Here is a 561,573-nt window from a genome sequence, read left to right as displayed (position 1 = left end):
CGAATTTAAGCAACAACTCTGCGAGGATGGGAATCAGAATCCTGTAGTTCAATATTCTTACTAACTTCAATACATTCTTGGTTTTGCTCCATAGAAGGTGGATAGGGTAAAGACATTCCGAGCGCTAAAGTAAATTTAAGTGGTGCCATTAATGAATTCATTTCAACCATAAATATCAAACTATATCATTACCCTTTCTACCATCTGAGGATTTACGTAATCACTTAAGCCAATCAGGAGTCAGGCTTGATCCAAAAAAAATCCAGGTTGCGCATTTTAACAGGAGAAGAAAAAGAAATAGCTGTACTACTACAAAATTAGGACCACTATTACAAAAACTCAAGGCCGTGGAGCAATAAAGCCTGCAGGAGTAGCGAAAGGGTTTAATGTTCAGTGGCTGAAAGGCGTGGCTCGAGTCGGAGTTATTTTCGAGCCATCTCTATATGTTACGTAAATCACTTAAGGAGACGACCCGAGGTGATAACCACCGATTTTGTTCAAAGTCGGGTATAATGTACCCTTAAAATCCTTCAGATTCATTCCCATGTTATTTTCAATGGAAATAATTCCAAATCATGGTGTCAAAAATGTTTTCGGTTGCCATGGCAAAACGAAAGCCCGTCGCAACTTTTCCCTTGCAGGTTTTTCAAGTTACATAGAGGTGTACATTATACCCGACTTTGAACAGAATCGGTGATTATCACCTCGGGTCGTCTCCTTGTTAGTCAGGAGTTTGACGTTGACTCGATCCACGAAAGGTTTCCGGGATTACGCGTGTTCAAGAAAATTACTTAGAATTCTGGAAAAAAATATCTCTACCACTACAAATTCCGTTGATAATCATAAAGGTATTTATTGTTAATATTTTTGCCTATTTTCGTTCAATGGAAAAGATGCTTATTAAAATTTTACGGAATAAATTTATTTTACTTTCGATATTAAATAAACGTGATATTAGTATAGTCTTACAGATTAAATTTTATAAAAACCTACACTAACTGTTTCAGTATTTGTTTTCTTAAAAAATGCATAGGTAAATCTTTTTTTTTAAATAATAAATAAATAAAATAATAATAAATGCTTTCTATGCGTTTTTTGATTTTTATAAAACCTGGCCAGACCCCAGTTTTAAATCCCCCAGTCTCAAAAACGTTCCATCCTAGCTACTCAGGCCTAACTAGCTAGTTTCGCCATGATTCAGTCACTTTATTGGTAGGACCGAGGTAATTACTACACGTCTTCGGCGATACACAGCATTACAAAGTCCATAATCCAAGTGTGATGTTCGGGAATTTTAGCTTTTTACTAACACGTGATGCGGTTTTCTAGGATTCGTAGGATATGCAACTAAAGTGCCAAAGTTGCTTTGGTATTGTAAATTGACCTTAATTTTTTTTGTCGTAATACCTGAACAATCTACACCCCAGCATTTAATTTATTCTTGAATAAATAAGTGTTCCGGCCGGGCTCCAATAAAATCTAAAATTTTAATAAAATATAAATATACTTTAAATATAATTTAAAAAACAGCTTTAATGAGAATAATGACTACTCATTGTTTCAGTATTTTGTACACGTTATCGAACAATTTTCTAGGTATTTCTCGCTTTTTGCCGTAGTCACGATCCTCCACTTTAGATCTAATCATCCTCTATCTTAAAAAATTGTCGTCTTTCTACACTTTGTCTACAGACATTTAAATATTTGTTCAGAATAATTAGGAGTAAATGAAGAATTAGGGTTTCATTTTATGAGCATGGATTGACACTTCTCCCGTAAGAGATATAATTTAACCTCGAGGGGTCGGATACTCACCGAAAAGTGTACGGGGTTTTGAAATCTGGGATTTCACGCTGGATTTAAAGAATTCTTGTTAGATTTCGGATTTCTTAATTTTTGTCCCGGATTTCGGGTTTTTGCAATTTCTCGTTTTCTCGACAGATTGCGCGATTTCTTGCCGGATGACGAGATTTCTTGGAGAGTGTACGGGATTTCTTTGAATGTGTGACCCCTCGTATAAACTTCTGTTATAACTAGGATTCAACATTACCGCAAGCAAATAAGCCTAAAATACCCAGAGAAAATAACTCGGTCGAGTTGCTATTCCTTGTCTTCTACATTTTCTAGGATTCAATGAGCTTCCAGATACGTGGTAGGTTATGGGAGGTTTTGACTAATACTACTCGTAAAATCACCCCTCATAATTTTCATAGGGTGCCGTGTCTAGGGGTTTGCGCCTACCGAAGAACTCTATATTGTTATCCATAACCTTGATTCTTTCTTTAGCTGTGTTATTTTTATAAGGATTCTGGGTTAAGTAGGCTTGGCATATCGGGATTAATCTTAGCATGAACTGTCTATTGAGAGGGATGCGAGACTATACCGACTCCTAGTACAGTTCCATAATTGGTAAATTATACCTACAACACCTGCGTAAAATAAGTAAATATGTAGCGCCGTGGGGATGCGGGAAATCTAAAAACTCCCTAATTTCATGTCCTGTTGTAGCGTTTTATATTTGACTGCTCTCGAGTGCTCTAGAATTCAAAGAAATATTTCAGGTTAACACCATTGAGTTGGGAATATAGAGCCACAATTTATATCTGCTGTCGCTGGTGTCTTGAAGAACACTATCACGTACGAACCAGTGGCGTATCCTGCGGGGGGCGCACAGGGGGCACATTCCCCCGAAACGTATGGTCGTACGTACAAATATTTTTATTTTTTTACTTTTTTTTTCAATGGCGTGCCCCCCCCCCCCCGCCCCCCGAAGCAAAATCTTGGCTAAGCCACTGGTACGAACCGAAACGGTTATTAGTCAGGGCCGTAGCTTGAAATTTTGAACTCTGGTATAAGTGTTCTGGCCCCCAATAATATTATTTATATATTATATAATATATTTAATATAAATATACTCTAAATATAATTTAAATTACAGCTTTAATGAGATTAATTACAACTCACTGTCTCGGTCTTTTGTACACGAGTGGCTAAGACCCTGAACGTTATCGAACCATTTTCTAGGTATTTCTCTCTTTTTGTAGTGACACTACTATTTGGACTACGGTGTTTGAACATTTCAATATGGCGGAAAAGTGGAATGTGCGTATTTTTTATAAAGTACTAGCCGTAGAATTTCTAATTCTACAATATAATAAGACTAATACTACAAAATATACGATTAATAATACCAGATATATGATTAATAAAATTGAATACAAATAAAAACATTTTATCGACTCGAGCCCGGGCCCTGGTCTAGTATACCACTTTTGCTACGCTACTGTAATGAGTCGGTGGCGTCACCCTTGGACTAATTGACACATGGACGTTTCGCCTCATAGCTATAAAGATATTACTATTTCTTTTCAAGCAGACTGCTTAAAAATTGTCAGGCGGATACCTTAGAGGATCACTCTGTGTGTTACTTTTGCGCTTACGCAGAATGAGTTAAGCTTGTTTTCCACTAGCGCGCGTCAAAATGTTATTTTATTTACGCGCTTAAAAACGTTTGAACGTTTCAAAGCTGAGAAACGCGTCGTTGTGCGCGCCAGTGGAAAACACTAACACATTTTGCGCCAGTAAAGGGATGACCCTAAGTTACGTTTTAGGGAAGCCGATACGTCCTTGTGTTAATTCCCCTGTAGCAAATCAGAGTCGGGCCGACGCGACGTCGGATTTTTTACGTAAATAACGAAGTCGGCCGACCGTCGGCCAGATAGGCTTTTTAAGGTCCAAATGTCCTAGGGGTAAACGAGTCGGCGGACTGTCAGCCGACCCTAAACGTTCTACAGTATACAACTGTAATCCGACTGTAACAGGATACGTAACCGACTTTACATACGCCCAAATTACCGACCCTTTAACAAGCAAACCGACTCTAAATAGATGAATGATCGATTCTGAAACCACTTTGGCTCGACTTTACATTCGCCTGAATTGCCGACTAATTAACAAGCACATCGACTGTAAATAGATGGATGACCCGACTAGGAAACGACTCTGGTCCGTTTTTACAAAAGCCTGTGTTGCCGATCCAATTACAAGCAAACCGACTATAAATTGATATGTTACCGACTCTAAAACCACGTTGGGCCGTTTTGCGACGAACTCTAATTCTGCTCACTACCAACTTAAACAATGATAATTTGCTTAAGGTAAAAGATTTTTAGGAAAAAAAAATTTATCAACGTAAAAAAAGAAGAAAAAAAAAACACCGTTATACCTGCTAGTCCATGCAGTCCTATTTATATAAAAAAAAATGTGATAAAAATCACATTAAAGTTTAAATGAAATGAAGTAGTAAACAAAACGCAATGCATATCTTTCGACTTGCATTTTTTATTCAAATAGTATTATTAAATAATTCGTGTATTTAATATGTATATGAGGCGCAAACATATATAATGTATATCCAAATATTTATAATTTTAATAAATGAACTTTAAAGTCGTAGTGTTAAGTGACAGTGAAAAAATGCAATGTGACAATAAAATATGTAGTTCCCATTATTCAAATCAAGAGCTATCGTCAAAAAAGTCAGTTTTCTTAAAAGTTTTACAGTCATGTAGTTCAAATCAGAGTTATCACCCCTCGTCTTCGTCGTTTTGTTTTTGATCACAATTCTTGTCCAAACTCTTAACTTCCTGAAACCGTTCCTGTCTAATGTGTGTTTTACCTAAGATTTCAATGTCAAATAGCTTTACGATATTATGGCAATGGGCGAACAGCTTCTGCATTTAATAGAAAAATATTTCAGTTAGAGGTAAATTTAAAAATTAATTTATCCGAATTCACACTTATCAATTTAATTTAGGTAGTCACTACATTGTAAACAAAAGCTTGGACCTTATTGGTATATTTTATTGCTTTAAACTGGCTTCACTGCTAGTCAATATGTCGTTGTAATCAAAAGAAAACCAAGGCCTAATTTATATTATAGTCCAATCCTCCACTTAAAAGAAGATTATCTTAAAATAAAATGAAATGTCAATGAAAAAGCTTACCTTAGAAGATTATCTTGATACTGTATGCAGATAATTTAAATGTTTTACATAAAATTGTTAAATATTTCATATAAAATATTTAGAAACCGTTACGGCACGTGTAAATCAACCGAAAGCAGGAGAACAATTTATCTCTAATAGTTACGATCCGGGACCAAAGATGGCGCTCCGATAGTAGATCTCAAAATTTAGTCGTTTTAAAGTCGGTTAATGAACTATAATTTTAAGTCAGCTTTTGCGTCGGCATACCGACTCCAAAAAGACCTAAATGCGTTGCTACCTATTTTCGTCGCTAAAACGTTAATAACTTTTTAAGTCGACTTTTGGTCTTCAACTTAAAACCGACTTTTCGATTACAACCCGACTCTAATACGACCGTCTGTGCTACAGGGGTTAGTCCAAGCAAGGTCCAAGCATAGAGATAGTCTCTATGAGTCCAAGCGTCACCTATCTTTCAAAGAAAATGTAGTTTTTTTAAATGTCGTCTGCTTATACTTGTTTCACGCTAGTGGTAGACAGGGTTGGACATAACTACTAAAATAAATGCTCTGACTACTAAAATTAATTGAAATCTGGGGGCTCACTTGTCAATTTGACTGTAGAAAAATGTACCTAAATATTCATAAATAATGGCGAATATGGCGTATCATAAATTCATCATTCAGCAATCCCATTTTATTTAAAAAAAAATCACAACATGCTTGTAGAGCTTGTAGAAAATCAAGAGTCCAGTGTCCACTGCACCTTCTCAAAATAATGCGTCATTTGATGATATTATCAATTAAAATATTTTAAACTAGTCAAAGACTCTTAAGTCGTGAAAAAACTGTGATCGGCCAAAGTCATGTAACTCAAGTGATAATAAAATCCTATTTTAATTCTGAAGAGTAAAGCCAAATGTTGGTGGTTCTCCTTGTTTTTATACCCCCACTAGTCAGTAATTACTAAATAAAATATCCTTGGTGGTAGATAGCGCCACTGGCTTAAATTATTCTCACCGCTAACTTGCGTTAGATGACGCCACCGACTAATGATAACTGTTTTTCTTCGTACCAAAGATAATTTAAACTCGTACCCTAGATTCGAAATCACTCTCTCGCGCGTTGCCGATAGCGTTTACCCACTTCCCGCCGGAACTCAGAAAAAATTAACTCCATGGTTTGCGCCTTCCGCAACCACGGCCAACTTCGATCACGTGATGCCGCGCTAGCAGCGCGTGATCGAAGTTGGCCGTGCCGCAACCGATGGAGCCAGATTTTTCTGAGGTCACGTGCCGGAAAAGGGTAAACGCTTCGTAACAAAACCGTCAATGGGAAAGCTCTCAGTATTCGAATCTAGGGTACGAGTTTAAATTATCTTTGTTCGTACCATAGTCATGATTTCAAGAAAGTGCGCCCAGCCCAGACATCAAATACTATTATACCAATTTGGGCTCTAGAAGTACTATATTCCAAACTAGCATTAGCACTTTGAAACGAGTTTACAGAAGAATTCAATATGATTTCTCTGTTAACATTAAAATAAAAATTAAAAGTAAACTAATATCGAAAAAAATAGCCAATTTTATATTAAAAAGTCAAAGTTTGTACTTTATGTACAAAGTTTACTTGAGAAATTAACACGATGAAGTCCTTGAATTTTTCTCACAGCACAGTGTTTAAAAAGGGAAGTCTCCTTGTCAACTTTCCTATGGCAGGGAAAAAAATATAATGGAAAAGCCAACCCAATATGGCGGAGGTAAGGAATAATGTTTATTTTAGAAAAATCTGTATATTTTTACATAAATTATAATAATAACACTTTGTTTTAAATTAATTTTAAAGTATATTATTAGTTAAAATGAAAGTGTTTAACGATTATTTACCAGAATCTCTTATATAATTTACTGTTCTATACACTAAGCCTTGGTTATAATGAGTTAGGCTTAAAGGTTTTTTTTTGGATTTATTCAATCAATGCCCGACGGCCTTTAGGCTTAGTTTCGATTGTTAAATACCTTTTTTATTTATTTTGCAATTTAAAGATTCTGATCAGGATTTTGATCCCAGTGCTGATATGTTGGTGAATGATTTTGATGATGAACACACGTTGGAGGAAGAGGAAGCGATGGAAAGTGGAGAAAGTGTGGGAAATGAATTAGATGAATTACAAAAGGTAAAGGAAAATATTCGCCTTCATAAAATAAATGCTAATGTGGACGTTTTTAATTTAAGGAGGGAGAAATGCCATTAGATGATTTGTTAGCTATGTATGGTTTAGGGAACAATAATCCAACCGAAACTACGGTGACATCAACTTCTAAAAAAGAACCGTCACCCGTAAAGCTTAACCCACCTACATCACCGGTGCGGCCACCTGCGCAACTGTTGCCCCCATCACCAATATCACCACTGCCTCCATCCAATATCCTTTTGCCTGAAATTGTTATAAAACCCATCGAGGTACCTCCCACTCCTCCAATTAAAGTGATACAGCCTCCACCAGAGGACAAAGTTGTACCTAAGATTGTCGAGAAGCCCACTCCTCCTCCGATTGAATGTGGCTCTGTGACAAGACATTTATTAAGAGCATGTAAATGTAAGGTTCTCTGATGGTACTGTTTACAAAGAACAATATCAAGTTATTGATTGGTCAAATGTATTTTTGTACCAGCGGTTTCGCAACCAAGCGAATCATCTGGATCTGATAGCGATGATGATGGATCTCCGGATGATGATTGGAGAAAAGTAATAGTTTTAGAACAAAATTTTAAAATACTTTTTAAATCTGGTTTTATATTAAGACAATTCAAGTTGGGTCCGATTATCAAGCTCAAATTCCTGAAGGTCTATGTAAATACGATGGAGCACCTGGTAATGAACTCGTGTATTTTGTGTAAAATTGAAGAGTAATTTATGTATTATACATATTGTTTTAAGCTTATGAAAATGAAGACCGTTTACTTTGGGACCCCACTAAACTTGGTGATGATGAAGTCGAAGAGTATCTCCGTCAAGCGCAAATGCCTCACTCAAGTAGCTCAATGGAACAAGGAGGCATATACTCATTACCAAATGGAAGTCACATAAGAGATGACGAACAAGCTCTGTACTTGCTACTGCAATGCGGGCACAATGTGGAAGAAGCTCTCCGTCGAAGAAGAATGCAACCAACCCACGCTACAGGTACTAGCTGTTTCGATCCCCTTGGGACAAAGCCTGAAATGGATACTTATGGGGGTGTGTTTGGCTTTTAGCCTTTTATTTTAAATTCTTTTTAATGCTCAGTTTTTATTTGAAGAATGAAAATTAAAACAACTAATTTTTCTCATCTGACTTAGAATGAATTGACCTTCCCCTAAACATAAAAAATAGGGTTAATGACAGTGGCATAGCTAGAGCTTTTGTCACCCGGGTCAGTTCGTGAGTTATTCAGCTGTTTGCTTCCGTTCCAATACTTTGCTCTTAGGAAAAGTGTAGCCCAGGTGTTTTACCTTCCCCCTTAGCTACGTCACAGCCTAATGATATTTCCTCAGATTATGAGAAAAAGTTTGTAGATTTTTTGTTCGTTTTAGATACCATGAGTCTTTGGTCAGAAGAGGAGTGTCGGAGTTTTGAAAATGGCCTGAGAACTTATGGAAAAGATTTCCACCTGATCCAACTGAACAAAGTTCGAACGAGAGCTGTTGGAGAATTAGTACAATTCTATTACTTATGGAAGAAAACAGAACGTCATGACGTTTTTGCTAGTAAAACAAGATTGGAGAAAAAGAAATACGCATTACATCCTGGAACAACGTAAGTTTATCTTTGTTTTAATGGTAAAACAATAAATATAGGATTTAAAAAATATGCCTCTATTTTGAAGTAAAGTAATTTTACTTTAAAAAAAAGCAAGGTTGGCTGGTTTAAACCAAATGGTTTTTTTATAAATAGGTTTTTTTAATTAGCTAAAAATTATTTCAAAATGTTTGACATTTTCTTACCGAAATGATTACATTTCTATTTCTTATATTTTCAATACCTTCCTATAAATTCCTTGGGTTTTCTCATGTATTATATAACCCGAAAACATTCCGTCATCGTGTAACCTTCTTCATCCTATATTTCACTTTATTTTATCTACTGTTTTTCGATAAGAATCCTTTTTTTTTGCTTAGTGTTTTACCTATATTTTCCTTTAATTCCCTTGAAAATTTCCTATATTTTTATACAAAATCAAAAATGAAACAAACTAAAACTTCGCTCTAGTCAAGTGAGACTTGTAATAATACTCAGATTAATTTTTAGTTGATTGGTAATATGTATGCACAGTTAAACAAAAGCGAAAAATAGATTTAAAGTAAAATAAAGCAGTGTTTAAAAAAATCTGGTTTAAACCAAAAAATCAAAAAGCAATGGAGGCAATAATATGGCAAAGGTATACTTTCAAGCCATAAAACAATCTGGTTTAAACCCAAAGAAACCGTTTTTTTGGGTTTTATTAAAAAACCGGGGTTTTTCCAACCCTGAAAAAATTTTATTTTGGGTTATTTTATGGATGTTTATCACAATAGTATGTACTATTTCAAATTCTAAAATCTTGTGAAGTTGAAATTCTCTGACTAGTGTATCTGTTAAAGTACTCTTAATTTTTTAACCAATATTTAAATTTTAAACCCATTTTAAGAAGGGCAGTATTTTTCAGTCTTGTATTTATTCATTTTACATTAGGTTAGTTTATAACTGAATGTTGTCTAAAATTTTCTATACAGGGACTACATGGATCGTTTCTTGGATGAACAAGAAAATCCTTCCACACCTCGTGACCGTTCCTCCAGTCCTAATATGCAATCTCTACTTTACGGAGATGGCAGAAAACAGGTTTCTAGTAGTACTGGTTCAACAGCGAGACCTGGTTCTACCTCCAGCCCCACAAATTCCAATTTAACACAGGTTACCCATCAACAAAAAAATCATCCTCAAGTAGTCACTCAACCTCAGGCTGATAGTAGTCCTTTGAAATCAAACCCTACAGTCAATGTGAATCGGTCTCCTTCCACGATTGAAGTGAAAAACAGTGCGCGAGATAGTGGGAGCGTTTTGAACGGGGTTGACAAACCAACAAATGCAAAAACCCGTAACTGGCAACAAACGCAACATCAACAAAGTGTTCCGTTGGCCTTAACTCAAAATGCCCAACCAAAAGATACATCAATTCGCAACTACTCAACTAATGCTAGTGGTATTTCGAATATTTTATTAAATGAAACAAGTTTTTCTTCCTCAAGTTTACAAGACAATACTGTCAGTTCTGGTAATTGAGTAAGAGTAATTGTTGCCAAGATATGTTAAAGTGAAACTTTTCGAGTTGAAACTGATATACAAGACCCGAATCAATCGCAATTTAAGTGGAAAATTATAGGGTTGTGAAATATGAATCCCTTAAACGCCTTTTGGACAAAAGGGAAAACGTTAAACAAAAATCATAACTTTAATGACTTTCGTCATCAGTTAGTTTTAATAGCAAGGTAGAATCATAAGAAAAATGTATATTGAATAAATTTTATCAAAACAGTTCCAGCATATAACAGTGGTAATAAGTTTAATAATTTGACCTTTATTTCTTGCGAATATTGTCTAAATTAACATATTAAAATCAAAATTTAATGTGGAACTTTTTTTACCCCTTAAACATTTAAAACTGTGTTTGAAATTTCTTTTATCTCTACAAATTTGCATAAAGAAATTTTAACACTCTTTAAAATGACTGCATATTCCATTACCATAACTAGCCCTTTTGGGTTTTTTAAAATTCATTTCTAAGTCATTGTCCAAAAATTTAAGCTATGTTACGGGTGACCATTAAAACATTTCTGTACCAAAGGATTCACTTTGTTGCTCATACAATATTATGTAGTAAAAAGATAAAAATTCAATACTATAAACGAAAAAACGTTGTACATTATGAAAAATTTTAATAATTTTGCCATAATTATTTTGTATTTATTACGCTGGAAGAACTTTACAAATGCTATGGAAAATATAAAAAAGAACAACCTTTTAAATAAATTTCCACCATTGAAAATTGAAGCAGAGGAAAAACTATTGTTTTGGCTACATGTATAAATAAATATTTACAGCAATGGAGGCAATAATATGGCAAAGGTATACTTTCAAGCCATAAACAAAATTGGGATTTTTACAATTAATCAACTTGAGGTAGGACCTACTCTCTGGTTTCTCGCATTTCATTTTCATAGCACTCTCTAAAGTATAAAAACAATTATTGAAGTAGCTCATTTTGGAAAAATTTATGTAAATTAGTCTTTTTCTTCCTTGCTATGTCTGTGACGATGTTTATGATGCTTATGTTTTTTGTGTTTCTTATGCTTTTTATGACTTCTATGAGAATTGTGCTCGGAACTACTTGAAGGTATTGAGAGAGTGCAGCTGATGTTCCCAATAACACTCTTAATACGGCTCTTCCTGGATTCGGAATTGCTGGTACCGCTTGATAATATACTGTCAGTTTGTTCACTACACGAGTCACTGGAATAATCGTAATGAAAAGTACATCTATTTTTTCTCGTTGCTGGTTTTTCATACGTGTGACTTTTCTTTTCAGGTTGAGGGGCATTTGAATTTTCAGTTTCTTCATCAGAGCTTGATGGGATAGTTATTAAAGGAGGGGTTTTTTTTACGGCAGACAAGCAATTTACAATTACACAATCTTCATCAGATTCTTGGGTAGATGAACCGAAACCAGAATTGAACCTTGCCAAATCGGTAATATCCCACGGCCTAAATGGTAAGCTAAAGTCTTGTCTACTAGTGCCAGGCATATCTAGGTCAAGAGTTTCAAACACTCGCGGTTGACTGTTTGATTCTAAAGTAATCGGGGATGTATGATCCCAACTTCTTATAGGGGTTTTAGATTTTTTTCGCCTTGGATCCGAGCTACTGAAAGTATGGTCCCTTAGGAATCTACGTTTAGCGCTTCTAGATCTGGTTTCCATTCCAGTATCACCTGGTCGTGGTGTTTCAACTGGAACTTCAACCACACTATCTGGTGAACTAGATGTAGATTCTTGGTTTACCACAGTTGCAGAACTCTCCAACTGTTCATAGTTGGAATTACGGTCATAGCCTGTCATATCATGAGTAGACCTGGCAAAATGATAAAACTCGTGTATGAAATGAGTCGTTCTGTCTTGCAAATAGGGAAAAATATGTTCGTAAAATTCTGAACTTTTGATGTCATAGCGGGTAATTAAGGCCAATATCAGCTCCAGTATGAAGCTCACTTGGTTTTCACTGTGCGATAATAATGCCAACAATTCTCTATTTAACCACGGAATTAATCGATGAGTACAGGCTGGATTTTGATGGAAAAATTCAGGAGAAGTTTCACGATAACGTTGCCCATTAGCTTGAGGAACAACCCAAAAGTTATTGTTGTATATATTTCTCCGGAAATCACTTGTAGTTGAGCGAATAGTTGAAGGGTAACGAGAATTTAGTCCTCTATACAAATGGGGGGCATAAGTCAAACGATAATTTTGAAATTCTATGGAATGTTCAAATTCTAATTGACGACGTCTATCATGAGTTAAAGTAGATGGATAACGGAAACGTCTACCTTCTGGGCTTCTCCAGGATCTCCGTGCATCATTATTTCTAACAGTTACATAATATTGATCATAATCTTCAATTGAACGCACATTATGTATAATACTCTTGAATGACTGCTTGCAAAGAGGGCATTCTGGTTTAACCTTGGACCATTCCAAAAGGCACGTGAAACAAAACTGATGAAAGCAACTATCAGTAAATGATTTGTTTTCAAGTTTTCCTAAGCAGATTGCGCAGTTAGGATCCGGAGAATTTGATCTTGCTGGTGAGGTAACTCCTTCTAAATTTTCTTCAGTGGCACAGCTATAACTCGGACTATTTCCATCTATTGGTTCGGTGGCACCACTGTAACTAGGACTACATTCTTCACTTTGCTTTGTATTTTCATCATCTTGATTTTGGTTTGATTTATCAAGATTATTCCCACAAACATCAGTTTCACTATTTAGCTTTTGAGTTCCAGGAGAAATTTCATTTTTGGTTTCTTCTGGAATTTTAATTTGTAATGATTCTTGACAATCATTGATGTTACGTTCAACTGTTTTGGATAGTTTAAGATCTCTAGTGCATGATGTATTAGTATTTCCAGAATTTTGTAACAACTCCATCATATAAAGTTGGAAAAACTGAAATGCAATAATATCATCAATACACGTTCGGTACATCGTTTGTTTTGACGATTAAACACATTAGACTAGTGCTTAGTGAATTTTAAAAGTGGTTCAGATTTAATTAAGTTTTCAATTGAACTAAATCTCAGGTACCCCATAGGGTACTTTTATTAACTACAATACATTGAGATTAAAAAAGATAAAAATCATGAAATAGGCTTAGACTTTGCACCCGAAAGGCTGATGGGCTGTGATTAATATTTATTTTAAATAGATAATAAGTAAATACTCCGTTAATTTTTAAAAATGAAACATACTAGTACCTTTATTTAATTAAAAAGTTTATTTTATTTCAGTAATAATTTAACTAGGTTTATCTCGTTTTTCGTTTGCTTTACAAACCATTGTAACTAAGGTTTTTTTTATTAAACAAGGAGCATCGATAATCAAAACAAGTACCAGCTAACTTGGAGGAATAAAACCAGCAAAGAGTAGCGTACGTTTGGAAGGTTCGGTGTCAGGAAGGACTGCCGGTGACTTTCTTCTAAATTATTGGGTACCGTGTTTTCATATTCCTAGTTTATATAATAAGTACACGGTTTACTAAGCTTGCAAACAGCCCCCGACCCCCTTAAGTTTATTTTTATTGAGAGCCACTGGCCCAGGGGGGGGAGATTGGGGGGAAAATAGGAAAATAAAAATTGGTTACGTTACTTACATAACATTTATTAACTTTAAAACAAGCAAGTATATCATAATATCACACATAATCATTTGTAACGCTAGATCCGAGGGGCTGATCACTCCGCGTAATCGGTGTACAGAGCCGTACATTTGACTGTACTAATGGGATTACGCGTAATCTTTGAAGTCCCTGCCTTTGGCAGTGCTAATCTAAGCGTAATCCGGCGTAATCGGTGTACAGACTTTCTAAGAGTGGTTAGCCCAGGAAAACAGAGTTTCAAAAACGGCGTACAAATCATGTTCCAGAAATTTCCGTAAAATGTTTAATAAATATTTTTTAATTAAATTGAGAGCCCTGGTGGCCCGCAACCCCCGTTCGAATGATTTATTTTAAGAGCCCACTGATTTTTATTAAGAGCCATTGGCCCCAAGACTCCTGCTAATTCCAAGTCTGCTTGCAGACACACTGGAGGTACAACAACAGCAGCAGCAGATAGGCTGTAGTAAAAAAAAAACGAAATAAAAACGAAGATCGACTAGAGCAAAATAATCGAAGTACTAGGGACTGAAACAGTTAATAGAGAAGGTTTGACAACAGTTGGAGGATTAGGACTGCAGTTGAATTCTAATTAACATGGACGTTCTCAATATTTTTTCGGAATGTCCAACGCGTTACGCAGGTAAGGGCATCCGGTGGTTATGAATTCCACAGATTAACATTGCGATGAGGTTTTATTATTTTGGCCTAATATCCACGGTTTTTTTTAGGGTATCAAACTTAAAAAACAGAAGGGAGTTGAGATGGGTTTCTCCCGACCAAATCGACCCGATTTTTAACCATATCATTTTATGCATGGTGAACGGAAGGAGGGTCGACATTCATTTTCAGATTCCTAGTCTCTGGGGGTAGGTTATCGAGACCTCTGGTTAGTTTTAGTAAACCGATTATGTGCTTTGTCCAAAGCATTTTTATCACCAATTGGGGGGGGGACACAAAATCCTCGATGCATAGTTGATATGAGGCAGTACAAGTTAATTGTATAGAGTTATCATTAAACGAGAACCCCGAAAGAAAAGTAAGCGTCTGGTGAGATCAGTGATTGAGTTATTTTTTTATCACTTTGGACGTTTGAAAGCTAAAGTTTAGAGAGGAGTCAACCCGTAATCCGAGATCACGCATTACCGAATTGGTTTTGTAGAGTCTCACACCGTCAATAGAATAGCGACGTGGTTATTTTTAGGACCGAAATGACTCGCACCACACTTAGTAACATTGAATGCCATTCCATGGTCAGTATATAGAAATAGAAATGAGACTAGAACCACGATCGGAGTCGGGGAGATGTACCAGCTAGAAGGCTGCCATTAGAGTGGAATCGTGCATATCCTCTCCATCTAAAAATTGAAACTAAATATGATCACGTGGTATAACGTCGTATGCAACGTTGTCTATTTGTTTGTGATCTTCGATCGGTTTTCGACATTGTAGAGTTGTAAAAAAGACTGATTTATTATTTCAAAGACACAGATCGTGGGCATTCAAGCGCTAAAAGAACTGGACTACGATTGTCAAACTTAAAGACCAAATTTATTAATGGATTGAAAACATCGTGATCAAACCACCTGGATAGAGGAAGATTGTCCGTTTTCAGCAGGACCAGGTCACCGACGTTGAGATTGGGTTTGAATGAGACCCACTTCAGACGCTGCTGCAGTCGTGAAAGGTACTCGCTGCTCCCACTTCTCCAGAAATTTTGAAGGAGCTGCTGCCTGTGAGGTTGGTTTCCGGGATGGCTGTTAGCGTCACTCCGATGAGGAAGTGACCGGGCGTCAAGGCGGTCAAGTCACTTGGGTTTGCATTTCACTCTGTCAGTGGTAGGGAGTTGAGGCACGCTTCTATCTGGCATAGCCGCGTCTGGAATTCTTCATATGTCGCTCCTATGACCCTCTTCAAGTGGAATTCCATGGACTTGATTCAAGCCTCCAAGAGCTCTGCGAAGTGAGGTGCGACTGGAGGGTTGATGTGCCAGTGAATGCCTTCCTTAGCTGACCATAATAATAATAAAAAATAATAATAATCAGCTAGGATAATACCCAAGGCACCACCCTAGGCCTAAGTCATCGAGCGACTTTTAAAGCCTTTTAATTCAGGTGGCCGGGTTACAATGCATATCTGGTCGCTATTAGACGTCGTCGAGACGAATTTCATGAGGTCTTTCATCTCTCTATTTGCCCCTACGGGACACAAAGCGTTTCAGAGCGGCCAAAAAAGCCCCAGTGGCCATGTAACTCAGCATTTCTAGATGTAATGCTCGAGTGGTGAAGCAGACGTAAGCTTTGAACCTCTTTTGACCGCGACCCTGCGAGGGTTGCCTGCTGATAATCCAGAATCTCCTCTGAATAACGGAAATCAGAAGTTGGGATCTTCCGTGGAAATGCCTTACGTGCTCGTGATTGATGATCAAGTAAGTAAGTTTGCCTCTTCGAGGTAGCAACATCGGATGGATTCGGTCTGGAGGCGTCCTCCGACACGGATGATCTCATCGTTGTCCAAAAATGGCCGAAGCGACAGAATCTTGCTTTCCGACGGGAGGTTCTTGTTTTGACTTAACTTATCGTGTTCATCGGCGAAAGCTTTCAGTTGTTGCGTCTTTACCCAGAGTATGAAGGCTGTTTCCCGTTCTGCAGAGCCAAGGGGTCCTTTGATCCTCGCATCCCTTGCTTGCCCAGACATTTGAGCGTTCCGGGCGATAGCAGCAATCATCCTACTGGCTCTGTCTTCGACTCGGCATTCTTCCGGTTTTGGAACTGGCGTAACTTCTTTTGGAGCTCACGTGCCGAGTAACCATTGCGGCCTATGCCTACACAGGGAGTGTTCCCAGAGTTCGGCTGCTGGTAGTCCTCGAGATGCACGATCCGCTGGATTGGTTTCGCCAGGCACATGACGCCTAGATTTTCGCGACCCGATTGCCCAGCGCTGCGGCGGCGATGTCACCCAGGATTGGACGATTTTAGAGTCGGTCCAGTAATTCACCTCTGGCAGTTCCCCTTTGATCTATCCCTGGAACTTTTTAATCCGCCTTGCCAATAAGATGGCACTGCAAAGCTCCAGCCGGGGCAGAGTCGTTTGGCGTAGTGCAGCGACCCTTGTCTTGACTGCGATGAGCTGGACACGGATTTGACCGGCTGACGAGATTGACTTTAGGTAGATAACGGCTGAGAATGCCTTTTCCGAGGCGTCACAAAATCCATGGACCTACGACTCATGGACTGGCTGTGATACGTGGCGTGGTATGGAAAGCTTCTCGATCAGTGGTAGGTTCTCTATGAAGGACGTCCATTCGGCTCGTTCCAATCGAGTTTGAGCTGCCACATGGCCTGGAGCAAGGTCTAGGCAACAATCGTGGCCGGTGCCAATAGCCCAAGAGGGTTGAAGACCTTGGCCGTATCCGACAAGATATTGTTCTTTTCGTGATCGAGCCTCTCTCCGGCAGCGACACCAACGAAAACGAAAAGTGATCCGGAGCTGGAGCCCAGTGCAGACCCAGCGTTTTAACAGTATCGTCGTTGTCCATTCGAAGTGGACTCTGGATTTCTCGAAGTTCAGGAGGAAAGAATTCTAGCAATGCTGAATCGTTGGAATTCCATTTACGGAGTTGGAACCCAGCTCCATTTGTTGCTTTACCGATCTCCGTCAGAAGTTGTAGTCCTTCTGCCATAGTTATCATCCCCATCATGAGGTCGTCCATGTAGAAATCATTGGCTAACTCGGCGGATGTCAGAGGGAAGCCTTTCTTCACGTCAAGGGTGAGTTGATGGAGCGTTTTTGTGGCAAGATAGGGAGCCGCGTGATGAGGCAGGTAATAGGAGAGAGTTACCAGCTCCATGTGGCCCATGAATTTGCAGTATCCCTCGTTGAGGCTGGGATTGGTTTGAAGGCGCCTCTATAACACTAGGAATCTCCTGACAGCAGCTTCCTTTGAATATCTGAGCTCATTTGGGTCGTTTCTTTACGGGAACCATGAATCGTCCGGTATCCAGCCGGGAATAGCTTTCTTCGAATTTGCGCTCAAATAACTGCTGGTTGGTGGATAGCATCCTCCTCGGGATGATCTCCTCGAGTTCCCAAAACTTTGATAATTGCTCGTCGAGGGTGCAGGTGGAGATTTGAGCAACTACTGACCATGACGTGGTTTGCAGAGTACCGGTGCCAACGGGCTTCCGATCACCCAGCCGAAGACGGTCTTAACTGCTGTCACCGCGAAGCTTCCCGACCTCGACGACATTGAAGTAGATGTCTGCTTCCATAAATATATCGATTGGTCTAGGTGTGAAGAAAGTGACATAAGCAAGTCTAAGCCCCTTCGTGTGAGACCAACGACTAGGGTTGAAAGCAAGGCTCAGCAAATCTTCCGTGATCTTATTGAAGACCAGAGCGTCCACTGTCATTGAGTTTTGTCACCTGTCTTGAGGTCCAGCCGGACGCTTCCACCAATTGATACGTGGTACCGGTTGCGTTTCAGCTGCAGCTCTCGTACCCCATGTTCGATTATGAAAGTTGTTTGGGGTGCTGAATCCAATAGAGCTTGGAATGGCCGAAATTACCCAGCTACGTCTTTGATCTCGATGAGGGTAGTCGGAAGAATCACTTGGCCTATTTTGGTGGAGGGTTCATCTCGAGAAAGGTGAGTTCGGACGTTCTTCGTTTCGGTGAAGTAAGGTATTGTGCTTCTCGCCGCAATGTTGACAGGAACCTAGCTTGCAGTCTTTAAATTGTTGATCAGATCGAAGGCAGTTGACACAAAGAGAGTGTTTCTTCACTAGGGCCCATCGTTCTTCGATCGATGATCTGGTCAGTGTGGCGCATTGAAATACCGGATGCTCTTCGGAACATCTAACGCATCGTGTCCGAACGAGTCCATGATGCGAGGACATCTTCTACGAAGATTCTTTCGACCTAGACTAGGGCAACGACCCCTGGGAAGCCGCCAATGCTCTGGCTCGTTGCTCCAGAAAAGCTAAGAGGTTCTCGAATTTTGGGCGTGAAGATCCCGTTAGCGAGAGCTCCCATGGACGTCGGGATTCTAAGTCGAGCTTCTGCTTGACGATGTGAACCAGGACTGAGTCCCAATGCTGGACTGGTTCCTGCAGAGTCTTAAGAGACCTGACGCACTCCGTTGTAGTATCGATCAGCTGATGTGGATCCATCCTTAACTGACGGTTGATTAAAGGGTTTTTATTAGAGCATCTACGATCTCTCTAGTGTTGTGGAAATGGTTCTTCAGGGTGTCCCATGCATCTTTATAGTTGGCATCCGTTAATTGCATTGATTGGATGAGCCGGCATCATCGGAAATTGTGTTCTTCAGGTAATGTAACTTTTGGAACCCGGAAAGTTGCGTGTTATTGTGCACCGTGGCTAGGAATAGATCGTGTGAACTTTCCTCCAAATCTTGGTAGATCGATCGTTGGAAGGCGGATGTCAGAAGCGACAAACTGCTCTTGGCATTTTGATGAAGAATGACCAAGGACTCCAGCCTATTGATGAGAGCGTCGTACTCCTCTAGATGGCTATCGAAATCTTCGTCCTTGCATTTTGACAGTAGCAATTCGTGAATGCTGTCGAGGTCTACTGCTTGCCTTTGAGCTTTCTCGAGGTAAAGAGTGATGGCTCCGTCGAATAGTGGCAGCAGCCTTTGCGGATTCGATGGGTCGAGTACGTTGGACTCGATGCTGGTGACTCTACGTTTGGATAATAGCGCATCCATTGGAATAGGAAGCCTTGGTGCGAGTGGCGATCTGACGGTGATATCGATGACGGACGTCCGGAAACGCATTTGTCTGGTCAGGCTTGAAGCTTCTCACGAAAGAAAGCTGGAGACATCAGCACTGAGTTGTAAGGTCAGGAGATGAGATCCGGCTCGACGGACCAAAATGATCGTGGGCATTAAAGCGCTAAAAGAACTGAACTACGATTATCTAACTTTAAGTCCATTGATGCGAAAGGGTAAACCTTTAAAGTTGGTTCTTCAAGAGTTGGTGGTGGATTCAGTTTTAGGTATGTCGGATAGTTTATGATATTTACTGAAGCACCAGTGCCAATGAGTGCTTCCATATTATTTCCACATAGATTTGGTAGTCGGACGATTAGGAACGAGGTGGTTGGTAGTTAGAATTTGGAGGGTCACTTCCTGTTTAGGCTCTTCTTCGTCATCATCGGGGTCATCATTCAAATAGGTGTGGAGCGTATGCTCAGAGGTCTCTGAAGAGAGCGCAGTGGAATAACGGGATGGCTGGTTGTTTGTTTCAGTTTGCTTTCGAAGTGGCCTAGCCTTCCACACCAGGTACAGCTCGCATCTCTAGCTGGGCAGCTGTAACGTCCTTGTGGGTGCGGGAACAGACCACTGCAATTAAAACCATTGAGAGGCGTTTGTGAGCCAGTAATAATAATAATAATAATTATTATTAATTTATTTTCCCAAAGCATTTCGATTTGTGGAAGATTGCATATCCAGATTTTCCATTTTCATAGCTTGATATTTGGATCACGAAGTGCTTGTCGGCGCAGTTGGTTTGAGTATCAAGCTTGAATGTGTCGCATAATTTCAGTGTCCGCATCGGCGAAATCACACGTTTTTGATAGAGTGCGTAGGTCAATAGTTTCAGACGCACCTTGCTTGGCTTGACGAAAGTGGAAAACTTCGTAGGTGATGTGTCGATGTGGTAGGAAATGTGAGGTAAGTGCTTGAATAGTAAGATCATACACGTCTGGGGCTTATACACCGGCTTGAGCCTGTGGAGGTATAATGGTTAGAGTGTCGAATACGTCCTGAACCTCGTCTCCTGCATAGTGTAACAGCATGAATTTTTTTCTTGTCGGATCATTGACTCCGAAGGCTTCTAAGAAAGTAGTGAAACGGTGTAGCCATTTCTCCCATCGAGTTGCGACGTTTTCTCGATTTTCCTGGATAGAAAAGGCTGGGAAGTTGGGCGTCAGGAAGGCCATTTTACATTAGGCTTAGATGGATTGTTGGCCATGATCTGTTTGGTTAAAATTGGTTTTTAAAAAGAGCGCGTGTCGCAGTGTGCGACTGAGAGAAAGTCGGAGTTAGGGTTAGCTTGAACACCAAAAATAAGTATTTGTGATTGTCCTTCTTGTAGGGGTTCCTGTTGTTTTGATGAAAATTCGAAAAGCATGGGGTCGAAGGTATCTCCGTCACCAATTTGATGTCTTTGGAAGCTGAGTTGAGTATGGCGTTGAGTAACTAGTACACAAGTTAGAGAAACTGAATTTTTATTGCGGTTTTTTAAATTTCCGGGTTCCCGAACGACTAATTTCTTCCAGGGCTACGTTCAGTGAAGCTCAACGGTCTCAACGTTGACCACTTTTTTCACTGAACGGTTTTTGTAATTTCTGGTTTTGACGTCACGTTGGCCACGTTAGATCAACAAACTCAACGATTGAAAGAGCAGGTTTCTTCGTTGTTAAACGGAATCGTGACGTCACAGCACACGGGAAGGCTAGCTGCGGATGACACAGCAGACGATATTTTATAAAAAATTACAACAATCGTAAAAAAGCGTTCAGCGAGACAGTAGCTGAAAACTATTCGTGAGTTCTGAACCGTTAAGAGAACGGCCTAGGACTGAGCTGTGACGTCACGCAAAAGTTCTGGATAGTTCAGAACTTTTGTACGAATAGTTGTGATTCAAATTAGGATCGTACGATTTGACGTACGCAGCCCGATGTGCAGACGAATTTTAGAGATTTCAACCTTGAGTTCCAGCCAGTACTTGCTCTTGAGCAGGTACCATTTAGAACGGTTCCGAACGGTTCAACAAGAGGTTCTTGTCTGCGAATAGTTTGCATTTGGGTAGTGCGCATGGGGACTGGTTGAACGGTTCAGAACTCACGAATAGTTTTCAGCTATTATAAAAAGTCTCAACGGAATCAACGCAAACGTAAAACGGTATAAGACCGTTAAGCTTCACTGAACGTAGCCCTATTTCAAAACCTTCTTAATTTTTCATATAGGCCTACGCACGTGATGTAGCGCGTGAAACAAAAGTCCGAGCTTTTAAAAGTAGATATAGCAGGATATTACTGTCACAGTACCCTCCAAACTTGCGGCAAAAGAAGGCTGATGGGAGCCGAATCCAGATGAGGATGTCATGGCTGGTACGCTTAGTTAACGCTGGGCTGGCAGAATGAGAGGAGGAATTCCTTCTTGTGGACGTACCGCGAGGGCAAGACCAATCAATTTGGAGTTGATGTATAGCTCACTGAACTTGATATTCACACAGTGTGGAACCAGCGCTTACGAATACAGGGCGAGCAGGAGATCCAATTTATAATTTTTCCGTAGAGAGAGTTTTTGCTGATCTTTCAATTTACACTTATAACAGGTGGCCGAGTTTCTGAGCCGTGGCATAATAGTCTAGCTGGCGGTGTAGAAAATAGCCGCGACCTTTTGGCAATATGCATTGTGATAAAACACTAGTCACTGAATAAAATAGTCATGTGCTTATGTTAGTTTTATCATAAGTAACATAATAACGATAAGTATGACACTTCCTATTGCTTTAATGCAAATTTTCTAACCGAACTTACCGTTTTAGATGACTACTTTTTGATAAAAATTTAAGCCTAATATCGGAGAGCACCACTGGAGTCGCGAGGGGCTTGGCTTTTTTTTTAAGCCCGTGTGCGTATCATGCGTGATAAAAAAACATGAGCCCGTGGCGCCGAGAAAAATGTTTTTAATTTGTATCATTTTAGCATATGTAACATAATTACTCATAAGTATGCCATTGTACCTTTATTCCATTCAAAAATCTTTATTAACGGTTTGTTTCACGAAAAAGGTGGATTACGTTAGATTTTAGTCTTTTTATCCATCCTAGTAATTTTGAGAGTCACACTATTGGCTACTAACATATGTATTTAAGCCAATGGAAAACCTCTAAATTGAGAAGGAATTTTCGGTTTCGGAATTTTAGTCAGCCCAATGTAGCTTTATTGAAATTTATAAACTCGCTCGGTTTTTGAGGATGAAGTTAAATAATGAGTAATTTAGAAAAATAAAAGGTTGGGAAAATGACCAATAATGTGATCGCTTTCCGAAAATGGAACAAGTCGTTGAAGCGTTATTAAAAAACATACCAAGCTTTGAAGCTTAGAAGAGTTAGGCCTAGGCTCAAAAGAATCTGCAAAGACTCCAGCCTTATAGATGATCCAGAAAAGTTCAACCTGAATTTCCACTATTTTTTCCAATAAACCTGCTTCTTTTATTTGGCAATGCAAATTTATTTTAGAACGTGAGACTCCGAGAACTTCATTAATTTGCAAATTTATTACATAGATAGAACTTGACACTATATTGTAGTTCATTTTAGCTCCTAAGCCTTGGTTGTTCAAACCGGTTTGTTTACTAAAATAATGGCCGTCGGTTTATCAGACGTAGAGCTAATTGGGCAACGGCATTATCGGCATTTGAGATTCGATGACGTCAAATATGGCATCAAATATGACGTCAAATATTACGTAGGGTACGGATGACACAATATCTGTGAAACAAACCGTTAGTGAAGAAATAGAGCTAGTTGCATACTTATGAGTAATTATGTTACATATGATTTTAGCCTAATATTCTATCGGAAAATAGATATTTCGGCTTAGTGGAAGTCTCGCATATTTTAGACACTAGAGGGCTCTGTGCTGAGAAAACATCTTGATTACGCAATAACTATGAAAATCAGTTCGGTTGTAAATCTCTTTAATTGTCATACTTATTGTTATTATGTTACTTATGGTTTTATTTATAAGGCTAAAGTTAACATTAAGCAGCGCGCCCTTTAAAATATAACGCTTTTACAAGTATGTCTTGGCTCTCTGTATTGACGACTTTTCCCTTCTTCAGCGTGGACGTTTTGCCAAAGCCAAAGAGGAGCTTGACGCTAAGATCAACTCAGGTGAACATGTATGGGTAATCCGTAACTTCAAGGTTGTGAAAGCCCCCCAACCGCGCCGACCTCGTGATGTCCACCGCCCTCGGCCGATCCTTGAGGATTACGTACCTCTTCTTCCTCGTCCAACTGCGCATTGCTCCCCCACAGCAACTCACCTCTCTCGGCCGGACCAGTCGTCTGGTTCTTCCACTGTTACCGGCACCATCCCGAAGGCCACTTTTCTCAATCTACCTCCTCGCCTTCGTGGTTCTTCTCCCTGGTTGAACTCGCATGGCCCAGGCCTTACTGTCTCTCCCCGTTTCCCCTCCCCCAGCCAAGTGCAGTCATTTGCTCAGGGTCCCCCTGCACTTTCCCACCTCTACAGTTCGGACACTTCAGCCCCGTTTAACTTTTTTTATGGCTCGACCGCTTTCCCTCAAATCTACTATCAACAGCTACCCTTTCTTCATTGAACACCCTCTTAACGTACTAGCCACAAACTTTCGTCCGTCGAGTGCAACCTATTCTCGATCTCTTATTGCCAAACTCAACTCTATTTCCTCTGCAACCATTGATCACGAAAACTTATCGAAGCAACCCGACTACTCCATTTTCTCCACTGTCCTTCTCACCAATGGTGCTGGTCTTTCTCACTACAAACTCGACGAACTAACTCACATTGTTACTAACACCCAAGTTTCTCTCATAGCCATCACCGAAACCTGGTGGAATTGTGATATCGCTGACTCTGATCTCGAAATCCCTGGATTCTCTAATTTCCGTTTTGACCGTAAGCGTGATCCCCGTGGCGGTGTTTGGAACCCCCATGGCGTCTGCGCTCTCTATGTACTCGACACCCTACGTGTTCGACCTTTTAGTCTTAATATTGTTGGCGTAGATTGTGTAGCAGGGACTGACCAATATGGTGTTGAAGCTGTTGCGGTGAAAATTATTACCCCGACCTTGAGTACTATTGTCTGTTTATACCGCTCTAACAATGTCAACTACTCAAACAGCCCTTATATTATCTCCTTAATTAATGCACTTTGCTCCCACTGTTATTCTAATCGTCTTGCATTACTTCACCTTGACGATTTTAGCTACCCCTCTATTGACTGGTTTAATTCTACTTCGGCAATCGGTGCCAATACTCATACCAAAATTTTTCTTGATTGTATTAACGATAATTCCCTTACTCAATTTGTTTTGTCTCCCACTAGAAATGGCGGTGCACTGACATTGTGAGTCAGGGCAATATTCTTGACTTAGTGTTATCATTAGACCCCGACCTTGTTTCTCATGTTACAACCCTGCCCCCTTTGGGCTCTAGTGACCATTTGGTACACAGTTTTTCCTTCACCCTAGCCTGTGACTCCCCCATTTTCCACCCCAAGCCAAATTTCTACTTGTCGCTCAATGCTTTTTTATCAATAGCCATACCTATCTCGGTATTTTTATTACAAATCAGGCGGATTATCTTCATGGTAGGGAAAAACGTATGAAGGCTAAGGCAAATAAACTGAGGTGGGCAGTCACCAATATGGCGTCACACACCTATAACAAATATACCGTCGGCCGTAGGTGGAAGGCTGTGGCGGTTCCCACCCTCCCCTATGGGAACGAGGTGGTCTGCTACTCTAAAGCCAGCTGCACACATAACTCGCGAAGCGAAGCGACGCGCGCGAAAATAGGAATATTTCTATATTCGCAGCGCGAGACAGAAGCCTTTTACTTCCGACGGTCAGACCTTGCGACAAATCCGGTAGTTCTGATTTTTTGCTGACTTGTTTATGATGTTGGCCCAATAAGTAATCCAAGTTTCAGACCTCGAGCTCCGAACGCAACCTTGTCATAAATCGAAAAAATCGCGAAAGTTTCGACTTTATTTCAGTTTTTGGCGATTTTAAGCCTAAAGGACTAGTTTTTAGATAATACCTACGAAGAACGTCTTTAAGTAAACCGAATTTGCTACAATTTAAGACTCCGATGTAGTTCCAAATACCTCTGACCGAGTGTGCTAGTGTAGCTCGTGTGACGTAACGAATGCGACGTCTTTATAGTAGACTGCTACAATATGAGACTGGAACCGTCTCTGTAGACCCAATAGTTCCCGAGATAAAGCCTTTCAAAATTTATCAGTTTTTAGCAATATTTTGTCGTTCTGAATGAATTTTGATCTTGTTTCTTCGGAACCCCCCTCCCCTCTATCATATTCTAGTGGATCCTGAAGAGGTTTGAGGGGCCCGCAGATTCCTCCCCCCTTTACATTTCACATCATTTGGGTAAATTGAAATATTATTAAATTAGTTCAATTGCCATTGTAGAATTATTGGTAATTTGGGAAATTATTGGTAATTCAGAAAATGGTTGTAATTCAGGAAATTTTGGTAATTTGGGAAATTTTTGGTAATTTGGGAAATTATTGGTAATTCGGGAAATTATTGGTAACTCCGGAAAATATTGGTAACTCGGGAAATTATTGGTAACTCGGGAAACTATTGGTAACTCGGGGAATTATTGGTAACTCGGGAAATTATTGGTAACTCGGGAAATTATTGGTAACTCGGGAAATTATTGGTAACTCGGGAAATTATTGGTAACTCGGGAGATTATATGCCAATATGTCAAAACATGGCCAAAATCAGTTATGCCCGAAGGTAAGGTATTAAAGGCTTCACAAGTCGCTTGACGACTTAGGCCTAAGGTGGTGCCTTGGGTATTAGCCTAGCGGATTTTAACTAATTAAAAATATTTTAACGTTTGGACTTCACTACAGCAAAAGAGTAGGGTGTCTATATATTTACTAATTTGTTTAAAGAGTAGTAAGGTTATGTGTAGACCCCTGAAATAGCCAATCACTTTATCTTCTCCTTCCCACAATTCCCTCGGGAAATCGTTGGAAAAATTTAAAAGCTGATTTCTTTACTCGTCTATTTACAAAATAAAATTAAAAATTTTCCGATATTTATTTTAACCAAATAATATAGTATAATATAAATTTACCAAAATTATTATAATCCGCCCAATGGATAATGAATATACACTATATAAATTGGATTTAGTGAAAATTAATAGACTATAAACCAAATTATGTTAATTGCACAATATTATTGGAATTTTCTCAATATATTCAAATATACACAATATTATTTCAATTTACCAATTTTATATAAATATACACAATATTATTTAAATTTGCCCACTTTTATTTCAATTAACCAAATATTATTGGAATTTACTTAAAATTGTTCCAATGTAATCAAAATTATTTGAAGTTACTCAATATTATTAAAAACACTAAATATAGTTTGAATTTCTCCCAATTTATATGAATGTCGACAATGTAATTTGAACTAATTTAATGTTATTTCAATTTACCCAAATTATACGAATTTACCTAAATGTATTTCGATCCTAATTTAATGCAAAATTAACCTCAATTATTTCAGTTAACCCAATGATATAAGAACTTATCCAATATTATTTGAATTTGCCGAAATATACCCATTTTAAATACATTTTCCGATAATTTTTCTGATAACAATCAAGAGACACATTGTTATGCGCTATTTTGCAAACGGCAGATTTCAAATTAATGGACAAATAATTTCGGCAGTTATCGCATTATGAGATATTGATATCTGCCATTTTGTGAAATGGCGTCAGATTTCTATCACAGTGTAAGGGGCTTATTTATTCGGTTAGATAATGTAATGTAGAAAATTTCACGTAAATCGACAAATAATTTCGGCAGTTATCGCATCATAAGTATATATTTATATCCACCATATTTCAAAATGGCGTCGGATTATTATTGGAAAACCCATAGGTCTAATTAATTTCTGATTAATCGACGAATATTTACGGAACTTATCACACGATGAGTTTTATTGATATCCACCATTTTCCAAAATGGTGTCGGATTTCTAAAAAAATCTTTAGTACGAATTCATTCGAAAATCTCAGGTTAATCGGATACAAATTACCTAACTTATTGCACCATGATTTATATTTGTATCCGCCATTTTATACAATGGCGTCATTTTTCTATTGGAATCTAAAAATCTGTTTACATCGTTCGGATAATGTAATGTAGAAATTTTAAGATTTATCGGCTAAAATATATGGCAGTTATCACGGCATAAGTTTTACAAATATTTGGTATTATACCTAAAATTTCGACCTATTTATTCAAATTAGCTCGAGTTCACCCAAAATGGTTTTTATTCCCCCTATTTGTCCAAAGTAATCCAAAAATGTAAAATTTACTATTTTGTTTATTTTTCTTTAAATATTTATTTTTTTGATTTATTGAAGTTTTGCACATGGATTATTGGATTTATATACCCCCGTACCGTAAAGAAGTTTTGCACAGGGGGGATCCTTAGAATTTGTCATTTTCGCATGTTATTTTACGTAGACTTTTTCTCATTTTATGTTGTCAAAAGCATTTTCAGGTTTCATGTTACATCTAGGTCTAACAATCCCCCAACTTTGAACAAAATCGGTGAGAACCACCTCGGGTCGTCTCCTCGTAAGTGGGGTTAAAAAGAACCACCTATGAACTGCATTGGAAAGGATGATAAAATTGGCGAATAAGTAGATAAGTCCATTATGAAAAGGGATAATAAAGCTAAACCCTAAACAAATTTGAAGAAATTTAAAAACTTACTAATAGCTCGTACCGATAGGTCTTCGAGCAAACAAAAAACGCGAAACTCGGACCAAATAGATCTTCGAGTGAAAAATTAAATTAAATAAAATAGCCAGAAATTCCAATTTATTCAAATTTGTTTAGGGTTTAGCTTTATTATCCCTTTTCATAATGGACTTATCTACTTATTCGCCAATTTTATCATCCTTTCCAATGCAGTCCATAGGTGGTTCTTTTTATCTTAACATTGCGTATATACTAATCACCACCACTCTCCCCCTATTCGGCTTTCCGTTGCTATGCAACTCGTTTTTAAATTTTTAATATTTAGGCTCAGTTTCTCTATTTGGCGTTATAGTCGCGAGCCAGATTTCCCGCACGGTACTGACGAGTCCCAAATAGGACGAAACCGGTCTTTCGTTGGATTTTCTGGCTATTTTATTTTATTTTACTTAATTTAATTTTTCACTCGAAGATCTATTTGGTCCGAGTTTCGCGTTTTTTGTTTGCTCGAAGACCTATCGGTACGAGCTAATAGTAAGTTTTTAAATTTCTTCAAATTTGTTTAGGGTTTAGCTTTATTATCCCTTTTCATAATGGACTTATCTACTTATTCGCCAATTTTATCATCCTTTCCTCGTAAGTGGACCACCCACGGGTCCTACCCTTTAACCCCCTTATCTCTGCTGACTACGCTACAAGATTTTACCTTTATAATTTCATTCGTAAAAAATGTATGACTTTAAGAACTATTAATATACTCTTCCGCTTAAGCTGAGTTTCTAATTTTCAGTGAAGCGTAACATGTATAGGTGGTTCTGTGGTACTAGCGCAAATTTATTAAAGGACGTATACCGTGAACATTTGGTGGAAACCCTGCCATCTGGACGTTGAGACATTTACCTCAGCACTCGGTCCGTCCCTTAAGTCAAAAATTCCTCACGTACAATCGCAATTCGCAAAAGAATATTATACTACACCCAATAACAAAAAGAGGGCTCTTTTGGAAAAACATTTTCTCTAATTCCAAGAAACTGCGTAAGCAATGATTACACCATAGACTAATTAACATAGGGACACTCCGTTCCCGAATATTTGCTTAGGGTGATTGTTAAATGTGCGCTCTGGTGGTATAGTTAAGAACTAACGGAAAACTAGGGTCAAACGGGTATGAAAAAAGGGGGTAATGAACATAAAGCTAGCCCATGTGGCCATGGAATACATACCATGTTGTGGCCCGTACAGTTTCGTTTTTCGGATTTAAATTAGCTAGAATTGTCCTTCTTAATTTAAAGTAAATAGAAAATGAATTTTTCATCATTAACTTATGAAACGATGTTCATTTCTCCACTTAAAAAAAGGGAAAAAGAATTGGAGGTTGATTTAGTTTCTGGTAATTACCAAGGCTTAATAAACAGCGTTTTTATCGCTTTCAATTTCAGAATTTCTCTATTGTAATATTGATTTTATTTTGAGGATTATGATGATGATTTAGGGTTTAGGGAATGGTATAAATAAAAACTCCACTCATATGCGGTTTACTGCTGTATCTTGAATCACTTTTACACGATTTACATACACAGAGTTTTTTTTATTTTTCCCAATAAAAATATAATCTAATGCTAAAAAAACATCATAAAACGTATTGTCGCGGCAAAAAAAAGACTGTTGTAAGAACTGAGATAAAACCATCTGCTATTTTTTACCAAATTCAGAAGTGATATTGAAAACTTCTAGATGGCGGTGGCCGTTTCCTTTTTGGGACGTTTTGACGCGAGTAAAATTCTGTCGGTGGGCGGGATAAAAAGAGGAAGACAATTTAACAAAGGTCTTTCGGGGTTCCCTATAGGAATAACATAGGAACGGGTTGTCCCTGTGTTAATTATTCCATGATTACACTTTGCCCCGAATATGCGAACGCGTTCGCATACAGACAGACCCTCAGACCTACAGACTGTAAAACCCCTCCTAGGTGACATAGTTCCCTCGGAGAGGTTAAAACTTGTTGAGGTTAACGGTAATAGTTATTGTAGGGAGCTGTTGGCTCGCGTGGCATGAAGAGCTTGTCACCACCCTCCTACGCATTGTAAACCCAGCCACCTGTTTAAGGCATTAAAAGTCGCTTGTTGACTTGGGCCTAAGGTGGGTAGCTTATTATTATATAAAAAATGGTGATTAATAAATTAATTTAGCCCTCTCGGAAGGGCCCGGTTGAGGTTCGTCCGTATCTGGATCGTCGTATCGGGATGGCATATCCCTATCAGGGGATGGTGATGTATCGTCGATGTCTTGTGCCCCAAGACATCCTCCATGTCGACATCGGGCAGATCGTCGCCTTCTGGGGAATCGAAGTCTATACTGCAACATCCGGTACGTTGTCACAGGAAGCCCCGATGCAGCAGTGCCTGTAGAATGATTTTCATCAATGCCTTCCTGCAGCTGCACGCGTTCCCACAACCCCTCTTGCAGCAGCAAGAAATCATCCACAAGAGGTGTTGTGGGGCTGCGTCTCTGGCCATCATTTTGGGGCTAAGCCCTTGTGACGTGGATATCCACCCCAGGAGAGAGGGTTCAGTGTGACTCCCAACCACGCCTGTACCTGTAAGATGATTCTACATGAGTAGTTGAATAGAAAATGATGAATGAGAATGTGTATTCATGAAGTGAATGCAAGGACAATTTGTACCTGATGGTATGTCCGCAAAAGGAGTGAAATCGAACAGCGTCTCGTGTAGGAGGTAGCCCGGCCAGATTGAAGCTGATTTTCGTCGCAGCCCTCGCGAATAGTTGGTACCGCAGCTCGTCAAGATTGTTTGGGTTGGGGTTGCCTCCGTATAGAGCAATTGCGACTCACTCTCCTGCTGCTGCTATCTCGTCAGGTGTAGAGTTGGTGTCGAGAAAAATAGCAGCTTCCTTTTCAACGTCCGGATAGGTTAGGTTATAAATGTGCTACATGTGGGTCGCATTCGTTACGTCACACGAGCAACACTATAGCACACTCGGAGTCTCAAATTGTAGCAAATTCGGTCTAATTTAAGGTCGTACTTCGTAGGTATTATCGAAAAACTAGTCCTTTAGGGTTAAAATCGCCAAAAACTGAAGTAAAGTCGAAAATTTCGCGGTTTTTCTGATTTCTGACAAGGTTGCGTTCGGCGCTCGAGGTCTCAAACCTGGATTTTTCCTGGGCCAACATCAAAAACAAGTCAGCAAAAAATCAGAACTACCGGATTTGTCGCAAGGTACCTCCCCTTTCAGGCGACAAGGTTACTGGACCTTTAAACCAAGCTTTTAGTCGACAATAGTTTGAGCAGACTATATGTTAGAAGGATAGGTAGCCCTCCAACCAGCCCGTGTTTTCAAAACGCCGGCAGCGCCGTCGATATTAATTGTGGGACGTCTTGTTTCTATTCCCTCAAGAACAAATTTTGCCGGTGCTTCCTCCATGTTTGGTCCTTGACGGAATCTAAAGACGGATTCTCTATCGCGCATGACCCACCGACGGCGCTGCCATTTTTCGTCCCTCGCCTCACATCCTTCTAACATATAGCAGAGAGTGTAAAGATTATGAGAGGCGTCTCTTCCTATTCCCGTAACGTTAAAATTTCGTACAAGATTTTGAGAGCACGCGCCCATAGGAGAGGTTACGATACTATCCGACACACGATGTCGCTACTGGAAATTTTTTAAATTTTGTAAACATCCGGAAAGTATTTTTCATCAGTCATGGCTGTTAAACATAGTTGAATTATGCTAATTTAAAATTAATAAAATTCAATTCCATGAAAAATAAAGAAACGTAAGTACAAGAAAGCGGACTATTTATAATATTTTGATACTAAAAGAATTAATTTGTTTGATTAACCAAGGAAATTCATTGGAAATTTTATGAAATTGCCGAGGCTTAACGAGAACAGAGCGGTATAACTTAAGTTAAAAAATACGAGGAAACATTGAAGTTGGTAAAATGTGATTAATATTGTATTTTTAACAGTTTCCTAACTTATCTTTTCTGGGTTTTCATGTATTCATGGTTGAGATCTTGTTTTTTAAGGGAACTATGTATGCAGAATTCTATGAAAAAAGATATCATGTTTTGGTAAGCAGTTGCACATGGAGAATCTTCATTAGCTTTAAAATATTTCTTGTCAATTCTTTGAATGATGAATCTCTCCAAACGTCCTTTAATATTTGTCATGTGCGATAAAAGCTTAAAACTGGTGTCAAATACTTCATTTGTCTCCGTTACAAATTTTAAGAAACTATTAGTTGGTACGATGAGGCTGCTGAACAGCTGATAGAAGAATTCTTTGCTGGTTTGAAAGCTTAAAAGTAAAAGAGCAGATTTGTTGGGTCAACAATTGGATTGTATTTTTTGAGTTGACTTATGCAAGAAGAGCATTGAAGGTTTGAGTAGCAGCGGTGAATTAGATATTCTGAAATGTAACTAAGAACATTTTGTTTTAGCAGGTTTGGACTTTCAATAGATTTACAAAATTCTAAGTCTTCATCGGAACATTGCCCCTGGCTTTGCGAGACTACAAGATTTTCAAAATTGGAGAAATCTTCATCCGGTCCTGGAGTTGCAGTTTTAAAAGTGTCAATGTTTAAAATGAACTCATCCAAATCATCAATGCAATTAGAATCCGGTGGTTTCAAGAGATTATTACAGAGGCAGCCCTGTATGCAGCTCGAAATTGTTGTCTATTGGGATGATCACGGTTGCCTCCTTTCTGTCTTATAGATCCAAGAAAATTATCTACAAAATCTTGGCTAATCCTGTCCGTTAATAAAAACTTAAAACCAAAATTATCATTTAGATCTTCCCAGAGGAGTAGCAAGGCTTGAATTGAAATTACCATTTTCTAAAATTTCCAATGGTGTAGAGTCATTAAGACTGAAAATTGTTGGCACAGCGGATGGTGTGAGCCTATTTTTAGTTCTAATATTCATGAAACTGGCATCAATGAAATGATTCGCGCAAATTCTATGGTTAACGTGTAAATATTCCGTAGTTTTATTTGTAAGCCCATCATTATTTACAATTTTCAGCCACAAAATAGAACTAAAATTTATATTAAGTTAATATGCCAATAAGCCTATCTAATGAAAATGCGAATTTACCAGGCTTTTTCCTTTGGAAACTTAAAAAAAGATAAACAAGAATTTCTTGTTTTCGATATTTTACAATTTAAAACGGAACAATATACCCCAGACATACTAAATTATTTAAAAACCTTGTAAAACTAGCATTAAAAATCTGGAAAGTTTTTGCGTCTCTTTTAAACCTAACATCGAAACGCACGCGCTGTGAGAACGGCGCCACTGGTGGCGCCATCGCTCTTACGGTAGTAGTGGACATTTTTGGGAAAAAAAAAGTTAGTACGCTTTTTTGAAAGAGAGACGCCTCTCATAATCTTTACACTCTCTGCATATAGGATCCTTGAGCCACGGCCAACTTTGATCTCTCGCGCTACAACGGCCATCTAATTCTTTGACGTTTCTGTGTTAACCTATGAGCAAAAGATGTGTATGAACAGTATGACGTGAGCGCCCCTAGCGGATTATTATTTTTAGAATAGTTTTTGCATTGAAGCCAATATAAAAACCAAGCGTGGCGCTGAACTCCTACACGTTATAGTACAGTTTATAGGGGGAAAATCATTGCTCGCGGAATTTCGACGAACGTGTTGGCCGCTGTAGCGCGAACAGCGCGTGATCAAAGTTGGCCGTGTTTGAGCAGACGATGAACTCCAGTCCATATTTTTTTTAAACTGTAGAAAAATGGACGGCAATATTTCTAATAGATTTAAAATTAATTTAACTGTAGCTTCGGGATTTGAGAAAGTTTTGCAAGAGGAATGTATGGAAAAATTAGGAATTATAAGTAAAATTGTGAGAGGCCGTCTAATTTTTGAAGTTGGTAAAGATGACTTGGAGAGTGTAAGTTGCAGTGGTGAATTAAATTACAACCACACTTTGTCTGAATATTCAACTTGAATTTATGCTCTAAAGGTTTTAAACTTGAAAGGCGCTGATAGGATATTCTTGGTACTTTACCCTGAATCAAATGTAATTTATCCGTCTTTGGAAGATGATCTGCTATTGTTTTTCAAGGAAAAATTCAATGAAATTGATTGGTCCAAATATCTAAATATCTGGGGTAGCATCTCAAATCAGACACTTCCCGCTGTTGATCTAACTAAAGTCATGGTCTGCAGTGAAAATCCTCGTATGGTCAAAGCTGAAAATGAACAGAAATTTTCATTTAAAGTTGACTGTACTCGAAAGGGTAGCAACCATAAATTCAGTTCCAAAGACGCTGCTTCAACGTTTGGGTCAGTCATTTGCAACAATTTTCATTGGTCAGTAAACCTGACAAATCCTAATTTGATCATCTCAATTGAAATCAAAGATGATACCCTAGCAATTAAGATACCACTAACTCCTAAAAGCTTACATAGAAGAAATTGCGTGAATTTGGGACCTACATCGTTACGAAATACAATTTGTTACAATTTATTGAGGTAATTTTTTATAAAAATATTGATGGTAGCAGTTTGCATTTAAGCATATTTAGCTGGTGCTATTAATTTTTTATTTTTTTTTTGCAATGTAGTATTAACAAATTTTTCAAAAGGTCTATATATATTTTATTTAGGTTGTGCTCTATCGAAGATGGTGATGTAGTTTGTGATATCATGTGCGGCGGAGCTTCTATACCAATTGAGGTAGACTTTAGTCTACCAGTCCCGGCTGTAACACAATAAACAGAGTCGAAGAATTTTGCTTTTAGGGAGCTTTGAATTGGATTGATTCTTACCATATTTGCGGAGACAATCATCCCAAGGCCATTGAGAGATCCACAGACAACATAACACACATTAAAATCTCTGATCAGAAGTATGGTGTATTTCATAATATTTGTTTTTTTATTCCAGACTTAAACAATCTTGTTTCAGGAAAGGACCATTAGAACTTATAAAGTGGGATGCAACTGGACTACCACTAAAAAATAGTGTGGTTGACGTTATTGTAACTGATCTAGTAAGAACCAATATTTGGGTCCTTTTAAATGACAATTCGATAATAGTATTACTCTTTCAGCCGTTTGGTAAGAGGAGTGGTTCAAAGAACCAAAATACCACCTTATATCCAAAAATTTTGAAAGAAGCAGCGAGAGTCAGTGTTGTTGGACAAGGGCGTGCGCTTTTCCTAACTAAAGATTTGACGTCTTTCAATTTTGTAATTTCCATCTATCTCATTTCTCTCACTTCTGAAACTTATTAAAGGTGATAATTTTACAGGCGATGCAATCGTATAAACATCTATGGAGGCTAACTCAAAGGTTTGTTATAAACTTGGGAGGTTTGTCGCCAACTGTATATCTGTTGCAAAGAAGTACTCTAAGTTATGATTCAAAATAAAGTCTTTGTGAACTGTAATATTTTTTACTTTTATACTGAGGGGCGTGCCAATGTTTTTACATTAGCGGGTGCCAAAATTATATTATAAGCTCATACCTTGTTAAATAGGCTGCGTCCGAAAAAAAGACGAGAGATATAAAACAAAACACAAGGGTGTAGAATGTTTAGTCAGGTTGGCAATAAGTATATTGAGTGAATTACACCTCTGTGCAAAGTCTGCCCAGGGGAAAAGTAGCGGCTGTGAAATAGAAGCATGGGCCAGTCGCACCCGCTGCCCCCGTATTTGGCACTGCCCTGCATATACTAAGTACAGGGCTGCCACACGTCAGATAATTTAAAAATGGGATTAAAAAGACAGGGGAATAGCTCTTTATATAAAATACGAGAGGTCACGTGATTACGTTAGATTCATCTTGCAGTTAAATTAGAGAGAGCGCGCATATTTGTGTTTTTGTTTAGCTCCGGGGGTCCGAATTAAAACGTAATAATTAGATTACTTTGGAATTTAAAATTGTCAAAATTATTTTAAGCACTAAACAAGAGGCTGTTTTACACATCAATATTAATTTAATAAGTTAAAACAAGAATGTATTTATTTATTCTCAGGGAGAATGAATATGTCGAGATTATTTTTGGCGTTTCTCCAATTCCACCCGTTGGGTCCCCCGGTATGCTCCTCTGCTTTAATAAAATCAAATAATACTGCAATCTCATTGGTTCTTAAAAATTACGTTTTTCGACGCGATTAACGCTGCGAAGACCGCCTCCTTTCCCCCCCCCCCCCTTAGCGTGACGGGGTTAGGGCCTCAACGTGTCCGTCGATAGTCTCGACATATTCATTCTCCCTGAGTATAAATAAATACATTCTTGGTTAAAACACAACAATAAAACAGTTCAGCTTGAAATAGCGTGAAACTAGACAATGGCCACTGTAGTCTTCCCCCTTAACAATGGGGGAGACAAGCCTAAATAAGTAGTTGATGAATTTGGGTAAAGAGGTAATCGTAGGGTGGAATTCTTCGATTAAAAGTAAAGTTGGTAATATTTATTTGTAAATAATATACTTAATATTAAAAAATTTATTAATTTAATAATAATAAAACTTTTATTAATTTAATAATAATAACATTTTTATGAATTTAATAATGATAACATTTTTATTAATTTAATAATAATAACATTTTTATTAATTTAATAATGATAACATTTTTATTAATTTAATAATAATAAAATTTTTATTAATTTAATAATAATAATAAATTTTATTGATTTAATAATAATAAAATTTTTAAATAATGATATACAATTTGGCTAGTTAAAGAACAACAAAAATTACAAAGGAGTTTTTTATGGGGGCCTCTTAATCACGCCTCACCCCTCTAGTTATAGAGGGATTGAGGCTGTTATTTTCATTCTTTACGTTATCGGTGGTGGTGAATACACCGCGGCGCTAGCTCCGAAAGAGACTCCGTGAAAAGTCGATTTCTAATTAATCAACGGCACTCTATAAAAAAATATAATTAATACGTCGTTCGATTGGTTTTACAAGGAGACATCCCGAAGTGTAACCCACCGATTTTGTTCAAACTCGGGGGATTGGTAGACCTTCGTGTATCATGAAAAATCCTAAAGGGAATTTATTCAATGGGCAACCGTTTTGCCATGGCAACGAAAAATGATTTTGACAACACAAAATATTAAATTTTCCCATTGAAAATAACATGGGATTTTGATCTCAAATTGATCAACAGTTGATCAATTTTGATGTTTTTTTTGTCAATTTTTATCAATTTTTTCTATTTTTGACATTTTCGAAATATTGAAATTTGTTCAAATTTTTCACAGGGGGGTCCTAGGAATCGGTCAGAATCCCATGTTATTTTCAATGGGAAAATTTCCATTTGTTGTTGTCAAAAACATTTTTCGTTGCTATGGCAAAACGTTTGCCCATTGAATAAATTCCCTTTAGGATTTTTCAAGTTACATGAAGGTCTACCCATGGGCAAACTTGGTCTACCAATCCGCCGAGTTTGAACAAAATCGGTGGGTTACACTTCGGGATGTCTCCTTGTTAGTTCCCTCTATCTAACCAAAGCAGCGACGTTGTTATTAATCAATGGGGGGTTTAAATCCCCCAATTGCTGAAGTTACTTCTCATCAAAAAGGTTTTTCACTCCCCGAATAAAAGTTATAAAACTGACGTAAAAGTCCCCGCGTAACTGTCAATTCTCTTCGGTGGCGCGCGTAAACGATTAAATTGATACGGCGTTCAATCGGTATTAGTTCCTAGCTCTATATAACTCTACTAGTGCCGAACCTTTGTTGTTATTCAAGGTGATTTTTCGCTTCCGAATAAAAATTTTACCCAAAAGTCCCCGCGAAACAAATTAAACGATACGCACATGAATGGGGTATTAAAAACTATCTCAGACTCGATACCCGTTTGGGCCCTTGAATTCTCAGCGACCACTTAGGCGACAAAAATGAACGATACATCTATGAATAAGAAATGAAAAACTCTCTCGATATCATTTATTTTTTGTCTAAACATTCAATAAAATGTTCTTTAGAACTGTATACAAACCCTATACGATTGTTATTAGTAGGCAGGTCGACATGATCTTCAACCTTGTAAATAGTCTTTTAAAATTAAATAAGTTCAGTATTTTGAAACCGTCGTCAATTATTTTTGGTATTGTGTCACGAACATAATTTGGTCCATCGAATCGGATTCGGATCACAGCGGATAATTAGTCAGATTTCTTGCTGTCACCGGTATAATAATAATCAGCTAGGCAGCGGCTAATACCCAAGGCACCACCTTAGGCCTAAGTCATCAAGTGACTTTTGAAGTCATTAATTCGGGTGAACGGGTTACAATGCGTAGGAGGGTGGTTGCAAGCCCTTCATACCACGCGAGCCAACAGCTCCCTACACTCACTATTACCGTTAACCTCAACAAGTGTTTATAGTGTCCGTTCATCGTGGGAAGCAGTATCACCATGTGTCAGAATTTATAGCCCGGTGTACCGGTAAGATTTAAACGACAAGCCTGGACAGGTGACAAATCCAGCATGGGTAGTAGTACCCTACTACTGATGGTCTCACCTTTGACGCAAGCCACTCAACACAGCAGAAAGAGCAACAATGGGACGACCAACCCCTCACTTCGCACACAGCAGTGGGAATAAGAGCGGATCCTCTTGCAACGCCAGCCGACACCCCACCTACGTAGGTGGAGAGTCAAACCCTTCAGAAAGAGCGCCTAAAGGGGAACAATGGGCACACAGCGGTCCGCATAACCCAGCACAGCTGGCACCGGATATCCCGGTGGACTCCAAAAGGCCGGGAGACGGGACCACTGCGCCTCATACGGAGACCCACCGCCCCACAGCAGGCAATTCAATCCTCCGAGGCAGCCAGTTTGCATGGACACTCTCCGTTAGCCTAAGCCGAAACTTAATTACCAGCCCACACCTGACCGAAGTCGGAGGTGGAGATAGGACCATTTGAACGGAGCTAACATCTACCAGTGCGCCACCGCCCTTATGGGTTTCAAGAGCCGAACCCTGACTCCCCGGTAAAGCCACCAGTTATTGCACACTCCGACCCCTGGAGGGCCAGCAGTATCACCAACTGAAATCATTTACACCTATCTCGTTAAGAAACGAACGATCAAGGGACAACTTACGAGGTTGGAGACGGTGGTAACAAATCATGCCACTGTACCAATTACACCCTTCGCAATCTCAATCATTGGTGTAGATAGATATTGTCGGTAGCCAGCTTGGACCATTCCACCGCAGTGGACGGATTAGAAATTCTGTTGTGTTGATGCTACGGGAAGCGCAGTCTGCTGGGTTATATGTGCCCGGAGCGTGATGTCACCAGTGGTGTAGTCGGGCCAGGGCGTCACCCCGGTGATTTTTTTCAAAGGCAGGGCGCCGCCCCGCCTTGGTTTTTCCATTTTGCCAGGGCGCGCCCAGCCTCTTTTTTTTCAACTTGCCAGGGCGTGCCTCGCTTCTATTTCCTAAATAATTTTTTTCGAATAAAGGGGCGTGTGAATTTAGTTTAAATTTTGCCCCCAGGAAAATACCATAACAATTTCAAATAGTTACCTAGGTACGGCCAGCTTCGATCACGCTAAATATTGAAGTTGGACGTACATTTATAGCGGCCGGTACAGCCAACTTCGATTAGGCGCGAAATCGAAGTTGGCCGTACCCAGGTAGCGCCCCGGTTCTTTTTGTTTTAGGACTACACCACTGGATGTCACATATTGACTTTATTCCCGACGAGCGTCTTCCATCGTTGTGGTGGTGATGCCAACCAGGGCAGTATGATCTGGCTATCACTCCAGCAATGGACTTCTGATATGGAGAACGGTGGAACAGAGTTCTAGTTTGGGTAACGTGATCTGCTTGAGCGGAGCGAATCGGGTTTTTGCGACGATCAGTTGAACAGTGACCAGTGATAGTCTTTAAATAGACCGCCGCCGCATACGTTTTCTCCGACGCATCGCATAAGCCATGGAGACTCGATTTGTTGGAATGAGGTTGACTGACAGTGTATTTTTCTCTACAAACCTTGTTCCAGGGCAACATTTCAACAAGCTGGGCAAGCGTAAAGACATTTTATAAAATCAACAATTAGCCTTTTAGGTTTACATAGAGCCACGTAGCGGCCAAAGCGAGAAGCTTAAAAACTACTGGATTTTCGTCTGCTAAGTAGACGCTTTGGTCTTTTATCAAGGAAAATAGTCTGCTTAGCAGACGAAAATCCAGTAGTTTATGAGCTTCTCGCTTTGGCCGCTACATGGCTCTATGTAAACCTAAAAAGCTAATTAGCAGTTTAATGTTACAAATAACTTGCCCCTTATGACTTATGACGCACATTGAAAGAAATGCAACGAAAACGGTAGGAAACAAGTTGGCAAGCCAAAATATACCTCTCCTCGGAAGAATTGTCCCTAGTGGTATTAATTTCTCGAGATAACCCTTAAAGATATATGTCCGCAATTTAGAGTTATTTGTTAAAAATGCTATCCCAGTTCTATCCCGCCCGGTATAAAATTTTAATTATAATTAAAATAATTGCGACGAAACGACCAATTTTAATTTATTCAGAATATCATAAGTTAAGTAGTTACAGCAGTGAGTTAGATGTACTATAACAATGCACAATTGAATTACACCCTTTTTACGGTACAAGTTTATCAGTTGAATATAATACGAAGCAAATTTTAATGAAAGAAATATCTACAGAGGGTATTATAACGACCGTTCGCTTATTTAATATTATTTGGTTTATAATTTTAACGGACTCGGGCCGATTTTAATTAAACGATAGATTATCGAAATTTTGTTAAAAGAATATTCCCTAGGGCCGCGCGATAAATTTACGAGATTAATTTCCCGTCGCCGTTATATCGAAAATTTATTTGGTTCGGGATTGCCAGAACTGTAATGTCGTGGGCGAGTGATTAGAAAATAAAATTGCAACCTGACTTATGTAAAATTATAAATGTTTATTTTTATTCAGAACAGTCTCTGGAACGTTCTAGATTTAACTTTCATCAATAATCCAACAATATATATCCCTTCTACGTAATTATACAGAACTGGTACTCAAGTGTCTAAGACTAGATTAGATTTGTCTTAGTTCATCGAGATTGAAACATAAACCAAAACGCACTTACTAAAAGTAATTATCATAAATTATACTGAGTAATTTTAAACTCTGTCTTTATTAACAGCTGACATATGTTCGCTACTAATTACTTCCAATCTACTTAATAAGCCTCACAGGTTGAGTTGATAATTTCAAGGGTATAATTAGGTTATTCCAATTCAAAAAATAATAACAATCAATTTTATCTTACATCTGACTTGAGTTAGTTCACAATTACTTTAACACTTTCAGTCTTAAACACGCACTGTTCATACACTTAAGTCTATTCACTCACGTTCCAAACGCGAAACACAATTGAACTCTTTTCTTGACCGAAGACCGAACATACTAATTACAACCGCAAAGTTCGTCATAACGTTTGACCGACACCAGGACCCCGTCCTGTATTAGTTCGTCTGACAGCCAAGAACTAAGAAAGAATAGATCTTCTATATTGACGGCAACGGCCTTATATACTTTTATTTTGTGTTTGTTTTTTACCCGTCGAGATTTGACTAAAGTTCGAAAATTGAAGAGATTATATTTTTTACCCGGTTTGATTGATAGTTCTCCACACGGTGGCGCTATATTATTACTTTGATTTAATTTCCGCGGGAGTTTTGAATAATTATCCTTTTTCTAAGCGTTATTAAAAGGTAACAATGAACTACTTTTTGTGTTTTAACGAAATTTTGTTAAGAATTTAATAAAACAAAAAACCGTACCAAAGAATAAACAAACAAAGTTCAATAAACAATATATACAGATATTGTATTAATCCGTTTAGTAAAAAAACCCGCCTTATTATAATGGTTTTAATATTTTCCCTAAGGAAGTCAATGGCTCGGCGATGAACTATCCGCATTGTTACAATGCGACCCGAGTTCAATTCCTGATCACGATTAAATTTTACATTAAAATACTAAAATATTTAATTAAATATAAGATTAATAAAATTTATAAATATTTAATTAAATATAAGATTAATAAAATTTATAAATATTTAATTAAATATAAGATTAATATAATTTATAAATATTTCATTAAATACAAGATAAATATAATTTATAAATATTTCATTAAATATAAGATTAATATAATTTAGAAATATTTCATTAAATATAAGATTAATATAATTTAGAAATATTTCATTAAATATAAGATTAATATAATTTATTAATATTTAAAATGATGTAGAATAAATTATAGTACCTAACATTCGCCAAAGCTGTTTTTTAGAAAAACACCGCAAACTAACGTTGGTGGCTGAGTGGTTAGAGTAAATCTCTTGCACGAGGCAGACACGGGTTCGATTCCCGGCCGGCGCCAATAAATCGCAAATTGATACTAAGACGAATACCGTGTACAATTGGTGGAAACCCTGCCATTGGACGTTGAGAGGTTGCATAACACTCAGCACTCGGTCCGTCCCATAGTCATTAAGAAGAAGTTGGAGACAAAACGCCCATACAAACACAACAGACTCTACATCCACAACCGTCATAACACGAACTCAACATCCACAACCATCATAACACAAACATAACAAACTGCACACCCACAACCGTCATAACACGAACTCAACACCCACAACCGTCATAACACGAATTCAACATTTCAATAACTAAATGCCCAATCAAACTGAATTAAAACCGTCACGACGGTGAGCGTTAACGAAAAAACACCATCCAAACCAAAATAATCCGTTAACGCTCACCGTCACACGGTGGTTTTGCCAACACTACGAAAAACTGCGAACGCAGAGATTTCGCGTACATTGATTAACCTTTGCACGGAAAATGCGAACGCGTTCGCAGGGCAGACACACAGACACACAGACAGACAGACACGGTGATTGTATAACCCCTCCTAGAGGTAAAAATGTTCATGCAGTAGCAAAAAAATGTTTTGTTCCCAACCTCTAATATTTGAAATTTATAAAGGGGTATTTATTTGTAAAATTGACATATGACTTGGTTAGAATAGTATAGATAAATTCAACGAAAAATCGGTTTTTACCAACTTTATTTCGGCGATTATATAAACTCAAGATAATATTACATTAAAAAAAGAAACAGAAAAGTAGAACCTTTGCATTTTTATGATTTTTCTATTTTTTTGTGTATTTTTTGTTATTGTATATCTTGATAAAAAATATAAATCCTTACTAAACAGGGGAAGGGTAGTTAGTTCTGGTAAAAACTTTTATATTTTAAGACCTAGAGTAAAATACTAAACATTATAATTCTGACATAGTCACTCTCTAAAAATATAAAGTTGCCTACAGCGGGGAATAAAACTAGTAATTTTTTTTCAGTTTTGAAGATAGATAATTGAAAAGATCATTAATGTGTTCTTCTTTAATTTAGAAATCTAAAGGAAGCAGCATTTTTTTACTCATTTTTGCCAGTATTAGCGTTAGTGGCTTCATGGGCTTGAAGGGCAGCAACAGTTTCCTCGACCTTGGCTTTCAAAGCTTCATGGTGCTCCAACATGTGAACCAGCTCGGAATGATCAATTTCCAAAAACATTTGAGTTATTTTACCAGCTAATTCAGGGTACCAACGATGGGTCAAGAGGGAGAGACGTTCACTCAACATTTGCGTCTGTTCTTGGGGGTCAGCCTCCGCTAACATGGAAGCAGTCAAAGGTTTTTGACCTTGAATGTGTACAGCCTACGATAAAAATAAATTTCAGCAAGTTGTTCGATCGTAAAAACTATTTCTACCTGTGGGACTGGTGGAACTTGAACTTGAGGAGGGTTTCTGATGTTGGAAGTGTATTTGTAAGCGGTGGTACGCTGTTGACCTACTCCTTGCATGGAACTGGGTCGATGGTTTGACACCCCACAGGGGTTCATGGCTTGCATTCTTCCGGCACCTGGTCCAGATGTGGGTTGATCTCCGGTAATTGGGCGAGCAGTCAATGCTTTCCTGACACCCTGGTCCTGAGTTGGGGCAACTCGTTGGTGAGGCTCAGGTTGAGCGAAAGAGCTGGACGGCATTTGTGGAAATCCTTCAAAACCAGATAAGTAAATATAGTTTTTAGGACTAATATTAACCTCCCGCAGTACCCTGTTGACCAGGTCGTAAGGGAGGCTGCTCTACAGGCCAGCGAGGAGCGGCTCTCATTTGAGGAATTTGGCCCGGGAAATAGCCTCTTTGAGTCGGAGTCATAGTTGGAAATAAATAAGAGGCGTTGTTTGGGGGGAACATTTGACCCATTTGTTGCATCCTCATTCCAGTCATCCTCTGCATGTATTGAGATACCAAATGAGCCTTGCGATCTTCCTTGCGTTGAGCCAGAGCGACGTAAAGTTTCTTGGAAACCACGATGCGGCCATTCATTTCATTTACTGCTTTAGTAGCTTCTTCGGGAGAGCTGAAGCACACAAAACCAAATCCCTGTGAACGGCCCGAGCTGTCAGTCATAACCTACAAAAGGAAACTGTAAATATAAATAATATTTCGAATAAAGTACTCAAAACATTTCATCATAAACGTACTACCTTTGCACTGGTTATGGTTCCAAACTGTGTAAATTCTTTGTGGAGGCGTTTATCATCAATGGCAACATCTAAGTTTTTGATGTATAAATTGACTCCTTTATAACGGCTCAAACTTTGTAATTGTAACTGCTCAAATCTTCGTTCCAGTTCGACTTGATGCTTATTTTTGGCTAGTCCAACATACAGGATATTTCCATTAAAATTTTTCCCATTCATATCTTCCACTGCCTAAATTTTAGAAAAAGGTTAAAAAAAAATATCACGCAAATGCCAAGGTGTTAAATTCCTTACTTTAAAAGCAGCTTCAGGCTCTTCGAAGCTAACAAGTCCAAATCTCTTCAATTTTGCAGTTTCATCTATCATGGCTTTAGTGCTTACGATTTTTCCATATTTTTCAAACATCTCTCTTAATTTTTCATCATCAACATCGTCGCCAAAGTTTTTAATATCAACGTCAATAAAGCTGCGAGCTTTTTTCCCCATTTGCTTCTTCGATTCGTTCCTGGGAACAAATTTTTCTACGAAAACTTTCTTGCCATTCAACAACATTCCATTGACTTTAACAATAGCATTTGTGGCAGCCTCCTTGGTTTCGAAGTCGACGAAACCATAGCCCATTAATGTACCTTCTTCATCATTTCCCACCTTAGAGAAATCAATGATAATTTAAGAAAGCAAATCGCTACATAGACTATTTTGTTTCCGACTCACATCTACTTTGCAAGAGACGATGTTCCCAAAGGCGGAGAATGTGTCGTAGATTGCTTTGCTGTCAATGCTCTTATCCAGATTTTTAATGAACACAGTTCCAACACCAGATTTACGCAATGAAGGGTCAGTCATCTTTCAATTTTTCATCATCAACATCATCACCTTTTGTGGTAAATGGTAAATTAATCTACAGCCAGTATCAAATTTTTGAAATCGGAACCCCAGAAGTTGATCATTGGCTCCAACATGTGAACCAGCTCGGAATGATCAATTTCCAAAAACATTTGAGTTATTTTACCAGCTAATTCAGGGTACCAACGATGGGTCAAGAGGGAGAGACGTTCACTCAACATTTGCGTCTGTTCTTGGGGGTCAGCCTCCGCTAACATGGAAGCAGTCAAAGGTTTTTGACCTTGAATGTGTACAGCCTACGATAAAAATAAATTTCAGCAAGTTGTTCGATCGTAAAAACTATTTCTACCTGTGGGACTGGTGGAACTTGAACTTGAGGAGGGTTTCTGATGTTGGAAGTGTATTTGTAAGCGGTGGTACGCTGTTGACCTACTCCTTGCATGGAACTGGGTCGATGGTTTGACACCCCACAGGGGTTCATGGCTTGCATTCTTCCGGCACCTGGTCCAGATGTGGGTTGATCTCCGGTAATTGGGCGAGCAGTCAATGCTTTCCTGACACCCTGGTCCTGAGTTGGGGCAACTCGTTGGTGAGGCTCAGGTTGAGCGAAAGAGCTGGACGGCATTTGTGGAAATCCTTCAAAACCAGATAAGTAAATATAGTTTTTAGGACTAATATTAACCTCCCGCAGTACCCTGTTGACCAGGTCGTAAGGGAGGCTGCTCTACAGGCCAGCGAGGAGCGGCTCTCATTTGAGGAATTTGGCCCGGGAAATAGCCTCTTTGAGTCGGAGTCATAGTTGGAAATAAATAAGAGGCGTTGTTTGGGGGGAACATTTGACCCATTTGTTGCATCCTCATTCCAGTCATCCTCTGCATGTATTGAGATACCAAATGAGCCTTGCGATCTTCCTTGCGTTGAGCCAGAGCGACGTAAAGTTTCTTGGAAACCACGATGCGGCCATTCATTTCATTTACTGCTTTAGTAGCTTCTTCGGGAGAGCTGAAGCACACAAAACCAAATCCCTGTGAACGGCCCGAGCTGTCAGTCATAACCTACAAAAGGAAACTGTAAATATAAATAATATTTCGAATAAAGTACTCAAAACATTTCATCATAAACGTACTACCTTTGCACTGGTTATGGTTCCAAACTGTGTAAATTCTTTGTGGAGGCGTTTATCATCAATGGCAACATCTAAGTTTTTGATGTATAAATTGACTCCTTTATAACGGCTCAAACTTTGTAATTGTAACTGCTCAAATCTTCGTTCCAGTTCGACTTGATGCTTATTTTTGGCTAGTCCAACATACAGGATATTTCCATTAAAATTTTTCCCATTCATATCTTCCACTGCCTAAATTTTAGAAAAAGGTTAAAAAAAAATATCACGCAAATGCCAAGGTGTTAAATTCCTTACTTTAAAAGCAGCTTCAGGCTCTTCGAAGCTAACAAGTCCAAATCTCTTCAATTTTGCAGTTTCATCTATCATGGCTTTAGTGCTTACGATTTTTCCATATTTTTCAAACATCTCTCTTAATTTTTCATCATCAACATCGTCGCCAAAGTTTTTAATATCAACGTCAATAAAGCTGCGAGCTTTTTTCCCCATTTGCTTCTTCGATTCGTTCCTGGGAACAAATTTTTCTACGAAAACTTTCTTGCCATTCAACAACATTCCATTGACTTTAACAATAGCATTTGTGGCAGCCTCCTTGGTTTCGAAGTCGACGAAACCATAGCCCATTAATGTACCTTCTTCATCATTTCCCACCTTAGAGAAATCAATGATAATTTAAGAAAGCAAATCGCTACATAGACTATTTTGTTTCCGACTCACATCTACTTTGCAAGAGACGATGTTCCCAAAGGCGGAGAATGTGTCGTAGATTGCTTTGCTGTCAATGCTCTTATCCAGATTTTTAATGAACACAGTTCCAACACCAGATTTACGCAATGAAGGGTCAGTCATCTTTCAATTTTTCATCATCAACATCATCACCTTTTGTGGTAAATGGTAAATTAATCTACAGCCAGTATCAAATTTTTGAAATCGGAACCCCAGAAGTTGATCATTGGCTCCAACATGTGAACCAGCTCGGAATGATCAATTTCCAAAAACATTTGAGTTATTTTACCAGCTAATTCAGGGTACCAACGATGGGTCAAGAGGGAGAGACGTTCACTCAACATTTGCGTCTGTTCTTGGGGGTCAGCCTCCGCTAACATGGAAGCAGTCAAAGGTTTTTGACCTTGAATGTGTACAGCCTACGATAAAAATAAATTTCAGCAAGTTGTTCGATCGTAAAAACTATTTCTACCTGTGGGACTGGTGGAACTTGAACTTGAGGAGGGTTTCTGATGTTGGAAGTGTATTTGTAAGCGGTGGTACGCTGTTGACCTACTCCTTGCATGGAACTGGGTCGATGGTTTGACACCCCACAGGGGTTCATGGCTTGCATTCTTCCGGCACCTGGTCCAGATGTGGGTTGATCTCCGGTAATTGGGCGAGCAGTCAATGCTTTCCTGACACCCTGGTCCTGAGTTGGGGCAACTCGTTGGTGAGGCTCAGGTTGAGCGAAAGAGCTGGACGGCATTTGTGGAAATCCTTCAAAACCAGATAAGTAAATATAGTTTTTAGGACTAATATTAACCTCCCGCAGTACCCTGTTGACCAGGTCGTAAGGGAGGCTGCTCTACAGGCCAGCGAGGAGCGGCTCTCATTTGAGGAATTTGGCCCGGGAAATAGCCTCTTTGAGTCGGAGTCATAGTTGGAAATAAATAAGAGGCGTTGTTTGGGGGGAACATTTGACCCATTTGTTGCATCCTCATTCCAGTCATCCTCTGCATGTATTGAGATACCAAATGAGCCTTGCGATCTTCCTTGCGTTGAGCCAGAGCGACGTAAAGTTTCTTGGAAACCACGATGCGGCCATTCATTTCATTTACTGCTTTAGTAGCTTCTTCGGGAGAGCTGAAGCACACAAAACCAAATCCCTGTGAACGGCCCGAGCTGTCAGTCATAACCTACAAAAGGAAACTGTAAATATAAATAATATTTCGAATAAAGTACTCAAAACATTTCATCATAAACGTACTACCTTTGCACTGGTTATGGTTCCAAACTGTGTAAATTCTTTGTGGAGGCGTTTATCATCAATGGCAACATCTAAGTTTTTGATGTATAAATTGACTCCTTTATAACGGCTCAAACTTTGTAATTGTAACTGCTCAAATCTTCGTTCCAGTTCGACTTGATGCTTATTTTTGGCTAGTCCAACATACAGGATATTTCCATTAAAATTTTTCCCATTCATATCTTCCACTGCCTAAATTTTAGAAAAAGGTTAAAAAAAAATATCACGCAAATGCCAAGGTGTTAAATTCCTTACTTTAAAAGCAGCTTCAGGCTCTTCGAAGCTAACAAGTCCAAATCTCTTCAATTTTGCAGTTTCATCTATCATGGCTTTAGTGCTTACGATTTTTCCATATTTTTCAAACATCTCTCTTAATTTTTCATCATCAACATCGTCGCCAAAGTTTTTAATATCAACGTCAATAAAGCTGCGAGCTTTTTTCCCCATTTGCTTCTTCGATTCGTTCCTGGGAACAAATTTTTCTACGAAAACTTTCTTGCCATTCAACAACATTCCATTGACTTTAACAATAGCATTTGTGGCAGCCTCCTTGGTTTCGAAGTCGACGAAACCATAGCCCATTAATGTACCTTCTTCATCATTTCCCACCTTAGAGAAATCAATGATAATTTAAGAAAGCAAATCGCTACATAGACTATTTTGTTTCCGACTCACATCTACTTTGCAAGAGACGATGTTCCCAAAGGCGGAGAATGTGTCGTAGATTGCTTTGCTGTCAATGCTCTTATCCAGATTTTTAATGAACACAGTTCCAACACCAGATTTACGCAATGAAGGGTCAGTCATCTTTCAATTTTTCATCATCAACATCATCACCTTTTGTGGTAAATGGTAAATTAATCTACAGCCAGTATCAAATTTTTGAAATCGGAACCCCAGAAGTTGATCATTGGCCCATTTTAGTGCTTTTGACGATTTTCGAATTTTATGTATACATTTAATTCAGTTAGCCCTTCGCAATTCCGCACTACGTTTAAGAAATTTTAAGTGATATTTTAAGCCGATTCACGGGACCCCCAACGCGCGTACGCACTTTTCTGATATTTGAATTTAGTACTCAAGAGATCACGGGCTTTTGAGTACGCGCAATCCCCTTGATGTATGAAATACATCTTGCATATTAAAGTTAAAGTTAAGGAAATATACAATCACCTTGTACATTAACTTAATAACTACCCTTCAACAACCTACAAGGAATTTGGTCGAAAATTCATTTTATCTTGCCCTGTATATTAAGAACTATATCTCAATTACCCTGTCTTTTAACGTAATTAGCGCACTAAGCACTAACAACTTAAGAGTAATTTTATCTCACAGAAAATTTATTACAAAGTTTTACAAATCACTTGTCCATTGATAAGGAGCAATTTAAATCGATTCATGGTTGCACTGATTATCTATACCATATTTGAGGGACCACCAGAAGTCAAGACCACTAGAGATTATAAAGAAAAATGTCCTTCCTTAACCCAGCCATATTGTAAATGTTAGAAGTCTTCATACGTTTTAAATAAACCGTATCTTTATTTGGAAAATTTATTTACGACCAATATATATTTTCTACTAACAATTGTAGGTTAATCATCTTACTCAACACGACTAGTCTATCCGTCAAATATCTGGTTTTAATGTCATCCAAGGGTAATTTATTTAACAAATGGTTTTCGTCGCGATTAGCGTACACTCACTAAATACTCTTAAAATGAACTAGAATTCAAGGTAATTGTAAGCCGTCGCCATTATATCTGCATGTCGTTTGTTGGGGAAGTTCTTATTGGATTTCTTTTATAAGCTGCCGTCTGTTAAAAATATGAAAAGAGAGCGCGTTAAAAATATATATATACATATTGTCATTTGTTTAGTATCATTTGTGTGTTGTGTAGTGTGTAGTAGTTGATCTGTGAATATTATGAAAAATGGAAATGAAATAAATCATTATTAAATGCATCCGTTTAGGTAGGCAGGCAAGGTACAAAGACGCAAAGTGTAGGGCCGCCAAGATCCCCGACTGTTTAGTTGAGATCAGTCCACCGTTGATAAGTATAGGGACGCAAAGTGCAAGACCACAAAGTGCAAGACCGCAAAGTGCAAGACCGCAAAGTGCAGGGCCGCAAAGTGCAAGACCGCAAAGTGCAAGACCGCAAAGTGCAAGACCGCAAAGTGCAGGGCCGCAAAGTGCAGGGCCGCAAAGTGCAGGGCTGCAAAGAGCCCCGGCTGTCAAACCAAATGCAGCCCAACGACCTGCAGACTAGCAAAGTGCAAATACGCAAAGTGTAAGGCCTCAAAGTGCAGGGCCACAAAGGGCCCCGGCTGCTAAGACAAATGCAGTCCAAACATTTGTGTATGAGTATGGGATACAATTACAGCGCAGTTCAGAAATTATGTTCAATTTACCATTAATAATAGTGTTTAGCTTTTCCTAACTCGTATTGATGTTTGCTCTCCCAAAAAGATTTTATTTTTATTTGATTTACAAATCCGTAACACCGTCTTGCTGTGCTGAATTTACAGAACTCGTACCCAAGATTCGAAATCTGAGAGCTTTTGAATTGTAAAAACTATTTTACGATTTTCAATCCGTTGGTGGTTTTGTTCGCTTTTTTTTTGGGCTTTTAAAGTTTTGGAAGTATACTTAATTACTCTCATATTTGGTGGGAGATGCCTTAATTGCCGTAGAGGGTCTAGCAATATCTGAGGCCAATTATTAAAATGCAATAACAGTCCTACAAGAACGATTCGGCAGAAGAGACATTATCGTAAGCAAGCATATTAACGTCTTATCCAATTTACCTACTATTAGAAGACCGAGTGATATTTCCGGCTTACGAAAGCTATGTGACACAGGCCAAATTCAGGTGCGAAGTTTAGAAAGTTTGGGTATTGTTGACCAATCTTACGGAAGCCTACTTTTTCCTATTATTACCAAGCGTTTGCCCGAAGACGTAACTTTAGCCTTCAGTCGAAAGTACACCCATAAAGATCAGTTTGCGAGTCGAGATCGAGCCTACGTACCGGGTAAATCAGACCGTCCAGAACCCGACCGAAGAAACGCACCATTCGAAAACTCGCTTCCGCTACGTTTTTCTGCACCCGATAAGTATAGAAGCGGTAATAACGTTCATTCAACTACAAGCTGCGATAGGCTGACTGTTACTGATAAAAAGAGCCTTTTAATGCGTAAAAAACGTTGCTTTCTTTGTTTGAAGGAACGACACCAAGCACGAGATTGCAGAGTGAAAAGCAAGAACTGCCGGAAATGTAATCGACATCACCAAACTAACAATAGAAACGACTTTCATGACAGCGCAGACAAGTCTGAGGAAAACTCTGAAAGACTCAATACCGGCCGTGTCAACCAGTGCGCCGCTGCAGTTCGAAGTAATGTCAAGGGAATAGTCCTATTGCAAACTGCCTTAGCGACAGCTAAGAGTCCTATTGGAAGTAAAACGCAACGAGTCCGTTGCTTTCTTGATAATGGTAGTCACGTCACCTTTATAAAGGAGAAGGTATCTAGACAGCTTGGCCTCGAGGTCATATGCGAGGAAGTTTTGGAGATAAACAGTTTCGGAAGTTCAAAACCAGTACAGACGAAAAGACGGAAAGTACGCCTGGAACTGAGAAACCGACACTATCCCAGTAGAACAGTTGTAGCAGAAGCGTACGAAGCTCCAGATATCTGTGGATTGGTCTTTTCTGTTCCTAGTTCGCAGTTGGCTCTTGAAATACAGAAGAGTGGACTACAAATGACTCTCGAATCCAATAATGAAAACCCTCAAGCCATAGACTTTCTTATTGGAGCCGATTACTTATGGCAGTTGCGAGTGGAAAAAGTGAACGCTTTGGAACAGCTCTGACAGCTGTTGAAACAATATTCGGCTGGACTCTACAGGGACCGGTCACAGTTGCATCGCAAACAATTGGAGTAAATACAGTAGCCATCATGAGGGTAGATGTAACCTCGCAGGACAACGACCTATCTAATCAACTCTGCCAATTCTGGGAAGCCGAGTCCTTTAGCGTATTCGACGCGGAAGTAGAAAACAACTCTAGAGACAAAGTAATCGAAAACTTTGAAGCGACGACAGTCTTTGAAAATTGTCGTTATACTGTCTCCTTGTCTTGGAAAGCCGAGAAGCGTCAATTGGGAGATAATTACGCCATAGCAGCTAAGCGAACGACTAATCTTCTGTATAAACTTCGTAAAGATCCAGTCATATTCTACGAGTACAATTCCATAATCAAGGAGCAGCTGGGATCGTAGAGGAGGTAATATTACTTGAAACTCTTTACTACTTACCGCATCGAGCAGTTATCAGAGAAGCCAGCCAGCCAGACAATGAGAATTCGAATAGTATACGGCGCTTCATCACACGCGCCAGAAGTCGAGTCCTTAAATGAGTGCTTGGAGATCGGACCGAATCTTAATCCAGAACTCTACGACATAATAATAAGATTCCGAGAGAAGAAAATAGCTTTCATCGGAGATGTCGCCAAAGCCTTCCTTCAAATACGCATCAAGGAGGAGGACCGTGATGCCCTACGCTTTCTTTGGGTTGATGTCAATAACCCTAGAGCAGCATCCAGTCTCCGGACTTACAGGATAGCATGTGTCCCGTTCAGCGTCTCATCAAGTCCATTTCTATTAGCAGCCACAATCAGACTACACGCAAAGAAGTATACCGAGGAAAAACCAGAAATTTCTTAAATACTAAATAAATCACTCTACGTCGACGATCTTCTTTCCGGCGCCGACTCGGTAATTGAAGCCCGCAAGATAATCACCGAAGTTGATAAAGTCATGTCTGAAGGCGGATTCCAGTTAAGAAAATGGCAAAGTAATTCAACCGATCTGGAACGTATGTTAAATAAAAACAATACTGACACTATATCTCTTACTGACCCTACAAATGTTTCCGCGTCTTAAGTTCTTGGTTTATCTTGGCATAGTAGCAACGATACTTTAATTTTCCAAATTAAGGGATCTTCAAGAGTTCGTCCAAAGCCGCAGTAATACGAAACGATGGCTGCTCAAGTCGGTTGCGGAAGTATTTGATCCATTAGGTTTTCTGTCACCATTTCTGATCCGTGCGAAAATACTTTTACAGCAACTGTAGAAGCGAAACGAAGGCGGCTGGGATACCCTGTTGTCCAAAGATCATGAGGAAACATTTGATTCCTGGTGTCTCGACTTGAAGGACATCAGATACGTCAAAATTCCTCGTTTCTACTATCAATCGGTTGATGTGTTCGAATCTGGAAGTATCGAACTCCACTGGTTTACTGACGCAAGCCAGAAAGCGTACGCCACTGGCATATCCTTTAAGTATCAAAACCAAAGGGGGGTAATTCAATCCACACTAGTTACGTCCAAATCTCGAGTTGCGCCTTTAAAGAAAACTTTAACGTTACCTAGCCTCATGGGCGCTGTTTTGGGAGCGCAACTGATCCATCACCTACTTTTCACTTTAACTACGAAACCGAATGAAGTTTTCCTGTGGACTGATTCAAAAAGTGTTTTGGGCTGGATCAGGGGATCTGTAACCAGATGGAAGCCGTATTTTGCCAGTAGTGAGTGTAATTCAAAAACTGTCTAATTCGATGAATTGGAATTATTGTAGAAGCGCAGATAATACAGCCGACTTACCGACTCGAGGAAGAAAGATGAAGATAATCTTTGGTGGAGTGGACCAAAATGGTTGCGTGAGAATCCAGTAGAAGATCTAACTAAAGCACCCATCGAAGAATCGTTCCACAAGGTTGAAGAAGAGCTGACAGCCAATTGCCATACGCTCGCCGTCGTTGCTTCACCAGAGATTACTTCGCCTCTAGAAGTCAAGCTATACCGGATTTTAAAAGCTCTCTATCGAGCAACCGCACTTCTCTTCAGATTCCGACATAATTGTGGTAGCGGCAGCGTCAAAAAGTACGGAGAATTCAGCACTAAAGAAATCCGTCAGGTGGAAGTATACTGGGTCAAGACAACTCAACTAGAACAGTTCCCAGAAGAAATGCACTGTCTTCAGAACCAAATGAGAATAAGTAAAGAATCTAAAATATTAACTCTACACCCTCAATTAGACTCTGACGGCCTACTGACTGTTGGTGGAAGGTTGAGGGGAAAGGACTTCTCTTATCACGAGAAACACCCGTTAATACTACGGCCTGATCATCCATTTGCCGAATAACTGGTAGAAGACGCCCACGCCAAAGTCATGCACGCCGGAGTGGCCAAATTGCCTTACGTAAAAAATTCTGTATTATAAATGGTCGTAAGTTAGTTAAATCGGTCTTGAATAACTGTAATAATTGTAAATACTTTCGCGCTAAAAATTGCGACGTGGTGATGGCTCCGCTGCCAGAGTTTCGAACTACGCAAGCTCTTTCCTTTGAAACGTGTGGTTTGGATTTTGCCGGTCCTTTGTACTGTCGTAACGGTGAAAAGAGTTATGTGGATTTATTTACGTGTGCCGTAACGCGTTCGGTACATCTAGAACTAGGGTCTAACCAGTCTACGGATAACTTTATCATGGCGTTCCGTAGGTTTGTCGCGCGTAGAGGTATTGTAAAACGAATATACTCGGACAACGCTAAAACGTTCAAACGGGCAAAATGTGAACTAAGCGAATTATGGAATCAAGTAGGAACGAGTAAAGTGGAGCAGTATTTCGCGAATCTACAGATTTCTTAGAACTTCATCGTGGACCGTGCTGCCTGGTGGGGTGGATTTTGGGAACGCTTGGTAGCATTGGTAAAAAACGCGCTTCGGAAAGTTTTAGGTCGAGCTAAACTAACTCATGAAGAATTATAAACTGTCCTTGTAGAAGCGGAAACCTCCTTCAATTCGCACCCGATCACGTTCGTGTCGGAGGATGACAGCGAGACGGAGATTTTAACTCAATCACACCTTTTAATTGGATATCGACAAACCAGTTTGCCGTCAAGAACATTCTCCAGAGATACCGCAGCTTCTAGTGCCAGAAAATGCCTCACATGCCGTCTAAAATACCGACAACGTCTCATTGAAAGTTTCTGGAAGAGATGGCGGTCCGAGTATTTACTTCAACTACGCTCTGCACATCATCGAACTCGTAACCAGCGTAAAGCCGCTAAAAGAAGGTGATGTCGTACTTATTACTGACGACAAAATGCCTCGACTTCATTGGAAGATGGGTGTAATTGACGAAACATTTGAAGGTCGTGATGGACATATCAGATCTTGTTTAGTTAGAGTAGCTAATGGCGTAAAATTACGTAGACCAGTACAATTACTTAACCAATTTTCTTTGCTATACGCAGTTTATTTAAACTTAGCTTATTTTAATAAAGCCCGTTTTAACTTTTATCACGTGTTCGAGCGTTTTTATTGCGAGTGTCGTATTCTCTTCATCTACGAATCAATAACGAACTGTTTAGTTGGGACCTTTAGATCTTTCAGTACTTGGATATCACATAGGGAGGCCCACTATCGCTTCGCGTAAGGGGCACAGTGGGGGGAACGTGGTGGTGTAGCCACGTTGGTCGTTTTTTAGGTTTTCTAATCGACCACAAAGTCCACCATTTATCAAGAAGTAGTATGGTGGCCGTAGTAGTCTTCATTGTTGTGTATGGTGGCCGTAGTAGTCTTCATTGTTGTGTATGGTGGCCGTAGCAGTCTTAATTGTTGTGTTTGGTGGCCGTAGCAGTCTTCATTGTGGTGTTTGGTGGCCGTAGCAGTCTTCATTGTTGTGTTTGGTGGCCGTAGCAGTATTCATTGTGGTGTTTGGTGGCATTAGTCCCAGCCATCGAAGGGTATCTGTTACTGGGTTTGGCTCCCCAGGAAGCTCTGTCTCCGTCGCGGTAATAGCGTCACGTTCGTCCATTAGGGCTGTGCAATCCATCAGTAGGCGGTAACCGACTCGGTGGGGTCGCAGCAGAGTTTGCACGGGGGGGGGTCACCATCAATAACCTCTTCATCAGCGCTGGGCGCTGTCATAGGGGGCGGGGCGCCGAAATTGCAACAATAGATCGGGACCAATAACTAATGACCACAAGACCGAAACGCTTGTCTCAAATAAGCGATTGCATAACAAATGTTTTAGGTGAAAAGAAAGGGGTATCACTAAGCCTTGGCTTAAAATGTGAAGATGATAACGTCAGGGCAAGAAATTAGAAATTAAAGTTATCGGACATTTGTCCAGTGACCCTCCCCTCATTTCAAAAATTTTATTGTCCTATGACCCCCCCCCCCCCCCCACCTTAAAAAACAGTGAAAACACTTGAAAAACAAGTTCAATATTTATTTAAAATGAGATCTATGCAAAGTTAGTTTTGATAAATATAGGAACTGATTTTCACAGGCAAGTCTTCTTCCTTTTTCTTTGTACCACTGTGTAATAGATTTTTCTGACTGAAAATCTGTTATGGAAGGACCATGCAAAATAATAGTCATACATTGACTTAAATGTTCATTAGTTATACTAGCGCGTTTTTTGGTTTTTATATTATTCATAATACTGAAGCTTCTTTCTGCTTCTGCACTTGAGGCTCCAACACAGCTTCCCCGGGCCGCCACTACCCGCCAGGCGTCCAGCCCTCTCTCTTTAGCACATACTCACAGTTACAGAATAGACTATCAAGTATCAACTTCAGTAACTCGGTACTTCCTCATATTTTTTGTAAAATAATTGTTAATATTTTTATTTGGTAGAAAAAAACATTCCCAGTTTATTGAAAAAGTTATCGGACAAATGTCCAATGACCCCCCTAAGATATTGAAAAGTTATCGGACATATGCAAAATTTATCGGACAATGTCCAGTGTCCTGTGCTTATTTCATTCCCTGGATTACGTTTGACACAAATTTCGTGCATGCGCAATGGGGACTTCCGTTTATTCGCCGACTTCCTCTGATAGAGAGTTTATAACAATCTTGTCTGCTACATAATGGAGTTTTAAGCGGGAGCGGTATATCCCTGTGTTTAAATAAATATTAAGTTTTGGTTTTGATTTTGAGTGCTTATTTACGAGTTCGGATGTCGGCTGGCGTTAGAACTCAGGAGTCTTAACTTCCTAAGCAATATACGGACAGACGTTACATTCATAATTTTAAAACAAATGTATATTGTATTGTTATTTTACTATTAATTACTATAATTAGGCTAGGTAGTCTTTTATATCCCACTAGTCAATAAAATGTTATTAAAGTTATGAAAACTGGGGTTCATTTAAATTAAAGGAATATTTTTCAGCATTGAAAGTTGGTTTATTCTCATTTCAAATTTAATTTCCTAATTACTCGCATAAAACTAGCGCCTAATCAAGTATACTCGATAACCCGACTCGTTAAAAATAATATTCGAGGTTTTTTCTGAGTTACTTGACTCGAATAATGGAAAATTTCGCCTTAATCAAGTGCGCGATTACTAGATGAAAACAAAATTCGCACTCGATACCCGACTCGAAGGCCTAGTTCTCCCGTGCGCGCCTGAAACGGAAGGCAGCTTCCCCGGCTGTTATCGTAGAAACATTCCCCGGCTGGTTTTGGCTTCACAGAGTAGTGGTGTAAGCTGCGACAGCGGTCTTTTTTGCGACGTCCCTTTTCCATCGGGCTTCGTTCGCCGCCTTGACGTCCCGCCTCCAGCCTTGGAAATAAGGTTTTTTTTTAAACTGGTCCTTATGACCAGTGACCCCCTAGCATATGAATTATTAAACTGGTCCTTATGACCAGTGACCCCCTAGCTTATGAATTATTAAACTGGTCTTATATAAAATGTTCTAATGTCATTTATATGCCTAAAAAAACATATACTACATGTTTAGAAGTTAGATTATGTTGGTAACATTAACTTTACACGTATTCAAAATAGTTAACTTTATTTTATGAGTACCACCAGAATAGTACAATATAGTACTATCTCACCTAAGACTACTACCAGAGCCTAGAAGACCCTCGTAATTTACCTTATTACCTCTCTTTCTCTAGGCCCCGTAACTCCAGAGTCCCCGATCCGTTACCGCGTAGCCAGGTAGCCTACCGTACTCGGGGGAAAGCGAGACGAAGGGACTCTACATAAAACCTCGACGTGCGGCCCCGGTGGTAGTAGAAATCCAGTGAATAGGGAAATCCAAATTGATATAAACCTTGAATTAATAGTTCATCTCCTATTATTTGGAATTATTAAACTGGTCACCTTCTGTTTTTTTGGAAATTATTTCGAATTAATAAACTGGACACGGTGACCAGTAACCCCCCAAATTTTGAATAAATAAACTGGTCTGAACAATTAATTAACTGGTCTTTGACCACCTGACCACCGTTATTTCCAAGGCTGCCCGCCACACCTTTTTTGTAAGGCAACTAAATCATGACACCTTTTGGTTCTTTCCCACCACGCCACTTTTGTTGCTATTTAAGTTGTATTCTTACCTTGAAGGCTTATCGGTCGAATTACCGCGGGATTTATTTTTTTATTAATTAATTAATTCAACATCGACAAAGGGTCAAAGCCGATAACTTACTATTCTGTTCAGTCCTAGGCGGTAAAGTTGGCAAGCGAGTTTTTCCAACTTACTACGCGCGACTGTTTTATTACCTTCCGCTGAATAAAGTAAATGTAGACTGACTAAAGTACAGCTTACGATGGAGACTCATGAAGCTCTTATCTGCGCCGCAAAAATGGAAGATCTACAATAACATAATGCTTTTGATGAGTTGGAGGGGGGGGGGTTGAAAGAAAATGGTGAGGATTTTGAATTCCCCCCTTTACCGAACCTCGTTAAAGAAATTACAAAGCCCAAAATACATTAATGCTTTTTACCATTGCTATCCTGAGTTTTCCAGTAACCAGACGTATAAGGGGTATTAACAATTTAGTAACATTTAGAATACAGAAGGACCCAAGCATTTTTTCAATGGCTTTAGTAGGAGTGTCTTATCCTAGCATATCGTTTTCTAAAACAGACAATTTAAAACCGGGCTGTATAAAACGTTATAATAGTATGTATCAATTAGTCATGATAACTTATTAAGGAGGGCTTATGCTATTGACTAGGTATGTCTGTCAACAGTTGAAAAAAGATTATTACACAATAGGTTATTGGTTATTTTTTGTTAAATGGTTAAAGTATTTATTTTTTAATTTTTAACGCGCGCGAAAAATTGCGTGAGCCACAGTCTACTATATATCAAGAGCGTGCGCTCAAAGAATGAACTCTTTTGTATATGTATTTGTCGATATTATATATCATAATCACCATAAGTCTATAATATTATTTCATAGGTTTGTCACTTTGGGGAATATTGTACTGAGAGCTAGTAACAGAGTGACGTCATCACAAGAAGCAAATTGCCCCCTAGTGAAGCGCTGTCAAAGGCTACGTGTGACGCGTTAGCCAGCGGACGCAAAACCGCGCCGAAGCCCTTAATGCAGTCTGTCTAGTGACTAGCTCTCAGTAAATCATTTGCATGTGGAGAATAGGAAGCGTAACACTTATGTAATAATATTATATACTTATGGAATCACTTATTAATATTCTTACAAGCTTCCAAGTAAAACGTCATTTTAAATATAATGAAAACTTAATGCTGAATTAGCACTATACACTTTTGAAAGTTATATATTTGGCCTAAGGAAATACAATAATAAATGGGTTTGGAAACTTTGGACAATTGTAAATAAATGGGATTCAGAACTTAGCACACCTACCTAACTGTAACCGAATTGCACTGCTGTGTGCGAAGTGGCGGGCTGGTCGTCCCATTGTTGCACCTTCTGCTGGGTTGAGCGGCTTGCGTCGAGGGTGCGACCATCAGTAGTAGGGTTCTGCTACCCATGCTGGTTTTGTCACCTGTCCGGGCTGTGGACGCTGGCGTAGGGCATTCTGATGACAGGCCTCCGCTGGTGTGGTTCTATGATTTACCGGTACAGCGGGCTATAAATTCTGACAACATGTAACCGAATTGCCTAACTTAAAAGCAGCGCCACCAGGAATAGATATTACACAGACCAAATATAGAACGAAGTCCAACAGAGTCAGCAAGCGAACCTAGAACATGGAACCGCCCAGCAGGCGGTATTTAGGTTTCGAGCTTAGTAAATATAGCTCCATCTGCCTTTTTAGCTTGATTTTAACGTAACAAGCGTCAATCGTCCCTCGCTTAATGGTTCTCGAGATATTTTTAGTATGACCTTGAAGACATTGTTCAAGGCTATACATTTTTCCGAATATTAAAGTCTCCTACAATGATGCGATTGTCTAGCAAATTTCGATAATGTAGCACGACTTGTTTTGGAGTTATTAGCGCTGTCTTGCAATTTTCCCTTTTACAACCTTTGTGATTTTGGTAAATTTTTCTCGACTTTCTATTGGTCGAATCCGATCATGTTCACGCTATGTAGACACAAGACGTGACGGGGAACACTTCTCTAATTGGAACCAGCTTTCTAACACTTACGGTTCTCGAGATAGTTTTTGTATGACCTTGAAGACATGGTACAAGGTCATCGAGGTTATCATTTTTCTTTTTCCCCCTGCACCAGCTACGTAACATAAAAATTAAAAATTCCTAGAGAAAACGGTTTCTGAGATATTCACCCTGGATCGTTTTTTAGTGGACACCCTGTATATATTCGAAGTGACACTATTGCTATGGACAGAATGTGTTGTTTGTTTGTTGTTTTTTTTGGCGGCGTGGAAAGGGACTACACGGTAGATGGAGCTGCGAAAAATAATTTATATTTTTAGTTCCACATCGATATATATATATCGAAGTGGGACTATTGCTATGGACGGAATGTCGTTAAGTGTTGTTTGTTGTTTTGTGTGTTTGTTTGGCGTTGGCGTGGAAAGCGACTACACGGTAGATGGAGCTGCGAAAAATAATTTATATAACTATATTATTGACTACACCGGGATTCGAACCCAGAATTCTGGCCGCGTAATCTCCAAAACCAACGCCTTTACCAACCAAGCTACGCCGTCTTCTTCGAAATTCGTGTTTGAACTTTTAGCCTTGAACACTTTTATAGTTTGTATAGTTGGTCCAGATATTTTACGCCCCCTCATGCGTGCCGTTAATTTCCGCCCCCTCCAATCAGCCCCCTTAAAGGGAGAGTAACCGAATGGTACGATATCGTACACCACGAAAATAGTAATACGCCCTAAAAATTGTGATGAAATCATCGCACTGACGCGTCTTCAACTGATTTCCTATTTTCCGCAAAATAAATTCATGGGTATTTTTTTATGAATTTGCGAATTTACATGACTTTTGGTGCCTAAACTATCCAAATGTTTTAAATAAATTTCCTAAAATAAACACATTTTAATCCCAGTTTAAGAATTTCTTTAAATCATATTTCCACTAATTTCAATAATTTAAAAGAATTATGTTCGTCGTGTTTTGCTTACCAATTTCACCTTTGATACTTCCCGTCTATCTAACGGTAGGAAATCACATGACCTCAACAGCTTTTGTATTGGTTTGCCCACCCGCGTATCCTGAGGGCGGGCGCCATCCACTCTTTAACTTAGGATGGAAATTTATATTTCAAACGATAGGAAATCACATGGCCTCAACAGCTTTTGTATTAGTTTGCCTACCTGTGTCTACTTTCCCTAAATGGGTCGGAGTGTGCAATAACTGGTGGCTTTACCGGGGAGTCGGGGTCCGGCTCTTGTAACCCATAAGGGCGGTGGCGCACTGGGAGATGTTAGCTTCGATCAAATGGTCCTATCTCCACCTCCGACTTCGGTCAGGTTTGGGCTGGATACTGAGCTTCGGCTCAGGCTAACGGAGAGGGTCCGTGCAAACTGGCCGCTTCGGCGGATTGGATAGCCTGCTGTAGGGCGGCGGGCCTCCATATCTAATTGGATCAAGACCGGATCCAAATATCATTAGATCCAGTCGGGTTCCAAATCTCATTGGATCCCAATTTGATCCAATCTCATGGGATTCCAATATGTATAAAATTGTGATATATATTGGATACCAATTTACGAAATTGGATCCAATTGGCATTCAAATTTCATAAAATCTATCCTTACTTGATCCAATTTCGATCCCAATTTGATATAAATTGGATCCTAAATTTTATCGAGAGGTCTTAAAGTAAAAACAAAATTGGATCCAACTGTAATTGGATCCCCGTTTGATCTGTCCAATTTTTGATCACATTTGGATCCAATAAATTAAAACAAATTTGGATCAAATTATGATCCTCCATTTTCGTAAGGGGTAGCTTGCTTGAAAGCGTCTACAACGTATTTGCTGTTGCCTGGTGATATCTGTTTGGCCAAATGGAGAATCGCGAAGTGGAATCAGTGGCGTAAATAGGGCCCCCGCAACCCCGCGGTGCGGGGGGGGCGGAGTTCCAGGGGGCCCCTTTTTAGTTCGTTTTACAACCTTGCTTTTGTTCTATCACGGCACGAGCTTTTCAGTCTGTAGGAAAAGAATTTCGGTCATCATTTCCGATAAATCGAGGATAAGTATAAATGAAGAAAGTCAAGAAACTTCATTGGCAGAGTTTCTTAAAAACGTGTGCAGAGGTGAAGAAATGGGGTACGCAACTGCGTACGGGCGCAAAGATTTTTTGGAGGTGCAAATTTTCTAGTTATAGAAAAAACGTTTCGATGAGAAAGTTGTACAGTGCTGTCGAAAATGTTCAAAGAAATTTGTTTCATTGGAAATGAGCACTGTTTCACGAAGATATGAGCTGATGAAAAAAACAAGCTGTCCATAGGGGCCAATAGCCTTCGCATTTTTGTACGAAAATGAAGGAAATCACGTTAAAAGATTAAATTCCTCAAAAAAAGTACATGTAATTTACAAAAACGCCAATTTATGCCTACAGCAGACCTAAAAACGTATCAGTAGGCCAACTACGCACATAGGTCAAGTTTTCAATTAGTATGTAATGTGAAAACCTTTATTTCCAACCATTCTCTAACGTTTATTGAGTCTAATCGACATGTCACTAAATTTTTCTCGTGATCTGCGTGCTTTTATGGTCGAGTTATTTTATGGTGAAGCCAATCGTAACGCGGAAAGGGTTAGTGAATTTTTTACCGTTCGATATCCAGATAGAAGACCAAGCCACAACACCGTTCTTGGAGCGGTTCGTGACTTTCAGACATACGGAAACGTCAATCCCAGATTTCGTGGACCAGGTCGTCAAGACATCAACATGGAAGACACCGTTCTAGCCTATTTTGTTGCGTATCCTTGAGCAAGCGTCGGAGGTACAAGTGACGATCTCGGGTTATCGACGAATTACGTGTGGACCACTCTTCACAATCATAACTTCCATCCGTATGGAGCTACCCTCCACCAAGCTCTTCACGAAGGAGATATGGAACGTAGATTTGATTTCTGAGAACCCATCTTTACATTACATCAATCAAATGCTGGTGACCGACGAGTTTTCCTTTGGGAGAGATGGGCCTTTCAACCATCAAAACGCCCACATGTGGTGTGACGAAAATCCTCACTGCGACTTTCCTCACCATCATCAACAACAACTCCGACTGAATGTTTAGGCGGGTTTGCTCGGGGATCGAGTTTTTGGCCCATTTTTCCTCCCAGCTCGTCTTAATGGACAACGCTACTTGGGGCTTTTGCAGAACGAAAAAGCAGACGTTTTAGAAGATATTCCGCTGGAAGCTTACAGACAGATGTGGTACCAGCGTGACGGCGCACCACGCCACGTACCTAGATGTGTAGTGGAGCATCTTAACGAGTTCCCTCAGCGTTGGGTTGGCAGGAACGGTCACGTTCGATGGCCTGCGAGGTCTCCGGACCTAACTCCGATGGACTTTTTCTTGTGGTGGTTCATCAAAGCACACAAGTTTACGAGACGCCCGTTGAGAATATCGAATATTTGTGTCACCGAATCATTGCAGCCTTAGAACTTGTTACTCCAAGCATGTTTCCAAACATGCTTCATCGTGCCCGAACATGTATCGCGGCAAACGGAGGTATCATAGAACCTCACTTGTAAAATTCTTATGTTTATTCGAATTAAATGTTCAATTAAATCTTTCAGGCTTTTCTTTCATTTACGTACAAAAATGCGAAGGCTATTGACCCCTATGGATAGCTTTTTTTTCGTGGAAAAGTGTTCTTTTCCAATGACACCAAGTTTTTTTTTTAATTCAAAGAAGAAAGGGCTGAATTGAGTCTGAGAAGACCGCGAGCCCGGCGAAGACACCATCGGATTAATCAGAGCGAGATATGTGTAACGGCCACGCCAACGGGGGGATACGTGGGGCAGGGGTGGGGACACCCGTGGCGGAAGTATTCCGACCACCCGTTGGGGGATTGGTGGTCGTCCTCACACGGCCATCCACAAACTCTTCCTCCCGGACGCCTGGGATTACAGGAGTGAATGACACCAAGTTCTTTGAACATTTTCGACCGCACTCTACAACTTTCTCATTGAAACTAAGTTTCTACGTAAAATATGTTGGAAGAATTTAATTTGAAACCCTTTATAGTTATTCTCTATACCGAAAATTCAAACACGTGCAAACAATTTTATTCTGTTTAAATACATAGCCAGTGAGTCCTGCCCTGAGTTACATTTTCATAGCTAGGGGGCATCTACGAATCAAATTTCGGGGCAGTTTTCGCTTTTCGGGAAGGTTGGGAGAAAAGGAAAGGTGGTGGAAGCATAGCTTTGAAAGTGCTAAATCCAAAAAACCCTCCTTAAATACGCCATTGTTTATTAGTAGTAAACAAAAGTCTCGCAAAAAGAGTCGCATAAGGGGGCGCCAAATAGAGTTTCGCGGGGGGCCCCGAGGGTCTTAGTTACGCCACTGGGTCTCTCGGCGTTTTAAAAATTATCAGCTAGTGAGCGTTGAGGTTCAATGTCCGAATTGCCTTCCCTGGATAATAGAGGTTTTGCATTAAAATCAATACCGATGTATTTCTGTATTGGGATCCTCTAATAAACAGGTTCGTAACGTCCTTATTATTGGCGATTAAAAAGTTTCTAGTATTTGCATTTAAATTGCCTATGTCCATTAAAGGGAATATAACCCGCAAAGCGATCTTTATGGAAGACCCCTTCAATTTTTCAAATTACCCTGTACAGTAGCGCCAAACATTTCTAAAGCCAAAGGCAAGAGCGGCCAGAGCTGCAAACGTTGGTGTTCCACACCAAATACCTGAGGTTATATTCCCTTTAAACCTTCGTGAAATTCAACACTTGGAGTATTACTCATTATTGACTTAAACAGTTTATCTTGGTATTCAGTGAAACACCACATTATACGTGCAGGTGAATGTGAAATGCGTATTTCTCTGTGTTCAATTAATTTGCCCACAAAAACGTTTTTACCACATCCCGTCACCCCCGCCACTAAACCATTGAAAGGGTGTTGTAAACTTAAATCCATATTGAGAAATGAGACTAGTTAAGAACCGCCCGAGGGGCTAACCACTCTTAGAAAGTCTGTACACCGGACTACGCTTAGATTAGCACTGCCAAAGGCAGGGACTTCAAAGATTACGCGTAGTCCCATTAGTACACTCAAAGGTACGGCTCTGTACACCGATTACGCGGAGTGATCAGCCCCTCGGAACCGCCACACTATTTTTATAAAAGATGTAAACAATAAAATAACAAATACTTACAGTGTCTACTGAGTGTCTCAAAATATGCTTTTCTTTGGGTTACCAGCAGGACTTTTATACCACGAATATATCGACCTTTGTAACTTTCCCATACGTTACAACACACTTGGGTTTATTAAATTAAAATTTCTTGGAAATACCAGACACGTCGTAGTTTGGTATTTTTCCATTCGTTCTAGTTTCACGTTTGGTTTCAGTATCTAAATATTTATTTAAACCACGTGGTGCTAAAATCTTAATGATTATCAACACGGTTTTTCCTCATACGTTTAAGTTTTTGTTTCAGTATCGGATTTAGTAATGGTTCGTTTATGTATTGTATTCGCAATCTAAACAAACAAGACTGACGAAATACGTAATTTATCCTATCTTCGTATGGGATGATGTAAACAGTCGTTTCACCAAATCGTAGGTGTCTACTTTTATTTTCAGGGTACATCATTGCATAAAGTTCAGTTCTCTGTTCTCTAAGTACTAATAACGTCTTGGTTCAGTTCTCTGTTCTCTAAGTACTAATAACTTCTTGGTTCAGTTCTCGGTCCTCTTAAGTACTGATAACGCCAAGTTTTACTTCTCTGTCCTCTAATTACCGATAAAGCATATGTAAGCTAAAAATTTCTCTGACCCTCGCATAGGTAAGCTAAATTTTATCCAACACATATTGGCACCATCAATGAGCACCAACGGCACCAATGAGCACCAACGCCACCAATGGGCACTAATGGCGCAAAACCGGCAAAATCTTACTACGGCTCTAATAATGTTAATGAGGAAGCCAGTAATGAAAACTGGTGAATGAAGCGAAAGCGTGAACACCGCTTTACTTGATTGCAGTGCGCTTATTAAGTTAATGTACAAGGCGATTGTCAATTTGTTTACATTTTAATTTAAAATGCAAGTTATACCTAATACATCGGGGGATTGTGGGTTGGGTATTCATTACGCACCATACTAGTTATGGGAGAAAAATAATTTTTAAAATTTTGGATGTACGAAAATCTAGCTTTTCCTCAGCGCCCCATATCGCCTATTGCCTTAAAAATGGGTGCCAATCAAACACACTCATTACGCACCATTATGCACCACAGTCGATTTTTTATGCACCATAATAGTTAGTGGAAAAAAATTAATTTTGAAATTTGGGGTCTCATTTTTCACTTTTTCACGGGGACAGAGTTAAGGCACACCCCCACAATTTCACTAATTGCCCTGAAATTGGTTCCATTCAATTGCACCCATTACGAACCACAGTCAATTTATTATGCACCATACTAGTTAGCAGAAATAATTAATTTTTAAATTTGGGCTTTCCACTTTCAATTTTTAGCAGGGGAAAAATTACTTCTGCCCGCCCCACGTTTACTAATCGCCCTAAAAATGGTACTATTCAAATGCACCCATTACGCACCATTATGCACCACATTCGATTTATTATGCACCATAATAGTTAGCGGGGAAAAAATAATTTTGAAATTTGTAGTCTCATTTTTTTTCACTTTTTCACGGGGACAGAGTTAAGTCACCCCCCACTTACAACAATCACACTAAAAATAGTGCCATTCAATTGCACCCATTACGCACCATTATGCACCACAGTCGATTTATTATGCACCATGTGCACCATAATGCACTCTTCATGCACCAACTTGCACCACCAAACTTTTCTGTTGCACCATCAAGGGGGGGACGTAAATTGAAAAGCAAAAACGGTTGCTAAGTTAACATTAAGTTAGCACCCCCCTCCCAAAATTAAAAATTTATACTTGACACATAATGCACCATCGTGCACCACAGAGTACTTTCATTGCACCATGCTCCTTCAAAAGATATAGGAACTCGTCATATCCATATGGGGGTGCCGTTGTTGTTTGTGTATTAGAGGCTTTAGAGCCCAAGGTGGGCATTTAGAATAGTGGTTGTAAATTTTTTTTTTAATTAAAAAAAAATTATAACAATTTAATTATGTCACGTGTGCTTCGTTTTTGCGTGTCACTCACAGACTCACTACAAGGGTTTAGCTGATTTTACTTGAAAGATTTACTAAATTTAAGCTGGAAAAATTGACTAATTATTAATTTCAAAAACTGGCGGTGCATACTCCTGAACGATCTCTAGATGATATTTTGATATTCGACAATCTGTTTATCACTTTATCGCTAAAAAACAACCGATAAATTTATAAAAACAATTGGGGTAAAGGAAAAATAAAGATTTCTCATTAGCGTTGATTTCGATGTATTTTAGGCCGATTTTTGAGAGCTCGTAGCTCTGAAACGGGGCTTTTTAGGACCATGGTTCATTTGACATTTTAAACTCGTAGGGACCGATAGAATAAATTATAAACGTTTCGGTACTCTTATCCGTAACACGCTGTAAATCTAGAATACGCAACTTTATTATTGGCCCTATACTTTACTTTGACTTCAGATTAAGCCACTTGATGTCGTGCACGACTAAGAAGCTCAGCTTGATCTTGATTTTTCTATTACACAGTTTCAGCAGCTAATAAGACCTGTATTCATAATTTATATACCTAGCCCTAACGTTAATATTTTTATATTGAGCGCCCCGAACGCTTGATACTGAATGTACGCCATATCTCCAAAAGGAGTTCGGTGCAATGAAAACTAACTGCGGTGCATAGTACTACATTGAGGGTGCAATCGATTAGGTGTGTTAAAATCGTTAATTATCGAAATCGAAAGTGGGGGGGGGGGGGGGCTGTCGTTATAAGCAAATATTTTCATTTTTTTTTAAAGCTTGGAAAGAGCAAATTCAATTATATCTCCTAAAGAGGTATGGTGCAATGAGAAATCTCTGTGGTGCATGGTAGTGCGTCGTTGGTGCATTCGATTAGGCACGTTAAAAGTATCGATATCGAGAGTGGGGGTGCTACCGTTAACTTAGCACCCCCCATATGGTTATGACGAGTTCCTATATCTTTTGAAGGAGCATGGTGCAATGAAAGATCTCTGTGGTGCACGATGGTGCATTATGTGTCAAGTATAAATTTTTAATTTTGGGAGGGGGTTTCTAACTTAATGTTAACTTAGCACCCCTTTTTGCTTTTCAATTTCCGTCCCCCCCTTGATGGTGCAACAGAAAAGTTGGGTGGTGCAAGTTGGTGCATGAAGAGTGCATTATGGTGCATAATAAATCGACTTTGGTGCGTAATGGTGCGTATTGGGTGCAATTGAATGGCACTATTTTTAGTGTGATTGTTGTAAGTGGGGGGTGACTTAACTCTGTCCCCGTGAAAAAGTGAAAATGGTAAGCCCAAATTTAAAAATTAATTATTTCTGCTAACTAGTATGGTGCATAATAAATTGACTGTGGTGCGTAATGGGTGCAATTGAATGGAACCAATTTCAGGAAAATTAGTGAAATTGTGGGGGTGTGCCTTAACTCTGTCCCCGTGAAAAAGTGAAAAATGAGACCCCAAATTTCAAAATTAATTTTTTTCCGCTAACTATTATGGTGCATAATAAGTCGACTGTGGTGCATAATGGTGCGTAATGGGTGCAATTGAATGGAACCAATTTCAGGGCGATTGGTGAAAGTAGGGGCGGTTTGACGAAAATCATTTCCCGCTAAAATTGAAAATCTAGTCTAAATTTATAAAACCTCAGTGGTGCGTAATGAGTGTGTTTGATATGGTTAAGTTAGCGCCCCCTTTAAAGTTTCAATTTTCTATTAAACGGAAGTGGTGCGTAATGGTGCATAATGGGTGCCTTTTATATAGTCTGTTTTTTTTTAAAACGACCCAAGGGGGCGCCAACTTAACCGACCCCTCAGTTGTTTCCAACCTCTTAATATTTTAAATATACACAGGGTTATTTTTTATTTGTAAAATTGACATATGACTTGTTTAGAATAGAATAGAGAAATTCAACGAAAAATCGGTTTTCACCAACTTTATTTAGGCGATTATATAAACTCAAGAGAACATTACATTTAAAAAAAAAAGAAACACAAAAGTAGAGCCTTTGCATTTTTCATGGTTTTTCTATTTTTTTGTGTATTTTTTATTATTATATGAATCACGTGGGTGTTTTTTTTTTCATTTTTTTTTAAAGATAGAAGAGAAAAACCTTTGATAAAATTATAAATTCTCACTAAACAGGAGATGGGCAGTTAGTTCTGGTAAAAAGTTTATATTTTAAGACCTAGAAAATTTTGATAGCGGGGGGGAAGTAATGGGCTAATTACGGTCAAGAATACAAAAATTATAATACTATAAAGAGTTAAGTAAAATACTAAACATTATAATTCTGACATAGGTACACTCACTAAGTCGAAAATTGAGTGTGACAAAAAATATAAAGTTGCCTACAGCGGGGAATAAAACAAGTAATTTTTTTTTTTAAGTTTTGGAGATATACAGTCAGAGAAAGATAATTGAAAAGATCATTGTTTTTTCTTTCCCCCTTTTGTTTAGAAATCTAAAGGAAAGCAGCATTTTTTTTCACTCCTTTTTGCCAGTATTAGCGTTAATAGCTTCTTTGGCTTGATGGGCTTGAAGGACAGCAACAGCTTCCTCAACCTTGGCTTTCAAAGCTTCATGGTGCTCCAACATGTGAACCAGCTCGGAATTATCAATTTCCAAAAGCATTCCAGTGATTTTACCAGCTAGTTCAGGGTACCAACGATGGATCAAGGGGAATAGACGTTCACCCAACATTTGCTTCTGTTCTTGGGGGTTAGCCTCCGCCAACATGGAAGCAGTCAAAGGTTCTTGACCTTGAATGTGTACAGCCTACGAGAAAAATAAAATTTTCAGCAAAAATTTGAAATTGCTCTATCGTAAAAAGTATTTCTACCTGTTGAACTGGTGGAACTTGAACTTGAGGAGGGTTTCTGATGTTGGAAGTGTATTTGTAAGCGGTGGTACGCTGTTGACCAACTCCTTGCATGGAACTGGGTCGAGGGTTTGGCACCCCACTGGGGTTCATGGCTTGCATTCTTCCAGCACCTGGTCCAGATGTGGGTTGACCTCCGGTGATTGGGCGGGCGCTCATTGCATTCCTGACACCTTGGTTCTGAGTTGGGGCAACTTGTTGACGAGGTCCGGGTCGAGCGAAAGAGCTGGACTGCATTTGTGGAAATCCTACAAAACCAAAGAATGAATTATGGTTTTTAGCTATTTAAGAACTAATATTAACCTCCTGCAGTACCCTGTTGACCAGGTCGTAAGGGAGGCTGCTGTCCAGGCCAGCGAGGAGCGGCTCTCATTTGAGGAATTTGGCCCGGGAAATAGCCTCTTTGAGTTGGAGTCATAGTTGGAACGAAATAAGAGGCGTTGTTTGGAGGGAACATTTGACCCATTTGTTGCATCCTCATTCCAGTCATCCTCTGCATGTATTGAGAGGCCAAATGAGCCTTGCGGTCTTCCTTGCGTTGAGCCAGAGCGACGTAAAGTGGCTTGGAAACCACAATGCGGCCATTCATTTCAGTTACTGCTTTAGTAGCTTCTTCGGGTGAGCTGAAGCAAACAAAACCAAATCCCTTTGAACGGCCCGAGCTGTCAGTCATAACCTACAAAAGGAAACCGTAAATAATATTTCTAATAAAGTACTTAAAACATTTCACCATTAACTTACTACCTTTGCACTGGTTATGGTTCCAAACTGCGTAAATTCTTTACGGAGACGTTCATCATCAATGGCATCATCTAAGTTTTTGACGTATAAATTGACTCCTTGATAACGGTTGAGCCTTTCTAGTTTCAACTGCTCAAATCTTCGTTTTAGTTCGGCTTGACGTTCAAATTTCTTTTGGGCTCGTCCAACATACAGAATCTTTCCATTCACATCTTGCCCATTCAGATCTTCCACAGCCTAATTTTAGAAAAGGAAAAAAAAGGATAATATCACGTTATTGTTAAGGTGTTAAATCCCTTACTTTTTCAGCAGCTTCAGGCTCTTCGAAGCTAACAAATCCAAATCCCTTCAATTTTCCAGTTTCATCTATCATGGCTTTAGCGCTTATGATTTTTCCATATTTTTCAAACATCTCTCTTAATTTTTCATCATCAACATCATCGCCAAAGTTTTTAATATACACGTTGGTAAATCTACGAGCTTTTTCTCCCATTTGCTTCTCCCTTTCTTTCCTGGGAACAAATTTTCCTACGAAAACTTTCTTGCCATTCAACAACATTCCATTGACTTTAACAATAGCATTTGTGGCAGCCTCTTCGGTTTCAAAGTGGACGAAACCATAGCCCTTTGATGTACCTTCTTCATCATTTGCCACCTTAGAGAAAACCATGACTTTAAGAAAGCAAGTCGCTACATAGACATTTGTTTTCGACTCACTTCTACTTTGCAAGAAAGGATGTTTCCAAAGGCAGAGAATGTGTCGTACATTGCTTTGTTGTCAATGCTCTTATCCAGATTTTTAATGAACACATTTCCAACACCAGATTTACGCAATGAAGGGTCCCTCTGAGACCACATTATACGAATGGGACGTCCTTTGATTAGATCAAAATTCATAGTATCTAAAGCTCGTTCAGCTATAAAATATATAAAATATTAGCCAATAACCAAATAAAAAGATTAAGGAATTTAGAATTTTGATATACCATCTGTAGGTTGTTGGAAATTAACATATGCGTATCCTAAGGATCGACGTGTGATCAAGTCACGACAGACTCTGATGGAGAGAACTGGACCCGCAGTTGAAAACTTTTCAAAAAGCATTGCTTCAGTCACATCATTGTGTAAATCTCCAACATAGAGAGATGCCATTGGATAATTTGGTCCGCTTTGATTCATTTTGCTTACTAGATGAAAATAAAATGATTTTAGAAAAACAATTTTTTCAACCCCAAATATTTTGCACAATTACTACTGCTTTTTTTTAAAAAAAAGGCTGGATAATAAACACCTATAGTCAACTTTGCTTAGCTAACATTTTGAGGTTAAATTTTACCCAAATAATATAGTGTAACGAAGACCAGATATAGGATAATATCCCCATGTTATTTGATCAGAGATAAAAATTCCAGTATAAAACAACAGTCAGGAGATTTCATGATATAGAGTATAAACTATTTCCATACTCTTATCAAAATGAGATAAGATCAAAAGGATAAACTGCAAATCAACTTTTTGGTAAATTCCTATTCACAATAAATTTAGAGGCCTCAATTATTCAACACCATTTGGGATAAAAACTTTTTCAGAAAACTAAATTAATGGAGTTGTTTGTGGGGTCTAGAATAACTGCTTCCTACATTTAGATCAGCTTATTTGGCCTAATGTTTAATATAGGGCCCAGCCCTGTCTAGTTTTAAAAACTAAGGGAATAGAATATGCAATGGGGCAAAACACCACATGCTCTGGTCCCATTCAAAACGATTGTGGCAATAAGAAAACGTTTGAACTATAAAGAGACGAATTCACTTAAAAAAATTAAAATGCTTAATATGTACTGTTCATACAAAGATTAATTAATGTAAATGGTGGTTCATTGGCTTTCGCTTCCTCTTTAACATATAAATGTATACTAAAATTTAAGACCAGGAGCTGAAATTAAGTTTAACAAAGGCTTAGAAACTTTCGAGGGGGAAAACCCAATCCGCCATATCTCGCCTTCTCGAAAGTAAAAATCCTCGTTAGGCTTAAGAAATTTTTAGGTCAAACGAAACAAGGCTTAAGTCAAATACTTACGTTTCTTCTGTTTCTATTTCTCAAAAGTATATTTTTTGGTATTTTTATATTTTGCTATTTTTTTGTATTTTTAGTTTTTAATTTTTTTTGTATTTTTTTTTAGTAATTTAAGAACGTTTTTAAACTTATACTACAATATTTTTTCCACCCACGTGAATCATCTACATGGAGACCAACCGAAGGAGGCACTGATTCTCCAATCTCCGTCGCTTTTGGGAATGCAAAATGACAACGAGAGATTAATCTATAAAGCGAACTGTATCCCTCCGACTCGCACTCAAACATATTTTTCTCTCTTTTTACTTTATTGGCCACAATATTTTATAAATTTCAAAATAAATTGCTTTTCATTACTAGAATATTTTAAACCACACAAAATTATGTTGATTTAAAAGGTGATAATAGTGAAAACAAGGAAGAACTATTTTTTCACATGATTGCCGGAGCCGAATAACGTTTATTACGTCATGATGTTTTACGTGGAACGTAGGACTAGTAATAAGCTTCAAACTTGTAGGTAATTTTAGGAATTTTTGTCTATTTTAGGGGAAATATCATTTACATTACAAAGACGCATTTAAATCATCCATTTAATTATTTTTAAAGATCCAAAATTAAAATTCTTGAGATACCCAATGTTATTATAATCATAGTTCTTTTTATTAACATTTAAAGTCACAGCACCAGTCCCTAGTCATTTCGCTATTCTCTAGAGAAATTTCGTATGTGAGATTAAACTTACTAAAGTAAAAGCAAAGACTAATTAAATAATGTTAGATAGAGAACTCTGATCAGAAATGGTTAATGGTCTGGCTAAAATTTGTACGTCGTGAAATATTTATCTTTTATTTTTTATACTGAAATATTTTTTATTTCAGAAATAAATGGCATCATTACAAGCTCCATACCCAATTCCATTAAAAGATTGGCTTGATGGTATTCAAAATACGTGGTGGACGTTTCACCATGCAAAATTAACAAACAGTGGGGTAGAACTTGAAAACAATATTGGGGATATTTATTATAAAGGGTTTTTCGGGAAAGGGAAAATTTCAAAATTAAAGAAAGACAGGTAGAAATTTTATTTTGTGGAAGAAAGGCTTATTAAAATAATTAACAGGTTTTTCATTTAGGCAAGATATTCAAGTTTTACCAAACACAGAAGCCGAAAGTTACACTTGCGTATCTGACGAAGATGTAACATTACAAAAATTAGTATTATGCTTTCAAGAAGCCTTTTTTCTCATGTATGCTGTGCCCTGTATCATATTGAAAGACAATAATAACGTTAGATCTCAAAAGTATGAAATTTTGGAGTTCAATCACAGTTTTTGTAATTATAAAATTATTTCCAGATTTTAAATATTGACCAAGCTTGGAAAAAATTTTCAGAATTGTCAGTTAATCACAAATTTCCAGTCTGCTATGCAGCTTATCATTATTTCCGTGCTAAGGGCTGGGTTGTAAAATGTGGCCTGAAATTTGGAACTGATTATAGTTAGTTTATTACAAAACTACTTCAAAAAAGGCAGTTCTCACTCAATTATATTTTAGTTATATATAAGGATGGTCCAGTGTATAATCACGCTCAATACGCTGTCGTAATTAGAGAAATTAATAAGGAGGATAAAGAAATGAGCTGGCTTCAGCTAGCAACTTTGAATCGAGTGACAGTGAACTGCGGAAAAGTATAATATTTATTACCTTTTTAATATTTTTATTTGCAAAAATAAAATGTATAGTAACAATTATAGGAATTATTGTTTTGCAATGTTTGGGTTCCTGAAAACACCGAAAATCCTCTTTGCCTAACAAATTTTAAAATAAAAGTAAATTGTACACCAAGTTTTAAATTAAAAAAAAAACTAAGATAATTTTGTTTAAAAATTTAGGAAACGTTATTTAAAAGGTGGGTAGGATCTGAAGAACGATCAGCCACAAACATCAAAGACACAAAAAAATTCCAAAAGAGAGTGAAATTTAAACCAGTAAGTTTACTTTTGAACAATTAGTTATGTTTTTTATAATGTGTTGCTTTTACTTTAGTATTCAAAATAAAGAATTTGAAATCTTGCTGTATTTTCAAATTATTATTCTTCAAAAAACATTTATATTATAAATGTAAATAAATTTAATTGTGAATGTTCCGCAAGTATTATTTAAGCTTTTGTTCACATTATACACCTTTTGTGGGACAATTTTTGTATGAATTACTATTCACTGAACTATTTGTGCAACACAAATATTTGTTTTTGTACTATGCACTTATTTGAAAAGGCAAAGTGCTCACTAGTATATTTTTCAACAAAGTTGTAAAGTGTGAATACCCCTTTAGTAGGAAAGTTAGTTACTTTTATTAAACCAGAAGTAAATAGGCCTCATAAATTTATAATATGTGCACTATAAAAATTAAACTAATTCCAGGAAGGATGTTGGTCATTTGGCCAAATGAAGATTACATAGGAATCTGAGCACCTTCAATACCCCCCTCCAGTTTCACCATTATTATATCATAAATTGAAAAAAAACTCCAAACCCAATTATTAATTTTAGGGCTTATGTTTTATTTTCGCTTTATTATGGTAATTTGAAACTCATCTTGTAAAAGATCCTATGCTACTTGAACTACCCAAACCAAATTGTATTTTGACCTCTTGCAGTAAAAAATCATGATGTAACAGGGGATAGTAGCCACGCAGTGTTAAATTAAGAAGAGCGCCCAGATATGCGGAAGGTACGGCATTTGAAAATAATAATAAAAAATTGATGTAAATCGATAAGCAATAGGGGGTGGTAATTAGAGTAAGCTATATGTGGAATGAAGCAAACACCAACATTATCTGACGCAATTTGTTAAAGCTATTTCTAAGCACGTAAAAAACACAAGAAATGGCTCACTTTCAAGAAAAAACTATATTTAACTAGCTAAGGAGAGGCGGGAATAGATAAACGATATAACAAACGGCAAATTACAACGGTCATGAGCCATATTCATTGGTTGGTTGTTTTGATTTAGGGGGTTAACATCGAAAAGCGATAATTTTTTGTGACATGAGGAGAAGGAAATAAACTAGTGATATTTGCCCCTTGGATAATGAAAATGCGACAAATATTTTTTATTTCAGGTGGGGAAAATTGGCAAAATAGGTCTGTCTCATCCTACTTTTCTTTGCCGTTTGTTATCTGCCCAGACAGACTGCTGCCTCTCCGCATGGGAGTTAATTCTTCCACTCGCTAAACGCCAACTCCTTCGGATTTTATCATCCCGCGGTAACTCAAATTTTATCAACGTTAAATTGGAACCACGAAGCAATTGATTCGAAGAAAAAAACTTTGAAAAGATATTCAAAGGCCTTCAAATATTCGATCGCTAATTTAGATCACTTTCGTGGTGTAGGAAAATTTTCATTTTTCTATCGAGCCCCCCAAACGTTGCCACGGGTGAAAAGTAAAAACAAGTTTCCTAGACGTCGACAGGACAAAAACTGGGCCACGAGGCAAATCGATTGGACTAGATTTCATTAAATCGGATTTTTGGATAGAAGCGATTACATCCCCCCTTTTCACTTTTTAACGGCACACACCCGGAAGTAGTATAAGGTATCGTTGTATATTTCCAATTCCCCGTCCGAGCGGAAGTGACGCGTGGACACATCAAAATAAAAACATGAAGATTGGATTCCTCGGAGCTGGGAAAATGGCCCAGGCGTTGGCTCAGGGCTTCATCGCGGCGGGTTAGACATTTTCTGAAACATATTGACGTCGAAGTGCGAAGCGGAAACGCAATGTAATTAACTTGATTCTTATTTTTCGGTTAGGTATATCCAAGCCCGAACGAATAATCGCCGGATGCCCAGCGCAGGACGCCAAATACGCCGAGCAAATAGCGGTTGGTTTTCCCTATCGCGCATGACCGATTTTTTTCTCGTTTGTCTAACTAAAAAGGCGCCAAATTTAATTCTGCCTTTACGCTTTTCCTAGACCTTCGGCGTCCGGACGACATTCGACAACGCCGACGTAGTCAAAAATTGCGAAGTTCTGGTAATCGGAGTCAAACCGCCAGTTGTTCCTAAAGTTCTAACGGAAGTGGCCTTTCTGGTTGAGCCGAGCAAGCATCTAGTAATATCCATTGCGTTGGGAATACCCATCAGATACTTGGAACAGGTATTTAAATCTTTTTCGCTATCACTACCAAATATATTAGGTTCCCGAATTTGTCTTTTCGCACATAGATGTTGCCACGCAAAAGTCGAGTAGTCAGAGTTATGCCCAATACCCCTGCTTTGGTCAAAGAGGGAGCGTCAGTCTTTGCCAGAGGCACAGCGGCGTCCGAGAAAGACTCCGCCGTCGCCAATAGACTCTTTAGCAGCGTCGGCCTTTGCGAAGAAGTGCCCGAAGTCCTAATTGACGCGTGTACTGGTCTCAGCGGGGGAGGACCGGCTTACGTAAGTCTTTTATATTTATGTTTGACATTCTTAAAATATACTATGGTCATTTTATCGTAGATGTACATGGCCATCGAGGCCTTAGCGGACGGTGGTGTTAAAATGGGTATTCCTAGAGACTTAGCCATCCGACTGGCTGCCCAATCGCTAGTGGGAGCCGCCAAGATGGTTCTGGAAACTGGTCGTCATCCAGGCGCGCTAAAGGACGACGTTTGTTCCCCAGCCGGGTCCACCATTCAAGGCGTCCATAAACTAGAAACGTTAGGCCTCAGGTCCACCTTGATCGCGGCGGTCGAAGCGGCTACGCTCAGGTCGCGAGAAACCGGATTGCGCGAAACGAAATAAGTGTACATCGAAGAAGTTAGAGTTCCTGGAATGGAAACTGTACGTGCACCAATTTTGGTGAAAAAATAGTTGAACGATATCCCATTTTTTATTTTTTCGAAAGTGTGTAGACAATTGTGCGCGTTGACGAGGATTTTTTCCAAAAATTTTAAATTACGCCCCCATTTATCTTACCTATCAGCTAAGAGCCTTTTTAAAACTCTAAAATAATGAAGCCAAATTTGCATGCCTTATTCGGGTGTAATTGTGACATTTCGTTTTATGATAAAGTGCCTGAGGTGTTTATTTTTTGTTTCCTTGAGAAATACATAAACCGATCTTCGAAGTCACTTATCAGCAGAGGTGAAAACCAGCACCTTTCCCAAATGCGCCTACACAATGGAATTTAAAAAAAAAATTATCAGAAGTGTCTAATAATTTTCTTATCGACCCTTAACAAATTTTAAGGAAAATAAAGATAAAAATAAGATTTTCTTTTAAAAACACTAGGAAACGTTTGATAAATATCTTTGGAAATTTTTCGAGTAGGCTTCCATTTAAATTTCCAGATAGTCCATTTAGTTATAAAAAGAAAACGAAAGTAATAAATTTTAATTCGCTAGCATGGGCACCCGCAGTGGGGGAGGGGGAGGGTCCCTTTTTATTAGCTATAAATGAATGAAGTTACTTCCCCCTTTTTAAGATTACCCCACCTATGAAAACTTTCTGCGGGTGCCCCTATTCGCTAGCTTAATTGTAATGTTAAGAAAATGCGCGAAGAAATCGTGTTTACCTCGCATACTGTGGGCGAAAGAAGCGAAGGTGGCTTGGCCAGTCACTTCACCGACCGGCGCGGGATTCGATCTGCGATTGTAGCAATTGAAAGGTCGGTTTTCGCTCCCGGAACTATTTTTCCCGACCACTTCAACCTCAACAACGTGACAATCTACCAATCTTGACAAGTTGTCATACAAGAAAAAAACCAAAGGGTGTCAAGATGAGTAAGACATCGACCTCAGCCGGTTAAAAGACTGATAAGATATTGAGAATGAGCGGTATTAATTATCAAGTACCTTTTGTCAGCGACCAGTCTTCCTTTGGTTTTGTCGAAGCCCAGCGTATGTGCGGCAATGGCCGCTGCCGCCATCGTATTGACATTGTTGGGGGCCAGAAGACAAAGATCACGAACTGGGCCTTTCAAATTGAGGAGAAGTATTAGAATCATAATCTGGGATTTATTTAAATAAAATTTTATACCTTCGTAAATAACCACTTCCTCTTTTTCGTCTCGTGTCGAAGTCTTCGACACGGCGTTGACAAGCTTTAAACTGTCCGGGTGCTTCTTCATAGTGACGCAAAGACTCTGGGAGAAATAAATTTGACATTTATGCGGAATCAATAACAGTAGCTAGTTATTACTTCGATGGTATCGTTGTCAGCCATTCTCGCGATGTCTTGGGAACCCCACAGCGCGCCACAAGGAACGTACACCGCATTTCCAGTTAGAACCGAAGCTTCCCTCAAACGCTTTTCCAACTTGACATTAGCCAGGGCCGTCGGAGATCCAATCTGCCAAGAAGAATTTAACTATCAACAAACGGTCATTTGGATATACAACCATCCGTACCAATAAATCGCACATGCCCAGGACTCCGACTCCGTACGCGGAAACCACATCGGGATGGGCCACTTCAACCACCAAATCAGGCTTCACGTGTACCAGGACATCCAAGAGGTTGACATCGGCGTCGTCTACGCTGGAAATGAACACGACATCTTTACCGTGTCTTTGTCTCAGCTCTAGAAAGGACGGAGAGCTTCGACGGTTGAAAACCAGAACCGTTCGAAAACCGTTGTCATCACGTCGCGTCCAATTGAACAAATAGCTGCCTATATGACCAAATATATTGTAAAAAACATTAAAATAATTGGCACAAGACAGTTAGGAAACCCTCTTTACATTTTATAATATCAATTTCGAGGGTAACTTTTTTCTCTCTGAATAGAAAAATCCTTGGGTATTAAATTTATTGTCGTAAATCTTATTTAAAAGAAGAAGAAAAAGAACTTAAAAAGGAAAGGTAAATGAAGGCGAGGTATAATATACAGCTAAGGTTATAAAGGGGTACCCCCTTCTCTCAATTTCAGTAGCGCCTCGCTGGCGCGAAATATTTTACTCAAAATCTTTTTTTTTCCCTCGTCTCTCTAATTTTATTTTCATTGGAAGTTATCCCCGTAACTGGTATGTCTCCCCCCTGGCCACCAGTCCACCACCGTGGCGTCGGCGGCGGCTGCAATGTGGTAATAAGGCTCTAGTCTTTACATCAATCTGTTATCGCCCCGTTAGATTTCTATCCTTTCTGGCCAATTAATAAAAGATGGCGACGACGCCATAGGCGCCCCGACCGGTACAGCCTTATAATAGCCAATAATAAAACTTTCCCGTAATCTCAGCGGGAGGGCGCCACATTAAAACGCGCCCCTGTGGGAATAAAAACCAAACATTAAAGGAGATTTCCAGGGGGCACCGACGCCATATTTATGGCACTTGTTTTATCTCCATCAGTATAAAGGTCAGGAATAAAACGACGTAGCGCGGAATGCGCTTCTTTTTTCAATGTGTCACCAACCTAAATGACCGCAGCCAAGAATAGCCACACGGCGCACTTTTGATGTTGACTTTTCGGCGACTCGTGAAGACATTTTACTTTTTTTTTACACTCTCTCCGCCCCTTTTTCTTCAAAAGTATTACGTTTTCAAGCCTTTTTCACTTAAGAAAGTATATTGATGCTTTAGTTTATTCCGTAAGAAACGCGAAAGAATTATATCTGTCATTATCAAGAAGTGATAAGGGGCAGTTCGTATATGAAAATTGTACTGTAAAAACGATATCAGAAATAAGTAAACCAATGTAATTAATTGTCAATGGAAGTTATAATGTTAACGCTATGCTATATACTTATAAATTTAAGTTATAATAACCACTGCCTCTGCTATCAGGTAATCTGGGGCCCGGGGGTTCGCGGTAGGGAGAGTGTTCTTCATCTCTTAATATTCTTTGATAACGTTCATTTACTTCTGATACTATATATACTCGTGATATAAAAATATTTATCAATAGTCCAAACCATAAATTTTGTGTACTGGTACTCGAAGATTATTTTATTATACCCCCTGTTGATTGCGACAAAATATAGATGGAGCTACTGCGCACGTTAGACTGCCCAAATTGAGTGGAAATCAATAAGGTAGTTCAGCCTTAATATACGTTTCACATCAAATGCCCAAATTGATATTTCGATCGGGAGACCTATAGAGCAATTTCGATTTTCTGGACCCTCAATTGCCCAAATTAACATTTCGATCGCGAAACAAACAAAACTTTTACTATTACAAAACTATGGTAAAGCGTTATGTTTCGAAGTTTAATATGATTACATAAATCCGTTTTCGGCACCGCAATTTGATGTTCGTCTACGCCAAACATGTCATAAATTGAAAGTTCAACTATTAATTTAAAACGTATCCAAACCCACACCGCGAAATTATGTGGCTACAACTATAGCCAATGTATTCATAATTTATGGAAGATAATCTCCGCCTACACCGAGAGAGCCGCGATCGTATTGAATTGTATCCCCCTTATTGGCAGAAAGAGGGGAAAATTACACGACGAAAAGTAGAGGGCGTGGTCTTTCAGGGTGCCGCCCACATAATCTCTGATAAGCTCAATATATTCTTGTTTCCAGAGATGGAACTAGGTTTGGCAATTATATATTAGAGGGCGGCTTGGGAAGTATTTTGGGAAAGAAACGACATAGATAGGTTGTCCTGATCGATAATAGCAGCAACAGCCATGATTCCACTCGAAATATTATGCAGTTTGTGTGACGTCACCCACGCTTTTTTTCCATTGTGAAAAATAACGCGCCTAAAATGGCAGCCATGGCCAAAGCTACGAAGTGATATTACTCTATTAAATATGAAACCGATAATGATCAAGTTATTTATACTGGCACCTAGGAGCAACAAACACAGTACGCAGCTAGCCTTTAAACACGCTAACGAAGGGTTGTGTACGAATTTCATTGGACGAGCGTCACGAGCCTTTACGCTGAACGTTTTACAGGCGGGGGGGAAGACAATTTCCGAATTTTCCCGTTGCGTTCTCCTTGTGTGGGTGTTGTGTTTGTTGCTCCTAGCTGGCAGACAGTGTAGTGGATTGCAGGAGAAACACAAAAAAATATATTTACATATTCATTGTCAATATACGAAGTTTTTGATGAAACTATAAATATTTCTAAAAACGTAAGGACATTTATCCGTCGAGATACTATTCAATCTAATATCGCGACCGAAACGAGTCTAGGTGGCGTAACGGCGCTAGCTTCCCCGAGGTTGCGCCTATGATCTAGCGTCTGCTACAGACAAATTAAAAAGTCATAAGAACGTTTTTTCTTAAATAATCTTATCAAAATATAAGCCAACGATGCAAAAATTATATTGAAAAGCAAGTATCATTATTTGTCAAGTCAAATTTACGAATAACGATGAGGAAAAACTAATAGTGGTTGCTTTAACCGCTACCTATCTAGCTTTCAATGGCGAACCAAAGGGGGCGTAGCGATAGTTTTCGGTCGCGGATAAACTTGAACTTTCAAAATATGTTAAGATTAATTTCAAAGGGTCTGCTCTCGAAAAGGTTCGAGATGATTTTCGTATAAGGTAATTTATAAAACTATAAACTAGTACCATAATAAATGATGATGTTAAATAACCATTTAAACTTTAACTGGCTAACAGTGTTGCCAAGTTTTAAACAACCATATTAAATAACTGCAATTTGTTTAAATCTCCTTAAACAGTTTTATACATGTTTTATTTCAAGAATGTTTTTACAATAATTTCTTAATTAAATTTTTTTTAGCGCCAAGTAAAGTATGTCGAAGAGTTTAAAACACGTTTAAGACCTGGTTTGTTTTTGAGTTTGATTTAATCAGCCGTTAAAAAAAAACACAATAAACATAGGATTTTCAACGCCGGTGGCGATGGATTTACAACTCTCCGTAAGTTGTTGCGAGGTTTTTGTAACTGCCCAGGTAAAGATGCCCGATAAATCTTCACTGTCAACCTTTTTTACAGAGGAGCCAAAAATATTGAAAGGCTTTCAAACACATTTGCCAAATTACTAATCAATTATGGAATCAGAACATATAATTGACTATTTCATAGACTATTATTTATTGGCATAAAACCATAAATAATTTGGTTTTAAAATGTGTTCGATTTCCTGATGATTTTGCGAGGGGTCCGACATTCGTACAAATCCCGTACACTCTTCAGAAAAATAATTTTAGAAATCTTGAAATCAACTTGAAAATCACGTGATCAAAGTGAAAATGAGTTACAAAATCTCTAAAGCAGCCCTAAAAAAATCACCACGAAATTTGTGCTCTTAAATCTCAAAATCAGTTTCTGATTCCAGAAATCACTTTGAGATTCATAACCCCGTACCCAAAATTTGTAAATGTCCGACCCCTCGTGATTTTGTTAGGTAGACATACCTATCATTTTCGTACACCCTTTAGCGATGCTAGTTAATTAACTCGTGACCAAACTAACCTAACAGCGATTCTTCCAAGAAAAAAGAGTAACGCATTTCCTGTTCAGAAACTTACGATTACGTATTGGCTCTGTGACTAACTGTTCAAAATTGAAGAACTTGGTATCAACACTAAAGCTCTTATCTACCTTTTGCGTAACCTACATACCTCAATACAAATTTTATTAGTTAAATTTTCAATGCGACTAGAATGATAAAGTGGTAAAAATCATCTTGTTTTTAACGTAACTAGCAGAATGCTAAAATAGTTGATCCACCATTAATATGGAATTTTATACACTCTTTAAGGGGTTTACCATCGGTTGTCGGATTAGCTTCTTGCTTTTTGAGATTCGTAAAAATACTTACCTCTTAAATTAAGATTTTATAAGTACTTAAACTAAATAGAGTAGAAAGAGACGGAGGTATTAGGGATGAAAAAATAGTTGTTTATCTCTTAAACCCTCAATGAAAATACTCCAGCTAGATTAGAAGGGTGTTCAAATCCGTCCGTTATCTTCGCGAAAGAAGTTACCCGCGGGGACAAAAAGGGGCGGGCTATATTGGCTAAAGGTGGGAGGGGGAGGGAACACTTTTAGTTTTTAATTTGATATAAGGGGGCGGAAGAGTGAAGCGTGGGTTACGCTTAACCAGCGACCCCCCTCCAAACATTTTGATATTTTCTCTGAATATTTGGTAAAATGTGAGCGCACACATAGGCGCATCCCCCGCCTCTCGTTTCCCTTGACGCTGTCTGACGCCAGCCAGTCTAGAAGCGTGGGGTAGCCGGCTTTAAAGGAGAGCTTCTTATCCCCCCCTCCTTGCCTCTCTTTTATTTCCCTCGCGCGACTTGTGTCTTTGCCGTAAAGTTAGATGAAAGTTATAAAGAACACCTGAAGATAAGGGATGGAGGTGGATAGCAACAAATTGGAACACGACGCTTGTCTGTTTCACCAAAATGGCACACCCCGAATGTTTATCAGTTTAATTTAATCCGTATAATAATAAAATGCAAAAGTTCCATTTTAAATTTGTTTTCTGATAATTTGTTCAAAATCTTTGAGTGAGTAATCCGTATAAAATTCGAAACTCAGATATAAAGTTCCATTTTAAATTTAATTCCTGATTATTTGCTCAAAATCTTTAAGTGAGTAATCCGTATGAAATTTGAAACTCAGATATAAAGTTCCATTTTAAATTTAATTTCTGATAATTTGCTCAAAATCTTTGAGTGAGTAATCCGTATAATAATAAAATTTGAAACTCAAATATAAGGTTCCATTTTAAATTTCTTTTTTGATATTTTGCTCAAAATCTTTGAGTGAGTAATCCGTATAAAATTCGAAACTCAAATATAAGGTTCCATTTTAAATTCCAATTTTGATATTTTGCTCAAAAACTATAGTAGAAGTTTGTATTTTACAAATAGTTTACTTAGCAGACTAAAATCAAGCAGTTTGTGAACTTCACGTGGCTCTAAATAAACCGAAAAGGCTAATTTAATTTCGCGGAAATTATTTGTATCACGCAAATGATAATTAGGATGACTAAATAATTAAATATAATAAAATATTTTAATAATCATTATTAAGATACCCCATCCATCACAGAAGCCGTGTTCACACTTGACACTTTGGAACCGTTTTTAAACGGTTTCGAAAGCTAAAATTTAACATTTTCGGTGTCAACTGTATTAATAGCCATACGATAAATACATTCGACAGTAAAATTTTACAATTTGTACTTTAGAAACCGTTTTAAAACGGTTCCAAAGTGTCTAGTGTGAACGCGGCTAGAGTGATTTGCCTCTAGCAATATATGTTTTGCAAAAAAACCCCAATGACTATGGTACAATCAGGTTGGAATATCGAATAACCCTTTCTTAAACCGGAGACGCTGAATTACGTGAAACTGTAAATTATTCAGAAACAGCATCCATCAAAGTACATACTCCGTGGGGTCCGACATTCTTAAAAATATCGTACATTCTAGAGAAAAATTATTTTAGAAATCGTGAAATGAACTTGAAAATCCAAAATTCTGGGCGAAAATCAGTTCCAAAATCTCCAAACCAGTTGTTGATTTCTGAAATCACTTTGAGATTCAAAATCCCGTAAGCCAAATTTGCAACTATCTGACCCCTCGACGTACTCGAGCAACATTATACGCGAAACTATGACTTTATCACCGGATTATAAAATAGCGGGCCGAAGTCAAAAATAAAAGGAAAGAAGGTGAGGGGGGAATAATCTCGGTGTTTTAAGACGGTGGTTAAGGCGGGGTGTATACCAAGAAACAAGTGGAATTAAAAACACGCCTAGACCATGCAGCTCACTTTGGGAGTCGCTTTTTTTCTACGCTAATTATTAAACTTACAGTCGAGTTCCCATTTATAAAAACCAAAAGTACACTAGTTACTAGAGTATAGACTTTGTTGAGTTCCCATTAATAAAAACAAAAAATACACACTAGTTACTAGAGTATAGACTTTGTTGAGTTCCCATTTATAAAAACAAAAAATACACTAGTTACTAGAGTATAGACTTTGTTGAGTTCCCATTTATAAAAACCAAAAATACACTAGTTACTGGAATATAGACTTTGTTGAGTTCCCATTTATAAAAACCAAAAGTACACTAGTTACTAGAGTATAGACTTTGTTGAGTTCCCATTTATAAAAACCAAAAATACACTTGTTGAGTTCCCATTTATAAAAACCAAAAATACACTTGTTGAGTTCCCATTTATAAAATCCAAAAATACACTTGTTGAGTTACCATTTATAAAAACCAAAAGTACACTAGTTACTAGAGTATAGACTTTGTTGAGTTCCCATTTATAAAAACCAAAAATACACTAGTTACTGGAATATAGACTTTGTTGAGTTCCCATTTATAAAAACCAAAAGTACACTAGTTACTAGAGTATAGACTTTGTTGAGTTCCCATTTATAAAAACCAAAAATACACTTGTTGAGTTCCCATTTATAAAAACCAAAAATACACTTGTTGAGTTCCCATTTATAAAAACCAAAAATACACTTGTTGAGTTCCCATTTATAAAAACCAAAAGTACACTAGTTACTAGAGTATAGACTTTGTTGAGTTCCCATTTATAAAAACCAAAAATACACTAGTTACTGGAATATAGACTTTGTTGAGTTCCCATTTATTTATAAAAACCAAAAATACACTAGTTACTAGAGTATAGACTTTGTTGAGTTCCAAAAAATGGGTGCCATTCTCTATTACCTATATAGCAGTGATTGTAGGGGGTTATTTTTTAAAATTCATCCCATTCTACTTTCCCCCTATTTGATATAGAAGAGCTAAGGTTTGGAGAGATTCAAAATATATTAAATTAATAATGAGTAGTAAAATCAGTCTAAATTAAAGTTCTGTAAAATTTATTTCAAAGTTCATAAGCCAAGCGAGAACCGCACTGCAAATTTAAACCGTTTTTTACCGCTAATTATTAATTTTGTTTCGCTCAGAATGTGCTTTGGTCTGGCTTGATCTATTCAAATATATCTTACATTTTTAAACAAACTATTGTGAAACAACGATATCTCATTCATAAAGTAGTGGCACTCCGAAACTTTACTCATGGCCGCCATTTTGGGTACAAACTTTTTTATCTATAGAAAAAAAAGCGTAGGTGACGTTTTGCGACGTCACAATGACCTTACTCTATTAGATATAAATCACAGCTATATCAATATATCACATTTTAGTGATTTTAGCTCGAAATAAGTCGTTTTTGCGTCTTATTATTAATTTTATATATTCGAAATTTGACCGACCTTATCCTATGGATGCTCAAACAACAATCTCAAGTATTTTCCCGCTTTTATTCGCGATATTATTAAGAGGTAATAAAACCGTGAATGTGAACTCGAACCCCGAATTTGGTCGCCGATGTCAGGCGTAGAGGAGAGATGGAAGAGAAATCGAAGGCCCGCCGGTTATTAGATCGGCTATCTGCCCGATCCGAGTCGAACGTGTAACGAAAATACGAAATGTGGGCAGGGATTATTAGAGGTCTACAAAACGACCGCCAGATCGGCGCTGCTGTCGGACTGCACCCCCGAAACGCCAGTCTGTACCTTGGCGACTCTACTAAAAGCTGGCGCTGATTTAAATGGGGGAAACCCGCGCGCTCGAAGACAGCGGACCGAAAAAGTTTTACAAAAAATCAAGCGAAAATTATCAAAGTCAAGAATGGCCTGTCAACCGGCGGTCGGCCAGTGAAAAGCGATAAATAAAATATGAACGATCGGACTGTCTTTTTTTCATGATTATTATATTTTCGGGGGTCCTCTCGTAAAGGGGATAACGATGAATTGGCCCTGCCTCGCTGGCCTATTAAGGGAGAAAGTTCAATTCGTCGAGGACATCTTTCTGTCCCTATCGAGACTAGTCGTAGCGGGCTCTCATTGAGCATCGTAGTTATCTGTTTAAGGACCTCCCTGGAGAATTTTTGTACTTCTTCTCGTACGCTCGCGAGAATGATAATTGTAGAGAAGGGAGGTGCGCGTATCATGTCGAATTGTTACCGAGCTAATGTTCGCTTCTAGGCCTCGTTTGGTAAGCTATATCGGGTAATTTATCAGCCTCCCCCCTTCTTGGGTGGTGCTGGAATTATCTATGGCAAAGAGATTTACCCTATTCTTGTAAAATAAATTGAATTTAAATGGTAATTTATAAAGGACAACTTCAAAATATTTAGTCGGAATTCAATAATTGGTCGAGCGGAGCGAGATCTACTACTTTACTCAGTTGCGGGTTAACAAAGGCAAAATATCTAGTACCATAAGTTAATGATACCTTATTAACTTATGCTAGTACATTTGGCGGAAAAACACTAGCATTAATTTCCGGATAATCGGCGGCGGGAATTTCGAATTTGGCCGATGTACGGTTGAATTTCTAAGTATACCATCGTGCGTTGTATAATTTTGGAAAATACCGTCTATTGCGTAATATTTCAAAGTAATAATTAATAAGATTCAAAAACAGTTGTAATAATTTTTTTTTACTACAAAAGTGAGGCATACCTAAAGAAATTCCGTATGGCGAGTCCAGGGTAAGTATAGAACGGATAATGCCGACATTACCACGTTGAAATACATACACGTGCTATTTGATGATTGTTTAGGAGCATAATAATAAAAATAAGCTATAATGAAGTTTAAAATTAATAATCTACACTAAATATTTATTGATCACTTTGAAATTTAAGCAATAGACATTTCTTTAATGGATTATTATAACACGCGTATGATTATTATTATTCTTACAGATTAAGCCGATCAAGATGATTAAATAGCGATTAAGCTGATTAAATCACGATTAAAAAATAAATATATTCCAAAAATTAGATCGTTATTAAATCGATTTAATCACGATTAAGTCAATTAAATGGCGGTTAAAATATTAGATAGTGATTAAACGGATTAAATTGTGATTAAATCAAGATTAAAAAATAGAATCGTATTAGAAATTTAATCGCGATTAACACGATTTAATACATTTAATCGGATTAAATCTGATTAAATCTGCCTCTCACCAAAAATTGTTTGTATAGTTTGGCTAGTTTCCAAGCTAGTTTCTTACTAGAAATCACCATAGGAAGAAAACGTGGACGCTCACTTTATTATTGAAAACTAACTATCTCGTGCATTTAAAATGAAGGACACTATTTCACGTGTTAAAATAGAGTATGATCTGTATATCTCTCCGAGTGAAATTTTTTAAATTTGAAGTTCGGCACTAGAATTCAAGAAGAAAAATGCAAGCAGTAGTATCCTTCCTTTTTTAATTCACTTGAAACGTATTATAAATGATATTAACGAGGAAAAAAGTCAAATAAATTACTTCCAATAACCATAAGAAATGTAAATGAAATTGCATGACGAAAACTTGAACAGCTGCTTTTTAAAATTTCCAATCATAATCACACCAGGAAACATAGTAACGTATTCGCTTAGCATACAAAAAAAACTATCAGAATTTAAATTTTTCACCCAATTGCAATTAAAACTCCGGGAAGTCTACGGAAAATAATTATAAAAACAGAATATGGCGTTGTTCTAAAGTCACATTTGCATACATTAAAATATCAAACATTGGAAAATCCACCATAAGCCGAAATAAAAAAAATAAAACAGACATTTACGTACAAACGAGGGGAAAAATGAAGATGATAGATTATAAAGGAGTTATTACGAACAAAATTGATTTTTACATTTTTTTATAAGCCTCTACCAAACCCCGAGTCTTCTTTTCTATATTTCATTTCACCAATACACTTTTATTCCATCAATGGAACCCCTCTGGGCCCTTGTACCGGCCTAATAAGCGTTCAAAATTCGGTCCAGCCCACTACATAAAAACGGTGTCCCCCCTCTCATTGTATCTTCTTATCATTAGTAATTTAGAAAAAGTAAAAGAAAAAAATATATATATATATATATAAATATATCGAAGGAGGTGCAGGGGCTCTTTCGAAAATCGTATTTCTTCTTCAACTGTAAAAAAAATGTATAGCTAGCGTAGCTAATTGTAAAACATACACACGTCTTCGATAGCGGCGAATTATCTCTATTATTAATAGGTTTTCTTGTCGGCTATAGAGAGGTTGGTCTGAAAACCATTTGGGAATAAAGTTTTACCGTTCTTAGTTTTTACCATTTCAATATCTCCAGAGTCCATATTCCCATACTAGCAATAATAAAAATATCAAATATTATTAGGAATGATATTTTGAGGGGTGGTATAGAAATGAAAAAAAGGTACATCGTTTAGTCCCGAAAAAATGTTAAAAATGATTTCTTGGGCAGCGTTTCTAGTAGTAGCTAATGGAATAATTATAGCTTATGGCGAGTAATGTACTTTTCGATTTCTTAGAAACGATAAATTGAAGCTTTAATGTACAAATGAAAGCGTGTTGAAATATTGAAGGCAAATGCTTTTTGAATGGTGGGGTGTGTTTTGAAGGGAATGCGAGTAGAATCTAGGTTCTATACATCCCGATAAAGCGTCCTTGGAATGCTGTGTAGAACTGTCTATTAATCAATTTAATTGTTTTATCTTGTACCGCCATAACTATAATTTGAACCATATCTTAATAGCGTATAGGTAGAGCTTTCATCCGACGTCATCGTCTCTACGGTGAAAGACTACAATGTCATCCCCTTTTCCTCCCCCCTCTTATGCCTTTGAGACAAGGCCGCCATATTGAACAAATTCCTCGTGAAATCGTCTTTTACGGTTCATTATTCGAATTTTTAATGGTTAGGAGACTTGTCCGCGACTGTATCTATCTTGGGGGCCTGCAGCCGAGTTTGACGGTTTTTGGATATCCCGCGGTAATAACGGAAAATGCGATTTCCAATTCTTATCTAACAAACAACAAGTACATTCAAAGAGAGACTTTTTTTTCGAAATCTCACATTGTCCCTCGAAAATTTCAGTAAAATTATTTAAGCATTTTTACGGCGAATTTGATATTTTTACTAGTACTTTGAAGCTTTTCAAAAATGTATGAATTACGGATTAATTTAAAAATAATGACAATGTCACTTCACATTACGCCACCAATGCTTTTTCCTATAGATTCAAATATTTTCGCCCAAAATGGCGGCGATCCGCCAAAGCTACAGAGTGCTATGTAGAGTTGACGGTTAAAGCAAACTAATTAATAGTTAATCTAAAAAATTCGGCCGGCAGTAGCAAACCGACCTTTAAATTCCAACAGCTAGTTGCCAGACAAACTTGTACGAACTGGCGATTTTATGGTCCGAAACAAGCGATTACGATTTTTCCGCCTGGTAGCACTGCTTCTGTTTCCAAATTAGTCCTATAATCTATTACCAGAACGCCGCAATTTTTGCGAGACTTGCGCGGCGTACTTATCGACTAAGACTATTTAAATGAACTAATATCAAGAAGCTATTCGGGTCCCTATGAAGGCGGATAATTTCGTGATTAGAACACAGACTAACCAGTACTGGAAGATGGTGCAAGAAGCTATCTTACGTGTTCTTGATAACTGAATAGACTCTTGCTCGAATTTTATCTCCATCATTATAAAAATAAAAATATAATACTATAATTCCCGTATTTAGCCACTATCAACTAATAGGAAAATGGATAAAGAGATCGCTGTCTGGTGTAATTATTTTCTCAATCGGAAGGATTAATGAGTGAGGCGTCCCGCGCGAGCCAGCAAGAAGAAGATCGGCGGCGGCGCTAAGAATGAAGATTGGAGATGATTAATTTTTGAGTGGCACGAGTTGCTAGCGAGCGTGGCGAAGGGGTTAAATCGAAACACGTTTCGGGGTTAATAAGCTTACAGCCAGTCAGAGAAAAGACGAGTGCAAAGTCATGATGAAGAGATGAAGAGAGAAGTAGCGAAGATAAAAAATATATCTCTATAAATACATAGCGAGCCCGAGAGCCACAGAGTGCCGGAATTATTATATCCAACTACGACGGGGGTCTCTATAACTCTCCAAGAGCTAGTTCACTTATAATAGGCGAGGCGTAAATGGCGCGAAAGCTTCAATTTAAGAGACCTCTTAAACAATATCATTATCCCCTCCAAACACAAAAAAACTGCAAAACTTTCATTAGGGTTTATATACCCTATAATTTTCCAGGTGGAACAAAAATTTATTTATCCACAGAAAGGGAAACTTGGCACGCGTTTCGGGAACAATTGCCTTCCGCTACGAGATCGCTTTCGCGGAGATATTCGCCGAAGATGGCGGTCCTGGTTCAAAGGCTGGGCTGATGGAGGAGTGAGGGGTGTCATCTAGCCTTCCACTACACGGACGATGACGTCGCGTGAAAGCTACCTGGAAGAATGCGTAGCGAAAGACCTATACACAAATGGATACACCCACGTTAATAGAGAGATTAAGACCGGTGCGATAAAACGCCTACGTAGAACGCCTAGAGCGGGCAAATTTGTTCTTACGATTACTCCGTTGTTTACCAGTCATCACGACCTAATTAAGGTGATTTGGGAGTCATTTCGCGTGAACAACCGTCATCTACGCGTTATTTTGCTGTCAAGCTTAATGTCTTCGATTCCGCGTGACGTAGATATGTTTTTATTCCGGAAAACATTTTCGTTAATACATTAACTTTATAACTTTATCTTTTCCGTTTCGCCACAAGTATTTCAATATACCTCGGGGGGGTTTCGAAAAAGCTGGGCTTCCAGTATTTTTCTCCAGATATTGAGGTTACAAGCGCGGAAAGCGTGGGGTACCCGCCAAAGGAGTGTGTCTAGCGTACACCTTGGGCTCGCAAAGGTTGACGTATACGACCGCCGTAATGTAAATGAAGGGATACCGCAGTGTCTTAGCCGTTCTGTCTTTTGGCGACGTTGTAAGAAAACCGGGGGAAGAGTGTAGGATGGAGGGGGAGCTAAATAACCCGAAACTATCGACCAACGTTTTCGAAGGTGGGCGGCCCGGCCATAAAACGTATACGACGCCAGGTAAAAATTGTTAGTGGAACCCAACCCATGCTTAAAATATATTTAAAAAATGTTGAAGTTTTCCTATATCCCCCCTTTCCCCGTTCCAGCGCGAAGGAAAAAAGGTTTCGAACATTTTCTACACTAGAAGCGGAATCTTCTCCACTAAACGACAACTCCCCTCTCTCGCGGTACACATTCAAAAACACTAGCGCCGTATTCAACCTAGGCTAGTTCAACGAAGTAACGTCGCCAAGGGCAAGCGTTGCGGAAGGCGGGAAAAGCCGAGTTAAGAAGTTGTCAGTGGGCGACGGGCTTTTAAAGGTACTCCCAGAGACCCTCCGGTTAGATCCGACTCTCTGCCCCCCTCCGGAGTATTTTTATGGGTGGGATGACTATCCGAACGCCTCCTCCCAAAAACTAAGAGAGAACGGAAAGAGAGAAGCCAGCGAAGTAAAAAAAAAGACTCGCTAAAGAGAAATTGCGGAGAAATTTTGCGCAAAACTGATTTTAGATTAATTTGGGATAGGAGTCCAAAGGAGAAGACCAGCGAAATATACTCCGAAACGTGACGGTGAGTATTACGGATTTCGCAGCCGTCGCATTGACGAGAAGATGCTATCGACGCTAATGGATATTTCATTTCATTTAGAGAAATATTTTTAACGCGTTAACGAACGGCGATTTAAAAATGAAGATTATTTAAGTGGCCCTGACGCGAATGTGATGCCGACCAGAAGTTCGTCAGTCAGTTCCCTTTTTCGGAAAGTGGCCGCCGTGAATTCGCGAAGATCCCGACCCACCGCGGTTCGTTTGAAGCCAGCAAACCGGAAATAGAAATGGATAATTCGATAGATTTCTACGAAGACTCGAGCCTATCCTTCGCCGATTCCATTAGCGGACATCGAAGGGACAATGCGGGTGCGACGTCGACCGAAACGGTGGTTATTAAGACGTCGGGCGAGTACAATTTGCGTCCCAGAAGGTGCAAAAGAGCCTTCGACCCGAGCGACTGCCTGGACAGCGCTAACTCCCCGACGGAGAACGCTGATCCGAAGAGCGATCCTTTCGCCGCCATTCCGAGCTCCAAACGCCGCAAGAAATCGTCGGGACGCGGCGCGGCCACCAATAAATCCAAAGCTCCTCCGTTGAGCAAGTATCGACGAAAAACGGCCAACGCTCGGGAACGCAGTCGGATGCAGGAAATCAACATGGCCTTCGAGAGACTGAGGAACGCCGTGCCCCAACTTCCGCCGTCGGATTTGGCGAACATCGACGACAACATCCCCGAAAAGAGCCAAGAAGGCAACGGCAAAGGGGGATCAAGGAAGAGCAAACAAGGCGACAAGAGGAATGAAGAAGCCGAGGACGAAAACTGCAAAATGACCAAAATCACCACCCTCCGACTGGCCGTCAATTACATCGCGGCCCTCAGTCAAATACTGGCTCAGAGTCAACGTGAAAACGGCTCCAAATTACCCACTGACCACCATCAGCTAACTGACTCGCGTTCCTCGAGTCTTAACCAGCCAACGGATAGCGAAATTAGTAACATCAACTCCGTCGATAATAACGAGAAGTCTGTTGAGAAGATGGACGTAGTCAGAATGGCGACCGAGCCGGTCTCGTCGACGACTTTGACTTCTCCAACTAATTTCGCGGACTTTTTCACTTCGACGCTGGGTCATAAATCGCGAGTTTCTAGCGACAAAAACGAACGCGACGCCGTCAAAGACGCGTTCCTGGGTTCGGACTCGGAGGACCCGATTGGAGTCAGCACTACGACCATCAGCGACGAAGACTTGCGCGAGTTCGAGGAAGAATACTGCCCCAACGTCGCCGACATGAACCGAGAACCTTTGACCGACGATGACCTGGCTTTGATTCCCGACGAAGCCTTTGTCCGGGAGTTCTTCTCGCTGCACGCGGACGCTCCTGGACAACAGGACGACGTCTTTCGACTGGTCGCCACCCATCAACACGACGTGGCCGACTTCGCCTGAAAACCAACTGCAGGGTCATTTTAAACGCTCCCTGCCGCGCCACGAGTTACTACAATGACGAATAGCTAAGCGAGATTTCCTACCGAATTTCACTAACTTTATTATAATATAAGCGTGGGACCAGAAAATTGCGCTAACTTTAATATTTTTAATTAACCATTATTAACACGATTTTACTAAAAGGGTTAAGAGGAACTTTCGGCATTATCGTTTTATATCATAATTCAGGGTTTACGGTGACTACTATCAAATCTGCTCAAAAATCAAAATATATTATAGGAAAGGTATTATGAAACGGAGGACGTCCAACGTTTTCGTGGTCTGTCCAAACAAGGTCCAAGACCATAATTAAACTTGAACAATATATTTTTATATAACGACACAGCGACTGCTGGACGGTACGCTCACTAGTTTATATCGACATTTTTAAATCATATTTTTAAGAATAAATTGTCTTTATATGTATATTATATAAACGTTAAAATTTCCAAATTTGTTTTTTTTTTACTCGTACAATTATTATACCGGTGACTCAAAATTATAAAAATAAAAAATATATATATTGGTGAAAATAAATACGTTATATTTGAAATTACAGTATTTTTATTCCCATCGAATTATTGCTACAAATACATTGGTAAGCCAAAACGTAATCAACTTAATCAGCGGTTAGTAAATCATTCCATATTAAAATGGGGGTGGCTTCGACATTTTTTTTTAATTAATTGAAAATTTGGTATTTTTCGGAAGTCATCCATCAGGTGATTTTTAAAAGGGCTCCTATCCTTAAATATTTCATTAAAAACCTCTCGAAGACGCCACGAATGGTAAGAGGTAAAAATAAATTACCATTCGAAAATGACTATAATTAATATTCTTTCGGTATCAAATACTCGGAGACTAGAGGGTCTGCCGCCGAGGGTTGTTCGTCAATTGGCCATTTCAAATCTGTAATGGCGCTTGTCGCTCTTAATCACTACAGGGAAGAACGGTGCACTCTTTTTCAAGAAAAAAATTATAATTTCGACCCTCGGGCACCAAGGCGACATTAAACAAAATTAAATGACACTGTACAGTCTAATTTAATTTTCTCCAAAATGGGAAAAACTTCGCAGGGGGTGAAACGAAACGTGCCTTTCGAAAATTAATTAATTTCTCCCGAGGAAAATGCTTTTTTTAGAGTTTGCGGAGTTTGCGCGCGCCGTCAAATCGGCGTATACCCCCCAAAATATTCAAACTTTTTCTTAGTACGGTACTCTTAAAAAAAACAAGGATGGGGCCCTCCGAGATAAAAGCGAATAAACCGTAGCGCACCCAAACCAGGATTCTTGGAACCAAAGAATCCGAATAGAGACAATCCGTTTCGCGTTTGAACATGTTTTAAGGAGCAGCCGCCGAGATATTCGACATAACTTTTCGATGTCCGCGGCCACGAGCCTAAAACGGGGGTTGGCGGAGGGGGGTGGCAAATAAAGAGGATACGCGACTCGAGTCATTTTGGGTTTGGTACTTTTCGGCGAGGAAATTTGGGTGTAGCGGGTCATCGCGCGGGGTCACCACCTCGGAGATTTACCGGCGGAGAGGAAAGACTAGAAAAGCGAGTGTGTACCCAATAAGTCGAAAGGGGATCTTCCTCGGTGAAATATGAGCGAGAGATAGAGCAGCGCGCGTTGGACCGCGCCGTCTGGTGGGATGGTGGCGCCGACCCTTAACCACCGCAGAAATAGATAGTTTCCCGCGCTTCCCCAGACAAGTATATTATTAAATGTTTTTTCTCTCTTCGGGAGACGTGGAAAGTGTACTGTCTTTTGGAAAGGCGTCTATCGGTAAAAAGAGGGTCCCGGATAGATGAGCTACTACACTATTTAGAGCTGGCATCATGGGCGCGTCGCGCTCTGTTCCTCACTTTTTCTTTCTAAGGCCAGCGAAGAGAGAAAAAAAAAGTTTCTTTCGGGTAACTGGCAAAAAGCTAGCAACGCCCAAGAAATCTTAATGCGCGAGCGGAGGCCTGAAAGAAGGTATTTTCAGCCTTCCTCTCTAACTAGAGGACGACGCCAGCGGATAACGCGGGTGTTTACAACTTGACCTTTCTTCGGAAACGAGACGACCCCCGCTAGCTTTTATTTCTGCCTATATATTTTCCGTGTTCCGCCGAGTTTCGCTTCTCCAAAATATATCCTACCTTTTCTCTCTCTACAAACCTTTTTTTTTAAACCCAGCATTTCTAACTCTATAGGCGCAATCGGAGAAGACGCGAATACCTCGTTTCTTAATCACGATTGTTGGGCGAATTTATTTCGCGGAAACAACGCGGGGGTGCTCCAATAACCGTTATTCATATTTTACAAACGAACAAAAGGAATATTCGCCTTTTTCCCCCGAAAGAAGAGGAAAAATGAAGTAAAACGCGCGGAGGGAAATAAATAGGAGACAAAGAGAGCGGCCCTCTCCGCGGCTATCTTTGCTTTTCGTGTCGGCCTCATTAAAAAGGTGGGAAGCGCCGGCGGAATTAACAATCGCGCTTTCCAAGGTTAGACGATACAAAGACCTTTTCCCCAAAGACGCATCCCGGAACACACAAAATTGTTTACAACACCGCCGGATTTGGTCAAATTTTTTTGACCTACCAGTGGTGGAGAATTAGCGGGGTACAGGGGTATATTGTACCCCGGATTTAAGTTGGGCTTACAGAGGTACTTTATACCCCCCAGGTTTCAGTCGAGCCTTACAGAGGTACATTGTACCCCCTAGGTTTCAGTCGGCCTTACAGAGGTACATTGTACCCCCCAGATTTCAGTCGGCCTTACAGAGGTACATTGTACCCAGATTTGGGTCAGCCTTACAGAGGTACATTATAACCTCCCCTATTTCAGTCGGGTTTACAGAGGTACATTGTACCCAGATTTCGGTAGGGCTTACAGAGGTACATTATACACCCCCGATTTCAGTCGGGTTTACAGAGGTACATTATACCCAGATTTCGGTCGGGCTTACAGAGATACATTATACCCCCTAGGTTTCAGTCGGGTTTACAGAGATACATTATTCCCCCTAGGTTTCAGTCGGTCTTAAAGAGGTACATTGTAAGCCCGACCGAAATCTGGGTACAGATGTACACTATACCCCCCAGGTTTCAGTCGGCCTTACAGAGGTACATTATACTCCCCAGGTTTCAGTCGGCCTTACAGAGGTACATTGTACCCAGATTTCGGTCGGCCTTACAGAGGTACATTATAACCTCCCCTATTTCAGTCGGGTTTACAGAGGTACATTATACTCCCTAGGTTTCAGTCAGGCTTACAGAGGTACATTGTACCCAGATTTCGGTCGGGCTTACAAAGGTACATTATACACCCCCGATTTCAGTCGGGCTTACAGAGATACATTATACCCCCTAGGTTTCAGTCGGGTTTACAAAGATACATTATTCCCCGTAGGTTTCAGTCGGTCTTACAGAGGTACATTGTAAGCCCGACCGAAATCTGGGTACAGATGTACACTATACCCCCCAGGTTTCAGTCGGCCTTACAGAGGTACATTATACTTCCTAGGTTTCAGTCGGGCTTACAGAGGTACATTGTACCCCTACACTCTTAAAACAGTTGGGTTAAAATCGACCCAAAATGGGTTATTTTTGTAACCCAATGCTGGGTCAGTATTTACCCTACCCTTTTTTGGGTTATTTAAATTTCAACCCAGAAATGGTTAGAACTTGCAACACAAAGTTGGGTTGTAACGTTTTAACCCACAGTTGGGTTACAAGAATTACATAAACTGTGTTATTTTTTGTAACCCAAAACTGTGTTAATATCTAAAACAACCCATTTTGGGTTGCAATAATAACCCATTTTGGGCTCTTTTTTAAACTGAAACCCCCATTTTGGGTTGCAATAATAACCTAATTTGGGCTCTTTTTTAAACTGAAACAACCCATTTTTGGTTGCAATAAAAACCCATTTTGGGCTCTTTTTTAAACTGAAACACCCCATTTTTGGTTGCAATAATAACCCAATTTGGGCTATTTTTTAAACTGAAACACCCCATTTTTGGTTGCAATAATAACCCAATTTGGGCTATTTTTTAAACTGAAACACCCCATTTTTGGTTGCAATAATAACCCAATTTGGGCTCTTTTTTAAACTGAAACACCCCATTTTTAGTTGCAATAGTAACCCATTTTCGGCTTTTATTTACCCAAACCACCCATTATTGGTTACAATAATAGTCCTATTTGAGGTCTTTTTTAAATTTTAATCCATAACTGGGTTAATATCCCATCAATAACAGCCCAATTTTGGTTGCCTTACAAAACAAAACTCTGAAGGAATCCATATTTGGGTTACAAAGGGACACAAAAATAGTTGGTTTCCAGACTATATATAAAATAGTCATAATACTGGACCTGTATTTACTGACATTTAGCTTAAAAATACATTCATTTAGTTTATATATACCGAAACTTCGTAACATTCTTAGTAAAAGAATCAAAACTATCTCTGATTCACCTAAAAGAATCCTTTCTAGCCTAAGCAGGTATAACCTAGCCCGTTCATCTACCCTTTGTGAATACAATCAATAAATACCAAACTCAATCACTTAGGAAATTTTTTTATTTTCGAAATGTTGTTGTAAATAGTTAAATTAAAAATTATATTGTTCCTTGGTTTTTTTAAGTTAAAATTTTAACTCAACAGAACTATTATGTTACAAATTTTTAAGATACCTGTATTTTACCACAACTGTCAGCAAAATACTAATATTAAACTGTGGTAAAACAAATTAAAAATTGTTTATTACAAAACTTTAAAAACATACAAACCATATGAAAAGGAATTTGACTTAAAACTGCTTTTCGCTTCACAAATAATAAAAAGTTCAGCCTCGCTATATAAAAGTATATTATCTTAAAAAATAACAATTAAAGACTAGATTTAAAAGTTCAGTGAAATTAGGATTAAAAAAAAATGAAACTATAATTACGAAAAATTTTAACAAGTTGTTCAACTTATGTGAAAAATATAATTATTACACATTTTGGCTGAATACATCTTAGATTCACGAAAATTCAGTCTCACAAATTTAGTAATTTTCGTTAATTTAATTACTTAAAAGTTAAATCTCATAAATAAACTGATGTTCACAATGGGCAACAAGTACCAAAACCTCAGTTACTTTTACAAAGGAAAGAAACCAAAAATCCTAATTTTTGAGAGCAAGATTTGAATAATTATTTTATAAATAGCAACAATGAGTCTGAATTAGGTCAGAAATAGAGGTATGATATAGATATTATTTTTCAAAAACATTTATAAAAGTGTTAGTGTGGGAAATATCCATAAAAGTACCAAAACCTCAGTTACTTTTACAAGGGAAAGTAACCAAAAATTCTAATTTTTAAGAGCAGCATTTAACTAATTATTTTATAAATAGCAACAATGAGACTGAAATAGGTCAGAAATAGAGCTATGGTACTGAGTTGATTTAAAAAACAATTATAAAAGTGTTAGTGTGGGCAATAACCATAAAAGTACCAAAACCTCAGTTACTTTTACAATAGAAAGTAACCAAAAATCCTAATTTTTAAGAGCAGGATTTAACTAATAATTTTACAAATAGTAAAAATAAGTTTGAAATAGGTCAGAAATATAGGTATGATAAAAAAATGATTTTTCAAAAACATTTATAGAAGTGCTAGTCTGTGAAAGTTTCATAAATGTTTCTTATCACCCGTTGTATAACAAGGGATGAAGACCAAAAATCCTCATATTTAAGAGCAGGATTTAACTAATTATTTTATAAATAGCAACAATGAGACTGAAACCATAACTCTATTTCTGACCTATCTCAGACTCATTGTGGCTATTAAATTAATTATTAGTTAAATCCTGATTTCTTACCCTTGTGAAAGTAACAGAGGTTTTGGTACTTTTATGGATATTGTCCACACTAACACTTTTATAATTTTTTTAAAATAAATTCAGTACCATACCTCTATTTCTGACCTATTTCAGACTCATTGTGGGTATTTATATAATAATTAGTCAAATCCTGCTTATAAAAAGGAGGTTTTTGGTCTTCATCCCTTGTTAAATCAACGGGTTTTACGAAACATTTATGAAACTTTCACAGACTAGCACTTCTATAAATGTTTTTGAAAAATAATTTCTATATCATACCTATATTTCTGACCAATTTCAAACTGATTTTTACTATTAGTAAAATCACTAGTTAAATCCTGCTCTTAAAAATGAGGATTTTTAGTTACTTTCCCTTGTAAAAGTAACTGAGGTTTTGGTACTTTTATGGATATTTCAAACAATAACACTTTTATAAATGTTTTTGAAAAATAATTTCTATATCATACCTCTATTTCTGACCTATTTCAGACTCATTGTGGCTATTTATAAAATAATTAGTCAAATCTTGCTCTTAAAAAGGAGGTTTTTGATCTTCATCCCTTGTTAAATCAACAGGATTTACGAAACATTTATGAAACTTTCACAGACTAGCACTTTTATGGATATTTCTGACACTAAAACTTTTATAAATTTTTTTAAAATCAATTCAGTACCATACTATGGTACTGATTTGATTTTTAAAAAATTATAAAAGTGTTAGCGTGGGAATTACCCATAAACTGTGTTTCATGATTCGGGCAGTTTCATCGCAAAGAGGCCATTAACCAACTGAAATATTACAATCAGATAAATTTTCTATTAAGCTATGTAGTAGAAATTACATCTTTGAATGTTCCCACTTAAAAGGTACAACTGGTAAAATGATATGGAGTTAGTAATATATTTTAATTAACCCAATGGCTGTAAATTCGGTTAAGCGAAAGTGAATTTTTTTTACTAAACTTCATATTATAAGAGACCTATTAAATTTGAAAATTAATTTATATATACAAAGTATCAGGTTTAATAGATATGTATGAGTAAATAAATTAAAAAGACTTCAACGGTTTTAAATTCACAATATTTTAATTTATAAATATATTACTAACTCTTCAGGGATTTTTACAAGTCTTGACGATATAATGGTAAAACTTTGGGACGAAAAACATTTGTGCGCTTAATAGTTAGAAGTTTTACCATTATATCGTCAGACTTGTAAAAATCCCTGAAGAAGGTGGAAGAGTGCCTCCGAAACGTTGGATGTTATAAATAAATATATTGTGAATTTAAAACTGTTTAAGTCTCTTTTAATTAAGTTTTTTCACAATGTGCTTCTCTTCACTTCTATGAGTAATTAGATTGGATATAAATCTCTTTGTGTTTGACCACTTGGGCAGTTTATCGCAAAGAGGTCATAAACAAAGAAATATTGTATGAAATATTTTTGTATTTACCAAGTAGAGTTTTTTGTTCGATATAGTGTACTTTACAGCGTACTTCCAACTTTCTTCAAATCCATAGATATTCAGCCCCGTTCGCTATTGAGCTTACAAAAATTAAATTTTTCCCAATGGTTGGATAATATATTTCATCTAGGATTTTTAAGTTAATTTGGTTATGGTAGATTATCATATTCCATAATTTTAAGAAGACCATACATCTAATTCCACGATCTAGGCGCATTTGGTATATGTAATAGTTTACTTAAACATATATTATAGAACGCAATCTGCTTTTGCAATTGTGCATGGGTCTATTTATTATTATTACTACTTTTTGTTATTCTGGCAACACTTAAGCCTAACACTTTGAAGCATGCATGTTTAGGCTTATTGGGGAAATAACCTTGAATGGACCTGTTCATGGATGACTTTTACCCTAAATATTTATTATGAAGATGCTGCACAATAAAGTCATTAAACTAATTACCTTCACCGTATAATTGAAAAGGTAAAAAGAATGAAATCAACATTCACTCACTCGAAGAAACGCTGCTTTCGCGCGAAAAATATGGCGTCGCGCGACTTACTGACGCATCGTTACGATAGTGACGTCATAATTAATTTTCCCGCGAATTTTTAACTCAATTTTGGGTTGTAAGAACATGTGACCCAAAATTGGTTAATAACAACCCAGAATGGGTTTAAAAAATAACCAAAATTTTGGGTTAGACATTTCGACCCAGTTTTTTGACCCAGAACAAAATGTAAGAAAAACCATAACCCAAAACTAGTCAATTTTAGCCATTTTTGGGTTAAAACTAAAACAACCCAAAATATTTAACCCAACTGTTTTAAGAGTGTAGGTTTCAGTCGGCCTTACAGAGGTACATTATACTTCCTAGGTTTCAGTCGGGCTTACAGAGGTACATTGTACCCCCTAGGTTTCAGTCGGCCTTACAGAGGTACATTATACTTCCTAGGTTTCAGTCGGGCTTACAGAGGTACATTGTACCCCCTAGGTTTCAGTCGGCCTTACAGAGGTACATTATACAATTTCTGTCAGGTATTATGTATCCTTCACATTTCAGTAAGGGGTAAAATGTATGTATTTGTACCCCCCTCACCCCTAAATTGCACTCACAAAAATGTCATTAATCAAATTTCGGCCGATAATTTTCCAAATACATTTGAATTATAGAAATATTTTAGTATAGGAAGAAACACGAAAGCAATGATAAAGAAAAGTTCTTTGAAAAAATAATTTGATCGATTTAGTTATTGCGCGGTAAAGGCAAGCATGGTACACGAAGACAGTAACAGAGTAACTGTTTGAGAAATATTAACAAATAGATTTTATATTTTCAGCGCTAGGGGCTACCCCGTTTTTTTTTCTTTTGTAAACCACCAAATATTTACCTTCCACAGTCAATATGACCTGCAGTACGCTATACCAATCTCCAGAACTGCCTGCTGGCCAAGCAAACCGCTAGATAATTGGGTCTATTTTTTATAAGTCAATAGTAATCTTGTCGAGAGTAACGTAAAACAAAATTAAACAAGTCGGCCAAGGCCGTAATATTAGATCCACAATTGAGCTCCACATCTCAAATCCAATAGGAACTACGAAGAAAATTCGCATAAGCTCACTAACCCTTGGCGTGGGTTAAAAGAGTTAAGCATAGGGTCAAAATTCAGCTTCTTAATTTTATTAAAAATTTGAGCCCCGTATCTCAAATTCAATCCAAACTACGCAGAAATTGGGTGTATGCTATATAAGCCTTGGCGCATGTTAATATGGTTAAGCATTGTGAAAAACGTAACCACCTTTACCTTTATTCAACTTGGTTGAGCAGATAGAGAAAAATCTATTCATTATTCCTAAAGCAAACATCTTTGTTATGTCACTCCATTGAAAAGATATGGAAGGTGTTGCAAATGTGGACGACAACAACTTTCCATCGAAAACAATAAAAATATTTCGTAATTTTTATGAAAACACACGTGAACATAGATGGCAATCGTCTGTACAAAAGATTAAAACTAGCAATGGTTCCCAATTTTCATTGGTCAAAAATACTATCGCAACCAAAAGGAAATTTTCAAGCAAAAGAGCCTAGATTCAGGGCCAGGTTTGTGTGTCCGTAGGTCCTACCTAACCTGAACTTAACATAACCTTAAACAAATAATATGACCTGAGTGTTACATTCACCTAACGTTAGTTAACCTAAATGTAACGTAACGTTAAATAACCTAAATGTAACGTAACGTTAAATAACCTAAATGTAACGTCACGTTAGATAACTTAAATGTAACGTAACGTTAAATAACCTAAATGTAACGTCACGCTAGATAAGCTAAATGTAAAGCTTGGCTCACACGATGCGATTTTATCGTACGCGACTCCTTGTCGTACACGATTCAGAACGCGGTCGCACCAGAATTTTATTCACACAACGCGTCGATAACAAAGAAGAAAGCAATGACCATAAATGAAACAAGTCGTAGCATCCAAATAGAGAATCCATCGCATCATTCAACCATTTGCTTTTTCAATAGGGCCCTCATTTTAGAGGAAAATTTCGAACGGGTACGATGGCCAAAATATAAGCTCCTCGCTTTAACTTTAGGTTATTTTGAAACAGAAGAAAAGTTGCTTTTTAATCGAAAAAGAAAAAATCGATCAGTTTGGGAAAGAGACTGGATTGCAAAAAGATTTAAATTAGGCATTTATCATACTTTAATGGCAGTATTAGCTATTTCAGATAGAACTATAAGAAATGGATTCGGATGGACGTTGAATCATTTTCAACACTAGTTTATAAAGTTATATAAAGACGCTATCACTGCTCCTGAAAGATTAGCACTCACTTTGAGATATTTAGCAACTGGTAAAAGAGAAATTAGACTAAACGTATTTAAGAAATATCCTTTTTAACAGGGGAATCTATTACATTATTATATTATACTAGAAACATGCTTCCAAATGAAATATAAATTCCCATTTTGACCATTTATTTTGGACATTTTACGTTTATGCTATTTTCGGTCACCGTCGCATGCGACTTCATAAAAAGTCTTCATACGACGCGATCTTTGAAATTTTGACGCACGCGACCGGTCGTGTGAACCAGGCTTAACATAACGTTAGTTAACCTAAATGTAAAGTTCATAAGAACCACCTATGGACTGCATTGCAAAGAGTGATAAAATAGAATTATCCATTATGAAAAGGGACAAAAAAGCTAAACCCTAAACAAATTTGAAGAAATAAATTAGATTTATTTAGTTTTTTACTCGAAGATCTATTTGATCCGAGATTTGCGTCTTTATGTTTGTTCGAAGACCTATTGGTACGAGTAATTTTTAATTTCTTCAAATTTGTTTAGGGTTTAGCTTTTTATCCCTTTTCAGTTGCTGGTTAAGAAGGAAAAATATCTAGTACATTTGGCGGAAAGATATACTAGCACAAATTTTCGGTAAATCAGCGGCGGGAATTTCGAATTTCGCCTATTTTCTGTTGAGTTCTGAAAGGTTCCTACGCGTGTTATATTAATTCATTTTAGATATGTATATTGCGTAAATTTCAAAGTTTATTATTTTTAAGCTTCATTATAGCTTCTTTTTAGTATTATGCTCCTTAACAATCATCAAATCGCACGTTTATGTAAGTCAACGTGGTAATCTTGGCATTATCCGTTCTATACTTACCCTGGACTCGCCAAACGGAATTTCTTTAGGTATGCCTCACTTGTAGTACTAAAAATAAATTATTACAATTGTTTTTAAACCTTATCAGTTAATTAATTAATTATCACTTTGAAATATAACGCGATAGACGGTATTTTCCAAAATTATTAACGGGCGATGGTATACTTAAAAATTCAAACGTAAACAGGCTAAATTCGAAATTCCGCCACCGATTAACCGGAAATTCGTGCTAGTGTCTTTCGGCCAAGTGTACTAGATATTTTGCCTTTCTTAACCCGCAACTGAGTATATACTACCTATTCACTTATATTATCCACCTAAATGTAACCTAATGTAAGTTAGCCTACTGTAGCCTAACTTAAATTAAACTCAAATTAACATCACCTTAGCTAAAAATAGGCATAGTAATCGATTCGGGAATATTCTACGCGAAGGAAAAGAAACAAAATTATACATATTGGCACCGTTGCAACGTTTAGTCGCTTCTTGAAAAGAGTGATATGAAAGCAGACGACCTTTCACTACAATGTATGGGGTATCTGAAATTCATTCTTTGTTAACGTCACAACTAAAGGTCCGATGAATCGTTTAAAAAATTCGGGGCGAATTTCTGTTACACGAATCAAACATACTCTCCCGCCTTCCAAAATTATGTGGCCCTACCCTCAAAATTAAAATGATTCTGTGACCCTTTGAAGGGCCTAAAAATCGTCCAAATTTCCTAGTTTCTACAAATTACGTAACGAAATAATCGACTATTTCGACCCACCCTAGTAAGGAAAGACCCCCACCTCCTACTTTAGGTACCATATACTCTGACCCAAAAAACTGTTAAATTTCTTTCAAAATTAAGTATATTTCTTTATTTTTTACATCCTAAAAACTAATCATACCACTCACTATAAACTAAATTATAAATAAATTACGTGTGTTAGTTAAAATAATTGATAGTTTAGGCTTGGGTATAAAACTTATATGTTACGTTATGTGGATTGGTTAACGCTTATAGGAACGCCCTCCTCCTTACTGTAATACGTAATTTGTGAACGGCCCCCAAATACCTAAGGGGAGGAGCTATTTGAAACTCGGACTGATTCAAATGAGGCTCTGACCCTTTAAGAAAATTTGCAATCAATTCAATGTTTTTTCACAAAAGTTTAATATTATTGTTGAAGAGAAGTTAAATAGCAGATGACCTCTGGATTGAAATTTGGCTAGGTAGAAACTTTCGTCTATTGTACAGAGCAGACAGCTTTCACACATTCAATTTAAAACTTGGCCGGTAGGCGTCGATACTTCTGAGTAAAATTTAAACTACGCGAGAAGCTTATTGAAAATATAACTAAGGTAAACAGTCATCGTTGTGGGGGGGGGCGACAATTAAATAATTACTAACCAGAATTTTAAAATTTAATACCAAGGGGACGCGCAAAATAATACGGACGCAATTACGTCTAAAATAACCGGCCACGAGATTGGATTGCACCCTTCCGTAAAGTATTTCCCCCACAATCCCTCCCCGTGCACTCTATACGGAGAAATTTATAAAAATATCCCCATTGGCGGTGATATCCGAAATTTAAGAGGGGCAAAAATATCCATCTTTTACGGCAAAATAGCTACTTCAAATAACGCGTTTCCTATACGTTTAATTTGGGCCGGGTAAAAAATTATGTAATTAAGAGACAGCGACCTAAAGCGAGTCAAAGACGCGAAGGAGACGTTTTTCCAGAGATAAGCTCAAAAATGATCGTTCTCTTATTCCGCTATTAAAAATTTAATCGAAGATGCATTTTTTTTCGCCGCGAAGGCTTATTATTAGGTCCGAGGGGAGGGGGTGGGTCCTCGGATTTTCTTTTCGCCATAAAATTGACAGAGTAGCCCTCTAGCGTCGAGGAATGTTAATTCCAAAACGCAGCGATGATCGAAAATGTTACCTACTATCCTTAGTGCGCTAAGATCTACAGATTTTTTTAAAACACTCTCTCACTCTTTGGCCATTATTAATGGGTGGGGTCACTTTTTTATTGGGAATCCGTCCCAATATCTAGAGGGAGTTTAATCATTTTGCGAAAGAGTCTTGCCACAATTTCCCCTATTTAAAAAAGGACGAGCCAAAGAAGCGAAGTTCTTGCTTCCCAGCCGCCTCCCAGTTACCGTTTAAAGTTGACAAGCTGTATTTTCATCCCGATTAAGAATATTATTAAGCCATTATAAATATTAGAAGGGCCAACTGGATTTCAATGCGATATTATTTTATTAAGAGGCTCGCCAACCCAATTTTTTTTTAATATGAATTCGAGAGATCACTGTCCTCATCAACTTCGAGTGTTTTCTCTCCTATCCACTGACACACGAATGACATGCGTTAAGAAACACGCCTCAAAAATCGCAAATTTATTACTGACGTAGAATTTCCGAATTATGTCGGAGAGATTGTCTTAAAATTGAAATATCGGACTATGACACGGCTGAGGGGCAGGTTCGTTGACGAGGGTTTTCAGAATGCTTTAGAGACCTCATTTTCTTACCATGACTAGTTTGAACTACCGGTATCACGCTGAAGATCTTTAACATACGGACGCTGGTTTATTTGGAACTTGTTATAGCAACGGTGAAGGGACCTCAACCTACGAAGTGTCAAGGTCAATTTGACGAATTTGGAGTTTAATTCAATTATTATTGCGTCTCAGAGGCGAGGGTTGCTTTATTCTTAAATGTGCAAAAGTAACTTGCTAAAAATTGGAACACAAATAACCATACATAATATTGTTTCATAATCTAGTCTAATATTTCTGACGTCCGAAAGAATTCTAATATTGGTCCCTCCTATAGCTTTTGACATTGGTGAACCATAGTGGTTTATTGGATAGGTAGTCCCTAAATTTGGTGGGGTCTGCAGTAAAATAAAAACAAGTTGCCAAAAGGCATAATATAATCCGTCACTAATATCGCCATCTACATTTATGAAACTGAACATTTGGTGAGAAAAGCACAGTAATATTTTAATATTAAACTAATGAATTTAATAAATGTTATATTAATTTAATGAATTTAATAAATGTGATATTAATTTAATGAATTTAATAAATGTGATATTAATTTAATGAATTTAATAAATGTGATATTAATTTAATAAATTTAATAAACGTTATATTAATTTAATGAATTTAATAAACGTGATATTAATTTAATGAATTTAATAACCGTGATATTAATTTAATGAATTTAATAAACGTGATATTAATTTAATGAAATTAATAAACGTGATATTAATTTTATTAATTTAATAAATGTGATATTAATTTAATGAATTTAATAAATGTGATATTAGATTAATGAATTTAATAAATGTGATATTAGTTTTATGAATTTAATAAATGTGATATTAGTTTAATGAATTTAATAAACGTGATATTAATTTAATGAATTTAATAAACGTGATATTAATTTAATGAATTTAATAAATGTGATATTAGTTTAATGAATTTAATAAATGTGATATTAGTTTAATGAATTTAATAAACGTGATATTAATTTAATGCATTTAATAAACGTGATATTAATTTAATGAATTTAATAAATGTGATATTAATTTAATGAATTTAATAAATGTGATATTAGTTTTATGAATTTAATAAATGTGATATTAGTTTAATGAATTTAATAAATGTGCTATTAATTTAAGAAATGTAATATTAATTTTAAGAAATGTGATATTAATTTAAGAAATGTAATATTAATTTAAGACATGAATTTAATAATTTTTTTAACATTAATTTGATGAATTCAATAATTTTATTTATTTGATATTAATTTAATGAATTTGATAATTTTATTTATTTAATATTAATTTAATGAATTTAATAATTTTATTTAATATTCATTTTATTCATTAAATATTAATTTTATTCATTAAATATTAGTTTAATGAATTTAATAAATGTGCTATTAATTTAAGAAATGTAATATTAATTTTAAGAAATGTGATATTAATTTAAGAAATGTAATATTAATTTTATTCATTAACTATTAGTTTAATGAATTTAATAAATGTGATATTAATTTAAGAAATGTAATAATAATTTAAGACATGAATTTAATAATTTTATTTAATATTAATTTAATGAATTTAATAATTTTATTTAATATTAATTTAATGAATTTAATAATTTTATTTAATATTAATTTAATGAATTTAATAATTTTATTTAACATTAATTTGATTAATTCAATAACTTTATTTATTTGATATTAATTTAATGAATTTGATAATTTTATTTATTTAATATTAATTTAATGAATTTAATAATTTTATTTAATATTCATTTTATTCATTAAATATTAATTTTATTCATTAAATATTAATTTTATTCATTAAAAATTAATTTTATTCATTAAATATTAATTTTATTCATTAAATATTAATTTTATTCATTAAATATTAATTTTATTCATTAAATATTAATTTTATTCATTAAATATTAATTTTATTCATTAAAAATTAATTTTATTCATTAAAAATTTATTTTATTCATTTAAAATTAATTTTATTCATTAAATATTAATTTTATTCATTAAAAATTAATTTTATTCATTAAATATTAATTTTATTCATTAAATATTAATTTTATTCATTTAATATTCATTAAATATTAATTTTATTCATTTAATATTAATTTTATTCATTTAATATTAATTTTATTCATTTAATATTAATTTTATTCATTTAATATTCATTTTATTCATTAAATATTAATTTTATTCATTTAATATTCATTAAATATTCATTTTATTCATTTAATATTAATTTTATTCATTTAATATTCATTAAATATTCATTTTATTCATTTAATATTCATTTTATTCATTTAATATTCATTAAATATTCATTTTATTCATTTAATATTCATTAAATATTCATTTTATTCATTTAATATTCATTAAATATTAATTTTATTCATTTAATATTCATTAAATATTCATTTTATTCATTTAATATTCATTAAATATTAATTTTATTCATTTAATATTCATTAAATATTAATTTTATTCATTTAATATTCATTAAATATTAATTTTATTCATTTAATATTCATTAAATATTAATTTTATTCATTTAATATTCATTAAATATTAATTTTATTCATTTAATATTCATTAAATATTAATTTTATTCATTTAATATTCATTAAATATTAATTTTATTCATTTAATATTCATTAAATATTAATTTTATTCATTTAATATTCATTACATATTAATTTTATTCATTTAATATTCATTAAATATTAATTTTATTCATTTAATATTCATTACATATTAATTTTATTCATTTAATATTCATTAAATATTAATTTTATTCATTTAATATTCATTACATATTAATTTTATTCATTTAATATTCATTACATATTAATTTTATTCATTTAATATTCATTACATATTAATTTTATTCATTTAATATTCATTACATATTAATTTTATTCATTTAATATTCATTACATATTAATTTTATTCATTTAATATTCATTAAATATTAATTTTATTCGTTTATTGTAAACTTTGCTAATTTAAAATGAACTTTGTTAATTTAATATAAACTTTGTTAATTTAATATAAACTTTGTTAATTTAATATTAACTTTGTTAACCTAATTCTTAAATTACGCTTTTAAGTTAGGGCTCTTTGTTCCTTAAACAAAAAAGTCAAAATGAGGCTAAAAGCCCTGTATATACTTTGCCTCTATATCATGGGAGCCAGTTTGCACATATCAAAGGTCCTCTCTACTTTGGCAATAACGTCAACAAAAATTGAAATTTATTAGAGCATAATTACGGCGCCATATATGACGCGCCAGAACTAAAGAAAGCGTTTGAGGATATATTTATAAATATGATACTGAGACTCTGAGAGCTATCCAAAGAGTGACGCTATCACTGGAATTTCGAACATTGTGCTGTTTGATGACCACTTTTCTATTATGCCCAAAATAGCAGAGGCGTAGTGAGGGGGGGGGGGCAGGGGGGCATACGCCCTGGGCGCCGACGGTCAGGGGGGCGCCAAAGAGGCGCCTAAAGTATTAAAGCGGATATTGGAAACTTTAATTTTTTTTAATATATCAATTAAATTGTAATAGATTAATATTAATTATGTTATTGATAATGATTAGGTTTCGTTTAAAAACAAGGAATTTTATGGCGGAAATTGGGGCCGGCGTAGGTGGGGCAAAATAGCAGGGGGTAGCCACTTAGAAAAAATTGTACACCAGATTTCTGATTTCCAAATATTTCCGATATTTCTTAAATAACTAAACTTGTTACTAAATTGCAAAATGTGCCTGCCCCTTCACGTTTAAAATCCTGTTGACTTGCGTCATAAAATAAATAACCTTTGTCTGCTACATAAATTCTTTTACAATAATTTGGATCTTAACTTTAATGAGTTTTTCACCCCTCAAATCAATTCCCGTACTCGTGGCCATTCTTTAAAATTGTGTAAACCGCGCGCCGCCTCTACTACTCGACTAAATTCTTTTTCTCATAGTGCCATTACTGATTGGAATGCTTTGCCATTGTTATACCTAGGGCAGCGGTTCCCAATTTTATTTTGCTATGGAACCCTAAATTATCCACCTAATTCTGGCGGAACTCCAACTAATTTTTTTTACTCATCTTAAACTCTTGACACAAACAAAGATGGCCGCGCTGCGAATTCTAGGAACCCCTGTGACCCTTTTACGGAACCCCAGGGTTCCGCGGAACAGCTTTTGGGAACCGCTGACCTAGGGAACGATAATTAGTTTGCAGTAAATAATCGGCGGCGTTTAATAAAATCGGCGGTGGCGGCGCCTAATGGGAAAAACTGCCCCCCCCCCCTCCCCTCAGAAAGAGCGCCAGCCTTTTAAAAGACCGCTAGAACTTAAACACATTTAAAAAAAAACATGTTTAATAGAATATATTTTATTAAAATAGGAACCACTTGTTTCCAAAACGAGAAAGAGGTAACTTTGGTTACATACTATTAAACTAAAACATTTACGCTAATAATAACAATACTGTACACTCTGTTTGAAAAGTCTTCGACAGTTAAAATATTTGCCCTCTTTTTAATTCTGCTAGAAAACTATAATAGATAGCTCGATGAAACCAATTGCAACTTTTATTTATTTTCCAAAATCTTTCGTTATTTTTTGGTTTCGTCCGCCAAAAATTAATAGTTTGGCGGGAACCGTCAAAACTCATTTTTGACAACTTTTTAAATATTGGTTCTACGGCACTGGTTCGCGCGTTTTTGAATTCACAATGGTCGGTTCATATTTAGAAAGTGGAAAAATTATCTTTGTATCAAAGAAATTTTTAAAATATAATAGTAGAGTTATTGATGAATGAAATTAAATGTTTTGGCGGCGGCGTTTCGGCGTTATCTAAATAATCGGCGTTCGATCAGCGGCGCTATCCTCTAGTTACACCATCTAATTATCACAAATTCCGCTATTTATTATGCGAACATTTATCTGCCGGGTCATGATCTCACATATTTTTTTTCATTTGTTCATTGTTTTGTTAATGTTGGCTTTGCTTTTTTATTTATTTGTATGGATCTCATTCTTTTTTTTTAAATAAGTTATATTCTGTTCATTTTTAATCCCGCGATTCTGTATGTCTACGCAAAAGTCGGCCTTCCGGCCTTGTAGATAACCTCTCTAAATAAATAAATAAATATTTCCGATATTTCTTAATTATTTCCGATATTTCTTAATTATTTCCGATATTTCTTAAATATTTCCGATATTTCTTAATTATTTCCGATATTTCTTAATTATTTCCGATATTTCTTAAATATTTCCGATATTTCTTAATTATGTCCGATATTTCTTAATTATTTCCGATATTTCTTAATTATTTCCGATATTTCTTAAATATTTCCGATATTTCTTAATTATTTCCGATATTTCTTAAATATTTCCGATATTTCCAGAAATATCAAAAATATTTCCGTTGATTTCTCTAGATTTACAATTACCTTATATTTAGAGGAAAAATGAAATGAGCGGAAATTTTTCTGGACATTTTCCGCAAATCGGAAAATAAAAAATTTAAACATAAATTACTTTTTGGGTTTTTAATGTTTTTATCTTTTTATCGATTTAAAATGGCTAATAACAGTAAACATACTACAAAACATTAATAGCGTTACATTGTTAATCAGTTTAAACTAATCTAGAGGTTTAGTTTTACTTTTAGATTCGAAAAAATGTGGCGAAAATGCCGCTTTATTTAAATTTGCAAACAATATATTAGACTAATCATGGAATGAAACTTTTTTTGGCGAAGAAATACGGAACATTTTCCGGAAAAAAGGCCTCGGTCATTTTTCGACTTAAAACATTTCTCGATTTCTAGAAATATTGAACATTTTCCGTTTATTTCTAGATTTCCAGAAATATCGGAAATATTTCCGTTTATCTCTCTATATTTCCAATATTTCTTTCGATTTCTCTAGATTTCCAATATTTCTTTGGATTTACCCAGAAAAATCGAAAATATTTCTATTTGGTGCCCGGTCTTACAATATTAGAAGAAACACATCAAGTTGTGGTTCACATACCTTGGCCAGGCCTGTTGGAGTTGTAATATATTTAGCACTTCCTTTTGTCGCTTCATTGGGTACTGAACTCTGTGTGAGATGTAGTTTATAGAAGTAAAAGCGTGGAATTGCATGTATATGCGTAATCAGAAAAACGAATGTCGGTCAAAGAGTATCATTGTGCAATACGGAAAGTTTGCCAAAGCCCAAAGCAAGGTTGTAGAGAGATGGTTCGATCACTTAGATTTTTTATTTGGTGAAATATTTTTCTACCACGGATGGCGCTAGTGACGCTTAATAGCCCCTACAGATATTTTGTGGGCTTTACCTCATTACACTGGAGTACCTACGGAAAGGGAACACTACCAAGCTTTCGTGTCGATCGATCTCGGTTCTTTATGATCTCTAAATTAGTTAATTGTCGCTTTGTTACAAATTCATCAACAATTTAATTTTTGAAAATTGCGAACAATATAAACAAAGCTAAGCTAATAGTTGATTTTATAAAATAACAAGACGTACGACGGCCAGAATACACACAATCCTTCTAATGTGTTAAGTTTGTTTGAGTTAGTCAGAGCAGCCTGCAACGCCGATATCACAACCAATATATATCCACGGCCACACATAATTGTATTAACACCTATTTACTTATTTGTTACTTAATTCAAAAGTAAATAGACTTTACTTTTGCTTAATTCTATTCATAATTTGAAAGCATCGAAGATTTCTTTTACTTCTGATCACACTTATTTTATACTTCAGGTCATACGTTGTAAGCATCGCGTATTACTCCGATAAGTGTCACACTTATTTGTTACTATTGGTCATATTAGAACGGCCTCCGATAAGTGTCACACTTAATTATTAGTTCGGGTCATACGTTGTAAGCATAATACTCCGATAAGTGTCACACTTAATTGTTAGTTCGGGTCATACGTTGTAAGCATAATACTTCGATAAGTGTCACACTTATTTGTTACTTTTGGTCATATTAGAACGGCCTCCGATAAGTGTCACACTTATTTGTAACTTTGGGTCATATTAGAACGGCCTTGGAAAATGCCAGAGGGAAATTCGCGTAAAGTCTCTATAACCACACGTATTCCCAATGTTGGAGTTGATGGGGGTACTTGTACGCTGTCCAAAAAACCTTACTAAGAATTAAAATTAAGCAACGAAATTGCAATTCTAGGTTATATGTAAACCACAGCTATTCAAAAATATAACTTTCATGAAAATCGGACTTAAATTAAGGAACGTTATGTCGACTTTCAGGCGGAAATATTAAACCACGAACATTGGGGTCCGGTAAATAACCCCGAAAACTATACTTAAATTTAATATTTACTGATATAACCAAAGTTGTAGTTCAACTGAATCCTAACCTATCCAATAATATTTTTTTTAACGTTATCGGACTTAATTTTAAAGAAAATATCTACCACATAAAGTAAATCACCGAAAATAGTAAATTGGCAAATGCCCAACTTCTTGGGCTCCGATTTGAAAACTTTATGAAAGGCTATCAATGGCGATGTCTGTACATTCGAACGAGATATCACTGACTCTTCTAGCCCTAACCGTTGAAGAGGTATGCGCGACACGGCGCCATCGGCGGCATCGGTATCGGCATCGGCAACGGCTACACTGTACGCGAGACTAATACACACAAATCCTTAGGATTGTGTGTAAAAAGTGGTCTTGCCCAACTTGTTAAAATGTTGCTCTTACGTCACAAGACACAGCTTTATTAGTAAATTTTGCGCACGAGCGATTTGCACGCGAGCTAAAAAAAACCTATATTCCTCGCGACTGTAGCGCGCGCTAGTGGGCTTGTGAAAGTAAGAGACTGACGTAAGAGCAACATTTAAACAAGAAGGCCACGTTAGCGCTCGCACGTTAGTTTATAAAAAAGAACTATTAAGAGCCAAAAGACAAAACTACGGTCAGTGTTGTTCCTTTATTAATTCTAGTACAAAATTTGTGTTTCAGTTCAAATAAATATCTGAGAAACTGAAATTTAAAGTTCGCTAATTATAAATATTAATAAAATAAATTTCCTTAAAATTCACACGTGTAAAAACGAAACAGAAATTAAAGCGATCCCAGTTAGCTTATAAAATTTCAATTTCCCGCTGTCTCCTATAAATTAGGCTGCACCTCAGTACTTCTATGCATTGGGGGAACGCCCATAAGTATCTGAAGGGGCTACACAGTGTCGGGCGCGCCATCTATTTGCCACTTTTTCTTTAGCCAAACTCTCCTATGTTAGAATTGCTAAGTGATCTCCAAGATAGTTGTGTGATCAATTTTGATTTTTTTCGTCAATTTTTGTCAATTGTTTATAATTTTGGTATTTTAAAATTTTTTCCAATTTTTCAAAATTTTCACAGGGGGGAACCCTCGGAATCGGTCAAAATCCCATGCTATTTTCAATGGGAAAATTTCCATTTTATGTTGTCAAAAACATTTTTCGTTGCCATGGCAAAACCGTTGCCCATTGAATAAAATCCCTTTAGGATTTTTCAAGTTACATGAAGGTCTACCAATCCCCTGAGTTTGAACAAAATCGGTGTGTAACACTCTGGTAACACCTCGGGTAGTCTCCTTGTGAGCGAAACATGAAAATTTTTGGTATTTACAGCGCGTCCGGGCCAGCTGGATGGTAAACAAGTCATGAATATCCTCGCAAATGGGAAATCCGCGCAAACGGAAAATCGCACAAATGATAAACCGCGCTAACGGGAAAATCGCGCAAACGGGAAAACCGCGCAAATGGTAATTTGCGCAATTGACAAACTGCGTAAATAGGAAACGAGCAAATGGAAAAGTGCGTAAACAGAAACTGCGCCGCAGATGGGACACTGCACAATTGGACCCAAACCGGTTTTCCGTAACGATTTTTGGGATTTTCGATGATTTTTACACTCCTTAAATCCCGTGCATCTAGAGAAAAAACTACTCATCAAAGTCAAATTCTGAAACCACCATCAGATTCTTGACACTACAATCCTCCGCCTTTTCTATATTTCAAGTCAATTAAAGTTAGTTTTAACTAGTAAATCATTAAATACAAATAAAGTTAATAATTTTTCGGCTCTGAAAGCTATCGCCCGGAGAGTTATGGAACGCGGGAAGGCAGCAATTAAATAATATTTTTTAATTATTTCTCTGAGTGGCATTTTGATTGTTAATACTCACAGCAGTAATCAAAAAATCTTATTATTTAATTGAGATTGTTGCTTTGTAAAGTAAATGTCGCATAATAATTTTAATATCTGTCCCTTGATAGCAGTATTATTTAAAAGAATAAACACCGTTTAGTCAGTTCAAAGAACTGGTTTTTGTATACTTGTCAGGATTCAGGGATCGGCGCTTTTTAAAATAAGGAATGGGATTTTGACCCATTCCTAGGGCCGCCCTGTGAAAAATATTAAAAAATTTTTAACAAATTTTAAAATGCCAAAAATAGAGTAGATTAAAATTGACGAAAAAAATCAAAATTGATTAACTTTTGATCAATTTGAACAAAATGGGTGAAAATAAACCAAAATGCCTAAAATTGGAAAAATGTGAGAGGAAATTTAAAATCATACAAATTGTTTGAAACAAATTATTTTTTCAAAATTTAAAAAAAAACTAAATTAAAAAGATTTTGATCAAAAGCAGTAAATTTTATGAAAACGATTATAATTGATAGGAATTGATTTAAATAGATTATTCGTGAAATATCTGAATAATATATAGATAAATTGGTGTATGATCAAAATTCAATTTTTTTTCAATGTTGGTACTTTTTAGGCATGTGCGAGTACTCGATTTTGTTCGAGTACTCGATCGAGCTTCGAGCCGAGTGTTTTTTGAAAAGCTCGAAAAAGGTTCGAGCCTCAAATCGAGGCCTAGGCTTAAATTTCGAGTACTCGAAACTATTTTTCTTACCAAGGCACTACTCGCGAGCTTGTAAAAATGGCGGGAAAAGTTACAAAAAAAAATATATAGTCCCGCCTAATGATTTCTTATTGGGTGAGGTACAAGTCCTAGTTGTTTCTGATTGGTCACCAATTTTAAATATAGAAAATGAAACTAAAACCGTAAGTTACATTACGTATAGTGCCCTAGCTGTTTATTGTTAGTTTTTTGGTGGTTCATCAGTCCACTATTTTATTGTTGTAATCCCTTGTATGGCCAGTTATTAATTTAGACTTCTCAAATATGGCTTCAAATAAACGTAAAAGCTCTGGCAGTAATTAATAAATATAGTTTATTTTTGAAAAATGTTTTACTTAATAAACCCAATTATTCAGAGCCTTTTTAAGCTAAATCTATCACTGAGTACTCGAAACCCCATTTATAAAGCTAGGTCTTAGTAATTATCCAAGTACTCGAAACTCTTTTTAAACTAAGCCTAATTCTTCGAGTACTCGAAACCACATTTTAAGCTATGCCTAAAAGCTCGAAAGCTCGGTAAGATTTTAAAGCTCGGCTCGATACTCGAAAAGTGAAATTTTTAATACTCGAAGCTCGACTCGAAACCCAAAAATCAAGGCTCGCACATGCCTAGTACTTTTTTAAATATCATCTCACATTTTCCCGATTTTAGACATTTTGGTTCATTTACACCTATTTGGCTCAAATTGCTCAATTTTGATTTTTTTTCGTCAATTTTTATCTATTTTTTGTTGTCAAGTTACATAAAGGTCTACCAATCCCCCGAACAAAATCGGTGGGTTACATTTCGGGATGTCTCATTGTTAGTCTTCGTTCCGCCAAATAAAATTACACTTATTTGAAAGTATTTTAATTTCTTAAAATTTGTTTGGGGTTAAGCTTTTTTGACCCTTTTCATTATGGACTATTCTACCTATTTCATCACTCTTTGCAATGGGGTCCATAGGTGGTTCTTGCAAACTTAAAATCACACTTAGCCTTGGTTCTGGCAAATAAAACTACACTTATCACATTTAAAACTTTTTTTTATTTCCGTGACTAATTTGAAATTTCTAACAATAACTAATAAATGTGCATTTTTCGATGGCACTAAACTATTTTCATTATAATATTTTATAATTATATACAATTTACAGAACTTGATACTTTTGGGGTCCCAGCTTTAGATGGAACATTTTTTTGGTATGAGGATATTAACACCTGCTCGGTTTGATATTACGTTTGATCAGGCCATTTTATTAAGCACCTTTTTTAACTAGCGTAATATTTTTCATAACTAAATTTGCTATATGCACAATGTTATTACACAGTCAATCCCTCGTTTTCTACGAACACGAAACAACTTTTTTTGTTTAATCACTTCATTTTATGTAACAACAACTTGATCAGCGTAATGAAATACGTATATGCTGATATAAATATTTTTTGTCAAGGGTTTGTTAGGTCATTTTACATACTTGAGTACAAAGACTATAATCGGCTACTATTCTACAGGTTTTATGATAAATTAATTTTATGTATAATATATATCTTTTTCTTTGTAAGTCTAAAGTGTCAATGACTAAATCCACTGGGTAGCAAAAATAAAAATATGACTCTTAAAAAAGTGTTTGGCTAAAAACGAAGTAAAAATTGGTTCTTATAGAATTGCACGCACAGCTGAGTAGGGGTATTGTAAATCCTGCCAAATAGGGGGACGATTATTACATGACAATCATTTTTTGTTTCCATAGGCCAGTGCAATATATATATATATATATATATGTATTTTTATTATAGACAATCCATTGAGAACGAGTGGGGGAGTGTGAATGAGCAATCTAGTCAAACTTCCGGTCACAACCAGAACATCAAAAAATATCTTCGCAGCTGGAATAATCGCGTTTCCAGTAACTCCCTCGAAACAACCAAACTTCGTCCTTCGCATGGGCATGTTTTCCCAAATGAAACCAACTATAACAATGCACAATGTACCCAATTAATAGTGAGTTTGTATAAAGTGTAAGGCTTAACCACAAAAGGGTGAAAAAATTAGAGAAATCTTAAAAGGGAAGCAATATTTCAAATTATTATTGGTCGAACAAAATGGAAACCAAAATAACCAAAGGGTTAAAGAAAAAGGACAAAAGTAAGGTACTGTTTTAATAAATGGATGGAAAATAAGCATCTCTACGAAAAACCAACTTACAGAGGTTCCCAGCTTTCTTTAGTTTTCTTGCGTTGCTTTCGTACTTCTCTTTGCTTTTCTTCTAAGCGATTTTTTTCAAACGCAGCCCCAGCTGTAAATGTTTATTACAGGCTATTAACAACGACAGCTTTTTATATAATGAAAAAGCAAAATAAAATACCTAAATCTCCTTCTTCTAGCTTTCTAATATCAGGTCTGAGACGCGAATCAGTTTTGGGCAAGTATTTTTCCATACCATCTTTCTGTTCGTTGAGTGCCATTGCAAAGAGAGTGAAGTGATAGTACTGTATAAGAAATATAAAATATATTTTATACATAATCGTAAGTATAAGTTAGTTTATAATAATTTACTTCAGGCGAGTATTCTGGCCTAGGAATAGCTCTCCAAATAGTTTCGGAGTTTGGAATGTCAAGTGAGAAAGCTGAGTCGCTTTTTGGAATTTCCGATCCTTCTATTTCCAGGTTGGGAAGGTTCGCTGGTGGAGTTTCGGTTGAAATACTTCCTCCTCCAGTTAGTTGCCGAGTAAAATTATTTAGTTTGGAAACCATTTTCTTCGAAGAATGAGCGGGACTGCCAGATGGAGTTGTATTTTCGCTTTTAGCTTGTTGCACTCCAGCATTCTTGTTCTTGTGAGATTTAAAGTACTCCTCAGCATCCGTAGGATCTGCTCCTTTTAAATAATCAGTCCACTTCCCATACAAAAAACGGTGTTTCTTTTTTCTGAATAAAAATTTGTATAATTTAAACCTTGGTTAGCTAATTGGATATGTTCAGAAGGAAGTACATACTGTTTATCATAAATGTAGCCTTCGATTCTATGTAAATCACGCCCAAACCAGCCAGCTGGTTTGAAATTAAGCACGGCTTTCAAATTATTTTGGTGGCACACAACTTCCATAACACCGTACTTTGTTAAATAAATTCAAACAATGTAAATAATATAAATTAGATATAAAATAAAATATTACCTGTTCTAACCAAAGTTGACCCACGATTATGTTATGTATACAAGTGGTAACGTTATTCCATGTGTAAATTTCTTTATGACTAGGTAATTCCACCGTGACTAAACCTTCGGGAATGACTTCGATAGATTTCCCCCAAAACTTTAATTTGGGATAGACTGAACCATAGAAGACAAAGTTCTTTGACTGTGCGTGAAAAGCGCTAATAGGCGGATGATGGCTGACTTGTTCGCATACTAAACGAAATCCAGACTCCTCTCTAACAAGTTCGTAAGTTTCTCCCAATAAAGGGTTGAATGGTTTGCCTATTCTTTCCCAATTGGAAGCCGATGCGGAAGTTGCAAAGGCAGCTACCAACTGTCATTATTTTTATATCAGTTAGTTAAAGAATTATGTGAATTTTGTATATTAAACACAAGCTATTAACCTGCATTCTTTCGATAGGATCTGTAGCCTGATTGGCTCGGTTTAAAAGGTCACAGTACTCCATATATTCCGCTATCCTTTGAAGTAAGCTTAAAGGCTCATTGAAAACGACCGGCATAGTAATTTTTGAAAGTTCCTGTGATAAAAGGCAAAGGTTTTTTTAAACAGATACAAACATACTATGAATTTCCCACATTCATTCTATAAAAAAATGGGATAAGATAACATACTTTTCCTATACATTGCTTTAATATACTCCACATACTGAACTCATCTTTAGAAAACATTGGCACAGGAAGTTTGGTTCTATAAAAAATAATTGCCCAATTTATATAGTGACAGAATAATGTATAGTCCTAATTAATTTAACCTTGCAGAAAATAATTGGTTAAGAGTATAATTTACAAAGTAAATTAACCTAAATTAAATTTAAATAAACGAAAATAATGAACAAAAATTTAATTTAATATTAATTCCCTCTGTTATAACTTATAAGCGCGTGTAACATGGTGTAATTAAATTTCGACCCAACCCCAAAAAGACCTGGGGAGTCGACCCCAGATCCTCCAAAAGAAAATAACCAAGGCTTATATAGAAAATAAGATACCTGTGTAAATTTCTTTCATTTGGTTCATTGCTTGTGGTTTCATCGTTAGCTTTATCGATTTCTGACGTTTCTAAATCTGCCATTATAAACTGAATTCCTTCCTTTCAAAACTTTTCAATCCTCCCGAAATATTTAACTACTTTTCTTGAAGCTTGCCAAACCCCATGTTCCCCACCGGCCAGCGACTTGACATCTCCGCCGTCAAGACGAACCTCTTGCGCCGTGCCTTCGTTACTTCTGTACCGCTACATTGACTAGTTGGCTACCCGTTGTTATAACTGCGTGCGCGCCTTAACAACCCCTGGAGAGGCGGCTACTTGGAGTGCGAAGCGTCAGAGACACGCGGGAAGCCAAGCTGGAAGTGGGAAAAGCGAAAAATATCGAGCGCGGTTGTCTCAAATTGAGTGCATCGCCAGTGAAAGTTAGCTTTACCTTACACGAATTTTATCGATCCGCGATATGCCAAGGGCCAATATTTGCCAAAACGGTGGAATACGATAGCCACCCCGCTCTTTCCCCTTTAAAAGTAGCCGCGATGTGTATCCGGCTGCTTCGCGTTAAAGCTGACATTAAAGGGGCGGGACGAAATTTATATCGCTTTTATGCAAATTTGAAAGCTTTTCAGCAGGGATATTTTCCATCGTTTCATCATATCGACTTACAGAGTTGATATCGGTTTAAAATAGCTCATTATTTAAAAAATAAATAAACTTGCCTTCCCCATATTGAAGTTACTACGGGACTTTCGTTGAAAGATTGAGATAATAAGGCACCCTCGGTACAAGTTAAGTAGCTAAGATCTTGGCACTCTGTAAGTAATTCTGAAACGTCATCATCCGTTTCTAAAGAATATCCATTAGATACTAAAGTATCTTCATCATCATCTACAAAATTTTTATTAAAAAAACATTAAAGAATTTTTTTTACGAGGGAATAAGTGATAAAAAAAATAGTGTACCTCCTTCAAAGGCATCGAAAAATTCATCATTGTCAGTTTCATCTAGTAATGGTAAAGGGGATCTTGGTGGTGATTGAAACGTTCTGCTTAAGGAACATTCTAAAACGTGATGTTCTCTAGCTAAGGCGTGCAAAGCATCCTCTAAAACTCGACACTTCTCTTTTTCTTGCTTCAGTTGAAGCTTTCTAACCTAATAAATATATTTTAATTATATTAAATACTGGAAAATAAATACAAAATTAACGCTATACCTCTTCTTGTTGAGTAAAAAGTGCCAGGCAATGTGTAAGACTTGCAGACATTTTACGGGAATATTCAATTACATCCTTCAAAACAAAAATCCTTTTAAAATCATTTAAAAAGTACAGAAAAAAATTAAAATAAATTACTTTTAGCTGTAAAGCAGTATTCCATAACTGATTATTTCCAGTTCCACTTTCAATTTTCACAAAATCCTCAAAGTTGGTTGAGACAGTTTCAATTTGATTTTCAAGCAATCGTTGATGCGCCAAGGCAGACTGGAAATAAGGAAAAGAAAGATCAACCACATTTTCTATGAGAATAATAGGAAGGTACAAGTACTTTAAGGGCATCTTGCATAGTGCTGAGAGGAAGAGCTTTATCCTCTTCATCACTGTCTGATATCACCATTCCTTGTTGAATGTAGTGAGTGCTGTATTCAATGTGCTCTTTGACAGCGCTGATCCACTTCTAAAGAGAGCAAACAAAAGATGAATAGAGGTACTTGGAAATTGACTTAGTCATCAATTTCGATAAAAGGGAAAGGCGAGCTACAAAGACCTCTCTCTATAACTCATAAATTTGCTGAGCGATAATCGAATGAAATATACCTCTCGGTCAACGGCTCTCGTATGGAGGGAAGGAACGCAGTAAATCTGAGAAGTATTGTCCGAGAAACTAATAGAAAAGTTAGCTTCTTCACAATTATCAGGCTGGAAATAACACGATTATGAACAATAATGTGAACATTTTGTCTCATACTAATGCAATTTTTACCTGAACTTTGCCACTGTCTAAATATTTGTAACCTTTTCGTCGACTCCCTGTGGCTGCATCAGCTCGAGATTTGAAAAATGATAATGTTCCTCTTTCTAAAACAGCCCATACAGGTTTCCAACCGAATAGGCGAGATTTCTAGAACAAAACACTTTAGTAATAGAATATTATTAATTATCTATTCAAATCCATAAGTATTCTTACTCGTAACAGAGATCCTTCAAAATGAGAAGCAACTTTAAATAAATGTCTAATTGGCTTGACACTAAGAATTTGTTTCATTTGAGAACTGGCAGACAAATCAATGGCTAACTGGCCTAAGACATAAAGACAATGAATTAAAAATCTAGTTTCCCCTTTATTTGATCTTTTTACTAAAGAGACAAGCAAGAAATTAAACCTTTGTCATTTCTGAGTGCAGAATCAATCCCAACTTGTAAAAGGAGAATACCAATTTCTTGCCTGTCTCTGTAAGCTGCAGCGTGCAATGCTGTGTTTCCTGAGCTGTCTGTACAATTTATATTTTTGAACTTGGGGTCACTGAGCTGAGGGGGTAATAAAATATTATTAATAGAAATATTTTTGACATAAAAACACAAGGGGTACGTTCAGTAACGCTCATCAAAAACATCGCTGAGTAATCAATGCCAACATTTTGTTACTGTACGATTATTCACGTTTCCTATTTAACGTCACGATAGGCATCCGATGCTCATCAAAAAAACCATCTCGGCGAGAAGGTCTTTTGGTGACTTGACGTCAAACGCGTCGGTGTTAACATTTATAGCCGCGATCTTTAAAAACAGCGCTGACTAAAATAACACCGTTCAGTAACTTCCTACGTCACTATGACGATGAGCGGTCATCAAGCAAACATCAAGTAAAAACTGATTTTTCCCAGATTCGCGTTACTGAACGTACCCAAGGGAAAATTCACCAATGCTTTAACAGAGATAATATCTCCATCTTTGACACAATTATGAAACTGAGCTTCCTTTTTTTTGCAATCAGCTTCTTCAGCAGCTATTAAACAAAAATAATAATTGTTAAATATGATAAGGGTAAGCCCTGTGCCAATAGCAAAATATATTGAATTTTTAGATATTTGGGCAAAAATACAATGGTTCGGATTTTTGCTCATTTTACTCATTTAAAAAAAACACACAAACATGGGCAAAAAGCAATATTTGCTAATTTTAAAAATGGCATTTTGGAGGGGGTTGCGATAAAAGTCTGGGATATGTTTTATGTTCGTAAGTCTTTGCAAGATTAGCGCATGATAAAGTACTAGCTTATTACAACTAAAAAATCATAGTAATATGGCAAAATAAAATAAAATTTTTTATTATACTAGTTTCCCCACGTGAGTTCCAGAAATAGCACTAGAGAAATCCCAGAATATGATTGGTTGGATCTGCTATCATGAGGTATGAAAGAGATGTAGATATTCAGTTTTAGCCCAAAATATTTCTAATTTCTTTAAAATAGCGGCAACCAGATGTAGGAATATTATAGATGGAAATAGGAAAACTACCAAGAAATGAATAAAGTGTTCGGCCTAAGAAGTCAGAGGCAATGTAAGTGGATTCATTCTCACTTGCACCACTTTCCTGATGTCACAATTTTCACCACTTTTCTGATGTCTTAATTTTCACCACTTTTCCAATGTTTTAATTTTCACCACTTATCTGATGTCTTAATTTTCGCCACTTTCTGATGTCTTAATTTTCACTTGCACCACTTTTTAATGTCTTCATTTTCACTTGCACCACTTTTTAATGTCTTCATTTTCACTTGCACCACTTTTTAAATGTCTTCATTTTCACTTGCACCACTTTTTAAATGTCTTCATTTTCACTTGCACCACTTTTTAAATGTCTTCATTTTCACTTGCACCACTTTTTAAATGTCTTCATTTTCACTTGCATCACTTTTTAAATGTCTTCATTTTCACTTGCATCACTTTTTAAATGTCTTCATTTTCACTTGCACCACTTTTTAAATGTCTTCATTTTCACTTTCAGCACGTTTTAAATATCTTCATTTTCACTTTCAGCACGTTTTAAATGTCTTCATTTTCACATTCAGCACGTTTTAAATGTCTTCATTTTCACTTTCACCACTTTTTAAATGTCTTCATTTTCACTTTCACCACTTTTTGATCCGCATAATAATCAAGTGAAGCTGGAAATGCACTAGAAGTAGGCCTGTTACTGCTCTTACAATGTGGGAGCAGCTAGAGAGATGAGGTAGCCTAGAGCAGCGGTTCCCAATTTTTTTTGCTATGGAACCCTAAATTATCCACCTAATTCTAGCGAAATCCCAACTCATTCTTACTTATCTTAAAAAACTATTGACACAAACAAAAATGGCAGCGCTGTGAATTCTTGGAATCCCTGTGACTTTTCCACGGAACACCTTTTGGGTACTGCTGGTCTAGAGCACAGTGAGCTCTAGATCATTTTGAACAATTCTCTGAATTTAAATATGTTGGTGTCAATATCACCACTTCGCTTTCCTGGGATGTACACACCTCGCGAATTGTGTCTGGCAAGCGCACCATGCCCATCAATATTGTACCCGTAAAAGTAGGTTTAGACCCTGAACGATACAGGACCTTGCATTTTTGTACATTAAGCACAAGTTTCCACTTGGAGCTCCAGCTTACTATTTGGGACCTAGAATTGTGTGAGAGAAGGCAACATCAGTTTAATTCAATAGCCTGGAGATAACACCCTGACCAATGCCATTGCTATAGATCATAGCTACTATGAAGCTTGGCCAGAAGGAACTGGTTGGGAACAGTGTCAAACAATTTCCGAATGCCAAGGAACAAGACATCCACCTGAGCTGCATTCTCCAGACCAAAAGAAAAAGCCTCAATGCTGGAAATAAGTTGGGTTTCAATGCTATAGCCACTGCGCAGGAGTGAGTAAATTGTGTGAATTGCGGTATATAATATTATAAGCCACCAAGTGCTCATTTACTTTAGCAATTGGGCCAGTAGTGAAATTTGATGATACTCCTCAGAATCATATGGCAGTCCTCCCTTTGGGACTGGTGGTAAATCATCTGGAAGGGAAGCCAAGGACAGGGACTAAGCAATTAGTTCCATTACAGGAGCCGCTAACTTGGTGGCACAACACTTGAGTATCAATCATAATATCCCCCATGAGAGAGCACAGCGAAAAGTAGTAGCCAGGTATTCAGCTTTTCAGATGCAGACGAGCAGAGATTAGGAACTTGAGCGTTTTGACCTACTACTTATCTCAAGGTAAAAAGAACTCTAATGTGTGCAACCAGATCGAAGAGCATATTTAACAGCAGCTTGTGGAAATTCAGAACCATTAGCTAGATTTGGATAGAGTTTAGCTCGTTGATAGCAGCGTTTGATTTAGTTAATAAGTCGGTGTATGATGGGAAATTGCCAAGCATATTTTATTGCGAAAAGCAATCCACTTGGCAGCGAGAGTTAGAAATCCAATGTCAAATGCGTCAGCATAAGTGTCTACCTTTCAGATTGCGAGAGAAATTTCATTAGGAAATTGTGAATGGGGAGGGAGCAATTTGAATAAAGAAGTGATCACCGAGACTTGGGTCGCAGGTCACTTCACCAATCAGACTGGCGGGCGAATATAGCACTTAAGTTCAAAACCAGTTGAGGTAGTACGAGTGGCACTGAGAACGTGCTGCGTGTAATGACAAGAAAATACAGCGTTTAGGAACTTGGAGTACAATGTTTTAGTAATATGGATAAGACCTCAATCAGTAGATTTGAAGTTAAAACCTCCCACTATTGGAATATTCCCAAGAAGGGGGGTAGATACAGGCTGCCCAGAGACATCGAAAACCTATAGCTAGGCACACCACAACAGCTTCAATGTTTATGGCAATGCTTATAGGATAAGACTTGATTTTGACGACATACCCCAATAAGAACATCGTTGCAATGTGGCTTACAATCCTAGCGGTATGCAGAAAAGTTGGAGTCAAATTTCCAAAGAGGGAATAGAAGCATTAAGATGCGTTTCAGATGACGGACAGTGGTGTAGTCCGGGGAATTGGGTTTAGCTCGAGGCCCCCCCGCACCGCGGGCCCTGCATACCATCAGCTACGCCACTGATCTTATTGTAGTTTTTACTCCTACTGAAAAGGAGGTATAAAATGAGTAAAATGGATTTTGTCATCTGCTATCCAGAATTTATCTGCTAAAAAGGCCACAGGCAGCCATTTTGGAAAACGTTTTTACTCCAACTCAAAACCACAGAATTGGAGTAAAATGACGTCATAATGTTACTCTTCTTACCCTACTCTGAAATCCTGGAATGAGCAAAAACGAACCACCTGTTGAGTTATATTTTAAACCATCTCCTCTAACAGCACTGCCAAAGATCAGAAGACACTATAATTTTTTTATGTCTTTACTTTCAAGTAACATGGTTTTCTATGATAGTTAATAATTTAAGAAAATCCTTTCATTAAAAGGTGTATAATGACAACTATTGACAAAATTATTAATTTAATTAATACTTTAATTTTTTGTACCTAGATGGTACTGCACAAGGGACCTTGCTTAGGTTTCTCCCCCCCCCCCCCTCCTGCATCCACCCCAGTTGCAAGCACTGGTAATCTGGTATTGAAATATAACAGGGTTTCCCCCTTAACTAAAAATCTTAAGTTAATAACAAACCTTGAAGGATATTTTTAATTCGGTCATTTTTGCCAATGTCCTTTGCTGTTTGACCAAAACCATTTTTGATAAACACATCTGCATTTTTGGAAAGCAATAATACAACCATTTCCTTAAAGAATAATTAAGTTTGAGAACAATGATATAATACTTCAATGCTCATAGTCACCTCTCTTCCAGTATATGCAGCCTTATGAAGTGCCGTATCCCCTTCATTATTTAAAATATTTACATCAGCAGAATGCTAAAAAATATAAATAAATATACATATATATATATATATATATATATATATATATATATATATATATATATATATATATATAAATAAATATACATATATATATATATATACATATACATATACATATATATATATATATATGTATATATATATATATATATATATATATATATATATATATATATATACAAAAACATTCACAAAACATTTATTGTTTTGTAACTTTTATACCTGTAATAGAAATTTGGCCAATTGTAAATGTCCAAAATAGCACGCTAAATGAAGAGGGCTCCATCCTAAATTAACCTTTTGGCTACCTAAGTAAAACCAGAGAATTATAACTAAATAATAAATATGTATATAATGATGATACTCATGGTGGTATACACCTTACCTTTGCAATTTATATTTAATTCAACCTTCCCAGATTGAAACGCATCGACTAATCCAGTCGCAATGTGTAGATTTCCTAATCTAGCAGCTTGAAGTAAAAGCTCATCCGGACAGTCAAAATCTTTGCCTATATTACTACTGACAGACATTTCTGAATGGTCATCTTCCATTATTAATGAATCTAGTTATCTGAGGAGTTAAGAATTTAAAATAGCTACATGATGCATCTTACTTGCCAAAAATCTCCAAAAATAAGCAAATTAACTTACCAAATGTAAACATTACACAAAGACAAACATACTTGAGATGTCTATGTTTATTTGAAGATTAGGAGGAATTCACAATAAAGATAAAAGTATTTTTTGACAGCAAACAAACACGCCCACCTCCACCCCTGATTAATAATCCAAGGTGCTAGATAAGTCTCAAAACTGACAAAGGCCTTAAAACCAATATAATAAAATCGCCCCTACACTACGCAGCCTTTAAGGACAGCCCAAGATCGTGTTCTAATTTGATGGTTTCGATAAAGTTTCATAAAAAATGGTATCACATGATTATACTTGTATATTTTTAAGAAAGAAAATCCATCATCTTTCTCGGGTTCCAAAACCGGAATACGCCGAAACCGGCTCGCCGTGAACACAGGAGCAACGTCATCAATAACAAAACTAAACAAGATCACCAGGCCCAAAACAAGTTGCACAAAGTCGGTATAAGCTGCGTTCAACAACTATCAACGGAGAAAAACCGCTGAGTTATCGTTGAGTTTTTGGCTACGTTCAGCAGCAGTCAACGGAAAAAAACCCGATGGATTTGATATTTTCCATTGATGAGCTTTTTCGTCATAATGACGTCGTAAGTTGCTGAACGCTTTTATTCAGTCATCGGTGTTTTATAAAATGCCGTAGCTTTTATAGTAGTTTTACGTCAGAAATGACGTCAGTCATCGAAAAAACCGACTCTTCCAGCCGATGACTTCGGTGAGTAACCGATGACTATCTTGACGTCAAAACCGGAAACGCGAAAAAGCGTGAGTCCGATGAGCTCTGCTGAACGTACCCCTTTTAATCAACGCTACGTCACAAAAATCTAAAAGTTGTTGTACGATTTATATAGTTCGCTGACTTAACGAACAAAATATCGTCTGCTACCCCTCCTTTAACTTTGTCGAATGACGTCACAACACCGATGAGCAACGGAAAAACCTGCTCCTCCAACCGCTGACTCCGTTGAGCAACGTGACGTAGAAACCGGAAGTTAAAAAAGCATACAGTAAGATCAATACTCAGCGCTAAGTCCCGCTGAACGTAGCCATAGTGTTGTCATCTGAAACCCTGCAATGTCACCATTGTAATTTGCCTATTGATAAAAAACGGTAACTGTCATGGCGGCCACTATTAACACTACAGCTGTGACGTTACAAGATTTCAAAATCGTATCAGACAACAACACTCTATATAAATTCAAGAAAAACACCAAATGAACTGAACATTTTTGTTTAGTAATCCAAAAAATATCGTTACTTACAATAAACAATTTAATTATAATTTATTAAAAGCGGCAATATCAACACTTTGTACAAGGTCTTCAAAGTCTTGAATTTTTTCTTGTAAATCTTCAATGCTGACCTTCTCATCTTCAACTATGGTTACAATTTGAAGTTTCTTGATACCAAATGCCAATGGAACAAGTTTTGCTGTTAAGGTTAAAAATTATTAAAAAATTTATAGAACATAATTGGGGAACTAAATGAAACTTACATGCTCCCCAAACGAGACCATCCATTTGAATGGTTCTGACTTGCTTCTCTAGCTCAGCCATATCAGTCTCATCATCCCATGGTTTTACATCCAAAACGACACTAGATTTGGCAATAACAGCAGTTTCTACAAGAAAAGTTATACATATTCAAAGTGTCTTTTGCTTTAATATCAGAAATTGAAAATTGAATTACTTTTAGATTTCTTAGCGGCATATTCCTCTAACCGTTTCTCCCTTAATTTTGCTGCATCATCATCTTCCTAAATATTATGAAGGATTTAGTTATATGTACATTTTAATCTATGTATATTTTGTTTTACTTCTTCAGAGCCAAAGAGATCAATATCATCATCATCTTTACTGGATTTCTAATATTAAATTAACTTAATTTAGTATTTATTTAATTATTTAGTATTTATTAAAACACTATAATTACAACTGGCTCAGCAGGCTTCTTGGGCTTAGCTGGAATGCCATTTTCCACAGGTTTACTTGGCGTTTTGGCATTTCCTCCTTCTAAAGATGAGAGACGAGTTTCTAATTTGGATAGAGATAATTGAAGTTCTTGGACAACTAAGAGATAGATGTTAAAAAATTAATTCTTGGATTTCATATTTTTGAAAAATAATTCCATTCCTATACCATTCTTTAAGTCTCTATTTTGCTCCTCTAAGGTTGCAACCCGAGAAACTAGAGCCGGGTCATTGCCACTTGGAGTTGAAATATTACTAGCCTAATTTCACAAATTTTTTTACAAAAAATATTACGCTTTTAATGGACAAAATAAATGTCTAATAAATTAAAATTTTCTAATAACAATCTATAAAATAAATTATAAGAAAAATTACTAGAGGCTTAATTTTTAAATTGAAAGTAAGAAAAGTAGGTCATAGGCTAGCTTTGGAAAATGTTAATTGCATAATTAAGCAGTTAAAGTGCCACATGCATGAATCAAAGTAAGCCAAAAATAAAATACTGCATGTCAATTTTTTTTTCAAGTATAAATCTTGTATTTAACTAAATTTCTATTATATAATACTCAAGCTGCATAGCTTCAAGATATACTAACAGCTAATAGGCATGAGAGGCTATTTACTAGTCATAATACCAATTATAAATATATTGCGAACTTCAAATGTTTAGTAAATTACGCAAAGGCGGAATTTGGAAAACTCACAACATTCAAACATAACTTCTATTATTTTTGTTTGGGTAAATCTCGAGGGAAAATGTGATGACTACTTTCAAAATCGCCTCTAATTTGTCAAATGAACTATAAAGCATTTATATACTCTATTTCCAAATTTAATCATTTGACAGAATAAAATTCCAATGCTCAATAATATAAACCGGTGGAACCGTCAAATTTAAGCATTGGAAGAACTACATACGCTAAAATATTGGTATAACAAATAATAGCAGAAAAGAGTAACAACAAATATTTGGGAGTTGATGTTACTCACAGACTGCAGAGAATTTTTAATTTGCTGACGAGCACGGGCTATTTCATCAACGAGAGAGCTAGTGGACGATGGTTTAGCCTGACGAAGAAAAACGGAACAGATAAAGACATTTTAAGGATCCCATTTTTCCCTCACCTGGTTTAACTATCAATTAATCAGGATTAAGTTAGTTAATTGTTAAAATAATTACAGGCATTATAAACCAACGTAAATAATAAGAAAGGTAGCTGACTTGAGTATGGATACTGACTAAATACTAACTTACATGTACTTCTAATGGAAGATTCATCTTGTGAATGCGTAAAAATGAGTTACCCATTAGTAGATTATTCACAACAAACTGGGATTATAGCTTAAAAGTATGGCCTACACATTCTAACAGGGAGAGTATTGAATTGGTTAAGGGTTGTCTAATTTGTTATATGGGAACTGACGATGGACAAAACAGCTACAGCCACTTACTGATACATTTTTTGAAGTTTGTGCTGTATTAGTGCACGATGCATTGGCTTTAGTGAAGAAAAGTATCTCAGCATCATCAGCACGTGGCTTATCAGTCCAGATAGATTCTAACAATAATGGATGCGACATCTTCAACTGGATAGAGTACATCAAATCAGAAAGTCCCCCACAAAGTGCATGGTTTTAAGGTTGGGGAGGAGAGGCTAGCGGTAAGCTGTTTCCCACAAGGGGACCCACATGTAAAACTGTCAACATGGCTTTACCTAAGCCTTGGTAAACTAACACACTAATCTTCAAATTCATTACGAAAATATTAAACAAGAAAAATCTAATGATTGAAATAAATTTACATTAAGTTAATCTTAAATATTTAATAAAAAATATGCAAAATATAAACTTTAATTCCTTATGAAAAATGAAAACCTTACCACGACAGAAACGTGAATTCCTACAATCGCCGAGGAAAAAGCAGAAAAGACCGAGACCAACTTCCAATTCACAGTTCACAACAAGACAGAGGACACAAGCCTTTTTATCGCATGAAGGCGTAGAAATTTATGAGCTTATGTCAGCAGTTGACGTTCTTCAAATTCAAAGGCTAGCCTTTAAGTTATTTTTCTTATGCGCAAACAGTTTTGCCTTCAATGTACAAATTTTAAATGACTTTTCACGGACAAAGTTACTAAAAACCAGTGGCGTAGTCAGGATTTTATTTCGGGGGGGGGGGGGCACGCCATTGAAAAAAAGTAAAAAAACTAAAATATTTGTACGTACGGCCATTCGTTTAGGGTAGGAGCATGTGCCCCCCCCCTGGCTACGCCACTGCTAAAAACGCCTCGTTACCGTTCAGTCCTATGAAAAATAGTCCTTGGCTGCGTTCAACAACTATCAACGGAGAAAAACCGTTGAGTTATCGTTGAGTTCTTTTAATCAACGCTACGTCACAAAAATCTAAAGTTGTTGTACGATTTATATAGTTCGCTGACTTAACGAACAAAATATCGTCTGCTACCCCTCCTTTAACTTTGTCGAATGACGTCACGACACCGATGAGCAACGGAAAAACCATCTCGCTCATTGAATGGGAATATTAATCTAGAGATCCAATCAAATCTGCTCCCCGCGAAACAAGTTTTTGAAAAATACGAATGTGCCGTCTGCTCTAAAATGACGAGCAAACGTTATCATATGACCCGTGGCGCCATCCATTATTTTGAAGAAAAAAAATATTTTTGCTTGAAAACTCGTCTTATTTGAACGAACCATTGAGAGATAGACGGCGCCACGGGTAGAATGATAACGTTTTCTCGTCATTTGGGACGCCGATGGGAGCAGACCAACGGGGTCTCGATCGAGAAACGGTTTGAAATAATTTTTGGATTGCGTCCAAAATTCGTCTGTTGCTGACGTCACCCAGATGAGATCCCATTGATTTTCAATAGGATCTCATCTCAGTGACATCACGATGTTCGTTAGCAACGAAGTTACCAACCTTGGCCCTTAGCAACCACAGCGTATCGAGGCAACCTTTTATAGCCTAAAATTTACTAACCTTGGGAGCAGACGACAGTATTCTTATTTTTAAAAACTTGTTTCGCGAAATACTGAAATCCGACGTTTTGATTGGACCTCTAGATTAATATTCCCAACTCAATGATCTCGCCCAGCCGATGTTTCCGCTGAGTCTCCGATGATCAACGTCTGAACCTTGGATCAACGTGACGTCTAAACCAGAAGTCAAAAAACCCGTTCAACAAAAAACCGCTGACCGTTGAGCTCAGCGCTGAGCTATTTTTAGAGTTGTTGAACGCAGCCCTTGCCTAGAAAAAGTCGTCGCGAGATTAGCTGCACTTTTAATCCTCTTCGTTTACATAAGTAAATTTCATTGAGTTGGGAATATTAATCTAGAGGTCCAATCAAAACGTCGGATTTCAGTATTTCGCGAAACAAGTTTTTAAACAATAGTGTTGTCGTCTGATACGATTTTGAAAACTTGTAACGTCACAGCTGTAGCGTTAATAGTGGCCGCCATGACAGTTACCGTTTTTTATCAATAGGCAAATTACAATGGTGACGTCGCAGGGTTTCAGACGACAACACTCTATAAGAATACTGCCGTCTGATGACTCTGATCCCAAATGACGAGAAAACTTTATCATTCTACCCGTGGCGCCGTCTATCTCTCAATGGTTCGTTCAAATAAGACGCGTTTTCCGGCAAAAAGATTTTTTTTATAAAATAATGGATGGCGCTACGGGTCATATGATAACGTTTTCTCGTCATTTTAGAGGAGACGACACATTCGTAATTTTCAAAAACTTGTTTCGCGGGGAGCAGATTTGATTGGATCTCTAGATTAATATTCCCAACTCAATGGTAAATTTTAATAAGTTATTTTAAATATTAAAAGCAACACAATGGCGGAAAAGTCGAAAGGTGAAGCTTCCTCAAGCACATCACCAACTGGACCTCCGAGTTTCCCTTTATCCAGGTATCAGTTTATTCTGGAATAACATCCTACAAGAACTAATCAGGCATTGCAGTTTATTAAACTAACTTGAAGAAAATGATTTAATAATGGCAGATTTGCCACTAATTGTGATTTAGAGGCTAGAAAATTAAGAATATTTATTTACCCATTTATTTGGAAACGTGATCAGTCGCGGAAATTAAGTTATCATGAGCTTATGGAAAAGGGTAATCAAAGAAATAAGTGGGAAAACCCCTTTAACCAGCAGGGAGAGAACTTTCAAACTCAATGCAGAAGTTGTTCCTCATTGTCACCCAGTGCCATGAGCTGGGATCGAACCAGAACCTTCTTGCTACCTCACATTTTAAAAGATAACACTTGTCATTCTGAGAATGTTTGCAACAATATATTGAGTGCATTAATATTTAAGTTTAACCAAGCTGTATATGCCTTTCAAATGTAATTATTTACTTAACCATAGTTTAATGATTCATCCGATTATTTTTTCTCCCTTTATCCAGGATAAGAACTATTATGAAAAGTGCCCCTGACATTTTAAACATTGGACAAGAATCAGTTTTCGTTGTAGAAAAAGCCTCTGTAAATCCCAATTGTTTTCTATTTGCAACAATTTATTAAAAAAAACCTTGTCATTTAGGAGTTACTAGTATCGTATCTCATAAACGAAGCCTATAAATGTAGCAAAGGGAAGAATGTTACCTACAAAGATTTGGCAACCGTTGTCAATTCTGAAGACAGACTAGAATTCCTGCGAGGTTTAAACTTTAATTTTTAAATTTAGGATAATCGTTAATTTAAACTTTCCCCACTCTTTTCTTAGACATAATCCCTCATAAAATCAAACTCGGTGACTATTTGGAAATTCTGGCAAAAGTAGAGAAGGAAGAAGAAGAACAAGCAAATATTTTCTGAAGGAACTATTTATTACGAAAGTGACATTACAAGTTTATCAAAACATTTAGGGTTTTCTTTCCATCACTGACCCATTTCTGCCAGCTATAAAATGCATTTAATCGGAGAAACTGTTAAACTTAATGCAAACACCATTATAAATATAAATGTGATACGGACCAAATCTTCAGCATCATCATCAGTGTTCATTTTCGAAACATTATCATTGTCATCTCCACTCACATCATCAACCATGAATTTCCCAGCTACATCAGTTGGAACTCCACCCGTTGGACATTCGTCTTTAGTTATCAAACCAATTTTCTCTAAAAAATTAATAAATATGACCGTAATATACCAGAGGAAGCTTCAAAAATGTTATCCTACCATTTAAAATTCGTAGCCAAACAGATTTGTTTTTAATAGTTGACCAAGATTTTAAGTATTGTAGAAACTGATTGAATGGAATGCACTCCTTTTTCTAAAACAAATTTAAAAGTTATACATATAAATATTTATATTTTTATATAAAAAAATACCTTAACAGATTCTTCTCTGTAAGCTTGCAAGCAGGTAATGGCTTTGTTATGCAACATGCCACCTTGACTATCTTCGAATAATCGTTTAGTGGCATCTTCCAATTGTTTAGAAACTGAATAAAATAGTTTAATATTACCCTAAGTCAAAAACAATATCTCATTAATTTGTAAATACCATCCGCAAAATTAATAGTTCCTTGTGATAATAACGCTTTAAAGTCTCCCACGGGATTGACAGATCCAACCTCTGTAACAGTCCCCATGACTGTAGAGGATACGTTAATTCCATCAGTGTTTTTGTCATCTTTCTCGTCTTCAAACTTTCTATTTATGATGAAATGTATATTTTAAACGATTAAAGGAAAGTTTTAGAAAAGTTTAACATACCCATTTTGGAACATTTTGCTTCCAACACGCCCTTCTTTCTTTTCAATCATTTCTTTCAATGGAAATAATTCAACAATTCTTTTTACAGCTGCTTTTGAAGCTTCAACCAACTGTACAAAAGAATGATTTTTACTATCCTATTTCTCACATTTGCATAATTTTTGCACCTCTTTCGGAGCGTTCAATTTTGTTCGCAAATCCTCTGATAATTCTGGAATGGGCTCTTTTGGATTTAAAGCTCTGTGTTGCAGACATTGGAAAAGCCTCTGCAAATACGGATTAGCCGTTTCTTTAATCGTGAATAGTTCACCTTTTTCTTCATCTCTGTTTTAAAAGGAAAACAAATCAATTATTGACTTCTTGTTTAATTATCTTATAAGATACAAAACCATTTTACTTTTCAAGATCCATAGAATCAATTAAACCGCTAATAGCGCTGAGTTGTTCGGCTGCAAAAACAAAATACTTAAAAACAGAAATATAAAAGAATTCTTATAACAAATACCATTTGGAATGTTTTTCTTGTTTGAATCCAATGAGGGAAAAGTTAAGTGCTGAATATCTTCTGCAAATGGAAGTTGAATGAAAACTAAACACTGAACCCAATAAAAACAAATTAGAATTATCTTCAAAAAATTTCTATTTTTGAAACACCCACTTTGTAGGTAGATTTTATTCTAGGTTGTAAAAATCCCATCTTGGGTTGAGATTTTGCCATTTTTGCGTATCGGACAATGGCAACCATGTTTGTTTCATGAAGAGCATGAATAAACGCAGCTATTGCAACTTGAGCTTCCTATAGTAAAAAATAAAATATATAAAACATGACTGTATTTAAATTAATAGACCATAAAAATTACTTTGTTATCCTTTCCACCAATAAAATAATCGCATTTATCTCCAATGTAGTAGTGCCTTTTAATCTAAAAGAGTGTTTTTATATATATATTAGGGTTGGCCGATATTTTAATTTAACCGATTCCGATACCGATTTCATGTTTCAACCGATACCGATACCGATTTGGCAAATCGCCACCGATACTGATTTTCCCGATTTTTTACCGATTTCCACCAATACAGATTTCTTTTTGCCGATTGTACAATTCATTAGTCATTACTAATGACTCATTAGTAATGACTAATGAATTGTAAAACCCATTGCCAATGGTCTAAATAAAATGAAGGGTGTGTTGTATTTTGAGAATAGCTGATCGAATTTAGAAAAAAATCAAAATAATTTAAATTTTTAAATTTTAAATTTTTTATATTTAGTTATTTACCTCACTTAGGTACATTTAAAATTGAAATTATACTTTCAATTTCAAAATCGGTTTTAAAACATCGGGTAAAATCTGTATCGGAAGTTTTTTTTTATAATCGGGTGAAATCGGTATTTTAGACGCGAACCGATTAATCGGGAAAATCGCGATATCGGTGACCGATACCGATTTCATATCAGTTTGGGCCCAACACTAATATATATGTATAATTAATTTCAATAAACGTGACATACATTTTCTGATTTGGTGAACCCCAAAACTTGTACTCCTTTCTCTTTGTTTTGATATTGCATACTTTTTTTATCATTTTCGGAAAATGGCACAACAGTAGTTCCATACTTATAAGCTAATGAAAAAATGGCGATGTAAACATTTATTAATTAAATAAAGTCTTGGAATCAAAACTGGCACTTCATAGTATTTTAAAAACATTTATTTTTATTCTTAACAAGACGCTTGGCAAGTGTCTCATACCCGAAAGCTAGCGCAAAATATTAAGAATAAAAATAAATGTTTTTAAAATACCATGATTCCAAGACTTTATTTAATTATTAGATTTTTACCATGGTAACAAATCTTAATTTAATGAGTAGAAATTAATATATTTAAAATTACCCATTAAGGTGTTGTTCTTATCAACTTCAGTTTGGGCATCATCATTTAAGTGATAAGACGTAGCTCGAACTGTCGTTAAATTAGGGTCTTGCGCATAACAATTAAGCCAGTTTTTGGGTTTGTACTCTGTGCATTTAATATAACCAGTGATTGGTATTGAGAAATTAGAGCCTATCTCCAAATCCGTATTCCAGGGTGTAGAGTTAACCGATTTTTTTTGATAATAAGTTAATGCAGGTAGAGCATCCCTGTACATTAAGACAATTATTAGTACATTTGTATGTAATTAAATAAAATTGGGTAATAAACATTACTCGAAAGAGAAAGAATCTCCCCCCGTTTTTTCCAAAAGCTTTTGAACAACCACTTCAGAGCTAAGATACCCACCATCCAAAGGTTTCTTTTCATCCATTTCTTCATCCTCATCAATGTCAAAACTTTTTGGGCTTCTAAAGTGCGACGCAATTTAAGGGTTAATTAAAGTTATTTTGAAGATTTAAAAATTAATGCTAACATGACATTCAGCTCCATGTTGTGGTTTCTTAATCCATCAATAATGACATCCAGCTGATCATCGGAAGATTTGCCACAGAATGTTGTTATCAAAACCAGTCTGGAACTCCCAAATTTCTTGCCTTTGGTTTGAGATTCTAAAATATCCATTCCCACAACTAGAGCATCAACAACTAGGGAAAGAACAAAAATTATTTCCGTATAAGCTCAAAGTTGTTTCTGATTATTACAGTCAGCATCCTCTTTTCCGTCTTTCACATCTTGAATATCCATCAAAAGGTCCCAATTAACTGGACATAGGTTTCTAATAACACTAATATTCTGATATTCTTTTGGATTGTTCTCCGCAAGAACATTGTCAGTATCAGCTGTTCCAAACAAAACAATGGCAACTTCATCTTTAGACTCTGAAAAAATCTAAAACCATATGGTCATGAGGGATGTTTAATATGGAAACACTTTAAACAAAAGTTGTGTAAATACTTTTCTTTGCAAGATCAACTCGACGCATGTCTTGGCTACTGTTAGTACATTTTCCCCATTATCAGATTTTACTAACATTGCCGGTCCTACATCCAATAAAATTACCAAAGCCTCCTAAAATAGATAAAATGATTTTAAAAATTACGCAACAATTTTTACTTGTTTACAATTTAAATTGAATGGCCAAGGCTTACTTTGTTCGCAGTCATTTTCTTTATTTCTATATTATCTATTGATATGACAATATCGGTTTAATAATGTTAATTTTTTATTTTTATATTAACTTGTAAAAGAAAATCTCGTTTCAAAACTATCTATTAATTCAATAGTACTTACAAATTACAGGCGAAGCAAAAAGAAAACTTCTACTCAAAAATTGAAATACTTAATAATTCTTTAGGCGGGAATTTCCGAATTAGAAAATCAAAGGACAGCTATTTCGAATTTTTCGATTACTTAATATTAATCTATTGAATCATTTGAATTTAGTATTTAATGATAAATAAATAAAGAAATAAACAGTTATGCATTTAAATAATTAGTAATTATAAAAGTAACTAAACTGATTAGAGAACAAGTCAAGAACTAGGTATTTGTTAAAAGCACATGGTTGATTTTGACATTAGGCTTTTTGTTTTTTCATAGTGAGCTGCCATCTAGCTTTATATAAATTTATTAAGCTGCATAATTTGACGTAAGAGTTTTCTGGACCTGTCACCTTTCTCTTTTTGTACTACGTTAAGTAATATTTTGATAAAAATGTGAACCATATTGAAATATAAAAAGCAATTTAACTGCCAGTATAAATAGTTCAAGTGTAAATATCTTAGTTCATAGAAATTTTATTTTGCAAGCACTTGTTGAAAGTATAAAAGACACTTAAATATTGTACTTGAAAAATAGCACTTGGTTCACCTATGTAAATTATTGAGATACAGGTGTATTATTCAATAGGTGATCCCATCCTACTTCCAAAACAACCTCATTGGGAATGGACATAAAAGATGGACGCGCCTGAAAATAGTGCATTTACAAAAACTACCGAAAATAACCCCGAAACAATTGTTACGGAAAATGTTGCACCTGATCTAAATCTTATGGAAGTTGATGCAGGAAGCGCTTCCAATAACGTAGAAGATTCTGAATTGAATTTTAATGATAAAAGACCTAAAAGTTTACCATTATCCCAAACACTAACCTCCGAAGATAATAGTGTCAATAAAACTAGTGAAAATGTTATTGACAATCCAAATACCAGTACTACGTCTAATGATACTATTGCTGAAGAAGCCTGCAACTCCTCTCTATTTGTTAAAGAAGAAACTAAACCCAAGCCCTCACCCTGTACCCCGAGAACTACTCCTAAATCAGAATACCATATTAAATGGGTCCAGTGGAGACAGAAAAAAACACCCATGGTGACGCAGGTTGGATGAAAAATGCATTTTGCCCTAAACTGAAATTTTCATTGTGAAATTTTTTTTTCAGAATGAAAACGGACCATGCCCTCTTATTGCTATTGTTAATGTTCTAATTTTCAAAGGTCGGATTACAATTCCATCCTTGGTTGAAATTGTAACTACCGACCAACTAATGGAATTCATCATTAATTGTATATTGGATAGTGTTCCTAAGGTATTGTTTTGGAATATTTTATAGAAATTCCATTTAATTGTAATTTTTTTTTAATTAGAACATTCCTGAAGGAGCCCAATTGAATTACGAACAAAATATGAATGATGCAATGACAGTTATGCCGAAACTGCAGACTGGGCTAGATGTTAATGTGAAATTTACAGGGTACATTTGAACCTTTAACTTTTATTTAATTAGAAAATACTAAGAGCTTTTTGTTTTTCCAGTGTTAGTGATTTCGAATATACCCCAGAGTGCATTATCTTCGATTTATTACATATACCCTTATACCATGGTTGGTTAATAGATCCCCAGTCTACCAACGTTTTAACTGCTGTTGGTAACTGTAGCTATAACCAACTGGTGGAAAAAATCATTAATAATAAAACCTCAGACCACCACGAAGTTGTCACTGAAGGTTGAAATGCTTCCTTTCTTTCTTTTTATAAAAGTTATAGATATTAACCAAATTTTTACATTTATATAGCTCTTATTGCTGAAGGTTTTTTGGAAAAAACAGCTTCCCAACTGACATATCACGGCTTATGCGAGTTAACATCAGTTTTGAAAGAAGATGAATTGTGTGTTCTCTTTCGCAACAACCATTTCATCGTCTTACATAAACATAATGTATTTATAGTAACAAATTATGGACATTTGTTATAACAAAACTAATAAACTGATACTTACAGTCGGAGCTTTTTACGTTGGTTACGGATCAAGGTTTTCTCACAGAATCAAATGTTGTTTGGGAAACTTTAAACAATATCGAAGGTGATGGTCAATTTGTAGATGCCAACTTTATAACAGTGCCTCCAAAACCAGCTCCAGATGGTAAAATTTCCCTGGCAGACAATGCAGGAACGGAACAGCAAGTTGATCAAGAGTAATGACAGTTTTCAAAGCTCTCTATAATAATATAAGTATACGTAATTTTTCCCCATTAGCTATTTGGTCGCCTTGAGTTTGCAGCAGGAACAACAGAGTCATTGTAAAAAGGATATGGAATGGGAAAGCTTCAAAGAAAAGAGTCTCGGTGTCACGGATAATGTGACAGAGTAAGCCTATACAGAGGCAGACTGGCCAAAATCCCAAGACTAAGTTTTGCTATGGGGAACAGCTGCCTAACTAAAAGGGTTAGGGGTGGAATCGGTTGCACTGATCTACGTTTCAGAAACGCATTATCCACCATTTTTGACTTTTTGAGTTTAAATTCTCGTCATACTAATTTATGGCTCTGATTCTAAATTTTTTCTATCTGGTCTAGTTTCTGAGATGCGTTTCTGCCAAGAGTTTTAGACAAATATAAACGTACAAAACGCATTATGTCAAATTATTCTGATATTTACTTAATTTTAGCGATAGGCGTTGTCATATTTAGATTGCGGACTAAAAGAAAACCACCAAAAACTAGTTTTCAGTTACCTAAATACTGTAGGATTGGTTTTTCTTATAAGAATTATAAAAATCGATTTATCTTGAAATGTCATTTTTGGAGATAATGTGTTTCTGAAACATAGGGCAGCGAATGCAGTCACCCCCTCTAATTTCTAAATGTTTTGCCAGCACACCCCCCTCCCCCATCGGTTCAAGCTAAAGTGCTGTACCCATCTGACTAAAACATCGCCAGTCTCTGAGCCTTATCTAAATAAAATAAAATTGTAAGCAATGATTTTATTTAAAAATTAAACCTTGCAGTGAGGAATTAGCTCGAAGACTACAAGAGGAAGAACAACGGTTAGCGGTTAATTGTTCAGCACCTGCCAGTGGCCAAGGAAGAAATTACCCTACTGAAAGTGGCAACCGTAATCAAACTACGCGACCCGGAAATACGCCTTCTCCCATGAGGGAAAACAGAAATAGAAATAGCCGGGAAGTGAGTTTTAACCCTGAATGCTATTTTTGCTCTCATATTTTTTAACAAGTTATCTTTTTCAGTGTATAATTCTATGACAAACTACAAGAACATTCTTCAGGAGATATATTAATTTAAAATTTAAATATATAAATGTTTGAAGTATGGATTTAATTTTGATCAATTTTGAAATAAGTTACCCAAATTGTGTTAAAACAACTAGAATGGAGGTGTTGCTTTTAGGGGAGATCTTTATGATTAGTATTATTACAGTTAAAAACCCTATTATTTTTACGCATCTTGTAATTGTTTCTAAGCTTGGTGCTAAATTTTATTGTTACTTTAAAAAAAACAACGGTATGTACTTTGTAATATAGGCTACTTTTGTTTTTAAAATTTGATATATGTTCAAACATTTGACACATCATATTTCATATTCTATAATAAACACCAAAATAAAACTTTTTGTTTGCTTTTATATAAAGCTTAACAGGAAAATTACAATTATAAAACCCAATTAATTTAAAATATTAAAAACTTGATATATCTATATAAAACGCTTTTTCCCTAATCTTTTCTGAATAAGAATGATGATATCTTATTTGCAGTGTTTGCGGAAATTTCTTTTGACGTCTTTGGCGCCTTGCTTTTCGGTATGTCTTCACTCTCTTTTGCTTGTTTTTCCGCTTTCCTCTTTGTTGAGGCCCCTCCATTGACTCTTGAACTTTTAGATTTCTTCAAAAGGTAAAATTAAAAGAGTAAACTTAAAGGTTTATTAAAACCCTGCAATATAAGATATTAATAAGTACATTATTAGATTCTACAACAGGTGTAGATTTTTTTTTAGAGTTCTTTTCATCCAGACTATTTTGGAAGATAGAATCAATTCCTCCAATGGACTTTTTCTTCTGGGTAGAAATTTGAAATGGATTTTTCTTTTCTGAGTCCAATGGGATTTCAGAATTTTTTTCTAATTCTTCATCACAACTTTCTACTAAATTTGAGTATATGGTTAAAAATTTAAATTAACGGAGTTAAGAAAATTAAAAGATATACCATGATCATCATCATCATTAATAGCATCTATTGCATCATTATTAGCATCTATTGAATTTTCATTAATATTTGACCTACGAAAGTTGGAAAATCTTGTAGCAGAACTTTTGCTTAAAGGTTTAGGTCTAATCAAACTTTCATTCGCATTGGAAAGCCTGTTTTCAATTTTAAGAAAATAAATACACAAATATTATGTCAAAATTGATGATATTACCTAGAGTGTAACACAGATTTAGTCAAAGGACTATTAGTTATCAGATCTGTTTCTTCCTTTTCTTCTTCACTTAGAGCAAGTTCTCCGGATTCCTCTTTTTGCTTTTGATAAGCAACTTCCCCCAGTTTCTCAGCCAAAGCAATGCACCGACTTTGCATAGCATACTGAATTGCTCCTTGAACAAACCTGGATGATGGCATTAATCCTCCTATCTCCAAAGCGCGATACTCACGTTCTGACCTGGCAGAAAGCTATAAACATAAAACACAGATAAAATTTAAAAAATAATTTTGAAAACTTGCATAATACTTACAGCAAACAGCTTCATTAGATTATCAACAACTTTTCTTTTGGAAATGTCTAACTCAGCATCTACTTCGAAATCGTCTTTAAGTAGTTTTTCTAGCAAGACACTTAAGTAACTGAAGCGACAGTGCTCTTCTTCAAAGCGGCCTTTTTCTGTAGAAAGCTCGCAAAAAGGCATTTTAAATGGAAGAACTGCGAGAGATGGTTTAGGAAGGGTTGGAGGATAGCGAGCCCCCTTGCACAAGATGCACCTGAAAAAGCAATACAATTTAATCTTGCAAAAGGAAGATATGTTTTAGGTTAAATTTACCTTATTTGCTGGGTTATTTCACTCAATCCCACCAAAAAATACGTATCTGACTTTCCCTTAATCTAATTTAAATAACAAATACCAATAATAAGACTTTAAACATTTAAATTCCTAAAACTTACATTTTCTTTAGTATTCAAAATTGGTGTCCAAGAGGAATTAATTAACAGACGAACAACCCCTTTGGAATCTACAGAAGATGGAGTTCCTTCATCTGAATATCTACAATTGATTATATTTATTATTTATAGTAGGGATATGTGGATAACCATTTACTAAGGGATGTGCAGTTAACCATTTACTAAGGGATGTGCGAATAACCATTTACCAAAGCTTATCAGTTCGGATAACGTCTTTCGAAAAAAATCGAAATTCGTTTTCGAAGCTTATAAAGTATTTGATAATTTCGGTTATCGATTTATTACTCAAAATTTTTATTTTTTAATTCAGTTAATCGATTTCACAGACTGGCTTACCGATTATTTGAATTACCTACTAAATATCCGAATAACAAAAATAAATATCGAGTATTCGAGTTATTTTAACGTTTGAAGTCGTTTTGCCAACCAAAAATAGGGGGGGGGGAGACAGGTGGGGAGCAGAGGTAGAGGAGCCTAACCAAAGTGACGTCAGCGGTTGTTTGAAAACACGTTGGGCCGGCGATTAGGGGGGGTGAAGAAGCCGCGTGCTTGAAAGAGGTTTTAGTTTTACTTTCTACTCTCTAACGTCATTCTCGCCAACTTTTTAATTTCTTTGTTTGAAGAAAGAAAAACTAAGGCTTTATCAATAAACCGACTTTCTTTTGTATGTTAATGGCTAATCATTTAGTATACTAATTAAAAAGATTAATTGATTTGTTTTTGAAAAAAAAATTAATCGATTAGGAAACTGAAAATTTTCAAAATTGAAACCAATAACCATTTTCCAAGTTTCCATAAACCAATAACCAAACCTAAATTTTAAATTTAACTGTTATTAATCAGTCCCAAATAACATTATTCGCACATCCCTAATTTATAGGTTTTTCCACACAGTAATGCTTGGAATCTTCAAATTAAGTTACCCCAGCCAAGCCAGGGTCGATTTTGGACTAAGTGGCAAGAATTGACTGCTTTTCTGGACTAGTTTTCCTTTATGGTAAGAATACGTTAATATTCCCAAATCTTGACCATCTTCAAGACCCGCTGAATGGTGATAAGCAACAAGCAATGTTTTTTCAAAGGAACTCAGTGTAACAACAGGGCCAGGGATCGAGTAAACCGCCAACTGTATACCTCCTATGGTAAACAGTCGCAAAAAATACAGATTCGTGACGCAAACGACCCAATTTTTGCCCAAAGCCACTGCCTAAATGGAAAACAAATTAAAGCCTAAAGCACAGTATGAAAGGCATTTCATTACTTCAATTTGTTCTTCCTCAGGCATTTCTACCATCCACTCTCGATTTGAATCCCAGGTTCCAAAATGATGACATATTAGCGTACTAAACAAATTTCACAGATAAGTAGTTTAAAATATACGCAAACAAATTTAATGAAACTGACCTTGATTTTTCATTTTCCATCGGACATGCCAAAACCAAACCATCTTCAGAGAGAGCAGCCAGTGTGTGACCAATTGTGTTTGTTAAGTGAATGGCATGATGAACAGAGGTATCATGGAATTCAACATCAATAGAATTTTCTTCTTCAGTATTGTAACAGCGGACAATGCCGATATTATTCCACAACTAAAGAGCAGCAGAATTAAAATTTTCAATTTATTTATGTCATAAACCTAGATAAAATACCATATATCGATGTTGGTAAAAAATGGGACTGGAACCAGGTTGAAAAGCAGGTTGCACTATGTTCAAAGGAACTTTTTGGTGAACTATTTCTTTAACAGGTTGCGCAACAGAAGTCTCTTTCATATCCCCAGTTTTCTTATCAGCTTCCTTCTCTTGGGAACCAAATATTTTGGGCTCATATACAGCTTTTATCGCTCCAATATCAATAGCTAAATAAATACAAAATTACAACAAATTAACATTGACAAAAATAGATATTACCCACCATTAGAATCATCATCGTCATTATCTTCAATCTTGTTCAGCATTTTCTTTGGTTTTAATTTGATAGGGCTATCCGGATCACCAAATGAATCGTCATTTGCAAAAATGTCTTTGAAATCATTTTGCGTAACATCAGTCTATAACAGATAGAAAATATTAATTTAATTTGGAAAATTTTATTTGAACCTCTTTTACATTGTTAGTAGTTTTCTTCGCAACTACGTCAATGTTTTCTATAATGCCCATTTGACCCTGATTGTCTGTGTACAAAAGATCCAATTGATTCTTTGGGCGCCAAGCTAAGCAACAAATTCCAAGATCATTAAGATGCTTATTCCTGTGAAGTACTTTCTTGGTAGAAAAATCCCAAATAACAATTTTCCCATCAAAACTAGAAGCGGCTAGGAATTTCCCACAATTTGAGAAAGAAGTTACACAGACAGTCTGAAAGAATACAAAAAAGTAGCTGAAGTAAATTTCTATTTACGTAATACGCAGACAATAATACTTCAGTAAAGGAAGAATCTTTCAGAGTAGTTTGAAGAGTCCAAGTGTTCCTCTCATAAATGTGAATTTCATTATTTACTGGTACAACAAGATGCTAATTACAAAAAATTAAGATTAAACTGATTTAATATTAATCACAAAATCAAATTTACTCACCGATCCTTTAATTGAATGCCAAGATATTCTAGCTTGAGATTTTGAAGCACTTTAGAGGAATAAATACAAAAATGAATCATTTAAAAATATCAGTTATTGAAATTAACAACTAACTTGTAATCATTTGATTTAGGTAATAAATTCCAACTTTGAACGCATTCTTCAGTTTCTAAGCTCCAAACTTTCACTGTTCCATCACAGCTGGAGGATGCCTAAAACACATATAAACAATGCAGAAAAATTTAACAAACAACAGGAAATACCTACCACATATTGGTGAAGGGGATCAACAGCCACACTAAGAACAGGAGCATCATGACCTAGTAGTGTAATTCGCCTCTCTGTTCCTATTTTGGCTACTTTGATTTGAAAATCGCTACAAAATTTCTAACTATTATAAATAATTAAAACTCTTATACAAAAAGATCAACTTAACATACCCACTCCCCATAGCCAAGTACATTCCTTCGAGATCGCAGTGAATATGGTGAGAAAAATCGGTAAATCTCGAAATGATGCTATCTGGAGCTCCATCAGGGAAAGAGTAAGAATGGACAGATTTGTTACCTAAAGAAACAAAAAATTTGTCTCCCTGACAGAAGCAATAATTTTTGAATAAATAAATTTTATAAGTGGCCTCTAATTCTTTAAGTAATGTTACCTGAATGGCGATGGAATATGCACTATCTGAGATATGATGCGAGACAGGGTCATCATCATCAAAACCATCCCATATTCTTACTTCACCGTCAGACCCACAACTTAAAATGTACCTAAATCAAATTCAAATGCCACTTAGTCAGAGAAGTTTCATACTTTCTAAATATAAAGTTGTTTATAGAAATAAAATCAAAGGAAGAGACTAAATATGGGTCACCATCACTCCTATTTATATATTATAAATATATAATTATATTATTCGAATTCTTTGTACCTTCCAGATTCATCGAAGCAAGCTTCAGTTTGACCGTCACTATGCCCGAAACGCAAATTCCTTTGATCCATATTAAGTTATTAAACTTTTAATTAAAACCAACACCGCTTCTCACGCCTTGTTGTCGTCTCTCGTCTGTCACTTTTCCCGCCAAGTGCGTAACACAATTACACACGTGAGGGGAACATACGCACCACCTATATCAAAATAGCAGCGCGAATTTTGAAACCAATATATTTGGTTCTTAGCGCGATTCTTTCATTCTCACCCTCACATGATGATACATCACATACAAAATTTTAATCCTCAGAGTCAACATGCCCAATGACAATGAATTCGTCCTAATTTCAATCCCCAAGGTTAATAATTTCCAGGACGTAGATAATTTCTACAATACAAAAATTATAACTGTAACACTTGGAAGTATTTCGAAACGCGTCAAATTACAGTATCTGATGCAAAACTGGGTAGGGGTAAGGAAGGATAAGTTACTATAGAGCATTTTCTTTGATCTCTCGAGATAACTACATAACACGGCTAAATTCATTCAAGGACGATTCATTTAAAGTCCGACCTTCGGAGCGGAAGACGCCAAAGTACTTGTCCGTCTCTTTCTAGTATCCGCGGGACCGCGTGATACAAAGCGGTCCGTGGAAAAAAATAAAATTTAAGTGGCTTATTACATTACAACCAACGTGTATATTTTGCATATACCCAAGTAGTTCAAAAATTGTACAGTTGTAAAGGGGCAGTTCGAGACTGCTAAGCTTAAAAATTAGTCAACCAGTCACCGTTTTGTTATTCCATCAAAATCAATAGAAGTGACAATGTAAAGGCAAAGTATTCGATAAAATTCTCGAAGGGTTGAAATTTGAGCAGGCCTAACTTAAAAAATGTAGTTGTAGAGTCAAAGTTTCCACGAGAAAACCTCGAGAATCTTAACCTCATCTCGTTATCGGTATTTACCCTTTCCTTTATCCGCTACTCGTTGCAAATACTACATTTTTCTTTCACGAGCGTTAGAAGTGTTGATGGAGATACGGGCTGATACCTAGTTACGCTAGCCGCAATTTTTAGGGTTTTAGGTTGTGACAGGACGCGCGATTTCGATATAGATCTCTGATAAATAAAATAGTTTAATACCACAAACCTTTTAGTAACATTTCACTTAAAAAGAAGTTAAAATGTCTTCGAGATTATGACAAATGCGTTTGCTAATTCCGTCACTCACTATCTTTGAAGAATGATAAAAAAATACAATTCGATGATATTGTTAAATTGGGTTAGAATCTTGAATCAAAGCGAGCGAGGTTTCGGAGTGAGCTAGCGTCCCTGACCTCTATAAATGAATCATTTCAAAACTGGCCACAATTGTCTATTAATAAGTAGCAACAAAAGCCTATAATAACTCTCTTCGGGCGGAAGTATGAAAGCTTAGTTAAAACGGGAAGTTAAAGACAAAATGTTCCACACTGCGACGATATAACTTTGGAGGAAGAAATTTTGGGCACTGCAATTTTCCGCGATGTTTGCAGGTTCAAATCTCGGCTTTGACCATGCTGAAAATTATCATTATAGAGTAGTATCGCTCTGTAGCTTTGGGCTATGGCCGCCATTTTGAGGGCAGTTTTTTATCTATAGGAAAAAGCATGGGTGACGTCGACATACGTCACGTCGATATTACTCTATAAACACATGATTATAATAAAAAATATGTCATTTATAAAATGTTTAGATGTTAAAATTTTCAGTGGTTAATTTTTTAATCAGAGCTTTGATTTTATAGATTACGACCAAACTCTGGTTTTGAACACGTTACGGGTATTGGAGTTTTCATACTTTTATCCGAAAATGATTTTATAAACTTTTGGTATAACATAATCTTCCGACTTTAGTCAATCAATAAAAGATAATTGTATTTTATTTTATTTTGTTTTGATTAAATTATAAATAATGTATCGTTCCTCGGAGCTACAATTTCATAATTTACATTTCGGTTTAAAGGGAATATAACAAACATCGCGTTCTTTACTTTTCGTATTGCCTCCGCAACAAACCACTAAACAGCGTCAATGTTGGAACTCTTTTAAAGTGGGGTGACATAAATACAGGTTATATTCCCTTTAAGAATAACGCGGAAAATGTTGGCGTTAAAGCAATAGTGTATAATATTGTAACATAAGTGTGACACTTCCTATTCTTCACATGCGAAATTTTTACCGAGAGCTATTCGGTCCGCTCGCTCTCGTGTCGCACTTAGCCTTTAACAAACTTATGGAACAATATTATAAACTTATGGTTAATGGGAATATAACCTCAACGTTTTCTTTATGGAAGACGCGTAATTTGAGCAAGAATTCACTAACTAGCGCCAGAAATATTTAAAGCCTTATAATGGAGAGGACAATATTGGGAGTTAAAGGGGGCAAAACAGCTAAACCCTAACAAATTTAAAGTAATGATAAAAGTTATGAAATTTGTTAGGGTTTAGTTTTTTTCCCCCTTTTTATTATGGACTATTCTACATTTTCGCGTAAATTAACTGCATTATAGTCCAAACGTAGTTTTTATTAACTTTAACTTATCGTACAATATTGGGAGTGTTCGTGTTCCAAACCAAATTCTATTCCCTTTATCTACACATTCAAAACAAACTGAAGGGGTATAATTAGAGCATAGCGCCGATTTAATTTTGGTCGGCGGCGGCGTTTCGCGTAAATCACCCGGCGGCGGTGCGGCGCGCCGATTTTTCAAAAATCCTCGGCGGGGTTGAATTTTTTCGGTGGCGGCGGCGCAAAGGGGCAAAAGTTTCTCCTCCCTTTTGAAAATTTTGAAAAAAAAAATCCAAAATGTTTTTGAAGGAAAAAAAATATAGTTAAGTAGAAAATCTCCAAAAAATAATTCGGCTGAGGAATCAAAATTTATCGGCGGCGGCGCGCTGAAAAGTAAACCAGATGAAATATCGGCGACTGCAGCGTTGAATCGACGGCACTAGGCTCTAGGTACAATCACCACCTTTCTTAACGGAAATAAATTAGTAAGTTTTATATCTTAAAAAAATATATATTGAAATAAGGAATTAAAGGTGGATCTACGAATTTCATATTTATGCCACCAGGTTTAACGGAAACTATGGGTGATTGGCGCTATAGTTACATTTTAAAACAGGCATAGCACGGGTTAGCAGGCTATTTTCCTATTTAGTACACGCTCCTTTTAATAATGTTAGTTTAGACCAGGGTTTCGTATAAGCTCTCAAACAGGAGTACGACTTTAAACAACGTCATCATAACATCTTATTTCCTTTCGTTTTAGCCTAACTGCGCATGAGCGAAACAATATTGCGAGCTCTGATTTGATTCATACATATAAGAGACCGTGTTTTCTTATCCGGAGCCTAACAACACTACACACATAAAAATATTAAAAAAACGGCTGTGGTGATTGAAGCAATTTCAATACGTATAAGGTTCAAAAGCCAGCGAGCATTGTCATCTCTACCGTGCCTAGATAAAACTGGAAAAGGAGAGAGCAAATCTGCGGAGAAATAAAGAAAAGATAACCCTAAAGAGGCCACGGAGAACGGTTGTTCGTTTGGAATAAAAACAGAAGAAGTAAAAAAAAACTACAATGTCTCGATAAGGCGCCATTGGTCTCCCTCCCCTCCCCTCGTCGCGCTCTTCAAGATTATTAGATAACCGCGCGTCTTGGGAGCTACTCGGAAACTAAGGGTCACGTGACGATCCCAATGAGTCTATAAAGCGGAGCCCCGGTCGTCCGCAGCTCCCATTGTCGACACTTCGCTCGGGTTTTTACCATAGTTGTAGTCTTCTCATCAGCTTCGTTTTAAAAGCGCGATCCCCGCCAACCACCATAGTCGAATTTAACTAAAAAATGTTGTCCTGGATAACCATCCTTTTGGCCTGTGTGGCAGCCAGCTCGGCCCTTATGGGAACCCCTAACCTCTCAGAATGTAAGTTGTAATATTTACTTTATTTTAAAGGTTAGAAAATGACATCATGACCAGTAGCGTAGCCAGAAATTTGTCAAATGGAGGGTCAGACTGTAAAATTTAAGATGGAGTAAACATTTTGGATAATCAAAGTTACTTACAAGGCCCCTTGTCTTGCCTCTGGTTATTCTCAAACGTTACCAGTAGAAAGTGGTGAAAAATCATCTCAGCAAGACGGAGAAATCTTTGTAGGGATAAAGGAGGGTTTCTCTATAATAAAGAGCTACCAGAGTGCCATTTGTTATTCATTTCAAAGGTAGTCGTCAGTCGTGCAGTACTACCAGTAGCCAAATTTGATTTTTGTTAATTAATTTAAAGGCGCGTTATTCTAAATTTATTTTGGGAATATTAATAAAATAAGATTCTTTGGAAAATCATGATTTCAATGAGTACAGTGATAATTCATTTCTCAAAAACATTGAAAGCTTCAAAATCACATTTTGCGCTCTTCGGAATAATTTTTGACTACTCTTTGCTACGAAATGATTTTCACATTTCACCGTCTTCTTAATAGACTGTTTTTAGAATCGTATCTTGTTCTCTATAAGGACCTTTTCCATAATTCCGTATAATCTGCCAACTATTTATATTTAAATTACGAGCGAAATTAATAAATTAAAAAATTAATTAAACTTAAGAGACTTTGTTTTACAGGTAAGAGGGTCGTCCCGAGCAAGACTACGAATATGGTGATGCAAGTTTCCGACTGCGACAACCCCGATCGATGCCTCCTCGTCAGAAACACCACCCACACCGTCCAATTCACCTTCTGTAAGTAATATTATCCCCACTGGTTTAAGGGGTTTTCCCTCGAGTTCTTCGGTTTCCCCTTCCATAAAAACTTGTTGAGGTTAACGGTAATAGCTAGTGTAGGGAGCTGTTGGCTCGAACGCGTGGTATGCAGGTTGCCACCACCCTCCTACGCGTTGTAACCCGGCCACCTGAATTAATGGCTTCAAAAGTAGCTTGACGACTTAGGCCTAAGGTGGTGCCTTGGGTATTAGCCTAGCCTAGCTAGCTAATATTAAAACGACCTCGAGAAAATTTCTAGCTTAATGCCAGAAACGTTCAGACGATTCGCTAATTGAAACTTACAAATTAAGGTCAAAAGGAACTTTCTCAAGTTTGATACCTCTTCATTTTAGAACTAGGTTAGGAGAAACTTTAATCGGACAATTATCTAATTGGAACCGTCCATTTAAGGTCAAATACTATCCTAGATAACTAGAGCATTTAGCTCGCTGACTCGGGCCTATTGCGGTGTCTTGGGTATTAGCCTAGCTAATTGTTATTGACTACATCGAAACCTCTTTTGCTATTTTGACAACATCGCAACCTCTCTTTTTTTAGTTTAAAATATTTAATTAATATTAAACTGTTCCGAACTTTTAACTATCCGAGTACTTTATCGTAAAGCTGCGACGCGATACGATATTTGAAGTAGTTTGAGAGTTAAAAGAGCGGTGTATGCAAAAAGCTTAAAAGTTGGCTCCCACCCGTTTCTTTGTTCATTCTAACCGATAAATAACTATTAAAATGGAAACAAATATATGATAATGAGAAAAGTACTCCGGATATAGAATTAAGGATATTTATTAAAGATATAGTTCAAAACACAATATTGGATCTCAAAATAAATACAAAAAAACGCTCTTAATTTTAAAGAACGCTTAAGTTTTTGGAGTTTTTGAGAGTTTCCGCTTAGCGATAACTCGAATTTATGATATATACAAGCTAAGGTATAATCTGTCTAGATTTTTTGCAATATATTATGAGAAACTGCAATGTACAAAACTGTAGGTTTTGCGATTTTTAAACAAAAACTGATTTAAGGATAACTAATAATCATACGTGATAAATTATATCAGAGGTTTATAATATATTTATTTATTTTGGGCTAATAAAATGTAACATGTACCTTCCAATTCAAACCGCGGATGTGTACACTGTATAGTGGCCCAAAATTTATCGCGTATATTACTTCACTTTACGACGTAGTTTGTTGCGCACTATTTTCTACGAACGTACATGTTTCGAGCAAATAACATTACATTTATACTTCGGAGAGTAACCACATTGAAACGATTTTCGTGCTCGAAGAGTAAGCTTCGAGGGGTCGGACATTCACCAAAAATGTGTACTAGATTTCACGTCGGATTTCTTGATTTCCCGTTAGGTTTTAAGATTACACGTCAGATTTCTCGATTTCTTGCCGGATTTGTCGATTTTTCATCGGATTTCGTGATTTTGCAATTTCTCATCGGATTTTTCGATTTTGAAATTTCTCGATTTCTCATCGGATTTTTCGATTTTGAAATTTCTCGATTTCTTATCCGATTTCTCGATTTTGAAATTTCTCGATTTCTTATCCGATTTCTCGATTTTGAAATTTCTCGATTTCTTATCCGATTTCTCGATTTTGCAATTTCTCATCGGATTTTTCGATTTTGAAATTTCTCGATTTCTCGTCGGATTTCGCGATTTTGAAATTTCTCGATTTCTTATTCGATTTCGCGATTTTGAAATTTATCGATTTCTTGTCGGATTTCGCGATTTTGAAATTTATCGATTTCTTGTCGGATTTCGCGATTTTGAAATTTCTCGATTTCTTGTCGGATTTCGCGATTTTTAAATTTCTCGATTTCTTGTCGGATTTCGCGATTTGGAAATTTCTCGATTTCTTGTCGGATTTCGGGATTTTGCAATTTCTAGATTTCTCGTCGGATTTCACGATTTTGTAATTTCTCGATTTCTAATCCGATTTCGCGATTTTGTAATTTCTCGATTTTTTGGCCGGATTCCTGGATTTCTTGTCGGATTTCATGATTTTGCAATTTCTCGAAGGATTTCGCGATTTCGTAATTTGTCGATTTCGCGATTTTACAATTTTTTGTCAGATTTCTGGAATTTTTTGCCGGATTTCTGGATTTCTTGCCGGATTTCTTGCCGTATTTTGAGATTTTTAAGAACTCCAGGCTTGGTTTCGGATTTCTTGGAAAGTGTACGGGATTTCTTTGAATGTCCGCAGTGGCGGCGTCAGGAATTTACGCGAGGGTAGGCAAACCAAATAAATGGGCCCCCGACCCGGGACCCCCCTTTTCTCAACGAAATGCTTCAATTAAATTAAGTATAGTGATGTACATGACGAAGAGAAAAGTTCTAACAACAGTAAAACGAGTCCAAATATAACAGAAATGGTTTTATTTACTAGGAGATACCTAAAAAATTTTTGGGGCCCCTTATAGGGTGATTTTGGGGGCCCTCAAAATTTTAAGGTAGGCAGTGGCCTATCTGGCCTACCCCCTAGCGCCGCCACTGAATGTCCGACCTCTCGGTAAGCTCCGTCCACCTAAAAAATCAAATTCCAAAAACTGGCGTCATGACGCCATTGAAGAGCACGCTGGCGACATTTCTCTTGTGACGATGGGAGAACTAAACCATAACGTCCACAGATAGTCTCAACTTAGGCATTCTCCCGACAGTATAAATACATTCTTGTTTGCAAATTATTGAACTTAATTTCCCTATCGCGAATGCTTTTGTGGAGACAGTAAAATACGTAATAAACAGGCAAAACAGCTCTAACCAATAACCCCCTAATAGATCTGCCTATTTAGAACTTGTATTTATGTGTGAAATAATCTATATAGTTTTATCTGTCGATTTCGTTCCCCTTTTGGTCAACAGATTTTAGCTGCTCATTTTTGTTTCCAAAATGAGATCTCGCGTTTTGATATGTAAACTATAATAGACGTGAAATAAAACTAATTTCCAAAAAATGATGTGAATTACTATTATACCTGAAGTATAAAATATATCTCAGTGTTATTACCGCATACTTTTTACTATTTTTCAAAAGTATAATTAATTATAATTCATAATAATCGCTATAATTTTAAAATAGCTGCTGAAACGCTTATGGGAAATGTACTAAACCCCCTAACTTATTCGCGACCGAAAACTATCGCTACGCCCCTTTGGTTCGACATTGAGACATATAGGTAGAGGCTAAAGCAGACGCTATTAGTTTTTCCTCATCGTTATTCGTAAATTTGACTTAATAAATAATGATACTTGCATTTTAATATACTTTTTGCATCGTTTGCTTATATTTTGATAAGTGTATCTTAGGAAAAACGTTCTTATGTCTTTTTAATTCGGTCGCGAATAGGAAATCTTTCACAACATGGTTTCATATGATAAATCTTTTATACATTTAGTTTTTCAATTTACTAGTTTTGCCAACTTTTAGTTCAAACTCGAAGAGTTCTCGGAGTCTGTGCTCCATTAACGGGGGCACGTTACATGTTAAAATCGTATTATAGTGCCATCTATGGCGGAGAGTGTTAAAATTAATTGTTAATTTAAATTACAAAAATTATATATTTTTAATAAGAATTTAAAGTACTATAATTTAGTAATTAATTAATAACTTTTTAAAAAATTTTATTTTTCATAAACTTTATAGTGTCGCCATCTATCTCAAACATTATTAAATAGGAAGGTACCTCGGGTGGATTTCGCCCCTTTTTGCATATTTCCCTGTAGGCAATATGTGAATGCGTCTATAGAGAAATTAAGCAAAACGGTCTAGAAGTTTGAACGACATGCAACGTCGTCAGTACCTTGACATTCTTTTCAACGGCTAAAGAAAACTAATACTAATAAAAATATGGAGCAACAAACACAGCATCAGGGCCGTTTTTACGCACAGGCTATCTAGGCTGCAGCCTAGGGCCCCGCACCACAAAAATTAAAAGCATATAATCAGGTTTTTCGAGGGGTAAGTCACTATCGGATGACCTGTACACCGAGTTCGCGTACTTAGTACTGTTAAAGGAACGGATTTTTAAGAGTTTTTATTAGCACAGTCAGAGGTACGACAGTGTACACCGAGTTCGCGGAGTGACCAACCCCTTGAGGTTATTAGTAATAAAAATTTCTTTAAAAAACGATTTTAGGATTCCCCAGAAGGGCCCGCACCACAGGCAGCGGCGGCGATCGGAAAACATTTCTGTGGGGGCACGGGCCATTATTTTTTTATCAAAAAATCCATATACTTAAAACTTAAGCGAGAAAAGGTACAGCTCTAAATTTTACTAGTATATATATATTTTTTTTTTAAAAGTGTTCTTTCTAATATCTCATCCGTCATTGAATATATTGATAATAAAAGTGAAGTCGATATCTTTGAAAAAATATCTGCGTACATGGATAGATAATTAAGCCTTTCTTGGCCACATACTTTACGAAGGTATTTTAGGTAAAATAGGGAACACGACGCGGCGATTTTCTGTATCAATTTTACGGTTATATCATCTTAATGCTAATTGCGTCTAATATCCAAGGCGAAACCTCAGGCCAAAGTCAACAAGCGTCTTTTAAAGCCATTTAAAAGACTGAATTCGGACACAAATAAAGGCTGTGAGATTATAAATATTCCCTGATTACTATTTTTCCTCAATTTTATTTCTGTGGGGGCTCTGCCCTCGTTTGTTTTTCCCCGTGGGGGCTAGAGCCCCAGAGCCCCCACGGGATCGCCGTCACTGACCACAGGTCAGCTTAGGGGTCTACAGATGCTAGATTCGGCCCTGCACAGCATCCCACACAAGGAAAACGCAACCCGTCAAAAGTCGTACATTTTCTCGCGTACCTTTTTCATTGGTTAGACGCATTTAGCACATGCTGCCGTCGGAAGGGAAAAATTCGGAAATTGTCTTCCCCCTTTCCGTAAAACGCTCAACGTAAAGGTTCGTCCAATGAAATTTGTACACAACATTGCGTTAGCGTGTTTAAAGGCTAGCCGCGATCTCCTTGTGTTTGTTGCTCCTAGATGGCGTGGTCTTCAAGTTACGAAATATTCGAATCCAAAGTTGTAAGCTGGTTTCACACTCGACGAAAAATATGCCGGAAAGACGATAATAAACGCCGAGCTGAAAATTGATTCTCATTCGATATACCGCAGCTAACGTTCAACTTTACTCTGCTAATTTTCCGTCGAGTGTGAAACCAGCTTAATCTATAAACGTCAAAAGAAAATCGTCGAAAATGATCAAGTGACTCGACGTTATTATTAAAAGTTCTAAAACACTTTTGTTCGATTTGTCCCTTTGCAGCTGTCACTCAAGCCACACGTGGTCTGAAGATGTGGGTCTACGGACAGGTGATGAAAGTGCGCGTTCCGTACGTTCGCAACGCTGAACTTTGCAAAAGCACAGTTTCCACTGACGGGATCAAATGCGAGGGAAACGGTCTGGTACCTGGAAAAACCTACATCACCACCTACGAATTCTACATCCGATCCCGATTCCCAGAGGTTTGTACCGCATTCGGCTACTTTGTTACGCTGAAATATAACTAGAATAGTCCATATCGAAACTACCAAAAATAAATAATATATTCTTTACAAAAAGTGTGGTTCCTACGTTAAATTTTCGATGCCCACAAAATGTCTGGCGTAGGCAAATATCAAAGTGCTACGCCCACCTTTCGCGAAGCCGAATTTCTTAAGATCTTAAGAAGTAGTGTCATTGCCCGTTCGAAAAAGGTCCGTGAAATCATAATTATAAAAATAATATTTATTAGCAGACGTTACGATGATTGGTAAGAAAATTCAATTCTGCCGTTAGCACCCTACATTAATTTGTTATAATTTTTCTTTATAAAATAATCTTGAATATTTAGTATAGCTGATTGGTTCTCATTATACCATGTGTTAGAATAGCACGTGGAGGTTGTAAATTTTAAAATAATCATTTGACCGGAAATATTTATTAATTTCAAAATATACTCGTACATAAAGGTTTCAAAACACTTGGCGCCCACCAAAAGTTTTACATTTTGGTACCATTTTGTAACGCGTGTATTTTTATGACCTTGGCCATGTGTTACCGTTGAGGTGAGAGTTAGGCCTTGGTTCATATCCAAAGCTTATTGGAACTCGATTGGAACGCAAATGAAGTAATTATATGTTATGAACCGTATATAAATGACTTAATATAAAGGTAACATTGCTCATAATGTAGTAATAACAGTGGTAATTAATTAATAATTAGATATCCGTTCTAAATTTAAACGTAACTCGCAGCTCGTGGCCATTTTATTTTAGCCGAGCGCCGAGCCTCCCTTCGTACAATCGTACTATTTTTCTGACGTTGTCGTGACTCCGTCTTAAAATAGTTTCTATTGGTTACAGATGATGTCGTCTGCTAAAGAAATTTCATACAAAAACCATAGCCAAAGCTACAGAACTCGCGAAGTTCAACACTTTTTGTTTAGAATGTATTATTTGTTTTTGATACTATTACCAAATATTCATTTCCTAGGTCCACATTTGGCGGGAAAACGAAACTTGGCCATTTTCGGTGTATTTCATACAGCGTTACCAGACGTACGATAATTATAGTATATGTTGATAATTTCGAGCAAATTTTAGGCAGTACGATAATTTCAATTGCGAATTATATAGTAGGCTAATTTCTATAATTCAGTCTGAGAATACGATAATGTTAAAACTGCAACTTTTCATTTAGATTATTTGTTTTAGACAAGATTTTTTCAATAGATTATTCCAAACTTTGCATTTCTCATAACCATAACTTCAACCAAGTTAATATTTCCATGAATTTTAAATTTATTTAAAATTTTCAGGCGTACGATAATTTTATTTTAAGAACCTGGCAACGATGATTTCAAAAAAATACTTTAATCTGACCACACCATTGAGTTGGGAATATTAATCTAGAGATCCAATCAAATCTGCTCCCCGCGAAACAAGTTTTAGAAAATTACGAATGTGCCGTCTCCTCTAAAATGACGAGAAAACGTTATCATATGACCCGTGGCGCCATCGATTATTTTTGAAAAAAAAATATTTTTGCCGGATAACGCGTCTTATTTGAACGAACCATTGAGAGATAGACGGCGCCACGGGTAGAATGATAAAGTTTTCTCGTCATTTGGGAGCAGACGGCAGTATTCTTATTTTTAAAAACTTGTTTCGCTAAATACTAAAATCCGACGTTTTGATTGGACCTCTAGATTAATATTCCCAACTCAATGGACCACACTTCTTTCTTTTTTTTTGGCCGTCTGAGATTTGTTTTGCCTGGCAGAGCTGTTTCTCCACACCGAAAATGGCGGATTTAACTCTTTTCCTAAACTGTTCGGGACTTTTTGACCGTTACTTAAGGTGGTGCCTTGGGTATTAGCATAGCCTTGGCATAGCTGATTATTTAATTATTATTATTATTTATTACTTTGAACTATCGACTAAGATTATTGGTTTCGCAGTGGTTCGTTCCCGTTGAATTCGAACTTGTGGACGGTAGTACGAAGTTATCTTGCACATCTGTTAATGTTAAAATCCAGTAAGTAGGAAAAATTTTATTTCGCCGACGAAATGAGAAAATTAACGGAAACTTAAATTAAAGGTGCAACAAGCAAACCGAAAAGAAATGCAAGTCCTAGGAACGAAGACGTTTTTAGGTCGCGTATCACAGAGAACCTTTGCACGATGTTCAGCTCCCTACTATTCAAATTCGGGAGTTTTTACTGATCATTAATTTTATATTAAAAAAGATAATATTTTTCGAATAATAGCCGTTTACTTCAAATTTTATTTACAAGTGCTTTTTTTCCACCGAGACAACACGTTACTTTCGTTTATAACAGACAGTATAACATGAAATAAACAGCTCTAACCAAAAAACCCCTAATAGATGCCTATTTAGGACTTTTATTTATGTGTGAAATAATCTATAGAGTTGTATCTCTTGATTTCTTTCCCCTTTTTTGTCGACAGATTTTAGTTGCTCATTTTGGTTTCCAAAATGAGATCTCGCGTTTTGATATGTAAACTAATAATATACGTGAAATAAAACTCATTTTCCAAAAAAATTATGTTAATTACTATTATACCTGAAGTATAAAATATATAAAAATATCAATCGTTCAGTGTTGGTTAGAATTACTACAAATTAATTTGATACGAGCAAAATACTTTTACATCTCAAATACGAAAATAACTACGAAGGGTATGTTTATAATAATTAATTTTAGGTTCCGATTCAAGTAATATATAATTATTTCGTCAAAGTAAATGTTATTTTTGATAAATTATAATTACGCAGGAATGTTATGACTACAGGCTATCAAGGTCCTGTTATAAATTAGTTGGCGTAAAATGCTACGGCACCGTCAACAACGGGTTAAATGTATCCCGTCAATAATGTGAACCAGATCGAGTCATTCTTAAATTGGATGTCCGAGGCCTGATTATTCGTGGCCTCGGTAGTCCAATGGTAGTGGCGTTGGGACGGTAACCCAAAGGTCGTAGGTTTGATTCCTACCCGAGGTGATATGGTTTTTCTCAGTCACTCTGGTATGGAACAATACGCAGAGGTATTCCTTGATTTAAATGAAACTTCTAAATGTTATTTTTATTGTTGAAAACATTTCGATTTACAATAGCCCATGGCTGCTTCTTCAATTAAATAGGCTTCTTCTCGGGCAACGGCTTTTACCTAACACTTTCAAAGATTATTAACCACCCGAGGAACTTTTTTGATCGATATCCACATGATGCTTTGTCGTCTTTGTTGAAACAGACTATCATTAAGAGCAGGAGTAAATAGGGGGAGTAGGCATCATTGCATTTTTGAGGCACGGCACTTTTCAAGAATCCTCCCCCCCTTTTTCTCTCTCCTTTTTAGAGTTTTTACGCGGACGAATACCACCAGAGAGGCAACTACAATGTACAACGCTCCAAGCAAGCAAAACGCGTCGAGGCGCCGTAAATTGGCCCTAGCTCTAGCTGGCGTTTCGGTCGAGCATGGACCATGGGCCAAGATGAATATCTTTTATTGGCCCATGCATGGACCAAGAATCTAAGAGCACTCACTGTTCCCAACATTTTTACACGGTAGGCCTAAGGTGGTGCCTTGGGTATTAGCCTAGCTGATTATTATTATTATTAAATCGGAAGGCTAACTGAGCAATACAGGCCATATTATGAACATTAATTTTTTATTAATCTGGCTCTTAGCTTCCGCATTTGATAACCGCCAGATGTCGGTAATATGGAGGAAAAACCACCCGTGTGACCTCAGCTTGCTAGTCAAGTGCTGCATTTAAACGGTGGCAGGTGTGATTTTTCAAACGTTTTAATACATCAAGCTAAGGCTTATTTTGTTTACTTTCTATGATAACGTTACACATGTAAGCAATTGACATGAAAGAATTGTCTGCTTTTATTTAGTTCCACCACAGTTCATTATTGTTTGATCAAAAATTGCTTGTTGACTAAAAAGCAAACTGACGCTGCTTTAACTAAGGTTAGTTTTCACAATTTCCTCAAAATGAAAAACTTCGACGTAAATGGGAACGGACAATTTTAGAAAAGATTCCCAATGACAATGAAAATAAACCAGTTACCTTGAACTTAGACTAAAATCAGCGTATTTGTAGTAAGCATTTCCTAGTTAAAATTTTGTACAAACATGTGCTGTGATATATTGTGATATTAGTCACTCTATTCGCTTGGTTAATATTTTTAAAATCATATATATTAACTGATAAAGTATTTTGTGATATTTTCACAATCAAAAATGCTTTAAGTGATAAAGTACTTTGTTATATTTTCATAATTACATTGATATTTTAAGGCTTAGGGTGAAGCAAAATTTTAACTTTGAAAATTCCCGCTTCTTATTTTCTCCATATTACCGCCATCTGTAGGATTTCAAAAAACCCTAATGCCGCCCTCTCGAATTTCTCGATAATATGGAATGTATTACAGACGGCTATGAACTATTCTGTTCAACTATCACTACGAGAGGCTTGGTCGGTGCTTAGTTGCCAGACAGGGGCGTAGGAACCTTCTAGAAGTTGGAGGGGGCAAAGTAAAACCAAAAGTGGTCTGGAGTATGGTTTTGAATTTTTAATTTAGTGTAGCTTCTCCGAATGCATTTGTACATTTGTCTACTATATACATTGGCGGGAAAAGACTGAAATTTAAACACAGTTGAGGTTCTGTAAGCTTTATATGCTTTTAAAATGATAATTTGAGCTTTGCGAATATTTCAACTGACCAAAAAGTTGGAGGGGGCAATAACATTAGTTGCCCCTCCCAGTAAAATTCTAGGGAGGGGCATTGCCCCCCTTGCCCCCCCCCCTGGTTCCTACGCCCCTGGCGACAGAACGCAAGGTTACTAGAGATTTTCACTAATAGATATATTATAGAGACTGATACGGAAGCGACAACTAGCAGAAAACGCGTATTTTCTGGATGTGCTACCTAGGTGCTACGTTATAGCGCCATCTTTCGACCAAAGCAAAAACAAATTGACTCCTGACTTCAACTCCACGTTACTCTAGGGCTATCAACATATTATTAGGCCTAATATTAGTAATCTACCACGTTCTTTTTTACAAATACTAATTTTTGAACCGATAGATGGCACTATTACGTTGCGCATCCAGAAAATATGGGTCTTCCGCTAGCTTTCCCTTCCGTCTTCTTCCCACGGGCCCGTGTCCAGCGTACGGTATCTATGCTATTTCATATATCTATGGACAGTACGTGCGAGAAAGTTAGGTTAGGCTTAGTTCATTAATTTTTTTAAGTTTAGAAATGAAATGGATTCCAGTGAATTTGATTAAAAAAATCTCCGCCATATGCGGCTTACTGGTTATTTTACTTAACATAATGGATAATTACTATTAATTAAGCTATTTAAGCACCAATAATCCTTTAATAAAAGATAATACATAGCCGATTATAGAGTTTGTGCTGCTGCGACTGGACATATAACTAGTTTGTCTATGGTTTATCTTTATACTGCCAAAGCTGAGAATTTTCTATGCATCGATCTGGCAGCATTTTTCAACAGGGGGCAAGACATAAAGTTATGTATTTGTACCCCGCCGTTCCGCTAGGCACTACGGCGGCCCACAACACTCAACCAGGTCCGGACAAAATGCGCTTTGCGAAACAAACGTTCGGCCAGTGAGACAGCTATAAAAACCGGCTCACATATGGCAAATAAACGCCCTCATCACGGCCCAACAAAAGGCGACACCATGGGCCTGCCCGAGAACCCATCCTCGCACAGCTGAGGGCTAGAGAGACTTTCTCATTCACTGCAATTACCATCCCCGATAAGGTTATCAAATGACAGGTATGGAGCGAACCATCGCGCGAACCAAAAGTCCGAGCCCAGCAACCACGAACACACCCGTCCCCCCTCCGGCTGGCGGCGAAGGGGGCGATGCGAACTGGCGCGCAAGCCCAGAAATCAGGCCCGGCAGCCGCGAACGACACCAGTGACCCCATTAAGGACAATCCGGATAGGGACAGTGATACCTGTGCAAATCAGCCGCAGGTTATTAGCCATACGTTGCCCGGCTCTCGCCACGAGGAGGCTTTGCAATCAGGGTTTTCAAGAGAGCCACAGGGGGCAAGACAGTCAGAGAGGGGTTTATTGAACCGCCTATTTAAAAAATAAAATCTCTAAGACTTACTAAGTCTTATCATTTAACCGACAACAATGGCCAATCTGTCAAAATTGAACGTGAACCATATACGTGAACGCTCCAGCTTATCTACGAAACTACGTCGGAATTCGACTTCAGCGACGCCAGGGGTGGGTCAAAATTCTAAAAAGGAATTATTCACTTGAGAAGAGTTCTTCGTGAGAATTTTTCTGCCCGTGAGAACTCGCTAAAATGCGTCAAATGTAAAAAGATTCTTCTAAAGATGGCGGCTTACAAAATTCCACGAAAGTTGTAAACTAAGCCTTTGACAATAAATATTAGTTTTACACGATTTCACGACAATATATGAAGGAAGATAACATTTTAATTATAATTTAAAAGGAAATGTTTCATCTGAAATTAACTAACCATTCTGTATTATCTGAAATTCATTTTCATCCACAAAAATATCATAGTTTATTTTCTTCAGCATCAAGTAAACTGATTAGAATTATAGAATATTAGCTGCCATATTTTTTATAATATCCCCCCTTTTTGACCAAATGAGAATGTTCGGGGGCATTCTCACTCTTCTCAAGAGAACTCGTAAGAAGAGATTACGTCACCGCCTGTGAGAAGGACCGTCAAAATTTTGAGAAGTTAAAATTCTCGTTTATTCCCATTCGACCGAAATCCCATTCGACCGAAAGAATTTTAAAATGTAGCCCAATTGGCGGGGTGATTTGGTATTTTATTTATAAGGTATGTACTATCGAAGATCCATGTTTAGGTTAGGTTAGGTTAGGTTAGGTTTGGTTTGAGTTGGTTAAGTTTACTATTTCAGTTTTGGCTAAGTTACTTTTCTTGACTAGGTGAAGATAAAAATATAATTCATGCTCATTCCAAAAGCCAATTTATATAGCAGCGTTCGGTCGAATGGGACACATAAAAACCGCACGTTTCGGTGGAATTTGGTCGAATGGGACACCTCAAAAACCGCCTTCGGTCGAATGGGACTAAAGCAAAATTCTTACTATCAAGGAAAGAATTCATAGAATTTTGACGCGCGCCAGGTTTGTCCAGATAGAACTAAAATTACTCGTGATTTTCCTATTCCCAGTATTAACCCGTGCTTTTTAAAGGCTGAAGAGTGAGTCCCCTTAGATTCTTGGTCAACGAGTCGAGGGTTATGGCTTATTCTCGGTAATATTTTAACTTTTGTAACGCAATTTTTTTAATTTGGAATACTGGGAGGAAAAATGAAGTATTTAAATGTTTCATTATCCCCAGGTTTACATATTTATCCATTAAAATTCAAATATAATAAATATAACCAGAACGTTTTTAAGGTTTCTAACGCCTAAGCATCGACAAACTACTACCTAGCATAGGTTAACGGGCTCGGGCCCACAGGGTGTTGTGAGCCCGAGCTCAGTTTGAGACCGAGCTCAGGTATTTTAAATAAATATTGTGAGCCTGAGACGAGACCGATAAGTTTTCAAGTTAAAGCCGAGCCCGAGCTGAGGTATTGTGGATCGCATATTGTAACTAGTGAGCCCGAGCTCGAGCCCCTGTTCAAATACAAATTACTTCGAGCTCGAGCCTGAACGCATTTCAAGATTCACATTACTCGGAGCTCGAGCCCGAGCCCGTATTAAAAATTAACCTTGAGCTCGACATAATACTTGAGCCCGAGCTCGAGATGGATTTGAATACTGTTTTCGTATCTGAGGATGAGCCCGACCTCCGTCGAATTCGCGATATTGTTTAGCCCAAGCCCACGTTCGAAATCTATTTTGGCCAAAAAAAAAGCGTCTGGATTTCCGGGCTCAGGGCTGCCTGACCACCTCCGACTGTCTTCCAGGTGTGCCAGTGATGCCGGAATGGAGCTTGAAAACTCTAATTGGGCTATTTGATAAATAAATTGCGCGATGAAACATCGAGCTCGAGCTTGAGCCTTTAGTATAGTTTTAAAATATAGTAAGACCGAGGTTGAGGCTACCATTTTATTTGTAAGTAACTATAGTTAGCCTGAGCCCGAGATCACATGTCGAATTGTAGTTGTTGCGAGCCCGAGCCTGAGCCCAAGACCACCCGTCGATTTGTAAATATAGTGAGCGCTAGCCCGAGACTGCCCGTATATTTATAACTACAGTGAGTCCGAGCTCGAGACGGTTTGTAGGTTTTAAATCTAATGAGCTTGAGACCTCACATCAGTGGGGAAATTTAGATTGCGAGCTCGAGCCCGAGACCCGACCAATAATTGGTGAGACCAAGGTGAGACCGAGACCAACCGTAAGCTCATATACGAATTCAGTGAGACGAGCTCGAGCCCAGCTCTTGGCGTTGACCTATGCTACCTAGTAGTTTGTCGATAGCCTAAGAATCGGTGTTGCTGCTGGGTTTCTCCAAGGAAATATATTTCGGAACTACCAATAACTGAATTTACTGAAGTTGTTCGGGAATAAAAAAAAGGGTCTTTAGAAAATTTATGGGGTTTTCAATTCTCTTAAAAGAGCGAGTTCGGTACGTTATCGAATCCAACCCCGTTTCCTCTAAGGATCGTCCAAGTCTCCAGTCTCCACAAACGCGTTAATTATGTAGCGGGCAAGGTGTTACTTCGAAGAATATTATATAATTGTGACATGACCCACGCTACAACCTAATATAGATCCGGGTTCACGTCTGGCTTTCACTATTGGGGCCAACGTTAAACTAAATATTAAAACTAAAACTTTGTCTAGGGGTATGATTTGGATTAAATACTAGAAGGGATTAAAAGTTTGCCAACTAAAACATTTAATACTAACACACTCATAAAATATAACACAGCACTAGCTAAAACTACGGTGCACCTAGATAATTAACTATAAACTAATAAAAATAAAACTTCTAACTAACACAACGAACAAACCCGTGAAGCGGGTTGTACTTCAAAATTATAAAAATTACACCACATACTCGTTAAGCGATATATGTTTATTCTAATTGGGATGTTAAAAATATTAAGCGGGGAGGGGATATAGTTTAAGGTCTTAACGTTACGATACTCAAGTGGTCGTGGTGTAGTTGAGAGCCGCAGTTGCTTCAAAATTGACGGATCTGATCCGAGTTCAGAGCCAGGGACGGAATTCCGCCACGCCGAGATTGCTGTAGGTGGTTCGGTTTCCAAAATTCACTCCTTTCGGCGGTATGGACCCAGAGTTTGGTTGAAGTCGGGTTGAATTCGGTGACTCTCGAGAGTTGTCTGTAGTTGTCTGGATCGCTTCACCTCATTTTCCATCAATTCGCTCTTGTCATTGTCGCGAGCTTTCCGTATTGAAGTTCTTCTCAGAAGTAGTCGTAGATAAACAGAATCTGTTGGTCAAAATATTGTACACTTCAACGACAATCCGGGAGTGAAAACCAAAACGACTTTTTCAAAATAACCGTCGTTTCAGACTGACTTTAAAAACGATATTAATATATTATTTAGAAACACGAGATGCTTCAAATTCTCCGCGCGTGTTTTATCGAATTTGACTCACGAATTTTGTTGGCATGTGCGAAATAGAATATAGTCCGAAACTTTTATACTAGCTGAAAACTATTCGTGAGTTCTGAACCGTTCAACCAGTCCCCATGCGCACTATTCGGCAAAAAAAATTCTAGAACTACCCAAATGCAAACTATTCGCAGACAAGAACCTCTTGTTGAACCGTTCGGAACCGTTCTAAATGGTACCTGCTCAAGACCAAGTACTGGCCGGAACTCAAGGTTTAAATCTCTAAAATTCGTCTGCACATCGGGCTGCGTACGTCAAATCGTACGAATCACAACTATTCGTACAAAAGTTCTGAACTATCCAGAACTTTTGCGTGACGTTACAGCTCAGTCCTAGGCCGTTCTCTTAACGGTTCAGAACTCACGAATAGTTTTCAGCTAATGCTGGCAACGTTTTATTTACAATGATTTGAAATTTCGAAAGGGGGCTAAAAGGAGTAACGGGAAACGTGAACGCCGTTTAAATAAACCAGAATTTCACGTTACAACTAGTTACCACAGTGATCGACTGGTGGCGTTGCTCTGTCAGCCAAGCACACCCGGCATTCTTTTCCAAAGTGTTCTATGATTGGCTAAATTAAAATATTATAGTTTTTTGGTCTCCCCACATGCCGACTTGCACTGGCCAAAGCTACCAATGCCTACTCCCCCTATTTACTTCAGGTAAGAGTTATTTACCTTATAATAAGTAACATAACAACCATAAGTATGACACTTCCTATTTAGCCAATGCAAATTTTTAATGATAGTCTGTTTCGCCAATGCCAACGTAAACCATTACGTACCGACGGACTGACAACTCTCCGCGAACTGCCCCTAGTATTTGGAGGAAGCCTATTGAAAATTGAAACGCTTTCTAAAGTGTGAATAACGCTTACTTTTAGAAAATAATGATGAATTATTGAATCGGAAGAAAAAAATAACTATTGACGGATTTTGAAATGACGTTTTAGCGCGCGACACTACAGATACATGTCTTGGGCACACAGCCCAGCCTTCTTTGCGTGCTTTTTTGACCATAACACGCGCAAAATGAATTTTAAAAGCCGTCAATTATAAACACTGGCTCCATTTCAGAAGTTAGTTATCTTCGAATTTCAAACCTAAACGCGTGTACGCTCGTATTTCTCGCCATCAAACTAACCAACTATTTTGCCAACGGAAAGAGTAGGAAGGGACGAGTTTCCTGTTCGGAAACTTTCTATTTCGCAATCACTCCACGACAGACTATCATTAAACGAATTCGTTCTATGTCATACTTATGTTTATTATGCAAATACGCAAGGCACCACCACTGGCCCAAATTGGTAAGCATCTTGCTTAAAGCATGCATGCCCTTGTCACGCGAGCCAACAACTCCCTACAATTACCAAGAACTAATTCACGCTAGGAATTAGTTCTTGCAATTACTATTACCGTTAACTTCAACAACTTTCTATGGAAAGGGGAAACAGAGGATGTCTAAGGAAACCCCTTTAGCCAGTGGGGAGATAACTCGCAAACTCAACGCGGGAGGATGGTAGTTTCGAGTTTTCACCAAGTGCCACAAACAGTAAATTGCTATCATCACCGAGTCTTCGGAAATGCCGGTTTGATTCTTACGGTGTAGCTGGATATTTATCTCGAAATTTATTTATCCATTTATTTATTGTCACTACATCACCTACACGTAAGTCGCGAACGACTTACGTGTAGGTATCAAGATATGGGCATGTATTCAATGCATAGTAAAATAACCAAATAAAATATAATATTGGACGGGGATAACATGGGATATAATAACAAAGATAAATATTTTTGATTTATATGATCTTACTATACTGAAACTATTTAAGGAGAAATTCGGTCAAGATTGCGGACATGTCGCAAGATTCGATGGTAAAATAAAAAGTATTATTTAAACATCTCTCCTAGCAGTTAAGACCGACCTATTTTACGACGTATTTCTATAATTTAACTCCAACGGAGTCCACCGCGACATCTAGAATGTTAAATCTAAACTATCCTAATTTAAATTTAAAAACCAAATGGAACAGCGCACAAACACGCGAGACCAGATTAAGACTCGCGAAACAAATGTAGCAACGAGAAGTTCCCAAACCAGCCGGGAGATGTCAGCAGCCTCTCCGAAAAAAGGTTTTGTCGCGAGATAGAATATATTACTTTCTCCAAAGCAAAATATACCCATAATTTACCATTAAAGAAGTATAAATTGTAGTAATATCAACCCATAATTGGGTTTAACGAAAATTAAAGAATATTATTTTCAAATAAAATATAATTTGATCCAAATCCATAAAAGTGACGTTCAGTCTGAGTCTGCATCGTAAAATCGGCGTTTTCAGGAACATAATCGGAGTGAGAGAAGTTTACAATGTCTTAGGATTTTTCAAATGCAAATGAGGATGACCCGTTTTACGACGACGGGGGGCGGGGGGAGGGTGTGTTCGTCGGGTTGCCGTAAAACTTTCCCGTCCGGAAATGACCGCGTATAAAACGAGTCAGCCGCCCAACGGACTACGTTATAACTTCCGTCCCCAAACAAATATCGTTTCGCAAAAAAGCCATAAAAAAGGAAACGCACTAATGGAGATACGCGGAGGTCGGTCCTCGGGGAGCATCGAGCAATATTCCATCTCCCATCATCTCTATATTGCCACTTATATTTCGCTGGCCGAGATGACCTAATAACGTATTAAAACGTATATATTTCCGTAGTTATCGGCCGTTGCGAATTGCGTTCAAAGGTCACGACAAGTTGCGCATTCACGCTCGCTATTCTAATCTTCTGGTTCGTATAAATAGGGATTATTTAGTCAGGGGTAGAGATACGAATCGGTAACTTAACCTGGTAACAGTAATTTACAAATTTCTCACGTAAATTACGAAAATGGTAATTACCCTGGTAATTACCAGGGTAATTTACTGTGGTAAATTACCATGGTAATTTACCATCGTACTCGTGTTTCACTTTCTCAATTTTCTTTGATCTTTCGGGCTAAAATGTACCTAAAATACGTCGCACAAGATTACAAAACTCAAAACCTGACGTTATTCGCGTTTTAGTGTATTTTTGCATCGTTTAATAATGTAATTTAACTCCAGCAAACACTAGGTCATAGGCGTAACGCACTAACACGAAGAGCTAGGCACCGCTGCGCCACCTGGATTCGTTTTGGTTGCGAATTTCCAAGGAGTTGAAGGCCGTGTTAGAATAGTTTGATTCGTTTAATGGGAAGAATACTTATGCCTAGCCCTGTTTAAGAAAAATCACATTCATTATTCATCTGTCGTCTGCTAAAATGTTAGTTTTATTTTCCCTTGGGTATTCCGAGCATCTGCGTTGGTTTAGCGTTACTTCGAAGTAGTCTAGCGAAAGAATATAGTATTCTTTCTATAATTTCATATTATTTAAATAAGTAATTAAAGTTTTAAATATTTTGAGCAACAAACGGTTTCTTCTTTTTATTCCTTGTTTTAATTGTAAAAAAAACCTTTTTTTAAAAAAAAAGAAAATTACGGTAATTTACCGCAACACGGTAAATTACGCGGTAAATTACCGCGTATAATTTACTGATTTCCTAAATTACCGTAATTTAAGAACTCTAGTCAGGGGCCAAGCCATAGGGGGACCAGGGGTAAACTAGGCATTTCAATCTTAAAGTTGGCAAACTTAGAATTTCTATATTTCGAAGTAATAAGATGTTGGCTTTGTTATTTAAAGAACCTTCAATTCGTTCAAATATATTTAAAACGATATAATAATTTTGGTTCAATATATATTTAGCCTTATTCTCTATTCTATCCTTACTAAATTCCCAACACTGTTTTTTATTTAATTTCCATAGACAAAGTTGTGCTATCGTTGAAACTGTATTTGGTAGTATCAACGATCTCTAAGCAAAGTAAATTTGAGCTCATTAGATAGTAGATGTAGGCCTGCCGTGTACGGCTACTTCGACTACATAAAAGACACACACGATCATACGAGAGACTAAATTCAATTACTTGAAATGGGTTTAAGACTGCGCTATTAAAACAATAAAAATGTGACTCAATTAAAAGTATTTGCACGAGCCTAATGTTATCCTAGTATTTTTACTACAATAGGATACATGACGACGAAATAGAAATCACTTTTCATTTCTTCGTGTACTTCAGTTTAGCGCAAAAATACCTCGAGAATGCTCAATCCATCGGAAGTGTTCGAAACTACTCGCCAAACCGAGCCGCCAATCACTCTTTTAAACCATAGGCGTTCAAACTGGGTTTACACCAAATATTTCCCGAAATCCATGATTTATTTTGATTTTTAGTGAAATTATTATTATTATTATTTACTATGAATTTAATTAGACAGTTGATAATGAAAAATATATTCCATGAAGTTGTCAATTTTTAGGCTTTGAGTTGGCAAAAAAAATTGTCTTTTACACCCCCAAACCTAAGTTAATAATAATCAGCTAGGCTAATACCTAAGGCACCACCTTAGGCCTAAGTCATCGAGCGACTTTTAAAGCCTTTAATTCAGGTGGCCGGGTTACAATGCGTAGGAGGGTGGAGGCAAGCCCTGCAAGCCACGCGAGCCAACAGCTCCCTACACTAACTATTACCGTTAACCTCTACAAGTTTTTATGGGAAGGGGAAACCGAAGAGCTCGAGGGAAAACCCCTTAAACCAGTGGGGAGAGAACTTGCGAACTCAACGCAGAAGGTGTAGTTCCGAGTTTTCACCCAGTGCCACAAGCTAGGATCGAACCCGGCTCCTCTTGCTGCGAGGCGAAAGTGCTAACCATTCCGCCACCCCTATAATACGACCCTATAATATACTTCTTAGGTAATCGAACTTGTAAAGATATACTATGTTAGAAGTCCATAAAAAACAATGAAGATTTAAAAGTGCACAACAAATGATTATTAATAAAATAGTTAATCACCTAAAATCCTTAAAATAACCTTTACAACCAAAAGATAAATCACGAATCAAATCTATACAATGTGACCGCGGAAAAGAATGCCTAGAACAAACGCATATTGTTAAATCTAACCATAATCAAATCAAATCAAATCATTTTATTTTTACAATTTTACATATTGGAGCGATATTAACCCAGATTCTGTTAAACTGATACAACCCTGTAAAAATCAAATAGAACTAAATATTAATGAATCTTATTGTATTAAAAAATCAATAGATAAAAATAAATGTTTAAATCGAGATTCAGGCCCCGGGGCTAGATCATATTAAAAATTGGAAAAACTTATTATTTAAAAAAATACTATATGCATCGTAACCGAACCCTTAAATAAGAGATGCTCACATAAATTCCCAATATAAATAATAAAAACCATCTAAGCTAATACCAAGGCACCACCCTAGGCACAAGTCATCTAGGGACTCTTAATGCCTTTAAATCAGGTGACCTGGTTAAATTGCGTAGGAGGGTGGTAGCAGTGGCGTAGCGAGGATATTTGGCACCTGGGGCAAAACACCCAAATAGATGCCCCCGCAGTCCCACCCCTCCCCTCCCCCCCCGTTACCTCTGGAAAACCACATTATTTTCTTTTATTTTTAAAAAAAGTGTACTTTTCAAGTTTCAAGAAAAATCCATTTTACATGTAATACTTTGGGCGCCCCCTAGCCATCGATGCCCCCCATTAGCTACGCCTCTTTGAGGTGGTGAGCCCTGCATGCCACGGGAACCAACAGCTCCCCACACTCACTATTATCGTTCACATCTACACATTATTATGGCAAGTAGAAAACGAAGAACTCGGTGAAAACCCTTTCTAACCAGTGGGGAGAGAACCAGTGGCGTAGCCAGAAATCCTTCAAGGGAAGGGTTCATACTATATAAATTAAAATACCTGAGAGAGGTCGAGAAGCCGGTGAATTTTAGTATAGCTAAAGTTACACGCAAGGGCCGGGTTTGGACACGGAAGCCCTCCCCTTGTCTACGCCATTGGAGATAACTTGCAAACTAAAGCGAGAAATTTGGGAGCACAAAAAATTATTTATTTTTAACAGTATTCGATTTTATATCCGATGACATTTTAGATATCGGTTTTCTCGTGAACTTGGAAACGCTCCTTACGCAATGTTATCACTCTGAACGAAACCTATTCGGTTCTAAATTCTTTCTTAGTTTTCTCTATATACATCAAAGCCTTGGCCGAAACCCTTAGCGGTTGGTCGCCTACGCTGTATAAAAGACATCGTCCACCCAAAAAGACCGAAAGGAACAAAAAAAAATCAAAGGTCCGTCCACCCCATTTGACCGTCGAGAAAATGGTCACCAGTTGTCGCGCGACCACGCCTCTCCTCCTCTCCGAAATGAGGATGCCGAAATTCTGACCCAATCGAGACGGTACTGCGCGTAAAATATGTCGCAAACTGTACCTATCCGGCGCTTTCCGTCTAACTACGGAGTAATGGGTATCTAGAATCTGCACTCTCGAGTGGAGGACCGAAGAAACTATTAAAAAGCTTGTTGCCCCCATAGCCCAAGGGGGGGGGGGCGACTCGGAGAATAGAGAGAGGAAATCGCAAATTCCTCACTTGAAACAGTTTTTTAGCTTTTCTTGTTCTACTGGAAAAAGGCTCTCGAGATTTTCTGGCGACATAACCGTTGGAGACCGATGAAAAATAAAATGGAAAAAAAAGACGTTTTGAGTAGAAAAGTTTTTTTGGGGTTGGAATACGCGCGAACGTTTGACTCTAGCGACTTTCTAGAAAATGTTTAATCGACAAAAACCAAAGGAGAAAAATTTTTAGGATCCAGAAATTTTATAGCGACTATAGAAATGATCTCAGATTCCGAATAATCACGAGAAAAATGTCGTAAAAAGAGAACGAACAAATTACCATTTTCGTTTTCTACGATTACGTTTTTTTTTACAGACCCGAAAACTTTTATGTATTTAAAGATTAGGACAATTTTATTTTACTGTTATATGTCGAAACTATTTTGCAATTCCTTAATATCGAATATCAATAAAAAACTTTATAGTCAAAAAGGAAAAATTATTTTTTATTATTGAGAGTTGATTTTTAATTTGCAGCTATTTTTGAAAATCACTTTCCGTTTTAAGGTGTGACACGATTTAGGCTTTGAATCGACGTATTTACGGAAAACAAGATTTAAAATCAAATAATTTTATTACAAACTAGAATCCTAGATTCACTCCTTGGTTACGTAATTGAATTTTTGTGGGTTTGGGGTAAATAAATTCCCGCTTCATAGACGCAAGGTTAAATTTAGCTATAAAACGGAGGATGTCCACCCCAAAAATACTCCTTAAAGGAGAACTGTCACCACCCTAAACATGGTTAAAAACCATTTAAATGGATAGAGGACGTCCGAAAATGTTTATAAAAAACATTTCATGTTAATATTTCCAGTATTTGATTTATTATAAGCAACCAAATTTCGTGTTTTATCCCCGACTCGAGAATCTAAGAACCGGTTGGTTGAACCTACCTGCAGCGCCATCTCGCGAACGAAATATTATTTTCCCAGGTTTGATCGTTTTTCGATCGGAACTGTCGTCTGCTACGACATTCTCCTTGGCTTTTTAATCGAGTTATATTCGTAGATTGTAGTTTATCGTGTTTTTAAAATGCCTTACACGCCGCCCTTTCTCAAATTTTTGCCGCTTCATTCTTTTGGCGCTGCACGTAGGTTCAACCGTGATTTCTTAAATTTTTTAAGCCGTTTTATGTAGGTTGCGTCACTTTTTAAATACTTTTCCAATAACTATAAAATTTCAGGGACATAATTATTAATATATTTTCTATCTTTCAGTAAAAAAACCTCGCAAATTTTGGTTTTGGTGACAGTTCTCCTTTAAATACTCCTTGATTTAAAATCCCAAGATTACATTTTATATATGTTCTATGAACTTGGAATTGAGTTAGTTTGAAGCAGAAACGAAGGGACAGGTAAAACTGTCCCACCATTAACGTCAAGTGAATCATTTCCCTGTCATCGGAAACGGCGAATCTATACCATTAAAGCTATACCTGATTTCTCCAATCGATATGATCCAAATTATCCTATCTGGTTTGGTTAGAGACTGGATTCGCGAGACGCGTGTTCCTCAGACAATAGTGGGAATTTCGAGACTCAACCGATTACAACTCCGGAGCCATTATGAGAATACACGTATGAGTATTGTTTAAAACGGCAAGTGGGAGTTACAAAGATGCAGTTTGCGCCAATAAATGAACATTGAGGCTGGGTTCGCATTTGACGGAAAACTAGTTGGCGGTTGTTGAGTCAACTACGAAACTTAACGTTAGACTGCAGCGTATGGTAAATCTTCGGGGAATAATGTACGGATAAGATGGAACGGCTGGTTTCGGACATAACTTGGAGGGGTGAATGGCCTATTAGAGATCGTACCTTCCAATCATTAGATCAATCAGCGGCTTGAGAGCTTCCAACGATAAGCGGCTTTGGTTGGCGAGCGCCAAAACTGGCTTCGCTCTAATCCGCTCCCGAGATGGCTTCCATTAATTCCACCTAACAAAGCGTCCAGGACGGTTTTAACTCCGATGGCCCCGACTCCCCACTTTACGACGCTCCGCCGAAACTGCCCCGGATTATCTCTCGCTTACCCACACCTTCGACGAAGAATTTTTATCCATACCCTCTCAAACTGGGTAGAAATCCAATAAGGCTTAGTGTATATATCCTCTTTAAAAAAAAGATAAACTTCGGATACAACGGATCTACGAGATAAGGATCAATGCCTGGTGGTGCGCTTCGCCCTGGACAGCGACGCTCGACGGTTGGAACACTTCTACAGGCGTTTTGTTCTACTTTTCCAAAAAATGGACGAGATTTTTTCCAAGCGATTTTAAGATTAATTAATACGGAGGATGAGTACACGATATTTGAAAGGAAACGTCTAGACTTTTATTTTACATTTTAGAAATCAAATAGCAATAATTACGTTGAAATTTACAATTTATTTTAAAATTATTTTGTCACTAACAAGGATAGAACCGAGTTAGTTAATTTTCAACAAAGATTTACAATTCAAAATCAAAAAGTAATAAATGGAAATTGCTTATCTGGTCGTATTTTGATTTCGAGGAGTAAAATAAAGCGAGAAAACACATCAAAGGAAGCGGGCCTGATTTCCCCCACTTAAAATTCGCAACCACAACACTCGATATTTTACAATCCTGGCTTTTAATCCCCGAAATTAGATTGACATACTTTAACGAAGATTAAACAGTACACGAGGTCCGGAGCGTGGGGAATTTGGAGGGATTTATCCATCGATTTTGAGCCAGTGACAAGGAGCAAACGGGGCTGATTCCGGTTACAATCGGCTTAGGTATGATCAAGCCGAGTCTCGAAATTGCCGCATAATTTCCAGAGCGTGGCAGGCGGCTATTTAAGAGAAATTTCGAGGATACTTATTTCGCTGTCCAACTCATTAACTCGATTTGGACGCCGTTGTTAGACAAGACGGATAATTAATCACCTATCTCCACCGTCTTCCACCCCCATTCCTCCCCCCTCTCTCTCCATAGCTCGAGCTATCTATCTGCTAGCGTTCCTCTCCACTATAGCGGGGCTCCTATTCGCTTAGAGAAATCGCTACCTCAGCGCAAAATATGGTAACTCTAATAAAGTATGTTTTGATAAAAAGATTGTATTTAAAATAATTTTACCTTTTGAAAATCAAAGCGCCACGAATCTGCTATTTCGTGATTTTGGGAACTATTAAACTGTACAGTGTGCAAATTTGGTTTATTTCAAAGTTAGGCTAAGAATTTCCATTATTCTAATTCAAATTGTTAAGGGAAAAATACGTAATTAAGTTGTTATTTTTTGTTAGAGATAAAGTTTTGAAATTATTTTGAATAATTTTACGCAAAATATACTATTCTAATTAATAAACATTAACGAATCTTTATTTACTGGTAAATATAGTAAATTGAAATAATCATTTTTGGCCGGCTTTTTTAAACTATTATCGTTTAAAAAACTATCAAGTACTAATCAATAAATTGGCCACTTCAAACTAAAATTAGTCCGCAAAATAAAGTTGAAAAATATTATAAAGTGGTATTTCTTAGTTAATAAAAAATTAATAAAATATTTTTTTTTAATTATAATTGAAATATAATAATTTCGACTAATTTCGAATTTGGAAATTAGTTATTTTAAACAAATACCTGGATATTCCTACCGAATTCAAAAACGTCTATTATAAAAGTTTAAAATATAACTTTAATCCAAATATCTTTCTGTTTTATAGTAGCAGACGATAATACAGTCAAAAAATTAAGTGACAAAACCAAGAGATAAACTTCTACTTTGTCGACACCAAGTCGAGATAATTTCTCACCATTCTTATTTCGTCAGAAAAAATACGTAACCTATCTCTATGGTAATATTACTTCTAAACAATCTTTTTTCTAGTAGAATACGTTTTCGTTGAAGGCCTAAGAATCTCGGCCTTCGATAGTGATAACAGGTAACTCTGATTTATTTTGATTAATATTCTATTAATATTGAAATCTCAGAATCAATTTCGTTCAAAGTCGAGTTATAATATTTTGTCCCTGAGATGTGGCGAAAGGCCGTTAATAGAAGCGGCAATCCGAAACCGGAGCTGACTCCCCCAAAGGGACTCTTTTCAGTCTTCAGACACTGCGCATTTTATCGAAAAGGAGAGACAGAGAGAAAAGATAATACTACTCCCTCTAGCGGCCCGTTTTGCCGGGATGAGCACCTCCGGCCCAGGAAAAGGGGGTCAGAGAGAGAGAGAGCTTGAGTTGTTACTTTTTGACCCGCGAAAAGGTTCCTATTCCCAAATGAGAAAAGCTACGGATAAGACAATGGGGGGGGGGGAGAAAGGATGCGAGGAAAGGGGGGATCTAGTTTCGGACATTCGAGATCCTCTTCCCCCCGTCCCGTCCCCCCTTGCTTACACCTGATTGGGTCGCGTTCACGCTCGATGCCAATTTAATCAGATTATATTCGACATCGTGACTGAGTAACGGAAATATTTAAGTTTACATTTTTAGCTAACTCTCTCACGATTTAACACCGAATTAATTGCCAGTGGAACCATCACGATATTCGTAACCAAACGGATATTTAAGAAAATATGAGTATCTTTTAAAATTACTCTTCTATATGGTACAGGGGAACCATCACGATGATACATTCGTAACCAAACGGATAGTTAAGAAAATATGAGTATCTTTTAAAATTACTCTTCTATATGGTACAGGGGAACCATCACGATGATACATACGGAACCAAATGGATATTTAAGAAAATATGAGTATCTTTTAAAATTACTCTTCTATATGGTACAGGGGAACCATCACGATGATACATACGTAACCAAATGGATATTTAAGAAAATATGAGTATCTTTTAAAATTACTCTTCTATATGGTACAGGGGAACCATCACGATGATACATACGTAACCAAACGGATATTTACGAAAATATGAGTATCTTTTAAAATTACTCTTCTATATGGTACAGGGGAACCATCACGATGATACATACGTAACCAAATGGATAGTTAAGAAAATATGAGTATCTTTTAAAATTGCTCTTCTATATGGTACAGGGGAACCATCACGATGATACATACGTAACCAAATGGATATTTAAGAAAATATGAGTATCTTTTAAAATTACTCTTTATATGGTACAGGGGAACCATCACGATGATACATTCGTAACCAAACGGATAGTTAAGAAAATATGAGTATCTTTTAAAATTACTCTTCTATATGGTACAGGGGAACCATCACGATGATACATTCGTAACCAAACGGATAGTTAAGAAAATATGAGTATCTTTTAAAATTACTCTTCTATATGGTACAGGGGAACCATCACGATGATACATACGTAACCAAATGGATATTTAAGAAAATATGAGTATCTTTTAAAATTACTCTTCTATATGGTACAGGGGAACCATCACGATGATACATTTCTATATGGTACAGGGGAACCATCACGATGATACATACGTAACCAAATGGATATTTAAGAAAATATGAGTATCTTTTAAAATTACTCTTCTATATGGTACAGGGGAACCATCACGATGATACATACGTAACCAAATGGATATTTAAGAAAATATGAGTATCTTTTAAAATTACTCTTCTATATGGTACAGGGGAACCATCACGATGACACATACGTAACCAAACGGATATTTACGAAAATATGAGTATCTTTTAAAATTACTCTTCTATATGGTACAGGGGAACCATCACGATGATACATACGTAACCAAATGGATAGTTAAGAAAATATGAGTATCTTTTAAAATTACTCTTCTATATGGTACAGGGGAACCATCACGATGATACATTCGTAACCAAACGGATAGTTAAGAAAATATGAGTATCTTTTAAAATTACTCTTCTATATGGTACAGGGGAACCATCACGATGATACATACGTAACCAAATGGATATTTAAGAAAATATGAGTATCTTTTAAAATTACTCTTCTATATGGTACAGGGGAACCATCACGATGATACATACGTAACCAAACGGATAGTTAAGAAAATATGAGTATCTTTTAAAATTACTCTTCTATATGGTACAGGGGAACCATCACGATGATACATTCGTAACCAAACGGATAGTTAAGAAAATATGAGTATCTTTTAAAATTACTCTTCTATATGGTACAGGGGAACCATCACGATGATACATACGTAACCAAATGGATATTTAAGAAAATATGAGTATCTTTTAAAATTACTCTTCTATATGGTAAAGGGGAGCCATCACGATGATACATACGTAACCAAATGGATATTTAAGAAAATATGAGTATCTTTTAAAATTACTCTTCTATGTGGTACAGGGGAGCCATCACGATGATACATACGTAACCAAATGGATATTTAAGAAAATATGACTATCTTTTAAAATTACTCTTCTATATGGTACAGGGGAACCATCACGATGATACATTCGTAACCAAACGGATAGTTAATAAAATATGAGTATCTTTTAAAATTACTCTTCTATATGGTACAGGGGAACCATCACGATGATACATACGTAACCAAACGGATAGTTAAGAAAATATGAGTATCTTTTAAAATTACTCTTCTATATGGTACAGGGGAACCATCACGATGATACATTCGTAACCAAATGGATAGTTAAGAAAATATGAGTATCTTTTAAAATTACTCTTCTATATGGTACAGGGGAACCATCACGATGATACATACGTAACCAAATGGATATTTAAGAAAATATGAGTATCTTTTAAAATTACTCTTCTATATGGTACAGGGGAGCCATCACGATGATACATACGTAACCAAATGGATATTTAAGAAAATATGACTATCTTTTAAAATTACTCTTCTATATGGTACAGGGGAACCATCACGATGATACATACGTAACCAAATGGATATTTAAGAAAATATGAGTATCTTTTAAAATTACTCTTCTATATGGTACAGGGGAACCATCACGATGATACATTCGTAACCAAACGGATAGTTAAGAAAATATGAGTATCTTTTAAAATTGCTCTTCTATATGGTACAGGGGAACCATCACGATGATACATACGTAACCAAATGGATATTTAAGAAAATATGAGTATCTTTTAAAATTACTCTCTATATGGTACAGGGGAACCATCACGATGATACATACGTAACCAAATGGATATTTAAGAAAATATGAGTATCTTTTAAAATTACTCTTCTATATGGTACAGGGGAACCATCACGATGATACATACGTAACCAAACGGATATTTACGAAAATATGAGTATCTTTTAAAATTACTCTTCTATATGGTACAGGGGAACCATCACGATGATACATTCGTAACCAAACGTATATTTACTAAAATATGAGTATCTTTTAAAATTACTCTTCTATATGGTACAGGGGAACCATCACGATGATACATTCGTAACCATACGAATATTTACGAAAATATGAGTATCTTTTAAAATTACTCTTCTATATGGTACAGGGGAACCATCACGATGATACATTCGTAACCAAACGGATATTTCAGAAAATATGAGTATCTTTTAAAATTACTCTTCTATATGGTACAGGGGAACCATCACGATGATACATTCGTAACCAAACGGATATTTAAGAAAATATGAGTATCTTTTAAAATTACTCTTCTATATGGTACAGGGGAACCATCACGATGATACATACGTAACCAAATGGATATTTAAGAAAATATGAGTATCTTTTAAAATTACTCTTCTATATGGTACAGGGGAACCATCACGATGATACATTCGTAACCAAACGGATAGTTAAGAAAATATGAGTATCTTTTAAAATTGCTCTTCTATATGGAACAGGGGAACCATCACGATGATACATACGTAACCAAATGGATATTTAAGAAAATATGAGTATCTTTTAAAATTACTCTTCTATATGGTACAGGGGAGCCATCACGATGATACATACGTAACCAAATGGATATTTAAGAAAATATGACTATCTTTTAAAATTACTCTTCTATATGGTACAGGGGAACCATCACGATGATACATTCGTAACCAAACGGATAGTTAAGAAAATATGAGTATCTTTTAAAATTACTCTTCTATATGGTACAGGGGAACCATCACGATGATACATACGTAACCAAATGGATATTTAAGAAAATATGAGTATCTTTTAAAATTACTCTTCTATATGGTACAGGGGAACCATCACGATGATACATTCGTAACCAAACGGATAGTTAAGAAAATATGAGTATCTTTTAAAATTACTCTTCTATATGGTACAGGGGAACCATCACGATGATACATTCGTAACCAAACGGATAGTTAAGAAAATATGAGTATCTTTTAAAATTGCTCTTCTATATGGTACAGGGGAACCATCACGATGATACATACGTAACCAAATGGATATTTAAGAAAATATGAGTATCTTTTAAAATTACTCTCTATATGGTACAGGGGAACCATCACGATGATACATACGTAACCAAATGGATATTTAAGAAAATATGAGTATCTTTTAAAATTACTCTTCTATATGGTACAGGGGAACCATCACGATGATACATACGTAACCAAACGGATATTTACGGAAATATGAGTATCTTTTAAAATTACTCTTCTATATGGTACAGGGGAACCATCACGATGATACATTCGTAACCAAACGTATATTTACTAAAATATGAGTATCTTTTAAAATTACTCTTCTATATGGTACAGGGGAACCATCATGATGATACATTCGTAACCATACGCATATTTACGAAAATATGAGTATCTTTTAAAATTACTCTTCTATATGGTACAGGGGAACCATCACGATGATACATTCGTAACCAAACGTATATTTACTAAAATATGAGTATCTTTTAAAATTACTCTTCTATATGGTACAGGGGAACCATCACGATGATACATTCGTAACCAAACGGATAGTTAAGAAAATATGAGTATCTTTTAAAATTGCTCTTCTATATGGTACAGGGGAACCATCACGATGATACATTCGTAACCATACGAATATTTACGAAAATATGAGTATCTTTTAAAATTACTCTTCTATATGGTACAGGGGAACCATCACGATGATACATTCGTAACCAAACGGATATTTCAGAAAATATGAGTATCTTTTAAAATTACTCTTCTATATAGTACAGGGGAACCATCACGATGATACATTCGTAACCAAACGGATATTTAAGAAAATATGAGTATCTTTTAAAATTACTCTTCTATATGGTACAGGGGAACCATCACGATGATACATACGTAACCAAATGGATATTTAAGAAAATATGAGTATCTTTTAAAATTACTCTTCTATATGGTACAGGGGAACCATCACGATGATACATTCGTAACCAAACGGATAGTTAAGAAAATATGAGTATCTTTTAAAATTGCTCTTCTATATGGAACAGGGGAACCATCACGATGATACATACGTAACCAAATGGATATTTAAGAAAATATGAGTATCTTTTAAAATTACTCTTCTATATGGTACAGGGGAACCATCACGATGATACATTCGTAACCAAACGGATATTTAAGAAAATATGAGTATCTTTTAAAATTACTCTTCTATATGGTACAGGGGAACCATCACGATGATACAAACGTAACCAAACGGATATTTTAGAAAATATTAGTATCTTTTAAAATTACTCTTCTATATGGTACAGGGGAACCATCACGATGATACATACGTAACCAAACGGATATTTACGAAAATATGAGTATCTTTTAAAATTACTCTTCTATATGGTACAGGGGAACCATCACAATGATACATTCGTAACCAAACGTATATTTACTAAAATATGAGTATCTTTTAAAATTACTCTTCTATATGGTACAGGGGAACCATCACGATGATACATTCGTAACCATACGAATATTTACGAAAATATGAGTATCTTTTAAAATTACTCTTCTATATGGTACAGGGGAACCATCACGATGATACATTCGTAACCAAACGGATATTTAAGAAAATATGAGTATCTTTTAAAATTACTCTTCTATATGGTACAGGGGAACCATCACGATGATACATTCGTAACCAAACGGATATTTAAGAAAATATGAGTATCTTTTAAAATTGCTTTTCTATTTGGTTAGACGGAATTCGTCTATGTAATCAATTATTTATTTTATCCACTTCCAATAGCATTTAAATCCGAGATGTTTTACATTTGCCAATTTCGCGTACGGGATTTTGAATATCAAAGTTATTTCAGAAATCATAAGCTGATTTTGAATACAAATTTTGTATTGATTTCTGGTATTTTACGCTGATTTGGATATTTTGGAACGGATTTTCGGCCAGATTTCGGGATTTTAAGATTTTCAAAATTATATTTCTCTAGAGTGGATGGTATTTTTACGAATGTGGGACTTCTCGATTTAAATACAATGCAACGAGGTCAATTCACCAAGTGTCGTTATTTAGGTATGTTAAAATCTGTTTAACGAATTAACTTAAAATATCTTTTACGAATTAGCTTAGAATCTGTTCCACAAATTAGCTTAAAATCTGTTTTACGAATTAACTTAAAATCTGTTTTGCGAATTAGCTTAAAATTCGTTTTGCGAATTAGCTTAAAATTCGTTTTGCGAATTAGCTTAAAATCCGTTTCACGAATTAGCTTAAAATCGGTTTTACGAATTAACTCGTCTCCTTTGAAATGTATGACCTCAGGGAATAAGGCTACTGTCATCCTCTTTGCGTCCATCACACCTTCCTTCGAAAGCCAGCCTCACCCTGGCAAAAATTCTAATACTTAATTATACTAATTGAACGAAGGAACGAAAAACGGGTGCGAACTCGACCGCGTGGTAGCCAGTTTCGTAATAGTCTGCGGGCCAATATAAGAGCTAAATCAAGCGAGTCGCTGTTTTGTACAATAGAGAATAGGGTTCGTCCTGTATCCGAGGAACGGGGGACGGAAGGATGGCGAGGGTATTCGCAGTCCGCGGGCGAGGACTCGCTAAGAAGAAGAAGAGATATCGAGAGGACAGAGGATCGACTTTATCCCGCCTGGAAAACGATAATTACGTTCCTTTGATCAATAGGCTGGCGGCGGCGGCGGCGGCGCGCTCTTTCGGCCGGCGGTGGCCGAGCGTAATCGGCCAACGCCGTCGCCATCGCGGATACTTAATTTACTATTTAGTCGCCAGGGCTCGCGAAAGTCGTTGGACACGCTCGAAAAACAAGAAGCGATTTCAAAGTGGATCCCCTCGCTCTTAATTCCATCCCCCGCAAAACCCCCCCAGGGGGCGCGCGCCAGGGAAAGAGGGCCATTGTTCACTTATATTACGGCAGAGTGACCTCTCTTTTATTCGCAACCGGGGCTATCCGTGTCCTCTTCGATTGTTACGCCCCGTTGCGGAGGTGCCAGCAACTAGCTACGGTATATCGAATTAATAGTCAAACTAATTAATCTAGAAATGCGCCAAGGAAGACTTTTTCACGAATAAACTTCTCTTTCAGTCGCGATTGACCACGAGCTCTAAGCTACGGAGCGCGGATTCGATGTTTAATCTCTCATAGGAAAAAAAGTAGTTTAACGCTAAGAGAGAAAGGGATTAATCATTGTAATAGGTGATGATTATTCAAAATACCAAATTACATTATGAAGCAGTGGCACGGTTACGGCACTTGAGGCTCTCTTTACAGATTTTCCCGCCATTTCACCTATCTGTATCAGCTAAATTATCGCTCACTTAGCGGTGATTGTAGGTGGTGATTTTGGAAAATTCGAACCATGTTCCTACAGTCATCCTTCAGGCTTCTGTTATAGTAGTTTTGCTAAACTTTTAGGTATAAGTGCGAAGTTTTATTCATTTATCATTTTAAATTTTACTCCGCGAAATAACCATATCTCATTCATTGTATTAATATTCCTTTTATAATATTCTTATATTTAAAAATACTTTATTCGCGTAGATCATATTGACTTTAAAAATCGACCTTCAAACTGGCGATTTGGAAAATACCAAATAACAAAAAATTAATGGTATTATATTTGCTGCAATTGGTACAAAGTAAATATACTGTGTAATAATAAACAAACATTATAGCTGTGATTAAATACTACTATAGTGCTTAAAATAATTTTGATAATTTAAAATTATGTAAAGATACAGAAGTGTACTTAAAGGGCATTGACTTTAAATAAGACGTAATTATTGTGAAAGATCTTAAGGTGTTTATTGTCGTGTCAACCCAAATGAGCGAAAAGCAAAAGCTAGATCTATTTTTATCTATGATATTCAGAGTGGTCATCCTTGTCGTATTCTCAATGGACATCTCTCTCTTTCACTCTTTCCGCGTAAGAGATCATCCTGTCTACAAAAACAGCAAACTACTACATTCATCTCTGTTCCGAACGCTCAACACCGGTCCTCAATAAAGACACTACAGTCAAAACATAGAAAAATATTATATTACATTACATTGCATTAAGTAAGTTTCGTTACGTTACGTAACATTTCCGTTACAATACGTTACAATACAATACAATACATTACATTAAGTTATATTGTGTTACGCCACGTCAGGTCACGCTACATAAAATTACGTAACATAACATTACGTAACGTAACGTAACATTACGTTACATTACGTAACATTACGTTACGTTACGTTACATTACGTAACATTGTGTAACATTACGTTTCATTACATAACATTACGTTACATTACGTAACATTACGTAACATTACGTTACGTTGCGTTACATTACGTTACATTACGTTACATTACATTACGTTCCGTTCCGTTCCGTTACGTTACGTTACGTCACATCACATTATAATAATTGTTCGAAAAAAAATTAAATAAATATTTTATAGTTCACATTTAAATATCACTTACACGTATTTGACCAATTTCGATAATTCGAAACAATTTTTTCCACGTTCTTATAGACAAAATTTGTAAATAAGATAAACTAGCGGTTCGAAAATTATAGTTTTTCGCTCCAGTTTCCTGGAAAACCAAAGTGAAACCATAATGACGAGTAGTCCCGACTTGTTTCACTACTGGACTGGGGTGAGGAAGGTAGGTGGGTTTCTCCTTAGAAGAGCCGCGAAACCGAGAGAGGTCCCTAATAAATATTAGTCCATGTCACACATTGGATATTCAATTTTCTCCCCATTCGATATCGAGTAACAAGTGACGAGTCTCAGGCGACCGAGCCACTATATTTGTCGGCTCCCTGCAATCCAATTGCCACCCACCTCCGATCGCAGGCGCGCGATCGAGGCTCCGTGACCGCTCGCTCTTGCCGACACTACGTATACTTCTCGCGGCAACTGGGCATCGCGACCGCAACAACCGAACGCTTCCAAAATGGACAAAGAGAAAAGAGACACGAGAATAAGAGAAACGGATACGTTACGGAGTTGTATTAGGAGGCGGACGTTGCCCACTCGCCTCAAATCCTTCGCATCTTTCAATAGGAGAAGAGATAAAAAAAAATCGGATGAGGAGGCCCAGGAGCAATCCGGAATCACAGTCATCGATTCAATTTCGGCAGGGTCTCGGTGTACACGCCTTTGGTCGCGGTTCGGTTTCTCTTATTCCGTCGTTCATTTCTTCTTTCGGGATATATAAAAACGGAGACTGTCCGAGGGGAACGGTTGAGGTTGCGATATTTTAGAAGGGCAGCTCACTAGCGAGACTCCATCTCTTCCGCGACGCTTCGCGGTTATGGCTTTTTATAATAATATAATATCGAAGAAGAAGAAGGCTGAAATAGAAAGCTATCATTTTAAGGAAGCCTCCATTTGGCCCAGAAAGAAGAAGCGAAAGAGGAGAAAAAATAAATGGATCCTCTTCTCTCTTTCTAGACTGGCTCTCGTATCTTTTTGCAAAGACTCGCGGGATGCGAGAGAAGGCCTAAAATATGACCGAACGCGCTGATATTTTATAAAGACAGATCTAGGCTTGTAAAGTAAAGGCTCGTATAGTATATTCCATCGCGGGCTTTATCCGTCTGGTAATGCATTATATATGAAGCTACGTTACATTCAGCCAAAGCGAATGGCTCTCCGACGACCATCGAAGATTAATTTTAGCGTCGCTTAGATTTAAAAGCGTACCCGACGGCCCACGGCCGACACAAAGAAAACATTGATAATACAGGGACGTATATATTACCACTCCGGACGAACGAATTTAAAATCGACACTGTGGAAGGGAGAAATCTTTTAAAAAATTGAAAATTGAAAAATGGGTGCCATTGAAATTCCAAGCTGCAAGATGGCGAAAGAAAGGTATTGAGTTTTAAAGAGGCCACATTCGTTTCAATCACAGCGTTATAAGTAGACCTATTTTATGTAATAGAAAATATATTCTTTTTTTTTCACTCTTAAAAAAAAGGGTTTTTTAATTGTATATTAATAGTGTAATATCTGTAAAAAACACTCTTTAATGTTAATTTAAACGCCCTAAAGGGATTTTTATTGTCCCAAATTAAAAACTTGAAAAGGTGTATAAAGGGTGTTATATTACCCCGTAAATTGAGTGATTTAACACCTCGTAAGGGTGTAGCTCCCTTAAGGCAGTAGTTTAGTACCCCAAAAGGAGTATTTTAACACTTTAAAGGGAGTATTGTAGCACCCTTACGGCAGTAGGTTAGAACCTTAAAGGGGGTAGTTAAAAACTTTAAAGGGAGTATTATAGAACCCTTAAGGGAGTATTGTAGAACCCTGAAGGGGGTAGTGTAACACCCTGAAGGGAGTCATTTGGTACCCTAAAAGGAATGGTCTTGTACCCTAGAGGGAGTAGATAATAACCCTGAAGGGAATAGTTTTATACCACAAACTGTTAACAAAGGAACCAAAACGGAGGACATAAGCATCCCAAACAGTGTAAATAAACACCCTAGCAGGAAAACTGCTTTTTAAGGTGTAGAATAACATCCTTTATAAACCTGTTAAGGTGTTAAATATGGGACAAGAAAAAACCCTTAAAGGTTTGAAAATACACCTTTTTTTTAAGAGTGATAGTCTTAAATCTTTGCGCTAGTTAACATTTTCATTACTTAGTTTTGTAAACCTTTGACTGTTATTAAAATTTATTTTAACGCTTTTAAAAACTCTTTTTTCTTAGTTATGTACGTTTGAAATTAACTTGAGAACGGTCAAAATCCCGAGGATTAATTAATTAAAATTTTGATAAAAGAATGTATAACTTTCGTTCTAATTTTTAAAAAAGAAATCGATGGTTAGGTAGAGGCTTCTCATTATTACACTCTAAAAACCTTACACTCAAAATTGAATGCTTTAGCGTTCACATGGCCAACACTGGGGCAGCATGCTTTATCATTCAAATTTGAATATTTTTAAGGCGTTCAAAATTGAAAGTTGAATTTTCGTTCACAATTGAAAGGTGAAGTATTCGTTATTGAAGTGTTTGTAAAATATGGCTAAAACTTCAAAATTGGAACGCTATAGCGTTTAAATTCGAATTCAGAGTTTCGCTTGCAAATCAGAATGGTTTAGTACTCATATTTGATGGCTTTACAAAAACGCAATTAAATATTCATAATTGATCGCTATAGTTTGATTCCTTATATAACGATAAAGTTAGGTCCAGCAGTGAGATATAAAAGGTTTTTATAACCATTTGCCTACTCGAAAACAAGCTCACCTACCCTTATGTAAGCTGATTATATCCTAAAATATTATAACCTACCAGAGAATTGAGTAAAAATAGGTAATAAAATAGGCCTAGTCTAATGATTTGCCGGGACGAATGTAATTGCCGTTACCCGGCAAGTATAATGATTCATTTTCAATTGGAAGACCGAGAAGCTATACGGCTGTCCCATGGCAAAACCTTTTAACCAACACGATCGTAATTTTGAGATATTTGACTTTTTCAAAACCTAAGTTATAAGATTTTAACGTGGTTTTTAATGCGAAAATTATTAAATCTAAAACCATTTTCTAAGTCATAAATAGTTAAATATTTATGACTTTTACCTGAAACTTTTACAGTACTTTTGTACATGCCTTAGTAAAACTGATGCGTAAAAATCTAATTTTTCAAAAATTTGGTGGTTATAAGGTTTTGCCATGGGGCAGCCGTATAGGTAAACTAGCCGTGAAAGGAGGATTCGTAGTGTTCAAAGTATACCAAGAAACGATATACCAAGAGTTTGCAATGCAATTTATAGTCCTGTGACCGCTATAAAATATACTTAATTTTCAATTATCGTCTAATTTGTTTTAACGTAGTTGCAATGTTCAAAAAACAACGGAGGTAGGTGTCGCCATTGTGACGCCACGAGGGATTTTTACGTTTTCCACTCGTAATGTTTCTTAATTTTTTCGGTAAAAGTCTCTATTTTCGTACACAAATTTATTAAGTTTTTACCCCACCCAAAAACCCATTTTTTCCACTCTGGTCCCGTTAGATTTAGAAATAAAATTATACTGCTATAACATAATATTTTCTCTCTTTAGTCAAGTTTCAAAAATAATATGATTTCCTCATCAAATCTACTGCATCTCATTTTCTTATATTTCGAGGTGGACAAATACTACACTAAAACCGTTTCACTGAATCACTATAAAAACGCACTTGATGACTTAGGCCTAAGGTGGTGCCTAGCTGATTATTATTATTATTAAACATATTATATTCGAATTAAATATTGGCTTGTTGAGATATTATCCATCCGGTATATTAGCGTGCAACTGTACGATTGACGACTTACTCCGTAACTGCGTTAAACTTTTCAAAAACCAATTATCATTACTTTCTTCCCAATATTTCAAGGTCCGGCCGAAAACTTAACGTCCATTTTCACTCACGTCTATCTACAGGTTGACCTGACATAAATACGCTTATTATGACTACGCTTAGACCTACGATTGGCAATCGAACCACACAGCGCCCTTTATGACCTTAGAACGGGGCAATTGTCTTTGCATGCGCGCGCATCGTGTATTTTCACCTCTCGATGGCCAAACTTGTTTTTTGTTCGAATTTGAATGCTATGGTCGGGTTTGAATGGATTAAAAAAAGCAGTTGGAGAGAAAGCGATTTTGAACGCTTTTTTTCAATTTTGAATGCAAGCGTTCATATTTGCACAGTATAGGGATACTCACGGTGTTTTACGTTTTTACGAGAGGGGACCTATAGGGTATTCCAATTGATTGTGATTAAATATATTCTTCTTAACCCATTTCTACAAAAATTCTATCATATAAGTAAAATTAACGCTTATGTAGTTTTTGTAACTTCAATATGCTAATAATGATTATTAAAAAGGAGATACCGGTCAGACTAAGGCATTGTAAATATCATTGATTTTAAATAAATATGCAAATTTAACATTATAACGATAAGTATGACAATTCGGGTTCCCCTTTCCATTCTTATTCTTAGCAAAAATTATGACCGAACTGATTTTCAGAGTAATTACGCAATCAAGGTTTAGTTCAGCATAGAGCCCCCTGGTGTCTAACTATGCCCAGAGATAACTATGATAATTATATTACTACCAAGGACAATAATACACTACTCAGTTGGGTTGCGAATCGAATCTGGTCGAGAGTGACAGTGTGGAAAATAGTTTCGATCAGAAAAATAGAATTTGAACCATAGGGAATTTCATACTTAAAGTTACGACGTTACTTATGGTACTACGCAACTACTAAGGTTTCTACCTGGTAAAAAGTCACGAATAGGAGATATATTTTCGCAATATCTCGTTCCATTTCTGGCGGTTTCTAATATTTTCGTTGGCAGTTGCTGAGTACAAACGGAGAACAGACACGTAAACGCTATAAATCTTGTACAGTAGAAAAGTCGGAGAAATCAATTTGTATTCGGAGCGCGAGACGTCTGCGAGAAATGCAACCGGAATGGTTTTTTGGGGGTAGCAAGCGTCTTCTTACGTTACACAACCACCGCCGCCCCCCGCGCTCATGTCCTTAGCGTAAATACACTCAGATGGGAAACTCAATGAAAAGACGAGCCCTACATAAAAACACACTCACCCTTTCCGCCCCCCTGTCCCAGTTCTGCCCCCCACTACCTTTTCTAGGGGCACGCAACAATTCCCTTCGCCATTCCCTGTTCGCTACTAGTTCCAGCTAGCCGGGCCCCATCGGGAGCGCCCAAAGTAGAGATGAATCGTGTTTAGTTCGCGAGCCAGTCCCGGTTTCCTATAGAAATGGTTTTCGTGTACTAATGCACCGGTTTATACTCCTGGGGTTGGCCCCATAATCACACCCTTTCTACCCGGGATCCGATATCGACACTGGCCTCTCTTCTACTTGCTTAACATCTACTCAACTCTCGTCCCTTTAGTTACGAGATTTGGTGGTTATATTTTTAGCATTTTCCCGTACAAGGCCTTTAAGTCACCGCGATTTAGGTGTTTTAAATTATTTCGTATTCCGGTATTTAAACACCGCAATCTAGATTTAGAAACACGCGAGAGGGGTCAATGAAATTTTACTCTTAATCCGGAAAATAGGTCAAGCCTTACGTGACTGTAAAATTTCATTATTTCCTTTCTTAAAGTTGAACGGCCAAGCTTTTCCAAGTATGGCCTTATTTCCGTATCAAAAGATTAACAAGACGTTCAATATACTAACAGGTACCTTTTTTTGTCTTGAAAAAATAGCTTTTGGCCACTCAATATTTTTTGATTCGGTTTTCGCCATAAATTTTAGTTTTTAATGGGCTATAGGGCTATCTAACTGGTTAAAGCTTGACCATTCCCCTTTAAGAGGAAAGAATACAGTAAAAGCCTCTTTTTCGTTCAAGCTGAACGTTTCTATTTTAACAATAACATAATTGAATTATATTTTTCTTATTAGGCCGAACCTTCCTCTAGTGCTTAAAATAATTTTGATAATTATAATATAAATAGTTAACGAGATATAAGGTCCTAACTAAAAGGTAGTTTGGGCGCTTGCCCAACTTGCTTAGCTCCGGGGGTCCGAATTAAAACGTAATAACTTAATTACTTATAAATTTAAAATTGTCAAAATTATTTTAATCACCAAACAAGGGGCTGTTCTACACATAAATATAAATTTTATAAGTAAAAATACAAAATTAAAAGAGTTCAGCTTGAAATAGCGCGAAAGTAGACAATGGCCACAGTAGTCTCCCCTCTTAATGGAACCTAGGAGCAACAAATACAAGGAGAACGCAGCTAGCCTTTAAACACGCTAACGAAGGGTTGTGTACGAATTTCATTGGACGAGCGTCACGAGCCTTTACGCTGAACGTTTTACGGTCGGGGGGGGGGGAGATAATTTCCGAATTTCCCCCTTCCGACGGCAGCAGGCCTTAAAACGACTAGCCAATGAAAAATTTACGCAAGAAAATCCACGACTTTTTTCGGGTTGCGTTCTCCTTGTGTGGGGTGCTGTGTTTGTTGCTCCTAGATGGAACAATCTGTTGAAATTATTTTTAAGAAAATGCTTCCAATTTATTTTAATATTTAACCCGATTAAATTGAGGAAACCTTGATATAATCAACGTAATCTATATTTGACCTAAAAACGCCTGTAGAAGTGTCGCGCACGCCACGCTCGCGTGTTATGGGTGAAGCCAGCATTTCAGATACCATTAAATCGTAAACGCCCGTTTTACGAGTTCCGAATTTGAGCGAAAAATAACGTTGCGAAAAACGGATAAATTTCCTTTTTCCTTTCGAAATTTTCCTTTCTCGGGTTAAAAAGTTAGCGAGGCATATTTTTGTCTCGTTGCTCAACGGGTCAAATGTAATCCACTTTAAAGATATTCCGTAATTTCAGTTTGATGGGCTTGGCGTAAAAGAAACCTATTTTAAAAGGGTTAGAAAACTCGGGTTTTGGTTTTTTACTCGACGCAATAAATGGTTTTGGATTACGCGGCGGCAACCTTAAGCAGCGTTCACGCCTCACTGTTCCACCCAAATCGAATTTTTTATGACGGAAACCTTGCACTACTGTATAAACTCGAGGTCTTCTTATTTGCATTTATATTAGCGTATTTTGCGGACGAAAAATATAAATTGTATTATTTTCCTACAAACCGAGAATTTAAACAAAATGAAGGGAATAAAATGAAAAAGAAAATAGAGGAAAAATTATGACCATAATAAAATAATAACGGTTCATATTTTCTGATATATACTGTGGTACGATCTTAGAAGATTATAGACCATTTTCTTTGGTTAATTTTGGGCATTATCCTTGACCTTTTTGGTAATATTCCTGGTAATTTTCATCATTTTATGTTTTCGTAGGTAAAAGTACAGAGTGAAACAATATTTTTTAAATATCACAAACTGAATTATATTTAATAACCTATCTCCTCTCTTGGGAAAAGGTGCCAGCCATGAGCGCGCAAGAGAAGATACTTCCTTCTTCTCTGCGATGCAAGGTTTTTTGACTAAGAAAATCCATGACTTTACGATATTATTTAAATCCCTGTCTTATCCCTGACTTATTTCTGACTTTTTACGATATTATTTAAATCCCTGACTTATTTCTGACTTTTTACGATATTATTTAAATCCCTGACTTATTTCTGACTTTTTACGATATTATTTAAATCCCTGACTTATCCCTGACTTTTTACGATATTATTTAAATCCCTGACTTATCCCTGACTTTTTACGATATTATTTAAATCCCTGACTTATCCCTGACTTTTTACGATATTATTTAAATCCCTGACTTATCCCTGACTTTTTACGATATTATTTAAATCCCTGACTTATCCCTGACTTTTTACGATATTATTTAAATCCCTGACTTATCCCTGACTTTTTTCACCAAATTGGAAATCTCTGACTTATCCAGATTATCCAGGTTCCGTAAGAACCCTGTACTATTAAATATTTATTTTTCATTAGGTAATATAATTTCTAAAATCTATTTGAAGGTAATAAACAGGTTGAAAACGTGAACTTTGAAACTTGTATTAGTGTAGACTTTGCTTTATTGTGTACAATCTACGCTCCTACAAGTTCTACCTACACGTATTCGTAGGGTGGCCTAGCCTCTCTATTGTTAAAGTTTTGCCAGTTTCAATAACATTACCGCCATCTATCGGTTTCAAAAATTTATCACTTAATAAGGCAGCGCGTTCTTAAAAAGAGTCTCGCGATAAATTAGCATCTTGTCCAAGTGCGATAAAATAAAAGCACGTGTCAAAACTATTGAAGTTGGTTGTACTTGTGGTATTTGAAAACTCTTTTACATTATTGAAACTGCTGAATTAGTTATATAACGATAAAATTGAAAATAAATCTATAAAATGATTTGTCAAAAATGGTTTATCATTTTAAATTTGTTCGGCTTTTTAATAAATAGCAGAATTTTGAAATAATATATTAAACTAATCATATAAATAAAAAGATTTTACCATGGTTTAAAATCTATTAATTAAATAAAGTCTTGAATCAGTCGTGATTAAAAACTTAATTTTATTAATATATTTACCTAATTCGTGATCATAGAGTAACCCACTCGCATAAAGTGGAAGGCCCTATAGAAGCGCATGAAACATTAATCCTACCGGGTCAACTTGTTTCCGAGGCGTGAATAAATATAGTCCGAAGAGCAATGGTGTTGTATTTACATTTTTTCGAGTATAAACTGACTTTTTATCCAGATATTGTACATTACCTTTACGTCAACTTGTTCATTCGCACCTCCAAAACAAGACGTTGCGTACGAAAAGTGTTCACAAGTTTCGCTGATATCCTTCCACTCTATCTGAGTGGTTTACTCTATGTTCGTGATTATAAACATTATTTAGATGATTAGATCATTGAAATAAGCAGTTGTCAAAATAAAAGTATGATTTCAGCGGGCAGATTTTAATAAGCTGATGTTTTGTAGTTCCCGTTCCAAATTTATTAAAATGCACGTTCAAACCAACCAAAAAAATCCCCGAATACACTACTAAAAAAATTCCTATTGATTTGGTAGTTCTTGGTAATTAGAAGGGCCACGAGAAAGCCATTAGCTTCCAAGTCGCCAGTAACTGAAGCTGCACGTGGATGCGATTAACATCCAATTAAAAGTAATATATTTGGAAACCTTCAAGTTGAAAAATGGCCGATAAATAGATTTTCACGACAATTTGTTCAAGAAGGCGGCCAGCTCTCAAAGGCAGAGCGTGATGGGGTAAGGGAGGCTACGCTAGCCATCCGCTTCAGAGATACTGACGTCACGCGATAGTTACTTATATGACCACGCGTATTTAAATAAATATAAGCCCAAAGCGTAAAAAAAAACTGCAGATAAAAAAATGAATACGATAAATAAAAATAAACACAGCTAGGCCTACAAATATTTATAAGTGTATTAACTAAACGCGACGCTAATATTAGGTGGAGGGAAGCACGCTTGGTTAACGGCGTCAGGTGCTACCTAACAGCTGCATCTGTTTCGGGCCCCGCGGGGGGGGGGGGTTCCTATCCCCTCTCCAAGTTCCGATTCTATCAATTTCCATCAAGATGCAGAAATGGAGTTTATTAAAACGCTGGCTATTCTGTTGGGCACCTTTTTTTGCCGTTTCACCGAGTAAGGCACGTAGCCTTCTTTTTTCTGTCTCCGCTATTTCCAGCTGATAGATGGCGTTAAAAGAAGGGCGAATATCGGTCACGCTTATTAAAATGGAGAGAACGTTTTTGATACTGGTGGGGTGAAAGTGGGGTCAATTAAGCTATAAATAGGTAGGCCTTTAAGCTGTATATGAAGTTCATAGATTTCGCATATTTAGAAGAGGTTAATTAGTTTAGGGTGTTATCTGAATTAAGTTTGTGGTCAAATAAAAGGCGTCAAATTAAAAAATCTTTAATTTTCGATTAACTATCTAGTTACTATATTAATAAATCTAAAACTTGACTAACCCGCTCAAATATTATATTTTAATTTTTTTAAATTATTTTTTTTAAGAGTACTGTTAGATAAATGGATAGGGTAAATTACATTTTGCTAAATGGGTGCTATTTAAAAATCATTTCGGAGCATTTTTATTATATTAACCAAGTTATCTATCATAACCGTATTGTATATGATAAAATCATTGTAAAGGACGGTTCAATGCACTGTCATACCATTTTATTATAATTTTTCATGAAATAAAGTTTGCAAGATCATATCCGAATATATTTCTTTCCATTTTACGTACGTGGCGCGGCCAGTCAAATAAAATATTATAATTAGTTAGTTAATCGAGAATTTTCTTATTTTTAAATGTTTTTCTGAAAATATTTTTCCAATATCGGTGCATCCCTAGTTCTTACGGCTATGTTTACAGACTTAAAGACTATCTCTTTGGGCCTCACTCTAGTCAATACAGAGGCATACTACGGAAGTTCTTACTCAATCTTTTGACAGAAAACGTTAGTAAATATTCGTAGAGTTTTACTTAACATATTGCAACTTCGATAAACTTATTATAGGCAGGGAATCTTCAATATAATTATTATTCTACTTTTTTTATTGTTTTAGGTCCTAGTGATATACTTAATAATTTAGTTATAATTCTAAAAATGCGAATACACATAAGAAACGTAAGAAATATTAGACAAAATATTTGAAAAGACAGAACTTTTAATGAAACTCAAATCGCAATACTGCTGCAAGATATGACTTCATACCGGTAGAAATGGTAATTATTGTAATTCTGGATTAACTGTTATCTCAAGCTCTGCTCGATTTTGCACTTGTTGCAGCCTACTTCCAGGGGCTAGTAGGTCACACTTTGAAGCTCTCTGGCGCTCTTTTAACGCATCGTATAGGAAAATGGGGAAAAAACAGGCATACTTCTCAACTCACCCCCTACAACTCCTTCAAATTTTTGCATAACCCTTTGAAACACCCTGTATATTTAATAAAATATAACAAACCCCCATCGATCGATCTTACGAAATTCAGATATAAAAATTAATTAAATCATTGACGTAATGATATTTAAAAATTATAGAAAAAAACAACTTCTTTTTGCTTTTCGAAAACTGAATTGTAGTTTTTATTTTCTTGAATTCTTCGGTTAGACTAATGCATGATTGAACTACACATCAGCTATTGGCATTTCCTGGTCTGGGAGTGTTTTGTTCAAAATGGTTAATGGGTCTTTCATATTAATCGCTAGTAGAATAAATTTAAGTTCCGGAAATTTCAATTATACTTTGAAGCCCCGCAATTGACAAGTTTTCAATCAACAATATTGTCTAATGTTTCCCAAGCTATAAAAAAAAACACTTCGATATCACTTTCCATTGATGGGATTTCTCTAGTACCATGGCAGATGTTTTAATACTGTAAAATACTGATTCGCAACAAAAAAAACCGTAATGCATGTTCTCTAAGATATTTTTAATAAAGTTTATATTCTTATTTATCTGAGTAATGCAAAGAAGTATTTGAATATCGTTTTAGAGACACCAGATTTTTGGTTATCTCGAATATCAAGTTTAACTGTTTTAAATATGTTATACAGAAAAATAATAAAATCCTGTTTAAAAAAAGTTAAATGTCAGAAAATGAAAAATAAAAAGATGATGTAGTAAAAACCATACGCTTTGTGCCAAAAGTGAAAGGCTTACAAGATTGTTTTCGCTGATTGACTGGTCGTACACTAGACTCTAGTGCTCTAGTGAATAGAGCACTAAATGTTTCGCACGCCCAAGCCGCGTCAAAGGCTAAGTCTTATACTTTTGCTCAAAGTTTTAAATGATATAAAAATAGTTGATTTTATAAATCGTAGGATTGTAAAAGCATGAGACTGTGACGTAAGAGCCACTATAAAACAAGAAGGCCACGTTACTTTATAAAAATAACTAAGGCTTAAGAGGTTGCAAGGGCAATATGCGTTGATGATTATGAGGAATAAAAACGACTTCGTTATATTTGCATATTTAATCAAACAATTAATGATAGTTACAATGGGTCCTACTAGTTTCGTTTCGCTGAGGATGTTTTGCTAAGCGAAACGAAACTAGTAGGACCCATTGTAAACATCATCAATTGTTTTATTAAATATGCAAATATAACGAAGTCGTTTTTATTCCTCATAATAAAAAGAACTGTAAAAATAAGAGACTGTGACGTAAGTAGTGCTCGGAATTGTTTATTCATTATCCACAAATTTTCCGATTTATTTAAAAAACGTTGGTAAAAAGAATATCATTTTAACTTATTTAATTATGTTTTTTACGCAACCAAGCATTTATTTGAATAAAAGTGGCATTTATTTAAATAATTGTTTGTTTTATTTAAATAATAGGCTTATTATTTAAACATTTTACAATTTTTATTCAACTATTGGTTATTTAAATAAATATTATTTAAATATCACCGAGCTTATTTTATTCATGGATAAAAATTAATTGAATGCAGAGCACTAGACGTAAGAGCCACAATAAAACAAGAATTCCACGTTACTTTATAAAAAGAACTATTGAGATCAATCGATTAAAAATGATAAAATTGTAACTTATTTTCCCTCTGCAAATCAATAGAAAGTGGTTTATTTAATTTACTTTGAGACGGACTGATCGGGTAAATTTAGACATAATCTATACGGCAAAAAATATTCTAGAAATTCACCCTAGTCACATTTATAGTATTCAATCTCTTCCTATCGCCTCGATAGAAATTCAGCGGATAAAACTTTCCATCTCATTTGTTTTTGAGAGTGAAAAGAGGAATTTAAAGCGCCTCGAAATAAGAAAAAAAGGAATCTCGGGTACTTGGCAGAGAGATAAACAAAGTTCGTAAGGAAGGCGAGTAAATAAAATAGTCCAGTATAGCCCAAAGCAAAAGACGCCAGCAAATCGGGAAAGAAGATTTTGAACTCGCTATAAAAAGTTATAAAAAAGAACTTGGAAAAGAATCTTGGAATTCTAATTTAACGCCTAGAACTTTTAAGACTTCCCAGCAGAGACAGCCATGATCTGTACGTCATTCCGAGGGCAAAGCTCTCATCAGGGACGGGAAAAACGACGCAAATTAAAGAAACGCGTAAAATATTTGGGAGCTCAAGCACCGCAATATTACGTATAGGAAGATCGTGTAAACAGCACCAAATTTATATACATAGATAATAATTCTGTGTATATTGTACAGAGTAAAATTACGTCTACACTCCTACAATTTTAATAATAATAATAATAATAATAATAATAATAATAATAATAATAATAATAATAATAATAATCAGCTAGGCACACTGTCACCCTCGTCCAGCTTCGACTTGGACTCCCAACCGAACTGAGTAGTATATTGTTGTCCACTTGTCCTTTGTAGTAGTATAATTATCATAGCTATCTCTGAGCATATTGCCGATTTTGTTCAAATTCTGGCGTAATGTAGGCCTATATGAGAGATGAAATTTCCCAAAAGGGGACGTTGCACTACCCATTCGATTTGAAATGGCAACCGAAATTTGTTTTGTCCACTTAAAACAAAAATAAGATTTTTTCGTTATTTTACCCAAATTTTTTTATAATTTTACCCCAAAAATGTTCCAATGTACCCAAACTTGATGAAATTTACCTAAATGTGGTCCAAATTACCCATTTTATGATTTTAATTTTTTTCCCTGTGAAACCGAGAAAATCCCATGCTTTTTTAAATGGAGATTTTTTTGTTTGAAGTGGTCAAAAACATTTTCAGTTGCCATGGCAAATCGAATGGGTAGTGCAACGTACCCTTTTGGGAAATTTCATATCTCATATATCGTCTACATTAAGCCCGAACAAAATCGACAATAAACACCTGGGGTACTCTAATGGTTAGAGTATGTAGCCAATTAAGAGCAACGTTCAAAATAATCTCAAAGTAGTAATTCTCGTTAAATGTCAAATGTAAAAATTAACAGCGTAGGTATTTATTTCAGTTAATGTGAAATTTCTTTGAAATAACTTTAATCACCTTTATGAAAATGATTTGATCCGATGTCCAAATTTGTAACCAACTGGATTCAAGACACATAATTAATTAAATAATTTTAATCAAATCGAAACGAAATTGAATTGGATCAAATGTAACACATTATTGAATCCAAATATCTATCAAAATCGAATTTATATCTGCCCAATTTTGGATATATTTTCTGATTGACTATTTTGGTAAGTTGTAGCTCATAAAAAAACAAAATTATCGTAACAAAATATCAAAATTTTCTCTAGACGTTCTTCATAGGCGTTTGACATACGTACTAAACTTCCACGGGGCTCGACCCGAAACGGAGAGAGGAATCTTGGGCATCCACGACAAGTTAAACTCTCGGCAAAAAGCGAATCCCACGAATATAGAAAGTAGACGCGCCGTCGTTATTTATCAAAGAGAGAGAAGAATCCAACGGGACAATTGTTGTCGGTCGAAGTTCCCCCGAAGCGGCAGCAGTCGAGGGTAGGTTTCCTTCCTCGCAGGAAAACGGACATCTGCCAGCCAGACCCGAACACGCTCTCTCCCAGCGGACTTCTTAAAAAGCAGCCCCTGGACGGACAGAGAGCGCATTATTATTAACAGAAGGATCTCAAAAGAATAAAGAACTTCGACGGCAGGCGGGGGGGGGGGGGGAGAGAGAAGTCAGCGAGGGTGACGGCATTTCGACTCTCTGGTGCAAAAACATGGTACCTTAGGTTGATTAAAGAAAAATTAGGAATTTATTGATTCCTAGAGAGTCAAGTAACTTTTTGCCTAGAAAATATCTGTATAATTTTACAATTACCAAAATAAAAACACGAAATATTGGTGGATTTTAAAATTCATTTTGCGCGTGAAAATACGTCGCCATGTTAGGGTATAAAAGCAGGTAAATAAGCCTGCTATACCTCACAACGTCACGCGCAAAAACGGAATTTTTAAATTGGTCAATTACCTAAAGTAAAATTTAATTTTAATAAAAACATATATATCGTGATGTTTTTATTGAAATTAAATTTGAATAAAGCCATAATTCGTGTTTTATTTTTATAATCAGAACGCGTAAGGTTAGAACGTTTATTTTTGGTTAGTAAGTTCACCAGTTTCAATAATGTAAAAGTATTTTCAAATACAGTCAACTTCAATAGTTTTAACACGCGCTTTTATTTTATCGCGATTGACCAAAAGGGTACTTTAGCGCGATACTAATTTCAAGAACGCGCTGTCTTATTCAGCGTATTTTTTTTAAACCGATAGATGGCGGTAACGTTATTGAAACTGGAAACTTATAGTAACTCTTGAAAAACAGAGAAATATGCAAATTACAAATTACCGATGTGATGGAGTAGTCTGGATTTTATTTCGGGTGGGGTTCAAACTTTGCACCCCCTTAATTAGGACCTAAAATAAAAGCAATATTACGTTTGGTACCTAAATACACTATTAATTTAACGGCGTTTCTACACTAGGTTTTACTATTAAATATCTTCGAGTTACGAAATCTATTAAACACCTCCAAATCCAATTTTCTTAAAAGTGTCATTTTTTAAGATACGTTACTTTTGCCTTAAGATATCGACTACTTCTAAAACTAACTACTCCATAACGCGGACCATCCGCTACCCGCGACCCGCTTATCTTCGTACGGATGAAAAACATAGTCGAAGTAGGGAAGGTACGAATTACAAAGTTGCAACGCGGGCTGAACTTCCCTACTTTCCTACTCTTGGATTGAAGAGTTCTTTTTTTCCTCCACGTCCGTTGATCGGTGACTTCGGATCTTGGCTTCGAAAGTGAGTCGGGGGAGGGGGGGGGGGTGAAAATGGAAATCGGCGCGTGCACTGGAGGAATTAAACTCGCGCTCGGGGGCGCGTGCGGGGACTCTCTCTTCCGCCGGATCCTTTCCGGTCCGTGACTCTGGCTGGCAGCCTAAAAAAAGAATGAAGAAGAGCTATGGCCGGGGTCCCGCGCTGAGCACCAGGGAGTACTTCATTCGAGAAACAAGTTGGAGACACGAGATGGCGACTCTGCAGTCAAACTCGTCAGGATATTTATTTTTTGTTTCTCGACGTGTTGCAGTCGTAATGGGCGTCCGCAAATAACTCCGGAGGTACATCCGAGATGGCGTCTTTGGGAGGTCCTCTTCCGTCACAACATTCGCTCTCGATAAATCACTGCCGCGGAGCCAAAAATGGATAGTATTGCGGCCGTCAATCGGGTTGCAGACGCTGATAGAGCGACTGGAGACGCGCGTACCAATCTACCGGTAACCATCAGAGGATAGAAGCTAAAGAATGAAAATATTATATCACCGAGATTTTTCTTTTCACAAATATCTCAGAAATGTCAGCCAGATATGCTCTAAGAACGGCGAAACTTACCATATCGGACTAATTAAAATTAATCTAAGGAGAACATCTCGTCTGGTTTGGACCCCGATTTTCGATTTTGAAAAGGCCACGTCGGCGTTTGAAAAATCTGCATGAAAATCGAGAAATTAGGACTTTATAATCCTATTTCCGGAGCTCGCGCGGAAAACTAGTTTCCCGGCCGCTTGGGGTTTTTTGAATTATTATTTTTTGGAGGTAAAATACGGAAATGTATTTTCAAATTTGTTCAGAGCAATTTTTTGACTAACTGTTTAGTTATTTTTTAATCATTTTCAGCTTGTTGACGCAATAATGAAAAAAAAATCAATCAATATATTTATCTGAAGGTCAATAGAAATAGTTTGTTTTATTTTGTTAAATAGGTAATAATTTAAAATGTTAAATTTAGACGCTTAATTATTTTAAAATTGTTATCGAAACTTATAACGCTTTGTAGATTATGTTTTATATTATTTCAATACTAAAAGCGCTTATTTGCTCATTTTGCGTCAGATATAGGAATTAATTAAAAGACGATGTTTTGAAAGATGTAGTATCTTACTCGCATCTGGTTTTGTACTATTTATTTGAACAATAGATGGCGATGCTGAGATAATCCTCTCCGCTGAGGTTATACGTCCTTTAAAAAACCATCTGGAGATAGATTTTACAGTGCGATTTCGCTGTAAATAGTTTTTAAAGTAAACTTAAATTAGTTGTAATGGCTGCTAATTTTAGATTTGTTGCCAATTGTTTGTGCTTCGAAAACTAAGTGTAGGTTGAAGACAAGTTTAAGAATTAATTAAGTTAGATTTGGTTAGTTTAGATTATGTTAGCTTTGATTATGTTGGGTTATATTACATTGGGTTAGTTTTGCTTAGGTTAATTTAGTTTAGGTTTGATTAAACCGTTTTAATTTGGGTTTTGTTTTAGTTTTATTAGCTTTGGTTAGGTTACGTTAAGTTGGTTTGGGTTTGGTTTTGGTTTTATTAGTTTATTTTAAGTGGGGTGAAGATAGATTGCTCGAGGTCTGGTTATGTTTCTCTACTAATCCGAAATTATCAAAATATATTTGTTTTAATAAATTTACCGATCATTTAGAAGTTTAAATACATATTGACGCGATATAAACTTTGAAACAAATATTGACGCGTTATAAATTTTGAAGTAAATATTGACGCGTTATAAGCTTTGATACAAATATTCAGATATTGGCAACAATATTTGGATATTGGTAACAATATTCGGGCGTTTGAATTTCGAACGAACGCGGCCAAATCCTTATTTCATCCATTTTTAATTAATAAACATTCAGAGTGCCCTACACAGTACTGATGAGCCCCAAAAGGGCGAAACCGGTCTACTGTTGGAATCGCTGGCCTAAATTTTGACTTTTGACATTTTTAATTAAATAAAAAAACTTGAAATTTCAATTTAATTCTGTTACCCTAATATACATGGTTTTCTTGAATTTTAAAGTTCTGTTCCATGGTAAATTAATGCTATTGTTAAAAATATTTATGAAAAAAGACCTGCTACTTCATGGAGTTTAATTTTTTTTATTTATATATTTTGATTAAAATATATAAATAAAAAAAAATTAAACTCCATGAAGTAGCAGGTCTTTTTTCATAAATATTTTTAATAATACATGGTTTTAATAAAAAGCACCGCTATTTCTCAAAGGAATCCGGTTTCCCGTAAATGGAATAATTAAGCTTAACTGTAAACGAGCGCTTTCCACCTTTAAGGTTCAAAAGCTGAACCATATTTAAGGTTTACTTCGTCGTAGGAAGAATGAGCAATCCCGAGGGAGGGTTTGAACTCGCGTCCTGATGGCCGGAAGTATCGTAAGCGTCGGGAAACGGCGCTGAGGGTGATCGGCGGGAAGTGGGCGAGGGTGGGACATCGACACGCGGGATGGGGCCAATTACGTCAACTCGGGGGCGGAAAGATGTAATCTCCGGCCGATGTCCGAGAGGAGGATTTCGGGGAGGATTAGAGTCCGCGCTACGACTTTCGCGTGGTCACGAATACATTTAGAAGCTTCCCCGGAACCCGGATCCCTCCGCGTCGCACGCGAGACACGACAACGGAACTGCTCATTCATTAGTAATGGCGCGCGCGCCCGCTTAAACCGACAAAAATCCCTCTTTTTTTATTTAAAGTTAAAACAAGCTGGCCATGCCTGAAACCATTCACACATCAAATCACAAAGAAACTTTCACTGTAAAAAAAATCCACTTTGTTTAATAACAACCCTACTTTTAACATATACCGCTCACTGAAGCTCGTAAAATGAAGATTGACGTAAGGTTTTTTTTACCATACTAGTTTTTCAGCTGACGTTGTCGTCTTTGAAGTGGAAGATAGTATAATTCCTTCCACCCCATCACGTCACGACCTAACACGCTCGCCATCTTATTAACCAAAACGTTCTTGAAACTTCGTACAGAGCGCAATTTCAAAGTCAATCTACGAAACAACAAAAAACACAGCGACACCGCTAAACACGCCGAAAACACGTCACAATGTATACGTTTAATCAAAAAGAAAAAGCGGGAGCAATTCCAAAATGTCAGAATATAAAAAATCAGCTTTGTCCCAATCGTGTCATTAGAATATAGAGGAACTCCTCTCTCTTGTCTACTTGGCTCCCCGCGCGTCGTTGGCGACGTTCCATTCCCGCATGGCGTCCGTCAAACCTGAAATTGTCTGACGTGAGACGGGAGGGTGCAAAATGATACCTCGCTTGCCAGGACGGCGGAGGGACACGTCAAACGGATGACTCGAAATAATTCGAGCTGTAAGCCAGGGATTATCTCCCCTCTCTTCCATCCCTACAAATTTTTACCGCGTTATTCTCTCGCCAGGCGGAGAGGGAGGAGTGAAGATCAGCTAAAACTAGGTGTCGCTTCATCGTGTCTCATCGAATTTAATTAAAAGTGTCTTAACTCTTAACAATACGAGTAATCCTTCCGGTATTCAAATCAAAAAATGGAACATGACGACACGATGTTAGACGAATGGAATTCTAAAAATACTTAAAATAACACGGTTTTGAACGAAATTAATTTTATTACGTAGAAATAAAATATAGAAACTGACGAAAGTTTATTACGGTTTAGCTTTGTCGTTTTATTTTCATGCATAAAAAATATGAATTAAAGAACTACTGAGAGCGGTTTTAAGTGGAACTTGCACGCAAAAAATAATAAACCAATTAAAGAACTATTTCTAGGTGAAAAATATAAAAATAATAATTTAGTTTTAGGAGTAAATAGCTACAATAATGTGTTAATTTATACTTAGCAGCAGTGCCGGACTTAGAGATCCTGGGCCCCTAGGCAGATAAGGAGTCTGGGCCCCTTTTTAGAAATATAGTAAATTTTGGTAATTGTAAAACAAAATCTTCAACGCAGTTCAACCTAGCAATTTCTAAAAATTTTATGAAGATTGTTATTATAGGTTCATGCCTTCATTAACGGTACTTAAGGTAACTGGAGGGTCCCTTCCAAGGCCTAAGTGTGCCTAGGCGGAAATACGGCCCTAGGGCTTCGTCGTATCGGTGGGGCTTCAAAAATTAACAAAGCAATCAAAAATATAAAAAACACTTTTAAAAATTACGCCAAGGACCTCAATAGGAACTTTCATTATTCTTTGGTTTTAAGAATTTAGCTTATGTTCAGTCCTTTATTGGGTTAGACATGAAATTTATTTAGTTATTTTATATTAACCAGCCAACCAGTGTTGCATGTTTGCCAGATGAAAGATAATAATGAGCCGCCCTGGTTCATGAAAAATTAGGCCAAACCTTCAGCCGCTCTATACACAAAAGTAAATAACCACATAAGTAGAATTTTATAGTATAGCCTCTATAGGGATTTGGCAGCATGACGTCACGCCGTACCTTTGGCTATGGCCGCCATGCTGGTAATCTTTTTTTCCAATTGGAAAAAGCATGGGTGACGTATTATATACGTCATGCTGCCCAGTCCCTATTACAAATATAGTATCGTTCGAAAATAATCGTTTAATTATTTCAACAATAACGTCATCTTGACTTGTTATCAAAGTACGAGAAGGTAGTCACTTGTAAATACTTTGTCCACCTGATTACTGATTTTTCGTTGATTTCCGATGATTACAAACAATTTTTCGGTGATTTCCGATGATTACAAACAATTTTTTCGGTGATTTACAGTGATTACAATTTTTTTTCGGTGATTTCCAGTGATTACAAACAATTTTTCGGTTATTTACAGTGATTACAAACAATTTTTCGGTGATTTCCAGTGATTAAAAACAATTTTTAGGTGATTTCCGGTGATTATAAACAATTTTTGGGTGATTTCCGATGATTACAAACAATTTTTCGGTGATTTCCAGTGATTACAAACAATTTTACGTTGATTATTTTAAGTGAATTCCCGTGATTACCTATGATTTGTACATCTGATTACTCAAGTGACTACCCCTCGTCAAAGTAATATCGTTATTTTAATAACTTCATATATTATTTTTTTACGAATATTGAAACACGCATCCGACTCTTGATATTGGATTTGATTAGATATACCGAAATTATTTTGGTACTTGGGCAACTTGGGCATACGCCCGCTTTTAGTAACTATACACGTTTTCCAAATTCTTTACAAAACCCAACACAAATGGCATTTTTACGAGTTTTCGGATTTTCCAGGGCTTTCGGTTCAAAGAATTTTGACTAGCAAAAAACCTTTTAAATATATTTCTTGTTTATACCATCTATCACTGGTCGAATCATTTATATTTTTTCTGCCACTCTTCCGCCTCCCCCCCCCCCTTCTTATAAAAAGGCTACAAGAGTTCATACACGGCGGGGGGGGGGGGGGGGTGACCAAATGATAAAGCGGGAAATGGTGAGGCGCTCCAAAAAGTGACAGTTTATACGCGTCTAAGACTTATACACGAAATCCATTTGGGTACGTACCCTATAGGTAGCTTTCACTTGACGTCATCCCTACGGTGGAAGCCTAGTGTCTCCCCTTTTTTCCTCAATCGCTTCCCGCCTTTGAGCCATGGCCGCCATCTTGGTCAAATTTATGGTGAAATTGTAAGGGCTTCTCGTTTTTTTTGCTCGTTTCGTAACAGTTTGAAACAAACGACGTAAGTTCATCTTTTACGCGAGGAAAAACACCCCCGATTCATTTATCAGTTTCCACTGTTGCTATATGGAACGCTTTCACGTGGAAGGATAACCCTCCCTCCAGCGCCCTTAAGCCATGACCGCCATCTTGACGAAATATCTGGCGAAATATCGTAGGGGGAAACGCGGATTTCATGTTTTAACAGGGGTATCTTTACCGTGGATGCAAGATGGCAAACGATATCAAGGGGACATAAGTTTACGTTTTTCTGGCAGAAATTTGGGACACGAATGTTTTTATCGGGGTAAAAGGCGGTATTTCAATATTTTTAGTATCTAAATCGAGAAAAACGTAACTAGCGCCAGTTAGCCCAAGCTTGAATTAAACCTAGTGGAAGAAAAACAAACGTTACGCGTGAATAATTTTTGCAGACTAAATATACAGGGTGTTTCAGAGTGTAAGGCAAAAATTTTAAGAAGTTGTAGGGGGTGAGTTGAGAAGTATGCCTGTTTTTTCCCCATTTTCCTACGATGAGTGAAAAGAGCTCCAGAGAGCTTCAAAGTGTGGCCTACTAGCCCCTGGAAGTAGGCTGCAACAAGCGCAAAACCAAGCAGCGGGGAAATGCGAACATTAAGGTTTGGGTTCGTGTTATAGGTAAACAAGACGTACGACGGTCAGAATACACACAATCCTTCTAATGTGTTAAGTTTGTTTGAGCTATTCACAGCAACCTGCAACGCCGGTATCGCAACCAAATTATATCCACGGTCACACATATATACATATTTACACTTATTTGTTACTTCTAGTCATACTTTGAAAGCATCGAAGATTCCTTCGATAAGTGTCACTTTTATTTTTTACTTCTGATCACACTTATTTGTTACTACTAGTCAGCCGTTGAGTGTCACACTTATTTCTCCTAGTAACTTATTAGTTACTTCTGATCACACTTATTAGTTACTTCTGATCACACTTATTAGTTACTTCTGATCACACTTATTTGTTACTTCTGATCACACTTATTTGTTACTTCTGATCACACTTATTTGTTACTACTAGTCAGCCGTTGAGTGTCACACTTATTTCTCCTAGTAACTTATTAGTTACTTCTGATCACACTTATTAGTTACTTCTGATCGCACTTATTAGTTACTTCTGATCACACTTATTTGTTACTTCTGATCACATTTATTAGTTACTTCTGATCACACTTATTTGCTACTTCTGATCACACTTATTTGTTACTTCTGATCACACTTATTTGTTACTTCTGATCACACTTATTTGTTACTTCTGATCACATTTATTTGTTACTTCTGATCACATTTATTTGTTACTTCTGATCACATTTATTTGTTACGTTGAATGTCACACTTATTACTTCTGGTCATACGCTGAAGACTAGGTAGATCAGTGTCATACTTAATTGTTACTTCTGGTCATACGTTGAAAGCGCGGTGCAATCTGAACGGCCTAGAGGGAAACGGGCGCGTAGACCTCTATAAACACGCGGATTTACCATGTTCGAAATTGCTGGGCTCCGTATACGCTGCTCAAAAAACCTTACTTAAAATTTAGGAACATATTTGCAACTCTAGGTCATATGTAAACCACAGCTATTCAAAAATTTAACTTTCATGAAAATCGAACTTAAAATAAGGAACGTTATGCCGACTTTCAGGCTGAAATATAATTGTCACGCTTATTTGTTACTTTTGGTCATATTAGAACGTCCTCCGATAAGTGTCACACTTATTTGCTACTTCAGGTCATACGCGGTAAGCATCGCGTATTACTCCGATAAGTGTCACACTTATTTGTTACTTTTGGTCATATTAGAACGTCCTCCGATAAGTGTCACACTTATTTGCTACTTCAGGTCATACGCGGTAAGCATCGCGTATTACTCCGATAAGTGTCACACTTATTTGTTACTTTTGGTCATATTAGAACGGCCTCCGATAAGTGGCACACTTATTTGTTATTTCAGGTCACACGTTGTAAGAATCGCGTATTACTCCGATAAGTGTCACACTTATTTGTTACTTTTGGTCATATTAGAACGGCCTCCGATAAGTGTCACACTTATTTGTTACTTTTGGTCATATTAGAACGGCCTCCGATAAGTGGCACACTTATTTGTTATTTCAGGTCACACGTTGTAAGCATCGCGTAATACTCCGATAAGTGTCACACTTATTTGTTACTTTTGGTCATATTAGAACGGCCTCCGATAAGTGTCACACTTATTTGTTACTTTTGGTCATATTAGAACGGCCTCCGATAAGTGGCACACTTATTTGTTATTTCAGGTCACACGTTGTAAGCATCGCGTATTACTCCGATAAGTGTCACACTTATTTCTTACTTCAGGTCATACGTTGTGAGAACGGCCTAGGATAAGTGTCATACTTATTTGTTACTTCAGGTCACACGTTGTAAGCATCGCGTATTACTCCGATAAGTGTCACACTTATTTCTTACTTCAGGTCACACGTTGTACGCATCGCATATTACTCCGATAAGTGTCACACTTATTTGTTACTTCAGGTCATACGTTTTAAGCATCGCGTAATACTCCGATAAGTGTCACACTTATTTGTTACTTTTGGTCATATTAGAACGGCCTCCGATAAGTGGCACACTTATTTGTTATTTCAGGTCACACGTTGTAAGCATCGCGTATTACTCCGATAAGTGTCACACTTATTTATTACTTCAGGTCATACGTTGTGAGAACGGCCTCCGATAAGTGTCACACTTATTTGTTACTTCAGGTCACACGTTGTAAGCATCGCGTATTACTCCGATAAGTGTCACACTTATTTCTTACTTCAGGTCATACGTTGTGAGAACGGCCTAGGATAAGTGTCATACTTATTTATTACTTCAGGTCACACGTTGTAAGCATCGCGTATTACTCCGATAAGTGTCACACTTATTTCTTACTTCAGGTCACACGTTGTAAGCATCGCATATTACTCCGATAAGTGTCACACTTATTTGTTACTTTTGGTCATATTAGAACGGCCTCCGATAAGTGTCACACTTATTTGTTATTTCAGGTCACACGTTGTAATCATCGCGTATTACTCCGATAAGTGTCACACTTATTTAATACTTCAGGTCATACGTTGTGAGAACGGCCTAGGATAAGTGTCATACTTATTTGTTACTTCAGGTCACACGTTGTAAGCATCGCGTATTACTCCGATAAGTGTCACACTTATTTCTAACTTCAGGTCACACGTTGTAAGCATCGCATATTACTCCGATAAGTGTCACACTTATTTGTTACTTCAGGTCATACGTTTTAAGCATCGCGTAATACTCCGATAAGTGTCACACTTATTTGTTACTTTTGGTCATATTAGAACGGCCTCCGATAAGTGTCACACTTATTTGTTACTTTGGATCATATTAGAACGGCCTTGGAAAATTCCAGAGATAAATTCGCGTAAAGTCTCTATAACCACGCGTATTTCCAATGTTGGAGTTGATGGGGGTACTTAAACGCTGTCCAAAAAACCTTACTAAGAATTAAAATTAAGCAACGAAATTGCAATTCTAGGTTATATGGAAACCACAGCTATTCAAAAATATAACTTTCATGAAAGTCGGACTTAAATTAAGGAACGTTATGTCGACTTTCAGCCGGAAATATAGAACCACGAACATTGGGTTCCGGTAAATAACCCCGAAAACTATACTTAAATTTAATATTTACTGATATAACCGAAGTTGTAGTTCAACTTAATCCTAACCTATCCAATAATATTTTCTTTAATGTTACCGGACTTAATTTTTAACAAAATATCAACCACACAAAGCCAAACTACCGAAAACGGTAAATTGGGCAAATGGCCAACTTCTTGGGCTTCGATTCCAAAAATTTATGAATGGCTATCAATGGCAATGCATTTACATTCGAACGAGATATCATTGACTCTTCTAGCCTTAACTGTTGAAGAGGTATGCGTGACACGGCGCCATCGGCATCGGCGGCATCGGCGGCAACGGCTACACTGTACGTGAGACTAATACACACAAATCCTTAGGCATACTTCTCATCTCACCCCCTACAACTCCTTCAAATTTTTACGTAACCTTTTGAAACACCCTATATAACTTACAGAAGTCTTAAAAACGTCTTTATTTCTACGAGGGATTTTAAGTCCTTAATAAGTTTTAAAATCGACTGAAATACAGATAAAATAAAGCTGCTAATCTCCTTTCCGTATAAGATTTGAAAAGGTATTAAAGAAGGTTTAAATTTAAAGCCTAAAATGTGTTTTAATAAAAATATTTGCAAGTTGAAAAGTCCTTATTTTAGCCTTAGGAAAGCTCCGAAGTAAGGTATAAAACAAATATTTACCTATATTGAAGTACGAATTTTAAATACCAATTAAGGTTTACTTCAAGTCTCAATTATGGAATCGTAGTTCTGAAAAATGAAAATTTGATGTCTGTATTTTTCAAACATAAATAAGATTCAAATATGTTTTGTTTATAGTTTAAAAATACAGCTTAGATCTTACGAAAATAAACTTGAGGTTTATTTTAGGATGTAACTAGGATTATTAAGAATCAAGTATTATAGTAGACTGCAATAAACAGATATGTTCGAAACATCAAAATATAACACAAACGTGTAAAATATTTGCTGAATAAATATAACTCACAAAGGTCTTATTAATATTTTGAATATGTGTTTATTACTACGTTACATTTCGATTTATATGAAGTCCTAAATAAGTTTTAAAATTGACTTAAATAAGGGGGAAATAGGGATGCAATTTTCTTTAATTTTGAAGATTGCAAAAAGTTTTGAACAAGGTTTAAAATTAATTCCTAAATTGTTGGTTGATAAAATTACCTTCAAGTTAAAAAATCATTATTTTAATCTTATTAGAGTGCTAAATTAAACGTATATTCGAGTATTTATTTTAAACACTAAATAAAGTGTACTCAAGTTCCAATTATAGATTAAAAAAGCCTCAAATAGTAATCAAGTTGTATTTTCGACAGTAATTAGTCAGAAAGGAAAATTTCAAGCTAAAGTCGAATAAGTTTTATTTATCTTAAATTTTTCATATTTTGCCGAAATTTGAAACTCGGATAAGATTTAACTCTTGACCATGGCAGCAACATTTACGATTAGATCAAGTTCAAAATAATATTAGTATAAGTATAATAGGAATACTTTAGGATAAAGTATATATTTAAAGTTAAGATCTAAAAACGACTTGAATTCGATAATAATATGCTGCATATCTAACCTAGATAAAACCAAAAAATGCAGTGTAAAATAATTTAATTTTTACTTCAATATAGTCTAAAAATAATATTGGCAATACAGCTTTTTAGGAGTAAATTTCAAAAAAAAATTGTTTTTCATTTATTTGTCATTTTTCGTTTATCAGTGGACACCTTGTATATGTTTATTTCAGTCTAATCTAAAACTTCATCCTTAATTATCCTCGTTTCATTCTTCAATAGGGATCCATTTTCGGCAAAGGCTAGGCTGCATTTTTAAACCGTATTCCAGACTCATTTTAATATTAATTTTAAAAATATATTTGCTCTTAAAATACTCTTATTACTGACTTAAATTAATATTTTTTTACATTAAATCTAAACGAAATTTTAGCTGAAAATATGAGCGTCAAATTTACTCCTAAAAAGCCGTATTTCCAATATTTGTTTAGACTATTTTGAAGTTAATATGAGATTATTTTACACTGCGTTTTTTAATTTCATCGAGGTTAGCTATACTACATTTTATTATAGAATTCAAGTCTTTTTTAGATGTTAACTTCAAAGATATATATTATCCTAAAGTATGGTTTTTATGCTTATTTTTAACTTGATCGAGACGTAAATGTAGCTGCCATAGTGTCAAATTTAGTCCTGAAGAATATAACCAATTTAAGGCAAATTAAACTTTTTCGACTTAAACTTAAAATTTTCCTTTCTGACTAATTCCTGTCGAAAATACAACTTGCTTACTATTTGATCCTTATTTAATCCATAATTGGAACTTGAGTACCCTTTATTTAGTGTTTAAAATAAATACTCGAATATACGTTTAATTTAGCACTCTAATAAGATTAAAATAATATTTTTTTAACTTGAAGGTAATTTTATCGACTAACAATTTAGGATTTGCAATCTTCAATAATATAGAAATTTGCATCCCTATTTACCCCTTATTTAAGTAAATTTTAAAATTTATTTAGGAGTTTATATAAATCGAAATGTAACGTAGTAATAATAAAAATAATAATTCCTGTCGAAAATACTATTTGATTATTATTTGATCTTTATTTAATCCATAATTGGAATTTGTTTAGTAATTAAAATACATCTCGAATATACCCTTAATCTCTATTTTTTAACTGACTTTGGTACTCTAATAAGGTTAAAATAAGGATTTTTTTAACTTGCAGGTATCTTTATCGACAAAAAATTTAGGATTTAATTTTAAACCTTATTCAAGACTTTTTCAAATCTTCGATAATATGGAAATTTGCATCAGTATTATCTTTGTTTCAGTCAATTTTAAAACTTATTTAAAGTCTAAATATAAATCGAAAGTAACATAGGAATAAAGACGTATTTAAAATATTAATAAGACTTCCGTGAGTTATATATTAGTCTGCAAATATGATACACGCGTAAGGTTTGTTTCAGTCTTCAATGTGTTATATTTCGATTTTTCGAAAATATCTGTTTATTTCAGTCAATCCTTAATTATCCCAGTTCCATCCTAAATTTTTATTTTCATAAGTGTGCGCGGGTTAACGTTGATTTTTCCCTACGCAATGTAATTTTTACATTTTTAATCACAACAAAATCGTATGTATTATGTCGAAAACTAAATACTTCTAAAACCTATTTAAAATGAAGTTTGTTAAATTTACTAGTGAAATGTATTGAAGACTTAATGAAGCCAAAAGTAACCCGAGACGAGAAAACTGAACACTTCCGGTAATTTGATGATCTGCGCTGCGTCCGAGTGCGTCGTTAATTTTAATAACCATTGGTTTTTAATCAAATTACTCTTGAAATTTAAATATCAACTGAAATTCTTCTGAAAATCTCCAAATATCTAGAGCTCGGGGTTTGGATAAGAAATATACGTTTTATTTGTTTTTATCCATAACCGAAAATTATCAGAATAAAAACTTATATTTTACATATTAATTCGTTTTATAACCGCGCATAATATCCATAAATAAACAATTAAGCGAATTTTTTATGAATAATTGAAAGTTTCGCGGTTAATTTATGATATTTATATATTTCTCTGAGCTCTAAAAATATAAAGAAATTTAAATATTGGAGCACATGATTTGAGCTGCCTTGGCACATCCAGTGCCGGGTTAAGGACTACTATAGGGACCACTGATGAAATCAATGGATTTTTCACTGATTCACTTAAGAGGAAAACATGTCAGCTAAACTTGTTGCTTAATTATTTGCGTTTTTATGCTTTCCTTACATAGGCGCCCACCAAAATCTGCCTAGGGCCCCACCTTCAGAAAATCTGGTGCTGGGCTCATCCAATTTCATAAACGTTACTCCAAAATAAAAATAAATAATGAATAAAATAATATTTTTGGAAGATTTGTTTTTTTCGGTTGTAGGCGTATTTTCCGTTTTTACACACAATCCTAAGGATTTGTGTGTATTAGTCTCACGTACAGTGTAGCCGATGCCGATGCCGCCGTGTCGCGCATATCTCTTCAACGGTTAGGGCTAGAAGAGTCAATGATATCTCGTTCGAATGTACATACATCGCCATTGATAGCCTTTCGTAAAGTCTTCAAATTGGAGCCCTAGAAGTTAGGCATTTGCCCAATTAACTATTTTCGGGGGTTTCGCTTTATGTGGTAGATATTTTATTTAAAATTAAGTTCGATAACGTTAAAAAAATATTATTGGATAGGTTAGGATTCAGTGGACCTACAACTTCGGTTATATCAGTAAATATTAAATTTAAGTATAGTTTTCAGGGTAATTTACGGGATCCCAATTTTCGTGGTTTTATATTTCCGCCTAAAAATCTACATACAGTTCCTTCATTTAAGTCCGATTTTCATGAAAGTTATATTTTTGAATAGCTGTGGTTTACATATAACCTAGAGTTGCAAATACGTTCCTTATTTTTAATTCTAAGTAAGGTTTTTTGGGAAGCGCATACGGACCCCCGCAATTTCCAACATTGTAAATCCGCGTGTTTATAGAGGTCTACGCGCCCGTTTCCCTCTAGGCCGTTCAGATTGCACCGCGCTTTCAACGTATGACCAGAAGTAACAATTAAGTATGACACTGATCGACCTAGTCTTCGGCGTATGACCAGAAGTAATAAGTGTAACACTCAACGTAACAAATAAGTGTGATCAGAAGTAACAAATAAGTATGAAACTGATCGAACTAGTCTTTGTCGTATAACCAGTAAAAATAAGTGTGACACTCAACGGCTGACTATTAGTAAAAAATAAGAGTGACACTGATCGAAGGAATCTTCGATGCTTTCAAAGTATGACTAGACGTAACAAATAAGTGTAAATACAATTATGTGTGACCGTGGATATATATTGGTTGTGATATCTGCGTTGCAGGTTGCTGTGAATAGCTCAAACAAACTTAACACATTAGAAGGATTGTGTGACCGTCGTACGTCTTGTTAATTCTTTAGTGGAGAGGTTAAGTTCGTCGTCGTGTACGGGCACATCGAACTACTCAATCTCTGTAGCACTTACACAATACACTAAAGTATTTACTGTGGTGCCATCTCGAAAACTTATCGTATGTTCAGAAACGGTTAAAAGGAAATATAATACGTAGCATTTCTCTTTTTGGATAGTAGATGGCGCTTGATCCCATCAAGAATTCCGACGTAGTGTTTTGACTCAGTCGGTTTTCTTCGTAATACATAACACACTCGTTTTAGAATTTTAGGCTTACGTCAGAATAAACAACTGATTATTGCACACTAACTTTAAAAAATAATACGCCACTGTCGCAGCAAAAACAATCGAAACGCTTTTTTTCCGGGCATTCGGTTCCACGAATGTAACATAGATGGCGGTGAAAACTTTTACCTTCATAAATTTCCTAACTTTGCGAGCGATCTCGCGACCTCATTTGTCTTTCGATTTCAAAAACACAAACAGAATGAAAAAAGGGTGGAATCGTGAAAGAGAGAGAGAGAGAGAGAGAGAGAGAGAGAGAGAGAGAGAGAGAGAGAGAGAACTGCAATTCGACGCCACCAGGGGGGGGCTACACTTTGGTTTTTTACACTTTAACAATTTTTCCAGTTGGTAACGCTAACGCGCAAATTTGGGAGATAAATTAAAAAGAGACACCCTAGTTTATCTCGAAATGGGGGGTGTGCTGGAAGGGGGCGCACCGGTCGCTTTCCGGCGGGGCTGTTGACAAAAATAACTTTCTTTATCGGGCAATCTCGCAGTCGGAGACGCGTCTGCAGTCTACCGGGATCGGGATCCGGGACGCGCATCCCAATTTCACTCCGCGTCCCTCGAAGAGACCCCGCTACAAACACAGCATCCGCATCCTCATCTTTTGGATCTCGAGTTTTATTTGGTAACAACGATTCTGGTCTGCGGGGAGACAAGACGGAGCAGGAGGAGCGCAGTTGTCGCGAAGACGTCAACGGACCGAAAATGTGCGCCAAAAATCGCCTCATTCCTACTCAAAAAGTAAAAAGGAACTCCGCTCTACTGTCACGGACTTGAAATAGGCCTAACGGAGATCGAGACTTTTGCGGATAGACCTCTTCAATTGAAATATCACGATGAAATTTATGAAATTGTCTTTGTCCGTCATCGTTGATGTAAATCTAATGAAAAGAACGCTTTTAATTAGTATTATCATTACGATATGAACGTAGATCTTTTTAATAATAGCAGAATTAAATAATATACAGGATTGTGTAGAGACATTTCGGGTGGGGGAAATACACCATTAAAGTGACTGCTTATAACAATTCTATTGGGAAATAGATTGCTTATAATAATAATAATAATCAACTAGGCTAATACCCAAAGCACCACCTTAATAATAATTAAAATTATCAGCTAGGCTAATACCCAAGGCATTTAAAAATTAAATTAGGGTTAATTTTCATGTTTTCCGTCATCACTAACTCAATAACTTCACAACCACAAATCCGATTTGAAAAATGAAACCAGATTTGGTTTCCGAATATTATGACGCTTCGAACACGCGTAGACACGACAAATTATATTTATTTGTTCATGACCTCATTTTGGAGGGGTTTGGCTATTTCCAGCTTTTCTCGCACCCTAATTGTGGTAGGGCATTAATTTTCACAGCATATTATTCTTTCATAGAAGCCCTCATTCGGCTCTCGACCTAAAATAGAAATAAAATGGCTACCAAGAGAAAACGACCAGAAACTTTTGGTTTAATCAGAATGGGAATAAAAAGTTCAAATGTTTTCCGACCACTAAGCTTTTGAACTTTAATAGCACTACGTATGAATGACGCAGCGTTTTTTCAACATCAACACGAATGAAATGGTCTTTCTAACGTTTTGTACTTAATATTTAAGTAATAGTAATTAATAAAAAGTAGTTTCTTTAAAAAATGGAGGTCATATTATTTTAAAAATATCCATGACACTTAAAAAAAAACTTTCCCAGAAAATTGGGCTGGAAATTGCACTTGTTATAAATGTGACGTATTTTAGATTGGGCTGTTAATTGGGCTACTTTGAAAAGCAGTTGGGCGGGAGAGGTAAAATTATTTCTGGCAGCTCTGCTTCTGCGTTGAGTTTTCAAGTTCTCTCCCCACTTGTTTAAGAGGTTTTTGCCATGAAGGGTTTGCCACCACCCTCCTACGCAATGTAACCCGGCCACTTGAATTAATGGCTTTAAAAGTCGTGTGATGACTTAGGTGGTGCCTTGGGTATTAGCCTAGCTGATTATTATATAGTTAGATATTCATGTAGAAATTATGTTTAATTCAGAGAAAACGGCATACCATGCCGTTTTCTCTGAATTAAACATAATTTCTACTAATATTCACCATGGTAAATAATAAGTTTAATATATAGATATTCATGGTTGAAATGAATACATTTATGGTAAATATTTATATTATTTGTAAGTTTAAATCGTTAGGCCTAGTAAAACATGCGGTGATATTTGTACCGTGTATGCTTCCATGTGTTTCAATTTTATCACCTTGATGGATACTAAACGTAGTAAACGCCAATTTGGAGATAGTAGTAAATTGTAGTACATATGCGAATTGAACACCTACTTAAAAAAAATTAACCACCAAAACATTTTCCTGGATTGTATATACCAGTAGATACCATCAGAAGTATATAAATTTATTTATTTATTTATACTTCTGATACCACTTACATTAGCATAATAAATAATGTTAGTCAAATTTTTAAAATGGCGTTTACTAGGTTTTGTCATGGGACAGCCGACATATCTTTTTATTTACTAACAAGGAGACAACCCGAAGTGTAACCCACCGATTTTGTTCAAACTCGGGGGATTGGTAGACCTTCGTGTATCATGAAAAATCCTAAAGGGAATTTATTCAATGGGCAACCATTTTGCCATGGCAACGAAAAATGTTTTTGACAACACAAAATATTAAGTTTTCCCATTGAAAATAACATGGGATTTTGACCTCAAATTGATCAAAAGTTGTTCAATTTTGATGGTTTTTTTGTCAATTTGTATCTATTTTTTCTTTTTTTGGTATTTTCGAAATTTTGAATTAGGAATCGGTCCGAATCCCATGTTATTTTCAATGGGAAAATTTCCATTTGTTGTTGTCAAAAACATTTTTCGTTGCCATGGAAAAACGGTTGTCCATTGAATAAATTCCTTTTAGGATTTTTCAAGTTACATGAAGGTCTACCAATCCCCCGAGTTTGAACAAAATCGGTGGGTTACACTTCGGGATGTCTCCTTGTAAGAAATATTTAGTCTAAAATAGACTCAAAGCGATATATTATTTTGCTAAAATCCTTGAATAATCAAAAGCAATCAATACATCATAAAAATAAGTAGGCTTATGTAAAATCTGGAAGCAAGTAGTGTAGTAAATAGAGAGAGTCGAACTCTCATTAGGACCCGACCAACTTGTCAGCTCTAAATCAAGGCCAAATCTTGTAACTTAAAGACGCTCTTAGACCTAATGAGTATGAAATCGGAATTGTTTCTATCATTATATATACTCGTAGAAAATCCATTAATAATGATTTATGGTCGCCTATATAAAAAATAGGAATATATCGAGTATGGAGGAACGAGTGGAAGTTGCCGGTTCAAATTTCTCCGGATAAAAATTAAAATCCAATATGCACGGATGAAACAGGCGAGCCGATAAATCGAAGTCGCTATCTCGAGAAGACATCGCGGAATGCATTAGGCGTCCAATCCGTTCTTCCACTTCTTCGTCTCTTGCACGAATGCCTTCGACGTTCGCGGCCCGTACCCGTCACTCGTACTTTAAATGAAGCTGCCGAACAATCCACGATCATAATATAGACCATTAGAGTACCGTATGCGATATAAGGTAATAAAATATGGCGCAGACTGTCCCTGGCTATTATAAATGAGAGTCCTTTCTCGATTTCGTCGCCTTTCGATATAATATAACAATGAGGACATGGCCGGATTTAAACCGAGTTGACTGGATGGAAAGAGAGGGTTACGTTCTTAATTATAATTGATTTCTCCCATATTAATAAATCAAATTGCGTCAAAGGCCTTTATTTACGCGGGAAGAGCCACGGCTAAAGGGGGCGCGTGACCTTGCTTGCGCCATCAGGAGCCGAGGAGTAGAAACAAGTTGGCACTCGTCAACTTAATACGGCTGGTGTCTACGCTACGTTTATGTAAACCAATTAACCTCAATCTTTTCATTAATTTTGGGTAAAGGGGTTTTCATCCGAGTTATTCGATTTTCCCTTTCGATTAAAACTTGTAGAGGTGGGCGGTAATAGTAAGTGTAGGGAGCGGTTAGCTCGCGTGACACGAAAAGCTTCAAATTCCAAGATTGTTATGCTAGGATATAGCATTTGACTTTCAAAAACCAAGTTTGCTGTGCTATAGGCTATAGCATTTGACTTTAAAAACCAAGTTTGTTATGCTAGGCTACAGCATTTGACTTTAAAAAACCAAGTTTGCTATGCTATAGGCTATAGCAATTGACTTTAAAAACCAAGTTTGTTATACTAGGATATAGCAATTGACTTTCAAAAACCAAGTTTGCTGTGCTATAGGCTATAGCATTTGACTTTAAAAAACCAAGTTTGTTATGCTAGGCTATAGCAATTGACTTTCAAAAACCAAGTTTGTTATGCTAGGCTATAGCAATTGACTTTCAAAAACCAAGTTTGTTATGCTAGGCTATAGCAATTGACTTTCATAAACCAAGTTTGTTATGCTAGGCTATAGCAATTGACTTTCAAAAACCAAGTTTGTTATGCTAGGCTATAGCAATTGACTTTCATAAACCAAGTTTGTTACGCTAGGCTATTATGCTAGGCTATTGCATTTGACTTTCAAAAACCAAGTTTGTTATGCAAGGCTATAGCAATTGACTTTCAATAACCTAGTTTGTTATGCTAGGCTATAGCATTTGCTTTCAAAAACCTAAATTTCGGTATTTTGCTAGTGGTAGGCAACTCTAAACATATTTTATAAATTCTTGAATTACTGCGGCTATTTTTAAGTCTTTAGAAAAATTAAAAAACCAAAATCAAATATGGAAATGGCTTCTTAAAATGTTACAATGATTAAGAAACCTGAACTAAAAACTGTTTTCTCAAGCTACAATCATCGCGGCGACGCAAAAAATCTCCGTTTAGCTTAGGCCTAGTTTTTTGCTTCGACTCTTTATGCCTAATGAAAATCAATCTGAAACAAACATTTGGAGTTTTTAACTTGGCGCAAAATTTAAAAAAAGGTTACATGTTTGTTTGTCTACGAGAATTTTTAAAAGGTATTGGCGAATGATTTTAGTTGTTTTCGTCTACATTATTAATTAAAATTGAACGTGAAATATTTATATACTTGGTTTTTAGGCAAGTTAGAAAATGCGCTTAGGTTTCAGGCGAGGGGCTACTCAGTTAAGTAATCAGGTGTGCAAACGTTCGAGTAAGCGATTATTTGAATTCAGTAATCACTAGTAATCAATGGAATTCAACAGTAATTACTGGCAGTCTGTAATAATGATGTGATATTCATAGGTAATCAAATTATAATAAACGGTATTCACTTTGTTAAAATTTAATTCAGTAATTAGAATTCAACAGTATTCACAGGTATTCAAGAGTAATCAGGGAATCAAATGTAATCAACGGTATTCAAGAGTAATCAGGGAATCAAATGTAATCAACGGTGTTCAAGAGTAATCAGGGAATCAAATGTAATCAATGGTGTTCAAGAGTAATCAGGGAATCAAATGTAATCAACGGTATTCAAGAGTAATCAGGGAATCAAATGTAATCAATTGTATTCAAGAGTAATCAGGGAATCAAATATAATCAACGGTATTCAAGAGTAATCAGGGAATCAAATGTAATCAACGGTATTCAAAAGTAATCAGGGAATCAAATGTAATCAACGGTGTTCAAGAGTAATCAGGGAATCAAATGTAATCAACGGTGTTCAAGAGTAATCAGGGAAGCAAATGTAATCAATGGTGTTCAAGAGTAATCAGGGAATCAAATGTAATCAACGGTGTTCAAGAGTAATCAGGGAATCAAATGTAATCAACGGTGTTCAAGAGTAATCAGGGAAGCAAATGTAATCAATGGTGTTCAAGAGTAATCAGGGAATCAAATGTAATCAACGGTGTTCAAGAGTAATCAGGGAATCAAATGTAATCAATGGTATTCAAGAGTAATCAGGGAATCAAATGTAATCAACGGTATTCAAGAAAAATCTCGATAAATCACAGGAAATCATAAATAATCATCGAAATTCAGCGGTAATCTAGATAAAAATAACGTAATAGAGTAGAAACAATGGTTTATTACCGTAATCATATAGTAATCATTTTGCGATCAGTAGAAAACGTGGAGGAATCGATGGAATTAATTAGTATTCTTTATCAGGTGTATACCATTTTTTTTAAACTCGGGGATACTAAATGACTAAACGACCCGTTTTCGGAATTTATGACGATATTTACAATTTACAAATAGATGGCGTACCGCGTAAAAACGAATCTGGTGGCGGGGAGGAAGTGCACTACGATGACGGTAGTAGTTTGAGTTAATTAAAACTGTCAATAGTTTATCACGATACGACTCGATAGCCCCGCTCCCCCGTCTCGTTACGTTGACATTAGCGACTTCATTGTCCCGTTCACGCTTCCCGCGATTTGTCATAACGCGTAGAATTAAAAGGGGGTTTTCACTTGTCACCTTTCCGTATACGGTGTTTATTATTAACGGTCTAATTTCAGAACGCGGTTTCCAACAGATAGTGCACTGTTAATGATATTAATAGTCTTATTAATGGGGACACCCTGACAGGACAAGTCGGCAAAATTTTATTAGAAATTATTATTACTTATCATTTTTCGGTATCTTTCACGTTTTATGTCGAAGAATTTCGAAATAAACCATTTACATTTTTATACATGTAAGAATAGTAATTACTAAAATTGGATATTTGATAAGCTCTACGCGAATATACTTTCATTGATTTTTCCAATACTTTTTTCTTTCTCGACTAAGCAAGCAATTAAGTAAATGACTACTATATCGATATGTTGGCTCAATTAACTCGAAGATGTTAATTAATTAATGTTCACGGAAAATCTCTTCGGTGATCTGAGACTGGACATTGGTTTATATTTTTCGACTTCAATTTGCTAATTATAGTTTGAACAAAATTAATATCTTGTAAAAATATACAATAATGAATGACTAATTACCACCATAATTATGAAAATATAATGGTAATAAAAGACCTTCGTAGGACGATAATCACAAGCAAGGTCTCTATTGATCGTGATCGAAGTTTTGGCGAATTTCATAAAATATAACTATAACTTCAAATATTTAGTTTATTGTAATTGAAGCAAAATTCGAAAGAGTTCAAACAAAAAATTGCACCAAAGTTTCACCTACGAATATATCTCGAAAAATGGACTCAATTTTCAAGACATTATCTTGTTTCTTGAATTTTTTTACAAAATAAATCTATTTCAACATTAACTCAATTTAATCTCGGTATTAAACATTTTACTTTTGTAAATCATTTAAATGAAACGACATAATCATACGCAATAGCTGATATATCTTAAACAATATATATATTAGGACACCCTCGTATGATTAAATCATGATTAAAATTAAATCTGTAGCTTTGGCAGTACAAAGATTAAAAATGATTAAATCATGATTAAATTTTTAACCATGATTATTAGGACACCTGATAAAAAAGTGATCTGCCCCTCGATAATGGTTATAGGCAGGAATCCATACCTCTACTTGGAATGTTTATCCTGCCATATCGCGTATGGTAAGATCAGTCCCTTTGCGCGCGCTCCCTTGTTAAGTAACATAGTGACGTCAAACAAAACCGTGAGCAACGTACATCGATACGAAAATCTGCAGTGATAAGCATTCCAAGTAGAGGTATGGATTCCTGTTATAGGATATTAACACATTCTAAAAAACTCGAAACCTCCAACAAAAAAACCACTTGGGATTCATAAGAGAAAATTAATGTTACCTTAAACTACTACAATGGTCGTTATTTATCATTAATTAATATCCACGAAACTTCATTTACTCGTCAACAGTCGTCTTAAGTTTTATTTAACGACCTTTTAAAGTTTTACAACATAAATGTCAGACAATATGTTTATCATAACTTGAACCTAATATTACTTCATAGTAATTACTTTACTTTTCTGAAAATAATGTAGGTTAGGCAAAATAATCTACAAACCGACGTCACGCACTCACAAAAACTAAAAATTAAATAATAAGAAGAATGAGAGAGCAGACTGGCAGTCACGTCATTAATATTCCGTTTTCGCCCTTTTCGCCATAATTTGACACCGTCGTTGGAGTAATTGTGGAAACACTCGCCAAAACACTCGCTCAGAAAAAGCCGCGAATGAAAAATAAAGTTAAGAAAGGTATAATGTAAAGAAAAGGCTGAAATTATATTTTTTGTTAAGTTTAGGTCAAAGTGTACGAAACAAAAGAAACCCGTTCCGAGCGAAGTACGCTGGCCTGGGAAAGAAAAGTTCGCAACGCGTTAATTATCCGTAACCCATCGGCCGACACACACGAGTCATTTAGGGAAATACGGATAATAGAGAGGTTCACTTCCACTCGCCCACCCGGACGCTTCGCCGTCGAGAAGCGTAGTTGCCTTTACGGTTTACGAGTAGACGTTCGCGTTTTTACAGAAGCGAAGCTTAAAAATTGCGTCAATACCCGAGCTAACCCCGAGAGAGTTGTAAGAAAATGACTGTGAAAAATTTATAAACGCAGAATAATAGACAGATTTGGCCCTGCAATAGAAAAACGTGTCAGGTGAGCCTATAGCGCTGTAACCGTTGCCTTTTCGCTTTATTTTGGGCTCTTTTTTCGAACGTTGAAGCGAGGTGAATCCGGGGTTTATCGGTGACGGTCGCGAACCGAAAGATAATATACTAAAAGACAGTTCAACAGAAGCGCGTAGACGGATCAAACCGTCGTTTTGAACTTTTTCGTTAACATTGTCTCGAAATTCGGAGTCAACTGTTGAAAATGGACTAAGTCAATTCGATAGCGGTTCGTCGAGTTGTTCGCGCGAACAAAATATAAAGGGAACAGTCGGCTCCCCCCTGATCCACCCACGCCACTGACTCGCCCTCTCTGTTCAAAATGAGGGGTTACGAGAAAGATCAGGACGCGATCTCGGAGGAGGGACGCGGAGGAAGAAAAAACAATTTCGTAAGAGACGCGCCAGCTCCGAGCTGCTGAGATGATGACCTTTCTTCTGGCTGGCGCCCTGGGCACCCTTCCCTCCGTCTACGGTATACTGGCGGAGTTCTCTCTCTCTCTCAAGGTTTCCACTTGATTTGACTGAGAGACGTTTGATGGGCGACCGGGGCAAATTGCTCGATGGTACTCTGTCCCCGGCTTCATTCCGCTTTGTATACCGTAGTCTATCACGTTGGCGTATACGAAACATATTCTCTCCATCCAAGCGCCATATTCGGAGCGTGTGACGCTTACGAGATATACGGGTAATGTCCCAAAAGGATCTCGCTATTTGCTCAAAGACACTGAATATTTGCCGTATACATTATAACTATATTTAAACCCCCTTCTATCTTAGACGCTGTATTAGGCTTTTACAACCCGGATTATCTAGCTCTTGGAAATTACGCGTTAATATATGGACACGTTGTTTCGATAATGACTCGACTCGTAACGCGAACTGGCGGGGCATTAACAATGAGCATAAATTAAAGTATTTTTCGTGACAAAAATTACCGTTTGGTTGTAGTTTGCTCAAGTAACGCGTACGCTGAGCATCAAGTTATCAAAAATTTATATTGTAGCGAAAATAATAAAAAAATATGTTATTAATATTAATAATTTTAAGCTTTTAGGGTTTTATTAAGAGACAAGCGCTAACCAGGTATACCCGGGAAGCTCAGGTAAAGTTCGGGGTTAGCTGGAAGAGAATAGCTTCTATATGGGAATTATTCCTTTAAATTTAACATTACCATTAAAATAATTTCTAAGGGATTTAGTTAGCTACTTATAGGTTATTAATGCGTTTTAAAAGAAAGGCTATTTTAATGATTGCGGAGCATTTTAAAAATTATTAATGCTATAATAACGTCGAACAAAATATTTCAATAAGAACAAAACATTTAAATAGCTAAGATGATGATATTAAAATATACTTATCACAAGGTATAACTAGATGGTGAACACTGAATGGTGTCGTGCACCTACGTTTTTTTAACCTTGAACTATCTGCCATTCAGGAGAATTCTTGGTTTGATGAACCAACATTCCAATTTGGTTTTTGGCTGCTGTTATTCAAACATTATATGTGGATTGGTTTTCGCGGGTTAACGTCAGGGTTTGACCCCAGTGACTCGACCACTAATCCACGGAAGGGCACAGATATGTCGTACCATCCACGCAAACTTGAAACTGTACGGTACTGCCAGTTCAAAGAACCACAAAGTCTATTAACCCTACGAGCGACAAACGCAGCACCCCACGCGAGGAGAACGCAACCCGTCAAAAGTCGTGCATTTTCTCGCCGTACATTTTTCATTGGTTAGTCCCTTTAGGGCCTGCTGCCGTCGGAAGGGGAAAATTCGGAAATTGTCTTCTCCCTTTCCATAAAACGTTCAGCGTAAAGGCTTGTCCAATGAAATTTGTACGCAACCCTGCGTTAGCGTGTTTAAAGGCTAGCTGCGTTCTCCTTGTATTTGTTGCTCCTAGATTAAACGATCGGCTATAGGAACACTTCGGATGAATTTAAAATATATACGCGACACTACACAACACCTAAAAATATACACACCACACTAAAAAATATATACACCCCACTTAAAAATATATACAGTACACTTAAGAATATATACACCACACTTAAAAATATATACACTACACTTAAAAATATATACAATGCAATAAAAACTATTTTTGACAATCAATACAATCCCGTTTTTACAAAATGGGCACGCGTGGTAACATTTAAGGGAATGATAATCATATTATTTTTACCATGCAAAAGAAAATCTAATTTAGTTACAGTTTCCCAAAAGTATTTAAAACCAATAAAAACGTTGAATATTGACGAAAACGATAAAGCGAGGGTCTAATTACTCTCCGTAATCAGTATACAGTACTGTAGCTTTGACTGTACTAAAATAATTAATTATTTGATTACTCATTTAGCATTACCGAGGGCCGTATTCAGTTTCATTTTTCTCTAATCAGTGTACAGATTCTGTGGTTAACCGCTCAACATAGAGTCAACAAAACGATATGCAAAGTTTCCACAGTAATTCTACAGGCACAACGCAGTTTTTTGCGCTTTTTGATCAGTGAAAACCAGGCTTAACGGTCCTTTTTCTTCAAATTTCCAATACATACGGCCTTGACAAATCAAGGTTTTTCTTTCAAATAATTTCAATACGCGCTTGTATTTATCTATACATTCTATTAACCGATGGGCTAGTCACGAATTGACCCTCACGGGTTAGCAAATATAATCCGCCCCAAACAGTTACAATGTTTGTAAATGAGCGGGGGATGGGAGGGGGCGACGAATCGAGAATGGGTTATATAATCTTCGAAAAGGCGAAATGGCCATCAACTCGAATAAGGGGCCCAAGCCACGGGACAATTTCACGCTGATCATAATGAATTAGAAGCGAACGGGAAAACGAATTCGGTAATTGACAGAGAGAAAGACATTTCGTTGGTTTTCTCTGGGTTCTGTCTTAGAAGTTACGTCCCCTGCCCCAGCCGCCGGGGGCTCCAGTCTCCCTGACTCGGGATTATCGCTGCCGGCTTTTTCAAGTGACGTAGCACCGGTGATTTGAACCAGGAGTTGATATCCATACAGGGAGTTTCAATCCCAAATCGCCTACGCGATAAATATCTCGCTAGTTAGTATATTACTCTTTGCAGTTTTCATTTCAGTATTTCGACAAATAAAAAATATTTCTCGACAAAATAGTTTATCAAAAAAAAAATCCTGGCTTATCTCAAACACTTTCTAAAGTAACTAAATTTCAATTTTCACAATCGCCATCTATCGGTTTCAAAAATAACTATTAATCGTGTGTACTCTGCTCCGCACCTTTGGCATTCGATAACTTTACCGAGTCCAATAGTGTTGGTATTTGGTTTGTTTATTTATCTTCCTATCACTGTTTGTATATGCTTTTCTTGACTAATTCTGTATGATGCACATGGTGTGAAGGCCTTCGCTGCCATATACACCAGTATTATTTTTGAAAAAAAAAATATGGGACTGTAGATATACCAAACATGACGTCATTAGGGTAATTAGCCAAAGATAATATAGACTTTGTACCCTAAATTCTAATTATCTGTCTCGCGCGTGGTCAATAGCGTTTACCCACTTTCCTACCGGAACCCCGAAAAATTTATCTCCGTAGTTACCATGGTAACGAGCTGAAGATAGCGTATTAGAGCAACCGATGGAGAGCGATTTTTCGGAAGTCACGTGCCGGAATTGGGTAATCGCTTCGTTACAAAACCGTCAATCGGAAGGCTCTCTGAATTTGAATCTATAGGGTACGGAGTTCTGTATTATCTTAAAATTTATCGTAAGTTAAATGTCGACACCGGTGTTTGAGAAATTTTAATGAAAATCGAGTAACTCCTTCTCTCCCGTACCACGTCATAGCAGATTCAGCCAATGATATTCTGCGATTTTTACATTCCTATCTCCGGGGCTCGCTCGGCAAATGCCGATGTGGCCCTTTAAATGAAAACTGTACGCAAGAAAATGTATACGACTTTTGACGGGTGGCGTTCTCCTTGTGTGGGGTGCTGTGTTTGTTGCTCCTAGTTGTTAGTAACCGTGAATATTTGCAATGCCGTAAGCGTACCAAATTTAAATTATGTAAGATAGCCTTATTCCGTTTTAATTGTCATTTTAGTATATAGTTATTCAAGCTTCCTTCTGAATAAGATCTCGGACTGTGAGACATAATTTAGGCCTTTAAAGATTTCTTTAACACTTTTAGAAATCAATAAAATTCGCGCGTTCAAAACGATTTCGTTTCACAATACAGTAAATTTGAACTTATAATTATCCGCTTGAGAGATTTTTCATAACATTTCCATAGCAATGTTTTCAACGAAACCTTATTTCGCAGGGAAGATACAATAAGTTAACCCAAATATGGAAAACTCTTTAAATTATAGTGCTATTCAAAGGGTTTCCATGGAAACAGCAGCTCGTAATCGCGAAGCACTAGCTAAACAATAGATTGTAAAAGTCCTTAACGCGTAAAATCAGCTTCACTATAACTTCAATTTCCTTTGTAAAAAATTAATGACGAGTTTTTCGTCAAGTATTTGGAATGACGTAATTTACATCATAACCAGTGAGCAAGGTTTCATTAAAGAAAATGCTTTTATGGCATATTTATGGGTTATTAAGTTACTAGAATGTCGTACACTTGGAATGATTTTCGTCTCGATGTGGCTGACGGTTTTATTTTGACGTCACTAGAGCCACGTTCACACTAGAGCCTAAAACCCAGTTTGTATGCCAGTTTTGACCGCCGACGATAATTCTTGGTTCACACGTGCGAAATCTATTCAGCCCGGTTCGCTTATAGCCAAGGCTTAACGCCATTTTAAATTATGACTAGAATTTTGAAAATACTAAAATGTATCCCAAAACAATTAGTTAATCATGTTTGCTATACATACAGTAATATTAATGGACATTATTTAGAATTTTATCACCATTATTTTGGAAAATACGAGCAATTTGGCTTCCCCGCCTTGTCGTTTTGAAAGCGATTTTAAGCGAGCGGACTTGGACAAGTTGCTTCCCGAACCAACACGAAGCGATTTCTCACGCTGGTTTCGAAAACTAGTTATCTAAACGAAGCGATTTAAGGGGTAAGTGTGAACGCGGCTTATGCTAACTTAACAAGCAACAACGTGAGAGTGGAGCGAGCACAGAGGGGATTTTTTCTCTCGTAGGCGGGGCCAAAGCCGTCAGAGTGATATTACCATACGCGATACGGCAAGATAAACATTCCAAGTAGAGGTATGGATTCCTGTTTAGACCCATTTTACTCTTTCATGTTGAATACAATACCTTTTGGGGTATTGAATGGGAAGTGTCCCTAAGACTAAACCTTTTCCAATCCTTGTGGTAAAGGCATGTTTTTACATTTAGTCCTTATTAAATACCCACTTATAATTCCCCTAAACCGACCAATTTCGGGACTACTATTTGAATACTACGTTATTTCCATTTTAAATATTTTTATTTCTTTTATGACCACGATTGAACGGGACACTGGGCTACAGCCCATACAGACCATGCCTCTCGCCGCTAGGTGTCGCTATTTCAGTTGAAACTACTGATTTCGCAAATCTTGTCCCAATCGTCGTGAGGAAACACCCTGTAAACACTTCAAACGATAGAGGTTTTCGTGTCGAGCCCGGTTCCGACTGGGGCTTACAATGTTAATCAGCTTCGAAAGCGGAGACTGCCGGGGGGGGGAGCGGGGGAAAGAGAGCCTCGAAGCGTGTCTCTCCGACTGTCAACGGAGACGTATTACATCACGAGCCAAAGGAGAGCCGGAGAAATAAGAAATTCTTAGAATAACCTTTGTCAAGATCACTTCGATTCTATATACGTATTTTCCGAGATTTTTTTATTCCAACATTCCTATCTCTCTTTTGGATTTTCTTTCAAATGTTGTAGGTATATCTAATATCTCGGCGGGTTTATTTTGTTAGCGATGACTATAATAAGAGAACGTTATGTTTACTGACGGGCCTGTCAAAACTTATTAGTCATGGCTGCCTAGCGCCGCCGCCTCGACTTGGGAGGATAATATTTTTGAAAAGCCATTTCGTGGGATCTTATTAAACTTGTCGAAGGTTATGTCGTACCGCTAATATTTTGAAATTTAAATAAAACCTCTATAGCGTAATTTGACTGGAGTTTTGCGGTCACTCTGGCGGTTGTTTATTACGTTATGGTACTAACCTAATAACCTCTTTCCAAATTTATTGTTCATTCAAACGACATTTTCAGTTTTAATTAAATTGTTTTGAAATAAAGAGGTTACAGACTTTTGATTTCAAGTTATTTAAAAAATTCAAGATAATAGAATTAATGACTTTAAAGGTCGCTTGATAACTTAGGCCTAAGGTGGTGCCTTTGGTATTAGCCTAGCTGATTACGCATATATAAATAAAATATATAAATATTAAATATGTATAAATAAATAAAATATATAAATATGAAATATATATAAATAAATAAAATATATAAATATTAAATATGTATAAATAAATAAAATATATAAATATGAAATATATATAAATAAATAAAATATATAAATATGAAATATAAATAAATAAATAAAATATATAAATATGAAATATATAAATAAATAAAATATATAAATATGAAATATGTATAAATAAATAAAATATATAAATATGAAATATATATAAATAAATAAAATATATAAATATGAAATATAAATAAATAAAATATATAAATATGAAATATATAAATATGAAATATATAAATAAATAAAATATATAAATATGAAATATATATAAATAAATAAAATATATAAATATGAAATATATATAAATAAATAAAATATATAAATATGAAATATATATAAATATGAAATATATATAAATATGAAATATATATAAATATGAAATATATATAAATATGAAATATATATAAATATGAAATATATTTAAATATGAAATATATATAAATATGAAATACATAAAAACAAAATATATAAATATTAAATATAAATAAATAAAATATATAAATATATTAAATATATAAAAATAAAATATATAAATATAAATATAAATAAATAAAATATATAATTATTAAATATATATAAATAAATAAAATATATAAATATTAAATATATATAAATAAATAAAATATATAAATATTAAATATATATAAATAAATAAAATATATAAATATTAAATATATGTAAATAAATAAAATATATAAATATTAAATATATATAAATAAATAAATAAAATATATAAATATTAAATATATATAAATAAATAAAATATATAAAATATAAATATTAAATACATATAAATAAATAAAATATAATATAAAATTAAATATATATAAATAAATAAAATATAATATAAAATATAAATATTAAATACATATAAATAAATAAAATATAATATAAAATTAAATATATATAAATAAATAAAATATAATATAAAATATAAATATTAAATATATATAAATAAATAAAATATAATATAAAATATAAATATTAAATATATATAAATAAATAAAATATAATATAAAATATAAATATTAAATATATATAAATAAATAAAATATAATATAATATAAAATTAAATATATATATAAATAAAATATAATATAAAATATAAATATTAAATATATATAAATAAATAAAATATAATATAAAATATAAATATCAAATATATATAAATAAATAAAATATATAATATAATATAATAAATAACTAATTAATACATAATTTTATAAGTACAAATAATAAATAAATAATAAAATAAATTACTTATGCAAGAGTTGATAAATATGCCGTTAAATGAATACAAGGGATAATATTCTAATCAAACCAAGCGAAACACTTTAAAATTTAGGAATTTCATTTTTGATCGAATTTTTCTCTCTATCGCGGTCCAACCCAATCGGGCGCGCTTTTTTGAACTGACGATAATTACCTGTCATTTTCCCCCTTAAGACAAAAAATGGCGGAAAAATATTTGGGGCCGAAATAGAAAGTTTTATATTAATTACGGGGAAACCACCTTTCATTCTCTTTCAATTTATTTCGACAAGAAAGAAAGCAGTAGCTCCCTATTTTTCACCCACTTCATTTTTTTGACTAATAACCGCGCCCTTTAAAGGAAAAAAAAATTGCGTACGAAATAATAAGAATTTTCGTATTATTATTTTATAGAAAAATATTTTTCTTACTTAACTGCAAGATTGAGAAAATCTCGTAGAACGATACTGTCTTATAAACTGAGACTGAGGAGCGTATAAAGTATATACAGGGTGTTAATAACGTGCCCTTGATCAAAGGACTTTTTCCACGTTTTCATGTTTAACATTAAAAGGTAAAATATTTCTACAGATATCAAATTTATATTTGTACCCAATAATAATTTTTTTAGAACATTTTTTTGAAAATGATATTTTCGGATAATTTTATAGGTAATACAGGGTGTTTCAAAGGGTACCCTGTACCTTAAGGAGTTGTAGGGGGTGAGTTGAGAAGTATGCCTGTTTTCCCCCATTTTTCTACGATGAGTTAAAAGAGCTTCAAAGTGTGGCCGGCCTACTAGCCCCTGGAAGTAGGCTGCAACAAGCGCAAAACCAAGCAGCACGGACTTTCAATACTGTTAAGGTTTACTTTTTTTACACTGGTTACCTCGATTTGTTTACAAAGTCCGTTTTTACCTTCACACGAACCCAAACCTTAATGTTCGCATTTCCCTGCTGCTTGGTTTCGCGCTTGTTGCAGCCTACTTCCAGGGGATAGTAGGCCACACTTTGAAGCTCTCTGGCACTCTTTTAACTCATCGTAGGAAAATGGGACAAAAACAGGCATACTTCTCAACTCACCCCTACAATTAATTAAAAATTTTGCATAACCTTTTGAAACACCCTGTATAACCTCTTATTATTCCTTTTATAACCTTTTGACATTTTCGAATTTGTTGTGGAGATAAGAAAGCATTAGATGCTATATTTCCTTCACGTTGTTTAATATTTAAAAATGTTTAATAAAGCTTTCTGTAATATTTATTTATACTAAGCAACTTAAGACGTTTATTCCCATTCGACCGAAATCCCATTCGACCGAATCCCATTCAACCGAAAGAATTTTAAAATGTAGCCCAATTGGCGGGGTGATTTGGTATTTTATTTATAAGGTATGTACTATCGAAGATCCATGTTTAGGTTAGGTTAGGTTAGGTTAGGTTAGGTTAGAGTTGGTTAAGTTTACTATTTCAGTTTTGGTTCAGTTACTTTTCTTGACTAGGTGAAGATAATTATTATTGATGTATAAATACCCTCCTTTATTAGCTATCCGCTCCATTGCAAACGACTTCAGTAACTAAATTGAAAACATAGCAAAAGCCAATTTATATAGCAGCGTTCGGTCGAATGGGACACATAAAAGCGTTCGGTCGAATGGGACACATAAAAACCGCACGTTTCGGCGGAATTCGGTCGAATGGGACACCTCAAAAACCGCCTTCGGTCGAATGGGATTTCGGTCGAATGGGACTAAAGCACTTAAGATCCTCACTGCCGTTTCAATTTGTATTTAAATTTTAAGTATATATCTCCTCGTTTGGTAGCAAATGCAGCAGGGCCTGGTCAATGCAAATGTGCAAATGCATTAAAATCACTTTGTAAAATCAATAAAAATTGAACTATAATTTCTTAATTTCACTCAACACGTGATCCCAATATTTTATATAAATAGTCAAAAATTATGATTTGGTAGCATTTGTCCGAATTTCATTTGTCCGAATCGAGGCGCATTTGTCCGAATACTCATTTGTCCGAACTGTAAAAAAATGGCTCAGATGGCCGAATTACGCTTTCATTTGTCCGAAAATTATTTTGTATAATTTGTTGGCAATTTAACCGTTCTATCCGTTTGTCAAATTTCCGAAATGGCATTTGTCCCAACGTTATACATTGGTTTTAGTTAAATTCGAAAGAATCCGTAAAAAATAGAGTCCCAAACATGCGGTTTTTTTTATCTTAACATGAATAATTGTGGAACTTCAGTCTAACCTAAATTCCAATGAAACAGACACCTAACCTAACCTAACCTATTTAACCTAACCTAACGGAATCAAAGCCAACTCTGAATTAACACCAAACCCAGCCAATTTTTGGTTAAAATAAAACAATTCGGACATAATGCATATACGAAACACTATTTTTGCGATGGAAATTCGTATAAATGCTACTACTCGTTCAGACAAATGACACTCAAGGTCATTAAATTCGTACAAATGGAACAATTTCGGTTTTCGAGTTCGGACAAATGAGTATTCGGACAAACGCGACACTATTCGGACGAATGAAATTCGGACAAATGCTACTACCCCAAAAATTATATGTGTAAAGGCTAGTAAGCGGCTTAATTAAATTTGGTGAAATCACAACAGTTATTTAAATTCACATTCATCAAAAAATAATTTAACCCCGATAAATACTAATCTGATAAACAAGGTGATAAAGTCAAAAATAAATAACTCTTTCCCTTAATTAAAAATGTTAAGTTTTAACCCTCATATCGAATCTGATTTTCAAATATTGACTGCAACACGTTGTACGTAACTTTCAAAATAGAAATTAAAACGAAATAAAAGTTGAAAAAAAAACCTGCTTAGAAAATGTAGTGCATCTGCCACTTAACTCTAGATGGCAGTGTGTCGCCCTGAGTATATTTGAAAGCGAGAGTAATTACTTTCGGCCAAAGTGAGGACATAAAAAGGAGGTTAATAACGTGTCTGCACAAACCGAAATTTGAAAAGAGGGACTCCGCTCGTTCGGAAAGAGGCAACGTTCAAGTTCGATCCCGAAACCTCAACGGACACTTTGAATTGAGCGACGGAAGAGGGTGAAGTCTACACCGAGTCTGTGGCGAGTCAATCATTCGGTAACGTAGCTCGCCAGTGGATAAAAAGAACGTCTGGGTGTGTTCGGCTTCTTTCAATCATTCGGCAAATTCAAATGGATTTCTCATTTCGGGTTCCCTCTATTTCTCTATCTCTCGGCAGCGTCGCGACCACTCAGCGCAAATATACGCTAACTCGCGAAAAGTTAGTTTTTAGAAAAATTAAATTGTGAAAAAATAAAACAAATAAATTATTTTTCACTAGTTTCTTAAAATTAACGTTACAATAACGTGGTTTTCTTGGAATTCTAAATCGACTTTTACATTAGATTTTATTAATTAAGGAAATATAGTCTTGTTCTGTGGCGTCAGAGCCGCCTTATACATAAGGCAGACTAGGCAAAGCATCTAAGGCCAACGAAAATTTTAATAGACATTAGGGTCTACGATTCCATATAATAGGGCGTATGAAGGTCCGGAAAGATTTTTGTCTATAAGGCCTACGGAAAGGTTAAAACGGCCCTGTGTGGCGTAGTTTATAAATTCTTCAAGAGGGGGTCAAACTATATAAAGGTTCAGAGGGTGGGGGTCTAGTAGGGAAGAAAATTTAGTACAGTCAAAGATACGCTAAAGGGGGGTTTGAATGTGGAAACCCACTTTCCGCTCAAAATTGCAAAATTTGGAGTTAGTAGATTTTGGAACTCTGGTAGCGAATTTCTAGCGGCTTTTAACGGCATCATGGATGCATGTATCTAACCGCATTTCGACGGAAGCAATCTGCCTATTTTTTCTTTACCGCGGGCAAAATTGCCATTTTCAACGATAGTGAAAAATTCATTATATAACGTTATCCACGCGCGAATTGCAGGCATTCATTTCAAACGCACCTGTCACTAATACCGGCCATACAAAAAAAAACACTCGATGATTTGTTATTTAAGAATACTAGATTTCTGGATCCTAAAGTGTGGTTTTACATTATTTACGAGCAATTAAACAAACTGTAATGTTTTTTTCTTCGATTTTGTAGAAAAATGTTCAATTTCGATCCTTATATTCCAAACCCAAAACTTCAGTGCCAAAAATAAAAGAGTTAAATTTTCTAAAGTATTCAATTTCGAGAGGAATTTTTCCCTCGTGAAATTTAATACTGGTCCATGGAAAATCTCGTTTTTCGCGTTTGATAAACTCTTTTTGTTTAGAGAGTTTGAATTTCGGTGGAAAAACTGAACAACACAACGGTGAAGGGATCAAATTGAAACCTTTATGATTAAAATACGAATTGTTTGGAATATATCTTATAGCGGGTCTCCGATTCAACGCCCCCTCGCGGATAGGATGGCGAAATGGGAGCGCGAAAGAGATAGAGAGAAACCGCCGAGTAATTTCCTTCGGCAAACTGTTGCCCAGTTTATTTGGGTGTAGCGTAGTTGACGCGGGTTAGCACTACGCGGCGCCACTGCGGTCCAAAAAGTTCCGTTTCTAGGACGGTTCCAGTACAGCAGCCATCCTCTCTCAATCCCGAAGAGCCGACACCGAAAGTTTACGGAAAAGCCGGAAAAATAAAGCTCGAGGGAAACTCTTCGGCGAGCGCGAGAGAGACTCATTTTCGTTTTCGAGCCTCGGGCGATAGATGTCGCTGGCGTAGAGTTCCTCCGGTTTTTGGGGGAAGCCAAGCAAAGCCGCGAGCTAGTCCGCTCTCCACTTTCCCGAACCGGCCCGCTTTCGAATAATTCCGCGTCAGAAGCGAGAGATCCTTGCTTCCGAACGGTAACGCGCCGTTACGCGCCGATCGACGCTATCTCGTCAGATCACCTTTCGCACACTCTGATTCTATTAGACCCTTCCTCCGGGCGTTGACGAGCGTTCGGACCCTTTCCGACGGATTTCGCGAGTTTGGTCCCCAAAACTACGTCATATTGCGCGGAAGATTCGAAAGTTGTCCACCGCGAAACAGCCCTCGAAAGAGAGGTACAACGGGATAAAAGTCGCGCCAAATTCGCGGTTCGTTGGTTCCTATCAATGTCGATTGAATTAATGGCATCGAGATACCTTCAACGTTAATAATTGATTAAGCCGCGCGGAACTGCGCCGTTAGAAAATCGCGCTTCTCGATTGTGCGCGTTTCGTGAAAATCGTCGCGAAAATTGCGTCGATAAATTTCGGGGAGAAAAAAAGATTGAAATCGTCGGGAGATTTTTTAGCAAATATAAAATGCCAAAAGTCTCGAACAGTGATACGATGAAAAACGTCCGGACTGTATCGTTGGGGCAGAGTCCTTTGGCCCCGACGGACTGTCACGTCTGGAGCATCACGGGTCCGGCCAACCGGGGTCAAGTGCATCCTTCGGTGACCGCGGGAACGACCTACGTCGACCTGCACGGACCACGAAACCAACCCGAGGAGATTTACAAAGTCAGACCTAAAGCGAACGGGGTAAGTTGACATTTTTTATTTTATCGGCTACACCCGTCCAAAGTCGATTCCGCGTTGACGGAATTACGTGGGATGGCTGCGGATTAGCCGTTAGGTATATTTGGTTATAACTTCGATTAGGCTAACTAAACTCGCGGTACCGTCCGGTATATCATCGCGGAGGGGAATAGACGTCCCAAAATCGGCTCTACTATCTTAATATCCGCCATCGTGGCACGACACCCGAGAACATAAAGCGTGAGAGGTTTGGGAAGATAGGCGATTAAACCAGCACGCGATCCGGTAGCCAACGAATTACCGGGGCTCCGTAACTGTCCGTTCGTCATCCGTCGCGCGCGTGGGCGCAAAGTCGCGACGTCAAAGAGGCCAACGACGTTGGTCCATCCCTTCCTTATAACTGTCCGGAGCGACGAAATTGATGAAGCGTCTGCCGCGGCCATTAGTAAATGGAAAGCGAAATTTATATCAGGCTCGATCCATTAAGGCCTCCTTCGCTTATACTCTTATTAGGCCTTTGATTGGGAACCGAGTTTCGTATCTCTTATTACAAAGGCGCTGAACTGTATAAGGCCGCGTTAGGGACAACGCAAATCCGGTAGAGCGTCATTACGAGTCTCATCTCCATCAAACTATACGAGAGTAACCCGAGTATTACTGTTTAGATATAACAGCCCCGTTTCGATTGGAATTAGGCGAAAACGATACGATGCCTCTCCCTATTAGACACTTCCAATGACTTTAAATCCCAAAATACGTACATTTATATTTAAAAAATTTCTACCTTCGCGGATTGTTTAATAATACGCTTTTTGGATATTATTTCGAGAATTCCTCAAATTCTACGAAACCAATTTTACGACTTTGAAAGGCAAATCGCGTTGAAATTTCGAAGGAAAATACCCTTTAAATTCAAAGTTCGAGATTTAGAAATTGTCTTAAAAGATTATTTTTCTTTTAGACGTAACAAAACTTAATCCTCTATTTCGCTTATAGTTCGGAGCGACCCGGTAAAAATTCAAAATTGTATTTATATACCCCCCCCCCCCCCTCTGCCCCTTCGCGAGGCCTAAATGTATAAAAATACCTTTAAAAATAATGGTGTTTTGAAAAGGAAACGAAGACTATCCGGGAGATAATTTAATATTTATATTTCTATAATATTTATATCGTCAAAAGGAAAACCTATTGTTATAAATTCCAAACTCTGCCTGAAATATTGTTTTGATCAAACAATGCTTGGAACGCGACGAATATTATCAAAATAAAATATTATCGAATCGGTAGCGATGTTTGTGATGGGATTAAGAGGGAGAATTACAATCGATCAAATATTTCAAACACTATCTTATAGACTGATACGATGTCTCGCAGTGGCGTCACCAGGATATCAAAACTGGTGGCGCTTAAGCCATAAGCACTGGTCAGGGCGTCCCATTGAGTGATATGGGGGAAGGGGTGTGCTCCCAAAAAGGTTTGTAAAGTTGAAACATTGAGCCCGACTAGGAAAAATGAAATTTTTATATCAATTTTTAAGTTTGAAGAAACATTTCACCAAGTGAATTGGAAAAATTCTTAATTTTAGGAGGCGCTTTTCGGAAATTTTAGGTGGCGCTTCAGAAATTTTTCAGGTGGCTCAAGCACCCTAGCGACGCCACTGATGTCTTGGATGACTACGGCTTGAAAATACATCTCCATACTTTAGAATACTAAATACGCGTCTAGTGGGAATTAAAACTAGTTATAATACTCGGGAATAAATTAGCAGCGGCAGATCCAAAAAGCAAATGACATTATTCAAATTAAGCCTCGGTAAAGGAGTGAGGAGAGTAAAGGGCGGGAGAGAGTACATATTGTTACGATTTCGCTAGCCATAAATTCACAACCGCCTCCTCTTAATCACCAGGGAATAAAGCGCGTAGAAAACTAAAATAGCAAGCGTCCCAGGGGGTAAAAACTACTATCCAAATGAGCCGTTGGGATATAAAAAGGCGCTGCAAATCAACCTTCTCGTACATCGTCGCTTATAAAGATGACCATGAGCGGCCCGCCAAGATGAGGAATTACCCAAATGGGGAGAGTAGCTATCAGGCTTCCAAGTTACATTATTCCCTGGCCGTAATCCGCTTAATTACCATTTTGCACCGCTTAAGCTTAAAGTTAACGCGTAAATGGGAAGCGAAACGCGTTCGTCTTAGCAGTCGCGGTTGCCCCTGGAGACGTACGAGCCTATCTTTCTCTACCTACTCGACGACAACCGTACGACAAGAAAAATTCAAAGTCGTTTTTGGCAATGCGGGCTCTTCAACGCGATTACGTCGGACGGAAATGGTGTATGTAAATACTCGCAAAAAACTAGACTAGGTTTCCGTTCGCTACCCGCCCAATATTTCGCTCCTTACTCGTAAACTTGTAAAGGTACTTGAATCGAAGTCAGTAGTCTGGTAAAGTATCTTCGACTCCGTTTTAAACCGAAACGTTAACTATATGGGATAAAATGAAAAATCCGTAGCCAGAAGGTCTGGCCAACGTTTTTGGGAAGCGATATAGTATACCCAGCTGTTTATATTAAATGTTGAATTTTCGTACTTTACCGAAAGTGGGGGATTTTTTCGGGCCGTAGTGAGAGGCCAGTACGTTAGAACGGCGAGCGTGTACGCGTTGCGCGTACCGAAGCCTACTTCCGGTTGGGTGTAGCGCCCAATGGATCGTTTTTCATCGGGGACTACGGGAGCCCTTCCGCTCAGGAAACGACATTGTAAGCGCGATCCTATAGGGTATTTGTACGTCCGTAACTGGTAGGGTCTAATAAAGAGTGGCCCTCGGTGAATGTCCCGCTAAGGGAAACCGAACAGGCCGAGTTCTCAGCTGCTGAGCCTGCTGTTCGAAGCGTACGATACGGGTCTCCAAAACGTCGGCGGCCTTTTAAAGAAGCCTTAATCTTTCGACCTTACTTTTCCCCATCCTCGGGGTTTCCTTATATAAACGACCTTTAAAAAAATAAAAAGGTCCGGTGACGTCGAGCCAGGTCTGTCGCGCGGTTAGCAGACTGAATTGGCATCGTCTACTCGAGCTCTCTTTTTGTTTTGGACGAACGCCACTTTTAAGTAGAAATAAATGACGTGATTCAACAAGACGAGTACCTCGCTTCTAATTGGAAGCGAAGCCGAGTTTAAATCAAACACGGATGAGAGACGATTACGCAAATTAGGCGAAAGAGAAGGGAGCCGTCGGAAAGGAAATAAACAACGGAGTAAATATCGCCGGAGGTTGGGGACCCATAATTATCACTATTTACATTTACGCCCCGTTTTGTTTCGTTCTTAAAATAAGCTTTTGAAATGCCCTCAAATTTCTTTCAACGCGTATCATAAGTAACGTAATCGAGATAAGTAGGACAATTTTAAAAAATTTCCACCGAATTAATTTTTGGAGGTAGTACTAAATCAAAGTTTAGTTTTTCATGGAGCCACTATAGTGTATAAATATGTCCAAGACAAAATATACGTTACTATACGTTAGCAAGGTTTAGTTCAGCACGTAGGCCCCTAGTGTCTAAATATATAATAATAATATATAATATTACTGCTCGTTTAGGTTGCAAATCCAAGTGCAAATTGTTATTGTCGAAAAAAGGTTCAATAAAAAAATTTGCTGTAAATAGTAAGGGTCATACTCATAGTAATTATGTTACTTTTGATGTATGTTATTAAATAGGGGAATTTTATAATTTTCAAATCTTTTAAATTAGTAGTAGATAGTAATGATCCCTATTTTCTTTGGTCTAGTAACTTCAAGTAGGGAAATGTGTGGCTCTCTATATTCAATTCACAAAAGTAAACAAAGAGTTGGAAACATTCTTAGTTTAGCCCATGGCTATACTGAGAAACGGCGGATTTTTTTCCCACAATATTTTCTTTTAGAAGCGAAAAGATTTTTTTTACTCAGTTTAATTATATAAGAAAATGTATATACATCTGTTAGTGGGTATACTGTATATAATAGACGCGCTATCACGCAGCGTGAGAGATAAATTCGTCGGAGAAAACAGGTTGGCAAAAAGATGATGGTAAAGTACCAATTATAAGATGGAGAAGAGGGAACGTCTAGGGGGGGGAGTAGAGATGCCGAGGAAGGCTGGGAAGACGAGAAACCAGTCTAAAATAACCATACCGCAAAGGCACAATCGTAGAAGTAATTAGTCTTTTAAGCCTCCCCACGTTTTTGCCTATTACCATTCGAGAGTCGAAATGTATTACGAAATTTACCTTTCCCAATTAAAACGCCCCGTATCAGGAGAACGCGAGCATGTCTTCGGAAGCTCGCGGAATCTCGGATAATGATCGTGAAGAATATTTCAAATATTTCTTATTACCCCTATGTAGTCGAAAATGACAATTAAAGCGAAACGTTTAATGAGCTTAATCCGTCAACTAGTAATTATAAAAATTATAAATTCCGTAAGAATTTTTTTCCTGAAAGTAATTTACAAATTTTTAGTAACTACGTTTTAAATTTGAATTTCACAGGCGATAAGTACGCGGAAAACTAACTATTAATGAAGTCCGTTTTAACTGTTTTAAATTTTTAATACGTACGAAAAATGAGGTCCGGATGTCATTAAATTCATTAAATACGCAGAAAAACGGTTTAAAATTGTAAAGGAAAGAGATTTCTAGTGTCTACAAAACGTACGCGTCATCATTCTCTGTAACGAAAGGCTATACTGCCAACCGTTTCCATCATTACGCCGTGCGTTTGAGCAATAGCCGACATTGTAACCCAGCTACTTGAATTAATGACATTTACAGGGCCCCCAGATGTTCTATAATTTTTATAAAATCCTATATTTTCAAAAATGTCCTATATTTTTAGCAAAATCCCCAAAAGGTCCAAATAAAATCCTATAATTTTGATATTTTGCCCATTTTAAATCCCGAAACTCACAAGTTGTCAGTTAAATTGCTAGATTTAGCTATAGTATAAATTCCTATACAAAGTCATTATAGTCTATACTTTTGTTAAATTGTTAACATGGTATATTTTTGCGATAAAATGGTTAAATAGTTTCTATTTTTTAAGTGAAAATCAAAGATTTATTTCACTAAATACAGATTTTGTTTTTAAATGCATACAGTTAGTAAATTAAATATCATATATAGCCTATAAAATCCTATAATTTTGATAAAATAGTCCTATAAAGTCCTATATTTTTAGAAATATAGTTATATTTTTCATATAAAAAAATTGAAGATATGAATAGGGGCAATGTTAATTATATTGACCAAATTTATCACCAAACATTAAAATTGATCCAGTTGGTCTTATTTTAAATACTAACTATTCTGAAAATAAGTTACGAAATCTTACAGTTAAAATCAACTGACACAAAAGTAGTAAATACGTTTCAGTGTTATCAAAAAGTCACTTTTTTAAAGAAATTTTCAGGTCAGAGGAAAATATTGCAAAAGTGGATAAAAACAACTAGTTTGACTGAAATTTTTAAACTATTTATTTTTGGGTAGTAACATTATACTTCAATTAGTAATAATACAACAAAATACAAATTAGAATGTTAAGTTTCTCTGATTTAAGCGAATTTTACTTAACGGTAAAAAATATAATTTCCACATTGAGCGGTAAACTCATTATTTAAGCCGGAAACTTCCACTATTTTCCACCTGGATTTTTCCACTTCGTAACCCTATCGCGTTCATTTACAAAATACGTGATATATCTCAGTAATTTATTTAAAATCTTTTTTTTTTAAATTAAGACGCTGCTGATGAAGGACCACGGTCCGAAGGCTCCCGAGAGTTTTAAATATTTTTTAATAAAACCATTAAGTAGCAATTTATTTTAAAAAATATTTAAATATTTATTAACCATGGTAACAAAACAAAAGAAAACATTTATGAATATCTCAGTAATATTATCACAAATGGGAGTATAGGTACACGAAAAATACTCGGTAAAAAGTGTAAAAAAACAATGGAGGAAAAAATAAGGAGGCAACTCCTCCCAAGAATTTAACACCCACGTTAAATACTTCCTACATCTTCATCGCCGCCATACAGGTTACAAAATAAAGTTAAAAGAACACACACCATTGGTTCTCGTACGTGTCAACTGGCAATATTTTACGGGCTTCTTGTCTAGTCTATAACAGCGTAAAATGGTTGGTTACCACCCTGGCTAATGGATAAAATTTGAACAATCCTCGTGTAGCTTCAACACGAGTCGGACTTCGCTTTGAACCCCCAAAAAAAAGCATACTATAAGGATGGGCTTTCAGAGTAACTCCCCGGGTGCCGCCGGAGATAGAAAAGAGACGAGCGGGGAACAACTCAGAAAGTCCGTATTGAACGGAAGAATGGACCTTGACGAATGACCACGGTCCGGGGACAAAAAAAATCGGAAAAAAATCAGCGAAGAGCGTGTCGCGGCGTTGGACCATTTTTTATCGAGATTTAGTCCGGAAGGGGGGCTTCCGGGCGCAGTCGTTTGTTTCCTCACCCCTTTTAGCACCCCCCGACTATTCTAATACGTAAAGTCGCCTATTCCTCCACCGCCTTCTAGCATCTATGGACGCGAATCGACAGCGAAATAAGAAAGAAAAACGATTTTATATATGGATCCCATTGGAAGTGACGCGATTGGTAGAGAAGGAGATGACAGTAACTAAACGCGTATATTTATATCTTCTTGATCGCGTGGTAGCCGTATATACTCGAAGAATGGAATATGATGATCGGCCCCTGAATACTAGACATTTTTTCTCGTGTATTCTCCCCCCCCCTTCTGCCTACCCCCACAATGAAAGAGGGCGTGGCTCCATCCCAAATCGAGGTGATGCGAACTACACTATGTAAAAAATAAAATGGAGAGAGTGGAAGGGTATATCATCTTTTCTTATTTCATTTCGTGGACTACTTTTTTATATCTCTCTATGTCATGGCCTAAGCTCTGCTTTCTTAGCAATTTCCTTTTGGGAAAAGAACGAGACCAGCGCGTGGAAAATGGGATGGGCGTGTGTCACCAAGCACGCCACGATGTCCGTGAACTGAGATGAACTCCTTGCAACCGCCTGCATTACCTCTCTTTCCATTACCAATATCATTTGGAATGGGAAATACGCCTACCGTTAAAGTAGATAGGTGTATTCCATTTCAATTTTTATCGTATAATCTGTATAAGTCAAAAACGAATACGTCATAATGGTACGAAGATACTGTTCTTATATCTTATATAACTTATACGTTATCCAGATAAAAACATTTTGTCTTGGGACTACTCCGAATCTGATCTCAATTCCCTCTCGGATACACGAAATTTAAAGCGTGACGTCATCGTTCTAACGTCTCTGAAAATTTGCTTTTTTTTTGGTAAATAAAAACTCGCTCCGAATTCCGTCGCTCCGTCACTGTCCTGGGAGCAATCCGGAGCGCTTAATTGGCTGATTTTTGACATTGTAAAACGCTATTCTCTTAGCTATTCCAGCTATTCCATTAGAGACACTACTATCGCGGCACTCCGAGAGCAATCCGGAAGCAATCGGAGCAGTCCAAAGCTGTTAGAATACGTATTATAACTTATACCAATTTATACGTTAGCACATTTTATAAAGGAAACGATTATGGGCTATGGCAGATGACCAAAAATCTCTCATTTTTTTAGGAGCATTCGGGAGTACGTAATGAAAAGGGACGTCCCAATGAGATATTTTAAAGGTGACAAATTACCTAGGTACAACGATCCGAAGTTAAAGAGCGAATGAGGCAAGATTTTTTGCAGTCTATTCATTCTCTGGAAAAAGGACGATTTTCTTTTGAGAAGACGCGAACACGCGAGACTAAGATTATTCAAGTGTGGAAGAGCCGAACGGAAAGAGGCTAATTCCAGTATATATCACCAAAAAACTGCGGAATATTGGACTCGAGGGTCTAATTATTATTTTTTCCTAAAATTATCTCTAGTTGATCTTCCCAAGAACTTCGGATTTGCTTCTCTCTTTTTTTCCGCCCATTTTATTGTAAGGCCAAAAATTCATCTTGAAAATTAAAGAGAAACGGGTAGAGTAAACAAGTTGGTCGCTGGGGGACGTAAATCACAGTTGCACGTAAGATTAATGTTGAGAGCAAAATACGCCGCTGGCTAATAGATAAATCTCTAAGCTGACAAATCGACCAAAATATTTCAGTTCCAGAAAATCGTATTACTTAAAGGGAGTCAAAGTCATAAAAAAACAACATTGGTTACAAATTTAATTGATCTTTGCTCTCGAGACTGCAGTGTTACCGGGAAATTTTAAAATACCTCGAAAGGCAAAGTTATCATACAACCGAAATATTAAATTAATAATTAGTAGTTAAATCCAAAATTTGCCCTTAGTTAAAAAATACCCTAGAACGTCTCTGGGTTTTTGGTCATTAGGTTTTTGTGTTCTTAATTAAACCGCAAATCGGAAAATAAAAAATTTAAACATAAATTACTTTTTAAGGGTTTTCAATGTTTTTAACTTTTTATTGATATAAAATGTATAATATCAGTAAACATACTATACAAAACATTAATAGTGTTACATTGTTGATCAGTTTAAACTAGTCTATAGGTTTAGTTTTACTTTTAGATTCGAAAAAATGAGGCTAAAATGCCGCCTTATTTAAATTTGCAAGCAATATATTAGACTAATCATGCAATGAAACCTTTTTTCCGGAAAAAAAGGCCTTGTTCATTTTCCAACTTACACCACTTCTTATCCCAAAAAAGCCGCGCCTGCTTGTTTCAAAACCTACAAACGAATAATATATCTGTAAATATAGGAAAGGTAATAAAGAGAATTAAGAGATTTTGATGCGCTCCGTCTTTGATGGAAGATTATTTTAATTAGGAGCGCAACGGAAAACTACGTCTTCTTAGAGCTTTTTTTAATTCGCTCGGCTAGTCGCGCAAAAAAGAATGAACCCTTAATGGGAAAGTGTTAGAGCCAAGATGGGCGACTGTTCTTCATTTGGTTTTGTCTTCGCGAGGGTTTATTTATGACTATACTTCTCCGAAGAGAGTCGGAAAGTAAATTAAAAGGAAAATTTCCCTTTGTTTGTTTATGGGATTAAGTTGTACAAAGAGGTTGTTAATTTAGGTCCATTACAGGCTGCTATAAGTTCAAATGTATCACCGGTAATTTTCAAATTACGCTTTTTCAACCTCTTTTACGTTAAATTGCTTACAACTTTTAGTAGGCTTTATAAAACTAAATAGTTTACAACGGAACTAAGTGAACAATCGGATTAAGTCACTAATTTTTTATTCTTGTATACTATAATATATTATTTAATGTTATATAATATAAAATTTAATATAATATAATTTTATATTATATTATATATTTTTTCGTTTATGGCGTCTTTTATTGTATGTTGAGGCGATACACTAATGAACACAGTGTAAATGTTCACCTTGAGATTTAGTACAATTGTTTTTGATTCGGAATATTATATATTATCACATTTTTATTCCGCAATATTTAATTTCAGTTCTTTTAAAGTAGAAGAAATTATTACTTTATTATTATTATTATTATTATTATTATTAATTTGTATATATTAGTCAATTAGTCTAAAAAATCAAGAAATTAAACAAAACAAAACCAAAACATCCGATTTAAATCAAGAATCGACATCATTATTAATTAATCAATTAATGAAATCCACAAATGGATTGAAATTTTAAAATTTACTAAAATTAAACCACTCTTAGCGCGTTAAAGAGCCCATAAACCGCGCGTTATATCGAATAATTAAAAAATGTTAAATATGAAATTTAACGATGGTCAAAAATGATGAAATAGCATTTCCCCATTGTTTAAGCACACCGAGAAAAACGGATATCTCATCATATTTTCCAGCATCCTGGTACGAAAGAATGAGGTTGTTTTAACCCGACCACACTCCCCCCGAACGCGTTATAAACCGGGCGGAAATTTTGAGATTTATCCTATAACACAACAAAGCTTTTATGACCTTCATTATTATTATATTTTAGCGAGGACGGATTCCTTACTGCTCAAAATACGAGCTTCCTTGTTTATATTTTTTTAGCCAAACAAAAGGCCTAATATCGTTCCATCTCTATGAAAATGAGACATTTTTTCTCGTTACCGTTTCGGATAGGCCGTTTCCCTCTTTTCAAAAATAAGCAAACTTTTGTTTTTCTCTCTTTCGCTCTAAGCGAATTTCCAAAGAAACTTTTAGAAATGCGAAAGTTGTATTATTTCGGAGAGCATTATAGAAGAAATTGACCTATACATTTTTAATCCGGACAAAGGCGTCGTATATTTTCATTCCTTCAGAGAAAATATATACCAAGGCTAAAGAAGTATAGAAAGCTTCCTTTTTCTTATAATGTTTTTTTGGTACTTTCATTTCTTATATTAGTCATTATCACACACCGGAATACCCGCAGAGTTGGTATTGGAATAAAAAAATATTTCTTTGCGCAACTTAGAGTGTTGCTTGATTTTCGTTTTACATCGAGTTTTATACGAAATAACGAAACTTATGCGGTAGTGAAGTTGGTGGAATTAACCATTTTAACAAAGCCACTTTGCGAACTCACGACGTCAGTTAAGTGTGAACACACCTTTTTTTAAACCCAAAGACATATTCGGTCTGCCACGTTGTTATATGTTGTTTTCTTTCTAAATTATGAATAATTAATTATTTTATACATTAACTAATGACGAAAATAATAGCAACGTAAAACTTAAGTACAATAGAACCAACATTAACCGGGCCATATTTAACACAAACCACCGTCACACAGATAAAATCGTAGAATTAACGAGATCTCAGAGTGTAGCTTTAAACCCACTCTGTAGGTGAAACTGTAAATTATGCTTGACATACTTGTTCAATATATCCGAAAAACCGTCCTCGGCATTTATTATTATTGCATTTTCCAGCCCCCCATTTCGGTGTTTTTCCACCCCCGAAAGTCTCGCAGCATGTCGTATATTGTTCATTATACAGTAAATAACCGAGAGCGCCGTAAAGGTAGGGAGGGGGGTACAGTTTATACAAGCAGCTGCGAAGGCGAAGAAGAGCCAAGAGGAACAAATTGGCTCGATTTTTCTTTTTTACTCTCAGCCAAAAACGTCACGTTAAACATGCAGAAGCATTATTATAAACGAGCTCGGCTGGATTCCGGTTGAGATCAACCCTGGGCCGCCACCCCCTCCCCCTCATCTAAATCCCCCCCCCCCCTGCCTACCCTTTCTCCATCCCGCACCTCAACTAACTTAGTTACCGCGGTTAAGTTCGCACTGTAGACGTCCTTCGTTATATTTTAAACGGAGACAATATAATGGAAAACGGGTCGAGGTGGAAATTCCCTCGACACCGGCGAGCTTAACGCGGCGGCCAGGTTTGCTGAATAAGTAATCAGGGATTCTTCGACGCGAAATCGTAGGGAGTGGTCCCCGGGAATGAATCAGAGTTCTCCCAGATGGCGCCCCGCGACAATGGGACCCTACCGACCAAGAATAAACGTCACTGTTTTGGCGGGTCCCCGCGATCTCTGGAGCGTTACCAAACTATTCCAAAGTGTACACGACGACGAATACACCGGGTATAGTGACGGAAGGCGGGGTTAGCGGTGAAGTCTGCGGGGTGTTTACTTTAAGGCCTGGTTTAGCGCTTTATAGACAATTAAGGGAGGGGATGAGGGATCAAAGTCAGCCGAGCTTCACGAAAAGAGTCTCCACCTTTCTCCGCGAGATGAACGGAGAGGCTAAAGCTGTTTTATTTTTCCATTAATGATCCCGACAAACCAACGTAGAGGGCGCGAGGGAGGGGAACCCCCCCCCCGAAAAAAACTAATAATAAAGAGTGATAAAAGCTAACAGTCTTTCTCTCCTAAACAGAGAAATAAAAATATAATTACATTAAGGACAGGGACTCAATGTGAATGAATCTTCTGTTGTTTTACTCCACCCCCCCCCCCCCCTCTTCTTCATCTCACTCAAAAGAACAGAAGAGATGGCTCCGGCGTCTATGGAGTGGATAATGGAAATAGAGAACAAGATGGCCATGGGAATATCGCGTTGCTCGTATCATGGAATTTTTTTCCACATAAAGAGACATCTATTGTCATTTGCGGACAAAGGCGAATTTTTCTTATAGGCAAAGGGGGCAAATGCCCCCGGGCACTGATGTGATCTTGGTATATCCATATATAATAGGTGTTTCTATAAAATACGGTAGGTCATGTGACAATGTTTTGTCTACGTCACTTAGCCACGTGCAAAACTCGCGTGCAAGTAAAGCACTTAAATAACTGGCGCTCGTGACGCCGATAAAAACATTTTATACTACTAATTTTTATTGTTTTATAGAAACACCTATTACCAAATCCGGAATATTTTTTAAAATGTATAAAATAAGGCAGTAACTAGTTGCAATAGGCGGTTAAATAAACCCCTCTCTGACTGTCTTGCCCCCCTGTTGAAAAATGCTGCCAGAGCGATGCGTAGAAAATTATCTATTATAATTATTATAACAAACTTGTTATATGTCCAGTCGCAGCAGCACAAACTCTATAATCGGCTAGGTATGATCTTTTATTTAAAGGACTATTTGACACAGGTTCACACTTACCTCTAAAATCGCTTCGTTTTAGATAACTAGTTTTCAAAACCAGCGTGAGAAATCGCTTCGTGTTGGTTCGGGAAGCAACCCGTCCAAGTCGGTTAGCTTAGAATCGCTTTCAAAACGACAAGGTGGGAAAGTAAAATTGCTCGTATTATCCAAAATAATGCCAATAAAATTCTAAATAATGTAAAATAATATTACTTTATGTATATTAAACATGATGTTTTGGGATACATTTTAGTATTTTCAAACTTCTTGTCATAATTTGAAATGACGTTAAGCCTTGGCTATAAGCGAACCGGGCTGAAGCGATTTCGCACGTGTGAACCAAGAATTATCGTTGGCGGTCAAAACTGGCCTTCAAACCGACCTAAACTGGGTTTTAGGCTCTAGTTTGACCGTGGCTTAAAACCAATATAGATAATAACATAAGTTAATGATATCATTAACTTATGATAATAATAATAAGCTAGGTTAATAACCAAGGCACCACCTTTTGAGGATGGCGTCTTATTACGCCATTGGTTGTCATGTCGACGGCGTGTTTTTCAAACTAAAAACGCACGTCGGTTCTTCGTAGATCCGTACAAGCTACTCAACGTTCCCAAACCAAGAGCGCCATCTAGAAGGAGATTCGCGGATTATTTTTTAAACTAATTTATGGGGGTACACGTTTTCCAGATCTATCTCTTTGAAGTATTCTCACAAAAAAAGGCTTTTCTTTTGAATACTAAATAATACCACAACTACCAACAACATCACACCAAAACGTATGTTCGACCGAATGAGAGTATAAGATCCGATTGTGGGGGAGCGAAGGGAAAAAAGCGCGCACGATTCCGGGCAAGGAGTCCCTCAAAGCTTCTTATTATGAAGGGAAGAAACGGCGCTCTCCACTGTGCGAGTCAATGTATGGGGAAAGGGCGTGCACCTCACCAGTAAACGGGCAAATGTCACTGATTAGCCATAGTCGGCTGCAGCCCGTCGAGAAGATGGCGCGAGAACGCCAGCTGCTAAAGCGCTCGAAAAAATCTGTTGGCTCGAAAAAAACGCCAGCGCCCCAACGTACAAGTGGGGGGGGCGGTCCCGCTTTTGTAACGGAGACGCCAGCTCCCTCTTTTGACAGAAACTAATAAAAAGGCATCCACCCTAAAGTTCCCAACAACTCCCAGTTCACTCTCCGGATCCGGGTGCTCCACACACACTCGTTCTAGCAGACGACGGAGAAACTTGGCAGGGTACGACCCCACCGCCGCGAAGACCTACATATATAAAACGCTACCGGAGGGCAAAAATATGCTAACTCAAATTTTAATCAATTTTAGATACACGTGAATTATTAGTTAATATAATAGCTCGCTTGTTCGAGATAATTAACCGTAATTTAAGTTAATAACAGTACCATTATATTTTAAATTAAAAATTACTATTTCACCACGATTTCCCAAAGCATTAATTCGAATTTAAGTTTAATTTTCCGAACACGAAAATATCCGAGTTACGATATTATCGCGGTGAGATAGGGCTATACTATTAGTTCTCCATATAGTATCGAATATCCCCGGTAACGACAAAATAACCAGGCAGTTATATTATAGTTACGAGCGCGATGAAGTCTACGCGTCGTAAACATTAATCCCCGGTAAAGCTACCAACACTCCAAAAGTAACGGATCAGTTTAAAATTGAAGCGAGGTGGAAACCGCGTTTCAGACTACACCGATATATTTTAAAGCGGCACCCAAGAACGAATTTTATACGGATTCCACGTTACTCCGAACCCGTGTGTTACGTTCCCTCGGCACACGGAGATACGCATTAAAGAGTCGGCGGGGGAGCCGTAGTTGCGGGGGAGGATACTTTTAACTCGCCTTTCCTACCATCTACACCAGCCTCTCTCCTCCGACTCTCTTTATGCTCAAAAGAGCGTGTTAATGGACACCGGGGGAGGGGAGGGGGTGGCTGGAATGTTGGAGCGCAACGCGTCGACGCGGGCCTTTTGTGTAATTTTATTTGAATTCCCATCCCCACCCTCTCTCTTTCTCTCCGCAGTGGGTACATACCCTTTTGGATAGATAAATACTACTTTTCAGGGGGCCCGAGGGGAAACGGCTATAGGTTTTACATTGTCCTCTTCGACTCCGGATTCAAACGGCTTTCAATTTTTTTGCGTATTTATACCATCCTTGACCGACAGCGCGCGAATGAAGTCAGCCCCGATTCGTTAACGACTACTTAACGTATCCGCTACTCGAATTTCAAAGAGACCTTTTTGGAGACGTACCGAAGTTTCGCTGACCGTAGATTCTTCTCGCGACAGCTTGCATTCGGGGTCTCGTTGGAGGGGCCAATTTGATACGGCGCGCTTCGAGGCGGTTTAAAACGAGCGTTAAATATACCTTAATATCTTTTAAAAATCATCTGCCTGTGAAATGGTAATCGTCAAAGAGTCTACCCTCCCCCGCGTCATTTTATAATTTCCAAAGAGATAAAAGATAAACTCTACACGCTCGTCTATTATCCTCGCTTCGAAATACACCTACTCGAGTAAATGTAATTACGAAGCCCGTGTTCAAGGTTCGACGGTGCAATATTACATTAGCATTGATGGAATATTTATTACGTGTTTTCCACCGAGATAATTAACGCGTATACCAGTCTTTAATATTAATCGAACCACCGCTATATTATAAGCTCGGAAATACATCGTAATCGATATCGGATTTTCGCCATATCGTAAAAAAACTGCAATTACAGTGGCAGACATCGGAGACATTATCGAGACGAAAAATGATCAAAATAAATTGAACAGAAAATCTTACATTAGGGATAACAATGAAAAAGCCCAGTTCCTTTTACTTATTTTTTTTTGAAATCTTGGGGGGACATTATTAAGAATTTTTTATCGCTTCTGGCCTGGGATGGACGAAAAAATAATCGAAAAATCGTAAGAGAAGATGGGAGCCCAGAGCGAATGACGTCCTAAGCGGGACAATACTGTCCTTCTTCCGCCCGTGACCTGTCGCGTCCTGCCTTTCCATTTTCGGTAAAAACAGATAAGGTAGCGAAGAAGTAAGAAATCGTTAAAACACTCTGCAGCGATAATATTTTTTTCTTCCATCTTAACTTCCACCTTTGCCGAAGAAATAACCTTTTCTATACGAGAAAAAAATCAAGTCGATTTATTTTTTTCCCAAATTTTCCCCCATTTCCCCCCTGCCATAGAGTCACCAGCTTTCCCATCTTCCGCCTTTGGCGGTACGGGTAGGTTTAGCCATGGGATTTGTTAAGCCATATTTTCTTTACTTTTATTTCTGTTTCTATCCGACGGTCATACTATTGGCTAGCCGCTGCTTCAAGTTTGTTTTTTTTTGTGTTTCCCAAAATGTCCTCGAGGTGGTGCTCTAGAATTGTCGCGCTGACATTCTGGTTGGTGCTCCGAGGCACTTCAGATTTAAACCACTCAAAAGAACGCGGTCTCTCGTAGATGGTTCGCTGTATAGTTCAAAATATCGTTAAATCCGTTCGTTATAAGGTTTATCTTTAGCTAACTTCGAACTCTACTATAGTTTGGGAATATGTTTTTTGGTTTTATTATTTTTGAGAGAAGAAGTGAATGGTTGTTTTTTTCACGGATCATGTCTTCGCGCCTAGTCCGCTTTTGTCCTAACTGCGAAGTTGGTTTCGATCCAATTCCGCCACTTAGCAAAGACGTATTTTTGTTTACTTCTCTGTCAAACAGGGCCATCTAGTGACAGATATTGTCGTACATCGCTTCTACTGGCAGTCTGCTTTCGATTGGTACATCAGAGGGCCGGTTGTTAGTATAATACCCGAGAGATTTCGCAACGTTAACGGGGCTACTTAGTGTCAAATATTGAAACAATAAAAAAAAATTTGTAGATTGACGCCTATTTTAAGGAAAGTTTACTAAAAACGGTGGACAATAAATATTTAAAAAAAAATCCTTGTGTAAATAGAGATAATAAACGCGGCTTAACCATTTGCGAACATTACCCAATTTGTCCAATTAGTAGAAATTCTACGTGTAATATTTGACCTAGAATCGGCATTCCAAACCTACGAGTATTCTTTTCAGCTCAGCTTGACAATACCGGTGAAGCTATACTGTTCAATCTTTCAAAGGAAAAAGTTATGAGAAGGCATAAAAAATAAAAAATAATGGTAGAAGCTATCTTTGAAATATGACTCAGAATCGGCATTTTACTGCTACTACATTAATCCCTTAAAATAAGACGCGGAATCGGCATTTTACACCTACTACATTAATCCATTAAAATATGACGCGGAATCGGCATTTTACTCTTCCTATACATTAATCCAAATTAGCAACCCCGAGAAAAGAACGATACATCACGCTTAAATTTTAATATGGAAGAACGACGCTTCTAAACCAACGGCGAGGTAACGTTATAAGTCATCCGCGTAAAAGGTAAAGTAATTTATAAGAGGAAGGGTAGCGTCCCCGTTTCTATAGGAAATCGAAATGGACCATGAATTCGCGTTAGATGAATCGTAAACAATACGTAAACCTATCAACAATTATTTTACTTTCTAAAAATAACGCGTTATTTTTCTCCGAGCTATAGCGTAAAAACGGGTTTCGAAGATGTAGCGAACCGGGTCAGTCCCTTCTAAAAGTTGACAAGCAAAGTCCCTTACCCTGACCATGCGGGGTTCCCTTCTCTCCTCGAAATCGATGCGTCGTCCTGAAGAGAAAAGCAATCAGGGGAGAAAGGTGGGACGGCGACGCTGTTTTTTTTTTATTATTCTTATTCAAGAATTTCTTTTCAAAAGCTGCAAATTTTTTAGTAGCGAGGGTGTATACCTTGGAAGGAATAAAACTAAAAGAGGAAGATGGAACCGGGCTGGAGTGTTGGCGAAAATATTCTTACAGGCCGCTTAGAACAGAAGGCAATATAAGAGGCCCACCAAAATCTCCCAAAAGGGAAAGATTCTCCAAAGATTGGGGATAGAAAGAGGAGAGGAGGCTGGAATGGATGGATGGCCGCGATAGGATGGAGGGAGGCGATGGCGAATCGGAAAAATAGCGGAGGTATTTTCGCGTCTCGGGAATGTTGGCCATCGTCTCTCGGTCGCTTCTTTTTTATCTTATTCTTCGCAGCGCGCCATTAGGCACCAACGGATACTTATATTAGAAGGCCAAATGGCTAGAGAGTAAAGAAAAAGAAGCGAGCTTCTTATACGCCGAGGATTGGAAAAAACGCGCTTTCTAGATGGCTTCATCTCTGACTCCGCCAGTTTTTACTCCTTTTCTCTCTCGCGGCGTTCTTTTATTCTTCGCGGATATATCCCATCCGCACTGCCCGCGAAAAAATCCAAACTCCCCCAACAAAATAGCCTATTTTCGTCGTCCGCTAAGCTACGATTCCGACCTATAGGCTTAACAAATAACCGCGCCGTCCCGATTTGTTATTACGCCTATATCAGCGCGTTGTTTCCGAGTTCTTCTACACGAGTCACGGCAGCCACCGTTCTTTTCCTTCGCAATCACGTTTCCGGTGGCGGCCTACTTGTTCTCTCCTAATAGCGGCGGTGTAACTCCTCTCGCTAGTCACCGATGGCGCCGCTAGCCTATAGATATATAATATGAAAGGGCTAATAGGCCTAAAACGTTCCCTTCTCTCTTCTTGGCTATTTCATCCGGGTCTTTACTTAGCGGCGGAACAAAACAACCACTTTTGGTGATTGCCTTTCTGGGGGGTCCCCTTGTACCACGCGTCCTATCTCGGTCGCCATTCGAAACGCGAGTATGTCCGCTATTCCGTTCCCGGAATGATAGAATCCCCGAAAGCGGTCAACCAACGCCGTTGCTACCTTACGACTAAGACGATGATCCCGCGAGCGTCACTGAGCTAGTAGAGATAGCCAAACGGTAATGAGGATCGCTTATAGTCATTGCCTAGATTAAGAACGCGGAAAAGTTCAGTTTGCGTCGCGTGGGCTCTTTCGACTCGTTTCGGAGTTCATTATCCGACGCCAGAAAGTTTGTCTTTAATCGGAACTTAGCTCACCGTGGAACTGTGGACGAAAAGTAATCGAGCTTCTCCGTATAGCTAGAGAATCGCGTCGAAGCGGGCCGTCTTTCCATCAGCGGCAGTCTGCGGGGACCCGCTGGAAGGTCAACACGACGAACGGCTTATCCAAAAAATCGATCGTGGACACCATCTCTGACGTCATAATTCAAGGACGCGATGAAAGATTTCGTCGCCGCCGTCTTGGGACGCGAGGGGGGGTGGCGAAATTTTAAGTGCCTCGCCAAATATTTAAAAGACGAGCGGACCTCTCCCCCCCCCCCCCTCTCGCTTCGGACGGTCGCGCGCCCGATGCATTAATGCTGATTCGATTTTAATTCCCGCGTATATATTTTGCTCGTAATTACCCATCCGACGGTCTAACATTCGAAACTTCGCAATTTGAAGATTTAGACTCGCTACTTAAGGACTGACTAGTCGCTTAAAGAAAGATATGGGTCAGCTGCCTGTAGATACATCCCTCGAATGGTTCCCTTCCAAGGAATAAGGACGACATCTTACTGTTACTATGGGGTAGAGTTGTAAGTCGGATAATGACCGTGGCCTTTTTTCTGGAAAATGTTCCGTATTTTTCCGAAAACAAAATAAAAAACGTTTTCATTCCATGATTAGTCTGATATATATTGTTTGCAAATTAAAATAAAGCGGAATTTTCGCCTCATTTTTTCGAATTTAAAAAGTAAAACTATAAACCTCTAGACTAGTTTAAACTGTAACACTATTAAGGTTTTTTTTAGTATGTTTACTGTTAATAGACATTTTATATCGATAAAAAGTTAACAACATTAAAAACCCTTAAAAAGTAATTTATGTTTAAATTTTTTATTTTTCCGATGTTTCCGCAATTCGGAAAATTTTCCGGAAATTTAACAACTCTACATGGAAGTGTATAATTCCAAAAACCTTCTTCATTACAGAGCTTGGATTATAAGAATGGTGTATTTAATGTTAAACTTTACCTCTTAATTTTTAAATATTTTCAAAAAACGCATCGATTTTCAAGAAAAATTAACTTAAGAAATATCAAGGATTCTATAATCCTTGGAAATATTATAAAATTTTAAAATATCCGTTCTAAATTTATAAACAATTCGGTAAACTATATCACCGTGGAAAACCACGAAAGAACTATTTTAGTCACAAATATTCCTAAGCTATACCAACTGTCAAATTAAATTTAGTTCCTGCAAAAGTTAAATAAAACACATTATGAACCATATGGAAAATAATGCATTTCGTAGGCGCCATATAGTACGGCTCCCTCGGCCAATCATCTTTGCGAAAACCCCTGCGGAAGATAACTTTATCCAGACCAAACGAAGGAAGGAGGGCTAAACTTCTCCCGAATTTCGGAATTTGAAGCTGATGATGAGCCCAAGTGGCTCTCTCCGTTTCTCTTTGGCGGCTAATCGGATAATGGGCAAAACTCGCCATAAAAGTGATGGGATGGATTATCTCGAAAATGGAATTCGATGAGGAGGCTCAAGCTCGCAGACCCCTTTCTCCTTCCGCATTTTAGATTTCAATCTCTTCTCTCTTTCTCTTCCCGCAGTTTATATTCTTTGGGTTTTCTTTTACTAAGCTCTTCATCTTTAAAGTAGAAGATTTATTTCCAACGCAATTTGTGTCTCGAAAAACTACAAATTTATTCCCGTCCAAAGAAATGTACTATTTCCGGTGTCACGCTCAACTTCCAAATATTTTAAACCCCTTTAAAGGAAATATTCTACATCTTTTGCAAAAATAAAATCAAAATAACGCGATTTAAACATATTTTAAAATCCAGATACCGTAAAAAAATATAAATAAAGAAATAAATTGCTTCTTTGCAAAGAAAATCGTCATTCATATTTTAGTTAAAAATATTAGATAAAAATACGATTCAATTTATTTAATATCCCGACAATTATGTCCTTGATTTTGCTCCTCGTTAGTCGTTACCAATTGAAATAAAAAAAACTTTCTTCTACTTTGAAATATGTTTAAGAAGAATCTACAAACCAACCTAAAATAAGATGTTGTAAGTACAGAGAATTCAGCCAAAATAAATAATAAGACGGAAACCATACTTAAGCCAAAAATACCAAGAATAAAAACGCGGAAACAAAATGACAATTGTTTTCTATATACGGCGTGCTATACCCATCTTTAAATTTCAGGAAAAGAAATTGCAAAGTTTTTATATCAAAAATGTTGCGAGGAGGGAAAGAACTAGTCTATTATTTTACCCCCTTCAAAATGTATAAGAGAGAGAGAGAAGGGGGGGGGGGGATAAAACCTGTATAGGATCGCCAGGATACATCCTGGATTGTGAAAGATAAACTGTAATATAAAACGAAATGCCCCAAGAGCCTCGCCAGTGACAATTCGCAGTAGGGGTATGAAAAACGAAGGGTTCACGAAATCGTAAAAGAATAGTAGAAGAATAGTAAACAGCGCGGCTTAAAAAGAAGGGCTGGATTATTGGCAAAACTTTCCTGCTTACGTAAAAACACCTTTCTTCTAACAATGGTCTGCGTCTAAAGCGACCCCTATAAAAAAGAGACAGAATGATATAAGGAATTTTTTTTTCCTTTTTTCTTATAGTACGTCTTAAAGTATCCTTCAAATTTTCTAGCATACCTAGCTATTCTTTATACTTTTATTATTAAGCTTAACGTGGGCAATTTTAGTGTCCTAAGTTTTGATACAGGAAGTGACCGCGTGAATTTTTTATTATACTGGATGAAAATATAAAATGAAAACGAACCGCGACATCAAAGTTAACTGCGATTAAAATACTTTAAGCGGATAAGATCGAGGAATAAGTAGATTTTTGTAAAAAATTGGGATTGAAAAAAGATTTCATTGTTTTGAGAAATCATTAAAAAAATAGTCGGATACGCGGCATATGATTAAATTTTAATTTTTGTAAATGTACGCAAAATAAAAAAAATTCATTTAAAACATTTTTTAAGTACGAGTTGAATTATTCGCGGGTAAATTTACCAAAATATAAATTCAACTTCTACGAAAAATATGATAAATTGAAGTTAAAATAATGTTATGACTTAAAAATTTTATAACTTGAAATCCGTAAGAAATGCAACAAATATTTATAGTTACCACATTTTCGATCTAAGGTTCCGAGTTGTCCCTATTGTAACGTTTTCCCATCGGTACTTTTAATCCCAAAAATAAAGGTTCGCCGACGAAATTGAATACTGTAAAATAAAATAAAGACGGATTTTTTTTGTACTTTCGGCATATCATAAATTTGTTATTACCCCCGTGGTCGTGGTATATATACCTTTTGTATTTACACACACGAATAAAAAAGGTGAAAAAAGCTCTACCAAAAAAGAGAGGAAACGTTATAGGATCTTAAGACGAGCGGATGTATATATATTTTGAATAACGCTTTCTCAAAATGTAACGAAAAAACCCTTTTTTGCCGACGGCCTAAAATGGTTCCAGCACTCATCTCTTTTGGTGCGGGTTTATAGGGTGTGTGTATATAAAGAAAGGTATTATTTCTCGCCGGTGTTTTGTAGCGGTAGAAGCGAAAAAATTTAATACTAGACAAAGCTCTCCAAAAACCACGTAGAGCTGGAATAATAGTGAATATGTATAAAAAAAAATATGATTACGTTCGAAGAATAAAATTCTTTCCACGATGGGCTTTCGCTGGCCGAGCCGCCGACCAATTCTAATAAATAAAAGATGACTCTTTTCCTATTTTCTGATTCGTTATTCCGAACATTGCAATTTCCCAACGCGTAATACAGGGTGTACATCTTTTTCTTAGAAAAAAAAATTTTGTATATATTTTGAACTATTCTACAATTTCTTTTATTAAACTTTATATTCATTTTTTTGGCACCGAAAGTAAACAACGGTAATGTTATCAGCAAATACCATAAAAGTTACGACTCGAGTAAAACGGAGAATTCTTCGAAATAACAGTTTTACCCTTTGAAAGCGGCTCGAGGCTTTATATGAATAAAAAATATAAAAGAAGTCGTCTGGTAACACTGCACCCATTCCTTGACCAGGAATAAAATATTGGAAATTTGAAAGCACTTCATTCTGTACGGTTCTCTTAAGAAGTGACCCTCAAGTTTTGGAAAAGACTAGCGAAAGCAATTAATAAACCGGTTTTTGACCAATAAATCAGTCTTATTTTCGAGACTGACAAAGCGTTTAGACGCTGCTAAAAGGCCGCGTATATCTTCGCGGCAGTCAGTGATTTATATTGTTCCAAAGCTCACTGCAGACCGGCCTATTTAGAGATTTCCTCGCGAAATTTAAATTTTGAATAATTCACGACATTAGTCAAAAATGCTTCGTCGAACTGAATTGCGTATCACCCTGTATATATTTCTCGAGTCAAAAGTGTACGTTTGTATAAAATCTCGAAGGGCGAATAGCATTATGATAAAATGATCTATTCTTCAGCGGGCGCATCGAGATGGCGAACGAGCGATTTGGCCGCCACATACATAAAGAAACTATTTGTTTATAATGGAAGCGAAGTGCTAAAACGGAGCCGTTGGGGTGCGATTTCATTTCGAGCTGAGACGAGAAGATTATTCTACGACTCAATCCAACGGAGGAAACGCTCTTTCCTAATCGCTCGATGAATTTTTTATACGACGGCCATCTCTATTCTCTTTCCGCGAGCACCAAATTCGGGGGCCCTTCGCTAACTTATCGTTGCGGGGTCCGGGGCTAACCAAGAACAAGGACGGAGATTTTTCAAAGCGATTATAAAACACTATTCCGAACCGTAGAAACTGCTAAATCTCACCCAAAAAAACGAAAAATAGAGAGGACACGGCCGAGGGTTTGACCCAACGAGGAGGAGCATGCCGTACAAATCTCCCTTCTTTTCTTTTTACGCATTTTTTAGGATTTTATCCCGAGGCAAAGGCCAAAGTCAGGGATGGGTGTTAGTTCAAATAAAGGAGGGGAGGGCGATAGGAATAAAAAAAAACAACAAGATGGGCAAGCTAAAATAAATTTCGTCGTCAAATAAATAAGGAAAAGTATACATGGTACCAATTGCGCGTGTAGAAAGTTAAAAATAATCAAACTAAAGTTGTCCAGCTCAGACTTATTAGTTACGAAAAACTGTTAATTTAAAAGCAAATTCTACAGTGACCACTTAGTTGGTTACACCTCCATCCTAGGGGCGAGGTCAAAATCTCTACAGACAATTTATTTTAGAAATATTGAAATTAGCTTGAAAATCCTGAAATATTGTCGGAAAATAACTTCAAAATCCTGAAATATGGTTGAAAATAAACTTGAAAATCCTGAAATATGGTCGAAAATAAACTTGAAAATCCTGAAATTTGGTCAAAAATGAATTTGAAAATCTAGAAATTAGGATAAATGATTTTAGAAATATATTGAAATCAACTTTAAAATCCCGAAATATGGTCGAAAATCAATTCTAAAGTCTCGAAATGAAAGTAAAAAATTAAATCAACACGAAAATTGTACTCTCATATTTTAAAACTTATTCTTTCCGAAATAACTTTGAGATTCAAAATCTCGAACTAAAGGTTTTCAAATGTCGGGATTCGTCGATAAAATCATATAAATTACAAAGTAATTTTTTATTGAAGCCTAATTTTGGCCCTTCGTATTCCAAGTTATATTTAGAGTTTGGCGTTTGGATAAAAATTAACCACTTATTTTATTTTTATCCATAACCTACAATTATCCGAAAATATAAATTATTTTTTGCATGTTAAATCGTTGTTTATCCATGGATAATATCCATAAATAAACATTTAACCAAAATATTTACGATTAATCGAAATTTTGTCAGTTAATTTATCTGTTACGCAGAGCTCTAGTTATATTACCACTTCCATCATAAAGTAAATTGAATTAATCCGTACTTCATATAGCTACGCGCAATAAAGCTTGGGTTTACGGGACGTACCAAAAGCGTGGGGTACGAAGGACAGAGAGATATCCCGAACCGGAGACGAGAGAAAAATATTCTTTATTCGGGACCAAGAAGGATCTTTCAAACGAGAGAACGATTTATTCCTGGCCAACCAAATCCAGACATTTCGCCCAGGATCTCTCCAAGCGGCCAGAGTGAGAGAGAGAGAGAGGGAGTTTGAGAGACCCACCTAAAAAATGAAGTAAAAAAGCAGGAATTTGGCAAAGGAGGAATATCGTATTGCCGAGAGAGAGAGAGCGACTTTTCAGATGAATCTTCGAGATATCGTCGCCGCGCCGTTTTATACGCTTACGAGTGGCCGAGATTTCACGCTATAATTTTTTAAAAATCTCTTATTTTATAGATGGCGACTGCTGTTCTTTGTATTCGTAAAGAACGACAGAGGGCGCTAGCTTTTAAATGGATTATGAAAGTTGGAAGCCCGACAGCCACCACCCTCGCCAAAAAGCGTTCAGCTTTTACAACTTTCCGGGAGGTGGAGTTATCTCCCGTTAAGATTCCGGATTTCTTATAGACGATATAATTAATACGGACGAAATTTACAATCGCGAGACGCGACCTCCGCGTATAGAGTAGGCTGTATCACGTACAGGCGTGCCGAATAGCGATGACCCTCGCTATTACACGGGTCAGGGCTTTTGGGGAGTCGACCGTCTATATATCACCAAGGTCGAAGAGAAAAACCAGATATAGAGGGCGCTGTCTAATAAATAATCGGCGCTGAATCGAGAAATTAGCGGAAGACGGTGATTCGTCAAATATTAAAACCTCCTTTACCTTCGAAATAATTTAAATGAAACTGATAAATTCGCTTTGAAAGAATCCTGAATGAATAATTTGCTTAATTGACTGGTTGAGTACGTTTCGGAAAAATACAGACTTAACAGACTAATTTTTAATATACTGTAGTTTGCGGTGAAATAAATTTGAATGAGGAAATAACATTTTTACTCCTTTTCTCGATCTAATATTCGTTACCTTAGTTTAAAGATTTAATGGACAGGTTAAGTTATCCCTCTAAATCGTGAACGGGAAAACTTGTAGGAGTTAAAATGTACCTTTATCGCGTACAAACTATACTTTCCAACAAGTTCCCCGTTCATGTTTTCTTAGGCTGGCTTAACCTGGCTTAATGTAGTTATGACCTTTTTCGTAACACGAGTCCATAATATTCTTCCATAAGTATGACACTTATTGAGAGCTATTCGTAACACCTAGGAGCAACAAATACAGCCCCCGCACAAGGAGAACGCAACCCGTCAAAAGTCGTACATTTTCTCGCGTACAATTTTCATTGGTTAGACGCTTTAGCGCCTGCTGCCGTTGGAAGGGGAAATTCGGAAATTGTCTTCCTGTAAAACGTTCAGCGTAAAGGCGCGTCCAATGATTTTTGTACACAACACTGCGTTAGCGTGTTTAAAGGCTAGCTGCGTTCTCCTTGTGTTTGTTGCTTCTAGGTATATAACACAAAGTCTACAGCAAACTTCGTCACGGATTTCACGTAGCTTTTGACAACGCCTCGCCAGAGGTCGATTTGCTTCCTGTGATGACGTCACTCTGTGTATTATACTCTCTGTAAAATATTCCCAAAAGAGACAAACTAATCAAAGAATATCATAGACTCATGGTCATATACATAAATAAACTATTCAACTCGTGAAACGATGAGCGTAGGGTGAAGACCCTGAAGAGAAGAGAAAATTTGTAAATATGGTGATCAAAGAATTCTTTAAGAAAAGACGAATAGGAGAGCGCATTTTTGAACAAAGTACCGGAGAAATACGTGGGATTGTAGGCGATCCTCCCTCTTTGAATAATGTCTCGATAAATCTGGCGGGTCAAGAATTTCCAGTCTTGAAAAGACCAATACGGGTAATAGTAAATGGAGCAAATTTTCAAGGTGAAACTGCTCTTTCTCATTAGAACAATCTCGCCGAGAATCTCAGACAAGAAAGACGCGCGGATCCGAGACAAAAAAAAAACCGCCGAGAGAGAAAAACAGCCTTCCAATATAATATAGAGTCAAAAACAGACAAGGCAATCAGTATTGCCAGTCGCTTTTTCGGGGGCTTCATAGCCCTGTAGAGTCAACCGCTCTAAATTACGTCAGAGAGTCGGCGTCTGCGAATTGAAAAGAACCCCGGGAATCCAAAATCATTTTCTCCTTTTAAGAAGTATTTTGCGTTTTGTTTTCGCCTCGATTTGGTGCCAGGTTCTACAATTGTTGGTGGTTCACGTTGTTGACGCGAAAGCTGTAGTTGAATTCTCGCTGCAAAATGATTTAGGCATTTTCAATTACGTTTATCAGAATTTTATATATCTCTATAAGTATGCATCTAGACCATTGAAATGAAACATGTACCTTCGCAAGTTCGAAACAGATTCCGTTGTGCGCGAAAATCTCAAAATTAACCGAATTTAGTACTTCGCTTAACGATGTAAAATGTAAAAATTACGTAGGGTTATTTACTTTTGTTAAACTAATTAAGAAATAGTATTAGAAAATCCGGCATAATTTATTTAAATCTTTTTTGGGAGCTTTCTTATATTTTAATTTTTAACTTAAATTGCATTTTGTTGATATTGATAAATTTTACGTTTTGAAGCATTTAACGCGTCTAATCGATTGATACTTTGCTTCTGATATCAGTAACCAAAACTAAAATTTAAAATAATCTTAATTTAAACAAATTATTACTTGTAATTAGCTTTGCTATAGAAACTATTTTATACATTTCAATAGATTAATAATATAAGTATCGCGTAATTTAACGAAAATCAAGTGAAACCCAGTACTTGGCGGGCCAACTTGTTATGCCGCTATTTTCTCTTACAACTTGAACATCAACGCGGCAGTGTTTCCTGGCTTTTTGTTGCGTGTAAAGAATAGCTTCGAAACCGCGATTCCGTAACGCGAAGAGAGCGAACCTCGATCATTCTCTTATTTCAAGAGCGATCGAGTGCCTAAGTCGCAACGTCGGACGAGACAATACACAAAAGCCAATAAGACATCTGCTAAGAAGGGCGGACCCAAAATTCTTCGAGACAGGTTATAAGGACGCGACGCCGATGCAAGGTGATGCTCCGGAGAGAAGACGGGAGGGAATGGAAACCATTTATATCTAAAAAATGCCTAGAAAAGTGGACGCAAAATTGTGGCAGGTATATATTATAGCGTCCCGTAGTGGGGGTTCACCCGTACGTCCGTTTTGCAAAAATACCCCTCTTGCCAGAGAAAAAAATATCTTTTCTGGGATTGGAAAATGACTCGTACGAAGCAATTTCAAAAAAGGACTTTCACACAACTTCGGCCGGACTTTACTTTACTTTTCGAGGTGGCCTTGTAAAGGTTGAAAAGCGAAAGAAACGGTAGAGGGGGGGGGTCACCTACGGGGAATGTGGGGGTACGCGCGAGGGCTGGAAAGCGTTTGGTTTTTGCGAAAACGATGACCGTCATCATTAAGATGTTAAGATGGAAAAGTGAAGATGGAGTTCTTTTATCCGGGAATGGATGGAATAGCTTTGCCTCCGCGTCGAATAATCTGGCAGCGAGGCACTGGGATGGCGAGCTACATAGGGATCTTCAATGCCTTTCTTTCAATCTAGCCCCTCCTCTTCTGGTCAGAGATGTAGTTGACGTTTAAGCGAGCGTGTTTCGAGGAACTCATTAGCGAAGAAATAATCGTTTGAAAATGGAATTTGTACACGGCACTGTACAAATTAAATAGTATAATTATTTCGGGTTGATCATATACATTAAGAGTGTAATTGAAACACAAACTTTTTATTGCCTGTCCGGTAACCAAAAATCCCCAAACTTGCGTTTTCCGCTGTTTATTGATAAAATCGTATGACATATCTTATCGGTAAAATCGTATTGTCGGGTGACATTTCGGTTTATTATCGGTAATAACGTAGTCGGGTGACATTTCGGTTTAGTATCGGTAAAATTTTATTTTCGGTTGAGATTTCGGTAAAATCGTAATATAGGTTAAAAATCGGTTCATTTTTCTAGCCTCTCAGTAAAATATTTAACGTTAGGAAATAGATACAAACATTTGGTGGGTTTAAGATGTATTTCGGCGGAAAAGTCGATACTCTAGCGCCTTTTGAATATTTTAGTCACAACCCCGTTTCTTCGGATATAAGAGTTATTTTCACTCCATTTGGTTTTCCCGGAATTTTCGGTTGTCGCGGCGAAACAGTTCAATCGGTAAGTGGACGATTTCAAAGTACTATAATGTCAACTTTCGTTTGGACCTTGAACGGTCCCTGGCGGCGGTAACAAAGATATATTCGTCGCGCCGCGTGGCACACGGACGACTGATAAATAAGTGGCTCTTTTTATTTCCCTCGATTGACCTAAAGCCGGGTTTCGTCCCCCCCCCCCCCCGGGATAAACTCGTATCAATTCTGGGTGTTTGCAGGCGAGTACGGTATGCGCGAGAGATGGCGCTGGTGGGACCATCCGACGAAGAGATAACGCCGAGTGAATATATGAGGCTCGCCATTACGGGAGACACTGACGAAAAGCGCTGTTTTCTCAGTTCGACTCGATAACGGAAGCGATTGGCTTTATTTATGGTATTTGATCGGTGCTAGGATAAAGAAGATTCACTCCCCGAAAAAAAACCCTCGCGCGCGGATTAAAGGTTTTGCGTCAAAAAATGAAGAGACTCGTTTAGCGGCTATCCCGTAAAAAACCAGCTCAATTCCTCCCACCAGAGAGGCCATACAAGCTCCCCTCCAACTTCCATTTGCAAAGTTATCTACGACCACTAAATTTGCCGAGCCGAGACTACCACTGTCTTCTATTAATATGGTCCGGATCGCGTTAAACTTCTCGTATTGATATTATCGTAGTAGTAGTCGTATTTTAATTTTCTTTAATCGAGTCAGTGACGGAATTCGAGCTTTACTTTGGATAATATTCGTTTGATACCTGTAATTTAAAGTAATTTGGTTACTTAAGATATAACATATTTTTAATAATCAGCTAGGCTAAGCACCATCTTAGGCCCAAGTCATCTAGCGACTTATAATGCCTTAAACAGGTGGCCGGGTTACAACGCGTAGGAGGGTGGTGGCAAACCCTTCATGCCACGCGAGCCAACAGTTCCCTACACTACTACCGTTAAAGGCCGACTACATAAATCTTTGGAAGTAGGCTGACTGCATGGCACACGTGTATTGCAGTAAGCCTACTTCCAGTGAAAGACAGAGTAAACCGAAGATTTATGTAGTCGGCCTTTAACCTCAACAAGTTGTTATCGAAAGAGGACACCGAAGAGCTTGGGAGAAAACCCCTTTAACCAGAGAGGAGAGAGCACACAAACTCAACGCGGAAGGAGTGGTTCCGAGTTTTCACCCAATGCCACAAGCTGGAATCGAACCCGGCTCCTTTTGCTTAGATCTTTTGAAAGACACCCCATGTACAGGAAAAAAACAACGACTGAGAAGCGAGCGTTATAGCTATAAAGCGAACCGGCCTTCTTGTTTTAGATTCTTAAGATTTAGAACGACAATTAAAAGGCTTCTAAAAAGAAATAAATAAGAGGCTCCCTCGTCGAGCCCATCGGGAATCCGGGAGTGTAGGATCGCCACCGACGGACGTTTTAATTTATAATTCTATCAATCGACAATCCCTATATAAAATAAAAGAGGGACGTTGGGAACCGAAATTCAATAATTTTCACTTCGGACGGGTTGGGCTTTACTTTCTTGCGTTGGGTTATTTTTGCAAACCAGTATAATGAGTACCGGGTGGTGACTGGCGACCTAACCCCCGCAAAAACACGTAATAAAGGAGAGTCGCCGGATCACCTCGGCATTCCTCTCAAATGAAAGTTGTTCCTTATCTTTAATAATGGCCAGCGGCTATATTTATAAGACCCCCCAACACACACCCCTGAACAAAAATTATCACCACTCGTAGCCGCCTCCTCGGGCTCGGCTCTCCGGGTCTAGGCCAGCGCATCTTCGACGCGCCAGTGTGGAGAGTCTAATTTTAATACCGAGAGAATTCTGTGGAGTTTTCTGGTTCTGGACTAGAGGCAGGGCTGGATAATTAACGTGTATTAGTACGAGAGGCCTTGAACTGATGCAACGCGCCGCTATTAGAACTTTTTTTCTTCTTTCTCATGTTGGCTAATTAGGGAAAAAGTTGATTATGGAGTCCTTTCTCTTTCTTCCAATCTCTCAGCGGCCCTAATATACATATTGCACAGTCGCGCGAGAAATACAGGTAGCTTTAAAATGCCCAAGGCCAACAGAAATATTTCTCGACAAATTTTAAACGTGCTTAGGTGAAATACCGTTATTATTTTTATTTTTCAACGTCCTTAAAATTAATTAAGGAAAATTATTATATGTTTATTTTTATACTGATTATTTAATTAACGATGAAATGGCTTTGAATTGCTAATTTATTTTTTAAATTGATGTACATTTCTTTTAAGTCTACGGTCACTACAAACCACATTTAAAATAATACATTTATTTTGCACAATATAGATATAGTTTTAAAGGTTATTAGAGCGATAAAATTGGGCCGAAGAAAATTAAATTAATTTCCATACATTCATCATAATCTACGGTATGTCCTAAAAACCCTGAATTTAAAATATAAAGTCCAGACAAAAGAAGATTTAAAAATAGTAGGGGAAAAAAACACGCATTTAAAATTCCATTTTCCTGATAATTTACATAATTGAGTTCTTGGACGTCGGAAAACTAACTTCATCACTCAATTAAACTATGCCTAAAATATACCCGTATAGAACGGTATTGTTCGAAATATTTTCTAGCGCAAAAAATATCATTAAAAGAAAATTAGAAAATTGGGTGCAATTACATCAATTAAAAAGTTATTTAACCCCATGGCGTCATATACGAAGGAGAAAGTTCACCCATAATGGTCTCCAAATTCTAATAACTTAAAAAAATCGTGTGGGAAAAGAAACCAGAAATGTCAAACTTATAAAACCCGAAGTCAAGTCGTTTAATTACGATTTAGCATACAAAATGAAGCGAAACAAGGTGGCCAAGTTAGTCATAAGGTTTCACCAAAAATATTCAATTGTTATCTTAAAGGCCTAGGTTTGCTTCTACCTGTCCCCCTTAAATTAACTTGCCTGAAAAGCAAATACCCTGGTGGTAGGCCAACCGCTGAACACGTTGGCCCACCACCAGGGTATTTGCTTTTCAGGCAAGTTATCTTAAAGGGGGACCGGCAGAAGCAAACCTAGGCTTTTAAGAAGCGTAAGAGTACCATAATTTCCAATTATGTAACTTCAGTTATTTTTATTAAGATTAGAGCAAATAGTTCTTTTTATAAAATAACCTTGGCCATCTTGTTGAAATGTTGCCTCCCCGCTTCAGCTGTGGATCCGTTTTATCTCCCACTAAAGAGCTTATGAACTCATTCTTAGGCATTGACTGAACTATTCCAGGGCAACATTTCAACAAGTTGGGCAAGCGTAAAGATATTTTTAAAATCAACTATTCATGGTGACCAAAGACAGCTTAAAAAAATTGTAGAAAAATAGGATTTTGTAGAATAAGATTTTATTAGACATATTTTTTTTGTTGGAAATATTGAATAATTTCTGTTGAAATTACAGATAAGTTTCAAACGTTTATGAAGTGATAATCCATGGTTGTTAAAGGGAATTTGGTTTAATAAGAGGGTGTTAAAATTTTGACTTCAATCTGTTTCACTTTTCCAGTTCGAATTGCCATCTATATATAATAATAAATTGTGTAATTATAGGTAGTTGTAGAAATAAATTATAAAAAAATTATAAAATATAGTAGGTGTATTCGCCCAGAAAATGATTTTTTTTTAAATAGAGGTTAAACAATTGTCAAATGTATTACAATCCCCCTCTTTACAGCGAAATACATGCCAAGGGTAAAAAAGTCACAGAAATCCAATTTCCATCAATTAAAAGATATAAAGCATATCATACAGATCACTCCGCGCCAACTGGTCGCTGCTATTCTTCAAAATGTCCCAATTAAAACGGCCGGCATTCCATCGCCTTGACTTTAATTAAAACCACTTCTCCTAAAATTATTAGCTTACACTCCCCCCCCCCCCCTAATGGTCGTCACCGCCGCTAGTTTTCATTCAAGCTTTTATTTATAATTTCGAACGGTATTATACGTATTATGGATCGCGAGTCGCTATCCTAATTGGCAACGTTTTATAACGTTAAAATTTTCCGTCCAATTTAACGAGCGCGCCATTTTCGAATAAACGCGAATACGCGAATATCCCCCCATTAATTACAACCCGTTTTACAAATTTTGACCAAGAAATTTTCTTTCAAATTTTATTTTTCGAAATGGTCCAAATTTGGGGTGGACTATTTTGTCGGAAGCTGAAAGCAAAAATGCTTCAACTCCGAAATATTTGCTCTGTGTATAATTTGAATTCAAGGTTCTATTATTTGAGATGCCATGGAGGAACGCTGTATGAGCCTGTAATTTTATAATAATCAGCTAGGCTAATTTACCCAAAGCACTCCCGTACGCTGAAAGCAGCTAGCGACTTTTAATGTCATTATTATATGACAAATGCAAATGAGAAAATGGTTTAAATATCGTTAATTTAACGTATGTTTTATAATATTAAAAGTGTAATATTACTAAGCAAAAAATTAGTTAGTATATGTTACTATAATTATAACATTTTTTAATTGACGTAAATGATAATGTTATTAACACTAAGTTTGATAAACTAAATAATAAGCATTTTGTCAATTTTGCGATTACTTTTGAGTTGCTATATTATCGCTGTGGGAAGAGATATGGTCATAGGTCAACTTTCAGTTGGTCGGCTGGATCATCAAAATTCACGACTACACGCTCTCTTAAACATTTTATTAAGGGTGAACATTTCTGTCGAAATGCCGGTCTGTCGATCGTAAAACAAGCCGAAGAGCTGCCGAGCTAATTTGGCGGCTAATATTACGTAGAAGGAATTTTATATACCGACTTTAAAGGCTCCGTTTATTAACTGACTGGAGAAGAGCTCGCGTTTTAAATCGTATTATTCGAACCGTGGAATATTTAATTATATAATTAACCCTCTTCTGGAAGATAGCGAAGTTTTACGCTAATTTCATATTTAGTAAAAGCAATGTTAAATATGTAGTTACAAATTTCGAAAATATTTCACTTCCGCGTACGGTATTTCAAAAAGGGTTGTTGATAAACTAAATTTAAATTAAATTTAATATTAATTGCCTCACTTTATATTTCCATATTCTAAAGTTAATTTAAAAAGAGTTAATTTAATTTTGCTGAATTAAAAAGTGTTTAACTTTATATATTGTTTGTTTTATTTCATGCCTAAAAGAGTTGCGTTATAGTAATAAATATGTAAAAAAGACCGGTTAAGCTACCGCTTGAAAACGTGTAAGAGGAACTTGTAGGAGCGTAGACGTACCTTTGAGTGTATACAGCCTGCACCTTCTACAAGTTCCCCGTTCACGTTTTCGAGGTTTGGCTTAACCGGTCTATTCTGTGACTTCGTGATCTTTGTATTATTAATATAAATAAATAAATACCTTAAAGAGCTGGCCACAGACACGCGAAAACTAACTTTCCTGAATTTAAGACAAATATTTTTATAGCAAATGTTTTTCTCGCAATGGTTAAACAAGTTCTTTCGCGGCGTACCATCAAAGTAACTCGGTAGTGTTCAAAAAGCGTCCGACGTTACCTTTATAAGTTGTACTTATATATGCTTAACCTTTCTATTTACAAACACACAAGATCGAAACTACATTCCGTTTAAAACAAGTAAAACAACCCTACGAACTTTCCTTTCCAAAAATACCTACCAAGCGGACCTTTAAAGTGCTTTTTCGTGAAAAAGTACAATTAACGAGAAACGCGACAATTTTTGTTTTTCGATGTCGGGCCAATTTATAACGTGACCTAAATTCAGGTCCATTTTAGAGTATAGTTTAGAAGAAATTTCCATCTTTGTTTTTATCCTCGAACGCTAAAGGGAACTTGATGGTAACAAACATTAAGAATGGACTTTCGTCCTCTAAAGAGTGTCATTAGAATGCGAAGCACGAGACCATCGTCTATTTGGTCTTCTGTCTCCCTACCCCCTTTTCTCCCCCCCCCCCGCGCTCGGAAAAGAGAGAGAGAGAGAGTTGAAAACTTTATAGGAAAAATTTGGTGGCTCGATTGAAAACACAAAATCAAGTCCCCCTCTCAGTGGCGTGGTCAAACAAGTATAGGTTTTGCGGGTTGATTTTATCCTATCAACGGAAGAGGCGCGAGATATATATAAGATTTCGAGAAAGTTTTCCAACGAGCTTTTCGAGTATCGATTCGCTCCTTTTCTCTCTCGAGAAAATGTGTTTCTTTTTCACCAAAAACTCCGGCTAAAGATATAGACTCCGTTATGGTTTGGTGTTTTCCAATCTCTTACGAGGTCGAACCAAAGTCAAATATTTCACCGAAAACTCGATGATTTTCTGTTTATTTTATCAAACGAGATGTCTACATTTTCCGTCTGCATTTCCACTCGTAGCCTATACCTAATTAAATCGATAATTTGCATTTTGGTTTAGCAAATTAAAATATATATCCAATTTGGCTGTACAAATTTGTAATTTATTATTTAAAATGTATAAAACTTTGAAATTACTTCGCGAAGTATTCGAATACCTATTTTTAACCTCAATCGTCTCGAAAACGTGAAATGAAATTTATATAGATTTTTCGAAAGCTTTTCTCGTGTGGAATAAAGTAATAATACTAATAATAACCAGCTAGGCCCAAGTCATCGAGCAACTTTTAATGCCATTGATTCAGGTTGCAGGGTTACAATGCGTAGGAGGGTGGTGGTACGCCCTTCATGCCACGCGAGCCAACAGCTCCCTACACTCCAAAATCCCGAAATTTGGGCGAAAATCAGTTACAAAATATCGAAATCAACCTAAAACAAACCCGAAATCATCACGAAAATTGAGCCTTGAAATCTCAAAATAAGTTTCTGATTTCTGAAATAACTTTGATATTTAAAATCCCGTACGCAAAACTTGCAAATTTGGGGCCCCTCAATATACTAACTATACTACCGTTAACCTCAACAAGTTTTTATGGAAATGATTAACCGAAGAACTTTTATTAAACGAATGAAAAGATGGGCTGGACAGGCATGGTGAATGTCGTGACATTATTGTCTTTTAGGTCGTTGAAGGCGCTAAAATGTAATTTCGTCGATGGAAAGTCGTCCTCTAATTGATTAAGTCGATGATTCGGCTCGAGAAAAGGTGGCCAATTAGAGCAGGAGGGCCGGTAAAGAGAGCGCTATTGAAAAATATCCAGAACCTAAGTGAAAGAGACTATAGTTAAATCAAAGCCAAATTCTCGGGGGCCTTTTCAACATTGTCTTGTCGAAATGGGATAACGAAAGCGAATTTCGGCCGTCGTTTCTGACTGGCTAAAATTAAACTCGACTGTCGATTTAACTCTAATGGTTTTCAATTAAGCTGTCTAACCGAATGTGTCGTTATATAGCGAGCGAAATAAATACTCTACTATAGTCTATTCGATAATGTCTAAACGGACGCGGTTAAGGTAACTAATAATATTATTAATGATGGAAAATGTAGTCTCGGATCAAAATGGTCAAGGCTGTCAACAGAATCGCGCCAATTAATAAGTTCTTGTATTGGAAAATATTACAGAGTGAAAAATCTTCCTGTATCCTGTAGTTTTTGAAAGTCAAATTAAATTGCTCTTGGTTTGTCTCATGGGGAAATTTAAATGTAATTTCTTAAATTTGATTGTTTATCTAAAATTTCTACGCAGTTCTTTCAAATTTGATGGATTCTCTTAATTATTATGTGGAGTTCTTTTAAGAATTTCCACGCGTTTCTTAACTTTATTATTTTTTAATTTTATTTTAATATTGCGCAAGACACAAAGGTCCAATAAGTGTACACACTTTGTATTTCCTGTACAATAAACTCGTATCGTTATTATTAATATGTTAAAATAATGCTATTTTTGTTTCAAAATTGGTAGAAAATGACAATTTAAGTTCTTACAAATTTACGAATTCCAGCAATTGGGAGATTCATTTGAAGAAATGAGTAATTCGAGAAAATTCCCCTAATGAGGATTCGCTCTAATAAGGGAATTAATAAAAAAGGCTCTTCGAATAACGATGCCTGTCGGGCATTTTTCTTTCACGTGAGACGCGCATACGCAACCAGGCCTTTTTTTCTTGGTTTCTTCTCCTGGTCGCGCTGATTCATTAAGACTATTATGACGCCTTTTAAGAAGGTAGCGTCCCCTGGAGGGGCAAAACCGCGCAATCCGTTTGACATTCCAGTTGGTTAGTTTAAGATGCATTTCCCGCAACCCTTTCATTGAGACGCACTTTAACCGGTTTCCGTGGGAATATATACGCAACCCAAAGACCTAATCAGCGGCCCTACGCTGTTTCACCAAGTCATCTAATTAAATAAGTTTTAATCATTTATTACTTTCCCATCATTAAACCCCTCGTATCAGTCCACCGCTCGAAATATTAGGCGTCGTTTCTTCATTCAAAAGCGCAATGTCGTCGCCAAGCCGACTATCAGACGAGAATCGTTTAGGGGTCCGACCGACGTACGGATCTACAAACAAGGTTGGCCGCTATTCAATTTGTATTTTCGAAACGGCGAGCGTAATGCGTCGCCCGTTTATCCTCGCATTTGGAACGTAAATGAGCGAAAAAATATTTTATTCCATCCGTCGCTCACCAGTTAGTGTGATGGTCGACGCGGATGGAGATGAGCCAGCCAGAGAGCGGGGAAGAAAATGAAAAAAAAAGCGCTAAAAAGCGCGCGTCATCAACATTTGCATAAAGAGATAGATGGGCAACGGAGGACGGCCATTCCTCCTCCGACCATGAATCCCGCTTCCTCCTCCTACGTCCCTTCCCATCTCCTCTCAATCTTCTTCCGTACACCGCTATTTCCAATCCCCTTTTAGCGTCCCCTTCTGCCACTAAAGCGACATCTGATGTTTAAACCTGTCGGTGGCTTATCTCTCCCCCCCCCCCTTCTAACATCCCAATGTTCTCCCCCGACCCGTCCAGTCCCCAGTCGGCAGTTGGCTTAAAGCCTAGTGTACGTTTAAAACTAAAAGGTTGAGTGGAACGTCGGCTTCGGCACTAAGTGGGAAGTGGCATAATTTTAAGTGTCCCCCGACCGTCGTTCCAGCACCGTGAAAAGAATTTGCAAGTCAGAATACATCGCCAATTTCCCCAACTGGCCACTGCCTCTTCCATATACTATCTCTATACGCCAACAATTTTTACGCTTCAAAATAATATAGACAGTAGCGAATAACTGAAAACGTGGACCAAGAAATCCTCAGAGGGACTAACTTAAAAACGGTCGGGAAATGATCTTCCAATTCCCCGAATAAACTCCCCCTTGTTTGAGATAAAGAGGCGAGTTCCTTCGTATAATTTTTCGTCCACGGGAATAGAGACGTAGTAGACGCGGTCCTGTTGGGAATTACAACATTTCACGAATTGCAACGAGTTGTTGTCGAAACTAAATTAAAATATATACGTTGAAAATTAATCCGAATTATACTTGACCAATTTGATTTAAGTTTCGTAAAACGTTATTGCAACTTAAATTGGGAAGGAAGTTCCTAGGGTACAAATTACAGAGTTAAGGTTTACGTATTTAACCGGAAATTGACGGGCCCTTAGAGAAATAGACCTTAAATTTGGGTTACCTAATTAAACGTTATAAACAATATTTAATAAATAATACAATTCTTGCAAAAAACAGTGGGAAATATTTTAACAAACAACGTCTACTTTCGAATGTTTTTACAGCAATACCAAGTTAGCTTTTATAACTCCTCTGATACGAGTAAAAGATGTGAAAAGTATTTTTTTTGGTCTGCTGCAAAACGTCGAATTATCCGCTGGCTGCGAATCCTATTAGCCTCTCTTGAATAAGAAATTCGATAGGGAAAAATCCAAAAGCTAAAACCGAAATGGCAACGCTCTGGGAAATCCTATACCGGCTGTTCCATCTAAAACGGGGGGTAGAGGGTAAAGTTTCCGCTAATCGACTCTGCGCGAACAGTCTGGTTAGGGTGGTCGGAACCGAAGGGTGGGGAAGTCTTTGATTAGACACACGCGAGCGTTTCTAATGAGTAATTAATTGATATAATTGTCCTTGCTACGCTTTGATGGGCCGGTAGAGGGAGACACGGGTATAGCGTAGGAAAATTAACTCTGCGCTTTTTTCATCCCTAAATTTGGGGGCCACGGAGCCCCCTCCTCGAACCTCTTGCCCCTTCGTTTCCCGCTTAAAACACGCGCGCGCCCTCCGAATTAGAAGCTTCGGGTTCTTGCACCCTTTTCTTGTCCTCGTTTAAAAAGAGCCGCGAAACTTAATGGGCTGTCAAAATTAGCGGCGGTTTAGCGTCGCGTTGACGCTGATTAGGTTTAACCACTCTTCGTATTAGAAGAGACCTCTTTAAGTATAGGACCCCGTCACGCCTCGACAAAACCATATTTTGTCGAGAGTTTTCCAAGACAAATCTTTCAGGATTTTCTTCCAGCAATCACGAGGCCAACAGAGTGCTTACCAAATAATATCTCTTAACAAGAATACATTTAGAGGTCGGGGACGGTTAATCATTATCCATGTTTAAATTGATTTTTTCGGGGAAAAAATGTAAACAAAGAAATTTACCTGTTAATATTTCGGAAAATGATTAAAAAACATGAATTATTCGTAAAATTTGAGCTTTTTATCGAAAAAAACGTCGTTTTTCCGATTAATTTTACAAATTTATCAAAAAATTAATCGGATAATACAGAAACATAAATTACTTGATCAAAACGTTTTACGAATAATTTTGAGAGCTTTATCTATTGAATAAAAGTTAACCATTCCCGACCTCTAAATACATTTTTATGAATATATTTATAATTTATTAATAATAATGTTTATTTGCCCAAATAAATCCCTTTTAAAACAGGGAGGAACCAAAATAGATTCGTAGGCGCAAAATACAAAATAAAGAACGTTCATTTTAACAAATAGAATTATAAATTTTTTTAAAAATTAGGTTTTAAACTCGGCCACATCTTCAAGATAGCTTTAGTATTAATACGTTGCCAATTCAACGATGAACCGAAACTCCGGGGGAAGGGGGGCTGACAATGGGGGTAAAATCATCGAGGACCCAATACGGGACAAGTATTATTGAAGCGCCATCTACACAAATAAAGATTTGAAATGGCTGAATGCAGAGAGTAGGCTGAGAGCAGGGAGGACAGATGGCGCTTAAATCGTACTTGGCCCGTAGTGGGTCCTCCTTGATTTTCCCACATTGTAACTCTTTAAATTAGAATAGTCAATTTGTCACCAGTGCCATCTGTAGGTAAAAATCGGAGGCTCTATTCTGTGCGGAACAAAAATTAAATAATAATACGAAAATGTATTTTTTCAATATCGGGAAGTAGACTTTAAATAGAGTTAAATTCTCAAGAAAGTCTTAAATCTACTTATTCGTACGTTAGCGGATTAAAAACTTCGTTGCGAAAGGAGAAGCACTAATTAAGCCTGGATTTAAAGTTTTCAATTTGGAAATAACAAAAACTAATTTACTTAACAACGGATTTGGGTTAAATAAGAATAAAAGTTCCAATAGTGTGTCTAGTCTTTAGGAAATGTTACAATGAGAACTTGCCGTGAAATTAAGTAATACGCCTAACGATCACCAGATTCGCTGTAGAGTCCATGTCCGTTTCGGTAATTATTCTTCCCTGTGAAGAATAGAACGTGTTATACTTAATAGATAGTTTTTATATACTTATGGTAACAGCAAATAATCCGTAATATTATTTGCAAAGAAATGATTGGTAAAGATTTTGGATCCAATCGAAAATTCCTGAAATACTAAATTTAATCAAGGAAATAGGCGTACTTATTTACCTTACTCCTCTTTAGTAATAAAATGCTTTAAAGGCCTAGGTTTTTTTCTGCCTGTCCCCCTTTAAATTAACTTAGTGGAGCACAAATACCCTGGTGGTAGGCCAACCGCTGAACATGTTGGCCTAAAAACCTAGGCCTTTAAGTAAATGTCGAGACAAAGAAAAAAGTATGTAAAAAAATAATTTTTTATTAAATTCTTCTGTACAATATAGGCCTTTTACGTTAAATAGACTAGATATCCTTCGATATCATACGCAGTGAAAATAACCCGACTTTTAAGCTCCGTAGTCGAAATAAGTACCAAAATAAGTAACATTATATAAAAAATAATTTTATTTATGAAACTTTACCTTTAAAATAGAAAATACTGGTGTAATCCCGCGGGGCAACATCTTGATATATATGACCTGGCGAACAAACCAAGAATTTCGGATACATATTTTTTTGTAAAATGATTAAAAATATATTTTTTTTTAAGTTTAAAATATGTCTGTCGGAATAACATAGGGAGACTGTCTCTCCCCCTTCCCGTTTCGAGAAATATTACGGGTCGTCGCTTCAACATTATTATATTTATAGCTGGGGTAACCTATAAACCTTGGCCGTTCTCTATTTCTATCTATCTTTGGGGGGGGGGGGGGGGATCACGCTTTTGACTAGCAAGAAATATGGCCAGAAAAAGATATAACGAAGTTTGAAAGAATTATATTTTAAGGGTGATTTTTAGAACATTCTAAAATTGCAAACCATTTCAAATAAAAAATACCCTGTGGACGAGATATGGTTTGAATTTATGTGTTCCGCAGATTTAAACGCCAAAATTTTGAAGAAAAAAGAGTTTACTAAGAATATGATTAATGTATATAAAATATATATTTATTTTTTTAATTTAATAAATTGTTTTGGGAAGCTCCTTAAGCCTATTTTAGGGAATTTTAGCGTATTTCCCAAATTACCCGAGTTTAGAATTTAGTAAAAGCTAATTCGGGGATTCATTTAGAATCTTAATTAATTACGCCTCGTTACGATTAGCGCTAATCCGATTATTCCATTATTACTATTCATTAGCGAAATTCCGAAAAAAATGCGCGAAATCGAAAACCAAAATTTGACTTAATCCCCAAAAAGCTCTTAATTTTATAAATCTAAAACGAAAGAAAAAAAAAGCAGCAAATCCTAATTGTTTCAAAAATTGACTTTTCGATCCGTTAACCAACTGGGAAATGAAATCTCGATTTTTGTTGCTTCATTTCCGAACCCTATACAATTTTATAAGATAAAAAAATAACCTTTTTGGGGATTTTTAACTCGTACCACATTAAGCTGATTTTACAATCTAAGAATTGATTTAACCAGTTTTTACCTTTAACAAAACTACCAGATAACCCATTCTTATTATTCCGTTAAACAAATTCGCAATCAAAAAATGATGGTGGATTAATTATCCAAATTATCGCGACTGAAGAACCAATTCCCTCCTTACATAATAGGTTTTTTTTCTACTTTGAAGGTAAAGAAAGGGATTCTAGAAATTCTATTATAAAACAGAAAAAAGAATTAATAGAACATCCTCTTAACTTGTTGGAAAAATACATATTTTAGGATATTGCCATAAGCTTATAATAAGCGGTTACGATGTGAGTGCCATCTTTAGTACGTTCAAACATAGACGAAGAACGGGTAAACCCTGGACACGCGACGTACGCCTTCCACAGTAGAGAGAGAGATTTTGAAAATTGTTCGGAATTTGCTGGTGCGCGACGCTGGCGCCTCTAGTGGCCGTCATCAAAATAACGGCTACTGCGCAAGCCCAAACTTTTGTTTCTCTCTAATTTCCGGTCTCGGGGTCATAATCGAGGTTAGGTGAGTCACGGCGTTTTGTAAGCCTTATTCTGCAAGTTTAAATCAGTCTTGCATTTAGTGCGTTATTTGTAAATAGATTATTAGACATAATCGACTATTTACCGTGTGTTTTCGCTAAATAAATAAAACATCGTGGATTTATAATTTTAAGTATTATTTTATATTTATCCTGTGTTGATTGTAGAAAGTGCTTAATTTTATAATCGCATAATTTTCTATTAATAGGACTTTGTCACCTAACATCTTTACAATTCCTAAAGCCATCACAATCTAAATTACAAAAAAAATATAATATTGAGGCAGTTAGGAAGAGTGAAATACAGTAATGTTAATAGTACTCACCATTAAACATTTCATCAATAAATTCATCATTATCGTTTGAATTCATCGTCCAATTGCTAAGCCTTAGCTTAAACGTGTGGGATCTCCACGACCAGACTTGGAATTAGCGGGAGTCTTGGGGCCAATGGCTCTTAATAAAAATCAGTGGGCTCTTAAAATAAATCATTCGAACGGGGGTTGCGGGCCACCGGGGCTCTCAATTGAATTAAAAAATATTTATTAAACATTTTACGGAAATTTCTGGAACATATTAATATTTGTAAAAAATATCACTATTTCCAAGTCTGTCCACGACCCACGTGATTCGAAAACGGAAATTGATAAGAGAGGAGGAGGAGGAGGAGGGGGGAGCGCGAGGGCACCAGCAAACAAAGAAGCAGCGCCTCTAACGGCACTAACATTTTTTCGCGGAGAGAGGCGTACGTCGCATGTCCAGGGTTTACCCGTTCTTCGTCTATGGTTCAAAATTAGAATTTCTTTAACTAAATTTACTTTCAAATAGAAGTTTATTTTGGTTAAATAGAGAGTTTCAGCAAACCTATTTCTAGGCGTTTACGCGAACGTCTACCAATTTCCTGAACATTGCAGACGTTCGAGTAAACGCCTAGAAATGGGTTTGCAGAAACTCTCTAATATATCCTACATCCATTTCATCTAATGGTTCTAAGTCATATGCATTAAGATTTTCGATTATTATTCGCGGAAAAATATATTTTAAATCATAGTAGCAATGGAGGCCACTAGGCGGCGTATGATATTCCTTAAGTTTACTTTGATATAGGGCGTTTGATATCCAACTAAATTGCCTTTGATTCTGATTCAGAGGGACCTTATTATAAACTTATGATATTATCCAAGTGTGCAATATTTATCTAGGTACATACGCGTATATATAAATATTGTAGTTTAAAATAGCCCAGAGCTTTTATATGGGTAAACATTTCATGGTGACGACGTTGATTTAAGACTCAAAATCAACTAACTATACTGGCAAAATAATTGGCTCAAATTGTAGTTGACGTATTCCATAAGGGCCTTTCAAAATATATTGATCTTTAAAAAGTTACTAGCAATGTTTTTAATTGACACAATTGCCAAAAAAATAAGCAAATGTTCATACATAATAATAATAATCACCTTAGGCCTTTTAATGCCTTTAAACAAGTGGCCTGGTTACAATGCGTAGGAGGGTGGTAGCAAGCCCTTCATGCCTCGCTAGCCAACAACTCCTTACACTTACAAGGAGACGACCCGAGGTGTAACGCACCGATTTTGTTCAAACTCGGGGGTTTGGTAGACCTACATGTATCTTGAAAAACCCTGAAGGGAAATGTCTCCATAGACAACCGTTTTGCCATGGCAACCAAAAATGTTTTTGACAACACAAAATGGATATTTTCCCATTGAAAATAGCATGGGAATCTGACCAATTTTAAGGGTAGCCCCTTTAAAAAATTTAAATTTTTGAAAATGCTTAAAATAGAAAATATAAATATGAAAATAATGAAATAGTTTGAAATTAATTAAAATTTTTAAAGGGGTACCCTTAAAACTGGTCAGATTCCCATGTTATTTTCAATGGGAAAATTTCCATTTTGTGTTGTCAAAAACATTTTTGGTTGCCCATTGAATAAATTCCCTTTAGGGTTTTTCAAGTTATATGAAGGTCTACCAAACCACCGAGTTTGAACTAAATCGGTGCGTTACACCTCGGGTCGTCTCCTTGTTAGTAATACCGTTATCTAGGAGGAACGTACCCCCAAACAACGACACTGCGTAGTACCAATGAAAATATAAAAGAGGAATAGAAACTGTAGTAAACGAGATTAAATTTCGGTTCCTCTCTTCCTATTTTCTTGGCTTTTTCGGTATTGACTGAAGGCTAGGCTTTAGACATAATTCAATATAGTTTACGTACCAAAAATCCGAAATTTTGGATAGGATTTCCAGTGCTTTATAGAGTGTTGTCGTCTGAAACCCTGCGACGTCACCATTGTAATTTGCCTATTGATAAAAAACGGTAACTGTCATGGCGGCCACTGTTAACACTACAGCTGTGACGTTACAAGTTTTCAAAATCGTATCAGACGACAACACTCTATGGTTTGACTGATTTTGAAATGTTTTAAAATTTACGATAATTATTTTAGGGTAACTTCCTATAAAGCTTTTCCTTTACATGGTAATTTTGATTTAAAAAAATCCTTTTCGGACTTTTGAAGTGGAATTAGTTGTTAGAATAGTAATATTAACGATAGGACCAACCCCTTTTGAAAAGGCCAACACTAACAATGTAATCGCCAACTACGACAAGGACCATTGGGGACCTCGCAATATTTGGAATTTCCAAACACACCCACCCCCTCCTTGATTTCCACCTCGCGGCAATCTAAAAGCAATATCACTGTTATGAATTTTAGAAACCGTTGTTTACCTTTCGTATTTTAACCCCCCCTCCAATTCCTCGCATTATGTAGCAAAACGTCACTTTGTGTCGTGGTCATCGAACCGACCGTCGAAATTTCGCTATAACTCCCCCTCCCCCCTCGCTCTTGTGGCTTATATAGGGCCATACGGTAAGCCAGTGGCCCTCGGGGAAAACAAGAGCTCCAGGGCTCCTCAAAACACTCCCTTCCATAATGTATGGGGGGAAATAAATAATAAAATTTCTGAGATGGCTTTTAAAAATTCCCAACTTCGGCACACTGCTACGCTAGAGACACACGGAAAGGATTTATAAAATGTAAAATAAGAAAACGAACGACTTTCGCGGACCAAAGCCGATTCCGAGCCACTAAAAAGCTTTCCATATTTTTTATTCGCCTCCGCCCCACCGCCGATTTTATACTCGTTTCTTCGAATAATCTTATTTCGAAATCCCATTTTGTACGCTTGCCTTCAACGAGTAACTTCATATTTATATATATATATTTATTTACTTTCTTCTAGAAATACCATTTTCATTTATCCCCGCGTAAAAAAATCTTTGGTTTAAAATCCACCATCTTCTACAATTTTTATTTTTGGAATTGGAAAAATCGTTTGCCACATAAAAGGATTAAAATTCTTTATTTTTGTGGTTGGAAAATATTGAAACGAAATAGCGACATTGATTAGATACATGCGCGGGATTTTAGATAGGGTTTCCATTACCTTAATAATTGGTTTTTATTTTGGCGCCATCTACGGGCGTCCAAAGAAATAATTAATATTTTTATTACGTTTGAATTAATAGTGAAAATGTTTATTTGTTAAGACGTCACGCAAATAAACGCCTAACTTCGTAAATCCCGTATAGTAGTAGTGACTTTGGTTGTTTCTACTGAAGGTAGGATATTTCATACTAAAGCGAACCGATTAAATAACATTTTCGAATCAAATAATATGATATAAGATTAAAATTTTGATATAAACAATAACTTAACCATATTTTCTGCTAAATATAAAATATTTCATGTTAAATCAACAATTACATCTTGCAAAAAATATATATAAATTTACTTATAATTAGAAAAAAAAGCGTGGATGTGATGTCAATTAAGCTCTTCAAATTCAATAGCGCCACCCAGCGATCAAATTGAGGGATAATCGAAAATCAACGGGGTTTCCAAAGCATGGTTGCCACTATAAAATAAAGCGTCTATAAATTACGAGCCGACCACCGCGCCATAATATAAGCCTGGCGTTTATATTAACGTTAAGCTAACCAATATGGCGGAGATTATATCAGCCCATAAATTCGGAGTCTTTTCATAAAATGTCTCGCTATTTCTTTGGCGGTTCCACGCTGCCAATCTGATGTTTGAGTCCCCCGAATTTACGAGCCAACCACTCAAGAATACTCGAGTTTTTGGGCCTACAGCGGTTGCGGTGCCGCGATAAAATGGGGGGAAAATATATAAAATATCTTAACCTCGTGACCAGCAACTGTTTTATAAAGGGGGGCTTGCACCCTCCCCCGCGCACTGTATATAAATATAAGGGACCTGACAGGGATGAAGAAAAAATCTTGGGAGGATGAGGAAGATACGGATGGCGCCTTAGCAGCTCTCCGGAGATTCTTAAACAGAAAATGTCCAAAACTTTGAAAAGGCCATTTTTACAGCGGTTTTATGGCGGCCTCGTCTACATGCCTAGCCCGGCATTTTGATCAAAGTAAGTTTCGTAATCCGGAGGGGGCTACTCCTCACGCCTTCGCCCCCCCCCCTACTATCCGCTTTGATACTCACTTGAATGTGGACGATTTTGCTACGTAAGATATTTATATAAAAGATACTTTAGACCGTCGCTATGTATATACTACCTCCGGCGCCAGCAAATGCTTTTCACTTACTTCCTTTCATCTGAATCATATAACTTATGCATTTGGGGCGGTTGTCGCTGTAGGTTCACCGTTCACTTCGTTTATAGGGTAAAATGGTACAAATAACGGTATTTAAATCAGCATTCTAGGTAGGGATTTAATTTAAAATAATTAGATTGGGAATTAATTAAAATCTTTAGATTTAATTAAAAAAATAATTATTCTCGGGATTTAATTAAAAAATTAATTATTATCGGGATTTAATTAAAATCTTTAGATTTAATTAAAAAAATAATTATTATCGGGATTTAATTAAAATCTTTAGATTTAATTAAAAAATTAATTATTATCGGGATTTCATTAAAAAATTAATTATTATCGGGATTTAATTAAAAAATTTATTAATATTAGGATTTAATTAAAAATTAATCAAGATTGGGATTAATTAAAATTTTTAGATGGACATTTAATTAAAAAATAGATGGTGATTTAATTATAAAATTAAATTGAGATTTAATTAAAAAAATTAGATTGGTATTTAAACAAAAAATTAGATTGGGATTTCAACAAAAACTTAGATTGGGATTTAATTAAAAGTTTTAGATTGGGATATGAACAAAAAAATTAGATTGGGATTTAATTAATAGTTTTAGATCGGTATAAATTAAAAAATTAGATACAGATTTAAATAAAAATTCTAAATCTGTATTTAAATTGAAAATTTAGATTAAGATTTAAATACGAATTCCATATCGGGATTTAAATAAAACATTTAGATTGAGATTGAAATGAACAATTCTAGATCTGAAATTAAATCAACATTTTATAATAAAAATTGTAGATCAGGAAAAATTTGGATTAAGTTTGAAATGAACAATTCTAGATCAGAAATTAAATCAACATTTTAGAATAAAAAATTGTAGATTAGGATTGAAATATTTCTAGATCCGAAATTAAGTCAACGTTCTAGAACAAAAATCGTAGATCGGGATTTCAATTAAAATTCTAAATCTGAATTTAAAAACAAATTCTAGACGGGGATTAAAATCATTATGGCGGCGCTTTTCACGTAAGTCAAAGCCGAATTTCGTGACCTGTCTTTCGTAAATATGGAGAAATTTCGTCGTAGGATCTTACGTATCCGATCCAAAGAAGGCGCGAATAATTTCAAAAGAGAAGGGGTCAATTCTTCGCAAAGGGGTCACGCGAAGAAGCAAAATGGAGGCGTCCGTACACGAAGCGAAAGAACCTTCAAAGTAGCCCCTCTTTCGGAGCTGACAGCGTCTTCGCGGGCTCATCCCTGGGGCCGAATAATACGTTTTTAAAGGACGGTGTACGAGCCCCCAAAAAACCTTTTCAAAAGACTACGAGTGACGAAGGGGTTTCCACGAGAGGGGGACCACGAAAAAGGCAACGTGTGCGGCGGCGATGGTTCTTTATTTTTCTATATATTACGCCCCACTCCCGCAACGCCATCTAGGGTAGTTTATTCGAACACGTCCAAAAAAGAGCGGAGAATAAATTAAAGTCAACGTATTTCCTTTCTTCTTTCGAAGATATTAAAAGGCAAACAGGATCGCGCGACGATGTCAAAAGGCCAACTTCGAGGCGGGAAATCAAGACGATCGAGCCGAAAAACAACCGCCTTAGATTACGAAATAATCCGCGTAGAGTTTACCCCTTTGACCGGCATCGCGTTAAGAGTCGAGTGACGTCGGGTTTCGACCTTTAGACGTCCGCGTCGAAGCCGGTTTTCTCACGAGGATCGTCGCGATTAAATTTCGGACATTTTTGATCGGTCGTTGTATATTCGCTATAAGGAGGGGCCCTCGCAAGTACGGACGATTTTTGGCCCCGTTGATTGACTTCTTATATTATACGAAAATATATATTTCGCGCTGAAAATTTTTCAGAAACGTAGTCGGCAAAAATTTACTTTTCTGGTAAAAATCCCTACTAATAATTCGGAGCGAGAAAATTCGATAAAGTTACTGGTTGAGACCTGTCTGGCTGGTGATTTAATATACCCAGAACATTTTTAACACGAAAGTAATTCGTCTTTAAGGGGGAAGAATACAGTAAAAGCCTCTTTTTCGTTCAAGCTGAACGTTTCGGTTTTAAAAATTACATAATCGAATTATATTTTTCTTATTAGGCTGAACCTTCCTCTAGTGCTTAAAATAATTTTGATAATTCTAATATTATTAGTTAACGAGATGTAAGGTCCTAACTAAAGGGTAGTTTGGGCGCTTGCCCAACTTGTTTAGCTCCGGGGGTCCGAATTAAAACGTAATAACTTAATTACTTTTAAATTTAAAACTGTCAAAATTATTTTAAGCACTAAACAACAGGCTGTTCTACACTTAAATATTAATTTTATAAGTTAAAATACAAAATTACAAGAGTTCAGCTTGAAATAGCGCGAAAGTAGTCATGGCCTCTGTAGTCTTCCTCCTTAAATATCAGATTCAAAATCGAGCGTTGATGCTAAAGCATTATACACATTGAAATAAATCAACGAAAATTTAATGTTACGTTCGCATTAGACTTTTCTCTGCAAATTTATTAAGCGATTTTTGTTGCCCAACAAATGGCTGCAATTGTATTTTATGAAAAATTCCTTTTTATCGCTACTACGTGAAGTAGACAACTATTATTATGACAAATGTGTCATATTATGAACTTGATGACATTTAACCATCATGTTAATGAACTTTGAAGAGTGTATAGTATAACTTGGTATGTAATTAAGCGTATAGAAAATGATATTCAAAATATTTAGTCGCTTCTTTTTTGTAAAATTCGTTTTTACCCTGAACTAATTTCCGAGTCATTATAACTTAAACTAAAAATAACTTTAATAAAACTACTCCGAGTAGCTTTTGAAATAAAAACATTTCAAAATCGTCCTACATTCTGGTCAATTTGGTCAATTACACGAGTCACACGACTTAAAAAACGAGGAAAAAATTGCAGCCTAGATATCGAGCGAGTATCTTCAGCAGCGAAAATTTTGAACGCCAAACAATAAAAACTTTTGTCAATTTTTCCGCGCCAGAGATCCCGTCTCTAATAATAATAATATCGTGATATATTCTACAACGGCCGAACGTATATTCAAACTTCCGTCGCGTGTGAGTTTGTCCGAAAGGCCAACTTCCTGTATAACTAAAACCGTCACCGCAGTTTATATAAAGGCCAGTAATACGATTCTACGCGATCCGTATTTTTGCGGATTTCAAACCGTTTCCGTTTTGGAACCTCCAATGACAGGCGCTCAAAAATAACTTTATCCTCGGGATCAGCCCCCTCTGGTGGCGAATAGAGGAAACAATACTTTTCATTGAAGACAATATAATATACTTTTCCATAAAGCGAGCGCTTTCAAAGAGTTTCACCCCGACAAAAAAAAACCTAAAAGACTGAGAATATAGAGAAAATCGAGTATAATATCTTGATGTTTCCTCAATTCCAGTTTCTCACGGTCTCTTCTGAGAACGAAATATGTTTATGGAGACAGACAGGGTTAGGCGGGATTTAATATCGAGGATACGCCTCGAATGCGAACAATGCCCGCCTTTTGTTGGTCGTAGTTTCGCGGTATAAAAAGAATTTTATATTTGTTTGCTAAATATTTTGCGGGGAAAACCGTCCCCCTAAGGAAGTCGCCTATTACCAAATTGACAATAATTACGCGCGTCATTCAGAGACGGTTTAGCTTTAAGTGAACAATTGCAGCAGTCAGTTTAGCGCTGCAAAAGTAATTCTGCTATAAGTTTTCACCATTTTACTTCATTACCAGTCGTCTCAGTACCTTCTATGTAAGCCAATTTCAACGTTTGAGGTTTGAACTAATTGGCTATATGGCTATAGTCCGGCTTAGCTACCTGGACAAGTATACTTTTAGCGCGAATAACCACCTCAATGCTTTCCCCACTGTGGCGTTACCATTGTTAAAATAAAGTTTAAAAATTAGGTATAAATCTAATTTTCATTACACTGCATATTCGAATTTTTACCAAATAATTCAATCAAATTCTCGAAATGCAACATTCAAAAATCTAAATAATAAGGCAATAATAAATACTCACCTTTTCAAAAAAAAGAATACAGTTCTTCAATCTAAGAATTCGGGAGAAAAACATTTTATATTTTAAAATAAAAAAAAACTTTTTATCTCTTTATCTCTGTCAAATTCGTAGTGGCGCTCTGGTAAAAATAAAATAAAAACATAGTCGAACTAATGATTCAACAGCGGGATTAAAGAAAACGAATTGTTAAAGAACTTGATAATAAAATGTCGTCCCCCCTCCCTTTCTCGGTAATGGCCCAAAAACAAGTGTTACGGATCAAAAACGAGGTAAATTGGCCGACGGTTTTTTCTACTTCGAGTTCCCTTCAAAATCTCTCATTGTTTTTAAAAGTTTCCCGTAATGGTACGCAACGTCGAACAATACCATTTTATAGATGATTCTCCGCAAATTCTTCAACCGAGGCTTACTCGGTCTTTACAAACAGTAAACTAGAAGAAAATTTGCCTACAAGCATGGCTGGTTTAAAGGAGAAGCCATCCATAGTACCGGTGACGAACGAATATATTCCGTTCGGGCTTCATCGGATTAGACTTGGCACTTTTATTTCACGTGATACGGAAAAGGTGAAAACTTTCTGAGACTCTCGTATTAGGGTTAAAGCGCCTCTCGTATAGAAATATATTCAAGCTCGACTTTCCCGCGCAAAAATGTCGCGTTTGCGACTGGAGAATTGGAGTTGGTTTTCCCAATTTTCCTCTTGATTTTTGGTCAAGCGGAAAATTAGAGGCGAAAACTGGTGACATTCTCGTGGGAAATACTCTATATTCACTAGCGCACTATTTATAAATTGGGGGCGGCGCGAAACCTACAACGAGCGCCACCTATCCGCGCAAATCGAGAAACTCGCGATAGAAGACCACATTTTAAATCTATAAACGCGTCACTAGGAAAGTCGCGATTTAAAGCAAAAATATCATCGAAAAACCACTCTGTACTGATAGACGTTTTGCAGATTGAAATATATACTCAAAGAACGTCTCAATTTCGAAGAAGAAGTATAAGATTCGGAATGTATAGCTAAATAATGGATATTTTTCTAAAGTTGAAAATGTCTTCGTGTTTTTTCTGATACTGACGGTATTTTTTCAGTTGAAACCAAGATGAGAAAAATCCGTTTACAGTTGTAATAGGCCTTTATATAAAGTAACATTGGCCCGGTCGTTTAGATGTATCGTGCGCGTCACTCGTGACGTAGAAGTGACGTTTCACTATGATAGCCAATAGACGCTAGCATAAACTCTATTTATGTCTTATTCACCTCGTTAAAAAGTTCCACGCGCGTCTTGATATTTTAGCGTAAACGGGCTCGAGCGATTTCGCGCGTGCTCGCTGAAATAAAAAAAAATGCGCGAGCCTTTTACGCTAAAATATTAAAGAGCGCGTGGAACATTTTAACAAGTTGAACAAGACACGAATTAAAATTCTACGAGTCGCCCTTTTTATGAAGATCTAACCTTCGAAACTGAACTGAACTCCTACGTATCTCGTGACGAAAGCGATACATTAAAACAAGTTCGGCAAGCGTAATGACTTTATAGAAAGGCTTATTACCGAATTGGTCCACTATGTAAATTATCAAGTAATTCGAGTTTCAAATAGCATATTTATATCCGATGTAAATTTAGCCTATTTTATTATCGCCAAAAATTAATTTCTAAAAATAAACAGAAGACAAGAAATAACCTTAATTAGTAAAGATTTAATTCCGAGCGTGCAAACAAAAATTCCATTTCTAAAACCGACATTTTAATTTTTTTAATATACCACATTTCCATTCGAGGCAAAGGCTCTTCCCAAAAGACTGCCCAGATTAAAAATAAAATGAACAAAGCTAAAAGAAAAGGCGGTATTTCACGGAACAAAAACCCAAACGCGGTCCTCTTAATTTAATATTGATAGAGAGATTCATTCGGTTTTCATTTTAATATAGAGACACGGGTGGCAGGCAAGAAACAGGCTCGCAGCCCTCCTCTCGGGCCGCCTTCGAAAATCCTTCCCTTACAACAAATCCCTCTTATCATTTTATTATTCTTTCCGAGCGGAAGGTGGCGCACCGCGCCCTTCTTTCGGGTCTACAAAGTGAGCGGCCGGACACTGCGAAAGGGAGCAAGAAAGCCATAAGTCGGCTGAGGGAGAGAGCGGTTCAATCGGTTCGCCGAATTATAAAAAGGGTGATAAAGGAGATTTGGGAAGTTAGGGCCGAAGTAAGCCTTCTCTATTCCTTTAAGCTGGATAGTTTGCATCATTCAATAGACGAGGGGGAAGCCGTCTTTTTAAAAATGCATGTTTTCGACGTCTTTTGTGAGACCGCGAACAGGGCGGCGACGTTTCTCAAAGGGGGAATATCGACTTCAAACCGACGTGCGCGGTTCAGAAATCGCCACCAACTACTGTAGTCCGCGTTCAAAGTCGCGCGTCATCTCTTCTTTCACACGTTATTGAATGGTAAACCACGCCTAAATATTAAATTTACCGGTATACTCCCTTGACAGATACAAAATGATCCGAGAGACTATTCAAACCTTCCTAACGGAATAAGCTTTGGATAATAACTGTTTGTCAGATTAGTCGTAGCGCGTGTGGCAAAGACGTTGCCAAAATTTAATAGACTGTGTATAGTATCAAAATATATTGGTACTTACGTTTTTACATCGTTAATGTCGCATTATTTAATTTCAAAATGACGTTTTTTACATCGTTAATGTTGCAAAATTTAATTTCAAAATTACGGTTTTTACATCCGTAATGTTACAATATTTAATTTCAAATTACGTTTTTTACATCGTTAACGTCGCATTATTTAATTTAAAATTACGTTACTTACATCGTTAATTTCGCAATATTTAATTTCAAATTACGTTTTTTACATCGTTAATGTCGCATTATTTAATTTCAAATTACGTTTTTTACATCGTTAACGTCGCATTATTTAATTTCAAATTACGTTACTTACATCGTTAATTTCGCAATATTTAATTTCAAATTACGTTTTTTACATCGGTAATGTTGCAATATTTAAATTCAAATCACGTTTTTTACATCGTTAATGTCGCATTATTTAATTTCAAAATTAATTTGGTGATATATGGAATAATAGTCAAATATTTGTATTCCAATTTTTTTAAACATATTATCGATTTTGGAGTTAAATTAAAATAATTTCACTGGTAAATATTCCATTTGCGCACAAGGAGGAGAAAAAATGTATAAAGTATAAACTATTTATATCCCAATATGGCTTGAAACAACTGTCGTCAATATCGTCATATAGATTGAGAAGGCTTCGACTTACGCCTTGGGCGATATTATACATGCCTCATCAAATGCATTAACAAAAAAGATAAAGACACTTGGCGGCGAATTTAATTAGTACTCTTGACGTTGAGGGAGTGTAATACAAAAGCTAGAGTACGGTACCACCTTTCAAAAACAGTTTTTAACACCGGCAGGCATTAGCTTCAACATCCAAAACTCTGCTTATAAACACGTGAAAAAGCAAAATATTTGACGTCGCCTTTTAAGCGTATAAAAAAGAGGCGTTGCTTTTGGTTGTTGTTCCCTTTTGATTTCTAAAGAGTCGCCGTGAGAAAAAACATTCCTTTTTTTCGTCGGGGTGATACTCCTCCCAGTTTTCTAAACTTTTTAAAAGAATCAAATAGCTTTTCTTTGGAAGAAAAACAAGAGTATAACCTATAATCATGGCATATTCCACTATAAACCTAGTTTTTCTCGAGATATCTGAAGAAAGTAAAACTTCCGTTCCGCCTTCTATTCTAAAACAGGCGCGCCACGCAGCGGCTGAAATTGCTCCACAGCGCAGATACGGCTCAACACGTAAAAAAATGTATTTAACATTCTTCGTATTTATTCAATTTAAAATTTAATTTAGATTTAATAAAAAAGTTTCGGAATTATTAAATTTCGCTAAAAAAAAGTCCAATTATCAAATATTATTAGATAAAAATCTTTTAATCAAATTTTATTCGAAAAATCTGTTTTGAAATTCTTTTCATTTTTATTAATAAAAATAAAAACACATTTTTTATTATTTAAATCGGATTTTTTTATTTCATTGAATTTAATGATTTTTATACAGTTAATGCCTTAATGGCATTTTTATTCTATCAATTATCTAACCTAAAATTAAATGGAATTTTAATTATATTTTAAATTTAATTACTATTTAAGATTTCTGTTTGATCAGATTTGCTTTGTGTTGGAATTGTTGTAAAACATTATTATTATTATTATTTAAATGAAAAATCATTTGATATACATATCAAAATTTAAATAAAAAACTAATATTAAATTTGAAAAAGGCAACAACGAGGATCTGAAATTCGTACAAATCCAGTACACTCTAGAGAAAATAATTTAAGAAATCTTGAACTCAACTTTAAAATACCGAAAACAACACGAAAATTGTGCTCTGAAAACGCAAAATTTGCAAATGTCGGACCCCTCGGTCAAAACTTTGAAATCGTCCTTAACCTACCCTAACCGTAGCTGGACTATGAATGTAAAGCCGAATTGGCTTCGGTTGAAAAGGCAACATAAATTTGCCATTTAGCTACGGCGACTATATCGATTTCAATACCTTCGCGTAAGAAAACCCTGGGCGCTAAGTTAAAAAGACACCCCACGCGCTTTAACTAAAACACACCCCTCATTACAGTCAACGTAAAGGTAGAAATTATTCCTTTTCGGAATACGGTAAAAAATAAAAGGTTTGCCCTTACCTTTTATCCCTTGGCGAAAATAGCTCTACGCTCGTTGAATTTAGTAATTCGGGCACCGCTTTAACCTTGGCTCTTGACCCCAACTAAGCGTGACCCTTTAACCTTCTCCGTTTCTGAAAAGAACAGAAAGAATGAAGAACGAGAAATAAATATATCCTTTCGTTACCGAAATAAATCTAACCCTCAGATAACGCAGACTTTACCAGAACTAGGGGGTTAACTTTCGTCTATTTTCTACCTTTGTAAGTCCGTTTTTTATATTTTTCGTTGGAAACCGGCCTGATTATCCTAGAATTTACTTCAAGTACGTTTCCAGAATTCGCCAAAAGAAAGGCGGTGGGATGTTGGGCAAAAATTACCGGTAACCTTGACGCGGAAGAGCGTTTTCACTTTTATATACCGCCCAGTACGCGGACCATTACCGCCATAATAATATAATATGGGTAGTAACCCCCCTCGCCGCTTCTGACCCGCGTTCTCTACTTCTACCTTCCTTTCAAATGTTACCGCCTAATAATACCTTTTGTTTATGGGCTCACCCCTCCTAAACTGCACTTTCATTTTCCCCCTTTTTTTATTCTCTTAGCTACGAGCACTATGTTTTCTAGGACTACTCATTCGGAAATAAAGTCAGGTATTTTCCAAATAGTTCAAACAATAAGAGTAAAATTTTACTCGCTCTCTTAAATGAAATACCGACATAGGAGTTCAAGGTTAGGCGAATTCGTACACCGGATTTAAATGAAGGCATTTGGGCCCAGTTTTGCCAATGTTCGAAAGTCTAAATTCCCGTTGCTGGAGAGTAAATTTTCCACGAATTCCCACACCCCTATTTAGCCCCGCCCCCAACGAAAACACAACGGAAAACATGCCATAATTTTCAAAAAATTTTGAAAATTAATTTTTTCAAATTAAATTTTAAAGAAATTACAATTTTTAATCATTTTGGTTGTGTTCTAGATAAATTTGAGCTTTCTATTGATAGTAAAACATAGATAAATACCCGCAGACGTAAAAATTCCCACAAAATCAATGTTTTTGAAAAATAAAAATACCCTTTTCCCACAAAGCCAAAATGGACCTCAAAATTTCCCACAATATGGGAAATTTTCCACAATCCGGCAACTCTGTAATTGGGCCTCGAACGAATGTAGTGCCACAACGTACGATAATTTTTAAATTTCTCAGAAAACCGTTGAAAACTGCAACTTTTTAATATTAGTTTATTTGTTTTAGTCAAGATGTTTTAAATAGGTTATTTAAAACTTTGCATTTTTCAGAACCATTACTTCGACCAAGTTAATATTCCTACGAAACTCAAATTTACCTTAATTTTCAGGCGTACGATAATTGTCTACTGAAATCGACAATTTTCCCCAGGGTATGTTAACTTTTTTTAAAGACCTGGCGGCGTTGCACGATGGTTCCAAAAACCAGAAAATTAAAATTCGCCACCTGGACTTTTCTAAGTAAGCTTTTACGAACCGTCACTAGATGGCAGCGAGTTACTATAATTTTTGTACGAAGTATTTCGCGTATACCAACTTGAATAGAGTTATAAGCGAAGGTAGATTATTGAATTATACACTGAGGAACGTTGAAATGATATTTTCATTATTCAAGTTAAGCCACGATTAAGTTGCTATGGACAATAGAAGTTAACGCTTGTTTGTAAACCCTAAAGAGTGACAAACTGAAACGGCAGCCCGTATACAAACGGTGTAGAAGCGTATTCAAATTAAATTGTCATACATTATGGAAATAGTCGCGCCGAATCAGTCAATTTAACACCGCTATATTGACTTAAGACAATGCCAAATCGGTCTATGGTACTCTTATTATGCCCATTTCTCATTTACAAGTCAAATTTAACCGTTTGTTAAAATTAACGAGATACTGATGTTATATACTTACCAACTACTACAAACAGTTAGTCGCGATGCGCTACTAAATAGTATATTTGCTAATATTGAACTTCTCCCAAGGCAGGACACCAGGTGTTAAAATAAGAGTGCAAACGTTGACAGGAAAAGACGTGTAATCCTTAAAGGCCTAGGTTTTTTTCTGCCTGTCCCCCTTTAAATTAACTTAGTGAAGCACAAATACCCTGGTGGTAGGCCAACCGCTGAACATGTTGGCCTAATTTAAGGGGCAGAAGAAAACCTAGGCCTTTACAATGTATGCTGCTTTCAAAAAATATTCTCAAAATTAAATAGAAAAATGATTTCCGCGTATTTTGTCAAAATAGGTTAATTTACCGGGAGCAGGTCACTCCAATGAATATTAGGACACCCTCGTATGATTAGATTAAAATTAAATCTGTAGCTTTGGCTGTACAAAGATGAAAAATTATTAAATCATGATTGAATTTTTAATCATGATTATTATGACACCCTGTAACAAAGCTCCTCGCAATTTACACATACATACGAAAAATATTACATTTAGTTTTAATTCGTAATATTTTATTTTCGAACTAGTAAAAACCAGTTTTACAGCTTCGTAAAACACGCGTAATATTTAAATAAAAAGAACAATATCTTCTCTGTCATTTAATAAGAATATTTTAAAAAAAACTTACACAGCGTCGTAATATTAAATTTCCTTTGAAAAGAAAAAAATCCTAAGAAAATCACTATTTTTAACGACCTTCTCAAATTTCTTTCATAAAAACGTAAAAGCAGTCTTGAGTCTCTCCCCCTCCCCCTCCTCACTTCCCATTTTAAAGCGGAAAATTTGGACATTCCCCCGCGAGTTGAAAAGAACAGCCAAAAACATCTGAAGTGTCGCTAGATGGCGCCTAATGAGCTTCGTTACACTTCATTCTTTCCCCTCCCGACACACGCTCTTCCTTCTTCTAAACGCGCCTCTTCAATTTCCTTAAAACAAAATTTTATGAAAAGAAAATCGCCGAGAAAATGGTTTAAAAAAAGCTGAAAAATCAAAAACTAGCGGAGCTTTCGAAGATAACTTTTCTGTTTTTAAAAAAAAATAACTTCATACTTTCTTCGCGAAATCTTTAATATAAAAAAAATTAAGAAAAAATATCAGAAACGACGACACGTACGACAGTAATTAAGAAAACGCTCGTCCGAAAATTGGCAGATCGTGACCATCCTCGACGTTCGGGAAGGCGAAAATAATCTTTTTGTTATTATTACGTTATTACATAAGCGAAAGGTAATTTATTTAGCTTTTCTATATATCAGAATATCAAAGCTGAAAAACATTAGAAGCGCTCCGTTTACAGGCAGGTGGCGTTGGTCAGAGGTATTTGCTTCTGACGCCCCCCCCCCTTCCCGATATACCCCCCCCCCCCCCGCAGACCAGTAAAGATATATCTCGAGACACGAGGGGGGGAAGGGAATTCGCGTATGCGCCTCCTCTCATATTTTGGAAGGCTGATTATCGGCAAGAGTGTAGAGCATCAACCGAATTTCTTTTGGGGATTTTTTTTCTGTGCAGATGTTTCGGCTTGTTTTTTTTTAAACTTTTTTTCCTTTTCTTTTTAAATAAAAATCCACTATAAATTTTAGTTCTAGGATGTGTTATAAATCTAGTAGAAAGTTGATGGATGGAGTTTTACGAAAAGTCAGATTTCAACTTTTAGTTTGGTAATTTTAAATTGTCTATGGAGCGCGTATGTAAATTTATATGGATATGCTATAAAAACTATCAAACGTTATATTTTTAAATAAACTATAGATTTTTTAATTTAGCCATTAATAAAATAAATATTTATTATTGTAATTTTTAAGTGACAAAATGAGACCTTTTATTAATATAAGCAATTAAAAGAACAATTATAAAATTGTGTACAACTTTATTGACGTAAATTACCTTTTATTACGTAAATAAAATTTTGTAAGTTTATAAATGGTCTTATAATTTTATACGTAAGTATCCAAAAAATTTACTATTCGTCCATATAACGAGTAATAAATAAACTTTTGTAATATAAGTAATATCAATAATGTATTTATTTATAATATTAATGACATTATAATTATAAGTATTTTGAAATAAAAGACATTTTAAGTAAAAGGAAAATTTGACCTATTTTTTATTAATAAATAAATAAATAAATTGAGGTAAATAAACAATATTTATAAGATTCTAATAATCGGTAATATTTTGAATTAAAAGTTATCTTCAAAATAATTCGATGGCCATTTTTAATTGAAAATTACGATTAACGGGTATAACACGAAAATTATCATCAGCCACATTATCATCATATAAAGGAAGATTAATAATAATAATCACCTACGCTAATACCCGAGTCATCTAGCGACTTTTATTGCCTATTATTTATAGTTAGCCTCGATTTTTAATTTGTATAAAAGGCTTTCCAACGAGGGGATTACAACCACAAACACAAGATGGCGCTAATGAAGTTTTTGTTATTTTTCTAAGCGATAGAACACGCGTAAATCCTCTAGAGAACGGACTTCGAGATAAGCAGGTGGACAAACGTCTTAGCGTTTCAGAGTAAACAGAATGCTCTATATAATAATTACGTGCAAAAAATGCGCCGGCAGCCGTTTAATAAAAAAGCCGAAAGATTTCGGGAGACAGTTTTTCAATAAAACCACCGTAATTTTCGTCAGAGGTTGAGGAAGAGGAAAAGGGGGGCGGAGAGCTGGCTAGCGGCTCGAAATAGCATCCTGGACGAATTAAGTAGATTAATGAAAATAAGGAAAATGTCCCAGGGCTTTTCGTGGTCTTCGTGGTCGGGAAACTCGGGAACATCTGCGTACGCGACGGCGCGTGCCACCTAGCGGCAGTGCGCGGACTCATTCCCGAATTTAATGACACGCTTTTCACTTTTACTCTCTATATTAATCGTAAAATGTTAAATAATTATTATAATTCCCGATAAAAAAATTGTTTTTTAGATATCTAAAATAGTCGCGTTCCGGAATGGGAATAAATCTTGAATATGGTAAATGTTTACCGCAACTATAGGCCGAAGATGGCACCACACGACACTAAGGGGGGAGCTTTTTATTTAATAACGGCGCGCAACGCACGCTCTGTGGCACCTTCCAATGAACACGTAACACCATTGACCAAGAATCTAAGGGCACTCACTGTTCCCGATATTTTGAAACAGCTAGTAGGCGTGGCCTAAATCGGAAGGCTTACTGAGGTACATCAGCCGCTTTGAAGCGCCTTAAGAATTCTGTTCAACTATCACTATGAGAGGCTTAGGTTAGGCTTATTTCATTAAATTTTTTAAGTTAAGAAATGAAATGGATTCCGGTGAATTTGATTAAAAAAACCTCAGCCATATGCGGCTTACTGGTTATTTTTACTTAACACAATGGTTAATGACCATTACCTAAACGTTTAACCAATTTAAAAAAATAAAAGGTATAAAACTTACTAAGACTTATCTTTTAACCGACAACAACCGCACCATTTTGTCAAAATTGAACGTGAACGCTCCAGCTTCTCTACGAAACTACGCCGGAAATCGACTTCAGCGACGCCAAGTTTGTCCACATTGAACTAAAATTAACCGTGATTTTCCTATTCCCAGTATCAACGCGTGCTTTTGAATGCCTGAACCAAGGATTCTATATTTTAGAATATAGGATCCGTGCCTGAACAGTGGATAATGAATTTCTGCGTAAATAAAACGTTAAATTATTATTATTATTAATTGAAAACAATAACGATATCAAAACTAACGCGAACGTAGGAACGATTGTTAATTAAGGGGTTGCTCACCCCGATTAAATATTTATACGATCCCTGCTTTGGACTAATTAAAGGGTCTATTGAAAGAGTTTTAATTACTCCGAAGCCTATTTAATATATTAAAAAAAATGGAATTCAATTATTCTTACTTGTTTATTAATTATAGAATACGGTTATTCCCGCTGGAGCGTCGTTCATTAAAAATCTATTCAAATTAATTTTAAATACTTCATCAAAAGGGTTAAAAGTTTCGATGATAGTAAAGCCATCTCGTATGACGAAGGCTAATAAAGCAACGTTTTATGGCTTAATGAAAACGACACAGTTACAGACGGAAGAGAGATTAAGCTCAGATAACAAAACTCGCGAGGATAACGTCCTAGAATCGGTATCTTCCCATTGCGCCGAATCCCATTAGACCGAATTCCCATTAGACTGAATTCCGCCAATGTTTTTGATGAAATTAGCCCAAAGGCGGGTTTTGTATTTTTCTAATCGAAAGGAATGGAAAGGAAATTGTGGTGGTAGTGGGCAAATGAGTTGACCACTTTAAAAATTGCCTGGTTAGGTTAGGTTAGGTAACACTGCATGCTGTTCTGACAAATGCTGAAACGGATAAAACCGAATCCTAAGCCCGGAGAAGTGCGGGTTTTTCGGTCGAATGGGTCAATCCCATTAGACCGAAACCTAAATCCGTCAAAGTGCGGCTTTTTCGGTCGAATGGGATTCCTAGAATCGAATACATTTTATTACACGACTAATTTTATTACGTTTTCTGAGTGGTTTCACTCTAAAAATTAAATCGAATGAAAATAAATGGAAACGCCGTTTCTGGCTGATTTTACAACTATTCTTTTCAGTGAACATAGGGCCACGTAGCGGTCAACTCGAGAAGCTAATAAACTGTTGGATTTTTCGTCTGCTAAAATCGGCTAAAATAGTAAATTGTTTTCCGAGTGAACGAAAACTTCGAAACTTCTGGCGTTGGCCGTGACGTGGCCCCATTGTCAAGTTTAATTAAAATTTTATTATTTGTATTTCACTTTAACCCGTTTCTATTAATTCGGAACACTCAAAGCCAGTAATAAATAAAAGATGGCGGATAATTTTCTTGGTTTGCTTAAGAGCAACCAGAAGCCAAACCGTGGTCGTAAACACGACATCAAAATGTAAAAAATCCAATTCCTTGGTATGTCTGAAACAGACTATTTTTAAGACGAAAAAAAACCCCCAAGTATATCACTAACGCTTAATTCTTTCGCTAGGGGGCGAAAACGTTCCAGACGGAAAAGGGGGTATTCTTTTCGCCTCTTGGCAACGCTCGCAATATGGAAAGGGAGCGCGTATTAATTATTATGTCACTGTTTATAGCTTTGCGTGACTAATTAAGTGTCAGAATATGCCCCCCTCATCCTCCCCGATTTAGTCGGCCCCTTCAGAGGCCCCTCCACCCCCTCCCTTCCCTAATTGCTGCCAGCCACCGCCTTTCGCCTTTTATATCGTCCAAATACGCTGGAGTAAGGCGACCCTCGCCCAAGTAACAGGCTGCTTTGAAGACGAATAAGCCCCGACTTTATCACTCGACATTATAAACCAAAGCCGATAACAGGGTACAGTCACGGTAGAAAAACGCCTCGGTTTAGGACGATACGCGAACTACTTTACTTTACGTTAAAACGAAGCCATAGAAGGCGGGTACAGTCGTGGTAAATAAAGCGACCAACATCGACCGTGACGATATCACTCGACATTTCAACCGAAGTCGGAAGTGGGGGTACATTCGGCGCAACGTTGTATAGCGGTGACTACGCGGAGCAGTTTCTGGCAACGTCGGCTTCCCAATTTTTGTCAGGTGTCAGTTGTTGGAAGAGACGCTTTATAATTTAATATTCATAAAGCCTCCGCCGTTATAAATAACAAGCCAGACTGCGACGTCCGTTGCGAAGCAACAACGCCAGGACATATACGCGAGATCAGGATAAAAAAAATCCTGCTAACGTTAAAATGATGGACGGGCAAATGTTGTCTAAAAGATCTTTTCGGGAAAACCCCTTTTTTAAACTTTTTCCATCCCCCATTTTTCCAAAAGGTTGGCAGCATCAAAATGAAAGATCTGCTGCCCCGTGACAAAACCTGGTAAACGCCATTTTTAAATTTCGAATATTTCAGATTCTTTATTATGATTAACATTATTTCTTATGGTAATGTAAGTGGTATACCATCTAGGAATTTTCTGTACGGTGGAAATTTTGACAGTAGGTGTGCAAGTCGCGTATGCGCTTGAATTTACACTACAAAATCAAAAAATTTCAAAATTAGCGTTTACTTGGTTTTGCCTTTGGACAGGCGACTTCTTTCAACTCGAATGACTCGAGATGCAACTTTTACCTAAGTTGTTTTTTTTTTTCAAGTTTTTACCTTTTTTTTTGAAGCCTACCAGGGAATGAAAAACTAGGATCTCATTTACCGCGCTTCATTTGACTTTAGAGAAACGAAGACTGTTTTGCTCCAACTCTAGATATTTCTCCCTGTTTTTGTTTTTGCTAGCACCCATTTTTAAGGTTTGACCTTAAGAAATATTCGAACGTACCGACTGTTTTTTTTTCTAATGTAGCACCAAAAGTAAAGTATCTCAGATTCGAAAAAAAGCCCCCAAAATACTGAATTTGATTTGGTACTATTTTTTCAAACTAGTAGGAGCTAGTGGCGTAGCCGGGGGGGATATGGGGAACGTTACCTTCGAAAGGTATGGTTGTATGCATAATTATTTCTTGTTTTTGCAATTATGTATTCCCCCTACGAACCTAAACACATTAGTAGAATACGTTATATACATTCTGGTAGTATATAATAAAATACATAACCGCCATACTTATAAAAGATTATGTTACTATTGATGCACTTAAAAAAACAATTTATACGAAAATTTGCGCAACTATACCATCGCTACTTACGCCCCACTTTACCAAAAATAGTTTTTTTACTCATCTTATACATAAGGATGAGTGTTTGTATATATATATATATATATATATATATATATATATATATATATATATATATATATATATATATATATATATATATATATATATATATATATATATATATATATATATATATATATATATATATATATATATATATATATATATTTGTCCTCTATAGGAAACTGCAGTTTTCAACTTAGGTTGACCACATTTGGTATATTATATCATGGTACTCGGACTGTGGTTTTCGACGGTTACGGTATATCCGCTATATACAATATATTACACTTTGATCTTAGCCAAAAGACCGAGTTTCTTAGTTCTTTAGGCATACACACGAAAAAAGCTTAAATTATTTTTAAAAGCCTTCTTCTATAGACACTAGGCCGTATAATAAAAGTCAAAATATTATCTAATCAACGTATAATTGGTTAATATTGTCCTTAACGCTAGTCTAAGAAATATCAAATTGAAATTTGAGTATATCATCGAAAACTTTGTTAAAATTTTCATTAGAAGAAATAATATACCTATTAATACTTATATTTTCTCGGGAAATACTGGGTACCCCAGCTAGTTACAAAATAAAAATGGTTTCAAAGGTTCGGGCAATTTTTCTGATTACTTTTAAAAGCGAGAAGATACCGGCAATCTTTTAATCCGTATTTATTCCGGAGCTATAGCGAGAGAGAAATGGTGAAATGTTTCCCATACCGCCAAACATAAAGATGGGCTCTAGGGGGGGGGGAAGAGATAGATGCGAAATATAGTCGAGAAAAAATAGAAAAAGGGGTGAGAGGGTGGCCTAGTACTCCGGCGTGGAACAAAAGCTCATTTGTTTCTCGCGCTATTCCGCGCTCCTCTCTGCGCGGCCCGAAAGAATTTTTGGCCCAGAAGAATATTTTTGATACAGCGAGGTATCGAATACGGATAGACACGAGGGTGGGAGGTAAACCTGACCCCGCAATGGGCGTCGACCGGAGTCAACTTTACCCTTTCCTCGGGTCGAAAAGGAAGTGTCAGGTGATTCGGCGGTAGCTCGGCCTGCCTACTAAATATATAGGTCATTCACGCGCCGCAGGAATTTGGGGAAACAAAGAATAATGCTTTTCACGCTAAATGGTTCGCGATCTCTCACGCTGTTACGCGCCCAGCATCCCTTTCGCTTCATTCCCTCCGAAGACCAAAGGCCCACATTCTTCGCGCTACAGCACGCCACTCTCACCGCGCCCCCTATACGCGGAGAATATAACAAAAAACAAGTTAGACTAGGTAAAATAAAAGTCGTTGCTCATTAAATAATACTACGATAGATCTCTCTTCACATATTTTGCCGAAGTCAAAGTTCTTTTCTTGCTGGATTATAGTAGATGAAAATTCACTAACAAAGGTGAGTACCAGAGGTGTTTATTGCCGATTTGGTTCAAAGTCGGGCGTAATGTAGACCTTAAAGACCTATATGAGATATGAAATTTCCCAAAAGGAGACGTTGCACTACCCATTCGATTTGCCATGGCAACCGAAAATGTTTTTGACCACTTAAAACAAAAATTAGATTTTTTTCCTTATTTTACCCACACATTGTTACAATTTTACCCCAAAAAGTTCCAATTTACCAAAACTTGATGAAATTTTCCTAAATGTGGTCTAAATTACCCATTTCGTGATTTTCAAATTAAAAAAAAAATTCGTAGCTAGGCTTTTTTAAATGGAGATTTTTTTGTAGTCAAAAACATTTTCGGTTGCCATGGCAAATCGAAAGGGTAGTGCAACGTCTCCTTTTGGGAAATTTCATATCTCATATAGGTCTACATTACGCCCGACTTTGAACTAAATCGGCAATAAACACCTCGGGTACTCTCCTTTTGTAAAAAAAATAATTTAAAAGTTTGCCCGATAGATGGTACTGATGTTAATGGCGCTCGTAGACTAAATTATTTGCTAATTATTAAACGCTGTAACGGTCGCGAAATTGACCATCACATAACTGCATACATTGCCCTTAGAATAAAATCGACGTCATAAAAATACACTAGTGTGGATATAACTTCAAGATTCAAAACGTCTCAGGTTTTATTCCTCTGTTCTTTTCTTATATATAAAAAAAATTGTAAAAAAAAATCCGTAACTTGAGAGGAAATTTTCCACGTGAGAATTTTTCATTCTATTTCTTTTTATTTAGAATCTTTTTATCGCTTTCACTTCTGGCTGAGAATTTCATCCTAACCCGCGCACGACTAGGCTGCCGAACGCGAGCCCGGGATCTCACGTTTGATCCAATTTCTCTTTTAAACCCTTACATTTTTATCCTCACTTTTTATTTTATTTTTCGGAAGAATTTCGAGTTTCGATGTAAAGATTGCCGATAAATTCCGCCGGGAATTTGAATACGAAAGTTTTCAAACGTATATGTCGTGATATCTATACCTATTGGTTGTATATTTTATTATAAATCGAAGCTCTGGGAATTTGTGGAATTGCGAAATATAAAATTTGATCTTTCCGTTGAATTAATTCTATATTTCGTCGTTTATTTGTGGATATTCGGTTATATAGGAATGAGTAATTTAATACCGAATTAAGGGTCGTTAATTGCGTGGTGTTCAATAAATTGAACGTGGTCGTTCCATGATTTCTAAATCATTGCTAAATACGCGTAAATTGATTTAAACTTTGCAATCCGTTTTCGGATTAATTACATTAGACGGATTAATTACATTAGAATTTGCTTAAATTCAATTGAAATAAGGTATTAATAATTAATATTCATTTAATTGAAATAAGGTATTGAAAATTAATACTAATTTAATTAAAATAAGGTATTAAAAATTAATATTAATTTAATTGAAATAAGGTATTAAAAATTAATATTCATTTAGTTAAAATGAGATATTAAAAACTAAAATTAATTAAATTAAAATAAAATAAGGTATTAAAAATTAATATTAATTTAATTGAAATAAGGTATTAAAAATTAATATCCATTTAGTTAAAATGAGATATTAAAAACTAAAATTAATTAAATTAAAATAAAATAAGGTATTAAAAATTAATATTCAATTAATTAAAATAAGTTATTAAAAATTTATATAATATAGAGATCTAACCTGTGTTTCGATTTAAATATCTATTTGATTTATTTTATTTTTATTTCACGCGCTTCATATACAAAGTTGGGTTTCCTAAGGGTTTGAAATATCAACAAACAAAATATTGGTTCTGAATTAAAGATATTTTATTGTTTCAATAATTTGGCATTCTGATTTCAGTTTAGGAAAACGAAACTTATTTACCATCGAGGCATTCTCCCGTACGCGTTTTGTATAACCGGCTTAATATATCTAGTGTCTCGAACTCTACTCAAGAATCACAAAAAATAAAAACACCGTAGCTTCCCTCTCCCCCCAAAAAAAGAGCATTAGTGAGATATACGTTGCGTAGATGGTTGAATATAAAAGGAACGGTTCCAAACTATGTCCGGTCTAGGAAAGTGAAAGAAAGCTGAGAAAATCTTGATCCCCCATTAAAGTAAATGTTAGTCGTAAGAGCGCTCCCTGGCGGCCGCACCTACAACCTCGGAAAGCGAGTGAAGCGAAAGATAGAAAGGCAAAATAGCTATTCCGCGCGTGTTCCCACGCAGTTTCGCCAATTTCAGATTTCCACTCGCTTCAAATTCATTTTATTTTCTTCTTTTACCCCTAGCACCCATGCGATGCGAAATTTCGGCCACCAAACCGATAGAAGACGGGCTTCGGGGGGATACCCTTATATATATTATAGAAAAAAAGGCAAGCTATAGAACCGAACAAAATCAGCCAAAATCTCAACCCGCCCGTATAAGAGCGAAGGCTAAATTGTTTCTCTTGTCTGGCCAAGCGAGACTATACCCCAGTCAGGTTCCCGACCAATCTGCCCACCCCCTGCTGATCCGGTATATCCTTAGGTAAATTGTTATGACTGCGTAATTCGTTGCCCGAGGAAAGGACCTGACCCAAGGCCCTAGGGTCGCTCATTCTTTCAAGTCTCAAGCTTCACGGTCAAATTACTTTTTGCCATGATTTTCGATTTCTTTAAAACCTTCATTCGAAGAGAAATTCTAAATCTACGAAATTCCGGAATTTAAAAAGAAAACAATTGGATATTTTCAAATCGAAATAAAAGTCTTAGAAAATTGAGGGAAAATCCATAATCCCACAAAATCTTAAAACACAGAAATTATTTAAAACCAATTTTTAAAATTTTCTAAAAGATTTTCAGATTTAATTAAATCTACGCATTGTAACCGGCCACCTGAATTAATGGCTTTAAAAGTCACTTGAAGACTTAGGCCTAAGGCGGTGCCTTGAGTATTAGCCTAGCTGATTGTTATTATTATTATTATTATTATTATTATTATTATTATTATTATTATTATTATTATTATTATTATTATTATAAAACCGTAAATACTGGAAAGCATTTCCAATTCCAAGGCAAAAATACCAAAAATAAATAATTGAATTTACAAACTTGTATGTTATTTTCTTTCGTTGATGTACGACCCCTGGCTGCCTGTCTCTTACAGTTATCTTTACAGCCTCCGCCATCGCTATCCCAAGTATACCGTAGCTATACGTTCAAGAGTGGCGATAACCGGGAAAGTAGCGAGGGCAGGGCAGGGCAACGGGGGCAAAGAGGCTCGATGTCCTTTTTATCGGGCACTCTTCGCTATAGACGTGGCTCGAAGAAAGAAAAGAATATAATTTGCGGGGCCGGACCGAGCCGACCAGCGGGTATCCTTTATTTTGTTTTGCCAACTAAGGCGGAGAGGAGAGAAGCTGGGGATCACAGAGGCGGGTCATTTTATCCGCGGCACGTCTTGTATAGCGAAGAGGGGCCACCGAGTCACCATCCATTTCGGCGGCGCTGCTAAATCCGATACGGTCAGGATGCAACTCTCCTCTCTTCGCCATCCTCATCCCATCTAAACATCTCTAAAACCGAGTGTTTTTCTCAGGTTTGCCGCGAAGTTTGCAAGCTCTTTCGCGCTGCGTGTGACAGCTTTTCCGTCAAGCCTAGATGAATTAAAGAGAATCGAAAATTTCACTTTTATTTCTCTTCTCGGTGAGCCGCCGATTAAAGACTTTTCCGCGACGACATTTCGCTTTTATTTTTCCCCCTTTTTCTCTAGTGGCTCGCCCCCGTTTGAGAAATACCGTTATTGGCTCCCCCCCCCCCCCATATCAAACTCATCTCGTTTAGCTTGTAGCCGTTATCACAGCCCCCTTCACCCCACGGTGAGTTTCTTCGATACAACGCCCTGAAGGAAGTGAAGCCTACTTTTCTTTTTCTATTTCTTAGATAAATAAGGGAGCCATCTCGATCATCTCGCTCACCTAAGAAAAGAGCTCTTCAACTAACAACGTGACAAGAAAGCTAAATTTTCGCCGCTAGTTTTTGGTATTGGGTTTACTCAATTTGCGATTGAAAAGGATATATTTCTAAACCCGCAATCTGATGTTTTACTCATTGGTCATAGGCGTTTTCTGGGTTTTTTTACATTTAATCTTTGTTAAATTTTAATTAAATTGATACAGTTCCTATAATCATAAATGAAGAAAAATATTTGAAAATAAACTATATTTGAAATTATCTTAAAAATATACTCACACTTACAGCTATAGGAGCAACAAACGCAAGGAGAACGCAGCTAGCCTTTAAACACGCTAACGCATTGTTGTGTACAAATTTCATTGGACGAGCCTTTTCGCTGAACGTTTTACGGAAAGGGGGCGGAAGACAATTTCCGAATTTTCCCCTTCCGACGGCAGCAGGCGCTAAAGCGACTAACCAATGAAAACTGTACGCAAGAAAATGCACGACTTTTGTTGTGTGGGGTGCTGTGTTTGTTGCTCATAGCTTACACCGTATAAAATTAAAGTAAACCTCAAGATTTTAGCAAAAATTATATTATTTAACGGTGTACAAGTATTTAAAAAATTAACGAGACGTAAATGATAATTTCGTAGAGGGGAAAAAATTATTTTACGTCGATATACTTCTATACATTTTAATCCGCTACTCTGAGCATTTTTACAACAAGACACAGAGTGTAATAGCCTAGAAAACGCGAGTAGCGACATCGGGTGGCGGGTTCCGAAGAACTCTCGGCCCTCGCCTTTGAAGAGCGTCATCAACGAGAAGGGTGAGACCTCTAGCGGGCAGGAGGAGAAAGAAATGAATCGCAAAGAAGGGGGAAATTATAGCGGATCTCCCTCGGACGCCGGGATGAAGGGTTGCGAGTAATCAGGCGAGAAATTAACACGGGAGGGCGCCACGAGAGGAGCGAAATGGATCGACCATTAATAGACCGCTTATATTAAGATGAATTATTCTCGCGGCGGAAGGAAAGAAATATCAAAATAATAAAAAGATTATCAGATAGCCCGGACTTATTGAAGTTTTTAATTAAATGGCGTCGCTAAAATATCCACGCGTTCCTTACCATCTTTTCTTTACTGCTGACGTATAGAGACAATACGCCCCCACAATGGCGGTCATTAAGAGAGTGAAGTGTTGAAGATAGTGGTCACTCCTACCAAACACTCCTTGAATGTAAACATAAAATTGATATACTTTGACCGGGAATCCATACCTCTACTTGGAATGCTTATCCTGGCGTATCGCGTATGGTAAGATCACTCTGACGGCTTTGGCCCCGCCTACGAGAGTAAAAAATCCCCTCTGCGCGCGCTCCCCTCTCGCGTAGTTGTTTGTTAAGCCACATTGAGACGAAAATCTGCCGCAATAAGCATTCCAAGTAGAGGTATGGATTCCTGATCTAATTAGTTGTACGAAGGTTTTTAAAATATTATTTAAGATGGGTCCCCAACAAAAACAATTATTTTGGAAATTTTAAAACATTTTTAAAAAAATCTTTGAAACACAAAATATGCATTACAGAATAATGAAATTATCACAAAAAAAACATATTTTATTATATGAAAAATCCCGTCTGCGAGCGCTCCCCTCTCGCGTTGTTGTTTGTTAAGTTAAAGGCCGACTACATCAATCTTCGGTTTACTCTGTCTTTCACTGGAAGTAGGCTTACTGCAATACACGTGTGCCATGCAGTTAGCCTACTTCCAGTGAAAGACAGAGTAAACCGAAGATTTATGTAGTCGGCCTTTAACAAAGTGACGTCAAAAAAACCGTCAGCCAGATCGAGATGAAAAGCTACCTCGATAAGCATTCCAAGTAGAGGTATGGATTCCCGCTTGGACCTATTGTTGAATGTCTTAAACACTACATTCCATATTACAAATCTAAAACCTACCTTCTTTCGTTGATAAAGTATAAATATTGATGTCCTTAAATCATTACTACTCCCCGTGTACCGACTGAATTTATACGTTCCCCTACTCGGAATAGTGGATGTAGGGTAAAAAGGGCCGAATCTTTGCTGGTTTCCCTTATTTTTCCGTGGGAAGATTTACCGAGAGAAAAGGGACACCCTGGTGCCGTTTTCTTTAGCTCGTTCTTTCGTTTTGTGGGAAAGTATCTCGCAATAGCTGAGAGAGAAAGTATCGGAAATGGTGCAACCGCACACTCGCTTTTAGGTCTGGCTTCCTTGAGTTACGGAACTGGCTTTGACAAGCGATAGCCAATAAATACTTTGGAAATTGGCGGCGCGGCCAAAGTCCGATTGGAACACGTCGTGATAAGCGAGGGTCATTCCCAAATCTTTCCTTCCTTTGACCCTCGAGCGACTTTCAACCCTTTCCTCGCGAGCTAAGACCCGGGGTATTAGGCCCCCAAAAACAAACGGAAAGTTCCCTAATAAGAAGCGACGTGGTTCCAAATAAATTTATCACCGCTCTACTTACAAAGAGAATGGATAGGTGGCGCTCGCGTCGAGAACCACGCCAAACAATTATCCACCAATAAGGAAGTCCGCGCTAGCTTAATTTGATATTAGAAAAATACATCTATTGTTAGAGACCGAATAAATCCACAGTTTGAAGAAAAAAACTGAACACACACGCGAATATTTTAGGTTAGAATGAAAAATGAAACTAAGTGAAAAAATCATAAAATTGAGAAGTAACCTGATATTCTGATATTTCATTTTATCGATTGATTGATCCCATTAAATAGAAATACAGCGAAAATAAATCAATTTTCAGCAAACGCACTAAGGTAAGAAAACAAAACCCAAGACACAAACAGTTCCTAGAAAACAGGATTTCAAAATATAAAAAGTGGGGGGAAAAATTCATTTGTGGCTCTAGAAAGATAAAGCGTTCCTTTATACCAAGAGATGGTACACTTCTTATCTGCGAAGAGAAAAATGGGAGTTGCCTACAAAACGCGATTTCCAACCCCCCCCCATACCATTTTTGATATAGAGTATACGTATAAATCCATCTACCTCCCATCCGTTGCCGCTAGATGGCGAAATCGTCTTTTCTCCACCCAATGGACGGCCCGAAAGCTCTGGCGATGATACGGTAATTGGCTCCCTCTAGTTTTTCATTTTCGTTCTCTCTCTCCTTTTTATTATTTTTTGCGAACTTTTCCCTTCCTTTTTTTCACTTTTTATTTGTTGAACGTGACTCCGCACGTCGTTAGTTCGCGAATAGATTGCATCGACGACGCGGAACCGTATGGACAGTGCCCGAGCACGGAATGTTGCCAAAGAGATGATAGCGGACCCCCAAAAAGGTAGAAAAAAAAATAAATCCCGAAAACCCTCCGGTAGAGGGCACTACTTCGATTACTAGAGCTGGGCCGCTTTTGGCGTTTAATAATAAACTTTATCCCGGAAAGAAGAGTATCGCTGTATATGGCCTAATGCCGCGGTTTAAATTCCGGACAAGATTCCGACGTTATAAAAGCTTTTCCAGATTGCGCAAATAATACCAGGCACCTTTACCCCGTTTATAGCAACTCCCTAACGCACTTTCGATAATAATACTAAACACGCGCTATACAAGACGATTAAATTTAGGATTAAGTTTCGTCTGTAGCTTTGGCTGTATAAATATTAAAAATGATTAAATTTTTAATCTATTTAAAATAGTGATCTGCCTGACATAGGTCCATGAACCAAAGACAATAAAATAATTTGTATTAATAACGGGATAACAGATAAAATTTAATTTAATATCCCAATTTCAAAGTCTATGATTTTTTGAATATTCATTAAGAGAGTTTAGTTTTTAAAACAGACTCGAGATCCCACTTAATCAAATTGCAGGTTAGCCACTACCTGACCTTCTTTGGGAAGTATTTATTAATCCTTACTGGGATATAGTACACACTTGGTTCGTGTGACACGCATCAGGGTCCGAGTACACCTTTGACCTCTGGTATCTCTGAAAAAAGAGCGCCGTAGAGACGTGACTCAAAGTAGTTATTTCATGGAAAATAAAAGATGATTTAATACGATCATATACCCTGGAAAAGAAATTCAACTTACAGAGTGAAACAAGTTGGGCAACACCAAAAATAGAGCTCCACCGTTTAGAGTGTGAAATCACTATTTGCAAAAGCTATAATACAAAAGCTCACACGTTGTAATTATCAGGCTATCAGCCGAGGGAAATGAACAACCGTGGATTTTATCGGCGAAGCAAATAAGGAATTCGGTGGAAATGACTGAGATTTTTCTTGATTTAAGCTCAGTACACACGGGTCGAGTTGTATGTTTTTCTAGTTACCTAGAACTACCTCCGAAAGCTACTTTTCAATTGAAGGACCTATCTCGGCGGAATACATTAGGCTATTGCTCTTCTCGCAACCCAGCGGGAACTCACACCTTATTCGATTTACATTTACCGAGAAAAGCAGATTTACAATTTCCCCGAATAGAATACTAACGCCAAGTTTGGATGGTTGCGGTACAGATCAAAAAAGAGGTAGCCTCTGTAAATGCTTCACCCTCGACCTATTGAAGCTAGAACTTTTGCTACGTAGAAACTTTGCAATTTTCGCCAAAAGTCTCGGGATTAGCACGTTTTTCCCAACAAATAACGACGTAAATAATTTTCCTTTAACCAACTGGATATGTAGGTTCAATGTAAACAGGCTACATTTCGCCAGTTGCTATACATCACATCCCATCAAAATTGCGTCCCCATTGTATATTTATTTTCGGTAATCTAAAAAAATTAAATTACGGAAAAATATAATTTTATTCCATAATTTTCATTTTCTTCCAAATATCTTCCTCCTTTATTTGTTCGTCCATCTTAGCGTAATAAACCTTCTATAGACGACCATAAAATAAATTTATTTCGGTTTATTTTAAGCCAAAAGAAGTAACTATACAGTTATACTTACAAACGTCGTTTTTAAAAATGAAATCCCGTTTACATCGGTTTAATATGCCTTGTCTGCATAGATTAGGTTTAAATCAAAAATGAATTTATAAAATTCGATAAAATTATTCAAGCCCTGTAGCCGCGAATTTAAATAATTAAACAAAATTTGACTCAGACGTTGAATGCTTTATTGACGACTTTTGAAGTCAGACTGCTAATTACGTATTCCTCGCCTTGTTTCATCAAATAACGTTAAAAAAACGGATAACCGAAAAACAGAAAAGTTTCATTTTTCATGAGCTGTTGTATTTTTTACCATTTCTGTCCAAATTTTTTATTCATTAACCCAAATATCGCTTTGTATCGCCCACGCATAATTGAATCATAAACAAGTCAGAAATAAATTTATTATTCATATGAAGCTCATCCTAATTACAGAGCCACGCACCGTGGTTGAAAAATAAAATATTAAAAAAATGGTTCAAAATTGGGTTAAAAATGTTTCTTCGCTAAACGAAATAAAGCGCGGAAATGTTGTAGAAATTTAAAACAATATAGCATTGTTATAGATGGGCGTTTTAAAAGCTTTCTGTAATAAACTCATTTCATATTTTATTCACGTTATTCTAAAAATTACATTAAAATTTTTATAATTATAATTATTTAAGTATTTATTAAATTATAAATACTTTATTTAATAACTTAACTACGAACTAACCGTAATTGGATTTTTATTCGAAATATAAATATTCTGGTTCTCAGGTAAGGTTTATTCAAAGATTCGATAAAACAATATTCCGCAATTCGAAAAGAGCAATCCCAAATAATAAATTCAAAATCAATGGGGAATAAAAGCCGTTAATCAGGCGCATAATCTCTACACAAAAACAAATAACACTTTATTAAAAAGCTTTTTTCCCCGCGACCATTAGTAAATATATCAAAGAAATATTTCTAGGAATTGAAATCGTTAATTCCCAAATATCTACAGCATTTCCGACAGCCCCAAAAATAATAATAAAAAAGGCGAGATGCAAAGACCAGAAAAATGAAAAAAATAATAATAATGCGGGCTTATTCTTGTTGCAGAACAATGCTTTCGGCAACTGGAGATTTGTAAAACTTGAGGGCGGCAAAGGTCTTTTACTCTTACGCGGAAACGGAGTAAGTCTTCTTCCTTCTCTTTCATCTTTCCGACACTATTTTTTTTTCTATCACAATCCGAACAGCTTCCCAAATGGCATCCCCCGGCACAAACCCCCCCTTCACTAACGCTTACAATAACACCCCTGACTTAATTCACCAATGAAAACATACTCACATCGGAGAAGAAAGAGAAAATTTAAAAAATCACTATTGATATGCAAAATCTTATTTTTCTTACAACACAAATCTTTTCTCTCTCTCTCTCTCTCTCTCTTCGTCTTAAGCTTCCTTTCGAATCCCTTTTGTACATTTTTTTCTTTTTCATCTTTCCTCTCTGGACCCTAGATCCCCAAACGAACCCTACTAGTTCTCACTTTGCGGTTTTTTAAGACTTATTTTTAGGCGGACTTAAATCGAGGTATGTATATATTCGCGTATATATGGAAAAAAAATATTATTTCTAGCCTCATTAATTTCCAACAAACCTAAAACCAAAATATTCTTTTTCTCTCTCTCTCTCTCTCTCTCTCTGGCTAATTTTTACATCTGAGAAATTCAAGCTCTCCCCCTTATTCTTAATAAAAAAATGGCGTTCCAGCCTTCCCAATGACAATTCGTGTAAATTCCTTTGTTCATTTACATACCACTATTCTAAAAACGGTTCTTTAGAAATGCGGGAAAAAGGTAAAGTCAGCGGGTGACGATACTGAGAGTAGCGTCCGATAAGATGGAACCACAAGGATATATGTATGTAGGAGGAGGATGAGCAGGGTGGAAAGCGTTGGTAAGACAAGAAGCGCGATTTTCGCCGGAAAACGTTGGTGGTTCCGCTTTCTGGGCCGGATAATAAGCGCGCGGGGGGGGGGGGGGGGGGAGTAACGAGCGATATGTTTTACGACCCTTCATAATCACGTTTCGTTGCAAATTAATAGATGGCGGAATTTCCTTACCGCGTTGGTAACTGTCTCTTCTTAGCGTTCGCGGGCGTCCCCTGGCGTAGAACCCGAGAACCATTTATATCCTTTTTATTTCGTCCACTTTCTTTTCTTGCCCATCTTTCTTCGGCTATAAAAGGGGCTCTATAGTTTTCTTCTCGGCATCCACCGCAATTAATAAGACGGCGGCCAAGAATCGGGGACTCGTTTTACCTAATCAAAATAGCGGGGAACACCGCGTGGCGAAAAAGGGAACTATATCTAGTGGATAAATTATCGGTGGGGATTATATTACTCGCGAGAAAGGAGAAAATGGTGGACTCATTATGATTGGGGAAAAAAGTTTTTACTCGTGAGGGTACGGTTTTGGGGTCCTCTTGTACAAAGCGACATTGATAACTGATACGAGTCAATCCATCAAACTACGCAAGAAGAATATTGATAAGATCATTATTACACGGAGACGTTACAATGGAGGTTTCTCATTACCGATTACAGGTTTTGAACTAAAGTAAAAAAAGTCAAATTAAGGGTCACATACTAGTTTAATGGCCGAATTTTCTCCCAACACGAGAGTTTTATCAAACCAATGACATACCGGGACGATTGGATTTTTTAGAGGGAAGGAGCTTTTTCCTAAAAATAATCTCAATATAGTAATAGTTGATTTTATAAAATAAAAAGTGGTCTTGCCCAACTTGTTTAAATGTTGCTCTTACGTCACAAGACACAGCTTTATTAGTATATTTTGCGCACGAGCGATTTGCACGCGCGCTAGAAAAACCTATATTCATCTGACGACTAGTTGTAGACTTGTAAAAGTAAGATACACTAAAACCCGAAGGCCACGGTACTTTATAAAAAGAACTATTATTGTAATAAAAAATACATAACAAAATTATAATTAAACTAAATCTAGTTTGAGAACTTGGTTAGAGCTAGGAGAAAAAAACACAGCACCCCACACAAGGAGAGCGCAACCCGCCAATGGTCATGCATTTTCTCGCGTACAGTTTTCATTGGTTAGACGCTTTAGCGCCTGCTGCCGTCGGAAGGGGGAAATTCGGAAATTGCCTTCCCCCTTTCCGTAAAACGTTCAGCGTAAAGGCTCGTCCAATGAAATTTGTACACAACCCCGCGTTAGCGTGTTTAAAGGCTAGTTGCGTTCTCCTTGTGTTTGTTGCTCCTAGGTTAGAGTATCGTCCAGCTAAACAATAAACTGTTAGACATACACCTGACTATTTAAGACTCTCTTAATCTCTTATTCAAAGACCACATTGTAACGAGGCGGCATACAGCAATTAGACGTTGACAATAGCCGCCCTAACTCGGAAAAGGACGCCTTCTCAAAATATTACACTCGAGGCGTTAATATCAAAATTGCGACTTTTAGGGAGAAACAACATTTTGACATAATATAAAGGTGTTCAAATTGAACGAGATAATTCGTCTATTTATAGAACGGAAAGTCTGGATTCGTTTTCTCCCCGAAGCGAAATACACCCGGTTTAAAGTTTATAAACTTGAAACTAAGGGCTTTATATTCGTGGAAGTATAATAGTAATAATAATAACACAAAAGAAATCTCGTCTGAAAGCCTATTTCGAAGGACGGATCTCGGGAATCGTTTCGCCAGAGTCCCGTCGAGTCGTCCAACAAGGCGTCTCGCACTCGATAAAGTATATAAATAAATACAAGTCGGAGCTTCCCCGCCGCTAATGCCTGGTTCGAATTCTCGCTTTACCGCCTCAACCGCTTCCAGCGAATTGCCCGCTGTATACCTCAATGTATACGAAATTAGAATCTTCTTAAGTCGGAGATTTCCTTAGAAACGGGGCAAATGTTATTCGTAACTTTCGCTTTCCACCCCCCCCCCCGTACTCAGCCCTATATAGCGCGAGTAATTATTCATTTACAATTTGAATAGACGAAAGGGTGCAACGACAACGACCTGTTCCCGCCAATTTCGGGATCCGGCTAAGTACGACGGGCCAAAATCTTCGGAGGGTTTAATTCGCGAGGCCTATGCGCCATCCATCAAGCCACGGCGAAAGAGAAGCCCGCTCTGCCGCCGGATTATTATTAGCCATACTCTTAAAACGCGGGTTAGAAATTCGGGCCAGCTTAGCACCGTATGTACGCTTGTTTACTGGAATATCTTGTCCCGGGAATTTCTATAATTGAATTCTGAGAAATTCAATCTGGCAGCGTGAGAATAAACGTTAGAGGGTAGTACAGTTTGAACGCTCTGTGACAGTCGTAAGAAGGCGGGTAACTCAGAATTCCCGCTAATAAACGCCAAGTAATACTACTCAGTAAAGAGAACCGAATAGGGGGGAGGCCATTTGCCTTCGCTGATTTTAATAAATTAGCGGGGGGGGGGGGGATAGAGGGGGCTTAAAGTGTACCTCCTGGTAGTCAGTCAGCGCAAAACGCGGAAATCGCGGACAAGGACTTAAAACGTTAATTTTGCGGGGTTACGCACCTCGAAAGGGCTTTTATTGTTTGTCTCTTTCTGTTGCTCCCGATTTCCGCCATCTATGGGCGTATTATCACGCGCTTGTTGTTGGGCTTATTCGCGCATTGAACCGAGAGACGCGTGCGGAATGGATGAGACCCTTTAGAGGAGAAATTAAAAGCCTTAGTGGTTCGTGGTTCGGGACAATTACAATAGCGATCTGTTCCAATTACGGATATGATTAACGGGCGAAGTGTGTTTCGAATGGGTTGAGCCGGTTATATTAAGTCGTACCCCTCGTCGGGACCCCCTACTCACTTAATTAAATATTCACAAATTAATGAAGTTCCTTACAGTAGAACAAACAACGCGTCTAATTGTGGTTGGAAAAATGTTGACCTACTGAAAGTAATTATCATATTATTGAATTTTGGATAAATCCCTATTTCTGTTTCAATAATTGACGCTCTCCCACCCCCCCCCCCCCCATACGCGCATGCCTGAGTCACCGAATAAAATAGTCACGTGTTTATGTTAGTTTTGTAAGGCCATGGACCAAGAATTTAAGGGGACTCACTGTTCCCGATATTTTGACACGGTAGGCGTGACCAAAATTGAGGTACATCAGCCGCTTTGAAGCGCCTCAAGACTTCTGTAGCACTATCACTACAATAATCTTAGTCGGGGCTTAGTCGACCGGACGTGCGAGAAAGTTAGGTTAGGCTTAGTTCATTAAGTTTAGAAATGAAATGGATTACAGTTAATTAGTTTAAAAACCTCAGATATATGCGGCTTACTTAACATAATGGTTAATTACCATTACTTAAACTTTTAAAGGCCCAATTTCCAAAATAAAAGGTCGAAAACTTACTAAGCCTAATCATTTAACCGACAACAACCGCACCATTTTGTCAAAATTGAACGTGAATGCTCCAGCTTCACTACGAAACTACGCCAGAAATCGACTTCAGCGACGCCAAGATTGTCCACATTGAACTAAAATTAACCGTGATTTTCCTATTCCCAGAATTAACGTGTGCTTTTTAAAGCCTAAACAATGAGTCCCTTAGATTCTTGGTCCATGGTAAGGCTTGAGTTAAAAGCGCGCGCGCATATTTTTCTGTCAGGAGGTGCGTGCGAAATGGAACGAGCCCTATATTGAAATATTAAGCAGCGCGCGCTTTAAAATATAACGCTTTTGCAAGTATGATCCTGGTTCTCTGTATTACTACTTCTAGGCAAATCACTGAACAGGTTTTATTTAAGCGTGGATTTCTACGGAAGATGAAATAATTAGGACACTATTTAAAAGAGTGATATTGATGGTAGATAATTTGGGTATTATATTTTCGATTTTATTTGATTTATTATTTTGCTAAATTTGCTATTAAATTAAAAAAAATATATATCTAAAATTTGGCAGAAAAAAATCGACTTTGATCAAACGTTGCAATTAAAAGTTTGGTATATTTGATCCAATAACAATACACTAAATTAAACTGTAGTTAAATTTGATCAAAATTATTTGTTTTTAGCGTTCTGACTCCTCCCTATAGCTGTTTATTTCACCTCTTTTTAAATTTTATAAACCTAATTCTTTCGTTTCTGTTGCTAGAGCTAAAATTCTGAATACGTCTTTTTGATTTAATAACAAGACTTACAAATACAAAACAATACAAAACTGTTTTCATTAAAAAAAAAGGAAAAAAACTTTGTTTTCGCGCCGATATGAATTTTTTGGGAGGCCAAAAAGGGGAGTGATTGAAGAGTCTTTCGCTCAACCTGTTATAAATGGAAAATTACATATTAGCGTCTCTTTTATCTCCGTAGATAAATATAGAGTCCCGTACTTCTTTAAAACAATTAAAGGATGATAAATTAAAAACTTAAACGCTCCTAACAGATTCCCCGCCGATAAAGAATTCGAGTCTTCACAATACACGACTCCTCCTTGATAATAATAGCCGAGATACGGAGGAGCGCCCAACCCAAAAATCGCCATCTTCGGCCCTCCAGCTAAAATAACCGTACCATAAATTAAATGCGCTATCTTATGGCTAAGCGACCATGTTTCCGGAGGCCCAACCTAAGGAACCCTACTTTCAACGTACTGTATAATTAAAATTTTGGACCCTAAACAACAACTCCGATTTTTCCATTATTTTATAAAAATATATTTAAGAGGTTAAGAAAGAGATATGATATCAAGAAATATCAAGGTATTTCCTAAGCTTATTAGCAATAAAGTATTTACGAACTATTACCATCCATTGCTTGAATACAGACTATGATCAAAAAAGTTTTTTCGAGAATTTTGCATGTCAAAATCACTATATGGTTCACTAAAGGTCAAAAAAATTTGACCCCAAAACGCACCCTTTCTGGGGTGAAAAAACTTAAATCCTCCCTTAAATAAACAAAGTTTCGTATAGAACGCTATTCTCTTCTGAAGTTATATCAGAAGTCAGAAAAAAGGATTTGAAACTGGTGACAAAATTAAAACTGTGGTGACAGCTTTTGGCCTATAAGTCGACTTAAAGTCACGCTTAAAATTAAAATACAACCCTTAAATATATGTAAGCTTTTGTTTGGGCAACAAAATGCTAAGTGATATTGCAAAACAGTGTAACGGGAAAAATACTTAAGTTATATTAAAATATTTAAGGCCTCTGTTTACTGGAGTTTCTACCATGTAAAAATAATGCTTTTTTATCTTAAGATATTTCATCCTTTCTTTATATTAGCGTAGTTTAGAGGGGGCTTAGAAAAAAACGATGGGCTTGACGAGGAGAAGGGAAACTGTAATTATAAAACTTTTCCCTTTCATTAGCGCACTTAGCCTTAATTCGTTAAATATTTCATTAATTAAATTTCCGCACCTCCAAAATTAATCGGAAGGTTAACTTCGCATTTTTTCTATAGCAGAGCTCACGCATCGGATCTGTTTTTATACCCCAGCTTATAAAGGCTGTTTCTATATATGGAAGGAAGAGACCGAGGCCCGAGTGGAAAGGCTTATAAACCTACTAAAGAATGAAAGAAGAGGGCGCTGTTTTAATTACCCGTAATCAGTAAACAAACTTCGGGCTCCAATTATATTGGGAGCGTGGCGCGTGCTCGGCCTAATCATCGTCTCATCCTTTATACCCCTTTTCCAGGTTTCCGCTAAGCCACGCACGAGCTAACTGTAAAGCAGTGCTTATAGAGTTACGGCATTATCATTACTCGTATTAAATTAAAAAATAGTTTTAAATTATGAAGAATTACGTAGATTATCATGGAGCATGCCATTGAGTACCGTAAGCCTTGGCGATATTATCAATTAAACGTTATTTCCAATTAAATATCAATTCATTGCAACTTATCAATCGATAACTTATAGACAGATTAATCATGTGTGGAACACGCGTACGGGCAACGTGTAGGAGTTTGGACGTAGCTTTATTGCGCGTAGACGGTTTACAATACACGTTCCTCCTAGACCTTTTCGGGTTTAATTTGTGTATTAATTATGTAACTTAAATTATCCCGCATTGGTCATACGCGTAATTAAACAAAATATTTAACTGTATTAATTAACTGTACCATCCTAATCGCGGTGTGGTAATTGAAACTCACTTATCATAAAAAAAACATGGTTAAATTCTGAAATAGTTCTTATTTGAAATTGATAAATATTAGTGCTCTGGAATAAATCCCTAACACTGATGTCATAAAGTACATAAACTCGAAAAAAAAAACAGAAAATTCTGGGCATCTAGGAGCAACCAACAAGGAGAACGCAACCCGTCAAAAGTCGTGTATTTTCTCGTGTACATTTTTCATTGGTTAGACGCTTTAGCGCCTGCTGCTGTTGGAAGGGGAAAATTCGGAAATTGTCTTCCCCCCGCCCGTAAAACGTTCAGCGCAAGGGCTCGTCCAATGAAATTTGTACACAACAAACCGAGGGGTCGGACATTTGGCCAAATCCCGTACAAAATTTGGAAAAAAATCCACAAATCCAAAATCCTCGAATTTTGCTCCCATAGACTTTGTATGACAAATCCACAATAAAAAATCCTGGATTTTTTAAAAATCCAAAATCCCGTACACAAAACAGGCAAATGTCCGACCCCTCGCAACAAACACTGCGTTAGCGTGTTTAAAGGCTAGCCGCGTTCTCCTCGCGTTTGTTGCTCCTAGTTGGCATTCAGGCTGAATTTTACAGTCACTTCGCGACTGTTTTACAGTAATACAATATTTGGAGAAAATACAGCGAGATTAAAACTAGATAATTGAAGGGAAATGAAAGAAAACACGTCTTATATAACTTAAAATTTGGCGTCCATATATAGCTGGAGCATAATTAGGTTTTCAGAAACTGGCCATGTATAATATTCCCAAATGGCGAAACTGAATACAATACGAGAGGGCAACATCACTTATCAAGGACACATATTGGCCCATTAGGCCGGCACTCGGAAGATAGACGGGTCACGGCTACCAAAGAGGATAATTAGAACGGAGATCCCCGCGTGGATCTAAGGAAAACTTTACCGTTTACCGCCGCGCCGTAACTTCCATCGCGTCGTTCGTAAGCTCGCGAGCCCGAGACGAGGAGTTTCGTGGAACCGCGGGGCTCGTATAAGCCGGGCCTAAGCTTTACGATAAGACCTCGCCGCGTATACGTCCTATTACAACTCATGTTCCCAAGATTTCGTGCCGCCAGAAACTGAAACTGCTAGAAAGTGGCGCGATTTTAACGATTCTCAGTCATTCAATAAACCGAGGCGGCAGCCCCGCTTCGTAATTTACGAGTGTAGCTATTTCCTGATGGGCCGGTATTCGCTTCACCGTCACTCTCTCTTCGGCTCGGCTTAATTGGATCGCGCGAGCTAGTTTATACGTATTAGATCAAGGCCGGAGCCTGCCAGTTTCGAGATTGCGTTCTGCGTTGGACGCCGCGAGGGGCCGATGCCCGGCTTAGCCGACACCGAGAAAAAGAGAATGCAAGCTAGAATACTGACGAGGAAATATACGTTGCTCGATTAGCGCCTTTTTTTTCATATCTAAAAACACGCGAAACGTAGAGATTTAACATTTTTAGGATAATATAAAAGTAGGCTGCAACCATAGATATAAGAAATGTATATAAAGGTCTAGATAAATTTCGGGGTGTCTAAGCCTAACATAAAATACGGAATTGACACCTAGCAGACACCGAGGAAGGCACGTGACCAAGAGCGCGAGCTCTCTTAGCATTTTAGTACTAAGTGCTTGACCTTTCCGCAGGCCGCAGTCTTTAGCCACCATCTGTTGGTGACTTTTAGTATCATTTTTAAGCAGGAGACAATGGCTCTCGCGACGATAGCGCGAGTTTTCTTACCGATAATAGCGCCTTTTAGGGATAGCCTGCAGAAATTACGCGTTTCTGCTAGCTGTCACCTCCGTATTCACTCCCTTTGAAATATTTTATCTAGACCTTTATATACGTTTCCTATATCTATGGCTGCAACAAGCGCCAAACCAAGCAGCAGGGACTTTAAATACTGTTTAAGTTTACTTTTTCACGCTGGTTACCTCGATTTGTTTACAAAGTCCTTTTTTTACCTATCACACGAACCCAAACCTTAATGTTGGCGTTTCCCTGCTGCTTGGTTTTGCGCTTGTTGCAGCCTACTTCCAGGGGCTAGTAGGCTACACTTTGAAGCTCTCTGGCGCTCTTTCAACTCATCGTAGGGAAATGGGGAAAAAACGGGCATACTTCTCAATCACCCCGTATAACTCCTTAAAAATTTTGCTTAACCTTTTGAAACACCCTGTATTTGTAGATCTTAATAGTGGAAAACCTAAAAAACCGACGATTTCATCGAAAAGGAGCGATTTTAATCGAATTTAACTCTAATTTCATGTTCTAAACGTTATTTCAAGAACAATTGGTGAAATATATCAGTCGCATATTAAGTGAAAAAAAAAAGATTTTTCATATATTGATAATTGTGCTCCAAACTTAGCCAAATTTTAAAATTAAAATTCAACCTTCATTATTTTATTATTATTATTATTATAAAGGTGAATTTTTGAATATATTTTGTAGGTTTGAGAAACGTTATCCGATAGGAAGAATTTTGCACCTTGATATTTAATATGTTACTGCACACGTGAAACTTTAGCCGTATCGTTTTCAAATATCGTATAAGGAAATTTCCGAGAAATTTTAGATTTTAATTAAAATAAATTCTTTTTATCCAATTTGTTTTTAGTTTTTGTGTTGTTTTTTACGACTTAGTTGGGTTCCTTTTAATTTCTATATTTTTCTCGGTTTTGTTTTTGTAGTATGTTATTAAAGTTACAAATTAGAAACCCTAGAGAATCGCAAGTTCTCAGAAACCTTCAGCGGATTTTAGTTCAATTATTGTGGACCAACTAACTTAAATTAAACAAGCTCTAAATTTATACGTTAATTTGCGTAATTTGGTATAATCAGAAGAGCGTAGACTGAAAATAACTTCCATATTGGTAATGTAGGTTTAAATAAATATTTATGAAGAATTGGATATACCGAAAATATCATTGAGGTTAAGAATGTTAAATTCTATGGAAAATGTGGATCGTATTAAGCTTTATCAAAGCATTCCATAAGACTAATACGTGTAGAGTTACAAAGGTTTAGGCTTAAAAGGCCTGATATGTTCGACCTATTCGTATGATATAAACTTTACCGTTTCTTCTGTGAATAGGCGCTAGCGTAAATTCTGTATGTCTTTTTCAACTTATTAAAAAGTTTCACGCGCTCTTTAATATTTAATTTTTTTTATTTTATGGAGTTCGCGTGAAATTGGATTCATTTACACGGAAGCATGGACCAAGAATCTAAGGGAACTCACTGTTCAAGATATTTTGACACGGTAGGCGTGGCCTAAATCGGAAGGCTTACTGAGGTACATCTGCCGCTTTGAAGCGCCTCAAGAATTATTCATCTATCACTAGTAGAATCTTAGTCGAGGCTTAGGCGAAAGTACGTGCGATAAAGTTAGGTTAGGTTTAGTTAATTGAATTCTTTATGTTTAGAAATGAAATGTATTCCAGTTAATTTGATTAAACAAACCTCAGCCATATGCGGCTTACTAATAATAATAATAATAATAATAATAATAATAATAATAATAATAATAATAATAATAATAATAATAATAATAATAATAATAATAATAATAATAATAATAATAACCATTACCTAAACTTTTAAAGAACAAATTTTTAAAATAAAAGTTCTAAAACTTACTAAGCCTAATCATTTAACTGACAACAACGGTGCCATTTTGTCAAAATTGAACGTGAACGCTCTAGCTTCTCTACGAAACTACGCCGGACATCGACTTCAGCGACGCCAAGTTTGTCCACATTGAACTAAAATTAACCGTGATTTTCCTATTCCCAGTATCAACGCGTGCTTTTGAATGCCTGAACCAAGGATTCTATATTTTAGAATATAGAATCCGTGCCTGAACAGTGGATAATGAATTTCTGCGTAAATAAAACGTTAAATTATTATTATTATTATTAATTGAAAACAATAACGATATCAAAACTAACGCGGACTTAGGAACGATTGTTAATTAAGGGGTTGCTCACCCCGATTAAATATTTATACGATCCCTGCTTTGGACTAATTAGAGGGTCTATTGAAAGAGTTTTAATTACTCTGAAGCCTAGTTAATATAATAATAAAAAGGAATTCAATTATTCGTACGTGTTTATTAATTATAGAATACGGTCGCGTTCGAAGTTATTCTTGTTCCATGACGGAAGTGTAAGAAGTATATGGCTTGTCGTCAAGACCTCACACGTTCGGTGCGAATACTTAGCGACCAATTTAAGTATTTCCGAAAACGACGGGATGTCCCTAAACAACAGAAGCGGATTCTTAGAACATCACAGAGTCATAGCTCATCTCAAATCGAAATAAAAAATGTTGCGAAAGAACCTTCGAGGAATATCACAATTTCCGAGAAGGTGAAATTTATCTTTCTCCGAACCTTGGTAAAAAGTACTTTTTTTTGGTAGTATAAACACGGATTTTCTCTCAGTAGAGGGCGTCCCTCTATAGTTTAAATATTTGCGGCTCGAGGCATCTCCAGTGATCCATTAAAAGTAGCTTTGGTTCGGCCTACTTTTCCATACTCGCCAACAACGACTCCTCCCGTTAGCTATTGCGAGGAAAAAACACGCCAAGAAAAAACTTTTTTAACCGAAAAAAAGTAAGAAAATGAAGATGGGGGTAGGGCCAAAAGAGGGGGGGGGGGGAATCCCTACGAGCTTTTTTGCGAAGGTGGATAGCGGTGCGGAAAAATATCCCCCCCCCCCCCTGTCCTTTCATACTAGCACAGGTTGGTGTCCGCCCAAACCACTAGGGTCACGCGAAACGACCATCTTTATCTTTTGCACATTCTCGCGGGTACGCGCGAGCGACGCCTGGTGGAGGGGGGAGTCCCATCTTTTTAAAATATATAATGGAAGTGAGAGAGAGAGAGAGGGGGCCCCGGGGCTTTGATATAGTCACTTTCCATCGTAATGTCCCCGTGGCTTGAGCTGCGTGTTAGATATGTATTATGATCATATCTAGTTAGCCTATTCGCGAACTGCGCTTTCTGAGAAGGGACGTAATTTATCACTCTACGAAACGCCGGAAGGTGAAACAGGATGGACGTGACTGGACGTTATTTAAAAAATTTACCTTTCTCGGGGGAAGTGCGCGTTGTCTATTTTACCAAGTTAATAAATCCACATTTAAAAAATCAATAACACCGCGCTAACTAATATCAAAAGTCTAAAATATCACTTTGAAGGAAATATATATTTTGTAAAAAAAAAACAGTTTTATGAGGGATATAATATACGTTAAATTAAATGTACTAAAAACGTTTAAATTTTAGAAATATAAATCGATCATTATCTGCCTCATTTGTTTATCAGCTAGCTAGCTAGGCTAATACCCAAGGCACCACCTTAAGCCTAAGTCATCAAGCAACTTTTAAAGCCATTAATTCAGGTGGCCGGGTTACAATAGGTAGGAGGTTAGTCGCAAGCCCTTCAAGAATATGCCTTTCAATAAATTCCGCTCTCTTTTTCACCCTCCCTGAAAATATTGTCACGTGTTTATGTTAGTTTTAGTTTTGTAAGGCTACAGTTGATAGCGCGCGCGGGCATTTTTTCTGTCAGGAGGCGCGTGCGAATTTGAACGAGCCCTTCTATATTCAAACATTAAGCAACGCGCGCTTTAAAATATAACGCTTTTACAAGTATGTATGTATTACTACTTCTTGGCAAATTGAGGCATGGTTGATATAATATCGGTACGAGTTATTAGTAAGTTTTTTAATTTCTTCAAATTTGTTTAGGATTTAGATATATTATCCCTTTTAATTATGGACTAATCTACTTTTTCGCGTATTTTATCATCCTTCTCACAGTCCATAGGTGGTCTCTTCTAACTTAACTGAGGCATAGTTGAGTCTAGTTCGAAAGCGTTGGTAGTGCTCTTCTCCCAGAACTTCGGTGTAATGCTACTAGAACCTTTTTACAGGCGCTAGTAGGCCATATTGACGTAAAGTATTTTTCAATTAGTTAAAATATTTATTGAATTTTTAACACCAAAACCTTTAGAAGGTTAGCCATCACCAAACTGGTTAAGTTCAAACCTAACCTTATTACGTGTAAATAATAGATATATATAAAATGGGAGGTAATATAGAAAATGCAGTAGGTGCTTATAGTAAGCGCTAGTAAGACTCCATCGTTGCAAACTAGTCTCACGCAACCAATTTATGGGATAATTTTCCCGATGGCAATGGCAATTTGGATCTCGGCTAATTTCCGAGAAGGTGAGTCGAGGCTACGGGGTTTGTAACTCGCTATCACAATCCGCGCACTCTCGAAACATGGTAACGCCAGGCTGACCCCGCCGTTATAATAGGCGACAGCGGCGCTCTCTCTCGTTTGATAGGCGAACTAACGGAAGAGCGCCAGAGAGAGATATTCGTTTGCCGGTAAAAGCCAGATCGGGATAAATTAGCCGTAGCCGCGCTAATCCCGGTAGCGAAACATGACTGGCCCATTTCACTCGGCTCCAGATCAGTCGACGCTAGAGTGGAAGGCGAAGGGAATGGCACTCGTCCCGGTAACCGGCATGTCAGGTGACGCGTACACTTCGTCCGAGCTAATGAAGTATATTGACTTGATCCTAGTCGGCCGATATCGAGTCGGACGCGAGTCGGCGGAAGGAGGCGGCGGATTTGGGCGAGCCTAATTATTAATTATTTCAAAACGAGGCGCGTCGACGCCTAAACGATAATAAGCGACCAATACGACGAGCCCCTACTTAAATTAATAACAATAAGTTAGCGAAGAAACTGATTAGCGGAATCGAATTCGCTGGCGGCTTTACGTACACGCCTGACGCGTTGCCATTAACGTCTAATTTCGAAGCCTGAAGCGCTGAGGAATTTAAGCAGACCTCCTTCCGAATTCGCGACACCTTCGATGTGTGTATAAATAATTAGGCCCGAGGGCGGATTATAGCTAGCGGATGGGCCAACGATGCCATTGCAAATTTATGAATCTCCCCGTTATCTAGAAATGTCACGAGGCAACGTGTTAGCGCGTCATTACGATAGTTCAAGTTTCTGCAATTAAACAACGCGCCTTTTAAATCATTCGCGTCAAAATTATCAATTCATCGACAAAACGAGTTTAAACGAAAATTAAATTAAAATTCAAAAAACGCGTATGCGGAATGACACTAAAATGCGGTTTGTTTAATTAATTAACGTTAATGTTTTACTTATTTAACGTTATTTTATACCAATTTAACATTAAAACGGTTTCTCCCCACACACTAGTAAATGAAGGACTATCAATTTCAAATTTATTGGCAATTTTAAAATAATTTTTTTACAGGTTGATACTGGTTAAGTTATCATTATATAAAATTTATAAACGTATAAACAATAAAAAATACACAAGAATAACATTATCAGAAAAGTTTTAAAAAAATCCCAAAAAAATACAATACAGTGGTATAAGTGACTTATAAAATTACCTCTTCGTTAATCAATAACGTTTTAAGCCTTTTTTAAACCGAAATATGATCGATTAATTTATATTTAAATAAATTAAATACATTTATATATTTTGCGAAAATATTATTATATATTATATAAAATTAAAATAAATTTATTTTAATTTTATTTATTATATAATAATATTTTGGCAACATATATATATTATATAAATTTATTTTAATTTTATTTATTATGTGATAAAATTTTATGTGTTGCCAAAATATTATAACATAAATAAAATTAAAATAAATCTATATTATATATCTTGCGAAAATATAATATTATATGATAAATAAAATTAAAATAAATCTATATTATATATGCGAAAATATATTATTATATAATAAATAAAATTAAAATAAATGTATATAGTATATATATATATGTTGGCAAATAATTATTAAATATATAATACATAAAATTGAAATAAATCTATATAATATATATGTTGCAAAAATATTATTATTATTATATAATGAAATATCTATAATGTTATATTGACCATATTTACGCATATATTGTAACGAAAAATGAGAATGGGTAAATAAATTTACTCGTGGATATAGTCGATCAAGCGGTTGAATAAACCGATTCAATTCTTGTTTCCTTACTCGCGGCGTTAGAATGGCCCGGGCTAAAATGAGAGAATAATTCCGTATATTCAACAACGGGGGAATCGAGCGTCGAGGATTAAACGGGCCGCGCGTGATACAAGCGCCGAGCAACGGACGGAAATATTGAATTTATCTCGCTCTCTCTCCGTAGGAACGCGTGGATGAAGGAAGAATCTTGAGCCTCCCTCGCGGCGGGGCGCGGACAAAACCAAGTTATCCCCGGGCCTCGTACCCCTGCCAGGGAAACCATCGAAATTGAATATCTGTTTGAGGGAATGTTCAAGTAGGCGTGAAAGACCCGGGACATGGTCCAAAGATGGTATAAAACCCTCGCCATCCCGAGATCGTTTGAATAAAGGCCGCGTCACCCCGCCGTCGCCGCTTCTCAACGTATCGAGCGTATACGAAATACGGAGGGCCCGACGTAAGGTTGGGAGTCGTAGCGGCCCGGGTCCGGCCCCGTACGCCCCGGAGAACACGGACCTCATAGATCAAAAGGGGTCGCGGCCAGGGGTTAAAGAAAAGAAGGGTGCTGTGGGCCTCCCGCCCCCGCTATCGAGCTGAAGCTTCCGCTCCAACGCTTAAAACCTCATTCCGTTTGTCGGTAAATCGGGCCAACGCTTTTATTTATTTTTTATTGCCTCTTTTCGTTTATATCTAAGGATAAAAGGGGAAGTAAGCGCCCCCCCCCTGCAAGAGCAACCGAGAAAAGGTTTTTTGTAGAATTAGGAAACTGGAATAAAAGGGGTCTCCCACATCATCTTCACCTAAGCCTGGGCTCTCCTGAAAACGTATGGGGGTAAGATATACCCCCGAAAACCAATAAAAAAATATCGATTCGCCATGGGTTGAGTAGGGGGGGGGGGGGCACTATGACCATGTCCTAGTCCTGACATGTACAATATTATAGATATCTTCGATATGTATTTTCTCTTTTTATAAGCGAGATGATTTTTTTCGCGTTTGCAGGAAGCGTCTACGATGTGAAAGGAGGGGGGGAGTCACTATGTAACAATGGAGGTTCCAGTCCGTCTTATGTAAGGAAAAAGAAATAGGGGGGGGGGGGGGGGGAAGTGGGTATATTTCCAACTATAAATCGACCATTCCGATATTGGGGCGAGCTTTTTACGAGCGTCCGAAGAAGATGAAGTTTGGGGGTGGGTTGTATGTAAGGATCTACTGACCATGAAGGACAGACCCCCCCCCCCCCCCCCGCTAAACTGACCCGGAAAAAAGTGCCAGTCTTAAGAATTTATATACGTCGTAAGCGTACATTTTATATCGTGGCCACTGGAATTTGTGTAGGCTTCCTTTCAACACTTCTTTTCTTGGGGGGGGGGGGGGGACTTGAGAGAAATCAGATTTCAATAAAGGTGAAGCGGCCCGAATATTCGACGAAAAAGCGGAAATCCTTCGCCATTTTTGCTTTATTTTTTACGGTTTGACCGGTTCGTAAATTTTATCCCCACACCTGCCTGACCCCTCGCTTCGATTGATTGACCAGTCCACGTACGGGTTCTTTTACCGGGCTCGCCCTGGGGGAGTCGAGTTCAAACTCAAAAACCGTAGTCTGGGAAACTGTCCGGACCTCCCTGGAGTGTCCGGGATGTCCACTAGATTCAGATTATCATTCCATGAAAGGCACCATTATTTATTTCTCGGAACGGCTAGTATATTATAGTCGAGTGTGGAATCCTTAGAGCGTCGCTAAGGGCAGTAATATCATAATATTAAGTGATACCGGGAACGTGGTATATCTTCGAGAAATCTTTCCCAATCTTAAGTCCATCGATGGAGATATTTTCTTTATACTTTCTGGGATACCGCGTACCCTTGGGGAAAATATTGCCTGCGTATACATCAGATTATATACTCTATATATAAACAGACTTAAATTCCATGATCCAATGAAATATTAAAACTTGATAAATACATTTAGGCGGGTATTCAAATACGAATAAAATCCCTTAAAGTTCGCGAACTTCGATAATTTTTCATCGCCTTATTTCGCCTTATTTCACAGCTAAAAAATATAAAGTAATGAAACAAAATCACCGATAAACGGTCAACTTGAAAATAATAAAAAAAAATAAAAGCTTTTGTGTCAAGGCTAGACGATAATTTTTCGATTTTTCTTTTACCGAGAATATATATTTTTTATATTTTTTCCCCCGCAAATATTTCCTTTTAAGAGGCGAAACCTCCCACGGGAGGTCGCTTTCGGTGGCGGCGTAATACCGTCCGAGACATCATCTTCCCATCACGGTCCATTATCATACTATATTACCTTCCTCAACCAAGGAGGTCTCCCCCTCCCGCCGGGCTCCTTTCCATAATGCCCCTCCTCTTTATCTTAAGTGAAAATCGTCTTTATATTGTCTTCTCCATCCTGCACTCTCTAAAGCCTATCATTCGATATATCCGTGGCTATCTTTTAAATTGGAATGGAAGGAGGCAAAGTGAAAAATAAAATAAAATGACGGGGAGCCGCCACTCTAATTCAGCTGCCATTGACAGATGGCGCGGTCAACCATCAACGCCCCACCCGCTTTATCCCCCCCCCCCCCATTTTTTTCTTCGCAGGAAAACACAACATCGCGCGCCTGTCCGAAAAAAGAAGTGATTTTTTTAAAAAATATTGACTCCTCTGATCGGCAGTTCTATATATAACCTTACTTAAATTGCTTCTGAGATTTTGTAAAGATGGGGAGGTTTCTTAATTTGGATTTTATAGCCTAAAAATATAATATTTAGAATATATGATACGTTTGAATAATTTAGATTTCAAATATTTTTTGTGTACTTTATATTTAAAGGTAAATAAGTGAAAGTTTTTTTAGGATTTAAATACAATTTAATACTGGGGTTTAGATTCGCTAAAGTCTTTGAGTTTACCGAGTAGTTTAAAAAATATATATTAGTAATTTAAATTAAATAAAAAACTAACGTATAATTTTGGATGTGTCAGTCTTAATTCGGGGCCGTATTAAGGCGTGTGCCATGGCACAGGGGGCCCCGAGGTTAGTAGGGCCCCGTCTTCAAAAATAATTTTTTTTTTCCTTTTTTTCATAGAATCAAAAGTAAGGTCTGAATTTTTTAGGGGCCCCAAATTCTACTTTGCACATGGCCCCCAATACGGTTAATCCGGCCTATCTTAACTAACTTCGCCGGCAGTGGCGTAGCCATATTGTTATTGGGGGCATGTATGCTCGTATGTACAATTTTTTTGTATTTATATTTTTTCAATCCTGGCTACGCCACTGTTTGCCCGATATGCTGTCACGAGTTATGAAATAGGAGAAGCTAACCAATTTTCACCGATATTTTCTAAGACCTTTTAATAAAATGAATATTAGCCCCTATTTCTATTTTATAAAAACACAAAGAAAATATTCTAAAAAAACTAATAGAAAAACTTTAACAAAAGTAAATTTTCTTTTGATGCTAATGAGTGTAAAAGTTGGTTTGGGCGCAGTGATTAGGGAAAAACAATTGCGTTCGGCCAGAGGGAAGGAACCAGAAGGGTGAAATATAATAAAAAAATAGAGAAAAAAAAGGGAATGCAATCTACAGGAAACTTCAACGTCTTTTCTAATGAAGAGCGAAATGACTCGAAATGAACGCGAGAAGGAGCGAGAGAATAAAGAGATTCCAAGTTGAAAGAAAAGTCGCGAGGAAGGCTTCTAGGTAAACCCGTAAATCATCTTTGGGATTTATCTCGCTCTTAACAAAAATTGAACGATGAAAGGGCGGAAGAGGAGAAAAGCGGAAAGTAATTAACGCGCCAAATCAGCGATTCGCAACTGCTCCAACCATCATCAGAACAGGGGGAAAATGAAAAAAGCCTTTATGAAATCTCTCTATTATTGCCTCTACCATTGCAGATTTATTGTACAACCAAAAAAAATCACTTTTTATTCTTCACTTTAAGGGGGAAGAATACAGTAAAAGCATCTTTTTCGTTCAAGCTGAACGTTTCTGTTTTAACAATTATACATAATTGAGTTATATTTTTCTTATTAGGCTGAACCTTCCTCTAGTGCTTAAAATAATTTTGATAATTCTAATATTAATAGTTAACGAGGTATAAGGTCCTAACTAAAGGGTAGTTCGGGCACTTGCCCAACTTGTTTAGCTCTGAGGGTCCGAATTAAAACGTAATAACTTAATTACTTTTAAATTTAAAATTGTAAAACATATTTTAGGCACTAAACAAGAGGCTGTTCTACACTTAAATATTAATTTTATAAGTTAAAATACAAAATTAAAAGAGTTCAGCTTGAAATAGCGCGAAAGTAGACAATGGCCACAGTAGTCTTCCCCCTTAACTTCTTTCTACTTTCATAATGTAAAAATTCACGGGTTCAATAAGCCTGTATTAAAACACATAGTGTCATTTCGCTTTTTAATCGACTGGTTAGGCTACGATTTGACAGATTTACAATGATTTCAATAAAAAAAATAATCCGTTAATTGCAAAAATCGTGAGGTAGTTACGTAGCTGTGGTAAAATCTAATAATTTTGTCTACTATTTGTCAATAGGCGAAATTGACTTATTGAGGCGAAATTGACTTATTGATATCAGCCCCATCTATTTGTTTAAACGTGAAGCCTTATCCCTAAGATAAAAATAATTGGACTATTTTAACTCGAGTCAAACCAATTGGAGATGCTTTTCGGAAAAGCGGCCTCTGTTTACTGCAATTATTTTTGGGTTATCCACGGGGAATGACCTCAACCCTTTTCTAAACTCCATTCCCATGATCAAAACCAATACACATAAAGGCGAGAGCTTAGAGATCGCGGGGAAGCGTCCCACTTTCGCCTCCTCCTTTGACTCTACTATTTCCGATTTGCGGGGGCAAAACGAGTATAATAAAGCCCATCTTAATTGCTCGATTGAATTGAAGGGTTTATTCAGACCAGCTTTAACGGGAAACAAGTTGCCTCGAGACAAATTAAACTTTTGAGATCAAAGTATCGAAATTGGCCGTTTTTCATAACCACGGTTAAAATGTTTGGCGTCATTCCTGACTGTGAAATCTCATCACAGTGACAGTAATTTTTTCGAATGCGTCCTCAATTATTTAGCCGTGGTAAGCCACCTTTATATTATTCCAAATATAAAATAATTAATTATTGCGTAATTGATATTTAAAAAAACACGAAATGTTGGGTGCATTGTATTTATAAAAATTCAACTAAATATAAATTTCATTATATTTTTTTAATTAATATTATAGATGACGCTAAAATCACCAATAGTTCAATTATAAAACACCTGGAAAATAATTTGGTATTTATAAAGAAAATATTAAAAATAAATTAAAAAATAAATATCATCCACGGGTCATAATTGGTATTTTTTAAATTAATCTCAAATAAATGAACGCAAACCAGCTATCCAGCCAGCTATTCCTGGTAAGGCTATAGCTTTTGATCCCAAAAGTAAAAAAAAGTCCACGTTATGGAGTGGCGACTATCTCGGCCGTGACTTTCAAAGTTGATGGGCAGAGGAGGCCAGAGCGCGAAAGACTTAATAAAACTCTAATATTATTTAGGGTTCTGATTAATCAGGGTTCCCCCAGGAAGGGTGAGAGCGGGAGAGGCGCCAATGCCGCTGCCAATTACGCGGCGCCATCGCGCGGGGAACGAATGAAAGAGATTAGCAGCCGCTTACATACACAGAATGGAAGAAGAGAGAAAGATCCGGGAGACTTTCCAGGTTCCTTCTTCCCAATCGAAAAAGATTAATTAACGCGGCCAGCTTCGGGAGGTGCTGCCGCCACTGGCGCCCCCTGCCGACGGACTGTTTTTTCCTCCTTTCTTTCTCTTTTCTTTTATCCGTTGAAGAGGCAAAAATTGATTAAATTCGAGTAATTAAATTACCTCAATTTGTCCGGCTTTCGCAAATTTATAGAACGGCCGAGCTTTAAACGAGAGTATACGATCAAATTGGCTTTTTTTGTGAAAATTGCGAAGACAAACACGATTCGTATAGTTAATACCCCTCACTTCTCGATTAAAGGTAATTAAACTCCCTATTCTTAGACTCTAACGTGACGCGATTAGTCTAGAATAAAAGCGATTATTATTAAATACATTATTACAACCAGAAGTAGCCAGACACTTGTTATAACGCGTCATTCAATCAAATTGAATCTGTAAAATTAAACCATCAATCAGTCTCTATCAGTGATTCAAATTGGCGATTTGGTCACGCTCCACCATGGGCAGCGCTACCTAGTGGTCCAATTCGGCACTAAGTGGTGACAATTATTCCGATTGATATACGCGGTAATATCGAATCGTAGACGAGGTTACGTAAATTTGAGGTTAAAATGTATATAATTAAATTCCTTTTGAACCTGGCCGATGTACTTCGACGGCGAGAGTGGACTGAGAATTCGGGCCACCAGGGGGACCGTCCATTTCTTAAATTGAGAGTGTAAGAGTGTGTCAACTAAAACTGGAAGGGAGCGAACTTCTAAAAATAGAATCTGCAGTGAAGTGATCGATCAGTTCGACTCTCTAGTTTCTTATACAACACATAAGCCTTTCCTCCGCCCTTCAAACGCACCCCCCCCCCATTCCGCGACTTCTTAAGAAGAGAGCTCCCTTCGTCCTTACTCTTTAGTTTTTGTCGGCTTTCTTCTTCCTTATGGCATCGGGTTCGAAAGGGGTACCTCGCGATCCACTCACTTTTTATTTTTAAAAAACTCTGAAATCTTTTTTTTGTTGAATGGACGTTTCGGCAGACGTGAGTTACGTTCTTTAATAGCGGAGCTATAAGGTAGCTCCGTATTCGCGTACGGATCCTTCCGTCGTTTTTATTACGCGGAGGTAAAATGTTCCAGACGGTGGAGCAGAAATTAAAGGGGCCAGCCACCTTCCTAGCACACACCTCGAAACTCCAATAAATTGAAGATCGGCTAAAATTGATTTTATTTTACTTTCTTTTTGCGGGGGTTGAAACGGGGGAGGCAGTCGGTGGCTCGTTACTATACCGTTCGGGTCGAAATATTTTTTAACAATGGCTTCTACGAGCATACCGAATTAAGTGCCCGCTATAGAGGTCAAATTAACTTACGGTCATTTAACCCGGCTTATATCGAAAGGAAGTATAAAGTTCCATATTAATGGTGGATCACCTAATTTCGCATTTGCGCCACCAGGTGTAACAGACGCTTGGATTTACTGGCGCTAGTTACGTTAACAACAAGTTTTAGAGTGTTAATTTAGAATTTATTCACTTGAAGATTGTATAATGGATTTCTATAATTTATAATATTAAAGGTAATATAAAAATATGTTTATTTTTCAAGACTTTCAGAAAAATACTGTACATTTTGAAAATATTAAAAATAATATTTTCAGATAATACGTTTTTATTTCTGATTTCAAATGGTTAAACCAGGTTTTTGAGATTTTTTATACCCGGTTTCTAGAAAGATTTTTAAGATTTTTGGGAGGATTTTTAATAAGATTCCTAGAATTTCGTGTTGGTTTTAAAGTTCTCTAAAATCGGTTTCTTAAATTGATTATAATTTAGACGACTCGCAAACAGTAATTAAAAATTACAAAATTATTTTCACACGCTTTATATACAGAAACGGAATAAATTCTCAACAAAAAAATCGAAAGTAAATGTTATGAAAAGTGTAAAAATCACATAACTAAAACCGTACGTTGCTCAATAATCAGGTTAAGCTACTCGTCGAAAACTTGTACGAGCGCGGACTGCCTCCGTCCCGCCTTCCACAAGGCATGGTTCTCCATCGAAGAAATGCCTCGTGGAAGGCGGGACGGTACAATCTACACTCCTACAAGTTTCCTCTACACGTATTCTAGGGGGGGAAAACGTCTTCTCATATCTAAACAAACAAGGTCCGTTTAAAATGTTTCTGACCAAAACAGGAATAGCGGTTCAGTCAAGAAAATATACGGCGTGTTCCCGCTTATACTTTCTTGTTGGGGCTCTCTTTTCCTGGGGACAAAACCCGTCCTCTATCGCGTAGCCCTATGCTACCTTCTTGTTTTTCAAACTTACCATCCAATTTTCGAGATTATTTTTGCTGGTTTCGCCAACCGATGCAGGAAAAACAAATACGGGGGTTTGCGGCCGTCGCCAACTATAATACAAAGAAAGAGTCCACCTACAAACGAAACCAACGTGGAAAAAGACTGGTCTATACTGCTGTATTATTTTTGTGTTGGCCCCCGAAGAGCTCGTTTACCTTGCTATCAACAATAAAAATATCACCTTCTATAATACGGTGTTTCGATCCATTCGAGAAAGGCTACATAGCTACTAGTAACGTCTACGTTTCGCTTATCGTTAGATCATGTCTACTTTTCATGGCTCAAAGATGCTAGGTAAAAAACGCTCCAACAATCGAAACGTGGAGTTAGTAATAAAATTAAACAAGTTGGACGAGTTATAATACATTATTCCGATTAGACTGTTTAAATGAAACAGATATGTTAAGGATTTAAAATGCGAAATTCGTTAACTTACTTATGACTTTAGACAATTAATGCGTTATTTTTTAAGTTATTGACCACGGTTTTTAGCAAACCATGGCCAATCTTTTAAGACATGTTTTAGACAGTTAATCGAGTATACACGATCTTAGACACTTAATCGAGTATACACGATCTTAGACACTTAATCGAGTATACACGATCTTAGACACTTAATCGAGTATACACGATCTTAGACACTTAATCGAGTATACACGATCTTAGACACTTAATCGAGTATACACGATCTTAGACACTTAATCGAGTATACACGATCTTAGACACTTAATCGAGTATACACGATCTTAGACACTTAATCGAGTATACACGATCTTAGACACTTAATCGATTACATATTCATATTCAATTTTACAATTAATCGTTTACGTATTAAATTTTACAATTAATCGATTACGTATTAAATTTTACAATTAATCGATTACGCATTCAATTTTACAATTAATCGTTTACGTATTAAATTTTACAATTAATCGATTACGTATTAAATTTTACAATTAATCGATTACGCATTCAATTTTACAATTAATCGATTACGTATTCAATTTTACAATTAATCGATTACGTATTCGATTTTACAATTAATCGATTACGTATTCGATTTTACAATTAATCGATTACGTATTCAATTTTACAATTAATCGAATGTAAATATTTTTGGACAATTAATCGATTGTAAATATTTTTGGACAATTAATCGATTGTAAATATTTTTGGACAATTAATCGATTGTAAATATTTTTGGACAATTAATCGATTGTAAATATTTTTGGACAATTAATCGATTGTAAATATTTTTGGACAATTAATCGATTGTAAATATTTTTGGACAATTAATCGATTGTAAATATTTTTGGACAATTAATCGATTGTAAATATTTTTGGACAATTAATCGATTGTAAATATTTTTGGACAATTAATCGATTGTAAATATTTTTGGACAATTAATCGATTGTAAATATTTTTGGACAATTAATCGATTGTAAATATTTTTGGACAATTAATCGATTGTAAATATTTTTGGACAATTAATCGATTGTAAATATTTTTGGACAATTATACTAAAATAAAGTTTTGAGGATAATTTATAAATTCCACTAAACAAATCGTTTTTTAATAAATCGATGAAGCTCAGGTTCGTAATGGTTCTCAGCCGAGACACACTCGTTAACTTATATTACGTCAGTTTTTGATTGTAAGCATTCCACTACACAGTCGCAACTGTGGAAATGAAACGGAGACCTAGAAAGGAAGCACGTCCCAACAACAAATTATATTACATTCCTTTCGTCTCGTCTAAGACGTATACTTCCTCTTTTTCGCTTCCCGTATCGATGTTTTCTTTATCAACATATATTAAGTAGATCAGGAGACGTGCCTACGATATAACCTAAAAATAGAAAAAAATGTGAAATAATAAAAATATTATTCTAACAATATCAAAGAAGACGAGTGGGGGGCTAGGACGTCTTGGCAAATCATAAAAATATCTTTTGTGCCATTTTATTATTTTAATTTTTTCGCTTCTGAGAACTGAGGAATTCTAAATTAAGTAGTTAGAGCGCCTTTCGGGAAGAGGGGGCTATTTCCTTGATTATTTTGGCATCCCCCCGCTGCAAGGAAACCCTTTTGTGTTTTACATACGGCCAACGTAGCGATAAAAAGAAGGCTCTAAGATAGGCGATATAGTTTGTCGCGAAACCCGACTTCAAAGGACTCAATTTTTTCGAGCGAAAAATTCCGTTCTATAACGTTTAGTCTTCAACTTCTTTCGGTCCACGCGCGACCCGAGTTAGTAAAAATTCTCCTTCTTTATAATCATCTTCAATGGCACTAGACGGAGCCACTGACGTTCCGCCCGCGGAGTCAAATACGGTTTAAAATTCGCTCATAAACTCGCAAAAGTATATTCCTTCTTCTACTAAAAAACTCTTCTTTATTTTGAAAGAGTCATTACGCTTTGAAGCGGCTAGCTAGGGAGCGCGATTTTAAAATAAAATAAAAACGGCGTATTAAAATTTAAGAGGCTATAAAAGCGGAGGAGAAACGCGTCAGTCAAGATGTTTTTATCGGCTTACGGCGTTCTTTTGGAGACTCCGAGCCCCGCGCTAAGATTTCGTATCCTCCCTCATACGTGTATAATTAATTAATAACAGAGCAGCGCGTGTTGTTCCAGATTCTTGTCAAAATGAACTATCAAACATTTACAGAGAGTTTAAGCGCTTCGAAAAGCGTACGGAGAAATAGATAAATTAAATATTAAAATTCTAGGTCAGTGGCGAAGACAAGGAGGGGTTTCCGGGTCTGACTGTTCTAAATTCCAACCCCTTTCTCAACCCCCCTCTTAACATTCACATTCTTTGACCTTCCCCCCCCCCTTGACGAATTTCTGGCTACACTACTGTTCTGGCCCTTCTGGGTTATTATGACGGTTTTTATAAATAATTAAAAATCGTTTTGGCAATTATATAGTTGGGTTTCGGTATTTTTAAATTGATATTAATCTTTATAAAATCTGTTTTCTAAATAGAGTAAAGAATTCTTTCTAATTAACTCTATCAAATACCCCATGATTGTTAAATTGTTTGGCCTCAACATCGATAATATTGGCGATTTTTTTTTATTTTATTGATGTCTTTTACAATTAAATTAAAATTGCCGATAAAACCGTTAAATCTTGCCAATAATTCCGAGAAATACTCAACAAACCCTCGCTCTAAATATAACCATTCAAAAACGCAATTAAGCTCTTATTGTCAAAATAGTCCGTTATAAGGATTGTCGAAAAGCGAGCCCTTTATGGGCCTTACGAAAGCGCCCCCGTCACTAAAAGTAAACGATCCTCATCTTATCTGACCTCTCGCACCGTCGCGGGCCTCCTTATCAGCGCCATAGAGACGTGAAGGGGACCCGTAATTAAAGCGATGGTGATTTGATGAGTCCCAAAGCGTTTAATTAAAAGACAATAAGCGAAGCGAATCGAAATCGCACGCTCGCAGCCTTCGCCGCCATATATCCACTTCACTATTATTATAAACAACGGCCTACTGAAGAAGGGATATCTCTGTATAAGTACGCGCGGCCACCTGCCAAGGAGGTGCCGCCATCTATAAACTCGCCCCTCTTCGAAATTCCCCGCTGTCTTTTAAAAGACTGGAGGGCCCCATTTCGGAATCAGCCAGAGAGGTCAATAATATTTTAATGGCCGAAGAGAGCCAGCCTTCGTATATTCTAAAGACGTTTTCTATGGAAGAAGAACCGACCATTATCTGGTGGACCAGGAAGGGAGATATAATGGAGAAGTTCAGCTCGCTCTCGCGGGATTTGGAACGGGAACGACGCCGTTGCCAAGTTATCTCGACGATACTGACGCGAAGCTCCGGGGAAGGCTAGACATTCGTGTTGAAACGCGGGCTCGCTTACGTTGTCTATTACGGTAAGGATCAAGCTCTGTATACGCGTACATAGCGGCTGAAATTGTTTATAAGAGTTAAAGTTATTTTTTTAGTCTCTCGAATACGCCAGGCAATTTTAAGGGCGGTTTAATACGCCGTATAAAATTGGCTTCGGTCATCCGTGAAAAATGTTGCGTTTAATAATATTATTATTATTATATTAAATAATGGTATGCCCCATTCCCTATATTTGCCAATAATTAGAGAATTGCTGGAATAAACGATAAACATATCGTTATGAAATAACCTGAATAATTTAATAATATTTTAATATTTCATTTCATTATAATCAGTGAAATAATGAAATACATTTGATGCACAAATTTCAATTAAAATCATAAGAAAATAAATAAATTAATTTATTGAAGCAATAAATAGGGATGCATCGATATATCGGCTATTCGTGGACGATAATATCGGACGATATTAACAAATTTATCTATCATAACAGTAGTGTATAATTGTATATGATAAAATCATTGTGAAAGACGGTTCGGTTCACTGTCTTACCATTTTATTCTTATTTTTTCAATTTTCACACAAAAATGTTTGCAAGAGCATATCCGAATATATTTCTTTACATTTTACTTAGTACATACTTTCTATCACAAATCGAATATCGTAGTTTTTTTATTTCTTATCACTCGTAACCCCCTGTCTAAAAAAAGGTATGATCTAGCTTCTGAAGTCGGCGTCAAATAAAATATTATAATTAGTTAGTTCATCGAGAATTTTCTTATTTTTAAACGTTTTTCTGAAAATATTTTGCTAATACCGGTATCGGCCAATATCGGCTTCGTTTAACCCGATATTGGTCGAAACCGATATTAGAAAAATGGGCCGATATATCGGTGCATCCCTAGCAACAAATAAAATTAACTGTAAAAATCAATGAAAATCAGCTAAAACTAGTCTCCAAAAGTGGTTAAGCTCCTGGTAATAAATTTTACTTACATCCCATTTCCCAGATAGTTAATGAGTCATTAATTATGACACTGCATAGAATGGCGTATTAATGCCCATAGGAACGATTTAACGATAATATTGTAACGATAAAGAATCAACTTTTAAACTTTCAAAATTAAATTATCAATAACATGACATCCTGAAAAATATATGAGCTGGAAAATTTTAAAATAACACCGTAAATCAAGCCTTTAACATTTCCGAAAAGGGATTTTCCAGCCTTGTTTATCATTCTGGACAAGTATTTCGGTACAAGTAATTTAACAATTTCTATAAAGTGTGATGATCCCTCGACTGTTTAAGAGGCAAGAAACGGGGCGCGGTGGAAATCATTTAAGCGGATTCGCGGCTATAGAGTCGGAAAACGACTGAACCGTAACCGCGTATATAAACAGAACAGGTACGTAGAGATTTGGCCAAAATAAATGTAGATGGGGTTTGTAGAAAGTAAAAAGAATAATCAACTGCTAGTCATTAACGACTTCCGATTAGGGTGGTGCCAAACCCGTATCTTAACATCGAGTAAAACAATAGCTTAATTGCTTAGAAGCAGCCCGTAAAGAAAGTGAAGAAAAAAGTCACCAAGGTCGCAGTCGCCGAAATGAAGAATGAGAAAATGGGAGGAATTGTCACTGGGTGAAAATTCAATTTCAAATCGTTAAGAGACAAGCGTTCGTTTAGCCGAGAACAATGGCGATTAACGAAGCGCCAGAAATGTCTATTCCCGATTACTCTTCTGCCAACCCGAGTTTGTAAGCATCGCGATTTTCTTTAAGGGTTATTCTTTTTAGCCTTTAGGGGAAATACAGGGTGTTTCAAAAGGTTTTGCAAAAATTTGAAGGAGTTGTAGGGGGTGAGTTGAGAAGTACGCCTGTTTCCCCCCCCACCCATTTTCCTACGACGAGTTAAAAGAGCGCCAGATAGTTTCAAAGTGTGGCCTACTAGCCCCTGGAAGTAGGCTGCCACAAGTTCCAAACCAAGCAGCGGGGAAACGCGAACATTAAAGTTTGGGCTCGTGTGATAGGTAAAAAAGGACTTAGTAAACAAATCGAGGTAAACAGCGTAAAAAAGTAAACTTAAACAGTATTTAAAGTCCCTGCTGCTTGGTTTTGCGCTTGTTGCAGCCATAGATATAGGAAATGCAAGCTAGAATACTGACGAGGAAATATACGTTGCTCGATTAGCGCCTTTTTTTTTCATATCTAAAAACACGCGAAACGTAGAGATTTAACATTTTTAGGATAATATAAAAGTAGGCTGCAACCATAGATATAAGAAATGTATATAAAGGTCTAGATAAATTTCGGGGCGTCTAAGCCTAACATAAAATACGGAATTGACACCTAGCAGACACCGAGGAAGGCACGTGACCAAGAGCGCGAGCTCTCTTAGCATTTTAGTACTAAGTGCTTGACCTTTCCGCAGGCCGCAGTCTTTTAGTATCATTTTTAAGCAGGAGACAATGGCTCTCGCGACGATAGCGCGAGTTTTCTTACCGATAGATAGCGCCTTTTAGGGATAGCCTGCAGAAATTACGCGTTTCTGCTAGCTGTCACCTCCGTATTCCCTCCCTTTGAAATATTTTATCTAGACCTTTATATACGTTTCCTATATCTATGGCTGCAACAAGCGCAAAACCAAGCAGCAGGGACTTTAAATACTGTTTAAGTTTACTTTTTCACGCTGGTTACCTCGATTTGTTTACAAAGTCCTTTTTTTACCTATCACACGAACCCAAACCTTAATGTTGGCGTTTCCCTGCTGCTTGTATTTGCACTTGTTGCAGCCTACTTCCAGGGGCTAGTAGGCCACACTTTGAAGCTCTCTTACGCTCTTTTCACTCGTCGTACGGACAAAAACAGGCATACTTCTCAACTCACCCCCTACAACTCCTTCAAATTTTTGCATAACCTTTTGAAACACCCTGTATATTTCCTTCTATTTTTGTTAGTTTAGGGTTTTTATAAAAAATTCATTGGCTTGAACAGTATTTACATTCTAAACAACGCGATTGAAATATCCTATATAGGTAAATATAAATAAAAAATTTCGTGTATAAAATGTTTTTATCGGCGTCACGAGCCCAAGCTTTTTAGAACTTTATTGGCACGCGCTTTTTTCGCACGTGCTCTCTATCTTCAATAGCTTTAGCTAGTGACGTAGAAAAAAAAACATTTACACGTGACCTCCCTTATTTTATATAGAAACACCTATTAAAATTGCATCAAATATTTTTTAGTGTAGCTTGATTTAACCACGCTCTTAATGTTTCTGCCACATGTTATCTTGCTAACTTCGCAAGATAACTTAAGGCCTTTTCACACGAGCCAACTTTTTGACCCAACTAGATGAGTCAACTTGAGTTGAGTCAACTAGTTGGTTCGTGTGAATAAAAGTTCGATGAGTTGATCCACCAAAAAAGTACGCGAGTAAAAAATGGATCACTGATCCATTTTTGCTGACTCAGCATTTTGATTTGAAAAGTTGGCTCGTGTGAAAAGGCCTTAAGTTAATTGGATGCTTTAAAATTGAAGACATCATTTCCCCGCGTGATATAGGAGGAACCTCGTGTCCGATGGCATTTGGAGCTCCACTTCTATTTGAGATTGTATTACAAATTCTCCAGAAAACGCATAATTTGTAAATTGACGGCTTTTAAAATTCATTTTGCGCGTGAAAATACCTCTACATGTTATGGTCAAAAAAGCACGCAAAGAAGGCTGCCCAAGACATGTACCTGTAGTGTCGCGCGCTAAAACTTCATTTCAAAATTCGTCAATTATGACTCGCATTTAAATTACAAACAAGCTTTGAGTTTCGAGTGTAAAATTACGAATCTTGATGGATAATTAGAAGGACTTTAATTATAATACAATAATAATTAATTTATTTTGAACTACAACAGGCGGTTTGATGCCCCGCCGTCAAATGGATCATTTTGGTTGTACAATAGTGGTTTTAATTAAGTTTAATCTACGTAAAATTTATTCCTATAACCTTGAAAAATGTTACGGAATTGTGATTTTAAGATGGCGCTGCGGTAGAATTTCAAATGACAGAAAATATTTACGTTTTCAAAGGCGTATTCCAGGCTTTATAGAAATCGTAGCCTCATCGAAAACGGAAAAGCAACGGAAGAAAAATAACATAAGATAACGAAAGTGAGAAAAAATGTGAATTTTTTGGCGTTGCTAAATCTTGATAGCGGAAAAGTATTTATTTGGCCATTGACACATACGGGCCATACACATTGCGCGCTGGGGTAACATTAAGAGCTCTCATTCTCTCTCCTTTTTGCCATTTTTCTTAAAAGCGGAAAGCAAATCTGAAAGGTTGCCGATGCAGGATCGTATACAATATATGGACAAAAAGTCGGAAAAACGCCAAGTCAGATGGGGCTACATTCGGAGGTGGAAGACACGCGTTTAATGACCTCCGCGAGTAGATTGGGGAATTTCGAAGCGAAAAAGTCCAAAATAAATCATCTTTCCATACATGATATCGGCAGAATTTTGAAAACTCGAAGCGGGCCCGGCCCCTTTGAGACCCTCTCCATCTCTCTAAATACACGGCCAGCCAGAGAGGCCCCATCAATTTTGATAGGGGAGGTAACTATTGATTACTTATAAAATTTAAAGCCGCCCGAGCACGGTTATTCGGCCCATAAAGTAGACTATAAAGCCTAGGAAACTAAATTACAAAAGTAGCCTTTCGTTATGAACAAGCCCTCGAAACCCTGTTTTCTCCGATCTGGCTGGATACATCCCCGAATCAAGCGCGGCCCTCCCCATTTTTCATTACGGTAGCGCCCTCTATGGCGCAGCGCCGCGGAGTAAGAAAAAATAACGCGCGTAAAAAAAAATGTGATCAGCCATCAATCAACTGTCTTTTGACGCAGTTTTTCTTCTTGGAGCTCCGCTGTATGCTGATTCGTGCCGTCTTTAGCTGGTCGATAATAATTTACGCGCAATTTCGAGACCCGTTCGGACGAGGATCATCTATTTATTCGGCGCTAAATTACGCTCCTATTAGCGGCGATCACGCGCGAAATTAACGCCGATTTATTGGAGGTCGACAGTGACGTAATTACGCTCTGGAATTCTGAGGAAAGTGACGTCATCGCTTATAATATTTACGGTATACCAACGACTTCTGATCGAGAAGGTACACTTGGAGCGCTAAATGGAATTCGACGCCTTAGGCTCCAGCTCAGATCGAGATAGTGACGTCATCGCGTCTATAATATTTAGGATATACCAACGACGCCTGATGGAGAGGGTACACTAAGAGCGTTCTTGGGGCGTTAAAAGGAATTCGACGCCCTGGCTCCGGCTCAGATCGAGATAGTGACGTCATCGCGTCTATAATATTTAGGATATACCAACGACGCCTGATGGAGAGGGTACACTAGGAGCGTTCTTGGGGGGTTAAAAGGAATTCGATGCCCTGGCTCCGGCTCAGATCGAGATAGTGACGTCATCGCGTCTATAATATTTAGGATATACCAACGACGCCTGATGGAGAGGGTACACTAAGAGCGTTCTTGGGGCGTTAAATGGAATTCGACTCCCTGGCTCCGGCTCAGATCGAGAGAGTGACGTCATCGCGTCTATAATATATAGGATATACCAACGACGCCTGATGGAGAGGGTACACTAAGAGCGTTCTTGGGGCGTTAAAAGGAATTCGACGCTCTGGCTCCGGCTCAGATCGAGAGAGTGACGTCATCGCATCTATAATATTTAGGATATACCAACGACGCCTGATGGAGAGGGTACACTAGGAGCGTTCTTGGGGGGTTAAAAGGAATTCGATGCCCTGGCTCCAGCTCAGATCGAGAGAGTTACGTCATCGCGTCTATAATATTTAGCATATACCAACGACGCCTGATGGAGAGGGTACACTAGGAGCGTTCTTGGAGCGTTAAAAGGAATTCGCTCAATATAAATGGCCCAAGAGCCAATGGCTACAAAATCATTCCACTTCGATGATTCTGCTATCCGTTTAAATAAATTTAATATTGAACGAAAATATTTGGCCCATCAATTTCTATCGCAAACAAATACCTCTTCGATGTTGGAGACATTTTAATTCTTAAAACCGCCGCCAGACCCATTTAAAGTTCCGCTCGATCTATCAGCTGAATTAGCGAAATTGAAACGGCCAGCCTCGATTTAAATTTTCAACACAAATAGCGACCCTAAGCAGTTTATATTCGCCGCGATTTATATAAATATTAAATACGGTCAATATAAAATTAGCGGACTGAGGAATCGCCGACAGCCAGGGGGCGCGTCGATCCTATCAACCGTTTATCTATAATAAAAGTGCAAAATGGCCGCTTCCATTCGTTAAACGTCGTCACGAATATAAAACAAATTGAGCACGTTCGTTAGCGAGCTTCAAACTGTCGGAAAAGCGCCACGTGAGTCAATTTTCGACGACGTTCAACTTCGAGTCCGCTTACTAATAATTGACCCCTGATCATCATCAACGGAGGGACGATAAATAATTGAGATTGTAGGGTTTGACGCGCGTAAACTGCACCCGTCTCCCGGCATACTGTCAGCGAACGAAGTAGGCTTTTGACGGACAAAGGGAGCCCGTCGAACACCCGACTAAAGTTTAATCCGGCGAAATATTTCGTTAGTTCAACATCGGGATGAGGATGAGGATGAGGAAGAGGAGGATGAGGATGAGGAAGAGGAGGATGAGGATGAGGAAGACGAGACAATCAAGCGTCGCTTTATTCGCTCGAGAAGAGCTTTCCCGCGCGGTGTTGATTCTGCCGGCGAAGGATAATCGGAACTTGTTTACCTTATCATACTCGGACAACTTTCCCTTCAGCCGCTAATACGTATACGCGCGTAGTGCCCTCTGGCGGTCGCGAAGAGAACGACAAGGACGTCGGAAGCTGCGGTCTCTCTCGCCTGTACGTCTACCACTCATCACTCTCTCGCTCTCTCCGTGTCTTCGGCTGGTATGTTTATCCCCGCTATTTCCACCCGTTCGCGACAACGACATTATATCAGCGAGGATAAAAGGGACAGTTATGACTAGATGCGACGCCGTTTTCCGACATAAACAAAAATAGCGATACTGGGTTAAAGCCGCCATCTTTATCACCCTATCGTCACTCGGCAAACTGACTACCGTTACTTATACTTAGCCACGATCTAATAATTTTAGTATAGAAACTATATAGACCAGCAGTGTTTTTTTTTTGGTCATTTATGTCACTACACGGAGACCTCGACAATTTTGACGACAAATTATTTTACCAAATTTCGTACATTTTTACGAAAATATTGAAAGGATTACGAAACACGTATCCCAATTAACTATCAATTTTGACACGTAAAATAAATTAAAAAATATTAATAGAAATTAATATTAATATTATTTTTTAATTAATTAATTACTAATTATTAATTCATTAATTATTCATAATTAATTTATAGTTTATTCAATTGGGGAAAGGTCTGACATTTCATCTAATTTCTTAACTACTCAAATAAAAATTTTTAAGCAACATTTTTAATTAGGCGATTTCAAAATAACGTTTTTGCGCGTGACAGTACCTTAACATTGTGAGATATAGCAGGCATAATTACTTGCTTTTATCTAGGAGCAACAAACACAAGGAGAACGCAGCTAGCCTTTAAACACGCTAACGAAGGGTTGTGTACGAATTTCATTGGACGAGCGACTTTTGACGGGTTGCGTTCTCCTTGTGTGGGGTGTTGTGTTTGTTGCTCCTAGCTTTTATACCCTAACATGGCGTCGTATTTTCACGCGCAAAATGAATTTTAAGATCCACCAATTAGAAAATAAATTTTGTCCATAAAAAATATGAATATTAATATCAAACATAGTTCATAATATACAAATCGACAAAACGTAAATTTTTTGGGAAAGAGGTCGTATGGTTTGAAATGACGAGCCCATAGTTAGTAGTTAGGGTCATCCGAATGAAAGCTCATTCAAGCGATTTATAAAACAGATTAACACTATACTTAATTAATGGATGTCATCAGGCGACCACCGACTCAAAAAGACAGTTTAATCGAAATTCAAGACGCGAGCTCGGAAGAAATCGAAGAAATCGTAAAACAAAAAGGGACAAGACAGCCGACATTTTCTCTTCTGTTTTTTTGGGGAGGGGTTGTCCGGGGGACCGGGAGGGAAGGACCCGCTATTAGATATCCTCTTTTATTATTGCGAGGCGCGTAGCCGAAGACATTGTTGCTAGTTGTCGCGCGGGTATCTTAGGATAAAAGAAGAGCGAGAGGCAATTTGGATGCGGAGAGCGAAAGAAAATGAGCGGGAAATCCTTCCAAGCTTCATTTTTCTTTTTCGCGTTGCGCGCCCGAAGAAAAGAGAGGAATCGACTTATTAAGACGAAGCGGGGCGAAAGGCGGGGAGGGGGTGGCAGTCATTTTCCCTCCGATGACGATAATAGTGGTTGGCGCTCTGGCCAAATTAACAAGCATTCTCTCTCTCCCTTTTCAATGAGAATTCGTCACCGAAAATAAACGAGAATTTGCGCTTCCGTTCTCGCCCATCAAGCCTTCCTTTGTCTTTATCCCCTCTCCGCCGTCGAGACCTCCAACCAATACATCAAAGAGACGAGACCCGCTATAATAAGGCTGCAAATTAGATGCCTTAAGCGCGGGGTCACCGGAGGAAAGATTCTTTCGCGAATAAACGAACGTCCAAACGGAGCCTTTAATCGTTTTATACTTTCCATACTTCTCCCGGGAATTACACGATGCTATTGACGGCTTTTAAAATTCATTTTGCGCGTGAAAATACCTCTACATGTTATGGTCAAAAAACCACGCAAAGAAGGCTGCCCAAGACATGTACCTGTAGTGTCGCGCGCTAAAACTTCATATCAAAATCCGTCAATTACGGTTTACTGCATTTTTCATATTCACCATTTTCCGCGGGTGGTGGTTTACTTAGGTTTTCATAGAGTTGTTAATTTTCCGGAAAAATAAAATGCGGAAATATTTCCCGAAAAGTTTCCGCAAATCGGAAAAATAAAAAATTGAAACAAATAACTTTTTAAGGGTTTTTAATGTTTTTACATTTTTATCGATATAAAATGTCTAATAACAGTAAAAATACTACACCACATTAATAGTGTTACCTTGTTAATCAGTTTAAACTAGCCTAGTGGTTTAGTTTTATTTTTAAATTTGAAAAAATGAGGTGAAAATCCCGGTTTATTTAAATTTGCAAAACAATATATTAGACTAATCAATTAATCATGGAATGAAAACTTTTTTTTATTTTTTTCGGAAAAAAGGCCTGGGTTGTTTTCCGGAAACTTTTCTGACTTACAACACTAAGTTTTCAGTTGCGTAGGCAGGGGGGGGGCACAGAATTACAGGGGTCGTGTTCCCTCGAAACGTATGGTTGTACGTACAATTGTTTCTTTTTTTTTATCAATTGCGTACCCTCCCCCCTGGAAATTATAGCTACGCTACTTTTGATTCTGGTCAAAGATAGTGTAACGTGGAGGACTATTGCAAAGATAAATTAACCTATTTTGCCTATGGTAAATTCCCATATCTATGGTAATATTGAGATAAATGTTTATACACGTAAATATTACAAAAATTAATTACATTAAATGATGTGAGAACTGAAAAAGTATTGGATTAATTAATTAATAAAAAATACCGAAAAACTGGTTGGATTAATTAATAAAAAATACCGAAAAACTGGTTGGATTAATTAATAAAAATACCGAAAAACTGGTTGAATTAATTAACTAATTAATAAAAAATAACGAAAAACTGATTGAATTAATTAATAAAAAATACCGAAAAACTGGTTGAATTAATCAAGAGAAACAATTAATTAACTAATTAATAAAAAATACCGAAAGTATTAAAATGTAAAACAACGAAATTGGCCACAATCCAAATCACCGCGACAAAATTTCACCAATAATAGACACACCACTCCCCTTCCAATACCAGCCCACTTTAAGAGCCTAATAGGGGTCTTACCAAGACTAATAGGCTTCGGAGACGGGGAAGGGGAGACCAGGGGTTGCCAAAATAGCGCCCCCAGCGCCAGGAACAATATAATCCTTAAAGATTTTAATTTAATTCGACGGTTTTAATAGTCACTGCTTAATTACACGAACGAGAATCGCTTTAAGGTTTAAACCCTTCTCTGCCCCTTTCTCGGCGGGGCGAAGGACCCCTTTCCTTCTTACGCTATTTTCCGTTCTTTCATTTTGCCTGCGAAACACCCCAAGATTCTCCACCCCATCCCCCGGTCCACGCGCGCACAAAAAACGCTCATTTTCTCCATTTGCCGCGGAAAACAAGTTGGCCGAGCACAAATTATTACTTTTTTCGATCGGTATATGTTTCAAAAGGTTAAGCAAAAATTTTAAGAAGTTGTAGGGGATGAGTTGAGAAGTATGCCTGTTTGTTTCCTCATTTTCCTAAGATGAGTGAAAAGAGCGCCATAGAGCTTCAACGTGTGGCCTACTAGCCCCTGGAAGTAGGCTGCAACAAGCGCAAAACCAAGCAGCAGGGAAACGCGAACATTAAGGTTTGGGTTCGTGTGATGGGTGAAAAAGGACTCTGTAAACAAATCGAGGTAACCAGCGTATAAAAGTAAACTTAAACAGTATTTAAAGTCCCTGCTGCTTGGTTTTGCGTTTGTTGCAGCCTTCTTCCAGGGGCAAGTAGGTCACACGTTGAAGCTCTCTGTCGCTCTTTAACTCATCTTAGGAAAATGGGGGGAAAAAAGTCATACTTCTCAACTTCTTCAAATTTTTGCGTAACCTTTTGAAACACCCTGTAAAATGATACATATGTACTACGGCGGTAGCCTAGTTCATTAATTTTTCTTATATTCAATATTTTCACCACTAACAAATAAGTAAATAAGAATTAGCCGGTTCAGAATCCTTACGTTTAGAAGTCTATATGGTTCAAATTCCGATAATACTTGTTGACACCACCGCGAAAATCTTAATCAATAAGCGAGTTTCAATATCCTCAATGGCGTGTGAAGCTTGGCGAAAGTAAAGGAATTGTTGGAAGAAAATATTATCCGACTTATAGTTCTTTTTTTATGTCGACAGATGGCAGTGCGATTACGGAGGTTCGCTTATTAGTCTTTCTGTCATAAATACTCTCTATTTAATTATGTTATTAATGGTATACTGTATGGATAAAAAAATGCATCTTGGTGGTTGCTAAATAGAAAATCTATTTAGCAACGTCTTCCTCATGGGCGTCGCGTATTGTACGCGAAAGACGTGAACGATGAACGTGGATCAGATCAGCGCATAAATCCGGAATAAAAGTAAAAGTTTTTTCGAAGAAAGTACAAAACAGGAGAATAGAACGCGTGATTGACCGCATTTATCAGAATGCCGCAAACTTCGTTAATGTCGTTGAAGATGAGGATGGAAGGCGGCGCCTCAAAGGGACCGAAAGATGGCCAGGTGAATAGAATCTAGATTTTTTTCCATCCCCCCAACCATTCTTATTCAATACTCTTTTCCGTGGCGTCTATAAAAATCGATATAAAATCGAGTTTCTTTTTTTTCTAAACATTTTTCGGCAGTTGAAACTCAAAGGAGTAGGGGGGGGGGCGGGTTTATTATTCTGGTTGGCCGACTAGACCAAAAAGATTCCGCCCTCCCCCAGGACGATTCTTCGCTTTTTAAAGAGTTGATCGACTTTGAAAAATCCCAGCGTCTAGGGCCAATATCAAGTCCGGTATTTGGCCAGCGCCGCCCGTTTATCGAATCAAGACTAGGAAGCAGACGCCAATAATTTACGTAATTTTGTTTTCGTCTATCGAGGTATTTCGCTAAAGTTCTACAGCATTGGAATTTTAACTTGTAGATAAAACGGCAAAGATCTACATAAACCAGGAAGGATCCGAATTAAATCCTCCTTGCGAAAATAAATAGACCCAATTTATCTTTTCAAAGAAAAAATTGTTGTTTATAAGGCGTTGGAAAAAATTGGAATTCAATGCCCATTTCATTTTGTGTACCACCTTTTAAATACGAGTCTGATTTTCGAATTATTTCAAGGATTTATAATATATTTTTGTTTCTTATTCCTGATTAGAAAACCGGATTTCTACATTTTTAGACCCAATTTTGTAATTTTACGTAAAATCGAGGGTTCGGTCATTTGCTTTTTTAGATACGCGATTTTGGATTTTTTTAAAGAATTTTCCATATATAGTTTATTGATGGAAAATTCCATTATTTTAGATTTGTGGATTTTTACCCAAATTTTTACGGGATTTTGTCAAATGTCCGACCCCTCGCGTAAAATTTAACAAATCATAAGCAGATTTCTATATTTCTAAGAATATAGTTACTTAGCACGCGGAAATATTTTCCGAAAAGACTATTGCAAACCATAAAGTTTATTATAGGTTGGCTAAAATATTCAGTACCCAATGTAGACCCAACTTATACGGCCGGTTACGTATAGCTTCGGAATTTGGCTTGGCTGCATTTACCATTACGTGTCTTAAAATAATAAACTTTATAAAGTAAAAAAGAAACGGCATAAATAATGTTCTCGGAGGTTCGAGAGAAAGCGAGCGCATCGGCAATAGGCGATAGCGTGGAAGGGACTCGTAAACGTCAAAACGATTCTCTCTTTTTTATCCTGGGTGGCTGTGATATAAAAGTGAAAGATATACGACCCGCCGACGTTCGATGCCCGAGAATCCCGGCTCTCTTAAATAAATAAATAAGAACGGAAATATAGAAAATAAAATCTGGGTTACGTTGTTGGACGAAACACGTTGCGGTGACTGTACCTACTATAAAGGGATCCATCTCCCACCCTAATTATCGTAAAAATCAACCAGACAGAAATTAAATCCCACAAAAGTTTTACAGCTTTCCCGTCGTAAAAATATATCTTCCCAAACGGGGTTAAAGTTCAACCGAACAGAGTCGAGATCGCGTACTCGACTTAAATTACATCCTGTAACCTCTACGGCTAAAAAAAAGTTAAATTACCTCTTTAAGTATTTTTTTACAGTTGTTCGGTTAAATATTATACGATTTTTTTATTTCACTGGTTTACGAAATCCACCCTTGATTTTCTCCAATAAATATTCGCGCTGGTATTTACCATTTTACGGAATGTTTCTGGTTTATAAAGGTCACAGAAAAATATCAATTTCGGTCTATCGTATTGAACTACATTTCAATTAGAGAAAAACTAATTTTTTTTACACAAATTGGCTTACAGTAACATATAATAACAATCAGTTAGGCAAGACACCATGGCACCTTAGGCCCCGGTCATCTAGCGACTTTTAATACCATTAATTCAGGTGGCTGGGTTTAACTTCGTAGGAGGGTGGTGGCAAGGCCTTCATGCTACGCGAACCAATAGCTCTCTAAGTTAAAGTTAATAAAAACCACCTATGGACTATAATGCGGTTAAAATACGCGAAAAGGTAGAAACGTCCATAGTGAAAAGGTGGCAAAAAACTAAACCCTAAAAAATTTAAAGTAATAATAAAATTTACAAAATACTCGGACCAATAGGTCTTCGAGAATAAAATTAAAACGCGAAACTGCAATAGCTCTCTACACTTACTGTCACGAGTAGGTTTTTTAGAAAAGGGAAACCAAAGAACTCGGGGTAAAACACCTTTAACCCCAAGCTCGGATACAACCCTGCTCCTCTCACTGCGAGGCGAAAGTGCTAACCACTCCGCCACCCCACATTTTCAAAATGTTAAAAGTAATAAAACCACTTTTACCGCGGAGAATTCTTAAATGTAAATCACCTAAAAAGTTAAACAAAAATCTATCCAAAATGGACGTACAAAACCATCTACGTGTAAATATCCGTCGAAGTTTCTACTGGAAATCCACCGAGAATAAGCTCTCTTCTACTCCTTCCTCAAAATAGGGCTAACTTCTAAAAAGAAAAAAGTGTCTAGAATATGGCCCGAGAAAAAGGAGTGTAAATGGAAAATATTTAAAAAACGGGGGGTGGTGGGAGGGGGGTGTGGGGTGAGCGAGAGAAATCGAATCCGGGATGATATGGGACGCCGCCAACCGCGTAAATGGAAAGAACCATTATAAAACTGCGAAGGAGGCAGGGACTAAAGATCACGAAGGAGGGAGCGCGCGTAGATGAGGAGAGGACACATTTGGAACCTCGATGACGGCCGGAGTGGAAGGCGAGGGCTGAAGAATCCGCCAGGGGTCAGAGTGCGTTTTGGCAAAAGTCATCAAGGAGGGAACCTGCCGCTTTTACGGCAATTAAGAGCCGGCTCGAGGAAAGACCATCCCTTTTCGCGTCTTTAGCATCCATCCCAGCCAGAGATCCGAACCCCTTTCGTCTCGTTCTCGAGAGTCGGCAGGTGGCCACCATCACGATGAGGGAGCCACCGTCGCAGCTGCCATTCATTAAATAAGGAAGAGGGGGGTCATCTTGTGGATTTTACGAAGCACGCCATGGCCGAAGAGAGGAGAGAGAGGGCCACCGCAACACCCTCCGTGGCCCGCGACGCCGGAAAACCAAACAAGAAGAACCAGCCACAAATTTCATTCTTTTACACCATCGGCTGTTCTAACAGTTTTCTTATTCGTGGTTCGTTAACGATCTCATTTTCTTTCGAGCCAGATTTAAAATTAAGGTCATATTTGGCGGCCTAACTTCAACTAGTTAGGAGAGAAGACGTCACGCTGGGTATTTCAGAATATTTTCTATTGTTTGAGCTGTTGTCATTCGAGATATTTTTAGGATCGCAAATAGAAAATCGTCTATCGAAAAATCAGCGGGAAATTTTACTCGGGGCCTCGTCGGCAGTTTTCTGGGCCCCGGAAAAAGGCTCCTAATCAGGCCCCCATATAGTATAGTATTGTATTTTCAAAAATAACTGTAAGGAAATCTACCTTTTCAATCCGGGCCCTTCGAAAGTGCCGGGCCTAAGCTATATTACCCAGTGAGTAACGTGGCCCTGATTTTACTATTTCCGCATTAGTTTGGCTTTATTCTCCTTCATATTTCAAAACTATTAATTTTATCATTTATTTCTTGTTATTATAGTAACAATTAATGCATTAGCCAGGTCGTACGCAAGAAAGTTTTTTCAAAGGATTTAAGGGTATGGATAATCAGTGGCGTAGATAAGGGGATCGTTTCCGTGTCACCCCCCCCCCCCTTGGTGTAACTTTGGCTGTAATAAAATTTCACCCCCTCCTCGGCCCGCTTAGGTATTTTACATAGTTAAAACCCCTCCCTTGAAGGATTTCTGGCTACGCCACTGGCTTTCATGTGTTCATGTGACGCCACGAAACATTTTTGTGAACCCTTTGAGTTATTGCCGCCATCTTGGGCAAAATATTGAGAACTATCTCTCCCGGCCACCTGAATTAAAGGCTTAAAAGTCACTTGATGACTTAGGCCTAAGGTGGTGCCTTGGGTATTAGCCTAGCTGATTATTATTATTATTATTATTATTATTATTATTATTAAATCGCTCGTAATGAAATTCGAATATAAACGCTACGACTACATTAACACGTCTTCCCAACTTCATCCGTTCCACACCGCAATAAACACCCGTCAAAGGCGCATCGTAAAAATAAGAATCTTCTATAGAACCGCGGACGATCAAATCCAGCACGCGATATAATCGAGCACCTTCTTTTAAATTTGTTAAAAAAAGGTATCGACGTGGAATGAAGAAAAAAAGGATAAAAAAAAAGCCACAAGACGATTAATTTATATCGCTGTAATAAAAACATAGACCGAACTCGAGGTCAAAATCTATTCAAAATGTTAATTGAAAAAAAGATACGTATTAAAAAAAGTATTTAAAAAAACACTTTTTATAGACGAAATGATTTGTTAAAAAAATATCCTCGTATAGCTAATGTTATAAGGTCAAACTCTTCGGGGTCTTGAAAATCGTAAAAATAAAACCAAATTTCAAAGAAGGGTTTAAAAATAAGGATTTAGGCCTTTTCCCCCCTTTACTTCAAATAAAGATAGAAGGGAAGAATGAAAAAAAAACGCGTTGCAACAAATTATGTTTTATCGTTTTGACGTTTACATGTTTACGAGGCGAGGCTTTACCCGAGTTTATCGCGGCCCGAAAGGTTAGGCTTTCGTTTTTATACACCGGCGTTTTGGAGGTAGCCCCCTTTCGCCTCTTGGTTCAATAAAAATGGGCCGAAATGGGATAGAAACGCGGCTTTGCCTAAAAATTTTATCGTTGTTGGCAGGCGCCAGTGGGGACTCGAGCCCCAGCCAGGATAACGAAACAAATAATGTAGCCGTTGCTATCCAATCTATAAATATACATACGCGTTCCAAATAAAAATAAAACAGAAGCTTTTCGAAAGGGGATCGGAGGAATGAATTTTAGGAAAAGGGCGACCCGTAGCGGTTGGAATCGTTACTTCAATATTTCGTTTTAAATAATTTAAAAAGGGAAGTGCTTCAACCGCAGTGAACGAATGAATATTCATTCGCTCTTTGTAAATTTACAATTCCTTGGTTCCACGAGTTATATATAACATTTACTATTCATTGTCATTTACGGAAACATATTTCCTAACTATTTTAAAATACACTATGTTTGGCAAATTTTAGGACCAAAATCAAATATTAAAATTAAAAGAATTGGCTATTTACAATACATTCATAATACATAAAATGAACTTTAGGACACGTAGACAGACAACAGCGAGAGGGCCACTATACGTTTCAAATTTCCTAATTCTCAAATTTCCCCAACGAGCCAATATTCGCTTTGTCACCACCATAATCCCCGGGCCCAAGCCCCAAATATATGCTAAGAAATCCGCGTAAACATAGTCTTTACGGACATTTTGAAACTCTGGACATTCCACTAAGATATGACCTTTATATTCGACTGATAAACAGCGCAGAGGGCAACCAGGATTTTCCGCTAACATATCAAGGCGAGACTAGGATGTTTGTCGAGATCTTGACGCCATTTCGTATACTGGAGTTAACGAATGACTACTTATTCGCTCTTTGTAAATTGACAAATCCCTTTTCCATCTGGGAGAAAACCATGAATTGGTTCCACGAGTATACGCTCAAGGTGAAGATACCTTCCGGGTTTTAGCTCACTTTTTCGAAAGAGCTTCAGCGGGAAAGCCAAAATGGATCGTATTCACCTCGATGGTTCCAGGAATTAATCCTTTGGTTAAAACTCAAGTAGATTTGTTTTACAAAATAGCCTGGAAACAGTCCTTTGAAACTTTAGAAATAGTTTTACCCAAGTGTCCCCCTCAACTAACGCGCCATTTGAAGCGTTTCTGCAGATGGGAGCTCTCGAAACATTTTTGAAGCCCATTCAGTTTTTTTATGGAATTATTTTGTTATTTGCACCAGCGTGATTCTGGTTTGTACGAAACCATTTAGTAAGGGTCAAGTACGGCATTCTCAATGCCCTTGACATAAACGACTCACTGAAAACCAAACGATTTGAAGGTCAAAGTGATAAATCTCAAAATGGGACCACTGATAGTGAAAAGTATCATTTCTCACTAGTGTAGCGACTTAACCCTTAAAACTTTTAACAAGCCCAAACCCACAGGACATTTTAGTGACTTTCAGTTTTGTAAATCAGGTGGCGAAGGGGGTGGTATAGAAGGGTAAAAGGGTCCCTATTGATTCGGATAGTTAAGGAACAAAACAGCGTGCCCCGAATGAAAAGATCTCGAAAAGAGAGTAAGCCCATAAAATTCCTAACAGAAAGAGGCGTTGAACGCGAAACCCTTTTAAAGAGTCATAAATTATCGCAAAAAGGGGTACGGAAAGAGCGAAATATTTTTGCGTCCGTATGTAAAGACGAATGGCCGAGTAACGTCGTAAATAAGAAAAATCTGCCAAAAGCACTTTCAGTAAGCGAGCCTCCGCTGTACTCGCTCCGGATCTATCCCCGCGGAGCTGTTTCGCGTTTTAGCCTTTTGTTACAGTTCGCTGGAAGGGGGGGGGGGAGCCGAGATAAATTAATATTTCAATTCTCCGGAAATTTTCAAATTGAAAAGGACCGACTTTTTAAGACTTTCAACAACAACAAACGCGATGAATAAAAATCGAGAACATTTCGCTTTAGAAGCAAAATAAAGGAAAAAGAAACGCGAAAATAAGAATGGAAAAAAAACAGAGATTGAAAAAATTAAAGATGTTTAAAAGTCCCCGCCCTCATTTTTACTTTTTCTACGAGAACATTTTATACCGAGGATTCAAAGAAATTTGGGACACTTTTACGGCGAGTGACAAGACGTATAATTGAATGTATCCGAAAGGTTAAAAATGACCAAAATTCGTCGAACGTATCAGGCTTCTTATTCTTAACGCTTTTTCGAACTATTTTTAAACCGCGAGTCTAAGAAAACCTTTCTTTAAAGGTGTTTCTTAACACTTCACTTTTCTCCGGTCAAAAAACGCCCCTATCTCCAAAAACCCGCAGCTGAAAACTTTTCTTTTGGGCTTAAAACTTCCCGAAACCCTTCTAACACCGGAGCCGCGTAGTTATCAATCGATAAAACCTGACATTTCTCAGTTTCATCCTTTAACGGAGATTTTACCCTGCTTATTAGCTTCGATAAAACTAGTCGGTTAGTTATCTAGTCCAGTTACCCTACCGCGACGTTTTCTGGAGGAGAATAAAAGAACGTCTTTTGTACGAGAAAAAAGGGTAAAAACGAAGTCTTCATTATCCGTTTCTATAGATCTCTTTCGCGGCGCTTTCTTCGCTTTAAATCGCCGTAAAACGAGATACAACGCATTCTCATAAACAAGGACTACATAATAAAAGAAACTGCGCCACACTACGGATACCAGAACTTGTATTTTAAGGTTTTCGGCGCGCCGCTCCCCCGTGAATTACATGACCTCCACCGGAGGTATTCCAAAGCCCATCCGAGAGTATTAAAAAGGAAGAAGTGGGGAGGAGGAGGAGAAATACCTGGATAGATACGATATAGCGAAGGAGTCACGACTTACTCATGGCCATATTCTCACCGACGCTCGTGATTTCAAAGTTCCATTCGCACAGCGCGGCCGCCCTTAATGGACCGAACCTCTCCATTTCACACCCTCGCCGCTCGCGTCTTAAGCGATGTTTATAAGAGACAGTACGTGTAAGTGAGGTTGATGCTTACCTTAAGTATGTTTTCCAGGAATGATTGGGTTTGCCCATTATATATTGGGATATAGGGAATTTACTGATCCTGTTGCGAAAAAATAACGTAGATTTACAGGCATACACCGATCTTCTATTCAAATATATATATATTTTTTTTACGTTGTGATTGCTTCAGTGGATACTTTCTGTTGAATTTGGTCAGCGTACCGTATAAGACAAGGAATTCTGGGCCGTAAGATGGCTAAACCATTAATTTTACCTTTTCTAATAGTTTTTAACAACACTAAACTAGCTGTTAGTTTTGGTTGATTTAATTCAAATAAATTAAAATTATTAACGTTTTTACTTCCAACGATTCCAATAAGTATCAACAAATATAAGGCTCTCAAAACCGAGCTTTGTAAATAACTATTTTTAAAATTTAAAACAAAAGCATCAGCAGATATAAATTTTATTCAGTATTAAGACTACCCCATACAAAAAGCTCTCTAAATTTGGGAACTCCGTATAATACTCTAAAAAGAACGAATACTATAAACTTTCGGGGGTACTTAACTGGTACTATTTGGACACCCAGTTTATGACTCCCACGGTAAACGAGCGAAGCGAGTTCCATCTAAGCAACCAAATAGATACAAATGATTATGACTTTGAAAGCGAAACCCCGAAGAGATCCACTATTTCTCCATCTTTAAAACCCTCTAAACTAAACGCGCCAAAAAAAAAACCAACAAACACAAAGTATATAGTAATATAACTAAAAAAAGCTTTCCAAAAGTCATCCTGCCGTAAGCTGTAAATAAGTTAAAACGAGCTACTAAAAAGTAGAAACAAAACCGTGGTGGGGCGAGGAACCGGGGGGGGGGAGAGTAAAAAAACACTAAAGGGGAAAAAGCCCCAGATTGAATTGAAAGAGGTCTTCTCTCTCTTAAAAGGATCGCAATCATGATTTGATTACGCGGCTTGATCCGTTCGCTGAGGAACGCCAGCGGAGATAGACCCAAAGGATGCTATCGAACAAAAAGAAGCCAATAAATCTGAAAGGCATTTAGGGAGAGTAGCCGCGCTCTGGCCCGCGCCCCGGAGTACTTGTCGGCCACAAACTGAGATTGATTGAGAAGTACCTACGGGTTGACCGAACATTCGGACGTTCGTCAAAGTACGCCGCGCAAATCGTCAAAAAAAAATATTTTTAAAAATTTCCAAATTCTCCAAATTAGTGGTAAAATTAGTCCCAAAATTTAATAATTACCCTAAATAACGGAAATTTCTTCTCTAACGACCTCTTAATCAATTGACGATTCGTGTGTGGTAGATTTTTGCACACAACCATCTTTGTCAAAAGATTGAAGTACTTACAATGAAGTATATAAATGAGTAATCAAGGATACGCGCCGTTACCCCAATTGAGTGTAGCCAGGACCTCACACGCGCGATTCGCCACTTTCTGGAAGAAAACGGCATTGTCGAGTGCGAATGAGGCTTGTTTGGCTATAATCGTTTCCCTCGGCGGCCCTGCGTGGGTGTGTGTGAGAATCAGCTTCGGAAGAGACAGAAACTGGCGCTACTCGCCCATAAGCGAGTATTATTACCCAGGCTTATAGCGGCATGACTGACACGGTGGTATACCGAGCTCCACCGGTACTACTAAGGGGGGCCGCAATCTCCCCCCCGCCTCTAATGGATTTTCCTCACAGCCAAATTTTTTTTCTCCTTAAAGAAAAAAAACTTCTTTTTCGTGGGCAAACTATCGTTTTCCAGCGACTTGTTCCAGCAACTTTTGGTAGAAGCGCTAGTGCCACTTTAGCTGGCGTATCACGCGGAGGCACCAATTCCGCGCGCTCCAAGACGCGTCTATGGTCGAAGGACTTCGGTTCATCCTTTACGCGCGAAAAAAATCCCCAGTTTCCGGTTACTTTGTACCTCGGTGGTCCGTAAATAGAGCTGATAAAAGCCCGCGGAGTGCGTGTATGTCGAATGAAAAGCGAGTGACGTGTGAAAAATAGTCTTTATGGAAGCTCAACCGACTGTCAATTTTGAATCGCGTCTTCGTCTTCATTACGACTAACAACCTTAATTAAAAATTTTCCGGTGGTAGCGAAAACCTATTACGAAACTATTAGAGTTGATTACCGTCTGCCGCGCGAAACGCTAATAACGGCGGAGATCCCGTCTTATATTTTATTTATTAGGACCTCTTCGGGAATAAAGAATTGCTTTTTTACATTCCCGCGAATACACCTTGGCTTTTTCGCCGTCTCGGGAGCCCGTTCCCGCCTCCCCGCCGTCTCGAGCGCTATTTTTTTCAACGCGCCCCTCTGATATTTCATTTTAAAAACGTAAGGTGAGTGAATTTTGATGTTTGGAGAAACCTGACCGTAACTTTTAAGCCGTGTGTATATTTCTCGCGCGAACTTATATTTACGTAAGAGTGTGGATAGATGGATTTTCTTCTTTAATATTAGAACGAGAATAGGAAAACGCTGAGAGAGCCCCCTCACTTCGAGATGAAAAATAACTTATCTTGCTAAAAAATAAAAGAGTGGAATGCGCGAAGTGGAAAGCGTCTGATCTGTCGAGAGTGGGACTTAGGATTATACCAAGCGCGCTTTAAATAACTTACATTTCGGACGATACCGTTATAGAGTGCGTATTTTTTTCCCCGCGAAGAAAATAATTTTTTTAACTTCCGCCAACACAACCCACATAATCATTTCGGGAGCGTGAAAAATATTTTAATTTTTCGCATTTTATGTTTCATAACCGAATCGAAATATTTTGGTTTGTAGAGAGCGGTTGCAATTGATCGAAGTTAAGATATTTTCAGTTTACTTGTATTTGCTTAAGAATGCGCGGCTTAAGGTCAGGGCCCTGGGAAAATTATGTCTTCGCGGGCTTTTATAACTAAAAAAAATCCAACGTGGGTGGTGCTGGTGAAGGTCAAGGTGACGGGCCCCTAAAAAGCACGCTTGTGGGCCCTTTTCCGTGGAATTTTGGTCCTAATTTAGGTCAATATAGTTCGATAATATACTACGTCTACGCGTTTTTACCCATATTAAGGCTAAAAAAGACTATGATATTTTTCAAAATCGCGGCACTCATTTATAAATGTCGGTTCGTAAGCCACGGTCATAACCGCAAACAAATCCCCAAAATTAATTACGCGTCAAGTTTAACACGTTAATTCAATTTCGGTAGATATACAAAACCTAGAATAAACCCGCATTAATTTTCCAGCCTGCAAAATTAATATTTCATATCCGCCTTGTAACCGAGGGTACAATATTGTTCACTTTAATGAAAAATATTATCATTGAAATTAATTCTTCCGTTTGTATAATGAGTAACAGCAAAAACTGACGTACGTAATTGATGAGTGTGAATGGAGTCGCGTTAGGCAAAAACTCGCGTACACTGGCAAACTGGTCCGGGGGGGGGGGGGAAACCAAAAGAATACGGTACACACGGAGCTAAAAGCGGTAGAAATCGGGGTAAATATCTGGAAAATGCACTAGTCCCTGTTTTTAATTCCCCTAATGCGTTTCTTCCGCGCAAAGAATCAAATGGAAAACGGGCTGGATGGACGCAATTTCCCACTTGGCGAAAAACCGTGCAATAAAGGCGCTAGTGCCGTAGTCGGACGATTTAAAGTGGACGGAAAGAATGAAGAGGCTATTTACGCTAATTAGTTTCATTGGCTTAAAACTAAAAAAGAGGGTACGTGAGCAAAGCCCTCCCTCGAGGCGCCAAATCCGACGCCATATCCATTCTTCGCTATTTTTAGGGGGTGACCCGTGGCAGCCCTTGATATTTAAAAGGGCTGATATTTAAAAGGGTATCCGGGAGCCACTAGAAATATTTCGCCGAAAAATGGTCGGCGGGAAGTTATTTTTGTTCGGCTAGATATTTTATTGGGAGTTATCAAACTCGGATGGTGAGCTCTGCGCGGAAATTCCGCCAAACGTTGAAACCGGTACTTCTATTATTGTTATCTTCGCAGGGCCGGAATTCGCGGTGATAAATTAGTCATCTAATGGATCGGAAATTGTTGGGAAATATATATCCCCCGAGTATTTTCGGTAAATTCGGAATTTCGCTAAATTCGCGACGTAAAGTATTGATTCTATTAGTTCATATATAAATTTAAAAACATTTTCGCGGATGTTGGTTTGGCCCGAATTAAATATTAAAGGGTCTTAAGTTAATCAAATTGAAAATGTACTCGTTTGAACCTCGGTGGAATAAAGATTTTGCGATTGATCTCAATATTTTTAAAATAATATGTAAAAAAAACTTTTAATAAATTAAGAAAATATTATCACCATCGATAAATCTATTTCATTTGTTAAAATCGGAAGAAATTATAGAGTAATTAAGCCCGTACGGGGAGGAGAAACGCGTACGCGTGGACCATTTCCAATTTCCTCACATTTGTTTTAAATTATAAATATCTATAAATTTTTATTAAATATTTCGTAATACATTATCGTAATTATCATAATTCGTGTATTGACAATAGACACCCTCTTGAAAACTTATAGATTGTACAAAATAAAGCTATACGTCTAAACTTCTACAAGTTCCCCTTAACCCGCCAAATTAACCGCTCCACACGTTATCCTTAGACGTTTTACTAAACGGTACTTAATCTCCGGAATGTATCCACGAAGACACAGTGTTGGGCATTTTCGTCAAAGAGCCGCTCACGCTCACGTCTTTTTGAGCGGTAAAATTTTCGCTCCTCTCTTTCCGCTCTTTTTTGAGTGGAAAAAGTTTTACTCCTCTCTTAGTCTTTTTTCGCTCTTTTTTTAAGCGGCAAAATTGGCGCTCCTCTCATTTTTGTTTTGCGCTCTTTTAAAAAGATATTTTACCGCTCATTTTCGCTCATAGTAACAAATCAGCTCACAATGAGAGGAGCGGTGCCCAACACTGTGAAGACATCGTTTCTGTCATTTATAAATATGACGGAGACGGCGTTTTTTGGCAATAACTGTTTTCGCGCGCCGAGTAAAAAATATGGCGTTTCGCTTTCTTTGAACGCTTCTTACATACCGTCTTTTGTCTAAAAAGATTAGAGCGACGTACGCTATCGTTGCATTATAAAAAAAATCCTGGGGCTTGAAAGGATGAAAAGTGGAAAACTCGGTTGAGATTGAAACATTTCTTTTTGAGGAAGATTTTTAGAAACTTCTCATTGAATCCATCCAATCGTATTATCCGCGTTCCTATTTTTGACCTAAATCAAAAATATAATTTTTTTATAAACAAAGCATTAGCCCATATAATCCCAATAAACATTTATACGTGCTTTGAGAATATATAGATGGGAACGAAGTGTCTTTTTTAAAGCGATTAGGGCGCGAAGTCACGTGACAGAAGGTCGACGATAAAGGGAAATTCCCATCAAGCTTATCTGCCTGCCGAGCTGCCAGGTGACAATCGGAACAGGTAGAAAATGAAACGGACCGAAAAAGTGAGAAAAAAAGTAGGGGAAATCGAAAAAGCGATACACGGGCTGAAATCTTCTAAAGGAATTCCTTTTCTCCGCTGAAAGAATTTAAAAAAACGACATTTTTTTTATGCCGGCAAAGGTTCTTCCGAAAGATAAAACCATAAGTTCTTGAGGAAAAAAAATACTTATTTTATTTCGCACCTTTCCTTCTCATAAACATCGTCCTTCGATCCTATAAGTATATTAACCAAGAACAAATCTAGGTACCATAGAACGTCAGGCAATATATTTCGCGGTTTATGTTGTGTTGTAGTTCGATTGGATATAATATTTTCAATAATTTTAATTTTTGACTAGGATTTTTAAAATATTATATTTTTTATTTTAAATTGTTTTTTTTAAATTGGTCAAATAGATGGCGCAACTTTTATAGTAAACTTTCAAGCCTAGTTCATTTTTAAACAAACCCATACGTTCTATGTTAAAGTTAATAACAACCAACTATGGACAATATTGTTGTTAAATTACGCGAAAAGGTAGAAAATTCAATAATAAAAAGGGCGCAAAAAAAGCTAAACACTAACAAATTTAAAGTAATGATAAAACTGACGAAATACTCGGATAAAATTAAAACGCGAAACTCGGACCAAATAGATCTTAATTAAAGTAGAATTAAAACAGCCAGAATTTCTAGCGGTAGACTGGTTTCGCCTTAGTACCGCGCTGGAAATCTGGCTGGCCACTAACTAAACCGAAAAGAAAAGCTAAGCCTAAATATTAACGACCAATTTTGATCTCGCGCTATAGCGGCCAACCCATTCGTTGAAGTTTCTATGTTAACCTACGAGCAGAGATATCTGTATGAGTTGAGCGCCCATAGCGGAATATTATTTTTAGAATAGTTTTTGCATTGAAGCTAATATAAAAACTGTGTGAGTTCAGCGCCACGCTTGTAATAGCTGATTCACGGAATTTCGGCGAATGGGCTGGCCGCTATTGCGCGAGATCAAAGTTGGCTGTGGTTAAAGTTAATAAAAACCACCTGTGCAGTTAAATTACGCGAAAAGGTAGAAAATTCCATACTAAAAGGGGGGCAAAAAAAGCTAAACACTAACAAATTTATAGTAATGATAAAACTTGCCCCTTATTATTATGGACTTTTCTACCTTTTCGCGTAATTTAACGTTCTATGTTGGACGAGTTAAATTCTAAAAAATTTATAAGAGCAAGAAAGAGTCGAGGAATATATTGACTTAATGTGTTCGGTGTTTTATTGGGAGCGCAGAATTGCCTGTATAATGGCACCTCCTTCCTGATGCTTTTATCGACTTGTACACACGCGCTTCCCTCACCCCTCTCCCACTCACTCGCGCTCATTCACTCTTATACAACGAACAAATTGCGATCTTATTTTACGAGAAAAACCCTGTAACTGATTACATTAGCTATGTGTGTGGGATGTCTTTCCGAAGAGCCAAAAGGGCGTATCTCCAAAAACCATTATTAGTACTTAAGTATCATTCCTTATTAACATTCCACATGTTTTTGTTATTAAACTTAGAGTTCCATCCGAAGTTTAAATATTTAAGATATTTGACGAATTAAATAACCGCTTTAATAATCTAAAAATAAGACCGCGAAAGCTTACTTTTAAAAAAAGTTAAAATTAATTTTAAAATATTTTTTTTTAAATCTCTTTGGAATTCAAAATCCCGTACACAACTACACATCAAGAAAAATGTCGTTACGGAGGGAATTCAAAGTAAAACAGCCAGTTACCGGGACAATTTGTCAATTTAAAACAATACGGTACGCCGGAATTCGTCAATTTAGTAAATCAGGAGATACGCCTTTTTGGCTTTCGATTAAACCGACGGAACAGTAAATAAAACGCGAAATAACAAATAACTGTATCCAGTCGGTCGCCTAGGCTTCGATTTCCGCTCGAGTCGTTCGGCCGACAGAATTTCGCGTATAAAAGCAATCTTTACATATATTTACTATCGCGGCCCCGAATCTGAGAATTACAAACGGGAGAGGGGGTCACCAGGGAAACGCGACGAACGGGCGTAAAAATAATAAACTCTCAGCCTATAAAATCCCGCTTAACCGCTGTCAGCTCTGATAAAGGCGGGAATCACACCCCCAATCATTCTTTTATAACTCAAATTGTGCCAAGATGTCGAGAAAAAAACGTCCCAACACGTATTACTTTGTACGACTACATTTGCAGGGGACACAAAGCGTGTAGAAATAATGGACGGGAAAATGGGGGGCAGAGTAATATTTCCCTAGTTGCCGCTTATCAGATTGAACGCATCCGCCGCGAATTGCATCGAGGGAAAATAATACATTAAAATATATCGAAGGCCGAGCGTTTTCTAACAACGCGTAAAAATATACATATATATAAATATAGTTGAAGGCGCGAGCCAAGATATCAGCCCCGTTTAATAGCCCCCGACATTTCATTAGCGTAGACGCCTATGGAGTATAATTTCTCTACCTTATATAAACACGGGGAATCAGCTTATATTAAGATAAAACAGAAAGGAGCGATTCCCAGCGCCGCAGTCACGTCCAACAGGGGCCTGCCAATATAAAACCGCTCAAACATAAATTATAAACGGCAAAAATTTCGCTCGCTCTAGACACGCACGAGTCCTTTGATAATAAGGGGGAAAGGACATTGTCGTTATTCCACCGTCACCGAGCGTCGAAGTCGCTAGTACGGGGTGGGGTACGGTCAGCGTATCTTTATTCTTAGCAATCACTCTATTAAGATTCCAAAAGGCGACGCGTTCCCCGTTAGAAAATGTCTCTTAAGTCTTATATAATTTTAAGGGAAAATGACGGTGTAAAAAACGAAAGGCCGTCGTAAAAGTCCTCCCAAATTCCCCGGGGCGACTCTAGGCCCCCCCTCGGTTGGTACGGAACGAGCCGTTTTCTAGTACTTAGCGCGCTCTTCTAAGAAAGCCCGATTTTAAACGCTCGCTCTCGGAAGACAATTAGGGGACTGTAATGCTCGGACAGGGATGGCGATGCTAGTTTAATTTAAGATCGGAAGCCTAAGCATTTCTTTTTTGGCATTCACCTGGCGACTTTCATTGTCGGCCCGGAGGCCGTACGAGCAGATGTTGGAATAATTAGGCCACCAAACCGCGCCGGAGAATACCCCCTAGATACATCTTGACGACTTTGAAGAGCGCGTATACTATAGATCGCCGCGAGGGACCTGGCTCGGAGAGAGAGAGAGAGGTGGGGGACCCAAGGCGGGCAGGCGCGCGCGCCAGTACTCACTCCCGGCCCCAAAACTTCCTCTCCTCATCCTCCTCCTCCTCCCCATCTTTTGGGGCTACCAATTTGAGAGTCTCTTTTAGTTCCCTCGCCGGAGTATTTTGGCATTCGGTGGCCGGACGCCGTTGGTCGCGGACACGTTCTATACCGAGGCCCCCAAACTCGCGCTAAGGTTTCTCTGAACGCGCTACTGCACGGGAAAAAACGCGTCCCCATCGCCATGGATACGCCGATCCTCGTGTTCCGCTGAACTTCGTACCCTTCGTACCCTTCGTTCGTTAATCGCAACGTCCCCCGATCAGCCCGCGTGTCGTTTCCATCTCCCACTCGATAAGCGTGTTTGTAGGCTGAACGGTGGATCATATTATTCAGGATATAAATGTTCGTTTAGTGGTGCGCGCGTGAGATAATATGTCAAAAGTCGAATACAGTGTGTGTAATATGTATGATATCGCGACTTTCGCACAGGGTTTCAACATGGACGCTGACCATGACGGCTGCAGGAGTCCGAGAGAGTCCAAGTCGGTCTCCTGGGAGTTTGTGCCTCTTACGCGGACAGATTGCCGCCAGGTGAGCTAGACCAGCCGCAAACATGTCTCTCTCTAATATACCGCCCCGCCCAGCACCCCTTCACGGTACACTCTATCTATCTACTTTTGGGTCAGGTACCCCTCGTTTCTTTAGTCAATTTTTATCTCTCTTTTTTTTTAAAGTAGACGATTGACCCTTCGCGCCATCCCTCAAATAGTTTTATCTAGACGTAATGTAGCTAATGCGAACGATTAAAAATTAGAAATGCATGGCTCGATCGACTTGAAACGTTAATTAAAAACAAAACCTTTCCGTTTTATTTTCATATCCCCAGTTTGATCCGTATTTAAAAAGCATCCATGTTCATGTTGATATTTTACATAATAGACGATATATATTTATGATTTTATTTATGTCATTTGTATGTGTGTGGTTACATTTTTGTAATGGACGTGTATCTTAAGCCTATATTCGTATTTTAAAAAAACAATTTCTAAAATATATTAGGAAATTAAAGTTATATTTTTGCCGATCGGAATGATAAGCAATTTTTCCAGTTGCATTTTGGTTCTCTATTCGCGCGTGCGCAAACAAAATCGTTGACGAAAACCAACCAGGAACCAAACTAGACAAAATAATAATATAGGCCCGGAATATAACGCTGCATTTTTAAACTAAACTCGTATTCAAGATGAAATAAAATAGAGAGCGAAATTATTTTTTTCCCGTGTACGTGATATTATATTTAATACCGTTAATTAATTTACTACAAAACCTCCCTCCCCCAGACAAACCAATAAAAATAAGTACTTGTCACGCCAGCAAAATAGAGCATTAACAAACAAGTGGAGATTTAATCTCGTAGTCAAACAATCGGCGGTATATGTTTAACGACGTTTGTTCTCGGCCGGCTGATTCCGCCAGCGACGATGTAAAAACGGAAAAGGAAGTAAACGGGGTGGGAAGAATGAGGTGGGGGGGGGGCTAAACGTTTGTTGTGTGTCCTCCGATGGGCGAGTGGACCAAATTTGATTTACGCTCCGTCTTTTATTCGGTGGCCGTCTCGGAGGAAAGATGGTCACCAGCGAAAGAGCCCTACGAGGAGGGGGGGGGGCGAGAAATCCTTTTTGGCTTTTAGATCATCGATTTATTTCTTTCGAGACAATCGATGTTTAATCGATGCCGGGGCTATATAGCTCCCTGCGGATGGAGAGGGGGCAGGTCCTTCTTCGAGCGTCCACTCTTTATCGTTACGTCAAGGAGGCACCTCCCGCCCACTGCCATCTCCGGAACGGAGAAAAAGGAATCGGCCTCCGCGAATCCAAAACCGTTTATCTCCCCACCGGTAGTCCGCGGGAGGCGAGAGACTGCTATCCTTTGGGCCCTGGGCTTTTAATAAGCTTTTATACCACTCGCGGGGGACGGAGAAGAGTGCGGGGGGGAAGGTGTGATCTTCTGATCCTATAATACCCCTTTGAGATGCCTTTCCAGCCCCTCCGTCCGGGCTCGTCCCATTTCCAATCGTACCAGTACAGGCATTCTTTCCCCCTCCCCCCCCGGCAGCCCCTGTCTGTTTTCTTCCCCGGCGCAGTCTTAGATCCTCCTTACAAGTTAGGTATAATACTTTCCCTCTCATCCCCGATTTCTCTTCTTCTTTCGGGACCTATAATGTTTATCGTTCTTTACCCGCTCGGGACGCGCCGATTACGTAGAGCCCATTTCTCCCCTACTCCCTCTCCCCCCCCCGATCCCGCGTTCCACCATTTTTAGCATCTACGGTGGCCGCCATTGAAGAGCCTAAGAGCGTCCATCTCGGATACTCCGCGGCGCCCTGGGAATACTCGTCCGAAACGGGGCACAAATTTCCACTACTTTTTTATTATTTCAATATATATATCCACCGGTATGTCTATTGTTTTATTTTAAACTTTGGAGAGGAGGGGGGGTGAGAGGAGGGCGGGATTTAGAACAGATTCCCGGATTTGACTCGTAAAACCCGCCGAGACAGAAATGCGTTTTTGTCGTTGGCCGTCGGAGGGCGTGCGAGGGTTTTTTTTTCTTTATTTTATACTTCAAAGGAATGATATTCCTTTTCTCGGGTTCCAAAGTCAGTCGATAGTGGACGGAAATTCAAGACGCGGGGGTAAAGTCAAAGTGGCCAAGTTCGATACGGGCCTTCTAGGTGATTCTTAGCTTGTTTTTTTAGTAAAGGCCGTAAGGTGAATATACGCTCGTTGGTTATTTGGGAACGCTCGAGAAAACATTCATTGGCGTGACCGTCTCTTTAGCGCGGACTGCAGTGCCCCGTTCTTCCTGCCTGGCCTTCCACGTTAAGTCAGTCTAGCCGGGTGTAGAAAAAATTTCTGTATAGCAACTTCCCCCCCGGTACATCCTCCCCGCCCCAGTTGCATCTCGTTCGGTAGAGCCCCGTATAAAGTATAACATCGAATGGCCCGAGGCCAAGGATGCCGCGCCGCGCTCATCGCGGAGGGAGGAAAGCGGAATTTTCGAAAAGAGAAAATCAGCGCGTCTTTCGCTAGTGACACTCGCGGAGGAGAGGTCTCGTGCTCTCTTTGTCCCGCTGATTGGAAATACTTAATTTATCTCTTATTGGAAAAGGCGAAAATTAAAACGACGATTTGAAGGATTATTTAAGTTAATAATATTTAAGAATCATTAAGTTAATTTAAACAGTTCGCGATGAATTTGAGGATTATTTAAGTTAATATTGAAAGATTCTTAAGTATTATTAATTTAATTTAAACCGGTCGCGATGATATTAAGGATTAATTAGGTTAATATTGACGCATTTATTTCTCGAGTGAACGTGATCTTTAACGTATTTTTCTTTTTGCTTCGCAGGTTGAAAACCCGGCTTTCTACGACACAGAGCCTTCGGGTTTCCCGCCCAACTACCGGCCTTTCAAGACATTTCCCTCGGCGGTCAACCACAACGGTAATAGTCTCAAGAAGTTCAACCAGTCGCCACTAGGGGCGCACCATCACCATCAACAAGTACCCCGAGATTCGGGCTCCAACGCCAGGCTAGAGAAGCGCTCTTGGTTACGCTGGTGGAAACTCAGGTTCCGAAAGACGACGAACCATCACCATCACCACCAGGGCGGCGACAGGGGCGGCAGCGGTGCCACGTGCTGCTGCTGTTCCCGGAGACGATGCCCCCTAGCGGTCGTCGTCGGAGTCTCTCTACTACTAGTGCTTCTCATAGTCGCCATCGCTGTCGTTCTCTACTTAACAGGTAATTGATATTCGATTATATTCCACCCCCCCCCCCCCTGCGGTGGCCGATGTAAAAGTTAACGTTTTCCCTCAAAATTAAATTCCCCGAAACTCGCGAGAGTCTCGTCGAACATTTCCGCACGCGCTACCCCCTCCCTCCTCGCATTAACGACATTGAAAATTAATTATGTTTGAACTTCCGGCTATCGACGCTACACTGCTACAGACCCGTTAGTTGGCCGCGGAAACCAATGGAAGTTAATTTCGCCTCGAAAACCGGTGTGAGGATTTTAGCCCATTTCAGTTGTGATCTCGTTATACACTTCAAATATATTGAAATGGGACCAAATAGAGATTCTATTCGAATTTTAGACCAGTTTCATTAAATTTTAATACGGATAACTTTTCCGTATATTGGACTTGGCTTTCAGATTGCATAATTTAGAGATTTACAACACTACAAATCGATTACCTCGATCTGTTTTATAATTTACAATACTTCGCGAAAACGACCCAAGTTACCCAATTATAAAATAGGATCCCCACCCCTGTCCCGACGTATCCCCCCGTTGGCGTGGCCGTTACACATATCTCGCCCTGATTGATCAGGTGGACGAGCGGACTGAATTTGTCCCACACGTTACAATCACGAATAATAAAAAAAAATAAAGCTAGGTCTTGTGACGTAAGAGCAACATTTTAACAAGTTGGGCAAGACCACTTTTTATTTTATAAAATCAACAGAAGTTATTTATCTTAAATAATTGCGCCTTTAGATACGGAAGTAAAATTAATAGAAGTGAGACTTAATTCCATTATCGATAAAAACGCCACACTTGGGACATTTTAGTCTACTAGAATAATCTCCAAAAATGAGCCGACAATAGTAGTAAAATTGGAAAGCACTAACTTTATATTTCACTTCGCGTGCCAACGACAAAATATCCTTAAGAAGCAAATAAGAAAAATACGCGTATTTTTGAATTTTTCAAAGTGGCTTAATTCTATTTAAATTGGAAAAGGAGATTTTAATTCTATCCCAGTTGATCCGATCACGAACCGGCGCAATCCTCGCGGGGATGCTACAAAGGATAGAGAAATAAGAAATCGAGCTTTGAGATTTTTTCTAGTCTAAAGGGACGACTCGCAAAGAGTGGAGGCGCGTGCGGAACAACAAATTAGAATGTAAGGATCGTAGTCTCGCCGACGTAATCACATTTCGCCTGACACGTCTTCATACATATTTCATTGGAATGTTTTTTCCTTACGCCGAACAAAAACCTCGAAATATAGCCACGTGATCGGAAAATATAACTAATTAAATACGCCAGACCCGCTGAAAATATATATTATTTACACGTATCCTTAAAGGCCTAGGTTTTTTCTGCTTGTCCCCCTTTAAATTAACTTAGTGGAGCACAAATACCCTGGTGGTAGGCCATACGCTGAACATGTTGGCCTAATTTAAAGGGGGTAAGGCAGAAAAAAACCTAGGCCTTTAATCGAGAAATACCCAACTATCAATACTATATTCCTAAGTGTCTTCTGTCTGTCTGTCTGTCTGTCTGTCTGTCTTGCGTCTGTTTCTCTATAGACGTCCGAGTCGGTTCAACCGAGGGGCTAACCACTCTTAGAAAGTCTGTACACCGAATTACGCTTAGATTAGCACTGCCAAAGGCAGGGACTTCAAAGATTACGCGTAATCCCATTAGTACAGTCAAAGGTACGGCTCTGTACACCGATTACGCGGAGTGATCAGCCCCTCGGGTTCAACCTAGGACCTCCAAATTTATCACAGCTATTCTTATGGCGCAAAGGCAGCGAGTCACGCTATTTGCATCGATTTCCAATTTTGGTTAAGTTAATTAATTAAAAAATGTTAAAAAGCGAGTCGAAGTCTATGTATTTTTGCCCCTGGAAAGGTGCCGTGAATCCTGCAACCTACATACACCTATACAACCAATATTTTTCTACCTCAGCTAGTATTTATTATTCTTTAGAGATGTACAGGTCGGGTTTAGCTTTTTATGAAGTATAAATTAATTCTACAAAAGCCCAAACCCGATTGAAAACAAATTGAAAAAAGGTACTGATAGTTAAAAACTTAGTAAGTCATTCATCATTATCGTATAATCAAGCAAAATGTCTAGTTCTATTGAATCAGGAATCCATACCTCTACTTGGAATGCTTATCGCGTATGGTAAGATCACTCTGACGGCTTTGGCCCCGCCTACGAGAGTAAAAAATCCACTCTGCGCGCGCTCCCCTCTCGCGTAGTTGTTTGTTAAGCCACATTGAGACGAAAATCTGCCGCAATAAGCATTCCAAGTAGAGGCATGGATTCCTGATCTAATTAGTTGTACGAAGGTTTTTAAAATATTATTTAAGATGGGTCCCCAACAAAAACAATTATTTTGGAAATTTTAAAACATTTTTAAAAAAATCTTTGAAACACAAAATATGCATTACAGAATAATGAAATTATCGCAAAAAAAAACATTTTATTATATGAAAATAACTTTTGAATTTAAAAAAAATTAGGCAAAATTTAATTATTATAATAATCAGGTAGGCATTCTTCCATAAAATAATGGATTGATAAAGGGCCTCAGGTGGCCGGCTTATATAATACAGCCATCTCTTTAAAAAGAACCGCCCATAATCTCAAATGAAAATTGAATTGAAAATTTATATTAAGCCTGTAACAATGAAATAAATACGAACTGAGGTACGGCGAAAAAGAGCTCAGTCTATTTACGATTTTAGGTCTCTTTTTTTCTCTTAACTGGGGTAACAATTTCAAATTCTGGAAAACCCCGAGGGGGCGAAGTGCAAAAAAAAAGAAGAAATTTTCTCGAAAGGAAACGTACTAAGAGCCCCCGACTATTAGCTGAGCCGCAATATTAAAAAGCCGCGCGGAGAAGTATCATTTAAAGGGGAGAAAATTACGTGGGTGGAAGTAAAAAAGAAAACCTAAGAAGGAAAAGTATATAGCGCTGTTATTACACACATACACACGAGGTCTCGGGTACCTCTTTTTATATATTTTCTTTGGGCCCCTAAAGCTCTTCCGAGCCGTGGATTTTCAATTCGCGCAAAGGCTTAACGCCGCGAGAGAGAGAGAGGATTACAAATGAAATTTCTACCAACCAATGCTTTCATTTGGAAATGGATAAAAAAAAATTATAGAATTCGGAAGATTGTATTCCACCATTTTTCTGAAATCATTTTTTTTGTCAGTTTATAAAATTGAGTTTGCCTTTGGGGTCGTTCGTAAATGACGTCACGCTTTTTGAGGGGGTAATTTTAGACCCCGTTCCTCCATTTTATTTTTCATACAAACCGAAATCCCTTTGAGAAATTACGCCGCAAATGCTCAAAATCTTTCCTCTAAAGTAGCGAAATAAAACTAAATTTCTACAATCGTAAGGGCGGTTTTCTTTTTTAGCCAAATGAGCATTTTTATGTTGACCCATTTTGGGGAACCAGAGAACCATTTATGTCCCAAGTGCAATCCCGTGTACAAGGATTGGTAGGAACAATTTAGCCAAAAATTCCAAAGCGTGTTGGGTCTAAATTAGTCGAAGTGTCCGACATTTGCAAATTTTCCGGACAAGATTTTAAAGCAAGTGGCGGCTACCTGTCTAGTTGCATTCTCTCGCACTAGATGTCGTTAGCGAATTAATCAAAACAAGTTGAGTAAGCATCAAAATCTATCTTAAAAGGTGTGGCAAATTGGGAACTTCTCGCGTTGATTGGCTTTTCGGAATCACGTGATTATTAACTTATTAAACACGTGGTTTCGGGAAGCCAATAGATCGCGGACAACTCGCCTTTGCTTTAAGTCCCCGGAAGGTGCTGCCATCTAGAAGCGCTTTTAGAAACATTTTTGTAAACTTTATTTTGATAGAGCCGCCACTTGCTTTAAAACAAATTGCTACGTACTTCATAAATTTTTAACTTTTCTCGTATATTGTATTAGTACCAATAAATAGGATTTTTGGAAGGATCACCGAAAGTTTGAGGCATTCTGGATTTGGTTTGATTTAAAAAAAAACTCTCTTCCGTATTTGTGTCCGACGTAAGAAACCACCCTGTATAAATAGCTTTATATAAGATCTCTCTTCGAAATTGGGGAGTTAGAAGGGGCATATTTGAGTCGGAGATCTCTTTCCCGTAAAGCCTCTTAGCGGCGGTATCGAGGGGAAAGGCGAATTACAGGGGGACAAGGTCCTCGGCTTCTAATTCGTTGTGGCGGGCGCGCTTGGAAATGCCATCGAATTAATTCCGATCATCCGGCGGGATTTCAAATCGGGTTACGACGCCGTCGCGTTGAGACACGCGACCATTATCCACGCGTACGCGCACGCGACCCAGTCGGGGATAGACACTAATTAGTTTTGATTTGTGCCGCTTGTAATTGCTAATTTTTGTACTAAAAATTATAGAGACGCGCATTTTGCAACTCGTGTAGCGTTTAACGATAATTAAAATTTAAATTTTGAGCGAAAATTCTATTTAAATTAATTGCACGGTGGACCATTAAATCTAATTAACATATAGTTGGCGGAAATTACTGGTGGAGGGGCGGGTTTCTCGTTAATTTGTTTATATTTCGACGAATCGACTTTTGTTTATAGTACTTAGCTCCAAATCTTACGCCATTATATTGTAGCGGAAGTAAATGAACCAAAGATTTAAATCGAGTGTTTTTTAAAAAATGGATTTAAATCACTTTAAAATTTAATAATATTCCAATAGAGTAATATCATTCTGTAGATATAATTACGGCTGACATTTTATGGTAAAAAACCCGAGTGACGTTGCTTTGATGTCGCAAGAATAATAATAATTATTAATTATTAAATAAATACCTAAATTTTAATAAAATTTATGTTGATTATATAACATATAGAAGCAAAGATTTCATCAATTAGGATGGACATAGTTGTTAAAAATCAATAAATTAAAAAATCGATTGATTTTAAATTGAATAAGAATGTTTTTAGGAATAATTTGCTATTATATTTTGAACTTTCAGTGGAGCCTTGTTTCAACTTTTGCAAAGGCCTAATTATGAGCTTAATCTGAAATATCTTGTTTAATTATTGTCATTCAATATTAGGTTTAGTGTTTCCCAGTTATTTGAAAATATTTGATGTAACTCTGCTACTTCGAGTAACCCGATCTGTTGATTTGCAATAATCAATGCAGAGGTTTTAAACTTTGGTAACTGGAGAAGACTCGTATATTTTAATCCCACCCCAAAATAATAATATTATAAAGCTTCTAGTTTCAGCCCTTTAATGCCCCCTCCGCGGAGACGTCCCTTATCGGGATTCATTTCCCCCGGGATCTCACTGAGAAAAGTATAATTTTCTCGACAGAGAAGTTTTAGAAACCTTCTCACCGAAACAAGTTTTTGGCGGCGTAACAGCTGCCCGCAAAATCTTCGTTTAGTGGGAAAAATTACCGACAACATCGTGCCATATTTAATTATCATATTATTCAAAAATAAATGAAACTATTTATTATTCATTTACTCCTGATTATAATCGCTCAAAACCCTTTACCCTAGAAATGTTAGCTCAACTCAATAAAACATTCTTCTTTAAATAATGATAGTAAATCTGGCATAGTGCTCGGAATTGTTTATTCATTATCCACAAATTTTCCGATGTATTTAAAAAACGTTGGTAAAAAGAATATCATTTTAACTTATTTAATTATGTTTTTTACGCAACCAAGCATTTATTTGAATAAAAGTGGTATTTATTTAAATAATTGTTTGTTTTATTTAAATAATAGGCTTATTCACTTTCGATTATTTAAACATTTTACAATTTTTATTCAACTATTTGTTATTTAAATAAATATTATTTAAATAGCGCCGAGCTTATTTTATTCATGGATAAAAATTAATCTGGCAACTAGTCCAACTGTATCAGTAGATTGAAATACGCCCACTTTTAGGCTGGCAATCTAACGGCTCAAATTGGTACTTTAAATAATCTACTAAACTTAATGCGCATAGTATATATTTACTAGATAAATCAATCTAAGCGATTTGAGAGCTCTCTGAGAGTGGAAAGCGCAATTCGACATAAATAATTCCAGTCCCAATTTTAATTTGCACGCAAACAAAAAGAGAGCGATAGAATAATATATAATGAAAAGATTCGTACGAGGGATATAGCTCGTCGTCTCGGGAAATTTAAATATTAAATTGAGAGCGTTATATCTTCGCAAACAAACGTAATTTAATTTACGAGGAAAAAAGTAGAGTGAGCGGGGGTATGCGTTTCTATATAAGAAAAAAAAACATCGCACATTCCCTTTGATAACCACTCTCATTTTTGTTTCTAAAAGAGGCAAAAATTTCATTAGGACTTTCGGCGTATTGTTTGTCCGTTACTTTTCTGTTTGTGGGGGATCCTCCAAATCGTGATAGGAAAGAGTGATTATTTCGTTCACCCTGTAACGGGGAAAGTATCGGGATGCCGATGGATAATCTTATAAAAGCAGACTGTACCCCGTTTCGGTGGGTTTCGCCTGAGTGTTAAGTGGTGGTTCTTTTTATCTCGAGTAAATGTGTAACCAGAAGCGTGATCATGTTCCGGTAGAAATAGATTTCCGTGTTTGTAGAAGCCTTTTATTGGTACAGTCAACGCGTGTCGTAGGCTTCTTTAATTGACCTATTCTGGGAAGGCGAGTGACGTCACCGACTCTACGAAGGGAAAGAAACTTTCTTTTGTCCCCAGGCTGGATGTGCCATTTCGTTTCTTTTCTTCTCCGATGACGCTAAAGGCCGGTTCCTTTTCAATTAGATAAACAGTTACGCCATCTATCTGACAAATTTCCAGTATAATCGAAGTATAGAAAATAGTTCAAAATCAGGGTTCGTACGGAACATGGATAAGTTATTGATTTCCAATTTGGTGAAAAAAGTCAGGGATTTAAATAATATCAAAAAAGTCAGGGATAATCAGGGATTTAAATAATATCGTAAAAAGTCAGGGATAATCAGGGATTTAAATAATATCGTAAAAAGTCAGGGATAATCAGGGATTTAAATAATATCGTCAAAAGTCAGGGATAAGTCAGGGATTTAAATAATATCGTAAAAAGTCAGGGATAAGTCAGGGATTTAAATAATATCGTAAAACGTCAGGGATAATCAGGGATTTAAATAATATCGTAAAAAGTCAGGGATTTAAATAATATCGTAAAAAGTCAGGGATAAGTCAGGGATTTAAATAATATGGTAAAAATTCAGGGATAAGTCAGGGATTTAAATAATATCGAAAAAAGTCAGGGATAAGTCAGGGATTTAAATAATATCGTAAAAAGTCCGGGATTTAAATAATATTGAAAAAAGTCAGGGATAAGTCAGGGATTTTAATAATATCGAAAAGGCAGGGATACGTCAGGTATTTAAATAATATCAAAAAAGTCAGGGATAAGTCAGGGATTTTAATAGTAAAAAAACTAGGAAAACAGAGGAAAATGACGTAATTTCTCTCGGGCGCTCATGGCTGGCACCTTTTCCCAAGAGACGCTCTCAGTATGCTGTTATTAAATATACTCCTTTTAAGAATATAACGAAATTCTTCTCGAAGCAGAGCGGAAAAAATATACTTTGTGATGATTTGGGGAGTAATGGAAGTGGCAATGAAAGTGCCGAATCATTGCCGCCTTTATCTGAATAATTCATTGACGCTCAACTAAACTATATTAAAATGATTTTTTTTTGAGGTGAGGAGAAATTTTTTCATCCAGTTGATCGTTCTAGGCGCGCCCTTCCCGGAAACATAAGTCGAGCAAATGAGCCCTACAGAGCGTATCAGACGAGAAATAACCGGGCTCTGTTATTGATTATTAACTCACCAGGATATCTCCAAGTTCTTCCCTTCACTCGCCCCCCCCCCCCCCTTTTACGATTATAAATTAACCTCTGATATAAGCGAGAGTGAAAGGGTATCTTGTGAATATTCTATCAGTTGCTAGTCGGTCCAATCGGGAAACTTGGACAAGTTCTCATTTGAAACATATAATGTTTGTTTCAAAGTTCATTTTTGTTTACGTAATATTTCTAAGATAAAGCTACTAAATGATAGATTAATTTACCCAAATGAATAAATAATGAAATCCTCTAAATGGCAAATACTGGTTACATTTTAGGATCACAACCGCCATCTTACGGATTTGGTTGAAAATAACGTTCGTATTAAACGTTCGTTGCCCCACAGTAAGACCTATCTAAAGTAAAGAAGCCCTTTCGTCGAATTTTTCTCGTTAAAAGTCCATTTAAAAACTGCTTTGACAAGGCAATGATGCTCGCGATTTCATTTATCAAAAAATGAAAGATTATTTCCTTAAAATAAATTTTCGATCTGTGCAGTCACATATCATTTTAATAAAATACAAAGTAACTTCACGGATGCAAATGCCAACTATTAAATACGTCTAAAATTTCAACATGCCGGTACATAACAACTATGTACATATACATATGTCTACATAAATACATATGCATTTATGTATATATGTATATATTCATGTATATATATATATATATATATATATATATATATATATATATATATATCTCTCTCTCTCTCTCTCTCTCTCTCTCTCTCTCTCTCTCTCTCTCTCTCTATTTGGTTATGAGATTCCCAACTTCTTAGATTAAACCTTAGCCGGTTACAGTCTGGCACGAAACTACTACTTGGAAAACGACTATTCAGTGACTCAACTAGCATGAACTGTATCAACAAAGAGGGCTGGGTTGTATCAAGGTCAAGGCTGGAAAGTCAACCCTAAGGGGAGGCGCGTGATCGATAATCGCGAGTGGAATATCAATTCGATTACACTCTGACATATACGATATTTATAAGAGCCTAGTTAACCGCTGGGTTAAAAGGTAATAAAATAGATCGGCCCAAGGGTTGAAGGTCAGCGAGTTCCCTTACTAAATTTGGAGAAATCAGGGTTGCTCAGTATCCATAGCGACGCGATGTAAACAAAACATCCTCCCTGGTAACCGTCATATTCCGGGAAAAGATTTCGTATCAAGGACAGACACTTTTGATAGTAGTTTCGGATGAATATTTTTCGAGTATGAAGAATAATATAAAGCGACTCATTTGCAACTAGATTAATCAAGGGGTTTGCCTCTTCTGACTACCGATCATTATTGTTCAAGATCGCGTGAGCTGAAATCACGCGATGGAGTTAATAGTTTTCCCTGATTACTAATTGTCCCTCGGTGGAAGAAAAATAAACATTGTTCCAATGGGCGCGAAAATGTCCACATATGGTTACGTTTATTTGACGAAATTGACAGATAGAGTGCGAAAATGGTACTTGGAGCTCCTAACGTTTAAGTGGCTCTGTCCAAGCCACCTTGAATTCATAATACAAGCTTACATTAGCGGTATACGCTTTAATTTGCATTTAATTTAATCAACGAAAGTAAATAATTTACATGTACCCAGAAATTTCAATCTTAAAAATACCGAACATATTTTTTAAATAGTGAGCACTTTAGGGCGGGCAGGTATTACGTTGACATTTTTTTTAAATTTTATTATTAACATAAGTAATCTACTAAAAATAGTATGACAGTATGACACGCCCTATTGAACCAACGCTAATATTTCTGCTAATAGTCCGCTAACATAATATAAGTTAAGATCCAACACAAATATTTCTTCTAATGGAATGTAATAATAATAATAATCAGCTGGCTAATACCCAAGGCACCACCTTAAGCCCAAGTCATCTAGCGACTTTGACCAATGATCCTTATAAATCATAACGTTGCTAATGTTATTACTAAAGACATAAGTAAAATAAAAACAATAAGTATGACAATTAACGAGATTTACAACCAAACTGATTTTCGTAGTTATTGCGTAATCAAGATGTTTTATCAGCACAGAACTCTCTAGTGTCTAAAATATGAGAAACTTCCGCTAATCCGAAATATCTGGTTTCCGATAGATAAGCTGAACATTAGGCTAAAATGATAAAAATTGAAAACGTTTTTCTCGGCGCCACGGCGGCCACGAGCTCATGTTGTTTTATCACGCGTGATTCGCACGCGGGCTTCAAAACAAAGCCAAAGCCCCTCGCGACTCCAGAATTGCAGAACGTGCTCTCCGATATTAGACTTAAATTTTATCAAAACATAGTCATCCGAAACGGTAAGTCGCGAGTCCAAGTCACAGCTTAAAGAGAGTATCAGTGCCGAAAAAAGGTTCGGTTAGAAAATTAGCATTAAAGCAATAGGAAGTGTCATACTTATTGTTATTATGTTACTTATGCTAAAGAGTATTGTAAATATTTAATTAATCAGATTTCACAATCATTTAAATTAAAAAAGGTACATTCCATCAGTGCCAAATAACACAATGGGAAATAAATTTGAATCGTGTTTACCAATGATTTTTTCCCAAAGCTAACTCGTAATGCAACGATCCTCATCCCCAAAATAAATTCCGAGAGAATAACCCCATCTAGGACTTCTCTCGATAACGCAAAAGCGGAATTAATTAAAGCCGCCGCTTTCTTTAATACATAAATATCAAGAGGAGAGCAAACCCGGTGTCTGCAAAATGCAAAACCTCAAACGCGGAGGTAAATAATAATTACTTAATTAAAATAGTTCGCTGTTGTCCGGCACGAAAGCCGCCCAAATACGAACCAAATCCTCGGCAAAACTCGTTCATTTTCATTTCGTAAAATTTGAATCTTACGGGAATAGACTGGTTTGGTCTAAGCAAACAGCGCCGGTCTGGGATGGGGGAAAAGCCGAAGTGTAGTTGGATTTGTCGACACGAAGGTCCGAACAGCCTTTGGTCCCGAAAGCTAATTAACTGGGCGACCATAAAGATACGTGGTCCGTTGTGCCCGGAAATTGTCCGGGCTCGCGTGGCGCATTAGTGGCGAAAGAGAAAATACCAGAAGACCAAACGAACGAAAATTTTGATAAATGATGATTGGTAGCGGGTCGGAGTTTTGTCTGTCGTTTACTTCATCAGGCCGCTCGCCTAATTACGCCATCTAACGGAAGAGCTACGGACAAAACCAGGAAGGCGTTTTGTATTTATTAAGACAATGTCCCTTCTGTCTTTATTTTTTTACCACCCTCTCGCGATGATGTACGAAAGCAAAGCCGCCGAGTGTTGAAAACCATCGCGCTAATGCGCTTTCAATTAGCGGTTAATTAGGAACGAGTGCATTTATTATGTTTTATCTTCTTTTTGCAAGTCTTAGAAACTAAGTTAGCGAGGTTGTTACGAAGAAAGAAACAAAAAAATGAAATTATTCGTCATTTTGCCAAATCAACTATTTGAAACAATGTTAGCTTAATTATACGTATTTCCATAAGTCACGTATTATCTTACTTATGGTTGTACTAAATAAACAAGGGATAAACTAAAGTATTATCAGAAACCCCTTTAAAATCGATATTTAAACAATTTATAACAATACTATAATTTCCTTTTATTTCCACAAAGCCAATCAATTAAAATTATACCACTCGCGCCAATTAAAACCGATTTATCCCTTCCTAGAATCGATTTTGCTTAATCGATTTCCCTTAAAAATACGATCTATTAGCTTAAAAAAACTGCTACAGTATAGCTTCATCCGAAATTAAATAATGGATTAATAAGAAATGGGGGTCCGTCCGCGAAAAACGATTCCTTCTGTTAGCTCGTACCTCTTGTACGTACCTCTCGTGTCTCACCTAGAAGCCTAATATAATAGCATTCGTACTCGCGCATATAAATTGAGAAATTAAATCCGTAATCCCAGACCCTTTTCTTCCTTCCTAAGCCAGTTCGCATTTCTAATATACAGCATTTTTTTTTCTCTTTTCTTCCCCTCGTATTTTCTTTGGGACGACACAGTCGGAGGAGGATTACAGGCCTTTTCCGAAGACGAAAACTACGAAGGTAAGTTAAATAAAAAAATCTTTAAATTTCTTTCTTTCCTCCGCTTTGGAATTAAGGACATAATTAATGGTGGTAGTTAAAAGCTAAGTAGCTTCCGAAAAAGGCGCGCGAGAGGATTACCTACAAAGCTTCGGCTCAAGCTTTCCTTATCACTGGCCCAATTTTACGACAAAAAGGGGATCTTAAGACGAAGGTATACTAGCTAGCTGCCTTCAAAGTGTTACGATATCGCGACTCCGTAGATAAGTCAGATATAATGCTATTGATATTGGGCCCAGTTTCGTGAAAAATAACGGTTTTTGGAGAATCGCCAATATAGGTTCGTTAATGCGACACCTTTTATCAAGACAGAAAATGGTAGATAGTAGGCGGGGGCATGGCAACTCAAGCCCTGGAGTCCTATGGGTCAGAGCCCACAGCATTCTATTATCAAAATTGAAAACCAAAAACAGTTAAGATTGAATATTTTATTGTGTTTAAATTTTTTAGATAGATTTCAGGTGAAAATTAGCACAAAGATAGAATTGAGTTTTGAAAATTTGAAGTATAACTTGTTAGAAGTTTAAAGGGCCACACTGGCGTTTGAATTTGACCTGTTTCACGCGCTAGTTTCCAGAATTTAGATTGGTCGTATTTGTTACCACGTGCTAAATTCGGGCCGAATTTTTCAAACGCCAGTGTGGCCCTTTAAAGCAAGGGGCAGTTCCTGTCTAGTTGCATTTGATCGCGCTAGAAGTCGTTAGCGTTTTAAACAAAACAAGTTGATTGGCTTTTCGAAATCACGTGATTATTAACTTAATAAACACGTGATTTCGGGAAGCTAATAGATGGCAGACAACCCTACTTTCACCTTAAGCCCCCGGAAAGTGCTACCATCTAGAAGCATTTTTTAAAAAAAATTTAAACTTTTTTTTTTGCTTTAAGACCAACTTCTACGTACTTCATCAAATTTAAAATTTTCTCGTATATTGTGAACTTGAAATTCGCTTTAATAAAAATTGAAACCATCAAAAGGTTTGAGGGGGGGGGGGAATCACGGAAATTGACATTTTGCTAACTTGAAAGTCTTGTTTATAAACTGTCCAAAGGTTTTAGTAGACAGGATCATAAACATTCGAAACTAGGAAACTCATTTCGATACTATTCTCACAAACGGAATACGAATAACAACATTCCAATACTATGACTACTTAAAAATATCAGATAAAATTACCCACGCCCACTAACCCCTACAATGTGGGAACTTTACCGGAAAACTAGAAACGTTTAAATCATAATTAAATAGGCGAGGTGGGTAATTCGCTCTCCGATTCACAAAAAAAAATTCGGTTCATCTTCAAAATATTTCCCAAAAAGTTGAAAGGCTGGTTCCCATTATTAGATCACAACATTTTCCCACCGATATATTTCACAGAAACAACGAGAGTGAATTAAAAAAGGTTCTCTGGCGTACATCTGTTATTACTTAATTGACGGTGCCTCATCGTTTTCATCATTATAAAAAGGGGGTTAGGGAGGGAATAAAAACCGTTCTGGAATACTTTAAAAAAAAATCAGGTTCTATTTAATAACGTAGTGTGACGCGAAGGGGCTCTGAGATGAAAACATTACTCTAGTGAACTCCGAACGAAAGAACACTGATGATCGCCCAGTCTGACTATAATATATTTTAGTTGTTCTACCAGTTTGTATAAATGGTACTTTGCTCTTTGGCGTATACGTGTTTAGGCGACTCGGCGGGGTGCTCCTCGCTCTTTTCAAACTCGAAAACGTTCACACGCTCTATACTCGTACGCTTCACTCCGAAAGAGTCAAAGTTTAAAGAACCCTATAACTTTCGCCATTAAAGAAAAGCAGTACCGTCTCGGAATTAGCCATAAATCTATTAAGCCATAAACACCGAACTTGGATATTATGGAAATGTCAGACGTGCCAACATTTATCTCGGCGTGTTTTTAAAACAGCTATTAATTAAGTAATCCGTGATGTCGTTAACTATTTGCGCGCGTAATAAGAGAGTTTCGCTAATATTTGACGCGTGACCCATTCGCCATAAAAGCGGACAAAGATGGTACTTTGACGTCATACCTATAAGCGATGACGTCAGTTTACACTTCCCTAACAAAATAATAACACTAACAGTCTTAAGTAATTTTCTGTCAAATAAATCGAAGAAAACGTTGTTTACAAAATCGTTAATTTTCAGTTCTATCGAAGTAATTATCTATTATTCTTGAGCAGCGCGTCTGAGAATACTAGGAATTAAGTTTAATTTAAAGGTGTAATCTTATACGGACCAGCCTTAAACGAAATGGGATATTCTAATTAGCGCTAGCTAAAATACAAGTCAGTTAACCACTGCCGAAAACTCCCTGCACCGATTACAGACATCCGCCTCTCGTTAAACAGGGTTCGTACACGACCTGGAAAACCTGGAAAAGTCAGGGAATTCGAAAATGTTTCCAAAAGGTCCGGGAATTTTAAGAGGTTTCCCAAAGGTCAGGGAAATGTCAGGGAATTTTAAAAGGTTTCCAAAGGGTCAGGGAAAAGACAGGGAATTTTAAAAGGTTTCCAAAAGGTCAGGGAAAAGACAGGGAATTTGGAGATTATTCCAAAATGTCAGGGAAAAGTCAAGGAATTTGAAAATGGTCCCAAAAATTAAGGGAATTTTAAAATGACCCCAAAAAAATCAGGCAAATAAATTTTTGAAAGAAAATATTTTTCAAGATTTTTACCTCAAACCATTCATTTACTCTACAAAAATGGTCAGGGAAAATTTGGCAATTTGGTCAGGGAAAACCTGGGAATGTCAGGGAATTTAAATCCGGAAATTTTGTACGATCCCTGTTAAAATATCTCGGCGAAACGTTAATCTCACGGAACAACATTATTTGAAAGTGGCGTTAGAATCGGCTTTAACTCCGGGAAAATTATGAATTACGCCAATTATAGGCAAAACTAATAACGTCTCTAACAAATTATGCGTTAACGAAAAACAGCAAACCCCCACGCGAAATACGAAGATGACGAAGTCATTTTTAACTCTTAAAAATTATGGGTGTCTACCCGAAAAAAGTACCTTTCCGATTTTCTTCAAAAGAATTACGCCACGTAGGTAACTTTGGGCCGTCGCGCCGAACCCTCATGCCTCGAAATGAACAAAAAAGCAGACGTTACTGCCCTTCTTAAAGGCCGCGTAGGCTCCGATGTCTTGGAAATCTACTTGGCCGCGGTTTCCGCCTTTATTAGTTAAATTCGTCACAGGAGGACAACCCATCCTAGACTCCCCTTTCCTGTTAGGGAGGTCTCGCCTTCCATTGTTACGTCACGGTTACGTCAACTTAAGGTGTCATTGGCGTCGGGAATATGATGGAATTCTTCTTCCTTTCGAGCCCCTATTCACGGAGTTCATGTATCATTAGCACCTGACACGCCGCTAAAGAAATGACAAGCCGGGGGGGGGGGGGGGGGGGATTTCTTATGGCTCATTATATATTACGGTTCCGTAAAGTTAAGAAACTTTCGCTTTTTCGAAACGAATTTTTCGGGGTAATGTCGTTTCCACCCTATCATCAGTGGCATTTTTAGGGGCACTTTTTCGTAGGAGGAATTCCTAGCGTTTTTCAACAAAAAACGGAAATTTTCTCTGCTCCACCCCTACGAACAATATCCTTTTCTTACAAAAACTTCTTTAATATTGAATTTTTTTTATAAACACTTACGTTACCCATTTTTTGTGTCTATTTATTAATAATAGCGAGATTACACCTAACATTGCAAATAGTGCCTGAGAGCACCAACGTAATTTCTAATTAGGCCTTGGACTTAATTAATAAGTCATCTAGAAGACTAGAATAATCGAAATATTCAACGAAAGTTCTAGACGGATTAAAATTAAAGAGACAAAAATATTTCCAGTACCCAAAAGTATTAAAATTAAAAGTTTTCATTTTTATTTCATTAGAAAATAACCATAATTTTCTGCTCGGAAAATAGATTTTAAAAAAATCAAAATAACTTAATGTAAAGCGATTTAGACTAATACTAATAATTTAGATATCAGGTATAAAATTCTCAAAATTCTCTTTAAAATCGCAAAATCATTCTCATATTTAAAAATTCTAACACAAAAACGTCTACATTCTGGTAAATATACCTGCTCTACCTGCATTTATTGCGCGATTATAAATCTCTTTAATATAATATTAATTTCCAGTGAAATTACTGTCAGCTAAAATACATAGAGATTATTTATAATTTTATTATCAAAATCAAGCCTAGGCTATTAAATATGCCAACCTATATAAACACAACGCGGTATGTAATATGTTTTAACATAATGCAAAAAGTTTGAAAATTTTGATAAACTATAATAATGAAGTATGTAAAATGGTTTTTTAAGAGTCCCTTAAAATTAACGCTACTGGAGCGGTTCTTCGGCCTTTCCTCAACGCCGCTAACGCCATCTGTTAATACGCTATTTAATAATAACCGTGTCCGCGCTAATGGAGCGAGAATCTACGGCATATTTTCTCCCGTCAAGACTGAAAAATATACCCGGAGTTTCGTCGTTCCCCGTTTTTAATAAAACTTTTATTCAAATTTGGAAATGTACCGTCAGTTTATAAAACTTCAAAACTTATACCGCATTTTGCGCCATTTATATTTCTCAAAATTAAGTGCTGGTTCAGGATGTGGCTAATATTCTTCAATATTTTAAAGTACTAATACAACATTATAGCAAACTCAACTTAAATATAGGAAATAAATTATTAGGTATTTAAATAATTCAAATTGTAAGGAACAAGTTGACACTGCTATATGCGGAATAATTAATGAGTCGAATTTAATACAATAATATTTGAATAGGAATCATTGGTCAGTATACCGAATTCATTCATAAGGGGGAGCCACTTGCTGACATTATAATTAATGAACGCGAATTTGATGCACCTGCTTTATGTACACGGAATAGATTTATTAAACATGTTTCCCACTAAATATTTATTTAATACATATTAGTTTTAAGGAAATGTTTTAAATCTCCGCAAAGTAGTTGGCTTTTAGAAGTGCGTATTCTTTCATAAATATACCAGGTAAGATAATTTTAAAATTTAATTAAAATTCTTCGATCAACCATGATTAAATCAAAACCTCTATATTGCGACAGAATTGATATATAATATTTAAGACCGATAATTATTATACATTACATAGTCTTATTTTTAATAAATTTTTGCGTTTTTATGATTCATGATTTCTATATATTATAAGTTTTTTTAATTATAATTTACAAATTTCTCAAATTTAAAAAAAAAATGAAAACAAAGTCTTTTTTTCATAATTTTCCAAAATAAAAAAGGCACTTTATTGACACTTTTTGAGTTCGGATATTTTGATATTTTAAATACCGTATAATTCAATCCAACTGACCGAACGAAAACAAAGAAAAAGATAAAAGTAAAGATAATGTATTAGAAATCGATGAGTTAAAGTACGTCATTCGTTTGAGGGGTGTCTTCACCCCCTTCTACGATTAACGATATGGCGATGTCCCGTTAATCTCATCGATAATTTTGCTCCTATACGTTCTGGTAGTATTTGAAATGCAATTGTGGGCAATCGGAGCCTCCGACTGATTCCCCATCGATTGGCAATCACTCAATATTCGTGGCAAAAGGGGAACCGTCCTTTGGCTAACCCGTTATGATCGTTATTTCCCAGGAAGACGAGACGGCGGAGAAAAATCCGCTTTTTTCCCCGCGAACAAGCTGCAGTTTCATAAATATTTATGCATTCTTTCCCCCCTTGACCTCCAGGATAAATATATTTTTTTCGCCCCGATTTAAAAACCGATATTGATATGTCGTAATAAATATCGAAGACGCGTACAGGGTGTTTACTTTTATTGTGATATAGATTTATTCTTTGGATCATAATGTACATTTGACGGTTACAGGTTAAGATTTAAGGAGGCCATATATGCTCCACAAATGGATTTATATTCGCAAAAATGAGTGATACATTTAAATTTGCTATAAATTAAATTTCACAAAAACTTATAATAAATTTAAATTTACAAAACTTATAATAAATTTAAATTTACAAAACTTATAATAAATTTAAATTTACAAAAACTACTAAAAAATTTAAATTTACAAAACTTATAATAAATTTAAATTTACAAAAACTACTAATAAATTTAAATTCACCAAAACTTCTAATAAGTTTAATTTTACAAAAACTTCTAATAAGTTTAGTTTTACAAAAACTTCTAATAAGTTTAATTTTACAAAAACTTCTAATAAGTTTAATTTTACAAAAACTTCTAATAAGTTTAGTTTTACAAAAACTTCTAATAAGTTTAATTTTACAAAAACTTCTAATAAGTTTAATTTTACAAAAACTACTAATAAATTAAAATTTATAAAAACCATAATAAAATTTAATTTTTAAAAACTACTATTTAATTAAAATTTATAAAAACTACTATTAAATTAAAATTTATAAAAACTACTATTAAATTAAAATTTATAAAAACCATAAAAAATTAAATTAATAAAAATCATGAAAAATATTTATTTATAAAAACTACATAAAATTTTAATTTATAAAAACTGCATAAAATCTAAATTTCTAAAATCATAAAAAATTTAAATTTCTAAAATCATATAAAATTTAAATTTCTAAAATCATATACAATTTATATTTCTAAAATCATGTAAAATTTAAATTTCTAAAATCATATAAAATTTATATTTCTAAAATCATATAAAATTTATATTTCTAAAATCATGTAAAATTTATATTTCTAAAATCATATAAAAATTAAATTTCTAAAATCATATAAAATCTAATTTTCTAAAATCATATAAAATCTAAATTTCTAAAATCATATAAAATCTAAGTTTCTAAAATCATATAAAATTTATATTTCTAAAATCATGTAAAATTTAGATTTGTAAATCATATAAAATTTATATTTCTAAAATCATGTAAAATTTAGATTTGTAAATCATATAAAATTTATATTTCTAAAATCATGTAAAATTTAGATTTGTAAATCATAAAAAATGTATATTTCTATAAACAACAATGTATACAACAAATTTAACGGTATGACGACACATATTTTGAAGAAAATGATACTAGCCATATTAAATTCCACCAGTTTTCTGATGAATGATCAATATCCTAATTCAAGCTAATCACCCTATCTAAACCGATAAAATAATACGAAACTATATTGAGTTAATAAATTATATCTAATAATGATATTATAACAAGAATGTAATGAAGTTTTGCGAAAGTTCTAAATGAAATTATACCATCAAATTTCGGGCTACACATACGGGAGACGCGGATAATCAATATAACTCTAGTTGTTATTATAGCGAGCCAATTATTACGTGTATTTCATTGGAAGGGGATAAATATGCAGCTCATTTATCATCGTTACATAATTAAGGCATTCGATTTCGGCTGATGCTGCTCGCAAATAGGAAAGTTAGTCTCGCTTACTCTATTTTAGCGCAAAATTTTACGTTAATAGAATTTTAGAAATGACTAAACTTCCTACCGAATTCAATCCTATAACTTTACAGAGAAGCTACACTCACACTTAATATTAAGATTTTGGATTAATAATAGAAACTTAAAGGGTTTATTTTGGCAAGGAATAGGGATTACGTTTAAACGAAATTTGGAATATATTACATCCACTGATATACGAAAAATGAAATATCATGATTAAAATAATTAGTCGAAAATGAAATTACCATTGCAAAATATTTCTATAGACTTTCTATAAATTAATTTATATATAAGAAGAGTAAGGTTTTCTATACCGTTTAGTGTTCTATAAACATATAAAAAGAAAATTCATCAACATTTCTGTAAAATCTATAGAAATTTGGGTTTTTCTTCAAGAATTCGGGGAAAAAACTAGAAATTGCTATAGAATTCTGATTAAATTGCTATAGAATTCTGATTAATTGCTATAGAATTCTAATTAATTTCTATGGAATTCCAAATAAATTTCTATGGAATTTTCAAAATCTTTCTATAGAATTCCGAATAAATTTCTATGAAATTCCGAATAATTTTCTATGGAATTTTCAAATATGTCTATAGAATTTTTATTGACTTTTTTTCATAGATGAATTTTTCAAAACCCCAAATGAAATAAATTCGCAACAGGGACAACCTATACTATAACGGGACTATTAAATATATATATATATATATCTCTCTCTCTCATATATATATACGTGATTACGCCTTCAAATTTGATTTCACTCACGAACATTATTTCATCTGGCTTAGAACCAGCTTTGTTTTTGGTTCTCATTTGAAAGACGGTATAAATTCTGAACATTTCCCAGAAACAGAAGCGCTCCAAAGAAAAGATACGAGAAGAAGCTGAAAGGATCGTTTCCGTAATGATACTAAGAAGCGCGTCTGACGTTAGCACCTGGCAAAGGCGAATTTACACTAACGGTACATGTCCGAAACAATAATGCGGGGGTTCAAAGGGCAGCCGATATAACATCAAATACAGGATACTCTAAGCATCGGCCAAAAGAGAGCCAGAAGAAGAAAGATATAAAGCGAAAGAAGCGTCGAAGTTGGCCATTTTTCGATAATACCGTTTCGCGCCATTCGTTCTCTCTCTATCAAAGTTGGCCCCTTCGGTATATTTCCTCCACTCTCCCATCTCGGCGAAGCGAGCTTTATACTTTATTTTGATATCGCCGCACCGAGAGAAAGCCAAGATTTGTAAGGTAGAAGGCGAACCGATGCCAACCCAGCCAGACCCGAATCGATGGTTCTCGTGAAAGGCGGCGAGGAAGTCTAGTCTGCGCGGTAAAAGGGAAAGGCTCGACAACAATCGAGGACGCAAAATCTATACTTCGCGATTCTTTTCGCCACCACCAAAAGCCGTAATAGTGTTGAATAGAAACAAATTGGCGGCCGAGTTGGCGGCGGTTGGCGGCTACCATGAAATTGGCTGAATGCCCGATAGATACCAAATCGAACGGAGAGCCTATTTTATCCCACCCTTTGCCGCGTTTCAATTTCTCGCAGTTTCTATATCATTCCGTTTTCTTCAAATCGTAAGACTTTCCATTATCAGAAGTTGCAGATAGCTTTGTTTTCCATCGGCGTATTTCGTTTGACCTCGACGCCACTTATTCTTTTAAACACGTTAGCACGTTTTGAAAGAGTTTTGTTTTCGACAATTGAAGTTAATTTGACAATTTATTGAAATTCCAGTTCTTCCTTTAAAAAAATTGCAAGTGTCATCTCGTGGTTGAAATCGGTACAAAAAAAGCTATTTTATTTTAATTATTTGTCGAAAATATGCTCATAATTCTCTCTCTATTTTAGTTCTATTCCAATTCGTTTTTCTTTCTAGCTGACTTCAAATTAAATTAAATAAGAACTCAGCTAGTTTTTGTAATTCCGCGTGTCAAAACTATTCAAATAAAGCTATGACATCGTGACGTAAGAACAACATAAAAACAAGTTCGGCAAGCGCAACTGAATTTGTTAAAAAGAACTATTGTTTCGGATTTTGCAATAATTAAATTAAATTAGAAGTCAGCTAGTTTTTGTAATCCCAAAATCCAATTGTTTCGGATTTTTCAATGACTAAATGAAATGAAATTAGAACTCTGCTAGTTTTTGTAATCCCAAAATCCAATTGTTTTGGATTTTTTCAATGACTAAATGAAATGAAATTAGAACTCTGCTAGTTTTTGTAATCCCAAAATCCAATTGTTTCGGATTTTTCAATGACTAAATGAAATGAAATTAGAAGTCAGCTAGTTTTTGTAATCCCAAAATCCAATTGTTTCGGATTTTTCAATGACTAAATGAAATGAAATTAGAACTCAGCTAGTTTTTGTAATCCCAAAATCCAATTGTTTCGGATTTTTCAATGACTAAATGAAATGAAATTAGAACTCAGCTAGTTTTTAAAATCCCAAAATCCAATTGTTTCGGATTTTGCAATGACTAAACAACTAGTTATATTTAATAAAAAATAAAGATAATCCAACTGTAAAAATAACGCCAAACTATAAACATTGAATTTAAAATCCCACGAAACGAAAAAAATGCAGAAACAACGAAACAAGCAGTAGGGATAAATAAGTTCGCTAAAAGTTTTGAAAAAGTTCCGTAAACAAAACATAGTGGGAAAACTTTTGAATCTAGCGTCGAAAGATCTTAGCCTCGCGAATAAACGAAAGAGAGTAATCCCTTCGGTGAACTATTCCAGACACAATCCCTATTTAAGAAAAAACAATCTGACTGTGTAAGTGTTCGATAGCGCTTCGGTGAGTAACTTCTTGGGTCGTCGCTAAGAGTAAAGCGGATTGAGAACTGAGTGCGGAGCGTGTTTATTTCAAATATTTAAAAGGGAATAGAAAACAATGGGGGGAATATATCAGCCTCTTCCCTCTGACTGCAGCCAGATTATTTTACTGGCTGCCAGAAAGAGAAAACATTCTCTCTTTATTCATTCGCCTTTTGGCAAAAGAGAGAAAGCAGTAAGAGGATGAAGAGAGGACGGTGTCATTCCGAAAACGTTTCCGGAAGGGAAGAAAAAATAGGCGCGCGGATGGAGAAAGAGAAGCCTGTACGCTAAAACCGGGTATAAAGGGGAACTCGGAGAACGAAGGCGACAAAGGCCGCCACGAAAGGGAAAATTGTCAACGAAACCCCGCTGCGTGACACCAACGTAAACAAGCTCGTTGAAAATACCCACATGTTTTCTCTTCTATTTTCTAAACAATTTAAGGATAAAAGTTTGCTGCCTGCTATTTTGAACGAACAAACACTCGCTTTAATTACGCTGAGAAACTAAGAACCTTTTTATTTTCTGAATTACGTGTTTATTAGAGAAAGTTGGTCAATTTTCATTGTTGGCAAGAGCCAGCCAGACTGGATTAAACCACCCTGGTTTAAGCTGGATTTAACCACCAAATAAAATCCATGGTTAAAACCACTTTTTTTTATAAAAAAAATTGAGAAATTAATTAGAAACATTGACAAAACTTAACCTTCACTTTTTGTCGCGAGTAATGAGAGCTAACATATAAGCAATTAGAGTATCTTAAAATTAATTTTGCGCGTGAAAATACGCTGCCATGTTAGGGTATAAAAGCGGGTAAATAAGTCTGCTATACCTCACAATGTAAAGGTACTGTCACGCGCAAAAACGTAATTTTTAAATCGGGAAATTTGAGCAATGAGGGCTTGATATAAGCAATTTGATCATTTTTATTAATAGTTTTAACCGGTTTAAACCACCGGTTACAACCGGTTTTAACCATACTGGATTTTTCATTTTTAAAAAAGCCGGTTTTTTGCCAACCCTGTCAATTTTTAAAAAGCCGGTTTTTTGCCAACCCTGTCAATTTTTAAAAAGCCGGTTTTTTGCCAACCCTGTCAATTTTTAAAAAGCCGGTTTTTTGCCAACCCTGTCAATTTTTAAAAAGCCGGTTTTTTGCCAACCCTGTCAATTTTTAAAAAGCCGGTTTTTTGCCAACCCTGTCAATTTTTAAAAAGCCGGTTTTTTGCCAACCCTGTCAATTTTTAAAAAGCCGGTTTTTTGCCAACCCTGTCAATTTTTAAAAAGCCGGTTTTTTGCCAACCCTGTCAATTTTTAAAAAGCCGGTTTTTTGCCAACCCTGTCAATTTTTAAAAAGCCGGTTTTTTGCCAACCCTGTCAATTTTTAAAAGAACCAACGATTTTCTGACGTTTTTAAAAATGATCTACTAATTAAAGCCTTTAAAAATTTGTTCTACCATCTTTCAACGACAAAATTATTTTAAAATTATAGTTTTTTTTTTGGGAACCTGAAGAAATTTGAAAGTTACATTCGGTATATTCCAAGTTATGAATTTTTTAAATTCAACCAGGAAATGACTTTACTGGGCAACCGAAACTCGGTAAATATATAGAGAAATGGTCAAGCTTGATATCCCAGTCTGTACACTTCGAGATTTTTCCTCGGAGCGCTCCGAACGCGATAGAAAACCACATAAATAGATCTATTTAGGCTTCGAACTAAAACATTTCAAGACAGATCTGTCTTACTACCTTCGCATTTCGAAAACAAACCGTTAGAAAGAGGCTAATATTTCTCAACCCATTAATGAGGAAATTCTAAATATTTACCTTACATTTCGGGAATAAAAATTAGAAATAAATATATCGGATGGCCGAAACTTTGTTGAACTAGGAAGGTAACTTAGCAACGGAAAGAAGAGACTTTTAAGGTAAACAACGCGCCGTTAAACGAGCCAATCTCTTTTATTTCTGTAGTACAACCCTATAGGATCCTGGGCCTATACAAACAAAGTTGATCCCTTACCCATCGAGAAAACCGAGCTATAGCGAAAAGTTATACTCAAAATATTCGCGAACCCTTTTTTCGGTCGACAACCTAGGCTTAGCTTCTCGTATCGGGGCCGCCTCGAATGAATTCAAATATTTGAGCAACGGAAGAGGAATGTTGGGGTGACGTACGTAAGAAAACTGGATTCCTAGATGGCGCCCTTGTGTGTATTGAATTACATTACGGGGGAAGAGAGGGGCGGGGCCAATCCTCTTTTATTAATATAGTGGCGGCGCTGCAGTCTGTCAGAGTACAGACACTGTATATTTACTTTTCGCCTGGTCTTCTTTGATATCCTATATATTGGCAACCAGGGTTCTTTCAGCTCGCGTGGACATGCAAAAAAACAAAATTGCCCCTTGATTATATATATATACATCTATCGGATACGTACATAGCGCCCATTTAGTCGTAGCGAGGAAAGCGAGAAGCGTAAAGATTGGGGAAGAAATTGGTCGGTAGAGGGCGGCTCAAAGGGACGAGATCGTTTCCTTCTATGGTGAATATTTTCGTACATCCAAAGGTCTATTTGTGTAAGTGGCAACGTCGTTTGCCTTTCAGACTTTTTACCTTAAGAAGACTTCGTGGAATTCTTCGTATCCGTTACGACAGAGAGAAGCCGGTGGCTTCAATATTATTCCGGGAAATATTTCAAGATGATCGGTATTAGCGTTTCCTGTTCTAAGGAAATCCATAATCTATATAACTCATAAACGGAAATTCCACATTTATTTAGTCTGTGTAGAAATAAAATACCTCTTAAAATTATTATCACTGGAATAATGCAATAAAGAAATGTGGAAACCCAAGTTCAGTTAAAATCAAGGTATAATACTTGATTAAATTCTTTAAAATAATAACTTATTAAATAAAAATAATGTTAATGCATTACTAATAGGGTTGAGCGAGTACTCGACCAAGTAATTGGAGAATACTCGTCGATTACCGAGTACCAAAAAATTGCATATTCGGGTACCGGATTACTCGAATGAGCTGCTCTCTAAACTCGTCGAGAATTTGTTTTTTCTATCCTCATTGCTTCAAAGTTCGAAGATGGGTTTTTAAAACTTTTTGGGGGCGATAAACGGTACCTACAAAGTTGTGGAAACTGTGGTTCATTTAAATTAAAGGAATATTTTTCAGTATTGAAAGTTACTTGATACTCCTTTTAAATTTAATTTCATAATTTCTGGAATAAAACCAGCTCCTAATTAAGTACTCGATAACCCGACTCGTTAAAAATATTACTCGAGGTTTTTTTTTAGTTATTCGACTCGAATAAGAGAAAATTATCAAATACCAGAAGTAAATGAACCAAAGTTATTGAAATAGCGCTCAGAATCGGAGGGCGTTTTCCTTATGAAAATGATGAAAAAATCGAGTCAAATAAAAGCTAATTTCCATCCCCGTCTTTTGACGTGATAAATTGCACTTGGGAATTGTTGGTATAGCTATTTCTACGTATAAAAACATTTTCATAAAAACAAAAAAAAAATCGTTTTTTTTCCGGCCTAGGAGCGCGCAAAATTTCCAATTCGAGGTAAAAATGTAACTTCATAAGGAAAACGCCTCTAACATGGGGAGTATAGCAGTCTGATAACTTCGGTTCATTTACTTCTGCAAATACTCGATTATTCGACTCGAATACTCGGATGAAAAAAATTTGATACTCGATAACCGACTCGGTGGCCTAAAACCACTAATCGCACAGCCCTAATTACTAAACTTTTACGTCCTATAGTTGATTTACAATGTGAACAAGAGTCGATGGTGCACTGGATTAGTTAACTTAAAATAGCCAATGATATTAAGTTACGAAGTCATCGTCAACAAAAGCGTCTTCCTGTTTAACTTCGGTGAAAAGGGGGCTTAGCTATTCATTCAAATTGAGTTTGGCGTCAAAAATCAAAACGGGCGCGCCTTGAGGCGGTTAGTTTGCATTGAGTGCCGATTGAAAGTGGGCAAAAACCCGTGAAATAACGTACAGCTTACTTCGATAAACACGCATAAACGCGTCAACTCTTTTTTACCTCCATTCAATTCTATTGACCATCCTTATCACAAAAACCCTTGAAACGTAAACATTAAACGAATATTTTCTACGGGTCTTACACCACTACCAAATTTTCTCCATTCAACGGTGCTAAAAACGTTGCTCGGAATTGGCCAAAGCTGCCCGAGGCAGTACAAAAAGTAGATCTTGCCCTTAGTTTTGGAAATTCGAAATAAATCGGTCTTTTTATTATTATTAATGTTATTATTATTATCTGGCCAGATATAGATGGCGCTATATCCTTGAAATCCACCTGTGGCCAATGATACCAGAAAAAAATAAAGCGCCATGTATATTCTCAATATCGAACTATAGAGTGTTGTCGTCTGATACGATTTTGAAAACTTGTAACGTCACAGCTGTAGTGTTAATAGTGGCCGCCATGACAGTTACCGTTTTTTATCAATAGGCAAATTACAATGGTGACGTCGCAGGGTTTCAGACGACAACACTCTATACATCTCTAATATTGTTTGATTTTTCCGTTTAAATATTTAACGAAGGCTTAAATAAAATACCAAAACCAGTTTGGAGGCTAATACTATCAGTGATTAATTTCGTTCCAATTATTTTATTAAATTTATTTGATAACCAGCTAACCAGCTAGGCTAATAATAACCAGCTATAGGCTAATACCCAAGGGATATTATCAGATACTGTGAATTTTTAATAACTTCGCTTTAAAATCATCCCCATCTCGAATTTCCCTATATTTCGAGTATGTTAAATCTAATTTCCCTTTTTCCCTTTCCCAATTTTCGAGGCCTTAATTTCCCTAGAGGTAGGAAATTTGCAAGTGGGATGGTGGAGTGGTTAGCACTTTCGCAAGAGGAGCCGGGTTCGATCCCAGCTTGTGGCAATGGGTGAAAACTCGGAACCACTCTTTCCGCGTAGAGTTTGCAAGTTCTCTCCCTACTGGTTTAAGGGGTTTTCCCGCGAGCTCTTCGGTTTCCCCTTTCCAAAAAAACTTGTAGAGGTTAACGGTAATAGTAAGTGTAGGGAGCTGTTGGCTTGCAGGGCTTGCCTCCACCCTCCTACGCATTGTAACCCGGCCACCTGTTTAAAGGCATTATAAGTCGCTAGATGACTTGGGCCTAAGGTGGTGTCTTGGGTATTAGCCTAGCTGATTATTATTATTATTAATTTGGGTAAAAATGCAGAAATCCAAGAATTTATCTCCCATAGACTTTATGTATGTACAATCCTTCAAATATAAAAATCAAAAATCCCATAGTCGAAAAGGTAAATGTCCGACCTATCGGGGAGATTTCCCTCGATCTGGCATCACTGCCGTCGGCAAACCGCACGCGAGCACAGCCCTTTCACCCGCGGCGTCTCAGTCTCCGAAATTAACAGATGTCGTTCGGCGAGGCGAGGAGGCAATGTTATTTCCACGGCGCGTTTCCGATTCCATAGTTCCGGCGGAACGGAGAGGAAAAGGCGGATCAGTCCCGCGGAAAGAGAGGGCTCTGGATATCCGGGAGCTTTAAAAGTGTAGCCGCTCAAATAACCTTGGCAAGGTCAATCCATGACGATCAAATATCCCCCGCGCTACAACTGTCTCTATCTCCGCTGGCCTCACCTAGGATATATATCTTGGCCGTGCCCCCACAAAAAAGAGAGCTCCTTCGGAATCCCCGCAAGAATGGAAGCACCAGAAAACATCTGCTGCCTTCTCTACCACGCGCGGAGACCCGATGGTCGGCTTACGGGTTGTCACTAAAATGTATCGGATGCTTTGGCGGTTTTGGAGTTCAAGTTCCTCGCGATTCTGTCACCCAAAACAAAATTCGTCATTTTAGAGTACTTCCTATTCCATTATTTTTACAATACCTCGAAGAAATAATTAGTATATTATAATATAACATAATATAATATAATATATAAATAATTTACAAGAGCAGGATATTATACGTTTTCTATGTATTGAAATATATTAAAGGCCTAGGTTTTTTTTCTGCCTGTCCCCCTTTAAATTAACTTAGTGGAGCAAAAATACCATGGTGGTAGGCCAACCGCTGAACATGTTGACCTAATTTAAAGGGGGACAGGCTGAAGAAAACCTAGGCCTTTAAGGAATTACTTTAAAATAAAACAATAGCTTGAATTCAAGTTGGGTTTATCGCCATATTTGGTAGTGAAAACCGTAGAGCTAATTCTAATATTTTTTATTATTCTGTGAGTTTTTTCGAATTTTTAAAATGAATATGGAATTTATATTTAACCTGTTTGTGATCAAAAGTATCTATTGGGGTAAATCATCCATCTAATGTAGTTCAGGGTTGCCACACGTCAGGAAAAACAGGAAAATTCAGGGAATTTAAAAATGGTCCTAAAAAGTCAGGGAATTTTAAGAATTTGTAAAATGTCAGTGAAAAGTCAGCGAATTTTCTCGTGACACTTTTTGAAGGTAATTTTACTCTAGATCTATGACAAATTTTATGATTATAATTTAATTCCTTGAAAGTTTGGCTATTTTTTCAACATTAGAATAACCTTTTTACTGAAATATAAGTCCATTTAAATTTATTAACTTCTGATACAAAAATTAAAAATAAAAATAAAAACTTTAGCCTTAAAAAGTCAAGGAAAATGGTCAGGGAAAACAGGGAATTTTAATCTGAAAATTTTGTGTCAACCCTGTTGGTTTTGCAGACCCCCGTTGATTTTTCTAGACAAAATAAAACTATTAATACCATAAGTAACAAAATAATATAAATATGTCAATTAGGAAAAATTATCACCGAACTGATTTTCAGAGGTATTGCACAATCTAGGTTTAGTTCTCAGCACAGAGCCCCCTAGTGTCTAAATATGCCTAAGGGTAAATAAACTACTATTAACAAGGACGATAACAAGCTACTCACGTCGTCAGTCAGAGCTTGGCGAGAATGTCAGTGTCGAAAAAAAGTTCGGCCAGGAAATTAACATTAAAATAATAGAAATTGTCATACTTTTTCTATTATGTTACTTATGTTTATACTTATCTTTCAAGAAATATATAACATACTTTTGATGTAATCCTTGCTAAAACTTAATATAGTTAAAACTAGTGTTGTAAGTCGGAAAATTTCCCGGAAAATGACCAAAGCCTTTTTTCCGGACAATTTTCCGTATTTTTCCGAAAAAAAAATAAAAAAGTTTTCCTTCCATGATTAGTCTAATATATTGTTTGCAAATTTAAATAAAAGCTACATTTTCGCCTCATTTCTTTCGAATCTAAAAGTTAAACTAAACCTCTAGACTAGCTTAAAAACTGATTAACAATGTAACACTATTAATGTTTTGATAGATAAAAAGTTAAAAACATGAAAAACCCTTAAAAAGTAATTTATGTTTCAATTTTTATTTTTCCGATTTGCGGAAAAGTTTCTGGAAATTTTTCCCCATTTTATTTTTCCGGAAAATTAACAATTCTAGCTAAAACTATAATTTCACGACTTTTTCTTCATCTGAAATGATTCTCTACTTTGGGGGCACACGTTTATCATCCATATACGTTTCCCCTGGAATCGTGACAACGTTGTCAACGGTTTATATCAAAATGTAGCGTAATAAATACCATCCCAGCGCAACCTCAAAATAAGAATATCTCCAGATAACTCGTGAAAAAAATAGTTTCCCCCAACCCTCGTGTATTCATTCCTCACAAACAACTCGCGGTATTGCCAGCCACAAGCGTAGAGTCAACTCTAATCCCGACCAAAACAGCACGAAATATCACACTCACTCGAGAGAGTGACTCTAGAGAAACGCAAAAAATAAGAATAAAAAGTCACGCTTACTTGACAAAACCGAAAAAGGCGGCGGTGGCGTTGATAGAGGGAAAGAGGTGGCCCGAGAGTGAGCTCCTGGCGACGTCTGGTGTCAAGAAAAATAAAGAGTCGCCCTTCTCCCCGAGCTTTTGACGTTGCCCTTCCATATCGACAACACTTCTCTCCATCCACCTCAAGCTGAAAGCGAAATGAGAACGGGATTCGCCTTAAAATTCAACGTTACTCTGATAGACCTCGAGGTGCCTCGCTTCTCTATTTGGATACGTTGTCGGGACCTCATATTTTTTGGCCAAAAAAGAAATAAATAAGAAAAAGAACGGAGGCAGCTGAGGGTCAAACCGAATACGCGGAAAGGGAAAAAAATATATTTCTCTCGACAGCTGGCCCGCGATAGTTTCTTGACCTTAAGGAGCGTCTCCTTTGACCCCCTCCCCCTTCTTTCCATTCTTTCACCGCCCTCTAGCGGTGACCCTCTCCCTCCTAATGGCCAAAGCACCTTTTCAGCGCCCGCTTTTTCTTCTTCCCATCTCCATCTCACTCCTCGCTAATCATACGCCCATTTGCACTCGTAAGTATAACACGCTAGCGAACTGGATGACAGAGCTAGGCGACACAAATTCATCGCATCAACAAAAAATAGAAAAACTTCAATTTCACGAGCTGTAATTCGTAGCATCGCGAGCCCCTTTCAGCTCCTTGAATCCTTGATTAACTCTACAGATTTTCGGTTGGAAAATTTAAAAAAAGGTTATATAAATATTTGTTTTTTAATATTTTATATTTTAGACAATATAGTGAGTTTCGTGAATCGGTGAAGCCATTAATTTAAATTATATAATATAACTAGATACTTAATAGTGGCATTATTTAAAATAATACCACTAGTAAAGTATCCATACCATTTTATTAAAAAAATTTATGAAAAAAAGTTTGCAAGAGCATATCCGAATATGTTTCTTTTCATTTTACGTTATGCATATTTTCTATCACAAATCGAATATCGTTGTTTATTATTTGTTTACACTCGTAATCCCCTGTCTAAAAAAATTACGATCTAGATTCTGAAGTCTGTCGTCCGTGGCGCGGCCAATCAAATAAAATATTATCATTAGTTAGTTAATCGAGAATTTTCTTATTTTTAAATGTTTTTCTGAAAATATTTTTCTAATACCGGTATCGGTTAATGTCGGCTTCGCCGATACCGATATATCGTTGCATCCCTAATTTATTTTTAAAAACTAAATAATTTTAATTATAAGCCTATAATATTTCCACTATCACACAAATAATATTTAAACTATAAATTAGATAATTAGAGAACGATATCCAATAAATTAAATATGATTTTAAAAAAAATTTAGAGTTTACATCAAAGAATTCTCTCTAATTTTAGCTACCCCTCTAAAACGACGCGAAGGGACAACCTCCTACAAGTTAGTGGATTAACCTGTCTAATAAATAGTTTCATATGCAAATATTACATTATTTAAATTAATATTTGGTTCTCTATAATAATATAGTTCAGCTAATTTTAAAATATGATATTAAATTTAAACATTATCATCATAAATCTTTAAGATATTCCGTAGAAAATGTTAAATTATTAATAATAAATAATAAACAAATAAATAATAAATATTAATATTATTATTATTGATCGTATAATATTATAGACTTAAGCTCCAAACCAAATAACACGAGTCAATTAACGAAGTTAACGGTAATAGTGAGTGTAGGGAGCTGTTGGCTCGCGTGGCTCGCGGGGCTTGCCACCACCCTCCTACGCATTGTAACCCGGCCACCAGAATTAAGGCTTCAAAAGTCACTTGATGACTTAGGCCTAGGGTGGTGCCTTGGTTATTAGCCTAGCTGATTATTATTTATTTATTATTTAATAAAAATTGAAACCTCCTTAAGATATACACCAATCGGAGTTCCGAAATACGGGTAAACTATAACCCCCGCAAAAGTCTTGAAATAATTCCACATAAGCCAATTTATTCATTTAATATAATAACTTACGTCATTTATATTTTATTCTAAATTAATTAATAGCTGATTTTATACGCCGAAAGGTTAAGAGAGAGAAAATCCGATATTTGTAGAAGAGAGATACAGGTATTTAAATAGACGAGATAATTAAGGGTGATGAAAGAGTCACAAAAGCCCCTGGAAAATGGGGCACTGCTTTTTTTCCATACACTCATCTCGTAAATTCATCACTTATTAAATACTATTAAAAAAAGAGCCCCGAAATGAGCCCCCGGGTCGAAGGTTGAGCGCTCGGAGGATTAAAAAAATCAGCTCTCTTTTGAGAAGGCTGCTTCGGTGATTAACCACAACTCGACCGAAGCTAATAACTTTTAATTGGCTACACCTTTAACTACTTTTCGTAGGGACAAGGAGGGAATTCAACCCCGGACCCCTGACGTTGAAAACGTACCTTTATAAAGAGGCCTACGTTAAAAAAGAAGACATCGCATCCTGGAATTGGGGCATTTTTATATTGGTGAAGAAAAAAATTAGGATCCTACGCATCTGGCTATTTTGTAGAGACGAGCCCCACTTGGAATTTTTTACGTCTTTTCTATAGTACACCTTTTCATTACTAGATGGAACCCCATGCCTCGCGTGTATATAGCCGTATTGAAAGACAAGGGTGTGCCTTCCAAATCTTATGAAAGGAAAATAGAAAAAAAAAATGAAATATCCAGAGAAAATAAAATACATTTATAATAAATGTTTTTCTTCCTTCGTTGGGGAGAAAATGTATTAATATTTCCTCGGCATTTTAATTTCGAAGGTTCACGGACTTTGGAAATTAAATCGATTTTCCAGTTTTCTCATTGTTGTTAATATTATTCGAATATTCTCCATTACTCTCCGTAACTTTCTAAATTTTATCGAGATGATTCTATTCACGTTCTAACGATTTGGAACGTCGATTCCACGTACGATGAAGAGTAAATCGCGTCCTAATAAATAACGTAATGACCCATTCAAGCTACGGCATCTACAGCGTCAACCCGTTTTTCGTGATTAATACACGAGTCTCATCTTTCTTGACGCTAAAAATAAACTAAAGGGAATAACGACGAATAAAAAATATCGGGAAGAGGGTCCTCATAATAAGTTTGATGGGCGTCTCTCACTTTAGTTGACAAAGCCACATAGCCGCTTAGGACTGTCATTCGGTATATTTCCGGGAAGCTCAAAATCTAAAGGCTCGGGACCCCAAAGCGTTCGGCGTCGCCGTTAAAGGGAGACCTAGATAGTAACACCCCCGTAAGCCCAAATCGAGGAGCTATTTCTCCGTTTTCAGAGTATGTTTTTTATTGGTGCCATCGCGAAGCGCCAGGAGGCGCTGTCAATTTGTGTCAAATGTCACGCGCCCAGGGTCCATCGGATTAAAGAGAGAGAGAAGCCGTTTTGACGTGACTCGACTAACTAGATGGCAGCACCATCCAAAACTCCCTTCGCTAAGTCGGATCGGCCGCGGTTTCCTCGCTTCCCATCCTGACGTATTCGCGCGCTCCAGGCTCATTCCCGCCCTCTAGCGGCCGTCTCGCTAAGTACACTTTTTCGCCTTCTTATTTTTCGGACGAGCAGAATTTCTTGATGATTATAGAGAGGGACCTCTACATCTATATATCAGATCTAGAGCCAGTCCCACGGCGATTTTCCCCAAAATGAGCTAGGAAACATTTCATCCAGTTCAAATCGTCATTATAAAAACAAGATCGCGACACTCAAAACGCTTACCGCACTCCCTCCCGAGGGAAAATGTCGGAGGTTTAGTAATAAGCTAGCGTTAAATTACCAAAGAAAAATTAAAATATAATGGATGGTATAATTTGCATTGTAGACGTTTCACGACGACAACGTCGCCGAAAGAAGCTACATCGAACGACTACAACCACTCGTCAAATCATTAGCTACGTCGTCAAATGAAAATAGCGGAGCTGGGCGATTCAAAAACGAAATAAAAATGAGAGCTTCTCCGTCCGGAATCGGAGAGAACCAGGAACCAAGATTATATTTTTCGGGGATGGGCGTTTTTAGTAATACATTTTTTTTATATTTAAATAAAGCGAGAGTCATAAGTAGAAGCCGCTAGAGAGCGCTTCGAAGAGTGGGCGGACGCGAAATCCCGTCTCCCAAACCATAAATCACTGAAAAAATCTCTCTCGCTCGATTTTGGAAAATTAAATTCCATTTTATACTTCTATACAACGTAAACGACCATTTTCGGGAAGCCCCCTAGCGCACCCCTCCGTCCAGTACTGGCGCCCTCTCCCGGAAAAACTTGGCTCCGCTATAACGACCACTAAAGTTATTAATTTTCCTAAAAACAGATGGAGCTTTTTGCATCGCTTTCGGTAACCAATATAAAAAAACGGGGCCGAATACAGGCGTAAATTCCGTCTTCTTTGGCTGATGTTTGTTGTTTATTCCAGCCAAAGGCGATTACACCTCCCACCGACAGCTGAAACACTTCGGCATATTTTATGAGTTTAAAATGAAAGATCGTTGGTAGTATATTGAGCAGGCGAAAAAGTAACTTATGCAAATGTTTATGTTAAATAAGTAGATTTTCCAGACGTCTGAACGTCGGGTTTCTAGTCGTTAAAATTGAAATGGCAGATGATCTTCGTTGAACAATTAGCCAGATTAAGATTTATTTCGATTACGTATATTATACAAATCTGAATAATATTTAAATGCAGACGATATTTTATTTTAGACGTATAACTAAGTCGTTAGGTCAAATACACGCTCTTTGCCTCGTGGACACAGTGACCAGCTCGTTATAGTTTGTTTTTTGAGTAACCCGGCCACCTGAATTAAAGGCTTCAAAAGTCGCTTGACGACTTAGGCCTAAGGTGGTGCCTTGGGTATTAGCCTAGCTGATTATTAGTCAAATACTTAGGTATCAATAATTATGAAATAAGTATGACACACTTATGAAATTAATTATTGACTTAGGGTAATAGCTTCTTGCCATATGCAAAGATAAGGTTGCAAAATTATCGTCAGATGCTAAAATTATATAAAAACTAAATAAAATGTCCCGTTTACCACCCAAATAGCAACGTCTACAAAAACCGGAGTAATATTAACCTAAAAGCCAAAATGTACGAAACCAAATTTCCATACATTTTATTAAATAAAGAAAAAAAATGAATAAATTTCGGGACTTCTAAATTAATTTTTAATCATCCTCCCAAAATTAACAGTTTTGTTTGAAAAGGAATGACCATAAATCTATAATATTGTTCCATAAGTTTGTCACTTTGGGGAATATTTTACTGAGACCTAGTAACGGAGGGACGTCATCACAAGAAGAAAATCTCCCACTAGCGAGGCGCTGTCAAAGTCTACGTGTGACGCGGGAGCGAGTAGACTTAATGCAGTCTGTCTTGTGAATAGCTCTCAGTAAAACTTTTACACGTGAAGAATAGGAAGTTTCACACTTATGGTACAATATTATACACTTATGGAATGACGTTACGTGAAAACTTCCTATACTTTTCAGTAAATCGTAAAATAGCTCTAAAGGTCGAAGGTTATTCTCTAACCTAAGTTCTACGTATATAAAACGAAATTTCATAAAACGTCATTAAGATTTGGAGGTGGGGTGTCGGGACCTCTCCGAAAATGGTGACGTGAATTACGTGACCCAAACATTTGTGGGAAGATTGGTAGACCCTAATGGGAAAATTTTCCAACGCTTTTACTTTTGCCGTTGACGCGTTATTTTTCCATTTCGGAATTGGACTTCGAAATAAAGAAAAACGTCGACGGCTTTGAGGTGGTCATTTTGTCAGGCTGGTTCGCGACGATGCGCCATTGACCTCGAACGGGCATATTTGGGCACGCCGTAGACCTAATTAAGGTCTTGACCCAACAAACTTCGTATTTTTTCAAAACACCGGCGTGTATATTTAATTTGGCAATCGTTCGTGGAAATGTAGCCGTAATTATCGACCTGGTTTAATTTTAGCCTCGTTCTCGTAGATAGATCGAGAATCACGAGCTAAGAAAAGGGAACATTTTCAAAGGCTTACCGTAAAAGCGTCTGTGGTCTAGCTCTCATCCGCGTTAAAATTACGGGAAGTGCTTTTACCCATAAGCCGCAGAATGCGATTTTTACGTCTTCTTTTACGGGCCTAACTGTCGGCTAATCAAGGAAAACCGCTTTCGAACTACTTCCAAGGACATTCCAAATAAAATCTAGGCCTTGTCACTATAGCTTCACTAGATTCTATTTGGGTAAAAAGTAAACCAAAACGAAAATCCATGCACGCTCATAACTGAATTAAATATAGACACGCGAGTAAAATATTTAGGTATTTAACCAATTGTTTAGCCTAATGTTTCACCCGTTTTTAACGTTTTTTTGGTAAATTTGCGGTCATTGAAAACTACTTGGATTCAGAGATGGTACATATTTTTATGACCTATACGGATACTTTTATCGTAGAATTATATTATGTACTTCTGATATAACCTTCTCGTATAAATATATTATGTACTTCTGATATAACCTTCTCGTATAAATATATTATGTACTTCTGATATAACCTTCTCGTATAAATATATTATGTACTTCTGATATAACCTTCTCGTAGAAATATAATTTGCACTTTTGTAAGATCACATTTTTTGATAGAGAAACTGAAACCCAGTGAAAGAGTGTTTAACCCAATTCCTCGGAAGTGACGAGAGCCTTGTTGCTCGGCGACAGTGAAACGGAAGAAGGACCAACTAGCGTCCAACTTTCTCTTCTCTCTGGGCAGCCTCTTCCCGCGAATTAACCTTTTAAATTAGTTGCCGAGAACCGGCAGCGTACAGTGTCCGCGTTTCGTTTAAGTCTTGACGGGTCAAGCGAGCCCCGGGAATGGCCATTATAGATCGAGGGCGAATATGTAGCGAGACCGGGACTATTTGCCCTTAATATCCGCTTTAATCCGAGCCGAAAGCGAGTCTCGGCGCGTGGTCAACGAAGGTCCTCCGCTAGAAAAGAGTTCCCAGTAAATAATTGTCCCTATAAAGAAGAAGACACTCTGTCCTCTCCGGTTTCTCTTCAAAGTTCCGTTCCCAATTGCGGCTCGTTATCCCCCGGGAGCGATGAAAAGACGATTCGAGCAACGTAACTAGGGCTTAGTCCTCTCGGCCCGCTGATAAAAATGTTGTTGTTCCAATTGAAACAATGATTGTAGTGCCCCCGGACAAAATCAAATACCGTTTCCCCCTCCCCTTTTTTCTCGTCTTTATCGGGGAACCAATTAACGAAAATACCCCTCGTCCTTCTCCAGTTCGTTTGGGCCAATTTATTTTATAAAATTGAAATTTCTCAATATTTTTCGTCTCTTCCACGGGTAGCTTGATTTTTCTCATTTTCGCGGCTCCACGAATGCCTCGGGGCTCTGACTCTTGTTCGGTGAAATATTTTTCCATACGTTTAATTGGCTTACTTTCGATTAAAGTTTTCAAAAAGGGTACTTAATTGGTTGAAGAGCCAAAAACAAATTGTAACAAAAATTCTTAGCCTCGAGTTACGGTGGATTTTTCTATATTACCATATTTATTAAGTTTTTGTCAACCAATTATCGAGTTTCTAGTATTAGACATTGACTGAATATAAAAGTGTGTAACCCCTTGCAAAGACGGTTTACAATTCCTGCCAAACCAAAAATTAAAACAAGTCATTAAAATTAAAAACGTTTAGTTTAGAATAAACTGGGTGCGTTATCGCGAAGTTGATCGAAATGGGGCAAAGTATTCGTAAAAACATACACGATCATCCTTAATTGAGCGTACGTTTAAAATACCTCGCTAGAACAAATTTGAGCTCATTATTGTCGCGTCTTACCGAACTCGTGAGTTTACTTTCACATTGTTTATTACGTTGAACAAAATATTTCCATTTTTCATCGCAAAAAATACTCTTAGTACACCCCCAACTCTTTATATTTTTTGGGGTGAAAAAGGGTGATTAAAGGCGTGGTGGAAATAGAACGATCGTGACGAAAGGGCCGATTTCAAAGATCGAGCGAAACAATAACTCTAGAAATCAGGAAATGAAACGATTTCGTCTTTATACGAAGCTGGTAAACAATGATTTCAGAAAAATATTTTGAGCCCAAAAAAAGAATTTACATTTTATTTATAAATTATGAAAGAACTCAAACAATTAGCGATAGAAGGTTTTAAGTCAACTTCATACTTAATCTATTAATTAATTAACACATTTCAGAGCGTCAAAACAGAAACACGAGCTAACAAAAATAAAACTAAACCAAAACTCGTTCAAAAATCAATTCTCAATTGTTGAGGAAAAGCGTTCTTGAAATTCTTTTCATTAAAAGATTTTGAGGGGATTGCCTCGAAGGGCGGCTATCCGAATAAAAAATAAAAAATTGAAGTACAGTAAATAAAATTGGAGGAGAACAAAAAGGGCCGAAAGGCGGAGCAATTATCGGAGAAATTCCCGGAACCTCTCTTTCGCGTCGGACCCTCAGTCCGGAGCAATTCCGAAATCCTCCTCTCGGTACCTGCGCCCGAAAGGTTGGCGGGAGAGAGGGAGCTCACTCCTAGAATCCATAGATTAACTGGGAGTGCCGCTCCCCTGGGAGAGAAGATTTCCGGCGCCCCATCTGCCCTTCGGCCGTGTCACCCAGCAACAAGGGCATCGCGAGAGATGCCGAACCGAAGGAAACAACTCCCTATCCACTGAGGTATTCGGGATTCTCCGAAACGAACTGGATGATGATATTTCGAGTATGGACTAACGGACTATATTGAAATATTGAACATAATATAAAAGTAATAAATGAATAATAAATAATAGTATTTTACCTGAAAAATAAAAATATTGTGACATCAATTTCAAAAATAATAACGTTCCAAAAACCGCTTTTAAGATCGTTAATATTTTTTTAAATATTGAAATTAGTCTCAGATTTTCTAATTACTTGAATGCAGTGATACCAAAACGCCTAAGTCCCGGCCAGGGGGAAAAAGTGGAAAATATGAAACAAAGTGGATAATAGACGCATTCACATATTGCCTACAGGGAAATATGCAAAAAGGGGCGAAATCCACCCGAGGTACCTTCCTACAAAGTTTATGAAAAATGAACTTTTTTAAAAAGTTATTAATTAATTACTAAATTATAGTACTTTAAATTCTTATTAAAAATATTTAATTTTGTAATTTAAATTAACAATTAATTTTAACAGTAGTTAACACTCCGCCAAAGATGGCACTATAATAGAATTTTAAACTATCCGATCAGGGAAGATAATTTTGTATTTTAAAGCTCGTTCTCTACTAAAAACTGAAAACTTTCAACCAATCGTTGAAAATCCAAATTATGACGTCATGTTGCTATCAGAGCGCCATCTACAAACAAATAACGCCATCACCACGTTACCTCGGATGAATTTCACCCCTTTAAAGTCGTCTTTGCCCGTTAAAAATTTTAAATCGATCTATAGTGACCAATAGTGGATATTACACGAATATTGCTCGTAAAAAGCTAGAAACAACTATTAATTTTAGAGTAGTAACACTATATTTTACTTTTTCATAATACAACAAAAAACCGTAGCAAAAAGTGCAAGTTGGAATGCAATGTCTGAATCAGTTTCTCAAATATATATTATTTGCGATTTTTTTAATAAAAAATATACTGTCCATTATTTGCCAGTAAACTCCTTATTGTATCAACTATTTACCGTACTATTTCCCACCCCGAAACACTGTGTGACTGAAAAACCCTTCACAAAATCGAGCAATAATAAAATATAACTTAGTTAATTAAATTTCATATTTGAATACCGAAAATATATATTACGTACCACTATCAACTTTTCCAATTCAATAAAAACTTGTTGAGATTAACGGGAATAGTGAGCTGTTGGTTCGCGTGGCACGAAGGGCTTTCCACCGCCCTCCTACACATTGCAACCCGGCCACCTGAATTAATGGCTTTAAAAGTCGTTTGATGGTATAGGCCTAAGGTGGTGCCTTGGGTATTAGCCTAGCTAATTATTTGGCAGGGTTGGCAAAATCCTTGTTTTTTTTAAAAAGAACAAAAACAATGTTTTTTATTGTTTTAAACAAGATTCATTGTTTTAAACTGTTTTTAAAGCGAACAATAAAAAACACATAATAAACAATAAAAAACTATGTTTAAAACACGTTTTAAACTAATCATTATACTTATGAATCACGAGTAAACTCATTTAAAGAAATATTACGTATCATTAAACGTATTGTCATAAGTGGCATAATTACCCTAAGTGTGTCAATAAGATGAATTTTTCCATGATACCTTGTTTAACGAAATTGACGTAAATGACGTCATTTTTCCAGTGACGAAATTTACGTAATGTGTTTGCGAAGCGGCGTCTGCGGCGCGAGCATTAAATATACCATAAAGAGTACTTGAACGGAATTCGCGAGTCCTACGGTTCTTTGGTCTGTTTAGAACAAGCTCAAATTGAAGATTTTCTGTGGGAAAGGCTCCTATTGGCACACTTAGGGTAATTATGCCACTTATGGTATTATAAATAAACTCACATTGAGAAGAACCAATGAGTACACGCTTATTTAAACGAGCCAAGAATTTCGCTAAGCGTTGTTGACCAACCATTGACGGCCTTAGGGTTTTCGATGCCCCATGCAAATACTACCTAACCCGTAGTAGGGTTTTTAATATAGTTATCATCCTGAAATTTTTGGTCGCATAGAACTAAGAAAAGGGAAAATATCCACATATTGTTTTTAGTTTTGGTTTATTGAAATGTGCACGTCTGCAGTCATAAATCATCACAAATAAACAATGTTACATAAAATAAGATTTTAGGTACCTCTATAATCTTAAAACTTCCATCACGTCATAAAATTTCTAAAAAATCGAGAAAGGGGACCGAAATCCCTTGATTTTTATCTTGGAGTGCCGCCTAGTCGGTTTTAGCCCGATCTGTCCAGACCGGCCGTGTTTCTTGTTACTTAAAACCCGGCACAACCCGACTAAACAGCAACCCTACTTTTATCTCGTGCATAGGTAGTGTCCCAAATAGATGTATATTGGCAGCTATATAAATTCTATTTAAACAAAAAGACAAAATTCAATGCGCTCGTAGGATTTTTGCACTGGTATGAAATTTATGAAATCATATCGAGCCTTTTCAGTCGCTCTTTTCAGAGAATCTTTAAATCAAACTACCGTTATAAATACAATTTACCTTTCTTAGAGCCTTGGAATGGTTTTTTCTACCTTTTCCCTCATATTGAATAACGAAAATCTTACAAAAAACAATGAAAATTTACCTTATAAAAAACATGTTTAAAACAGATAGTTTAAAACGTTTAAAACAAATTGGTGTTTGTTTAAAATAATTGTTTTAAACGTGTTTTAAACACTTGTTTTAAACCTTTTGTTTAAAACTTGCCAACCCTGTTATTTGGTATAAAAAGGTATATCGAAATTGGCTCGAGGTTTTGAGAAACTTATATCAAGTAAAAGCGACAACGCTAGCCAGTCTCACCCGAAATATCAACGCATTGCGGTTAAAACATTTCTACAGGCGTCTGTAGGTCAATTTTAGACTAAACTGATCCGAGCGATAATTTCTCAAAATTAAAACGCCAAAATTGGTTTCTATAAAATACGTTAGGTCACGTGTAAATGTTTTTTTCTACGTCACTAGCTAAAGTTATTGAATAGAGAGTGCGCGCTCGAGTCGATAAAGATTTTGGTATTTGAAGTCGACGTGCGAAACGCGCGTGCCAATAAAGCACTAAAAAGCTTACGCTCGTGACGCGGAAAAAAACATTTTATACTTTCAATTTTTATATTGATTTATTTTATAGAAACACCTATTAAAAATAACGCGCTTTAAATAATTACACGATTTTATTAACTTTATAACTTATACCGATTATAATCGTTGCCATTATGAGCATGGCGAATTATGCCTCGTCCCAAAATAGAACTGCTAGCTTTTGCTCGGGATAAACAATAGGCATCGGGACAGTTCGATTTCAAGTAGGCAGGTTCGCCCGGGGGACGTATTTCCGGTCTATTACTCCATCATGGAGGGGGGGGTGAATACTATAGAATTGACGCAAACGGGGGAGGGAGGTAAATCCGGGGGGGGGGGGTATGGACGTAAAACCCTTTTATTTTCCGCGGGACGAGTCGGAAAGAGCCAAGCTGAGCAATTCGTGCTCGAGTATCCGAGAAGGGACACTTATCTGCATCCTCTCAACCCGTTTCGCCCGCATTTGACTCCAGAGCCGAGCTCGCACTGCCCGCTCTAAACGCAATTTCGTCGGTGTAAAAAGGCGTTCGAACTAGTTTTCGCGCGAGTGCGATCGTGGCCTTTCGACGGTGATAAGCGCGAAAAAGGGTTCGAGTCGCCCTTTTATTTAGTGTTAAAACTGCGATGGGAAAACCTTCGCCACTTCGGGCGTAGGCTCCCCTCGGTCGACAGTACGCTAGAGGGCTGGTCGCGGGTACGGTCCGCGAAGTACAAGCGCTATTTCGATTATATACTAGCCCTTAGAAAAAGGAACGGGTGGAAAATGGTAGATTCCAATCTCTATCAAAGCATTTATACTTTTATTTCGAACCTTAGATAGTTTGTATATCTTTCTATATAGTCCCGAAAAATTCACTGACGCTTTCATATTTATCTCGGGGCGTTTTATATTTTCGACAGATTCGGAGTGTGAAAATTAGAACCCTTTAATATTTGTAAAAATATCCTCTCTCCCTTCCCCGCTGGTTATTTTATACCGAGTTATTTTTAGTATTCGTTTGACGTACGCTTTACAAAACGTACTTTTAAAATCTGACTATTGTTAACATTTCCAGCGTAGGTTGATACGGAAATGTTTCGGACAGGTGCGGCGTTCGAGGAAAACATTTTATCGTGGTTTAAAATGCGGACAATGGTTGCTTTATTCGGAAATAAACTTTGAAATACCATAACAATGTTCAATTTTTACCAAAATATTGGAAGCCTAAGTCTATATTTTTTATAAGTATTTCACTATCTACAAACGCAACTTTTTAATTGTCAGACATTGACTTATCAGAATATAAAATAATTGCCTTTGTCCTTTGACGTTATTCCCCGACTAATTCTGATATAAATATTACAAAAACAGGGTTCATACAGTCCAGAAAATCCTGGAAATATCAGGGAATTAGATTGTTGACAGAAAATTCAGGGAAATCAGGAAAATTTATGAAAGTTCAGAAAGAGTAAAAATTTACATCTATAAGTTTTTCTTGTTAAATTATTGACTTTCTGGCTTCTCTCATATATATGAAACCAATTTATTATAAATGTCAATCATTAAATGAGTAAAAGATTGGTTAAGTTAGCAAATTCACGTTAGAGGCCCTTGCACTTGGAAAAATCAGGGAAATATCCATGGGAAAACTTGGAAATATCAATGGGAAAACCTGGAAATTCCATGAGAAAACTTGGAAATATCCATGGGAAAACCTGGAAATATCCATGGGAAAACCTGGAAATATCCATGAGAAAACTTGGAAATATCCATGGGAAAACCTGGAAATATCCATGGGAAAACTTGGAAATATCCATGGGAAAACCTGGAAATATCCATGAGAAAACTTGGAAATATCCATGAGAAAACTTGGAAATATCCATGAGAAAACTTGGAAATATCCATGGGAAAACCTGGAAATAGCCATGGGAAAACCTGGAAATTCCATGGGAAAACCTGGAAATATCCATGAGAAAACTTGGAAATATCCATGGGAAAACCTCGAAATATCAATGGGAAAACCTGGAAATTCCATGGCAAAACTTGGAAATATCCATGGAAAAGCCTGAAAATATCAGGGAAATCGGTTTCCCAATAGCCGTATGAACCCTGAACAAGAGCCAAACTAATGGACAACATAATATAGACTTATATTATGGTGGAAAAGTTTGCTTAGAACTTTTTAAATTCTGAAGAATCCCGTTAATCGGCCATTTCGGTGTCCTCCGCGACAGACTGGAAAAAGAAATGCCGGGGAATTGCCATTACAAATTGAAGCGATAAATCGAGTGCGACGAAACATTAAAGGCTACAAAAAAGCCCCTTTTCTGGAATTCAAAGAATTTTTACCTGCCAAGATTACAGCGTCTAGTCCGGAATTTTCTAGAAAGACATTTTCCAAAATTTTGCTCTACAAGTTTATTATTGTCACCAGCATTCCGTATAAAAGTAATTGAAATAACTTTCAAATTTATAAAGAACGTGTCGCTTTTGATCAATGTAATTTCATTGTCTAAATATTTTACGAACTGACATTATTTCAAAATGAGGTAGAATAGCCTAAGAAAGTTTTGGAACTTTTAAGATAAAATACGGGATTCTTGATATTATTTACCTTTCATTTATATTAACATATTTAATCACGATAATGAAATAATTAACCACACATCTATTCTCGAAAAGTATCGACTCGAAATCTTAAAGACAAAGTAGATTTCTTTACTGAACAAATAATTTAAATTAAAACATTAAAATTATCTTTAATACAAGGTGTTATACTTGATTTTAAACTTTGTTAAAGCTACGGAATATTTGACCAATTTCAAATCGATCCCGCATAGTTTGGCTGTATTAAAGAAGTAGGTAGACCCACTTACTTCAAAGAGCAAATAAAACCCGATTACAATCTTACATTAAGTATGAAAAGTTAATCAATTCTGAAAAAGGATTTTAAACCTTTTTTTTCCCTTCCATTTCGTACAATATAGCTTACGATACGAGTACATCGAGCTTTCCTAGACTCTTTTTTAAGCGTAAAATTTGAAATTTAAATAGTTTCCATTGGCAAAAAAGCCTAATGTAATTCCGGATTGAGCCCGAGCCAGAGAGACTGACTACATTTAGTCTTTCTTTGGAAAGCATTTCCATTTTACGCGTTCAATATACATTGAAATAAGACCCGGAAGCCCGGGGTCAAAGAGGTGGAGTGCCTTTCGGGGTTTCTGCCCCACATTTTACCCAACCCACGCTTGTTCCATTAAATTTCGCGTAAGAAGATTTTATTTTTCGATTAAACAAATTACGGTTCCGCTTTTGATTATTTCAAGTTCGCTTCACGTTTTCGAAGATCGAGTCCGTTATTAACAGAAATTGACGTGCTCGTTTGATCTTTGAAAACCAAAAAAAAAGAAATTCAAATTTGAAACAACACTCGGTCTGTTAAGAAAATTTGTAGTCAATTAAGTAATCAACTGTGTGTAGGGAGCTGTTGGCCCGCGTGGCATGCAGGGCTTGCCACCACCCTCCTACGCATTGTAACCTGGCCACCTGAATTAATGGCTTCAAAAGTCGCTTGATGACTTAGGCCTAAGGTGGTGCCTTGGGTATTAGCCTAGCTGATTATTATTATTATTATTATTATTAACTGTAGGTACACTAACTGGAGATCCACGGACACATTTTAAGTAAACCATGAAAAACACCAGAAAAATTGTGAATATAAACTGTAGGTACACTCACTGGAAATCCGCGAAAACATTTTAAGTAATCCATGAAAAACACAGAAAAATCGTGAATATTCATTGGAATACGTTTTTTCAAAAATTAGTAATCAAATATACAAAATGTTTACGAGTGACTATAGCCCTAAGTAAAATATATTTTAATAAATTATATTGACAGTAATATCAATATTGAAACTGAATTTAGTTAGATTTCACTATGACTATGTTCCTTATGAAAACTGAGATAGTTCTTAAGTTCTTTAATTTGCCCGACAAAGGGTTAGAGACCCATCACGTCGAGACACACATAATTATGGAAATTATACAGCAATAGCTAGAAATAAATTATGGATAGCTATATATGTATATGTTAGGACATTTATACGTAAAGACAAATACACTATTTGACCCCATTATTCAACAAGCAGTCTTTATAAATCCCAAAAGATCAATTTAGTTTTGAGAAAACCTTCCGCTTCTCGAAATTTAAGTGACTCCATCGCGACGCTAGGGCCATCTATCCTAAGAAAAAAATCATCCCAGACATAAAACAAAAACAACCAAAAGGGGCAATAAAAGTTCAATTCGGATGAATCCCGGGCGCGTGCAACAGATTCGTATCACAGGGCCAACAAGCTCTAAATCGTCGGAATATAGAACCCGTCACAGGCCGAGGTTGCTTTCGCGTGACGTCATCGCGTTTACTCTGGAAGGCTACATTTCATACCCCTTTCCGCCATCACGATCAACCTTCGAACTTCGATGGCCATCTTGGCCAAATATCCAGCGAAACCTTCTTATATAAAATCACCACTTCTCGAAAGGTGACCTTCTTTGGCCCCGCGTGGTAGCGGGCCTTGGACTATTAAGGGTCATCCATTTGAGAGCCTTTTCCTCTTTAAATCTGCGCCCTGGGGTCTCCCATCAGAAAAAATATTTATCTTAAATCGTCCTCTTATATAACCCGCTTTAAGCTTCGGCCAATGGCCACCAGGGAGAGATATAACGTATGAACGCGTGTAATGGATAATACCCCCCTATAGACCAAATAAGCTTAAAACGAGTTATCGCCAAACGCTAAAACCCTTTTCTCCATCCTATTTCTTCGAGTCGGCTTTCACGGCGTACGCGCGTCTAAAGAAAGCGAGTCAAAGGGTTATTTCGCCCGGGTATCTGTAACTTTCCAGATAGCTGCCATATATTGGCTATCCTTCGTATCCTTATAACAAACAAGGTAAAACCATTTATATTGTTGGGGCGATTCTTAGGTCCGGCGTGACCTTTCCTATCCTCGCAAGTTTTAGAGCCCGGGATGGGGGGTCAACCCCTTCTTTTTATTCATCCCACCCCCCACCGTGAAGCTAATGCGGAAGCGGCCGCGAGGTTATCTTCGGGGAGGCTTAAGATCAAAGGAAAAGAGACGCTAAAGCCGTTGCCATGGCGACAAATCTGGCGCCGTATAGCAATTACGAGGCGAAAGCGCCTTCGCGCCGCAAATAGGGAGGTTCAGTACGCCGAATAACGGCTAGCGAATTTATTTCGCTTATCGGGGCTTTTTTAAGGCGTTTCTTAAGCCTAATACGCGCAGACGAGACGTTGTTAGGCTTAGGAAATGCCTTGAAAAATCCCCATTCTTTGGACGTATTCCAGAGTCGTATTTCGCGCGTTAACGAGGGAAACGAGCGAACAGAGCCCCCTCCATTAGACGAAGGGAAAAACAAGAACGTGACGTATATAATCGGCGTACGTCACCGCAAATCCCAAACGCTGCCGCCCCACCTCTATCCAAGACGAATAAGCGGACGTACGGAGTTGCGACTGTACCGTACCGGGTTTTATAATACCACTCTATTCTATAGATTATCCTCGCCTACGTGTATATTAAAACGTATTCCAATAATAAGAACTAGTAGAGTCAAAGGCGGGAGGTAAGATAAAGCGGTAACGGATCCATCCTTTGGCCCTACTATTTGTGACAGCGAGAATGGAGATTAAGGGGTGAAAGAAGTAATTTGCGGTTGCAAATTATACGTGTTTTCGCGAGACTATATTGACGTAATAAAAGGATCAGGAGAAAGGGGATTTTCGACGCGAAGGAGTTAAGAAGAACAAATTATTGCCGACGAAACAGAGATGATATTAGATAGCGGTAGAGCCTTAAAAGAAAATAAAGCTATTTTAGCTGACTTCCCTTTTAATGCTAAGGCGTTTTGTCCATTTAAAAGCAATTTTACAATATCATTAAGCCATTTAGGTCTGCCATATAGTGTTCGGCATTCGATTAATTTTTATCCATGAATAAAATAAGCTCGGCGATATTTAAATAATATTTATATAAATAACCAATAGTTGAATAAAAATTGTAAAATGTTTAAATAATCGAAAGTGAATAAGCCTATTATTTAAATAAAACCAACAATTATTTAAATAAATGCCACTTTAATTCAAATAAATGCTTGGTTGCGTAAAAAACATTATTAAAGTTAAAATGATATTCTTTTTACCCACGGTTTTTTAATAAATCGGAAAATTTGTGGATAATGAATAAACAATTCCGAGCACTACTGCCATACGAGTACTCAAAATCACCAAAAGTCTTCAATTCAAAGTCGAAATTAGCCCATACACGAATATTCTAACGCCAAGTTCGGAAATAATTAAGGGTTTTTAACCAGTTAATAAACCAACGATATAATTATAATAGGTGTTTCCATAAAATAAAACAATAAAAAATTAAAAAAGTATAAAATGCCTAAGCTCATTGGCACGCGCATTTCGCATGTTGCCTTCAAATTCAAAAATATTTATCGACTCCTATTATTAATCATCTAAATTTGTAAATATTTGTTGATCTTCATTTATCTTTAAACAGTTTTTACACCTATGGCTGCCATATTGGTATACAATTTTTTTTATCTATGGGTGACGTTCTACGACGTCATAGTGCCAAGTTCATATTGTGCCAGAACTTATAGTAACCACATTCCATAACGCCATACGCAAAGCAATAATCCTTATCCTGTATTATAGTCATAGGCTAGGCGAACACACGTTTACAACTTTTATAAATCCCAGGTAAGATTTACCTCTCGTATACAGGTATAAAAGTTCGAGAAGGGGGGGGGGGGACGTTGGATATTAACTCGTAAATTATTTCATCACTGCTAACGAAAAGGTTACGGGTTCCGCCGAGAAAAATGGCTGGATGGAAAGTAAACTTCGCTCGATCCTCTCCATATTTATGGCAACTTCAATTGACAGTGCGGCTTTAATAGTAAGCCGTAAATCGCCCCTTATGAGTTACGTAACGGCGCGGGAAGTAGTCGATGGCAAATTAAAGTGACGGGTAACACGCGTACAACCAGGGCACTCCGAAAATAAACACTATATAAAACATCGAAAAATCGCCGTAAAAAAGCGAGTTATAGTTGCAATATGAGACCCCTAAAGAGAACGGGGAAGATTAGGTAAAGTCTATATACTCGAGCCGAACGTAATACGAAAGAAATGGCGAATTAAGCTAGTTTCGCACTCGTCGGAAAGAAATATAGCCGCGTTAAGTTGGCCGTATATCGTCCGGGAAACAATTTTCCGCTCAGCGTGATTTCGTCGTGTTTGCCGTCGAGTGCGAAACCGTTCTTATTTTCATCACCCAAAGTATGCCTTTATTTATAGCAACAATGTCACCAGATTGCATTTTTAGGGAGGGAGGGACGCACGCTGTTATATTAAGTCCCGGGGCACACGCCCCCCCAGAGAATGATGGGAATAATATCTGGGTTATTCTAGTAAGGAGCTATTTGGCTCCGCTCCTCCGTCGAGTAATGAGAACCTGGATCTTGCATAATACAGCACCAATTTCCGTTGCCGGCCCACCACCGAGCGCTGGGAAAAACTTATCTCTCTCTGGCGGAGGGTAGTCCACCTCTTTCGCCTCGGAGCTTAACAATCTTCTTATTTTATTCTTATTTAGGAGGAGTGCTAGGTTCATTTTTTCTGCTACCTAGGCGAATAAAATGTAATCCCCAAAATGTATATAGAAAGTACTTGGCGATGAAATAAGACTTTAAATTGGGAAGTTACCGTATTACCTACAGGCGTTTTTCCCATCCGCCTTTCTCAAAGGCTTAATTGGATGTCTTTCTAAGGAGTCTCTCCGCGGGTTGTTGGCGAGCGTAAATTAAAAGGAACTTTTCCTAATGGAAAGAATAGAAAAGTTGTAAATTAATTTAAAATATTACTGTAGTTGCCTTAATTTTATAAACGTATATTTATAAAAAGTACTTTTTTAATATTTATTTACTTTTTTTTTAAAGTTTACCCCGAATTTCAAATATAACGTTATTTTCTTTAGTGGATGCTTGAAGTAGTAAATTGCTTAGAGTTTCCGAAAAGTATTTCTTTTATTAAGTTTAATATTTTTTGCTTCTAGAAATTTTTTCGAAAGCTTATTCCAAATATTGCTTCGTTTTCTATATAATTACATTCGTGATAACTTTTAGAAACGGAGTCGTTTAACATCCCTTTCCAAATTCTAATTCAACTTTCAAGAACCTAAATTAAATACGGGGTACTTAACGTTTTTTGGAATTTTTTATTTGGTTTTAATGGAACTTCGACGAAGTTTGAATTAGATAAAGCGAAAGAAACAAATAATAGTCTATACCTCTCGAAAGCGAATTTATCGTTGTAGAGTTCAGTTAAAGTGAAACTAGCAGAAAACTAGGTCCATCGTCTACTCCGGCGCGAAACAAAAATAGGAACAATTGAAGTGGAGTTAGCCAATCCGGAATCGGTTGATCCTCCACTTTTTAGCTCGTGTGTTTTGTTGGTTGGCCATCCAACCCTCGAGGGATACAAAAACCACTCTTCCAAGTACCAAAGTCACTTCGAGTTTCGAGGTACCTTTATTTCATTCCCCGCAACTCCAACAAATGACAAAGCGGAAATAAAGTGTATACTTTCAAAAGCGCACGCTCAAGCTTCCGCGAAAATCGAATAACATATTGTTATAATTTTTTCTCGAAATTGCAACTTTTTAATTTGTTCGAAGAGGGTTGGAACACAATCTTAATCGTGTACGTGTACGTGTACGTATAAAGTCCCGTAAGTTTCCGCGATGCTTTTGTGGGAGTTTCACGAAGTCATCTTGCTTCTTTCATTTTCTTACTGTTCTTGTTTTCGTCCTCTGCACAGACAAACTTTGTTTTGGGAATTTGTCCTATAGTGTTTCCACCAGAATAGCTTAAAATTGTGGTCAAGAGATGGCGCTGATGTCAATCTCAGGGGATATTTCTTTCCATTTCACTTGGTAGAATTACTAAACGGGTAATTTTTAATGCATTCTAAATTTATGTAGCTTCCACGTGTTGTCATCATCATGATCATCTTTACGCCTTTCAGCCAAATATTGTTCCGAAATGAACTGGAATCAATTTCTTCCTGATGCAAAAACCACAATGGCTTGTATACGGGCAGCGTGGATAAAAATTAACCACTTATTTTATTTATATCAACCTACAATTATCCAAAAATATATATTTTTTTTTGCATGTTAAATCGTTGTTTATCCATGGATAATATCCATAAATAAACAGTTAACCAAAATATTTACGATTAATCGAAATTTTGTCAGTTAATTTATCCGTTACGCAGAGCTCTAAGCGTGGTGTACTTAAAACTCATCGGGTTATCAACGGAGTGGTGCGAATTAATTATTACCGTTGCTAAGGGCGCAATTTTTATTTATCATTGTGCTAAGTTAGGCCTAACGTCTGAATACAATGTTGGTTTATCTATTTATAAATTATAACTGGTTAAACCATTCATTATAACTGGGTAAACCATTCATTATAACTGGGTAAACCGTTCATTGTAACTGGTTAAACCATTCATTATAACTGGTTAAACCATTCATTATAACTGGGTAAGCCATTCATTATAACTGGGTAAGCCATTCATTATAACTGGTTAAACCATTCATTATAACTGGTTAAACCATTAATTATAACTGGGTAAGCCATTCATTATAACTGGGTAAGCCATTCATTATAACTGGTTAAACCATTCATTATAACTGGTTAAACCATTCATTATAACTGGTTAAACCATTAATTATAACTGGTTAAACCATTAATTATAACTGGTAAACCATTCATTATAACAGGGTAAACCATTCATTATAACTGGGTAAGCCATTCTTTATAACTGGTTAAACCATTCATTATAACTGGCTAAACCATTCATTATAACTGGTTAAACCATTCATTATAACTGGCTAAACCATTCATTATAACTGGTTAAACCATTCATTATAACTGGTTAAACCATTCATTATAACTGGTTAAACCATTCCTTATAACTGGCTAAACCATTCATTATAACTCGTTAAACCATTCATTTTAACTGGCTGAACCATTCATTATAACTGGTTAGACAATTCATTATATCTGGTTAAACCATTAATTAAAACTGGTTAGACAATTAATTATAACTGGTTAAACCATTCACTATAACTGGTTAAACCATTCACTATAACTTATAATTAAGGAATGAAACTATAACTGAAATATCTAACTATTAAGAGGAATTGGGGGTGTATAGTTAAATATTGGTTACGTTACGTAGAAGGCGCTATGTATTAAATATCACTTTCTGAAGGCCAATAGTCTTCGAGCTTAGAAAATATAGCGCCATCTGCCTTAATATCCGTGAACTAAATATGTGAAGACTTGAATTTCAAGGTTTTTCGGTTGAAACTTTCAGCTGTTGCGCAGAGAGAATTTTGAATGAGCAGACAGCTTTCATATATTCAATTTAAAACTCGGTCGGTAGGCGGTGATAATTGTGACCAAAATTTAATCTACGCGTGAAGCTTATAAATATAAATATAGTTCTCAGGGTTTTGGAAAAACTAGGGAAAATTTGGGTCAAAAAGGGAAATTTTAAGACCCTGTGAGGGAAACTTCATTTTGGTCGCGTGGTTTAAATTTGTATTTATGCAACGAAATAAATTTTGTAGATATTTGGTTTTTCCCTCATATCCGAGTGTTTACTAGAGCTCGCGGTTCTCAAGACATTTCTTCAGCCTCTGACGATTTCAGCTTAAGTAGTAGACGTATAGATAAATGTTGAATTTGAAAAAGAGTCAGAACTTTTAAGATTTAGACGAGCGTATGTCGAAGAAAAGAGAATTATTTCGAAACTAAAGAGCTTTAGGGATGGAAAAAAAAACAGCTCTTTCTGAGAAATAAAAATAGCTTAGTCTAGAGCTCTCGTCTAAGGATCCCACCTTTTCGAGAGAACATCCCGGTGAAAAACAGACAGAAAGAGAAAGTTGGCAAACAGGGTTGGAAAAAATGATGTTTTTTTCATAAAAAACAAAAAAACAGTTTTTTATGATTAAAACATGTTTTTTTTGTTTAAAATGAGTTTTTTATTACAACAAAAAAAACAATGTTTAAAACATGTTTAAAACAGGTTTTAAACCTTTTTTTAGTGGTAGTGATTATGTCTAGCCCTACAAACTACAATCTCGAGACAGAAAAGCAGACGGCACTCACGCCAGATAATCACAAATAAGTAAATAACGAGACAAGGCCGGCTTGTAGTTTCTTTCACGTGTGCTGCTGCAACACTAAACTAGCTGTTGTGTTCTTGATAATTATAGTTATTTAGGAAAGTGAAATAAAATCCATTACTTGGTGGAAAGCCTTGAACAATAGTTCTAGCTCAAGTTTGGCAGAGCAAACTATAGAAGTTGTTAATCAACTCCATACTGCTGTAGCTTCCTCAGCCGGAATAGAAAGAGTATTTTCAGCTTTTGGTCTGGTTCATTCTAAAATACGAAACCGACTGGGAATTGAAAAAGCCGCTAAGTTGGTTAAAATTTTTAAAACACTGAATCAAAAACCTTTTGGTGTAAATCGTGTAACTAATGTTTAACTTTTGAATAAATGAAGTAATTTTTAAAAATTAAAATGTTTTTTTTATAAAAAAAAACAAAATTAACATTATATGTAGCTTAAGGAAAAAAACATGTTTAAAACATTTTGTTTAAAACGATTAAAACAAATTGAAAAAAAACTTGGACCGGTGTTTTAAACATGTTTAAAACATTTGTTTTAAACATTTTGTTTAAAACTTGCCAACCCTGTTGGCAAAGGGAAAGATTCAATTCGTCTTATTTCATGCAATGGCGAGAGCGAGAGAGAAGACTGCGTGTCTAAAAAGGTCACGGGTGCTTTGATTTCTCTTTCCTTCCAGCTAGAAAGTTAGGCGCCCGTATTTCTCGAACACTAAGCAGACTCCGGTTGGGAAATGACTCGTAATGACTCGCGAGACTACAACATACAGTTTAAAATTTCATCGCGACAAGATTGAAAAGCTCTTAAGCTTCAGTTTCACTCGTTTATTTTCATATTTATCCATTTGCCGTCACGCGGGGTAAATCCTATTCAAAGTATTCTATTCGCGAGAGCCAACATTTTTACCAACTTCGGTTCGTAAAACACCCTCCACGAAAAGTTGTCGAGATTTCGCGCCTTAACTGGGGAAGAAAATTACTAGTAATTCTTTAAAAAAATATATCTCTTCTTCAACAAACTATGTCAATTTATATTAATATATGTATTTAACATTAATATTATCATTTAGTTTTGTATAGTCAAAAAGATAAGGACAAAAATTTGTAGATTTAAAATAATATTTGACGTTAAGCCTCGGTCAGAAAAACCGTCTATAGTTTTAGTCGATATGTACGCCGCGCAAGTCTCGCAAATTTGCGGCGTTTTTCGCGGGAAATCTCAGATCACGTGATCGTCAACCATATTTTCAGAGTGGAACGTCCCATACATACATCAACGGGGAAAAAGATTTTCGAAAAATGTGTCTGGAAGCACTTCTCTCTGAAAATATGGCAGACTATTACTCAGAACACAAACAAAAGCGTTTGTGTGACCTTGGATTAATAATAATAATCAATAATCAGCTAGGCTAATACCCTTGGCACCACCTTAGGCCCAAGACGACTTATAATGCCTTTAAACAGGTGGCCGGGTAACAATGCGTAAAAGGGTGGTGGCAAGCCCTGTATGCCACGCGAGCCAACAGCTTCCTACACTGACTATTACCGTCAATAATAGGACTACTGGATATGGCACTTCTACCTTCCCCACGTCAATATCGGGTATAGTCCTATTATTAATCCAAGGTATGACCAATACATTGTGGAATAGTTAAAATGTCTTTACGCTTGCCCAACTTGTTGAAATGTTGCCCTGGAATAGTTCAGCCAATGCCTAAGAATGAGTTCATAAACTCTTTAGTGGGAGAGAAAACGGATCCACAGCTGAAGCGGGGAGGCAACATTTCAACAATATGGCCAAGGTTATTTTATAAAAAGAACTATTATTTTTCTACTCGGAGAAACTCATAAGGAGAGTACCCGAGGTGTTTATTGCCGATTTTGTTCAAAGTCGGGCGTAATTTAAACCTATACGAGATATGAAATTTCCCAAAAGGAGACGTTGCACTACCCATTTGATTTGCCATGGCAACCGAAAATGTTTTTGACCACTTAAAACAAAATAAACTCCATTTAAAAAACAATTTATTTTCTCGGTTTCACAGGATCCTAACTATGAAATCTTTTAAAAATTTGAAAATCACGAAATGGATAATTTGGACCACATTTAGGTAAATTTCATAAAGTTTGGGTAACTTGGAACATTTTTGGGTAAAATAAGGAAAAATCTTATTTTTGTTTTAAGTGGTTAAAAACATTTTCGGTTGGCAGGGCAAATCGAATAGTTCATATAGTTCTACATTACGCCCGACTTTGAACAAAATCGGCAATAAACACCTCGGGTATTCTCCTTGTGAGTTATGGCCAACAATATTTAACAAAAATATTGGCTCGTATGAAGAGACCCTAAAGAGAGCTTGATTGAGTTTCTTTTATATTCTTAAAGTTGAGAGAAACAAGGCGAAATTTTGTCTTAAGTAATAAGATGAAGGCGAGCTCTGCATCCACAGAACATTTTCAAAGCCAGAGAAACAAAACAGAATCGTATCGAGCCCAAAATAGTAAGCGTCGCGAATCATAAACGTCGCTTTAGAAACCCGTTCCAAATTCATTCAACAACCACCGAGTAGAGCGATCCATAAAATTCATCCTGGATTACGAGTTGCCGGCGTTTACTGACAAGTGACAACGGGACATTCGTACGAGCTCCGGGGTTTCTAAAAAGAGGCCTTTCTTTAACAACGAACTTGCAACTAAACGAGACTGGCCTTTCGAGAAGAAGAAGTTCATTCTTCGCGCGTTAGATCTGTATCTTATCTCAGCTCGTTTAATGTTTTGTTTCCAGAGAGAGAGAGAGGTGAGCGCTAAGCCAGTTGTCGCTACCATATTTAAGTTTATCTGATTCCACTCTTTTATTTCGCTCCGTCTTTTGGGTTCTCTACTCCGCGGCGCTCGACGACAGCGGCTTTTGTTTTTAAACGACAATTCTTGTCCGGGCCAAAACCCCATTAAAAGACTACGTGACGGCCGACGTTCCGCGACAACAACAAAAACTCCATTTCACGACTATTTGTTCCTTTTAGTTTAATAAAAGTCGCCAAAAAGGGTTATTGTGTACCCTCATTTCTCACACCTTTTTTTTTCAAACTTACTGGTTCCTGGTAGACCTCCCGTACGTGACGAAGTTATCGAGTCCCGCACTCGAAGGTAGAGGAAATGTTGGGCTTGGAACAAATATGTTCGTATATAGGATGAGATGACACTTTACTTTTAAGGGGTTTCGAGTGGATTTCCAAGTGTCTTTTCCGAGACTCTCAAAGCGGTAACAACTTACGTGGAGAATTTAATAATAAGCCATTATTCCAACAAGTAACTTGAGCGTGCCTTCAAAACGAAGAACAATGGCTAATTTCAAGGCCAAAAATCGACTAACTGACAAACAAACTTTTAATCTAGTTACTTCGTTTTTGATTTAACAACGCGAATTCCCGGCTTTTAAACAATGATTTAGATAGATGTCGAAATGTCTTAAGTCCGCTTATAGCGTTGAGCGAATAAAATTAGAATTTCGCCAAAGGAGTCCATTGTTCGTTTCTTCAGAAAGCTAATTAAGCCGTTCGAGATAAAGATCAGGTTGGCAGGAATCACCGCGACTGTTATTCTAACTCGCTCACTAATTTCTCTTTGCTCTTTCTTTTTGTGACGCGGAACGGGTGATTATTAAAAGCCGAACAAAACAAATTACACGATTTTAAAACTTTCAAATTGAGTGAAATGTTTACGTTTTGTAGATAAATATAATCCTTTGCTACCTAAGAAAGAAAAATATTATTGTAAAATATGGGAAAAGATATTTAGATTTATTTAAGGGATTTCGAATTGCTTGGTTTAAGTTTCTGTTTATCAGTGTGCCTCGTTGAACATTCTGTTTATCAGTGTGCCTCGTTGAAGATTCTGTTTATCAGTGTTCCTCGTTGATGTTTCTGTTTATCAGTGTTCCTCGTTGATGTTTCTGTTTATCAGTGTTCCTCGTTGAAGTTTATGTTTATCAGTGTTCCTCGTTGAACATTCTGTTTATCAGTGTTCCTCGTTGAAGTTTCAGTTTACCAGTATGCCTGGTGGAAGTTTCTGTTTATTAGTATGCCTGGTGGAAGTTATGTTTATCAGTATGCCTCGTTGAACATTCTGTTTATCAGTGTGCCTCGTTGAAGATTCTGTTTATCAGTGTTCCTCGTTGAAGTTTCTGTTTATCAGTGTTCCTCGTTGAAGTTTATGTTTATCAGTATTCCTCGTTGAACATTCTGTTTATCAGTGTTCCTCGTTGAAGTTTCAGTTTACCAGTATGCCTGGTGGAAGTTTCTGTTTATTAGTATGCCTGGTGGAAGTTATGTTTATCAGTATGCCTGGTGAAAGTTTCTGTTTATCAGTATGCCTGGTGGAAGTTATGTTTATCAGTATGCCAGGTGGAAGTTTCTGTTTATCAGTGTGCCTCGTGGAAGTTTCTGTTTATCAGTATGCCGGGTGGAAGTTTCTATCTTTCAGTGTACCTGGTTGAAGTTTCTGTTCATCAGTGTACCTGTTGGAAGTTTATATCTTTCAGTGTACCTGTTGGAAGTTTATATCTTTCAGTGTACCTGTTGGAAGTTTATATCTTTCAGTGTACCTGGTGGAAGTTTCTGTTTACCAGTTGACTCAATTTGGGTATTATTTAAGAGTTATTAAACCTTTTAACTTTATAAGGTTGTATATACCCTAATTCAAAAGTATTTGAAAGATTTTTGAATCTTGAGATTACCGTCGTAATAACCCTAACAGGCGAGGGTCCCTCCGAAAATGTGAATTGTGCTAAAAATAAATCCCAAATTTATAGCCCCGAAAGCAGTAGCGATTAAAGCAAAGAAAAGGGAGGATTACGCCTTCGCGCTCCATTCAAAAACCTCGTTTTAATGGGCCCATCCCAGCTAAACAAACAACAAACGGCGTCAAAGCGCGTCTTAACCTAACGCGTAAGAGCTCTCCCCCGCTTATTAGCGGCTAAAAGCCAGCTTACCACATACCCGTAACGCGTACGTCAAGTCCATCTGCAAGTAATTTACGACGCAAAGAACGCGTACCCGTTACGGAATTGGACGCGTCGCGAGCGCACGCGAAAGAGAGAGAAACTATTTATAAAAATTTTGTTTTGTTTCCGCTCATTATTCAAAACGCGTCGACTGTTTTCCGGAAGCGTCGCTAGGAGGCGCTTCTTCTCCCACTTTTCCCCTTTAAAGGTGGTAGCACGTACGTTGCTCGAAACTACGCCATCTTCAGGGAGAAAGAGCGGGCTTAATTACGAACAAATTATTCGGTGTTCGTCGGCGCTTTTGGAAATTAATACCGCGCCGAGTCGCTTACATTTTGACAAATCGGAAGACCTAAATCATTACCAAGTTTTCTTTGATTCTAACGATGAGTGGCTAGACGTTAAAGGGGCGGAGGGGATGAATACGAAGGGGGGAGGCTTCAGTGTTGGGGGGGGGGCGGAAGAAAAATTGGGTGTCAACCCCTTAAACCTTTCGGGGGCAAAAGTTGTTAAAGTTGAAACAAAAGTGGGAGGATTTGTAGGAGAGGTTGGTATTCGCAGTTTATATTCGGGGTTTCGTGGCCCCCATTTCCCGCCCCATTAAACGACTCTTTGGCCCCTAAAAGTTCGCTCCTTTTCTAGGAGGTTTCTTGGCCCAGTAATTATATAGGAATCTAGTAGGAAAGCACCGTTGGTGTGTAAACGTACGTACAGGGGCCGCTGGGGTCGCATTCCTCCGAGGCAAAGTGTTCGCAAACTTCCAAGGCTAATCTAAAGTTGCTGGAATTCCTCCGCTAGGTTCGCGTATTCGGAGGATTCTGGGTAAATAGCTTTCCCACTTGTTCACCCCCCCCCCCCTCGCCGCCGCTTCGAACCTTAAAGAATAATAAATATATTCGTTACATCGGGTTCTTGTTGTTTTATTCGGTTTCATCTTACTTTCTTAGACCTAATGTCCTTTTCTATTTGTCCTTGCAGGTTTCTGGGCCGTGGAGGGAGAGTTCCGGATCACCAATCGTGCTTACCTATCGGACATGTCCGACCCTAACACTTCCTCTTTCGCCGCCTTGGCTTCCGAGGTCGTGCGCTCGGTGAGTTACTCTTTTTTATTTACTTATGGTTTCGGATAGTATTTTTAAAAATGAAATGTTTAACTTAGTCGCGTTTGTACCACGGAAAAAAGACATTGGCTTGTTAGAAAAAACAAATAAGGATTTTTTTTTTTACTTTTGTTGGGAAAAACGATTTATCTACAAAAGGTTTATAAAAAGTCCGATTTGTTACGGAAATGACCCAATTTCAGTGGCTTAAATCCAATAGGATTATTTAGTTTATTTTGAACCAATTTAAACCAAAACGTTTGCACCGCAATAGTTTATCAAATAGTTCAAATCCAACCAATTACGAGTCAAAAAGAATAAAGTACAGAATCAAATACATTTCAATCTACAAAAAAATCTACTTCATACGTTTTGTAACCGAAAGCCATATATCAAGCCCTCACCCCCCTTAAAAACCAATTAATCTAAAAGTTAGAGAGAGAGAGCGGCTATCAGGCAGTGACCCCCAAAAAAAAACAAGTATAACCCTTTTAAAAGTTGTGCAAAATAAAATCCCATAAAATTTCGCTCCCAACGCATAGATCTCTTTTATCAAAATCCAACAAGCGTCTCCCATAAATTCCAAGAAGATTTGTACCTTTCCGAACTTAACCAACTGACTAATAAGGGGAAAAAACTTCTTAAAAAAACCCCCTGAGTAAAAAATAATAAGAACGAGATAGATCCGAGGCGAATTTCGTCTTCTAAGTTATATTCGAACACGCTGGTGGATGAACCCCGCGCGGAACTGGACGGCTATTCTAACAAAGTCACGTACAGGGGAGTTACAAATGCCTAGAGAACAATACTTGCGGGTTTCTCCTCAACATACCGGCTTAATGTGTGGGGTGGCGGAGTGGTTAGCACTTTCGCCTCGCAGCGAGAGGAGCCGGGTTCGATCCCAGCTTGTAGCACTGGGTGAAAACTCGAAACAACTCCTTCCGCGTTGAGTTTGCAAGTTCTCTCCCCGCTAGTTTTAGAGGTTTTCTCACGAGCTCTTCGGTTTCCCCTTCCATAAAAACTTGTTGAGGTTAACGGTAATAGTTAGTGTAGGGAGCTGTTGGCTCGCGTGGCTTGCGGGGCTTGCCACCACCCTCCTACGCGTTGTAACCCGACCACCTGAATTAATGGCTTCAAAAGTCGCTTGATGACTTAGACCTAGCTGATTATTATTATTATTGTGAAAGTTTACCCTATTTCAGAATCAGAATTTTTATTATCATACCCCATTCAGATACAGCCAGGGTTAAGGGCCAAAGTCATCTGGCGACTTTTTGGCTTATCATCAAATCATTAACAATATTACGACATTTTTTTAAATAACAACCGGTTCTTCGAAATAGACGCTAGCATAAATTCTATTTATGCCTTATTCAACTTGTTAAAAAGTTCCACGCGCGTCTTGATATTTTAGCGTAAACGGGCTCGAGCGATTTTGCGCGTGCTCCATGAAATAAAAAAAAATGCGCGAGCCTTTTACGCTGAAATATTAAAGAGCGCGTGGAACATTTTAACAAGTTGAATAAGACACGAATAATTTACGCTAGCGCCTATTGCACCAAACGGTCGTGAAACACCTTGTATATGGATATATATACCAAACAAAAAAGAATTTGACTTTTAAAATATTCTCGTTCGTCCATTCTTTGGCAGCGATAAGGGAAAGCCTAGCTGCTCTCTCTCGGCGAGAGCTAGAAGAAGCTGATTTTTCTTTATCGGTGTCACGGTTTTTAGCGGGATGAGGATGGACGGAAGATCCACGGACGTGCGACGTGGCCGCAGCATCAGACTCTGATAAGGAGTCGTCAAGTTTCGGGTAGCGTGTAATAGGGAGGGCTAAAAGGGAAAGCCCCTCTATTATAAACCAGAATTGCTGGAATGTTTAGAAAACGTTGTCCCAGACAAGATTTCCACAGTCACGCGCGCCAGATTTTGATAAGGCGACGAACAATTTAAATAACCCATAAATTTTATTCAAACCTTTTGGGAATATTTCTAAAATTATTAAGTCATATATTCCAACAGTTTAAAGCGGAATAATTTTAGGTTTATTATCGAAGGAGAAAAGGGTTAGCGTTGATTGTCAACTAAATTTAAATTATTGACCTAATAAATTATGCAGTGCTCCTATAATTCCTATAATTTCCTATTTTTTCAAAATTGTTCGTATAAATTCCTATTTTTAGCTAAAATGTTCCTATAAATTCCTAATTTTTGGCTAAAAATGTTCCTATAAATTCCTAATTTTTGGCTAAAAATGTTCCTATAAATTCCTAATTTTTGGCTAAAAATGTTCCTATAAATTCCTAATTTTTGGCTAAAAATGTTCCTATAAATTCCTATATTTTCTATGGAATTTCCTATAATTCCTATAATATTTAAAAAAAAATCGCTGGGAGCCCTGAATTATGCGAAAATTATTAAATAAAAAAAATAATTATACGAAATTTAACGTAATAATGGTAAATTCGTAACAATTAACTGTCTAATTTTGCGGTTCGACAAGCCACTTGTTCTTTGTGGCACCAAAAACCAAAAATACGCGACAAAATGTATTTGAATTTTTATGATCTGCCTAAATTAACCCCAGACAGGAAACCGGTGGGTTTTAAAGGGCGCTAAAAGGTTAAATAGCGACTCGTTATGATTGCGCAAATAGTGCGCCGAGTGTAAAAATCCGTTTAAAACGGCGAGTGACAAAACGGCAATCAGTCTTCTCAAATGATAATTGATTACCGCGAAATCCCGGTACGATTAATCATGGTTAACACCTCCTCCGTATAATAGACGTCTGAAAAAATTATTATCGTTCCTCATAAATTATGGATTATTCCGTTTATGAGTTATCCCCGTCGCTGTTCATTTTACACTCTTTAAATAAAAATAAAATCGAGAGCGCTTTATATCCGACAAGCCACGATCCATAAGAAATAAGACGGACCCATTGTTTGTCCCCCACCCCTTCCCACGCAGACGTCGAGCGTTGTTTATGAATAGACTGAACTAAACAATGCGATATAGGAACGAGCCATAGAGATTATACAATATGACGTTCCGAGGCAACGGTCAAAAATTCATCACTCTTTCCACTATCAGGGGCGCGTGAAAATGGAATAGCCGGGGGGGGGGGGGGGGCGGGAAGAGTGACCTCTCCCCCTCGCACCCTTTTGAATCCAAGAGGGCGGTGGAAAAATATCAAGCGCGTGGTACCGAAATCCTCCTTTTACAATGATTGATAAGATTTTAGAGCGAGCCCGAAGGAAATATATATAAAAATATTTTGGAGCCTTTTTGTTCTATTATCGCGTAGATTTGGGAGAAATAATAGAATAAATAGTACAGACTCTACCCCCAATCCCGCCTTCGCCTCGACTACGTTCTAAGCCTTAGATTCTTTTCGTTATTTTTTTTAAAGAAATTTTAGCTACACTCGCTATTCACCAAAAAAAAATTTAAGAATAAAAACTCATTTTTCAAAAGCAAAAATAGGGGGTTGTTGTGTTTCTTTTTTGGAAGGGGAGGGGGGGCATGTTAAATGACAAAAGCTATAAAGAATCTGTATTCATGGATAGTGCGTGAGCGGTATATATGAAGGTTGTTAAATTTTACTTCGCGCGCAAACGAAATATGATGGGTGGATTAGGCGGATGAGCGATTTCTTTTGTGCCCTCGGATCAGCGCTAGAATGGAGAAATTTGTATACGAAATCGTTATATTGTTCTTTTTTACATTCAAAAAAATTACTGTGAAATTTTAGAGACATTTATCCCAAATATATAAGATTAAGATTGAACTGTTAACCAGTTTTAATTTCAAACAACGTTGTTAAATTTGTCGATCAAAATTAGTGATTTTTCGTTCGATGAAAGAAATGTAATATTTACTCGGAAGTTGATAATGTTCGATTGCTGTTTAGTTAATTACAGTTTATTATCGAAATTTACAAATAGTACAGTCAGAACTAGCGTCTACAAGTGCTCTTTGTAATATCATGTAATATAAGGTAATGTAATGTAATCCCATTTTAAATATAATATAAGGTAATGTAATGTAATCCAATTTTAAATATAATATAAGGTAATGTAATGTAATCCAATTTTAAATATAATATAAGGTAATGTAATGTAATGCAATTTTAAATATAATATGAGGTAATGTAATGTAATCCAATTTTAAATATAATATACGGTAATGTAATGTAATGCAATTTTAAATATAATATAAGGTAATGTAATGCAATTTTAAATATAATATAAGGTAATTTATTGTAATCCAATTTTAAATATAATATACGGTAATGTAATGTAATGCAATTTTAAATATAATATAAGGTAATGTAATTTAATGCAATTTTAAATATAATATAAGGTAATTTAATGTAATCCAATTTTAAATATAATATAAGGTAATGTAATGTAATGTAATTTTAAATATAATATAAGGTAATTTAATGTAATCCAATTTTAAATATAATATAAGGTAATGTAATGTAATGAAATTTTAAATATAATATAAGGTAATTTAATGTAATGCAATTTTAAATATAATATAAGGTAATGTAATGCAATTTTAAATATAATATAAGGTAATGCAATGCAATTTTAAATATAATATAGATAATAATATATTTTAAATATAATATAGATAATAATATATTTTAAATATAATACATATTGTAATATTTTAAATATAATACATATTGTAATATTTTAAATATAATATATATTGTAATATATTTTAACCATTTTATTACATCTTAATTTTAATCACATAATCTGAAAATTTATATTTTAATTAGTTTTTTTTATAGCTGTCATGAAAAAAAGAGCGAATGTCAGTGACTTTAAAATGTAGAATTTTAAACATAATAAGTATTAGAAAACAACAGTAAAAAAAACAAAATCTAAACTCGATTTCAAACTTTGTGAAATGTTTGATTATAAATATCCCGGCTTAAAATGTTTACCGCCCCAAAAGTCATCATTTTCCGTACAAAAAACTCTATAAAACTTCCAACAAATAAAAGGTTATATTCCAAACCAAAATGGGATCCAATCGCATTGCAATAGCATATATAACAAATAAATAAAGTAAAGTCCTCTTCGGTGAGTTTCGGAAGGAAAGACGTGATTTTCGAACTGCCGAGTTAATCCCTTTATTTCAAAATCAATCATTTCGGCGTAAAACCCATCGCTGCAGCTATTTTTAAACAAAAGGATTTAGAAATGAGGACCGAGATAGAGAAATAGAAAAGAGGGGGGGGGGCAGAAACGCTGCTCGAGGGGGGGGGGGCACGGAGAGAGAGAGTGGCGAATTTAGAGATGAAAAGAGAGAAGAGACGTTTAATGCGGGAAGCTGAAGAGCAAAGGATGAAGATACGTCAGAAACGGGCGAGTTCGAGATAAAGGTGCGGGTACGGGGAGTGCAACGGGGTGTTCTCTATCGCGAGTGACACTATTTCGAGAGAGGGGTGGGGAAGGGAGCCAGTCCAAAATGATCGATCAGGCGCGGGGGTAAGGGGTGTCTCCCCCTAAAAAATACAACGCGTACGCTACCGTACTGCAGTCAGAAGCGATAGAAAAGTGTTTGGGTCGGATGCTAGGACTCGCAATCTGTTTAACGGTTAAGCTGCATTTTGGGTGAGAGGTTTGTCCTTCCACTCGCTCGTGCTTGCTTCCTAACCTTGGCATCTATCCTCGTCTTTTTCTAAAGCAAACAGTACCCCTTGTTTACCCTTTCGCCGCGCTTTTCGCTGAAGTATAAGGTCGCGTGGGTAAATAACAGTTGGGAAGATAAAAACAAGGAGGAACGTCGAAGGCTTCTCGCGGGTAATTATTTACGTTTTTGTCAGGTCCTTTTCGCCCCTTGTTTGTGTTGAGATCTCTCTCCCCTTTTTTCCGGCTTTTCTTCTTGGCAGGGAGGAGAGGGGAGGACGGGGTTAGGCTTTCCGACAAACATCGTTAACTTTATTAAAAGGTCGTCGCTCATCGGTTTAAAAGAGCGCCACTCTGAGCCACGCGGCGCAAAAAAAATGCTTTCCTGACTCGCTTCTGTCTTTCACTTCAAGAAGATCGCGGAAGATTATCCGCTTCCGTCCCTTCCCTTCCGTCAAATTTCGCTTTTTAGTAACATCTCCGGACTCGATTTTTCCTCCAAATCATATTTTGACCATCCGTGATTGGATCTTTGATATTAAGCTTTTCAGGATGAGATTTAAAGGGTGGATGCAATTTCGAAGATCCCGTATCTAGGGCAAACATTTTGGTTCATATCAGATTGACAATAGCTTAGGCCGTTACGATGTGTTTTTGTAATCGTGTTAGTTATAGTGCTCGGAATTGTTTTTTCATTATCCACAAATTTTCCGATTTATTTAAAAAACGTTGGTAAAAAGAATATCATTTTAACTTATTTAATTAGGTTTTTTACCAAGCATTTATTTGAATAAAAGTGGTATTTATTTAAATAATTGTTTGTTTTATTTAAATAATAGGCTTATTCACTTTCGATTATTTAAACATTTTACAATTTTTATTCAACTATTGGTTATTTAAATAAATATTATTTAAATATCGCCGAGCTTATTTTATTCATGGATAAAAATTAATCGAATGCCGAGCACTACTTAGTTAAAAAAGATTCAATGCAAACTATTCTTTATTGTTAAAAAATCTTTGAAAATTCAAATGAAATAAACTAAAGAATCGTTTGAAATAAGAACTGAAATGTCACTGCAATTTGAAACTCGGAGCTTCTAACATTCCAATGTCTTTAATCCAATTGAATAAGAAATTTGAAAAATCAATTTTAAATTTGGCCAATTTCTTTTAAGGCCTCAGTTTTGAACAAACGCGTTTTTAATTTGGAGTGAAATCTAATCCAACTTTAGCAATCATAATATTTAACCTAAGGTGTTTTTTGTTGCAGTTGGACGAGCTATTCCTTCAAAGTGCCCTTGTTAAAGATTACAATGGTTCCGACATCTCAGCCTTCAGGTAAGCCATCTTTATTTAAAACCTTAAAGGGCAACGGCCAAGCTTTTCCAAATATGGCCTTATTTCCGTATCAAAAGATTAACAAGACGTTCAATATACTAACACGTACCTTTTTTGTCTTGAAAAAATAGCTTTTGGCCCAAAAAGTTGAAACGAAAAATAACGCCAGGTGTTTGGGTTTGAATTTTCACCGCCATCTTAGGGGCTGCCGCCAGCGCCCCTAACCCCGTATGAGCGATTTTCGAACTATCCTAACTTTTAAAATCGCGCAATTTAGGCTTAAGTATCTTATAACTGGAACGCGCCGCGCGTGCGAAACAATTTTTTCGCGTCTTCAGCAGCGCGCGCTTTTACGTTGTTTTTCTGTCTCACCGACTTCTCACCAGGTGTCGCGGCGGACGCGCGCTTTTCGATTTCCCGAAATTTCTTTATTTTATTAAAAATTAACCACTCAATATTTTTTGATGCGGTTTTCGCCATAAATTTTAGTTTTTAATGGGCTATAGGGCTATCTAACTGGTTAAAGCTTGACCGTTACCCTTTAAGAATTCGGGACAGATAAATTGGTATATTAATCTTGGATGGCGTGTTTTTTTCTCCCCCGATCTCTTTCAACCAATGACGCAGTCATGGCAGCGTGGTAGTCATCTGTCGGATATTCCTGAATAAGCCGTTCGGCAACGCGGCCCAAGAAGTGGGCTTGGCCTTCGTCCGCGGCTTGGAACAGGGACACGGAACGCTGCCCGCCGGAAATTTACAAGTGGACATACGATCAATCAAATTCACCGGTAACGGATTAAGTAGCCTCCTCCCCAGAAATATGAACCCGGCCCATTATATCAAATGGCGGAATGCCCCAGTGAGCTTCCGCCTTTTACTTTGACTGATCCCTCTGTTGGCCTCTCCATCGTCTTCCTAAATATATTGCCCGTCTTTGAAAAGGTTTTAATCTTGACTGATTTTTTCCCCGTTAACAGGCTTACGCGGTGTCTATCCTCCGCCTAAATCGTCGAGGGAGATTCTCATCCCAGACGGTAAGTCTGTACATATTTTTTTTTATCGGGACGGTAGCTTATCCCCGTATTATTAATTTCAGCTGCCTGGTCCCAATGGAGTGATTGGTCAAGCTGTAACGATCATCAAACCGGTCAGTGCGTACCCAAGAAAGTCCAGAGCCGATCCAGAGACTGTCGCATCGACAAGGGGTACGGGGACGCTTTGCCCAATACCAATGCTTGCCGTAAAATGGGCGGTAGCAAAGCGGAAACGAGGGAATGCGTCTGCCCCATTGACCCCGGAAGTTCTCCCAAAACGGAAGCGGGAGTCGCGGAACAAAGATCGACGGAAGACAACCCCGGGAATAAAAAATCGGAGGAAACCTCAACCGGAAGTGGACATTATCCCAACCCTACCTCCGGAGGTGGAGGCGGCCGGAGCCATTCGCTGAATCAACCGACGTACGATGTTCCTGGCGGAAGAGGACATTTCTTGAACCCGCCGGACAGCGGTCGAGTTCACTCCCTGAATCAACCGGACAAGGTCGCCAAAGACGATCTCTCTTCTTCCACAATTCCACCGGATACCCACTCCACTTCCAAGCAGTTAGCGTTGACCACCAACCGAGCTAGTTTGCCTCAGGGTCCCGAGTCCAAAGACTCCGCTCCTCCGGTTTTCATCCCAACAACCACGACGTCGCGACCGCGGTTACTGAACAAACCCATCAACCTGGTCCCGGCCAACGAAGCCGCTGGTCGAAGAAACGCTTCCACTTTCTACGGAGTGATCGCCAATAAGAAAGGTAAATGGAAAAACAGAAAGAATCACCCCCAGTACGACGATCTAATGTTCTTCGTGTACGCAGAAAAACCGTGTCAAAACTGCCAACCCAATGAGATATGTTTCCTCGCTTCGGGCTCGTCTTTGCCCCGATGCACCGCGCCCAAGGACAAGGCGGATCCTAGAGGATGCGGAGGATGGTGCGACGCTCTTAACGAACTCTGCAGGAAAGTCGACCCTCTGGTGTTTAAATGCGTCGACGCATCGGGTAAGACTAGTAAGAAACTAAAACTATAAGCTACCGATCACTACCCTTCTTAAAAATAACCCCCTCGTTATCTTTTAACTTTCCCTTGACTTTCCCAATTACAAAAATATTGCTCGTCGTATTAATTTCGATTTCGTTCTTTTCCCAAGAATGCGTCCCCGGTGAATGGAAATGCGGAGATGGATTATGTATCCCCGAAATGCGTCGCTGTGATGGTCACTTTAACTGCTACGACACTACGGATGAACTAAACTGCGGTAAGTACCCATTAAATATGAAACACCATCTTTCGCAATGCACCATGGCTTAGATTAGGCTAGGTTGATGTTTTAAACGCCCCCCCCTCCACAAAACTTCTACGCTAGGATTGGCACTTCTCCTATAGTCTTATAGCGATAGATTGCAATAACCGTACTCGAGATAGCCTAGAATATGTAGCAATAATGCTTTTCCAACGTATGGTGACTTTATATAATAGTCGTCTGTGATGGTTTTAGAGTGTAAAAGTGACGAATTTCATTGCGGAAATAAAACGTCTTGTTTACCTTTGACCTTAAAGTGCAATGGACACGTGGAGTGCTGGGACGGCAGCGATGAAGTCAATTGTACCAATCGTAAGTGTTTTCTCTTATCTAATTGTTTATGAAACTGGATGTCGCTTTTCGGTTCTGGCAAAAGACCTTCTCCATAGACTAGTGTTTATTCTTTCGTCCTTGGTTACGAATATTTGAATTTTCTCATAGCCATGTCTGTTATGAGAATCTCCAGCGCTTAAATAATTAATAGGCAATGCAAGTACGAAAGAATATTCCTTAATCCTTGGTGAAAATGTTCGTTTTAGCCTCGAAAGGCGTCATATATGAAGCGATCTATTCACTAATTACGTAACGTTACAAGTCTACTTTGTCGTAATCCCTTGTCAAAATATTAACTACGCCACACCTAAATTACGTAACGAATTCCTTGATCCCCCTCAATTATAATAACAAAATAAACCTTAAAATTATCAACATATTTAAAATTAACATTATTTATTTATTGTTTTAGCTCTAGAAAACTATTCATATAAACGAGAAAAACTAATATTAATATAGAAACTAAAAATAATTGGTAATTTTATGTTCTACAATAAAATTTCAGTTAAACCCATCTCCTTTATCCCTGTAACATTTAGTAATGCTTTATAAACCATGGATTAATTAACTAGTTTCGCTAAAGAATGTACGTCAACTTTACAAACAGGGATATCGCTTGTAATCCAATTTCGCTAGGTCCAGCGTTACCATGTGGATGGAAGGGGGAAATGTCAAACAAAACACAAACTCACAAGGGGAGTACCCGAGGTGTTTATTGCCGATTTTATTCAAAGTCGGGCGTAATGTAAGAGATGTGAAATTTCTACCCATTCGATTTGCCATGGCACCCAAAAATGTGTTTGACCACTTAAAATAAAAAAATCTCCATTTCCTTATTTTACCCAAAATGTTTTACAATTTTTCCCCAAAAATGTTACAAACTTGATGAAATTGACCTAAATGTGATCCAAATTACCGATTTCGTGATTTTCCAAAAAATATTAAAATTTTAAATTAAAAAAAATTCGTAGAAAACTCACGCTTTTTTAAATGGAGATTTTTTTGTTTTAAGTGGTCAAAAATATTTTCGGTTGCCATGGCAAATCGAATGGGTAGTGCAACGTCTCCTTTTGGGAAATTTCATATCTCATATAGGTCTTCATTACGCCCGACTTTGAACAAAATTGGCCATAAACACCTCGAGTACTCTCCTTGTCATTGAAGCTTGTTAATTCATCCATGCGTTACGGAATTTGTGAACGGCTATGACTGGGGCATGTTGAATATGAGACTAGTGGTATCGCGACGTCACGAGATATCCCACGCTTTATACCCCAATAGAATGCGTCCTAAATGGTAAAATTTGGCTTTGTGTTTCTTGCAGTATGTCCACAAAATCAACATACCTGTAGCAATGGCCAATGCATACCCAAGGATCAATATTGTGACCGCTTTAAAGATTGCAACGACGGAAGTGACGAACCGGCCGGCTGCGATGCTCCATGTTCCAGCGATATGTTTCAGTGCAGCAACAAACGATGTGTTTATAAATTGTTGGTGTGCAATGGCGAAGACAATTGCGGTGATCGAAGTGACGAACGACTTTGCGCGGCGGGAATCAAACCGCACTACCCCTATTACCACGCTTCCAGAGAGGGCGGCGCGGTGCCGACCTCAAGTAGCAAAACAACAGTGCCCCTGTTGAGCGGTTACTCTTCGCCTAAAGCCTTTCAGCAAGGCACGAGACACTCGTCCCCTAGTCCCGATATCGACGTTCAGCGCGATGACGAAAAACGCGTTCACTACAGTACTTCCGCGCCACAAATAGCGGTCACTTCTGGTAGAACGTGGCTTCCGGTGTGGAAGGAAACGTAATTGCGGACACGTTACTTGCTCAAAATTAATATAATATTATTTTAAATTTATGAATACGGTTTTTAAATTAAAAGAATCTTGTCAACAAAATCAATCGCGCAAAAACGTGCCTCAAAGGAAATTAAATTACGCGGAAAGAACGAACGATTTTTAAAATAACATTTGCCCAGTGGCGACATCCATTCGCGATAGTCGGAAACACTCGAATGGATAACGGCGGGATTTTTAAAACGAACGTTTACGCGACTCCGAGTGTAAGGGGAAAATAAATGCCTTGTAGATTGTAAAAAATTGTTAACTTTATAAGAAATAACTAAATATAGACAACCAAAGGTTTATTAATATAACTATTAATAATAAACCTGAAAAAGTCGGCGGAGCGTATCATTCGCCTTCTAAATAAAACTTCCAAGTTATTGTTAAAAGAAATATCCGCGAAAAATTAGTTCGCGCGTATACGTGATTTTTTATTAATCTCTAAATATTTAATATAGTAAAACGAAAAACAATTAAAATCAGGATCGTAGAGAGGAGTGAGAAGAAAAGTGAATAATCGTTGAAAAGGTTTTTCTGGAAAACATTTGCCGATAAAACCATCAATAGGACTAGGCAGATTTTTAAATACTTTTTTACCATGTTTAGTTTGATTTTTTCATTAAAAAATGAAAATATTTCCCGTCCACTTCCAAAATAATAAAAAAAACGTGTAATTTAAAATAATGTTATGAAGTTTCTCGTTGAAACCAAAGAATGTATTATTTAACTTTCCCTTATCATTCCATAATTATTTAAGTAGTTAAAAAAAATCCCAAAAGATAAGAAAAGCACGTAGAATGGACAAGGTACATTGTAATGTTGAGGAATGCAAAAGAAAAACATTTTTAGTAGAAGACGGCGAGTTAATGTAATCCGCTGTATTTTTTGCACTAGTCTTAAAGAAAAGATTACATTGTAAACATATATAGAAATAAATGTTTATTTTAAAACAATTTAGGTTTTAAATTTATTAACGAGTTTTTCACACTCCGTTAATTTGCGGGAGTACACGTAAAAATAACACTAAGTAGTCATTACATTATTAATAAAATCGTCTTACAATACATTTAAACTGGGAATTAATGAAATAAGATAATCTATTAATGTTTAATACTATTAATATTTTAATCGTAATAATGCTAAGAGAAACAAACCTGTCAATACATTTGACAAATGATCAGACTAGATTGAGAAGAAACTTTATAACAAAGTCTATTTTGCTAACTTTATTTAAAATTTAACATTTTGGTTAATTACTTATGTTTTAGTAGAAGGGTCCACTAATATTTTCTAACATACAGAGCAGTGGACACAAAGTTTAATAAATTGGCACGAGACACTATTTTTAAATATGTTCTTCACTTACAATTATTTGCACTAACATTTAAATAAACAAAAATGTCAACTCTTGGATGAAAAGTATCGAACAACCCGATAATATTTTACATAAAATAAATAGCACAAAGCTACTGTATTGGGGTATTTCCATATCTTAACATTAAGCCCTCCACATAATATTTTAACACCCTAAGCCCCATTGCAATGTTAACGAAAAAGACAAGTTGCATAAAAATAAAAATTTGATATTCATAATTTTATTTAAAGGGCCACACCAGCGTTTGAAAAAATTTTGCCCGGATTTACCACATGGTAGCCAATACGACCAATCATATTCTGGAAACTAGTTATATTCAAACGCCGGTGTGTCCCTTAAATATGAGCCCAATTTCTCATCTTGTAACCCATACTGTAAGACTTTGGGGTCAAATTAATAGCAGCTCGGTTTATTTGTTCAAGGAAAAGGCTAAGCATTTTTACTACTACACCAATAGGATCATAAGCCAAAGCTAACTATTATAACCAAATTTATGAAATTCACACTATTTAAATAATTCATAATTATAATTTATTTTGATTTAGAAAACTTTGGCAGGCAAAGTACTTTAGAGAAAATTATGTAGTTAATTAGGATGGTAATTTTGAAACTGATTTTGGCGCTAAGCATAAAAAAAAATTTATACTTCCACATTTCATTACCTACATTGATAATTCCAAGATCATGAAAGCCATGGTAAATAACAAAATTTTGCGGTTAATATCAGCTTACGCCTTTTAGATTACACGTCAAAATCAATGCAAAAATAACATCCTGTGTGCGTAAATATGAATTCATTAATATTGAAATTTAATTCCTTAAATATAATGATTTTCAAATATACCGACTATAATATATTCAGCCAGAGCTTACATTATTCAATAAATTTCTGGGCTCACATCACATTTTAGCAAAAAAAATCACACTTAAGTCCAATATCTGGCGCTATAGTTTATAAATAGAGCATTCTTATAATACTTATCGTAATTACTTTTTAACGAACTTTAAAAAGCATAGGAAAAACTTCTAACATTTTAGGTTCAAAGAGGCATAGGTGGAGAGTTACGTGGGCTTCAATTCATATTTGGAAAAAAATTAGAAATGGATACACACTTCCTAATAGATAAATCAGAAAGTAAACACGCCAAGTGTTGACTGAAATATTCTAAGAATTGCTAATTTAGCATGATTACATAGTCTTTTGACTACTAGTACTAGAAATTTAACTGAAACTGAACATTTTCACTATTTTACTCGCTAAAATAACAAAATATTTCCGTATCTAATGAAAACCAAGCATTATAAAGTCTTCAATCGCATTTTTGTTTCAATCAATTGTGATATGTAAAAAGCAATAAAGCATTTATAAACTGAAACTAAGGGGTTCTGTGACTCTTTGGTTAAATGTTTTTTTAAACATTACAGATTTTTAGAGTATATACCTAAACCTTTGACGTAAAAAATGTCTCTAACAGACCTAAACAGTTTGTAGAGTACTTTTAATGCCTGTTAAAAACTATGGCTACAAAAACGCAGAACTACCATTAGTGGCGGAAAAATACAATATAAAAATCTACAAAAAAAGTAATAAATTGTACGAAGTTTACATTGCTTAAATTGATTGGCAATCTTCGTAAAATTTTTATATTTCAAACACAACCTAACAAAGTCATGCAATTCAAAAAATTTCTAATGGTAAAAACTACCAAAACACAGGGGAATTAATATGAAAAATGTCCTTTCAGTCATGTCTCTCTGTTTTCCTATACGCCAGAAATTATTTAAAGTGTCTATTCTTCGTCTAATTCGTAAATGCTAGCCCCCTTCGCTTCAGGTTCGTAGGAACTATCATGTTTAGCCAAAATTCGCAGCAACGGACGAAGTTTTAGCCACCATTCTCGACAAGGTATTCTGTGTCTGCAACACAAAACGAACGCGAAAAAGTCGCGATTTTCGAATTTTTTTTGGCTAAGTATTTGAATAATTAAAAATTTTGCATTCCCATGATAAAAGCTAAGAAAAATATCACAAAAATTGCATGCAACTCTACTGCAAAGTGGTAATAATAATAATTAAAAATTACCAAAAAATTGGGTTAATCACGTCTGCAAAGTTTCCCACAAGCTAAGCATGGATGCAACTCTTACAGTACTCAATTCAAAGGTGAAGACAAAAAGGTGGCAGCTATTTATATGTGAAGGAATGGAAAGCCACAGAAAATGCCAAAGGAAGCAACTAAAAAAAGCAGGAGACTACGATACTTCACTACAACAAAAAAAGCCAAAGTAAGGAGGGCGGAAAGCTGAACTTTGGAAATAAAGCACATTTTTAACATATTTGGACTAGATTGAAGTTTCAACATCAATGAGGTCCTATCAATTTGTACAAGAGCAATGTTTATTACCTCGTATTTGGAAAGGGAAATGGAAAAAACTGAATTAAAGGAAAAAAAGGACTAGAAAAAAAACCAAAACTGTACAACACTTGAGATTTTCCAAACATTTCCAAAGAGAAAACAAAACAAAAACTGATTCCTAACTTTTTAAGATATATTACACATATATACCACCATTACCCTATATAAAACCTATTATATTTTATATACACGTATATTATTTTAATCCTAAAATAAATTTGAAAGAATCTAAATAAATATTTGGAGATTTATCCACCAACAACATCAAAAATTTGAAAATCTGACCAACAACAACAACTCTAATATCCTTCAACCTCTAACTCGATCCTTTTTGATTAAAACACTATTTCATTCTCAATTAATAAGGCATAGGCTTGTTCGCCCTTTTAATGATTTTTAATCGACCCCTAGAGCCAGAGCTCCTTCGTGATCCTGGGGTTCAACGGAGGGCATCAGAAAAGGATCGCCAGAAAGATTCGAAGTGCCGTCTTTCACCAAAAAATTGGCAGGAGTGGCAAGCGCTTGCAAGAGGGGGCGCAAATGCAGCCACCATTGTTTTTTAGGAATACGATATCTGAAGCACAAAAATATACATGTATGGCTGGCATCGTATCTACTGGTGCAATATAACGCCTCTTTTCCGAAATTCGCTGAAATCGAAAACCCCCACCACCACGATAACCAACCTTCGTTGAAACCTCCCTAAAGAAGACACAAAAAATGGAACTCACTTGAAATCCGTAACTTTCTTGATGTTTTGAACTGGTGAGAAGAGATACTGTCGTCGAACCAAACCTAATAAAACCGCAGTTTCCGGAGTTGTGCATCTAATTGTGCCATCCGCTTGTTTATGCTCTTTCAGTCTAGTTAGGAGCCAATCCGCTGCCTTAGCTGCCATTTTTGTTCCAAAATTTCTGTCAAAGGGGGTTGGACTGCCACCCTAACGTAACTTTTGATCAGAATGATGCTGAATATCATCAAAAAGCCGAGACTATTAAAATATACCTGCTGCATATGACCAAGAATGTTATTTCTGGTGGAAAAAATATCTTTCCCCTCTTCGGAATATAGACGATAGATAAAGTCTGTGCTATAATTTACATTGGCCAGTTCATTTCGTAAAATCAGACCACGTTGAACTCCTTCAGCCATTTTGGCTTGCATGTGAATAACGTCTCCCATGAGATCTTTAATGGAGAATTTTTCTTCAAAGATGTAAGCGGCGTCTGCACCACCTGCTAGGCCAGCTAGCGTAGCCAAATAGCCGCAATATCCACCCATTGTTTCAACGACAAATACCCTTCTTTTTGTTCCTTGAGCAGATTGACGAATACGATCACAGATCTATGGACATAATTCGATTCTTCTTTAAAATAAATTCTTAGCATTTCCAAAAAACTCTCCTTACTTCTGTAATTTCATTTAACGCTGTATCAGCTCCGAGAGAGAAGTCAGTTCCAGGAACGTTATTGCTGATTGTGGCAGGAATTACACACATCGGAATTTGCAGTTCTTTATATTGATCTCGACTTTCCGCCATTTGTAAGACAGTTTGATAAGCCTCAAAACCGCCAATAACTAAAAGAGCTTGAATCCTAAACTCTCGTAGTTTGTCCACCACTAAATGCATATATTCTTTAGGAAGTGTCCTATTAAATACAGATTATAATATTTTAGAAACAATACAAATATTAATATGTATAACCTCTTAGTTCCAAGGAATGCTCCTCCTTGACCAACCCAACCTGTTACGTCACTCCAATTCATTGTTTGAATCTAAAGAAGAATAACGTACATATTTCATTTAATGTTAACAAACTTGGATAATCACAACTCACATTTCCTTCTATAAGACCTTCTACACCTTCGTGAACGCCGTAAACGACATCTCCTCTATAGAGACAGTTACGTACAAATGATCGTACAGCAGCATTCATACCACAACAGGGTGCTATATATGATATTAAATAATAAATTATAAGTAACGCAAAGTAGACAGATCTAGATTTTTTTTAAATTTACCTCCAACATGCATAACAGCCAAGATAAAACCACCCTAGATTGGGGAAATAATTATTTTAATTTGATAGATTTATAAAAATCACGCTGTTATCTCTTATTTATATTACGAGATTAAAAAATGGCAAAGTTGACAGAAAAAGCCAAGATAAAACCGTAATCTGTCAGACTAAGCTTTGTATTCCTTACCCTCTTTTCGTTTTAAGGTTATTGCCAATTTATCCATGCATGAGTTTAGAGAGGAGGAGAAAAAGGGAAAATTTATGTTTTTAAGGAAATAGATTTAAAACAAAGAGAGACACAATCCAAAGAACCAGCGAGCAACCCAAAAAGTACAGAAATAAAAATTTATTAGCATTCAATGACCATTCTTGATAAAAGTAAACCAAAGAAAATTAAAGGTTATATATTAGGTTTTAACCCCTCATACCTTCCTTGGTAAACCAGGACTCTTAATAGTTAGCATTAAAAAGTTTGTAAATAATTAAAATGCGAGCTTAATTGTTTTTTTTTTTTTTTTTTGGAATTTTAAGATATCTTACAGTTCCATGACCCTCAGAATCAAAGGCAGATTTTGGGGGTTTCAATCTGGTCAACATTTTATATGTTTCCAAATTTCTTTCGAAACTTCGACCCCTCAGTTTTACAGCATCCGCCCAGTTTTTATCTCTCATGAATTCCGTCACTTTTTTAGTCTATAATCAGAAAACGTACATAAAAATTAAGGGTAATCTAATAAGAACAAGATAAAATGACATAAATCTCCTGTCAATCATAATTTACCGTTTCCACACACTGCATTAGAGGCACCCGCACTGCTTGATTTCCATCCAGAGAGACAACGCAGGCCTCAGATTCAGCAGTAGCTTCAACAAGGGCCAAAACAGCTTCAGCACCCATTCTGCACCCCTAAAACCCAATTGTTTTTAATACAATTGATCAGATAGGTCAAAGATGCCACAAAAATGAAACTGACTAATATTCTGTCAAAAGCAGAGGGGCTTCCTCCTCTTTGAACGTGTCCTAATACAGTGATTCTCGTGTCCTGGTTAAGTTCATCCACTACAACCTGTAAATAACACCCAAATAAGCCAAATAATAATTAAAATTTAAATAAGACACGAAGCAACAGATACTTTTTTGACTTGTTCTGCTGTGATTGGACGTCCTTGTCTGTCAATGGCTCCTTCAGATACAATTATGATGTTTAATCTTTGACCACCCTCTCTTTCCTGACGATAATTTAAAAAAACACTAAAAATACTTGGCAAAGAATTTCAAAAACTTATCCAATTAATTTTACCTGTTGCAGTTTTTTACAAATAACTTGTGGCCAATCTGACTCTGGGGGCCATTCTGGAATGAATACAAAATCAGCTTCACTGGCCAAGGCTGCCACGAGACCCAAATAGCCGCAATGCCTGCCCATGACTTCCAAAATGAATGTTCTTTGATGGCTGTTATGAAATATTGATTAGAAGTTATTTATTAGAATAGTTTTAATTATGATATACCTTGATGCAGTTGTAACAATAGCATCGATAGCTTCTATGATACGGTGTAAGGCAGAATCTGTGCCAATGGTCATGTCAGTTCCGCAGAAATCATTATCAATCGAACCAACCATTCCAACAATATTTAAGTGACCACATTCTACTTGTTTTTCTTTAGTTATTACTCCTAAAAAAAAAAGATAAGAACTACTTGAAATGAAAGCAAGTTTACCAAAATTAGACTTTCTGACCAGTTTTAACTAGTTCATCGAGTAATGACGACCATTCTTGACGAAAAAGATTAGCGCCAGTTAAGCTGCCATCACCTCCAATAACTACCAAGTTTGTAATTTGATGCTTGATGAGATTAGTTGCTGCTTTGAGTCGGCCCTCTCTGTTACGGAAGTCTGAACATCTAGCACTTCCAATAACTGTTCCACCCTTTACATGAAACAAAACATTAATAACCAATACCATTAAACAAAAATTTAAAAAGTTTATTACTTTGTGGATGATGCCCGATACAGAAGCCCAATTAGCCTCAACAATGTTGTCTCCACCATCAACCATTCCCTGGTATCCTTCTTTTATGAAGTAGACTTTCGCCCCCAGATATAACCCCATTCGCACTACAGCACGTACTGCCGAATTCATTCCTTGAGAGTCACCACCACTGGTGAATACGGCGATAGACATTCCTTTTTGAATGCCCCTTTTTAAAGCTGACCCTTCGCTGCTGGCAAAACTTGGTCTAGAATCAACTTCTGGTGATAGGAGAGCACCAGTATCAGTGCGAAAGAAAGGTGTATGGGCATCAGCCATGGTGAGATACTTTTTTAACTTTCTAGGTATTAAATCAAAAAATAAATAGAAGAAAATCATTAATATGATTGTTAAAAGCATTTCTGTGGGAAAATAATTTTGAACTAAACAGGCTAGGAAACAAATTAAAAATGATTTGAAACGTATTAAAATATAATTTTTTTTAAATACCTTAAAAAACCTAAAAAACTAAGTTCAATAAATATCCCAAACGTTGGCAAAACAGTAGACAATTTTTAAATATTGCGATATCCGCACGCCGCGAAGTGTCCTTCAGCGCTCGACCTTTGGTTTCGGGTCTAGAATTTTTCGCACTTTTTTTTCGCGGAAGTATACAAAATAAAAACGGGGAAAGCGGCGACGCAGGAAAAAATAGTTCCAAGCTCCATTTTGAGAACGTGGGACCGGCCGCGTTGAAATATGAGGTGAGAATTTTTTTTAAATATTTCGCTATTAAAATAAATAAAAGCTTATATAAGTTTATCTAAAGGCAAGTTAACCTTATTTTTGTTTAAAAATCAGAATTTTAAAACAATTTATGTTAAAGAGCTCATACGTTAAAGCAATTTATCGCTAAGCCTCGCCACGTGAATTGATCACATTGTTAAAAATAAATGATAAAATAAGCCTTGTACATTTGGCACGCGGTTTATAGTTTTAATTTTCTTTTTCAAGTTCTCTAAAACTGCAGAAGCGCCTTGCAGCCGCAGTTTTGAAATGCGGCAAGAATAAAGTGTGGTTGGATCCTAATGAAACAACGGAAATTGCCAACGCTAATTCTCGTACTATAAAAATTTAAACCTTCCATACGACTTTTTATTTTTATATTAAAGCACGGACTAATTTCAGGTCAAAATGTACGCAAGTTGATTAAGGATGGTTTAATAATCAAGAAACCCATTGCTGTGCATTCCCGAGCTCGGGTACGCAAAAATGCTGAAGCCAGAAGGAAAGGTCGTCATACTGGCCCTGGTAAAAGAAAAGGTACAGCGAATGCTAGGATGCCCCAAAAGATAGTCTGGATTAGGAGGATGAGAGTTTTAAGGAGGTTGCTTAAAAAGTATAGAGAATCTAAGAAGATCGACAGGCATCTGTAAGTTCCTGCTTCCTTTTTTTTTGTTGTCAAGTTATTAATCTCAATTAATATTTCAGGTACCATGATTTGTACATGAAGGCAAAGGGAAACGTTTTCAAGAACAAGAGAGTTTTGATGGAATTTATCCACAAGAGGAAGGCTGAGAAGGCCCGCTCCAAACAATTAAGGTCCGTATTCTTCATCTGCCAGAAGCTTGTATACAAAAGGCTTCAAACTGTCTTATAGCTTAAGCCTAACAAGTTGAAACTAGTGTTATTTTAAATAGCGTGTTTAGATTTTAAAGCTCAATTATTAAATAAACAATTTTTTTTAGTGATGCTGCTGAGGCTAGAAGGACTAAGGTCAAGGAAGCAAGGCGCAGAAGGGAAGAGCGTCAACAACAAAAGAAATTGGAATTAACCCAATCATTACAAAAAGAAGAGGAAGCAGCCAAGCAATGAATGTAATCATTGTGTATTTTGACTTGATAAATAAAAAAAAGTTTATAATGGGTATATATTAATTTCATTGTAATTTTCTACATATACATAATTTTAATTATATTAAATAGTATAGCACAGTCATTGTAACATATATGAAACATTATTCTAGGGTTCTAGTGATATAGGAAAAAGGTAAAATGGGGCTGGTTGCTTCCAAATCAATAGCAGTTGCGATGCAATCGCTAGCAGAATCATAATCCCCCATTTCCCTAAGTACTTGACCCATATTATACCAAGATTGGTGGCTGAGAGGATCGATCGTAACTGCATCCCTCAAGGTTTTCTCGGCTAAGTGACTGCTTCCCAAATAATGGTACATTAAACCTAAATGTTGCAAAGCTCTAACGTGTAGGGGATTTATAGAGACTGCATTCTGAAAACAAGTTTTGGCTTCGTAATATTCCTGCCTACATTCATGAACGAGCCCTTTCAAAACCATAAGCTGATGGGAGAGAGGGAAAATGGTTGATGCCTCTTGAATACAGGCTTCAGCATCGGAAGCTTGACCTATGTGCAAATGAAATTTGCTATTAGAAGACTTTTTGTTCTACTCCTATAGAACGGGGTTATTTTGAACTAACCAATATTTAAATATAAATCGCCAATCAGGAGCCAAATTTGAAGCTGTAGCATCCAAACTGATTGTGGGCCTGGTTTAGGTTGAAACTGATTCACTGAAGAGGCAACTTCTGATAAAGCATGCTCCACTCTAGAAACTGCGGCCACTGAATTAGCAGCTGGTGAACCTGATTCTCGGTCTGAGAGCTCTGACGAATACATTTGAAAAAGGCTTCGAGTATCGCTGGCCACCCTGTGCAGATTTTCATCCTGGAAATCGTGTTTTATTTGTCCCTCGTAAAGAGTTCGCCACTTCTGAAGCATCTGTTTGCTAGTTAGTAAAGCAACTTCTGCTCCTTCAGTTAGCTCTTCCAAATGGGTTTTGGTGTATAAAAGGTTTAAATTTTCTGGATATTCTTCCAAAGCTACATCCAGCAACTGAAGAGCATCAGCGTATTGTTTTTGAGCCGACAGAAGTAATATCATCAAATGTAGCGTATGAAGATGTTCAGGTCTTAAATTTAGGGCAATTCTAGCGTGATTTGTTGCTTCTGGAATCTGACGAGCCTCAGCATAATGCAGGGCTAAGTAAAATTCTGCCAAATGATCGGATGTATCCGCAGATTGAGCTTTTACAAATGCCTCAAAAGCTTTGTTTCTCAATTCCATTTTCTTGGGTTGAGGTCTGGCTTGTTCAGATAAAAGTTCATAGCCAATTCCAATTAAAAGGTGGCATTTGGCCAAAAGGCCCTGACCATGTTGTTTTTCTCTTTCTAAAGCTTGTTCAGCTTCTTTCACTCCCTCTTCATATTGTCCAAGATGTTCAAAACAAAGTCTCGCAGAGAGTAACAAAGGTAGAGCATTTTGAGGTTGTAATCTCGAGCATTCTTGCAGAAGGGAGTGAGCCCTGGCATATTTCCCATTAGACATCAAAGCCATTGCAAATTGCAACCAGATATGATATTCTTCAAAGGCAAATTTCATGGCCCTTTCAAATGACTCACAAAGGACACCACATTGTCCCCTTCTGACAAGAGTTAGTGTTAGGAGGTCGTAAACTGCAGCCACATTCATATAGGAATGAATTCTAGCATCTTTAAACTCTGGAGAACGGTCTAATACTGCATTTCGAACTGCCATAGACTCACTTATGAATAGAAGGAGCAAGACTTCTTCATTTTCATCTTTAGGGACAAAGAGACTTTGACCAGTGTATTTCTTAGGCTTCCATGGGCTTCCAGAACTTTTGTTGTTTTCAGGTTCTGGAAGAAACTTCTTATATGCCCCTTCTGAAACACCTCTTAATAGAACCTCGGATAACTGGCGACTCAGAGTCTGACGAAGAGATTGTGTAGAGCTGGTTTCAACAGCCGAGAGAACATTTCGATATTGGTTAATGGCTTTAGCCATTTGACCACTTTGAATGTGCAACAAAGGAGCTTTTTGAAGAGCCATTTCCAATATTGCACCAATCCTAAACTCAGTGTTTGATGGTTGACAAGAAAGTGAAGACATTGGTGGTCCAGGAATGATTGCTGGTGCTCCAACTGAACCTGAAGCTAAAAGTGGAACAGTTCCACCAGTTTGTCCCAATGCTCTTTCCAATTCTTGCAAGTAACGCAGAGCTAAATCACCAGCCCTGACCAAAGATTGCAAGATCTGTTGTTCTCTTTCTTTAACTTTAAACTTGCTAGTAGACCCAGGAGGAACTTTTTCAAGACAAAACCCTTTAATGGCAAATGACTCTGCTACGATTTTCAGCAGCCTAATCTTTAGTTGCTTCTCCGATAGATTATCTAGTCTTCCTAGCATCAAATGATTCAGCGCATCATCATAGCAGCCTTGTGCGTAAAGTAACTTTGCCAAAAGGAAATGTGCATCTACAAACAGTTCACATTTGGGACCTTCATTGACGCAAGCTTGGAAAAGACGTTTCGCTTCCGTTAAACCAACTTTGGCTTTATTAATGTTAGATTCATTGGGAGGAAATTCTTCTAAGTGCTGTTCCAATTTGCTTTCCCCAATGTAAAATGTAGTTAAAGGATCTGAAAGACATCCAGTTCTTTGTCCAAGTTGCTCCGCTAACTCCTGAAGCTTTTTCCAGTTTGATTCTTCACGGCATCTACCTATTTCAGCCTCTATTCTCCCAACAGGGGTTTTGGGTTTCGTCGACATTTTCTCACTTCTTTGAAACACTGTTATTTTAACATAATTAATATATTTTTTAAATTACCACTTATTCAATAATAATTTTGATTATTGAAGGTCTTTTCCTGTTCAATACAGTTTTCCGCTTCAGCCATTTTCATTTCTACACGCAAAATTTATCTAGTTCTTTATTGGTCAGCATAAAGATGCGGGAAATTTGGAATATTTTTAAAATAAATAGAATAGTTTTTATTGACTGAAATACATAAAAGCGCGCAAATGGGTAGAAAACCATAGAAATCGGAGAAATAACTAAAACGATTTTTATAATTTATATATATATTTCGGTGCCTGGCTTTTCTATGGCTGGCGTACGACAGTAACGCCATCTCCACCACGTTTAAATTAAAACTATATCTCTCAAAATTGCAAAATAAAAGGGTAGTCTCAACTTCTCAAGCACGTCGCTATACGCGTTTTATTGAAACCCGAGAACGCGGTATTTTTGATATTTTGAAACGCGGTTTTTTATTAAAAGTTGAGCAATGATTCAAAACTGTGTTAAATCTTGTAAGAAATAATAATTACTCAACAAAAATATATCTTTTCATAGGTTATTGTTAGAAATTCTAAATAAAACAACTGAACTAAAAACCAGTTGTATATGTTTAAAGCATTTGTCTTTCTGCACATAAGCCAGCCTTGGGCTTCGAAGTTGTTGTTTCATTGAATAAATAAATAAATCCCCCATACTTGTCGTATTGCTGCCCTTGATGGGCAGCGTTACAAATCGAGTTGGTGCCTTGTTGAACAGGGCGTAGCCGCGTACCTCAGGGTTCCGTCCTTGGTCTTCTTTTGTTTGATGTCTTTATTAATTCCTTCCCTTTTGTTATTTCTCACGCGCTTATCCAGCTATATGCTAATGATTCTAAGTTGTACTTCAAAATTCGCTCTCTTACTGATTGTACCTTACTTTAAAGGGATCCATCACTCACAACAAAGGGAGGCATAGGGGTAACATAAAATCTAGACTTGCAGTGTGCTTGAAAACCAGTTTTTTTGTGACCCCTATGCCTTCCCCTGTTGTCAGTGAGGGATCCATTTAAGTAAAAGAAGAATGTTAGATGGTTGGCGAGTGAATTTCGATAGAGTGAGGGCAAAAGAAGTGACGTTATTAGTAGGCTGGGGTAATGGATAAGCAGGTACACCAATAGACTTAACAGTGGAGGCAAAAAAATCGTTGAGAACTGATGCCGCCTCAATCACGGAAGTGGTAAAAGTACCGTCAGAATTTTTAAGCTTCGAAATGGGAGTTCTGGTAGTGCGGAAACGATTAATGTGTGACCAGAAGGCTTTCGGATTGTCGCGGATATTGGAAGTTAACGCAGCCTTAAGTATATTCTGGGGTGGCGGAGTGGTTAGCACTTTCACCTCGCAGCAAGAGGAGCCGCGTTCGATCCCAGCTTGTGGCACTGGGTGAAAACTCGGAACAACTCCTGCGTTGAGTTTGCAAATTCTCTCCCCACTAATAAAAGGGGTTTCCCCCGAGCTCTTCGGTTTCCCCTTTCATAAAAACTTGTAGAGGTTAACGGTAATAGTTAGTGTAGGGAGCTGTTGGCTCGCGTGGCCAGTGGCGTCGCCAGGGGTTGAAGTTAGGGGGCGCTTAAGCCATAAACCCTGCAGGGACGTCAGTTGGGGGGAGGGGGAGTATCACCCCTAAAGTTTAGTTTTCGACGAACCTTTTTTGGAAAAACTCTTTTCAAGAAATATTCCCAGATTTCGCCAAAATTAAGATGGGAGTTGGCGCAATCCTCGAATCCTCCCTCAAAAGCTATCCTCTTCGGTACGCCCTGTTTTATGTGGTTCTTAATATTTACTTTCACCGGGTAAACCGGCATAGCAAAAAATAATAATTTCCTTTTGCTTAGAATAGGAGAGTTACGAGAGAAGCCAGTAAACATAGAAATAAAGGTATATAACGACACATCGGAAAAACTCAAGAGCGAAGTGGGACAGACTTTTGATGGTTTTACTTGAATTTTTCGGAAATTTTAGTAGAAGCAATAGCTTCATTTTAGGATTCGTTTATAAGAAATTTTAGGTGGCGTTTTTAAGAAATTTTAGGTGGCGTTTTTGAGAAATTTTAGGGGGCGCTTTTAAGAAATTTTAGGGGGCGCTTCTGAAATATTACAGGTGGCTCAAGCGCCGCCTAAAACAGCCTAGCAACGCCACTGCGCGTGGCATGAAGGGCTTACCACCACCCTCCTACGCATTTTGTAACCCGGCCACCTGAATTAAAGGGATCCCTCACTCACAACACTTGAAGCACACTGCAAGTCTGGATTTTATGTTACCCTATGCCTCCCCCTGTTGTGAGTGATGGATCCCTTTAAAGGCTTTAAAAGTCGCTTGATGACTTAGGCCTACCGAGGTGGCTCGGGTATTAGCCTAGCTTCTTATTATATAGCATTTTTATATTCTTTTACAGTACTTATTGTCTGTCTTTTGTTTACTGATACAGGATTCAATAATATTCTAATGTTTTTCCCTAATCTGTTCCAAAAATCATTATTATTATCATAAGTAACAAATTATGACACTTCCCATTGTCTTAATGTAATTTTTTTTTACCAAACCTTTTATCACACCCAACTCCGACTTGAACTTTCAACCGAACTGAGTAATATCATAAGTTTATCAAAGCACCCCAAAGTTTGAAACGAATGTGATTTTAACGTTAGGCTAATAACTGGTCAAACTGGCTGCATGAATCCACCTGGTGGTGGAAAACCGAAACTCATGCAGAAATCCCGCAATGCATGCTACCGGAAACTGCTTTGTAGATGACAAGAGATAGTATAGGCTTGGAGAATAGAATAGCGTAGTCCTAATTTTGATTTATCCAGAGTCTGTCTAGTGTTGAATACATGGGCCCTTATGCCCAATTCAAACATGTTTTATTGAAGGGCCTATTAAGTAACTGGGTGCAGAAATTTGGTAGAAAAGAAACCAAAACGTTTGAGAGGTGAAAGATCAGTCTCTCTTTGAAGAAAGCTTGTAATAAGAATATTTAAAAGAAACTTTAGTATCAAAAAAGTTTTAATTTTTGACTTAAATTGAAAATAAAAACTCCTGAGCTAAATTATACAAGCAACAAGTTTCAAACTGCTTAGCTTTTTAAATTAAAACCAAACCAAGAAATAATATTGTACACAGAGATACTTTTTATACATTTGGCAGATAGATTCGAACAATTTATATAGTAAAGTCAATTGAACATAAAAAACCTAGTTCTGACTTGGAAGAGTAATAAACCCATTCAGACAAACTGAGACCGCTTGGTTAATATTAATTCCAAGAAATGAACACATTCCTCCTATTTACAGCATTTTTACCATATACATTGGAATAATATAACTTTGTCGTTTTTTAATGTACAATATTTTACTTTGTTAAATTCACCCCTTTTTAAATAGAAACTTAAAAATAAATGGCTTAGACTCTCGCATACACACACTACACTACTATACTGAAACTAACGATTGAATATCTTTTGTCTAGTTTATCAGCAGCAAAAATAATCAAATTTTATTTCTGTAATGACTTTTGAATTCTTCAATAAGCCAAATTGGCTAAATAATTTCGACTTTTTCTTTACCACCGACATATGCAAGTTCAATAACTGAAACAAAGCACCTCTTTTCTTTTTAAATAACCCTATTTTACGTAATACAGTATCTATGTTCTATAATTTAATGTTTTTATTTATTGAAAAGGGGGAATTGTGAGAAAGGGGAAGTTGTAATTTAAAAACCTAAAACCTTTAACAAATGTACCCTACACAAACAAAAAACGTTTTAGTATAAAATAATTATCCTATTTTTTACAGAGGGGCTTTTTGTTTTGGTTATTCTTGGCACCACAATAACACACAGCCGCATTACTTCAGCACTTAATCTTTTTTAAAGAGACAAGAAACTGAACGCGCTCTTGTAATGTCACATAACATGCTGCCGTTTGACGCTTTATTTTAATTTTTCTCTTTAAATTCTAATAGTTTTTTCAAAAACCTCATTTTTGACAATCAAAAATAGGCCGAAGTTAGTTCATTGATCACAGTAGTTAAATAAAAAAAAACGTTTGACAAACACTTAAAACTAGCAAAAAAATCTGCTTTGCCTTTTCTTGAAGGAATGTAAGGTTTTATATTGAGGAAAAGGACTCACCCCTAATTAAAAAATGAAGGGATAAGCTGCCATTCACTAATTTTTAAATATAGTTAATAGGTTTAAAATCTTTTTTTTTAACTTAGGAGAACTAAAAAAATTTATAAGACTTAAAAAACAAACTCCAGTTTCTTTCCTAATTAAAAGAAATAATTGAAATGAACCCTCAAAAGCCAAGTCATTAAAAGAGATCTTTTTTCTGCGCCATTGCTTTTTTACCCGACCATAAGTGATTTTGAATGGTTATAGCGTCTATCGTTACTGTTAAATGTTTTGTTTGCACTTCGCTGAAACACTTTCCACCGGAATTGTACCTTAATTGTAAAGAGATTAATTAGGAATGAAAAAAGTAAACAATGAAGTCATGGGGAAAAACCTACTTGTAAAACCTATCCATCATTTTGGCTGTGATAACTTTGGGCCCAATACCGAACAATTTGATCACTTCTTCTTTTTCTGGGTAATAAGAATACATGGCCCTAAATTGGCACCCTGAATCACGGAATAATATAAGGAAATGCTTGCTTTCCGAGCGATTTATTTCCTTTAAAAGTAAGGATATTAGAGAGTTTTGCATCTTTTGACATATTGCCAAATATTAATTTACCTCTAAAACCTTTCGCTTTGTATCTGAATTAACCGCACCAGCTAGTACCGTATTGATAGCATTGAGAATTATTCCTCTATTGGACTTAGCCGCTGGTTTCACGAAAAGCTTTGGACCAGTGTAATCTGTGAATGCGGAAGAAGTAGTGGAGCCAGCGTCAGATGCTCCATCGCTTGGTGGACCCGTTCGATGATGAGAAGGCATGAAGCCAGGTGGTAAGTAGGGACCACGACTTCCCCCTCCTCCGCTGGAAGTTGGAGATGTTAATTGCCTACTGGGACCAGAATTTTCCGATTGAGGGCTAAGTGTTCTATGGGTTAATGTTCCACCACTCGCCACACTGAATAGGGAATCTTTATCATCCTGATAATCTAAACCTTTTAAATTGTATTAAAATCAATTTCAAATACACATGTTGGCAATTGGTTCAAATGTAGTAAAATTACCAGCTAGACTAAGATGGGATCCCCTACTCATAGTATCAAGCGAAGACAGAGGCATAGGTTCCCTGGTGTGGGTTGTAACGTGAACCGACTTTGGCCTGGGACGGGTGGCAGAAGTGGACCTACGTTAGGTCAAAAAAAGTACCAACATTCCAGCAATGAAAATAAAAAAAAGCGCAAAACCAAGTGGTAAATTAAAAGTATTTTTTGAACTATCTGTGCTTTTGATGAGCAAAAGCATTAAAAAGTGCGAATTACAAGTGAAATTAAAATAACCTGGGTTTCGCTTTAGTTAAAGTTCCAGGTCGACTTCCACCATGACCTCGACTACTTGAGGATCCACTATCAGCTGGACCTCCCCCATCTTTTTCAAGCTCTTCCTGTTGCCTCCTCATTCTATAATTCTCAAGAATTTGCTGCCGCCTAATTCTTTCCTCTTCTTTCTTCCTATCCCTTTCCTCTTGTTTTATTCTATGTTGAATAGGATTAAAACGACTGCTGTGTTAGGATTTTGGGCGAAACACACGCTAAAGCCAAGCAAAATTTTACCTTTCTTGTTCCCTTTGCATGGCATATTCTTGCTCCTTCGTTAAGCGTTGAGACTCCTGTTCTGCCCGCCTCCTCAAGCTCATCATCATGATTAATTCTTTCTTCTTCTGCATCTCACTTTCAGCCTCCTGTTTCAACAAATTCATCTTAAAACGTGCAATCTTAAAATAAAAAAAATGGAAACATTCTGGAAAATAACAAACAAAAATTCATGACAATATTTTGGATATAAACATACTGGATCAGGATTGACTAGATCAGCTCCGATGAAGAATCCCACTCCAGCCTCATCAACACTTTGGGTTCTTGTTCTTGGTGGTGGCTGAGGTTTTCCATCAGGGCCAGAATCGTCTGAAGACTGAGTATTTACCATACCACCTGACAGAGAAGTTGGTAGAGGTGGAGATTTTCTGGTATCATTTCCAGTATCACCCACACCTTGTTCTTGATGAGAAATTTGTTTCCCATTAACTTTGGAGGCAGCGGAAAGAGCTTTAACTTCTCTAGGTCTCATCGGTTTCTTGGGTTTTGGTTTTTTTGGTTGATCATTATCAAACGAAATGTAAAAATGTGTATTGTCTGTTAAATCAACAGTTTTCCCACTAGATCCATTCGTTGGTGGAGACTGAGACATTTTTTGAGAATCTTCTTCAGCTTCTGCAACCTGCCTTGGAGGTGACGATGTCTCTTTTGTTGGCGATATTCCTCCAGATTTATTTTTTGGAATTCTGAAAGTTCTTCCAATAACTGGTTTACTGGGTGGTGATGGAGGAGATCTTTCGGGAGATAGTGAATTTCTCACTGGCCGACCAAAGTCATCAACCAAGGAGGTGGGTTGTTTAATTTGCTGAGACTGGCTACTTTGTTCTCGATAATTCATCTCTCTTTCTGGAGCTATAGGCTGAAAATTGGAAGTTGGCTGTTCCATTTGAGTGTTCTGAGGCTGAATTGGATAGGGGCGATTCATTTGGCTATCTTGACCAAGGCGGAATGACTGCTCATGAATGGAACCAGGTCTGGATATTTGGTGTTGTTGAATTGGCTGTTGTTGTTGTTGAGGAGGATGAGGAGCTCCAGGATAATTCATCACTGGATAATTTCCCATTGGATCATAATGACTCATTTGCTGTTGAGGAGGCATATTTCCACCACCCCCATACCCACGATTGTAATCATATTGATTTGGAATAGGACCATTTTGATAAACTCCCGGTTGATGAGGATACTGATATCCATAGCCATCATGAATAGGGAATGCTGGATTTCGAGAATCTAAGAAAGGCACAGCTGAAGGTGACCTGTGATCATACGCTGGATGATGTATTTGATGTCCATGCATCATATGTTGAGGTTCCACTGAAGCGGGCCTCATGGGATGAGGAGGTTGCCAAGGCATTTGATATTGATCAGGAGCCATATGGGGGGGTAATGGTTGACCCCATTGTCCTCTGCGGGGGGAGGTATTGACATTAATAACTTGAGGTGAGATTTGTTGTTGGGGAGATTGACTATACATGTTACTAATGATCTGATTTGGTTGTGTTTCTGGCTGCCACTGCCCTCTTCTAGGAGACTGAACAAATCCTTGCTGCTGCTGAGATTGCTGCTGTTGACGATTTTGAAAAACATTGTCCTGAAAATCACTTGCTTTATGAGAAGAGGCAGATTTGTGTAAAAAGAAATTCTGCTGGGGATGTTCATTCGCAACTACTCTAGGTTCCTCTTGCCTCTTATTCTGGGTTAAATCTTGAATGGAATATTGCCTTAGAGACAAGCGAGAAATATCAGCTTGTATATCTGAAAGGCTGGAATTAAGTTGCTCTATTGAATTTTGATAAACTTCTGGATTAATAACATCATCGCTAACAGAATCTTCCAAAGGACTGGTTTGATCAGGAGAGGGAATTCCTGCCATCACACCTGGTTTAAGCCACTTTCGCGTTACCGAATCAATATCGTTTTCAATGTCTTTGATGGAAATTTGTGCATTGTTGCTTTGTGGTGATGGTATTCCATTGGAAGAAGATGATTCTTTGGAGGAGAGAAGGCGCTCAGAATTATCACTAGGAGAGTCTCCATCCACAGGAGTCTGAGCGGAACCTGGTTTGGAGACTGCCTGTAAAAAAGCCGCCTTGCCTAATTTTTGTCTTTGTTTCTTTAGCATTGTTTCCATCCTCCTTTTTTCTTGTTCAATCTTTCTTCTTCTCTCCTCCAACTGCAACCGAATGTCATTTAACTGAGCTGCTATTGGCTGAGAATCTACGACGCACTGATCAATATCCTCAGTGTGACTATCACGGTTTCTAATTCCAGATTGTTGTTGCCAGGTTGTTGTATTAGGCAATGTAGCAAAAGAAGTATGCCGGTCTTCCCCTTGAGTTCTCTCTGATCGTGATTTTTGAAGGAAACTTGACTTCAATGCCTTTCCGGGATTTGCAGCACCAGATGGGCTCATGGCATCGCTCAACAAACCCCCATCAGGATACCTTCCTTCTTTATCATGCTGCATGTAGACAATATTTATGGCAGGATTAGGGTTTCCATCTCTCAACTTTGACAGCTGCGCAAAACTAGTTGTTGCTAAATTGGTACTATATGGATCTACATTTTCTAAGGCTGCTTTTTCCGTAAATTCTGCTACTTTAGACATCAATACATCCTTTTGCCACGTTGTCGTTTTAGCAGGAGATCCACTTAAAGATTTATTTCCCAGTTCATCAACATGCGTCTCTTCAGCCAGTTGTTGATAATAATCCGCTAGCCCAGTACTAAGTCGTGAATTTCCTTCAGCCAAAATTGGATTAGATTTGTGAGAAGGACTAGACGTAGAGCCATAATCTTCCTCAACTTCTTTCCTCCTTTGAATAACTTCAGGAATTTTATGACCCTCAGGAGGACTTCCCATTTCTTTGGGACCAGAGATTCGCCTATCTTCACCTCTTTCTTGCACTTTAGTATCATGATTTGAGCGCTCTTTGGACTGTTTAATGTGAGCTGGTCTAAGGGGCTCCAAGCTTTCTCTCCCATTACCGGGAGCTTGACCATCACCAGGGAAAAGTTCCCTCCGAACTTGGGAAGAAGAGTTTGCGTCAAAAGGTAAAGAGGTGTCCCTATTGGTAAAGTAAGCTGCTATTTCTTCATCTTCATCAGACTTTTGCTTAACTTCATCATGGTTAACTTTGCTTGGAAGCCCTGCCGCTACTGTATCAGGATAAGATTTTGACCTCCTCCTATCCGAATCCGGAAGATTGACAGAGTTGGTTCTCCTCAGAGAGCTAGTTGGCGAGATAGGGCTCTTAGAGCCTTCGTGACCTCTTATCTTTCTAGCAGATGGTGACCTTTCAATTGTCTTCTCTCTAACAGGAATGGGGCCATTTGATCTGGGACTAATCCTATGAATATCGGGAAGGCTAAACGAAGAACCTCCGTAGCTACTGACACTACCGCCTGACCTAAGATCGGGGATGGGACTAACTGCTTGTTGAAATGAACGTAATCTGTGGTCCCTTCCATTATGACTATGTCTGCGATGAGCTGTGATATAATAAAATATTTGAAAAACAATTTCATTTATATTAAATTAATATTTAAAATTTTTTATCCACTATATACCTTCAAATGCTGAACTCTGTTTAACAGGTTCTAAGTCTTCTTTGACACCGGGCCTCACAACACACCGCGCAGGCCTAATTTCGAACAGGAACATAAGGTCAGCTAAGAAAGCTAGCGTGCACTGTTTGATGGAATCGTGCATGTAGAGAAAGTCTTCCAAGGTGAGAAAGCAAATGTCATGGGGTAACTGCTCCTCGCAAAACCTCTGGACCAGCTGGAGGTTGTACAAGGAATCTGCTAAGCTCACCGGTTCACTGAAGGAAATTTCTACAGTTATAAAAGAAACAATTATAAACAACCTACTCAAAACGATATATAAAATAATAAGGAAGACTAGCATAAGAAAAATTTCACAGCATTAAAAATGGCTTTTAGGCTAAGGTACTTTCTTTATAATTTACAAGTTTGGCACAGTGCCACTAATTGTAATCTATCAAACGCTTTCCACAAAGATTAGGGAAGAAAAGAAACAGCCTCGAGTTGCAAATGGAAGCGGTACACATTATGAAGTAATTTTAAAAAGAGTGGGAGTTGAAAGAGAGGAAAAACGCAGAGAGTGGGTGAAAAACTCGCTTCGAAACATAAGTTTGCTACCTACATGGGTAATGGTAGTTGGAAATACCTTAATCAAGGGTTGAAATGGGTTCAGGTAAAGTGAATTAAAGTAGGTTTCACAGTAGAGGTGGAAAAATATATTTTTTACTGATCAGATTTGAAATTTTTTTTCTTACCTTGCCAAGGTAAGTAGTCGGGACAATAAAAACTCAGTACAGCTGCTAACGAACAACCATCACTTAGATCTGCTAAATCTTGAATAATTGGAACACTCGGGGATCTCTGATGAGATACCTGCCAAGAAAAATTCATTTCAATGAATATTCAAAAAGGAAATCATATGGCAAATACGCTAAAATAAAGACTCCCTAGAGAGAAAATATTATCCACCTGTCTCGGATCTGACTCTTCAGGACTGTGGAAAGATCCCATTTCTTCTTCTATCCTGTGTTGCAGTTTTACGCAGCACTTATTTATCCATAAAACAGCAGCTTCCTCAGCATCATTGGGTATTTCATACGACGTCTCAACCAACGAAAACCTCCTAACAAGCAAACAATTAGAAACGATAAAACATTAGAAACAAGCTGCAAAACCTCAATCTAATTAAAATAAATTAAACAATACTTACGAAACAACTTCAACAACCTTCTCTGGAATAAGAACTTCTTTAATAAATAATGCCATAATGCCCTCTATAACTGCCATATGAGCACTCTATAGGGTATAAAAATCAATTAAAATGTATTACATTAGTAATGGTGCTGGTGATCCACTGACCATTCTTATGGGAGCCGTTTGTGCTAGAACCGTTTCAGTCAAAGGCATGTCTGATGGCTCTTCCACATGCACCCCCTTGCGCATCAAGACCTGCAGGATGCCATGGTGGTTTAGGCTGTGATAATTTGGATCAGCGTAAATATTAGCTAAAGCCGAACAATATAAAGCTGCCGTTGATAGACCCTGAATGATCATTGGCTTCAATCGGTCTTGATCCTAGATTATAAAAATAAATATTAAGTACACCGAAAATAAATTTAATTACAGTTAAATAAAAATTAAAATACCTCATGGTCTCGATAATACGGATCTTTCAAGTCATTTGGCAGAGAATTTTCGCAAGCTTTGGAGACCAGCCACAAAACTGAGGCTCTTTGACGAGCCTAAAATAAATAAATATAGGAAATTTAAATATAATATAAAATAATTGTCTATAATTAAACAATCAATTTGGCCTTAAAATTTAATGCTGATTGAAGACAATATATTTATGAATTTAGAAATTTATCCAAAAAATATTTTGGGCAAAAAACGTTTTAACTATACGAAAAACTCCAAGGATATAAGAAATAAAGCATACATGTACATTCTTAATACAATTAAATGAGATGGGAGTCATTAAAAATATTTTTTCGTTTTGCCCTAGGGTAATTTTATGTAGCCCATATATAGGACTCTAAATTTGAAACGGTAGATAATTTTAGGTAATTAAATATTTTAAACGCTCTGCTACCAAGACCATGCATTTTGAAACACTTAGTAGGAACACATTTTTTAATTAAATAATAGCTGTATTTAAATTATTTATTTCTATTCAAAATAGGGAGCGGCACCTTCTTTATTTTCAAGGTGGGGAAATATAAATTTAAAAAAATGGGGATAAACCACAGAGCACAAAATATTTCATCCACCCTAGTTTTGCTAGGGCAGACATATTTTGTTTTAATGTACTAAAGTTATTGACTTTTTAAATAAGAGATTAAAAAATGACCCAATTAAAAAATATTGAGTAATCATAATTATAAAAGAAACAAAAGAATTTAATTTAAAGCAACCAACAACGATGCCTCCGTAATTTTTTAATTTTTGCAAAATAAAAAGTTTCTCAATTGTTTTTGATCTAAAGAATAATATACGAGGAAGTATGGTAATAAAACTGAAAGCGGAGCCACATAAACTGGACCACTTTATACGGTCAATCATGGAAAAAGCAGCAGCGTGTCAGTAAACTAGAAACGCTAAAAAATCGCGGAAATTTGGCAAAACATTAGTGTAAATATATTAAATCGTTTTTCTGAGTTTTAGATAATTTTTTTTCAGTCAATTTAAATTCCTTGAAAAAAAAAAAGAAATTCCAACACATAGGAAGTCCGGTTATAGAATTACATAATTTGACACCGCTTTTTTTTTTAACTCAGTGCTGGAAGAATAACAATAGAAGTGAAAAAAGGGAGTAAGGGACTGCATACCAACGTTAAAATATTTAAAATATTCTAGTGTGAATAATAATAAAATAAAATAATAATAATAATAAAAAAACTATATAAAATAGCTATTATTCAGATTGAAAAGAACCGCCGAAAAGTGCTTATTTTCCTACAAAAACGTTTCGATTCCAATCTTTCCGTCGTCGAATTTCTATATAAGGAATTGGCCCACTTATAGGGTACAAAAAATTCCCTTCCCACTCGCTACTTATCAAAGATTTTGAAAATTTGACAAATGAAAACTATAACGTCCTGCATGGCTAAAGTACTAGAAATTAATCGACTTTAAAATCAAAGACAGTCCAAGAAACCACTTCAGGTCGGGTATTATTATTGAAATATCTAATAAGAAACTTTAAAATATAAGAAGAAATACTCTTTTGAACAGATAATTTAAAAAATTTAAACGTCATAAATTCGTATTAAAATCTTAAGAAAAATACGATAAATATCATACCAGAAATAGTTGCCATGTCGAACGCTCCCTCAGTAGAAAAACTGTTTCGGGCAAATGCACCATTTTGAGCAACAAAAAAGTAACTATTCGCTAACAAACTATTCAAATGTTAATTTAAAATCCAGCTATTCATCGTCACAATCGCGTAATAAATTCTGACAGTTTGAACGCGAAAAAATCGAGAAAAGTCGAAGTGTAGCCAGCACAATCAAAACAAAACGAATCGTTTCACACCCGAAAATCGAAAGAATTACGTTAGAAAGGGCGAAAAGTTTACGTAATTTTATCGGCACCCCTCGAAGAAGACAACTAAAAAAAATTATTGCGTCTCCGTTACTTATTGTAAATTTTATTTAATTTGAAGAAAAATAAAAGATAGACAAGCGTAACTATCGCGGCTTACTAAGATGGCCAAGATTATTATGAAGAAATATTTGACTTAAAAAAAAGGGACGAGGGGGGGGGGGTAAAATATTGCGAGCAACGTTTTCGGCTGCCGGCGTAGGTCGGGTTATGACGACACACTTTGAAGAATTTGATAAACGTCTTTAAGCCGCGTGTCACCTGATAGTAGAGGGAAAGTTAACGCGGCTACAGCGACACTTTCGGGTGAGGTATCAGGTATCAAAACAGCAGCTGGATTTTTTTCATCGACGTACCCGTGCCGAATGTTAGTTAATCCCCACACGTAACGAGACTGTAAAAGTTTAACCAACACACGCCAACTCTGTCCATTTCACTCAACCCCAAAACGGTGAACGTTGTAGATATCGCGCGATGTCTGGAGCGTTCCTTTAGTGGCTGGGGAAAGTTAGTACTCTCGACACTCCAACGTGGGCCCGGGTTAAAAACATCTTCCCACACTGGCGCGAGGTTTTTAAAACAACATTCTACGGTTCCTTTTTTTCCTACTTTTACTCGAGAGATTTTTCCCGTAAGGAGGGGCCCTAAGCCTATTTTAAAAACCCGCGACTACGGTAAGGTAGCAACCATTTTTCACGACGGCTGGGCTCGTTGCAACGACGTAATTAATCAAATTGAGCGGAAATTAGCCAAAATAATCGTGGATAACCGTATTTTTCATGATAAGATAAAAACAACCGCTTGTAGAATGATGTACTAAACACGCCCGATAGCGCTAAACGTATTGTTTCGAGAGATAACAAACAGCGAACCGAGTATGGAGAAACTTGGAGTGTTTATGGTGGCTCTTACCCCCCTTTTTAAATAATGACGCTCGCATCTCGCCTCTTGAGCCAAGTTGGGAAATCATTTTATTATTTTTTCTACTTTCCAAATAACGCGCTCAACAGGTGTCTTGACTGCGCGAGTAAGAAGTTTCGCGAGGCGTTTTGGTCAAGATGGCGAGTGGCTTCAAAGGCGGGACGTGATGGGGGAAATGGGGGTGACGCTAACTTTAAACCTTAAAGATAATGACGTCACGTGAAAGCTTCCTATAATCGTAAAATGGTAAAATCGAGTAAGGATCGAGAGGTTTGTATTTTTTAGCGGAAAATCTACGAGAAAGGGGGGCTAGAAAGTCGGGGTATCGTTACCATTTTTTCAATGGGTAGTTCGCTAGTTTTAGTCGTTCTTTGGGGAGGAGTTCGGGCGGTGGTCGGCAACCGATTCACTGCTTTAAGTAATAAAGATGCGAGCCCGCTGGATGAGTAGATGATATTTTATTCACTGCAAGTTCCTCAAAGCTTACTTTAAAAATTTAAAGAGAAAAGGAAGAAGAGGGGGGGGGGGATTGAGATCTGTAGGTGTTTTCCCCCAACCGCCGACGGCAAACCCACACAAGTAGAAAATAGTCTTGTTCGAATTCCAAAGATTACCATCTAAACGCGACTGTTTAAAAATAATGCGAAAATGCCACTTCAATCAAAAGATTCGCAAATTACTTACACGGAAACATACACAGCGCCTTTAAAGGGAATAAATACAGATTTTTTACAAACACTATTTCTAACTTACGTTATGGAAAAACTATAAACATAAGTACGACTCAGAAAAAAATAACCATAAAAAGAACCACATAATGAATATTTTTCGCGGTTAATATTTCTACGTTTCAGTATGTTACCGCCATCTGGTATGACTTTCGGAATATTAAGGTCTTTAAAAAAAACTTTCATAATCCGGGTCAAAACGTTTAAACTAATATAAGACCTACCAGGTAACGTATACGTCTGAAAATTTTAAGTAAAATTTTTTAGTATATATTAATTAAGATGAGTTTTTGAAATAGAAAATTAAGTTGGTCTATGATTATAGATTAATTTAAAAACCTCGCATGCATTTCAGAAATTCCTCTCGAAAGATGTCGTTTCTAAATATTTTCTAGTCCTAGACTCCTAGTTTAAATAGTTTTTGCTTTTAAAACGCGAAGAGCTTTCTAGACGTATACGTACACGTGTCTGGTCTCATTCTGAAAGTAAACAGATTAACCATCACTTACTGTCATATGAAATTTCAAAAAAAACCTTTGAGATACGGGAGAAGGAACGCTTACACAAATATTCCCAACGGTGCTCAGGGTGAAAGTAACTACCAGGGGATTTATGCAAAAATCGTTACGACCAGCGTGACTTGTTTGCGGAGTTTGCAGACATCAGAAACTAATTTGACGAATAAATATGGCGTATGTAAAGAGTGCGTTATTTTATCAAAGGGAAATTCCAAAAGTAAACACCTCGGCGCATTAAACAACGGAAAGTACTCGTAATGTGTACTCGTTCCCACGAGGGGCATGGAGGTCTGTGGCTCGTGGGTCTGCGTGTTATTATTTACCAGATTCAGCAGACAGAGACTACCCGTTGCGAACGCTCTAAAAACGTTTTCTTTTGTAAATTTTCTCCACGCGGGAGAATAATAGAGCGGCTCACGATAAAAGAACGAATGACTCGGCATGAGTCGTACACCTCGCGATTTTTAGCCCTGCACCTTCAAATGCGGGAGAAGAGATGTTATGAATTTGATCCACCCGTTAAAATTACGTATTTTAGGAGTTGAATGAAAGACCTTAGAATACAATATCTTTCGAGTGCCAGTGACAAATTCATCGTGACCGCTAGGAGTAACAAACACAGCACCTCACACAAGGAGAACGCAACCCATCAAAAGTCGTGCATTTTCTTAAGTTCAATTTTCATTGGTTAGACGCTTTAGCGCCTGCTGCCGTCGGAAGGGGGAAATTCGGAAATTGTCTTCTCCCTTTCCATAAAACGTTCAGCGTAAAGGTTCGTCCAATGAAATTTGTTCACAACACTGCGTTAGCGTGTTTAAAGGCTAGCTGTGTTCTCCTAGTGTTTGTTGCTCCTAGGTGCCAGTTAAAGAGCCACACCGGATTTTGAAAAAATTTGGCCGGATCTACCACGTGATAGCAGATACGACCAATCTTATTCTGGAAACAAGTCCGTGAAAATCGTTAAATTCAAACGCCGGTGTGTCCCTTTAATCATTTAGTTTAGTTTCATTTCTAGCACCATGTTCAGCATAGTCGGAATAAAAATCTTACTCATTATATTACAATTTACTTAATTTAGGTGAGCCATCTAAGATAACTTATTATTATTCAAAAATTAATTTAATTGATTGAAGATTTGATTATTTTTTTTACTAACATATTTATTTAAAATGATTTGGTTTGATATGATAAGTAATTTATGTAAAATTATCACCCAACTAAGCAGTAAGCTATTGATTATAAATAATTACAACTACATAGCTACTAGGACATCTTATTTCTGCAAATTATTTCTCCGTAAAAATTTACTCATGAGCTATTTGGTTACGCACCGTCAGAAAGAATAGAAATAAAATAGGCCTCCCTTTGGAATCTCAGGCCAAAAAAAATAAAGGTTTCTAGCAGCATCTTAAGACCTAAATTGGAGGAAATCTTACGTAGGGGTTTCCGAGGGGCGGAGTTTACCTTTTACGTAAGACGGGGATGTCAAGGACGATTGAATGGAAAGAGTACACCCCTTCTCTGCTTTCCCCTCCCCGCCGCGAGAGGGCGATCTTTTTCAAACTGGATTCTCTTCGAAATTACCTCCATCACTAAAACTGTAAAATTCGCGAAAGTATCTCCATCTGGCGATAAAGTTCAAAAACATAAATTTTATCAACCGCGTGTTTTAATAAAGTCGGGTCTCCGGGTAAAAGTGACAGCCACGAACTATCGACCTACGAAACTCTTAATTTCCTACAAGATTTTTCTTCTAAGATAAAAGTTTGCTAAAAGCTACTAGAAATGTCCGAACAGAATTTTTCACTCTTTCCGCATTTTGACGTTAATTTATTTTATCTCCGAAAGGATACTCTACTGCCGCACGCAAAAAGATTAAACCTTTTTCCTACTGATATTCTGACGAATTTACTAGGCGCCGCGTCTGATCGCTACTGCCTAGGGAGTTGAATGCGGTTGAATGCTCTTTTAAATTTACCAGATTATAAAAAATAATTTTTCTTCGTGATAAAACGTTCGTAATACTTACAACTTATCAGAATGTATCGAAAGATTTAATTACATTTTATGAAATCGTGCTTTGGGGAGAATATTTATTATTGGCAACGTTCTTTTTCCCACAAGATATTTAATTATAAAGATTGACAGGCCATGAGAAAAGAAAAATTAGACTATACAACCAGCGGCATTGTGATTTCTGATAAAATCTTAAAGCCTTAGTAACACGCAGGTAAGAAGAAGGTCGGAGTTGATAGTGTTATCCGGATAATTTAAATTTAATGCGTGCAACGCGGAGATCCCTTTTCATCTCAATCAGACCGCGATAAGATATTATCAACTAGACAGGAAACGGAGAATTAAGACCTCGCTGGATCATTTATATCAGTTCAAGCGCCATCTAGAGGGGCAGAAAATAAGCGCGAAATTCAATAAAAACCAAATGGACGGACGAGTGATTAATCCTTTGCAATAAAACGCGCAGACTACAAAAAATATAGAAGAGGAATATAAACTGAAGGTTCCAGGAGGGGTTAACCAAACATTGTTCGTACAAAATTTCCGGAATTAAATTCCCTGACATTTCCAGGTTTTCCCTGAAAAAATTTCCAAATATTCCCTGACCATTTTTGTAGAATAAATGAATGCTTTGAGGTAAAAATCTTGAAAATATTTTCTTTCAAAAATTTATTTGCCTGATTTTTTTAGGGTCATTTTGAAATTTCCTTACTTTTTGGGACCATTTTCAAATTGATTGACTTTTCCCAGACATTTTGGAATCATTTTCAAATTCCCTGACCTTTTGGAAACCTTTTAAAATTCCCCGACTTTCCCTGACCTTTTGGAAACATTTTCAAATTCCCTGACTTTTCCAGGTTTGGACGTTTGCATTTTTTATTTACTGATTTTGCGTGATACAATAATTATATTTATAACGTTACCGAAAAAGATTAGCTCTAACATATTAAATTGAAATTATATTCATGTATTTTACGAATTTTTGCAATATTTTTAAATTAAAATTCCTAGACGATTTTTTGCAATATTTTTAAATTAAAATTCCTAGACGATTTTTAGCAAATTTTTCAAAACAATTTTTAATTTTATATTTTTTTAATTTTATAAAAAGTTATTTAATTTACTTCAACTAATATTTTAGTATATAATTTAAGTTATGATTTAATTAAAGAACCTCTATATAGCCACACATAAATTTTCAAGATGAATTTTTACAAAATTAACTGACTTGTTAGGTCTATTTTCAAATTCCGCAACCTTCCATGACTTGTTAGGTCTATTTTCAAATTCCGCAACCTTCCATGACTTGTTAGGTCTATTTTCAAATTCCGCAACCTTCCATGACTTTCAGTTCTATTTTCAAATTCCCTGACTTCTTAGGTCTATTTTCAAATAAACTGGACTTTCCCTGACTTTAGGTCTGTTTTCAAATTCTATGACTTGTTAGTTTTATACTCAAATTCTCTGGCTGATTAGTTCTATTTTCAAATTATCTGGCTTTTAAGTTCTATTTTCATATTATCTGGCTTGTTAGGTCTATTTTCAAATTCCGCAACCTTCCATGACTTGTTAGGTCTATTTTCAAATTCCGCAACCTTCCATGACTTTCAGTTCTATTTTCAAATTCCCTGACTTCTTAGGTCTATTTTCAAATAAACTGGACTTTCCCTGACTTTAGGTCTGTTTTCAAATTCTCTGGCTTGTAAGTTTTATACTCAAATTATCTGGCTGGTTAGTTCTATTTTCAAATTATCTGGCTTGTTAGTTTAATTTTCAATGTGAAATTTCATTAAAATAACCTTAATTAAGTGTTGAGCTTCGATATAATCATAATAAGATCATTTGTGTACTGAAATTTACTACTTGAAAGAAACTTCAAAAGGCGGTTTCTAATTTAAAATAATCTCCTCGGAGTCATAGCAGAATACAACGATATTATTAAAATTTAAAACTCAACATTCTTTACCCTCAAGTTACAACAAAACATCAATATCGCATTAGAGTAGAAATTCTCAGACTTTAAAGTCCCCGCAAATTAATCCCGAGACGAAGGCAATGACATAAACGAACATCCAGACGATTTAAAAAGTCGAAATACCCCGTTCAAAAACCCGGTATACATCAAAACAACCGTAATGGAAACCGGGTATAAGATGAATAATTTCTCGTATAATACACACCTCTCAAAACACGGGTAAAGAGAAACCAGAAGGGTATTAAATACCGCGTAGACACAAAGAAAGAACACGTTCGAACGACAATTAAAAACTAATAAACCGGTATGGAACCATTATGATGGAACGAGGAAATGAAGGAAAAATCAATGAACCTCATCGGAACGTGATGTACTCTTTGGTGAAAACATATTCGAGGGAGACGAAGGAAATCGGAAATTAATGATAAACTAGAAATTTGCCTACGCCACTACAAACTGCTACTACGCTAAGATGTTGGAGCCAGTGATGATTAGGGGATGTCATCCGGGACCACGGAGGAGTTCGTGTCGCCATCGTCGAGGCGGTGAGATTTCTCTTTCTAAAAAGGGAAAACGACCCTTAATTGGCGTATAAAGCAATTAAAAAATTCTGTTTCAAAGAAACGGGTTATCCTACTCAGATTATCCGCGTTGCGCTATAAGTATTTCATCAAGGAACATTTCCTTCCTGGTACAATTTCATTTTTTATTCATGACACGTTTAAAAAATGGAAAATGTATATTTTCGGAATTCATTCGGATTTGTCGACGATTATAATTCGAGGTCGGACCCACTACGGTACGATTATTTCGTTTGTTTAAACAGTTTGGTTGAAGGTAAATGACATCATGAAGCTCATTTGAAAGTAATTTCATAATAACAATAAAACAAAGAAATAAAGCACGTTTATCCAGGGTTCATACAGCTATTAGCAAACCGATTTCCCTGATATTTCCAGGGCTTCCCACTGACATTTCCCTCATTTTTGTAGGTGCAAGTTAACCTCAATACTCTAGGAACTAAGAAGTACAGAGTAACTTATTTAATGAAAGACATTTAAGGTAAATTAATATACAATATATAATATAATATATTTTATAATTTTATATAATTAATATATAAAATAAGTAATAAAGTCAAATCTTTAAAAATAAAAACTTATTGATGTAAATTTGTAATCTTAAGGGCAAACATTCTAAGCCCTCATACATTTCCCTATGTTTTCCAAAAAAAAAGTAATTTCCCTGACATTTCCAGGTCTGTATGAACGCTGTTATTGTAGAGGTTTACCGTAAGTCTCATCGGCTCTGTTGTCAAATAAGCCATATCGCTACCCCCAAAGATACAATAAATTAATATACATCCAGGGTGTCCCATACGCGAGCAGTACATTGAAATTTATAGTGAAATTCTTCACCAAATTAGATTGAGAATAAATATTAGTTTTACTGATATTTGCAGATTTTCTACACAGTACCGATGAGCCCCAAAAGGGCGAAACCGGTCGACTGTTGGAATCTCTGGCTCAAATTTTGACTTAAAGAGATATATTTACTTCCGTTATTATATAATTTGTTCAGAAGTAAAATTACTTCGGATTCGGTGTAACACACGGAGATTAAGTACCAAAATATTGGCTGATAATGGAAGACGTATGAACACTTTCTCTAAAAGGCGTTTAAAACCGTGAATCGGCCACTTCAGAAAGGCGACAAAAGTACTTGGCGGTCGTGTCGTTTCGATAACAGGGGTGTGTCACAAAGCTTTTAAAGGGGAACGGCCAAGCTTTTCCAAATATGTACTTATTTCCGCATCAAAAGTTTAACAAGACGTTCAATATACTAACACGTACCTTTTTTTGTCTCGAAAAAATAGCTTTTGACCCAAAAAGTTGAAACGAAAAATAAGGATAGGTGTTTTGGTTTGAATTTTCACCGCCATCTTAGGGGCTGCCGCCAGCGCCCCTAACCCCTATGAGCGATTTGCGAACTATCCTAACTTTTAAAATCGCGCAATTTAGGCTTAAAAACAATTTTTTGCGTCTTCAGCAGCGCGCGCTTTTACGTTGTTTTTCTGTCCCACCGATTTCTCACCAGGTGTCGAGGCGGACGCGCGCTTTTCGATTTCCCGAAATTTCTTTATTTTATTAAAAATTAACCACTCAATATTTTTTGATGCGGTTTTCGCCATTAATTTTAGTTTTTAATGGGCTATAGGGCTATCTAACTGGTTAAAGCTTGACCGTTCCCCTTTAATTAAAGAACGCTAACAAACTGGCGAAACGTGTTTGTTGATATACGGATAACAATCAAAACACGTACGCGAAACTGTCGTCGAAAAACCAACTTAACCTAACGCCATTTAAAGAGTAAATTCGATACAATTTTTGGCGCTATTCGATAGGCCGATACGCGACACTAATCAGTGAAAAAGAAAAGCAAGGTTAAATAATGTTGACGATGGTAAAGAGGGGCAAAAACCGGTAATTCCAATAGATGGCTCAAGTTCTTAAATTCGGGAAGACGCCGTAAAAATGGTAGCGGATTTATCTACGTGAGTACGTGATTCAGCGGCACTTTGCCCAAGGTAAGACAAGCGCCGCTTGGAATGTCCGTTACGACGGCACCGAGCCAGGTTACTAGATTTATTTCAGGGACCAAGTGACTTTGCCACTATCGGACGTAAAACAAACCGTTCCAAAGACATAAGCTTAACGGGAATCTATACGGAAAGATAAGAAACGTTCAAAGATCTACAGGGTATCTCAATTTGCTCGATCGAAAATTTTCATTTTCAGAAACTATAAAACGTACAAATTAATTTTAATTAATTTTACGAGTATTATCAGGAAGCCCAGCTAAAAACAAAATTCCTTTATATAGGAAAATAATATTATTTATTTCAATTTATAGGATTATACTGAATTTTGTAATGCAAATTTCAGTATGAAAAACTCAAAAATTATTAAAAAAAAATCTGACGATTATTTGAGACCCGAATAGGCACGATGAGTTGATTGTTGACGTTACCCGGTAACCAAAAGAGGACGGATTTACAGGATTATGTAGAACATGTTCAAAAATATAGAATTTTATAGGAATTACAGATCCGCTGGGAAGCTAGGTACTGGATATTAAAAATAAAAGGACAAACATAATTTAAAAATTTCACAATTTTTTTATTTTAGAAATTCATTTTTTTTTAATTACGTGCTAGATACAAAGTTTCAAGAAGTAAATTATAAGGCAGCGTTAAAAACAAAAGAAGATAGTTCCGTCGAAACCACGAACAAAATTGCAAAACATAAATATTCAAATACTGTAATTTTTGGGCGGTTGAGCGGGCAAATTAAGACACCCTGTATGAAGAAATGCTATATTTATTATAAACACATTTAAAAATCATTTCAGCGGTTTTATTTCCTCACGAGAAGCGTATAAAGACGTACTGGGTTCCGGCGGCGGGCGCCGACCCCGAAGGCCATTCTCTCTATTCGATAAAATAGACTAGCCATTTTTTGAAAGGAGGGGAGACGTGGAAATGTGGCCAAAATCCGGGCAAATGACCTCCTAACGAAGCCATATTTATTTTTTCGTTCCTTTTCTTCTCTTCTGCTATTCTATTCATCCCCGCGGCTAGACCAATCTTATTCTTAGATTATCAAACTAAGATATAGGCTTGTCCGAAGCCACTCGAAAGATTGTATAGAGAGGATTTCTTGACAATACGGTTCTACCAGACGACTAAATTTTAAATTATCCCGTAAAGGTACGGGCTCAATGTTACCATACGGACAATTCTTTTTTTTTAATCCGGGCAAAGGCGTTATAATGACGTCACAAGAAAGAACATTTTTTACGTGATATTGGGGTTCTTCCTCGTCGTGACAGTGAATTGGCGAGCTCTTTTTTTTTGCTTTTTTTAAAATTTGGTTGCATTGTATATTTACCGGAACGGTTTTTTCATATTTAAGTAAATTCTAAAAATGAATAATAAATATTCAATTTACTTTTTAAAAGAATTCCAATAAATATTCAATTTACTTTCTCAAATAATAACAATAAAAAATATTTAAATCTTTTTTAAACGCGTACAATCAAAATAAAATGTTTATAGCTCTAATAAAATTGTAGGAGAAAAATATATACTTCAAAATAAACCTAGATTACATAAATGAAAGTTTATCGTAATTAAAATTACAATTTAAAATATAATTTTAAAAAGGTGAAAATAGAGAGGTTAATATGGGGGGACGGACGTGTAGGATTGTAGACGTATAACTTTATTGCCCACAGACAGTTTACGCTACACGTCCTCTTACGCGTTTTCTAGAGTTAGCAATAACAGGGCCCCCACTCAAATCTTCAATTTTTTTATAGGAAAAATAGGATTATATTTCTAAAAATATAGGACTTTATAGGACTATTTTTACAAAATTATAGGATTTTATAGGATTATATATGCTATTTAATTTAATAACTTAATGCATTCAAAAACAAAATCTATATTTAGTTAAATAAATCTTTGATTTTCACATAAAAAATCGAAACTATTTAACTATTTTATCACAAAAATATACTAGAATGACTTGGTATAGGAATTTATCCTAGAGCTAAATCTAGCAATTTAACTGAGTGGCTGGATTTGAAATGGGCAAAATATCAAAATTATAGGATTTTATAGGACTTTTGCTAAAAATATAGGATGTTATAGGACTTTTGCTAAAAATATAGGATGTTATAGGACATTTTTGAAAATATAGGATTTCATAGGAATTATAGGACCTCTAGGGTCCCTGCAATAATTATTCGAATTATACGCGTGAGGAAATTAAAAATAATTTTCTTTCATCGCGTCTTCCCTATAACACCTCCATTTCGCGCGATAAATCGGGTCAAATTGAAAATAAATGTACTTGAAATGTAAATTGAAATGAATCGAATATTAAAATGAGGATTCGGAGGACTTTGTCCGGCATATTATTTATTTTAGCTGTGAAATAATATTTGAGAATGTATTGGAGGGGAATAATGATGGATGTAAGCAAAATTTGTTGGTCACATTGTAACGATCTCACTCCTCGTTTCTCTCCAAAGAGACTAGGGCAACTTAACAGAGAAGTAGGAAATAATATTAGGAATTTAGATTTATGGGACTTTCGACGGAGAGTTTTATTTTTGATTCTCTCAATACATTCTTCAATTGAATGCGTGATAAACGACTTTTGGGATAAAAAGCCGGCTGTTAATAAGAAAATTGCGCGTGATTTATTTAATAGAGGGAAGTAGAGGGGAATAATTTGTTATACAAATAAAAAAGGGTTATTTTTGGCTATCCTAAAAGGGGTTATTCCTGACATTGAAATTTCGCCAATAAAAGCGGTGAAAGTTACGTCAGTTCAGAATTTGAAATTTTTTCCCTTAGAGAAGGGTTTATCTTCAGTACGTATATCGCTAATGTTATTTCCTTGAAACATGTATCTGCGCGGATTACCGATGATGTTTTCTAAACACGTTTAGGAAGACAAACTGAAATGAGGAAAAAATTGGAATGGAATTGTGACGTCACAAGATGTCATCTATGCTTTTACCAATAGGTACACAATTTGCACGCAAAATGGAGGTCATGACAAAAGCTACCAAGTGCTAAAAGTTCTTTTTAAAATATCATGTATTGATGAAAATGTACGAACGTAGGTTCTTTATACGTGTCAATTTAGAGTTAACTCAATTAAATTAATTTTTTTACTAATAATTAAATTTATTGAAGATTAATTTTAATTAAAATTATCGCTGCACTCAAGTTATCAATGAATTTGTCAAGAAAAACTAGTGTTGTAAGTCGGAAAATGACCGAGGCCTTTTTAAGGAACATTTTCCGTATTTTTCCGAAAAAAATAAAAAAGTTTTCATTCCATGATTAGTCTAATATATTGTTTGCCAATTTAAATAAAGCGGCATTTTCACCTAATTTTTTCGAATCTAAAAGTAAAACTAAACCTCTAGACTAGTTTAAACTGATAAACAATATAACACTATTAATGTTTTGTAGTATGTTTACTGATAATCTGATATTAGACATTTTATATCGATAAAATGTTAAAAACCTTAAAAACCCTTAAAAAATAAATTTATGTTTCAATTTTTTATTTTTCCGATTTGCGGAAAATTTTCTGCATTTTATTTTTCCGGAAAATTAACAACAGTCCTTATACCTTAAAAAATCAATAAAAATCCGATTCAAATCAATTAATTAGATTAACTGCTCATATAGAGTAGTATCACCTCGTAGCTTTGGCCATGGCCGCCAATTTAGGCACGTTTTTTTCTCTATAGGAAAAAGCATGGGTGACGTTGCGTGATGTAGCACTGATACTACTCTATAGAACATAATACTTAATTCCATTGAATTAATAATGTGATACGAAGAAATTCTGATTAAATTAAAAACATATATAAAAAATAAATTGTGAATGTTACAACAATTACTAGTACCAAATTGGTTTTCAGACTTAACGAACAGCTATTCGAACTAGGCTTCATATTCCATTAGAGTAAATTATACGTCATCGAGAAATACAAGGTCACCAATTACAGTTGAATTATCATAGTTCAACGATAATTCAATTATCATTGAATTACGATTCCTAATAGTACGTTTCGAAAAGAATAATTTGACAACAGACCCATATCCCCTCGTGGAAAAATGACAGATGGAATAGAGGTACCCTTGACCTTTTTTTGGGGGGTGATGAGAACCAGAAACTCGTCAGCACTTTAGTAGTTACAGTCAAAAACAATAGGGTTATACCGGCCCATAGAACCAAAAACCTTCATCAAAGTAAAGGAAAAACTAGACCCTACTATTAAATTAATAAAGATCTCCCATCTTCGATTAAATAATATAACGGACTCCAAATTTAAACACTATGATAAAAGTAGCCTCGTTAAAGAGATTAAGTTAAAGGGTCAGTCGAAACCTTTCAGTATCAACCTAAGCCGTCGTAACCCATAATCGCCTTAAAGTCTTAACAATTCCTTTACTCTATAAGCCCTTCCGCGTTTAAAATATTAAATCTTGACGACCCGTAATTAACTTTCGATCAATCATAATTATATTCATCCCTAATCTTTATAAACCTTATTTTTTCAATATCGGTGTTTTTAAATTCTTAATTTATCACCGAGATAAAGGTCGCGAGATGGCGATACCGCTGTCGACAAAAGATACAAATATACAGACAAAGTATCTCAGACACGACCCGGATAGCGCTAAGAATTACATAAATATAGCATAGAAGGCCTACGGTAATAATGATGTAATAACACGTTATTAATTACATTCCCCCAACGAATTTTTTTAAGGCTAAAAATTCGATCTTTTTTTTGTCAGTTATACCCAAACGCACACGCCGCATTTTTTGTCGGGGGGTTGTAACGATCATCTTTAGCCGCGAGTTACGTTCGGGCGAGAGCTCGAAAATTGGCAGTTTTTCGATTTCCCAAAAATTGGGTTATCGCTAAATCTCTTTATTTATTTCTTCGGCGATATCCACGTACGGTACTCAAAAAGGTTAAATACGCCGTTGTACCGGGAACAACGCCAGCCATCGCCTGGTTTCCAAAGGGATCCGTGCAGGCACGAGAAAGAAGATCAAAGGAGCTGCCTTAATGATGGTCGCGCTGAGCGTTGTAACGACGAAGATTCGAAGAATTGGACAAATTACTTTTCGAAAGAGAGGCGGCCTTAATAAAACGAAATGAAACGGTGTTCTAAAAGCCAAGTGGTCTGAAATTGCGTTATACTTTTTATAAGCGGGTAATTTAATCCCGTTACGAGAAGGATTATATCCGATTTTAATTTCATCGCTCTATTTAAATTTATGATTTAATTATTGTTTTGGGTATAAACGTCCTTGTTTAATTATAAAGTTTTTTTCGAGTATTGATAATGAAGGGACTTTTATTAATTGTAATATTTATTATTATTAACCTATATTTAGAATATATATTTTTGAATGATATTAAAATAGAATTAATTCTTAATAATCATTTAAAATTGAGATTACTTTCCATGACATTGTAATTTAACAAAGAATAAATATTGATTCGTTTAAGTTAAGACTTAATTTTAATTTTTTACGATAAAAGGCGTCAATTTAGAACTACGGTTTTGCGGGGAATTAATGTAAAAAGGTGATAATGTTGGAGCTCCAAAGAGCTTAGAGCGGACGAATAGTTTTGCATTATTCAATCAATCATTGATATCTTACAACGTAGGCATATTTCAGTTTTTAAAGTTAAAAGTGCAAAGTAAATCGTAAATGATGATCTCAAATCTCCAACCCCGAAAATTTTACATAATTCAAAGGCCTTTTTGGGGCCTTTGACGCTTAAAGTAGCATTAGGACTAAAACGATATTTTTTCGATTTCACAGAATCGCTCGGCCCCGAATAAATTATTCTTCGCGATGGGAAATTTTCTATATTTTCTTAGATTTTTCCATTATGACCATTACGAATAACATTTTTCCAATATTTTTTCGGGCAAGGCGCTAATTAGGAAACGAAATAAGTGTTAATATAAAGAATTTTGCCACAGTTGGCTTTCTACAGAATTTGAAGCTAAAATATTACCCCACCCCCCTCTCCGTCAAACATTTCGTTACGAAGTAATTAAACGACCTCAGTGGCCCCTTAAATTCCCCATCGCGTACGGGTTGCCGATATAGTAATTAAATGCAAAAATTGGGGAAAATATCTCCAGAAATAAACCCGACGAAACATGGCATACCTAATGAAATATAACTGGAGGCGTAATCCTACGTACGCCATCGTATTTGGAAATCAGGTGAAAGAACGACTGCGGCAGCCAAACGCCATTTCATTAGGATGGACGAGAGGTGCGCGCGCGCTTCTTTCACACTCACACATGTTCCGCATCTTAACCAAAAATAATATCAGAGAGCAATTATAAACCGTTTCCATTTTTTGGGTAATGGCGACCCTCGCCCGTTTTTACACAGAAGCTTGACGACCCCCCCCCCCCCCGAATCCCCAAAATGTGATCCATAATAGATCATAAATATTACGACCGGGAAGGAAAGATGATGATATGGTTAAGATTACGACGAAGGTATCGAATCCTGCCGGGGTTCCGTCTTTATTAATATGTACGAAAGGCGATCGCGTCGATTTACAGCTGGCCCCTCTAACCGCGAGCCAGCCTAGTTTGTCACTGAAGGGAGAGGCGTAAGAGACGTTGACGATTAGGTACGAACTAGGGACAGGTGTAGCGGTCGTTGTTGCAGTTAAACGGACGTGAACTTTTGAGATATTTACACATCGAGGGTTGATAATTTCTCATTTGCAAACGTAATGTTGGGATAAAGTCTGTATTTAGGAACAGAGTGTGGGTAGACTCGTTTGGAACTAAACTATAATAGACGTTTGAAAGGAGTCCTCAGTCTGAAAGCATCAAAGTTTATCGCAAAACATGTCTCCTTTGTGCATGGGATTATTTCCATAAGAGCTAGTATATTAATATTCGGTTGTTGTTAACGTTTAAATTTGCACAACAAAATTTTTAATGAACCACCAATTTTCAATATAGTGGCCCAAAAATGGGAAGTTTACGTATTTTAAGTTTTTTTTTTATAAATTCTCAAAATTAATAAAATAATAAAAATTTTAGACAAATCAAACTTAATGATTTCTTAAAAAAGAATTACTGTATTGTTTTACGAGTTATTTTATTTAAAATTTTACAATTTCTTTTAAAGAAAGTTGTACTTCGGATTATTGAGACAGCCGTCTATTTGGGACAAAACTGTATAATATAAGTAATTTTAATTTTTTCAAAACTTCTGTAGTCAAAACCGATTTTACCACTTAGCCAAAATGACTTTCAGACTGAAAAGTTTTTGGTAGTACTCAATTTTATCACTACCCAACTACGGCAGAGCTTTAGTAGGGTTTTTGGGTGTAGCAGACGAAAAACAACCAGGAAAAAGAGCTTATATTTCTGAATGGGAGATGGCTTTGACTTAAATAGAAGGCGTATATTATCCACCCTTTTAATGATTATTTCAAATCGTAGGTCGGAAATGATGGGATACTAATTACTTAGCTCATGGGTGGGGATTTTATTCCAACAGGAAGATGTTTGTTTTTCTATCCAAGGGAATGACGCGCATTTAAAAATACTTATTTTTGAGGAAAAATAAAAATGTTCTAATTATATAGTGTACACTTCCCCCGCTCGTTAATTGTAACAATATTTGTTGGAGCGGTCCAAGGCTGGCTGGGAGCGCTCTTCGTGTAATTTTAGAATAATTTTGGACTTGAGATGTGTTTGTTTTCCCCTCACAAATTATTTTTATTTTGCGAACAATATAATAATATAAAACATTTTTATTTCTAGTGAACAAATTTTAGTAAGATACTAAAACGAAAATTAAAAAACTTTCAATGCCTAATATTAAAATTACAATAAATGAAGGTTCTTATTAAAAACTTTAAAATAAAATTTTCTTTGAAGTCTCAAAGCTGTAACTACTTTGAATAATAAATTAAACTTTTTTATAAGACCAACGGACAGTATTTATTGTGCACAATAAAATTGAAAATCGGATAGCGACAAAAAAATACATTTAAGACTTTAGTGTATTGTAACCCTGATGTCAGGGCGCCCACTCAAATCTTAAACCAAATTATAGAAAAAATGGGATTATAGAGTAGTAGCACTCCGTAGCTTTGGCCATGGCCGCCATTTTGGTCGCAAATTTATAGGACGTCACAGTGCCACTATCCTATATTTCAATATAGGACTTTTTTCTTCAAAATTATAGGATTTTATAGGAATTTTGAGGATTTTGCTAAAAATATAGAATGATATAGGACTTTTTGAGGATTTTGCTAAAAATATAGAATGATACAGGACATTTTTGAAAATACAGGATTATATAGGACCTCTGGGGGCCCTGTGATGTCCTAAAAAAGCCGAAACTAATTAATTTTAACTTTAATAAAATATTGAACCATGAAGTATCCGTCGTGCAATAATTTTGTAAATTTAGTATGAAACTATAATTTGTCTCCAATTTTAAATTTTTATGGTGCACAATAAATATTGTTGTTATTATAAAAAAAAATATTTATTAATTATGCACAAGTAGCTTTAATACTTTCTAAATACTTTGAATAGGCCAGGGTCGAAAACAAAAAAAATCGACCCAAAGAATATAAAGCCCCAGGAATGGAAGGTGTAGCTCCGTCTAGTGGAACTTTTGCGCCTCTCATTTTTAAAGAGAGACCGGGTTGCGTTAACCGTTTCCGGTTACTCTGATTTACTTTGCCGGAAGTTTCTATCGCAACCAAAACACGCGGCCAATAATATCAATCCTTCCATTCCTGGGGCTTAATATTCTTTGATCGACCCACCTCAGAAAAAAAACCACTTTCAAATCTCATATTTTAAATGAAAAACCAACGTGTTCAATGTGCAATGACCACTTTAATATATATCTGAGACTGATTTACAAAGTTAACTGGCTTGTTAACTTGAAACTTGGTACTTTTACCAGTTCAGCTTTGCAGTATCTGCATACTTTTAGATATCGTCTAATACAAATAGGGAAATTGTATACTAAAATAAAAAACCCACCCAAATGAAAAAATCCATTAAAAACCCACTGGGTTGACTCGGGTTTTTTCGAATCCTGGCTAGAACAAATCAGTAAGCTAAAATAAAAGATTCTAAGACTAACCAGACTATAAAGTAACAACCTCGTATTACTGTCTATATCAAGACAGTGGTCAATCTATATCAAGACAGTGGTCAATCTATTTGAAATCTCCCAGATTATAGACTATTTTATTTTTCTCTAAATCTCCGAGAGCGTTTGAAATGAAGCCGAGTGAATAGACAGACAGAGAGAGGGGCAAATGACCTTTCCGTCGGAAATTAATGGTCTCCCCTCCAAGAATTGAAAGAGAGGAATATTATAGACAAGTCGGAGAAGAGATAGCGATCAACCCGTTCCGGAATAATACCAAGGCCTTTCTATTCATCTTTTTCGTTTAAAAATAAAATATTTTTTATCTTCTTCATCTAACGCATAACGCCAGGCATTTATTACGCATCTCGGTGGCTAGACGGAACTGGGATCAAGGAATAAATGAAAAATAGTTCCGCGTAACCTTCCGCCCGCGCAAACAGCGAGCTTTGTTAACCGAGTCTTCGCTCACGATTTCGGAATATACGCTGATTCGTGATGCTAAAAAGATTCGTGTCTCTACTTTCGCTGATAAGAGAGTTTCGTGTTTCCTTCTCAACGAAAAAAGGTCGAGACTCTTTTTCGGCAAAGCTGGATACGTTTTTACTTTTCAAGAAAGAGAATCCCTTCAAAATGTTGCGTTGTTGATTTTTATTTTGAAACATTCAATGCCTCTTTTTCCTGGATACTTGGGCAATAACGCTTCGCCTGTATAAGGTTAAATTATTATTAACCTTTAATTTAATTAATATTTCTACTGAAACTATTTTGTACAATATCAACATTTTATTGAAGCATATTATCTAATTTAAATCCATTTTAAATAGTTTGAACGAAAACATATCTGTAAAATTATACACTAAAAACGTTAAGAAGTAAAAATACTTATACAGGGTTGCCACAAAGATTTTCGTTTCAAAACCCCCGACTTTTCCCTGACTACTTATTATGAATTTTTCATGACTTTTTTATTTTGGAACTTAAGTTAAATGACTTTACCAAGACTTTTCTCAAATTCTGTTATTTCAATGACTTTATACGTCTACTTTTAAATTCCCTAAAACAGGGTTGCCACAGTTTTTTCACAATCAAATTACCTGACTTTTCCAGGTTTTCCCTAACTTATTTTGTGCTAAGATTTTATATTTTTTAACTATATTTTAGTAAAAGTTTTCTATTTGCAACCGAAATTAAATTTCCTGACATTTCCCTGATTTTTAGACTAATTTGAAAATTCCCAGACTTTTCCCTGATTTTTATACCCATATTAAAATTCCCTGACTTTTCCAGGAATACCAGGTTTTCCAGGTACCGTGGCAACCCTGTAATAGGGTATTATTCAATTTTGTTTTGACGGAATATCCTAACAAAATCAATAATAAACAGTTACGTAACACAACTAAAAATTATATGTATTTTCTTGATTTACGGACAATATTATCCGCCTACAAGGCGAGGGGTGTGTCTGAGGAAAGATAAAACGGCGTGGTTTTTCTTCCGTAAATCACGAGATGAACAGGGGTACCGCCTTCATATTTTCGGTTCTATCAGCCTCGTAAGGAGATAAACTTGTACCCCCCCCCCCCCCTAGCCAGTCCGAATTTTGATTGCGATTACCGCCACTAGAGGGCGCGCGTCGCGCTAAACGAATCTACGGTGACCGAGTAGTATTCCTCCTCGAGTTCGCCAGTCTGTTGTAAATTATTATTAAACAATCTACACTTTTTCCACACGAGCAAGTTGAGGATCAAGTAACATTGCGATTTTTACAAGGGCATAATACGTTACGTATTTTACCACTAAGACAATTCGTTGAACAAGAACCACTTTCCATATTAATTCTAATTAAATTCCAATAAAAGAAAACTAGGCAAAGGTAACAAAAACTCCGTTGCGACCGATATCGAAATCCGAATTTCCGCGCAACGACCACGTGTTTTGTAAAGTTTTGTATTATCAAAAATTTGTCTCCTTCCGCGTTTAAAAAATAGTGCTATTTCCCCCCACCCCCTGTCATTCATTAATTTTCGACTAAAGCTGTAAAAAATTTAAATACACTACGATAACTATAAAAAGCCAAGGTTAAAACTGCCATCTAGCGCTCTGCTTTGGTCCACGTCATCAGTTTGAAATGAAGATCGCAACATAAAACCACTGAAGAGTGTAATTTAAGTTTTAATTTAAGAATGCAATTCCCTGGCTTTACAAACAGCAACAACGCCACGAAAAGCACGCAGCGGAGTAACCGGTTGAGTTGCCAAAGGGTGTATAATGTATGGTCTGAATGATCAGGGTTCGAATTTATAAAACCCACCCAAAAAACCCCACGGGTTATTTTGGGTTGGACCCACCTTAAAAAACCCACAATAAAGCCCACTTAAAAAAACCCACCTTAAATAGTTTCAAAAATGACGAAAAAAGTTTAAATTTATTGTTTAATAATTAAACTATATTAAACTATATTAAAGAATTTAAAAAATTAAACTTTAATTCTTTAAATTCTATAATAATACAAAAATATTGCTTTTTTAAAAAACGTATTTACACAAAATACATTACCAGTGTTTTGGTAAACACTAATCTAACAGTAGCAAGTTAACAGTGTTAACTAAACAGTAAGTTTTACACTTCTGCAACTTTCAATAAATATTTAGCAGAACATGGAGCAGACGATACTTTACGTCTACGAAAGATAAGAATAAGAGCGATAAATAAGTAGTGCTAAATTGAAAATAAAAAATAAAAATGAAGTAAATCATCGATTTAGGGTATCATTTTAGGTAAAAAACCCAATAAAACCCAAAAAAACCCAATAAAACCCAAAAAAGCCCAATGGGCTGGGTGTTTTTAAAAAAAACCGGTTTTTTTTAAACCCTGGGTCTGATAAGTGCCGAGGTATAAAAGGCGCGAAACAAAGCGAAAAAGAATGTCGGGAAACAGAGTCAAGTTGTTGACCGGATGCTGATGAATGGCTATTGATCCCTGGCGAATTGAAAAGGGAAAGTTGTTTCTCGACCCATAAAACTTATTTCCCATCGGAGTCCAGACATGTTTTCGATGATTACATCGTTCCCTAATTATGCCAGAACGACACGTAGTTGTTTTCTCCATTACCGACGACTATTAATTATTTTATGGGCTATGGGAAAAAGGAAGTGTCCTTCCCCCATTTTACTGAAAATAGGAGATGGCAAAATTATACGATGCTGTTTTGACAGTGAATTGACGATGGACTTCCGTCATTTAAGGATAAAATTAATTTTCACCTGATTATGTTGTTAATAATAATATTTAATAAGCGAAAAAAAAAATATTTTCTGATACCACTGGGGTACATTTTTTCGAATTTCATCCGTCCGAACGGTGGAACAAATGTTCGATTTCCATTGGTCCGAACCGCTGAAATAACAAATGTTTCAATTGTTCGAATTGGACAACTTGTTTGTTTCATTCGTCCGAATCGGTAGCATCACTTGTCCGAATTCTGTCGCTAAATTAGTATTTCTTATTGCTGTTTTTTTTTGGTCCGGATTTTTTTTAGTGCAAGAATTAAAAATAAAAAACTACATTGTAAATATCGTTGTTTGTTAGTAAGTGAGAATTGCGTTGAATGTTGTGGATATTTTAGGTTAGGTTCGGTTAGGTTAGGTTCACGTGAATATTACTATTTTCTTATATTAACAATATTTAAAAAAAAACAATTCCTAATGTTCGAAAAAACGGACAAACGATTATTCGAACAAATGAAATTCGCCAGGAAAGTTAACATAAATTGAACGACTAAATCACCAACAAAAGTTGTGATAGATTTTTCGGGCAAATGAAATACGTTTTCGGACATACGATCCTGTTTTCCGGCATTCGGACAAATGATCATTCGGACATTTGTACCACCGTTCGGACGAATGAAATTCGAACAAATGTACCCAAATCGACCTATTCGGGGTGGTTACCAAGACTACACAAGTTATGAAGAAGAAGGAAATAATTTACAAAGTATTTAAATGAAAAGCAAGAGATAAGAAAATAAATTTAAAAACAATTATATAATGAAATAAAAAATTAGTAAAATATATGGCATAAATTAATTCTGGGTTTATCTTTCATTATTAGAAATAATGATTTTTTTACGATTATTGTAAATTAGGAATTTAGGAACCGGATACGCGTAGTACACCATTTGTGTACGAGCTTGGCCGTAACAAAACTGAGTTTAGTGATGCTATAGTTAATTTATTTATTATATATTATTAATTCATCTTCCCAAAAATTAAATAATATTTTCATAATAAGCAATCTCATATAAAAACAATACCTAAAATTTATTATTAATACTGGGATTAAGAAGAATCATAATTGTTATTGACGTAAATATCAAAGGATAAACTTCAATTTAATAATTATCGACTTTAAATATTATTATTATAATTAAATAATTTTTTCGCAATAAGCAATTTCAAATATAAACAATACCTAGAATTTATTATTAAGTAATTTCAGGTTGAGAAGGATTACAATATAATTTATATTGACGTAAATATCAAATCTCAAATGTTAAACTTAAATTTTATAATTATTGACGTTAAATATTTTTTCCGAACCCCAAAATTAAACACAAGCTAGAGAAATCTCTATTTAAAAAAATATTAAAAGTAGTGAACACAAAGTGTCAAATTTAACATTTTTTTTTAACCATTTTCAGGGTTCGTACGAAATTTTCTGATCTAAAATCCCTGACTTTCCCAGGTTATCCCTGACCAATTTTTGCCAATATTCCTGACCTTTCTGGTTATATTTTAGGACATTTTTTTATTATTTTAGATAAAAATTCTTTGTTAATGTGTGGTTTGGTTGACTAACTAAAATCCCTGACTTATCCCTGACTTTCTACGAGATTATTTAAATCCCTGACTTATCCCTGACATTTTCCCCCCATTTGACAGATCCCTGACTTATCCAGGTTTTCCAGGATATCCAGGTTCGGTACGAACGCTGATTTTAAAAAAACATCGCGTAAAACAATTTTTTTTAAACGAACAATTTTTTGAGCTACCTGTTTTTAGAACGAAGGTGCAATTTTAATCTGACGAAATATATATAGTAATAAAAATTTAAAGAAAGTTCTAGTCGAGATACTCAAAAGAATGAAGGTGGAGTTTCAATCCTTAGAAATCCCAAAATTCGGTCAGTCAGTACCGCCCTTTGATTTAAATAATATCGCTGCCACAAACGAAAGAATAAGAATAAGTGTTCGCGCTTCACACACCATTTAATTAAAAAAAAGGAATTTATTTATATTTCGGAGAAAAAATTTCTATATTTGGGGCAGACGATAGGCGTTTTTCAACTTTCAAGACATTTCTTTCACGAAGCACGAATAAGTTTTTGGGGACGCGCGATGCAGAATGATTACCAAAAAGTGACCAGCGAAAACAATCCTCCCCTCCCGCCCGCGTATCGTTGTCGTGACGCGAACGAAACTATTTTCATTGGAACCATTCTTATCGTCCAGAACTATCCAACCGCCATCACGAAATATTTGATCAAGATGGCGGCGTGGATCAAACGTAGGCAGAAGTGGAGAACCGCATTCCTATTTTGGAAATGATGACGTCACGTGAAAGCTACTTATAATAGATTTACTATAATACAGTATGTCTCAATTACCTAGATCACGATATTTTTATAAAAAAAAACCTTAAAAGGATAAGTTTGACATAACGAGCCTTTTTCACACAAAAATGTTCTTAAAAATTTGCTATGTAACAAATCTAGTGAAAAAATCATATTTTTGTTCGAAAAAAGACAATTTTCCAAAAATGGCCAGGCCCAATAAGTATAGCTATCACCAGTAGTACCGGCTCTCTTGGGGCCCGTAAATAATATTTTACCGGGGCCCGGGCCCACTCTCCACAATTTTAAAATCCCTCCTTGCCTCGATCGAACAAATTCAGTCGCTATGTATAAGCTTCTTCGAGTTCCCTTTTAACAAAAATATAGTGAAAGAATGGCAGAAATTTGAAATTACTTGATCCACCATAAATATGACAGTGCACAGACCCTATAAGATTACTTGTCAGTATATAATAATAATCCAAGTAACAGCTCTACCGACTTTCAAAGCCATTATTCCAGGTGCTCGGGTTATATGGCGTAGGTCAGGGCCCCTACTCAAATATTGTTTTTTAGGAAAAATAGGATTATATTTCTAAAAATAGAACTTTATGACACTATTTTTTCAAGATTATAGGATTTTATAGGATTATATATGCTATTTAATTTACTAACTTTATGCATTTAAAAACAAAATCTATATTTAGTGAAATAAATCTTTGATTTTCCCTTAAAAATAGAAACTAACCATTTATCACAAAAATATACTAGTAACTAACCATGTTAACAATAACAAAAGTATAGACTAGAATGACTTTGTAGATGAATTTATCCTATAGCTAAATCTAGCAATTTAACTGAGTGGCAGGATTTGAAATGGGCAAAATATCAAAATTATAGGATTTTATATGATTTTTGGGGACTTTGCTAAAAATATAGGATGTTATAGGTCATTTTTTAAAATGTAGGATGTCATACGACATTTTTGAAAATAAAGGATTGTATAGGAATTATAGGACCTCTAGGGGGCCCTGGTAGGTGGTAGTACACCTTCGATACCACGCGAGCAAACAGCTTCTCACAGGCTCACACTGTCTATTACCGTTAGCTTCTGCAGGTTTGATGGAAATGGGAAACCGAATATATTAAGCGCGCGGGTTGTATTTAAAAGATTTAAAACTGCGAACAGAAGGAATGAATAAATGTATTCGTTTTTTAATCAGAAATTATAATGGGCGGGTGGCAAAATGGCTCCGTGATCACGATTTTCGCAGAGGAGAAAAAAGGCAAAACGGTCACGACTTGGGAAGATGGTAGCCGCGCAACCATACGCGCCAGTCGCTACTCGCTCATAATTGGCCATTCTTCATAATTAAATTCAACCCTGTCGCTTCCACCGACGGACAAGGGGAGGCTTATTGACGTCGGCCTCTTTGTACTTCCGAAATTATTTACTATTTCTCCTATGAAATAATGAATTATATTTTGCCGAAATTCTCTTTTTGGGAGTTCGTTTTATTTTTAAGAGCGCGATAAAACGGAGTTATAAAATCCCTTTCTTATCAGATTTTCTAAAACTGAAGTTTCAATGTACAGATTAGATTTGCGGCCGACGTTAGCTGCAAACCGCTAACGACCGTAAAATAAGCGGAGGTAAGGCGTTTCGAAGTTGAGGGTACCTCGGGGCGCGTAATTTATTGTTTTCTTCGTCGCGCCGCGTAAAAATTGGGGTGCGCCTTCAGCGACCTCCGGTGGCGAGAAAGTAAAATAGAAAATTAACGGCGCGGTTCGTGACCCGACCGAACCACGAGCCGTTTCTCAAAAGGCAGAGAGAATCTGATAAGCCATAAATATTGAAGAACTTGTCTAACCCAGCTCACTATCTCGTACTATCAGATCGTATAATATCTCGAGCGCGGGTCACTTCCTTGATTAATACGACACTCTCTCGTATGATTAAATCGGTTTCAATTCACATCTGTTGCTTGGAATGTATAAATATTAAATCATTATTTTATTTTTAGTTGGAATTTTTCGTTAATGTTTCTTATGATGTCGAAATTCAATAGAATTATTTTCGAAATTCTAGGTAGGATCTAACATTTATGGATTTTTGGATATGTTCTTAGATTTTGTGGATTTCCCTTAAATTTGTATATTTTATTTGACTTTTAGTTAAGGACATTGTAGATTTTACCGGAATTTGTATATTTTTTGTAGGAGTTTCAGTCGGGAATTTGTTAGATTTTCCCTGAATTTATATATTTTTGTATGAGTTACAGTCGGGAATTTGGTAGATTTTCCCTGAATTTGTATATTTTTTGTATGAGTTACAGTCGGGAGTTTTGTATATTTCCCTGAATTTGTATATTTTTTGTAGGAGTTACAGTCGGGAATTTTGTAGATTTTCCCTGAATTTATATATTTTTAGTATGAGTTACAGTCGGGAATTTTGTAGATTTTCTCTGAATTTTAAAAGTTTTAGTGGAAGTTTTCGTCGGTTATTCGGTGGACTTTCCCCTGAATTTGTAATTTTTTAGTATTTTTAGTCAGGGATTTTGTGGATTTCCCCCGAATTTTGTATTTTATCTAATCACTACGTATTTATTTTTCACTTAACCGCACGTCGCGAAGGTCAGCTAAGTTAAAAGCTAATATTAAAATAGGTATGATAGAGTTGAGTGGTATTCGAACATTAGAATGTGATGGGAATCACCTTGAAATAAACTTCGAATCCCGCTGAGTATTTAATGCCCGCGAAAAAAACGAAATCGGATCCATAATTTAAAATATGAAAAGACGCCTGCCGAAACCACCCGGAGAGCCGAGCGCTAAATTTAAAACTTGGTATAAAAACAAGACCGGCAAGTCTAAAGAAAATATAGAATATGACAGCGCTTTAGTGAAGTGTAGAAAAAAATTGAAAACCAAGGCTATCTGAGAAAGGACGGCTAGTAAATTAATCCTTTAATGACGTGAGATGTAAATGACGTTTCTAACGAGGTAATTTAGAAATAATACTTCGTTGAAGATAAATTTCACGTTTTTTTCTTTTTCTAATCGAGTGTTTAAAATTCGAAGCGTCAATCGTTTATTAAAACTAATAATTAAAAATTAAAAATCAGCGCAATTGTTTTTAATATTAATGAATTTATTGGAGAATTTCGTAAATTTTGAAATAAAAAAATCAGCGATAATATTTAAAATATGTTCCTGCATTTACTGTAGAATTTCGTAAATTTTTATTTAAAAAATTAGCGTTAAAATGTAACATTTTTCAAAAATATACCTGAATTTATTGGAGATTTTTTTGAATTTTGAATTATTTAATAAAAAAAACAGCGTTAAAATTTCTAAATTTTCAAAAATATTCCTAAATTAATTGTTGAATTTTCAAGATTTAGAATTATTTAATTCAGCTTTAAATTACAAAATTAAAGTGCAGCATTAGGATACCAAGTTACCAAATTTAATACTTTCCCCCTATTAAAACTAAAAGGTGGGATGAAAAAATGGATAAGGCGGAAAAAAAAGAGAAAACTGTTAAATTTAAAGACCATCAAATATCAAGGCTGTCTGATGTAGAAAATAGGCACCGAAGATCCCATATTAAGGTAATCCTTTGTTTATCAAAAAAGTCGAGCCGGCGATAGAGAAAGGGTGCGCCAGAAGATATATATTTAAAAGAAAAAGTAGCAGAATCAGGTACAGAAGAAAAAGTATAAAATGAAAGAGATGGAGATGCGAGGCATGGAATTCCATTGGCAGCGCTTTTGATACGAAGAAGTCATAAATTTGAAATCGTGGCCGAGAGAAAAATCGTGTTCGCTAGTCGTTACTTATCATTGTCTCTCGCTCTCTTTCATTTTCGGGGAAAAACTATTAAACGAACGGATAAAGGTTTCTTCGAATATGAATATATAGAAATAATCGGCTCCCGGCGATGTATTTCCAGCATTAATCTCCCATCGTAAAAGTTCATTTTCGTGTTACTGATTACGACAGTTCACGAATCAATTTAACCACTTTCTGAAAAATTATTAATTTTTAAACTCGCGATTAGATACCACATCCAATTTGATATTTATCTTTTTTTTTGGTAAGTTAATGGGTTTAGAGTTTTCCCGTAGAAATCTTATCAGCAATACTGATGTTGAATTCAGCTAGGAAGTCCTTAAGCGTCAAATGAATGTTGCGATCTACAGGGTGATTGGGACATGTTTGGCCGCTAGGAGCTCGACCAAAAATGTTAATTAATCAGGGTTCATACAACTAATGGCAACCCGATTTCCCTGGTATTTCCTGGTTTTCCCACGGACATTTCCCTGATTTTTCTAGGTGCGAGATATCCACAATTAAAACTTATAGTTACAGAGTAGCTTATTTCATGATTGTCATTTAAACGAAATTGGTTAGCAAACCATATTATCATATAAAAGGTGTAATAAAGTCCAATATTATTATTGTTTGTGCAAAAAGGTATAGATACATTTTGTATAAGAAAACTTATTGATGTAAATTTGTACTTATTACGGAAAACTTTCTGAACCCTCATAAACTTCCCCGATTTCCGTGATTTTTACAAAAAAAATGGGAATTTCCCTGATATTTCCCGGTGGTTGCTGTCGACAATCGAACTCCCTGAAATTTCCAGGTTTTCCAGGTCTGTATGAAGTATGAACCCTGTTAATACTTAATTACGGTAATTTGTAGAGCATAGTCGAAAAACCTCATAAAACTGTATATTCCAACAAAACACGATATGAAACTAGGAAAAATATTATCTAAGTATAAACTGCTATTTACACTCGTGCTATTCGGAGTACAGAAAAGTGTTGTCCACATTTCCTAGATTTAGCTATCGTAGTAGACTAAGTTTTTTTTAAACAAATTGCAGTGTAAAAGGCTTAAATGGTTTTTGGCCTAATGTCTTGTTAGAAAGACTGTTAGGAAAGAAAGTTAACTACTTTATTTACATTTTACGGTACATTAACTTCCAAGATTTTAAGATTAAATAAGTTGAAAATGCAGACTTTTTGATTAAGAGAAACCCACCATTTAGCGCCAAAGAAAAGCGTTGGTGTCAATTTCCCCCCTTTTTTTGAGTAGGTCAGCCATGGAACAAAAAGTGTAGCACTGGTTTTAAGAGTACTTTTTTTGGTGTATCACTTTTGGATAAAAGCTGGTTTTCGTGTAACACTTGCTTAAAGTATAGCACTAGTGTAACCAATGGATAATAGTTAGTATTCGTGTAACACTAGCCGAAAGTATAGCACTAGTGTAACCAATGGATAATAATTTGTTTTCGTGTAACACTAGCCGAAAGTATAGCACTAGTGTAACCAATGGATAATAGTTGGTTTTCGTGTAACACTAGCCGAAAGTATAGCACTAGTGTAACCAATGGATAATAGTTGGTTTTAGTGCAACACTAGTGTAACCAAAAATTTATACTATCACCGGAAATTTAAAAAAAAATTATTACATTTAGGCGTAAAATAGATGTTTTTCTAAGCTTTTAAACAATACCCTACACCTTTGGTCATTAGCAACTAGAGGCGAAAACCGATTTTTCAGCGTGGTTAAATTTCCCAATTAAATATCGTCCTTAATTATTATTACACCTAGAAATATCAAAACTCCACCTTTTTTTCAGTTTTTGCTAAAAAAATATCCCGATCACGACACCCTGAAGACAAGTACACGGAATTGAATAGAATTGTGACGCGCAGTCTCGACAAAAGTAGGCGGCGACGCCCACAGCCGCCACAAACGACCACCACCCAAAGGGAAAATATATGATAATTTTTCGACGACGGGCGAAAAAACGGCCCAGAATAATTAAAAGAAGAAACAAGGTCTCCCTGACCTATTTTCGGATCGTACAAATCTTCCTCCAAATTCAACGAAGAAAAAATATGACGTTCAAAATAATATACATTTTTAAGGGGGAGGATTCATAGAGCCGAAAAAATACGATAATATACCTTATAATTATAATCATGGCCCGGGAACAAAAAAAATACGGGTGAAGCTCCAGATATTTTGCGGAGTCGACGATTTTGCAGGAAAAATTAAATAAAATGAAGTCCAATGTTGCGCGTAATAAGTAATCCCGCAAGTACATTATTAAATTTTAAAGTACTGGTGGCACATCTTTTGCTTATTTTTATTACGTAATATTTTATCTGTAGTACTTTCCGCTACCACCAATTCATAGTGGTAGATTGAGCAATTTCGATGGGATGGTCGACAGATGGCGCTTTTTGCCTTACGCGGCGGATTGGAAGGCGATTACTTTTGGATGACACGGAGAGATGAGGACTCCATTGTTGAAGCTTATCACCGTGAAATTAAAACTAATAACTTTCACAATACACGATGGGTTACTCACCCCCTTTCCCGAGCTACAAGGTGTAATATTCTTTATACAAAGTATATTATTTAAAACCCCGACGAGGCGGGGGACAAGCGAGGAAAGAAATATCATTATTATTTTTAAGCGTAGTTGTACGCAAATTTCGCGTTGTAAGTATAAAACATTTTTACGTTATTTAAAAACTACATTCAACACGTTTATAAACATTAGAAAATAATCTAATAGTTTTAATATAAGAACGACGGTTCATTGCTTGCCATTCGTGCTAGGCAAATTAAAAGCTGTTTTTAATGGAACGTTTGGAAGGTTATCGCGAAGCTACGAGCTGCGTGACAGAGATCAGAAAAGATTAGCATTGGTTTTCTACACAATATTTTTGAAGACAAGCCAGTTAAAATTTCGCCTCTTACTGTGAACGAGACTTGTCCGTGTCAAAATTTGAGCTTGGTAATTAACTATCTCGCGGACCCTCTATGTCAGGGGGTAAAACCTACCCGATTCGAGTAGGGGCAACTTGACTAGGTAGCCAAATGTATTAAAGTGAAAGCTACAGAATCACTTTCACCGAGTGAGTTCAGGTTGAGGGGTTGTTGCTACCGATATTCAATTATCGAATCATCATTCAATGTCACTCGAAACAACTAGGCAGAAAGAACTGGGAAATGATTTTAAGCACCCCGCGATGTTTTGCCATTACGCCCGCAACGAAGGCAGAAAGGAGGCGCGAAGTGAGAGAAACAGAGAGTCGCTTACCTTTCTGAACTCCGCCCTTTTCACGCGTTCCGATTTGCACAAACTATCCGTCAAATTGTTAATGAGTTCGTCGAGTCGCGCCGCGCACGCGCTCAAGTGTTTGGTCCCCCAGTCGGTCTTCTCCTCGCGGCTGCGGTTGCGCGTCCGTCGAAATCGGGTCAGCCATCGGCATTGACCCTCGTCCGAATCCAGCTTTTTGGAGTCCGGGCCCAGCTGGTCAACGAAACTAGACTTGTTGGAGCTCTTCTGGGACCTTTGTCTCCGGCAGCGTCGCCTCTCGAGCTCGTGCCTCTTGGTCTTGAGCCGCGAGGAGTGGACGGAGCTGGCGGCAAGCGAGGTCAGACTGCCGTGTCGCGAGAGGGTCACGGAGGCCGGGGGCGGCGGCGGGGGCGGAATGACGATGTTCTCCGGGGATCGGTTGCGATCCATGAAGACCCAATTAGTCATGTAGGCTTTCAAACGACCAGTCAAATTGCGCAGAGAAACGCTAGAGACCCCGTCGGCCAGGAATCCCTCGATTTCGGTGGCGATCGTGTAATCGCTTCTGGATACCTTCACGAAGCCTTTAGACCTCGAGGAATCCGCCAAAGATTCGACGGACGCGGAATGACGCCTTTGTTTTCCTTCGGTTTGGCAGTAGCGTCTGTGCCTCGAGGAGGCGCTGTGGTGGGTGACGTCGCTCGAGACGCTGGCCCTCCGTTCGCGGCGCCGGGAATGGCGCTCGCCCCGCTGATGCGGATGGTGTCCCTGGCCACGAGTGTCGGCCCGTTCGCTGTTGGACGCCGGCCGCACTTGGGACGTGGTCGTGGTCGTAGTGGTGGTCGTGGTGTCCACGCGCACGAATCTGGATTCGGGGACGGGCGGCAAGGGTCGGTTCGGCGGAGGGGGCACCGCGTCGGAGCTACTTCGGCGGCCGCGACCCCTTTCCGCTCTGGCGGCGCCTTCGTCCCGGTGGTGGTGGTGATGGCGGGCGCGTGGGCGGTGATCCCGGCGCGAGGGGGCGCCCGAACAGCTGTCTGAGTCGAGGACGGCCGCGTTATTATCAGTGTTCGAAGAGCCGGACGAGATATTGACCCCGGCGGATCGGCGGTGATTGCGCAATAAGAGTTCCGAATTGACGGCGAGCGAATTGGGGATTTTGATTTCTCGGCGTTTGTCGGCGGGGAAGGCGGGGGAAGGCAGACACGAGTCGCCTACGAGCGTCGAGGCGGTGGCGGCCGACGGCGGCGCCGGCAGCGCGTCCGCTCGACCTCGCTTCGTCGCGTCGACGGCGGCCACGGGCGAGGGGAGAGCGACTCCATCTTCCTCGCGCCAGTGCTCTCGACTCGCTAATCCGCGGAATTTTCGCTGATGAGCGATCAGGGAGCGACGCCCCAAACAGCGCAGACTGCTGTCACCTCCCGCGCTGGCGCCGTTGGCCGACGAGCCGGCCGAGTTGGGAGGGGGCACCGGGTTGAAGCCGTCCAGAAACCACAGCCGGTTGGAGCGCGACCGGCTGGACGACAGCAACGACGTCCGAGAGTTATTATTGGAAGCCGTGTTGCTGGCGCGCCGATTTGCCCCTCGACCTCCGCCGTAGAAACCCGACGAATCGTCTTCCCACCACCGGTAATAGCTCCCCGCGTTGCCACCAACCAGCGAAGGCAGTTTATCGGAGAAGCTCTTGGTTCCCTTCTTTTTCTTCTTGGACTTCTTCCGGACGCGGTTGTCGGTCCCAGAGTGATCGCCACCTCCAGCTTCGTCGTTGGGCGGCTTCTTGGAGGCGCGGTGTTTTCCTTTACTCTTCCGTTTGGAGCGTCTTCTGAGGCGCCTCAACCGCCTCATCAGCTTCCTCCACCATTCCATAACGCCCTTACCACCGCAGCACCCTTTCTTCCTCTTGTAGGGTTTGAAGGGATACCCCTTGGGTGGTTTCCTGGCGTACAAATTCCCGACGTACATGGGCACTAACGGGAACGTCGGCGCTGGAGCCGGTAGTCCGTCGATTAACGGGTGTTTGGAACGAGGGTACTTGGGGAACGGATGAGGCGGGAAACCACCCGACAGTCTGGATGATTTGGACTCGTAGGCGGCGGTCTGCACCGACCGCCCTCCGTAGAAAACGTTATTATTCCAAGGAGGCGCGAATTGATTCCACATGCTAGAGTAGTAATGGGAGGTCTTACCCGAGGACAAGGTCGGGGGCACGTTGAAACCACCGTGAGATTGGGCGTACTTGAATCCCGGAAAACTGGGCACCATCGCGCCACCCGCGAAATACTGCTGACTGTTCCGCTGGTACTTGGAGAGATTATTAGCGGGCAGTATCCCGGACGGGTGAAACCCCGTGGACATCAAACCGGCACTGCTCGAGCTTGACCTGGTCAAGCTGACGTATCGGAAACTGGACGACGACCTCGACTTGGCCACCATCTTCTCCTCAGGGCTGCCCGCTCAAAAGCATTCCGAGAAGCGTGCCGCCGTCGGACGAAACCGAAACCGAAATAACTGACGCGAAAAATTCGAGACTTTTTAATTTTACAACCAAAATCGTTCATCCAAACGAGTGATAATTTTTTTCTCGTTACGTAAAAAAATATATATAATTTTTTCCCCGAAGACTCGTAAACGCGACCGTACAACTTTCAAACGATAAATGTAAAATATTCAACGGCAAAATATCGAACTTTGATAGTAATAGAAAAAGCGGTAGAAATGTTCGGGGAAGTCCGCGTTTCTCCGCGACTCTATAAGCGTGGTGTCTTCCCTCTATCTAGTGGAAGAATCACCATCCGCTCAGTCACTGCTCCGTCGGGAGGAGAGCCCTCCCCCCGCAGGTTCAGATTCATCGCGTCTCTTCTCCATTCGCCGCTGCAGCTCTACTCCAGATACTGGTTTTCCGGGGGTGAACGTCTTCTCTTTCCAGCGAGACTCCGCAAATCGACAGAAAACCGCTACGAGAACACACTACCGGTCGTTGAATAGTTCAATCCTCACTCGCGCCAACAGACTTTACGAGGTCCGAGCTTTTCGTCCCGATACTAGATTACTCCCTCCGTATTTACGATATTTTAGAGCGTAGTCAGTTTTGAAATTTAGAGAAATAGACTCGGATCGGGGCAGTTCGAACTCCCGCCACCCAAAATCAAAAAAATCTAGTTTCGCCTTCGTCTCGCTATTTTTTTTTTCAAAGTCAAAATATAGATAGCCTATGGCATCTTTCGGTGATTTTATTTTTATTTTAATTTTAATTTTCGCCCGTAAAGAGCGTCCCCACCCTTAAAAAATTCCTAATTTATCTCCCTAAAGTACACGACCTTTATCCTCGCCTTTATCGCGAGTAGGAAATGTTTTTCTTACCTCAGATTTTTCGCTTTGAGGGATTTTCTTTTTAAAGGAGGTAGAAGGGGATCGGATTTATTTCGACCAAGTTTCACTCTTTTAAAGAAATGAAACTTTTAAAATTGTGTTTATACTCAATATATTTCGTTTTAATTCCTTTAATTAGTATTATTATAATAATAAAGCATTTTAGCGACTTGCGCAAATACTTATTTTAAGAAAAAACACCAACGAAATTTAAAAATCAATGGATAAATGTAAATGCAGGGCTCCCAGCCAATACCCTCTAAACAATTATAGGTATTATAGGTTTGTAATCCCTAAATTATAGCTTAAATATAGGTCTAAAATTCTCAATATATAGGTTTTTATAGGATCCAAATTCACGGATACTTAAACTTTAATATAACATGAAATATCACAAAATCATGACTAAAAGCATAACATTTTTGCTTTTTTGGAATACATAAAGCAGCCTGGACCACTTTTAAAATTTATTTTATGTGTCCCACACTTGTTTCAATTCTTTCTACCTCACGCCAAAAGTGGTCGATCCGCTGAGATTCGTCAATTTTTAACCCTTCCAATTGTAGAAGATTGCCACTCTTACAATCTCTCTAAGCTAATAGGCTTCTTGGTTTCACTCGGTTTTAGAAATTGTAAATTTTCAAAGATATTTTTGGAGATTTGAGAGTTTTTGATCAGATAATCTACCATTTTCAAATAAAACCTTTGACACAAATTTATAGAGGCGGGAGTTTCGAGAAAAAAATGTAAGCAATCCGAATTTTTTTCAAATTGTCTTAATGGAATTTTCAACAAAATGTTAAAAATATAGGAAATATAGGATAAAAAAAGGAATTATAGGTTTTTATAGGACCATTTCAGAATTATAGGTTCGCTGGGAGCCCTGTAAATGTTTAAACCATGATTTGGGACCGGAAGCAGATTATATCAATATTTGGAAGAAAAAAAATCATTTCTAAAAAAATGTAATTCTTAATATGTAACTAAGGTTATAAATATGAATAAACGTTGTAAACGGGTCCATACCTCTGATGAAGGTTAGATAACGTGTCCGAAACTAGTCGGGTTAAATATATTTTAAATAAAAACTTTTGTGCACTTTTAAATTTCGTTGGTGTCTCTTTCTTAAAATAAGTATTATAATGTATGGAAAAAAATAATAAAGAATGGTATTTAATTTTCGAATTTCCTAAATCGTCGAGATGGAAAAAGTAATTTAAAAACTATACATGATTTTATTTGATGTTAGATTAAAAGTGTTAGAGAAAAATGTGTATAGCATCATTGACAACCTAAATACGCGAATCCGAAAATTATAAATTTTCCTGGAAATTTTACTTATATAGTTAAATTTTGTCATTACATATATTTTTCGAGTCACTTATCTAAGCGAAGGTCTAAGACTTTTGAAAAAAGGTTTTCCATAAAATTTTCGAGTCAATTTATTAACGTTAAAAATATTATAATTATTCAGCTTAATAACTAGGTAACACCGAGACTTAATTTATGATGTCCGTCTAAAGAGGCCATGTGGCATAGTCATTTTAAATGGCGTCTTTTTGTAAATGATATCAGCAACATTTATATACAGTTTAATGGAATAAACCACAAAGATAAAGGACAAGCAACGAAAGATAAGCCAACAAATATGTGCCCCAAATTCGACAGAGAGAAATACGGAGGGGACGCGCGACAAAAGGAGCGCCTATTTATTCAATTTTACGGGGGACAACGAAAGATTTGGGGAGGTGGAGAGGGATTCGAAGAGAACACTAAAGACGCGGGCTTCGCACCGTTTACAAAGAGAAATTACAACGCCGAAGATAAATGTAGGTTAAAAAAAACTAAATTCTAGAAATTGATATATTATTTTTAGGTGTCCCTCTCGCGCGCGAGTGCCCGTGGCACAAAGGACCCAATATTATTAATATTCAAAACAAATAAAAAATAAGCTTATTCTTGGTCGCTTTTAACGCGGCATGTGCCGTTTTCATTAGTACGTATCTGGATCACAAATTTTTCAGCGATGAACTTTATTACGAATTAAATTTATAAATTCTATTTAATCTTAAAATAGTAACCGCGCTTACTTGGAAAAAAATAAATTCTTAAAGGCTTTGCTCGTGACTACGGCAAAATTGGATCACAAAATGAATGAATTTTAAATGGAATCTACAAAAATTCGATTGGACTACTAATGAAATTCGTCTCGAAAAGAAAGGATTTAACTGTAACAACTGGAATAAGAATAAATTATACAAAAATAAAAGACAGGACTGTTTTAAACCAGATTTAAAAATGTTTTCTTTTAATAAACATGGATTTTTATAGAAACTGTTCTGTTACACTGTAATTTCAAAGCAAAACAAATACGTAATAAAGTAAAAGATTAACTTAAATAGAATTTACATTATCGATACTAGGAAAGAATCTAGAAATACATTAAACGTTTAAAATTTAAATAAAGTTTTAAGTTAAATATTTAAAAACTAATAAAAATATATATGTAAAGGAATTGAATGTTTAAAACTAGTAAAAATATTTAAATAAAGGAATTGAATGTTTAAAACTAATAAAATATTTAAACAAAGGAATTGAATGTTTAAAACTAATAAAAATATTTGTATAAAGGAATGAAATGTTTAAAAATAAAATTAAAAACTTGAAAAAATATTTATATAAAGGAATTAAATGTTTAAAAATAAAAAATTAAATAAATTAAATTTGAAACAAAAAAATATATATAACGGAATTAATAAATAAATTTATAGGAAGAAATCAAATGTTGGAAATTAATTAAACATTTAAATGGAATATTTACAATTTAATAAAAGTTTATAAAAAAATAAAAAACACTAGTGAAACCTTATAAAAACCATACAGAAAACGAAAAAGGTTTCAAAGCGAGCCGGGAAGACGAATACGGACCTGCAGGGTCATTCCGAGAAACGGCACACGTTAGGGACAAAAAATAAGTATTTTGACCCCTTCTAACTGAGAAAAAGCAAAAACTAGAAAATTCAACGTTGAAAACATTAAGGCCTTTAAGATACACCACGGGGGTTTTCGTAATTACACAATCTACGAGAGAAACGGAAAACAATAAAAGAGACATTGCCATTCCTCATCATCGAGAGAGCCACGCGAGAGAATATAAAATCGTAGCGGCGCTGGCGACACCTAGGGAGTCCTAACCCATTTCAAATAGGCGCCCTTAATTGTTGTCCAAATTATTATCCCAAAACACAGATTTCGAGGAGGCCTCGATACTCAAAGAGGTCCACCCTGGGGATTCATCGTGGCAATTAAGAGTGGGTGGAATTTTTCGGACAGAAGCGCGTGCAACGGCGGACTCACCCCGGGACGTTTTTTTCGGCTTCGAAAATATTCCAATCAAAATGGTCGTTCCGCATGGTCAGTCGCACGAATCTCTCCGCTGGCTTTCTCTCCCGCCCGTTTTCGTGTATCTATAGTTTCTATATTAAACGACAGAGGGGGTTCTTTTTTTTCTCAGGTACTTTATGACGGGAGAAAAACTTTCACCCCTCGCGAGTGTTGGTATTTTGGGGAGACACTGTGGTGAGAGTTCATGGGCCCCTGAAGCGAATAATTTTAGGTGGCTAACCTTTACGAGTAATTCACGATCGCGCTGTTTACAAAGTTGTTCAATTTGTCGCTATTATTAAAAATCTGGTTATTGTTTATTTTTTCACCACCACCGAAAAGGGCACGATATAGAGGTCGTTTAGAATACAGGGTGTCTCATCCAGGGTTGCCACAAAATGTTCAGATTCAAATTCCCTGACTATTCCGTTTTCCTGGCCATTTTAAGAGATTTTCCCTGACTTATTAGGGCCCAAAAATTTTCTTTTATATTTTACTTTTATCAGAAGTTAATAAATTTAGATGGTTATATATTTCAGTAAAGAGGTTATTGCAATGTTGAAGAAATTAGCCAAACATTCAAGGAAATAAATGATAATCGTGGAATTTGTCATAGATCTAGAGTCAAATTACCTTCAAAAAGTGCCAAGATAAAATTGAATTCCCTGACTTTTCCCTGAATTTTTACCAATTCTTAAAATTCCCTGACTTTTTAGGCCCATTTTTAAATTCCCTGACTTTTCCCTGTTTTCCCTGACGTGTGGCAACCCTGTCATATATCCCAGGCGGCTCGTTTTTATAACAGACCAGCTAATCCCCAAAGAGAGTCTCGTGTAGCATTTACAGGTTCTGAAAATCAAATTATCGTACCAAGGCAATAAAATTATCGATTTGGTGATAAATTAAAAAAAAATTGTTGGAATATTGAGGTTAATCCTGTTCGAGAAATACAATTTTTTAATAAAGTTCAGCCTATTCAAAAAATCAAGCCCAAAACAAAAAGCCAATATTAATAGTTATAGTCGGTTTCATTGTCAAATTATCGTACATTATCTTACGCTCAGGCTGAATTATCAAAAATTATTCTAGGCCCAAAAGGTATATCGAAATTATAGCCGTGTACGATAATTATCGTAGGTCTGGCAACGATGGACTCGTATCTATGATACTACTATTTTGCTAAACCCATGGACACTTTATCTCTAACGATACAGTGTCCATGCTAAAACCTAGTAAGCCATTTTTTAAAGGACATCGCAATTGCTTCTTTTATGGGAAATGACTTTCTACGGATTTATTTCAAATTTAAATATGTTGTTAGGCCTGGTCAAAGGACCAAAATTGTCGATTGCCAATTTTCCCTAGTTCCTATAGTTTTTCAGTGGTCACATTTGTGGTCTTTTTGTTAAAAAAATTAACGTTTTATTGGTTCGCGTTGTAGTCTCTTCCGTCGCGGGTTCAGGTTGACTGACATTATCTTTTCCATATTTAAATTTCAAACTACGTTACTTATTTTTCATTCATTTCAACTTATTCGTAGCTTGCACGTGGGTGTGGCCTATTTTCGTTGCCATGGTAACGTTTTGGTTGTCCTTGACATTAGAACGCCAATGGTGGTCACGTGATTATTTTCTAGCAGTTAATATGGTCACGTGGTGTTTGCCTCGTGATTTGTGACGTAGAAAAATGTCATGGCGGCCGTTTACAGGCGGATCTTAGTTATGACGTATGTCTATGACGCGGCGAGCATGGAGATAATTATACGATGAATTTTCGTACGTAGAATTATTTGTTAATATTTTCCGTAAGAAATGGTTTAATAAAGAAAATATAATAAGTGAGAAATGAAAAGTAAATCGGAATATTTGTGATTAATGGAAATCAGTGGTTTTCCGAAACGGTGTTCATTTATGTACTAGAATGTACTACTAGCTCCAAATTTTCCAAAGTGGCGCTTACTAGGTTTTGTCAGTCGAGTAACGATAAATTAGCCACGCGATGGCGCTACGTAGCAGCATTTTATGAGGAGATATGGGTCTCCTGGGGTAGATGATATACGTTTTTATCAAAACCTCTGGGCCATATTAAGGCATGTGAGAAGTGTGCCATGGCACGGGGGCCCCCGTCTTCGAAATAAATGTTTTTTTTTTCATTCTTCCATTCTTTTAGAATTTTATGTTTATAACCACATTGGCGTTATAGAGTCAAAAGTAGCGTCTGCATTTTTTTAGGCTCCCCAAATTCTACTTTGCACATGGCCCCCAATAGTAATAATCTGGTCCTGTAAAAGCTATAAAACTTAAAATTTTTGGAGTATATTAAAAGTGAAGGGGAATTAATATCCCAATTTGAGAAAAAAATTATTTGAAATTCGATTTCTTTGGCCGTTAGGCGTAATTTGTAAGGCACCGTTGGAAACCGTTTGTTGCATGATATTATTATCTTCGGTTTAAACAACGAATATCAAATGAAATTAAGTTAACAAGAATGTATTTATTTATACTCAGGGAGAATGAATATGTCGAGACTATCGACGGACACGTTGAGGCCCTAACCCCCTCACGCTAAGGAATGGAGGCGGTCTTATTTTTTGCGTCCTCGCAGCAGTGGTAATCACGTCGAAAAACGTAATTTTTAAGAACCAATGAGATTGCAGTATTATTTGATTTTATTAAAGCGGAGGAGCATACCGGGGCCCCAACTGGTGGAATTGGAGAAACGCTAAAAATAATATCGGCATATTCATTCTCCCTGAGTATAAATAAATACATTCTTGAAGTTAATTTTCGATGATACTAAACAAAAAACGTATTTCCTACTGTAATTTTTGCCAGTTGTTTGGAAAACTAAAAATTTTCGTTTTCGAAAATTTAGGTTATATATTCCCCCTCTCCTTTTAAAATAGCCAGAAAAATGCAACGATCGAGCAAACACTCTGTACCAATCCGTACGAAACGGAAAACCACTAATCCCGTATTTTCACATCGCGGTATTTTGGGTAATACCATAATGAGTCACCAATTAAACCGAACAAGTTTGACGTCCAAAATTATGCAAAAAAGCTAAGAGAAGATAATCTGATTATAATTCGCCGTTACCGACTATACGAGCGTTAGATAAATTACACGTAAATGAAGCGGTACTCATCTGACTATCGAGTTTGAATACCAACTACAAGTAACGTATCCTGTTACATAAATTGATGGCCTTCGTCTCGGAATCGAGTCTTCGCTAATTGCAAAAGATACCGGTCCAGTAATGGACGCAACCAAAACGAAATGTACGCGGGAGAGTCAGTGACACTTTGGGATACAACGATCCCTTTAAAAAGGTGTTTTTACATACACTTATTCGTTAAAAACGCCTGTGATATTGGTCTTAGAGAAATTATCGCCAGGGGACAGAAGGACCCTATATCAACTACCTCGAGGCACGATATAAGAAAATGGGATAAGGAATAATTATTGACTACCAAAAATGGGACTGACAAAATCACCGCGGGGAATATTATAGTTACAACGAAATATTAAATCTGGGTACCATTGTCTTCGTTGGTTTGGGCGCATGAGAGAAAAAAGTAGTTTAAGATCATTAATTAAACCTACATTAATGACTTTTCGCGGGCAAAGTTTCTAAAATTAACTATGTAGATGTATTTATATTACAGAGCCCTGGAGGCAAAGTTAGGTTTGTTTAGATAGACGAACCCGAAAAAAGTGTAGTTATGATATAATCAGTCACACCCTGTAAACGCGCTATCCTCCTTCCCCCTACCTGAAGAAAAAAACCAGAACAATGGTTTCGTACGATCATAGTTTGGAAATGCTAGGCGTTATAATAATAATAGAACTAAGATGAGAGAAAAGGTTAAATTGACGACCTAGAGACACGGCTACCACAAATTGAGAAATGTTGGACTACAAATACGAAAATTACAGGACGGTTGCTGGGTCAGTGAGTCACAGAAATATTAAGTGATTTAAGTGACTAACAATTTGAAATAAAACTGAAAAGTGACTAACAATTAAAAAAACAGTGTTTGAAAAGTGACTAAAAAGAAGAAAAAATAAAGTTTTAAAAAGTCAAAAAGATAAATATTTTCATTCTTACCTAGTAGGCCTAATTATTCAACCATATAACTTTTATATAAAATTTTTGTTTTAAGAAAGTCAAAATTAAACTAGATTTTTTCCAATAAAAAAACGTTTCCAAATGTTGAGAAACAACCATGTTTCGGCATTTAGAGCACTATCTTATCGTCGTTTGAAGTTCTTTGTGAGATTTTTAAAGACAAATAATATAAAAAATGCCAAAAAAAAGTGATAAATAGTGAGTAATATTAGAAAAAGTTACTTTAAGTAACAGAATTTAAAATAAATGATTGTAATTGAGAAAAGTGACTCGGCCACAGGCCTGACATAAGGAACGCAGCCATCCGTAGGAAATAAATATTAGGGGTTATTTAAAAAATAGATCAAATGGACTCAAAAATATGCGGATTATTTATTAACCAAAAAAAAGGCGATCACAACTTGTCATGACTAGATTAATTGCTTAACTGTAATTGCTCTAGAAATTCTAGAAACTGCAGACTGGAAATTAGTGGTTCAGCAACGAAACTACAGATGGCGGTAGTGTTATTACAAATTTGTGTCCGCTATAATAAATTTAAGGTTGTTTGAATCTGTAGTTTATTTTGGCCGAACTAGGGTGCGATCGGCTTATTGAGAAATTATTTGGAGATGAATTTATTTTTCACGGTGAAAGAATGTTCGTCATCGGAAAGGGCGCCAACCGCTTTTTGTTATTCTTTGGCACGACAAATTTTCCCGAAAATAATCTTTCAAATGTTAGAATAAAGAGATTCTCGAAATGTTGCGAAGCGACTCTAAAAAAAAGGTCAAAGAGGGTTTCGAAAACTGGGTATTCTGACTTCGCGAAAGAGGAGCAAAAATTCCATTTCGAATCAGTCACGGTACTCGTGGCGCCATCTCTTTAAACACGAGAAGACCAAATGTCAAAAAAAAAACGTTAAAAATTGGCAAAATATATGTTATTCTTGAGTTTTAAAGTAATAATTGAAGATTTTTAAAATTAAAGTGGCATTTCTTATTTGGCTATGGGTATGACAGTGCTAATAAACTGATTTGCATCAAAAGCGAAAATAAGACCCTGCACACCCTTTAGCCCCAAAATATTCTTTAAGAACTTGTCATTATGGGTTAAAGGAAAATCAAATTGTAAAATGAAGTAAAAATGATACCCATAAACGGGTCAAAATTACAAAGATATTTATTTTAAATTCCACTTAAATATTCCTGAAGAAGTAGCTCCTTCAAAATGTTGGTTTTTATATAAATACCAAGAATTTAAACTATTTTTCGTGTCTCATTATCAATTTTTATTTCCCTCTATTAGAAATTTTATATTGGGAGCTACTTACTTTTGATACATTTATACTTTAGTTAGGAACTTGAATCACAACTTGCAAGCTAACTAGGGCACATATAATTTCTATTTTGAAAATGGTAATGTCAAGCACAAGTAAAATATTTTGTACCAAAGTTTTCATCAGTGGTTTTTGGCAGTTCCAGCTTCTGGCAATATTAAATAAGCTTAATTGCTAATGGCATACAACAAACAGAACAGAACAGAAAACCACATAACCCAGACAAGATAAACAATAGCAGCACTAGGAATTTGGTGGCCCCTGTAGTCTTTAATGTAAATTTACAGATAATGTGACCACATTTTGTCGAATCTCCGGCCCTTTTGGAAATTCCAGCTAGCCTACCCTTAGCGCTATTACTGAAAACAAATGAAAACTTTAAAAAAAGCCTACTTTGATATCATTGGCTTTATATTCTTCATAGGAACATATTTGTAGTGAGCTTGGCCTGTCTGGTGGCAAGGATTCACTATCACTGGATTCCATGTTACTTTGGTTACAATATCTTCAATCTATAAAGTAAAACTAACATTGAATTTTTGATAAAATATAAGAATGGAATTTCTGACACCAAAATGATTTTACTAAATTAAAAAATATTAGACATGAAATGTTTAACATCTTAAAATTTCACCTTAATTTTGAATAATTCATACAGTATTTTGAGTAATTAGTTTATGGGTGTAAGCCTCTAGAAAAAGTGACAATTCCTAGACAAATTAGCAATGGTATTTTAATACCTATTGGGATTTATTTATCATATCAAATTTCCATGCATTTACCCTAAATTTTTGAAAGCCAATTTTATTTCCAGGTACTCCCATATTCATAGACAAACCAGCGATAATTTTTTGTTCGCATTTTTTTCTTTGTCTATAAATAATTTCTTATCAGAATTATTTATTATTACGTTAAATCCTTCTGTAAATTAAACGCTAGTAGATTTTCTGTACAATGAAATTATTTGTTATCATTCTTTTCTGTTTCATGTCTTAGTTTTAAGTATTTCGCTTAATTCGTTTACTCTGAAGGCATATTACTACTGTCACATTAATGAAATTAGCTTAAGTTTGACCTAGGCTTAAGTACTGTCTAAAATCTAATTCAACATAATAACCTGTGTGATGGAAAATTTAGCAACAATGATTATCAAAATGCTTAAAGTTCAAGGAAAATTTGCAAATCTCGGTTTATAATTATAGTTAATTCAAATTTGGAAATTAATTTACGGGTCTAAGGTAGTTTTCTGAGGTCAAGTGGGTTTATAAAAGCAAAACCACGAAGACGTTACCGTAGGATGAAGCCTATGACCAAGCCCATTACTAAGACTAGGCCTAGGATCTTGGCCGTTTTGATAGGTCAAACTTGACGCATTTTTTAAAACATTAAATTCGATTCCAACTCTATTACACTTACGTGATTATACGTGCACCAAAAGCAACCTATAAACTATTACTTTTTAACGAAAATACTCATCAATTTCAACATAATAAGCTTAAATACTTTAAATATAAAAAATTATGCTAGATCAAACGGCGGCAAACGCGCAACCATGGATGTCCCATGGCGCAAGCTTCGAACGCGAAAATGAAATCGGAACCGGAAAGGGTTTAGCGTTCCGGTGAATTAAATTTCCTCATAAATTCAAAGAAAACCGCCATCTTTTCAAATAATCCCACCAAATAATCAAATAATGAAAATTGAATCTGCTCGTTTTACATGTTAAGATAATTTTTTCGGCATCTACATTTGACTAATTTTAATAATTTAAATTGGAATTGTATTAATTCATAGAACAAATGAGTAAAAATAAATATCCCGCCAAAACACATGAACAAATAGGAAAACTGTCAGCTCAGAACCGGAAATGGTACTTAGGATGATTCGACAATCCAAGATGGCAACGATGAGGGGATGTATATGGAATTCGATGTTTCCACTAAATTTTAAATTTATGCCAAAGATGTTCAGTAAATATCTCCTTTTTATATGTGTAACATCTAAATTGTTCACGCAAATTTCAGGTATATTTGCTATTACTAATACTATAAAATATTCTTACATTTAACAAAGAAATAAACACCCCTTCTGAAACTGACATTTGATATTTTATCCCTGTATTATAGGCAGTAACTACGGCTTCGTAACATGCGGCTCAGTTATGAAATTATTAAATTCAAATTTTAACGTAAGACTACATTCGCACGACGTCAAATATGGCTCTGGAAGTGGTCAGCAGGTATTAAAAAAACTGAATGCTTTGTTTACGAATAAACCACTCTGTCCACTCATGAATTATATTATAGTCTGTCACTGCAACTGATGAGCAGGATGATATAAATAGTCACTGGATAGTAAAAGGAACTACAATGGGACTTTCAGATTGCCCTAGAGGGTAAATTGCAACTTGAAACAAAATGTGTGACAAGAATATTTAAAAATTGTAAATTTTACATCTTTTTAGGGAACCAATAAAATGTGGTAAAAAAGTTAGATTAGAGCATTTAAAAACTACCCGTAACCTTCACAGTCACCATTTTCCATCACCTCTTTCAAATAACCAAGAAGTTAGCGCCTTTGGTGATAATGGAGAAGGAGATACAGGTTAGAATTTTGTGATTTTGCAAGAGTAGAAATATATTAACTTATATTTCATGTAGGTGACATATGGATTGTCACTTGTAGTGATGAGTTATGGAAACGAGATGAAGAAATTAGGTTCAAACACGTTGATACTGATGGGTAAATGTAAATTACGGACTCCTTAATAGTTCCAGTTTCTAACAGAAGTTTTTATATTAGCTGGCTGTCAGTTACTGGACATTCTTATGGAAGGCCTATAAATGGACAAATGGAAGTTGCAGCCATCAACTATCCAGATTCAAATTGTTATTGGAAGACTGCCGAAGGTGTTTTTATAAAACCCAGTGATAATGTTAGGCCCCAAATACATGAACATACCGAGTTATAGTGAGGTTTAACTCGATTTAGGAAATTCAGTCATTTTATTTCCAGGCGATTCACTTTACAAAACTCAATACCATTAAAATACCTACAACCACCACTCTGTCAGTCTGTGTCCCTCTTTTTGACTATTGTAATAATTTTATTAATAATAACTTAAATTATATAGCATCATGATTTATTTGTATATAAAACAATATCCTCGTTCTATTATGTGCAGACACAAAAATATTTAACACAATATATACTTATTTACAAAATAACTCGTTAACAAAGAGTTCGATTCTTGTTTCTTACTCTTAAGAATCGGTCAAAGTAGTTTGTTCCATCGCCAGAGCTGCTTCGTCCTCAGCTTTCTTTTCATTAAGGATTTTTACAGCTTCTTCTGGAATCCGGCCTTCATCTAAGGATTTGCACCACTGTTTGTACTGAGCAATTAGGTTATAAGCGAAACAATATATTTGGGAATAAGAAAGCGTCATAAAATTAATACCATTTCAAGTTCTTGGCGCAGCATTAAAACAGCTTGTTCTCTGTTGGCTACTAATTCTTCCAAATATTGATAGCGTAGCTTTTTGCGAGCACGGCACTCTCGTGCACTTTGACGGCTCCTCTCCAGACGGGCTTTCATTGTACCTAAAATTATGCAAATTAGTTAATGAAATATTATTAAATGAGGCCAAGGCTTAAAAATACGATTTCACTGTTAAAATGTCTGTGATGGGTGATCAGTCTTGAGTTACAAATTGTTAAAATAACTCAAAAGAATTGTATAATTTGAAAATATCTACCTTTACTAAATTAGTGGAATCATACGAAATACACGGAATGATATTTCCATAAGCACGGTGTATAACAATTTCTCCAAAACAAACGCAGCAATCAGCGTTGCCAAGTCCTTAAAATAAAATTATCGTACTTTGGAAAACAATTATCGTGAGCCTGAAAATTTGTGGTAAATATGAATTTTGTGGAAATCTTAACTTGGTCGAAATTATGGTTATGAAAACTGAAAAAATCTCTGACTAAAAACTTATATTTCAAAGTTACAGTTTTAACCATTGAATTGGGAATAATACTGCTAGAATTACAATTACGATTTCGGTTGCCATGGTTACGCGGGACATGTTCTGAGAAGACTGTACGAAATTCATCGTTATAATTAGGCGGTAGCGCCATCTATATTTTGTAAAGTTATATAATTCGCGCAAAAATTCAATTGCAATATAGTTGCCACCACTAGAGACAGATGCCGCTACGGTTGAACGATATAGTTGAAAAAGTCTCCATATTAAACGAAATTGGTCGCGCGCCAGCCAGATTTAGTTGTACCTCTATTTATTCCCAACTCAATGGTTTTAACCAGTCTTATGACAAAATTGAAATTTATCGTACATTCCGATTAAGTTATCAAAAACATCGTGCGTTGAAACGATCGTAGGTTCTAAATTATCGACGTGAAAGATATTTATCGTATATTTGGCAACGCTGGCAGCGATACAAAGGCTCCGCAATGACGCAATCACATTAAAGCACATGACTGGAAAAGTGTCCTACATAATGGGACTACTTTTCCTACGCGTCAGAAAAGCCGATTTTTAAAAACCTTGCGTATCGACAGCTATTTTTTAGGATAGATAGTGCGCATTGTAGATGAAGAATATGAGAGAATTTTCATTCAGTCGCAAGGATAGGCAACTCTAAATACAAATAGGTATACTGAATCTCATCAATGATAATTTAAACTCGTACACTAGATTCGAATACTGAGAGCTTTCCCATTGACGGTTTTGTTACGAAGCGTTTACCCTTTTTCGGCACGTGCCCTTAGAAAAATCGGGCTTTTCTTGGTCTGTAACGCTTTACCACGAACAGCAGAAGAAACACGTACGAGTGTTAACAAGACAGTGTACAAAAGACAATGAAAGATGAGTTATCGTCCGTGGATGATCATCATTGGAAACAGATGGGTATTTCTCATCAAGACGAATGAAAATTGGACAATTGCCTAACATAAAGCAAGACTCGTAGCCAAGGGCTATGTTCAAAGAGAAGGAGTCGATTAAGACGAAACATTTGCTACGGTTGCCACCTTCGAGACGCTCCGAATTTTTCTCAGCATCGTAGCCCAGAAACTACTTTGTCTAAAGCAATTTGACGTAAAGACCGCGTTTCTTCACGGTAAATTGTGCGAAGAAATCTATATGAAGCAATCAGAAGCGGAAAATTTCCCGTATTTTTCCGAAAAAAATAAAAAAAGTTTTCATTCCATGATTAGTCTAATATATTGTTTGCAAATTTAAATACAGCGGCATTTTCGCCTCATTTCTTCTAATCTAAAAGTAAAACTAAAATTCTAGACGAGTTTAAACTGGTTAACAATTAAATGGAGTGTGAAAGAAAACACCAAGGTATTGTTCTATAGCAAGGACGTATATAAGGGGGGGTTTAGGGGGCTCAAACCGCCCCCCTTAGGACTCGATTTCTTTCTTACGAAAGGAGCGCAACATTCACATTATCCTTTTCCAATAAAAATATTAAATTTTGCAAAACAATATCAATTTTGTTCTCTGTTTTAATAACATTTTCTCGCAAATGTATTAAAAAACTTCGTTTGATACACGTGCGGAAATGTCATTGTCACTTGTCCCGAGTCTAGCCAGTACAATTGGTCCATAGCCTGTCTCTTTGATTCACTAGAAGCTGCGGGTATTGTTGGCGATGCTCTCGCCTGGATTGAGGACTATTTGCGCGGTAGGAGGCAAAGGGTGGTGCTCAATGGCTTGGCGTCCGGCTGGGGTGATATTGGTAGGGGCGTTCCCCAGGGTTCTGTCCTAGGACCCTTTCTCTTCAATGTTCTCATCAATTCTTTGCCCGACGCCATACTCGTTGCGCTTATACTCCTCTTTGCCGACGACTCTAAGCTCTTTCACCGTCTCAAAACTCTCTCAGATTGTCATGATCTTCAATCTGACTTGGATAGGGCTGCACACTGGGCCAAATCGCGCGGTCTATCCTTTAATGAATCAAAGTGCTCTGTCCTCCACCTGGGCCACAAAAACTACAATTTTGTTTACACTTTAAACGGTACGCCCCTCAAAACTACTCTCTCGGAGCGAGATCTGGGTGTACTACTTGACCCCTCCTTGAAGTTCTCTAGCCACACCAACAAGGTTGCCAAACGAGTTCACGCGGTCACTGGTCTAGTGCGGAGGAACCTCTACTTCCGGTCGCCTCTGTTGGTCAAATCGCTTTACAGCTCTCTGATCCTTCCCATTTTTGACTATTGCTCACCAATTTGGACCCCACACGCGATGACAGATAAACAGGCACTCGAAAAAGCTCAGAACCAGTTTACAAAACTTGCTTCCAAATTTTCAGTACGGCCCGCTCCTGCCCTGCTAAAAGCCTTAAAAATAGAACCTGTAATGATGCGCCATAAACTCAATAACCTGCGCTTACTCCACAAATTTTTCAGTAACAAATTAGATCTAGGTTTTTCCGACTACTTTACCCTAGACTCGGTGAACCGAACTAGGGGCCACACCCTTAAGCTCAGCAAACCACGTGCCAACACGGCACTGAGACTCAATTCTTTTTCCCATTCTGTTATTAACGATTGGAATAAACTTCCGCAGTCTATTGTTTTAATAAAGGACTATCATAAATTCCGCTCCTCTGTAACTGACCACTTAATTGTCACCCCGTAATTCCTGCACTGAGCTGTTCTTTCCCCTTAAATATTCTTGCCTTTTCAACGGTATGTCAATGTTTTGTTTTGTATTATCATTAACATTATTTCTTTTGTACTTTGTATATTCGCTTCATGCGAGTGATTCTTTTCTGTAAGTGCCTGCGCAAAAGCCGTTTCGGCTTGGTAGGCCAAGTTCCTATTAGTGAAATAAATAAATAAATAAATACTTCAAATATGCGTTATTGCTAACAAAAATTTCGCACTCGCTGCGCTCGCAATTTCATCTGGTTGTGTTATAACCCGTACCCCCCCCCCCTTTGATTTTCTATATCTACGTGCTTGTTCTATAGTAACAATCATTGATGAAGGGGGAATGATTGGATGATTCCGGGACAATTTGCAGGCTAGGCGAGCGCCAAGGACCCCCGATTATTAGGGTCCCCATTTTGCCACTCGAGGGGGAGGGGGAGTGATTTTTTGGTTAGATATTGTGTGTGAAGGGTGCAAATTAGTCCCCATAGTTACAGGGGCTTATTAGCCACAAGGTTAATTAAAGCGCATGCTTCTAACGCCATTTTATCAATCTTTCAACATAAATGTGTATGTTTTCGATTCGCCTTGTTGTTTCTAATTTATGGGGATCTAACTTTGTTGAAGTTTACAACAAAGCAAGCAAAGCGTGACGAAAAAATGGTCCAGCCAAGTTTAAAAGAAACGAAAATGGTTTAATTGAATTGAAGCATAAGTAACATAATAACAATAAGTATGACACTTCCTATTGCTTTAATGCTAATTTTCTAACCGAACCTTTTTTCGGCACCTATACTCACTTCAAGCTGTGACTTGGACTCGTGACTAGTCTTATAGTCGATCAAGGTTCGTAGAGAAAAATACACTATTTCGTTTCGGAAAATCTCCAAAACTCGTTCGTTGAATGCGCCCCCCTTGTTAGTCGATAGCTACGCCGCAAAATTTTCGTTTTGGAAACGAAAACATTTGAGAGAGTTGGCCGTTTTCGGTCTATCGAAATCTGGCAGCCTTGCCTGCCTTTCGTCCTGTATCTATATACCGAAAATGGCTGACAATTACGCCGCCGAAGATATTTTACTAAACTGAACGGCGGCGTTTTTGACCGTTTGTTTGAATTATCGACTAAGACTCTTGCCGTTTTGGATGACTACTTATTGATAAAATTTAAGCCTAATATCGGAGAGCACCTTCTGGAGTCGCGAGGGGCTTTGGCTTTGTTTTGAAGCCCGCATGCGAATCACGCGTGGTGCCGAGAAAAACTTTTTTAATTTTTATCATTTTAGCCTATCTATCGGAAATCAGATATTTCGGCTTAGCGGAAGTCTCACATATTTTAGACACTAGAGGGCTCTGTGCTGAGAAAACATCTTGATTACGCAATAACTATGAAAATCAGTTTGGTTGTAAATCTCGTTAATTGTCATACTTATTGTTATTATGTTACTTATGATTGAAGTAATTAGAAAGAGTTAATACAATTGACATTAAGAGACCCAGCAAATGAGTTAAATGAACTGAATACGCACGAAACGATGATATATACCTACATCGGTCAAAAAATAAATTAGATGAGGTTATCAGCAACAGGTTCTAATTTACATTGAAAGAGATATTGGAACAAATAACCGATAAAGTAGCGACCCTAGCAAATTTTTCAGGTGGTTCGATATCTCATTGTGGGACATAGCTGAATCCAGACGACGTCCTTCGCTGCTTCGTTGGCGGCTTCCAGCGCGGATTCTGTTGTGGATAGAGCGACCGATTACTGCTTCCGACTGGCCCAAGTGACTGGAGTGGAACCCATAAGGCTGACTACACCGAAAGTTAAACGTCGAGTCTTTTCGCTACCACCATAACCTGCGTCGCAATAGGGAATGATCGTTGTAGTATCATCAGTTTTGAACAAAGAGAACCAGAGTTGATGTTACTCGCAGGTAGCTGAAAATATGTTTGACAGTTGGATTTGCCAACCCTCGCGACCTTCTTCACTCGTGTCTGAGGCAATGGCTGGTGTCTTTACAGGTTTAGATTCAACCACATCGATCTTTTCCAGGACTTTTTCTATGTAAGCGCTCTGATGGAGGAAGATTGAGCCATCTTTCGTGAAGTTGATACACCAAGGTAAGTTGAGGCTCCCCCATAGATTATTTCGCACTCTTTGGTGAATTGACGGAGGAAGTTATCAACGACATCGTCAGTGTCCCAGCTAGAAGCACATCATCGATGTAGAGTAGAAGAACGAGGTACATATATCACCCTCTGAGAAGACATATAGGCAGTGATCACTATCTGCTCCTTTGAAACCATACTTTCGTAGTACTTTGTCAATAAGTTCATTCCGACTGCGTGGTGACTGCTTCAAACCATACAAGCTTTTCACGAGTCTCCAGACTCTTCCGCTGTCATCGTCAAAACCTTCTGATTGCTTCATATAGATTTCTTCGCACAATTTACCGTGAAGAAACGTGGTCTTTACGTCCAATTGTCGTTAATTTCTGGGCTACGATGCTGAGAAAAATTCGGAGCGTCTCTAAGGTGGCAACCGTAGCAAATGTTTCGTCTTAATCGACTCCTTCGCTTTGAACATAGCCCTTGGCTACGAGTCTTGCTTTATGTTAGGCAATTTTCATTCGTCTTATTGAGAAATACCCATCTGTTTCCAATGATGATCGTCCACGATAACTCATCTTTCATCGCCTTCTGCCACTTGTCAACACTCGTACGTGTTTCTTCTGCCAAGAAAGTTTTGTTCGCAGAAGGACAAAAGGACGGGTCTGAGTTTCGTGTCGTTTGGGGACTTGACGGGTCTGAGTTTCACGTCGTTTGGGGACTTAACGGGTCTGAGTTTCACGTCGTTTGGGGACTTGAAGGGTCTGAGTTTCACGTCGTTTGGGGACTTGACGGGTCTGAGTTTCACGTCGTTTGGGGACTTGACGGGTCTGAGTTTCACGTCGTTTGGGGACTTGACGGGTCTGAGTTTCACGTCGTTTGGGTTCTGAGCGATTCAAAATATAGGTCCTCGTGTTTACGGCTACAGACCAGAGCTTCGGTGGTTGTCCACGCTTAAAATGTAACAAGACCGACGGTTTCCATGATCGTTCGATTCTCTCTCTCAGCGACTCCATTCTGCTCGGGGTATAACGCATTGACTTGCGATGATTGAGGCCCTCCTGCGCTGTCATTCGATGAAACTTTTCATTGACGTACTCTGTGCTATTATCAGTAACCAGTTCTCAAACTGTGTGCACATAGTTTCTGCACAAAGCCAGGAAATCTTTAAAATGTTCGACAACTTCTGATTTCTTTGTCAGGTAATATGGAAAATTCGCCCTTGAAGAGAAGGTAGTAGCGCTTGCTCTTCAAAGATGGCGTCGGTGAAGGTACCCAGAGGTTGGAATGAATCCTTTCACCAGGCTTTGCTTTCTCCAATCGGATCCCAAAGCTGTGACTAGTCATTTTTCCGTAGATACAGCCTTCATATCCTAGCTATTATCTTGAAGCCCCAGTCACCCATGCCACGTCTGAAGATCTGCTTTTCAGTCATTTCTCGGAGCAGCGGCAAGATGAGCAGAATTTAAAGGCTATTCTACCTTGATGTCCCGTTTATACAGACTTTAAAATTTTCCAGGCAGACGGAGAGTTTTCTTGCCCTTGATATTCTCGTAGAGACCCCACAATGTAGCCTTGGCTTTGAACTCCAAATTGGTGTTTCACTTACTGACGCTTTTAGAGATAAGACGTTACACGTGAAATCACTGATTTGGCAGACATTGTGGATGATTTCTCAGCAGACCTTCTTCCCAATTCGAAATTGAACTCTGATTTCACCTTCACCGTCTGCTGTCATCTGCGCTTTATTTCTAATCTGCAGAGTTGCAGTGGTATCAAACTTTCGGATCTGGATAAACTTTGAGGCGCCATTAGTTATGTGCTGTGTGTCTCAAAATACCAATTATCTTCTGATGTCGTACAAGCAACCCGGCCATTTGCTGCGAAGAAGCCTCCCCTGTTGTTGTTGCTGCGATTTTCTCGGGTACTTTGGCCTTCTGACACTCTCTTAGACTCCAAACGGTTCTTAGAGATGTGACCAAACTTATTGCAGTTATAGCATCTGAGACGGCTTGTTGGCTTATGCAAACTGTTCTCGTTCTCTAAGGATGATGCCATTTTCTTAGTTCAGAAATTATCATATTTTCGGGCTAACAGCCCGGATGACTCCTTGAAAGCGTTGCCATCACGGGTGGCACGGCCGATCGGCAACCTCTCCATCTCGGCGACTGTCTGCTTTCCCTCTGGTAGAGTGTCCCATAACATTCCAAACACTCGATACTTGTCCGGTGACAGCGATTCAAATATACAGGTGATAAGGATACAGTCACCCAATGATACGTTTTTCTCCCTTTCCACCGTCGTCAGGATGTCTGCCCACAAGGAACGCAACTGGGTGCGATGTGTGGCCATATCGACATCTAGAGATTTCGTTGCTAGCAATAGCTGTGCAAGAAGGTTTCGGAGCCGGTTTGACGACGTTTGTTCGAAAATTTCCAGGAGCTTGTCCCACATTTCTTTACGCATCTCGCAATTGGAAATCATGTTCTGGACCTTAGCTGACAGTGCTGACCAAATGACTATGAGAGCGGTACTGAACGCTATGTGGTATTTCTTTAACGGATTCGTCTTTTCTGTTTCTGTAGTCCTGATTGGTTCCGACCTGCCTCCGGTAATAATTTCGTACACGTCTCGTATCGCCAAGATATCGCTGACTTGTCTCTTCCAACTACGCCAATTCTCGGGACCTAACAGTCATGAAGTAGGAGCCCGTCCATCGTAGAAAACCAGGAACCAGGATACACTTGAGATCAGGAAACTTTAGCGGATCATCTTACACGGCGTCACACAGTGGAACCGTGCTGGGCCCATAGCCTGTTGAAGTTTACAACATACCAAGCAAAGCCAAGTTTAAAAGAAACGAAACTGGTTAAATTTATTTAAAGTAATTAGCAAGAGGTGATACACATGATTAAGAGCAAATGAATCAACGGAACTGAATACGCACGAAGCGAGTATATATACATCGGTTAAAAAAATACATGAGGTTATCAGCAACAGGTAGTATATCTCATTTACATTAAAAAAGATAACGGGACAAATAACCGATATCGCAATAGAAAAGTCAACATCGTATTAACTTTAACAAACCTTTTTCTCTATCATGAAATTCGGTGAGTTTGATAGTGTTATAATAAATTCAACTGAATCTTGTATAGACATTAAAATAAATGGGCATGTGAAAATGATAACTGACAAAAGGTGAGATTTTGAAACGCAAAACACCTAACGCGGAATGATATTGCGCGTTTATACACTATTTAATGCCTGTGCTTAGCTATTTACGCAGCATTTTTCTTAGCCAATTGGATTATCCATAACAATCGCGTGCCTTGAACCTTTTAAGTATTTAAAATCATTTTATTTCAAGGACTATTAGAAACAGTGTCGTTTTAAGACCTCCGTATGCCCTGGGAACTAAGACCTTTGTAGGCCCTATTTCTAAGAAGAAAACATTTTATTTGAATTATTTCATACGTAAAAACTCGAAAATTCGTAGGCCCAATCGAACCTTCGTAGGCCCTGGTCACAGTGCTAATTGAGCCCATTGAATAATACGATCCTGATTAGAAACCTAGTCTTGAGTTTGTTCAAAATTCCACAGTTTCCAGTTGTCGTATTTATCATTTACTTTGGCAATCCAGTCTTTCTTTACGGAACTCTCAGTTCCTTAAGACACTCGCGCTTTTTTTCATAACGTTGTACATTAGAATAACAGTCTCATTTATCTTTCAACTCTGCTACATCTCCAATTAAGGCATCAACTGATGGTGCTATAATGTTTTATTAGAATTATTATTTTTAAATAAGTAAGTAGGCAATATGTTTAGTTGTTTACAGTGGCGTAGCCCGGGGGGGGCACAGGGGGCACATGCCCCCCCCCGAAACGTATGGTCGTACGTACAAATATTTTTATTTTTTTACTTTTTTTTCAATGGTGTGACCCCCCCGAAACAAAATCCTGGCTACGCTACTGGTTGTTTACCATTAACTTCGGAATAAAAGGCTTTTAACATATTCTCCTAAGCAAACGACAAAAGGACAAAATTTTAAGTACATCACCTAAATTATTAAAATTTCAAGAAAACGACCAAATCCCCAAAATTGTAAAAATTAAAACGCCCTTTGAAATTCCAAAATTAGACAAAACTACCCGAAATGTTATTTTAGCGCCTGGTCAACGTGCTAGTTTATGAAAATGTAGAATATTAAAGGGACTCCAAAGTTCGGTGGCAAAATGTGTGTAAAGTCAGTAAAGTGCGAAATTTACGGTTGACTCTGGCCCCCTCTGCCAAGGCAGAGTGAGGGGTTGGGGGGATGAAAAGCATGCTCAATTTTCTTTTTTTTTACCACCGAACTTTGGAGCCCCTTTAACACTTGTAAGTTACTTTGTTAAATTTTCACAATTAATTCTTTACCACGAAACCGGTTAGGTTATTGCAAATACCTTTTTGTAAATAAATGTGCAAATTTATCGAAGTAGCTTTCATCATCAATTTTAATACGCCTACGACCATAAGTACATTATAACATAAGTATGACACCTCCTATTGTTTTAATGCTAACCGAACCTTTTTTTCGACAGTAACATTCTCGCGAAGCTCTGACTTGGACTTGCGCTCGAACTGACAAGGAGACGACCCGAGGTGTAACGCACCGATTTGGTTCAAACTCGGGGGTTTGGTAGACCTTCATGTAACTTGAAACACTCTAAAGGGAAATGTCTCCATAGGCAACCGTTTTGCCATGGCAACCAAAAATGTTTTTGACAATACAAAATGAAAATTTTCCCATAGAAAATAACGTGGGAATCTGACCAAATGTAAGGGTACCCCCCCCTGTAAAGATTTTAATCAACTTTTTCATTATTTTCTTATTTATATTTTCTATTTTTAGCATTTTCAAAAATTAAATTTTTTTTACACGTTATTTTCTATGGGAAAATTTTCATTTTGTGTTGTCAAAAACATTTTTGGTTGCCATGGCAAAACGGTTGCCTATGGAGACATTTCCCTTTAGGGTGTTTCAAGTAACATGAAGGTCTACCAAACCCCCGAGTTTGAACAAAATCGGTGTGTGACACCTCGGGTCGTCTCCTTGTGAGTGTAATCGTCCTTGGTATATTTTGCCTTAGGCATATCTAGACATTAGGGGGCTTTGTGCTGAGAATTAAATCTAATTTTTGAAATAGCTCTGAAAATCAGTTCGGTTATAATTTTTCCTAATTGACACACTTATTGTTATTATTTTACTTATGCTATGACCATAAGTGGTATTACCACTTATGCTATGACTGATATTATTATTCATATATCATTCGTTTTCATACACATCGAACACCAACTATTTGTTTAACTGTGCCTATTTTCAATATTTGTAATAATACCGTTTCAAATTCGTTTAGGAAACAAAGCATTGTTAGGTTTTGTAGGTGTTATCTCTTCATATTTGCAAAAGAAGTTATTTAAATTAGTAAGTAGATCATTACAAATTTAAGCACTTCAGTCAGGGTTTTTGGAATAGAATGGTTGATCAGCTTCGATATTTAACAATAACATCAAATAAAAAATTGTGTTAATTTTTATCTACGCGCAGTGTTTTAGTATATTTTACTCAAATTACATTTTTGGCTTGGGGTGACTGAGTATACTTAGTTACAATTAATTAATTAATTAATTAAAAGAAGCTACAATTATTTTAAATTAATATAAACCAGGGTTAAACAATGTCACCCTGTTAGTTTTTAATTAAATTTTAATTTAAATTAGGCAAATATATAATAATTTGAAATGTATAGTATTGTAAATATCTGATATTTCCATAAACTAGTAATCATTTTCTTTTGGGTCGTTTCCGGTCCATTTGGAGGACCAGTACGGTGGACAGAAGCGATTTGGAGGGGAGGATGACCTGCGCTTGTTTCCGGTCAATTTCCTGCCAAAAATGTATTTCTTTGTAAGTGTTTGAAAGGGGCCTATAAATGAAGCCCAAATTCTTTCGGTGATGGGCAAAGACTATATAAGCTATCGCTACATAGACTGTAGACTCGATGCTCTAGAAAGGTTGACAATTTTACACTTAGCGCCAAGTAGTATCCGTGGATGGAACTAAAATAACTGCACTGCTCTGCCATCTATCTTATCTTTGGAGAACAAAAAAAAAGGCGGTTAAAATATTTAATTTGAATTGATGGGTTGTAAACTGATATTTTTTCTACCTCGTAAAAATTATATAAATTAACTATTGATATAATTATACATAATACAAAATAATAGTCATTGTTAAAATGATTATTTATTAAATAAATTAAGAATCTATAATATTATATTATATTATATTATATTATATTATATTATATTATATTATAATACATCCTATATTATTTTTTCTTTTAAACTATAAGCTTTAATTTATTGAGAAAATAATTGCAATACACTAGTTTTTCTAACTAGGACGTTTATTTTAAGTTACGTTACATTTCAGTTGAAGCTATTCGGTAACTTAACAATGCAGGGTTGGTTGATTTAAATCAATGATTTTTTCAAAAAAATTATTGATTTAAATAAATTTTTATATAGTATTTTTGAAAAAGAAAAACCTCGCCAATTGCTATAATTTAGGTTTAAATATAATCTTTCTTGTACTTCCCCCCAATGTTGTATTTTATTCTACTTGCGGGTGGAGATTCCGCCGATTTTTTTTTGGAAAGTACCAAAATAGGTTTTAAAAAATAAAAACTTCTATATGATTATTAGCTTAAATTGAATAAATTCATTATACCAGAAATACATGAACCGAAATTATCAGCGACCTATTCCTCTAACAAGGGTGGCAAGTTCCCCGTTTTCCCCCGTCTACTCAGTCACGTGTCATACCTCCCTTCTCGAAAAGAGGACATGTATTTCTGATTATACATATATATAGATTAAGTATTTAAAAATTAAAAAACATATTTGTTTTAGGTAAAATTATGATACTAAATTATATAAAACTTTGAAATTTTAATTAAAATAAAAAATCAGTAAAAATTCGATTTTAGTGATAAATTTATTTAATAAACTTTTAATACGCATATCTTTTCGATTGAACAAAATGTTGTAAAAATATTAACAGCAAATAACTTTTGTTCAACTGATTTTGTATTTTTCTAAGACCTACGCGTAACTTTCTTGGTCAGTTAAAATGCGTAATCCCCAGGGGCGTATTAACCATTAGGCAGAGTAGGCACGTGCCTAGGGCGCCCTTTTTCTAGGGGCGCCAAAACTCTGATAAAGCCCCACGGTCGAAGTACTTGGCTTGCCCCTACTTAGCTGACCAAGCCAGGGGCGGAACATTTTTCTGTGCCTAATGGCGCCGAAAGAGTTAATCCGCCCTTGGTAATCCTTGAAATGTTTTGTTGACAGAGTCAAAGACAAACACCTAGCTGTCTCTTGATTGGATTAAGCGATTACGTAAATCGCGGAAATTCATCACCCGTCCTAGGTTAAATGGTGGAGCAGTAATGGTATAGTTCGATATTTACGGTAGAAATAAATACATTCATGATTTCATGATACAAATAATAAAATTCCTTTTAGACCGTTATACTCTTTAGAAAAACCACAAAGAAATTTTTAAAGGAGAAAAAATGAAACCGTTCTAAATTTTCGTAACATTTACATTGATATTTGGTAATTTTAAGCTATGACTCGTTATTGAATGTTTAGTAGATGTTAAAAATTTTAAGGATTTTAGCAATCTTTTTTGAAGATGGCGGATTTTCCCAACCCTGTAGAGTGCGGACGACTTCATCACTTGAAAGAAAGCCTTCAAATCTATCATGATAAAAAATTCCCTAATGCTTGTAACAGTCAAACTACAGATTTCCCAATTTTTAGTAATTGGGCGTATGACGTAAGCCATATTACCTATATCTATCCGATAAGGGGACCATACCTCATGAAAGAGCGCATTCGAATCTTAAACAAATTTTCATAAATGATTAAATTGTTTCCGGATCAAAATGCCTCTACTACATAAATAATTTCCTGGTTTAACTTTTTGCCAAAGAAATCACTAGCTGAAGTAAACCATATCTTTGTAGTCCCCACAATTATCAGGGAATAAGAGCAATAGTCCATCTTTTGGGGTATTTTATCTTTAAAAACTTGTACAGCTTAATCAGCTAAGCACAAGAATCCATCTCTATACTTGGAATGCTTGTCCCGCCGTATCGCGTATGGTAAGATCACTCTGACGGCTTTGGTACCACCTACGAGATAAAAAATCTCCTCTGCGCGCGCTCCCCTCTCACGTTGTTGTTTGTTAAGTTAACAATAACATAGTGACGTCAAAAACACCGTCAGCCACATCGAGACGAAAATCTGCCGCGATAAGCATTCCAAGTAAAGGTATGGATTCCTGCTAAGGAACATGTTGGAGGTTATATTCCCTATGGAGATTTTTTCTTGAGTTCTTTAGGAAGTGAGTAAACGCTATTGACTACGCGGAAGGCAGTGATTTCGAATCAAGGGTACCGGGTCTATATCTTTGGGCAGGCAAATAGTTTACAAAGTAATATGGCGTCTCTCGTTGCAGGTTCAAACATTATAAACATTTTATTTGAATTATTTAAATCTAAAAATAATACTTTAAGTGTTAATTAAGTATTTTCGAATTACATTTGTAATGCCAGTGCTTCCGGGAAGGTGGCACCAGCGCTACAGCCGGTAATTTCAGTCTACCAATTTTTATATAGAGTTTCTAATCCTTATGGCTGGATTGAGTGGTTTCGGGAGTCGCTGCGCTTATAGAGATGCCAAACTCGGCCTAAATCGCGACAAGAAAAAAAGTAGCATCAGTTACATCGTGCGGCCAGGAGGAAGTGCGAGGATTATAGATGCAAACATTTGGAACACGTTTTCGTCTTCAAAATAAATCTTTCATTCGAGTTTAATTCATTAAAAGTTTTTAAATGCACTGAAGTTATTATTGAGCACTTTATTGAAACACTTTTGAAGATAAACATCATGTCTTTATTTATTTTTCGAAAAGAGAACGGTAGGATATAACATATTTTTATTAGGCCTTTATTTCATCCGCTCGATTTCATCTTTGTATTTTGAGGAGTCATTTTTCATAAATGGTAACACATAGAAACCGACTAATAACAACCGCAGCTATAAATACTATATTTTTTCCGGTTAAAAGAAAATTTCTTATGGGTTTTATTTAAATTCAATGTGAATTTATAGTAATAAATTATAATAAAATGTCAGTTCAATTTCAATTCTCGTGCAGGTGGTGTTAAGATTGGTGAATATTTAAAAAAAAAAACAAGGTTTGTTGGGGGTATACTTCTTACATAAAATCCTCCCCGACTCTTTTGCCCCCCCCCCCTGCCGAACATTGCTGCCAGAACTTTGACAGTATAAAGAAAAACCTGTTGTAAATCCAGTTGTGGTCCCACAAATTCTATTGTATAGGACTTTGATGGGGATTTTATGGAAACATCTAGAGTTACGCATCTCTATAAGCGCAGCTATGGTAATAATTCCATAAAGCAAGGTATAGGTAGCTGGCTGCTGATATTTCAAGAAATTAATAATATATATCTAATGGGAGAAGCATCCATCTACACCATAGAAATGAAAAGTGTACCTTCGCCAACTCTAGGCACCTTTTACGGACGCGAATTTTCCGCCGAACTGACGATACATACACCACTTCACAGCTAATACTTTATGGCGCGTATTACCCCACCTAACGATTAAATTTTTTTAAATTTCCACTGTTCATAAATTCATATTTCCCGCGTCTAATTTTAGAAAATCACAAAATACAACACTCCCTATTGTTTTAATGCTAATTTTCTAACCGAATCTTTTTTAACACTTCACTCACAATTGTCAGTTCCGACATGGACTTGCAACCGATCTGAGTGGTATATTATCGTCTTTGGTAGTAGTATATTTAGACATTTAGGCGCTCTGTGCTGATTGCGTAATAACTCTGAAAATCAATTCGGTGACAATTTTTACTAATTTTCATACTTTGCTATAGCCATAAGTAATATATATTAGGAAAAATTTTCACCGAACTGATTTTCAGAGCTGTTTCACAATCCACGTTCAGTTTTCAACACAGAGCCCCTGGTGTCTAAATATGTGAAATATACTACTACCAAGGACGATGACACGGTAGTCAGTTCGAAACTTCCGAGTGTAAGTCCAAGTCGGAGCTTGATGAGAATGTCAGTGTAGAAAAAAGGTTCGGTCAAGAAATTGGCATTAAGGCAATAAGAAATCTTCAAAGGCACATGTTTCAAACGAATCACACATAACAGTATAGCGAGATGGATAATTCTTTCGTCAGCTATATCTTATACACTTTTAATATCACTGTATGTCCTAAAGTATATGGCGAAATGTTTTTCCTTACCTTCTCAAAATTGTACATAAAATTTCACTACTCCTGACCGAAGGTTTCTGACTACTTTTTTCGTGTATCCAGCTGTCGAAAGATTACGCAGAGATGGATTTCGGCTAAAAGATAATCAAGATCCAATCGTCGATTTGCTGCCGAATGAAAAATTAACGCGGGAGGTTAGGTTTTGCTCAAGACGAAATAAACGAGAACGTTAAGCAATGCAGTACTAGAGTTCTGCATAAAATTTCTACAACAGGTTCATTAATTTTGCTTTCGATATTTTTTTTTAAAAGGGGCGACTGAAATAAATTACAAGTTTTATTTTGCTTCATCGTAATATAAATTGTGGATTTTTAAACTGTTTTTAAGAACGTTTGTCTTTCGATATACAAACATAATAAGATTTATTTTTATGCAACCCATTTTGTGGCACAAAAAACTACATAGTAAACATTTAACACAGCAGCGGCAAATTATTTTCTTCTCCTTTAATTTTTAATACATAAAATTAAGAAGGCAAAATGTTTCAGTTTCCAAACTTTTTAATTAATTTTTCACAATTTTCAATAAAAAGGTTTTTTAAGATTTGTCTCGCGAGCGATAAGGAAAAAACGCCAATTTATTTTTGAAGACCCGAGTATAATTTATGAATACCAATTACAGTAGAAAGGAATTTTTTCTTCACTTTATTTTAGAAGTTGTAATGAAAAAATTTAAAATAAAAACTGAAGTCTCATGGTCAGTTAACTGAAAAGGTGAAATTTACCCAAAGCAGCTTGCTTGACCAACTAAAAAAGAAAAACTTTCATAATGAACTTTTTGACCAATCTCATTTAAAAATTAAGTTCATTGGTAATAAACTATTTAAAAAATTCTTATCAATGACTTTCTGCGTATAGCCATGTGCCGAAAAGTTTTAAATTATCACCCATCTTTTAACGATTTGCCAGCCTTCCTTAAGACTTAAGTTTTTTTGAAAAATGGACGAAAAAAACTACAAAAATTGTCACAAATAACGTCAATAACAGCTAAGCCATTGGTCGATGTTTTTAGACCAACGAACCAATACGACTATTTTATTTTTGAATCATTTTGATACCATTTTGAACAAATTATCCCAAAAATTATTTTATTGGATGAATAGTATAATTTAACTGACGTTGACATGCAAAAATGGTCTTTTTTTGTGTCAAATCATTTATTCAGCGGTCATATAACTTAGCTACCACCATTTTACATCATACAAATTTGACTATAACAAAAATTGACAGGCAGTAGGCAAAGTAATAACTTTCCCGATTTTGGCATTAAACATCGATTTATGAGTATGACTATAAATGTAGTTCTTTTTCAGTTTTAAAAAAGTTCCATTGGTTTTCTTAGTTTAGAAGACTTTCTCTCAACTCCTTTAAGTCGATTCAATGCCCAAACGCACAAATAGACTTAAGGAAACTGAACTGAAAAACGGGAAAGATTTGGTGACGAATAAGGAATTAGTACTAAGTTTAAATCATAAAAAACCCTATTAAAAACTTGTAACTTATATAAAAGTTTTTTTACTGATGGAAAATGTTCCACACTGAATGACGCGTCTCTGATACAAACTCCAAATTGAAGCGCTAACGGAAAGAAATTTTAAGCTGTTGATTGATAAGGCTTTTTGTTTCCGAAGATTTGTAACATTTAAGATTCGAAAAACTTTTCCGATTTTTGAAGGATATATTTCTATGAATTAGGGAAAACCGCGCGTGGAAAAAAATTGGACAATGGTTGTTAATTTTCTCAAATATTTATATTAGTTTTAGCTTGACGAGCTGGGTAAAAATTGACACGTTTTCAGTACCACAGACAAAATGAACGTGGAGAAAAATCCTTCAGGGTTTTTCGAGACAGGCAAAAAAGGTCTTTCTTTTTCCTCTCAAATGTTTATAAAGCAGTCTTATTTTCTTCACAACTTTTCTTCTTTTCAAAGATGAAAAACAAACAAAAAATACCACGTATCCTGTTCATTCAAGGGTTTTTCATTTAATTTTGAGAATCAATTTTAAAACTTTTCAATTAAATATCCGTTTGTCGACAAACTACGGACGACTACGTAAATACTAATGCTCAGAAATGGTGGTGCAATTTGTAACAATAAAAGGCTTTTTTCGTTTTTTTTTCTTAAAGTAGGCTTTTTTGGGGGGTATTATTTTGTTTGGTTTTTGTATTCAGCAAATTCATGGGGGAATGCAGGAGGAGGTACTGTCTCTTTATCAATTGTCACCACCTTCTGGTTGTTCATCACCGTCCCCTTGCGTGTCTGACGTCCAAAGCTAAATTGGGGAAGAAAAATTTGGCCAAAGTTAGAGATTAATTTTTCTGCGAAACTAGAGAGTTAAGCTTCAAAAGGAAACTAACCGTGAGGTTATCTCTGAGCAGCTGCATTATTAATGTGCTGTCCTTATAGGAATCTTCATTCAGGGTGTCTAACTCTGCTATGGCATCATCGAACGCCTAAGACAATTGCAAAGCGTAATTTAATATCTTCTTTGAGTTTATTAGAAACTCATTGCAGAGACAACCATAGTAAAAAGCAACAATTTGGGTGACAAAAATAGTTGCCAATGCAATGGTGTCTAAATTCGAACAAAAATAAAAATAAAAAAAGGATAAAAAAAGGACTGAAAATCACTGGATTCTCAATCCCAAAAAAAGGGGTGGCTATGGATGTGTGAAAAGGGACATTAAAAATGCAAGCGGAGTGAGGGTTTACATATTTCTTTACAATTACTTAACATTCAGAACAATATAACGTTATTAGTAATCAGGTCGCAATATAGCTACTAAACAAATTAATGATAACTCTGGAATGGATAAAAGATAAAATTGGATAGCCCTAAAAAAATTTCGAATAATCTAAAATTTACTACTACTACTTTTACAAGTATTGAGAGATAAATGTAGCACACTATCAAGAAAAAAATGTTAAGTTCAGTGATAATATTCGAAGGTTAAAATAGGGGTTAACAAAAAAATTCCACACACGTAAAATTAAAACCCAGCCAGCTTATGGACACAACTATTACATAGACTTGGGTGAAATATGTTAACCACTGATCCAAATAGCTTTTTACCGGCTCTAAGAATTTGTTCGCTAAATTAAATTTTAAATACTTCTCCGTTAGTTCAATGTTTATTAAAATGGGGCAAATTTCTAAGATGGGCAAGTTTAGGAAATATACACATTTCTCGTTTATTTATACATTTTTATAGTTCTTTTACCTGCTTGGCCAAATGGCAGGCCCGATCTGGCGCATTCAGAATCTCAAAAAAGAAGACTGAAAAGTTGAGGGCTAGACCCAAACGGATAGGGTGAGTTGGCTGCATTTTACTTTTACTGATATCAAACGCTTCTTGGTAAGCTTTCTGAGACTCTTCAATCACACCTAAAGGGGGATTTTTTGACGAAGGGATTTTCGATATTCATATTTAAGGATGGGATAAGTTGGGGGGTACGAGTTAACAGGTTTAATTGTTATTTAAAACAAGATGAATGTTACAGAAAAGGGTTTTCGATTTATGTAAGAAAAGGTGAGGGAAAGAAAGGAATAACGAAACGAAAAAAAAAGAAAAAAACTAAATGAAAAACCAAATAAAAAGACAAAATTACCTGTTTCGCCAACTGGCAGGCTTTTTCTGGCGAATTCAATATTTCATAATAAAAGACTGAGAAATTCAGCGCAAGACCCAATCGTATAGGGTGTGTAGGCTGCATTTTGCTTTTACTAATGTCAAAAGCTTCTTGGTAAGCTTTCTGCGACTCTTCAACCACACCTGCACGTTCAACAAAAACATGGAATATCTAGCGCTACTTCTAAATTTAAAATCTAGCACCCACATGAGGCAGCTTTAGCTAATAATAATATTACATTAATTTGCTGATTTCAAGAGAATTAAAACTGGTTTCTTAAAAGCTTCAATGTTGAAATTCGAAAAAGGCTAAAGCTAAAGCACAAATTTTAACTAAGTATTCAGCATTAATAAGCCTATACGCAAATAGTGGATTCTACTCAATTAAAGCTAATTCAGCTAGCACAGAGCTTCACAAAGAAATGGAAAAATAACTCACTGTTCCTTTGGTCACCAGTGGCAACTTCTGCAAGATACCTGTAGTAATCCCCCTTCATTTTCAGGTAAAAAACTTTACTTTCGGCATTACTTGCCTTAGGAATAAGGTATTTGTCTAAGAGGCCCTAAAAAAATACAACCACAATTACTACAGTATAAATATACTTTTTCAATAGTTAGAATACTAAAACAAATAAAAAAAATCTAGTCAAAAAGGAGATGTACTTGATATGGAAAGTTCAATTAAATTGGCCTTGAGTAAAGGTAGAAAAATATTTTTCCAATATGTCAGTAAAAACCAATTCATGACCCAAATTCTACAAAACACCGCATCGGTGTCATGACCCACAATGATTATAAAATGTTTTTCGAAAATCTCACAAGTAGAACAAAATTTTTCCCCCTTAAACTTAAGCTAAATTAGTCAATAACAATTAAGAATTTTTTTAATATTATTGTGGTAGTTGTTTATAGGATTTGAAGCTTTTCACTTGGAAACAAATATGAACTTCATAAAACCCTCTTTAGGTAACTTCCTACTGTTTTACTTCATCTTTGTAATAACAGCCACTCTAAAATCAATGAACCAAAAATATATTGACATGCATTCCCAAGATTGCAAAATATGTCGGTAATTAGTATTGAGAGGTCATGATGACACGTACTAGTGAATATTCCCAAATTTAACTAAAAAGGGGAGTCACTGACCAACAAATTGTTTAAAATTAACAAAAATTAAAGGGCCTCCATAGAATTATTATCAAATATTTCTGAGAATTCTATTATGTAAATTGTACAAAAGAGAATATATTGCTCAAGTATACATGTATTATATATTTTTACATGGTATTTGATTTAGGCCTTCAAATAGAAGTGCATGTGATTTTATAACTTTAACTCTGAAACAACAATGAAATGATTCATTGATTGTGAGCCTGCCAAGGTCAGTTACTGTTCAAGATATTCTATTGAATAATTGTAGTCAGTAGAATTATGGAGTACTATCAACCAAATCCTAAATGACAAATTTAAGGCTATGCATTTCTTCAATCAATTACTTAATTAGCTTCCCTTACTGTTCAAGTTTTGTATTGATAAATAACACAAACTCCTCATTCAAAACATTTTCGATTATTAGAAAATGTTTATCCACTTAAAAATTAAACTTATCTTTGGTTGTTTTCTTTGTCCTGTTTACTAGATTTTAACTCTATGGTTATGTTTACCAATTGGATAAAAATTAAAATCTGCTATTGGTATATTGGGAAATAAGGGTTTTCACTCCCCCCCCCCCACCAAAAAAATTAATCTTTTAGTTTGCATAATGTATTAATGGGATGAATATAACATAAGGTAACTATAATTAAGTTATTGATTACATTCTAAAAACATGAAATCAATTTCCAGAAAATTAAGGGAATGAGGGTGATCTGTCAAATTTTAGGGGCAGTAGTTACCCCAATCAAACCTGTGCCCCCCCACACACCTTTGGGTGGAATAATTTAGGTCCTTTTACTCCCTAAAAGGGCGAAATGACGTTAAATCTGAAATTATCCCATTATCGAGAATACGCTGAAGATGACGCAACGGGTGTTGTAGTGAAGAAACCCCGCGAAACCGGGCAACGCCTTAATACTCTAGGCCAGCCGAACGACTAAGCCTAGGTTAACGCCGTCGATGAAATAGGCTTAGCAAAAAGTAAGGCTTACCAAAACGTCGTAGCAGATTTCTCTTAGTTCTTTTTCGACTTTTTCTCTGTATTCCCTGGCCATTTGCTGTTTCCTTTCACTGCCCTCCGTTTTCTGCTCTATACTGGATATGACCCTCCAAGAACTCCGCCTGGCGCCGACGACATTTTTGTAGGCGACCGAGAGTAAATTTCTCTCTTCGTTACTCAGCTCCACGCCCGTTTCTGTGACCTGTTTCATCGCCGCAGCCATGTCATCGTATCTTTCGGCTTGTTCCGCCAATTTGGCCCTTTGTACCAGCTCGTCTTTATCCATTGTGAATGTGTTTTAACTGAAACTGATCGAATAATCCTTCAGTGAAAAAGTCACGAGAGGCAAGCCCACTTCCACACGCCGAGTAATAAGGGCCTAAATAACGTCAGTCAAAATGGCGACCAACGATAACTTTAATCCCACACCTTCCCCTGGTAGCGGCAAAATGTTCCGTTAGTAAATTAACTGTCAATGCGACAGACGAATTAATCCTAGCTCAGCTTCAATTAGCAAGTCATATTCGAAACAGCGAACAACTCAGAATTCAAAACGTATTTTAAATGATTAACTTTACCGACAGGCGGAGGATTCTTGGGTTCCAGGAGTTTACCGGCCGAAAATCGAGGAAGATTCTTTCTGACACTACGGGGTCAGCAACGTTCTAACAGAGTCATGACGTCAGCAGTTGCTAAGTTACGGGCATGCGGCGAACGCTACGCCATAAATTTTTATTAAAACAATAAATTTAGTCTAAATATTTATATTTTATATTTTAAAAGCCAAATTTCATAAATAAAAATATTAGTTTGAGTTTTATTTCACAATTCTTTTTGATTAAAATAAAACAATTCCGGAAGTGCGAATTCAAGACTGACCACGCCTACTGACATACAAAAAAATAAATTATTTGAAAAATCTTTCATTATTTTACCTAAAATTCATAAACTGGTTATTATCAAGTTTAAAACCTATAAAAATATTCTTTTTAATGAATTTTCTCAGATATCTAATACAAAATTTGAAATTAACATCAAAATCTCTAAAACCGTAAAAAACGTGGAAGTTAGTTTTTCTCACGCCTGTGGCGCTTTAGACGTTTAAAAGTCGGAATTACGTCACATACCGTTCCCGCCGTAACGCTAAGCCTAACCGCGTGATGTACCTGTTTTTGTACTGAAACTGCTTGTCTTCTAAAATTAAAACATTTAATTGAGTAATATTATAGTTTAAGCTATATTTTAATTCTGAATTAAGGGATAATTTATTTTTCGTTTGATTAATATTACTAAAAGCTATTATTTTCGCATTTAATATAAGCCTTGGCGTACTTTCTCTCAACCCACCATGCCAAAATCTAAAAGAAATAAACAAGGTGAGATTTTTTTGTCAAATAAGTGTTAAATTATATGCAACTGACATTTTTTTAAATTATACAACCCTTTAAATTTATAGTATCTCTAACAAATACAAAGAAAAAAGGATTGCAGTTTAAACAGACTCTCGTTGAAGAGCTTCGAAAGAATGTCGATGCATATTCGAGGATATTTGTGTTTTCCTTTCATAATATGAGAAATAACAAACTAAAAGATGTACGTCAGCAATGGAAACACAGCCGGTAAATAATTTTATTCAAATTAAGAAATACACATTGCGTTATACTAATTTCAATCAACTTCAACATTTGAAGTTTCATGTTCGGAAAGAATAAAGTAATGCAGAAAGCACTGGGTCGTAAACCTGCAGACGAGTACAAAGACAATTTACATTTAATTAGTAAACAACTGAAGGGACAGTGTGGCTTACTTTTTACAAACAAACACAAAAATGAAGTTTTAAAGTAAGTAGTGTAATTATTGCTGCATGTATGTAATAAGTTGGAATTAGCCTATAAGCTATTAGAAAAAGAAAAGGATAACATTTTGGCTGCCTTTTTAAGTTTGGCACACCATCTTTATGTTTAGCATTAGCCCCCACATCCCTCTCATTTTCTCAAGTGTACAGTTAGTTATCTTAATGTAAATCACTTAATAGTTTTGGTTTAATGGAAAATAGTTTGTCGTTATAACAATTTAAATTTAATTGCCTTCTAGTACTCGCTTTACTTTTAATGGTACATTAATCTAAAAGCTATACCAAAACGAATTTATTTAAGTAACAATTAACATAATATTAATTTATTAACCAAATTTTCTGGAAAAATAAAATGTTGATATGCATTTAAATATTTTGAGCGATTAGCTTGCCAACACACTTTGGGGCGACATAATTTTGTTTTTCCTGCATGAATAGGCAAGAGTAGCAAATCCTCCCCCCCCCCCCCTACTTCCTTCTGGCTGGCTACATCGATTTTCCCCTCCCTCCAATTTAACCCCCCCCCCTCGGTGGTTTAGGCTCAAACTCCTGTCGTTGTCATGGAAACTTTCGCTCATTCCTTTTATAACCGGCGCCATATATTTCTGTTTTGTGTTAGGCACAAGCCCTTTTTTTCCTCCATACAATTTCCCAATTTCAATTTGTTACAAAACCACTCGTAAAAAAAAATTAAAAATGTACGCGTTGGTTTTCTGCATAGCCAGTTTAGCCTCATCAAAGTAATACGTACGCGGTACGCCAATATGAAGGCTTTGAAACTTGAACCCAATTGAAGTACAAAAGAGAATTTAGAGCGGTAATATATTAGGCGCGTTATCTTATCTGGACTAGGAAATATTCGCGGTGATATCAGATTTCGGCGTGTCTCTTTAGTGACTTCATATACTGGGTAGGTTGATCTATAGGCCTAAACTACGCCGTAGAGGGATACTAATTCAGTCCGGAGAGAGAACTAGGCTTTTCTCATTAGCACTCGTGTTTAATCGATTCCTGTGTTTTGACCTTTGCAGTTTGAATGTCCTCTTTAGGCTCTTTTAAACAATTAGTTTGGTACCCCATTCTGTTCCTTTGCCATGGAGGGGCGGTATTATTTCTAATCCCCCCCATGCGCGATCAACGGGGGGGGGGGGGTGTTGCGAAAAGGGTTGGCTACTTTACGATAGTCACGTTTTCCGCCATACGGATTACGCGAAAAATGGAAATGTTGATGCACTCTGACGTCACAGGACTCTACCCATGCTTTATCTATAGATAAAAAAATTAATGGCTATGGTCAAAGCTAATGCCAAGGAGAGTACCCGAGGTGTTTATTGCCGATTTTGTTCAAAGTCGGGCGAAATGAGATATGAAAGCTCCCAAAAGGAGACGTTGTGTCCCATACGATTTGAAATGGCAACCGAAAATTTTTTTGACCACTTAAAACAAAAATAAGATTTTTTCCTTATCTTACCCAAAAACCGTTACAATTTGACCCCAAAAAATTTCCAATTTAGCCAAACTTGATGAAATTTACCTAAATGTGGTCCAAATTTGTTAAGAGAAAATCCCATGCTTTTTTAAATGAGCCTCGGGTAGGGGGGAGCGAGGGGCTGATCACTCCGCGTAATTGGTGTACAGAGCCGTACCTTTGACTGTACTAATGGGATTACGCGTAATCTTTGAAGTCCCTGCCTTTGGCAGTGCTAATCTAAGCGTAATCTAAGAGTGGTCAGCCACTGGGGAGGGGGGGGGGGAGATATAGCGTCACCGGCGTGCTCTCGGAAGCAGGGCTGGACATAAGGATATTTCTTTTAGTGTCAGCCTGACTAGTGGGCCTCCTACCTTAATTTATTTTAATAGTCACTGACTAGTGTAGGTATAAAAACAATGAGAGCCAACATTTTGCTTTATCTGTCAGAATTAAAATAGGAGTTTACTATCACTCGGGTTACATGATGTGATTTTTTTAAAATAAAATGGGATTGATGAATTTATGATACGCCATATTCGACATAATTTATGGATATTTGGGTAAATTTTTCACTAGTCAAATTGACTAGTGAGCCCCAGATTTCGATTAATTTTAGTAGGCAGAGCATTTATTTTAGTAGCCAAATGTCGTGACTAGTGCCTTATGTCCAACCCTGGTTGGAAGACGTCAGTTTGAAATTTGAGTTTATTCAAGGAAAATTAATCGAATTGTAAATATTTCCAGCATTTGAGTACAAGTCATAAGTGACTTGGCCCGAAAAACAATGTTAAAAACATGAAAATATTAATATAAATAATTTAATTGAAAGTTGGTGTAAATCCTTCAAAATCTGGGAAAATTGGGTAAACTCTTATAATTTGGGTATATTAATCTTTATCAAAAGTCAAAATTTCAGCCTGAGATTCGAACAGTAGACCGGTTTCGCCCTTTTGGGACTCATAAGTAATGGGTAGGAACTCTGGCTTTTCTCGGAAATCTGTACATATAAATAAATACATATTTCTAGCACTGTAGGTAAAATTTAGTTATGTTAGGTAAAATCGCTGAAAAATTTTATTAAAATGCTTAAAATTTCCTTAAAGTATTTAAATTTAAACCTAAGACATGAGCTTTACCCAATTTTATACAATTTTCTGAACAGTGAGCGAATTTTAGAAAAAAAAATTACCTATAGTCCCTGAAATTTTACATGTTTATTGTCCTAATTGGACCCGGACTAACCGAAATTTATTATTTTAACCCAACCCTTTTAATTTTACTTAAAATCTTTTCCATATTTATATTTATCTAATTGAACACAGACTAACTCAAATTTTAAAAGTTGGTACAATTTCGCGCTATTTGCCGAATTTTTTGTGTATATTTTTCCTTAATGTACTGGAAATATTTGCAATTTTTGAATTGGTTTAATTTTTCTTATACAAACCTAAATTTCAAAAGTTTACCCAATGTTTCAGTGATTTTACCGAGGGTTAAGACACTCTGCGAACTCGGTGTACACTGCCGTACCTTTGACAGTGCTAAATGGAACTCGTGAACTCTGGAAAATATGTAGCTTTTACAGTGCTAAATGCACGAACTCGGTGTACAGAATATCTGAGACTGTCTTACCCCTCGGATTTTACGTAACATAACTTAATTTTACCTACAATGCTTAAAATTTATAAATTTTTATTATAAAATGAAATATAAGTGAATAAACCCAAATTGTGTGTTTACCCAATTTTCTTTTATGGACTTAACGCAACTTTCATTAATTTTACCCAAAATACTAACATTGGAAGAAAAATATCTGAAATAGTTTTAAATAATCAGTCGAAAGCCAACCGTTTTAGAGAGGTGGGCAGAAAACTGCGCCTTTGTTAGACCACTTAGCTATTTTCTCCAACCGAGGCAGTGGCGTAGCGAGGATATTTGGCGCCCGGGGCAAAACACCCAAATTGGCGCGCCCCGCCCGGTTGTCTCTGAAAAACCACATAATTTTGTTTTATTTAAAAAAAGTGTACTTTCAAGGAAAATGAGTTTAATATATAATCCAACAAATCGATTTTACATACAATACTTTGGGCGCCCCCTAGCCATCGCCGCAGCCCATCTGTACCCCTCGTTACGCCTCTGAACCGAGGGCGTACTTTTAAGTTCTAATATTCTGTAGAGGACTCAATAATTCCGAAGGAAAATCCCGTTAATAATGATCTTAATGCATTGTCTGAATTGAGGATAATATACCATCGCCTTCATTGAAGCAGCTAGAGGTGTCTAAGTGTGATAAATGACTTGGTACGGGGGAATGCAGAGTACCATTTTCTCGACCCCCTTTAATATTTTCTCTACATCTTCCCTATTCAATGCCGTGTTTTTCTCATCATCTTTCCGGTTACCATGGCGACCCCTATCCTTTCTCTTCGCGTTATCTTATTTGAGAGCCTATATTTACGACTTCCCACGTTCCTTTTTTGTTCGCTTCTTGGGGGTCCTCGGTCTCGCTACTGCCAACTTCGTTTCGCGAAGAGTGTTGTGAAAATAACCTACTCGAAGTTGGCATTTGGATGGTTTATTCTTTATTGCGCGTTCTCTCCCTCTTCTGTCCAAATAGGAAAGATGTTTATCCTATTGTACGACTGCCTATAGCCTATGTCCGTACAATGAACTATTAATAGGCTTAGTTTGTTCCGGTGACGTAGGTTGGGCACCCCATCTGGTGAGGTTATTAGGAAAAGGAGTTGTTGATTTAAAAAATATGGATTTGGTATTTGGATTTCTTGTATTACTAAATTTTAAATATTTGCAATAAGTTTATCATTATCTTGTATGGGTAACAAAATTAGATTAAGATGAACTAAATGTAAATGAACTTATAAGCCCTATTTTGGTTTGCTTTGATTTGACTTTACGTGATGTTAAATCAACTTTTTTTAAAGAGATATTAATTGGAATTTGATACCATTACAATATAAGTAGCGTAAATAAGGGGCCCCAAAAGATTTGAGGGATAACTTCCCCGTGATAATAAGGGGCCCAAAAGATTCGAAGGAAAACGTTCTCCGTGATAATAAGGGCCCCCAAATGATTCGAGGGATAACGTTACCCGTGATAATAAGGGCCCCCAAATGATTCGAGGGATAACGTTCCCCATGATAATAAGGGCCCCCAAATGATTCGAGGGATAACGTTCCCCGTGATAATAAGGGGCCCCAAAAGATTCGAGGGATAACGTTCACCGTTATAATAAGGGGCCCCAAAAGATTCGAGGGATAACGTTCACCGTGATAATAAGGGGCCCCAAAAGATTCGAGGGATAACGTTCACCGTGATAATAAGGGGCCCCAAGTGATTCGAGGGATAAAGTTCCCCGTGATAATAAGGGGCCCCAAAAGATTCGAGGGATAACGTTACCCGTGATAATAAGGGCCCCCAAATGATTTGAGGGATAACGTTCCCCGTGATAATAAGGGGCCCCAAAAGATTCGAGGGATAACGTTCACCGTGATAATAAGGGGCCCCAAATGATTCGAGGGATAACGTTCACCGTGATAATAAGGGGCCCAAAGGTATTCGGTAAAAATGGTTCATGATAATAAGGGACCCAAAAAAGATTCGGGGGGGGGGGAAGTACTCCTCATGATAATAAAAATAATAATATTCAGCTAGGCCAATTTGACAGAGATACCTTATTTACGTCACCGAAATTTATTAACTAAACGTAATTACTACTACTTGTAAGCTGTATTTGGATTTGGCATTCTGTGCTGTTAAATCAACGATTTATTGAGCGATATTTTCGAATCAATATTTGAGTTTTAATATTCGTTTCGCTGTACTAAGCTTTCTGAAAATATTTGAAAAATACGACTCAATTTAGCGTTTTAATTTTAGTAGAATATATTCGGCTGGGTGCGTTGGGGCCACGCATCTTTTATTCGCTGAAGCATCTCGGGTATCATAAAATTTCTTCAAAAATATGTAATTTGTAGCTTATTTCCGGTTGAAAACCAATACGAGAGTCGTTGGAAGTTTAAAATAAGACTGATCCGCGGAGGGGAACTTCACTTTTGAATGAAACGTCGCGCTTGAGCGGTGGAGCCATTTTTTGCTTTTAAACTCTCGAGAGTTCTTTAAATCATCATTTTTATTACGAATGATCAAAATTTAAAATTTTCCACCTTCCTATAATATTAGAACATACGCCGAGTTAGGCGTTTAGTTTCTTACTAATGTGTTTAAATTGGTCTGTGTTGGGTTAATTATCTTCTTCTATTACCATAATAAAGAGCTATTATCGTGGATGTATTCTAAGAAATTTACCATGTTTAGTTAGAATATATGTATCAAATAAACGTTTAATTCTTATTATTTTTTGTCATTTTAGTAAAATATTAAAACTGAGCCATCTATCGGCTGAAATTTCAAGCTTTTTGAATTTTTTTACTATTGAGTTTTCGTTTGCTGCGCGCAAACTAGGCAGTGACTATTTTCTGGGTTTTTATATTTTAATGTGAAATTTTTAACGAATTAATTTAATTAGGATTTTTAATAATCATTTTACAATTTTGCGTGTTGTGTAGATCTTTAATTAATTTTAGTTAATTTATTTGAAATAAACCTAGATATGTCAAAATGGGAGATACTGCTTAAAATTTTCACGATAACGCAATTCCTTTAAATTTGTTGGTATTGAAATGTTTAATGTAGCGAGTCTATACTCTTTACCACGAATAATAAACTATGTTTAGAATTTGCGCGCGTATTATTGTTATTACGGGCCAATTACGCGAGGTAATTTGTAACGGTTGATCAGTTACGCTTGTTTGGCACTTCCATTTTGTAAGCTCTCACGTATTTCCCCATTTCGGGCAAAATATTTGGAATCCTGTCAAAACCCGAAATGACGAACGTCTTTGTCTTGATTTCGCTTCAGATGGTTCGATAATTACGCGGAAATGGACTTTGCCCGCTCTGGAACTGTGTCGACGGACGCTGTCGTCCTGGACAAGGGACCCCTTCCTCAGTTCTCGCACGCCTTGGAACCGCAGCTGCGTCAACTAGGGATGCCCACCTCGTTGCAAAAAGGTAACCGCCGAATCGAATTAACCGATTCATAAATTGCGTACACGAGCTGGAAAAGTCAGGCAATTTGAAAATGTTTCCAAAAGATCGGGGAACTTGGAAATGTTTCCAAAAGATCGGGGAATTTGAAAATGTTTTCAAAACGTCGGTTAATTTGAAAATGTTTCGAAAATTAAGGTCAGAGAAAAGTCAAGGAATTTGAAAATGACTCCAAAATAATCGTCTAATAAATTTTTGAAAGATTTATTAAAAATACATAATAAATATTTTTCAAGATGTTACCTCAAACCATTAATTTATTCTACCAAGATGGTCCGGGAAAACCTGAAATTTCAGGGAATTTAATTCCGGAAATTTTGTACGAACCCTGAACAAACATTCAGAGCAAAGCTTTTACAAGTTCAACAATAGGCGGTTTCTTTTCCCTTGTTCCGATATTTCGTAGTAGGGTAAGAAGAGTAAGGCTATGACGTCATGTTACTCCGATTCTTGGGTGGAGAAGAGTCGGATTAAAAAATGGCTGCCTGTGGCCTTTAGCAGATTAATTCCGATTTACTCTCTTTACACTTCCTTTTCAGAAGGAGTAAAAAGAGTAGCCCTAATACTCCGGAACAAGCGAATAGTTTATGGGCCGGAGTAATTCTCATCCCCGGAACAGGAAAAAAAAACGATTTAGGGTAAAAAGAATACACTTTTAGTCCGAGAACAGACGAAAAGAAACCACTGAATGAAATAGTATAGCTACCTCCAGTGGCAACGGCTGTCTTAGGGCCCGGGCCCGCTTTCGGGCCCTGTGTATAGCGTTTAATTTCGTGATTTACGAACGATATTCTACCCTCGGAAGAAATTCGGCGTGAGAAATAAATGGCGGGTTTTATAACTTAAATTGTTTACTGTTCCGACTGTTGGCGCCATCTGTTACTACTTCTGGCGTTAAAAACATAGCCTCTAATGGCATTACTCTTACGGAAGGACCTTCTCCCTTTGGCTGTCTCGTGGAAAAACGTAGTTTACTCCAATTTTTGAAATTTCGAGTTATTAGTAAATTCAAGGATAAATGCTTATTTTACATCTCCTCTAAAAATTGCACCTCCAACCCCAAATTCGTCGATTAAAGTATACCAGTGAGTAGCACTTACGCTACCATAAGAAGTAATAATAAATAAATTGCGTGTATACTTGTTTAATTAAGTACGCGCAGTTACGCTAACATAAGGTACAGTGCGACTCAAGTTCCTAAAGCAAAATAATAATAAAATCGTCGATAGATGGCGATGGCAATATCAAAATTGGCTTATCAGTTTCCTCCCAACTACCCAAATAAGAAACTGAAATATGAAATAACCTTGTATCTTTACAACGTGGCAGATACAGATAGCCAATCTCAGTGTACCGTATCTAGTAACATTGATAAAAAAATCGATTAAATCGAAATAGAAAAAACTGGTATCGTATGACGTCGAAATTAAATATGTCGGCTGAAAGCAAAAACCACGTAACGTTTTAAAAAATATGGGTGGTAAGCACCAGGGTTTTAAATCAAGGGATTTTTAAAAAAATCATTGATTTAAATCGCGTATTTATGAAAATGTACGAAAATAGTTTCTTTATTAATTTCAATTCAGAGAAAATACAATTAAATTTCATTAATAATTCAATTTATTAAATATAAATTTAAACTATAGTTTACGTTTTCGCGGCAGTCAAATTATTTATCAATTTATCAAGAAAAACTGGCATTAACCTTAAAACAATCGAAGTGAAGAGAAGCGCATTGTGAAAAAACTAAATGAAAAGTGACTTAAAACGGTTTTAAAATTAACAATTTATTTATTTAAAAAGAAGGAGGAAGAGTTCCTCCGAAACGTTGGACTTTTTAAATGGTTAATTTTAAAACCGTTTTAGGTCTCTTTTAATTTACTTAAAAAAGTCTACAACCCTGGTAAGCACTTTCGCCTCGCAGCGAGAGAAGCCGGGTTCGATTCCAGCTTGTGGCACTGTGAGGAAACTCGGAACAACTCCTTCCGCGTTGAGTTTGCAAGTTATCTCCCCACTGGTTAAAGAGGTTTTCCCCCGAGTTATTCTCCTTTACATAAAAAATGGTTGAGGTTATCGGTAATAGTGAGTGTAGGGAGCTCTTGGCTCGCGTGGCGTGAAGGTCTGTCCACCACCTGCCTACGCACCCTCCTGAATTTATGGCATTAAAAGTCGTTAAATGACATAGGCCTTGGGGTTATTATTATTGTTATAACCATATTCATGGTCCCCCTGAAGATATTCTAATAATAATCATAATAATAATAATACCCAAGGAACCAAACGGGCCTAATAAGTTAACTAGTGATTTGTGTAACGAATTACCAGTGACCTTCACAGAGGTAAAAAGCCCGTAATTGTTACAGGGTTGCCACATGTCAAGTAAATCAGGGAAAAGTCAGGGAATTTAAGAATGGACCTAAAAAGTCAGGGAATTTTTAGAATTTGTAAAAAGTCAGGGAAAAGTCAAGGAATTAAATTTTATCTTGGCACTTTTTTAAGGTTATTTTTTAGACCAGATCTATGACAAATTCTATGATTATCATTTATTTCGTTGAAAGTTTGGCTAATTTTTTCAACATTGAAATAACCTTTTTACTTAAATATAAGTCCATTTAAATTTATCAACTTCTGATTATAGTCAAATATAAAATAAAAATTTGGCCTTAAAAAGTCAGGGAAAATCTCTTAAAATGGTCAGGGAAAACAGGGAATAGTAAGGGAATTTGAATCTCAAAATTTTGTGGCAACCCTGTGTTACCACTTGCTGGAGAAAAAGGTGGCTTTTATCCAGGAATCCCCGAATTTTAAAACCTCTTAAATGCAAAAAGCGCGTATTTCGTGTTACGTGATTTTTGCTTTCGGGCGACATTTTTATGAAACCGATACCGGATGAAGCTCTTCAATATCGATAAATGGTACGGTATCATCAATTTTATCCGTTTATCAGCAAATCCGCTATATTGAGACGCCATGCCATCGATAATACGATATTTGGCCAAAGGGATCTATAAAGTCGGAATTTGACGCTCTACACTACCGCTACTTCACCTTTTGTAATAGAAGGGTCGAAATTTTTAGAGCGGGATTCTTGGGGCTCTGCCGGAAATAGACAACATTGCGCTCGTTGAGGGAACGAGTGATGTTGGTACTTAGGCAGGCAGGTAGCTAGGTAGGTAGGAGAAGGGGTTTGTAATGTCGTCGAGGAAGGGAAGGAAATCGGTTTCCATGGTTACCGGGGATAGGCGAACCATTATTTTTCATCTTTCCTTAATGTATTTTGCTCGAAAGCTTTCCCTGGGCAAACCTTTCGGCCCTTTTGAAGCTCGCCAGGGTCCGGCTTTTGACTGTTAATGGGTCACCCGCTCCCCCCGCGACAAGTGGCTATTTTCAAAGGCTGCGGATAAAAATTCCCGCCAGGTGACGCGCGGAGTGTATAGGTGGCTTTGGGAGACTTATTAAAATTCTCTATTGGAACGTGATTATTTTATACATTTTGAATTCCAGCGGCGAGATTAATCAACCCACGTTTGCTTCTATTTAGGAATAGTGACGTTAATTAAGGATTTCGAAGTTTGCAAAGAGAACGAAACGTTAACGCCGGAGAAAGCTAGGATTTTAGTAAGTTTAATTTTCAATTTCGATTATCTTCTGATGACGTCACGCTTCGAAATGGGAGGGTGGAGGGAATCCGGGTGGACAGTTTTGTGACTTTTTAACTGAAGATATTTGGTGATTCTGGGCTTTAGCAATTTAAATTAGTATGAAATTTATATTTGGTAATATTTAGAGCCAATAATGGAATTTAGGGTTTCTAAATCTAATAATGGAATATAGGGTTTATGCATCTAAATCTAATAATTTAATTTAGGGTTTCTAAATCTAATAATGGAATTTAGGGTTAATACATTTAAATTTAATAATGGAATTTAGGGTTTATACATTTAAATTTAATAATGGAATTTAGGGTTTATACATTTAAATTAATAATGGAATTTAGGGTTTATACATTTAAATTAATAATGGCATTTAGGGTTTATACATTTAAATTAATAATGGCATTTAGGGTTTATACATTTAAATTTAATAATGGAATTTAGGGTTTCTAAATCTAATAATGGAATATAGGGTTTATCAGAAGAAAATAGGGGAAGTAGCTTTGAGCCGTAGAAGTCGTCTGTGACCCACGAAAATGCCTTTTTACGCATAATAAACCAAACTGAAAAAGTAGTTCCACTTTTGTTTTGATTCAACACGGCTATAAACGACGAAAGCAAATACGCCTTAGCTCAATTAGCAGAGAATGAGAAGGACAATGTTACAATTGTTCAATTTAAGAAAAATTGATTTTTTAAACGATGTATTCATCCGCGATTTCCCGCTAAACCGTTTTGGTGCGAAAATTCGTGAAAAGTGACGCCTTTCCAAAGCTGACTAGAAGCATACTTCCCCTGATTTTCTTCTGGGTTTATGCATCTAAATCTAATAATGGAATATAGCGTTTATGTATCTAAATCTAATAATGGAATATAGGGTTTATGCATTTAAATCTAATAATGGAATTTAGGGTTTATATATCTAAATCTAATAATGGAATTTAGGGTTTATGCATCTAAATCTAATAATTTTATTTAGGGTTTATATATCTAAATCTAATAATGGAATTTAGGCTTTATATATCTAAATCTAATAATGGAATTTAGGGTTTATATATCTAAATCTAATAATGGAATTTTGTGAGATAGAGCCTATAATGCAATTTAGATCTACTGACATCTAAAGCTTATAATGGAATTAAGATTTACTGACATTTAAAGTTTACAATGGAATTAGGGTTTGGGGAACTAGTGACGTAAATTCTTATTTGTGACGTCATTAGGTACGGCTACTGATATTGAAATGTATTAAATTCGAGTTGAATTCTATTTGTTAGAAATTATTGGGCATCGAGATGGCCGAGTTTAAGTTCACGATACAAAGTATGTGGACGGCCAACGACTGCAGTTTCGTCGTTCTGGACGACAGCGCCACGACGAGTGAAAAGGAAAACGAACTGACTAATGACAGTAATGAAGAAAAAGATGCTGCCGTTGAAGATGAAGAAATGGACGCGGATAATAGTGACTAAAAAATAAAAAAAACACTTCTAACTACATATACGCGCGTCATTTCCTGCTTATCGTTCTACCTACCCACACAAACGGTGCCTTATCACACGTGCCCGCTGCGTGCTCTTTTTAAGCCTAAGTCGAGTAAGGAAACACGGTAGATCCGTTTTAAGTGTTTTTCTCATAATGAAGTCGACGTAAATGAGGAGATAATAGGCCTTTCCATAAATTCGCTTCGACTGCCCAACTTGTTCTTGAGATAGTACAGTCAATCCTATGGACGAATTCATTAGATATCTTTAATTGGGAGATCTGTAAAAGGGGGGGCGGGGTAACAAGAAGGACGTGTTATTTTATGGATCTTAAAATAAATTCGAGTGGGTAGCCACTTAAAACAGCGAGAACTCGTTATAAATATTTCCGGAAATCTAGAAATCCACAAGAAATATGGGAAATCTAGCTAAATAAACGGAAATATTTTCCATATTTCCGGAAATCTAGAAATACCGGATAAATATTAGAAATCTCGAGAAATCCCAAGAAATATTGGAAATCTAGTGAAATAAACGGAAATATTTTCGATATTTCTGGAAATCTAGAAATACCGGATAAATATTAGAAATCTAGAGAAATACCGGAAAAATATTGGAAATCTAGAGAAATATTAGAAATCCCAAGAGATATTAGAAATCTCGAGAAATCCAATGAAATATTAGAAATCTCGAGAAATCCAAAAAAATATTAGAAATCTAGAGAAATCCCAAGAAATATTGGAAATCTAGTGAAATAAACGGAAATATTTTCGATATTTCTGGAAATCTAGAAATACCGGATAAATATTAGAAATCTAGAGAAATACCGGAAAAATATTGGAAATCTAGAGAAATATTAGAAATCCCAAGAGATATTAGAAATCTCGAGAAATCCAATGAAATATTAGAAATCTCGAGAAATCCAAAAAAATATTAGAAATCTAGAGAAATCCCAAGAAATATTGGAAATCTAGTGAAATAAACGGAAATATTTTCGATATTTCTGGAAATCTAGAAATACCGGATAAATATTAGAAATCTAGAGAAATACCGGAAAAATATTGGAAATCTAGAGAAATATTAGAAATCCCAAGAGATATTAGAAATCTCGAGAAATCCAATGAAATATTAGAAATCTCGAGAAATCCAAAAAAATATTAGAAATCTAGAGAAATCCCAAGAAATATTGGAAATCTAGTGAAATAAACGGAAATATTTTCGATATTTCTGGAAATCTAGAAATACCGGATAAATATTAGAAATCTAGAGAAATACCGGAAAAATATTGGAAATCTAGAGAAATATTAGAAATCCCAAGAGATATTAGAAATCTCGAGAAATCCAATGAAATATTAGAAATCTCGAGAAATCCAAAAAAATATTAGAAATCTAGAGAAATCCCAAGAAATATTGGAAATCTAGTGAAATAAACGGAAATATTTTCGATATTTCTGGAAATCTAGAAATACCGGAGAAATATTAGAAATCTAGAGAAATACCGGAAAAATATTGGGAATCTAGAGAAATATTAGAAATCCCAAGAGATATTAGAAAACTCGAGAAATCCAATGAAATATTAGAAATCTCGAGAAATCCAATGAAATATTAGAAATCTCGAGAAATCCAATGAAATATTAGAAATCTAGAGAAATCCAATGAAATATTAGAAATCTCGAGAAATCCAATGAAATATTAGAAATCTAGAGAAATCCCAAGAAATATTGGAAATCTAGTGAAATAAACGGAAATATTTTCGATATTTCTGGAAATCTAGAAATACCGGATAAATATTAGAAATCTCGAGAAATCCAAAACAATATTGTAAATCTAGTGAAATAAACGGAAATATTTTCGATATTTCTGGAAATCTAGAAATACCGGAGAAATATTAGAAATCTAGAGAAATACCGGAAAAATATTGGAAATCTAGAGAAATATTAGAAATCCCAAGAGATATTAGAAATCTCGAGAAATCCAATGAAATATTAGAAATCTCGAGAAATCCAAAAAAATATTAGAAATCTAGAGAAATCCCAAGAAATATTGGAAATCTAGTGAAATAAACGGAAATATTTTCGATATTTCTGGAAATCTAGAAATACCGGATAAATATTAGAAATCTCGAGAAATCCAAAACAATATTGTAAATCTAGTGAAATAAACTGAAATATTTCTGGAAATCTAGAGAAATCCCAAGAAATTAGAAATTTCGAGGATTCCAAAGAAATATTGGAAATATAGAGAAATAAACTGAAATATATTAGACATTCTGGAAATGTAGAAATATCGGAAATATTTGTAAATGAGAAATCGGGTGTACAAGTTTTTCGAAGTGGATACCTCCTCGATTAAATTTTTGCGGGTGAAAATACGCCCCCCATGTTAGGGTATAAAAGCGGATAAGTAAGCCCACTATACCTCCAAAATGCAAAGGTAGTGTCGAGCGCCAAAAACATGATTTTGTAATCGTCCTTTTACTTTAAACCATATTTACCGTCTCCGTTTTCCCCTACAACTGGTTTTCACGAGAAATCTAGATAAGATGGCGCCCGTGTCTCTAAAGTAGGTTAAAAAGGGGGATGACACTAGCCTTTCACTATACTGATAGTGACGTCACGAGAATACTCCCTGGGTACGTTCACTTGCTGTTAAATGTTAAAAACCGATTGGGATTTTTCTGATGAGCATCGTTACGTCAGTACCCTATGTACGGAATTTTTGGTTTCGTGTGAGCATCGTGACGTCAAAAGTTACGCTTTTTTTTTAAACAATACCATCTATGGATTTTATTAAAGGTAGCGACATCTAAAGCCGACAGACGGTACTAAAAAATTAACATTACTTTCCCCCCACATCGTAGCCATCGATGGGCATTACGAATAGTAGCGACATCTATACGCGGCTGTCAGTAAATTAGTTTTTTTAATTAAAGGCCGACTACATAAATCTTCGGTTTACTCTGTCTTTCACTGGAAGTAGGCTGACTGCATGGCACACGTGTATTGCAGTAAGCCTACTTCCAGTGAAAGACAGAGTAAACCGAAGATTTATGTAGTCGGCCTTTAATCGATTTCTGGTGCTTCAAATGTGTAGTTTCTAATTTCGCGAGTTAAAGTCACCGAAACAAAATTAACATTATTAATTTCCATTGTTGAAGCCATATTCTCCACGTGCTTCGCGACCGCGTGCAAGGGAACAACAACAAACACACCGATGCGCATTTTCTCCTCGAGTCGATGCGCCATCGATGGGCATCGGGACGACAAAACCGGAAGTACAAGAACTTGTACAGTAACTTTTTTTATTTTCCGATGTGCATGGATGACTTTTTTTAGAGCAACTTACCGTACCGTACCTCCTATATACCTACACCGATGTATATCCAGGGATGCCACTGTACATGATACTCCTGTAAAAGTCAAGAAGTCAGGGATTCAGGGAATAGCAGTTTTGCCACACGTCAGGGAAATCAGGGAATTTAAAAATGGGCCTTAAAAGTCAGGGAATTTTAAGAATTGGTAAAAATTCAGGGAAAAGTCAGGGAATTAAATTTTATCTGGGCACTTTTTGAAGGTAATTTAACTCTAGATGTATGACGAATTCCACGATTATCATGTATTTCCTTGAATGTTTGGCTAATTTTTTCAACATTGCAATAACCTTTTTACTGAAGTATAAGTCCATCTAAATTTATTAACTTCTGATAAAAGTAAAATATAAAAAAAAATTTGGCCATAATAAGTCAGGGAATAGTCAGGGAATTTGAATCTGAAAATTTTGTGGCAACCCTGGAATAGTTCTTTCTTCTGGTTTTAATGTGTCACAGTTTCTTACTTTTACCATAAAAATAGAAATGAGACTAGAACCACTGCGCTTTCCGTCAATCCCAAAGGAAACGTTCAAGCTAGAAAACTGCCATAAGGGTGGAATCTGGATATCCGCGCCATCTGACAAGCGTATTAAACATTATCGCCATGGTTACGGCGGTATTTTTGAAGGCGGTGAGCCGCTGCGCATCGCGTCGTGCGCAGTGACGGTACTTTTGTGTTGGCGGTTTTCGCGTCTATATAAGTATAACCGCGGAAAATTGAAAATGTGTAAAAATTGCGCTTTTTTTGCACTGGGAAAACCAGGAATTCATACATCGAACTTGGAATGGTTATCACGCCCGATTTTCGTCTCTATCTAGGGGACCGTTTTTTTTTCATCATTTTGACGTCAGAGCATACGTGTTTTCTCATACGATTTTCAATGGTATTAAATCCTAGTTTCAGATAATTTCATCCCCCTGTGTCGAAAAAGGTTCAAACATCTTTTTGCCCTTCCCTTCGCTATCGCTCTATTGATAGCGACGGTCACCTCGTAATTCGGACTTCGCGGTTCTCAAGGGCATTGTAACTGCTGCCAATTTGACAGCGCTATAACAATGCCGGACTTAATCCTTCCACATGGAGAGAGGTCGGGAGAGCGAGCTGAATGGTGGGGTTTCAAACCCTAAATTTCGAAATGGCCGGGGAGTCGAACAAAAAAAAACTACAGTTGTAAAAACGGGAGGTTGCGCGGGGTAAAAACTCCTAAAGAGGGGAGACGCGTGCGAAGGGGCGATTTTTTTTCTCATACACGTCACTGAAAACGGTCCCCGAGAACACGGCCGGATAACCATTCCAAGTTCGAGGTATGAATTCCTGTGAAAACCGAATTCCGAAAGAAATAAAATGCTCATTTCATATGTAATATCAAGAATGTATTTATTTATACTTAGGGAGAATGAATATGTAAAGATTATTTTTAGCGTTTCTCCAATTCCACCCTTCGGGGCCCCCGGTATGCTACTCCGCTTTATTAAAATCAAATAATACTGCAATCTCATTGGTTCTTAAAAATTACGTTTTTCGACGCGATTAACGCTGCTGCGAGGACGCAAAAATAAGACCGCCTCCTTTTTTCTCCCCCCCCCCCCCCTTAGCGTGACGGGGTTAAGGCCTAAACGTGTCCGTCGATAGTCTCGACATATTCATTCTCCCTGAGTATAAATAAATACATTCTTGGTAATATATTATATTATATTATAATTATTTTATAATAGTCTTGTAAATTAAGCGTTTTACATTTTCAGCGAACTTCAAGACTATATACTAACAAAGCTGTGTCTTGTGACGAAAGAGCAACATTTTATTAAGTTGGGCAAGACCACTTTTTATTTTGTTTTTTTTTATACTTGGTATTAAAATTCACATTATTTATATTTTATCGGTGTTTTCACCGCCTTTTTAATACGTAAAATAGAAATCCTTTTATAGGTAAACTGGTAGACACGTGGTAACGCGGAAGATATTAATCTTATAAATTGGTCGAGGAAAACCTGAAAAAGTAAGGGAATTGGAAAGTAGAAAATCAGCTGATAACCCCCAGGGTGACCAAACTTCCTATATTTTTAATGCCTTCCTATAAATTCCTTTATTTTCACGTACTATAATTTTTTAAGTACGTGTGAAAAAACTGCCCCTTTCGAACTCAATCTTGAAATCCGCTAAGTGATTCAATAATGCAAGAAAGCAGTGTACAAACAATTATCAATATTCTAGGTGATTCGAGTCAAAGTATACCGATGTGCAGTAGTTACCTTATTATTTTCCTATTTAGTTTCCTTTATTTTCCTATAA

General features: G+C 36.8%; 29 protein-coding genes, 1 non-coding gene and 1 pseudogene across 64 annotated transcripts; 15 read left to right on the top strand and 16 right to left on the bottom strand.

Annotated features, from left to right (window-relative positions):
* Window positions 1-6,609: 6,609 nt before the first annotated feature.
* LOC149942899 (mesoderm induction early response protein 1-like) lies at window positions 6,610-10,634 on the top strand. 2 transcript variants are annotated; one of them, XM_090176995.1, is made up of 8 exons: window positions 6,610-6,743; window positions 7,030-7,160; window positions 7,220-7,583; window positions 7,659-7,732; window positions 7,789-7,858; window positions 7,925-8,170; window positions 8,560-8,782; window positions 9,739-10,634. In XM_090176995.1, exons 1-8 carry the CDS (start codon window positions 6,716-6,718, stop codon window positions 10,286-10,288), a joined length of 1,686 nt encoding a protein of 561 aa, XP_090033121.1. In that variant the 5' UTR covers window positions 6,610-6,715; the 3' UTR covers window positions 10,289-10,634. The 2 variants fall into 2 exon arrangements, with proteins under 2 accessions (XP_090033121.1, XP_090033119.1); XM_090176993.1 differs by having other exon boundaries at window positions 7,925-8,224.
* On the bottom strand, window positions 10,626-13,659 carry LOC149942898 (uncharacterized). Of its 2 annotated transcripts, XM_090176992.1 has the most exons (2): window positions 13,533-13,659; window positions 10,627-13,224 (listed from the first exon to the last, which is right to left on the bottom strand). In XM_090176992.1, the coding sequence occupies exon 2, from the start codon at window positions 13,207-13,209 to the stop codon at window positions 11,287-11,289; it is 1,923 nt and encodes a 640-aa protein (XP_090033118.1). In that variant the 5' UTR covers window positions 13,210-13,224; window positions 13,533-13,659; the 3' UTR covers window positions 10,627-11,286. The 2 variants fall into 2 exon arrangements, with proteins under 2 accessions (XP_090033117.1, XP_090033118.1); XM_090176991.1 differs by lacking the exon at window positions 13,533-13,659 and having other exon boundaries at window positions 10,626-13,354.
* A 20,589-nt stretch (window positions 13,660-34,248) lies between these two features.
* LOC149942897 (tRNA (guanine(6)-N(2))-methyltransferase THUMP3-like) lies at window positions 34,249-36,146 on the top strand. Its single transcript, XM_090178071.1, has 7 exons — window positions 34,249-34,434; window positions 34,507-35,018; window positions 35,153-35,222; window positions 35,288-35,394; window positions 35,454-35,538; window positions 35,599-35,736; window positions 35,799-36,146. Exons 1-7 carry the CDS (start codon window positions 34,276-34,278, stop codon window positions 35,916-35,918), a joined length of 1,191 nt encoding a protein of 396 aa, XP_090034197.1. The 5' UTR covers window positions 34,249-34,275; the 3' UTR covers window positions 35,919-36,146.
* Window positions 36,147-43,654: 7,508 nt separating this feature from the next.
* Window positions 43,655-46,195, bottom strand: LOC149942896 (polyadenylate-binding protein 1-A-like). Its single transcript, XM_090180183.1, has 7 exons — window positions 46,106-46,195; window positions 45,808-45,969; window positions 45,388-45,741; window positions 45,097-45,324; window positions 44,662-45,022; window positions 44,317-44,603; window positions 43,655-44,263 (listed from the first exon to the last, which is right to left on the bottom strand). The coding sequence occupies exons 2-7, from the start codon at window positions 45,937-45,939 to the stop codon at window positions 43,982-43,984; spliced, it is 1,644 nt and encodes a 547-aa protein (XP_090036309.1). The 5' UTR covers window positions 45,940-45,969; window positions 46,106-46,195; the 3' UTR covers window positions 43,655-43,981.
* LOC149942895 (polyadenylate-binding protein pseudogene) lies at window positions 45,990-47,158 on the bottom strand (annotated as a pseudogene).
* LOC149942894 (polyadenylate-binding protein 1-like) lies at window positions 47,054-47,686 on the bottom strand. Its single transcript, XM_090179531.1, has 2 exons — window positions 47,360-47,686; window positions 47,054-47,296 (listed from the first exon to the last, which is right to left on the bottom strand). The coding sequence occupies exons 1-2, from the start codon at window positions 47,684-47,686 to the stop codon at window positions 47,054-47,056; spliced, it is 570 nt and encodes a 189-aa protein (XP_090035657.1).
* Window positions 47,687-47,822: 136 nt separating this feature from the next.
* On the bottom strand, window positions 47,823-59,682 carry LOC149942891 (polyadenylate-binding protein 1-A-like). The gene is made up of 8 exons (XM_090180185.1): window positions 59,595-59,682; window positions 49,752-49,913; window positions 49,332-49,685; window positions 49,041-49,268; window positions 48,606-48,966; window positions 48,261-48,547; window positions 48,078-48,207; window positions 47,823-47,941 (listed from the first exon to the last, which is right to left on the bottom strand). Exons 2-8 carry the CDS (start codon window positions 49,881-49,883, stop codon window positions 47,904-47,906), a joined length of 1,530 nt encoding a protein of 509 aa, XP_090036311.1. The 5' UTR covers window positions 49,884-49,913; window positions 59,595-59,682; the 3' UTR covers window positions 47,823-47,903.
* On the top strand, window positions 50,726-53,358 carry LOC149942893 (uncharacterized). Its single transcript, XM_090179530.1, has 5 exons — window positions 50,726-50,738; window positions 50,809-50,816; window positions 51,144-51,370; window positions 51,898-52,927; window positions 52,987-53,358. Exons 1-5 carry the CDS (start codon window positions 50,726-50,728, stop codon window positions 53,356-53,358), a joined length of 1,650 nt encoding a protein of 549 aa, XP_090035656.1.
* Window positions 53,434-55,282, top strand: LOC149942892 (uncharacterized). Its single transcript, XM_090179529.1, has 4 exons — window positions 53,434-53,771; window positions 54,076-54,142; window positions 54,212-54,651; window positions 54,733-55,282. The coding sequence occupies exons 1-4, from the start codon at window positions 53,434-53,436 to the stop codon at window positions 55,280-55,282; spliced, it is 1,395 nt and encodes a 464-aa protein (XP_090035655.1).
* Window positions 59,683-70,598: 10,916 nt separating the features above from the next.
* On the bottom strand, window positions 70,599-74,609 carry pAbp (poly(A) binding protein). Of its 2 annotated transcripts, none has more exons than XM_090176886.1 (8): window positions 74,388-74,609; window positions 73,298-73,498; window positions 73,029-73,228; window positions 72,613-72,966; window positions 72,312-72,548; window positions 71,874-72,246; window positions 71,532-71,818; window positions 70,599-71,467 (listed from the first exon to the last, which is right to left on the bottom strand). In XM_090176886.1, the coding sequence occupies exons 2-8, from the start codon at window positions 73,488-73,490 to the stop codon at window positions 71,177-71,179; spliced, it is 1,935 nt and encodes a 644-aa protein (XP_090033012.1). In that variant the 5' UTR covers window positions 73,491-73,498; window positions 74,388-74,609; the 3' UTR covers window positions 70,599-71,176. The 2 variants fall into 2 exon arrangements, with proteins under 2 accessions (XP_090033012.1, XP_090033013.1); XM_090176887.1 differs by having other exon boundaries at window positions 71,886-72,246.
* Window positions 74,610-75,088: 479 nt separating this feature from the next.
* Window positions 75,089-77,387, top strand: Tsen2 (tRNA splicing endonuclease subunit 2). Of its 5 annotated transcripts, none has more exons than XM_090177176.1 (8): window positions 75,089-75,209; window positions 75,266-75,459; window positions 75,521-75,674; window positions 75,743-75,884; window positions 75,942-76,075; window positions 76,142-76,216; window positions 76,280-76,375; window positions 77,048-77,387. In XM_090177176.1, the coding sequence occupies exons 2-8, from the start codon at window positions 75,272-75,274 to the stop codon at window positions 77,048-77,050; spliced, it is 792 nt and encodes a 263-aa protein (XP_090033302.1). In that variant the 5' UTR covers window positions 75,089-75,209; window positions 75,266-75,271; the 3' UTR covers window positions 77,051-77,387. The 5 variants fall into 5 exon arrangements, with proteins under 5 accessions (XP_090033302.1, XP_090033298.1, XP_090033301.1 ...); XM_090177172.1 differs by lacking the exon at window positions 77,048-77,387 and adding an exon at window positions 76,812-76,912; XM_090177175.1 differs by lacking the exon at window positions 77,048-77,387 and adding an exon at window positions 76,434-76,538.
* Window positions 77,388-77,613: 226 nt separating this feature from the next.
* On the top strand, window positions 77,614-79,462 carry P5cr-2 (Pyrroline-5-carboxylate reductase-like 2). The gene is made up of 5 exons (XM_090177177.1): window positions 77,614-78,121; window positions 78,206-78,276; window positions 78,369-78,551; window positions 78,620-78,832; window positions 78,893-79,462. The coding sequence occupies exons 1-5, from the start codon at window positions 78,055-78,057 to the stop codon at window positions 79,175-79,177; spliced, it is 819 nt and encodes a 272-aa protein (XP_090033303.1). The 5' UTR covers window positions 77,614-78,054; the 3' UTR covers window positions 79,178-79,462.
* On the bottom strand, window positions 79,416-81,954 carry LOC149942887 (aspartate dehydrogenase domain-containing protein-like). Its single transcript, XM_090177171.1, has 7 exons — window positions 81,787-81,954; window positions 80,784-81,046; window positions 80,576-80,725; window positions 80,414-80,519; window positions 80,230-80,350; window positions 79,950-80,110; window positions 79,416-79,548 (listed from the first exon to the last, which is right to left on the bottom strand). Exons 1-7 carry the CDS (start codon window positions 81,857-81,859, stop codon window positions 79,511-79,513), a joined length of 912 nt encoding a protein of 303 aa, XP_090033297.1. The 5' UTR covers window positions 81,860-81,954; the 3' UTR covers window positions 79,416-79,510.
* Window positions 81,955-94,776: 12,822 nt separating this feature from the next.
* On the top strand, window positions 94,777-96,775 carry tx (Helix-loop-helix protein delilah taxi). The gene is made up of 2 exons (XM_090178053.1): window positions 94,777-94,822; window positions 94,901-96,775. The coding sequence occupies exon 2, from the start codon at window positions 95,088-95,090 to the stop codon at window positions 96,249-96,251; it is 1,164 nt and encodes a 387-aa protein (XP_090034179.1). The 5' UTR covers window positions 94,777-94,822; window positions 94,901-95,087; the 3' UTR covers window positions 96,252-96,775.
* A 24,192-nt stretch (window positions 96,776-120,967) lies between these two features.
* Window positions 120,968-132,006, bottom strand: LOC149942885 (oxysterol-binding protein-related protein 1-like). Of its 2 annotated transcripts, none has more exons than XM_090179115.1 (23): window positions 131,629-132,006; window positions 131,329-131,570; window positions 131,166-131,251; window positions 130,860-130,934; window positions 130,691-130,802; window positions 126,938-127,023; window positions 126,401-126,545; window positions 126,205-126,317; window positions 126,001-126,138; window positions 125,835-125,936; window positions 125,566-125,694; window positions 125,373-125,501; window positions 125,235-125,309; window positions 124,984-125,173; window positions 124,741-124,909; window positions 123,649-123,724; window positions 123,420-123,554; window positions 122,996-123,349; window positions 122,816-122,934; window positions 122,378-122,747; window positions 122,187-122,310; window positions 122,027-122,117; window positions 120,968-121,791 (listed from the first exon to the last, which is right to left on the bottom strand). In XM_090179115.1, the coding sequence occupies exons 2-23, from the start codon at window positions 131,495-131,497 to the stop codon at window positions 121,689-121,691; spliced, it is 3,090 nt and encodes a 1,029-aa protein (XP_090035241.1). In that variant the 5' UTR covers window positions 131,498-131,570; window positions 131,629-132,006; the 3' UTR covers window positions 120,968-121,688. The 2 variants fall into 2 exon arrangements, with proteins under 2 accessions (XP_090035241.1, XP_090035240.1); XM_090179114.1 differs by having other exon boundaries at window positions 131,329-131,516; window positions 131,597-132,005.
* An 804-nt stretch (window positions 132,007-132,810) lies between these two features.
* Window positions 132,811-135,589, bottom strand: LOC149942884 (elongation factor 1-delta-like). 3 transcript variants are annotated; one of them, XM_090179116.1, is made up of 9 exons: window positions 135,445-135,589; window positions 135,017-135,151; window positions 134,555-134,632; window positions 133,734-133,824; window positions 133,528-133,664; window positions 133,412-133,459; window positions 133,285-133,351; window positions 133,091-133,216; window positions 132,811-133,026 (listed from the first exon to the last, which is right to left on the bottom strand). In XM_090179116.1, the coding sequence occupies exons 2-9, from the start codon at window positions 135,143-135,145 to the stop codon at window positions 132,872-132,874; spliced, it is 831 nt and encodes a 276-aa protein (XP_090035242.1). In that variant the 5' UTR covers window positions 135,146-135,151; window positions 135,445-135,589; the 3' UTR covers window positions 132,811-132,871. The 3 variants fall into 3 exon arrangements, with proteins under 3 accessions (XP_090035242.1, XP_090035246.1, XP_090035245.1); XM_090179120.1 differs by lacking the exon at window positions 134,555-134,632; XM_090179119.1 differs by lacking the exons at window positions 135,017-135,151; window positions 135,445-135,589 and adding an exon at window positions 134,820-134,858.
* Window positions 135,590-137,392: 1,803 nt separating this feature from the next.
* On the top strand, window positions 137,393-138,634 carry Chrac-16 (chromatin accessibility complex protein 1). The gene is made up of 4 exons (XM_090178313.1): window positions 137,393-137,507; window positions 138,008-138,086; window positions 138,145-138,262; window positions 138,328-138,634. The coding sequence occupies exons 1-4, from the start codon at window positions 137,434-137,436 to the stop codon at window positions 138,417-138,419; spliced, it is 363 nt and encodes a 120-aa protein (XP_090034439.1). The 5' UTR covers window positions 137,393-137,433; the 3' UTR covers window positions 138,420-138,634.
* Ku80 (X-ray repair cross-complementing protein 5 Ku80) lies at window positions 138,410-142,696 on the bottom strand. 3 transcript variants are annotated; one of them, XM_090178312.1, is made up of 19 exons: window positions 142,552-142,696; window positions 142,410-142,444; window positions 142,216-142,329; window positions 141,963-142,149; window positions 141,734-141,905; window positions 141,534-141,668; window positions 141,220-141,467; window positions 140,838-140,950; window positions 140,185-140,247; window positions 139,983-140,120; window positions 139,830-139,920; window positions 139,722-139,773; window positions 139,492-139,648; window positions 139,325-139,434; window positions 139,113-139,261; window positions 138,938-139,050; window positions 138,786-138,879; window positions 138,579-138,724; window positions 138,410-138,503 (listed from the first exon to the last, which is right to left on the bottom strand). In XM_090178312.1, exons 2-19 carry the CDS (start codon window positions 142,422-142,424, stop codon window positions 138,483-138,485), a joined length of 2,118 nt encoding a protein of 705 aa, XP_090034438.1. In that variant the 5' UTR covers window positions 142,425-142,444; window positions 142,552-142,696; the 3' UTR covers window positions 138,410-138,482. The 3 variants fall into 3 exon arrangements, with proteins under 3 accessions (XP_090034438.1, XP_090034436.1, XP_090034437.1); XM_090178310.1 differs by having other exon boundaries at window positions 138,410-138,724; XM_090178311.1 differs by lacking the exon at window positions 142,552-142,696 and having other exon boundaries at window positions 138,410-138,724; window positions 142,410-142,524.
* A 229-nt stretch (window positions 142,697-142,925) lies between these two features.
* LOC149942881 (ubiquitin carboxyl-terminal hydrolase MINDY-2-like) lies at window positions 142,926-146,162 on the top strand. Of its 4 annotated transcripts, none has more exons than XM_090177286.1 (10): window positions 142,930-143,081; window positions 143,170-143,642; window positions 143,704-143,850; window positions 143,909-144,015; window positions 144,078-144,268; window positions 144,338-144,480; window positions 144,543-144,736; window positions 144,798-144,908; window positions 145,549-145,726; window positions 145,789-146,162. In XM_090177286.1, exons 2-10 carry the CDS (start codon window positions 143,220-143,222, stop codon window positions 145,801-145,803), a joined length of 1,509 nt encoding a protein of 502 aa, XP_090033412.1. In that variant the 5' UTR covers window positions 142,930-143,081; window positions 143,170-143,219; the 3' UTR covers window positions 145,804-146,162. The 4 variants fall into 4 exon arrangements, with proteins under 4 accessions (XP_090033415.1, XP_090033412.1, XP_090033414.1 ...); XM_090177288.1 differs by having other exon boundaries at window positions 142,930-143,103; XM_090177287.1 differs by having other exon boundaries at window positions 142,937-143,032.
* Window position 146,163: 1 nt separating this feature from the next.
* Ctf4 (Chromosome transmission fidelity 4) lies at window positions 146,164-151,608 on the bottom strand. Of its 3 annotated transcripts, none has more exons than XM_090177282.1 (21): window positions 151,510-151,606; window positions 151,242-151,438; window positions 150,969-151,080; window positions 150,748-150,899; window positions 150,575-150,683; window positions 150,422-150,519; window positions 150,308-150,356; window positions 150,153-150,245; window positions 149,840-150,088; window positions 149,646-149,781; window positions 149,381-149,589; window positions 149,136-149,320; window positions 148,993-149,074; window positions 148,655-148,938; window positions 147,714-147,813; window positions 147,592-147,653; window positions 147,289-147,532; window positions 146,976-147,226; window positions 146,762-146,916; window positions 146,515-146,699; window positions 146,164-146,440 (listed from the first exon to the last, which is right to left on the bottom strand). In XM_090177282.1, the coding sequence occupies exons 2-21, from the start codon at window positions 151,310-151,312 to the stop codon at window positions 146,273-146,275; spliced, it is 2,994 nt and encodes a 997-aa protein (XP_090033408.1). In that variant the 5' UTR covers window positions 151,313-151,438; window positions 151,510-151,606; the 3' UTR covers window positions 146,164-146,272. The 3 variants fall into 3 exon arrangements, with proteins under 3 accessions (XP_090033408.1, XP_090033409.1, XP_090033411.1); XM_090177283.1 differs by having other exon boundaries at window positions 146,515-146,696; window positions 151,510-151,604; XM_090177285.1 differs by lacking the exons at window positions 146,164-146,440; window positions 146,515-146,699; window positions 146,762-146,916 and having other exon boundaries at window positions 147,061-147,215; window positions 151,510-151,608.
* A 3,408-nt stretch (window positions 151,609-155,016) lies between these two features.
* On the top strand, window positions 155,017-163,851 carry LOC149942879 (NPC intracellular cholesterol transporter 2 homolog a-like). Its single transcript, XM_090177835.1, has 5 exons — window positions 155,017-155,214; window positions 155,908-156,024; window positions 161,370-161,569; window positions 163,546-163,622; window positions 163,686-163,851. Exons 1-5 carry the CDS (start codon window positions 155,136-155,138, stop codon window positions 163,720-163,722), a joined length of 510 nt encoding a protein of 169 aa, XP_090033961.1. The 5' UTR covers window positions 155,017-155,135; the 3' UTR covers window positions 163,723-163,851.
* A 687-nt stretch (window positions 163,852-164,538) lies between these two features.
* TRNAT-GGU (transfer RNA threonine (anticodon GGU)) lies at window positions 164,539-164,611 on the top strand. The gene has a single exon. It is a non-coding gene; the product is annotated as a tRNA-Thr (tRNA).
* A 78,299-nt stretch (window positions 164,612-242,910) lies between these two features.
* LOC149942877 (uncharacterized) lies at window positions 242,911-449,896 on the top strand. Of its 5 annotated transcripts, none has more exons than XM_090177978.1 (13): window positions 242,911-243,115; window positions 319,226-319,300; window positions 377,669-378,062; window positions 389,966-390,010; window positions 437,354-437,466; window positions 444,403-444,470; window positions 445,098-445,258; window positions 445,448-445,504; window positions 445,567-446,268; window positions 446,332-446,514; window positions 446,664-446,771; window positions 447,012-447,128; window positions 448,474-449,896. In XM_090177978.1, the coding sequence occupies exons 1-13, from the start codon at window positions 242,921-242,923 to the stop codon at window positions 448,962-448,964; spliced, it is 2,709 nt and encodes a 902-aa protein (XP_090034104.1). In that variant the 5' UTR covers window positions 242,911-242,920; the 3' UTR covers window positions 448,965-449,896. The 5 variants fall into 5 exon arrangements, with proteins under 5 accessions (XP_090034104.1, XP_090034103.1, XP_090034107.1 ...); XM_090177977.1 differs by having other exon boundaries at window positions 446,332-446,523; XM_090177981.1 differs by having other exon boundaries at window positions 446,332-446,523; window positions 447,074-447,128; window positions 448,474-448,607.
* Window positions 449,897-452,133: 2,237 nt separating this feature from the next.
* On the bottom strand, window positions 452,134-457,428 carry Pfk (ATP-dependent 6-phosphofructokinase). Of its 5 annotated transcripts, XM_090178418.1 has the most exons (17): window positions 457,297-457,428; window positions 456,808-457,147; window positions 456,555-456,744; window positions 456,325-456,490; window positions 456,114-456,267; window positions 455,947-456,042; window positions 455,787-455,879; window positions 455,594-455,719; window positions 455,353-455,505; window positions 455,241-455,261; window positions 454,814-454,847; window positions 454,630-454,742; window positions 454,497-454,567; window positions 454,200-454,440; window positions 453,797-454,135; window positions 453,523-453,731; window positions 452,134-453,365 (listed from the first exon to the last, which is right to left on the bottom strand). In XM_090178418.1, exons 2-17 carry the CDS (start codon window positions 457,123-457,125, stop codon window positions 453,188-453,190), a joined length of 2,502 nt encoding a protein of 833 aa, XP_090034544.1. In that variant the 5' UTR covers window positions 457,126-457,147; window positions 457,297-457,428; the 3' UTR covers window positions 452,134-453,187. The 5 variants fall into 5 exon arrangements, with proteins under 5 accessions (XP_090034544.1, XP_090034540.1, XP_090034542.1 ...); XM_090178414.1 differs by lacking the exon at window positions 457,297-457,428 and having other exon boundaries at window positions 456,808-457,244; XM_090178416.1 differs by lacking the exon at window positions 457,297-457,428 and having other exon boundaries at window positions 452,134-452,292; window positions 456,808-457,244.
* RpL19 (ribosomal protein L19) lies at window positions 457,413-458,715 on the top strand. The gene is made up of 5 exons (XM_090178420.1): window positions 457,413-457,550; window positions 457,801-457,907; window positions 457,975-458,218; window positions 458,278-458,388; window positions 458,535-458,715. The coding sequence occupies exons 1-5, from the start codon at window positions 457,546-457,548 to the stop codon at window positions 458,659-458,661; spliced, it is 594 nt and encodes a 197-aa protein (XP_090034546.1). The 5' UTR covers window positions 457,413-457,545; the 3' UTR covers window positions 458,662-458,715.
* Window positions 458,716-461,590, bottom strand: Ttc7 (tetratricopeptide repeat domain 7). The gene is made up of 2 exons (XM_090178419.1): window positions 459,285-461,590; window positions 458,716-459,210 (listed from the first exon to the last, which is right to left on the bottom strand). The coding sequence occupies exons 1-2, from the start codon at window positions 461,434-461,436 to the stop codon at window positions 458,804-458,806; spliced, it is 2,559 nt and encodes an 852-aa protein (XP_090034545.1). The 5' UTR covers window positions 461,437-461,590; the 3' UTR covers window positions 458,716-458,803.
* Window positions 461,591-464,496: 2,906 nt separating this feature from the next.
* Patronin (calmodulin-regulated spectrin-associated protein patronin) lies at window positions 464,497-518,846 on the bottom strand. Of its 5 annotated transcripts, none has more exons than XM_090177676.1 (15): window positions 518,706-518,846; window positions 517,683-517,801; window positions 472,469-472,564; window positions 472,182-472,397; window positions 472,033-472,118; window positions 471,792-471,945; window positions 471,578-471,695; window positions 470,847-471,113; window positions 467,473-470,768; window positions 467,235-467,395; window positions 466,962-467,156; window positions 466,689-466,807; window positions 466,243-466,619; window positions 466,016-466,179; window positions 464,497-465,949 (listed from the first exon to the last, which is right to left on the bottom strand). In XM_090177676.1, the coding sequence occupies exons 2-15, from the start codon at window positions 517,773-517,775 to the stop codon at window positions 465,817-465,819; spliced, it is 5,475 nt and encodes a 1,824-aa protein (XP_090033802.1). In that variant the 5' UTR covers window positions 517,776-517,801; window positions 518,706-518,846; the 3' UTR covers window positions 464,497-465,816. The 5 variants fall into 5 exon arrangements, with proteins under 5 accessions (XP_090033802.1, XP_090033803.1, XP_090033800.1 ...); XM_090177677.1 differs by lacking the exon at window positions 518,706-518,846 and adding an exon at window positions 518,519-518,536; XM_090177674.1 differs by lacking the exons at window positions 517,683-517,801; window positions 518,706-518,846 and adding an exon at window positions 505,109-507,397 and having other exon boundaries at window positions 467,235-467,362.
* Window positions 518,847-519,092: 246 nt separating this feature from the next.
* LOC149942872 (stromal cell-derived factor 2) lies at window positions 519,093-520,422 on the top strand. Its single transcript, XM_090177679.1, has 6 exons — window positions 519,093-519,313; window positions 519,416-519,528; window positions 519,596-519,684; window positions 519,754-519,893; window positions 519,950-520,031; window positions 520,092-520,422. The coding sequence occupies exons 1-6, from the start codon at window positions 519,157-519,159 to the stop codon at window positions 520,258-520,260; spliced, it is 750 nt and encodes a 249-aa protein (XP_090033805.1). The 5' UTR covers window positions 519,093-519,156; the 3' UTR covers window positions 520,261-520,422.
* A 14-nt stretch (window positions 520,423-520,436) lies between these two features.
* On the bottom strand, window positions 520,437-521,181 carry REPTOR-BP (REPTOR-binding partner). Of its 5 annotated transcripts, none has more exons than XM_090177680.1 (3): window positions 521,045-521,181; window positions 520,747-520,889; window positions 520,437-520,681 (listed from the first exon to the last, which is right to left on the bottom strand). In XM_090177680.1, the coding sequence occupies exons 2-3, from the start codon at window positions 520,882-520,884 to the stop codon at window positions 520,553-520,555; spliced, it is 267 nt and encodes an 88-aa protein (XP_090033806.1). In that variant the 5' UTR covers window positions 520,885-520,889; window positions 521,045-521,181; the 3' UTR covers window positions 520,437-520,552. The 5 variants fall into 5 exon arrangements, with proteins under 5 accessions (XP_090033806.1, XP_090033810.1, XP_090033807.1 ...); XM_090177684.1 differs by having other exon boundaries at window positions 520,437-520,672; XM_090177681.1 differs by having other exon boundaries at window positions 521,051-521,152.
* Window positions 521,182-536,793: 15,612 nt separating this feature from the next.
* 14-3-3zeta (tyrosine 3-monooxygenase/tryptophan 5-monooxygenase activation protein zeta) lies at window positions 536,794-543,050 on the bottom strand. Of its 2 annotated transcripts, none has more exons than XM_090180063.1 (6): window positions 542,899-543,050; window positions 542,313-542,628; window positions 540,605-540,728; window positions 540,146-540,309; window positions 538,894-538,989; window positions 536,794-538,808 (listed from the first exon to the last, which is right to left on the bottom strand). In XM_090180063.1, the coding sequence occupies exons 2-6, from the start codon at window positions 542,604-542,606 to the stop codon at window positions 538,749-538,751; spliced, it is 738 nt and encodes a 245-aa protein (XP_090036189.1). In that variant the 5' UTR covers window positions 542,607-542,628; window positions 542,899-543,050; the 3' UTR covers window positions 536,794-538,748. The 2 variants fall into 2 exon arrangements, with proteins under 2 accessions (XP_090036189.1, XP_090036188.1); XM_090180062.1 differs by lacking the exon at window positions 540,146-540,309 and adding an exon at window positions 539,758-539,921 and having other exon boundaries at window positions 542,899-543,049.
* A 325-nt stretch (window positions 543,051-543,375) lies between these two features.
* On the top strand, window positions 543,376-555,925 carry RpLP0-like (ribosomal protein LP0-like). The gene is made up of 6 exons (XM_090177372.1): window positions 543,376-543,696; window positions 543,777-543,939; window positions 544,012-544,161; window positions 550,586-550,737; window positions 554,315-554,391; window positions 555,704-555,925. The coding sequence occupies exons 1-6, from the start codon at window positions 543,669-543,671 to the stop codon at window positions 555,896-555,898; spliced, it is 765 nt and encodes a 254-aa protein (XP_090033498.1). The 5' UTR covers window positions 543,376-543,668; the 3' UTR covers window positions 555,899-555,925.
* Window positions 555,926-561,573: the final 5,648 nt, after the last annotated feature.

The sequence above is a fragment of the Leiobunum rupestre genome, chromosome 6 (assembly GCF_980474605.1).
Source record: "Leiobunum rupestre chromosome 6, qqLeiRupe1.1.hap1, whole genome shotgun sequence".
NCBI classification, from domain to species: Eukaryota; Metazoa; Arthropoda; class Arachnida; order Opiliones; family Sclerosomatidae; genus Leiobunum; species Leiobunum rupestre.
This window is presented reverse-complemented; position numbering and strand designations above follow the sequence as displayed.

Excerpts from the sequence above, each read along its gene's own strand:
- LOC149942899 (XM_090176993.1), top strand. The coding sequence starts at position 6,716 with ATGGAAAAGCCAACCCAATATGGCGGAG. Across the intron at positions 8,225-8,559 it reads TGAAATGGATACTTATGGGG|ATACCATGAGTCTTTGGTCA; the intron begins GTGTGTTTGGCT and ends TGTTCGTTTTAG. Across the intron at positions 8,783-9,738 it reads GCATTACATCCTGGAACAAC|GGACTACATGGATCGTTTCT; the intron begins GTAAGTTTATCT and ends TTTTCTATACAG.
- LOC149942898 (XM_090176991.1), bottom strand. The coding sequence starts at position 13,263 with ATGTACCGAACGTGTATTGATGATATTATTGCATTTCAGTTTTTCCAA.
- LOC149942897 (XM_090178071.1), top strand. The coding sequence starts at position 34,276 with ATGGACGGCAATATTTCTAATAGATTTAAAATTAATTTAACTGTAGCT. Across the intron at positions 34,435-34,506 it reads GTAAAGATGACTTGGAGAGT|GTTTTAAACTTGAAAGGCGC; the intron begins GTAAGTTGCAGT and ends TATGCTCTAAAG. Across the intron at positions 35,737-35,798 it reads ATTTGACGTCTTTCAATTTT|GCGATGCAATCGTATAAACA; the intron begins GTAATTTCCATC and ends ATAATTTTACAG.
- LOC149942896 (XM_090180183.1), bottom strand. The coding sequence starts at position 45,939 with ATGACTGACCCTTCATTGCGTAAATCTGGTGTTGGAACTGTGTTCATT. Across the intron at positions 45,742-45,807 it reads TCGTCTCTTGCAAAGTAGAT|GTGGGAAATGATGAAGAAGG; the intron begins GTGAGTCGGAAA and ends GATTTCTCTAAG. Across the intron at positions 44,264-44,316 it reads AAGTTCCACCAGTCCCACAG|GCTGTACACATTCAAGGTCA; the intron begins GTAGAAATAGTT and ends TTTTTATCGTAG.
- LOC149942894 (XM_090179531.1), bottom strand. The coding sequence starts at position 47,686 with ATGGGCTATGGTTTCGTCGACTTCGAAACCAAGGAGGCTGCCACAAAT. Across the intron at positions 47,297-47,359 it reads AGCCTGAAGCTGCTTTTAAA|GCAGTGGAAGATATGAATGG; the intron begins GTAAGGAATTTA and ends TCTAAAATTTAG.
- LOC149942891 (XM_090180185.1), bottom strand. The coding sequence starts at position 49,883 with ATGACTGACCCTTCATTGCGTAAATCTGGTGTTGGAACTGTGTTCATT. Across the intron at positions 48,967-49,040 it reads GAACCATAACCAGTGCAAAG|GTTATGACTGACAGCTCGGG; the intron begins GTAGTACGTTTA and ends TTCCTTTTGTAG. Across the intron at positions 48,548-48,605 it reads CTTACGACCTGGTCAACAGG|GATTTCCACAAATGCCGTCC; the intron begins GTACTGCGGGAG and ends CTGGTTTTGAAG.
- LOC149942893 (XM_090179530.1), top strand. Across the intron at positions 51,371-51,897 it reads AAAGTGCAAATACGCAAAGT|AAGACCGAGTGATATTTCCG; the intron begins GTAAGGCCTCAA and ends ACCTACTATTAG. Across the intron at positions 52,928-52,986 it reads GGCAGTTGCGAGTGGAAAAA|GGACCGGTCACAGTTGCATC; the intron begins GTGAACGCTTTG and ends TGGACTCTACAG.
- LOC149942892 (XM_090179529.1), top strand. The coding sequence starts at position 53,434 with ATGAGAATTCGAATAGTATACGGCGCTTCATCACACGCGCCAGAAGTC. Across the intron at positions 54,143-54,211 it reads TGCTCAAGTCGGTTGCGGAA|AAGCGAAACGAAGGCGGCTG; the intron begins GTATTTGATCCA and ends CAGCAACTGTAG. Across the intron at positions 54,652-54,732 it reads TCTGTAACCAGATGGAAGCC|CCGACTTACCGACTCGAGGA; the intron begins GTATTTTGCCAG and ends CAGATAATACAG.
- pAbp (XM_090176886.1), bottom strand. The coding sequence starts at position 73,490 with ATGAATCAAAGCGGACCAAATTATCCAATGGCATCTCTCTATGTTGGA. Across the intron at positions 72,967-73,028 it reads TCCTTTCTTGCAAAGTAGAA|GTGGCAAATGATGAAGAAGG; the intron begins GTGAGTCGAAAA and ends GTTTTCTCTAAG. Across the intron at positions 71,819-71,873 it reads TCAACAGGGTACTGCAGGAG|GATTTCCACAAATGCAGTCC; the intron begins GTTAATATTAGT and ends TTGGTTTTGTAG.
- Tsen2 (XM_090177172.1), top strand. The coding sequence starts at position 75,272 with ATGGCATCATTACAAGCTCCATACCCAATTCCATTAAAAGATTGGCTT. Across the intron at positions 75,885-75,941 it reads GAAATTTGGAACTGATTATA|TTATATATAAGGATGGTCCA; the intron begins GTTAGTTTATTA and ends ATTATATTTTAG. Across the intron at positions 76,376-76,811 it reads AGAGAGTGAAATTTAAACCA|GAAGGATGTTGGTCATTTGG; the intron begins GTAAGTTTACTT and ends AACTAATTCCAG.
- P5cr-2 (XM_090177177.1), top strand. The coding sequence starts at position 78,055 with ATGAAGATTGGATTCCTCGGAGCTGGGAAAATGGCCCAGGCGTTGGCT. Across the intron at positions 78,277-78,368 it reads AATACGCCGAGCAAATAGCG|ACCTTCGGCGTCCGGACGAC; the intron begins GTTGGTTTTCCC and ends CGCTTTTCCTAG. Across the intron at positions 78,833-78,892 it reads GCGGGGGAGGACCGGCTTAC|ATGTACATGGCCATCGAGGC; the intron begins GTAAGTCTTTTA and ends ATTTTATCGTAG.
- LOC149942887 (XM_090177171.1), bottom strand. The coding sequence starts at position 81,859 with ATGTCTTCACGAGTCGCCGAAAAGTCAACATCAAAAGTGCGCCGTGTG. Across the intron at positions 80,726-80,783 it reads TGGGCATGTGCGATTTATTG|ATTGGATCTCCGACGGCCCT; the intron begins GTACGGATGGTT and ends TCTTCTTGGCAG. Across the intron at positions 80,351-80,413 it reads GGAAGTGGTTATTTACGAAG|GCCCAGTTCGTGATCTTTGT; the intron begins GTATAAAATTTT and ends TCAATTTGAAAG.
- tx (XM_090178053.1), top strand. The coding sequence starts at position 95,088 with ATGGATAATTCGATAGATTTCTACGAAGACTCGAGCCTATCCTTCGCC.
- LOC149942885 (XM_090179115.1), bottom strand. The coding sequence starts at position 131,497 with ATGGAAGATGACCATTCAGAAATGTCTGTCAGTAGTAATATAGGCAAA. Across the intron at positions 130,935-131,165 it reads TGGCCAAATTTCTATTACAG|CATTCTGCTGATGTAAATAT; the intron begins GTATAAAAGTTA and ends TATATTTTTTAG. Across the intron at positions 122,311-122,377 it reads GGCCAGAATACTCGCCTGAA|TACTATCACTTCACTCTCTT; the intron begins GTAAATTATTAT and ends TTTCTTATACAG.
- LOC149942884 (XM_090179116.1), bottom strand. The coding sequence starts at position 135,145 with ATGTCGCATCCATTATTGTTAGAATCTATCTGGACTGATAAGCCACGT. Across the intron at positions 133,460-133,527 it reads AGAAGCCTGCTGAGCCAGTT|AAATCCAGTAAAGATGATGA; the intron begins GTAATTATAGTG and ends ATTTAATATTAG. Across the intron at positions 133,027-133,090 it reads TGGTCTCGTTTGGGGAGCAT|CAAAACTTGTTCCATTGGCA; the intron begins GTAAGTTTCATT and ends TAACCTTAACAG.
- Chrac-16 (XM_090178313.1), top strand. The coding sequence starts at position 137,434 with ATGGCGGAAAAGTCGAAAGGTGAAGCTTCCTCAAGCACATCACCAACT. Across the intron at positions 138,087-138,144 it reads TCGTTGTAGAAAAAGCCTCT|GAGTTACTAGTATCGTATCT; the intron begins GTAAATCCCAAT and ends CTTGTCATTTAG. Across the intron at positions 138,263-138,327 it reads CAGACTAGAATTCCTGCGAG|ACATAATCCCTCATAAAATC; the intron begins GTTTAAACTTTA and ends CTCTTTTCTTAG.
- Ku80 (XM_090178310.1), bottom strand. Across the intron at positions 141,669-141,733 it reads AACATGGAGCTGAATGTCAT|AAGCCCAAAAAGTTTTGACA; the intron begins GTTAGCATTAAT and ends GTCGCACTTTAG. Across the intron at positions 139,649-139,721 it reads GATTCTATGGATCTTGAAAA|AGATGAAGAAAAAGGTGAAC; the intron begins GTAAAATGGTTT and ends CTTTTAAAACAG.
- LOC149942881 (XM_090177286.1), top strand. The coding sequence starts at position 143,220 with ATGGACGCGCCTGAAAATAGTGCATTTACAAAAACTACCGAAAATAAC. Across the intron at positions 143,851-143,908 it reads TATTGGATAGTGTTCCTAAG|AACATTCCTGAAGGAGCCCA; the intron begins GTATTGTTTTGG and ends TTTTTTAATTAG. Across the intron at positions 144,269-144,337 it reads CCACGAAGTTGTCACTGAAG|CTCTTATTGCTGAAGGTTTT; the intron begins GTTGAAATGCTT and ends ACATTTATATAG.
- Ctf4 (XM_090177282.1), bottom strand. The coding sequence starts at position 151,312 with ATGGATCAAAGGAATTTGCGTTTCGGGCATAGTGACGGTCAAACTGAA. Across the intron at positions 150,089-150,152 it reads AAGATTCTTCCTTTACTGAA|ACTGTCTGTGTAACTTCTTT; the intron begins GTATTATTGTCT and ends GTATTCTTTCAG. Across the intron at positions 146,441-146,514 it reads CTGTTGTAGAATCTAATAAT|AAATCTAAAAGTTCAAGAGT; the intron begins GTACTTATTAAT and ends TACCTTTTGAAG.
- LOC149942879 (XM_090177835.1), top strand. The coding sequence starts at position 155,136 with ATGTTGTCCTGGATAACCATCCTTTTGGCCTGTGTGGCAGCCAGCTCG. Across the intron at positions 156,025-161,369 it reads CACCGTCCAATTCACCTTCT|CTGTCACTCAAGCCACACGT; the intron begins GTAAGTAATATT and ends GTCCCTTTGCAG. Across the intron at positions 161,570-163,545 it reads TCCGATCCCGATTCCCAGAG|TGGTTCGTTCCCGTTGAATT; the intron begins GTTTGTACCGCA and ends TTGGTTTCGCAG.
- LOC149942877 (XM_090177977.1), top strand. The coding sequence starts at position 242,921 with ATGAAAAACGTCCGGACTGTATCGTTGGGGCAGAGTCCTTTGGCCCCG. Across the intron at positions 378,063-389,965 it reads TGTCGTTCTCTACTTAACAG|TCGGAGGAGGATTACAGGCC; the intron begins GTAATTGATATT and ends GGGACGACACAG. Across the intron at positions 446,772-447,011 it reads TACGGATGAACTAAACTGCG|AGTGTAAAAGTGACGAATTT; the intron begins GTAAGTACCCAT and ends TGATGGTTTTAG.
- Pfk (XM_090178414.1), bottom strand. The coding sequence starts at position 457,206 with ATGCTTTTAACAATCATATTAATGATTTTCTTCTATTTATTTTTTGAT. Across the intron at positions 456,268-456,324 it reads ATTGTTACAACTGCATCAAG|CCATCAAAGAACATTCATTT; the intron begins GTATATCATAAT and ends ATTTCATAACAG. Across the intron at positions 454,848-455,240 it reads GTCCTGGTTTACCAAGGAAG|GGTGGTTTTATCTTGGCTGT; the intron begins GTATGAGGGGTT and ends TCCCCAATCTAG.
- RpL19 (XM_090178420.1), top strand. Across the intron at positions 458,219-458,277 it reads AAGAAGATCGACAGGCATCT|GTACCATGATTTGTACATGA; the intron begins GTAAGTTCCTGC and ends TTAATATTTCAG. Across the intron at positions 458,389-458,534 it reads GCCCGCTCCAAACAATTAAG|TGATGCTGCTGAGGCTAGAA; the intron begins GTCCGTATTCTT and ends AATTTTTTTTAG.
- Ttc7 (XM_090178419.1), bottom strand. The coding sequence starts at position 461,436 with ATGTCGACGAAACCCAAAACCCCTGTTGGGAGAATAGAGGCTGAAATA. Across the intron at positions 459,211-459,284 it reads CGATTTATATTTAAATATTG|GTCAAGCTTCCGATGCTGAA; the intron begins GTTAGTTCAAAA and ends ATTTGCACATAG.
- Patronin (XM_090177673.1), bottom strand. The coding sequence starts at position 507,349 with ATGGTGCCCAGTTTTCCGGGATTCAAGTACGCCCAATCTCACGGTGGT. Across the intron at positions 472,119-472,181 it reads AAACGGCTCCCATAAGAATG|AGTGCTCATATGGCAGTTAT; the intron begins GTCAGTGGATCA and ends TATACCCTATAG. Across the intron at positions 466,808-466,961 it reads TTAACTAAAGCGAAACCCAG|GTCCACTTCTGCCACCCGTC; the intron begins GTTATTTTAATT and ends GACCTAACGTAG.
- LOC149942872 (XM_090177679.1), top strand. The coding sequence starts at position 519,157 with ATGGTACTTAGGATGATTCGACAATCCAAGATGGCAACGATGAGGGGA. Across the intron at positions 519,314-519,415 it reads ATTGTTCACGCAAATTTCAG|GCAGTAACTACGGCTTCGTA; the intron begins GTATATTTGCTA and ends CCTGTATTATAG. Across the intron at positions 519,894-519,949 it reads TAATGGAGAAGGAGATACAG|GTGACATATGGATTGTCACT; the intron begins GTTAGAATTTTG and ends TATTTCATGTAG.
- REPTOR-BP (XM_090177680.1), bottom strand. The coding sequence starts at position 520,884 with ATGAAAGCCCGTCTGGAGAGGAGCCGTCAAAGTGCACGAGAGTGCCGT. Across the intron at positions 520,682-520,746 it reads TGCGCCAAGAACTTGAAATG|TACAAACAGTGGTGCAAATC; the intron begins GTATTAATTTTA and ends CTAATTGCTCAG.
- 14-3-3zeta (XM_090180063.1), bottom strand. The coding sequence starts at position 542,606 with ATGGATAAAGACGAGCTGGTACAAAGGGCCAAATTGGCGGAACAAGCC. Across the intron at positions 540,729-542,312 it reads AAATCTGCTACGACGTTTTG|GGCCTCTTAGACAAATACCT; the intron begins GTAAGCCTTACT and ends GTATTTTTTTAG. Across the intron at positions 538,809-538,893 it reads TGCTCAGAGATAACCTCACG|CTTTGGACGTCAGACACGCA; the intron begins GTTAGTTTCCTT and ends TCCCCAATTTAG.
- RpLP0-like (XM_090177372.1), top strand. The coding sequence starts at position 543,669 with ATGCCAAAATCTAAAAGAAATAAACAAG. Across the intron at positions 543,697-543,776 it reads ATCTAAAAGAAATAAACAAG|TATCTCTAACAAATACAAAG; the intron begins GTGAGATTTTTT and ends TTAAATTTATAG. Across the intron at positions 554,392-555,703 it reads CGGAGAAAGCTAGGATTTTA|AAATTATTGGGCATCGAGAT; the intron begins GTAAGTTTAATT and ends TCTATTTGTTAG.